The sequence below is a fragment of the Hyperoodon ampullatus genome (assembly GCF_949752795.1).
Source record: "Hyperoodon ampullatus genome assembly, chromosome: 16".
Classification (NCBI taxonomy): domain Eukaryota; kingdom Metazoa; phylum Chordata; class Mammalia; order Artiodactyla; family Ziphiidae; genus Hyperoodon; species Hyperoodon ampullatus.
The window spans coordinates 30,602,579-31,179,294 of record NC_136929.1 but is presented as its reverse complement, the minus strand read 5'-3'; the positions used below and the strand labels follow the sequence as shown (position 1 = coordinate 31,179,294).

The 576,716-nt window shown below is 38.9% G+C and overlaps 1 protein-coding gene across 3 annotated transcripts; it reads right to left on the bottom strand.

The window, feature by feature from the left end:
• Positions 1–156,475: 156,475 nt before the first annotated feature.
• On the bottom strand, positions 156,476–463,551 carry KLF12 (KLF transcription factor 12; the record flags this gene model as incomplete). Of its 3 annotated transcripts, XM_079721703.1 has the most annotated exons (7): positions 156,476–156,657; positions 173,186–173,343; positions 224,921–224,983; positions 269,384–269,519; positions 307,533–308,079; positions 403,129–403,218; positions 463,519–463,551. In XM_079721703.1, 7 exons carry the CDS (start codon positions 463,549–463,551, stop codon positions 156,476–156,478), a joined length of 1,209 nt encoding a protein of 402 aa, XP_079577829.1. The 3 variants fall into 3 exon arrangements, with proteins under 3 accessions (XP_079577829.1, XP_079577830.1, XP_079577831.1); XM_079721704.1 differs by lacking the exon at positions 224,921–224,983; XM_079721705.1 differs by lacking the exon at positions 403,129–403,218.
• Positions 463,552–576,716: the final 113,165 nt, after the last annotated feature.

The window sequence follows — 576,716 nt, the reverse complement described above, 5'->3', positions numbered from 1 at the left end:
TTTAATTTTTCCTTTCCAATTTGGATTCTACCACTTGGTCTTCCAGTTCACTGGTCTGTTTTTCTGTATCATCTAATTTACTGTTGATTCATTCTAGTGTATTTTTTATTTCATTTTTGTATTCTTCAGTTCTGCTTAGTTCTTCTTTATATTTTCTAACTGTTTGTTAAACTTCTTATTGTGTTCATCCATTCTTTTTCTGAGTTCATTGAGCATTTTTATAATCATTACCTTGAACATTTTTTAATATAAATTTATTTATTTATTTGTTTGTTTGTTTGTTTATTTATTTATTTATGTCTGCTTTGGGTCTTCATTACTGTGCGTGGGCTTTCTCTAGTTGCGGTGAGCAAGGGCTACTCTTCGTTGTTGTGTGCGGGCTTCTCATTGTGGTGGCTTCTCTTGTTGCAGAGCATGGGCTCTAGGCACGTGGGCTTCAATAGTTGTGGCACGCAGACTCGGTAGTTGTAGCTCATGGGCTCTAGCATGCAGGTTCTGTAGTTGTGGCACATGGGTTTAGTTGCTCTGTGGCATGTGGGATCTTCCCGGACCAGGGCTCGAACCCGTGTCCCCTGCATTGGCAGGCGGATTCTTAACCACTGCACCACCAGGGAAGTCCACCTTGAACTCTTTATCAAATAGACTGCCTATCTCCATTTCACTTAGTTCTTCTGCATTTTTAAGTGTTCCTTTGTTTGGAACATATTCCTCTGTCTCCTCATTTTCCCTAGTTCTCTGTGTTTATTTCTATGTATTAAGTAGGTCAGTTATGTTTCCCAATCTTGGAGAAGTGGCCTTATGTAAGAGACATCTTATAGGGCTGAGCAGCATACTGCACTCTGGTCACCAGAGCTATATGCTCTAGGGGTGCCTCCTATGTGGGCTGCATTGGCCTTTCTGTTATGGTAGGGCTGATTACTGTGGGTACCCTGCTAGGCAGGGCTGGCCCCTGGGCCAGTTGGCTTCCAGGCCCTGCCTTGTGTTGAGGCTGCTAGCCCACCGGTGGGTGGGGCCATGTCCCAAGGTGGCTGGCCGTGAGGCCTGGCAGGGACCTGGGGCTGGTCTCGGCCTGCTGTTAGGTGGGGCTGGGTCAGGGTGGCCAGCTATAGAGGGTGTGGGGGGGCCTGGGGTTTGTGCTGGCCTACAGCTGGGTGGGTAAATCCCTGGTGCTAATTGTCTAGAGGGAGGACTCCAAAATGGCACTTGTTAGTGTCCTTGTGGCAGAATGAACTCCTCAAAATGGCTGCTGCCAGGAGCTCCATCTTCAGGTAGAGTCCCAGTTGCCCATGGCATCTCTGGGAGGCTCTCCAAGATCAGCAAGTGGGTCTGATCCAGGGTCCTTTCAAATTACTGCCTCTGCACGGGTACTAGGAGTGTATGAGTATTTGCATGCACCCTTTAAGAGTGGAGTCTCTGTTTCCTACAACCCTCTGCCTCTCCCACATGCAAGCCTCAGTAGGCTTCAAAGGCAAATGTCTAGACCTCGTCTTCCCAGTGCAGGACCCCTGAGCTAAGGACCCCAATGTGGGGCTCGAAGCACTCGTCCCTTGCAGAGAAGTTCTGATTAGCCTCCCATTTGGGGGTCTCCTACTCAGGGTTGTGGGTCTTGACTAACCTGTCAACTCTGCTCCACCTACATGTCTTGTTGTGGTTCCTTCTTTACATCTTTAGTTGTGGAAAAATCTTTTCTGCTAGACTTCAGGTAGTTCTCATATAGTTGCTCCATAAATAGTTGTAATTAGTGTGTTTATGGGAAGAGGTGGGTTCAGGGTCTTCTTACTCCACCATCTTGGCCACCCCTCCTCGTGCACGTAAAAATACATTAAGTTGAGAGATCTCATGTTAAGTGTTCTTAACAAAACAAAGCAAAACAAAAAACCCAACCACAATAACAACACAAAAGAACACAAAGAAATTTTGTGATGAGGTGATGAATATATTCAGGACCTAGGTTGTGGTGATCACAGGTGTATACACATGTCCAAACTCATCAAGATATATACATTAAATATGTGCAATTCTTTGTATGTCAATTCTATCTCAATAAAGCTAAAAAAATGCAACTTCATTTAAGTCTACCTGACTTGATCAAATGGTAAATTTGTTATTCAGTAAAGACAGTAGAGATGACTGAGGATTCCTCATTATGGAAAGCTCTTAGAACCCTCAAACTCTTATTCTCCAATTTCAGATCTCAAGCTACCTCAATTCTGTCTTGCTGGCATGAGTGGGACACAGGAAGCCTGAAAATATAGTCAGCATTTGCAGGATGGCATGTCTTCCATTAGTGCAGCCTAACTCATAAAATATTTCATAAGTATGAATCCAGTGGAATTAAGAAGGGGAAGTTAGATATATAAATATAGTGGACCCATATTGTGTTGTCTGACCTCCCTTCTCTGGGATTCATCCTTTACCTTCATCCATTCAGTCACAGGAGAAGCAGGTTTCTGACAGCTATTATGAAATGTCCAACAGACTTTAGTTTTACTGGTCCAGGGGTTGGTACCTGAAATCAGCTGAGCCTATCAAACTCCTTTTCTTGGCAATTTTGAATGGAGTCCAAGAGAATCCTACCTCAATCTAGGCTGCTGAAAGAAGATGTAAACACTGGGTCATGTTTTCTGCCACATAGATCAGGGAGCAAAAAAATAGTTTGGAAAGACAGAGCGAGAGAAAGAGAAGCAGAAAGATGGTAAGAAAACTTTGGCAGGGAGTTGAGGGCTTTATGACTATCCCCTTTCTGGCATGAATGCCCATAATATTTTTTCCCCAGTAACCATATAATAAATCCCTTTTTAAACTTAACTATGTCAAGTTGATTTATATGATTTGAACCTAAAAGCCCTAACTAATACAAGGAGAAAAGTTAATCCTAAAACAAAATTTCAAATACATTTAAAGAATTCATTAGCTATGTCCATTTTTCCTCTTCATGTCCCAGACTTGCTAAGTCCTTCTTGACTTAATATGTCCTTCCTTCTGCTTGTAATGCCTCCCCTTTTCTACCTAACCATTAAAATCTGGGTCAAACTTGAGGTATTCCAGGAAGTCATCATGACTTAACCCAATCGATCTGGTTTCTTTTTAATTCTGTTTCTGACATCTCTCTACAGTCTGGAGACCACAATATATTATTTTGTATGTGTTTAAGTACTGCCTTAAAATTATTCTTAAGTTGTTTTTTGTGCTAATATTTTTTCTCCAAAGTGATAAATTATTTGACCAAAGAGATAAAATATTTTACTCCATATTTTATATTTAACTTTAAATAACTACAGTACTGTGAATTGTATACCACAGGTGTCCCTAAGGATATGTGAACTGTCTCTAGCACATCCTAAATGAGTCATCAAAATCTTAATTTTATAATACTAGAAGCAAACATTTGAAAACTATTGACTTAAAGCAAATAAGACAGTGATGACATCTGGAAAGGCCAAAATATTAACCTTCTAAAGTTTACCTGTGATGCATTACTTCACTCATAGATTTCCATTTCTAAATCAGAAGCAATGCAGAGTTCTAATGCAAATTCTTTTATGCATAATATATTTGAATGACTAACCACAGAAGTCCCTCCTTCTAAATTAAACAAACCAAAGTGCAGCTCTCTTAAAAGTCTAGTGTATTGGATTCGTTTTTCCATGCCTAACTCATCAATAGATGCAGTCAATGAAAAACTCTGTAGAATGAGCACACATCAAAACTATGAAGATGATGGATGAGTCATCACAACCTCTGTAAAAGTGTTTGAGAAAAAGTATAGGGGAAATTTTTTTAGATTCTACTTTATCATCTACTGTGGGTCATTAAAAAAGATATCATCCCCTACTGATGAGACTATTCTTTAATTTTTGTCCTAAGACATTAAAAAATGTATCAGTAATTAGGGAATAATGTAAACTCTCTCTCAGGATATTTAATCTTTTCAGAGGGTCAGGAAGAAGCTATCATTTAAAGCTGAAATACAGAAATTTTCTCTGAGTCTCAATTTTTATATTGTTCCGTGCCCTGAAGCTACTGGGATGAGAACATTTTTGCAAATCTAAAATAAATAACTGGAGTAGGTCTGTTACTCACAGAAAAACACAGCGTGTTTACATGAATACCTCTTCTACTTGATTCCTTTGACCTGAGAACTTGAGTGAAACTCAGAAAAAGCTGCCAAGTTCCAAAGCTGGGAACAGACCCAGCCCAGTATGATTTTTATTCTCTTCCTCTAACTACCTAGAAACATTATCTCAAGTAGATAGGTGTTAAAAATTTACAATTCCATTTCTACCCATCAATATTTGTGATACTTTGGAGCTTGCATACACACTAAGAATGACAAGTTACTCTGTTTTAATCATCTGTTAGGTGTGAACAGATTAAATACAACTGATCTTCTTGCTGTTTTGGCCTAGTTCTCTATCTCCACCTTCTCAAATCTAATTCTTGGATTTTTATCCCATGTTTGCCTTTGCCCCAACATATTTTGCTTTGTCAAATATGCTTCTGCTTAAACTTGCAGTCTACTAGTTTTCCCCCAGCTGTGGCCCTGATTGGATGGCATCTCTTGTCCTCTCTCAGGTCAAAGGGCCTTTGGAAGACTTGTCTGGTTAGGAAATGCCAGTAGGGAGCAGGCAAGGGTATCACCTGAGGAAGGGCTATAGAAGATCAGTGGAGGAGCCATGCTGGCACTGGGTTCTTCTCTCCATACCTCCTCCTTTATTGCAGCTACCCTGATCCCTCCAAGGCCTCTCTTCTTTCATGGAGTCTGCTCAATGACCACCGTACCCACTGGTGTGTCAACTGTTCCTTCTTCTAGTCTTACCTCAATACATTTGATTTCACAATCAACAAAGTAGACACCCTTGCTGTCTGACTCAGAGAGTACTTGACTATTTTTTTACAATAGCAATTCATTACTCTTCCCAAATTACAGACCTATTCACTAACTGGACATCCACCAAAAGGCTCACCTGGGTCTTACTTGACCAACCATAAATTAAGAGTCTCCAGGCAAGGTTTCACATGAGGAGCCATGGAGTTTTTAAGCAAAGCCAATCCACTGCAGTCTAGCAACTCTTAGTCAACATTCAGAAAAATCTCTCAAAGATATTTGTCCTCCTTTCAAGAATAAAGCCCCCAAACACTCAGTATTCAATTCCCCTCTCCCTTCCTCTCTGACTCTCCTTATCTTAACCTATGTCATGAAAAGGTCATGAAAATTTAGACATTTCTTGTGGTATACTTTTGGCTTAGGGTCACAGTAAGCTATAATGATGAACATGTAAATATCAGATCTTAAAATAATCCAAATAAGCAAAATGTAACTTTGGCTCCATAAACAACATCTCTTTTCTTTTTTCTTCTTTGATATCTTGTTAGGTTGACCCATACTGCAGCCTCGTTTCAGCTGAATTTTTTTTCCTCATTGGTTTTATTGTTCCCATATTTTTTGAAAGATCTGCCATATTTTAGTATATGTTGGATTTCAAATTTTTAAAAAACAAAATTATCTAATTTGTTCTTTTGATAAAGTTTTGAGCTATCATGCCTGTAATAAATTTTTTCCCATGTGGGTCATTACACTCTTTGTAATAGGAAGAAATAACTTTCAGATGTAGGGAGCCTTTGGAATGAAAGTTTGAGTCTTTTAGAAATTCAGATAGCCCCAACTTTTGGATGCAAACAAAATACAGAGACTTGAAAATGTCTGTGACTCGTAACAGGAATGTGCCCTTTCATCCAAAGAATTGTTCGGCATTTAAAAAATGCTAGTGAGAATGCAAAATGGTACAGCCATTTTGGAAGACAGTTTGGTGGTTTCTTACAAAACTAAACATACTCTTATCATACCATCTAGCAACTGTCCTCCTTGGTATTTACCCAAATGAATTGAAACCTTATGTCCCTACAAAAACCCACACACAAATGTTGATAGCCGGTCAGTTCATTTGGAACTGAACTGCCAAAATTTGGAAGCAACTAAGATGTCCTTCAATAGGGGACTCTATAAACAGTCTGGGGTGTCGCCACACAATGGAAAATTATTCAGCAATAAAAAGAAATGAGCTATCAAGCCACAAAAAGACGTGGAGGAAACTTAAATGCATATTACTTACTGTAAGAAGCCAATCTGAAAAGGCTACATACTGTATGATTCCAACTATATGAAATTCTGGAAAAGACTATAAGACAGTAAAAGTTTGCTAGGAATTCAGAGGAAGGGAAGGAGGAATGAAAAGATAGAGCACAGAGGAGTTTTAGGAAAGTGGAATTATTGCTATATATCCTGCAATGGTGAATACATGTCATCATATATTTGTCCCAACGCATAGAATGTACAAAAAGAAGAATGAACCCTAATGTAAACCATGCAATTTAGTGAAGAATAATATATCAATATTGGCTCATTAATTGCAACAAATATACCAGAGTAATGCAAGTTGTTAATAGCAGGAGAAACTTTGGGGAGTGTGGGTGGAGTGGAGAATAAATGAGATCTCTCTGTACTTTCTGCTCAGCTTTTCTGTATGCCTAAAACTGCTTTAAAAAAATAAATTCTATTAATTTATATTTTTAAAAAATTTATTAAGTTAAAATAGAACAAAAATGAGCTTGCTTCTTCTGGACTATGACAGGGTAAGAAAGGCTGAAGGGCTTTCAATGGCAGTTTTGGTAACTTCATGGACCTTTGATAAAATGGTGGACAAAACAAACATGAATCAGTAAGTGATCTCAGGTGCTCGGTGCTTTCCATACATCACCTCGTGAAGCCCTGTAAAGTGGGTGTTATATGAGGCCTTGAGGCTTCCAGAGAGTAAATAATTTGCTCAAGGCCACCATGACAGGAAATGACAAAGACACATTTCAAATCCAGGTCTTCCTGGTTGAAGGAAAAAAGGAGGCAGGTCCCCTTTCCACTCCTGAGTGTTGGGACAGGGATGCAATGAAGGGTCAGGGAAAAGGTTTTCACTATCCTGCAAAAAGCCCACCCTAGTTGTAACTTCATGGGCCTCAGAAATCAGCACCGCAGCAAGGCCTATGACTGCCCTGTCCCCACCCCAATGGTCCCCTGCTGGGCGGGGTGCCACTGGGATTTGAGGTGCCTCCTTAAGAAAGCTGTGAGCTCCTGAGTCAGAAGGAAAACGCAGTAGGGAGAGAATACTTATGCAGAAGGCCTGTGTAGAAGACCCGGCATTAATATTATATAATACAGAAAATACTTGCAATATCCTTTATGATCCTCTGAGGATATTTTTATTACAATTATGGGGAACAGCCCTTGAAAGGTAACGCCTGCACTTCCCAATTTACCCAAAGAGCTACCGTACTCTTTTCTTTACTTCTGCTCTTGCATGGAAAAAAAAAAAAAAATTTCCAGGGCTTACATATTACCTTTGCTAATTTTGAAAGAGAAGGAAAACCTTGCAGAATCAAAAGCTCAAATAGCTCACTTTAAAAGCACTTGAGAACAAGAGAAAGTTTTATGTGATTACATTAATAGCAGCGACAAATGCATGTAAAACACTTAACCATGGTCTGTGATGCAAAGAAAACCCATTTAGGTGTCATTCATCTTTTTCCCATTAGTACAATGAGTACTCCCTGCTTTATCTTTTTCTCAGACAACACTTGAATTAGAATGCTACATTGTTCCAGAAGCTGGCATCGTAACTTCTCTCTCTGGTGCCCTTTTATAAAAAAGGTTAAGACTCTGAAACCCAAAATATAAAACAAAATCTTTTTTTCCCTCCAATTCCATCTCTCTAAAAACATTGTTGGAAATACTTTCTCTTTGAAGAGACATAATTTTTATTTACCAATTTGTTATTTCTGGTACTTTTCCTCCAAAAGAAATAAAACTATGCAAAATACACTCTAACTCCTGATTCCAAACTCAGAATCCTGAACAGAAGGGACGTAGGGAGAGAAAAGAAATTAGTGATGTGGTGTGGAGAGATGAGGTTGGGGAAAGGCGGAGACAAAGGAAGAAAAGACAGAGGAATGAGAAATTGTTGCTCTGAACCTGTTTCCTACATGCCCTGAACCCAGCTTCCTGCAGTCATGGACTTTTGGAGCATGAAAACTTCCAGAAACATTAGCAATTGTCACCCACCCCCTACCCCACACACTCAAGTTGTACAGGTGAGAGAACCTGTATGCTGCAATGAAAATACAATTTTTTTTATTGATAGTCAGGAGACCTGTGTCTGACTGACCATGAACTTGGCAGGTCGCTTGACTACTCCAGCCTTCCTTTTACACCCTAGAGAGAGTAAAAGTTGGGCTTGAAGATTCCTTGTTCTTTTCATCTCTGGCTTATCTGAAAACCAGTCCTGGAGAAGCCACTTGTGCAGAGTCGTATAGCTAGTTAGAGGCAGAACCAGGCTAGATCTAAGGTCTCCTGAGGAACCATTAAGATTTTTATAGCTTCCTTTGGGTGGAGTGGTTTGTCAGGATGTTTATTCCGTGGGCTGATGCAGGCACCCATCATTCTGAGCTGTCCTGTGTTTCTCCAAACCTCTTGAAGGTTTTGTCCTGTTTTCAAATTTTCTTTGGCGGATCAAGTCAGCCTGTACAAGATATCCCAGTACGAGCAGCCTGGCTCATTTTTTACTTTGAAAGTGAGAAGCATAGAAAGAACAGTCTGTTTACTAAAGAGAGCAACGGGGCAGCACCTCACTTGAGCAAAAAGAGGAAATCAGGCAGGTAAGTGCAGCAGAGGGAGAGAACCAGACCCTCTGTCTCCCCAGGCCAACCTCATCCTGTCCCCTACAGCTGTACACAGGGGTTCTGGGACTCAGTGGACAGGAGGTCCAATGCTGGCTGTCTCTCTTCTCTGCCCTCCAGATACACATTTAAAGACTCCCAAAGGGATTTCTTGCAAACTTAAGTTTCTGATGTGGAAGGGAATGTTTCCAGATATTACAAAAAAAAAAAAAAAAAAAAAAAGCACAACAAGCTCCAGCATCACACAAAAGAAAAGACTTCAGCTTGAAACTTTGAAGAAATATTAAACAAGAGATAGAATTTTGGTTATGCCAGCTATGAATGCCTGTACTATAGGAGAGAACCTCATAAAACATATCAAGCCCAGGCAAAAATAAAACAAACAAAAATAGAATATCTTTTGAACTATGGCAGGCCCATAAATTCAGCTCCAAAATTACAAGCCAACACACACACCATATTGTACAACTGAGCCTGAAAAAGGGGAAATTAGTAGTAAACCAAAAAGCTTTTAAAAAGAACATAGTGAAGTAGAAAAAAAAGTCAGCATAAGTCCTATCTGGGAAGAAACAGCAACAAAATACGTGATTTTCCTTTTTAAAGATTCTGGACTGCATAGTACATCTGAGACTGCGAATGAGTCAGTTTGGGTGGGTAGGTTCAGTGTCTTTGACAAATAAGTTTTGCTTCTCACCAGGACATTTGGATACTACATAAATAGAAACCTTCTTTTCATCTCGAGAAGCATAAGGAAGTGCTTTCTCAGAGTGAATATTTTCCTCAAATCACTTGGAAAAGAGAAAGAACATTTATTTCCATGTTTCTCATATCTAGCAAACTCTATTGACCTTAGGTTGAACTTGAAAACATTGTTCTAGTGCAGCCACTCCATAAATTCCAAACTTGCCTTTCTTTACCATCTGTCCCTGGTCTTAGAAACATCATCTCCGGCAGTACCTCCCACATTTAAGAATGCTTTCTTCTTGTTTTGTGGAAGGTGGGGTAGGATCCCCTCTGGTGTAAATGCCAGTGTGTGAATTTGGGCTAATGCAACAGGGATGTTCGGCCAGCTTCACAACAGACCTCTGGTGGAAACAGGGGGTTTCGTGCTGGCTGATCAGGCTGTGGTTCTCAATGTTGAATATGACAGTCTGCCTCAGCAGCTACTTGTTAAATCAAGATGTTCTTTGTACATGGTGGAGCCTATAGCTCATACTTTCTGGAGAGAACAGAGAACCCTTCTTGACGCTTACGTGAGGCCCCAGGGCAGCGCCCACCGTGCCAGGATGCTGGGTTTCAGAAACGCTGAGCTACCCTCACATCCACCTTGTGTAGAAAGCAGTCGCAGGCGCAGCTCCCAGGCTTCCATGTCGCTAACCTCCTGTTGCAAAGCCCAAAGTTTGTGTGCAGGAGGTGGGTTATGTTTTCGGAAAATGATACTCTGTTCTCCAGTTGCTACCTGCTTCTTAGCGGCAGCATTCAGAGCCCTTCGAAATTTAAAATTCAAATTTGCCATTGACATCTGGTGTTGTTATTAGACTTGCTAATTTTGAAAGGGATGGGAGGGAAGATGAATATATATATGCCTTAAAGACTTCAAGGAATTGTCCGAAGGAAACAGATCAGGTGCTTGTGTGTTTCAACTATTTGTTCCTCCGCCACTCTTCTCTTTGAGTTTCTCTTACTTCGTCTCTGATCCACAGTTGGATCTAGAATACAGATCAGTATCCTTAGAAGGAAACTGAATAATTAAAGGTCATTCAATATACCGTCAGTCTTTTATATAACCTCCAAAGGAAAGGCACTTAGAGCTAACAATGCCATATGGTTCAATTCTGTAAAAGTAGAATTATCCTTGTAATCCTAGAATGTCATGCTCTCTACTCACCATAGGCCCTGATGCTTATACTTAAATAGTTGCCTTTATGTTTATTTGCCAGGGTATGTAATAGGGTGAACATTCGACGGCATTTTATTTCTTCAAATATTTGAAAATCTCAAATATTTGTACTTATCTTAATTGTCAAATGTATATATATGTAATTGGCAAATATATATATTTATTGCCAAATATATGTGATATATATTTGAGTTTTTTATATATATATATATTTCCTTTGAGTTTTATATATATATATATATATTTCCCCCTACAACGTACTCTGCTTTCAAAAGTATTTAGATTTTCTCTGTTTTCTTTCAGATCAAATCTTAAAAATAAGATACAATAACATTTGTTATTCACCTATTAAATATAGAGACTTCATGAATATTGAATATTCCATGGGCATGGTGTTGAACATAGAAATTCCACGGATTTTGTATGACCGCCCTTTCTTGCCTGCCTGTAGAAATGCTGGGAAAAGGTTGGGACTTACATATGCATATTTCTCCTCCTGGCGAATGTCTGGTTGAATAGAGCAGAAGGATTTCTTCACTATGGGGCTGGGAGCAGAAACTGAATGGTGGGGAAACTGGGATCTAAGCTGCCCTAACAAATCTGGATACTTTAACTCTGGGTTGGGCCATGTGCAGTAGAAATCTTCAATTTTACATTAGCTCTTGGTTCCTATATAGAGGGCTTCCAAATATTTTTCACATGATGCTACTCCTAGAAAATAAGAATATTTGCATCACAAACTTAAGAGTATTTGAGACATAGTTGAGGATCCTCTATGCTACAAGTGACTTACTCAAGGACTTGGGCCAACTCTGACCTTACCTGGCTGCCCAAGGGCTAAGCCTCCTAATTTTGCTGCCCACCAGTTGGAATCCAAGCCCTAACTGAGCAGGCCAGGCAGGTTACAGAGCAGGCTAGATTTGTTTTTTCTCCCATCTTGATCAATTCTATTCTATTATAGTACTATAAGTACTGAATCGATTTTATTCAGTACTATAAATATTGAATGAAATTCTAACAGACATTGTCACTGAACTTTTAGACGTCCCCCCTGTAATGATCAAAGCTATTTGAGGTATGAAACACAAATCTGGCAGCTGCATATCTGGAATTATGCTTATTTGTCTTAAAAATGTATCAAAGAGAAAAATGTATTATTTTTCATCTTTCCCTACAATTACTTCATGTCCTGGCTGTCCTGCACATCTTACCCAGGCTCGCCACCATTCAGAAATCATCCCTTTATTGGCCCCAGTTAAAACTTCCTTTCTCCGATAATTAAAGTAACTCAGATTAAGATGAGAATAAAGTCGCACTCCATCCGTTTAAGATTTTGTGACCATAAATCAATCTTTAATTATTGGAACCCACAGTGAAACAGCAGGTATTCTTAATTTCCTCACAAACTCTCCGGGACTCTCTTTCCTTATTTATTTCATTTTTCAGGGCGTAGAGTATAGGGAAGCAGTTTTTCTGTGCCAGAGAATCTCATGAGCTTCCCTCCCCTCTCTCCCTGGAATCCCTCCCTTTCTTCCCAGGTTCAGGAAGAAAAGGGTCACCAGTTTGAGAGCATATATATTGGCCCAGGGAGCTGAATTTGCAAAACCTAAGTCTGAGTTGGGTGAGAGGTGTTTCTGTTCTCAAATTGTCTTGAGAGGTTTACTTTGGGGCTAAAATCATCAGAGTATCTGAAAGCCCAGCTCTGTGCTCAAAAATGGAGACAGTGGTCATAATGTCATAATGTCAACCTGTCACAAAGCAGGTTGCCTCCTGCTCACAGCTGCTGCTGACTACTCCCCCACAAAGTGGCAGGATGGTGAGGGCCGCTGTGTGAGCTCATAGGAAAAATGGGCCTCAGAATCTGAAAGACTGGAGCTTAAATCTTGATTTGGCTACTTCCTAGAAGGGTGATTTTACATTGATTACTGAAGCACTCTGAATTGCCTCTGTCTCCTCATCTGTAAAATGGGCTACTAACCCCAGCTCAAAGAGGTTGATGTGCCAATGAAATGAGATGTGAAAGTTGCCGAGCACAGAGAATCCTATCTATAAGAACTAGTCTGAAATTAAATGGCTGATGCTAAACTGTGGTTTCTCTAAGACATTTCTTAGGCCTCCACCCGGCCACTTGGTTTTGAATTTTGATGTAGGGGAGTCTGGAGGGAACTATTTCTTTCCATCCCAGTCTTGGGAAGAGGGAAGAGATAAAGTAGGACTTGTCTCTACGTTCAGTCCGGCCTCAAATTCATAACATCAAGCCAGGCTTCCCCTAGAAGCCAGAAATCCCTGCAGGGCTGGTTCCACACTCCTGGACACTTGCTGTCTCAGAAGCAAAGCCCGGGGTCGAGAGCTTGGGGATGTCTGTTGATCCCTCTTGGCAGGACCCAATCTCTGTTCCTGCTGCACATTAGAATTCCATATGGAAATTTAAAAAATACTAGTAACAATCCTCTAATCCCAGAGATTCTGATTTAACAGGTCTGGATTAGGATCTGAGCAACAGTAATTTTTTAACTGCCTCAAGGGATCTTAATATATAGCCAGAGCTGAGGACCACTTCTCTAGTTATTGCAGATCTAAGTGACCTGAAGACGTTAGAGGTCAAGGTTGTAGTTGGAGACGTGTGATGATCTGATACTGGAGAACCCTCCCTTTCTCAGGTACTTCAAACATGGTGGCAAGGGCAAGAGAGAAGGAAATGGGGTAAAATGAGCTGCCCCTGGAGCAAGTCTTGGGCAATGATAAGCAGCATTTTCTTATGTGCTGTGGGTCCGAATTTTCCAAGTAGCTGTTGAATAAGAGAACACTGCAGATTTTTTACAACATAACTCCGGAAGCCACATTTAAGCTGATATCATTATGGACTTTTCAATCTCCTGCCCGCATTTAGTTCCTTTATTTCTGAATTGAGAAGTACTTAAAGTGTAATGACTTACTTGAATTGCTTGTTCTCTAATGGTGGTTACAGAGCTGTGCTCTTAAGCCCCTGCACATGGAGGATATTTTGATCAAGTCAGAAAGAGCAACATGAAAGCATTCAAATTATGGGAACAGAACCAAGATGTCTTGATTTCCAGTTCTCTCTATCAATTAAACCACATAATAAAACTCAGAGAGGGCTACTTCTCTCCTTGAAATAGTGAGATGAAGATGTTTTTCCTCTTTTGTTTTTACTGACGTGGAGCTCTGACCAGAGTAATGATCCCATTTTTTCCTGCCTTATCTGATGAAACTGTTTCTCAGCCAGTGAAATCCAGTTTCTACCTTCATTCTTGTGTATTCACACCCCCAATAAACTGAGGGTCCTTTTGCTAGGTACTATGGGCTTCCCCTCTCCTTCCCAGTGAAAAAAGCCTCACACTGAGTTAATCGTCATCTTAAGTATCTTAAGACAATAGAAACAATATCTACTGTCATATGAAATAACTTAGGAGCTACCTTAAGGACTATATCAAAACTAAAATAAATACTTCTGACTTAGATATCTGCACGCGGAAGGGATCCATTTAATTACCTGATCCCAAATCAAAGTCAAAGGGCTTCACTGTCCTTATACAATGCCACCCGACTTCCAAAGGGATGTTAATATCAATCATCAAGGAGAAAATTTACAACCCATAGAGTTCTGATGTAACCAGGATAGATTTAATTCCCTGCAGTCAATTTGGGCAGGAGAGCGTAAGAATAGTCAACTAAATCCTGCTAAATCCTTAGTTAGCTTAATCCGAACTAAGCTCCCACTAAATCAGAACCTGTCTCTAATCTGAATGACAGGAGGGCTAAATTAAAGTTTTAACATCTAACTTGCAGATGGTGGCTGTCACAGGAGGTGTGGGAGACATCCCCATAGAGGAGAGTGTTTCAGGGAGTAAGCTCTTGAGGCTGCTTACTGGTTCACTCTGCATAGTGGATTCCTTCATTCCACAAGAATATCTTGAGTGCTAGGCGCTTATTAGACACAGCACGATGAGTTTATTGGAGGTGTAATATCACATTAGGTAAGCGTGGGTGACTCTGTTAAGTAGGTCAGCTGGACCTCCTTGGGCTTAGTGTACCCTGTACTTAAAATGATGTCTGAGTCCATGGTCCCGTGGCAGCCTTACAAATTATCTACAAGTTTCTTGGGAAATCATCCATTTATTTCCTCTTTCAACTTGATCTAGTTTTATGGAGCTGAGTGCCACAAAATTTAAATTCTTTACATTTTCTTTCTATTTAGAGTTCCTACGCTGATATAGTCCCTTGCTTTTGTGCTCTCTTCTTATATTTGCTAGAGGCTTACCAATATGTTGTCGTATTTAGCGATATAAAAATTAGCTATATATGCACCTTATTATTATATGTCATAAATATATAAAGCATATATTATTAAGTAAAAAAACAAGGAGCAGAACAATATGTAGATTGTAATGGAGAGTGTTGGAGAACTAGAGTAGGAAATTAGTTTTCTTTTCTACCTTCTGTACCATTTAAATTCTTTACTGTGATTAATAATAATAATAAATACCTATTTTAACTGAGTGAGAGAATACAGACGGATATTAGACAGGGTTCGTTTAGCACACTGGGGTCCATTTTCAAAGTCCAGTGGTGTCGGCCCTGTGTGCTTCAGCTTCAGTTCTCCTGAACTTGATTGTGCTTTTGATAACTGGCAGTGTGTCATCAGGGTGGATTGCCAAAACACTTAGGGGAAGTCACTTGATCAACTTGTCCTTGGCACAATGGCCTTTCTGAAAATAGACATACTCAAGTGAAATGAGTTATACTAAAAACTGATTCCAAACATTCAGTTAACTGAGTGCATGTTGTGTTTGAAAAAATATGTTTTAAAATGTGGAATTGTTTCACGTTCAAGTGAAAATCCCTGCCTAAGTTACAGTATTTCGCCTTGAAACATGTCTTCCTCTGATCCGGAGTGCCCTTCTGGGCAGGCTCTCTCTTGCCCCCGGTCCATTTAGGGACTTCCAAGGACTCAGAGCATATACCAAAGCAGCAAGGAGTCCTGTGTCTGGAAGTGAAAGAAAAAGAACGTGTAGACAAGTTTGCTGACACAAATACACACATACACAAATCTAGGAAAAAAATTTTTGCAGCAAATGTGACAAAAATAGGGTTACCCTTTTTATTATGAGATACACTTTTACAAATTCATTCAACACAAAGATAAATGGACCAAAACTAGAAAGCAACTGTTCTCAAATGAGCAAATATGGCTTGTTCATTCATTCATTAACTTAATACAGTTTTGCTTGAGTCCTTGAGACAGGAGCCTCACATATTTGTCATAAGGTCCCCTCCTGGAGTTCAAAACCAGGAGGAGAGTACCTCACCTCCTACCTGTTAGGAGCCTCCAGCAATATCCTTGGTCTTGTGACCACAGAGCATCATTTTAACCTCAGACAAATGAACTTGCTAAGAGCACTGCTGATAAACCCCACAGCAGAGAAGTACCGTGTGCTGTTCTTACTTTGGAGTTTTCAGAGAGCTTGACCCACTGTAACTGCCGACAACAAAAAAAACATCAAGTCCAACCTGGTACCGTTCCTTAGCCATGAGCCCCTGTTCCTGCTTGTACCATTTCCACTGTACCCCAAATGCAGGCTACCCCCTCCACCTCCCCTTCTGCTGGCTAGTTCCTACTCAGTCATTTAGGACATAGAGATTAAGGACATAATTCGGGACATAAGAGTAAGGTAGAAGCAATAGGGAAAGAGCGAGGAAATACATTCATGGACTACTTCAGAGACTGTCTTGACGGAACTTGGCAACGTATTGGATGGATCCTGTGGGTGAGAAAAAGGGAGGAGTCATGGATGGCACCCAGGTTTTTGGTGCGAGCGCCTAAGGGATCGTCATGCCAGTAACTGAAACGGGAAAATTGCAGCAGGACGGGTATGAGGAGACGAATTCTGTCCCGAACGTGTTGAGTCTGAGAGATCTGTGAGCTGCCAAAGGAGAGATGTTACGAAGGCTTTGCTTATATTCCTCTGGAGTTAAGCAGACAGATCCGGGCTGGAGATACATATTTAGTTGTCATCAACGTAAAGATGGGAATCAAGCCATCCCTGGGCGTGGATGAAATTGCTTAAGATTTGTGTGGAGTGTGAGATGATAAGCGGTCCAGGCTAGAGTTCTGAGTAACCCCCATTATTTAGGAATGGGTCAGGGAGGAAGAACTAATAAAACAGAGAGGGGGTGAAGGAAAACGGGGAGTGTGTCTTTGTGTATCCTGATCCCTTTCCCTGGAGTGACCTCCCGCTCTTCTCTGCGGGGTAAAATTCAGCTCATCCTCCTAGACATCTCAAATGTCTCTTTGATGAAGCAAAACTTTCTTGGTTCACTCTCTACTTCCTCAAGTGCCGTAAGAACCGCTCTCTTTTCTCTGCTTCTACAGCACTTCAGACAAAAGCCAGATTGCGACGTAGCCACCAAAGACGCCTCCTGTCCACCTCCACAATGTTCTGAGTGAACATAGAGTAAGAATATGACACGTGATTCTAATTTGTCTTTGTTTCCTAGGACCAAGCAGCACGTATGAAATGGTCAACAAGTGTTGAGCTAACTTTATGTGCCTGGCATGGAAGAGTTCCTCATTCTGACAAAGAGTTCAGCCCAGTGGGACACATTATTCAGAAGAAAACGAAGCTTTTAAGAACTCTGGCTTTATAATGCAATCTATTTCTAGTACAATGTTACAAGTTAGTTTGTTATTATTCATGCCTCACCTACTTCCAAAAAGATTTGCGATAGCTTGCCATGAGTCACATGAATAATTCCATCTTTAAAAACAGCATGAAAGCACCATGCAGTGAAAAAGTGATAACATTACCTGATAAATTAGACTAAGGAAAGTTGCTGCCATTGAGATTAAGATAGAGTTTTGCACTTCTTAGCAGATAAAGTAATATGTTCTCTTTTTCTGAACAGCCCTAAGGCTTCTGTGGGACTCTGTAGGTGGAGGATGGCACATAGGCACATTACTCAGACCAGCTAAAATTCTGCTGGGCTTAATTATATCCTTCAACTATTTATTTGCAATGTTGTATATAATATGCTGTGAATTAGAATGAATACCTGTGAATTAGAACGACAAAAAAATAACTCACTTGCAGAAAAAACTCAAAAGGCCTTCTGTTCTGCAGACTGAGGATTCTTTCTTAAGGTAAAAACATTTTAAGTTATCTCATAGTTGTACTTTTAGAATATTTTGCTTGAGAACATATGACAAAAGACTGTCATAAATTTAGTAACCTTTAAATGCTTTCTGTTTATTAAAACATAATATATTGTTAGAGATGGCATGAATTTTTGCATAAGATTAGGTGTATAATGTAGAGACATTGCTTGGGCAACACATGGATTTGAAATGTTTTTGCAGTAGCTCCAGGAGTCTTCTGCTCAGAGATTGGGAACCATTGTCTAGATTAGTGGTTTTCCAAGTTATTAATGTAATTAGCTTATTTGTTTAGTTATAATTGGCTGTGTAGCTCTCATATTCTGGAGATCAACGAATCCCAACTCTGATTAAGGCTGGAATTGGAGTCTACCTGACTGGGGTCCAGAAAGGAACTTGTCAAAAAGCCTATGATCATCCTACCAAAATTACACTAAGAAGAAAATATTATTAAATATCACCAATGTTTCTTCATGATGATGAGTAGCCTGGCATTTAATGTTAGTTTCAGCATATTCGTTTAAGTATCCATGACTTTAAAATAGGCACTGCCTTTATTTCTACATCGCCAAAATTGCAAATGTCTTCTGAGAACTTTCCAAAAGTCCTAGAAGAATCTTTAGATTATGTATTAGTCAAACCTATTGACTTTGAGGAGAAAATGATTCTCTGTAATTATCTTATAAAATCAGGTGGAATTCAGATTTTTCAAACTTCTACTGAAAGATAGGAAACTTTGAGTTCAATTCTTTCTCTAAGTTTCTAAGTTCTACCTGCTGCTATTGCAGCAGGAAGCACACACTGTAATTTTCATCTGTGACAATTTCCTTCATCTCAATATTTCTAGAATTCAAAAGAGATGATTTTGATTCCCAATTTCTTTAGATTGTCTTCATTTATTCCCCGACCCCGTAGCATCATAGATTCTTTTTCTTTTTTTTTTTATTGATGTATAGTTGATGTACAATATTATATTAGTCTCTGGTGTATAGCATAGTGATTTGACATTTATATATATTACAAATTTAGTTCACCTTCATTTCTTCATTTTATTCTATTTTTAATTGAAGTATAGTTAAGTTACAATGCTGTGTTAGTTTCAAGTGTACAGCAAAGTGATTCAGTTATATATTGATATATATATATGTATGTATATACATATATATATATTTTTTTCAGATTCTTTTCCATTATAGGTGATTACAAGATATTAAGTATAGTTCCCTGTGCTAACCTTCATTTCTTAATGTTGGTAGATTGCAGGGAATTTGAGAATTTCTCTTGGTATGTTTTAAACATCTACATACACCCCTCAAATCACATCTAAAATCCACACGTGAAAGAATGAGATTATTTTTCCTTCACAAACCAGCACTCAGTATGCTTTCTTGCTGTCCTCTCTACCCTTCCAATCCAATTCTCCCCTCTCTCATCCTCCGCCCCAGCTCAACCACCAATTGTCATGAACTTCCTTTAGTTCCCAGCATGCCTCTCCCCGGACTTGCCTTTGACCTTTTGTAAATGCTGTTCCCTTCTACTGAAAGACCCTTCCCCACTTTTGCCTGGCTAAGTCATACTCATTTTTCAGGTCTATGCTTTCGTGTCTCTTCTCTAGAAATAGTTTACAACTCTCCAAGTCTGATTAAGTATTCTTCAAAATTTGCTCCCATAACATGCTGTGGCATCATAACCCTCATCAAACTATTGTAATTGAAATATTCCTACTAGATTGTCAACTTGAGGGCAAGCAGGAGGATATGTTACTTTATTTACCTGCATATCCTCAGGAACTTATCACAATAGCTGAGACATAGTAGTTACTTTGATGAATAAGCAAACAAATGAATGAATAAGTGCAATGACTAGGAATCTTTTCTCAAGAATTCTTTCTCCCAGAATCTCTTCAGCAATTTCGACTTCATTGTTGGCACAGTGGCATCGTTTTAGGTAAATCTCTGTTACTGTGTTTATTTAAAAAACGCTGAAATTTCTCATGAAGCTGGAAGTGCCATAGGGTCAAAATCCTGCAGCCGTGTTTACATCATTCTGTTCTGTGTAGGAAAGGATGTAACTCAGGCTCCTTGCCTTCAGTTGAAGATGCCAACCTGGCCTTCCTCCTGCAGTTACTACTTGGTCAACTGGTATGCCATCGGATATGGGGATGCAGTCTCTTTATTTTCATTCATTCAACAAGTATTGGTTAAGGGTCCTGGGGAAAAAAACATCATGGACTTGGCAGCCACTTAAGAATCAGAATTCAACTGAAGCATGTCATCATCCGAGCAGTGATGAGCCAACAAATGCCAGGCAGAGATAGGGAAAGGGAAAACCCTTACAAGCCATTCTGGGAGTGCTAAGTTATAAATATGTATTGGAAAAATCCTTTGATCGAGTCTCAATATGTGCCTTTCCTTATAGTAGGGAATCATACCCACCCTCTCTTAAAAAACAGATGAAGGCACACTTAGAGCCATCTGGAAGAAGATGCCGGTTGATTAGGGTTCAGTCTCTCTCTTTAGAGAACAGTTTACACAAAATTACACTGAATAGAGTTTCAGAATCAAGCTGCTTTTCCCTTTTCATTTTACAACATGTACTTTATAGAATGCATAGTGATCTCTCTTAAGACATTTTTCTCTTTTATTTCCTAGTCTCTTTCTGACAGAAATTCCTTTCTTTGCAGAGAAATAAGGCTTTTCTTTCATTGCCTCTATTCCCTTGATGACATGAAGTATTCAATCACAACCAATTTACAGATAATGTTGTGCTAGTTTCTTGTGTGTGTTTGTCAGTTTCGTCACCTGTGCCAGATTGTCAAATGCATGCCCTAGATAACGTGGCTACCTTAGTCAACAAGTTTCATCGTGCTTCTAAATGGAAATGTTCTGGAAATTTTCCTCTCGGCTCTTTTTCTCTTGCCTGTACCTCTTTGGACGACTCTGAATTGGATGTTCTTTGTCTGGTCAGTGCCTCTAATTCCTTAGGTCACCATAGGTATCAGCTGGGAAAGGCAGAAGAAATGAGGCCAAAACAAACCTTCCATCAACAGGTCAGAAACGTGTCTGGAGGGTCTTCACCCAGCGAACTTTCCTGATCTTATCAGGGGCAGTCAGATGAGCTGAAACTCTTTGGGTGATTCCTGTTTTTCCCTACCAAGGAAAGGAAAAATCCGAATGCTATGAAACGCTGCAAAGAGTCTAGCAATCCAATTTTCAGTGTCATTTGGGTAAAACGGTTTGATAAGTTTTACCCACAAGTACAGGCTGGGACAAATTTTGGTTCGGATGTAGGGAGAAACAGGCAGAGGGGAAGAATTTAGTGCTAGCTCTGTTGATCTCATCAATATTAGTGACCCAAATTACCTTGCTAAAAATAAAGCAAAAGATAAGAGGCAAGGTAACTCCAGACTACAGATTTCTAATCTCTAGATCTCTATCCATATTTCTGCAGCCAGACTCTTGTTTTCCCTTTTAGTCAATAACCGGAGCTGCATGGGCACACTTGATGCCTCTCCCTTCATAAGCTGACAGTCACAACAGAACACTTTGCTTGTCCCTAGATTGTGGCACAGAGGTGGCACCTCTTAGTTCTATGACCAGCTGATTATCAGTCAGTGGAAAGCAGCTATAATCAAGACAAGAACTAGAGGCAAAAGTAATGGGTTCATGCAGGGCTGACTTCATGGGCATGGGTTTAAAGGAAACCTATGCTTGATTTAATACTCTGCTGTTGCCTTCTTGAAATTCTTGATAATTTTTGAAGAAGGAGCCTCACACTTCCATTTTGTGCTGGGCCCAGAAAATTATGTAGCCAGTCTTGTCTTCAAGACATATTGTTGAGACATAAAAGAGCAATATAGAAAAGTGTGTACAGCATGTGTAAAACCCAGCTCTTTGTACCTATGCTTTAGACCATTCCCACTGCCCTCTCACCAGCAACCCCCCCCCAAAAAAAACAATTATGTATTGAGAGATGATTTTGAATGGTAATTAGGAGTAAAAACTGCAGCTAGATGGCCCGTGTTTAAAACTCACCATGGGAAAGTTACTATACTTTCTGTTGCTTCAGTGTCCTCATCTGTAAAATGGGGTGAGAATAGGACCTGCCCCATAAAATCGCTGAAAGGATTAAGCAGTTTAATAAATGGAAAGTCCTTAGAGCACAGCCTGGTCCTTAGTCATGCGAAATTGTCTATTATGTTATTATTATTAAATTAGATTATGTTGTTACTTAGTCATTAGATTATCTCCAGAAGGCTACACCATCATACCTCATTTTATTGCACATTGCTTTATTGTGCTTCACAGATATTATGTTTTTTCCACATTGAGTTTGTGGCAACCATGCATTGAGCAAGCCTATCTGTACCATTTTTCCAACAGCATTCGTTCACTTTGTGTCTCTGCATCACATTTCGGTAATTTTCACAATATTCAACCTTTCTCATTGTTACTATATTTATTATGGTGATCTGTGATCAGTGATTTTTGATGTTACTATTGTAATTGTTTTGAGACACCATGAAGCACGCCCATATAAGACAGTAAACTTAACTGGCGAATGTTGCGTGTGTTCTGCGTGCTCTACCCACCAGCCATTCCCCATCTCTTACCCTCTGCTCGGACCTCCCTATTCCCTGAGACACAGCAATATTGAAATTAGGCCAGTTAACAGCCCTACAGTGGTCTCTTAAGTGTTCAAGTGAAAGGAAGAGTCACATGTCTCCCACTTTAAATCAAAATCTAGAAATGATTCAGCTTAGTGAGGAAGGCACGTCAAAAACTGAGACAGGCCAAAAGCTCCCCCTCTTCTGCTGAACAATTAGCCAAGTTTTAGATGCAAAGGAAAAATTCTTGAAGGAAATTAAAAGTGCTACTCCAGTGCACACACAAGTGATAAGAAAGCAAAACAGCCTTACTGCTGATATGAAGAAAACTTTAGTGGTCGGAATAGATCAAACCAGCCACAGCATTCCCTTAAACCAAAGCCTTATCTGGAGCAAAACCCAACTCTCTTCAATTCTATGGAGGCTGAGAGAGGTGAGGAAGCTGCAGAAAAAAAGTTTGAAGCTAGCAGAGGTTGGCTTATGAGGTTTAAGGAAAGAAGTCCTCTCCATAACATAAAACTGCAAGGTGAAGCAGCAAGTGCTGATATAGAAGCTGCAGCAAGTTATCCACAAGATCTAGCTCAGATAATTAATGATGGTGGCTACACTAAATGACAGATTTTCAGTGCAGATGAAACAGCTTTATATTGGAAGAACTTTCATAGCTAGAGAGGAGAAGTCAATGCCTCCTTCAGACGACAGGCTGAGTCTCTTGTTAGGGGCTAATGTAGCTGGTAACTTGAAGTTGAAGCCAATGTTCATTTATCATTCTGAAAATCCTAGGGCCCTTCAGAATTATGCTAAATCTACTCTACCTTTGCTCTGTTAATGGAACATCAAAACCTGGATGACAGCACATCTGTTTACAGCATGGTTTACTGAATATTTTAAGCCCACTGTTGAGACCTACGGCTCAGAAAAAAAAAAAAAGATTTCTTTCAATATATTACTGCTCATTGACAAGTCACCTGGTCACCCGAGAGCTCTGATGGAGATGTATGAGATTAATGTTGTTTTCATGTCTGCTAACACAACATCCATTCTGCAGCCCATGGATTAAGAATTAAGTTTGACTTTCAAGTCCTATTATTTAAGAAATACATTTCATGAGGCTATAGCTCCCATATATACTGATTCTTCTGATGGATCTGGGTGAAATAAACTGAAAACCTTTTGGAAAGGATTCACCATTCTAGATGCCATTAAGAACATTCATGATTCATGGGAAGAGGTCAAAATACCAACATTAACAGGAGTTTGGAAGAAGTTGATTCCAAACCTCATGTGTGATTTTAAGGGGATCAAGGTTTCAGTGTAGGAAGTAACTGCAGATGAGATGGAAATAGCAAGAGAACCAGAAGTGGGGCCTGAAGATGGGACTGCATTGCTGCAATCACATGATAAAGTTTAATGGATGGGGAGTTGCTTCTTATGGATGAGCAAAGAAAGTGGCTTCTTGAAATGGAAACTAGTGAAGATGCTGTGAAGATTACTGAAATGACAGCAATTCAGAATATTACATAAACTTAGTTGACAAAGCAGCAGCAGGGTTTGAGAGGATTGTCTCCAATCTTGAAAGAAGTTCTACTGTAGTAAAATGCTATCAAACAACATTGCATGCTACAGAGAAATCGCTTAAGAAAGGAAGAGTCGGTCTTCCCTGGTGGCGCAGTGGTTGGTAGTCTGCCTGCCGATGCGGGGGACGCGCGTTTGTGGCCCAGTCTGGGAGGATCTCACATGCTGCGGAGTGGCTGGGCCTGTGAGCCATAGCTGCTGAGCCTGCGCGTCCGGAGCCTGTGCTCCCAAATAGGAGAGGCCACAACAGTGAGAGGCCCGCATACCGCAAAAAAAAAAAAAAAAAAAAAAAAAAAAAAAGAAAGGAAGAGTCAATCAATGAGGCAAGCTTCACTGCTGTTTTATTTCAGAAATTTCCACAGCCTCTCCAACCCTCAGCAACCAGCCCCCTGATCAGTCAGCAGCCATCAACATCAAGGCAAGAGCCTCCACCAGCAAAAAGATTATAACTTGCTGAGGGCTCAGATGATGTTTAGTACTTTTCAGCAATAAAGTATTTTTCAATTAAGGTATATACATTTTTTAGATGCAATGCTACTGCACACAATAGATTATAGTACAGTGTAAGCATAACTTTTATATGCACCAGGAAACAAAATTTTTTATGTGACTTGCTTTATTGTGATATTCATTTTATTGTGGTGGTCTGGAACTGAACCCACACTATCTCTGAGCTATGCCTATATAATAAACCAGTAAAAGTGGTTCCCTGTAGCGAAAGGGACTAGGGAACAGGAATAGGAACAGAAGTGGATTTTTTAAAACTCAAACTTACACAATTTTAGGGCCCCCTTTAAGAAAAGCAATACAGAGACTTCCCTGGTGGCACTGTGGTTGAGAGTCCGCCTGCCGATGCAGGGGACATGGGTTCGATCCCTGGTCCGGGAAGATCCCACTTGCCACGGAGCTACTGAGCCTGTGGGCCACAACTACTGAAGCCTGCAAACCTAGAGCCCGTGCTCTGCAATAAGAGAAACCACCACAATGAGAAGCCCGCGCACTGCAACGAAGAGTAACCCCGCTCGCCACAACTGGAGAAAGCCCGCGTGCAGCAACAAAGACCCAACGCAGCCAAAAATAAATAAATAAATTTATTTTTTAAAAAAGAATAGCAATACAAATTATAAATTAAAAAAATAAGACACTTATTTAGAGAAAAACATTTTTAATGCTGAAAAATACTACGAAGTTCAGACAAAAAATCTATTTATTTATTCATTGACTAACAAACCTCTAAAACACTTTCCCCTGCATTTTTGCTGCATAATCTTTGCCTCATCATGTGACAATTTTATAATTTTTATGAGAAAAGAAAGATATTTCTACTTCTTATGAGAGTAGAGAGATGCTTTTTTCTGTCTATACATTTTTAATCAGTGTTATTGAGGCATAGTTAACATACCATAAAATTTATCATTGCGAGGTCACAGTTTGGTGATTTTTAGTAAATTTATATAGTTGTACAACATGTTTCTAAAAATTTCCATCAACCCAGAAAGTTCTCTCAGGCCCGTTTGTCCTTGTTTTGTTAAATTTATTCTTTATTGTCTTATTGTTTTTGATATTATTGTGATTGGAACTGTTTTCTTTATTTTCTGATTGTGCATTGCTTGTACTTTATACCGTTGATTTTTTAAATTTATTGATCTTGTTTCTTGCAACCTTGCTAAACTTGCTTATTAGTTATAGTAGGTTTTTTAAAAAATATATTTATGATTTTCTACATACAGGATCATATTGTCTGTCAATAAAGACAATTTTACTTTCTTTTTTTTTCCAGTTTGTATGCCCTTAATTTTTTACTCCTGCATTATTGCACTGACTAGAAGCTCCAGTAAAATGTTTGATAGAAGTTTTGAGAGTGAACATTCTTACTTGTTCCTTTTCTTAGGGAGAAAGCACTCAATCTTTTACCACTATGATGTTAGTGACAAGTTTTCTTGCTTTGTTTTTTTTTTATACTTGATTTACAATGTTACAGGTATACAGCAAAGTGATTCTTTAATATATATATACATATATATAATTATATATATATAATTTTTCAGATTCTTTTCCAATATAGGTTATTAAAAGATATTGAATATAGTTGAATATAGTTACCTGTGCTATATTCTAGGTCCTTGTTGTTTATCTATTTTATACATAATAGTCTGTATCTGTTAATCCTGAATTCCAAATTTATCCTTCCTCCTTCTTTCCCCTTTGTTAACCATAAGTTTGTTTTCTATGTCTGTGAGTCTATTTCTGTTTTGTAAATAAGTTCACTTGTGTCATTTTTTTTAGATTCCACATATAAGTGATAGCATATGGTAATTGTCTTTCTCTACCTGACTTACTTCACTTAATATGATAATCGCCAGGTCCACCCATTTTACTGCAAATGGCATTATTTCATTCTTTTTATGGCTGAGTAATATTCCATTATATGTATACACCACATCTTCTTTATCCATTCATCTGTCAATGGACACTTAGGTTGATTCCATGACTTGGCTATTATAAATAGCGCTGCTATGAACATTGGAGTGTATGTATCTTTTTGAGTTTTCTCTGGATATATGCCCAGAAGTGGAATAGCTGGTTCATATGATAACTCTAGTTTTAGTTTTTTATAAGGAACCTCCATACTGTTCTCCATAATGGCTGCACCAATTTACGTTCCCACCTTTCCTCCACACCTTCTCCAACATTTATTATTTGTAGACTTTTTGATGATGGCCATTCTGTTTTGTTTTTAATTCCATTAACAGGTTGCAAAATTTCCCTTCTAGTCCTCATTTGTTGAGAGCTTTTATCATAAATAGGTGTTGGATCTTTTCAAATGTTTTGCTGCATCTATTGAGATGATCACATAGGTTTGTCTTTTATCCTGGTAATATTATATATTATATTGATCAATTTCCAGATGTTAAGCCAACTTTGCATACCTTGGTAAAAATGCATAATCCTTTTTCATATATTGTTGGATTTTATTTACTAATATTTTGTTGAAGATTTTTGCATCCTTTTTCACGAGGGACATTGACCTGTAGTTTTCATTTCATGGAGTGTTTTTGTCTGGCTTTGACATCAGGGTAATACTGACCTCATAGAATGAGTTAGTAAGTGTTCCTTCCTTCTCTATTTTCCAAAGGAATTTGAGTAGGATTGGTATTGTTTCTTACTTAAACATTTGAGAAAATTCACCAGTGAAGTCTTCTGGACTTGAACTTTATTTTGAAGAAAGATGTTTAGTTACTAATTCAGTTTCTCAATTTGTTATAAGTCTAGTCAGATATTTTATAATATTTGGGGGAGGGATATATAAATGTGTGATTTACAAACAGTTTGTACTCACTGGTTTTTAGAACTGCTACATTTTTGTGATTTACAAATTGAGGAATTCTGATAAATTCTGTTTTGTGCAATCCCATCAAAAAAGGGAGAAAAGCAGGAAAAAACTATGGAACATTTATAATTGCATACACTATATGTTTGAGTATATTCCTGACAAGAGACAACTTCTGTTTTGCTTAAACGTTGGTGAGAACAGAAGCCTCTGTTTATAATTTTACTTTTCTGCTGTCTGTAAGGTTTTGCCACAGACTAGCTTGTGGTGCTGTATAATTCATAACTAATTTCACTTCCACTATGCATATGCGTTCAGTGCTTGGTGCTGGGTACTCAGGTGCACCTTCATAAAATATAAGCTCTCGTCTAGATACCATCGTATCATGATACCATGAAGACTGGAAAAATAGTCAGTAAGATTATTTATTGAAGTCAATTATACATTGAGCCTGGTAGTAATAATGTAACTATATACAGAAGTGATTACAAACCACGTAAAAACATCCCACAAAATCCAAGCTGAAATTATCCCCAACTCAATTTTCTTTTAGTTGTAAATGCCTGTAGCCACTTCAATGCCAACAAAAAGAGAAAAAGCATGACAGAATAGAACTGGAAAGAAATAGTTTTCTATACCAATTGCGATTAAATTATCTAACTTTTGCAAATGTTATAAAAATGTTGGCTCTGTGAGCATATTGCCTTTCTGGGTCGATCTTAGAGTCTTGGAAGGGGTCCATGCAAATGAGGGACTCTGAAACTCAGTATGAGTTTCATGATAAATGGGAAATCAACCTCTGGGTAAAAGAAAGACTGACTCCAAAAAGTATTGGGTTCCAAATCTTCTTCTTGGCATCTTACAAGTTGTGTAACAGACCTATTGAATAAAACTACTGAGCTTTAATTTTCTCATGTTATATAAAATTAGCAACAGTAATTTTTGACATTATTAACCACTTCCTGCATGCTATGCACTTTTAAATGCATTATCTCAATTCTCACTACATTTTGAAATAGGCTTTGTTAAAAAATCCCCATTTTACAATGAAGGAAACTGGGTCACTTTCCTGAAACATACTAATGATTACCTCATATCATTGTTCTGTGCAGTTAATGTGAAAATAAATAATCAATGTACATTTTACACTCTGCAACATTACACCAGCCCCCAATAGAGAGAGCCCTTGTAGTGTGAGAAATTCATCAGCTCACCTGTAAGTCAGAGGACCATTAAGTGGCCAATCAGACTGAGCAAGTCAGGTCCTGGAGCATCTCCAGCCTACCATTACTACCCATCAAGATATGAGTCCAGTGGGCAGAATAATTGCACACACTATAGTGCAATAGTTTTCAAACTTTACTCAACGTTAAAATCATGAAGAGGAACTTGTGCTTGTTGAAATAAAGATTCCAGTGACTTATCTTCAGATATTTTGATTTAGTCGGTCCAGAATTTGGCTTCAAGATCTGCATTTTTATTAAGTATCCTGGGTGATTTTTTTTTTTTTTTTTTTTTTTTTTTTTTTTTTTTGCAGTACGCGGGCTTCTCACTGTTGTGGCCTCTCCCATTGCGGAGCACAGGCTCCGGACGCGCAGGCTCAGCGGCCATGGCTCACGGGCCCAGCCGCTCCGCGGCATGTGGGATCTTCCCGGACCGGGGCACGAACCCATGTCCCCTACATCGGCAGGCGGACTCTCAACCACTGCACCACCAGGGAAGCCCCCTGGGTGATTTTGATGTAGAGGTTCTTGGATTATAGATTAAGCACAGAGGAACTAGCTCTTAGTGGAAGAAGCTACTAGCTTACTTGGTGCTATGTTTTTCTTTATATCCTGACCTCAAAAAGAGAGAATGAAAGAAAAATTTGTTTACCACTTAACTTGCTGGTGCATCTAGGAACTTTGATACCTCTGGAAAGGTGATCTTGTATTGTTATACGTTATTTGTATTTTACTGTGAGTGAATTTATTATGTTTTCTTGTGAGGGCAGGTTTTGATAGGAAGAGAATCTGAGGACACTAGGCTGCTGCAACTGATGAGATCTTTCAAACGAAAGAAAAGGCATGCAGCTGGGAGAACAAACGTGCCAATTTCTTCATTTTACCTACACAGAGTAATGTCAGGCAAGGCCAGAAAGTAACTTGTTACCTTATGGGACAATTATGGGCATATCATGGCAATAATTCTGCCAGCTTGCAATCCAACTAAAGGAATAGGAAGATCTGAAATTTAGGACCAATTATTAAAGTTGGAGCCTAAAAAACAGACTGAAAGTCACCATCAGATGGGACTATATGTCATATGTCACCAGATTAAGGATATTGATATTTTCTATCAAATTTGTTCACATATATTACTGTGACCAAATATCACTGAGGTACGTTGTCCTTTGAGATATAAATAAAATTAGTTGGAACATATTCCAGGTGAATTTAGTGAATTGGGAGACTCTGAGTTCTCTTCTTCATAGAGCAGGAGTCAGCAAGTTTTTTCTGTAAATGGCAGAGAGTAAATATTTTCAGCCTGGTAAGCCATACAGTCTCTGTCACGTAACTCAACTCTCCCATTGAAGCAGCCATAGACACAATGTAAACAAATGAGCGTGGCTGTGTTCCAATAAAACTTTATTCAAAGAAACAGGTGGCATCCAGATTTGGCCCAAGGGCATAGTTTGCAGACACATGTTCTAGAAGGTGGAGATGGCTTACTGCTTACCCATATCTCTAGATCTGAGTTTCTGCTTCTGCTGAATTAGTTTGATTTATTGGTCATTTTATCATCCCACGCATGTCTCCTTATTCCACCATTTGTAAGGCTAGAAATGGAACTCAAGTAGCCTGTGCAGAAGCTTATTTACACTGAGACCCAATCAGGCACCCATGCCTAACCATGAGACATGTTTCTTGCTAGTAACTTGCTTGGCATGCTTCAAACTGTTATATAATTCTCAGCTGACTCACTGGATTTGATGTGAAAAAACAGGTTGTGACACGTCATTCATGCTGAAGGAAGCAAAAGTGGAGCTGATTGCTTCTCAGCAAATTCTTATGATAGGGAGAGACATATGGGCTCCATATATTACTCTGTGAACCAACAGTGGTCAAGCAAGTGCCCCAGATTGGGCTGGTCTGCTACCAAATTTTCTACTCTGACTGAAAAATGTATGAGTTGCCCCATGACAGTTGGAATCCAAGAAATTTCACATTTCTGCATTTTGCTAAATCACATTAAAGACAAATTGAGCTTTTTATTTTCCACCATTTCTTGGAAGTCCAAACTCAGTGATTTTCAGTTCTCCTTTCTCTTGCCTTGGGCTATAGAAGGACCTCAAAATTTGTGGGGTAGAGAAAAATAAAGGACAGCATCATTCCTCAAGTTCTGTGTGCTTATGGCTGCTATAGCCCATGTTTTAGTGGTTTGTTCAAATATGGGCAGCTGTCAGGCAGCCCCAATTGTTCCATCCATGAGGGACTTAAGGGCCTTCACCAAAGCTCCCAGGATCACTGGGCTTAGTTTTCAGTCTTTCCAGCTGCAAGGGGCTGCTTTTTTTTTTAAAGGAGCTGCATTTTAACAGGCTCTGATCTATGTCTCTTGTCCAAACCGTTGCTCTTACCCACCTCAGTAGCAAGAATCAAATCAATTTTGCAGGAACTTGGTTGCTCCCCTTATCAAATTTTAAATCACCAAGACTCTGAGCACCTTTCTTTCTCAGAAGATCAGTTAAATATTCTTGTTGAGTCCAGATGTCAGAGGTACAAATTGTTTGTCTTCCATAGGGATTTACTTTGTTTTAATTGAACTTCAATACCTGTAGACTGGACATGTCATCTCCAGTTTACAAGCCCTACCGTTCTCTATTATCTTGCTCCAACTAGCCTTATTTGTTGCTACTTGTCTGGTCTAGGAGGAATGGGAGAATAATTCTCTTGATTCTTCCTGAAGAGTTTATAGTTAGTAGGAAATAATAGAATTAGTTTTCTCCATAGGGGATTTTACTACATAAATTTTTAAGCAAACCACTCTTGTAAAGTTCTGTTTATTCTAGCCCACCACTTAACCACTTCTCAAGTTATGGGCCTTGGACTAGAAGTATCAACACCTCCTGGGAACCTGCTAGATATGTAAATTCTCAGCCCGTACCCCAAATCTACTGAAGTAGAGTCTTGGAAGCCCAGTAGTCTGCATTTCAACAAGCCCTCCAGGTGATTCAGATGCATGTGTTAAAGTTTCAGAAGCACTGTTTTAGAATATGTGTTATACTGTGAAAGTGATAATCCACTAGAGAAAAATTTGTCACTTAGAACTAACTGTAATTCTCAGATGAGTCCTTTGTCCTCTGTCCTTTTCTTTCCATACTCTCTTGGAGTGCATATTCTCTCAAAATTTTAATTGATGCCCTCTTGTGGCTATGAGAATTCCCAAGTGTGTAATTGACCTATTATCTTTCTTCTGGCTTTTTTACTATTGTTTCATTCTAGCAAAGCTTAATTATAATGTTCTGACATAATTGGAAATGATATTCTTCATGTAGACCTCCCACACAAATTTTCCTTCCTTCTTTACCCCTTAATCATCAATGACCCTGTAGCAGGACTGAACTTAGCTAGGGTAAGTTGAATGAATCACTGACCTCAGGTGCAAAATTTAAGGGGACACCCAAGAAATAAACGTACGCACTTATGGTCAACTAATCTACGACAAAGGAGGTAAGAATATACAATGGAGAAAAGACGGTCTCTTCCATAGTGATGCTGGGAAAACTGGACAGCTACATGCAGAAGAAAGAAATTAGAACATCTCTAACACCATATACAAAAATAAACTCAAAATGGGGCTTCCCTGGTGGCGCAGTGGTTGAGAGTCCAGCTGCCGATGCAGGGGACACGGGTTCGAGACCTGGTCCGGGAAGATCCCACGTGTCGCGGAGCAGCTGGGCCGGTGAGCCATGGTTGCTGAGCTTGCGCGTCCGGAGCCTGTGCTCCGCAATGGGAGAGGCCACAACAGTGAGAGGCCCGCGTACAGAAAAAAAAAAAAAAAAAATTAATGCAAGAAAAGCCATAATAAACAAAATTTTAAAAATTTGAAAGACAGGATTAGGACCTTATCGTACCAAGCCACATTAGCTTGAGGCAAAAGAAAAAATCAGTCATACTGTACTGATCCTGGCCTTATATAAAATTTTGATATTTTGTTCATTATAGATGTCTTTCCATAAATTTTTATTTTATTATGTCATAGTTGATACTTTGGTTTCAGAGGAAACAAAACACATTTTGGTTCCAGGTTCCAAAGGGGATACAGAGAAAAGGCTTGGATCCCATAAGTCTCCCTCGTATCGGTTCAATGAGTGATGGGGCTCCTGGACAGCAAGTTCCCAGTAAGAGGAGAGCTGAAATGGAAGGGAGGACCCTAGAGGAGATGAAACAAATCACGACTTGCCCAGGGCTGATGGCTATCTGCTCACCAGTTCTCTAACAACTGCAAGCTCAGTGTACACTAAACAATCTCACACTTGTCACAGACTGCTTTGCAATTAGTCTCTAGATAAATCAGATCTGTATATTTATCTTCTCCAACTAGATTGCACTTCTTGATGTCAGGCATCATGTTTTCTCTCTTTTTTTGGTATTTTTTTCTTTAATGAGGAGGAACTAAGTAGCCATTCCAGAAGCATCATCTTTGCTATGTTTGACTTCATTCATTCAGTCTTTTCTTTATTCAGTTCGCAGTACACTTGAGATCAAACAGAATTGAGGAGATTTCACTGAATGAAGCAACTCAGCATTAGAAAAAGTTAAAAGCCTGGCTGCCTTTGGTGTGTACTAATTGTGACAGTTACATGAAGATAATCTCAACTCTCCAGGAGCTTCTAAAGCTTGGAGATAGATGCGTCCAATGCAGACGTATATACGTAGTACATTATAAAATAACTTAAAACAGTAAATCAGTGTATCCAAGTAAATTGACAGTTAAATCACATTCTTAAGGTATAGCAGTGTTTCTTTCATATGTTTCCAAACCAAATGTTACACGTACCCACAGTCAAACTCATGGGTCTTTGAAGATGCAAACGTTCTGAGCACAAATTCACCTTTCATGCAAAAATTCCCAAACCCAGATCATAAACATGCCCTTCATAAATCACCAAATAGTCTCTTCAGTTGTAATACTATACCAATTAAATTGTCAAGAGTTTTTTCTTTTGTAGCAATTGATTCAGTATCTTTTAAAGTCCTCAAAGCTGTCAGATCTCTAAAGTTTGAACTCCAGTAAATAAACTTATGCCTTCCTTTGTATTTAGAAGTTTACAACGTACAGTTTCAAGCTCTGACCTGTTGAGAAAGTTACCTTCGTAGAATGAGATTTTATTACTATGGTAACTTAACAAGATAGAGGTATTAAGAGTAATTTTCCCTAGCACTTTCAGGAGAATTTGCCATTTCTGACTCGAAATCACTGTCTTACATTTAACAAAATGAGAGATTAGATGAATCATTTATTTTTATATTCTTTTACATTCTAGAATAAATGTACAAGTGTATTGAACAGAGCAAGTATCTTCTGGAACATTTTTTGCACTGATGAAAAGTTGTTCCACTATTTTGAGGCTTTGTGCCACCAAGACAGTGAAGATGCCAATCCACTCTGCTTGGCTCAGCAATTGCAACAGGCAAGGAGGAAACTGTGTCAACTGCATGAGAACTTAATTTGATTTGAGCTGATGAATGGCCAAGGGAGATGCCAACAATTGACGGAAGAAAGTGATTCCCACGTCACTGTGAGTCCTAGGGATTCACCTAGAAAGTCACATGTATAAATATCTTGTAGAGGATAATGCCCCATTGCTCAGTTCCCTGGGACATGGGGCACACAGACCTCACTGCAGTGGCCCTCCAAATCTGTGAAGCACAGGAGCACAAGCATACAGACAAAGGACAAGACGTCTATTTCTATGTATTATATTTATAGAAGACTCAGTGGAAGTGCTCATGGTGGTATTACGCACCTACTTTTCAAGTCTGTGAAGCCCATAACCTGATGCAGGGAAGGTCCCTTCCAATTGCACTACTATCCTCCTGAGGAGATTTTGGGTCATACTAGGAAGAAGCCAAGGCCTTCAGAACCACCTTGCACAGGACTATGTATAAGCAAGTCACGAGGCAACTTTGAATGGTATGAGGTTGAAAGGAACTTTTTATTTTGAAAGTTTTAAAATGATCTCCAGGCGTCATCACAACAGAAACAGGAGAGAAAAATTAATAAAAATACTTGTGTGTGTATGTGTGCTTGCCTGTGTGTGTTTTGCTTGGTTCTGAGTTTATTCCTTTGAAAGTCATCCTTCCAGGGTTTGTTCACTCTGACAATATCTGCTGAGGGTGAGTCAATTCCCTTTCATTTGGAGGTAATTTGCAGCCACATTATCCTGTCTAATAGGAACAAAAAGCAGCCAGAAAGATTTCCTGAGGAGCAGCTGGCACATGCAAATGTGAGGCTGCTCATTTTAATTTTGGTTGTCATGACATTTCTTCAATTACCTCATTGACCTGAATCACACTTCCTTACACTGCTTTCAGCCTTACTGTCTGGAAGTTACAGACTTGTTTTCTTATTTGGATAGCCCAAAGAAAAACCATGAGCAAGCCTGGATGTTACGGTTCTCGCAATGTTGGACATATGCAGAAAATGTCATTTGAATTTGTAACGTACTGAGAAGTATATTTAAACAAGCCTGCCAGTCACACATTCATTGGGTTTATTTCTTTGCCAAAGAGCCCTTCCTGGATGATATCTTCATTTTACAAATCAAGAAAGATATGCTCATAAATGATAAATGTGGATGGTAGAAAGTACATATGTCTAAGAGAAATAATAAAATATAAAGATACTCATGTGAAACCTACTGGACAGCAAGGACACAAATTTATGTATGTTCTATAAAGCAATCTGCTCTCATTTCTCTGGGTGCATGTTTAAGAAATACTATTCCTCATCTTCACTATAGCTGGCGTAAAAGGTTTGGTAATAGCTCTAGGTTGTGTTTCAAAACACAGGGCAGAAAAAGATTGGTCAAACCTTTGCAATCACTATAATTTGTCATTAGGAAGACAGTACATATTCTTGCTCCTCTTTGATGGTAAATATCAAAGATTTTAGTATACATTAGACACATGAACCAGTCACACATAAATATGAGAAACTAATTGAAAATATAAGATTTGTTTCATTTCAAGAGATATAGCATGGTTTTCAGTAATAAAGAGAGAAATAATTAGCCCTGATTGATAAGCACACGGCCAAAGAGTCATATATAATTAGCCTTTTGGGGAAGCATTGCAAAACAGATGAAATCACTGATTACAGTAATAATTATCTGCTTATATTATGAATGCATATGAAAAATTTTAATTTCTTTCCTTATTGGTAGTTTTCCACTGTGCATTGTTAATGAATGGAGTTTACTAAACTAGTTACTGGTGGAAATGTCGACATACAAATGCAACCTCTGTTCATTTTCATTATGTCCAACCCATAAGAAAATTCAGGCTGGTCTTTCCCAGAAGTGTTGAGGGTACATTGTGTCTGAGATCAGATGGTCAGGTGTGCAGCCTTTGTGAATAGGCCTGTTCTGCTAATATTTACCAAAGACCACAAGTTCCTGTAGCTGGAAGATCCAGGAGTTAGCCTATTGTTTGAGCAAACTGAAGCTTTCTTTGGAAAATCTTGGCAATAGGAAGTGCATTTGCGTACTTATTTATAAAAACTGTCATACAGTTTTCTCTCTAAAGAAAAAGAAGTCTTTAATTTCCTATTGAACTTTTTCAGTTGACAGAAAAAAATTTTTTATGCAGCAGCCTTATGTATAAAACATGAAACAGGAACAAACTACTAGTACTATATGGAAATCTTCTGAAAGAAAGATCTTTTCTGGTTTGAGTCATTTACATTGAAAACACAAAGATGATCTTATTGAAAGCAGTGCTGTTATGAGGTAGATGGCTGAAATAATTTTCATGTTTCATGTCTTTAAAGGCCAGATAATAGGGTAGTAAAGTGAAACAGGAACATGGTGATAATTTTAGGAATGGGTTTGCAACCCAATTATGACAACACTTCTTTCATAGCATCTCCTAGTGTGATATTTTTCAAATATCAGAAAATACTAGAAAACTCATCATAAAGATATACAATCTATATTATCTGCATGACTTTTAGTAGTTCATATGCAGCTACCAGCCTAATTCATTTCCTAGACTGTCTTGGTACTTCAGCAGTGTCTTAACATGAGGCCTTGCTAACATGGAGAAGCCATTTGAGGAAGGAAATCTAGCTTATCAGAGCACTCTAGCCTCAGTCTAGATTCTAGAAGGCTACCAAACCCCTTTATTTTTTCAGATGCTCCTGAATTTGCCTAATGGGCTACAGCCTGGTCTCTGGTTTCCACAATTACTCCTTTAAAGCTTTGGGATTGGCTCAAGCCAGAAAGCCTACAGGAATACCAGCAGGTCCTCCTGGCCTAATACATTTTTAAGAAATTCTGAACACTGCTTATTTCTCTGCCCCCTGTGCCCATCATTAATTGGGACCAGAAGAAGAACTCAGTATTTAGACCCAGGCTAAAAACACATTTCAACAGTGACCTGGAGCCCTACAAATAAACCTAAAGCCTCCAAAATGGACCTAAGATTTCTGAGCAGGTCTTGGCTAGCTTAAGCAGCAGTACAAGAACTCTCTGGAAACAAAACAAAACAAAACAAATACAGTACTTTGCCAGCTAATTAACTTTCTGATTGCTGATAGGGAATTTTAAGTTTCCATCTGTTCCTCCTCTCCCTCATGCTAAATTGATCTGGTATTAGTATAGCCATATCATGGCAAAAGACATGTGTCTTAGCCTATCTGTGTAAATATCACCTTCTGCCTGAGTCGATCAAATATTTTTATTGCATTCCTTCCATTGCTAGCACTGTGTGAGGTGCTGTGAGTTATACAAAGAGGCGGAAGATTCAATCCTGAGTTTCAGGTTTATAATTGAGTTGATAAGAGCAAATTAATGGAAGTCAAAAAAAACAATATACTGCTAAATGACCTGGTACTGAATTTAGCATGATAGAAGTTCACAGAATAATGAACCGATGTGTGAGAGTTGAGTTGGTGGAGTTTCAATGAATAAAGTAACACTGGAGCTGTTTATGGAAGGATGGACTCAGGCAGAGTGGTGGAAAGACAGCCTTCCGGAAGAGGACAGCAGCATTTTAGCAAATTCCCCCAAAAGGAATGAGCATCATAAAACCGGAGAATAGGGAGGACATCTACTTCACTTTTATTCCATATTTGTAAAAATGGAAGACAAGTCATACTTTTGTCCCAGACATAATTGTCTGTCTTAACGATGTAACTTTTCTTCCAATGCAATAATTTATTCCAGATATAAAATGGTCACCTGAAAGAGGAAGAATCTTTTCCTCAGCTTTTCTGAAATGTTAAGTGCAGTTTTCTTTTCTTTAAGGCAGGGAAATGGTATGTTAAATATGCTAAATTTCTTCTTAATGTAGAGTATGATTTTGGAGATGTAATCTTATCAGAGCCTAATACTTGGTAAATTATTGCATCAAGTTTTAAATTCCATGATGAAAATTTTAAATTCCATGGTGTCATTAATTATATCAAAGTAAACTACCTTTAAAATATGTTAAGTTTTTCAGAGATCTAAAGGTGCATAAGAAGATTGTGATGTAGTTCAAATTCCAGTTGTTCCCTAGAGTCCGACATACTTGCACTGTGCCAATGTGTTATCACGTCCTAGGCTTGGTAAAGCCATAGCAAACTTCCCACGGCCAGTTTTTTGTATAAGAGCAGTGCCCCAAAAAAGTCAAAAAGCCTGGCTTCCTCATGTTTTCTTCACAATTGTAAAAGTCATGTGAAACATCACTAAGGATATTATAGTGTCATAGAACTTCAGAGTTTGGAGATATCATAGAGGACTTCCCTGGGGGTCCAGTGGTTAAGACTCCATGCTTCCACTGCAGGGGGCACAGGTTCGATCCATGGTCAGGAAACTAAGATCCTGCATGCCACGGGGTGCAGCCAAAAAAAAAGATATCATAGAGATCATTAGCCAACCTTTCAGGTCACAGTGAAGAAAGTTAAGGTGTATTAGAATTCCCATCTCCTCTGCTTTGCTGTAGGCTCTGACCATGCTGGACTCCCTTCTGAACCTCCTTATCTGTAGGTTCGGGGTGGGGACAGAGATGGGGAGGTTTCTCTGTGCCTACTGACCCTGGGTAGAGAGTGGAGACCACAGCACTCCCTGGTAGTCAACAAGAGAGGGAGCAGCTTAAACCAATGCATGAGTGACGGTGACTATGCTGAGTCAGAGACCAGAGGAAGGTCCTGCTTTACTCTCGTTCCATGTGAAAGTCAGTCCTGTGACTAAAATTTAAAAACACAAATCTTAATAAATATAGACGTGGAGGAAGACTATCATTTAAAAGTTGCAATCTATGTTCTACCTTTAGAGATAGAGGCTCAAATTGATATATCAACCTGGGAGAAACTGCATAATAGGCATTTTTTGGTTATGTGTTATGTAAAAGATAAAGCAGAACTATATCCTACTTCTTAAAGGGAAATTTGAATATAGTGAAATAAATTAAATTTAGATGTTTCTATCTGAGAAGTTAAGTTCTCTGTTTAATGTAAATTTGGTTAAAGTACGTTTTAGCAGTTGCTACCTAGAGGCCAATGTTTCGTTTCTTCTGTGCTGAATTAGACTCTTCTGACATATTTATTATTGAGTGTCCTTGAAGAATGATTTCTTGTCTGAAGATCCCTTTCCCCCCACATGCTCCTCAAGGAAAGTTGGAGCCATTTTCAGTGAAGAATGGCTTCAAATAAGGAAATACCTTACCTTGGAGGAGTCAAGAATCTCATGGGGTTTGGTGGTATGCAACCTGGAAGAAAAGATTGGTGTCTACTGAAGACTGAATAAGCCAGATTTGGGAAAACAAATTAAAGTTGCAGTGCCATATATGGGTCAGGTTGAGTCCATAGGACCAGACCATACTCCTAATGATGGGAGTTGTGGTTTCCCCTAAAAGTAGCGGATGACCTGCTGTCCATCACCCTGGGAAGGGGCCAAACTTGAGGCAGCAAGTAAGAACTCAGGCTTGTGGGCTTTAGACTGTAAGGTTTGGGAGAGGTACTAGGGTCTTTTCTCCTCTCTCTGAAACCTCATGGAATCCAAGTAAAGCAGTCATGCTAGAGGGCACCCCTGTTGAAGGGTGGCTGGCTGTCCTTTTCTAGATGGCAGCTGACTGGGAGGAAGGTAGAAGGTTATCATTTAGGAACTCCCTGAAGAATGTCATCCTGGCTTTGAGGTTGAGGGCTCTGAGCACATCCGTGTGTAACTTGTAATTTATTCTGTATGTGGACCGTCCCTTCTATTTTCCATAAACTTTCAGTGAAGACTGATTAGAAGTTACCACCTGGTGTCTCCTTTGCTGGAAGGAAAAAGCAGTGTCCCCTCTCAGAAAGAGCTCAAAGACACTTTGAAGTTGACTAATTTATGGTAAACAAACAGGTAGGACCCAAACTATCACTTTCAAAACTTTAAATGGAAATATGATCTTATTTTATATTTATATGTATCTGAGGCTTAAGCATTTAATTATACATATTTGTGTAGTAAATACAAGAGACTGCTTCCTTCTTCTCTCCTGGTGATCATAGTAAATCATCATGTAACAGACCATTTTCTGAAATTTCTTGAATGATTTCCTTAGATAAATAAGTATAGGATGACTACTGAGAAGTCTTCACGTGGGTGAAGGGTATAATGGGAATTCTTTGTGTCCTGACCAAGGCTAGTTCCTCACCACACCTCTTAATTGCCATCTTGGGTCACTAGAGAGAAGTCTGATAAATTGTAGAAGGAAACAAGGGATTTTTTGAGAAAAAGGGCCCCCAGCCCTCTTCACCTCTTGGACCAGGACAAGTAGACCAAATTTTGCAAAAAGCACATGAGGATTCTTCAAAGAGAAGCATACAAAAAAAAAAAAATGGATATGCATGGTTACCCTTGGCATATACCAGAAAAAGGCTATTTTAGAAAAAGCATGTAGCCGAGATTGGCATGCATGTAAGATCTAGCTATGCTGGCACATTGTTGTGGTTTTGGAGCAAAGTCTGAGCATTTGAACATGGGATGCTTTTTGGTTTAGGTATAAGGTATCATTGCAGGATGGACACACTTCCATGGCATGGAAGAGGGCTGGTTTTGAACAACGACATTCAGTGGTAGCAAAAAGCAGAACAGTAATGCTGGATCAAACTCTTTCCCCCATGGTACTGAGTAAGCCTTGAGCTCTTAAACTTAAAAAGGGTCTGAATGCATGTGGGAGGGGAAGACTTTCCAGGGGAAGTCTCAAGAGTGAGATGCTAGACTTCCCACTAAGAAGTCACGTGGATACTAACTGGAAAAATAAAAGAATATGACTGCTTTGTACCCCTGTGTTAATGAATCAGGATATGCTTGCTACATTTGTAAAATTAAAGAGAAATCACAATGGGACATTGTGGCGGGTAATCCCAAATCACAATACATACTGTGATTTCTCCTTGATGTTTATTAATTAATTTTTTATTTTTTAAAGTCTTTATTGAATTTGTTACAATATTGCTTCTGTTTTATGTTTTGGTTTTTTGGCCACAAGACATGTGGGATCTTAGCTCCCCGACCAGGGATCAAACCTGCACCCCCTGCATTGGAAGGCAAAGTCTTAACCACTGGACCACCAGGGAAGTCCCTCTGTTCATTAATTTAAATGTGAGGTCCAGGGAATTTTACTTAGATCAGCAGAAACCCTAGAAATCTCAAAGAAGATTTGACCTCTTCTGGGAGGTCTATGAGAATAAGTCACAGCTAAGAAATTCCCTTGCATGGATCACTGCAGACTAATTCCTAAATCTCCCTTTTAACTGATTTCATTGGAAGTCTGAAAGAATATAATGTGAATGCTGAGCAATCTGTCAGCCTGTGGCTTCTCATTCTATAATTGATTCAATATTTTAGTTTGTTGTATTCATATACCTCTTCATAACTGACAATGCCCTTTTGCATATATTATGTTGTTTGTGCCTCATGGCCACACTGATGGATATGCAGAGCAGTGACTACTAATTCCACTTAATACATGAGGACAGTGGGGCTCAAAAAGATTAAATAATATAACCATAAATGAGTGCAAGAGAGTTTAAATTTAGAGAATAGATACTTGCTAATTGCAAAGGGAAAAATAGCAACTGTAGTGTGAGGACATATGGCAGACACCACTTAAACCAAGTGATCAGGGTTAACATGACAGATAATGAGACCTATCAATATCATGTGCCTCCTGATATTATGCACTGAGAAGGGCACAACATCACTTCTGTAGGATTGCTGCCAAAAATACTAACCTGAATCATGAGAAAATATCAGACACACTCAAACTGAGGATCATTCTACCATACTGGCCAGTACTATTCAAAAGTATCAAGATCATAAAAGACAAAGAAAGACTGAGGACTGTTTCAGATTGTAGGAGACTGAGAAACCATGACAGACAGCTAAATGCAATTTGAGAACCTGGATCTTGGGTCTGGAAAAGGACATCAGTGGGACAATTGGTGAAAATGGATAAGATCTGTAGATTAGTTAGTAGTATCTTTGTCAATGTTAATTTCTTGATTTTGCTAACTGTACCCTTGTTAGGTAAGATGTTAATATTTGGGAAAGCTGTGAGAAAGGTATACAGGAATTTTGTGTACTGTCTTTGCCACATTTTTAAGTCTGAACTTATTTCAAAAATTAAAGTTATTGCTTCCCTGGTGGCGCAGTGGTTGAGAGTCCGCCTGCTGATGCAGGGGACACGGGTTCGTGCCCCGGTCCGGGAAGACCCCACATGCTGCGGAGCGGCTGGGCCCATGAGCCATGGCCGCTGAGCTTGCGCATCCGGAGCCTGTGCTCCCCAATGGGAGAGGCCACAACAGTGAGAGTCCCGCATACCGCAAAAAAAAAAAAAAAAAAAAATCAAAGTTAAAGTAGAAAAATAAATAGATTTTCTCCTGCAGCCAAACCAATTTTTTGTTTAAATTTTATTGGAGTATAGTTGATTTACAGTGTTGTGTTGGTTTCAGGTGTACAGCAGTCATTCAGTTAATATTCATATACTCATTCTTTTTCAGATTCTTTTCTCATATAGGTTTTCACAGAATATTGAGTAGAGTTCCACCAATTTTTATCTTCTATGAATATGTACATAAATTTCAAAACTCAACTGGTAATCTAAATAAATGGTTTATTCATTATTCAAATGAATAATTTGAATTTTTTAATTATTCAAATCCATGGGTGATGCTCCTAGGGAGCTCTTCTATGTTCTACTGTAGAATTCTGGGAAGATATAGAGCATGGTGGTACAAGACTATAGGACTTCGATTTGGAGAGACATCCCAGCCCTGCCAATTTCTATGTATTTGAACCTCAGTTTCCCTATCTGAAAAATGGGGATAAGCAAAGGTATCATAGGATTGTTGTGGGATTGAATGAGTCTATGTATGCTAGGTCCTTACCACAGTGCTAGGTACCAGTTCTAGCTTTTGAACTATGATTGATTTAAATAAAAGAGTAAGAAATGATAGCTTCCTGGACCAGTCATCACTTTGTGTTAGAATGGTTCCTTTGGTTGATATTTCACTAACATAAATGGACACACTTCCTCAAAAGCTGTTTAAAGCATGCTCATTACTGATAAAAAAAAAAGGGAAAGGATGTCATTTACAAAAATTCCCCAGGGATATGTTGAAAATGATAAGTGAATTGCTAAAAGCTTGCCATGGAAAAGATCTCAGCCATCACCACCGCATCAGTAGTCTGTCGGGTACTGTCCATTGAAGAGAGAGAGGAAAATGGGAACTCTGCCCAAAATTTCAGCACCTGTGATGGAGAGCAGGGAAGAAACCACAGCTGCTCCAGGAGCCCAGCAAAACCTGCCTGAGTGGGCGGACAAGGCTTTAAACAACTTGGAAAGACTCTTCAAAGAACAAATAAAAACAACCTCCCGCGGTGGGAGGTGAAATCTTGCTGGGAAACTCCTGCTTTCTTTCTCCAGGGTAGAATTCCCAGGCTTCTGGATCCTGGTGGAGTGCCCTTGGCAGTGGACACTGATGTTCCTTTTTCAGTTTCCCGGGACTCAAAGTGATGGTTTTGAGTACACAGGGTGAAGAACATCTGGCTCTCCTGAAGCTGAGAGAGATTTGCAGTCAGCAGGCGGGGGTTGGAGGTTTATGAAAATAGTGGGGTGAAGTTCATTTTGTGGACAACTCTTGGCCCTGGGTGTTATTCATTTCAAATTTTATACTGCTGGGCTCCTGTGGGCTTATTACAGATCAATTCATAAACAAACACACGTTAAGTTGTGTCCTGGGGATACATGATGAGTTTATGTGACTTTGGGGTTGCATTTTAAAGGTAAGAGGGGAGCCACAGCTAAGAACTCAGTTTAATAAACTGAAATTCCAAGCTACACCCCTATCTGGGTAAAAGACTGAAGAGAAGTCCATGAACTATGCACAGGTTTAAGACACTGAATTAATATCTTCAACATTTCTAAAAAGAATTACTGTGGACTGAGGCAACAAATAATCCCACAGAGCACCCAGCTTTCCCTAAGAGTATACGAAAAGATAAAATAAATACTTTGGAGACCTGACATGTTCTTTAAGATAACTTTAATATGCATTTGATATGAACTTAATTTAATATGTATTTCTAATAGTAATGACCTAAATCATCATTTAGTCAATCATCTCACAAATATCTATCATGTGTCTACTATATGCCAGAACTATATATGAGCCAAGATTCTAACTAATTTATGGTTAATATTTTTTGATGACAATAGTTATCCCTTTAAAAAAAGCTTCTATTTTCTGATGTAATGAGCATCTAGAGGAACCCTTCCCCACTCGAAATACATCCCTGTATAGCAATTCTGTGTGCACACACTGTTATCTTTGTGTGTTTAAAGTGGTGGAAACTCATCGGATGAAAGGATGAGTCATCATGAGAGGGTTATGTATGGCAGTCCTGTCTGAGGAGAGCCATAAAAGGGAGGCTATACATTCCGAAATTATACATGAAACTGAGAGATGTTTATTTCTCACTGTGAGGTCCATCTCAATGAGATCTCAGGAAGAGAAGCCATCATCAAAGAGGAAGAATCATGATTCCAGGAGATCATTTAGTTTGCAAGTCTAGTCTCTTTTTGCAACACAAAATGTAACAGGTAGGCAAAGATATAATTGAAAGAGAAGAATGAGGGGGAAATTATATTGGAGGGGAAGAGAATCAAAAGACAGAGATTAAAAATAAGAGAAAACAGAAAAGTGGACATGCTTGGAAGGATGGAAAGTGCCCCCCGATACCTCCCGGGATGTGATGCAGTAGTGCTGGTAGCATAAGCTGCTCTTCCTGCTTCCTTCCCTCACTCTCCAGAGCAATTCCTGCCCAGACAGAATGGTCAGAAGCTTTAGAAATGATACAATGCCAAGATATGACATTAAGATCAAGGAAATATCCCTCTATGAAACTGACTCTAGATGAACAGCAACATTCATTGAATCGCTTTGCTGTCTGTGGAGTAACCCGGAGTGGTAAATGGTGTGTAAGCGAGTTGCTGGGATCAGCATGGTTCTCAGTTCACTCAGTAGAACACTTCATTATATTATGATGTTTTCAGAATGAGATAATAATGATTTTGGTTACTAATAAAATAATAACTGTAGAGTTAAGAAGTGGTGGGCTTCCCTGGTGGCGCAGTGGTTGAGAGTCCGCCTGCCGATTCAGGGGACACGGGTTCAAGCCCTGGTCTGGGAAGATCCCACATGCCACGGAGCAACTAGGCCCGCAAGCCACAACTACTGAGCCTGCGCGTCTGGAGCCTGTGCTCCGCAACAAGAGAGGCCGCGATAGTGAGAGGCCCGCGCACCGCGATGAAGAGTGGCCCCCACTTGCCACAACTAGAGAAAGCCCTCGCACAGAAAAAAAGACCCAACACAGCAAAAATAAATAATTAATAAATTAATAAACTCCTACCCCCAGCATCTTCTTTAAAAAAAAAAAAAAAGAAGTGGTTAGTGTTGATTTAGCCTAGTGCATGTGAAAGAGGGACTTTATCTGACAAAAACAGTTATTCCAACCACCATAAGGGTGAATTTGGTACTCTGAACAAGGATTCATTCATTCATTCATTCATCCATTCTTTCTCTCTCTCACACACACATCTTTTATATCAACTGTATTCCATTTCTTCTTGGCATTACAGATTTCTGGTCTTCAACATCAGCTGAGTGTTCCCTGATGCCTTATTGTTCTCACCACCTTCATTGAGTTTATTACTCTCACTACCTCTGCTCTTGAACTACCCATCCTCCCTGTTTGGGGATACTCCCTCTAATTCCTTAGCCCAGCATGTAAGGCCCCAGTCCTTATAGTCCTGTAGTGGATTTCATTGCCTGTCCTCCCCTTCAGTGTTACTCTTTGCTACAGCTCTGTCCTGGGCTCTCTTCCCTCTGTGTGTTCTCACTTGGAAACTCATCTTTCTCCATGGCACCCACGTATGCGCTCAGCACTCTCAAATGCAGACCACTGGACCAGTTTCTTCTCCATCATTGCAGACCAAAGTAAGTAAAACTCAACAGGTCTGAAAATCAACACTTATTTGTCCTCCCAAACATGCTTCTGCCATCTTGCTTAACTTGGTGAATAGTATGTCCATGCACTAAGTAACCCAGGGCCAAACTTGGGTTTCTGAGACTCACCTCCTTCTGCTCATCTCTCATGTTCAAATCTTTACCTCCTTAACCTTTCCTAAAGCTGTCTTTTCCATTCCATCCTCACTCCTAGGCTTCAGTTCAGACCCTTCTCATTTTATTTTGGAGAATTTTAATATTTTCCTAACTGATTTTCCTGCCTCTTTTCTTTCTGCTTTTTTAAAGTTTTTTTTTTTTTGATGTGGACCATTTTTAAAGTCTTTATTGAATCTGTTACAATATTGCTTCTGTTTTATGTTTTGATTTTTTGGCCGCGAGGCATGTGGGATCTTAGCTCCCCAACCAGGAATCAAACCCACACCCCCTGCATAGGAAGGCAAAGTCTTAACCACTGGACCACCAGGGAAGTCCCTTCCTGCCTCTATTCTTGCATACCGCTAATTGATTACCCACACTTCTGCCAGAGTGACTGCTTTAAAATTCAAATCTAACTAAATTACTTCTCTAACTTGCAACCATTAGGGGCTTCTCATTGTTTCATGGTTCTCGAATGCTCTCAGCATGATGTATAAGACCTGATACAGCCCGCCCTCTGCCTGACCCTCAGCCTCTTTTCTTCCCTCTGTCACAGGCTATGGTCCAGCCATAGCCCAGAATAAAGGTCGTGAACTGAACAGCTGGAGCAGAATATCCTACAGGCTTTTATCATGTCTAAAAAGATGGTCTTAAAGGCTAAGAATAAGTAGGCTTGATATTTCCTATGCTTCCATCAGCATACACTCTGATTTATACATTTTGTTGAATTTTGTCATTATTGGATGTTCTTTCCATAGGCTTCGATCTTATCTATACTGCCTGTTGAGGGCTCATGTGTTGATCTTACACCATATCTGATATTTGCTCCCACTGAGTAAAGAAGCCTTCTTCGTGTTCTAACAAAAAATGGAAACATTTCACATCACATTGCCAGGATCTGAGGATCTCTAGCAATAGCACATGTCATTAATTTCAGCCTTTGATAATCCAAGAAGTATGGAAAATTCCCACCTCCTACTCTTCTGCAGGATTCTCAGCTCTGCCAAGTTTTATAGCTCATCAGGATATTTACAAGCTATATGCTGAGCTGTGGAAAAAAGACATCTTCACATCTTTAGTTAGAAGCTTTACAAAGAGCATTCAAACCAAGCCTTGCGGTGAGGGAGGCGGAATACTGGATTCCATTTCCAGCTTTTCCAGGAACAAGGGGTGTGATCGTGGACAAACTTCTAAACCTCCTAGGACTCAGTTTCCTCATTTGTTAAATAGCCTTGGCTGATCTCTAAAATTCCTTCCAGCACTAAAACAAAACAAAACAAAAACTTTGCCAATTTTCTTGCAAATTCCTGCCTAGGTAGGTGACTATAGAATGTTTCCTTTGTGGGGAAGGAAAATATAAATAGGTTTTTGTTTTTTTCCAAACTAAATGGTCCTTCATTAGAGCCTTCAGCCCTCATGGCCTACAAATCAAGTTATGTCCACTTTTAAGTAGTTGCTGAAATATTGAGGGCACTTTTTTTCTCACCAACTGACCCTGTGAATAACACCCTTTCACAAACACTGACAGTGTAATGTACAGCCTGAAGGGAATTTCTTTTGCTTGCTGAAAAAGGAAAATCAGCTTTTCATCTAGCTTTTACTAGCCTGAATTTAGCGTGGAAAGATGAATGTTTAAAAAATTGTAACCAGGTTAGTGACTGATCCTGATGAGCATGAGAAGTGAAAAGAGGGAGGTAACCTAAAGGAGTGATTTTTCTAGAGGTTTTACCATGTCACCTTAACATCCTCAATTCTTCGACAATTCCCTGAGAAGAATACAGGGTTCACCCCTTTCCTTTCAGAAATGTATAGTGATTGAACTAAAACCAAACAGAAACCACAGCCAGCATTTCAGCCTCATCTAAAGTGGAAATCATGACATGTTCTGGGTGACTATGTTTTCTCTCACCCAGAAATACAATTACAACACAATTTAATTATAAATCATTAATAAATATAATCTGAAATGCAAATCAAAACTACAATGAGATATCATCTCACACCAGTCAGAATGGCCATCATCAAAAAATCTACAAACAATAAATGTTGGAGAGGGTGTGGAGAAAAGGGAACACTCTTGCGCTGCTGGAGGGAATGTGAATTGGTACAGCCACTATGGAGAACAGTATGGAGGTTCCTTTAAAAACTACAAATAGAACTACTATATGACCCAGCAATCCCACTACTGGGCATATACCCTGAGAAAACCATAATTCAAAAAGAGTCATGTACCAAAATGTTCCTTGCAGCTCTATTTACAATAGCCAGGAGATGGAAGCAACCTAAGTGTCCATCATCGGATGAATGGATAAAGAAGATGTGGCACATATATACAATGGAATACTACTCAGCCATAAAAAGAAACGAAATTGAGTTATTTCTAGTGAGATGGATGGACCTAGAGTCTGTCATACAGAGTGAAGTAAGTCAGAAAGAGAAAGACAAATACCGTATGCTAACACATATATATGGAATCTAAGAAAAAAAAGAAATGTCATGAAGAACCTGGGGGTAAGATAGGAATAAAGACACAGAACTACTAGAGAATGGACTTGAGGATATGGGGAGGGGGAAGGGTAAGCTGTGACAAAGTGACAGAGTGGCATGGACATATATACACTACCAAACATAAAATAGATAGCTAATGGGAAGCAGCCGCATGGCACAGGGAGATCAGCTCGGTGCTTTGTGACCACCTAGAGGGGTGGGATAGGGAGGGTGGGAGGGAGGCAGACGTAAGAGGGAAGAGATATGGGAACATATGTATATGTATAACTGATTCACTTTGTTATAAAGCAGAAACTAACACACCATTGTAAAGCAATTATACTCCAATAAAGATGTTAAAAAAAAAAAAAAGTAAACCAAAGGGAAAAAAGAAAAAAAAAGAAATACAATTACAGTACAATTTAATTATAAATAATTAATAAATAAAATCTGAGGGCTTCCCTGGTGGCGCAGTGGTTGAGACTCCACCTGCCAATGCAGGGGACATGGGGTCGTGCCCCGGTCCAGGAAGGTCCCACATGCCGCAGAGCAGCTGGGCCCGTGAGCCATGGCCGCTGAGCCTGTGCGTCCAGAGCCTGTGCTCCACAATGGGAGAGGCCACAGCAGTGAAAGGCCTGCATACAGCAAATAAATAAATAAATAAATAAATAAATAAATAAAATCTGAAAAAATCTCATACATTTGGAAATTAATACATATAACATAAATAAATATAAGTAATCATAATGTAAACGATAAAATACTTAGAACAGAAATATTAAAAATTACATATTAAAATTTGTGGGAAGAAACTAAAGAAATAATGAAAGAAAATTTTAATTTTAAATATATATAGAATGAAAATTAATGAGTTAAATGGTCAACTCAAGAAGTTAGAAAAAAATACAACTGGGTAAAACCGAAAGGAAAAAAAGGAAGAGAAGAAACAAAAAGAGCAGAAATTACTTTAATGCCTTAGAGAAAAACAACCAAATCGATAGCTTATTCTGTGAAATGTTAATAAAATAGACAAATATTTGGTGAGATGTCTCAAGAATAAAAAGGAGAAAAGAAATAACAAACAATATTGGAAGTAAAAAAAAAGGTGAAGTATGTCTGCAAATGCAAACTTGGTAGAAAATAATAAGAAAATACTATCAATAATTTTGTGTTGATAAATCTGCATATTTGAATGAATGGACAATTTCCTGGAAAAAAAACATAACTTATCAAAACTGACTTAAGAATAAGTAATACACTTGAATAGTATGCACCTCAACACACACATACACACACACACACACACACACATACACACCAAGAACTCTCCTGACCATTTTATGAGTTACACCAAACATTCATGAATCAGATCATCCATATCACATCCAGGGAACACTATAAGAGCAAAAGCTCCCGATACTTTGTATGGTCTCATGTAAAACTTGGTCCTTTAATCAGAAAAAGGTAATATTAGAAAAAAATTATGCATTCGTCTCCTCTGTCCTCATAAGTCTAAACTTTCTTTTAAATAGAGTAAGCCAAAATCTAGCAATACATTTATTTAAATACATTTCACTACATTCACAGATTAAAAGAATAAAAATATATGATTTTCTTAATACATGTAGAAAAAAATGGATAACATTTAGCAACTTCTGATCTGATGAATACTCTTAGCAAACCAAGGATAAGATAACATGCAACACTCTTCAGGCAAAATTTTCAGTGGGAGATTTTTATTAGTCAGGGAAGTGTCTTGGTGGCCAATTAAATTTTAAAGTTCCCTTTGCTTCTGCTCACTCTCCTGCTTGGATCTGCCAAGCACTCTCTCTACTCCTGCTCTGAAAGAAAGAATAGTCACAGGGCTTCTCTGGTGGCTCAGTGGTTGAGAGTCCGCCTGCCAATGCAGGGGACACAGGTTCGTGCCCCCGTCCGGGAAGATCTCACATGCCGCGGAGCGGCTAGGCCTGTGATCCATGGCCACTGAGCCTGCGCGTCCAGAGCCTGTGCTCCGCAATGGGAGAGGCCACAACAGTGAGAGGCCCGTGTAGTCACAGAAGCTGAAGATTATCCACTCCTTTGCATGGGGCTGGCTTTATACCTGATGAGGAGCACAGGAGCTTCTAGCTAGGCATGGTCCACCTTCAACCCCACTAGCCTAGAGAACCCTGTCCCATTCCTTATGCTTCTCAAATGAAGCCATATGTTAAGGCTAAGATGGCAGCAGGGCTTCCCGGACAGCTGGTGGAACCTAGCCTTTCTGCTTGGCTCACAGACATGGCTGAGAGTCAGTCCTCTTGTTCAGGATTTAGACTGTCCCTTTATCCACAGGCCCATAACTAGTGCTATCCGTGGGCTGTGGCAGCAACAGACATCTAATCCCAGAATCGAACAGTGGGGGAGAATGTAGTGAGCATTTCACTCTCTCTCTCGAAGCTTCTGTCTTCTACTGTTAAACGTCTTTCCTTTCTCTTTTTTCCCTCTCTCTACAGTCCTTTTTCTCCTCTCATTCTCATCTGTATAAATCTTTCCTGACATTTTCACTCTGTGTCATTATTCTCTATCTTTTTTTCCCTTACTTCTCAACCCCATTTTCTAACCTCTACTACCTCTCTCTACCATATTCTCCAGTTTCTGGGTATGTACCTGTGTCTCCACCAATTTCCCTAGGCTCTTTTCTTCCTCAATCTTATTCTTGAGCTCTTCTAGCATACACTCTTCTAAAACCTTTCTACTTATTTCATGACAATATGTAGGCCACCATTCTAACAGGAAGCCCAGCAGATGAGTGTAATAGAACAACAACATCATCCAGATGAGGGTTTGTGCTCCACGAACATCCAAGCTTCCTCCTCTCTTGGCAAACAGATTTCTTTATTTTCTTTTTTGTGTAGGAGATAATGTTTCAGATAACACCCCAGAGAATAATTACCATGAATTAGCCCAATGTAGTTTTTGTAGTTATGTTTTTTATTATTTTATAGTTAATATTGGCTTAGTTAGGAATACAGAAACTCTCACCAGAACTCTATACCTAAAGGGTTCAAACAGAGTGAAGTAAGTCAGAAAGAGAAAAACAAACATCGTATATTAAAGCATATATGTGGAATCTAGAAAAATGATACAGATGAACTGGTTTGCAAGGCAGAAATAGCGACACAGATGTAGAGAACAAATGTATGGACACCAAAGGGGGAAAGCGTGGTGGGGGGGTCTGATGAATTGGGAGATTGGGATTGACATGTATACACTGATGTGTATAAAATAGATAACTAATAAGAACCTGTTGCATAAAAATAAATAAATAAAATTCAAAAATAAAACAAGGCAATTACACAAATCACTGGATTCTCACGTGTGCTTATGAAAGTTGTAATTATTTATACGCATCTCAAGAAATTAAAGGTCAATAATCAGCCTGTATTTTGGAGGGAAATGATATCCTGGCTGATTGATTTGGAGAATCATTTCATTTTGTATCCTCAATACCTCACAGTTCTTTGTGTCTAAGAGAATCTCAGAAACTGCTGTTGAAACAAATATTGGTTTCTATCCAAGGCATCCTCCTGGGATCCCTAAATACATAACTGAAATGGTCTCATATGATTATGGATTTCCACTCCTGCAACAAATAACAAAATTTGCACGTAAAAGATGAGCATGACTGAATTATTTCTTGGCGTTTGAATAGTCATTTACAATCGTAAGTCACTTGGTAGTTTTTTACAACAGTCTATTCATCATAAAGACTCTATGGAAAAGGGATTTTTACAAATCTACTGATGGAAACTCCGAGGAAGAAAAATTCACATAGATCCTCACTAGGGACAGTTTTCCCCTTAGCTTAAAAAAAAAATTAAAGACATAAAGGAAAATGATCTACTGTGACATATTATACAAACTTAGCTTTTCTGAGCAAAGAAAGAACACGAATACATGGTATGAACAAGAAAAAGATATTGAAGCAACCCCAAGTAATCTCAAGAAATCTCTGGATTTGCCTAGAGCACTTGACCCCCAGCTTTCTCTCAGTTTCCCTCTGGATAACAAAAGACAAACAAAAACAAATAACAAAAAACAGTAAAGCCCAGGTGGGATTGCCTGGTAGTCACTATTATTGTGTGCTGGGAGCACCAGCAAAGCAGAACTATTTTTTAAATTAATTAATTAATTATTTTTTCCTGAGACATGAGAATTTCATTTTATTGCTGCTCTGAGAATACATCTAATTACTCAGAAGAACTATTTTTTAAAATAATATTTCAAAAAGAATTTCAAAATAGACACCCCAAGAATCAGAATTTTTTTCTTTTTTGGTCTTTTTTCTTATAGTTTATGGATTTTTAGAAACATTCTAAATTTTATATAGCAGAGGGTGGGAGAGCTGTAGTGAGTGATAGTGTAGGGCATCTAAAAGGCCAGTCCAGGCAGGACCCAGTTATAAAGCTTGGCCACTGTTTCCCCTCTAAAGGTTTTACTAAAATTTTTGTGCTTTGAGGAGACAATCTTACACATGAGCAGAAATGAAAAGGCCAGGTATCCATAAAGAGAATAAACAAAACTGCCAAAAATATTGATCTGTCCCATAATGAATACTACACACAATTGTTGTAGTACTATTAAAAATATTAAGCAAAGATAGTGTGAGAGGGACTCCAAAACCAGTCTTGCTCACAACTATGCCCAGGACCACTTCTGGCACTTAGCTCTCTCCTCCCCACCCCACTATTATGAAGCTGAGACTGGAGATTTGCTAGCTAGGCTGATCCTGGGTGGATCACAGGACCAGGATGGTGGGGAAGAGGACAGCAGTGTAAAGTCCTAAAGAACAATGGGTTTATGGGGTCAGACAGACCTTACTTTGAGTCCTGGCTCCTTTACTTATAAGCTAGCTGTGTAAGCCTGGACAAAATTTTTAAAGTTCCTGACTTTTTTAGAGACAATAAGACCACCTCATAGAATTGTTGGGAAGATGAAAGGCATAAAATATGTGGAGGCCTAGAAAATATGTGAAAGCTGACCTGGTAGAGTGAGTAGGTGTTCAATAGATGGTACCTGTTGCCACACAGTAATCACAGCTCGGTGACCTAGACAAGAAATCATTCATTTATTCAACCAATATTAATTGTGCATGTACTACAGACCAAAAACTGAGTTAGGTGTTGAGATGAGTTGTAGATGATTCCTGATGTGGGGGAAAAAGTAGTATGGAAACTTAAATTGAGGAAAAGTTGTGTGATATACTAGAAATTTGCCCTCAGCCTCTTGACAGGGATAGTGAGCTATCCCTGCTTCTACAGAACAAATTATCAAGAATCAGAGGGTCTGTAAAGTTGATGAACACAACACTGGGTATTGGTAAAACAGGTATTTCCATTTCATGCATGATTTCCTTATTTTAAACTCTTCCTCTCATGAATGAGTTAGCTCCAGTCATTTGGATGCTAAAACCAGGCTCCTACCAACTTTGGTTGGATCTCAGCTCCAAACAAAATTGATTGAGAAGAGAAAGGAAGAGAAAGCCAAGTAATTCCTGCCCATTCCCTACAACAGAGAAAGGGCTATGAAGATGTTCCCTCCCTCCTGTGTCTTTGGAGTAGATAGGTCTACTTCAAAGAGAACAATCTAGTTGAAATCAAAAAGTATCTATTTATCTATATATCTTCTTCTACAGCCAGGTATTTGATCTGTTAGAATTTTTTTTAAGGTTTATAATCCAGTGCCACAAGAAACTATAGACTGTCAGCTATTACAACATTAGTGTGAATTTATTTCACTACTTTCTCCATAATTCCCTTAGCCAACAGCTGAGGGAATGAGAGTTTTGCTGGAATGACAGACTTTATCTCCTATAAGGAACCTGAGAGCTCTAGATTCCTTGGCGCAGGAGACAGAATAATAACTCCCAAAGATTGTCCTAATCCTCAGAACCTGTGAATATGTAAACTTACAAGGCAAAAGTGATTTTGCAGATGTGCTTAAGTTAAAGATCTTGAGATGGGGAGATCGTCCTGGATTACGCAGGTGGGCCCCATCTAATCACATGAGTCCATAAAAAAAATGGAGAGCCTTTCACAGCTGTGATAAGAGAAAGACTTGTGACAATGGAAGCAGGGTTGGAGAGATGCTACATTGTTGGCTTTGAAGGAGGATGAAGGGGGCCACGAGCCAAGGAATATCTGGGCCCTTTAGAACCTGGAAAAGCCAAAGAAATGGATTCTCTCCTAGAACACCTGGAAGGGATGTAGCTATTCTGAAACCTTGCTTTTACTTCAGTGAGACCCATGTTGGAATTCTGTCCTACAAAACTGTAAAGTAATCAACTTGTGTTAAGTCAATAAACTTGTTGTAATTTGTTACATCAGCAATAGAAAATTAAGGCATAGGGGACAAGGAAGTGAGGACTCTAGGCAAAGAGGGAGGAAGAAGAGGTTCAAAACACTTCTCTAAAGATCTCTGTCCTTATTGTATATCACCATTGCTATTTATTACCTCCCTAGAGCTTTTCATGTGGTCACCATTTTGTTTCCTTTCTGGATTACTAGTTTAATACTTATTTCATATTAGAATACAAGCTCCCTTATCCCACATCCAAATGCAAGGTCCAAGAACAAAAGGACTGCATGTATCTATTCACCATTGTGTTGGCATTGCCCAGTCACTGAAGAATGAATGGGAATATTCCATCTGTCTTCTCAGCCAGTCATCACCTCCAGACCTCTACTGTCCTCTAGGCCCACATGGTCTACCATGGAATTCTGAGGAAGATAGGCATGAACAAAGAAGGAAGTTTGTCCTTCAGTATTTTATGGTCAAGGAATTAATTTTACAGCAACTAAATCATTTATTAAAATGATTAAAGTTCATTTTGTATTGTTCTTTGGGGTTAACCTCGATTTTCAGATATGTGAACCATGGAGTGTTAACTTTTAATATGATCACAGAACAGTTTTGAGAATTAAAACACTAAAATAGTCACCAGACAAGGGCAAGAAAATATCTGGTTTCATTCAGTGACTTAACATGACATTCAGAGTCCTTGAAAATTACAAGGAAATTGATCCTAAGGGGAGCCAAAGGCTAGTAGATTGGACCAGCCAAAGGTCATATATAAAAAGACTAGGTGGAGCTAGAAAAATATCTAGGACTCATGATTTTTAGTTTAGATGTTCTGGGTTGTTTTTCTTTTTTCCTTAAGCACCATCGTTCCCCAGCAGGCCTATTTGAAAGTGGGTGGGACCCAGACAAATCCTGGTTGGCTTTTTTTTTTTCGACACTTCTCTCCCACTTCTCCAAAAAATATATTTATACCAGTGAAATTGGGTAAAATATTTATGAGCCTCAGTTCTTAAAAACAGTAATTAGTCAGGGTAGAGAGGTGGGAAGTGACCCCTCCTTCATCAAGCTGGGGCTGGTGTTATGAAGCCCCGCTCAACATTGTCCAAGAGGCTCATGTTTGGTCCTTTGAAAGATGACCAACACAGTCAGACTCACCCATAGGAATTAAGTATTTTGCTTTTCCCTTCTCTCATTTCCTCTCTGTCTTCTTGTTGGTGTCTCATGTTTGCCCTCAGAATGTAGTTCTGGTACCTAAAGAGCCCTAAATCAACTCTTGGCCTTTCTCTGTTCTAAGTTTCAGAAAAGTGATTCTGGCCTTGCTGGACTACTCCACCTCTTGTTTCCCAGACAGGGCTTGCTATTCCTCCCTGGCTTCCCAGCCAAGAACCAACCTGCTCCAAGTTTCAGTCTCATTAACTTAGCATGTGACAGGTTTGCTGTGCTAAGGACATCTTTCTGTTTTATTATTTTCCTTATTTTTCCACCTCCTCTGATAATCAATGGACGAGGTACCCATGGGAGAATTCTTCTCTTTTCTTTCCTTAAAAAAATGTTTTTTCCTTAGAAACATAAAGTAGAATGATGATTATCAGCGATTAGGGAGAAGGGGAAAAGGAGAGTTGTTTACCAGGTGTAGAGTTTCAGATTTGCCAGAAGAAAAAGTTCTGGAGATATGCTTCACAACAATAATGAATATACTTAGCACTACTGCACTGTAGACTTTTTAAATGGTTAAGATTGTAAATTTTATGTTATGTGTGCTTTTCTGAAATCACAATTTATTTTTATTTTTTATTGAAGTATAGTTGATTTTCAGTGCTGTGTTAGTTTCAGGTAAGTGGCAAAGTGATTCAGTTATACATACATGTATAACTATTTTTTTCATATTCTTTTCCCTTGTAGGTTATTACAAAATGTTGAGTATAGTTCCCTGTGCTATACAGTAGGTCCTTGTTGGTTATCACAAATTTTTTAAAAAGGAAATTAAAAATTTATTTTTTCTCCTGAGTTCTGCTCTTTATGCTTTTGGGTGTTGAAGTGGGTACCAAATTGAATTAAATGCCGATTCACCAGTTCTCTTAAAAATAGAACCTATCAAGGGGACCTATCTTGGGGTTTGCTCAAATCATGATTTCTTACTTCACAGACTTGATCCTAACAATACAGAAGTATACATTCCAGGAATAATAGTTGAGCATCAACTATTTCCTAAGCACTGACAGAAATTCAAGGATGAATTGCACACAAGCCCCTACTTACTGAAGTTTATACACCTAAACAATAATAATGATAGTAGAGCTGCCATTTATTATGGTTACTCTGTGCCGGGAAATATACTATGCATTTTAATACATTATCTCTTTTATTCTTTAACAACCTAATGAAATAAATAATTTTTCACTGATTCTCTAGTCTTTAAATGGAGCTGATATGTATGCACTCAGAAAGTAAAAATAGAATGAAGAACTATTTAAATGGAATGAATGTGTATTAACATCTGTGTGCCAGGCAGAGTTCTGAAGAAACTTATACCTAACATTTTATCTCCATTTTTACAGATAAGGAAATTGAGGATCAGCCAGGTTCAGAGACTTGCCAAAGGCCATTTAGCTAATAAGACAAACATGTGTTGAAAGCAGCGTCTGGGGATCCCCAAGGTCACATGGATCATCTCACTTGGACTTCCTATTAGCGATAATATAAGTTGGAAAGTGTTTGTGTGCTAGAAGTCTACATGAAATAACGTAGGAAACAAGAGAAGAAGAGATTTACCTTTAGTTGGAGTTGGTGAGATGAAGAAGTAATCTAAGAAGGGAAAACAACATATTTAAAGGAGCAAAAGGAGGAGTGCAGTGTTTGTATGTAGTAAACAAGCAGTACAATTGGCTGGAATCTTCCAGGTAAGAAGTAGAGCAGTAAAAGATCAGACCAGGAAGCCACACAAAGGCCTGGGCCTCCAGAACCTGGATGTCTGTCTAAGGGATTTGGACTTCACTCTCTGTGTGATGGAAAAACCATTGAGATTTTTCAAGCAGAGAAACTGCAGGACCAAGACCTATGTTCATTTAGCAAAACAGTGTATGAGATGAACTGGGGAGGGGTCAGAGGAGTGAAAAAATCTAGCTAAACTTCTTTCTCCTTAATTCTATCTCTTTTTAGGTTAACATTGGCCTTGACACTGAAAACACATTCTCAACATGTTGAAATCAAAGATTCAATAGTGTATTTGCCTGAAACTACATGTTTTTAAATGAATTAAAGATGATTTTTTTAACCTTTTCCCTTAAAAGTCTGTAGGTTTAAAACATAATTTGAAGTTCATTTTCCAGGGAGGAATCCAATTTGGCTTTTGTTGTTTCTGGTCAGATATTATATGATTTTTTTTTTTATTGCAAGCCTTTAGAATGGTTCACAGATGTTGCTTCTAAAATAGATCCTCCTGGAACTTTTTGGTTTGAGGGAATCTTTGTTGCCATGGATTAAATTAATAGGAGACCTTATGTTTAAGATTCAAGACTGTAGTCAAATTTAAGAAATAATAGTCCTTCCTTAAATTTATATAAGACAGTCATGGGGACAAGTGACATATGGAATGCTAAGCATAGGTCCACATCGTTGTACTTACAGTTGAGTTATACTTTGTTCAAATTAAAGACCATCTCTCCCAAGGAGAAGCCGTGGGAGGGAGGGAGATGCAAGAGGGAAGAGATATGGGGACATATGTTTATGTATAACTGATTCACTTTGTTATAAAGAAGAAACTAACACACCATTGTAAAGCAATAATACTCCAATAAAGATGTAAAAAAAAAAAAGAAATTCAATGTTCCTGCTTGGTCAGTTGTACTGAAGAAACATGATTATTAAAAGAATACCTATGGCTTAAATTATACATATGAGTATGCTGAAATTTAACAAACCACTAAAAGTAATTTAACAAAATATGTTCAAATTTAAATAGCAACTAAACATCAGTTTGTGAGTCCTGCACAAACTGTCATCACACATAGGCAGCACCCAAAATGTATTCCTGGGTCTTCTCTTTCACTTTTCCCCTTAGTGAGCTCAGCCATTGCCACTAAGTTCAAGTCCTCATTGTCACCCACATGTGAGGGATTTGCATATCTACATCTCCAATCCTGACCTATCTCTCAAGATCCAAATCTATAACCTTCTATTATGCATCTTTCCATCAGGCACCTAACACTCAAGATGTCCAAGTCAAATTTACCATTTTATCTACAATACCGTTGCTCCTACATCTGGTGCCCAAAGTAGGACCGTTACATCAGCATTTTCCAAATTGTGTTCCAGGAACACTAATCCCCCAAAAGCTTAAATTAAAAAAGACTTATGGTCAACTAAGTCTGGGAAATTGTACAGACTATATCACAATTTCTTGGACATTCACAATGAAAATTAAGCTTCTAAAAGCTGTTACATTTCCTGCAGTAGAAAACATATTTACCTTGTTTATCTTAGTATTCTATTTGATATGGGACCCCTTTTGTATACAACATTAACATTCTGAAAAAACTCGTGTTTACAAAAGATACGTTGAAAACTGTCACTATTGATCATTTTTGACCCATCCTGTCCCTTAACCTCTGCATAAAATTCATCACCTCCTCTATAGTTACACATAGGAGTACATCTAAAGTGAGACTGCCTCAGTTTACTACCTGGCTTCACCACTTAACCAGTTGTGAGATCTGGGCAAGTTACTTAATCTTTCTTTGCCCATTACCAGACTTCAAAATGGTTGACACCTCTTAAAGGATTGTAAGGATTAAATAAAGTAATGCATGAAATGCACTTTAAAAAGTACCTGGAGGGCCTCCCTGGTGGCGCAGTGGTTGAGAGTCCGCCTGCCGATGCAGGGGATACGGGTTCGTGCCCCGGTCTGGGAGGATCCCATATGCCGCGGAGCGGCTGGGCCCGTGAGCCATGGCCGCTGAGCCTGCGCGTCCGGAGCCTGTGCTCCGCAACGGGAGAGGCCACAACAGTGAGAGGCCCGCGTACTGCAAAAAAAAAAAAAAAAAAAAAAAAAAAAGTACCTGGAACATAGTACCTGCTCAATAAATTTTCACTTTTATTATTATTATTGTCATCTCTAAAATGTCTCTCAAATATTTGCTGTTTCCCATTGCCTTTGACACTTCCATGATTTAGGTACTCATCATTGATTTCCTGGACCATAATAATAATAAAAGCAATTTGAGAAAGACAAATATCATATGATATCACTTATATGTGGAATCTAAAAATAAAGATACAAACGAACTTATTCACAAAACAGAAATAAACTCACAGACTTCGAAAACAAACTTATGGTTACTAAAGGGGAAATGCGGGGGGGAGGGATAAATTGGGAGTTTGGACTGACATACACACACTACTATATATACAGTAAATAACTAATAAGGACCTACTGCATAGCACAGGGAACTCTACTCAATATTCTGTAATAAGCTTTATGGGAAAAGGATAGGTATATGTATATGTATAACTGAATCACTTTGCTCTATGCCTGAAACTAATACAACATTGTAAATCAACTATACTCCAATATAAAATAAAAATTAAATTTAAAAATATAATAATAAGAGCAATTAACATTTGGTTTTTTCTTTATAAATTTACTTGATGTTTTCATATACATTATCCAATTAACCTAATAAATACTTTATTTACTATGTTCACAAAATTTCTACTTTGCAATTCATTCACCACACTGCCATTTAATTCTTTTAAAAACACAAATCTAATGATTTCATTCCTATGGGCAAGAGCATTTAAAGATCCTCCATTATCTAAGTAATAAAGGGAAGTAACAACCTCATCATGGTGGACACACCCCTGACTTCGTACTCCCCATCACAGAGTTTTTTAATCTAGCCACACTGCATCACTCCTTGAGTTTAGAAGACACAATAGGCTCTCAGACCACTTGGCTTGGCTGGTGCTGTTTTTTGTTTTGTCTTGAATACCCTTTCTTCCTTCTTCTACCTATTAAAGATCTTACTCTTTTTCTAAAGTCCACCTCAAATTTTACCTACTCCATGAAATATTTCTCACATCTACCCAGTTAGTATTCTCTTCGAATTCTACATTTTTTTCAAAAAAATATAATTTATAAAGTATTATGTTCCATCTCATACAATTAATTGCACAGAGACTATCTTCTCCATTAAATTGTGAACTCAATGAGAAGTGATGTCTGATTCATTCTTCTGTGCTTTCTGCATCAAAAACAAAGCCTTACAATGTAGTAGGTGTTCATATAGATACTTATTGACTAAATTTGCCTACATAGAGAGCGTCTTACTACTCATTAACGTATATCACATCTTAGACAAATATAACACTTAAAAGAGTCAATTGGCTGGTAATTCTTTCCTTACCAAAAGTTTCTACTCTTTACAAAAGAATTCACAGTAGGCATCCTTTAATAGGGAAATGAGCCAATATCTTTACATAAAAACACAATCACATGGAATATTCATAAAACACACCTACAGTACACACCTGTATCCACCAACCATACCAGGATCCTGGCTTCTTGGGATAATACCATGTTTTTGTTGGGATTCTCTTGGAGTAAATATAAAGGCCAATTAATATACTGGCCTTATAATAATATCATGTCTTCATTTTTCCAATCAAGACTTCCTAGTTGTCTCTTAAGTGAGCTAATCTATAGTCTTACTCCCTAATCTAAATTCACTTTCAGGTCAGATGTCCCCAGCTTGTTTCTGAATTCAATGATCTCATCTCCTTCAAGGTAGCTACTCTTCCTTCAATGAGTGCTATTGGAAAATCACACTGGAGACTTACCGACTACAGAGACGAATTTTCCAGATCTGAAGGGCAGTATCCCCACTGTGCATTGTTCTCAACATCTCCTTTCCCACCTATTGGTTGGTCTTGGAAATACTGGCTGGAAGTAGGAGGAGTAACTCTTTAACAAACCTTCCATTTTCCTATAAGTGCATTTAATTAATCTGTTTCCCAAAGAAGTTTAAATGCTTATGCTTGAAAAGCCTATTTTCAAATCTCTTCTTACCCTATGACTGCCGCAGGGCTCGTGTGGTAGGTTTAAATAGGAGATGTCTTTGTGGCATGAAGAAGTTTGGGCCAGTGTTACACATCACATTCTCTTTATTCATCCTAATATTTACAGATACACACCTATTATGCTCAATCTAATTACTGCTTCCCATGACTTGGGTATTCTGACTCCATTTTGCTAGTTAATGTTAAACTATCATCTATCCCTGCTACACCTCTGCCAAGAGCTTTTTTCCAGATATTACTTTATAGTTATTATCTAATCTTTATAAAACCATGGAGGAAGTTTTCCCATCTAACTGAGGGTAAATGATTAGAAGACAGTTAAATAACCTGCTCAAGGTGACATGGTAATTCAGCAATGGAATAATATTGAGTGTTCCCAATGCTCATTTTCTAACTGTTCATTTTCCATAGTTCAATCTGTAAATCTCTTAATATTTTCTGAGTTCAAATTTGTTTATAGTTGCCTTACATTTCTTTAAAAAATCAATAAATGGGGCTTCCCTGGTGGCGCAGTGGTTGAGAGTCCGCCTGCCGATGCAGGGGACACGGGTTCATGCCCCGGTCCGGGAAGATCCCACATGCCGCAGAGCGGCTGGGCCCGTGAGCCATGGCCGCTGAGCCTGTGCGTCCAGAGCCTGTGCTCCGCAACGGGAGAGGCCACAACAGTGAGAGGCCTGCATACCGCACAAAAAAAAAAAAAAAAAAAATCAATAAATGGCTAAATAAAATGAGAAGACGCATATGAATGTATGGAATACAGTTGAAAGTGCTCTATAAAGAGTTATATGCTGATTCTATTATTGTTGTTCATCAACTTGAGTGGTATTCCCATGTAATTTAAAATAATTTCTTGATTACAAAAGCAGTTACAACCATAGGTGCAGTTAAGTACATAAAGCTTTTAACACTTTCCCTGGAAATTTTTTAAATTACCAAAATAATTTTCAAGGCTACATTTTACCATTTTTAGATTTAAAAATTGTAAATATTTATTTCTAGAATATATTTGTATTCACTTCAGTGGTACCTCTACTTTTTGTTAACAATTATAATTTGTTTTTATTTTATTTTATTTATTTATTTTTATACAGCAGGTTCTTATTAGTTATCTGTTTTATACATATTAGTGTATATAGGTCAGTCTCAATCTCCCAGTTTATAATTTGTTATTGAGTACTAAGTAAGAAAATGTTAAATTAAGGGTTATTTTCACAATTCTGATAGCTATTCATTATAGCAATACTTTGTGCATAAGTAGTAAATACATAATTAGTAAGTTTTAAGTGTTGTTGCTTTCCTTTTAAACAAATTTAATTTTATCAGATTTGACACAAATTTCATTTTATCAGATTTGACATGCTCCTCTTTTTTTTAAAGAAGTTTGAAGAGCCTAAAATCATCTTGCCTTTTATAATTTATAATAGTACACTTCCTTCTTATTCTACAAGTATTTAGGAATTTGAACACTGGGTTAGATACTGGAATGTAAGCCCACCAGAATATAAGTCCCACAATAGAATGTAGCCTCCATGAACAAAGGGAGTTGGTCATTCCTAATGGACCCCCGGTAAAAAAGTGCCTAGAATATGGTAGGTGCTCAATAAATATTTGTTGTATAAATAAGCAATGTTGTGGGGAGGAAGAGAGGGGTGAAAAGGTGAATATCATGGCTGCGCTATCTCCTAGGGTGTCTCAGGAGCATTTGGAGATGGTTTTACTATGGTTACTCAAGAGCAAACCAATTTTTAAAATAAATATTTCATTCTACATTTTTTCAAACCAACAACATTTTGGTGTGTGCAGTTATAAACAGTGAATTTTTGTTTTAGTTTTAAGACACCCTTATATAAAACATACATGATGAAGAAAGGAAAAATTTAAGTTATTTCAGATGCATTTCCATACCCCGTAAATCTTGTTGCTATAGATTTCCCCATCCATTGAGGCAGGCCACCTCAGTATAAGCACTCAACTTTAAAATAGTTAAAATAGTTTTTAAAACATTCACAGTGAGAAAATGGGCTTGAAAGTCAGTCACTGCCAAGAAAGATAGACTTTTCTAAGTTATCTCAGCTCCTACTACATACTACACTAACAGCTATGCCTGGCTGACCTGATTACAGTGTGTATGGTGACCCTTGCCCAACAATAATTCTGTTCCCTTCTTTTTCCTGGGTCCACAGAGAGGCTACATTCTGAAGTTTCCTTGCACTCAGGTATGATCATTTAGCCAATGGAATATAAGTTGAAGTGCTGTGTGCCACTTCCAGGCCAGGTTAAAAAGTGTCCCATGTGGGCTCCTTCTTTCTTTTAGATTTCTTATACATAGGAAACTCCCAAGATAACTTTAGGAGCTACATGGCAAAGCAAATGCCATGACTGAATCCCTGAATCACTGCATGGAGCATATGGTAGCTTATGTCCGAGATGACCACCATCAGTTCCTTTCCTGCCCATATGTACATGCCTTTTCCCAACAACAAATAGAGTTTATTCCTCCACTCCTTTGAAATCTAGGCTAACCTTATTGACTTGCTTGTTCAGCAGAATGAAATGTCATTCTGTGATTGCCTTCAACTCCCATCAAGGGTTCTTGGAGCCTAGGCACCACATTTTTAGGAAGCCTAAGGAGCCCTGTAGAGAGACCCCTAAAAACAAGTTTCAACTTGCCAGCCATATGTGTAAATTTTCCCGGAAGGCTATCCTCCAGCTCCAGTTGAGCTGCCCCAGCTGATATCATGCAGAGCAGAGAGGAACTGCCCAGCAGAGAGCCTTTCCTAAATTTTGAATCTACCATCATGAAGTATAATAAATACAAATATTGCTCTAAGCTGCTAAATTTAGAGGTAAATTATTATGCATCAATAAAAAACTGAAACTCTGTCTTACCTCCACCCCAACACCACTCTGGAACCTACATGCCTAAGAAATAAGCTTTTTTTTTTCCAGCTTTATTGAGGTGTAATTAACAAATAAAAATTACAAGTATTTAACATGGACATGATGGTTTAATACACGTACACATTGTAAAATGATTACCACAATCAAGTTAATGAACACATCCATCACCTCACATTGTTACCTTGTGTGTTTGCAGGTGTGTGTGTGTGTGTTGGTGAGAACATTTAAATTTTCCTCTTTTGGCAAATATCAAGTATACAATTTATTATTATAAACTGTAATCATCATCTTATACATTAGATCCCCAGAACTAATTCATCTTATCAGGGAAAATGTGTGCTCTTTGGCCAACATTTCCCCATCTTCCCCTACTACCCCTTCCGTCAAGCCCTTGGCAACTGCCATTCGAGGATCTATCTGGTTCTATAAGCTTGACTTTTTTAGGTTCCACACAAAAGTGACACCAAAAAGAGTTTGCCTTTATGTGTCTTTCTATGCTTATTTCACTTAGTATAACATCCTCCAGGTTCACCCATGCTGCCACAAATGTCAGGATATCCTTCTTTTTTATGGCAGAATAATATTCCACTGCATGTACCTACCACAGTTTCTTTACCCATTTGTCAGTGGACACGTAGGTTGTTTCCATGTCTTAGATATTGTGAAGAATGCTGCAATGAATACAGGAGTGCAGATATCTCTTTGAGATGCTAACATCTTTGGATATATACCCAGATGTGGGATTGCAGGATTATATGGTAGTACTATTTTTAATTTTTTGAGGAACCTCCATACTTAGGTTTTTCCATAGTGGCTGTACCAATTTACATTCCTACCAACAGTGTACCAGGGTTTCCTTTTCTCCATATTCTCATCAACTTGTTATCTCTTGTCTTTTTGGTAATAGCCATCCTAACAGTTGTGAGGTGATATCTCATTGTGGCTTTGATTTGCATTTCCCTGATGATTAGTAATGTTGAGCACCTTTTCATTTGCCTGTTGGCCATTTGTTTATCTTCTTCAAAAAATTGTTTTCCAAGTCCTTCGCCCATTTAAAAAATTGGATTATCTGGTTTTTTTGGCTCTTGAATTGTAAGAGTTACTTGAAGATCAGTTGACTGTCTATGCATGTGTTTACTTGTATATTTTGGATATCACCCCTTATTGGATATGTAGTTTACAAATATTTTCTCCCATTCCATAGGTTGCCTTTTCACTTTGTTGATTGTTCCCTTTGCTGTACAGAAGCTTTTTAATTTGATATAGTTCCACTTGTTTATTTTTGCTTTTGTTGCCTGTGCTTTTGGTGTCATATCCAAAAAATCATTGCCAAGACCAATGTCAAGGAGTTTTTTCCCTATGTTTTTTTGTTTGTTTGTTTGTTTTGTTTTGTTTTTGTAGGAGTTTTACAGTTCAGATTTTATGTTTAAGTCTTTAATCCATTTCAAGTTAATTTTTGTGTGTGGTGTATGATAAGTGTCCAATTTCATTCTTTTGCATGTGGATATCCAGTTTTCCTAACCATTTATTGAAAAGACTATCTTTTCTCCATTGTGTTTTCTTGTCACCTCAGTTGAAGATCAGTTGACTGTATATGCATGTGTTTATTTCTGATCTCTCTCTTCTGTTTCATTGGTCTATATGTCTGTTTTTTATTCCAGTACCATACTGTTTTGATTACTGTAACTTTGTAATATAACGTGAAATCAGAAAGCCTCTAGCTTTGTAATTCTTTCTCAAGATTACTTAAACTAATCAGGGCCTTTCTAGCTTGTATTATTTTGAGCTTACCTGTTTAGGTTTAATTGTCATTACAGGAGGAGGGAGAGGTATACTTTCCTCTTCTAGTGCAAATACTGTAAGAAAAGTGGAGAGAGTAAGAAGAAACAGAGTGAGAGTCAAACTGTCCTGATCTGCTTCACTTGACCAAAGTTCAAAAGGTAAGAAAAAGCACTTGAAATCACTCAGGGCAGAAGGGCTTTCTGCCAAGCTTCCCATTTAGGATTCTTAGAGGAAATCTTCTTGTAGGCTATATTTGCCATCTTGGGGTACAGCACTGTAGGGTGTGCAGGGAGAGACCTTGCATACACACAAGTCAGGCTCAAGTCACTAGTGGTATATTCAGAACCCCAAAGTTCCCATGTGATCTCAGAGTGGGGATGGGGGTGAGCTTTGAGATGGAGAACTTTGGTTGGAGTTACTCTGGGTAGGGGAGGAGTGGGTAGCAAAGTGGTACCAAAGCCAAGAGTTAGAACGTTGACAGGTTTGGAGGATAAGTTTGAAGTCCCAAACATACCAGAAAGGAGGTGAGGGGAGCCAGTTTTTAAAGATTTGTGTCAAACCTGTCAAACCAAGAAATCAGCTTACAAGTTACACCAGCATCAAACCTCAATAGCAGACACCTCCAAATGTAAGTTGGTACAACCACTACAGAAAACAGTATGGAGGTTCCTTAGAAAACTAAAGATGGAATTACCATATGATTCAGCAATCCCACTCCTGGGCATACATCCAGACTAATCTATAATTCAAAAAGATACATGCACCCTTATGTTCATAGAAGCATTAGTCACAATAGCCAAGGCATGGAAACAACCTAATTGTCCATCGATAGAGGAATGGATAAAGAAGATGTGGTACATATATACAATGGAATACTACTTGGCCATAAAAAAGAATGAAATAATACCATTATCAGCAACATGGATGCAACTAGAGATTATCATACTAAATGAAGTAAGTCAAAAAGAGAAAGACAAATACCATATGGTATCATATGTGGAATCTAAAATATGACACAAATGAACCTATCTATGAAACAGAAACAGAATCACAGACATAGAGAACAGACTTGTGGTTGCCAAGGGGGAGACGGTTGGGGGGAGGGGTGATTGGGATTTGGGGGTTAGCAGATTCAAGCTATTATATATAGGATGGAAAAACAACAAGGTCCTACAGTATAGCACAGGGAACTATATTCAGTATCCTATGATAAGCCATAATGGAAAAGAATATTAAAAAAGAATGTATATATTTGTGTAACTGAATCATTTTGCTGTACAGCAGAAATTAACACACTGTAAATCAGCTATACTTCAATTTAAAAAAGAAAGTAAAGGGGCTTCCCTGGTGGCACAGTGGTTGCGAGTCCGCCTGCCGATGCAGGGGACGCGGGTTCGTGCCCCGGTCTGGGAAGATCCCACATGCCGCGGAGCGGCTGGGCCCGTGAGCCATGGCTGCTGAGCCTGCGCATCCGGAGCCTGTGCTCCGCAACGGGAGAGGCCACAGCAGTGAGAAGCCTGCGTACCGCAAAAAAAAAAAAAAAAAAGAAAGTAAAAAAAGAAAGAGTAAACAGTAGACACCCCCAGACTATGCAGGGACACACAGAAAAGACCAGTCAGGCAACATCTGTCTCTAGTCCAGGCCTAGGCCAGAGCAACTGAGATCCTGATCTCCCCTTTACCACCAGGAGGTCACTCAAACCTACTTTCCTATGTGTCCCAACCACTGAGGAGAGGTCAGAAAAAGAGTCTATGCATTTTGTCTGAATGAGACAGAATTTTTCTAGTGAGACTGTTTAAATTATTGAATTAGAAAAACTTACTGAATTGGTCTATAATATCATATCACTACATAGCATTGTGGGGACTTTTGAAGGAAATCAGGTCAGTTACAGGAAAAAATCAAGCGAACATTTGTGGTTGCCAAGGGGGAGGCGGTTGAGGGAGGGATGATTGGGATTTTCTCTACACATTGGAGTATAGTTCGAGTACATTTATCGTCCCACTGGATATTTGTCATCATTTCTCTTTTCTAGATAAGCAAACCAAATCATCAAAGTCAGAATTATATCCATGACACAGCAGACGTTAAACCTCTTTTCAAAGCTCAGCCAGTGCTTTTTCTGTAGACTCTGAGGCTTCTTGTCCCCATATTTCATATTTACTACCCTGCTTGTGCCTTAGACCTCAGATGTAAACCTTGGACTCAATTTTGGGATCTAGTTAGAACTGTAATGAGGGAGAGAGAGAACGAGTAAACGGTGTTTCTGAGGAATTTATCACAACATACACACACACACACACACTCATAGATTTGAACAGTAAATATTTTCTATTTACACATACACACAGAGACAAACATCGCAGGGTACACAGGTGCATGGGTACAAAGTGGTGTCATAGCATGTAAAGAATGTATTTTGCATACCGATTCCAGGGAACTATGGATACCTGTTGATTTTCTTAGGCTTCGAGTACTTGTTGTTCTTGTGCCCTATGGCAGAATGTCTGAAGAAGAATGTGCTTTGTTTGCAAAATACTCTAGTCACCTGAGGTCCACCACTTCTAAGAGGAAGTGAAGGGTTCTCCCTTGCCTTGCCCTTAGAGGGAGATCCTTAGGGAGTACAAAACTCACCCAAGACAAAAGAGAGTTAGGGAATCCTGGACCTGCCGCTGAGAATCATAAATGAGTAAAGATAGCTGTTAATGGTGTGATATCTTGCAACACCATGTAGATTTGCTTCTCTGAGCAGCTTTATAAGACTGTGGACATTCTTTCTAAGAATTATGTGGTCCTTGTGGGCTCAGCAAAGCAAGGATGGCTCTCTTCATGTGGTGGGGTAATCCTCACAGAGGATTTCAGCAGCTCTTGGCCAAACAAGGAAGTGAGAAACAGTGGCAACTCCACAGAAGACTGGCTAAAAGAAAGTGCTTTTATCAACCATTACTCAAAGGAGGCCGCACAGAGGGGAACAGCGGCCACAGGAATTGTAAGTGGAGCCAATGGAGTGACTAAGGGGAATCACAGAGAGAGGTGGCTAGAGAGGACTTCTTCCCTATGGCTCTCTTTCAGGGTGGGTTTTACTTAAGAGAGAAGGAAGTCAGTCCACATTTTCTACTTATCATCATATTGGGGTAAAAAGTGAATTTTCTCATTAAAAAAATTGGTGGAGTTAGAACCTCAGAATCTCCAAGTTAGAGCTTATGTCAGCATAGAGACTCTGCCTGCAGCATCTCAGCCTTGAGAGTAGCCTCGGGGAAAGAGTGCAGGATAAATATAAGGTGGTGAGTGGGCAATGGCTGCTCTTGTAACCTTATATTAAAATCAAGAGAACAGTCCTTTTCTTCTCCATTCGAGGGCAAACTGGAAATCTGTTGAGTCTGAGGGCTTACTTTGAACATCACTGCCACCTAAGAAAGAATATTTTTTAATAGTATCACTCCTGAAACAAAGCCAAAGAGCAGCAATCTCCCCAATTTCTAAAAAGCCCCAAAGGTTTTGAAAAAAAAAAAAACAGCATATAAGAGAGGAGTGTTCGGTTACTATATTGAGTCTTACTTGATTTCTAAGGTTTAGGTATGAAATTCATCTGTGCCTCTGGTCTTTGTTCTTAGGTATAACCACAGCTCTTCAATTACAATGAATCTCTATTCTCTAATTGACACACATGTTTTAAACGTTAAGTTAGTGTAACTTACCCTCAGACTTATTTTTCAGATACATTATTTTCAAATTTTAACTATCTAAGAAGCCAGCACGTTCATGCTAAGCACAGTTGTACTTTTGCTACTTTGTAGGCAGTCTAACCACTTGGCAAGTCTCCCACAATCTTTCTGGGGTTTTTTGTATTTAATATCTTTTGACCCAATAGATTCGTTTTATAATGACAACCTGACTTAAGAAGAAATCTAGGAACAACAGCAATGCCCCTTTTGGAGTGCCTTAATCGCAGACTAAGCAAAGAATCCGAATCAAATTTGAAAGATTTCTTTATTTCTATTTCAGAAGCTGTTTAGTAAAGTAAATCTCTGACCATATTTTTTATGAAAAATAAAGAAACTGGAAACAGCAGCTCTTTGGACTACGGTGCCTGGATTTGCTGAATGATTGGAGTCTGTGATTATATTGGCTCTTCAAACTCCAGGGATAGTAACCTTCATAGCCTGTTGCCTAAGGCAAATATTCTCCTGCAAGATCCTTTTGAAAAAGAGAAAGAAAATTCAGCCATTTTTCATGCAAGTTTCCTTTTACCTTTCCCTCTGCAGCAATGAATTTCATGTAGAATAGATGTGTGCTTGATCCAATCAATTGACTCCTATTGATTTTTTCTTCTCAATATTCAAGAGAGAAATTGAAAGTATTGCTCATCTATTCTGAATACATATGGTAACAAGAATGTGAAATCTGGTTGTAAGAGAGAGAAGGGCAAGTTTTAGAGCTGAATAGATAGAAAGGCACTTTTAGGATCCACTGGAAACAGGAAGGGACACTCTGGCCCAGACAGTTAAAGTACATGGCAAAACCGAGGGAAAGAATATGGAGAAAAAGGGGGAAAGGATTTAAGTTTTCCTTCACGCTGGCAACTGTAGACACTTGAGTCTTTGACGAAAAGTAGACTACATAGGCAAGAGCCACTGTGCAGTCTACGCTTTCCTAAAAGACAGGAAATGAAGCCACCACAGAACTCGACAGGCAGGGAAGGAAAAAGGGCTACACCAGTGATGAGAAGAAAGTTGACAAAAGGGAGCTTAAGGAAGATCTCTGGCCACTTTTAAGACTTAGTGGATGCAGTTTGGTCTTGAGAAACTGGCAGACTGAACAAAGAAGGAAATACATCCTAAGGTCATGTGCTTGCTTGAGAAAAATCAAACGTCTTCAAGAACAGTGAATACGTTTTGCAGAATGAGAATTCTGAGGAATCTTCAATATCTGTATGTAACCTACTCTTTTCATGACTGTATGTGCATCAGAAAGAGATGAATAATTGAAATATTCAACAAGGCAAAGTTAAAAATAAATTCACTTATTTGTTCAAAAATTTCTGATTCCCTACTACTTATGTTCCAAGAATTTGGGACTCAGAACAAAATGTGACTTTGTATCCTATAATCTTATTTCTGCTTGCTATCTTTGTCAGGTTATGCTAGCTGCACATAATGAATGAACTACCATGTCCGTACTTTTATGTGCTCTGTAATAGCTTCGTAAACATAAACATAATTCATGTTAGAAAGATTTTCCAGAAATTTATCATATCACCTATGGGGAAGTACAGGAAAAAGAGCAATTCTCTGACAACTTTGTTGATTTCTTTTTGTGGTTATTTGTTCCTTTGCTGCTGTTTTGATTTTTCCATGCTTCCATTTTTAAAATTTATATATTTCCTGGAATAATTGAATATTCCATCAAGTTTTACAAATAGATTAGCAAAGGATTGTGAAGAGTGTTCTGTTATAATTTTTAATTTCATGGGTCTATGGTTATGTCATCTTTCTTACAATGTTGTGTATTTATGAGTTTTTCTGTTTTTGTTGATTAAAACAGCCAGTCTTTGTCTATACTTTTCATTGAAACTGATCTTATTATTTACAAATCCTATTTATTTCTAACTTATTATTATTTTCTGCTTTAACATTTATGAATTCTTTTTCCCTGCTTTCTTTGGATTTATTTTGCAGCTACATTCCTAGCTTCTTGGGTTGAAATTTTAATTTATTTAATTTTATTCTTGCTTATCAAACAAATTATTTAAATTTCTTAATACATATATCTTGGCTATGCCTTATAGGCATACATCTTTTATATAAAAGTTTATACACAAACAAGCACAACTTCAAATGTCAGTTTTTGAGAAATGTACTTAAAAGCCTTATAAAAAGGATGTGAATGTGTAAGAAAGTATGAATCATTTGAGAAGTACAGTGAAATTTCAATTAGCTATAACCAACTAACTGGAACAATCCAATTGGCTTTGTATCTTGTTTTCTGCTTTTAAAGACAAGTTGAATGGGAAAAAAAAAACCTCACAAAAGATAATATTAAAATTTCAAAAAATCCTCGAGGGGATTATTTGCATCAATGCATGATTGATTCCAAATTCCCATAGCTTTTTTCAGTTCTTTATAATAATCAATCGTGTTCAGAATGCTATCCTGAGGCATTGTAAAATTATTATCAGAGATTACATTATTTTTAGTGTAGTAGTCTTAGGAGATGTTATGAGTACATTTTTATAAGGATCTGGGTAATATTTATAAGAATTTTGATAAAAAGAACTTTCTGTATGATTCTTGATCATTCACAAAATACCCCACTTTCTGAACATGAAACATGATGTATAGTCATTGTTATATAACAATAACAATAAAAATGCCTATATTTACTGAGCACTTACTATGTGCCAGTTTGCAGTCTACCACTTTTGGCAGAATTATCTTATTTAGTCTTCATAACAAGATAAAGAGAAAGGCAGTGTTGAGGAAACTGAGGAACAGAATCAAAAAGCATCAAAGTCAGGACTCAAACCCAAACGGTCTGCCTCTCAAGCCCATGTTCATAATTCTTTATTACACTACCTACTAATGGATTGAAAAAAGTGAGGCTACAAAATCACAAGAGAAATTCCCTGTGTAAATTTACCATTGGTGGGGATGAGACGGGACAACACGACCCAGCAACATGGCAGCATAACTCTTTTCAAAACAACTTCACCACTGTAGGTGACAGAGTGCCCCCGCCCACCCGCGGTGCAGAGACACAATTCCTTAAAGAAGGTCTGTGACACTTTTCCTGCCATCCCACGGAGGAATTATGTCCAGGATCACATTGGTATGAACACCTAGGCTGTTTCTGGATTGTCCTTCAAGTCATGTACAAATTTTACCATTCAGAGGAATCTAATTTAAAGGAGCCCTTGCCCCAGTCTGGTGCCACACCCAAGAATGCGGTTTTATTTGTCTGTGGCATCAGTGTTGGGAACCAGGTGCAACGTCCCTAGCAGATCTCAATGTGCCCTCAACACAGGCCACCCTCAAAGGATGTTTTCTTTCACATCCATATGTCCTTTCCAACTTGTCATGGGATGAGAACTCAGGTTTGCTTCTGGAGCATCCTTTGTTTTTTAAAAGCTAAAAAGCATCCTTTGTTTTTAAAAACCATTTCTTCATTTTCCTTGGCAAAAAATAAAACAACAATAATAGTAATAACACTTGGCACCAACAATGAGAAGCCAGAGAAAGATTAAAAGTGGCAACTGGGCTTCCCTGGTGGCACAGTGGTTGAGAATCTGCCTGCCAATGCAGGGGACACAGGTTCGAGCCCTGGTGCGGGAAGATCCCACATGCCACGGAGCAACTAAGCCCGTGAGCCACAACTACTGAGCCTGCGCGTCTGGAGCCTGTGCTCCACAACAAGAGAGGCCACGACAGTGAGAGGCCCGCACACCGCGATGAAGAGTGGCCCCCACTCGCCACAACTGGAGAGAGCCCTCGCACAGAAACGAAGACCCAACACAGCCAAAAATAAATAAATAAATTAATTAATTTAAAAAATAAAATTTAAAAAGGCAAAAAGAAAGTGGCAACTAATTAAGCTACTCTACTGGATAACTGCATTCAAAGGGACACGCTGAAAATTCAGTTAAAAATGCCAATCTGTACATAATCTCAAATTTTTCCATTTTCATATATTCATCATGATTTTCGCACACTTCAATAAAAATTAGACTAAAGATGATGACTTTATCATGACTCTTATTCTGGGTGACCTGTTAAGTTTTTGCCACAGCAGAAGTCTTTGCAGAGACCAAATGTGTGTCACTTTTATCATGCTTTCTACCTTTCCTGCCAAATGCTTCTGAGTTTCTCTTAGTTCTTGTACTTGCATAGTCACATAATGTCTTTTTAAAGAGAAAAAATAAAGGAGCTTGAATAAAACAAACCATTGATACTGATCTAAGCTCACTACAAAGGAAAGTAATTAAAGGGTGGATCATTATTTCTCTGATGCAATTTTGAATCACCCCACAATAAATTCTCTACTCTGATTATACCACTCCATTCAGAGATTTGGGCTCTTGTGTTCCAGGTTTCATGCAGTATCATTCAATTGAATGACCTCATGAATGTGGTCAAGGCAGGTTTATTTAGTTCCTGTTTAGTAAGTACTGTCTTTTAGTCGTCAGCTGTTTTTTGTTTTTTTTAAGACCCTGGACAAATCATTTCAATAATGAGAAAGAGTTTACAGAAATGTAGCTGTGTCAACAAGAAATGAATTTCCATTAACTGTTCATCTAATTATGTTTCATATTTACTACATTGAATTCAAGTGAGAGGGAACAAAGTCTCCAAATTTAAGCTGTATCTATAGTAACTTTCCTATATTCCATGTAGCAGAATAAAAATGCAGTAGTTTAAGTTCTTTTTGAAAGGAAATTAATTTTATCCCAGTATAACAATCTTTAGAGTATACTCCTCATTTAAGAAAAATAAAATAAAAATAAGTAGGAATTTTTGTTTAATTACATTGATTTTTTGTTTATTGCCTTCTCTTCTAAATATTAAGCTACTCAAAATTTTGGAATAACAGCACTAGATATTGTAATACAGCATTTTGTATTTAGTGTGGTTTCACCTCATTCCTTCATGTAAAAGTCTATTCTTTCTATTTTTATCATTAAATTATTTCATTCCTAGTCTAAGTAAAGAACATGACTGCCAGGTTCTGCCACTTACTGTTCTTTGGGTATGTTTTCCTCCTCAATTAGGTTATAATCCCCTTGTAGCAAGAGAGGCATATCTTTCCCTCCTTGTATCTTTACCATCTAGATCAGACCCCTAAACAATAGATAAACAAAAAATGTTTATTGATAATGATTTGGAATTTGTTCAATGAATATTGTAAAAAAGAAGAGTAAGAAAATATAAATGTAATACATGTAAAATAGCATTAAAACAAAGAGGATCAATACTTGTAAAGCAAGTATGATATACTAGGCACTCTAAATACATTATAAGGTAGTTATTTATTAGTTTCACTTTTCAATGTGGAAATAGAGACTCAGTGAGGTGAGGTCAGGAACTTGGTCAGAGTCAGTTTAAGAGCTGCTGAGCCAGGTCTTAAGTCTGGCTGACTCCAGAGCATGAGCTCTTCCACTGTGCCATGTTGCCTTTTATGAAAACATTAAAACACAACCTCTGTACAAAACCAGATCTTACACTTGGTCTGCAAGAACCAAAATGTGTTTCTTCCTACCAAGGATGGCAATGTTTTTTCTTCTTCTATTGATGGTTAGAGGGAAAAGCAATATGTCACCATACTATGCCAAGTTAGGTGTACTCTATAGACTATTAAAGGATAGTTTTTAAAACTGAGAGAAAAGAAACTTCTGATCCCCAAATCAGAGAATTCAGTTGGGGAGATGACTCAATGAGGAAAGGAAATTCCCAGCAAAGAAATTGTGGCATTCTTATAAAGAAAGGATAATAGTATAGGAAAGAATTCATATGATGTTACTATTTGGGTAAAAAAGGAGGGGAGAGGAGAAAGGATATATATGAATGTATATAGAATATTTCTGGAAGCATCCATAAAAAATGTTGGTTGCTCCCAACATTGGATACCCTTTAAAATGCCCTAGTCCCAGAATGAAATCAATGTTTCTATTAGATTATGGATTAGTTTGCTAGGGCTGCCATAACAAAGTACCATAGACTGGATGATAAGTCAAGAACAAGAATTTTTTTCCTCACAATTCTAGAGCCTAGAAATCTGAAATCAAGGTTTAGCAGGGTTGGTTTCTTCTGAGAACTCTCTCTTTGGCTAACAAATGGCTGTCTTCTCCCTGTGTCTTCATATGGTCCACCCTCCATACAGGTCAGTGTTCAAATTTGCTCTTCTTCTAAGGATACCCATTGTATTGAATTAGGGTCTACCTTAATTACCTCATTTTAACTGAATTACCTCTTTAAGATCCCATGTCCAAATACAGTCACGTTTTAAGGCACTGGGGGGTTAGAACTTCAATAGATGAATTTTGGGGGATACAATTCAGCCCATACAGATTAAGTCAGATTTCTTTTCATTTTAATGACAATACAGCTGAAAAGAAGAAAACTAAATACCACTTATTCTTCACCATGATGAAGGAGTGGTATGTTAGAATCAACTATAGCATTTTTCCAAAGTATAGTCTCTGTCTCCATCACCCACACGGAGATTTTGATTACTCAGTATTCTCCCCATGCCCCACTGGAGAGCTACCATTTTGCATTTTAAAAAGCTAACAGTTATTGAATACTTACTATCTATCAGACACAGTTAAATGCTTTATGTAGATTATTTTTATCTAATCCTTATGAAAACTCTGTAAGAAAATCCCATGAGATATTAATATTACCCCCATTTTATAGATAAGAAGTCTGAGACAAAGAGAGGTTAAGTAACTAGCACAAGGTCTTAAAGCTAGTAAGTCAAAGCACCAGGTTCAAAACCAGCATATCTGGCTTCAGATCCCATACTTGTAACCATCACACCATCTTCTCATCATAATGTATCTGAGATTCAGCAAAGTATTTCTCACAATACCTCATGAACACAATGATAAAATGGAAACTGAATTATCAAATATTGAGGTAGGTCCATAACTTGTGAATGACTTTTCCTAAAACACATTAGTGAATTGAATATGATAGGGAAACATGGTCTCCCCTTTCACACCACAGGCCTTTTTCCTTGGTTCTGCTCTGGTCTATAGACTTACAGAAGAATATGAGATTGTCAAATTAACAAATGAGATTAAACTGGGAAGGATGGAAAGTATTTATTTTAGAATGAAGATCTGTATTTCAACTCTATATGGGAAACATCTGTGAGGTAATACACAAAGGTGATCATTTCTTTGAGGGGTGAGGTCAATGGAACGGGGGTCACTTAGCCTGTGTGTTCTCAGAGACATTACAAAGGGAGGCCTCTAGACCTAGCTTGACGTTACCTTTGAGTCCTCCTGGTAGAAAGGTCATGAAAAACACGAGGACATGGAATTAGGAGGAAGAGATATGAAAGAAGTGACTTAGTGAGCCCCGATATAGGCACAGAGGGATGAGGTCCACTTAATACCTCACTCATCAACCAGAGATCTTAATTCGAAGGCTTCTGAAGCTTTGAAAATTTCCCATGTTTGTTGTTGTTGTTTTCAATCATGTTTCTTTCTTTGTCACTAGCAGAAGGATTCCCAAACCCTTGAAATCACAAAGGGCCTATGTGATAACCTTTGAAAAGGGCAAGTAAAGGAGAGCCAAGGATATGGTTTCTTGGTCCTCAAACTCCAGGGCAAGAATAATGGGAAGATCTCAGGGAACAGAGTGACTGGTGACAGGGGTCGTGTGTGAGGTCTGCTCACAGGCAAAAAGGAAGGTCTGTGTACTGTCCAGGGCTGCAAATTGCCCCCAGGACATAAAAAACAGAAAATCCTGATAGGGCCTCTAATAATTATAATTATTCAGTAAAAGGACAGGAGTGTTTTTAAGGTAATGAGTTTCCTGCAGAGGATGGATAGCGTTGTAGAGAGGATTTCTGTTGAGGATAAGGGGTTGTTGTAGCTTCTATTATGGATCTGTTGCTTCTATTGTCTATTATCTCTGAGGCATGGAAATTAAATATAGAGGAATTAATTATTTCAAAGAATAGTTCCAAGTCCATTTATTAATGTATTAATTATACATTAATAAAGTCTCCTCTATATTCGCATACCTCTTTACAATAAGGTGTTTTTATAGACTTTACATCCAATATTATCTCCTTTAATAGTCAAGTCACTAGTCAAATCACTCAATCTCGCTCCTACTACCAACCACTTTACTGCATTGTTTTCAGTAAATGACTTCTTGCTTTCTACATAAAGTCAATTTTTTTTTATTCTTATCTCACTAGATTCAAACTCTCTCCAATCCTGCTTTCCGTAATGGCACACAGTTCCAATTACATTCCTCTCTCTCTGACCATTCCTTCCTGATCCCCTAATGCTATTGCAGGCTCTTCTTGCATCTTAAAAAGCTGAGGTTCCTCGGTGTTTTATCCTTGCTCCTGTTTATTTCTCAAACTCCAAATTGTCCTTGGACAATCACATCTAAACCCCTGGCCTCAGCCAACAACTAGTTATTGATGTTTCCTAAATATATCCAGCCAAGTCACTATCCCTGACCTTCACACCAGTTTTTCCTACTGTATGCTGAGCATCCTCACTTGCACATCCCAGAGGATTTTTGGACCTGGCATGTCTAAAATGGAATGAATCATCTGGCCTCCTAATTGCCTCCTTGCTCCGCTCACTGTTTCCAGTGTTGTTGGATTACAGCATCGTTTCCCAGTTTCCAAGCCATTAACCTGGGGATTGTTCTGGATCTTTCCTTATTTCACACTCACCATCAGTCACCAAGTGCTGTTGTTTCTTTGCTTAAGTTTCATATTCTCAATGAGGCCTACTTTGACTTTTCCAGTGAATACTACAGCCTGCACCTACACACACACACACACACACACACACACACACACACACACACAATACAAATCCCTTGTATCCTACCACAACCATGTATGTGAGCCTCGAAGTGGATCCTCCCTCAGCTGAACCTTCAGATGACTGACCCTCGACCAGCATCTTGACCTGGAGCCAGAGGACCCAGCAAAGGAAGGCCCAGATTCCTAACTCATGGAAATAAAAGCTTGTTGTTTTAAGTCACCAAGTTTGGGGCTAATTTGTTACATAGCTATAGATTAATACACTCTGCAAGATTTTGGCCCCAAGGACAAAGCATTGGCTGTTGACTACTTATTTCCTCTATCTCTTCCCCACCTTTTCTCACTCCCTCTTGGAAGAGAGGGTATGGGATTCCCACCTCCTCCTCCTGAGTGCTCAGAACTTCTTTTATTGTCAATACTTCTTTTTTCTTAGGGCAGTGAGCCTCACGGTCAAGCTACCACAGGTAGGAAGAAAAGTTTCCCTACATTATGGCAGAAACTGAATAGTCTCTTTTTATTTTTTAATTGAGATATAATTGACTTATAACATTATATTAGTCTCAGGTGTACAACATAATGATTCAATATTTGTATATTTTACTAAATGATCACCACAATAAGTTTCATTCACATCCATCACCACAGATAGTTACCAATTTTTTTTCTTGTGATGAGAACTTTTAAGATCTACTCTCTTAGCAATTATTCAATACAGTATTATTAACTGTAGTCACCATGCTATACATTACATCCCTAGGATTACTTATTTTATAACTGGAAGATTGTACCTTTTGTATGGTTCTTGGTAGATGGTCAAGACACTAGGAATGAAGGAATGCTGAGGGGAGAAAAGGAGAATTATTTAAGAGCCTTAAGGTTATCTATCTATATCTATATCTATATCTATCTATCTGTATATATATATATATATATATATATATATATTTTTTTTTTTTTTTTTTTTTTTTGGTCGTGCCAGGTGCCTTACGAGATCTTAATTCCCCAACCAGAGGTCGAACCCAGGCCCACATCCATGAAAGCACCGAGTCATAACCATTAAATCACCAGGGAATTCCCAGTAATATGTTTATTATACCAGGAAAGATGACTTAGAGCAAACTTTTATCTGCTCATGAATATACTCTAAAGTAAGAAGGCAGTTCTGTCCATAGAGGAAACATGAGTCAAATTTTCTGAGTCAGGAAACTATTCACTCTTTAACTCTATAATTATTTATTATTTCCCTCTATCTGCCAAGCAATAGGTTAGGCACTGTGGACAGAAGTCCATGTAAGTCTGCACATATTTAAGACCCCATCTATTCTCCCAAATCACTTATAATCTACTGATGGAAACAGACAGGTATCCAGATAGTTACATTTTAGTGTGATATGATGTTACCAGAGATGGATAGCACATAGGGGCCTGTCTAATACTGTCCTGGAATCTAGGAAGACTTCCTGAAAGAGGGGACGTCTGAGCACAGCCCTGAGGGACTAGTGGGAATCAGTTCAGTAAATTTGTGGCGAGAGTATGCCAGGCCAAGAGAAAAACACATGCAAAATCCAGAGGGTTAGAGAACGTGTAGCAAGCTTAGAGGCATGTGAGCAATTCAGCGAATTAAGATGTGAAGAGATGGAAGCATTGAGAGATGAGTTAGAAAATTCTGGGGAATTTTCAAGAGGAAACACACTATGAGAAGAATTTTAAACTCTATTCTGAATAATATGAAACTCATAGAAGGGTTTTAAATAGCTTAAATCAAATTTAACTATAAATATATAAATGTGAATGGAAAACTCAAACCTGAAAAAACTAAATGTCTGAGAATATTTTCATGATAGTGCGTGGGGGAGATGAAGAGGATGTTTTGAAACAAGATCTCAAAGACCAAATCAGAAGGAGAACTAGTGGATTTGGTTGCAGCAAAATTAAAAATTTCTGCTCAAGGAGGGAGTGTATAGGCAAAGTTAATGGGGAGAAAGAGATATCTGAAAAGGAGGGGGGGGATTATATGTAGAGTATATAAAGGGCTCCTGAAAATTAGCAAGAGAAATGCAAAGTATCCCATAGAAAAATGGGGAGAGGATAAAAATGAGCAATTCAGAGAAAGGAATGCTGACTGGCTTAATCTCACTAGTAATTGGAGAACTGTATGTTAAAAAAAACTGTGAAATACCCCTTTTCACAATCAGATGGACACAATTTAGAAAGTTGAATTTGGTTATAGGTAAGGAAGAGAATGGAAATTCTCAGCCGTTGCTGCTGAGACTGTGAGATTGTACTGCTATTTTGCATAGCACTCTGTTAGAATCCAATGAGGTTAAATATGCTGACACCAATGCAGCAGGGGAATCCTACTTCTGACATTCCCAGAGACTTCTCCTTAAGTCCACAGGAGATGCAGATGAGAGTGATGATTGCAATCTATGGTAGTTTGTGGCAGCAAAGAGTTGGAAGTAACCTAGGTGTCTATCACTAAGGGTCTGTATGCTTATCCATGGTATTTGCTGATGATGGAATATGGAGCAATGAGAAGAAATTAACTAAATGGATACCAACATGGAAGGTCACAAACATAAAATAATGAGCAAAATAAATATGAAACAGAATGAGGTTTATAGCACAGCTCCATTTATTTCCATTTAAAGTCTCTGTTGGTATAAATTTAACACTGCAATTTCAAGGAGGCATACTTATCTAAAGAAGGAAAGTGGAATGGGAGAGGGATATGTATAAAATATAATTAAATATCACCATCAATAGGGATGGAAGAGAATGGGAGGGAGGATAAAGGAGAAAAACAATAATAAATAATGAAACTTAAAAACAACACCAAACTGAACTGGTTGAAGAGTACCCCTCCAAATTCATGTCCTTCCTGGACCTCAGGATGTGAGTTTATTTGGAAATAGGATCGTGGCTGATGTAATTAGTTAAGATGAGGTCATACTGAAGTATGTTGGGCCCTTAATCCAATATGACTGATGTTCTCATAAGAAGGGACACAGAGAGGCACAAAGGGAAGACAATGTGAAGATACACAGAGTGATTGTAACAATTCCTCTACAGACAAGAAATGCCAAGGATTGCCAGTCACCATGAGAACCTAGGAAGAAACAGAAGGGTCTTCACCTAGAGCCTTCAGAAAGAACATGACCCCGCTAACATCTTGTTTTCAGATTTCTGGTCTCCAGAATTGCGAGACAATACATTTCTGTCGTCACCAAATTTGTAGTACTTAGTTGTGGCAGCCCTAGCAACTAATACAAAAACAAAACAAGGTCCTGCCTAGACCCATGATAATGACCATGAGCTGATATATATGCACCTGAATTACTAGAATAAATAAAGGCTACAGTAGAATTCTTTTTAGTCTGGGAGACAGTATATAATATTGGGAGACAATATTAACACCCATGTGAAAAGCCAATACTACGCTATCTAAGACTTGCACTGCATAGAATTGTTCTTTGCCAGAGCTGTTGTGTGATTCATGCTACCTCCGTGGTTGTGTAAGAGTAGCTGTCATAGAAGGGTGCTCCTTGCTCTGTATTTAGAAACACAGCCAGAACTTACTTAATTGGGGTATGAGTAGGAAAAAAATGTTTAGACAAGTTTGTGTCAATCATTTCTACAAGAGGTTCTTGGGTCTCTAACCACAAACTTTATTTCTGAGAATGGCTACTTTAAATTCTGATGAGGAACAAAAGCACTGGAACAGATCCCAAACCTCAGCTAAATGTTGGTGCTTAAAGGAAGGTAAGTGAGCATCTTAGATTATCCCCTGAAATCTGACTTGTTCCTAGAAAGAGTAGACACAAATTCCCCAAGAACTGATGCTCTGAGCATCTTCTTCTTTTTTTTTTTTTTTTTTTGCGGTACGCGGGCCTCTCACTGTTGTGGCCTCTCCCATTGCGGAGCACAGGCTCTGGACGCGCAGGCTCAGCGGCCATGGCTCACGGGCCCAGCCACTCCACGGCATGTGGGATCTTCCCAGACCGGGGCACGAACCCGTGTCCCCTGCATCGGCAGGCGGACTCTCAAGCACTGCGCCACCAGGGAAGCCCGCATCTTCTTCTTTATAGCATTATTTGCTACTTTGGAAGCAGAGGGGGCTGCTTCACGACTGAGGACCTGTATTTGTTAATACAGTGGGTACTCTCTGTCCTGCTTCCAACCCCTTCCACCGCCTTTCAGATCCAGACGTCAGCATTATCAGAAAGTCTCAAGATATATTCTCTAAAATGCTGACTCTCAGTTTACTTATTACTTTTTTCAGCTTTCTTAAGGTATAATTGACAAAGTTGTTAAGAGATATAAAGTGCACAATGTGATGATTTGATATAAATATACATCATAAAAGGACTTTCCCCAACAAGTTAATTAACTCCTCCATCACCCCACACAGTTATCCTTTTTATTTGGTGAGAACATTTAAATTCTACTCTCTTCACAAATTTCAATCATACGATACAATGTTATCAACTACAGTCACCACGTTTTACAATAAATCCTCAGACCTTCTTCATCTGACAGCTGAAAACGTGTACCCTTTACAAACCTCTCCCTATTTCCCCCACCAGATGGCTCTCAGTTTAGACACGCATAAAAGTCCTTACTGGATGATTGTTAAGCTTTGTTTCCTCAGGCTCACATCCCACCCCACCTGTCCCTCCCCCAACCAAAACCCTCCCTCTCCCGCAGAGATCTTCATTCAGGAGCTAAACTGGGGCCAAAAAATCTGCATTTTATTAAACAAAAGAAATAAATACCTCAGGTCCTTCTAATGGAGGTTCTCTGACAATACTTTGAGATACAGTTTTCTAGATTTTCCCACTTTCATATGCCACCAATTCATGGGGAGTCTTGTGAAAGTGCCGGTTCAGATTCCTTGTGGGTCTAGGATGGGATCTGATTTCCAGTATTTCTTAAAAGTTCCCAGGTGAACACAGCTGGTCCACAGACAACACTTGAGGTGGGAAGCTCTTAAAATCCGATGCCTCAGCAGCATCTCAGACCACTCGATTCAGAATCTCTGGGAGTGGCCCCTGGTGTCAGTACTCGTCTAAAGCCCCCAGATGATCCCACTACACAGCTAGGTATTCAATACTAAGTGACAATGCCAGTAGCCACTTGCAGATGGCAATAGTAGCTTCTAACTCACAGATTTTCTCCAGACACAGATTAACAGGAACTGATATTTCAAAAGAAGAGATGACTGATTTCAAAGGAGTGCAATTTAGAAAAATAAAGCCTTGACATGACCATAATATTTTTTATTTAACAAAATCATTATTTTTATACTTGTTTTACTGCCTCAAAGAACACTGGAATTTCTCTCAACTATATTATTTCCAGCTAATTAAAAATTGATAGTTATGGATAGACCTTCTTATGTTTTTGTCAGTTGAGAGAGTTCGTTGTGATATTCTTCTTCTTTGTGTCTGGATTTAATCCTGATTTCTGAGCCTCCTATTGTACTGGTTAAGCTGCAGGATGGTGGTTCTGAGATGTGGCTGGACAGCCCTCCATCTACCCTCATGCATTAATAATAATTAGAATGTGAGGGACACAGGGGCAGTCACTTAGTACAATTACCCCCCATTTTCCCCAATTTCCCCCAACTGAGTACTCATCCCTGTCAGGAAATGCCTCTGACAGCACATATTCTGATTGTTCTACCCAAATCTGGAATCCTGGTTCCAAATCTTTTTTTTTTCTCTCTCTCTCTTTTTGTGACCTTTTCCAGTCACCAAATGATTAACAAGGAAATGATTTCTATCATTAAATTCTGATTTCTAAATCCTCCACCTGCTTCTTCCAGGACATTTGCTTACAGGAGCCAAACTTCTTTTCTTCAGTTCCTGGTCATTAAAGGGAATGACGTGTGTAGAAAGTACCTTGTGTTAGACTAGTTTCTCTTATTGTAGATAGCAGTAGTAATTCGAAAGAAGTCCCCTCTTGAGTCAACCAGGAGTAGCATTTGGCTGGCTAATCAAAATATTTGTCTAAAACAAGGAATTGTTTTAAAATGATGTAAACTATGAAAATGTTATATGTTAACCTAAAACATTTGTAGGCACAGCTGACATTCAGCCAGCACGTGTAATTGTTTAAGTTTGAGATTCCTTTCCGATTATGACAGACCTTTATTCTGATTGATCAGTGTCAAAACCATACCAATTATTAAAATATTTGGATATAATCCCTCTATATTCATCCATCTTTTGACATAGGATCAAAGTCACTTCTTTGAGTATAGGTCTTCTGATTGGAATTCTGATTCTTTCTTCCCATAAACCATGCCCAAAACATATCATACTAAATTTCCACTTTCAGTTTCTTTGATGTACAGTGAGAATGAAAAATCACTTAAAATGCAATGCACTCTACAACTTTAAGATTCCCCTCCCCAAACTTTTAGAATATCTCACCTAAGCCTCAGTTAAAAGCAATTTTTAAATCTCACCATGAGTATTGACCAAGCATTCAATCTAGTTTTCACAGAATCCACCAACTTTCTTTTTATACTCATATTCATATTCTATGGGTTTACATAATATCTAATTAAATTATGCAATTACAGGAATAAGCACAACTGTCATAAAATGTTTAGGAACAAATACAGTTGATTCTGGTCAACATAATTCAACTGATGGGAGCAGAAGTTTGCAGTCATACTAGAATGTAGCCCAGTAGCCCCATGGTTCAATCTACCAGGGTCATTGATATTTGGTAGAAATACTTGAAAATGCTGGTGTTCCATCATTTTTTGACCTACAAAACCAGCAATTCAATATGATTCAACCAGTATGTTTTACAGTCGTGAAAAGCTGATCTGTGAGTTAAGTGCATGTCAACTAAGGCAGCTTCTATTATGATATTCAAAGAACAGAGATGCTTTTCAACACTGTGCTTCCTCTTTAACATTTTTTGAATTGCACTTATTCATGGTGCTCATTCTTCTGCCAAGCATTTCACAAAAGCTTCTCTCTGACCCCCAAAGAAAAGAAAAGTTCTCTCCACCAAAATACTATTGTTAAATAAGTTTGGGGAACACCACATACCATACCCATCTAGGAGATTCATATTTCTCATTAGCATATTAAAGGCTCTGAGAAGTCCTGTAGCAAGGCCTTTGTTTAACTTTGTTTACCTTAGGGTTTCATAAATGTATTTGACAAAAGTAGGCCGTTTCATGTAACATCTAATCCTGAAAGACTAATGTTTAATGAAACAAACGCACTTTAGTAAACACAACCCAACCAGCGTTAAGGACAGTATTATTCTGTTTTTGCAGTGGATTAAACAAAGACCATCTTAATATCCATTTGAAATGGCACAATTTGTGCAGGTGTCCCAAGGCACTATACAAATTTCACTTAGTGGTAATGTTCTCCCCTGGACAAATAGAGAAACAAAGGTATAAAGAAGCATTAGGTTGTTTGCCAGAACACACACAAGACTGAGACAAACTGGAACCAAAACCCTCATGTCTGAACAATGATTTCTAAGCTGTGTTTACAAACAGAACCAAATTGCAAATTGTAACCACTCACAGTTTCGAACCAGAGTAACTAAGTCAAGTTCTACCTTGGTAATTGGATTTTCACGTAGTGAATTTTAACTGGACACACTTGTAAAATTCAAACACATATTGATTTTTGGTTCTTTTTGTTCACATATTTCTCTCTTTAGGGGTAGTCAACAGCTAGTCCCTTTTGTTAACAGAGTGGTAAGTTAGGTAGAAGGGAGCCTACCTCTTACTTACACATAAGTCTTGGTGATGAGTAGATGACATTTCTTCATGTTATTTTAACATGAAATCAATGAAAAAGATGAACTAAGCAAACTAACGTGTGCTCCTTGAACCAGAAAGATCAATAGAAGGCAAGACTTTGGAGTTCAAGGGGCAGAGTCACATTGACCTGTAGATTTGATCGCTGGTGACTTCTATCAATAATCGAGAACAGAGACTCCATAAAATCTCTGACAGTTACAGAGATTCAAGGATCCACTGTCTTAGCTCAGAAGCTCACTGAAAAAAACAAGACACGAATATATGGCTCTTTGTTGGCAAGATTCCGACCTTGAGAGAATGAATCTCAGTCATTTATAAGGTTAAATAGATTTATGTGTTCTGAAGCTTGTCAGAATAATGGGTGTTTCCCAGCATTTGGGAATTGCACGATACGTGACAGGGGAATAGCTTTTAGAGTGTACCTGCCCACCCCTCTGCCAGGGTGGGAGGTGGGGAGCGGTGATGGGTGACTTAAGAATCAGATTTATAGACAGCTTTGCTCTGTATACATTATCTTTGAGTACTCTCCAACACCACAGGGCCCTACGGCCTCTGTCACAAACAATATCTGTTCTTTCAGAACCCTGCAATGCTTTACTTCAAGGCCGAGCGAGAGTTGTCAAACAGAGATGAAGAGCCTTTTGGCAAAAAAAGTGCTCTTAAAATGTTTACCTTCTCATACCTAATGGTTTTAGATCATATCTTATTAGCCTAGGAGACCATTATATAAAGTACAATTAAGATCTCCTTGACATTTTCTAGGAGTTCCAATTCAGCTGTGCTAATGGCTATAACTTCATTGCTTTTTTTCGGTTGTTTTAATTTAATGCCATACAGTGTTGGAAATGCAGTTTACAATAACGTGGGCTACCCAGGGTGCACTTGCGGTAATTACACAGAATGTCAACAGCCTCTCAAGCTGGGTCCTGTGTTGATTGCTGCTTATGACTTTCACATTTGGTCAGATTGTTGGAATTACACCTCTGCCTGCAGGCCCCTGCCCCTCCAAGACTTCCAAAAGTGTTCTCCAAACTTTGAATTTGATCTCGACTATTGAGTTTCACATTCCCCAGATTATAGAAAGGAATTAGAGCCAGGCCTAAAGGTAGGAGAATTGTTCCCATGGTCCATATCCCACCCATATTATCAGTACTTTTTGTTCCAGAAACATCTACTGAGTGTCCATTTTATATTCAGCCTTGTTTTAGGCACCGAGAACACACTTTTGTGCGGAGGTAAGAGAGTTCAGAAACATCTTTACACCCACAAAAGAATTTCTTCACAGAAAAGAAATCCCACAGGAGTTAAAACTTGAGCCATAGAATTCTATTCCATACCCCTTTTCCTTTTTCCTTTTACATGTTTTCCTCAGTGGGCCCATGCTATCCAGACCTCTGGTTATCAATAGGCTTTAGGGAGTTCACAATTTGGTGAATAAACAGCTAAAATGTATATAGTGCCCATGCTAAACCAGACTGTTATAACCTCTTACACATACCAACCCATTTAACCCCTACAATAATCTGTCCCATAAGACAGATATTACTACCTCCATGTTACAGACAAGTAAACTGAGGCACAGAGAGGTTTATTTTTTACATTTCACACAGCTGGTGAGCAGAAAATCTGAACTTTGAACTTTGGTTATTTGCAGTCAAGGACCTGATACATTCTGCCATTAAAAGGGAAGTGCTGATAAAGGATCAGTATGGTAAATTAAACAATATAGTCCCCAGAAGATGATTAATTCATGTCATAAAAACAGGATGGCTGAAAATGAAGAGGGTCGGGACAGGAACAGAACAAAGACTTTTATCTTAGTCATCCTTGCTTCAGCTCCTATGCAGCAATTCCTAAAAGAGGGATAAGGGTTAAAACCAGAACAGCCCCGTATGTGATTTGTAATTTGTTTTAAAGTTGCTAATACTTAGGTTAACTGCTTAGTGTGCCGTATAGCTGATCCTGTATGAGAGGTTCATTCAGTCAAACTACCCACTTTTGTTCTATTTATAAAGTCTTGAAATAAAGGAACTTCTCCCAGTATTATTAAAGTAGAAGTCTGACAGATAAGGTGCACCTCATCTAACTGGTTCCAGGGTTCTGGGGAGGGAAGGGAGCAGACTAGGAAAGCCACCCCTCTCACAGAATCTGATTGAACCAGGCTCATTCAGGTATAGAAAGACTCCATTTTGTATGTACAACTGGTTATTTTGGTATTAAATGAAAAACAGGAAGCCAGAAGCAGGTCTGAATTATATTATTCTCCTAGTAGGCTAAGGAGAGGCTGCACCTTTGGAAAAGCCTGCCAGGGGCTTTTCCTGAGACACTCATTATTTTTCAGCCCATTCTGAATCTGGAAAGAAAAAGTGAATAGGCAGGTCAACTGCTCAGGTTAAGGCGAGATCTCAGAAAGTGCTGGATTAGACGCTGGGAAGTGTTAGACCATTGATCAAAGAGATTCCCTGCTTGTTACCCAAGAATCGCCTTCACTCTCAAAGCCAAAATTGCTGGGGTTAGGTTTTCTCTTTACAGTATCGATCATATTTTTTACTTGCTTGACTGGTTAAAGAACAGGTTTGGTCTTGTCACTAGATTTCTTCACAGTTAAAACGTGAAAGAAATTTAAAAGAGTTGTGCCTATTTGAATGGGCTCCTATTTAGTTCTCATTGTCTTTAAATAAAATTTATTATAGCTATTTATGTTTTTTTAAAGCTATTTGATTACCCTTTTCTCCGACTACGAATTCATTTGAGTCTGGCTAAAATAAGCTCCAGTGTTTACTTATGACTCTCTTGGCCATTGAGTTAGACATTTTTTTGCTTTTTGGTCATACTTTAGGTATTATTATGCTGCAAGTTATTGACTAGAAAACTTACGTGCATTCTCATAATTGTGTTGGTTAAAAAACTTAATAATGTTTTATCAGTATATTTGAAAGAGTCATAGATATATAAAAAGATAAACTATGTTTTAAATTTTTCTCTTTTGCCATGTATTTATATTAAAAAAAGCCTCTTTACTATGCTTTATTATACTTCATTACAGCAGGAGGAACAATCTCTATGCTGAACACTGAGTTTTTAAAGTTTTAGTGCAACCTCTGAAACTTTCTATAAACTAATATGATGTGGATATATTTATAGTGTTAAAAGTAATTAAAATGTAGAGTCTTATTATGGATGACACAGAAAATGTAAAATACTACCTTAAAGTATTCATTCAGATGAGATGAATTAACTGAAACTGTTAAGTTATTGCCTTTTGCTCTTGAGTAAATGACAGAGTATACAGGACAAACAGATAAAATAAGAAGAAAATATAATGTCATAGCATCACTGAGATGTGCTATAATAGCATTTATGGTGAGAAAATGACAATAAAAATGCATGTTTCTCTGAACTGTTATATATATAGAATGGATAAACAACAAAGTCCTACTGTATAGCACAGGGAACTATATGCAATATCCTGCGATAAACCATAATGGAAAAGAATATGAAAAAGAGTGTATATATATGTATAACTGAGTCACTTTTCTGTACAGTTGTAATTAACACAACACTGTAATTCAACTATACTTCAATAAAATAAAATTTTTTAAAAAGGTATGTTTCTCAAAAGAAACATTTAGAATTGTATGCCGAAAAGTTATACACTTGTTTTGTTTGTCAAAACTTGCTGGCCTATACAATTAAGATCTCTGCATTTTACTACACCTTAATTGTTTCTCAAAAAATTATACACTGTTTCAAAACTTATGAGATGGTGGGTAGGATTACATTGGTGAGAATTTTAGTGAAATTTTTAAATTTTATTTTTTAAAATAATATACAATAAAAGTGTTTTATGCCATTGTATGAATCTTAACACATGGATAGATTCATGGAATCACTACCACGATCGGGATATAGGATAGTTCCATCACCCCCAAAAAAACCCTTCAAATTACCCATTTATAGTCATAATTTCCCCACATCCTTAACCCTTGTCAATCACCAATCTATTCTCTCTTCCTATAATTTTGTCTTTGGGAGAATGTCATAAGAATGGAATCATACAGTATGTAATCTTTTGAGACTTGCTTCTTTCACTCAGCTTAATGCCTTTGAGATTCATCCAACTTGTTCTGTGTTTCTATAGTTCATCCCTTTTGAATTGCCATATGGTATTCCATTGTATGGATGTACCATACATGTTTATCTACTAAAGCCACTGAAGAACATTTGGACTTTAAAATTTGGGGCAATTATGACTAGAACAGCTATAAACATTTGTGTGTAGGTTTTTGTGTGACCATAAGATTTGATGTCTTTAGGATACATGCCTATGGGTGGGATTCCTAGGTCATATGTATGTTTAACTTTATAAGAAATTGCAAACAGTTTTCCAAGGCAGTTGTTCCATTTTTGTATTTCCACCAGTTCCAGTTGCTCTGCATCCTTGCCAGAGCTTGCTTTTTTTTTTTTTTTTTTTTTTCACTTTAGCCATTCTAATAGATATGTAGTGATAACTTGTTGTGTTTTAATTTGTGTCTCCCTAAGGGTAAGGATCTTGAACATTGTCAAGGACTATAAAAGGTTTGAGATGTTATCATGTTTACACATTAGCCTACCAGAGCTTCATGAATGCTGACAAAAGGCATGCGACTCCTGGGTCAGAGACAAAGGAGCTCATTTATGTAGGGGCTGCAAACTTTTAGCTCTAACTGAAATTTTTAATTAGAGCGTTATGAGAGTATTTAAAATTAGAAGTATTTGCTTGTTGTAAATATTTCCAATTAGGACTCCTTCCTGGACTCCTTAAATTGTTTAGGGTAGGTGGTCTTGGTGGGAGCAGACATCCAAAGTTTCTACTGGATGAGCATCCGAAGTTGGACCAGAGACATCTGCCTGCGTGGAAGAGTACCTTTTCTAGGGTTCGTTGTAGCAATTGGCACAGACAATTCTGAACTGCCAGGGTGGTTTCACCTGTGCTCAGCCAGTTCCTTTCTTTTTTTTTTTGGCCAGATGATAGCCTGCTCTGGGTCCCTGTAGAATATCCTTTGACGCTACTGCCACTGACCACATCAGTTATGTTGCCGATGTCCGTAGAATAACCCCTCATCAGTGCTCACTGATCATGTCCACACTACAGCTGTCTGCAGTGTCTGTCCTGAAGCTCTTCATGTCCAGGACATGGATTTCTCTGTAAGGCTGTCTTTATCTTCCAGAGTCCCTGGCAACGTCTTTCGTCATGCTAATGCTGCTGGACCAGGGTTGCCACTTTGCACACTTAACATTCCAAGCAAATTTTAATAAATTCCTTTCCACTTATTCTGTTTTGTTTTATTTGATTTTGTGTCCTTTTTATTGCAACACCATGCCTTTTGGTCAAGTATTCTTTAGGAGCTAGGTCAAATATCTTAGTGGCAGACATGTGTGGTTCTCACAGTCTCTTTTCCCGCTCCAACATCAGCCCTGTGTCCTTGAGTCATTCTCTATTACTTAGGATATGTTTTTTCATAGGATTCCTTTTAGTCCTTCACTCAGCTTTAAAGGGCTCTCCTCTGTTATCCTGCAGACCTGTCTAGATCTGCTGAGTCCTAAGTGCACAGATCACCACTGGATAGATATATACATATATACACCCAAGGTTAGTTACATTTTGCATTTCTATTAGAAGTCAATAACATTCGTAGTAGACTTGTTTCCTATATTTTTGAATAATAAAATAAATATAAGCTAATATTTATTTAATACCTCCTATTTAACAAGCACTGTCCTAAGTCCTTTACAGGCATCATCTCATTTAACACTCTCAACCCCAGGTGGGAGGTGCTTTTGTTGTCAGATTTACAGATGAAGAAAATGATGCCCCAAGAGGTTAAATACCTCATGATCATAGACCAAGAGTGACAGAGTTGAGTTTCCAACTCCTGCTGTCTGCCTCCAAAGCCTGCAGTGTGAAGCTCCACCCTGTTTCAAGCCACTAGAAGGATCCATATTACAGCTACACATGAAGTCTGTAAGGAGAGCCTCAAGATTGATTTAATTTTATTTTAAATATTGTTGCTAAATTGACATCATTGTGTCTAATTACATTTTTTCTAGGCTCAGCTTCGTCGTTCTCACGTTGTTTCTCAACTTATGTTCTAGAGCAGAAGAAAATTTTGGTAAAGAAAATATTGCACAAAGAAGTTCATATGGTAAAATTATATGAGTTCTTTCCAGAGTTTTACATCCAATTTGCCCCTAATTTGTGTAAATATGCTGGAAAACGCTCCCTTGGCTGGAATGAAATCGGTCTTTTAAAAAATCAGAGACAAATCCAGACAAATAATTAAGCATTGTTTCTCTTTAGACTACTAGTAGAAACCTCAGGTCAACCAGAAATGCCTCACTCTGGAGCTCCGTGGGGGAAATATGCATTGTGGGACTTGGAGGCCGCTCCTGACCACTTTAAGCTGAGCCAGGAGATGGGAAGTTCCTCTGGCCAGGTCTGCAAATCTTCCGTCTTGTTGTTTGGCAATACGTGTGTGTTAATCATTCGCTTCAAGGATTTCTTAAAGAGTATTTATTCCCAAAATAGAGATGTGGAAGTGCACATTTACCACTGGGCAATAATTCCATCTCCTGTAACCTTCCCATAGGAGTAAATCTGATCAATGTCACTGTTGTTGAAATTATACAAGTGAACCAACTAGAGAGTGGAATTCTCCGCCCCCGCCTGCAGCACCCTCCCTCTTGTTTTCGTGTACTTTGTAACCTGAGGAGAAGTTTCCATGAGGAAGCAAAGTCTATACTGAGGTTACTGGGTGATGTATGGAAGATCTCAAACACAGAAGCTGCCTTTAGACTTTAAAAAGGAATAAAACTCTGTTGTGTCCACGATTGACCGGAGTAAGCAGAATGCTAAATGCTAAATGTTTTCCTTTGCAGAGGCATTGGCAAAGGCATTGGTTCGTTCCCTCACGTGAGGATCTTACAAGATGCCCACTGTTCTCCATTCTAACGTCCCCATGGTGATAGGACTACGCTAAATAACGCTGCCCATGAGGGACTTTCAAGCCTTGGCAATGATACTCATTCATGATTGTGTGGGCAGCATTCTTTGATTTACTTAGGAGAAGATTTCCTACTTAGTATATTGATGCCTGCCTAAATATAAGATAGATATAAACATAAAATGGAGAAATGAGTTAATTATCTAGATATTCTGATTAGTATTTAGATTATTTGAAGCAAAAGTGAGTTTTTCTTTACTTTTTCTGGAGTATTTCTTCAAGGCCATGCAACTTGGCATATGTAGTTATACCTGAGATTAAATCTGTTGAGGCTTTTCTCCCCTATTTCTCCTTTATTCGAGACCATTTTTTATCTCTCCCATTTCAATTTTATTATGGAAATTAGTATAATCACATGAACACTTCTGAACCACACCATTTAATAGAATTGAATTAAGAAGAAAAATATTTTACTTGGAAGCATTGACATTTGACATATGATGTTTACATTTTATTTACTTTCTAAGAGAAATACCTGAAACCTAACTTGAGACAATTTCAAGGGTCTTGCTTTGGGTACCGGTGCTTTACCTCTGGAGCCAACTTGGTTCCAAACTGAGGAGAAATTTATGATCATAAGCACAATCTACCTCCACAGAAATCAGGAACAACTCCTGGATCCCCAATGCATCACATAGGGGACTTTTTCCTTCTCCTTCTGTATGAGGTGAAATTGCATAGAGGGGACTCAGGAGGGCGCTAAGGTGGGATATTGGATCCCTCATTTATCTTGAATAGGCACCATGTACTGGGTTCAGTCCCTCACACAGAAAAATAAAGGTTACCTGAATGAATAGGTAAAGGTTAAAACCCTCTAAAGAAATAATCATTCATTTATTTAATTGTTAATTTATTTCATGTGTTAGATTTTGCCTGTTGCCATTTTTATTCTCAGATGAATGGTTATGTCATTGAATGGAAGGTGTTGTTCCCACTGGGAGCTGCTTACAGCCATAAGAGGGATAGTACCAGCCAACAGCAACCGGGTGCTCCAGGGCTGCACGCTTAACACGTAATCACTCATCTCATCCATGCAAACACCCTACAGAGTCGAAGTATGTTCTATTATAATCCTCATTCATAGAAGAGGAGTTTGAGTCACAAAGAGGCGTTTATGTTTTGAGTGCTCATTAAATTTGGTCGATGGGGAAAGTAGAACAGAAGGGAAATGAAAGTAACATGCATTGAGTTCCTGGTATATGGAAGGCGTATTACACTCACCTTTTGATTGAAACCAAATGAATACCTAGAGGAAGGAACTTTAACCCTCTTTTAGGCAGGAAAACTAAGATTGAGGAATCAAATCATTTTCTGAATATATTGATACTTAGCTAGAAAATGAAAGTAATGAGAGAAATCCAGGACTCCCCAGAATATGCCTATTCAAGACAAACAAAGGATCCAATGAGTAGTCCCCCAGTGCCTGGTGTGCAATTTTACCTTACACATAAGAAGGAAAAAGTCCCTGGGGTGTTGGATGTGGGGATCCAGGAGTTGTTCCTGATTTCTACAGAAATAGACTGCACTTATGATCATACATTTTTCCTCGGCTTAGAACCAAGTCAGCTATAGAGACAAAGTGTAAATGGAATTTGTATTCGCTTCCTAAGGCTGCTGTAACAGCAGACCATAAACTGGGGGACTTAAACAACACAAACTTATTGTCTCACAACATATGGGATTAGGGCCCACTCTAATGACCTCATTTTAACTTGAGTACCTCTGGGAAGACCCTCTCTCTAAATAAGGTCACGTTCCGAGGTACTCGGAATTACAACACCAGCATATCCTTTTTTTTTTCTTTTTGGAGAAGAAACACAATTCTTAACAGAATTTAATCTCAGATTTACAGAAAATGAGATATAGCAGGCCTGTAGTCTAGGGGCCTAGGACTGTGGAGGCTTATGAAACATCTCACTTGGCATTTAATCCTGATATTCAGGCTGGGTTGAGAACTAACCCACTAAAAAATGAGAACAAGAGAAATAAACGCAGAGTGCCTGGCTCCAGACACTAGAACATGTGTTATTGAATGGCTCTCCTAGCTGAGAGGTATGCAGGAGACCCCAGGATGGAAAGGGACATCTTGCATGGGTTCCCTCCCCACAAGTCCTGAGTCCCGTTGCTACAGTGGTCGACATGCTTCCACACCCTGAAGCAGTGCTGAGGTGGGCGTCTACTGTACTCAGAGGGTCTCTGCTGTTCTGCTGCTTAAGCAGGACAATCTGAACGGGTTTCTCTCCCTTCCGTTCTTCAGATCCGGCCCTGTAACCACTGGTTTCCACACCGCCGTGCTTATCTTTGCCTCTTCCCTTCGAACCTTGGCCTTCACCTTTGGCCTAGTCAGCACGTAAGATAAATGCAATGTTGATCTTCATCTGATCTACTGATGTGGGACACGAGGAAGAATCCAGGAGACCCCTTTAGTACAAAGATATTCAGGAGCAGATTTATCTGGAAATAGTTTCACTGATCAAAGACTGTGTTCTCTGTAATAAGATTCTGAAAGCTCACAAGAAAAAAGATAAGAAGGATTTCTGAGGCCACATTGGTGGTAAATACCCTACTGTTATCTCTGCTGATAACGCACGCTGCTTATTATGGGATGTGCACTACAATGGTGACTGGGTAAGTGAGGAACTGAGAGAATATTGGAAAATGCTAAAAGAAGTGAAGAGTTCTTTTTCTTTTTTTTGCACACACGTGTATGCCCATGTGAGCATGAGAAGCAGGCGAGTGAGAGAGATAAGAGGAACACTTTACAAGTATTTTTGACACACCTATGGCCTACTCCTAGAATGCACAATGGTATAATTAAGTCAACAAAATCCCCTGAGAGTCTTCAACCCAGAAAAATCTCAGTCTATTTTTATTCCAGGATCCGAGGAGCCATAGTTACTAAAGGGCAGAGATTTCCTAGTAGTGGGAACCCAGTCACAGATTCCTAAATCCCCCACAATGTGACTTCTCTCACTTACCTGATATTCACGTTCTCGGTCGTGTGTCCTATCTAGAGATCCATCTCCCCCTGGTGATGGACAGAAAGAATAACCTTATCTTTCATATGAGATCCACTCCTGATTCTCATGGGTGAGGACTGGCCCTTGTATATCCCACATGAAAAATCATGTCAGAGCACAACCCAATAACCTCAACATTCACATGAGCGATATACACTAACAGTCACGATCATACTGATACCCCATAATCGCAATGTCCTGTTTTACTCATTCTTTTTTTTTTTTTTTTTTTGCAGTACGCGGGCCTCTCACTGTTGTGGCCCCTCCCGTTGCGGAGCACAGGCTCCAGACGCGCAGGCTCAGCGGCCATGGCTTACGGGCCCAGCTGCTCCGTGGCATGTGGGATCTTCCCGGACCGGGGCACGAACCCGTGTCCCCTGCATCGGCAGGCGGACTCTCAACCACTGCGCCACCAGGGAAGCCCCTTACTCATTCTTAATGTTGTTACTGTTATGGATTGTGCCCATTAGGTTGCTGGCTTTATGAACTCTGGCATATAAGGCCTGCTAAGTGCCTTAGGTGGGATAGAAATATGTTCAGATTTAGATGGGAAGGGCTCACAGACCAGGTGCTAAAGCTCACAGGACTCAATTGACCAGGTCTTAGAATCTATTGTGGATGAAAAATGTCACCTATCATAGCAGTAAACAAAGGAAGTTTCTCAGACATCAAGCTGGCAGTCACTGCAGCCGCCCTGACTGTGCACCCTGAGGGGATTCAGGATGGAGAAAAGCAGGCTACTGGCCTAGATAGTTAAGGTGCATGTCAAAGGAATGATTTCAATGAGCCCAGACTCTTGCACCTTTCCATGCATAGAAAAGCACTAAATTCATAATGATATGTCTGGTTTTCTTTAATGAACTGTCATCTTTTGATATTCCGACTACCTGGTTTTTTTTTGCAAAACTCCTATACATCCTGGCTTCTCCCTTACCTCCTCTGAGCGGTCCCTCAGAGCCATCTGCGAGGCTGTCTTCCAGGCTAAAGTCCTCAGAGAATCCTCTGCACAAAACATAATTCTCAACTTTTAAGTTGTGCATCTTTTCCAGTTGATGCCATATCACATTCTCCCATCTCCTGACCATCCATAGCTATCGGCGATGACCAGAAGAGAGAATCTAATTAATTCCTATTTCCCAAGATCCAGCCCCAACTCTTCTCTCTTCAGGCCTTTCCATTTTTAAAGCTGCTCATTTGCAAGGACTCCCCTGGTGGTCCAGCGGTTGGGACTTTGCTTTCCAATACAGGGGGTGCGGGTTTGATCCCTGGTCAGAGAGCTAGGATCCCACATGCTTTGCGGCCTAAAAACCAAAACGTAAAGCAGAGGCAATATTGTAACAAATTCAATAAAGACTTTAAAAAAATGGTCCACTTCGAAAAAATCTTAAAAATAATATAAAATAAAGCTGCTTATTTTCATGTGTAAGTTTTCAGAATCACATGAGAGAGCGCTAGATGCAGGGTTTACTCTTTTAGTCATTTGTTTTAATGCAATTATTTGAAATAAGTATTTCTCTTTTTTATACAAAGCATATCAACACATCTTTCCCCTTCTTGGAAGATGATTCCTATAACTGTACAGGTTTTTTTTTTTTGGACTTTCTAATAATTTAATTACCTTATGTTTTAAAAGTTTTGAAAGCAATACTGGAGTATGAATTGATTCAGAAAGAGGAACATTGTCTCAACTTTTTTATTAACAGGATAAAAATATTTTTCTCTGTTTACCCAATTCTCCAGATTTCAACAGCTATTTAAATCGAATCTAACTCCAGACTCTCTGTTAAGGCATGAGGGTATAAAAGAGCCGTGAGGTATAGAAAAAGGTATAGCAATAAGAAATAGTGACATATAACTGGTAATATGTTAAACTGTAGTTCAAGGGGGTTTTATGATGTGTTTCTGTGTCTATAAGTTTATCCAGCTTGTCTCCTTAGACACATTCTGGGGAGGTTAGGGATTGTGATTTATTATGCATTAAAGAAACTAGCCCATTGTTGGTACAAAAAGGATGCATAGGCATTTTCTTGTGTATATTTTGTCTAGCCAATAGAAAAGAACCCGGGTTTGAAGGGGATAATATTATTTACAAAGCAACCATATATGAGACTTTCCTAAGGGGTATTTTTGATAAAAAGCACCATTCCAGATCTGGGCACATAGCCCTGAAGATGCATAAAAAGAAAGTCAGTCTTGGCATAAGTTACGATGATCTGTAAATATTGAACAAAAGCAAAACTTCCAAGTAAAAACAGTTCGACAATATACAAAATGTAGGAAAAGCTTCACTAACTTCCCCCCCAAAAATGTAAAGGATTTAGGAAAAGAATTAATATACTCTTTTGTATGTCTTTTGAATCAGACTCTTCCATGGAAATGGAGTATGGAGAATTCAGAATATTTACACAATAAGGCACAGATTTCTTTATATTTTGGGTCAAACAATGATCTATGTTTTATAACCAGGGCATCTTGTCACTCAAAGGATCAACACAAGGATTAAAGAAATTGCAACAAGCTCATGTTTTCAAAAATTGTGAAACCTAATAAAGTTTAAATTAATGCCATGTGAAAAGTGAGAATGAATCAACATTTACATCTGTTTCTATTGTTGTGGCAATCCACACTAAGGGGACATCTGAAAGGATAGCAGCAACAGCAAAGGGATAGGACCATAGGGTGGTAGATGTTGCTGTGATACCCATATCCCTTTCCTCTGTACCTTATTCTTAAACAGAGTCACCATTATATGGATCTGTGAACTATCTCCATAGTTTACTAATGGCAAGCCAGACATTGCTTACTTTTTTAGCATTATCTTTAATAGTACATAACAGCAAGGCACCTCTACAGAATGTGAAACTATAAGAAAGAAATTTGGAGCTAGATGAAGAAGAAAAGATCTGTATCCAGGAATGAGAGACCCAGAAAAGCCTCAAATTTCTTTGCAGCACTACCTACAATAACCAAGACATGGAAGCAACCTAAATGTCCATTGACAGACAAATGGATAAAGAAGATATTATATATATATATATATATATATATATATATATATATATATATAATGGAATATTACTCAGCCATAAAAAAGGATGAAATAATGTCATTTGCCCCAACATGAATGGACCTAGAGATTATCATACTCAGTGAAGTAATCCAGACAAACATCGTATGATATCGCTTATATATAGAACCTTAAAAAAATAATGACACAAATGAACTTATATACAAAACAGAAATATACCCACAGATATAGAAAACAAACTTATGGTTACCAAAGGGGAAAGAGGTGGGGAGGGATAAATTAAGAGTTTGAGATTAACATATACACACTACTATACATAAAATAGATAACCAACAAGGATCTACTGCATAGCACAGGGAACTCTAGGCAATAGTTTGTAGTAACCTATAAGGGAAAAGAATCTGAAAAAGGAATACATATATATTCATATATATATGTAACTGAATCACTTTGCTGTTCACCTGAAACTAACATGACATTGTAAATCAACTACTCTTCAATTTATAAAAACACAGTTAATTAAAAAACAAAAGAAACCAACTTGAATCTAAACTCTGCTTGTGAAACACTCCTTGGAGAGGTCCATTAAGGTCACAGAGCTTCCAGGGACACCACCAGCAAACTCCAGTGTCACTGCCCCATGCTTGCTGTCCCCCAGCAGCTCCTCAGTAATGGGATCCCACCCTACATGAAGCTGTGTACATTTCTGTGATAAAATGAGTTTCCATGTCAGAGTGCACACCCACTAAAAGAAAATCAGAAATGTGTCGGATGTCAAAGGTAGACAACTTGCATTTAAAAATTGGAGATTTAAAAACTGGCCTGTACACAAGGAAAACATGGACCACCACGATCAGATATTGAAGGAGATACTGACCAACCGATTGTTTTAATGCTTCTGGAGTTTATTTTAAATTAATTCCTACCTAAATGCACTTAGAACTCACTTCAGGTGGCACTCTTAGTTTATAAGCCACAGGAGACCCCCCAAAAGAGTAAGAGATCGGAAAGAAAATGCTGTGTTTCTTGTGGAATGTCATATACAGGAAGGAGAAGGCACATACTCAGTACACACACTGTTAATTAGGACTTCATTAAAACACTGTGTTCACTTTGAGGTCTCATCAATGGGATGTAACTTGGAAGGCTGTGTAGTCAATCCTTTAAAAAAAAATCCTAGTGAATAAAAATTAACTTTATAGCTCTCATCTCCCATGGAAGCCTGAAAAAGAGGATATAAATTATTTTGATGTTACTCTGTTCACTGAAGGACAATTAAGTGAATGCAGTTTAAGAAATAATGCAAAAAAAGAAAGGTTAAGCCTTAGAGAGAATGTACTTGATTAATAGTTGTGAAATTTGGGGCTTTTAGTAAGGAACCTTATTTTTTGGAGGCTATTTAAGAAGCAGCTATTCAGTTGACGTTATGGATGGTTTTCATATACTTGTAATTTAAGGGAGATGGTGGATTAGATGACCTCTTGAGTTATTTCCAACCCATATGACAAGTAAGATTTAAATTTATAACAAAACACTGTAGGAAATATAAACATATGCAAATGTCCAGCTGGCCCTAGTAAAGTCATTAATTAAAGTAAAATTATGCCTTAATATTGCTGATTTATTTTAATAGGACCACTCATGGAAGAGGTATTACCGTGGAAGGTTAAAATGGCCTGCTTTGCAAGCACAACTTAATAGTCTAGGGAAAATCCAACCACAGTCAATCTTACCTGATTTGGATGTTGATATTATCATTTGAGTTGGTATGCTGCAAATGCATATTTGAAATCAAGAGGGTTTGCCAAAAGAATTAGAGGATGACTAAACATGCTTTGGATTTTAATAACAGCGTGAAGGTTGAAAAAATTCTGGCCTGCAATGGTGTGTCTTTTTCTCAAAACTCATCTACTCAGGCCAAATATTATCATCATCATCCATTCATTTATTCATTCAATAAGCATTTATTGACACTTACTATGAACCAAACACTATTTGCAGCACTGGAGCTTCAATGGTGAACAAACCAGGTAAAATCCCTATTTTAGACATGTAGCTCAATTGGGAGCTGAAATACTTGTGAGAGAAGACAGCCAATAAATAATAAACTAGTAACATTACTTGAGGGTCTCATGAAGTCAATGAAGGAAAAAACAAGGTGATTTGATAGAGAACAATTCGGTGAGGTTGGGGAGGTAGGGTCAGGGGCTACTAGATAGCATGGTCCTGGATTGCCTGGGCTAGAAATCAGGAAGGCTGGATTTTTCACCCAGCTTCTGCCACCAACCAGCTGATTGGCCTTAGACAAGGGGCATCTGTGGAATGAACAGGTTGGTTAGACTGAATAATTCCAGAAGCATTTTAACAGCCTGTGGCAGAGAGAACAGCCTCCTTAAATATCACCCCCTCCCCATCTTCAGGCCCCCCTGGAACCTGTGAATAGATCGAGTTCCATGACAGGACTTTACAGAGGTGATTAAGGTTAAGGACCTTAAGGTGGGGAGATTATCCTAGATTACCAGGGTGGGCTCAATCCAATCCCATGAGTCCTTAAAAGTAGAGAATTATTTCTTCTGTTTACAGAAGAGGAAAGTAGAAGAGAAATGCAGCAGAGAGTTGGCAAGAAAAAGGGATGCTGGAGAGATTCGAAGTGTGAGGAACTCTGCTGTTGCTGGAGAGGTCTGTATGGAAAGCATGTGAAGGAATTCGGGCAGCCTCTAGGAGCAAAGACCAGCCCCCAGCTGACAGCCAGCAAGGAAATGGGGTCCTTAGTGCTACAACCTCAAGGAACGGAATTTAACCCACGGCCTGAATGAGTTTGAAAGCAGATTCATCCTTGAATCTTTCAGAAGAGAATGGAATCCAGTCTTACTGGACTCTAAGCAGGGGACCCAGCTGAGATGCACTTGGAGATAATAAATGGGTGTTGTTTTTAACTACTAAATTTGTGGTGATTTGTTGTGACAGCAATAAAAAAATCAACACACAGTCACTGAGCCAAAACATGGGAGTCATCCTTTAGTTCAGTGGTCCCCAACATTTTTGGCACCAGGGACCAGTTCCGTGGAAGACAATTTTTCCACGGATGGGGGTCGGGGGGAAGGATGATTCAGGCGGTAATTCGAGTGATGGGGAGTGGCAGATGAAGCTTCACTTGCTTGCCCAGCTCTCACCTCCTGCTGTGCGGCCCTGTTCCTAACAGGCCACAGACCGGTACCAGTCCGAGGCCCAGGGGTTGGGGACCCCTGTTCTAGTTCTCTCTGACGTCCACCCTTCATACTCTCCCACCCCAAGTACAAAGGACATTTGCTACCAATTTTACCTCCAAAACACGTATTGACCCATCTTCTCATCTCCATAAAATTCAGGTTTATCTTTCAACTGAACTGTTCCCAAACTGGCCCTTCTACCTTTATCTTATTTTCTCTTAAAACTCAATGTGTCCTCCAAATTGTAGCAAGTAATTTTTTTAATGTAACTATGACATTTCTTTTCACAAAAACTTTCAATATTTCTACTAAGCCTAAGATTCAAGTTCAGCCTCCATGGAATACAAAGACATCCATGGCATGACTCTTATCTACTCCTTCCAGCCTCTTACCCCACTCTTTGCCTTAGTCTTTATGGTCTCATAATGGAGAATTTGATTTCTCTTTGGTATCACTCTTAGATCTGGACACAAAGGGTATCCGTTCTAAGACCTCTGTTCTTTAGGGCACATGGTTCTGGTGCTCCCTGGTCCTCTTCACAGTTGAGATGTCCATGTATTTAGGGGAGGCACTCACTCGGAGGCCATGCTTCCTCCTTGTGGACCATGCTACTGGTCTCCCAAATTCCCTGGACAAATAACCCAAAGCCCTTCCAGCACCTGTATTGTTCTCTTCCCTGAGTTTATGCTCTGAAGGATAGACGATAACTTTGGGCAGGTCTGAGGTGGACTAGCCAAAGGGCAAATGTTAGCATTATTGCCAAAGAAAGGGAGGTGGGTGATGGAGCCAGGAATGAGAAAAGAGGAAGATGGGCCATGGGCTAGGGGCTGACTCTCTCCTCAACATCACATTTCTAGCCTGGAATTCCAATAAGTTCCAATATTCCAACTTACAACCCAGCCTTCCAGAATGTTATGAAGGTATATTTTTCAAGATAGGAGGATAAAACTTATTTTATATAGAAGTTTGTTAGTTTGGTTTATAACTTCTAAATAGACATAAGGTATGCGGCCGCCATTTGTACTCTTGCCCTGATCCCTGCAAATGCCAAGGCTGTTTTGTTTTTTTTCCCCACACACAATGTCTTCATGCTGTTTCTCCCTGTTCCAGGCTCTTCCCACTGACTGGAAAGACCTGTGCACTATTCTTCCCCTAGCTGACTCTCACACACGGTTCAGGATTCAGCTCAGTGGTAGCCCCCTCCAGGAAGCCTTCAATGGCTCTCCAGTGCCCCTTCCCAGTCAACATCCCAGTCAGCATGTGCGAATGTGAAGTTCTGAATTGTCTCTCTTAAGCTCTAAGATGAAGAACACAGAGCTTCATTCATTGTCTTGTCTCATTACCATGGTGTCTGGCCATTGGTTTCATTAAATTTTATAGAACTGAAAGTGAAAGCAAATGGTTCCTTTAGAATACATTCACCAAGCATTTATTAGGGAATAAAATAGCACAAAGGGAAGAAGAAAATGGGGACAGGGGGAGGGGGCAGATGTGGCAAATTCCTTGTTTCAGGTCACATAATAGTAATAGTTGACATTTTTTGAACACTATTTGCCAGAAATTGCACTAAGTATTTTACATTGAATTCTTGCAACTCTATGAGGTAGAAACTATCATTATCTTCATTTTATAAATGAAAAAATTAAGGCATAGGGAGGTTTGCTTAAAGACCCAAAGCCAGTAGGTGATAGAGACTGGAGGGGCTCCAAAGCCTGAACTTTGACCTTCAGAGCTTTCCCCTTCCTGACATTCCCATACAAGAAAAGGGAGCTGGACCCACAGCCTTTTTGAAAAAGACAGGAAAGCAGTGGTAACCCTCAAAGGCATGTGTAAATGTTAGCTGAAGAGCATGTTAACTGCATGCACTTCAGGAACAAACATGGGAACAGCTGAAATGTGTAAATAACAATAACATTGTAAAATAAGAAAGACAATTTGGATCAAATAATAAAATGATCATGTACTCTGCTGAGAGTGGGCTGGGGGTGTTTCCCAAAGGAAGCTGGGAGGTCTTGTTGAGAGGCCCTCAGTGCAGCAGAGTTTCTGGAAGTTTCCTGAGACAGGATGTAAGAGGGGAATATATGGGGGCTGAGTTGGTGTTCAAGTCCAAAATGAGATACCAACACAAGTTTTACATTAAAATGTTTTAAGACATAAATTGTTCTTCACAACAGTTTTTCATTTAAAAGAGGAGTTGCCATGTCTCCTAAAATATTATTTAAGGGCATTTTACCTGTCAAATAATTGGATTAAATTACTTTTTAAGTTGAATTCAGAAAAGAAACTCTTTTGCCATTTGGGGAAATTACACTCATGCCAAGTAAGCAGTAATATTTATAGTGGGCAAAAAAGTCACCCACAAACTCTTTGGTGACAAGAAATTTCCCTATTTTGTTGTAACTGAACCTAATGTTCATTTCTATTTCCCATTTGGCCAAATGGTTGGAAATTTGATCTCAGTCTATATAAAGTGGTCTCCTCCCTGTCTCCCACCTTCACCTACTCTTTGCTTCCCCAGGATTAGGCCTAAATTTAGGGTGACTTACAGGGTGTTGAGGCATGGGAAGGGCTGGAGGGGGGACAACATCCACCCTGGCATCCATGAGGCACCCTGGTCTCAGCCTTGCCTCCGGTCATCAACTATCCCTGCAGGTTACTGCTGCATCCTTCCTCATTCACAACCTCAGACCCCTCCAACTCTCCCACTCTTGTGTCACGTCCATCCCTCTTGGGTGCAGAGGTTCAGTTCATTGGTGTTGTGATGAAGAGTAGGATGCAGAGCTCACTGAGGCTGTTTGGGGCCTGTCTGCCCAACACTGCTTCTGAGTCCCAGCCATGAAAACCAGAGCTGCTGGAAACTTGCTCCCTGACTCAGACTTGCTTTGAGATACTTGAACCTTCCAACTGCATTCTGGGTTTCCATGGCACCCTCACCCTCTAGGTGTTTGGTTAAGGAAAAGCAGGTCACATGGTCCCTTCTCAGAAACCAACCATGTCTAAGCTCTCTGCATCTACTTTTTGAACTTTTCTTTCCTCATCCCAGATAATCTTTATCCAGCCTGGGGCAAGAAGCCTTGTTCTTCACATCACTATGCATTGCTCCAAAGCGTTATGCATTGTGCCAGGATCTAGGCTTATGAAACCCCAAAACCAGGAATAGACTTTTTTGACTGTGATTTCTTCTCTCTGTGGACACTGTGTAAGAAATTTCCAACTTGCCTAGGCTAAAGGAACAGCCAAGGAATGGGGGAGGGGGAAGGGATGTCATAATACTTTCAAAGCACCATGTCACTGCCATAGTTCAGAGAAAAGCACCAGACAGGGATTCAGAAGATTGGAAGTTTGCCCGCAAGATGACAGAAAGGCCACTTCCTCTCTGAGACTTGGTTTCTTCATCCATATACTGAGAGTAAGAAAAGACAATTTTCCATGTTCTCTTCTGACTCTAGAAATACTACTTTAACTGATATTTTTTAAAGTTTTTACCTAGTTCTGTGCCTTTAAAACTCTGTGATCATGTGTTCACAGTAAGTAACGTAGGGCACCATGATTTACACCCCACTTCCGCCTCTTTGCAATACTTAGAAGTAGGATCCCTTGTAACCGGGTTCGGAAAGATTTAATGGAAGCTAATATCTGATTTCCATAGCTAAAATAAGTTTATGTAATGGATTTGTCTGATGTAACTTAAAAGTTTATTCCCTAAAATGTGTGAGCTTCAATCTGTATAAGCTTCTCATCACTCTTTTTTAATGTGTTCTAATTAGTAGCAATATTTCTTGTTTACTTTCTATGAACTTTTTAGTTTCAAACAGGAGAACAATTTAACGACCTCAATGACTACCTGGCTGAGAGGCATTTTACAAAAGAATTATATTTTTATGAATATCTGAAAAGTGATTCATTTTTAGAAATTGTGGACTGATTTAAACAAAATTTCCAATTTAAAAAATAAATGACATAGTAATCCATCAGACATGGTCAAGTGTCCTTTTGAGAATGTGTTCCAAAAATTCAAAGAGAAAAACATCCACCAAGTAAATAATGAAAGAATAATGGCTGGCTTCTAGGCCACCAAGAGAAGTAGGAGTGAAATTATAAATACCACATAGAGCTCTAAATCAGTGCTGCAGAAAGTCGCTTTATGTTGCCTGATAGCTCCCTTGTTATTATTTCACTCTTACTACCAGAGTTGTTATGTTGTATATAGTATATGTGCTATAAAACACCAAGGCCATCTTTTCCATTTTCAGACAGTACGAAAAGAAAATTCAAATAAAAGTCTAATTCTAGTGTTGATGCTAATTACTCCTGTCACTTTGAGGAAGTTCTTTAACTCCATTTGCAATAAGAGTTTTAAAAAGTGATTTCTAAGGGCAATGCCAGCCCTTAAATTACTTGATTCTGTACTTTTTTTCTTAGCTCTAAAATAGAACCATAATATTTGTATTATTTCACAGAGCTGAAATGAGAATGAAAGCATTTTTTCACTCAATAGTAAATGTAATTTTTCATCCATGTAATTATTTGCTGAATGCCTATCACCCCCCAAGAGGGCAGGGAGAGTGTCTGTCTTACCCACTGATGTATTTCTAGGACAGTACCTGGCACATCACGGATGCTCAATTCCTAAGACTGTTGAGTGAAGCCTCAACCTAACATGGGTGTTTATACAGGGTATTGAAAGCGGGTAAGCCACACCTCAACTCTGCTTTCTCAGAAGAAAAATTATAGAAACATGTGGCCATGTTTTGTATCAACCATTGATAAAAAACCATATTACTTTTCTAAAAGAGAAATACCCTAAAATTTGCTGCTCTAAGTATGGCCTGCAGACCATCACATCAGCATCAACTGGTTAGAAATGCAAATTTTCTTTCCCCACCCCAGACCTACTGACAGAAATTTTGGGATTGGAGGCCAGAAATCTGTATATTCACAAGGCTTCCAGTGATTCTAATGTACATGAAAGTTTGAGGACCACTGTCTCAAACAATCGTCTTTATGTATCTTCTTTACTTATTATGTACATATTTTTACTTCCCTCAGTTTAGCTTAAAACAGCTCAAAGTTAAGTTCTCTAGCCTCATCTTAGAAAATTATCAACAACAACAGTAATACTAGCTTACGCTCTTGAACACTTACTATATTTCAGGTCTTGTTTGTAACACATGTCTCATACAAATTTATGAGCTAATAACTGCTAGTCTACCTACCTTATATATCAGAAAACAAAGACTTTATTAGATTTACCTATCACCAATAGCTTGAAATCTCAGAAGCCTGGTGCCACAGCTGGGCTTTTAACTACTACATGACACGGACTAGCTCCTAGCTCCTGGCTGAAGGGAGACCCCTTATGTGTTGGACTTGAGCCATACAATGAGGGGCATGTGTGAGCAAGTTCATACAACTGATTCGACTCCACATTCAGATAAGGAGTGAAGCACCTTCCCAGGAGATGGTCATGGGATGTCTGATGTTGAAGTCAGATTTTTCCTTAGGAATGATCTTGGGATCTCTTCTCATGCAAGGGTAAAATTGTTTAGTGTTGTCTACGCAAATTTCGGTGAGTGTCAAAAACTATGATGATTTTCAGTTTGGCAGAGTTGATACTAATCGGTCATTTCTGGAAATACTGAGACAATGGGATCCATTGTTTCTAGAGCTTTATTTTCTCCCTCATCAACCTCAAAAGAGAACCTAGAAAATGGAAGAAAGGAATAAATTGAGGAGGGATGTGGGAAAGGAGGGGGGAGGGCAGAATATGTAAGAGGAGAAGGAACGTCTGATGGTGATGCTTTATCTTGGTGGTCCTTAGCTACTGGTGTAGGAATTGGAACCCAGGGATGAGTCAGGAGTGGGGAGGGGACTGGCCTTGCCGGGTCAGAGGATTATGGCAGAGAGAGTGACGCAGAGGTGCCAGAGGCTGCCCAGTTCTGCATGAGTCTGGGGAGACCTTGCCTATTCTGCTGGCTGGAAGAAGTCCAAGGCTAAATGGCATCTGAAGAACAGGCAAGGAAGGCAGCAAATGGATGACACTCAGAGGCAGGAGCTGATGGCATTCCCAGAGAGAAGTGTGCTTGTGGCACTGGCTGCCATGGGCTTCCTTGGAGAGCTCTGTTCCAGGACTTGCCTTTTCAACACCATCCAGGGTGGTCTCCTCAAGGGGCCCAGACCACGGCAGCAAGAAAACGTAGAGAACTACCATTGACTGAGAGCCCACCATGCAAGGCATTTTCCTACTCACTTTATGGATCCGAACCCAGTTGAGCCTCTCCACATATCAACAGGTAAGTGGTATTTTATCCCTCTTTTTATATACAAAGACTCTGAGGTTCAGAGATATTAATTAACTTGTTTAAGATCACCAGCCAGTAAGTAATAGAACCCCTTAGCTTTCTGTTTTTCCCTATCGGACATTGTCTCTTAAAATGATGGGAGGGAGAGAAGAGAATGGGAAATAGAAAAGAGTTTTTAGGAAACACTACTACTTCCTCAAGCTAAATAGGAAACTCTTGAGTAAGATTAGACTTCTCCATTTATTTGAGTTGTTGCCCTTTTGAGTGATTTTTTGGAACTTGATTAGGCCCCTGGTTGGAAATAATAAAAAAGTAGCCTGTGAATTTAAACAATCACTATATATAATATAATTTTATTATTTACATATGTATGAATATCATATATATTATATATATATATATATTTTTTTCTCTCTCTCTTGTTTATAAAACTGATCAGTGTTTTTTAAGTGCATCCATCCTGGGGTAAAAATGAGATCAGACTGATAATTTTTCTTTGCCTTTCCTAGTCACATGCCATCATGGGCCCCCTCAAGATCACCTTCAATTATTATGAAGAGTCTCCAAGGGTGTCTCCTGTGGGCTCACTGATAAGTCTTTTTATCTACCATGTGGTATACACTGATTTCTTCTTTCCTGCTCCTAGTGATGTCAGCTACTGGTCCTCTCAGCACTACAAGCAGAGAAGAGTTGCTTGAGTTGGGTTCACAATTCTCACGGCTACCCATGCCCACCTGGGGAGCACAGCTGGCCATCTGGTGCTCTCAGAACTGCCAGTGCTGCTGGCAACACTTCCTGTGCCACGGATCGGGTTGATCACTGCCAGAAAGTATGGATATGCCTGTTTTTGGCCACCAGGAGCATTCTTACAAGATCAAGTGCATGGCTAACATCTGTCTCAGGATGTACCTCATGCTTCCATCTAAGGAGACATTTTTCTTGCATGGATTTTTCCACCACCTTGCCACATGTGACCACATGTGTCTGAGATCAATAATGTATACTGCATAAATTCAGAATGGAACACACCTGCACACACACACACACACTCACACACAGCACATTTCATATATAAGTGGTCCAGTATTGTTGGAAAGCTTTAAGTATAAGGAGAAATCAAGGTTATATAAAATGTGAGGTAGTAATGACTGTACTTTCTAATCATATAATTACACTAATTTATCATTAACACTGAAAGACTTGGTCAAGATTTAGGATGATGAGGAAATCCTATTAGAATAGGGAAAATAAAATACACAACAAGAAAATATTCAAAGGATATGCACTTTCGCTCCTCTTGTAAGTTATGTTTTCCACAGGAGGCATGAAGCAAGTTGTTTCTATGAAAATGGGATACTCATATCCTTTGGATACTGTTATTAGGTATTATGGCCAAGGTGTCCTAGAATACCCAAATAGCCAGTGGGCCCAGCCAGCCTTGGCTACAGGTCCCCTGATATTGATGGAACAATGGCAAAAAAGGCAATGAAAGGTACAGTATTCTACAATGATATGCTGAGTCTGGGGTTGTGAATGCCAAGGCCAACTTCTAATGAGCTATATGGAACCATGTAGAAGTTTCCTTTTCCCTAAATGAATAAAACCTAAACATTATCTAAGTAAAAGAAACCAGACACAAAAGGCCATATATATATGATTCCATTTATATGAAATGCCCAGAACAGACAAATCCATAGGGACATAAAGTAGATGAGTGATTACCAGGGGCTGAGGGAGGGGAAATTGGGAAGTGACTGCTAGCGGGTAAGAGGTTTCTTTCGGGGTGATGGAAATGTTCTGGGATTAGATGGTGATAATGGTTCTTTAACATAGTAAATATACTAAAAACCACTGCATTGTACACTTTCAAATGTTATGTTATGTGAATTATGTCTGAATAAAACTTAAAAAATAAAAAGTTTTGGTTTAAAGACCACAAGAACTATTTTGTTCTCTTCACTCTCTCTCCTATTCCAAAGCCAAAACTCAGCTCTACCCCTATAATGGAAGGAAAGGCTAGAATCATGTCCTTCTGCCAGTAACAGGGAAAATTGAAATCAGAAAGAAAATAAACAGCAACAACAAAAATAAAATGGAATAAAAAAAGCCTGTTTACTTGTGGTGTTCACAAACAAGTTGGCCTGAGAGTCTTTGGCTACCAAGCTAGAGGAAGAGAAAACATGAAAGGACAGCCAGAACCAAAACAAGATCCCAAGATCCTACATCCTCCCCTGAGGGAGCAGCCTGGCCCTTAACAGGAAGAAACAGACAGAAGATGGCCATGTGGATATGTGTGGTGATGCTTGTCCCTTAGAAGATATCTTTCACTCAGCACCTTGGGAGCAGACAGACCCAAATCAAAATTGCTCCTCCTTCGGGGAGGATTAAAGGCAGAAGATTGCAGAGATCACTTCCCTTTCTCCAGAGTCAAAACACATGTTGCTAACTGCAAGTAAAATAAATAAAGAAACCTACAGTAAAAAATAGAAAGGTAAAGAAATTGGGACAAAAATAAGACTCACCTTGGTGTTTTCTGTTATCCTTTAATCCTTCTCTGAATTCAAGGGGCTGCCATGCTACGCTCCTCACATCAGGGAATGGTTATTAGCAGCAAGTTTTGGGTAAAAGTGTAGGTCCTGAGGGAACGTGAAAGAATTCAGAGTTTAGACAATGTAGAAAAGAGAATACGTAACAAGTCTCCACCCATCATTCTTCCACTAAATAAAGACTTCCTGCACTGTAGGAAATACGTAGAATTTGAAGTCAAAGGAGAAGAATTTAGGTGCTGGTTGGTCTCTGAAAAGGACCCTGAGCTTCACTCCTTCTCATTTTGAGGAACATGAAGGTGGGGACAGCAGGGTCTTCTGAATGGGTTTTAGAAAACCTAGAGAAGAAGAAACCTGTGTTCCATTTTATACACTTACTACGGAAGATGTCTTAGGATCCTCCTGAAGAAATAGCTTCCTCCTGTGTCTAAGTAGTATAAGAGAGCAAAATTTGCCACCCCAAAACGTGTTTGTTTGGCATGTGAAGGCCCAAGACTCAGGAAGAACCTTTGACCTTCCTCCCTAACTGCCTAAAAGAATTTAGATAGAGGGCTTGTTCCCAGAGTCCTCCTCCCCTGTGAAATCCCTGGTTTGGGACTGGCAGACCCTTGAATTCAGACAAGGATTAAAGGATAACAGAACATCTACCCCCAATATCTTTTGTCTTTAGCTGAAGATGGTATTTAAGTTGAGGGCTTCGGCCATTTCGGTGAGATACTCAGTTTTCCTGGTCTCTCCCAAGTACAGTTGCTCTAAAACTTTTGTTTGATTTCCTCCTGTCAATCTGTCCTATGTCAGTTTAATTCTTAGACCAGCTAGGAGGACCTAGAAGAGTAGAGGAAATTTTCTTCCTCCCTGACAGTAGTTAGCGTCTTAGCCTCATTGGACCCCATACCTGAGTATGGCTTCAGTGAAGTAGGTTGGTTCCTGGAACACAAATGTGGCTCACAGAGCAGGTGGAAAACATTGAACCCAATGGAAAGGGACCTGTATAAACCGGTGGTAGAGGGCCAGAGGGGGCAAGTGCCATCTCAGAGAGGACAGCCTTCCACAGGTGGTCAGTGCTCAGTCCTCATCTCACTCATACTACCAGAAGCACTGATTACAGCTTGTTGGCCCCTTCCTCTTGAGGCACTTTCTTCACTGGGTTTCTTGCTTTCTACACCTCCTGGTTCTCCTCCTACCTCCGGAACTTATTCTTAGTCTTCTTTACTGATACTCCTTTTCTATTCCATCTGGAAAGCCCCAGGGATCAGTCTTATCTTCCCTTCCCTTTCTATTTACGTATCTACACTTATTCCTTCTGAGTACTTGCCCTTTCCTAGGGCTCAAATATCACCATATCAGAAAGCCCTGTCTTGACCAACCTATCTTAAATAGTAGCTCCCACCTAGGATTTCCTGTCCCCATACACCCCATGCTATTTTTCTTCATAATATGTATCTCCACTTAACAGTACATACACATATGTTGACTTACATACGTATGTATGTGTATATTTGTTTCTATGAAAGCAGAAACTTTCTTTGCTCTCTGCTATATCCCAGAGCCTGAAACACTGCCTATCACACAGTAAGAGCTAAATAAATATTTCTCGAATGAATAATCAAGGAATGATGTCAGAGGACCCAAAGCCCAATTCTGGAAAAAAAGAGGTTGGAACCCCAGAGAAATTGCAACTGATTTCCCACTTTCCTGGTAAAAAGGAACTTGTAATAGACTTAAGATAAATAAATCCTTTTTTCTCTTGCAAATCTGAGTTGTGATTCATTTCATAATCACTCATAAATAAAATCAAAGTTCAGTTGAAACATATTTATATAGTACTGAGTAGTTTTCAACTTTTTACTTTTTTAGTCCCAACACACTTGATAGATATAAAAAGCATCCATCTGAAATGGTGGCTAGTTCTAAAATAAAGTTGTGTAGGGTGGGAAAATAGGAATCCCATAGACTCTCTTGATGAGGATATGTAGTTTGAAAAAAGCTTAATGATTTTGAGACAACTTGCTATACTGCTTGAGAATACTAGTCTCAGGATGGTAAGATGATTGATACAGGTGAAAATAAAGGCAAACCTCAAAACACTTCAAAGTATGCAAGAAAAAAGAAAAAGCGTGATGTTATAAAAATAGATTCTGGTGACATTGAAGGAGAAATTTCATATAATAGATAATCTTTTAAGAAATGATTTTAGGAGGGAAAAAAGACATCAAGAGAAGGTAAAAGTGAGACTAAAAAAAGATTTTATGTGGGTAAAGTAATATACAGCATCTTATTTAATGTTAGCATGATGATGAAAGAATGAAGAAATGCATATATTCATTTAATAAGCATCTTTTCAGAATCCGCTCAGGCTCAATACTGGTGTCAGTGAGACTGAAGTGACCTCAGCAGGGGTCACAATCTAAATGGGAAAGCAGAAAAGCCCCAGGACAATGACCATACAATATTGGGCGACTATGGAGGATATGTATACACACACACACACACACACACTGATCTGCACACACAGACAGAAGCACCTATTGTAGCCTTGGGGCGAAATGGGTGTTATACTTACCAACAAAAGCAGAGGTTACAAAACCTAAGAACAAGGAGGAGTTAGCCCAACAAAAATGGGGGAAGGTTAAGGCATGCTTGGGGTGGAGGAAAGTGGTTCACAGTATTCAACTAGGTACAAAGTCACCCAGATCAGAGAAAGCAAATGACTTGGGAGCAGAAATTCCAGCAGAAGAGCAGCCTCCTGGGTTGGCTGACACCATGGCTGAATTCCTTCTGAAGGGTTGCCTGGCTGCCCACACCTTCAGCAGTTCTTTTCAACTGCAATGGGAAAAAGATGGAAATTACCAGTCTCCTAATGTAAGGGGGTGAGGGTTAGAAAAAAGACAGAAGGAAGATAGTAGAAACAGATAGATATTGGTTACAAAATCATGTGACATGTGACTTTAAGGAATGGAGGCTTAGGGAAAATCATGGGATCTGCTTAAATAAGAAAGGTGTGGGGAATAATATGGTTCAAGCAAGAAGGCAAACTAAGGTTTTCCATGTAGAGGGTTTAAACCTGTAGGAGTACGGAGGATGTTAGACATGGCAGTGGGTGTGGCATCTCCCTTCTCAGAGTAAGAAATGCGGGCATGCACAAGGTGGCCCTCTCAGCTCTCAACTCTGGGCTCCATGGATCCCCCCAGAGCCATTCTGTTACCAAACTTGATGTTCGAAAGTCAATACTTGAGAGAAAAGTGTTGGTCGGAAAGGAAAGTTTGCTTTATTCAAGAGGCTGGCAACCTGGGGAGAAGGTGGACTCATGTCCAATAACCAACTCCAAAGATTCTGCCCCACCATGAAAGTTTGTAAAGGGAGAAAGGGGAAGTTAATCACAGTTAATCATTTGGGGAGAGGAGGAGAGTCTTCGTTATCTTCCACTGTGTACAGGCTTTCTTCTGATAGTTTGGTGGTGAGGTAGCAGGGTGGTGTTCCAGGAATCTTGTGCTCAGCCTGACTTTACCATCCTCCACCTGAGGGGGGGGGAACCTTAGTTCCTGCAGAAGAACTCAAAGATATTGAGATAGATATATATATATACATATATATATATATATATATATACATATATATATATATATATATATATGTATATATATATATCCTTTGAGGGGGAACCAGGACCCTGCTTTATCACTGTACTATTTATTTTTTCTTGATTGCTCCTCTGGGTTTCTGCCTTTTCTCCCTTTTCTGATTAGCAACTGTTTGAATTTGCCCTTTGGAACTCAGGGAAGGTCAAGGGGACTGAATGAAGCCTATTTCCTACAAACAGAAAACGGGGGACATGGAAAGGATCTGCACCCGGCAGTGCCCCACAGGGTCCTGCTTTGTTTCAATCCTAAGGACACTGCTTGGGAAAGGAAAGGAAAGGAAGAAAGGAGAGGAGAAGGGAGGAGAGGAGAGGAGAGGAGAAGGGAGGAAAGGAAAGGAAAGAAAGGAAAGGAAAGGAAAGGGAAGGAAAGGGAAGGAAAGGGAAGGAAAGGAAAGGAAAGGAAAGGAAAGGAGAGGAAAGGAAAGGAAAGAAAGGAAAGGAAAGGAAAGGGAAGGGAAGGAAAAGAAAAGAAAGGCCTTCTCTCATGGACACCACCCCCTTGCATCTTTGGCAGGTGATGTCATTATGCGTAATGTTTAAATACATAGGGGTGTGTATTTGAATGACACTGACTAGTGAGATCAGGAATCAGTTAAACCTAGGTAAATCCATCAAAGTGAGTGATAATAATATTGCAAATGGAAAAATGGAGGATGTGAGGATGTGTATATAGCCTGGATATATACTTTAAAAGGGAAGAAGACACAAAAAGAATCGGGAAAGCAGAAACAAACAAATGGGAAAAGTACCTAATGGTGGAAGGTGTGTGTGTGCAGGTGTGTTCCATTCTGAACTTGGAAGTTGCTGTAGAAAAGAGGGCAAGGCCGTCAAGCCTTTTCTGGTGCCAGGTCTTCACTGGACACCTGTTTTATGACATCTAGAGTTAAAGGCAAACATTAGTAGGAGGTTTGTGTGCCTGTGCCAGGAGAAGGAGGATTAAGAATGATGATTACAGAATTGTTTTGCAGTTTAGTTTAATGAGACTCTCCTTCAACATTAGGAGACAGTGACAATGTGCGGCAGTAGTGGACGAAAGATTTTTGAAGGCTTAACAGCAACTTATGTAAAAATGTAGTGACTACCCTACTTCTCCGCCTTCCTTCTCTGAAATCCATGTCTCCAGGCGACACCTCTTTCCGGAGTCCACACCTATAGAACCAGCCACACCAGGACAACCACCTGGATGTCACACAGCACCTTGTTCACCAGTCTGGCTCTCTTCCTATGTTTCCAGAAAATACCACCATGATCTAGTTGTGTTGACCCGAAAGGTCACTCTCCCACCCATTCAATCCACGTACCTGGTCAACACTCAAGTGCCTTTCAACAGTCATTTAATGCTCACACCAACCCCATATGGCTTACAGTTCTTCTACCCATTTTAAAGATGAGGAAATTGAGATGCAGAAAGGTTTCAGTTACATGCCTAAGTATGGCTAAGTTAATTAGTAATAAATGAATCACAAAACATGCAAAAGAGCTTCCATAGTACTCAGAGTAAAAGCCAAAAGATCTTTTAAGTGACCTCCAAGAACTAGCCCTCTAGACGCCCCTGCTTGCTTATCTCCTACTGCTTTCACCTTCCTGCTCCCTGTTCCAGAGTCTAACCATTTTGCTGGTCTGAGAATTCACACTGAAGCTCCTGACTTGGTGCCTGCTGGCTACTCATCCTGGAAATATCTCCCTGCTGGGTCCCCAAGCTTGCTCCATCATGGACTCTTTGTGTCACTGTATTAAAGACCCCCACTGAGTTCTCTCTCTGAGACAGCGGCTCTCACCCAGGGCTCCCTTTTTCCTTCCCAGCTATATTATTCTACAGCACATTCCTCACCACCTAAAATTTCCCCCAAGGCATGACTTTTGGTAACTGTGTTCACTTTGTGTCTTTGGTACCTAGAAGAGTTATTGCCATGGAGTGGACACTTTATATTGAACAAATGCAGATTCAGCTAGGCAAATGCCTCTTGGACCTTATCCTACCTTCTCATTCCCACTGTTCTAGTTGGGTCAGGTCATCCTCATAGCTTTTCAGGGTTCTTGTCATGACTCTAAATGATCTTAAATGATCTCCCCACTTCCAGTCTCTGTTCACTTGAATCCATTATTCACTTTTATCTAATTTTATACTGGTGTCACAGTTATCTTCCTATTATACAGATCTGAAATGTCATTTGCCTCTTCAGAGACCTTCAAAAGCCTCCACTGCCTACAGTAAAATCTGCATTTCTTACTTTGGGATTCATAGTGCTCTATCACTTTCCCTCTAATTCCCTTTACAAAAAATTCCCCCAGTAATATGCTGTGTTCCAGACACACCAAGCTGCTCACTAGTCTTTGCAAATATCATAGATGGTCAGATTTGTTGCATTCTCTACCCGTTAAAATTCTTCAAGAACCAGTGCAAAGTCAACGCCCCCACCCCCCACCCCGCCACCCCGACAAAGAAGGACGTTATGGGATAATATTTGAAGAAGAAGAAAAAGAAAAGAAAAGGGAGGGCTTCCCTGGTGGTGCAGTGGTTGGGAGTCCGCCTGCCGATGCAGGAGACACGGGTTCGTGCCCTGGTCCGGGAAGATCCCACATACCGCGGAGCGGCTGGGCCCGTGAGCCATGGCTGCTGAGCCTGCGCGTCCGGAGCCTGTGCTCCGCAACGGGAGAGGCCACAACAGTGAGAGGCCTGCGTACGGCAAAAAAAAGAAAAGGGAAAGTAACAAGAATAAGTCTACTGATCTTAGGGCAAATGAGAACTAACCCATCCATGGAGCCAGGATTGAAAAAAAACATGGAAAAGGATATAAGAAACAGACTAAGAACATGTTGACTATAAGAGAACTGATACTGAACAAAAGCTGTGTTTGTTGGCTGGCAACTTTTCCGTTTTCCTTTTCTTATAATAATTACTGATTTTTCTACCTTGTTTCAAAAGGTTTAAAGTTTATAATAGTAGATGCAGTTTCTTAAGTGGACATATTTCTGGGCCAGCTACTTGCCTAAGATGCTTTGCATACATTAGCTTATTTAACACTCACAACGTTATATGGGAGGTGATGTAACCCTTTTTTTCAGTAGAGAAAAATGAGGTTTAAATTATTTGCTCAACATCACAGCTGGTAAAGGGGAAATCGGTTTGGGGACCCATGACAATCTGAATGCATGTTTCCTGCTCTTTTTATTACACCACGACACCCTTGAAATTTGGAGGCATGTCCTGAGTAGTTCCTTCTTCTGTTTCTACCACAGTTCCTTTTTCTTCTCTTTCTTCTCTGGCAAAGCCATCACGTCCATGGCTTCACAGAGTAGCATACTTAAAAGTACAATACTATATTATATTGCAAAGTACAGAGCCACAAACCAGACAGCTAGTATCTTATTACCACGACTACACTGCAATTTCTCCTAAAAGGAGAAACTTTCCTGTCTTTACTCAGGTTGGCTTCAATTGTCCTCTTTTAGCACAAAGAAAACAGCTCTTGTGCATTGTATTCACAACACCTAAATTTTAAGCAGAAATGCTGAAATGGGGGACACAGAAAAGCTTCTGTGCCTGGGAGGGCCCTATAGGGTCCTATATACCTAGTGGAATAATTTACATTTAGGGGATAGACTATAGTGAGGCTACTAAGTGAATGAGCTTTGGAATCAGAGTGCCTGAGTTCAAATCCCAGCTGTGCTATGTACTTGCTATGAGACCAAGGACAATTTTCTGAATTTCCTTCTAAGCCTCAGTTTCCCCATCTACAAATTGGGGACAGTAATAGCACTTATCTGAGATTCAGACATATCTGACTATGTTCGTTGAACTGGTGATATTGTCCCAAGGAGTCTTGGGGGGGAAAAAACCTCACAACGAAGGAAGGAGTCAGGTGAACAAGATTTAGTCACTGGTTGGAGCATCCTGAAGATGAATTGATTATAAACTTGGATTCGTCTTCTGATTCAGTGTTGCTCACAACACCTCTACAACCAGTGGAACTGTGATTGGTGGGAATGGGAGGCAATCCATATGGAAAATGTACAAGTGTATTCTCAAAACACTATGAGAGGGCTTCCCTGGTGGCGCAGTGGTTGAGAGTCCGCCTACCGATGCAGGGGACACAGGTTCGTGCCCTGGTCTGGGAAGATCCCGCATGCCGCGGAGCGGCTGGGCCCGTGAGCCATGGCCGCTGAGCCTGCATGTCTGGAGCCTGTGTTCTGCAACAGGAGCGGCCACAAGAGTGAGAGGCCCACGTACCGCAAAAAACAAACAAAACAAACAAACATACAAAAACACTCTGAGACACTTGGTATTCCACTAACCAAGAGTGGACTTGTGAAAAGGGAAGGATGGCCTTCTCCCAGCAGTGCCACAAGACACTGGGTAGGTTTATGCCTGAAAGACTCTGCTGCACCAGTGATAAAGGAGTTAGATTAGCAAGCAGATTAAATGCCCATGAGGAGAGCAGCATCTGGTAGGTCTGGGATATCCAATGAGGGCGAAGGAGGCTGGTGCAAAAGGGAAAATATCTTCAGGTAGGAAGCAACTGAGAATAATGAGACACTCTTTGGGGGACCCCCAGGATGCACCCTCAGGACTTTACAGGGAGCTGAAGATCCTCAAATAGCAAGGATGTGAATGGTAAAGGATTATTGCATTATAGCCGTGGAAACTTAGTCAAAGAACTCTGAAACAATTACCATATGAAAGATACTAAGCTAGCTCGGGTGGTGGAAGATTACAAAAAAATGGCCACAAATTCTTTCCATCCATTTGTGATATGACTTTGAGCTCCTCCCATCAAAAGTGGAGTTCAGTTTCTCTGGTCTTTGAGTCTGGAATTGTCCATGGTACTTGCTTTGGTCAGTGTCACATTAGCAAACCTGATGAAGGGAACTAAAAAGTGCTTTCAGTGCAAGTAGCCCTGTTACACTGCTCTCGAGAACCCTACAACCTAGGCTAGCTCAGTTACCTTCTTCGTCCCTGCCAATAGCCAACAGGCAACCGAAAATGTGAGTGAGGTCATTGGCTTCCAACTGACAACAAAGCATGATTGACTCTAGCTAATACCAAATGGAACAAAACTGAGCTGTCCCAGCTGAAGTCATTCCAGCTGACCCACTGAATTGTGAGCTAAAAAAGGGTTGTTGTTTTAAACCACTAAATTTGGGGTTGGTTTATAATCAAGGTCAAGGTTATACTGATCAACATCCATAGATCCATCCATGCATCCATTTGTCTATCCATCCATCTACATATTTCTTATTCACCTTTTTTTCCAAAAGGAACATAAGATTGTTTATAGTAAAAGACCAACTATTCAATAAAGTTAATATAATAGAAATATTAGAAGATAGTGAAAGCATATATGTTGGTCATGAGGTGTAATAGGATTTCTGTTGATTCATATTATATTTAACTCTGAACTTCCTGCAATCTAAAGAAAAAAATTAAAATATGTGAGTAACATAAAGGTCAACCACAAAGTTCGAGTTATATGCTAGCACTTTATGTATGTTTACTAATGTTTACAGCTTTGTGAGCTAGATATTGCTATTCCCATTTGATGGATAAGGAACTTGAAGACTTGAGATATTTCTCTACTCAGCTAATATGTGGAGAGCTGAGATTTAAACTGAGGATTATCTGATTCTAAAATCCATGCCCTTTCCAACTCAGGGCAGACAAGACATTTTCTAACATTTTATATAGGGGACAATGAAGGATACTCTAAATCTCTTAAATATCTCTCTTCTTCAAATATTAATTACTGTCTTAGTTCAAGATCCCATCATTTCCTACAATATACTGTTGGGCTCACCTTATAACCAGTTTCTCTGAATCCAGTCTTACCCCCTCCTACCTATCCTCTACACTTTTGTAAGAATGACCTTTCTAAAACTCAGTTATGATTGTGTTGAGCTCCTGAATAGTTTTTCAATGGCTTCCCGTTATCTTGAAGACCACAGTCCTCTATCCATGTCTGGAGTCTCATTTCCCACCAACACCACTAGGCTTCCCCTATTTTCCAGCCATACTGACTCCTTGCCAGTCCCCGGTTAGTCACCAGCTCTATTTCTTCATGCTCTGCGGTCCCAATTCCTTTTATTATTTCTCACTCCTCACCTGCCACTCAATTCTTCCTCATTAATACTGCTACTTCAAGACAGCTCAAACATCTCTGAGATTTCCAGGCTGAATCTGTGCCTTTGTTAAAACTTGTGCTATATACCACGTCATACTTTCTTGAGAAAGAGGGTGTGTCTTATTCATCAGTTTGTCCCTAGCTCTTAGCTCAGTGTCTGGCACAGAGATTCCTTCAATAAGTATTTGTGGAGAGAAAGAATAATTGCTTTCAACAACAGTATTCCCAACAAATACAGAAGCAGTTCTGTATAGCTGATTTGAAGAATAACCTCAATTCCTCTGTAAACTCTGGGCCGAATTACATTAAATATGGAAGTGATCATATTGCTTCAACTGTGTAGCCTTTCAAGAGCAAATACAAAAAGGGTACACTTTAGAAGGAAGGGAGGGAGGGAGGAAGGAAGCATTCCTGAATGAGATCCTTTTAGCTTTGGGCACTTTGACCTGCTTCTCCTGCACTGGCCACACCACCTTCATTGACCATCATGTCCCCAAATGGTGCAAACCTACCTCTCCCGCTAAGTCCACCCTAGGCTTTCCATGGTCACACTTCCCATTCAGGGTCACTAGTGAAGCATCATAAGCTACTCCCCCTACTGAGGCACTGCAGAGAATTGTGGGAGAAAACAGAGAATCCTGGGACAGACAGAATTTGGGGAGAGAGTGGAGAATTCTGGGGGAGAAAAGAGAAATGTGGGAGAACATGGAGGATTGTGGGAGAGCACAGAGGAATATGAGTGCCCACAAGGCACTGTGGGAGAAAGAAATGTGAATGAGAACAGAAAATTATGGTAGAGGGAATTACTGGAAAGAAGATAATGTGGGGAGAGAGAAGTAATTCACAACTGCTCTTCTACCAGCGTTTCCCACAGGGTCCACCCCCGTCACTTCTGACCACTGCCCTCACAGTCTGTCTGAGTCAAGCCCCTCCCTCCGAAGCCAAGCCACCTTTACTCCTTCATGATACTCCCCCTCCTGCCCCACAACTCCTGCTGGGGCCACACACAGTGGTAATCCATGGCCATATCCAGTGCTCCATCATAGCCGCTGAGAATTGTAGTTGAGACCTGGAATTATGGGAGAAAACAGAGGCTTTGAGGAAAGAGATAACTGTGGAAGAGAACAGAGACTTGTGGGAGAGAATTGTCAATAAGAACAAAGAATTATGGAAGAAGGAAGGGCTTTGAGGAGAGACAAGGAATTGTGCTAGGTATAAATTAATGGACTTCTGTGCTTCTCGTGGTCTGGTAGGAGCCATATCCCCTCAGTTATGGCTATGCCCACCTCCGCACTCCCGCTGGACCATGCTCCCTCATGTCCTTAATTCTACTCCCCTCTGGCCGTGGCCACTGCCAGTCATGTACCCGTGCTTCTTTATGGCTACACCCAACTTTCTGAGGCCATGTCTCTTGGCTCCACAGGGCCATGTGTTTTCTCGCGGGACACATTCCTTCTCTCCTGTATATCATGCTTTTCCTTTCCAGACTAATCCTCTGTGCTTTGCCTTGATTCTGCCACAAGCTCCCAGTGAAGTTCTTTTTGTTCCTTACAGTATGCTGCCTACCTCGTATTACTCTCCTGTGGCCAGACTGGGTCCTCTGAATATCCATGCCCCTTGGGCCTCACTCCTTGTGCTCCACTGTAACTATGTCCCCTCCAACCCACCACACCCCTTCCACAAGGCCATGCCTCTATCCATTGGGTCTTGGCAAATACACTCTGTTCTAACCTCGTCTCCTCCCTCACCCACCATTCCTTTCCCTCCAAGGCCACTTTGCTGGTTGGGCTCTGTGTTAGTCCATAGTCACTCCCCTCCCACCAGAACCACATCCCGTTCACTTGGCCTGGTAGTGCTTCTCTCAATCAGCATGCCCCTTCCCTAGTCTCTGCCACACTTCTCCAGCCAGGACCATTCCCTTCTCTCCCCACCCACCACCTCCCACTTCATCAATGCCCTATCCCTGCAATCTGTCCTGGCCACACATATACAGTAGGTGAGCTCTGTCCCAGCTCAAGCCCTACTGTAAAGGGCCATGCCTTGTTTTTCTCAAAAACCCTGTAGGGGGAAGAGTCTCCTGAGAAACCCACTCAAACCAGAGCTTAGGTCCAGTGACATTCATGGAGTGAGTTGAGGCTTGTGGACCCATGATCCTTGCTTAAAAAATGACTTTCTTCAGGTTTCTCCCAGCTCCAAAGACCACCACTTGATTGGTAACTTCATCAGTCAGTGCGGACAATGGTGGATGGGTTGTGGACTGTGTTTTATCCAGCGATTTTTCATATCCATGAACACCATGTTCCTTCCAGCCAGGTTTCATCTTTCCTAACCCAACGTGTGTTCCTTCCCGCTCTGTAGTGGACCCTAAATGCTAAGCAGATGCATAGGGTAAGCACACACCTCTACTCCCTGAGTCTCCTAGATGACCTTTCCTAGGCACCTAGTGTCCTGTTGCTGTCTAAGACCTGTCAAGACAACACTGCACTTAAACTGATCCTCTGGTTGCAGCCTGAGCTCTGAGATTATTCTGATATCCTTACTCCTTCCATTTTCAACTCTGGTTTTACAAGAAAACTATGAAGAGGTTATGACCAGCTTTCTTCCCTGTTCAGAAATCTCTGAAAATACTTAGGAATAAACTTAACCAGGAAGGTGAGAGACTTCGTGGTCTTTCAGAAGGAGAAAACTATATAGGTGACCCTTATAGATGAAAACTATAAGTCATTGATGAAAGAAATTTAAAAAGACACAAAAATGGAAAGATATCTCATATTCATGGATTGGAAAAATTAATATAGTTAACATGTCCATACTATCCAAAGTGTTCTACAGATTGCATGCAATTCTTATCAAATGTTTAATGGTATTTTTTACAGAAATAGAAAAAAAGTCCAAAATTCATCTGAACCACACACACAAAAAAAAAAAACCTGAATAGCAAAGCAATTTTGAACAAGAAGAACAAAGCTGGAGACATCACACTTCCTGATTTCAAAATATATTACAAAGCTACAGTAATCAAAACAGTATGGTACTTACTAGAAAGTTAAGGAAGGTATAGTCAGGGGCTGATAGGTGGAAGAAGACTTGGTTATCACAGATCTTCTTGATCCAATTAATAGAATTACTTTGGAGTAGCAGACATAGGAAGCCAATTTTATAATACTTACACTGTCTTTTACACAATAAATTCTCTATCAGTCTTCACTGAATCTGAAGAAAAAGAAGGAGGAGGCAGAGAGGGAGGGGAAGGGGAGGGGAAGAAAAGGAAGATGATTTCCTCTTTGATGAAGAAACACTAGTAGTGAGGTTTGTCACAAGTGTATTAGTAACTAAATTTCCAAATATTGAAAGCAAATTGCTTTTTAAAATAAATCAGAGTGGATTCACGATTATCACTATTATAGTGTCACTTTCAATCATTTGCTTTGTTAACTGTGGAGAAAAAAGGATATAGTTACAGTCTGTGAATGGGAATTAAACAGGATACAGTCATGGGAGAGTATCATTAAGATGAGCTTCATCCAGCAAGTGCATGAAGGTCAAAAAATGTGGATAATTCTGTTTTAGATTATCTTCTCTACCATTTCTCTCACTCGGACATTTGAAAGGATTATGCCAATAACACCTGGAAGTTACACTCTCTAAAACTGTATTTCATACAGAAGCTGGATCCCCATGCTCTAGAAACTAGAAGACAAGTAAAAAGTTAATATTCTACCTTCAAGTCAAGAAGCTAGATCAGCACTCCCTTAGCGTATTAGTTTTCTGTGGAAACCCTAAAAACTTAGTGGCTTAAAACAACACAAATTTTTTACCTCAAAGTGTTGGAGGGTTAACAGTGTGGGAATGGCTTAGCTGGATCCTTGCTCAGGGTCTCCCCAGGCTGAAATCAAGGTGTCAGCCAGAGCTCTGATCCTATCTGAGGCTCTGGGTCCTCTTCCAAGCTCACTGGTTATTGACAGAGTTAGGTTCCTTGTGGGTCTAGGACTGAGGTATTCATCAACTAGAGCCCCCACAGTTCCGTGCCACAAAGCCCTCTCCATATGATGCCAGTTTGCTTCTTCAAGACTGACAGGAGAATCTCTCTGACTTCTTTAAGGGCTCACCTGGTAAAGTTAGGCGCAGGATAATCTCCCTAATTTAAAGTCAACTGATTGGGGACTTTTTTATATCTACAAAATCCCTTTACAGCAGTACCCTAGATTATCGTTTGGCTGAATAACTGGGATAATGTACATACTTAGAGTGAAGAATCTTGGGGCTCTCTTAGAATTTTGCTTTCCACACTTGAAATGGAAAACATATCCCTATTTAAATATCTGTTATCACTAGTGTTGCTGCTAAGATTCTTGAGGATACAAGAATTGCCTTTCACAATTTTCATTTTTGGGGAAAAAAATTACCTCCACAAAACTAGTGCAAAGAACAGTTGCCTCTTCTTAGCTACTTGGATATACTTCAAATTGAAGGAATTAAAAAAAATTTTCTATGACAATTAAACTGTGGGAAGTCATGTGGGAAAATAAGACTAGTTAGTTGCAAGAAATGTAGATCATGAAAGGGACTCCACAAGAAGAGGTCAAGGTACCACTAATTAAGAAAAGATTGTGTTGACTAGCCAGTCACCTGGATTAAATTAAGTCTATTTCCTTGGATACAAGGCGCCTGGACTCTGACAACCAGTCTGTTCTAGAATCCCTCTGTGCCTTTTTAGTAACCCACAGAAAATGTGGTATTCAATACTTTGAGTCCATAAATCCATTAAAAAACATAAGAATGCACATTACTTTCTGGGAGGTCTGCTTGTTCTAATGAGCAAAGAATAAAATAACTATCTCACTCAATGCTGCAGGTGTAGAATGTAAGAGCAACTTCAATAACTGTATGTGCAATTGATAATAGGTCTCCAGTGAAAGAACATTTTTAGATCTCCATTTTCTCATAGTTTCTTTTCTTGTGAAATAGCTAATGCCAAAATTAGTTCAATTGCTCTTTTTGGAAGCCTTCAAACACTGCAGTCACATTATTGGTTCTTTTGTTTAATACATTCTATCCATATGCTGCTGGCTGGCCTATTCAGAGAGCTCAAACCTTTGTGTATGCCCTTGGGAAAAGATGTGTGGCCTCAATTTCTAATCAGGAAGTGCAGTTTCTCAACTTGACTCTGACTTATGTTCAATTGATTTGGTTCAATTTTTAAATGCCAATAAAGCTGAAAATATCAATAGTGTTCCAAAAATAAATTTATTTTTGTCCACAAATAGTTGTGAAGTCCTTGTATTAGGATTATAAAGTCTAGTTGAATAGCGTTATTCAAAGATCTGTCTCTGATGTGATAAGCCACATGCAGAAATGGATTCCTTTGTAAATGATTGTCCTTTCAATAGTTTATAAAATGCCAATTGCTTAAGTAAAAAAAAAAAAAACAAAACCCAGGGAAAATTTTTTTAAAAACTTGGCTCTGGACTTGGAAAAATTAGAAACAGAAGGTTAGTTCTAAAAATGAAAACACTTTTACTGGATTAACCAACAAGTAAATTGAAAAACAATAAAGATTACTTAAAACACTTTCGCATTCTAGAAATACAGTTACTAACTGCCTTACTGTCTAACTCTCCACCCCTCAGCAGATGATTTATCTCCTTCACTGAGAAAATAGACCATCCCTTCAATTTCCAGGCAGAATCCCTTCAAGTTCACTTCCCAAAACTTCACTGCACACTTACCTGCAGGCACTTCATGAATGGCTGTTGGGAGAGGAATGGATGGATGAGTGCAGATCTTCATTCTTGACTCCTTTACTTTTGTCAAGTAGAAGAGATCCTCTCCTGTTACTTAACTAAGACTTCTGAAGACCAAGTCCTCCTCCTGTTTTTTTTGGCTCCATCCTCCAAAGAAGTTCTTGGATCCTCCCTCATCAAGGACCTACCTGGCTGCATCAGTCAATCCTTCTCTTGTATACCTTCCATCTCTCCTGGATCTTTCTATTACCAAGTCCAAGCTCATACTGCTTGCCGTATGACAGGCCAATAAATCAAGATACGAGTTGTTGGGGCAAACAATAGTGACTTTATTCAGAAAGCCAGCAGACTGAGAAGAAGGTGGACTAGTGTCCCAAAGAACCACATTACCTGAGGTAGAATTTAGGCTTCTTTTATACTAAAAGGGGAGAGGGTGTGGCTGGTTGCTGCAAATTTCTTGGTGCAGGAATCCTTTGTTCTTGCAGCTGTCCATGTAGGCCTGTTCATCATGTTCCTGTAAACCTCCAACAAGACAAATGTCATTCTCTGTTCTGCAACTATTTATCTCTATGTGAATGGAAAAGTGTTATACTTTTAAAGGTCAGAGCCTTGAGTATGGGCTATCATGTATATTTCAGGCTAGAGGCAACATTCTTCTACAAAAGGTGCAGAGCCAGCACGACTAAGCATAGGCAACAGAGCACAAGGCTTAGAGCTAAAGGAATAGATCCAATGTGGAGTCAAGTTTGTTCTTTTCTGTTACATTTGCATTTTTCCATTAACAAGGAAACATGCTTCAGCTTTCTTTTCTCTGATGTGTGTGTCTGTGTGTCTCTGTACATGTATATACACCTTTATTACATTTACAAACACATATGTCACATTGTATTTAGACATTCCCTTGTTGATAGCCATTTAGTTTGTTACCAAATTTTTGTCTTTATAAACATTTCCCTGTCTCCTTGCACACAGGTGTGACCGTTTCTCTGGGACAATGGTCCTCAAGGGTCATATCCCAGACTTATTAAGATAAGATCTCCAAGCCTGTCTCTTAAAAGCCTTGCAGATAATTCTAATGAGCAGCTTTCAGTTGAGAACTACAGCTCTAGAATGAGAAGTAGAAAATCTGGGTAGGAAGGTATGCACACTTTACACTTTATTACATATTGCACAGTTACTTCCCAATGTAATTGTATCTATTTTCTATCCTATTAGTTTGGTAAGATTTTTTTTTCTTCTTGCTTGCTACCATGTGGTATTGCCAGACTTTTTCATTTTTGCCAATCCAAGTATGAAATTGGATTTCAAATTATTTTTATTTTGATCTATCCCAATTACTAGCAAGTTGAATCATCTTTTTGTGTATTTTTCCATCCTGGTTCTTTCTTCTGTAAATTACCTGCTCATATCTCTTTTCTATTTTTCTGGTGGTGATTTGTCTTTTTCTTATTGATTTATAGGTGAGGTTCAAAATATATTCTGTGTAATAATCTTTTTTCTATATGTGCAAAGTATCTTCTCCAAGTGTGTTGCTAGTTTTTAAAACTTGTGGGGTTTGAGTGATGCTGCCTAAGTTCAGTTTCCAGCTCCATAGCTTCTGTTAAATTGTTCATTTTTATAATTGGAATTGACTATTCTTAGACTTTTCCTCTTTCATATGGATTTCACTGCCTTTTTTTTTTTTTAATTCATATCACTTTCTTCAGAATTAAAGTCCAGAAAGGAGTGTCATGTGTTCTAATCCTGGCTGCCAGGGGCATGGATCTTTTCAGCTTTGGAAGTGGAAAATGGGCTCTGCTCTTCACCAGAACTTTTGAAATCAGAAACTCCCCAAACAGCAAGGGGAATTTAGATGCTGAGCAGCCAAAAACATGAAAAAATCCATTGTAGCTTCTAAAATTTAACTAAAGACAGTAGCATGCTAGTAAATATTTAACTGGCACTCCAGGGGGAAGAAGCATTGATTTGGAGCATTTGTCAATTTCTGGGGTGTATGTATCCCACTATAACAAATTTAAAGCTACCACTGTGATGTTTCTTAACATAGAGTTGGGAAGTGATGAACTCAATCCTCTCTCAAGAGCTGCTATGAGCCTGCTCCTGGACAAAATTACAACAAGTATAACGATTGTTGTAAGTTTGATTTCTCCTTAACAATAACAAAGAAAAAAATCCCAAGTTCTCCTTTAGTTACAGGCCTCCACAGATGATTGTCATGGAAGGATTGTCTACACCTGCTAACCCCACCACCTTAAATCATTCATTCTTCATCTCTGCTCTAAGTCCATACACTCCGATATATATTATCTAATTAGCCTGTGGCAGCTTAATTCCCTGAACACTTTCCTGTACTTTTGGAGCAATCTCTACCATGAACTTTTGTGTCTACCATGAACTTTTGTGTCTACCATGAACATTAGAGTCTGCAATACCGCATTCTTCTGTGGTCTGTCTGATAATCAACCTGATCTTTCTCAGTCTCGTTTATAAACATTTTTTTGTCTGTCCTCCCCTTGAATGTCAGGATTCCCTAATTCCCCTATGGCTCTGTCTTGACCTCTCTTCATACTCTACACCACCATCTATTGGGTTGGCTGAAAAGTTCATTCAGGTTTTTCCACAAGATATTATGGGAAAACCCAAACGAACTTTTTGGCCATATAGAGATTCCTGATTCTATATCTTCAGCCCTGTCCTTTCCTTTGAGGTCCAGACCTATACAGGTAGTTCAAACTGCCTTTGGGCAATTTTATCTGGACGTCTTCTTGGCACTTCAGATGATATGCTTAAAACTAAACCTGTCATCTTCCGCCCACCTTACTCCTTGATCCAACCCCCTCCCTCTTCCACTATCCCAAGCCAAAACCTTCTCCCCCTCATATGTTCCTTATCAAGACCAGAAACATGTGAGTGGCTTTCAAGTCCTCTGTTTCCCTAACCCACAGCAAATCATCACCTAGTCTCTCAGACTCTTCCATTTGCCCTACTATGGCCTAAGATGAAGCCACCATTAACTTTTGATGAATGCAATATCTTTCTCATTGGTTTTCTTGCACTACACTACAAGTTACTTACCTCCAAAATCTAGTGTTCTTGTTCAAAGGCACATCTGATGTTGCAACCTTTCTACTTAAAATTTTTCAATGATTCCTGAAAGTCTTCAGAAAAAAATACTTTAGCAAGACATCATGGTTTGTAGTGCTAATTGTGATTGACCCCATCCATTCCCAGTCCTATCCTCCTACTATGCAGAAAAATAATTTTAGGAATTGACATTTGCTTCAGAGGCAGATCTTGCTTAGACTAGCCAGTCATGATGATCCCACCCCCCTCGCCAATAATGGATTTTGGAACCCAGGGCTGAGAAAATTGATGCTGGACATTCCACTGGTGACATTTATTGATGGAGCTGTGGATATGGTGACTAAGTTGGTCCACTCTAAGACTGAAGTGAGGAAGTTTTATTCCACAAATAGGAGAGTTCTCTCTTCCCATATTGAGGTAAACAGTAAAAGGGTATAACCTTGATTACTCTTGGCTGCTATCTTAAGAGGCTAAAGTTGATGCTGTGGAAGACAAAGCAAAATGATGGAAGAAACCAACCAACCATGAACATACTATAACTTACTTTTTTAAAGCTGATATGAAATCATCCTAAACATTATAAGGCTATTCATGACCTAGTCCCTAACTACCTTTCCAGTTTCACCTCTTCTTATCTGTCTTCTTACACTCAGTGTGTCATCTGAGGACCAACAGCATTGGTATAACCAGAGAATTGGTTAGATATAGGGAACTTTAGGTCCTACCCTAGACCTACGGAATCAAAATTTGCAATTTAATAATTTTCCTAGGTGACCATATGCACATGAGAGTTTGAGAAGCACCGCCTTTGCCAGTGGTTCTCAAAGTGCAGCTCCCAGACCAACAGCATCAGGATCAATATCCCCTGGGAACTTATTAGGAATACCAATGCGCAGGCCCCCAGACCTACTGAATAAGAAACTCTGGTGGTGGTATTTCCAGCAATATGTGTTTTAATGACTTTGTCACTTCTCCAATACCATGCATAGGATTTGTATTTTTAGGTGATGCTGATACTGTCTGTCTCTAGACCACTCTTTGAGAACTACTGGTCTACACTACTGTTTCCTAAACTTGGCTGCACGTTGAAATCACTTAAAGAGCTTTACAACTTACTGATGTCTGCATGACACACCCAGAGAATCCTGATGTAATAGATATGGAGTACAACCTGGTCATTGGGGAGCTTTCAAAGCTCCCCAGGTGACTCTAATTTTCAGCAAATTTGAGACCACTGATCTACACTCTAACCATACTGAACTACTTCTGCTGTTTCTCCAAAACCACAAAACTTTCTTTTTGCTGAACCAAATCCCTTGTTTCTCCCATCTCACCTTTCCATTCTTTACCTGACTGACTTGTATATGCCTTTTACAACTCTGTGCAGGTATCTCCTCTTGCAGGAAGATTTCCCTGATGGCCAAGTTTAGATTAAGTGCTCTGGCCATATACTTACGTGGCAGCCAGAGCAATTCTCACATGGTAGTCCACTTTGTTTCTTCTGGCCTATCTTCCTCATGGAATTAACAGTCATTCTGAGTGCAGTAACTCAGCCATAGACACTGTTCCATTCCTGTGTTTAACAAGACCTTGACAAAAATGGGTACTCAGTAAGCGTTTGTTGAATAATACACATTAGGGCAGGAATTTTGTCTTCAACTTCCTTGGTGATGGTCATAGCTCTTCAAGAAAATATTTATAGAATTTTTATAATTGCTTCTTAAAGGAACTCTTTCCATTTAAAAACCTCCAAATAGAAAATGCTATAGATGTAGGAAAACTAGGGGAAAATAAAACTAGGGAAACTTGGTTAACACCATTGATTTACTGCTGAATGAGGTCTGGACATTGTGTAAAATTAGTTATTTTTCACTGGGCCTGGGATGTGGATTTTGACTAAGACTGGATTGCCATGATGACTATATACAGCATCGACGTGATTAAGAGCTGGTTTGGGGGCAGAAAATTCCAGCTTGGCCACTTACTCATGGTGTGTCTCTGGGCAGCTGCTTGCCTTCTTTAAGCCTTACAGTCTTTACCTCTAAGATGAGTAATGTTTGCCTCACAGGGATATGGAAAGCTTAAATGAGACAACATTTTTCAGGCACGTAGCACAATACCTGGTACATAATAAGTGCTCCATGAGTGGGAGCTAAGAGTTAAGAGGGTATTTCTAAATTCCATTTAGACTTGTGGGTAGAGTTTGGTGCCATCTTTGCTGACCAAACTATTTTTCAAATATAAGCTTGGTCTCTTAAGAATCTTTGCATTTTATATTGAACTCTTGATTACCCAGGGGCAAAAACAGAAACTGTTTCCACGCCTGCTCCTTCCCTGCCATCCTCACAAATATCCTCTTAAGGATATTACTTCTTTCTCCCGAACAATAGCTGCATTACAAAGTAATGAAAACTCCCAAGAAGAGGGGTGAGGTGGGATGAATTGGGAGATGGGGGTTGACATGTATACACTATTGACACTATGTATAAAATAGATAACTAATGAGAACCTACTGTATACCACAGGGAACTCTACTCAATACTCTGTGGTGACCTAAATGAGAAGGAAATCCAAAAAAAAGAGGGGATCTATGTATACGTGTAGCTGATTCCTTTGCTGTACAGTAGAAACTAACACAATATTGTAAAGCAACTATACTCCAATAAAAATTCAAAAAAAAGTAATGAAAATCCCCAAAAGATGGCCCAGAGGAACAGAAGGATGGGAGGGCTTATTTGTGGATGATTGGCCCACAAGCAACAGATTATGATTCTAACTGGAAGTCCCAGAAATGAAGACCTTCACAGCAGACACTAGCTTATGTAGGAGGAAAGGAATCACAATTTACCTGGAGGTTGAGCTGTGTAACCCACAGCTATAAAATATAGCCGTACATGTGTTAAATGCTGAACCAGGGCACATTTAGACAAGAAATGTTTATTTATAGGCATCAATAAAGTGAAAGCATAAGCTGTATGGACAGAACTGGGCTGGTCAAGGGCAGCTAATTCCTGCAAATACCTTGTTACTCATTGAATGTAAATGATCTACTTCTGCATTTTATCATGTTTACACAGTGATATTTTGTGGTAGCTGCTTCCAGGTTTATGTGTATCTTTAATCTGGGAAAGTCCAGGGCTTATTCACTCTTATGTTGAATAAAAGGTCACTGGTAAAAATCAGGAACCAATCTAAAACAAGAGAGGGATGGGAAGTTTTGCTCAGTGTGTACATACCAACTTATTTCAATATTTTCTTAAAAATCCATTGTCTCTAAACAAGACATGGCTTCTCATAGTGCAAATAAAAAAATCAGACATTTCAATGAAGCAAGCAACAATACCAACAAAAACAATACCCTAAATAGTGCCCTCAGCTTTCATTAGAGCCACAGAGAGGTACCTTTGTGTGGATATAGTGGGTAAAAGGGGATAAGTAGAGTGAGGTGAAAACAAACAGAACCCCAAACTTCAGACATCGTATTTTATTTAAATGATCTAGCATCCTATGAAGTTGTTACTATGTGTTATCCCCATTTTACAGATAAAGAACCTGAAGATCAGCAAGCCTGATATACCTGCCTAAGACTCACATGGCTAGCAAGCCACAGGGCTGGTCACCAAGTCTGGGTTATTCAGCCTTGTCAAATCCTGAATTTTCCTCTATAATGTGATTTTTTTTTGTTTCTTCAGAAAAAAAATGTTGTGAGTATGTGTGTGTGTTTTCTTTATTCATCGTACAACTCAACATCTTTTTTTTAAAATACAGAGAAGAGGCGTTTGGGGGTATTGGATTTTGTAAGCTGAATAAATGTGTTTGACATACCTGAAAAAGTTTTCTACAGCTCTACAGCATGAAAATTCATCCCACTGAATTTCAGCACATTAATATTATCACACTGAACATTCTGTTCAAGGATGGAAAAAAAAAATTGTGTTTCCCAAATGACAGACACTGAGTGGTTAGGGAAGTTAAAAAGGACACTGAATGAATTTATTCATAAACTCATAAATATGACTTAATTCTTCATATATATAAAATCTGAAATCTGTTTTGTGATGCAACATTCCTAATGTAAATATTCCTGGCAAGATATTAGCAATTTTTAAAAAAAGTTTTTAATAATCCTTTTGTGCTTTGACCAGTTCTCAACCCCCTGAGGGGCATTCAATTCTCCTAGAAAAAAGAACGGGAGTTTACAGAAAAAAAAAAGTACAGTTCTCCTAACCTATGCTTTTGCATTTCTAGTCTTCCTCCCATTGGCTCTTTTGTTAAAAAAAAAAAAAAAAAAGGCATTTGAGAGCAGTTTGCAATCAAATAGCAGACTGAGTAGTGAAAACTATCAAATCAGATTTGATTTGCCCAGAACTCTCAAATAAGAGACATACCTTCAGTGAAGTAATTTGTAGAAAACTGTTTTTCTAAACATTTTCCATCTGTGTGTTGGATGGAATAACCCACCTGGGTATTAGATTGCATGGACTCCAGTAAATGAAAGTGTATTTTGACAAATCCCCCTACTCAACAGGGACTAAGCAGATGAGTGACCCGTCCTTTACTTCTTAGGCAGACTCACCCTGAGCAAAATTATAAGCCAGAAAAAGATTATTTTCCAGTGCTCTTGTCTCTCCTTCGTGAACCTCTGCACAATTCTCTCCTTACCCCTTGCCACTTCTGTAACTCCCAGCCACCGCAAGCAACCACAATGACCACCACAAAAAGCACACAATCACACGAGGGAGGTGTTTGTACTAACTTCATTCTCCTTCTTAATCTAAACCTGCTCTTGTAAATACATCTCCAGACTCATTAATATTAAGGTGTGACTGTTGATAAGGCTACCACTTTTGCTCTTCAGGCTCATTGGGTAAGTGATTAGAAGCCTTAGGGAAATAAATGAAGTCTAATGGGTAATTTCAAACATCGAGTGCATAAGTAGAGAATATACTTACTGAGGAGGTGGGCTAGAAGGGGTATTTTTAGCTGACCCTCAAATAAAGTAGCTAATCATCTGTGTATGCTTAAGGCAGATACCCTTTCATACTTAAGTAGTTGTGATCTCCTTTGTTCCAACATTTAAAGCCCACACTCACAAAATAAAATATCGCCTTTACCTTCCTGGAGATCACAGGGAGATGGCCCCAAACTCTGCAGAAGACAATGAAAATGATAAAGGGATCTTTGCTGTAGGTCTGATTGAGAACATGGGCGTTCTAAGGGCAGGGTATCCTGAGAGAGGGAGAGGGACTGAGCCGCCGTGTGTTCTCTCTTTTAAAGTTCACAAAACGGATACGTTACTCCCACTCCTCTGGGGAGGAAACACAGAGGGGTGGAGAATGGCTGGAGTCAATCTTGCTGAACTTTCCTTCCTGTGGAGTAAAGTGGAAATCTCTTCCCTTTATGAACTTGAGGAACGAGGAATGACAACAAAGGCTGACTTTGGGCAGGCTCTGCGCTGTCATTTTGTATATGTGATCCTGTTTATACCTCACAACACCCGAGAAGGCGGTGTTTTCTTTACCCCCAGTGTTAAGATGTGTCTCCTTAGGCAAGGAGCTTGCAGGCATCACTCTGCCGGTAAACTGAATAACCAATATCTAAAAACACTCCCGTCTGACCTTAACACGAACACTCTTTCCACCGTGCCAATATTTTAAATATCTTCAACCTCTGTGACACAAATGAACTCATCTACAAAACAGAAACAGACTCACAGACATAGAGAACAGGGGGAGGGGGAGGGGGAGGGGGAAGGGATGGATTGGGAGTTTGAGATTAGCAGATGCAAGCTATTATATAGGGAATGGATAGACAACAAGGTCCTACTGTGTAGCACAGGGAGCTAGATTCAATATCCCGTGACACACCATAATGGAAAAGAATATGAAAAGGAGTGTGTATATATGTATAACTGAATCACTTGGCTGTACAGCAGAAGTAAATGCAACATTGTAAATCAACTCCACTTCAATAAAATAAATTTTAAAAAGCCTTCAACCTTCTGTAACAAAGACTAAGGTCATAGCTCCACCAGTATATTTTATCAAAAGTTTCTTTCTTAACCTCTGTCCTCAAAACACTCACAGTTCCAAACTTCTACCTAGATCCTCTGGCACAAATGGAGAAGAATTCATCCAATTTTGGTAGGAAGTCTTTTTTTTTTTTTTTTTTTCTCATCATGGAATCGAAAATGCCATCATTAACACCATTTATCAACAACCGACTGAGGCCAATCTCAGTCTTCTTTACATTTATATCAAACATGTCCTATTTGTGAATTGATTCCAACAGCCAATGGCATTATTTTCAATCTAAGGTAGAGGAATCTTTCATTGATAATACATTCAAAAGAAGCAGGACTCTAAGAAATATGATCGAAGGGTCCTTTAGTTGATAAGGAAGTGAAGAGATGCCAAACACCAGTGCCTATGTGAAGCTTTATGGAGCAGTTAACCTTGAGACTTCACTGTATGTAAAGATTAAACTGCAATTTCTGGTTAGCAGATTTATAGAGCTTTATAAATACCTTGGTTTCACTGTTTGTGCTTTTATCTACTTCTGGATTTTATTACTTCTTTCTGTCCAGTGATAGTCTTTATATACACAGAATGCCAAGAGATTAAGCAGTGAAAAGGAGTCAAAAGGTTTCCTTTGTCATCTTTGATGTCTTAAAGGTCTTGATAGAGAGATGCACCTTCCACCAGTTAGAGATCCATAGAAAATGCCACCCATCTCCCCTGCATGGGTGACAAAATTTTCATAAATCAGTCTCCACAAATAAAGGTAAAGAAAATGTTAAAATAGTAGCTCTCCAGGGTTATGGTGGAAAATATCTAGTCCCTGATTAGCAATTCACTGCATAGGCACAAAATCAAATTAAATACTTTATATGATACAGTCAGCACATTGGTAAATAATATATCATAGTTACATATCATTAAAAAAGTGACTATGGTTATGGCTTTATATGAATAAAGACAGCCACATCAGTGTAGAAAATGAATTTTTAAAAAAGGAAATGCAAAATTTTTAGACCCCATCTGGGCTGAATGATTCTAATATTACAGAATCTTTCACAAAAGACAGGAAATGACAATGTTAGCATAAAATACGTTAATATTGGAAGAAGAAAGAAAACATCCATTAACAATGTGAAGAGGTGGCCTGTTCCTACTTGCCCTGGCTATGAGGAAGTACTGTGTATGCTCGGGCCTTCATGCTCCTGAGTTGTCTACTGTCACAGGGGCAAGCTACCAAGCCACCTGAATGCTATGACTTGAAGGTAAACAACATTTCTGACTAGAAAATTGTTTCTCAGCTACAGTTCTACCTGCTCAGCAACAGCATTATAGTCAACGCATTTTTTTTCACTTGAAGAAAACAATTTATTCTGTGATTGCAGTGAATTCTGTATACCAGCTGTCATTCCGAGTTTCAAAATCCTTTATTATATAATATGTTTTTAAAACCCAACCCTAATCAAATGATCAAGTGAAAGCTATTTCTAAACAGAGACTCATACATGAGGTATAATATCAATCTAGGGCTTACCGAATGTGCATTTTCTTAAAGGATTTCTTTGGAAAGATGCAAAAGTATTAAAGTCACAGAATTAAAAGACTTTTTTTTTATTGTCATAAGACTCTGTGGATTGAAATAATGAAAAGGTAATCAGATGCTAATAAGCATGGGCACTGGCAGAGAGTCTGAGCAGAAACTTTTAGGTAAATTGGCACCTTGTAATTTTCACAATATTTGAAAATTTCAAAATATTCTCTCCTTATAAAGTGCTTGGTGAGTTGATAAAATTCTATTTTCTAATTATTGAAAAAAGTAATTTTATGCTTTATAATTTTATACTTATACTTTACCATAAGCCCATATATATATATATATATATATAAATTCCAGTGAAAGATTACAGAATACAATTTGATAAGCCTCCACTGATGTTAATTTTGACATGTGAATAAGTTTTAAATGATCAGTTATTTTATTATGCTCCTTCTTTAATGGAAAACCTTAAAGTGTGTGTGGAAGTGTGTATAAGGGAGTGCATTTAAAATATGACCTAATTTTCAAAAGATTTATCAAAACATTCATTTTTAGGAATAATAATATTACTCCCTACTACCTAAATAATAAAAGCCAAAGTCCACAATTTAGCCTTTATGGCCCTCTGTGATCTAGTTCAAAAATACACTTTCAATTTTACTGTTTCTATTCCCTCATTAAAATCCTATTTGTAAACTGGATCATTTATGTAGCCATCAAATATTTATCGAGTGCTTACCATGTTCCAAGCTTTTGAGACCCAAAGATCAATAAGGCACAATTTCTACTTTCAAACAGCTCGCAGTCTAGCAAAGAAGAAGATATGTAATCAGCTACTTACAGTATTAAAAGTGCAATATTTGTCGTGTGTTAAAGGCACAAAACGAAATGCCAGTCACTTTCTGGCTGGATAGATAACAGACTTGGGGAATATTATATAGGGGGTGTAATGAGTAAATTAGAATTCACCAAATTGACACACAGAAAAAGATACTCTGTACACAGGCACACAAGTCTGAGATGGGAATGTAGATCTGTTCAAGTACAGATGTTTGACTATTTCTGGAACAAAGAGTGCAGGGGTTCACCATCTTCCAAATGCCATTTATCCATGAAATCCTTTGTTTATGGCTCATCCTGCCATTTCTGCAGACTAGAGTAGACAATGTTGGTTGCTTATGGGAGCCTAATAACTATGACATGACCTTGGACCAGAGTTGTTCAAACTTGGTACTATTGAGAGTTTGGACAGAATACTTTGTTATGGGGGACTGTCCTGAACATTGTAGGATGTTTAGTAGCATTCTGGGATTCTAACCACTACCTGCCAGTAGCATCCTCACTCCCAGTTGTGATAATCAGAAGTGTCTCCAGTCATTGCTAAATGTCATGTGGGGGAAAAAAATTGTCCTCAGTTGAGAATCACTGTCTTAGATTTGTGTGTCTACATAATCACTTTAAAATTGGTAAGGACTATAACCCTACTAGATAGGAATGATTATAAGAAAAAAAATAATCACATTCAAAAGTCTTTAGGACTGTAAACAACCTAACTTTATACCTAAAGGAACGAGAAAAAGAAGAACAAATAAAACCCAAGGTTAGTAAAAGGAAAGAAATTATAAAGATCAGAACAGAAATAAATGAAATAGAAACTAAAAAAAGAATAGAAAAGATCAATGAAACTCAGAGCAGTTTCTTTGAAAAGATAAACAAAATAGATAACCTTTAGCTAGACTCATCAAGAAAAAAAGAGAGGGCCCAAATCAATAAAATCAGAAATGAAAAAGGAAAAGGTACAACCAACATCACAGAAATACAAAGGATCAAAAGTGATTGCTGTGAACAAATATATGCCAATAAAATGGACAACCTGGAAGATATGAACAAATTCCTAGAAATGTACAATCTTCCAAGACTGAGCCAGGAAGAAATATAAAATATGAACAGACTAATTACCAGTAATGAAATTGAATCACTAATTAAAAAAAAAAAAAACTCCTCCAAAGCAAAAGTCCAGGACCAGATGGCTTCACAGGTGAATTCAATCAAACTTTTACAGAAGAGTTATCACCTATCTTTCTCAAACTATTCTAAAAAATTCAGAGGAAGTATTGCTTTTGAACTCATCCTACAAGGTATCATCACCCTGATACCAAAACCAGACAAAGATATCACAAAAAAGGAAATTACAGACCAATAACACTGATGAACATAGATGCAAAAATCCTCAACAAAATATTAGCAAACCTAATCCAACAACACATTAAAAGGATCACACACCATGATCAAGTGGGATTTATCCCAGGGATACAAGGATGTTTCAATAACTGCAAATCAATAAATGTGCTACACCACACCACGTTAACAAACTGAAGAATAAAAATCATATGATCATCTCAATAGATGTAGAAAAAGCTTTTGATAAAATTCAACATCCATTTATGATAAAAACTCTCAACAAAGTGGGTATAGAGGGAACATACCTCAACATAATAAAGGCCAATTATGACAGACTTACAGACAACATCATACTTGATGGTGAAAAGCTGAAAGCATTTCCTCTAATATTAGTAATAAGACAAAGATGCCCACTCTCTCTCATTCTACTCAATATAGTATTGGAAGTCCTAGCCACAGTAATCAGATGAGAAAAAGAAATAAAAGGAATTCAAATTAGAAAAGAAGAAATAAAACTGTCACGATTTGCAGATGACATGATACTATATATAGAAAGACACCATCAAAAAACTATTAGAGGGACATCCCTGGTGGCGCAGTGGTTAAGAATCTGCCTGCCAATGCAGGGGACATGGGTTCGAGCCCTGGTCCAGGAAGATCCCACATTCTGCGGAGCAACTAAGCCCATATGCCACAACTACTGAGCCTGTACTCTAAAGCCGGTGAGCCACAACTACTGAAGCCCATGCGCTTAGAGCCCATGCTCTGCAACAAGAGAAGCCACCGCAATGAGAAGCGCGCACACCGCAACGAAGAGTAGCCCCTGCTCGCCACAACTAGAAAAAGTCCACCCACAGCAATGAAGACTCAACACAGCCAAAAATAAATAAATTTATATTAAAAAAACCCATTAGAACTAATAAATGAATTCAGTAAAGTTGCAGGATACAAAATTAATATACAGGAATCTGTTGTGCTTTTATACACCAACAGTGGGGCTTCCCTGGTGGTGCAGTGGTTGAGAATCTGCCTGCTAATGCAAGGGACACGGGTTCGAGCCCTGGTCTGGGAGGATGCCACATGCCGCGGAACAACTAGGCCTGTGAGCCACAACTACTGAGCCTGCGCACCTGGAGCCTCTGCTCCGCAACAAGAGAGGCCGCGATAGTGAGAGGCCCGCGCACTGCGATGAAGAGTGGCCCCCACTTGTCATAACTAGAGAAAGCCCTCGCACAGAAACGAAGACCCAACACAGCAAAAATAAATAAATAAATAATACACCAAGAGTGAACTACCAGAAAGAGAAATTAAGAAAACAACCCCATTTACAGTTGCATCAGAAAGAGTAAAATGCCTAGGATTAAATCTAACCAAGGAGGTAAAAGACTTGTAGTCAGAAAAGACTGATGAAAGGATTGTAGAAGTCTGGTGAATCCAAAATCTGACGGGGTGGGCTGGCAAGTTAGAGAGTCAGGGAAAAGTTGCAGTTCAAGTGTAAACGTGTTTGCTGGCAGAATTCCTTCTTTCTTAGGGACAGTCTTTGTTTTATTAAGGCCTTTAGCTGATTGAAAGAGGCTCATCCACATTATGGAGGTTAATCTGCTTTACTCAAAGTCCACTTATTTAACTGTTAATCTCATCCAAAAAACACCTCACAGAAACATCCTCAATAATGTCTGACCAAATATCTAGGCACAATGGCCCAGCCAAGTTGACACATAAAATTAACCACCACAATGGATAAATTGCTCAGTGTGAGAAATTAGCGCTCCTGGATTTGCCATGGGAGATGCTGGACAGGAGAAAAAGAGAGAGAGAGACCAGTCAACTAGAGGCTTTCAAACTGTATTTTTTACATTGTGCCTTGTCACATGCATGCTCTTGTGTACATAACTGAAACAAAAGCTACTCTTCATCTCCTCTGCTCTTTCTTCTCTTCCCTTTTCTTGCATTCCATTCTACTCCATTCCATCCTGTCCTATACCATCCCATACTATTCTTTATTTAATTTTTGAAAATTTTCATCTTGACCCAGTAAATGGATTTCATTGCCACTAATGGGTCACAAAACTTCAGTGTGCAAACAAATGAATGTATAATTTACACGTGTGTGTGTGCATGCACACACGCATGTGTGTAGTAAATCAAAGAAGAAGCTGACAGGTCAGAAAACAGAGACAGCACACTTTAGACCTTGAAATGATCCATAAACCAAGAGAATGAGGTGATTGTGATGATGCGAGCAGCCTTGCCTCCTTTACCCCCGGGGCTGCACATGCCCCCAAAGTTCACGGAAATCCTGGGGAGGGCTTTGGTCTTTCACTGGGCATGGAATTAGGGATCTGAGCAACTGCATGCAAGAGAGATCTCAGGGGACATGAAAGCCCCGCTGATTACCTGTGTTACAGAAGCTATTCTCTCTACATTTAACCTTTCACAGCACCTTAGCCAGTTCTGGTGGTGCTTATCCATTTATATTTTATACTATAGAAACTGTATTTATCTACTCCAATAGGTTGTAACCTAGTTTCAGTCAGGGATCATGTATGAGGTACAATTTTTATATCCCATATTAATTAGTATAATACCTACACAGAGTAATAACTCAAATGTGTGCTTTATTTTACACATGTAAAACTTTTTACTAGTAACCATAACAATGACTTGTTATGGGTGGCTGAATAAATAAACTATATGAAATCTCCTAACCATTCTCCTATGTTTTAGATATAGCAAATATAATTTCTCACTTAAGTTACAAAATATTGAGATATATATATATATATATATATATATATATATATATATATTACAAAAGAATCAACATCCATGCCCAAGTGACTGTGTGGATTCATACTGAACATATTACAAAGCAGTGGCTCCAAATTAGCCATGAAAGGTGAGGTAGGTTCAGAAATGGAATGTACAGTCCGTGCTAATGTAAGCTTGAAGGGCCCTGAGGATGATCAATTATGCTAAACCTTCATGACCACATCTACCTCATGAATTGGTCTCTGGTCAAGCTGAAGAGCTCAGAGGAGTCTGGGGCACAGCAAGGCTGCCCTTGAGATGTTTGAACTGACCTGAGTCTTTGGTAGAGTCTGAAAGCTCTAAGGGATCTGGACGTCACAGTAGCTCAAGGCACAGACTTACAGTGCCTTGCAACCCTCTCCAAGGTAATAGGTTACAATATATGCATGTAAACCGTAGCTCTAATAAAAGGGGGCATCATGATGGCTATACATATTTTTAAGCAATTCTGGAGTAGTCCCTGAGTGAACCTGTTTTTAGCATACCTGCTTAAGTCTGATGTTATTGATATTATCATGGCCTCATAAAACTGAGTTACACACACACACACACACACACACACACACACATATGAATTTACCACAGTGAAACTGTCAAAGGGAAAGATCATGTAAAAGTTGTTCCTGTATAAGGAAAATGCATTTTATTTTAGAAATAGACAATCATTCAAGTGTATGGGCTGTGTAGGTGTTCATTGGTGAATTTAGACTAAACAGGAAGTGACGTAAATTATACTTATTGCACTACTGGGAGAGAAATATATTAAATCCAGGCAGCGGTCGGACAAAGCACAGGGAACTCACTGTGCAACTTTGGTGGGAAGACAATGTAGTATATGGTATGAAAACCATCAGTGGCCTTTTGGGACTGAAAATTTTTTAGGGAGTATAATTTTGTTCTAGCACTGAAATATTTTTCCTTTTTGATAAAGCTCCAAGGTATTCTAATCTTAATCACATTGCTATTTCTATACTTTTAACTCTTTCATGCTGTTGCTTTGTAGTCATTGACGTGGAGAGAAACAGAAACAGCGAAACCATCAATGTTCAGATTAGAAATGTCAGCTATGGCAAAACATCCAGAGTAGATGTAAGAACTGAGGAAGTTTCAGAATTATCTAGCACCCATATAATTCCACCTATTGTTGAAGTATCCAGGAATCACTTGGTAGAAGAAACACTGACAAATAAATTACCTTGAACGTAGAATAGTAGTATCGGGTGATCTATTCCATGAGAGTTGCTTCATTGGTCTATGCTTATGACAAAGTTTCCTAAGGCAGACTGCAAAACAAACAAGAACAAAGCTGTAGAGCTGGCTTAGCTGCTTGTGTGGCCTAAAGAGAACGCTCAGGAAATCAGGCCAAAGACATGTAAATCTAATGTCCAAGTTTCCACTTTGTTACAAAGTCACATCCAAAAATGAAGTAAGTGAATGAATTAGGCTCAGCCTTACAAGTTACTACCATGCTTCACCAGAGTGTTAAACAACATAGACTATCCTAACTTATTGGCTTTTGCCTGAATGGGTTATTTCTAAAATGGCACGACTAAAATATTCATAAATAGATTAGGAAAAAATGTACTTACAGCTTGTTGCCTCAATTGTCAAAGCATCTTATCATCATTTAGTGAGTGATTTCTTCTGTAGAGTTGGTGTTGTGGTCACCATGAAAGTGCCAAGGAAGCTCGCCCTGGGAGAGGAGTCACTCCCTTAGGAGCCCTTCAGATGCTCAAAGCAACCAGGCTTGGGAAAGTCAAATATACAGTGCACTGAGCCTTCCAACCTACATGGAAGGAGCGGCCTGGATGGAGTGGAGCGTGATGTGCAGCCCTCATGGCTCTCCTTGCACAGCGTCTCTGAGTGGAACCCAGTGAGTTCACAGAACTCAAAGTTCATTTACAAATGGATTTGAGTCAGGAATAAAGTGAGTCAAAATCAATTTCAATCTCTGATTTTTATGAGTTATTAAACTACACTACGGTTTGCCAAGTATGAAGAATAGCATTTATTGGATTTATTTTTATTTATTTGTACATATATAATAAAAGGTATTTGTCGAACACTTCTATGATATTCATCACTACTTATTCTATCACCTGGACCCCCTGCTCCCCACCTTCCATCCTTTCTCATCCCCTTAACCCTTCAGTAGCCTAAGACACCAATCCTGGAACCAGACTGGGAAAGTTGCTTGAACTCATTACCTTACTTTTACCTCTATAAAATTAGGATAATAACAGAATCTAACTCAGGATTTTTGTAATGAATAAAGGGAACAAATATAATACTTAGAACACTGCCTGGCATCTAGGAAGTACTCAAATATTGTTTTAATTGTCATCTTCTTATATAATTGTTAGAAGCATTTACTACCATTCTCATTGTTGAATGGATTTTTCTAGTAGGTCTCCAACTGAAGGACACTAATAGGAGGATACAGTAAGTCCCCTACATATGAACCTTTAAGTTGTGAACTTTCAAAGATGGGAACATGCATTCGCATGTCGAATCACCATGTCTGGCGTATGCTGTCACGTGTGTGCATTCTCTACAAGTGGTTGTGCTTTTGTGTACTTTATTGTACAGTACTGAATAGAGTACAGTAGTACAGTATCTTTATTCCAAACCCAGGATCTCTGGAAGCAAGCGTAAAAGCAGCGGTGATATAGCTGGTACTACTGTACTTTTCAGGGTACTGTACTGTAAGATTAAAAATGTTTTATTTTTTGTGTTTGGTATTATATGTGTGAAAAATATTATAAATCTATTACAATACAGTACTATATAGTTGATTGTGTTAGTTGGGTACCTAGGCTAACTTTGTTGGACTCAAGAACAAATTAGATTTACGAATGTGCTCTTGGAACGGAACTTGTTCATATGTAGGAGACTTACTGTACTTAGATTTTTCAAGTGCTTTTTTAGCAATTACTTAAAAGATAGTCTACTCATTGATGGTCTTATTTTCAAAAGCCTTATAATTGTTTTCTTAAAAAATTTACGGAAATAAACTAGCGTTGGCATGTGTTAAATGGATCATTCTACACTTAAATGATCCACAAAGTCTGAAAAATATTATAATTCATTCAATTATAGAGATTTAACTTTAGGCTCTGAAAAATATCTTTTTTTCATATCACTTCACATTCCTGGACCACTTTTTAGCTTTACATTCATTAAAATATTGTTAGGAATCCCTCTTTAGGTCCTGGTTGTCATGAAATAAAACCCTGTTCATTTTTTAGTATAGAGGCTATCTTGTTCTGTGTTTTAAATTACTATACACAAATGGTAAAACTTTTCATAACAAAGGTTTAATTAGAATGGTTAATAACTATGATTTCCAAAGTGTCTGGATCAGCCTTAGTAATAATTAGGGAGTTTCGTTCCATACAAAATGCTTTATTTAACCTTCATGCCTTCATTCAGATAATTATACAAATGCATACAGTTAAAGGTTTAAACTCTATTTCGGTTCACAGCTCAATTCATAGGAAAGTTGAATACAGAAAAGCAATGCACCAACAGAATATGTCTGAGACACCATTAAAAACGATAACACTTGTTCATTTACATCTCTGAGAATAGACTGGAATAATCATCCTCTGAGAGAATCTCATTAGGAGGGTCTCCCTTTACGTTATCATAGGGCAAAAAAAAAAAAAAAAAAAAAAAATCACCATTTTACAGTAAAAGGAAAAAAGCTCTGAGTATATTTACAATACATACACTATACATAAATACAAGAACAACACTTACATAATATTAATAAACTTATAACAGGGGTTGCCTAAACACTACAGAGTATATAAATGCAGAGGAAACTATTGGGAAATTAGATCTTTAGATAAGCTGGAGAAATAAATTCATTTGCAATTAAAACTCTGAACAGAAAACCAAATGAAGATTTAAGAAATTAACACATTTGCTTGCCAGCATTATTGGGGGGGGGGTTATCCTTTAATTCGGAGGACCTCCTCTGGGCATTCTAACTCTCTGGGGTCAGAGACCCAGGAGCCTTTGTAAAATTACACCTGTAAAGTGAATCAGACGCAGCACATCTATTCAACTTGCTGTTCAGAGGCTTCAAGCCTAGAATAACTGTTTTGTAAACGAAAGGATGTTTTTGTATTTTTACACGGCTCTTGTAATCCAATCACCATGTATAATGAGCTAAGTGTCAAGGAAAAGGAAGAAGATGCCTGCTTGATTTGGTCAAAGATGATATTTTTCTTTATTCTCATGTGTTTTTTCAAATACCACCAAGAGATTTGTTCAAAAGAAGATGATGTTTGAATTGAATCCCACACACCAAGAGCAACGTCTAGACTACTACTAATTATAACTAAGTCATTTTAAGTGGCAGGTGGGTATCTTAAACGTGGTCTGTTCTCATCGTTTCACAACACAAAGTTCTGAGTACATTCTTCTATGGACAAACATGAATTTGCTGGTTTCTCTCTTTTTTTTTTTTAAATGAGCATGTTATGATACACATAATTGCATTATGATACAGGATGACATAATACAGAAGACGATGTTTTTAAGCTGGTTTTGTAAGTAGTTATCTCACATCCACGGGGAGTTGGTTTGCCACGTGATGCAATGTGTCCCACACAGACATGAACAAAACAATACAGCCACCATTCCATGGGTCGGGGGCGGTGATGGTAATATTTTAAAATGAAGTTTTAAACACAACAAAGTGTGGACAGACAAGTTGATAGGAAAGAGCCTTGAATATAGGCACCAGTGCCCCAGTTCAACAATACCCATCCAATGTAATCAAGTCTGGGGGACGAAATATATCCTGTAGTCTGGATGTAATTACAAAATTCTGTTATGGGAAAACTAGCAGGGCAAACACAAGTAGGACAAAAGCATTTCCTATAATGTTTTATGCTATATCTTAGGAGTATGAAAGTAGCAGAAAGGGAAGATGTTGGTATATCCCTAAAATATCCTACTTTTTGATTACTTGAGCATTTTGACTAGAATTTGACCCAAATTCTACCCTCTTCTTCACCCTCACTTGGAAAAAGCAAGATATAATTCACACAAGGAGTCCATTCATTGGTTCTTGCTTTGCACAAAGGGCAGACTGTTGCCTCAAACATTTAAAATTTCTAGAGAAGTAATCCAGAAAGAAAAAGTACCGATGTGACTATTTTCACCATTCACCTCTTTTCAACTCACTTAAAGTTGTGGTTTTTTGTTGAGAAATTATTGCTTGTGAAACCCAATTAACTGAGGAGAAAGCCCCTTTCCGCAGTGGGTTGTGTGCACACGGAACACTTGCTTTCAGCATGGAAGGGAATTTGTTTATACAGGTTTTATCTCTTCCCTCAGCCAAGTAACATGGAAAAAGATCATAATTCAGGAGATTCATTTTCAGAAAAAGAAATACCATGAGAAATGACATTCTCTTAATGTTTTCTAAGTCCATTAGTACTTCCATAAATCAATACTGTCAGAGACCTTGATCTACATAGAAAAGGGGGGTCGGGGTCATTTCTCTGAGGTTGGACAGCTTCCTACGTAAAATTCAATTAAACTAACAACAATACTACAAACAAATTATTTATAAGGCTACTGAAAACATTCCAATGTGGTACTGTTAGGTGAGAAATCTGAAAAGGAATTGTCCGTTCTCTCTTCTTGCTCATCATCTGAATGTTCAAGATGGTCTCCCCATTCACCACCGCCAAGAGGGGCTCTGTTATTAACGACTAGTTCCATGGAGGTGAACATTTCAAATGTAACTTAAACATACTCTAGAAGGTCTATACAGGTGGAAAGCCTTCTAGTAAACCTACAAAGAAATATGCAGAATTGAGAAAACCTGCTCTGTCGAAAATGCTACACAGTAGGGAAGAGTTTTGAGGATTTTGGATCTCCAGGCTAAACATTTTAAGAGGCAAGTGACAAGTTCAGGGAGACAGCGGGCTGGTGCTGTTTGTTTATAATAATCCTCCACGTGTGACTTTCCAGGAGAAGACTGATTTCAAATATTATGTACCACTGTTAAGTCACGTGTTGTATCATGTCCCTATATCTTATTTGGAAAATAGATGACACACATCTATAATAAAACTACTTAAGGGGCTTCCCTGGTGGCGCAGTGGTTGAGAGTCTGCCTGCTGATGCAGAGGACACGGGTTCATGCCCCGGTCAGGGAAGACCCCACATGCTGCGGAGCATCTGGGCCCGTGAGCCACGGCCGCTGAGCCTGCGCGTCCGGAGCCTGTGCTCTGCAACGGGAGAGGCCACAACAGAGGGAGGCCCATGTACCGCAAAAAAAAACAAAAAACAAACAAACAAACAAAAAAAACTACTGAAGAGTTAGCTGTGGAAAGGTGGCTTCTGGGAACACACGTGCTGTGGTGCACTGGGAAGAATACAGGCTTCAGAGCCAGAGAGAGGTAATGTCACATTCCCACTCTGTCACTCACTATTTCTGTTTGTGGACAACTCAGCCACCCATAAAATCTGGTACTGTTGTACAGATCAGAGGTAATATGTCTAAAAATTGCCTAGTATAGCACTTGGCACGTAGTAAGGGTTTACTAAAGAACAGCTATGATTTTCATGGTTTGCTGAACTTTTGACCTTTCAAGTTCTTTTAGTTCTTTCAGACAACTTGCAGAAAACAGCCCAGTCAGAAGACTTGCCTTCAGTGAGATTATGGAACCCAGCAGCTTTCCTTTGACACTTAAATGGTTATTTTATACCCTAACCTGGCATATTTCCTTCTTTCCCTTTTTTTCTGAAATGCAGAGGAGGAAATGGGAGATGGTTTTCTCCAGGCCTATGATCTGGTTCTGGAGAACACTGTCCATCATTGTAGTCTTCACTGTCTAAAGCCTGAGTGTTTAATCACAATTATACTTTTAAAATTGCTCTTCCCAAACGTTTGGCTCTGAAAGAATATGATTTTACTGATACCTCTCAGTAGCTTGTTTGGGTGGCTTTGTGCTCTGAGATGGTGAGGCCGGTGAATTTCCAGGGCTCTTGTCTATTCATATCATCTTCTCATATATTTCTATTCACGACTCCACTTTTAGCAGTGAAATAATGATAGGAAAATAGTGTGAAGTTCTGAATGTAAATCTGGTCATTTCCAGGACTAACTGTAAAGCTTAGTCAAAGGCTAGGCTTACTCAGTGTCAGTCATACCTTTGTAGGCTTTTTGGGGAGAAATGATTGTGTCAATATTCACTCCAAAATGGTTCTTAGATGGTAACAGGAAATATTAGGGGAAAAGGATATGAAGAAATGTAAAGATGGATTTGTGCAGTGGATATTAGTGAATAAAATAAAGGAAAACAAGCAAACATCTCTACTGTTTTGCTCTAAATAAATTGGCTTTTCTTAACCAAGCAAAACTTTTTGAGCCACACACAAGTGCTTCATAAGATTGGGGCAAATCACAGTGAAGTTTTCACCTCAAAATTATAAATGCCGTGTGCCAGAGTACATATTGGAGATAAAGTTCAGATTTGCATTCTTACGTTCTGTAGTTAAGAAAGATTAAATTAAGAAATGCTAACATAAACAAGATTAGGTATATTTAAAACACACCAAATAATTTTTGAGGGGGTATGTGAACAGATTCAATTTACTGTGTGCATATATATTTACTCTGTGTGCATGTGTTTCGCAAAGGTGGAGGAAAAACCCAGTCTGATGAAGAATTATTGCTGTGTAAAAGTATAGGAATATCTCATTGGTCATAATGTTTATTGACAGGCACTTTCAGCTTTTAATTCATTTCTGAAAACTGGCATTAGCTTATTCCCATTGCCAGTACAGATTCATTTCACATGTGGCCATATCCATAGCACTCATCTTGTCAACAGGTAGCTACTGCTAAAAGTATCCCCCCTGGGATTCAACAAGAATAAACACCTGTAGAGGGTGTTTGTTTCTTCTGATAGAGAACTACTTCATGGAGGAGGAAAGTAACTGAGAAAAGAGAATAATTGCTAGATGCTTCTATTTTAGCACAAGTAAAATCCTTTGCAGCTGTTTTTCTCTTTTCAGGCAAAGACATTTTGAGTTTGGAATCAGTTGGCTGCAACTTAAAATGACTTCATTGCATTCTAAACCATCCTGGCTAAATTGAGACAAGTGGCCACTCCATTTTGTCAGGAAGCACAGAGGCTGTGCTCTGACAAAGCAGAACAGAGTACCCATGGCAGTATCACTAATCGTGTGTAAGATACACAAGGCATATCTGAACAAGTTTTTTTTTTTATTGTGATGAAAACTAGAAGCTCTTTTTCCCAACATACTTCATCAAACTATTTACAACCTCTGTAAAATTTGTGAGTTTGAAAATACTTTTTCCACTATCACACATGTTACGAATACAGTAAAATATCTTCACTCTATTTCTTTAAGATGCAGTATCCTCCTGTTTCATTTTCTTACGAAAATCTGAATTTCTATTGCAGTTGCACAGTATTTAGCATATTTAAAGTACCAATGGACATGGGTTGCTAAACAGACATTATTCTATAATGAAACTGTGAAAATATAGCATTTTAAACTTTTATGTACACTTCTTAACTATAAAATGCAGGCAAAGTCATATATAGCATTATAAGCTGATTCCCTAGTAAGGTAAATAACTTACATTTCTAGACAGCATGGATTATTACAAATTCATTCTTTTAAAAAAGTTCTCTGTTGATATTTATTAGCCCCCTGGCTGCTGCATATACGGGTGTGTATACAGGTGTGCATCTGTCGGGGGGCCTGTACAGGTTAAGTGGAAGGCAGTGTGGAGATAAGGAGAAATGTGATATGGAAGACACATGGCTTACCAAATCCCTTTTCTAAACAAAACCAAATCAAGTTGAAAGATTTTTTCATGAGATGCACTACCTCAGCAAAGTGGAAGGCAGAGATCTGATCAGTGAAGTTGCAGAATACATCTACCTCCTAAATTTACAGGCATTAATTAGTAAGGAGCAAAATCTGAGATTGGATTATGGACTATGAGTATTAAGGCTTCCTGGGCCTATTATGATTCATAAGAGTTATCTCACGTTCAATCCCTTACACAAAGATTGTAACTCAACGTATAATGAATGCTGGTATTCTCAACACTGCTTAAATTCTGTCAATCCTTACTGTAAATGTTAAGACACCTTTACAACAACATCATGGCTACATTTCTAAGCAGTTGTAACAATGTAACAAAGGCGTATTAATACATTTGAAGGCCTCACCTCACCAGATTTATTCAATTGCAGCTTTGATAAGTATAATAAAGTACAGAATAAGGAATACTGCATCTTTATCCATATACATGTTATCATTCTAATGAACTGATTTCAAAGTGCAGAATTATATTTATGTTTAAAACACAAATAGCAATTTGAAGTTAAAACAACTGAATAAAAATGAACACAATCTTTGTATAAGCTATTCCAAATTTCAACCATAATGAGAATGGCCTTTTCAATCATCTAGAACTGGCATTTGTAAACACTGTAGCATTTTGCAAGTTTTCCCCCCTGACATTCCTCTTCCTATTTTCCACTTAAACTTTAAAGTGAATAAAAAGTGCTCTTTTAAAAAAAAATGTGGTTTATGTTATTGTTATTGAACTGCCTTTGAAAATAAATGTCCTATAGTGTTTTGTAAAAGTAATGCCAGGCAACAGTATAAATTTTATGGTAAAGCCATTAGGAATTTCAGTCTAAATGCCTTAATAGAACTTAAGACAAGTTATCAAGCAGGCTTCTCAAAGTCCACACACAATTGATGGGATGGGGCTGGAAGTGGATGGGGAAGTGTGAATCTTTTCCCAAACAACCTAAGATCAGGATGCAAGGAGGGAATCTATTGAAACCTCAAAGTCTGTACCTCTTAACTTTTCAAATAACCTTAACTTCCTTGAAATCAATCTCTAAAATGCAAAGAGACAGGTCAACTGTAGCTTCTCAAGCCATTGCAGCTACCTGTGTCTACGTTCCCAAACGTGCACATACGCCCAGCTGCAAACTGAATAGCTTCAAATTTGAAACCAAAGAATGCTTCTAGTTAGAGAACAACTGAGAAGTCCTTTGGATTCTACTCCTTTTCTGTTGTTAATCATCTACTGTGCTTTTAAAAAGAGTCTAGAATGGACATAAGATAAAATAGAGTAGGCTTTTCTATGCCTGAAGATATTCTTACTTAAAAATGTAATTCCTTCTCTCCCAAACCACCTTCCTTTCCACAGGGAAACACTTGTAGAAAATCCACCAAGGAGAATTTGTCATGTCCCAAGACAAGTCCCAGGTAAATTTCAGTCCTGCGACTAGATCAGTGACTCATTCACTATTTGTGCTTGGATTCCTCCTTAGAAGTATCAATACATCAAAAGGGGGAAATGGCATAATGCCGACAGGTTCTATCAGTAAACTTACTGTCTCAGTTGGGTTGCCACTTTCAGGGGGTGAGCAGACAAGCTCACGTCCCTGAATTTTTCCTATGTTATTACAGAGGAGCAGCTCATTTCGTTCTGTGCTAAATTTAAATCTAGCTGTCACTCAGGAGGCTCCCACTGCCTGTCAGTTCTATGAATTCTGAAAACCACTTCTACCTGTAATGCTCTCAAGATCTCTCAGCAGAGAACGGGATTGGCCCTTCTTACGAGAGCAGGCAGAATTAAATCACGTCGGCCCTTCACCTCAGTGATTCACCTACTATCTGCCAACTTGGTTCCAGGACTAGCATAGAGGGCTTCACAGCTGTGTTCACCATGCTCTGTGTTCGTCATGCTCTGTGTTCTTTGCCACTGACCAGTAACCAACACTGGCCTTTCTATTCAAAATAGTCACAGGCAATGAGAAGGAGGAGTTGCATACAGTACAGATAAAAAACCTTTCCAGTTGGTAAAAAAACCCACAAAAACCCAGTGCTTGGTGGGTAGTACACTGTTGTAGCTAAAGAAGCTATTTATCCATAGAATTGCAGCCCTTGTTGGAGGGACACTGCCAATGAATTTTTCAGACCTGGCAGGAAATGTAGAGCACATATTTTTGAAGATAGAATTTGATCTGAAAATCATTATGCTGTTGCTGGAATATTAAAAAAAAAATTCTTTTTAATGCCATCCAACACAAATCATCCTTTTTTCAACGTTTATAGTTTTTGCTTCACCAAAATAAGATTATCTGAATTAGAAGATAATCCTAAAAAGGATAATCCTAGAACCAGAAATTATTTCAGAATGTTCACACCTTTAAAAATGAGCTAGTAATATTGTGAGGTTGATTCGTGCAATTCTCCAAATCAAGTGTTTGTAATTAAAATATATTGCAAAGGTCTATGCTGGCAACTTCTTATACCTAAGCTATAAAAAAAATCTTAATAATAACAACAACAACAACAATGACAAAAAAACCTCACCAAGCCCCTTAGCCACAGAAAGCTGAAAAAACCCAGCTTTTAGTGGGGAAAAAATATGATAATTTTTCTGAAAGAATGCTCGTTGGTGATGTATTGCTTTGTTTACTATACACTTTGCTAGTTGCAAAAAAGGCTCATAATTTTTGGGGGCTGACGGGACTATAATTTCCTCTCACCCTCAGCACAGGATGAGTGGGTTCAAATATCCCTGCAGATGCCATTGCAGAACCACTGGGTGAGTTTAGAAAATGAAATCTGTAGAGAAGAACCTATTGGAGAGTTACTTATCCTTGGCTCTCCAAGGGAGGAAACTAGCACCATGTCAGGCTTTCCTTGGGGAGCATTCCTTTCCCACTGACTTGGTTCCAAGAACTGACCCATTCACCTAAGAGTTAATTCCCTGCTATGCCTCCGTGGCCTTTCTAGTCACCAAATAACTGTTTTCAAACAAGAAAAGGGGGAGCATAATCTTTAATTGTGGTACTCAACCAAGCAGGACAACAAACAGCAGAAAGATTACCTCAGTGCTGCAAATGTAACCAAGACCTCTAAAATGCTGGGGTGTTTTTTACAATCCCTTTAGTAAGTATGAAAATTGGTAACATGAGTCCTCAGTGAAGTTATTGTAGGCAAGTCCTTTTATTCGTTATTGCTTTTCTCCTCAAGAGGCGCATTATTTCCCTCTCTGCTTTGTCTGATTTTTTCATGTTCACTGACTGCCTGGTCAGCCCCACCTCTTACCTTGGTGCCAGTGTGTCTAAGAAAGTTTCCCCCTCCCCCCGGTTCCTTGTAATCAAATACTAGGGGCAGGAAGAGATGATGCCTAGGTGACAGAACACTGCAATTTGAAGTGGGGCAGTAGTTTTTTTAGACAGGCTCTTCCTATTCAACTACAAAACGGCTCTGTGCCCGTCCATGCCAGGGCAGACACCAGGACTAGACTCCAACTGAAATGTCGCTGTCCCTCTGCTCGAACAGATGAACAAAACAGAAGCAGAACAAAACAAAAACGATCAACAACAAACAAATGAAAGAATCAATGTTGGTTTTCTCCAGGGCATGGATGGCATAATGACAAGTTGCGGGTGATATCTAGTGGCTGCCATCACTATTGCAAAGGGCTGCCTGAGCGCTCCTTTCTTTTCAGGTAATGGAACCTCTCCAACAGCTTCTTCTTTTCTACTTTCAGGCTGCTTGCTGGTAACAGATTGGAAGTGGGTTCTATCTTACTTAGACAGTAACTCAAACTTTTATAAAAACGGGTTCAGGGGTGGGATGATGGGAGAATAATTCAAATTTACAAGGTCTTGCTCTAGCCATCAATTTGTGGTAGATGACCTTTAAAGTATCAATAACAAAACGTCTGACAGCTCAGAAAATGTACAAACTACAAACATCTTGAAATGGCAGAGGACACAGCACGGAAAACAATGCCTGTCTCTTCAGCATTTGTGTCACCGATCTCCCAGGCCAGCATGAAGTTGTTTCTCGTGTAGTCATGATGGGGGTTACCTTCAGACCGAAAGAAGTGTTACTACTTCGTTTTCCTGCTCTGCTTTCAGACATCGTGGGATGGTGATGCCCTTTTGTGTTAACACTGTGAAGGGGATTCAGCCCTGCTGAATTGGGTGCCGCTAAGAGATCCAGCTCTTACACTCAGCTGGACAGGTAGCCTTCCTCACACCAGCATATGCCTCCGGCGGTGCAGTGCCAAGTGATCTGACCGGGAAAAGCTGCGGTCACAGTCTGCGCACTTGAATGGCTTCACTCCCGTGTGTTTGCGGTAATGCCTCGTCAGTTCATCCGAACGAGCGAATTTCCAGGTGCAGCCTTCCCAGGTACACTTGTAGGGTTTCTCTCCTGGAAGAAACAAAGGGACACACGCTTTGGTGCTCCATGATTTCTCCAGAAAAACCATCCCAACATGATATTTGGGGAAATGACTGTTCTCAGTGGATTTTCCATTTGGTAATCCTTTGTTGGGAAACCTAATCACCCCACCAGCTGGGGTTGAGTCAGACAGGTGGCGTTTCAATTTCGTCTCTCTTGCTGTGACACTGGGCAGGTTAGTTAACACTTGCATCCTGAGTTATGGGTAAGTTACTTTGCAGTCAAAATATCAAAAGGCATAGACTGATTGCTACTGGATATAATCACCATGGTAGACTGGAAAGGCGTGTTAGGGGGCTCTACCTAGGTTGACTGGCTCAAGGGCTAAAACTCACAAAGAATTATAAAGCGTAGTGATTTATATGTTTTGTTGCAATACTCCTCCCAACAGGGTATCACTTAGATGTTTAAAGGCTATTTTAGGGTACAGTGTCCTTTTATCAGTCACACAAAATTTCATTAAAAGGTAAGCATTCTACCACCCCCCAGAAATTAGGTATTAAGTACTTATTATTTATAAACATCTACTGTTTGTTTGTCTACTGGGAAAGAATCCTAGATACCTTAATAGTGCAAGTTTCAGTATCTTCTTCAGTGACTTAAGAATGAGGGCAAGCCCTAAGGAATCATCAAGTTGGTCCTTGTGTTGAGATCCACAGTAAAAAACAGTCTGAAGAAGTATGTAATTTGACCAGATCCCTCAGTCAACTCGTAAAGACAGTAAAATATGCAAAGGCTTTGCTGGGAAAAGATATGTTATCCATTGTCCAAAAGAGCTCCCTGGGGGAACGGGACAATAGTTGACCTAGGTGTGCTTTTTCCTGGCTCTCATTCAGAATGGAAGCGCTGTCCTCAGGCAACCCCACAAGAACTGATCTCTCCTCTGCCGCTTCCATCCAATAGTCAACAAAGTGCTGCTTAGCCACACTTGGTGTCTGGCAAAAGGGCCTAAGACTGGGAAAGGAGCTATTTGCTGATCCCAATGGACAGAGTTGCAAAGTGACTTTTGTTAAATCCACTTTACAGATGAGAAAACTGAGGTTCAATGGAGTAAAGTAACTTGCCTGAGGCCAGTAAATAGATGTGTTTGGTCCCAAATGCAGCGCTTTTCACTGTGTTCTAGGGGAGTGGATAATTCTTTCCCCATCTAAACTCTGTCACATCCTTAGCCAACACTGATTCCACCTTCTTAGATACTTTCAAATTGTTCAACTCCTATTTCTATTAAGTTGCCTACCACAATAGATCATACAGATTTTGTCTAGATGTCTTTCCCCTTTACCAGTTTCTGAATACACAGAGATCAAGAATCACGCCCCTACTATTTCACTATCCTCAGAGCTTAAAAGTATGTGCCAAACAGTGTTTGAATAAATTAATAAAACTGCAGCACACACAGACATGCTCACACAAAGGCGTGTACACAGGAGTGTACTAAGCCCCGTAAATGAGATGTACAAGTGATGGGAAAACTAGACTGAACCAGATCCAGCAGTTTTTGTTCAACTGTTAAATAAATGTTAACTATAGGGGTCCTTTTAGGATCAAGTGGCCCTTTCACAGAAGTGACTGAATAGTACAGCCCAGTTAAATCTAGAAATACGGACACACTAACTGTGGCCCACAGAAAGCTCCAGGTTACTCTGACATCCAGCCTACATCCAGCCTACTGACTGGATTAATCCAAAACCTCAACTTCCGACTCATTCTGGATGCTCTATGGAGACAAAAATCTGCATTTACAGGTGTCTACTGATCAGAATTTAACAGAAATTTAACAGAAATTTTTAAAAATCAGCAAAACCCCTAACTTAAAAAGAATGGCAATCTACTATACAGTATATCCATGACAACTGTTAAAATGCTTTTATTTACATTTCATCACCATATGTTTTATTTACATGTCATCATCATATTTTTTTCCTTGAAATTTACAACATGAGCATGGGTTTTAATAAGCTGAGCTTGATATAAATCATATCTTCAAAAACACATCCATCTTTGGGGCACTGAGCTCAGCCAGTTGACTCCTTGTCACCAACAGGCATCTCCTAGTTATCTCCTGTGTTACTAAGGAACCAGCCACAGAGAGTATAGGCCTAAGAAGGAAAAAATAAAAGATTTTCTTAATTGGGGAAAAGCATTGCTCAGTTGTGTGTTAGGAGGACGTCTATTTCTATCTTGGTGGGGAAGTGTCATCTGAGTATGACTGGGGTTAGAAAAGCTGCTGCACCCTCACCTTGGCGTTGCAGATGGAGAGACAGGAAGGGGCTCCATAACTGGGATGGGCCCGGAAGTAAAGAGAGGCCATAGAAGGAGACGGGGCTTCAGTCTCACCTCAAGAAGGATGCTGGAGGCTGGCATGGCCACCGTAGGGACGGCCTGTTGTCTCAGGGGTTCTCTGAATTTCCTTGTACACCCAATTTTGGCACTTAATATTCTGCAGTTTCTTCCTCCAAATTATAATAGACATACTTTTACTTTCACTTTGGCTGTTTAATAATGGTAGCTGTGCCCTTTTCACTTGAAAATCTATAGCAGGGGTGGTAAACTGTGGCCCCCAGGACAAATCTAGTCTGTGGTTTGTTTTCTGTGCAAGCTGCAAGCTAAGAGTAGTTTTCACACTTTTAAATGGTTGGAAAAAAAAAAAAAACCCCAAAGAAGGCTCTCTCGTGGCATGTGAAAAGTATATACTTTTCATGAAATTCAAATTTTAGTGGCCATAAATAAGTCTTTATTGGAACACAGCCACACTCATTTGTTTGCATATTGTTTACGGCTGTTTTCCAGGGGTGGAGGCATTGAGCACTGCAATAGAGAATGTATGGCCTGCAATACCTAAAACATTTACTATAGAAGGTTGGCCGACTCTTGATGTAAGGGACGGGCGCCTCAGCTTTTGGCAGGCTTCCTGATTATGTTAACTTAATCAGCATATATAACACACCTTGTTAGTTTGGGATGGGTGGGTGAGGGAATATTTTGGCTATAAGGTAATCACTTATTCTTAACTCACGCTCCTCGATTAAAATTCGAACTGTCCTCTTGGTAATGAATACACGTGATATTTCATGTCCGATGCTTTAAACAGAGAGTTCTGGACAAGGAGAAATAAGGGACTCTCTGAAAAGGCTCACCCAATTCAGTCAGGGTTTTAAAAGTCTTCGGGATCTCCTCTGCTCATTAGAAAAGCACAATAATGAGTAAGGCCTTCACTATGAGGGTGAGAGGTGTCAGGAACGTCTCTGTACACTTTACCTGGTAACCAAAAGAGCACTGATTCTACAGTGATGGAGCCCGACCTTGCCCTACCCCACTCCAACCCACCCTTTCAATACGGTTGTGTTACCATGGCCACCGTGCTCAGTGATGAGCGACAATTAATTCTACTTAGTCTGAGGAGGAGGACATAAGGAAGGAAGGATCAGAAAAGAGGAGCTCAGATGTCTGGCATCATTTCTAAGGTGGATGTCTTAAAGGCGGAGAGGCAGAGAAAGCAACAGGAAACTCAGTGCAGAACCTGAAAAGTATTCTGTGAGGTGAAATCAGGTTCAGTAAGTGCCTCCAAAATGCAAGATGCAGATACGTCCCTACCTCATGAGTAAAACCAGTGAAAATGATATATAAGCTTATAAACCATTAGGGGCTAAGTGATTAAGGAAGGCAGGTAAAAAAGAATGAACACATTCTCATCTAGGGGGTGGGGGAGGGAGGACCTCTATCAGAAAATAATAAACTTCATTATCTGAGTGATCGATGAGTTTTCCTTGAAGCTTTTCTTACAAAAATATATGCTTTCTTTTTAATATCCCCCAATATTTCTTGTATAATATTTCTTGCCCCCATTTCCTCACAAATAAAACCAGAGTTTGGGTATTCTCTCTCCATATTCAGAAGAAAGAAGAGGGGAAGAAAGAAAATAAGATCTTCAAATCTCTCTTCACAGCTAGAGGCTGGGCTCTGGGGGTGGCTCCTGTCTATGAAGATGAGATGGCTGCTTGGACCAGGCAGAGAGCAGGCTTCTCCCCCTCTCTCAAGAGGGACCTCGGTTTCCCTTATATCCACCTCGTGCCTAGCATTTCATTACAAAAAGTCAATAAATTCTCTCATTGGACTAGTTAAGTTTTAGAAGTGGATACAATGCTAGTGGCTGCTACATTATGTTAAAACTGCACGTTATATTTTATGCTTGTGCTTTGAAGCTATTTAAAGGGTACAATCTTATAAACAAATTAAGATGAGACACTAACTTCATGATGTGAGTAAAAACTAATTAAGATGATAAATAGGGCTCCCCTGGTGGCGCCGTGGTTGAGAGTCCGCCTGCCGATGCAGGGGACACGGGTTCGTGCCCCGGTCCGGGAAGATCCCACGTGCCGCAGAGCGGCTGGGCCCGTGAGCCATGGCCACTGAGCCTGCGCGTCCGGAGCCTGTGCTCCACAACGGAAGAGGCCACAACAGTGAGAGGCCCGCGTACCGCAAAAAAAAAAAAAATTTAAAAAAGATGATAAATAAGTTTGTAAGATACACTGTAATATGTATAAATGAGCCCTGAAAGGATATAATAAAGAACGGACAGAATCCTTCCTCCATGCCCCCTTCTTTCCTTCAAATCTTGCTAGAAAACAGAAAGCTCACTTTAAAGTTAAAAAAGCCAGTGGAGGGGACAGAACGGTGGGTGGATTTTCCACGAACGTTTTCCTGTGGAAAGAGTTGGCTTGACACTAATAGCGGTCAAGCATCTCCCAGGGTCTGTGCGGCTTTTGTGCACAGCTGCTCTGTGCCAGGCTGAATGGGGGTGACAGTAAACCCTATTTCCAGTGATTTCTTCAGGAACAGTGAATGGTCCTTAAACTCATTTGAATTAGAATTCTGCACATGTGTTATTCAACACTGTTTTCACTAGAAATAAGCTAAAAATAAAAAGAGCATGCCCACCTTTTTTTTTTGTTTGTTCCGTCTAACCCACAAATACACTTAGAATCCTCGGTAGAAAAGTCTTTGAAAATGTATTTCAATATTTTTCAAAAGAATCAGAAGTTTTGACTCCACCATCAGACCACCTTTGATTTTTGTTTCTTACATTAATCCTGTGAAATAATAAAATGATAGGGAATGGTGTGGTATATGTCCTTACCAATAAGTCTTAGTAAGTGATTAAGTCGAGACATCAAGTTGCTAATGTATAGGAAAAAAATCAAAGGAGCTGAGCTGGGTAATTGGTAGCTTAACACTACACTCACCTTGGGGTGTAGTTATTAACTTTTAGACTCTCAGTTCTGAAGTGAAGGTCTCTGTGTCCCATGAAAAACCCGTAAGCCATTTCCACCTTTTGACCATTTTTCAGCACAATCTGTCCTCTTTCAGTTCTTTATAAAACCTGAACTAAACTACGAAACCTCTGAAAAAGAAAAATGTTAACTGAAACTAATAGCAAGGCCTCCTATTCTTTTAAAGTGAAAGAGTCCTGTAAAGATTAAAAAGAGAACGTACCAAAAAAAGAGGGTTTGTTCATTTTTGTTCGAAAACACTCTTTTTAACTCCTCATTTGGGGTTCACGTTAGAAACAGTTTTATATGCACACTAGCCAGTGTGTGTGTATGTGTGTGTGTGTGTGTGTGTGTGTGTATTCACAGGCATTATTTAAATAGTATTCTAGTATTCTAATTAAGTATCCTGGGAAAATGAAAACTCTCATCAGAGTTTTTTTCTTGAAACAGTCAAGAAACTGATTTATTATGAGAACTGCTGTCTCTTTCAATTTTGGTTAAAGAAAAGGATTAAGAGTCACTCAGTGCATTTCCATGACATTTACCCAGCAGAAGGCATAATAAAGTCTAAAGAAAACATCAGGTATTGAATGGATTCCCAAAACCCACGAAACAAAAATAACTTTTTCGGGTACCTCCCATTTCACCATCTGAAACGCTGAAAGGTAAATGTGTCCTGAGACAAAAGACAGGTGCCCTTTCATATTAAAATGACGTGTGAGCAACACCAGAAAAGGAATGTGCAGTTTGCAAAAGCTCCCGGTCAAACAAAACGCCCATGTCCTCACATCAGCTTCTCTCTATTATTCTCTCAAGCAACCGAAAGAAAAAAAAAACACCTTTGGCAACAGGAAACATAGGCATTTTCTTCAGTTCAGAAGTGCATTTCTGAAATGTGTCCCTGTTTAACTTTTATAAAGTCAGGGGGCCCCAGACACTGACAAATGAGCTTCATTACACTCAAGGCTCAACATATTTGCTGTGACAATCTGTTTCACTTGAGGAATGGTATTTGCATATGAGGGGAAAAAAAACCCCAGAATCAAGATTCCTATCTTGTTTTCTGGTTTCTGTTACATTAGTTCATAAAAGTTCACAGAATTTTAGATCTGGAAGGAAATTAGGTCCTTTGAAAATGAGGAAACAGAAACCTAGAGCTGAGATTACAAGGCCCTTGACTTGTCCAGGGGTAGACAAGGCTGCCTTCCTTCTTGCTGGTGTTAAGGGGGCAGAAAACAGCACAGGCTTTGAAATCAAGCGGAATGCGCGGTCAAATGAGGCTCAGTCTCCAATCTGCCACTGGATCTCAGGCTAGAGAGTTAAGCTTTCTGAAACTCTGTTCCCTGTCTGTAAAATGGGAACACTGTTCCCACGGTGAAACTTAGAAATACACATGCCATGTGCCTGGCACATGATAGGTGCTTAATAAAGGATATTGAATTCTAAATTATGAAATTCAAGGTTTTTCTGTTTCTGCTAAGAAATATAAATAACATAAAGTTAAAAATAAATCCCATTTGTTATTTTTAGGGAAGGAATTAAGATTTGCAGGTAAAATGGATGCCGACCCTGATCCTGATTTTTTCTAACGTTTTAAGTATAAAACTCCTTTATAGGCCAAGTAGACCAATCTATTCTATAATTTGTTTGATCCGTTTGGTCTTGTCAATTCAATCAAACAAGTGATCAGTATGTTAGTATCTGCCCTATGTAACTGTCTGGACTGAATTAATTCTCCTTTTCATTATGTGTAAACAAGACCAAGTGGGTCTTTTTTTTCATGCAATTATATAGAGGATTTCTTTGATAAAAATAATATTTGCTACAGCATATAGCGTCTTCCATCTACCACACTTAGCTCTAAGAGTTTTATGGATCTGAACTCATTTAACTTTGACCCTAACTGTAGTTGCTGTAACCAACCCCACTTCACCCAGAGTTAGTATGGGGTGGATGGAGGAGGGATTTCAACCCAGGGAGCCTGACACCCAAGGTCACAATCCTAACCACTACCCTACAATGCCTCTCAACATCTTAAATCACTGCTTTCGTAAACCAGGATATCCAGTCAGAACTGGCCAAGCAGACTGAGAGAATATGAACTAGTACTTACAGGACAAACACTGTGTTAACCCAGAGGCTAGCCCCTCTCCTCTAGAAATCAAATGTAAATGAAGTTAAAAATACCCTATAGGGCTTCCCTGGTGGCGCAGTGGTTGAGAGTCCGCCTGCCGATGTAGGGGACGCAGGTTCGTGCCCCGGTCCGGGAAGATCCCACATGCCGCGGGGCAGCTGGGCCTGTGAGCCATGGCCGCTAAGCCTGTGCGTCCGGAGCCTGTACTCCGCAACGGGAGAGGCCACAACAGTGAGAGGCCCGCGTACCGCAAAAAACACACACAAAAAAACAAAAAAACAAACAAAGAAAATACCCTATAATAAAAATGTACTTTACTGGAAGTAAAAAGTTCAAGGTCTAAGGATAATACTCTATGTGGCTGAGTTTATATTTCTATGTAGGGACAACGTTTATCTTCCTGTTTCTGGTTACTTTTTCCTCAGTTTCTTTTGCAGACGCCTTCCTTTACCTGTCACATAAATCAGGGGTCCCCAACCCCCAACCAGTACCAGTCCGTGGCCTGTTAGGAACCGGGTCGCACAGTGGGAAGTGCGTGGTGGGAGAGCGAGCAAAGCTTCCTCTGTATTTAGAGCCGCTCCCCATCCCTCGCATTACTGCCTCCTGTCGGCATTATGGTGAGTTGCGTAATTATTTCATTATATATTACAATATAATAATAATAGAAATAAAGTGCACAATAAGTGTAATGTGCTTGAATCATCCCCAAACCGTCCCCCGCCCTGGTCCGTGGAAAAATTACCTTCCATGAAACCAGTTCCTGGTGCCAAAAAGGCTGGGGACGCTGACATAAATGTTTACTGAGATTTGGGCTTTGACATCTTCTCACTTGCATAGGTTCTCCTTGGTTTCCACAGCTTCTACCACAACTTATAAAGGAAAGATTCCCAAGTGTCTACACCTCCGTCTCTCTCCCAAGCACCACGGAAGGGGAGACAACATTGCCAGTTGGCAGCCCGAAAGTAACCCCATGTGACCAAAACGTTATTCAGCATCTACCACTTAGATGAGACATGTTCCTCCTTCTATTTTGATATCTGGAAAAAAGACAAGCCCATCTACTCAGGTATCAAGTCATACATCTGTCCAGTTGGCGAGATTTCTTGGACTCTTTCCTATCGGTTATTCTCTACCTGCCCCAACCCGATTATTACATTTGCCAGTTCTGCCTTCCCAGTGTCCTCTCCAGTTCATCTCCATGAAGACGGTCTGCCTCTTTTTAGAGTTTCACCACCTTTCACCAATACCAACTTCTACTGCTCTGTTTCCCTGTCTTATGTCCTGCTACCTCCAGTTAAATTATTAATGCTCCTGGTTCTCGTCTTCTCACTGGCTTTCTAACAAAGCAAAACTTTAGTTGACTTTCAAGAAAGACTGGGAATTCCCTGGGGGTCCAGTGGTTAGGATTCCATGCTTCCACTGCAGGGGGCCCAGGTTTGATCCCCGGTCAGGGAACTAAGATCCCACAAGTCACAAAGCGTGGCTGAAAAAACCCAAAAAAACCAAAAAACAAACAAACAAAAAAGATCAGTTCACATTATGATGAAAAACCTTAAAAATAGGTCATTTACCAATCACTTGCTATCTTGATACTTCCAAGTACCTTAATGACCAACTCTAAACAGGTAGGAACCGCTAGCTAGACCTGCATGGAGTGTGGCCCTAGTGGGAGAGACTGGCAGGTTATGAGCAAACTTGTCTGAGACCAGGTGTAATGACAGCAGCACAGGTTTTAGAGAAACCAGAGTCTGCATCCCAGCTCCACTCCTTCCTTGTTCATTCCATGACAGTGGACAAGTGCTCTAACCTTTCAGGGGATTTACAGATGTGATTAAAATATGTAAAGCACTAGCAGAGCGGGGCACTGTGCCTGGGACCTGGCAGGTCCTCAGGAAATATCAGTTCTCTCTCACTGCTGGTCTCCATGTCTGTTCACAGCATTCCTTCCTCCTAACCATGCACCCCAGATGTCTTCAAAGTCTCCCCTTCCCCTGCCCTCACGTCCAAGCAGATACCATGCCCTCCTGTCTCTACTGCCCCACTGTTTCCCACACGCTTTCCTCTCTGCCCACTGTGCTGCTGCAACAAGGAAACGTCCAAGTGTTCCAGGGTCACGGAGGAAAAAATGCTACCTGCCTAGGGAAGGAGGGTGGTCAGAGAGCTTCACAGACAAGGTGACACTGAGGCAGTTTCCAAAAATAAATAGAAGTTTACCAACTCAAGAAGGAAAAATGGAGGTGCCCAGGCAGGCCATTTCAGGTAGGGGCAAGAATGTACAAATGAATTCCATACAGCTGGGCATGTTTGGAGGTTGCTTCATTTGTGTGGGTGGGGAATGGGAGAAATTGGGATGGGGTCAGCAAATGAGGTTTGACAGATGAAAAGGAGTCCGATGAGAAGGGCCTTGCACGCCCAGCTTAGAAAGGTGTCCCCAAATTCCCTGGCCATAACAGACAACTCCCATGGTGTTCTTTTGTTATTCTGCTTGTATCTTTATTATATGACTTGGTAGACTTGGCCTTCGTTGTGACTGTTCAATGGATCTTACCTAGTATACTTATGGACAAGTTCATTGAAGATGGGGGTTCTGCCTCTTTCTGCCTTTTTCAAGAAAAATCTATAGTGCCTTAGACACGGAAAATGCTCAATAAATATCTGTCTTGTTGAATTTGTCTGTGAATAGGTCCTTTCAAATAAAAGACTACGTTTTACTATGTATTTAAAATACATTCCTGAAAAGATTATTTATACTATCATGCTAAAAATGATGACAAAGGGCTGATAAAATAATACTTTTACTCCAACTTCTTCTGCATTATATAAATATTAAATTAGTTGAGTCTGAAGTAAACAGATTATATAATTAGAGCTGATTGTGACAATACATTAAATTATCCAAACTTTTTTGCCTTGAACCTACTGCTCATATTAATAATATATATCCACATCAATATCCAGACATACACAATTTCAATTTAACAAATAATGAACTGGGTCCTTAAAATGTGTTAGTCACTGTATTCACTGGGGATATAAAAATGAGGCCCCCTGTGGTAATTATGCAACAACTTGCTATATTTATGTTCAAAGTTAAAAAAATAGAAAACCTGAGATACATAGAGTTAAGTAGCTTGTCTAAGCTCACAAGCCAGTTAGGGGCCAAAGACAAATTTCTGTCGCCTGACTTCAAATTTAGTGCTATTTCTATGATAGTTTCCTATTTCTTCGCAGTTACCAATATGGAGCGTATCTGTGAGCTCTCTAGCCAAGATCTGCAAACAGCTTATTTGCTGAGGAGTTTTACCTGAAAAACGTCAGTTTGTTCTTAAGTGATTCATTATCCTGGCATCACTAAGCCCTATGCTTTATCTAACAATGAATCTAGACAGAGGGTCTGACGTGGAGCTTTATATGGAACGAGTTATTTAATTAATGAAGATAGATGTGAAAGTATAAGCAGCACCCCATCGCCTGAAGGTAAGATCTAGCAACCCCAAGACTTGTGAACAAAAGGCCACCAAGATGCACAGCTGTCACATAGCTCATGATTTTCTTTGTAGGATATCATCAAATCATTTCAGAATCTCATCCAATAAAATAAGATGTCAAATTAGAAGCAAGAAATATAGGAATAGCAATGAGAAGTAATGAGACAAGAAAGAAAGTGAAAAAACATGGAATCCACAAGCATTTTGGGGTGTGTGTGTGTGTGCGCGTGTGCACACATAGTCATTATCTGATATTAATTATAGCACATGATATTACTTACAAAGTCTTCATTCCTCAAGGGAAGGGCTAAATAATACATCATTTCTTTCATTTGTAAAGGTAGGGAAGGACATATTTTAGAGACGTTTAAATCAAAAATCGGTTAAAATTTTTAAAGCATCCATATGAGTTAACTTCCTTGATGTGTAAAATTCAGATATGAATTATTTTTGCTAAAGCCAGACATAAGAAATGTGGCTGCTCTATATTTACTAATTTTTAAAACTTTGGTGTACCGCTTTCATATGAATACAAATGACTATTAGACAAGATTGGCTAAATGAGCCTCAGATTTATTAGAGAGCAGGATACCAAGTTGAAATTTTCAAATTCCGATTCATCTGAAACAACATTTTTATAGGTCAAAACTACTTATTTAAAAATCTGGTTTTAAATCTTTATCTTGCCGTTTCCTTGTTCATCATTAAATTATACTATTCTGCAGAGCAGTGATCATCATGCCGTGTCAAACGTACCACTAGAGGGTTCTAGCTGACTCTTCCTTGGACCCTCTTAGACTAGACCCAACATCTGGTTGTAGTGCGCCATCTAGTGGTTGTAAGAATCACTGGTGCCTGAGTGTTATTTGCTTGAACTGCATTTTAGAAAACATAATGGCATACATTTTTAGAAAGTAATAAGAATTCTAAACGGCAATACCAAACTCATAAAACCATTTTTTTCTAAAATTCATATTTAGATCACTTAATAAGTAATGAAATTCTTAAAGTGAGGGAAACTCATTGTATTAATACATAGTAGTTATGTTTAGCACAGATTTAAATGACCTTTAATTTCAGTACACTGCATATTCATTTAAATACACTGCACACTGCTTCATGCAGAGGAAACACACAATTTAGACCAGTGAGTAGGAATAACGTACCTGCTGACAAAGGGGTGGATGAGATGACCGAGATATATTTTTTTCCTTCTATTGAACGTGCCTTAAACAACTTACCACAGACAGGTGTTAGTAGGCATTTAAAAATATTTGGTCAAACCTTTATGTTATTATCTAAACTGCACATTTATGAAACTATATTTAATTATTTTTAAAAGGTACTCTTCAGCACGTCTTTTTTTTTTACTCTAACTTCCTTGTTAATATATAGAAAATGATCCTCTTTCATGCTCCTACAAATGTTTAATTTACTGTACGTATAAGTCCTAAACAGATGACTGATCATGTACTAATAAAGCACAAAAGATCAAGTGTTAAAGGTAGAATTAACGTGACTTTCTTAAAGAAAGTGTCTTCTTGTCCCTTGCTCACCTCCCATCGCGTGTGTAGTTCTCATAAGTCATCTGTTACAATCCCAAACTTCACATTCATTATTACTGGTCACACACAAATAACTTACGCAATATGCCTGAAGCAAAGGTAAGGCTAAGAAGATATTTATTAAAATCAAAGCAAGTCAACCTGAATCCCTATAGAACTAGTGTTGATTTTACTTTGAACCCGAAGTTATGAAATCTTGCATGTAATTATAAATCAGAAACCAGTATGGGCTCACTTTGAACCAGTGGCAGCAAATCAAGCAAATTTCATTCTTTCTTTTTAAAAGTGCTGTTATTTGACTGGTAGTTTAGGAGACTCTGCCTTGAGCAGAGTAAGTATTTCTCTGCTAAGTGGATGGATGAATTTGGCATATCTGGCTTTGGAGCAGGAATTTCAAAAGGACTTTTGGATGCAGCTGTGAGATCAAGAAACATGGATTGGAGCAGGACAACTAAGTGGATTCTTAGCTTTAAGTTCATAAATTAAGACCCACTTGGATGGAAGTCTCCAACATCACATCTCAGGGCTTTTTCCTTGAACCTGTTCTACTTAGTACTTGGAAAAATGGAGAAGCTGAAGGAGAAAGCTAAAAAAGTAAAAGCAAGGGGGGCAGGGAGAGCTCCAAAATCTTTTCAATTTATTAGAATAATGAGCCCAAGTCAATAAAATGGATGCAGTATAATTATTTCCCAGACTTGAAAGGGTATGTGCAGCCCTCATAGTATCTCCCACAAGAGGTCATCCAGCCTGGAGCAAAACACCTCAGTGACGGGAAACCCACTATTCCCAAGGGAGCCACCATCTGAGGGACAGGTTCAATGACAAATACAACACTGCACGTTTAAGTTGAAAAGAAATCCGTTCTAGGTACAGGGGGTGGGAAGATCCAGGTTTCAGCAGTTTTTGATTGAGATGACCTCACAGAGTCAACTGCTAAAAGAATTAACATTACCTTTACATCTATTAAGAGACGTCCATTAACAAGAGCTCTTCCCTCAATTTGTGGTGTGAAAACTGTAAAAGATACTGTGATATGTTGGCATATACCTAGGAAAACGTGGCTGAGAGAATGGCGGGTGTCTGGCTTGGGGAGATGAAGATACCAGTGGTTCATGACAGTGCTGAGAGGGGCACCAGGGTCCCGGAAGTGAAATTTACACTGTGATGGCTGGAGCGATTCCCTTGGACAACAAGACAATGGGAGCCAAACAATGCCATACGAGCCAATTCAATGCTGTAAGAGATGAGGACTCCGCCCTCAGAAATGTCACCCAACTTGTCTTGCACAAGAAAAAGCTCTCTGTCACGCGAGGCATTTAAGGAGAGATGGGAAATAATACTTGACCGGGAGTCACACTCATACCAAGGAGATAATGACACTGGTTATTGTGTGGATCAAATGAAAGAAAAAGTGTTAAGTGTGCAGAATACTGCATAGTATAGGGACTGGTTCTCTGTGAAAGATGACACCCAAGGATCCCTCTAATTAGGAAACGAACTAGACTTGGTGACATATAAGGTCCATTCGGACCCTAGGAGTCGATGATTTCATCTTATTAATAAGCCAAACTAATTACTTCTGCTTCAGCATTAAAGGTTTATACTGCTTCGAATTATAATGCATACATCACATCTCTCCCACTTTCACAATCTATATTAAAACCTATAAGATCCAATCCTATCGTGCCATAACATTAAATTCTTTAATAGTACCTCATGAAACCTTTTCCTCTCTTTCACTGTTCATCACTTGCATAAATGAAATAGAGGGTGCCTGTGTGAAAGCGGGGATAATAAGTATTTTGGAAAGTTCAAGGAAAATAGGAGTAACTCAAAATATATAAGGATTCACTGCAGAAGGTCATTCTTTTTTTTCTTTAACTGAAATGCTCCCATAAGAAGTCAGTAATATGAGATGATCGTACTTACTCCTCTGATTTGTGTTCACTGTCTACTGATAAGATGAAACATGCTTATTCAACTTTCATGTCTTTATAGGCATTCTTGGCCTTAATGAGAAAATCGAAGACACACTCTTCTATATAAAATAGATAACCAACAAGGACCTACTATATAGCAAGGGAACTATACTCAATATTTTGTAATAACCTTTAAGGGAAAAGAATCTGAAAAAAAAAGATATATGTGTATGTAAAAACGGAATCACTTTGCTGTACACCTGAAACTAACACAACATTGTAAATCAACTAACTTCAATAAAAACTTAACTTAAATATTAAATGGCTTAATTTTTCAGATCCCCCCCAAAAAAGAAAGAAAATTGATTCGAAAATAGTGCCAAAGAAATAGATGAAAACCTCTCCTGGGAAAGCTCTGGATCAATGGAGAGGAAAGAATTTGGAATTCTTTGGAAAGAATTTGGAATTCTTTGGAAAGAATTTGGAATTTGGAATTAAGTAGAAAAGGGATAAGGACTGGGAATAGGGAGGAAAGATGGAAGCGACAGTTTTCACACTGCGTTGAATTCCCTTAGAAATAGTAATAGTATTAATGTATTATATAAGCAGAAGTAAACTCCAGATTCTATAAAGCTTTTCTGACTCAGGCAAGCATCCCGTGCTATAACTTCATCCACACACAAAAAGATGTCCCATCTTAACGATCAGAGTCATGAAAGTCTCTGTAAAGCAGCTTTCAAATAATCTGATATAAGAACATGACTCAATAAATGGCAAAGAATGACGATTTAAATGATTTTGCCACCTCAGCTGAGAGAGAGTTTATACAGTGTGGCTATCTCAATGTATCTGAGATGGGAGCACGATTTATGCAGCCCCACAGGAGTCTGTTACACGTGAAGCTCCCAGATAGGGGCAGGTGCTGGAGGCCGATTCCTGTCGAGGATAGTCACCTGCTCTATAGCACGTTGCTATCAGGAATGCGTGTGAATGAATTTCTCTCTTCTCTCTGCTTCTTTGAGGTTCACACATTCCAGTCACCAGTCACTTTTCTGACCAAAAGGTTCTGTAATTGGGGGTCCCTCCTTCCACCTTTTGGTCTCTTCCCAGAGCCTCCCGTTGATGGTACCCAATGGGATCCAGAGGCCAAGGAAGCCAGGGGATGCCAGGTGAGGGACACACAGGGTAGAGGATTGATGGGGTGGGTAGGGAGCTAAGTGAAGAGTCACTGCCTTCTTTCCTGGGTAGGGGCATGGGTGAATGGATGGTGACAAAGTCAGTGGGTCACTTGTGATCTCAATTTCCTTCTTTGCAAACTGTGAATACGCAAAATCCTCTCCTTATACAAAAAAATACCAGTGAGAATCAAATGGAATCATGTGGAAGTATTGTTTTAAACTCCCCACAGTGCTATGTATATGTCAATCTTATTTCATTTTTTTTGGGGGGGGGGTTTATCTGTTTGGTTATTTGGGGGACGAGATCAAGGGGAGAAAAACATGATCTAAGTGCTGGTGAAAACGATAACTTTAAGAGAATGATTTTGTTCAGCTTGTTTGGTATGTTATGTGGACATTTTAAAACCTAATAACTAGGGCTTCCCTGGTGGTGCGGTGGTTGAGAGTCCGCCTGCCAATGCAGGGGACATGGGTTCGTGTCCCCGTCCGGGAGGATCCCACATGCCGCGGAGCGGCTGGCCCGTGAGCCATGGCCGCTGAGCCTGAGCGTCCGGAGCTTGTGCTCCGCAATGGGAGAGGCCACAACAGTGAGAGGCCCATGTACCGCAAAAAACCCACAAAAAACCAAAAAATAAAACCTAATAACTAGACAATGATTAAGTGGCAACGCTGATTATGAAAAAGACTAGACCACTGTGTTCATACTCTTATTTTAAAAGTCCTTAAGACACAGAAGAAATACTTCTTCGCTTGCTAAACTTCACGAAGGCTTAGGCCTTTTTTCAACTGAGAGAGGGAATGTACTCCACTCAGAAAGGAACATATGATGCACGTATGATGGGTGAGCACAGAACATTCCAGCGCACTCATGGCTCCAAAGCCAAGCAGCTGGCCCTTTCTGGACTCTCAGCGACCCTCAGGTGAGACGCCCTGCAGAGCTGTACCTGTATGTGTCCTTCGATGAGCCTTCAGGTGAGAACTTTTTGTGTACACTTTGTTGCATCCCTCAAAATCACATCTGTGGATACGCCGTTTTCTGGAGTCTGGGGATTCAGACCTTCTCTGGCGTCTTGTGCTCTCAATACTAAATGGTGAGATTGAACTGGAAAAAGAAAAAGTAGATTTAAATGGTGAGCAATACAGCACTCTGTTTGGTTCCAGTGCCATGAGACCTGAGGCTCATAGTCTGCAGCTTCATACAGACTCAGGGTCCCATGTCCACATTTCCCGCTGTCACCTTCCGGGACACATTTCATTTCTTAATCTTGAAGGCAGGCCGCTAGACCTATTTTTGATGAAACACTCTTAGGGAGAGAAAGACATGCTTAAAATAACAACAAAATGACAAAAACAAAAACTAAATGAAAGCAGTGGTGAGTGAGTAGATCTCTATCATCAAAAGAAATAATCTGGCAGTGTTAAAACTATCCCTCAAAGTTTTGAACTTGTGAAGACACTTACAGAGAATATTTTAGGAAGACCTGCCATAGACAAATGACAAAATGAATGCATTTAATAAGTAACATGAGGGTCTGAATTGCATGTGACAACATATACAATCGTGTAAAATCACAACGTAATTTCAAAACAAGTAAGGTCGGGTTGAAAGAAATGACATCAGTACATCAATAACATGACTCATGACAAGCTATTTCAGTTCTGTAAAATGCACCTGACATTTGACTTTTCTCGTTGGTGGTTTTTCACGGTGAGGAGTAAAGTTCACTGTATTGAAAGATTAGCTGTACCACATTATGAAAAAAGTTTTAACTATGAGATTTAGCCCTGACTTTTACATTGTTTAACCTTAATGCCACAGTAGAAAAACAGGATTAGTTTGTAATGTCAGGTAACTGATTAACATGTACTTCTTCCAACCTTAATGTCTTTTGATTGAGATAGAAATGAAGAACAAGACTCATCTTCTTTAGTTATTCATGAAGCTCTTGAAAATTACAGTGAAATACACTAAAAAAAAGAAATCACCCATATTCCTACTATAAAAAATCTACCACCATTAATACTATGACATTACTTTCTTCCAGGTTTTCCATGCTTTGATGTTGTTTAAAATTCCTTTCTATTAATAAATCAATCCTTGAAAAACCTGAACACAACAGATAAAGATACCCCTCCACCCTTCTATCATATCATTATCCTGGTCCCTTCTCCTCCGAGGGAAAACCTCTATCATCAGCTTTCTTTAAATTCTTCCAATTCTTTAAAATCATACTCACTGATATATATCTGCATTCATGGAAAGTCATTATATTGTTTGGTGTTTTTTAAGAGACATATAAATAATATGCTGTTCACATCATTCTGCAAATTGTTCTCCACTCGACTTTTGTTCATTTGACACCGAGGATCTGAGATCTGTTCATACTGATACACTGTATTGTTTATTTGAAATGCTATATACCACAATTCATTGATTCTAAGATGAATATTTTAATGTCTCTAAAAGCAGGATGCTTCTGACATTTGACAGCTTGTCATAGTTTGACATATTTTTTTTTCTTTCTTAGTGGTATATAAAGTAATGGTGTATTTTACAATAGATGGTGTTTTAACCTAGATCAGGAGTTGGTAAATTGTTTCTGTAAAGGGCTAGATAATGAATATTTTATTTTGACTGAGAGTCATACAGTCTGTGTTGTAACAAATCAACCCTGCAATTGTAGCATGAAAGTAGCTCCAGATAAATATATAAACAAATGAGTATGGCTATGTTCCGATAAAACTTTATTTACAGAACAAATAGTGGGCTGTAATTGATCCATGGGCCATGGCTGGTTGATACTTGACTCAGATGAAATACGAGAGTAGTACAAAGAATATTATCCCAGCATTTTAAAATCCATTTCCTAGGTGATGGACATATAAATTATTTCTAATATTTCACTATAACATTGCTCCAGTGAACTTGTTTTGAATGTCTCCTTTCATGTACTTGCCTTTTAGGTTTTCAGTGCATCTTTTCCCTTGTACAAATAACAGATTCAGTAGCCAAAGCTTCATATTATTAGATAAGATCAAATATAAATGATGTTTATCTACTAGTATCTTAAACAGTTTTGTGCAAGGTTTCTAGTAGCTGAAGGAAAGAACATACGGGACAGCTAAGCCACTTTTTCAGCCTTCTTATCACTCAATACGGATTTGTGGTTTTCCACACCATTGACTCAGTTGTAGGGATTGGAGCTTATTGTGAAAAGAGTCAAAATAGTGTGACAGGTCTGCCCATGAGAGAACAGCTTTAGTCACTCCTAACAAGGTATGTTCTGGCATAGGCAGTGATTTTTGCAAATAATTAAGACTGTGTGTGTGTGATAATAGGGCAACAGTAATTCACTTCTTGAATATCTAGTCATAAAAACAAATATGGATCTTGTCACTGGGGGCCCTCAAAAATAGAAACTTTCACGTTGTGGTATGTTTGACATCTTTCAAATTGAGAATATGATATGATATTTGTTTCCTTCAAATTATAACTTAAAGTCTATAGTAAGAACGCTTTGTTTTGTACAATAATTTCTACACACTAGTATGCAGAAGTCTAAATGTAACTAAGCATAATCACACACACATATTGTTTGCCCATAGTTGACTTTAGCTATTTATCTTGCTATGTATACATGTATACAGAGAAAAGTGAAACATAAGTCTGAAATAAAAAACTGAGTAACTACTAAGTAGGTCTTTAAGGGACTGAAGTATGCTGTTATATAGTCAATCAACTACTGAACTATATGGCAGGCAGATAAGGGGAAGCAAGGGCTATAGAATGGTATAAAATTACTGCACTCAGATTTCTGAATTTACATTAAATGAAGACAGGTTAGGTGGATGGCCTTAATGTTCTACAAAACTTCATACCCTGGTTTTCCTCATTTTAAAGTGAAATGTTTTAGGACATTATGAAGAACCACCACCTAAAGGTATCTGTGTAAAGATGATGATGATGAAAAAAATAATTTTTAAAAAGGTATGTGCAATGAATAGCTGGACCCAGCAAAAACTAGCTTTAAAATGATATTCAGTGGGTAAAATTTTCCCTGGTTCCCCTTTTTAAATGGTAGAGACATCCTCAGAAGACATCGAAGAAACTTAGGCTAGCCTGTACCTTTCAGAACTTATTTGATCTCTTGTGGAAAGGCAGGAAGGTAAGTGGGGCTGAAGTGAAAAAGAATAAAAAGTGCAGAAGAGCTTAAAGAACACAGGAAGAGGAGAGGACAACCCAACTCCACAGAGGACTGCTGCTGTACTGGGGCCCACGGCATGATCCTACAGTTAGGGGGCACTGTAAGTGGAAGACAATTGTGTGTTGCGTGTTTGGCCATGCCAAGTCCATGGCAGGAAATCTGATAGTCACGGTGCTGGTACCAAGTATTTTTGTGTCTCTGGAGCCCAGAACATTGTGGGCATATAAGAAATGTTTGCTAAATAGAATGAATGAATAGATGGATGAATGGAAGAGTGTATTAAGTCAGGTATTCCTGATTTTTAATTTAATATAATCAACTAATTAATGAATCTTTAATTGGTTAATTAATCCTTACCAGGATCCTTTGACTGCAAATCTTCCAATAATGGTCACTCAATTCCTCATTCTTACTCTCATTTCCCTAAATTTCATGTTTTAAATGCTATAGTATACAAAGTGGCTACTGAATATCTGGGATTCTGGGTAACCATTAAAACCACATGTACATATAAGTGCCTTGGTTCTTTGCTCTAAGTTCAAGAGAATGGCATTCTAAAGCATGGCTTACAATTAAAATTCTCAGTGGGAGACTGCTGAGATCCCTCTGAACACGTATAAGACAATGGTGAATGAAAGAAAAAGCTTCCCTTTGATCCTAGGTAAGCAACTAGGTGAGTGCGAAAGGGTGAAGGAATGATTCTAACTCATCCTGCCCCGTCTCACTCTGGGGCTCAAAAGCCCGGTATTTGGTAACAGAACAGCTATAATTACATGTTGGGTGTCTCTGTTCTGCCCTTCCTATGCTTTCTGAAAGCCATGTGCCTTTCGTTTCCAAAGCACTTCAGGTATCCTCAAAGGCACAAACACTGACTTGTGTGCTTCAAAAGTTGGCCTTGTTCTGAAGAATGGAAATGCGCAAGAAATTACTGCCTACGCCAGCAGAGGATTCTTCCAATAATCCCTGGTAATAAGCCCAGTATGATGAAAATGGTCAGGGTAAAAGAGTTGCTAGTGTGTTCCCAGACACTGCACTAATAAACATATCCGTGCAGTTCAAAAGAACAATCACGAAAGTCCCACTTCCTTCCCCAGAAGGTTCCACCATTTAGAAAAGTGAACGAATGCCCGAGGGGGCCTCACAGGCACTGCGTTGTAATAATTAGATGTAGAGAAAACAAGTGAGGGCATCATGCCTTCAGTTACACAACAGTCCCACTTGGAATGGCAAGTTAAATTAGAATTAAACCCAGAGAGGCTTGAAAAGTCATATCCAGGAACAGCTCTATTTAAATAGAAGGCACCACACGGCTGCCATGAAAGAAATGAAGGTTAACTGTAATCAGCATGTAATAAAAGGCCATTTGTCACGTGTGACCTGAGTGTGATGAGACACCCTTCACTGAAATTGGAGTTTCTATAGGAGTTAGAAAAAAAAAGCCAGGACATTCGTTTAAGGCTGGGAAGGGAGGACACACGCATCCTAAATTTTAAAACAAGAGCAGAAAACAGAGGGATAGAAGGTGCTTCAGCAAATTCACATATATCATCTCAACAGAACGTCAAGGAGGATGGCTGAGGATAACCAGGACGGCTGACATTTACAGAATGCTTAGCATGTGCCAGGCACTGCTCTAGATGCTTTAAGCTTCAAAGCAACTCACGAAGGTCAACATTATTAGTACCTCTAGTTTACAGATGAGGAAACTGAGGCAAAGAGAGGTTAAGACCGAGGCCAAACAAAGTTGGTGACCACACCAGGATTTGAACCCAAGTGGTTGATTGACTCCAGAACCCAATCCTAGTTAATATGTTCTATTGACTCGGGTAAACAGGTATATAAACCAGCATATAACACAATATGAAAAAGCAACAAAATAATCTGTATCATTTAAATTTCCCCTCTAATCCTATTATAGAAAACAACAGCACATAAAAGCATTCTTAAACGTAGCCTGCTATAATATACTTTTCTCTTGAGAATTTTAAGGTAAACTGTTTTATTAATACTGCCAGCAGAGGTACTCAGTATAATTACTTACTATTAATCTACCTTAAAAAATACTGTCTTAAGGTTGTTGTAAAATATGTGTTTCTTTCCAGGGACATGTTTTTAGAAGACTGAGTTTGGCAGCGGTATGCGATTAAGTCTTCCTTGACCATCAAGACCACAGAACTAGCTCCTTCCCTGCCATTTTAGTTTATTTACAATTGTACCAAAAAGCTTTTAGAGTTGGTTGCATGACAGAGTTACCTTAAGGGAAGGGGGAACATTCAGTTTTAAGAGTATATTTTGTACTGTTTTCCAAAGTTTGCTTTAAAATCGTTTTCAACAGGACATAAATATCACCTATGGGAATTCTGAATCAGCTTCTGCCACAGAAGAGATGGAAGCAAGAACTACTTCCTTGTTAGTAAATCAAACACCATGTTGAGAATGAAATATCGAGGCCACACCATCAAAAAATCTAGAAACAATAAATGCTGGAGAGGGTATGGAGAAAAGGGAACCTTCCTGCACTGGTGGTGGGAAGGTAAATTGATACAACCACTATGGAGAACAGTATGGAGGTTCCTTAAAAAACTAAAAATAGATTACCGTATGACCAAGCAATCCCACTACTGGGCATATACCCTGAAAAAAACATAATTCAAAAAGCTACGTGTACCACAATGTTCATTGCAGCACTATTTACAATAGCCAGGACATGGAAGCAACCTAAGTGTCCATCGACAGATGAATGGATAAAGAAGATGTGGCACATATATACAATGGAATACTACTCAGCCATAAAAAGGAATGAAATTGAGTTATTTGTAATGAGGTGGATGGACCTAGAGTCTGTCATACAGAGTGAAGTAAGTCAGAAAGAGAAAAACAAATACCGTATGCTAATGCATATATATGGAATCTAAAAAAACGGTACTGATGAACCTAGTGGCTTGGCAGAAATAAAGACGCAGATGTAGAGAACGGACTTGAGGACACAGCGGGGGACGGGGAAGCTGGGGCGAAGTGAGAGAGTAGCATTGACATATATACACTTCCAAATTAAAATGGATTGCTAGTGGGAACCTGCTGCATAGCACAGGGAGATCAACTCGATGCTTTGTGACCACCTAGAGGGGTGGGATAGGGAGGGTGGGAGGGAGGCTCAAGAGGGAGGGGATATGGGGATATATGTATACATATAGCTGATTCACTTTGTTGTACAGCAGAAACTAACACAACATTGTAAAGCAGTTATACTCCAATAAATATACAAAAAAAAAAAAATCGAGGCCACATGCCAAAAAAAGAATTGATGAGAATTTCAGTTAAACCGGAGTTACATAAATCTTAGTAATTGAGATTCTATTCACGTGGACAAGCCAGACATTTATGGGTTTTTTGCAGGCTTTCTCTTAGCCAGCAGATGGCTCTCAGAAGCAGGAATCTTTATATTTCTCTTCCATACTATCACAGACTCTATCTAGCTTCTATCAAACCATGTCGGTGCCTTTTCTATGACATGAATTGGGGAAAAGGCATTACATGCATTCACCCTCCAGTCCCCAGAAGCTACATTCCAAGGCAGCACAGATTCACTGATTCACAGAATCACCTCTTTCATTCCTGCCCATAGTTTCCTACAGAAAATGATTTTTGAGCAGATTTGAAATTGTAAGATTAGTAGTTGCCAATCTCTCCAGAAGCTGTGACTAAAACATTATACACCACTTTACATTGAAATCTGGATTCAATAAAAATAAATCCATTTCACAAGATGTATAAATCAAGAGTAATACATTTGCTGAAACATGTCCCAAAGCTCAATCCTGGCATACATTCCACTAGAATTTGACACTTTTTCATATGAACAGAATGTGTCAAAGTGTATTTCTAATTATTATTCTAATATATGAAATCTCCTACTAATTAAAATATAATGGGTTTACCAACCAAGTTTTTTTAGGTGGGTCTGCAGATAGATTCATAGTATATCATGATCTTCCTTAAAAATAACTGCTGCTACTAAGTATTTTTCATTACTATCTAGGACCATTAAAATACTCTGAACTGTTACAGGCTCTCCTGTTTTCCTGATTCATCATATTTTAGCAAGTAAGTAAAATCATAAGCTGTGTAAGCAAAAAGTAAAATAGATAAACAGACAAAAATGAATCATTAATGACATTTGCTGTGATTGCTTATACTATCAAACTTTTATGATGAATTGATATTACAAGTTGAGAGAGGATTATTTGTTAACAAAAAAGATCCATTTCAGATATGCAATATCTATTCAAAAGTTTCTTTTGAGGGAACACTGTAGGCATTGTAAAGACTTTTCCCCATAAAATCAATTCATAATGCCGAATGGAACAAGGGTCCTGAAACAAGTGTGGATTTCTTTTTTTTTCTTTTTCTTTTTTTGGCTGCACCTCGCAGCCTGTGGGGTCTTAGTTCCCCAACCAGGGATCAAACCTGGGTCCACAGCAGTGAAAGCACGGAGTCCTAACCATTGGATGCCAGGGAATTCCCACAAGTGTGGATTTCTGAATTACACTGGACATGGAACAGAAGGCATATAACTTACTGAAATATTCAGAAGAACGTTTCCACAGAATTTCTTCAGGAAACGTTGGGGTTTAAATTATGTTTCATGCCAGGAGATATAGCTTGATGGATCATTTAAACCTAAAAAAAATACTTTCTAGGTCTGAACAGGATTAATTAATCAGAATGCCTTTAAGGCAGGCACTGTCCTCCTCAGGTTGGCATGAGCCCTACAACTCCCTGTTGCCTTATAAGGACAGCACTATGCATTTATCTTATTGGTGTGGCCCTTGAACCCATCTGATTTTGAGGCCCTCTAGAATTGTGCTAAGTTAGAAAAATAAGTTCTCCTTATTTCATTAAAGATAAACTTTAAACTCCTCAAGAATGAAGATGTGGTCACATGCATGTCTCTCTAGAAGCTGGCATATCAGTAGGTGCTGGAAGGGGTGATGGGAAAGGAAGAGAGAAAGGAACTTGGGAAACACAGTCTACCTCATGAGGACGTTCCCAGGGTCACACACTGGAGTCTCACCATAACACTGCTCTAGGGCAGAATTTGATATAAACAGGTTAATTTTTCCATATCAGAAGGATCTTCTTATAAGGCAGATTCAGTCTTAAGGTAGTTGTTTGGATATACCCTAGGCAAGGACAGTATATAATAAGACTCTGTGTCTTAAATATTAAAACATATATAAATTGTTCCAAAAATACAGTTCTAATGAGATATTGTAAGGGAACCATAAATAAACTTTTTAAATGACCATCCACACAGCCTCCATCTATTTTATGTTTGTCATTAACCAGGTCTATGTTCCACTAGAGATTTGTTTTATTAAAAAGCACTGAAGTTATATCAGTTAACTATCTGGAACTTACATAAATTATTGAAACAGTTTTTAATTGCTCAATACAGGTATATATAAATAACAAGGCCAGATTGGTTCAAGATGGCGGACGAGAAGGATGTGTGCTCATTCCCTCTTGTGAGAGCATCGGAATCACAACTAACTGCTGAACAATCATCGACAGGAAGACACTGGAACTTACCAAAAAAGATACCCCACATCCAAAGACAAAGGAGAAGCCACAGTGAGACGGGAGGAGGGGCACAATCACAATAAAATCAAATCCCATAACTGCCGGGTGGGTGACTCACAAACTGTAGAACACTTATACCACAGAAGGCCACTTACTGGACTGGTTCTAAGCCCCACATCAGGCTTTCCATCCTGGGGGTCCGGCAACAGGAGGAGGAATTCCTAAAGAATCAGACTTTGAAGGCTAGCAGGACTTTATTGCAGGACTTCGACAGGACTGGGGGAAACAGAGACTCCACTCTTGGAGGGCACACACAAAGTAGTGTGTGCATCAGGACCCAGGGGAAGGAGCAGTGACCCCAATGGAGACTGAACCAGACCTACCTGCTAGTGTTGGAGGGTCTCCTGCAGAGGCAGGGGGTGGCTGTGGCTCACCATGAGGACAAGGACACTGGCAGCAGAAGTTCTGGGAAGTATTCCTTGGTGTGAGCCCTCCCAGAGTCCGTTATCAGCCCCACGAAAGAGCCCAGGTAGGCTCCAGTGTTGGGTTGCCTCAGGCCAAACAACCAGCAGGGAGGGAACCCAGCCCCACCCATCAGCAGACAAGTGGATTCAAGTTTTACTGAGCTCTTCCCACCAGAGCAACAGCCAGCTCTACCCACCACCAGTCCCTCTCATCAGGAAGCTTGCACAAGCCTCTTAGATAGCGTCATCCACCAGAGGGCAGACAGCAGAAGCAAGAGGAACTACAGTTCTGCTGCCTGTGGAACGAAAACCACATTCACAGAAAGATAGACAAGATGAAAAGGCAGAGGGCTATGTAACAGATGAAGGAACAAGATAAAACCCCAGAAAAAGAACTAAATGAAGTGGAGATAGGAAACCTTCCAGAAAAGGAATTCAGAATAATGATAGTGAAGATGATCCAGGATCACAGAAAAAGAATGGAGGCAAAGATCAAGAAGAAGCAAGAAATGTTTAACAAAGACCTAGATGAATTAAAGAACAAAAAAACAGAGATGAACAATACAATAACTGAAATGAAAAATACACTAGAAGGAATCAACAGCAGAATAACTGAGGCAGAAGACCGGATAAGTGACCTGGAAGACAGAAAGGTGGAATTCACTGCCATGGAACAGAATAAAGAAGAAAGAATGAAAAGAAATGAAGACAGGCTAAGAGTCCCCTGGGACAACATTAAACACAACATTCACATTATGGGGTTCCAGAAGGAGAAGAGAGAGAGAAAGGACCAGAGAAAATATTTGAAGAGATTATAGTTGAAAACTTCCCTAACATGGGAAAGGAAATAGCCACCCAAGTCCAGGAAGCGCAGAGAGTCCCAGGCAGGATAAACCCAAGTAGAAACATGCCGAGACACACAGTAATCAAACTGACAAAAAAAAATTATTGAAAGCAACAAGGGAAAAACAACAAATAACATACAAGGGAACTCCCATAAGGTTAACAGCTGATTTCTCAGCACAAACTCTACAAGCCAGAAGGGAGTGGCATGATATATTTAAAGTGATGAAAGGGAAGAACCTACAACCAAGATTACTCTATCCGGCAAGGATCTCATTCAGATTTGACAGAGAAATCAAAAGCTTTACAGACAAGCAAAATCTAAGAGAATTCAGCACCACCAAACCAGCTTTACAACAAATGCTAAAGGAACTTCTCTAGGCAGGAAACACAAGAGAAGGAAAAGACCTACAATAATAGACCCCAAACTATTAAGAAAATGGTAATAGGAACATACATATTTACAATTACCTTAAATGTAAACGGATTAAATGCTCCAGCCAAAAGACACAGACTGCCTGAATGGTCACAAAAACAAGACCCATATATATGCTGTCTACAAGAGACCCACTTCAGACCTAGGGACACATACAGACTGAAAGTGAGGGGATGGAAAAAGATATTCCATGCAAATGTAAATCAAAAGAAAGCTAGAGTAGCAATACTCATATCAGATAAAATAGACTTTAAAATAAAGAATGTTACAAGAGCAAAGGAAGGACACTACATAATGATCAAGGGATCAATCCAAGAAGAAGACATAACAATTGTATCTTATATGCACCCAACATAGGAGCACCTCAATACATAAGGCAAATGCTAATAGCTATAAAAGAGGAAATCGACAGTAACACAATAATAGTGGGGGACTTTAACACCTCACTTACATCAATGGACAGATCATCCAGACAGAAAATTAATACGGAAACACAAGCTTTAAATGACACAATAGACCAGATAGATTTAATTGATATTTATAGGACATGCCATCCAAAACCAGCAGATTACACTTTCTTCTCAAGTGCACACTGCACATTCTCCAGGATAGATCACATCTTGGTTCACAAATCAAGCCTGAGTAATTTTAAGAAAACTGAAATCATAATCAGGCATCTTTTCCCACCACAACGTTATGAGATTAGAAATAAATTACAGGGGAAAAATAGCATAAAAACACAAACACATGGAGTCTAAACAATATGTTATTAAACAACCAAGAGATCACTGAAGAAATGAAAGGAAATCAAAAAAATACCTAGAGACAAATGACAACAAAAACAGGATGATCGAAACCTATGGGATGCAGCAAAGGCAGTTCTAAGAGGGAAGTTTATAGCAATACAAGTCTACCTCAAGAAACAAGAAAAATCACAAATAAACAATCTAAACTTACACATAAAGGAACTAGACAAAGAAGAACAAACAAAACCCAAAGTTAATAGAAGGGAAAAAATCATAAAGATCAGAGCAGAAATAAATGAAACACAAACAAAGAAAACAATACCAAAGATCAATAAAACCAAAAGCTGGTTCTTTGAGAAGATAAACAAAATTGATAAATCATTATCCAGACTTATCAAGAAAAAGAGGGAGAGGACTCAATAAAATTAGAAATGAGAAAGGAGATGTTACAACAGACACTGCAGAAATACAAAGCATCCTAAGAGACTACTACAAGCAACTCTATGTCAATAAAATGGACAACCTGGAAGAAATGGACAAATTCTTAGAAAGGTATAACCTTCTAAGACTGAACCAGGAAGAAATAGAAAATATGAACAGACCAATCACAATTAATGAAATTGAAACTGTCATTAAAAATCTTCCAATAAACAAAAGTCCAGGACCAGATGGCTTCACAGGTGAATTCTATCAAACATTTAGAGAAGAGCTAACACCCAACCTTCTCAAACTCTTCCAAAAAATTGCAGAGGAAGGAACACTCTCAAACTCATTCTATGAGGCCACCATCACCCTGATACCAAAACCAGACAAAGGTACCACAAAAAAAGAAAATTACAGACCAATATCACTGATGAATATAGATGTAAAAATCCTCAGCAAAATAGTAGCAAACAGAATCCAACAACACATTAAAAGGATCATACACCATGATCAAGTGGGATTTATCCCAGGAATGCAAGGATTCTTCAGTATATGAAAATCAATCAATGTGATACACCATATTAACAAATTGAAGAATAAAAACCACATGATCATCTCAATAGATGCAGAAAAAGCTTTTGACAAAATTCAACACCCATTTATGATTAAAAAAAAAAAAAACCCTCCAGAAAGCGGGCATAGAGGTTCCCTATGTCAACATAATAAAGGCCATATACAACAAACCCACAGCAAACATCATTCTCAATGGTGAAAAACTGAAAGCATTTCCTCTAAGATCAGGAACAAGACAAGGATGTCCACTCTCACCACTATTATTCAACATAGTTTTGGAAGTCCTAGCCACGGCAATCAGAGAAGAAAAAGAAATAAAAGAAATACAAATTGGAAAAGAAGAAGTAAAACTGTCACTCTTTGCAGATGACATGATACTACACATAGAGAATCCTAAAGATGCTACCAGAAAACTACTAGAGCTAATCAATGAATTTGGTAAAGTTGCAGGATACAAAATTAATGCACAGAAATCTCTTGCATTCCTATACACTAATGATGAAAAATCTGAAAGAGAAATTAAGGAAACACTCCCATTTACCACTGCAACAAAAAGAATAAAAACCTAGAAATAAACCTACCTAGGAAGACAAAAGACCTGTATGCAGAAAACTATAAGACACTAATGAAAGAAATTAAAGATGATATAAACAGATGGAGAGATATACCATGTTATTGGACTGGAAGAATCAATATTGTGAAAATGGCTATACTACCCAAAGCAATCTACAGATTCAATGCAATCCCTATCAAATTACCAATGGCATTTTTTACAGAACTAGAACACAAAACCTTAAAATTGGTATGGAGACACAAGACCCTGAATAGCCAAAGCAGTCTTGAGGGAAAAAAACTGAGCTGGAGGAATCAGGCTCCCTGACTTCAGAATATACTACAAAGCTACAGTAATCAAGACAATATGGTACTGGCACAAAAACAGAAATATAGATCAATGGAACAGTATAGAAAGCCCAGAGATAAACCCACACACCTATGGTCAACTAATCTATGACAAAGGAGGCAAGGATATACAATGGAGAAAAGACAGTCTCTTCAATAAGTGGTGCTGGGAAAACTGGACAGCTACGTGTAAAAGAATGAAATTAGAACACTCCCTAACACATACACAAAAATAAACCCAAAATGGATTAGCGACCTACATGGAAGACCGGACACTATAAAACTCTTAGAGGAAAAAATAGGAAGAACACTCTTTGACATAAATCACAGCAAGATCTTTTTTGATCCACCTCCTAGGGTAATGGAAATAAAAACAAAAATAAACAAATGGGACCTCATGAAACTTAAAAGCTTTTGCAAAGCAAACTACAAATAAGACGAAAAGACAACTCTCAGAATGGGAGAAAATATTTGCAAAGGAATCAACGGACAAAGGATTAATCTCCAAAATATACAAATAGCGCATGCAGCTCAATATTATAAAAACAAACAACCCAATCCAAAAATGGGCAGAAGACCTAAATGGACATTTCTCCAAAGAAGACATACAGATGGCTAATAAGCACATGAAAAGCTGCTCAGCAGCACTAATTATTAGAGAAATGCAAATCAAAACTACAGTGAGGTATCACCTCACACCAGTTAGAATGGGCATCATCAGAAAATCTACAAACAATAAGTGCTGGAGAGGGTGTGGAGGAAAGGGAACACTCTTGCACTGTTGGTGGGAATGTAAATTGATACCGCCACTATGGAAAACAGTATGGAGGTTCCTTAAAAAGTAAAAATAGAATTACCATATGACCCAGCAATCCTACTACTGGGCATATACCCAGAGAAAACCATAATTCAAAAAGACACATGCACCCCAATGTTCATTGCAGCACTATTTACAATAGCCAGGTCACTGAGGCAACGTAAATGCCCATCGACAGACAACTGGATAAAGATATGGTACATATATACAATGGAATATTATTCAGCCATGAAAAGGAACGAAATTGGGTCATTTGTAGAGATGTGGATGGATCTAGAGAGTGTCATGCTGAGTGAAGTAAGTCAGAAAGAGAAAAACAAATATCGTATATTAATGCATATATGTGGAACCTAGAAAAATGGTACAGATGAACCAGTTTGCAGGGCAGAAATAGAGACACAGATGTAAAGAACAAACATATGGACACCAAGGGGGGGTAAGTGGTGGAGGGGGTGTGTGGGGGGATGAACTGGGAGACTGGGATTGACATATATATACTAATATGTATAAGATGGATAATAAGAATCTGCTGTATAAAAAAAAATAAAATTCAAAGATTCAAAGAAAAAAATGTATCATTAGCCATTCTTACCTAAAAGTGACTATTATCTGAAATAATTTGGTTACCATTCACTTGAATTTTTGGAAAAACATCTAAAATTTAAAAAAGAAAAAAATAACAAGGCCAAGTAGAACTCATTAGTAATGTCCCACTTGAGTTTTTGTTGACCAGAAGGGCTATCTGGCACCACAAATAGGCATTTCTCCTACCATAAAATGTGGCTGTATTTGAATTTTGGAGAAAACCAAAAATCTTCCCATCTAACAGAGGAAATATTTTACCTGTTTTTTATTTCCGTCTTGAAAACTCAACTTAAACTTTGAATACTTTGCCAAATTAATGTTGGAAAAGTTAGAAGGTATATTAATGTGACCCAAATTCATATTTGAAAGACATTTAGAAGATGAGGAAACCAAGGCTCAGAAAACTAATTAAACTAACCTATGCCAAGCCCATACAGCTAACAGTAGCAGAGGTGGAACCAGACACTGTTTCCTGACCCCTCAAGCTAGGACTCTTTCACTCTCTAATGACATTGGAAAAAGAGAGAAAGAGCTATGTTATAATTTTTATTTGGTATGGAAGAAAATGTGCTTGGTAACACTGATGTATATATATATTTTTCATCAGATAGTTAGAAGTAAAATCCCCACCCTATTTACTTTTTTGCTTTGGCTACCAGGAAACTCAGCCACAATAGCCTAAGATCTGGTATGTTTATTCTCCACTTTACTTACACAACTCCCAACCCAAAAGAATATAGTTTTAACTTTATATAGTCATTCTTTTTTGTTTTTGCGGTACGCGGGCCTCTCACTGTTGTGGCCTCTCCCGTTGTGGAACACAGGCTCCAGACGCGCTGGCTCAGTGGCCATGGCTCACGGGCCCAGCCGCTCCGTGGCATGTGGGATCTTCCCGGACCGGGGCACGAACCCGTGTCCCCTGCAACGGCAGATGGACTCTCAACCACTGCGCCAGCAGGGAAGCCCTATAAAGTCATTCTTAAATTTATGTCTCACAAAGTTCTTTCTGAACTAGGTCAAGTACTCGTGGTACACAAGGAAAACAAAACAAAACAAAAAAACCCAGAACATGCTGATCTTAAAAATGGAGAAAAACGTGAAATTTGAATCTGCATTTTAATATGCAGACTTCTAAATTAAAGTTTTGTGATAAGTTCATATTATTATCTTTAAGAAAAAAAAGAAAACAAGAATCCTATTTTTTGTTGTGGTCCCTAGAGAAAAGCATAGACTGTAATCTGAAATCTATGCATGAATTATAGCTTATTATAATTTATTAGTTATGGTATCTTAGACATTTAATCTTTTGGATTTTCAGATTCCCATATTTCAAATGTGGAGCTGTCAGGAAGATTAACCTAGAGTAATGCAGACCTGACTCAATGTCCAATATACCACCAACACTTCTTAGCCTTGGGCTCCTTCTTCCTTTTTTTGGTTAATAATAACTTTATTAAGATATAATTCACATACCATAAAAATCACCCTATAAAGTGTATGATTCAGTAGCATTCATTATATTCACAATGTTGTGGAACCATCTTCTCTATCTAGTTTCAAAATATTTTCATCACCCCAAAAGGAAATTCCATACTCTTTAACAGTCATTCCACACACCCCCTCCTCCCAGCTCCTGGCAACTACTAATCCAACTCTCTGTCTTTATGGATTTGGCTAGTCTGGATATTTAACAGAAGTAGAATCATACAATATGTGGCTTTTTGTGTCTGGCTTCATTCACTTAAGCATAAAGTCCTTAAGGTTTATCCATGTTGTAGCATGCATCAATACTTCATTCCTGTTTTCTTCCAGTTTTATTTAAATATAATTGACATACATCACTGTGTAAGTTTAAGGTGTACAGAATAATGATTTATGTACATCATGAAATGATTAATACTTCATTCTTTTTAATGGATGAATAATATTCCATTAAACAGATACATCACATTTTATTCATTAGTTGACGGACATTTGGGTTGATTGTGCTTTTTGATTATTAAGAATAATGCTGCTATGAATATCTGTATAAGGTTTTGTGTGGACATATATCTTAAATTCTCTCAGGCATACACCTAGGAGCAGAACTATTAGATGACATGGTAATTCTATATTTAATATTTGAGGAATTTTCAAACTGTTCTTCAAAGTGGCTACACCATTTTATAATTTCACCAGCACTGAGAAACTTGTAATTTCTTTTTAACCTCACCAACACATTATGTCTGTCTTTTTGATTTTAGCCATCTTAGTGCATGTAAAGTGGTATCTCATTGTGGTTTTGATTTGTAATTTCCCTAATGACTAATGAAGTTGGGAATCTTTTCATATGCTTATAGGCCATTTGTATACCTTCTTTGGAGAAAAAATGTCTATTCAAATAATTTGCCTATTTATAAATTGTGTTGTCTTTTTATTGTTGAGTTATAAAATTTCTATATATCCTGGATACAAGTCCCTTATCAGATATAAAATTTGCCAATATTTTCTCCCAATCCATGGGTTGTCTTTTTACTTTCTTGTATCCTTAAAGCACAAAAGTTTTAAATTTTGGTTAGGTCCAATTTAATATTTATTTAGTTGTATGTGTGTTTACTGTTATATCTAAGAAGGCTTTAGCTAACCTCAGGCTCAAAGATTTACTCCTATAGCTTTCTCCTAAGATCTTTACAGATTTAACTCTTACATTTAGATCTATGATCTATTTTGAGTTTGGGTATGGTATTAAAAAAAAAGGAAGGAGTCTAATACCATTCTTTTACATGTGGATACACATTTATTCCAACATTGTTTGTTAAAAAGATTTTCTTCATTGAATTGTCTTGGCAGCTTTGTGAAGAAAGCAATTGACCATAAATGTAAGGGTTTATTTCTAGACTCTCATTTCTATTCCATTGATCGATATGTGCATACCTGGCCTAGTACCACACTGTCTTGACTTTATAGTTTTGAGGTAAACTTTGAAATTGCCAAGTGTTAGTCCTTCAAATTTATTGTTTTTCAAGACTGTTTTTTCAAGATTACTTCCATATAAATTTTAGGATCAGTTTGTCAATTACCTCAAAAGAAAATGCAGTTGGAATTCAGATAGAAATTACATTGATTTATTTACCATTTTGTGGAATGCTACCATTTTACACAGCAGTAAGTCTTTCAATCTATGAACATGGAATGTCTTTTCTTTTAAGAGTTAATTGTTTTAAAAATAATGCTTTATATTTTTTAGTGTTCTAATCTTGTACTGCTTTGGCTACATTTATTCCAAGGCATTTTTCTTTTTTTTTTCATGTTATTGTAAATGGAATTATTTTCTTTTTCATTGAAGTATAGTTGATTTATAATGCTGTGTTGGAGTTATTTTATGAATTTTATTTTCAGATAGTTCATTGTTAGTGGATAGAAATACAGTTGATTTGTGTATATTGCTCTTATGCCCAGCAACCATGCTGAACTCGTTTATTAGTTCTAATAGTTTTTGAAGGGATTCATTTGTGTTTTCTATATACAAGATCATGTCAACTGCAAATAGAGATAATTTTACTTCTCTGTTCCAATCTGGATTTCTTTTATTTCTTTTTCTTAATTGCCCTGGCTAGAACGTTGAATGAGATTGGTGAGTATAAACATCTTTGTCTTGCTCCTGATCTTAGAAAAACTATTCAGTCACCCATTAAGGATGTTAGATATGGGTTTTTCATAGATGTTCTTTATAAGATTAAAGAAATTCCCTTCTATTCCTAGTTTGCTGAGTGCTTTTATCATGAAAAGATGTTGTATTTTATCAAATGCCTTTTCTGCATCAATTGAGATAATCATGTGGTCTTGTGTTTAAGTCTATTAATATAATGTATTATATTGACTGATTTTCATGTGTCAAACCAGCTTCATTCCTGGGTTAAATCCTTCTTGGTCATGGTATATAATCTTCTGTATGTGTGGCTAGATTCAGTTTGCTTGTATTTTGTTAAGTGCTCTTGAGCCTATATTCATAAGGGATATTGTGTAGTTTTCTTTCGTCTTTATCTGGTTTTGGTATCAGGGGAATGATGGTCTCATAGAAGAGGTTGAGAAGCATTTTGAGCTCCTTCTTTACCTTGGGTTCCATGAAACCATGTTTATACCAAGAGCCATTCCTTACTAAGTTCCTATTTGTTGATACTTACACTTTCTTTCCAACCTCAGTTTTGCTCTTAGCCTGCTTCTATGGAACTGATGTTTCTGTCATTTCTATGCTATTCGCCTAGAACTTCATATATCACTAAAATCTCGGAGCCAGACTATCCACCAAGAGTACAGCCCTGGCCCATCTTTCTTCACTTAAGAAGAAGGGTTAGATAAAAACTTTGCAAGCTTTCAAGCATCACGTAAATATCATTTACTTTCCTAACGTCACTCTTCTCCATTATTGGTAAAACGCTGTCCACAGCTCTCAGGACCAGAGTATTCTTAGATACGATTGGTAGCCTCTCAATGTGTACTGTGCTGTTTATAGTAAACTTACCGTGTACTATCAAATACTGCAGATGGCATAAGAATGACTTTTATATCACCATACATAAACTTAGAAGATCATCACAAAAATTACAGAAAGCTTGGCAGGGTAGATATTGTTATTGGCAGTCTAAGAGCTGAGAAACAGCTGAGAAAATAGATGCTCAGAATGGTTAAATGCCTGGGAAATGATAGACTTAAGACCTCCAGTCTACACTTCCTCCTACATCACATCTGTCCTAGAGTAAGATGGAAAACCTATAATATATCAAGATGACAACACTGAGTCTCGTGCACCATATTCATTGATGATTAAATATCATTTGCACTGTTGGTATTTTTTTACTTGGCTTTTTCCTGCTGAGAAAATCCATAAGATGAGAGTTTAAATAAACAGCAGTCAGGTGTATAGGTATTTTTCATCTTAACACTACTTATTCAATCAAATAAAACAACAAATATTTTCTGTGGGTTCACCATAGGAAAGCAAGTGGGCATACAAAAGTATCCTCAGAGAGTTTATAATCTGGTGAGGTGTAGGATTTGGATATTTATCTGCCTCAGACAGGTGACAATGGACTCAAATATTTACCAATTATATGACATGTGGAAGTCCAACCCTCACTCCCAAAAGATGTATGTAAATTTCTGGGAGGTTTATATTCTCAGGGCTATCTTGGCCTCTATCATTAATCCGGATGTAAAAATCAGCACATTCTTCAATCTTCACATCAAGAACAACCACAAATGCTCATCTGAGTTCAGTAGCCCTTTTTACTACAGACGTTGAGGCACTCCTGGAGCTTTGTCTTTCCCTTCCTAGTGTTCCTGTATTTATAAAATGCTTTTGGCTACTTTTGTGCTGCTCACTGGCCCCCTCCAGCCTCAGGCAAGTGTACATCTTGTTGGCACTCTCTCTCTCCTTCATCTCTTCTCTGGTTTCTTCTACCCCCATCTCATCTTTATTCAAGAGAAAAACAACAAACTCCTTCCCTTGGCACATGCAGGGCAGATTTCCCCTACTAAAAACCCTGGGGCTAAGGTTACATCCAAATCCTTGGCCGGGAAGTAGGAGTGGGGTTCAGCTGTCAGTCTACCTCCAAGCATTCCTAAAAGCACATTTTCTACACCACAGGAGTTTTTCCTGCAGGAACCTGGTGCCAGCTGTTAAGATAATAAAAAATTGCTCCAACTTATGTATGTGAATCATAATTATAAAAGCTGTAGAAATGATATGTGATAAAGAGAGGAATAATAAAGCACTATGGGAGTAAAGGGAGAAAGTGTCTAATTCTGAGAAGATCTGGGCAAGCTTAATGTAGGACACCGGCTTGTGGGTCTTAAAAGAATGTGTGAGTGGTAAAGAAAAAGTAGAAGAGACAAGAACAGGATGACCAGAGCCAGATACCACGGGCTTTGAGTGTTCCCTTATAAGGAACCGTATTTTGTAGGTCCTGGAAGCGTCAGGATTTTTTTTTTTTTTTTTTTTTTTTAGTTTCAGGAGGAAAATTCTGGCTTATAAAAATAGGATTCATTAGTGAATCAGCCCTTATCAGTTAGAGAGCTATTTACTGCCATCATCTAAGCAGTGGATTCTAAGCCGAACCAAAGTACTGTCTTTAAATCTGAATCAGAGGGGACCAATTCCAAGACATTTCAGAAGTAGATCTGTCAGTTCTTGGTAACTGACTGGATGATGGCAGATAAGGGAGAGAGAAGAATGACCCCAGCAGCTTAGCCTGGGTGACCAGGATAATAATAATGTCCTTAACCATCCTAGAGTCCCCAGGAAGAGTGGCAAGACAGGAGGCGCTAATGATTAAAATTAATCTACGTATAAACAATAAATTTATGTTTAAAAAACAGCAGAGAGGGCTTCCCTGGTGGCGCAGTGGTTGAGAGTCCGCCTGCTGATGCAGGGGACACGGGTTCGTGCCCCGGTCCGGGAAGATCCCACATGCCGCGGAGCGGCTGGGCCCGTGAGCCATGGCCGCTGAGCCTGCGCGTCCGGAGCCTGTGCTCTGCAACGGGAGAGGCCACAGCAGTGAGAGGCCCGCGTACCGCAAAACAAAACAAACAAAACAAAACAAAAAACGCCAGCGGTTTCCCATTTCACTGAAAACAAAGCCCGAAGTCTTTATTATCACCCACAAGGCCCTCTAGGACCGCTCAGACCTTATCATTCCTTCTCCAGCTCAACTCTGCTCCAGCCACAGTGGCCTTCTAACTGTTCTTGGAATATGTCAAACTCAATTCAACTCAGGGCCTTCACTCTTGCTATTCCTCTGCCTAGAACTATTTCTCACCATATGGCTCTGGCCTCACTGAATTCATGGCTCTAATCAAATGTCACTTCTTCAGAGAGGACATACATGTCCCCTCCCAACCCCTTTCCCCCCACCCTCTCACTGTCTGTTGCTTTATTTTCCTCCGTTTCGCTTATCACTCCTAACATTATATAGTATATTTATCTATCATCCATCTCTCTCAGCAGAGATGTGGGTGGGGACTTTTTCTTTTTTTTTTAATTAAAGACTTAAAAAATTGATGTATAGCTGCTGTACAATATTATGTAAGTCACAGGTGTACAATACAGTGATTCCCAATTTTTAAAGGTTATACTCCATTTATAGTTATAAAATATTGGCTATATTCCCTGTGTTGTACAATATATCCTTGTAGCTTATTTTATACCTAATAGTTGTACCTCTTACTCCCCTGCCCCTATATTGCTCCTCCTCCCTTCCCTCTCCCCACTGGCAACCACTAGTGTGTTCTCTATATGTGTGAGTCTGCTTCTCTTTTGTTATATTCCCTAGTTTGCTGTATCTTTTAGATTTTTCTTAATCACTTTGTCATCTGAAGTACCTAGAACAGTGCCATACAAATCATGGCATTGATTATTGAAGGAATGCATGGTTATATGTTCACAGAGGTGTAATACTTTGGGGTGGTTAAGATAAAGAAGCTTAATCTACTTGTTTTGTTATTTTCATTAGAAATGGCAAAATATTCTTTGAAATTGCAAACATATATGTCTTTTCCTCTTTTGGGGGCAGGGAGAAGGGTGGGCATTTGTTGTTCTCTATTGATCAGTTAAGAAGTATCTACTGATATATATTCTGTATAATAACAGCAATATCATGAAGCATTTACTTGTGCCCAGAACTGTGCTAGGTGTGTGATACATATTACTACTAATTTTCAAAAAATTCTATAGGGTATCTGCACTTTACAGAAGAGAAAATTAAGGCTCAGGAAAGGTAAACTGCCCAAGATCACATGGCAAGGAAGTGGCAGGCCAAGAATCCCAACCAGGCGCTGTCTGGCTCCAAAGCTGATTACTTATTCCACCAGGCCACTCCGCAAGACCTCCTACTCAGCGATTTGGGGGCCCAAGAGCATCAGACCCAACAATCTCTACTTTAAGGCACATGCTGCTTAGTAAGTGGTATGACAAGGCATATGTCTATACATATAATTTAAAAGACACCCGACAATATAAGGGACAACGAACTGGTGTTCCAAAGACTGTTCGTGGTCATTAGAGGAATTCAGAGATGGGAGCCACCCCTGGGGGCTGTGGTGGTTAGGACGTCATCCTGGGAAAAGTGAGATTTGAGCAGGACCCTGACTTTGAGTGGGAATTCGAGAAGGGAGGCGTAGGGTGAAGTGGAGAGGGTCACACTCTAGACAGGATGAATCACCTGAGCATTGGCCCAGGGATAAAAAGGAATGAGGGGGTATTTGGTCAAATGTGGATAAAGCAGTCTACTAGAAATTCAGAGTTTACTTCTGGAGGAGTGGAAGAAGAAGAATGCTGGCTGATATTTATTGAGCACTTAATAAATGATGCTAAGCACTGTACTATGTATGGATTATCTGTTTAATTTTCAGAACAACCCTATGAGATTAACACTACTATCCCCATTTAACAGATGGGAAAACTGAGACTAAGGGTGAGGTAAGGACACATAGTAAGAGGTAAGGATGGGTAGGCAGTCTTGGTAAAGATTTTGAACGCTAAGACAAATTACTTGTCTTTGGTCTGTATGCACCGAGTTTTTTGGGTCCCTCCCCCGTGAAGTTCTACTCCCATCTTAATAACCACCAGTGGTGCTACTTAAAAATCACCTCCTCGGGCTTCCCTGGTGGCGCAGTGGTTGAGAGTCCACCTGCCGATGCAGGGGACACGGGTTCGTGCCCCGGTCCGGGAAGATCCCACATGCCGCGGAGTGGCTAGGCCCGTGAGCCATGGCCACTGAGCCTGCGCGTCCGGAGCCTGTGCTCCGCAACGGGAGAGGCCACAACAGTGAGAGGTCCGCATACCGAAAAAAACAAAAAAATCACCTCCTCTCTTCCCAAAGCCATCCTGAGCATGATGCATGCTTCCAAGCATGCATGCATCAAGACAAGTCTACTAGCCTGCTAGTCTACTTAAGCCCTACTAACTGAAATTCCTTAGTTGCCCCTAACACGTCCCCTGGATCCTCCATTCAAGGACCTACTTTCAGCCATCAAAACCTACATAATGCAACTCATTTATAGGGAAAACGGATGTGTAGTGTGAGAACTGTTTCATAATCTAGAGATATTAATTAAGGATAATGTCTCCAGAAAGCCTGGAGCCTCTGTGAATTACAATCTATTCCTCCTAACTCAGAGAGTTAATTATCAATATAATAAATATTTGATTCTTCCAGCTGCCAATATAAACTATAATACTTTAAGACTGTCTGATTCCAAGAGTCAGTAAAACGATTCAAACACTAGAAAATTTACCATTTTAAGATTTCTCTCATTATCTCATATTTTCCACAGGTTTACATAGTACCAGGTAATAGAAGTGCCTGTATGTTAAAGATCACATTGTCAAGCAGAAACTTTATATATTACTAAGTGTTAGTGGTGCTTATGTTACAGGGAAGGTGCAAATCTCCACGTGATGTGTATTACGGCTTCCGAAGAACAACAGAGGGGCTGGTTATCAGATGGCTTGTTGCCATGCAGGATTAACTGGTATGTTGTGATTCACTGTTCAAACTTGTTTGACATCACTGGTGCAAATTTGGGTTCATTCAAAGAGAAAGTAAAGCAGAAAAATAAAGTGTTGATGCCTATGATAGTGACCAAAACAGAAGGGCTTCCCAGGGGAAAATTACATATTAATAGCTATACTCCAGCGTATGACATTTAGAGTTTCTAGCTTTCATTTCTTAAAAAAATTTTTAGAGCAACAGATGAAACATTATCTGTTTGATTTTTTAGTTCTCTTCATTACATACTAACTTCTAAGATTAAATTCATGTTCTAACAAAAAGGATTATGTATCACTGGTTTCTAAGATTTCTTATCCTATTTTCCAAACAACGCAACGTATTTATTCTTTTGACTCCTATCTAGATTACCTGAGGGCAACTTCTGAGACCCTTCAAAAAGATGATGTGCCTATAAACCTAATAAGTATTCAATGTATTACTGGCAATGACATTGCAGGATTAAATATGAGTTATCAGAAGACATCTGTGAATCAGATACAAAGTTCATACTAATTACCAGCTTAATTTTCCTTGTTTATTGGGTAATAAAAATATACTTTAATGTAGAATAGCAAGGCTTTGACTTTTCCTAATTCTGTGCATGAATATTAGGCGTTTGTGGAAATATCTGCAACTGTCTCATTTAGCTTTATCTGGAACCTGGGTTTTTTGTTTTTGTTTTTTTTCAGCAAGAAGTTAGTTAAAGAATATGTATATTATCAGTGAGAATGTATTAAGCATCTTCTTTGGAGAAATTTCTGTGAGTCTCTCAGAAGATGACCAAATTGGACAAATGCATGTTGGCATTAATATGTGACTGAAAACCAATGATACCAAATTATCTGAAGATTACACATTTTGGCAGATGTAAAAAATAGCTTAATAAAAACCAAATTATTTAACTTTCTTAAATCCACCTCATTCAGGATACATTTTTCAGTGCTTACTCTATCCTTGTTTTTCCATGTCTTTTCTTGTGGAAAATAGACAAATAGTAAAAGAGATTGTCTCTGATCTTTAGAACTTAAAATATGGGTAAGTCAATGTGCATTATGTTTATGAAAAAACAACAACAGAAGACCAAATGTAAGCAGCTATGGAGTGACTAAAACAGAATCTACGAGTGCTGAGGGAGTTAACCAGGGTGTAAGATTACCCTTAAAGGGCTGCATAGCTGAAAAGACCATGATAAACATAGCCAAGTTGATTTCATGAAGCTTTCACTTATGATTATATTATTTGTAAACTCTGGTCTGTTGGCCATCCCTTATGGGAGAAGGTCTGTTGTTAAGTGCTTGGGGTTGTATGGGAGTCAGATCACCCAGCCTCATTCATCTAACTGTACAGCTGTGGACAAGGCCTCAATGCCTGTTTCTTTTCTATAAAATGGGACAAATAAGCAGACTTCAGGGTTGTTATAAGGAGTAAATAAATTCATACATGTAAGGCATTTAAGACAGTGCCTACTACTTGGTTAGCCTTTGCTACTGGGTTAGCCTCAATAAATCTTACCTCATGCCGTCCCCTAATTTTGGGCTGGGAATGGATTAAGTATTGATGTTAACCTCAAAGACAATTACAAAAATGCACAAACAAACTTCAGTTAGAAAAACACATGTCAATATAGTCAACGATACTGTATTAGAAACTTCGAAGTTGTTAGGAGACTAGATCTGAATTGTTCTCACGCAAAAAGAAGAGAGAATTATGGAATGTGATGACGGTGTCAGTGTTAAGGTGGTAGTCATACTGCAATATGTAAATGTATCAAACCAACACCTAATATACGTCAATTATATCTCAATTAAAAGTAACAAAATATATGTCACATAGCCCATATGGGATGTAGAAGTGAAGGCATAATGTCAATAAAAAAAGTAAGAAGTGGGCTTCCCTGGTGGCACAGTGGTTGAGAGTCCGCCTGCCGATGCAGGGGACATGGGTTCGTGCCCTGGTCTGGGAAGATCCCACATGCCGCGGAGCAGCTGGGCCCGTGAGCCATGGCCGCTGAGCCTGCGCATCCAGAGCCTGTGCTCCGCAACGGGAGAGGCCACAGCAGTGAGAGGCCCGCGTACCACAAAAAAAAGAAGAAAAAAAAAAAGTAAGAAGTTTTAAGTCTCTAAGAAAGTTCAAAGTGCTCAGGGGCAGAGGTTGGGGAAATGAACACACCACTTATGCCTCTTTTCATTATTGTTATCTGATATTCTCAAGAGACTTTTGCACCACTGCAGACTATTAAAAATTTCTGAATCATTCTCATATTTACATAGAGATAATGATAAATAATCAGAAAACATATTACACTCTCTTTGACAATGGTCAAAACATTTGTAAATTTACCTGGGGTTAGCACATTCTTGGATAATTGTATTTTTTAAGTGAGCTGTCTAGTTTTCAAATCCAAATAATAATTTTTCCTTTTAGCAGAAACATATCACCTTGTGAGGTGTGATAATTAAAAATCGGTAAGGTGGTGCACAGGAATATGCACTCAGCTATTTTTTTCAGAGCTGATCTGGTGGGCTGCAAGGGCACAGACCTTGTAAAATTATTCAATTTTGTGGACTGTGTGAGCTAGAGCCTGTGACCTGTTTGCATGCTCTCCAAGTACCAAGAAGCGTTCCCAGAAATAGTTACAGGAGAGAGTGAATCACAGTTGAGCGCTGCAGGGTAAACCTGCTTAAGCCTCGTCATGGAAGATGATTTAGAACTAGCCACATCATGCATCCTTTAGTTTGCTTAAATGAGTTCAATTCTTGATTTATCGTTTCAGAGCAACTAGTTAAGATTTTCTTTGCCATATGTTCTTTTATCTCAAGAAGCAGGAATCAGGGAAAGCATTCTTGATACACCCTCTACGTGTCCCAAGGTGAAAGCATTTTGTGCTCTGGCATATATTAAGTGTGAGTCTACCAGGGTGGGGCAGACTTTGAGGAAAATCAGGAGAAACAACAGAGCAATCTGCTCTGACAGACAGTGCAACTCATGTATGAAAAGCCCTCCCCCTACAATGTGATCTACGCATCCAGAAGACAGGGCTAAAAATTCCAGGAGCAAAGGCAAAAACATAAGGAGTAAAACGGGACGCATTCTCCTCAAAGTGCTAAGAGCATTTTTACATACCCATTTTTTAAAAAGTTTATAATAACTCCTTCCATTCCTATAGCATCTTTCCTTGGAGCAGTTAAACTTCCTCTAAAATGTTTTATTCATTTTTGAAGTTCCAGTTCATCCTGACAATGTTTCCATGGAACAGAAACTTTCCTGCATCTTAGAGAGAAAAAGCAAAGCACAGTTAAGTTGAGCACAGAAGGAGAGCGACAAAAGCTCAGGTGTGCTCTGCCATGGAGCCACGATGCCTCCCAAGCACAAGAGAGCCTATCAGGGTTGGTCCCTGCCCACAGGAGTGGGTGGCACCAACAGTGCTCCCAAGACCCACAAAAGCTTTGGGTTGGTCAGACATAGCTGGCGTTTCAAAGCCCTAAATTCCGGTTTCCTTGTGGGATAAGAATCTTGCCTTCAGATTTACAAGGAGTAACAGCAAAGACTTCTATTGTGATCCCCTGGATCACAGTTCTTCTTATAATCCTTAGGCCAATGCCACATTCTCTCTTAGCTCCATGACAGTTGTCTTAAACCATGTACCATGAAACCTGCAGAGCTTCAGTGTCACTGTTTTGAATTATTTTAATTTCAAGTATGTAAGGCTAATATAATAAGACTAAAACTCTCACCTTTGTCTCTCCAGTGATGAATTTCAACAAGTTCATTGTTCTCAGTGGCTGACTTTAAAACAAGAAATCAGACATTTCTCCAAAGACACACAGATGGCCAATAGGCCCAAAGGGAAAAAGAAAGTAGGGGAGGAATAAATTTGGAGTCTGGGATTAGCAGATCCAAACTACTATATATAAAATAGATAAACAATAAGGTCCTACTGTATAGCACAGGGAACTATATTCAGTATCTTGTAATAAACTATAATGGAAAAGAATATGAACAAGAATATATATGTATATACATATAAAGCTGAATCGCTTTGCTGTACACCAGAAACTAATGCAACTTTGTAAATCAACGATACTTCAATTTAAAAAAAAGAATCTAAATTTACAGAAAATAAGTTTATACTAACCAATTACCACTCTTCTCTAAATATTCCATATGAAGTTTAGTTTTAAAGTTTTAAAAAATACAGTTTAGTTGCTTTGAAAAAAATCTCAAGATGTCATTGTGAGATCAGTCACTTCAGTATTTCACAAACATTTCCTGAGCACCTACTATGTGTGAGCACAGCTCTGAGTTCTGGGGGTTCAGCAGCAAGTGGGGTTGTGACAGTCTCCTTCTGTCATCTGCTGCACACCTACCCCAGGCCACCAAGGGACGAGAGCCTTCACGTTCCTGCAGCCATGCACAATGACCTCTGAAAAGTGGCTGGAAAGCCTACTGACATGGTGAGTTTCAAGCCCAACCTGCTGACGGTTCTCTCATTTTGTGGCTTTTGAGCAGAGCCAACAATTTAATAAAATGCTGGATATTTAGAGGTATAAGAGAAGCAAAAAAAAAGTGACAGAAGCAAAGGGCAGTGCTTATTATTTCAGATTCTTGCTACAGTCATTAGACTCAGGGAAGATTTCTGAATATTTAAGGTATTCTGTGAAACATGCACAATTTTTCACTTGGAAAAGCAGAAAATTTAAAGAACGGAACCAAATCTCTGAAATTACTTGATAGCTTTACTCCAGTCAAACCTGAGCTCAAAAGACAGAGAGTATATGGATTTTAGTCTCTACTTAGAGCATCACAAATAGGAATTTTCCTTTCGCTGAACTTTTGTGTATTCAAATCGTAATAGCTCACAATAGCTAACATTTATAGAACAAATTAAGGTTTGCCGGATGCTCTGTTAGTTCTTTTACGTGTATAATTTTATTTAGTTCTTCCAATACTCTAAGATGACGGCATTACCACTCCCATTTTACAGATGAGTAAAATAAAGCTTAGGCAGATTAAACAACCTTAAAGAGGTCAAACAGTAGAATGTGAGTAACATCAACCCTCTTAGCACTGAAGATATGAAATGGCAGCACGTATACTTTCAACTGAGAGCTCAGCATTCCAGTCTGCTTTTCCCTTAAGAAAACAGTTCATCCAGAAGAAACAATAGGCACCTCTCCCTGTGAGGGAATGAAATGGCTCAGCTTCCCCCTGATCAAAGGAGTGACTGTTTCTCAGTTCTGTCCATCACCGCCTTAAGTCTCCTGAGCATAAAGAAAAAAGTTAGCCTTGAGACCCAACCCTCCTCTGGTCTTTCATTCTCTTACATAAGAAAATCCCACATCTTTCCACTGGTTTCTCCACTTACAAGAAAAGTTGCTAAACGAGGCAGGAAGTAGCCTGTTACATTTCAGATGGGTTGAGGACATCTGTCTTGATTTCTTCAGCTCTGGCTACACTCCGTTTCCAAAATCTGAGCTTAGAATATGAGCAAATTTGGGGACTTCCCTGGTGGTTAAGACTCTGCCCTCCCAATGCAGGGGGCATGGGTTGGATCCCTGGTCAGGGAACTAGATCCCACATGCCACAACTGAAAGATCCCGCATGCCACAATGAAGATCTCGCACGTGGCAAAGAAGACCCTGCGTGCCGCAATTAAGACCCGGCGTAGCCAAGATAGATAGATAGATAGATAGATAGATAGATAGATAGATAGATAGATAGATAGGCAGACATAAAAAAAAGAATATGAGCAAATTTGGAGGATGCATATTCATCTATGAATTACCTAAGTACTGCATGTGCTGTTACAACTACTCCCTCTTGCCAAATGTTGGCGGAAGGGGTTTATCCTGACTTCCTGCAGGATCAACTCTTCTTATGCAGTCTTAAATTCTGTTGTCTGATCAGTGCTATGTTCCTTAAAATAGCCCTATGTTTTAAGATCCAGAAAGCACCCGAGAATTTAGCTTTGCCAAAAGACTTACTATACGATTATTTAACAAGTTGAATATTTTTAGAAATCAAGAGGGGTGGTGGGGGAGAAGTACTAGAAGAAATGTTTTCTCATTCCATTAAAGTTACATGGAAACTTCTTTTGAAATGGCTTCTGAGAAACTACCAAGAGATATGTATGTTGTTATATGCATAGGTTTATGTGCATTTATTTCTATTTAGAAAAGTCGATCCAAGAAGTACATCTTAAAAATCATTTTGGTAACAGTGTGCTTCGGAACCATGAATAATTTCAGAATAATCACCTTAGTTTTAAAGTCCCATTGTGTTGATGAGAAAAACCATGATGGTGGTTTCTAGGAAGCTGTGGTGTCCAAAAAAAAGGAGAAAAATCAGACGACTATAGAGTACATTGAGAGTTCTTGTAATTCCCTAGTTCCTTGAGGCAGGATTGTATGTCAAGCATTTCAGAAAGAAAACTAACCTATACCTTTAAAAAGGTTTTGAAAATCCATTTCAAGAACCTCTGTGACCTCTCATGTTTATCTGGAAGCTCATCTTTCCCACTCCTACAAAATTTTTCCATACTTCAAACAAAGCCAAATGCCAAGATCTGTGGCATCTTTGTACTGAAATAAAATAGAGCTGATGTGTCTGCTTTGAAATTCTCCTTCCACAAATAAGAGTTCCAGCTGACTCTAGGCAGCATGGGTTAGGAGATCCAGTGCTAAATTTGGACTGAGATCTCAATGTGCTGGCTCTGTTCCACAGTGGCTTGTTACACAGAACAAATCACTGAATCTCTATTTTGGACCCTTAATTTCATCACTGACGAAATGTGGTCAGTGATACCAAATGTTAATGTCCCAAAGGTTGACTGTGAGTTTCCCATGAGAGAATGGGTGAAAAAGGATTTAAAAGGATAAGCATAGGCCCCCTGCAGTAGGGATCTTCTCAAGACAAGTTTTTATAAAACCCTTTTTGGCAAATCAGTGGTAGGAGAGGAGACCCGGTGACGGGGGTCTTTGTGCTGGACCACCTGGAGCCTGAGTCAGCTACACGGGAGCTGGTCCAGTGGTGGCAGCAATGGTAGTTACACCAGAGCAGGGAGCACAGGAAGAACTGCTATAACGTCCCAGGGCTGCAGGAGCAGGTGTGTAGGCATCGAAGAGCAATGCAAGAATGGAAAGTCCAGCAGCATGTGCTGCTTAAGGCTAGCGTGACGACAGGATGCTCATCACATGCAAAATCTGTACCAGGATATTAAGAAATAAAACTGCAGGGTGAGATTGATATACATACAGGTATGGATATACACATATATGTGAATGTGTGCATGTGTCTCTCTACATTATTAGAGTTTGTTATTTCCTGAATGTAGCTGGTTGAGGTTTACCTTCAACAAAGGCTAGTGTTTCAGAAATAAAGAATGCTGACATCCCACTCCTGGGCATATATCCAGAGAAAACTACAATTCAAAAAGATACATGCACCCCTATGTTCACTGCAGCACTATTTACAATAGGCAAGACACGGAAACAACCTAAATGTCCATCAACAGATGAGTGGATAAAGAAGATGTGGTGTGTGTGTGTGTGTGTGTGTGTGTATAATGGAATATTACTCAGTCATAAAAAAGAATGAAATGATGCCATTTGCAGCAACATGGACAGACCCAGAGATGATCATACTAAGTGAAGCAAGTCAGACAGAGAAAAGCAAACACCATATGATGTCACTTATATGTGGAATCTAAAATATGACACTAATGAACGTTATCTATGTAACAGAAACAGACTCACAGATATAGCGAACAGACTTGTGGTTTCCAAGGGGGAGGGGGGTGGGAGAGGGAAGGATCGGGAGTTTGGGATTAGCAGATGCAAACTATTATATACAGAATGGAAAAATAACAAGGTCCTACTGTATAGCACAGGGAACTATATTCAATATCCTGTGATAAACCATAATAGAAAAGAATATGGAAAAGAACATATATATGTATAACTGAATCACTTTGTTGTACAGCAGAAATTAATACAACATTGAAAATCAACTAGACTTCAATAAAATAAATTAATTACTTAAAAAAAAAAGAAGAATGCTGATGTTTCTGCATCCTGGTGTTAAATCCAGAGATGACAGCTGCACCGAGAGGCACAGAGCCTTCTAGCTTTAGCCGGCTACATCCTTTGGACCAAGGCCTGATAATAGAATCAGTCACTTTTAGGAATGCTTAAAATGATAGTTATTATTTATCAGTGAGAATAAACATTTTACTCCTTCTGTAGTTAGGAGAAGTTGCGGTTACTACATTTGTATTCATTTAAAAAATATGGCTCATTACCATAAATCATCTGCAGTATGGAGTTATTTTTGGACATGTGTTCTTGAGCCCCTGGGGACATAAAAGAATGCACATTGCAAATGCACGTTCGTTTAAAGGATATGTTTCATGTAGGAAAGTCACTACTCCTGTCTCATTGTGACTAAAATCGTGAAGGTGTGAAGGAGCTCACCATGAAGGGGTCTGGGTCAGGAGCCAGGGAGCAGGCTTTGGTTTTCCTCTTCCAGTGACTAAATCATGTGACATTCAGGTCAACTGGAATGAGGGCTGAAGGACATACTCTGACCAATCTAATCCTAATCATGCAGATTGATACATATTAACTGTAATTATTATTATCCCCAACATGTATCTAACAAAGGACATATTACGTCCAGATTGTGACAATGAGTGGTTCCATATTTTATGAAAGTATCGCATGCAAGAATTACTATATTTCACACACTAAGGCAAAGTACCAAGTGCAAGAAGAGAAGGAAATGCTCCTTTGTCAACACCTGTGCTTCACATCTACAATCTCCACAATCAGAGGCCTCCCGATCTACTGATAAGTACCGACTTGGAAAAGCAAATGCTGTTTCAGACAACGCTGGGCAATAACAGCCATGATTCTGCTTTCACTTAATGCTATTTTCAAGATACCCAACAGTTTGAAAGCATGCAAGTCAAGGGAATGCCACTACACAACTGAATCGATAACAGCGGAACAACATTAGTGGTCATGAGATAAATGATGTATCATTTTTACGTTTCAAGGATAGTAATGTCCGATTACATAGGTAACGCAGGCAGTCTACACCAGGTAAAAGTCTATTACTGAATGCCTGACACCTTTAAAATGGGTCTTTAAACCCAGAGAGAAATCAGCCTTCTAATGACATTCCAATGTCAATACAGTGGAGTAGTATCAGGCTGGCAAAGATCCACAGATAAAACCCACAGACAGGGGCTTCCCTGGTGGCGCAGTGGCTGAGAGTCCGTCTGCCGATGCAGGGGACACAGGTTCGTGCCCCAGTCCAGGAAGATCCCACGTGCTGCGGAGCGGCTGGGCCCGTGAGCCATGGCCACTGAGCCTGCGTGTCCGGAGCCTGTGCTCCGCAACGGGAGAGGCCACAATAGTGAGAGGCCTGCGTACCGCAAAAAAAAACAAACAAACAAAAACAAAACAGAAAAACCCCCACAAACAAAAATACAGCATTACCACAATCAGGAGTGTGTATATATGCATGTGGGCAAACAGTGATGGAACTGTACTAGTTCAATTATTTTTCAGTTTACAAACATGGTAAACCACACTAGGAAAAGGAGACAATGGAGACACTTTTAAAAAAACCTTTAAATGAAATGAAAAAGTGCAAATAATTTCTATGCATGAATTCCACTAGCTCAAACAGTGCTGACGCCCAGGGCCAACACATGATGCAATATCTAAATATGTTAAAATTGCTGAGGCGTAAACATGGTTTTTACAAAAGACCATCAACACACAGCAACAATGTAATTTTGCTAACTCATTCTGGAAAGTTTGAAATCTCCCCCAAAGACAGACATTCCTTGAGGATACCTTTATAGTCCCGGGATTCGCACAGTGACTAGCACAGAGTACGTACTCAAGATAAGTCAGACTTCTGATAAGCAGATTATTTTAATTGAGCAAATCTTGGAAAAACTCTTAAAACATTCCAGAATATTCTGGAAAGTATTCTAGGAGGATTAGAACACTTCAGTTTAAAACCATGCCCCATCCTTTTTTTTTCTTCCTTCTTCTAAGATTTCCAGAGTGCCTGCTATGTATGGGCCAGACCTTTTGAAAGGTAATGGAGACTTAGGAGTCTAAAAGAGAGAGGCGTGCACGCGTGTGCACGTGCACACACACACACACTCGTGCTCGAGCACACACACACTCCAGGGTTTTGACAGAAAGACTTGGTGGGCACACACAGGAGGAAGTGGTCAATCCAAGTTGTCACTGGCAAAAGGGTGGGGACTGTGGAGAAGGCTGTTATCATTAAGAAAGATTATGCAGGGCTTCCCTGGTGGCGCAGTGGTTGAGAGTCCGCCTGCTGATGCAGGGAACACGGGTTCGTGCCCCGGTCCAGGAAGATCCCACATGCCGTGGAGCGGCTGGGCCCGTGAGCCATGGCCGCTGAGCCTGCGCGTCCAGAGCCTGTGCTCCGCAACGGGAGAGGCTACAACAGTGAGAGGCCCGCGTCGAAAAAAAAAAAAAAAAGATTATGCAAAATGAGATGGAACTTTGGAAAACATGAACATTTAAAAAGGAGGTAAAGGAAGAGGAGTGAACAGGAGGGATGTCGTGGAAACACTGAGGTCAGCTGAGTGTATCATATTGGGATCAGTTAACCTAGGTCTCCATTTTGTTATCTGTAAGAGGGTCAAAATACTTTCTAGACATTAATGAGATAACTAATGCCAGCTATATATTCGCTGTGTGTGCATAAATGAGGTTTGCTTTCCCTTAAGATACCAATAGTCAATATTTATTGAGTCTGACAAACACTGTTCTTACAGTTTTCTAGGTATTAGCACATTTACTCCTCACAATAACCACGGCACGAGGATTGATAGCAAGTCCCATTTTATAGATTAGGAAACTGAGGCACAGAGATATTAAAACATTTGCCTTAAGGTTACACAGTATGTGGTAACTGCAACATGAAAATAAGTAGACGGATGCTTTAATCCCCACTCTGTTCTGCCCTTCTTCATTTTAAAGATGAAGATAGTAATATCTTTTAAGATATCTCCCAGAATTGTTATGAAGACTAAATGGAATGATACGTATGAAAATGCGTAAAACTATAAAAAGCTTAAGAACGTAAAATATCACTAAAAGGTGGTTTAACCAAGTACACAGTCCATTTCCTGAGGAAATCAGACTTCATTGCTCCCGTTTGGAGAGAAGTGTTAAAAATGAGGAGTTTGTGGAGAATCACTTTGGAGACCTACCTTCTACCACCAAAGGATGAATTCTTTACCAGCAATATAACCAGGCATGCCTGAGAGCAAATTATTGATTTCAGGGCTCATTTCTAATTCTGTATCAGGTCCCCTTTGTCAGGAGGTAGTACATAACCCACACGGAAGGCAGAGTCAGACACAAATGATGTTTAGACGATTGTTTTTTTTGTTTTTTTTTTAACAGTACGCGGGCCTCTCACTGTTGTGGCCTCTCCTGTTGTGGAGCACAGGCTCCGGACGTGCAGGCTCAGCGGCCATGGCTTATGGGCCCAGCCGCTCCGCGGCACGTGGGATCTTCCCGGACTGGGGCATGAACCCGTGTCCCCTGCATCGGCAGGTGGACTCTCAACCACTGTGCCACCAGGGAAGCCCCTAGATGGTTGTTTTTGAGGGAGTACATAATTAGGAGTAGGCATTTTGATAAAAATAATAACTAACACACACGATCCTGCTCCAGCTGGATCTTTAACCTGAATCCACACATTTAAATTTTAACCTGCTGAGCTCTAGGAAAGAGATATTCTTGTTATATTTTTACCCCTGAGGAAAACGGTGGTGAGGAATTTGATGACTCGCTTAAGGCCAAACAACCAATAAATGCAGAGGACACGATCTGAACTAGCATCCCCTGATCTTAAAGTCTGTGCTTTTTTCCATTGAGTTGCTTGGATTTTTATTTTTATATTTATTCACCCCAGGTCAATTTTAAAGGCCTTAAAAAATTACTGGAGAATAGAAATCTACATTCAGTACTTCCGAGGCCACATCTCCCTCTGTGGCCAATTACACCCCTAGTTTTGCTTTGATCGACATTTCCTATAGAGTAAATGATCCTCTCTTATTATCATCAGGAGGCCCTTTTTGGTGTGTGCTCTGGGACCACGGATCCACAACTGCTATGATCCTGGGGAGGTCCAGCTTCTTAGCCCTTGGGAAGATAAGTGATTGAACTCTTCACACCAACATGGATTTGATATTCTTGCACAGTGCCACTTAAAATGCAGGACCTGTTGAGTTAGCTAATCGATTAAAAAGAGAAAAGATATTTATTCTTTGTTCATCTGACAATGTCCCATGCCTTAATCCTGTTAAACCACAGAGCCACCATTTAAATCTCGTTCCAAATCCTATTTCCAGAGTTGTGATGTTTGTGGGTGCCTGTGTCTTTGAAGGTGTGGTAATAAAAACCAGAAGCTTGATTTTCAAATCCATCAATATACACAAGAAACAAAAAGCCATGGAATTAGCACACCCAAAGGACAAAGAATTTTTAAAAATTACCCACACAAAGCGCATCCAGGAGGTGACCCCTTTTTATTGAACTAATTACGAGGAAATATAAAAGGGCAAGCTTTTATTAATCAAGCTCTTTTCACTCTACTAGGCAGGAAGAAAGCAAAGAGACAGGGTGTTAATGTAAGTCTAATAATTAAAGTCAGAATCAAGTAGAACAGAGGGAAGGGTGTAAATGGAAAAGTCAGGTGGAGGTAACAACTGGAATCTTAATCCTTTATAAAACCACACGATGGTGGAAACAAAAAGAGAAATGGAAAGCTGTCAAATATATGTGTTTTTTTTTTCTTTCTTTTTTTTTTTTTTGAGGTACACGGGCCTCTCACTGTTGTGGCCTCTCCCGCCGCGGAGCACAGGCTCCGGACGCACAGGCTCAGCGGCCATGGCTCACGGGCCCAGCTGCTCCGCGCCATGTGGGATCTTCCCGGACCGGGGCACGAACCCGTGTCCCCTGCATCGGCAGGCGGACTCTCAACCACTGCGCCACCAGGGAAGCCCAAATATATGTATTTTTAAAGTACCAATAAAGGAGGTTACATTTAAGAGAAAAGTGAACAGTGACCAAAAAATACCACCGAGGCATTTTGGAGCATCTTGCCTTCCAGAGCATTAAGTCCTTTCCTACAAAATCTCTTCTATTTATTTTCATATCATCTCTGTGAAATATATAGGCAAGAGCAGGCATGAGGGACTCAGTCTTGCCCCAGATCAGATAATTAAGACAGATGAGGCCCCCAATCTCTGAAATTCAGGTCAGTATTCTACAATTATCCTTCAAATATTTTGTTGAGTATAATTATAAGCAGAGAACGGTAGAGATGATGTAAGTAATGTCTAAAGATGTTTCTAACATGAAAATAATTCTTGTTGCTCTCTGAATCTGAGTATTTCTACTTTTTAAAAAATACTGAATAAGGAATAGGAAACAGCCATGAAAAAGTGGAAGGGAAACCATCAATGTCAGGAGACAGAGGATCTAATCCCAGCTCAAATTCGCTGTGCAAACTTGGACAACATTCTTTAAACTCTCTGGGCCTCAGTTTTCCCACAAATAATACAAGGATGTTGAGATTACTCATTTCATGGATCCATATGCCCTGGGCTGACTGTCCCATGTACTGTGAGGGAAGCCAGGAAATGATGGTCCTCACAACGGAGGGTTTGCCATCTGCAGATGAAAAGGTGGGAAGATCATTACACACAGGCAAACAGATGAGGACAGTAAACCAAATGATGAGGATGGTAATTCAGTTCATATAGTGGCACTGGATCAGGGAGGAAGAAGAGGCTGCTGGGATGGGAGACTGTAGGGAAGACTTTGCACAGAAGAGGTTTCTTAATCTGAGTCTTTCAGAATGAGTTTCTTTTGTGATCAAGGTGTTTTGAAAAACATAAGTTCAGTGTGGCTGGAATGTAGGGTCCAAGGCTGATGGGCAACATTTAGGGAAAGCCGAGTGGAAAAGGAGGAAAAGAGTCATCTTGCAAAGGGTCTCATAAGTTGCTCTAAGGGCTTGGGACATGTTAACGATGGCAAGGCACTGGCAGAGTTGTACAGAAGAGCAATCCCCTTTGCATTTTACAAACATCATTGTAGGCACGGTGAAGACTGAATACAGCAGGGAGTAGAAAGAATCAGGATCCAAGGAGGCCATTAGGAGCTCAGGTTAATACTTCAGGCAAGAGATGGGATGAAGAAGACCCAACACAGCCAAGAAATATTTCGAAAGAGGAATGCTAGAGTGGGTGATCAAATAGATGTTGGTTTTGACAGAGTTGAAGTTACTGTGAGGCTTCTGGCTTGGGTGATTGTGTGGGTGGAGAACAGGAAGAAAACTGGGCCTGGAGGAGCTGAACAGATAGATCCTTTTCCAGTGCTAAGTCTTTTCATGGAAGAAAGGGGTCAGGGTACTCGGTGTTTTGGGAAAAGATGCCTTTGGGTATTAAGATCTATTTATTTAGTTGAGGTTGAGTGTCTCACCAAGCAGCCCTGGGCTGGACATATACCGGGGCAAGTGGCATCATTTTATGATGGGCTGTTGATAGCATACAGAGGTGGGGCAAAGAAAGTGACAGAAACTCACAGTAGTAAGTTTGCGCGCTGAGGACACGGCAGGCTCCCTTTAGGTGTACCGTGATAGTTTCTGTCTGATTTACCTGTGGGTGTGTGTGGCTACTCATTCTTAATAATCCTTTCTCCACAGAGTAGCCAGAGAGAGCCTTGCAAATAGACACATATCTGGTCATTTCATTCTCCTCCCGTGGTCCCGTTACACTCAGACCACAGGCTGCAGGCGTCTGTCCCGGCCAACCTCTCCGCCCTTACCTTGTTTCACCTGCTCCCCACTCACTTTTTTATGTGCCTTGGATTTTCCAAATGTGTTCCCATCCTAGGGCCTTTGTGTGAGTTGTTTCGAGCACCTGGACCATTTCCCCCAGAGGCTCACATAGCTGGCTCCTTTTCAGGCATCTTCCAGCTTGTGTGTCTTCTTCTTTCAAGAGGTTTTTTTCTGACCAAGCCCCTGGGGTGGCTTTCCAGTTGTCTCCAATCATCCCCCAGTTACACTTTCATCAGAGCACTTATCACCTCCAGACATTTGTTAGCTATCTGTCTTACTGGACTCCACAGTAAGCTCTGTGAGATCACAGGCCCGTTTGTCTTATTAAATACAGTGTCCCCAGAGTGCAGAAAAGTGGCCAGATCATTGCAGGTGCCATAATTTCACTGAATAAGGGAACAAATGAATGAACACAAATATTCTAGAAAAGTGATGATGCTATTGAGTACAAAACAAAAAACCCACAAAACTTCTGGCAGTTTCCAAAGTGATCAGGTTTGCAAGTGACATAGAATGTAACTGCTTAAATTGTAACTTAAAATTAAATTCAAGCTAAGAAAGAGAACAAAAATGGCAAGCAGGTACGTCAAGCCCCACCAGGCAGGTAGGCAGAAAAGAGATTCAGCTAGTGCCTTCTAGGGCAGCAGTTGGGTTTAAAATAAACAAGGAACACAGGAACACTCTGCTTGCTATCCTCATTCTCTAAAAGGTCTTGCTGATGTCTTCTGGTATTTTCTGAAGCCTTTTTTTCCCCCTGAAAACCATCGTCACAATGATCCACAACAATCAATCAAGTCTCCCGTTCAGGAGAGGAGAGAGGGGTTGATGTATAAACTCACACAGATATTCTCTTCGTCTTTTCTCACCTTTCCATGCCAATATGCTTTGCTTTAGTGCCCCAGGAGGTATCCTCCACATAGGCTACCGTGTGAAGAGTGCCCCCTGGGTTTGTGCAATATGGCCGTCCTGGAAAGAGAGAATCGCCAGCCAAGTGTGGCAGCACAACATTCCTGGCTGCCTAGGCTTCTTTATGAGGGAGGATTTTCCGTTAAAAATGTCCTGGCAAGACAAAAAAAATTGTCACTGCTACGTACAACGAGTTTCTAATAACCAAAATGAAAATGGGCTACCTTGTACATTATTCTTGAGGCTGGTGCTGCATTGGTTTTAGGTTTTGGCGTAACTCAGGGGAATCTCCGTGTCCCTTCCTCTCAATGGTATTCCCGGGGCTCTCTGCTCCCATCTCAACGGTCTCCCTGCTACCTGAGCTTTCTTGAGACACAGGAGAGCGTCAGCCACAAAATTCAATGAAAATGTAGTCTTTGAAGAGCTCCCAAGGTAATATTTGAAATACATGGCATAGATTATGGAAAAGACATTCTCTATTAGCCAAGATAATAAGGACTCCTCCAAATAACTGAGATTGCATGGTACAGAGGACTTCCAATGACTTCCAAAGACTTAACAGATGGTTTCATGACCAATAACAAGGCTACTGTCCACACAAATAGAAAAACCCACGGGGGTCAGCAAAATCTCATAGGAAATATTGGCGCACTACCAACGGGAAGGGGAGGGAATGAGTCTAGTCCCACTTAGAGGCAGAGACTGAGTCAACTGGCAGCATTTCAGCTTCATGATGATTCTACCTCAAAGTCTCCTCTCAAGATCACTCCATGAGCTTTCACAGTTACACCCTCCATTTACCAACTTCTACCTCTAGGTGGCAGCAACTTCCTTCTGTTCTCAACACCCTCGCCTTTGGCCTTTGCTTCCTTCCTTCAATACAATTCCACCCTTCCTTCTCTTTCTCAAAAAAAACACTTCACAGCCTGTAAAGTTTGGGGAAGATTACTGTAAGCCACTTGCACTGTAAGAAATCAGTCCACTCTTTCGGTTAAGCTACAGGTTTCTTCAAAGAGTACGAAATAAGGAAAACAAATACCATATGCTAACACATATATATATGGAATCTAAAAAAAAAAAAAAAAAGGTTCTGAAGAACCCAGGGGCAGGACAGGGATAAAGACACAGACATAGAGAATGGACTTGAGGACACGGGGAGGGGGAAGGGGAAGCTGGGACGAAGTGCGAGAGTGGCATGGACATATATACACTACCAAGTGTAAAACAGATAGCTAATGGGAAGCAGCTGCATAGCACAGGGAGATCAGCTCAATGCTTTGTGACCACCTAGGGGGGGGGGATAGGGAGGGTGGGAGGGAGGGAGATGCAAGAGGGAGGGGATATGGGGATATATGTATACATATAGCTGATTCACTCTGTTATAAAGCACAGACTAACACACCATTGTAAAGCAATTATACTCCAATAAAGATGTTAAGAAAATAAAAAAGAGTATGAAATAATTCAGGTCTAAAGTGAAAAATAATAGAAAGCTATTTCCTTTCTTTCTCCAGACCTATCAACTACAAAATCTAAGGAAAGCAATGTTTCTTCTTCTTTACAGTCCTCTAAGGAAAGAAGGCAATGAGTAGAGGAATGGGAAAATAGATGGAATTGGAGAGATTTCTGTTTTATAAGAACATTAATTTAATCCCATGGGTAATTTAAGTCATTGTTTTCTAAAGGATATAACCCAATATGTCTTATGTATGAAGGCATTCCAAATATAGGGCGAAAGAGAATATTTACTAGTCACACAGAATTAGTAACATACAGAGTGTTCGTTACCCTTCTGTTTATTTGGCCTTCACAGAAACTGAAGTAAAGCGGCTCCATCTGTAACCTAAAAAGCTATCATTTCTGCTTGGATGTACCACCTGCCCTTCCTGGAACACGTATTCACCTCATGTATCAAACCGCAGTCCTACCTACCTATACTCACCTGCTCAGGATTCTAAACTGTTACAGTTAAGAAGGACCCAGGAGAGTCGAAGTAACTTATAGCCTCATTTGAGATTATAATAACTGCTGGGTATGTCAAAAAAATCACCCAGGTGGTAGAAAAAGATTCCTTTCATGTGAAGTTGACATTCAATTGTGGGCTAATACCTAGCGTTTATGAAGCACTTTCTTTCAAGGTGATACTATGACGAGTATTATCTCTGTTGCACTCTTCCCAAGACGAAATTTGAATAGTTTGGGTCAAACACCATTGATTCGTTCACTTAACAGAAATACTGGGGTGAAAGGAGCAGAAAGATCGATTTAGTGTAAGTGACAAATTTATACTAGAACCCAAGCCTGCAGATTTCAAGCCCTACTGATTTCATAGGAGCTTCCTCTATTTTATATCTTTTCATGATAACTGTGTTTGTTTTTTTTCATAAATTTATTTTTATTTATTTATTTATGGCTGAGCTGGGTCTTTCTTGCCATGCGCGGGCTTTCTTTAGTTGCGGCGAGCTGGGGCTACTCTTTGTTGTGGTGTGCGGGCTTCTCATTGCGGTGACTTCTCTTGTTGCCGAGCACAGGCTCTAGAGCATGCAGGCTTCACCAGTTGTGGCTCGCAGGCTCTAGAGCGCAGGCTCAGTAGTTGTGGCACATGGGTTTAGTTGCTCCGCGGCATGTGGGATCTTCCAGGACTAGGGATCAAACCCGTTTTCTCCAGCATTGGCAGGCAGATTCTTAACCACTGAGCCACCAGGAAAGCCCTTAAGTGTGTTTGGTTTTATTTGTTTATTTTTTACTTTTTTGGCTGCGCCTCATGGCATGCGGGATCTTAGTTCCCTGACCAGGGATTAAACCCACGCCCCCTGCAGTGGAAGTGCAGAATCTTAACCACAGGACAGCCAGGGAAGTCCCAGTGTGTTTGGTTTTAAAAGCTGCTTTTGAAAATACATGATTTAAAGCAGGATTTCTGGGAAAATGGAGAGTCTGAGGGGATTAGGATCAAAAACTTAAGTTTCAAGAATGAAGTCTATTTTGACTAAACACTCTTCTTGGGCTTTGAACATTCAAGAGTGAGGCCAGAGAGAAGCCACTTATTCTAGTTACTAATTGCAGGGGCGCCATCATCATCCAAAATATAAGAAAAGACTGCCTCCAAGGCCTAACAGTGAAGTTCAGGAACCGCCTTTACTGGTCGCTTCTAGTTCTCTGGATAACAGGGCAAGTGGACGGTGCTGGTTTATGCAGCACCCTCTTTCCCATCACCGTTTGGTAACCAGCAGCTCCTCTTCCGTTGGGACATTCCTCCTTACGTGTGGTCGTAACAGGACTGTCAACCACCTCGGCCAAGGGCTGGGCACATGCGCCAGGCTGGGGCTCATCAGACTCTGGCCTCCTTGACTGAGATCGGGGAGCTGGAAAACGAGTCCAGCCCCCCTCGTTCTGGGCCTGCACCTGCTTATTCAATCTCGCTCCCGGGTGCTGTGCTGCTCCCTGTGTGTCCTGAGGCCCGGCTCCTCTTTTATTTATTTATTCATTCATTCGTTCATTTATTCATTCATTCATTCGTTTGTTTGTTTGCGGTACGTGGGCCTCTCACTGCTGTGGCCTCTCCCATTGCAGGGCACAGGCTCCGGACACGCAGGCTCAGCGGCCATGGCTCACGGGCCCAGCCGCTCCGCGGCACGTGGGATCCTCCTGGACCGGGGCACGAACCCGTGTCTCCTGCATCGGCAGGCAGGCTCTCAACCACTGCGCCACCAGGGAAGCCCCCGGCTCCTCTTTTTTCCTTTGACTCCCGTAACCCACCTCATGTCCTTCGACAAAATTACCGTTTGCTTAAGGTAAACAGACTCAGTTTCCATTACTTCTGACACAAGAAACTCACCTGATAAAGGAGACTAAACTGAATGAAAATTGAGACAGAGGTAATGGCTACAGACAGTGGATTCCTGCAGGGTCCTCAGCTCTCCTGCTAGTTATTAGCTGAGGGTTTATGTGCAGCAACTGTGACTAAAACCCGTGTGATATGGGTTGGTTTTAACTGGGGGGGTAAATAGGTCACACGCTATCTACTGCTCTCTTAGAACCGATTAAAAGAAATATATTCATTATGAGGCTATTGGTCCTTCCTTAGGTAACCTAGTACTGTACCAAGAAATGTAATAAATAGCCAATTTGAAGGAAATTGTTAAGAAACTTTATGAAAATCTAGGGGTCAGCTGAGAAAAATTATAGTAAGATGAGGATATATTATTTAATTTTAAAATTGCTAGTTCACTGTCCATGTGTATACAGATAAATCTCCATGTCTAGAAGGATTATATTGGAAATATGACTGAAAAACCCAAATCAAAACAAAACCGCTGGTACCCCAAGCATTCTCTTAAGGTTTATGATCCTGAGTGGTATTCCCAGCACATTCAAGAACACATTAGGATTTTTGATTTGGTCCCAATATTAAGTCATTATTCTTTCAAATATATATATTTAGAAGTCAGCTTTGGTTAGCTAATTCTTTAGCCCAAAAATATCCACCGAAAAATACTGTAAAAGGCTAAGAAAGACTGAGGCTCCTCTAGAGATATATAAAATAAGATCTTTCATTGTGTTAATTTCATACATTAATTATAACAGAACTTGTACTGGTGCTAACAGTAGGTACATCATTTTTTTTCATATTGGGACAGTTTTTTTCCTTGCATTATTCATTAATGACTCCCTAAATCCCCTTATTCTGCCTGTTTCATTACAACACAACCATTATTTTAAAGGTCTACATCTGAACAAGTTTAACAGGGAGGGGATTGTGACGGAGGATAATGCACACTGCACACTTTAAAACTATAAAAAGCTGTAGTTTAAGTAGCTTTCCCAGTAAAATCATGATTCCTGATTGTGTGGATTTTAAATACCCTTAAGCTATATAAAACCAAGCTAAGAAACAACAATTATATGAAAAAAAATGCTACAAATCCCAGAATTACAAACAAGTCATTTTTTTTTTTTCTTTTCTGCTGCTTACTTTGGATTTAATTTGCTCTTCTTTTTCTGGTGTCCTAAGGTAAAAACTTAAAGATGATTGATTCTATAGAGACACAGAAGTAGAGAACAAACATATGGACACCAAGGGGGGAAAGTGGCGGGGGGGTGGTGCTGTGATGAATTGGGAGATTGGGATTGACATGTATACACTAATATGTATAAAATGGATGACTAATAAGAACCTGCTGTATAAAAAAATAAATAAAATAAAATAAAATAAAAAAGATTACTGACTTTAGATTCTTCTTCTTTTCTAACATATGCTTTCAGTGCAATAAATTTCCTCCTAAGCACTGCTTTTTGATGCAACCTACAAAGTTTGATAAGTTGTGTTTTCATTTTCATTTACAGCTAACCCTTAAACAACACGGGTTTGAACTGTGTGGGTCCACGTATATGCAGATTTTTTTCATTAAGTATGTACTACAGTACTACACGATCAGAGGTTGGTTGAACCTGTGTATGGGGAAGCATGGATATGGAGGGCTGACTGTAAAGTTATACACAGACTTTCAACTACACAGGGTCAGTGCCCCTAACCCCTGCTTGTTCAGGGGTCTACTGTAGTTAAAAGTATTTTTAAATTTCTCTTGAAATTTCTTCTTTGACCCCTGTATTACATAGAAGTATGTTGCTAAGTCTCCGTGTATTTTTAGATTTTTCCAAACAAGTCCTTTTGAATACTGAACTAATATTTCTTGGTCATGCTAAAATTAGTTAATACAACAGAGATGTTTTAATACACAATAGTACCACACCTAGCTACAGTGCTGAGATGATGCCACAAAGAACAAGGAATATATTGACACGCCCAATAAGACACTAACATGGTCCTGAGCAGCGGGTTGGTAAAAACAAATTACTAATGAACTTTTAATAGAAAACTGTCTCAGAAGTGGTGACCTTTTAGCTCAGCATGATCTTATAGCCTTAATTCTCCCATAATTAGAAAATAATTATAGAAAATAACTTACTTTAACTTTTTTCCCAAATCATCTTTATTGTGATTGAAGTAATACTAGACACAAAAATCAGCTGATATTACAGGAATGTGAAACACTTTTATCGACTGTTCTTGCTGAAATTCTGGGTAATAGAGAATTGAAGAAAATTAGACCAAAGGTCATTAAGAAGGGCGATCTGAAAGACAGCATACAAGTTTAAAGGATACATAACTGTCACCAAGCTAAATTTGAGGAAGTGGTGGAAGTAACAAATTTACTAGCTGGCACTGGATTATAACATAAGAAAAGATATGGATTTGGAGGGATTTTAAATGTGGCAACACTGTGGAAGTACTTTTCATTGTAATTCAGGATACACAGAACTCGCAAACCGGTCTATGATTATATAAACCACGGCCCATTTTCTGAAGCTGTTATCAAACACTGGAGAGACCATGCTTCCAAACTAAATCTAAAGGCAACCTGCTGTTACTTATTTGCCAACACGTATGGATTTAAAAAGAAAAAAAAAAATGAAGGCCAGGCAGGCACTCTGGGAACTAGAATTTTCACATATTAAAGTTCAGACACAGTATCATAATTTTTGCCCCGTAAGTCAAGAAGCAGGGGCTTCCCTGGTGGCGCAGTGGTTGAGAGTCCGTCTGCCGATGTAGGGGACACGGGTTCGTGCCCCGGTCCGGGAAGATCCCACATGCCGTGGAGCGGCTGGGCCTGTGAGCCATGGCCGCTGAGGCTGCGCGTCCGGAGCCTGTGCTCCGCAATGGGAGAGGCCGCAACAGTGAGAGGCCCGCGTACCGCAAAAAAAAAATTAAAAAAAAAAAACAAAAAAACAAGAAGCAGTGAAATGCTCTGGTAATTAAAATAACATAGTCAATATTATCTATAAATAAAGAGCATGCAAGGATCTGCAGGATGATGAGTAAACATTTTGGCAGGGAGCAACTGCTACATATTGGAATGGAAAGCAATGTCTTTATCAGGCCTCTCTCTCCTCCTTCTTTCTCTCCCCCGTCACATCAATCTCATGGGAATTTCCCAGACAAAAGCCTTCTGCTTAGCTTGTAATGAATTAAACATCCATCTGATTTAATCTTTAGCATTTCTCTTGCTCTGCCCACAGGTAACTAACTGCCACGTAGCAGAAAGTTGACTGGACAGGAGTGCAGTGAACTGGTTTTATGCCCACATCCGACATGGAACACATTTCTGTCTTTGGGCCTCCATTTCTATGTTTGTAAAAGTGAGAGGTTGAACTGAACCTGATAATGCTTACGGTTTCTTTTCAGCCGCACAGCTGAAAACTACCGCATTTGGACATGTAGAACATGGGTTAGTTCTACCTCAGCTTTCTGAAAGGTTTCCAATATCAACAACTTGAGCACCTTCCTCTTTTAAGGCAAAAAGTTTAAGCAAGAAGGAAAGTCCTTATTTTTATGACAAAAATCCATACCGGTTATACCCTTCAAAAAGTCTCGATGAAGTCATGTCTAACATTTGCAACTATATGCGTCTAAATATTTAAGTTCATTGTAGCACAGCATATCAAACAATAAAACATCAAAGTGTGCAAAGGCTCTTCCTGCCCTCCCCAAAATTGGTGACACAGAATTTTTTCACTTCCAAATGTGAAATGTGATTCACACCCAGAATGTGTCATAATTTGCATGGATACGCTATTAAAACTGGAGCTTCTTTTGTAGACAGCTACGTAACATCTCAGGCATGTTGGTAAGAAAGGAATCATGACTGAGACTGGCGGTGGCAGCATCCGGTTGGTTAGAGAAAATTAATCCTATTTTACTAATGGCAATTCCTATTCACAATGCCTGATTTTCTCCATTATCGTATAAATAGTCCACAGTGTCTATTATGTGACACATACCTCTGTCACATAATAGCCCTACATGGATGCTTTGGGTGCATAGTACAACCATGACTACACCATCATCAAACAACCACATACACCCGAGTCTTTGAAAACTTTGGGACTGGAGCAGGCTGGAAGGAGAAATAAAGAGAAGAACGAACGAAAAGCTATAAATGAGCATATACTACGTGTATGTTTTTGGAATCCTCCCACTGATCCTGGCAAGCTTGGAGCCTTAAATCAACTTCGACGTTCAGTTCAGAGATATTCCCCACCAAGCCCATCCCTGTCCTGGTTCAACCTACACACCAAACACAGGTTCCAGATTTCTAGAATAGCTTTAGGAATAAAAGAGCTGAAAGATGACTTGGAAACAGCCACGCTCTGTGGGTTTGGTATCAGAATACAAGAGCTTCAAGCAAAAAGATCTGTGAAGAAGAAAAGCCTATCTGTACATTCAACTCTCTAATAAGGCTTGCCCCATTTGCCCCCCTCATGGAGCAAAATATTTTTTTCCTGTCATTATCATATGTAAGAAAAAATACCAAATGCTCTTGAAAAGGTTCACATTGGACAAAGGAAGGTGTGAAAGAGGAGAGCTGTGACACGTGACATTGAGAATGAAGTTCATGTGCTGAACCTCAAAGGCTTCATCAATCCCCAAATCAATAAATATTACTAGAGCGGGAGGGGAGCCAGGGGAGAGCCATTCTGATAGAGTTTATGTCTGGTCTGGATCGCTACCTCTGATTAACTGAATATTAAAGGAGTTGTCCAGTGATCTCGTTTTCTCTACGGGGGTGCTAATAGATCTTGCAAGAGGTTCTTACTGCCCTTTCTTAATCCTAAAAGTTAGCAGATAGTTATAACAGACCTGGCTCTATCCTAACATCTGTCATTGGACCCTTTTACAGTCTGGTGCTTTCAGCTCCTTTCTGGTTATGTATATTTTTTGAACCACATTTTCTTTCCATTCCAGCAGGTTTGTTTGTCTTGAACAGATATTCTTTTCCACACCTTTCTTCAGCTCCAAAGGAAATGCTGCCACAGGAATGAGGCCAGTGGATGGATGCTGCCTCTTGTACTGACATTGTGCAAAGAAAAACACTACTTACAACTTTAAGCCATCTTTACTCAATAATAAACAGTGGTTTGATAGTCCAACCACAGCTGTTGACATTTACAACCAACTGTCATGCATTTCCTAGGCATAACTTACAAGTTCAAGCTTTTTCATCTTTTACTGAGGTTTAAGGCTGTATGTGATGAACAATATTTTTTAACTGATTGCACCACTTGCTGGCTTCACAGAATCACTCAGCATCACTCACATATAATGTCTGCAGATCTAACTCAAGCCGGAACCAAGTTAGTGCTGAATTTGCCATCTAATTCTATAAACTATCCCAAACTTCTATTTTGCGGAGAGCAACTATCACTTTCATATCCATGGCTAGCATGAGTATTTAAAAGTTCTAGATTTTCAGAGTCAATATTTCACAAAGAAATAGCAAGAGTTTATCACTTAAGTAGATGTAGATGCTGGGTGATTCACTGGGCTTCTTCCTAGCTGGGTGATTTACTTCCATACACCAGCCTCATAGTATTTATGTAAGAAAAAATTAAAGGTAGCATATGCAATAGGATTTTTAACTAAACACATGACCAAATAATTTAGAAATGTCTCCAGGTCTTTGTATATGTGTTTCAATCAATAAAGGAAGCGCTGTGTCAACCCTCTGCTTTTCCTATTAATTCTGGGTCTTTACTCAAAAGCCTTCTTCTTGGGGATGGGTTTTCTGACAATCCTCTTCCTTCCCCTATACTTTTCCCCTCCCCAACTGCTCACTCCCAAACTAGTCTTAAACAGAGCTGATAACATTCTCCTCTGAACACTATACTATGAATGTATCTCTTAGAGCATTATCCACATTTTATTATATATTATTTGTATGATGTAATATTGTATATTATATATGTGAGGCATCACACACACCCCTCTCCTACAAGACAGTGAGCCCCGTAAAGACAGAAAGAATATTTTATTTATCTTTGTAATCTAGTGCCTGAGAGTGTAAATAAATGTTGCTGAATAAATAAATGTTGAATTTTCTCAAGCCTAGTAGTAAAGATCCCTTTTGTTTTTCATGGATTATTTCTCTGGAGATAAAAGTGGTTTAAACTTACTAACCAAATACTGTGCTATGAATTATGTAGGAACAAGTTACTGCTATTCTAACACTCCAGAAAGGAAAAGCGAAGAAAAGAAAATGTGTTATGTACTCGGTGTTCCACATATAGCCACTGAGAAATAAGGTGTAGAAACTGGATTTCATACCTGACAACGTGGTACTCTACCCATTAGCTTATGTCACTCACTTGCACAGCTCATATTCTCTATTTGTAATAAAGTTTCTTTAGCACAATATGCTTTGGACTAAGAAGGAATATCAGTTCCATGCAGTCAAAAAAGGGCCTGATTTCTCCCTTTCCTTTTATGTAATGGCAATCAGCATTATTATCCTCTCAGCTTCCCAGGTTTGACACGGAACGGTATGCTTTAGTGACTGTGAGAAACCATGAGGGATGCCCCAGCTTTTAGGGAGTGTGTAAGCAAATGGCTGTTTCCTCTGTACTCCATTTCCCACTCTGTGAAAAAGAAAAGCATAATATTTAACATCACCAAGCTACTGTGAGGGTTAATTAGATTTAATGGGGGAAGGGAGGCAAGCTGATTAGGCACTATTCAAATTCAAAGAATCATTATTTTGTGTCTAAAAATAATCCTAATTTAGGAGTGAAATTAATTTGGAAGCTCAATCTTTGGTAATCATCTTCCCATACCTAAAAAAAAAAAAATGCCATAGTTTTTAATCAAAATCCCATTCTAAGTGCAATTCAATGAAGTAAAAGAATGGAGACCTGTGAATGTCCATTCACCTTTGAAGTAAGACAGTACACAGATCAGTTCTTTCTTTTTCTTTTTTCTTTTCCCTACTTCTCTCCCTCCCTTCCTTTGCTCCTTCCTTCCTTTTTTTTAAGATACACTATGTGTGGAAAGGTTAATTTTGGAGAACGGAGTAACGCAAACAAATATAGATTTTAAATCTACATTGATTTTTGTTCGTTTGTTTCATATGAAACATTTGTGAAACACTTTAAATTCCCTCTTTAAGGAATCAGTAATCAATGTTCTGTGGTTGAAATAACTCTTCAGGTCATATCTGACAAGTTCCATCTCTATTTTTATTCAAGAACTAGTCAGTCCACCTACAGGGGTGGGATACGGAGGGTGGGAGGGAGATGCAAGAGGGAGGAGATATGGGGATACATGTATATGTATAGCTGATTCACTTTGTTATAAAGCAGAAACTAACACACCATTGTAAAGCAATTATACTCCAATAATGATGGTAAAAAAGAAAAAAAAAGTAGTCAGTGAAAGAAGATCTTTGTATTCCCCAAATTAAAAAACAAATCCCTTGATATTTAAGGCTAAGGTCATAAAAAGGGCATCTAAACAGTAATCACCAGAATTAATTTAATAGATTAATTTACTATGAAAATCTTCGTGAGAAGTAGAAGCTGGTACCTGAGAAAAATCCGAGTTGTTATCTAAATCTTACTAAAAAAGTGAGTGTCTTCTAAAAACGGGAAACATTCTTTAAAAATGTAACAGTTGATAATCCTTGGAAATATGCCATATCTGTTAGGAAAAAAATGTTGCACTCAGTTTTTGGTGATTGAAGACGATTTGGCTGGAAAGGAACTCTATTCGTGTTCGTTTAGAATTTTCCAAAGGAAAGGGAAATAATGTAGTTCAGTCAGTAGAAATGTATTCTCTACAGAGAAAGCAGGAATAATTCTCTTTTAACACAGTCCTATTAAAAATTCCCATGAGACTTATAAATTCTCATCACATAGACTGTATACTCACCAAGCAAACTTCTGATTATTCATTCGATTTCCCCGGACCCTTGATACTGGGGACGGATGTACCCTGTAGGAGATGAGAGTAATCCAGTCATTGAAAGAGCATTTTCCTGATTATAAATGAACAAATAAAAAGTGATCTGGCTTATAAATGATCTCTTTTAGATTTGCTTAATATAAAATGCCCCAGAACTTGAGCACCTCTTAGTAAATGGATGCAGTTAAATTCCTATGCCTACAGACCAGCAGTCAGTCTCTCTCTTTCCTTCTGCACCACTTTTAACATACAAAGTGCTTGTCACAATATTCACTGTGAAGACCCCCCCAAAGGCAGGACCAGTTTTAGTAAGTTGATTCATTCATTCAGTCCAACAAGAAGTTACTGCTGCCTACCTAAACCTTGCCAGGTTTAGGAGTACATAAAGGTAATGTAAGGTCTGGTGCTGGCCCTCAGTGAGCCCTTTCTGCTACCTGTTTCCATAAGGAGGACACGAAGAGACAGTCTAAGTATACACTCCCTCAGTCAACTTCCAGATTTAAAGCCCTGAAAAGCAAGATAACGAAGGGGATCAGTATACGCCACCCCAAAATACGCTACTGAGGCATAAGGATTATTTTCATTTGAAGGCAACCACAAACACAAACAGGAGGAGGAACTCTCTACCTTCCCTTTATATACCTAAAAACAGGGCATACATTTCCCTTTTGTAAAGGAAATTTTCATGTTTAGAGGCGTTCCCTCCTCCCCTCCCCCCATACCAGGAAGTAGAGTACAATGTACAACTCTTATCACCAAAAATGGTATTGAGATGAGCTGGCATAAACAACCCTTATTTACCATTAGTTTCCCCCATACACTGCCTAGTCACCTTCCTAAAATATAGCCCCCGCAAACGCCCAGACCCCCTTTCCTTTTGACAAGGCACTTCTCTACAATTTATTACCCTTTGTTAGAATGGTATATAAGCTTCAAATTTTAACCACCCTTTTGAGTTACTCACCACTGAGTATTCCTGCATGCATGTATGCATGCATGTTTTATGTGTAAATAAACTTTTGATTTTTTTTCCTCTTGCTAATCTATCTTTTGTCAGTTTAATTTGCAGGCCCCCAGACCCTAAACAGCAGAGGGTAGAGGAAAAAAAATTGTTTTCCTCCCCTGCAATAACTTCATCCAAATGTCCAGGCACAGAATCTGTGGGACCAGAGGAGAAAGGAAAGGTGAATAGTTATTTCTAGGAGGAAGGTCTGCTAGATGTGATACTCTCCAGCCGGGCTTTAAAGAAAACAAAGTCATTTCAAACCTTTAGCTAAATTATGGGGAAAAGATAGTAAAGAGTATATTGTTTTCCAAGCTTCCGGGTTTGAAGTCATCCACTGGAAATAGCTGAAATTTCTAGGAACTGCTATAATATCTTCCAATCAGGAGCTAGCTGCTGAAACTCCATGAACCTCCACCTCTTTGTGGGTCACTTACTGGCAGCACAATTTGCTCTACTTCCTGTCCTTGTGGACACCTTCCGGCTTCCTACTAAAGTACCTCTTTCTTTACTAGGTACTTGTGAGATCTAGGCAGTCGTTAAGCTTGTGTTATCTTTACCCTTTATGTCTCCGACATTATTCCATTTACAAGACAAGAAACAAAATGGGGATTTTAAATTGGTCTTAAAGTCCACTTAGGGCTTCCCTGGTGGCACAGTGGTTGACAGTCCGCCTGCCGATGCAGGGGACACGGGTTCGTGCCCCGGTCCGGGAAGATCCCACATGCCGCGGAGCGGCTGGGCCCGTGAGCCATGGCCGCTGAGGCTGCGCGTCCGGAGCCTGTGCTCCGCAATGGGAGAGGCCACAACAGTGAGAGGCCCGCGTACCGCAAAAAAAATAAAATAAAATAAAAAATCCACTTAGAACCAAGAGCCCCAAGGTTGATTAGAATCCCACTTCTCCACAGTTGTTCAGCGAGTGAGAATCATTTCAAAACGGGCAGTGCAGCTCTAGCCCCTCAGAAGGGCCAAATGCAGTCTTTCCATAAATCCAGAGCCAGGCTGCACTTTGCACTCAGAAGGCTTATTTCTTCCAACATCCCTTATTAACATTCTTTTCCTCACAGCACTTCTCAATGGATTCTGCAGCTGAGCTGCTCAGCACAGATTTTTCTGCTCCGTATGGGGGAGGGGTTGTTGATGATGCAGAAAGATGGAGAGAGGCCAGACAGCCCCTCTGGTGAACTGTCTCATTCAAGCTCGGCCCACTTCCTGCTGTTTTGCAGCTACAAGGATCACCTGTTGGTCTTGGCATCCGGCCACAGGGGGGCCTATCGGAAATGACAGACTCAGCTAGAAATGAAAGCCAGCTCATATTCCAGTACCCCAATTTGGGGAGAGAGAGAGAGAACAAACACCCAATAAAAATGCGTAAGAATTATACACAAGGTAGCAAGTCTCATTCTTTTTGCTTTCTTTTTGCTTTCAGTCTGTTTGTTTGAAACACAGTCATCAAAATGGAATTGTGAGCCAAAAACTGTCGCTCCAGTTAAAGTTCCCTGACCTAAGGGAAAATGCAGGAAATCCTCTTGAACCTTGCCTGCATACCCCCTGGGATGTCAGAATCCTACTGCCTAAATAAGATGTGAAGGAGTAATAGCCCACATATTAGCAGTTCTTTAATTCACTCTGCATCCTTTAAATGTTTACCTAATGTTGCTTCCTCCTTAACCCTATTTCTAGTCATCATGATAATTCCACCAGGTGAAGTTCTCACTGCATATATCAGTGGGAAAAAATGGGTCTGTTTAACCTGTAATTACAATATTCTCTAAGTAACTATCTTTTAGCAAAACTTCATTGATCCATAGATCAAATATTGTAAGTTGATAATTTCTGTAATTGTTCAACAGTCTTCAAAGAATTCCTGATTGTGTATGTATGACCACATAATTATAAGGTTTCTTGAAATGGTAAAACAAGAAAGGTTTTTTCCCTTCCCAAAGTGAGTCAATTGATAACCTGGAGCTTACTTTATCTGATAAAGTAGGCCGTGAAGGTTTGCATTTCAGCTACTCCCCAATTTCATTTCTGCAAAAGAATATGCAGTGTTCCTGTGAGCTCTGTCTTTAAATTGTGACACTTTTTGCCTTCGTCTACCTTCTTTCCACATATAGCAGCTAGGCAGGTAGCAAAGTCAAAACCCCAGTAGGAGAAACTACCATCTAATCTGCATGTCATGCATTATTCATGACCTCCTGATTCCTGCACCTGCATCTAGGCAGGAAGCTTGCAGGGAATGTTCATTATTCTTCTCTTAGCCTCACACAGGCTTGATTACTGCTAAGCCACTTTGTTCTGTAAGTAAGGGTTTCAGGCCTTAGTACTAACCGCTGGATACGGAAAGAAAAAAAAAAATCACCAGGCTGAAGAAAAGGGCAATCTTGGTTGTTGTATAACATGTATTCAATCCTACAATGTGCTCTTCTGAGACTGACAGTTTAGGTCAGATGGAAATGCTCGCATTTGGTAATTTACATTACACAGAAAAAAGGAAGCTATAACATTAAGGCCATGTACACCAACTGTTCTATTTATATACACTTACTCATCTGAGGCAGACAGCATGTTTATAATTTTCCCCAACACGAGGCTTAATTTAGCTTTTTTGCTTAGCATGTGAGAACTTTTTAGATGCCTTCATACAAAAATGATTCTTCCTTCTCTGGGTATAAGCACTAAAGGACCCGACCCTCAGATCTTGTATTTTAATGACTAACATTTATAGTTAATCAAGAGAACATGACCGATCTGTTTTTTTTCAATGTTTTCCTGAACCTACCCGAATGGCTGGTGGCCGGCGGTGGGATGTGATATCTCGATCCCCAATGCAAATTATTTTTTTTTTTTTTTTTTTTTTTTTTTTTTTTTTTTGCGGTATGCGGGTCTCTCCCTGTTGTGGCCTCTCCCGTTGCGGAGCACAGGCTCTGGACGTGCAGGCTCAGCGGCCATGGCTCACGGGCCCAGCCGCTCCGCGGCATGTGGGATCTTCCCGGACCGGGGCACGAACCCGTGTCCCCTGTTTTGGCAGGCGGACTCTCAACCACTGCGCCACCAGGGAAGCCCCCCCAATGCAAATTATTGATCACGGATGAACTGCTGGGGAGGGCACCCATCCTACCTTTTTACTATCCCCACCGCAGAAAAGCTGTGACAATTTAAATCCAATCTTAGAGCCCCCAGTGGAATCAGGATGAAGTGGTAAAGAGTACAAACTGTGTAGCTGCCTCACATTGAATTCCGGCTCCACCATTTACCAATAGTGTCATCTTAGGGCAAGTTACTTAACCTGTCTGCCCTACTGTTTTCTCATTTCTGCACAAATGGAAGCAATGATAGTGGCCACCTCCCAGGTCCGTGAGATTTAAATGAGTTCATAGTTTTAAAGTGTTTAGAACAGTGCTTGGTACCCAGAAAGCAGTTAATACATGTTAGCTATTATCATGAGCAGTGCCGATCGGATCGGAAAGGATGGGAAGATGGAACTGGAATATCCAGTGAATTCCAGGGGGTTGAGATCAATGTGCTCTACAGAGCCTGCAGTCTTGACTACTATGCTTATATGACTTCACTAAAGGCGAGGAAATAGCAAAGAGAAATAAACACCCATAGCGTAACATGAACCAAATACTGTGGTTTCTAAGGTATGACTTCCTCTCTGGCACCTCATTTTGTCTTCTTTATTAGAAGACCTATCTCCTGTTTACTAAATTGGATAGTATTTCAGCTATATCCCATTCAAGAACAAGTCAGGGATCATAGTTATGAATAAAGTCATCCCCATTACTAAGCCTTTACTAGGTGCCAGACACCATGCGTAGTTCTTCAGCCACATTACCTTATTTTCTCCTCGTATCATTAGTATCCACATTTTACCTTTGAGAAAAATAGGTTTAGAAGAGTTAGATAAGTTGCCAGAGTTGCACGGAAAAAAGCAAACTCAGAACTTGGACACAGGTATGTCTGACCTGTCTTCCTGCAGATTATCATCCAAATACTTATAAACTCATGTATATTCCCTCCCCCACTACCCCAGAGGATGCAATAAAGTGAATTAGCACCAGGAGCCTTAACGAGACTTAGCATTTATTTAAGCCCAACCGAACATTCTATAGTATAAATAGATGCAAAGTGAATGTACTGGTTTTCCTGGCCTAAAATTGGCACCGGGCTAAATATTAAGCCTTTGGGGACTCACCAGAAATAGAGTCACAGTCATATACTTTGTTCTCCCTTGAACTCTTTATGAAAATTCCGCATTATTTGTGTTACCATTTAAACACATACTGTATAACACATGTAAGTTTTTGATGGTAAAATCAATCTACCTCCTCACTTCCCATTTTTTCTAGAACCCAAACCAATCCAGTTTGGGACCACACATGTCTGATGAAACCATCGATGTCACGGTCATCAATGGCCTCCATGTTTTCAAATCTACTGGTTAAGTCTCAGTCCTTATCTTCTCAAATTCTCCACAGTGACTCACAGAACTGATCACTCCATCCTTGAAAAACTTTCTCTACTCGGCATCAGTGACATTTTTCCAGCCTTCTTACTCCTCTTTTTTTTTTTTTTTCCCTTTGCCTAAGCCTCTTCCTCTCATTCTTTTGAGCTCTAGATATTGGTCTGGCCTGGGGATCATTTTCCCATGACCTTTCTCTGCCCTGGTTCAGCTCACTCCCTAGATGAAGGAGCCTCCAAAATAGCTCCCCTCATCCCCTGGAGGACTTCATCCCATCCACAGGCCTTAGATACCATCCATATAACAATGACTCCCAGATTTCTATCTCCAGCCCTAGCCCCATATCAACACCAGACTTAGGGTTTTCAGCCCCGATCAACCTTTCCCTTAAAAAATAAAAGGTGTTCCTTTTCTTATCTTCCCAGGCTCAAAAGTGGCAGCATCATTCACCCAGTTGCAACCCTGAAATAATATTTGAGCCGTTTCCTGCTCTCATGCCCCATATGTTAGAGAGGCTGTTTAAGTGAGAAAAATCAGAATAAATTATTATTTCAAAGACCAATAAAATATTTATTGTAACAAATTATTCATCTAGTAAGATTAGAGATTTTCATTACAAGGTCATAAGAAATTATTATATATACATATTTCCTATTCTTAAATCCACTTTTTTCTGTTATGTCATAAAATGAGTAGCCCATACTTTCATCCATAAATTGATCCAATTATTTGACAAAATACACACTTTAACAACTCAGTTTACTACATTTGGGGAAGAAAAGATTAATCTCTAAATAACTCCAGGATTATTCTTAAGAGTCAGAATTTTCCTATGTAGAATCACATGAAAGATGATTTTAAAGTAATTCTTGGTATTGCTGCCTTCTTACACACAGTTGTATTGAATACAAGTTCTCATGATTATTCAGGTTGGTTTGGATGTTTTTATCATAATACACACACACACACACACACACACACACACACACACACACACTACACTTGACCAAATAAAAATATAAGCATGACTCCAGTATTTAAACTAAGTGGGCCCTTTTTATTCTCAGTTTTCATCAAGTCAGTGACTAGATGACCATTAGGAATGCCATATATTTTCTAAGAGTTCTTTTTCCCTCCCATTATATTTAATTCTCTCTATGCAGAGCCACTGATGTTATTTTCAGAAGAGTAGGCTGAATTTAAACATCATACAGAATTAATGTGATCATTTCTTCACAGTTAACTTTAACAGTATAAATTTTGTTAAAAATATAGTGCTTTTAAAGGAAAAACATGTATTTCTGCTACACATCAACAGAATGAGAAATTCTAAAAAGGGAACATTTGGTTGGTATAATTACATCACATTAATTAATGCCAGGTTCATCTCCCAGCATCCCCACTTGCTCTCTCTGTGGCAGTGACACTGAAGATCCTCTTCTTCCCTTGTCCCCTGGTTAGGGAATGCTCAACTCTAAGAAGCCATCCCCAACCTCTAGGTCTAGGCCAACTTGCTCCAAGTTCTCACAGCCCAGGATACTTAGCACACATTAACTAAAGATTACAGTTGTTTGTACGTTTAGTTTATTTTGTCTGCCTCTCCAAGTAGATGATATGCTCTAAGGGTACAAGGGAGCTTTTCTCTTTTCACTCACTGTCATTAACTCCTTTACCTGCCACAAAGTGGGCACCCAATAAATAACTGTTGGAGCATTAGCCCTATTTCTCTACTAGACCAGAACTTCTAGGATGGGTGGGAATGGCTATGTCTAAGTCACCACTGCATCCTCAGAGCTTAGCAAAATGCATAATACAGAGTAGACGTATAATAAATACTTGTTAAGCAATGAGGTATAGAAAAAGGATAAAACATGTTAGATTTACAAATCTGAGCTATTTTACTGAGCACCTCCAGAGCACCTAGAGCTTCAACAATTGATCAATGTTAACTAAATCCAACACATTTTCCTTAACAGCTACTACCCATGAAGTCTTGCATTGTGGGCTAAGACAGGATCTCTGCCCTCAGGTAGCTTGCAGTCTAGTTGAAATAAAGAGGGAGCAACTACCATAAAATAGGGTAGGAAAATTAAAATGGATTTCAAGTTTTATTGGAGGGAAGAAGAGGTTAGAATTAATTCAAACTGTAAAATAACAGAGAAGGTTTTGAGGAGAAGACCTTTAAGCTGGGCATGAAGGAAAAGTAAAAATTTCATCATCAGAAGTGAATGACGGTAGGAAGATACTCCAAGAAGAGAAGCGTGAATTGAAGGTGTGAGGTGAATAAAAAGATGTGCCTGGAAGGGAGAGTTTCTTAGAAAAATTGGGGAAAGATGAGTTAGAATGTTAAGGCAGGTGTAGAACACAGATCAATAAATGAATGTCTGAAAAGGAATCAGTAATCAGGACAGTCAGTTGTGGAACAATATCAATCTTTCCTCTACTGGACAAAGCAATGTATATACTTCATGTATATTTTTAATTTAAGCAACATTTATTGCATACCTAGTATTTACTCATGAATTCAAATATTACTTGAGCATCTATTATGCCAGACACTGTTCTAGGCTCTTAAGCATGGGGAACTGTGTTAGGGGAGAGGATATTACATCTATTAAAACGTGATTCCTGACATCAGGAAGCGTATAGCATGGCATGAGTCTAGACAAATGATTGGCCATCAGGGTGCAGTGTGATAGCTGGTCATGGGGCAGATAAAAGGGCATCAGAATTAAGCTTTGGAGCAGACAAAGACTTTTCCTTGGATTATAAATACGGGTAAGTTTTAAAGGAAAAGTTTTCAGCTATGGAAGAGGAAAGGGGCATCCAAAGATACAAAGAGGCATGGAAGGGTAGAAATAGCCACAGCAAAACTACAAATTGTTCAGGGTGCCAAGGGCTGGCAGGTCTGGAGGGGCAGGAGATTATGTAATAACAGGGAACCCTGGAGATTCCCCACATATGGATGGGAAGTTGGAGTTTCGCAACTCAATTTAGGCTCATGTGATCTCACGACCAAGATTAAGAGACTTGATCTTCTCTACCCTTCCCTCAATGCCAGAAAAGCCACAAATAATCTGTTTCTCCTTCAGTATTACCTTGGGCAGTAAATGGCACCAACCACGATAGCGTCAAAGAACCCAGCAGCCCAGGAATCATCCTCGACGGAACCTCTCTCCCCACATCCAACCCATTTCCAGGCCCGTCTGCTACATCCTACCCACTTTTCATTTCCACAGCCATCAACCTATTTTAACCCACTCTTCTCTCCTACCAGCACTACTCCCTAAACCTCCCCGCCCAATCCATTCTTTACACTAGCACCATAGTGATCTTTTTAAGAGGCAAGCCTGTTTTTTTCCTTGCTCTGTTATCCCTTTAGTGGCTTTTCATTGCTCTTCAAGTAGACCCAGATCTCAACACAGCCTAAATGCCTACGATCGGGCCCCTGCCTACCTCTCTAGCTTCACTTTCCAACAATATCTGTGCTTTCTGTGATCCCATCACCCTGGTCTCCTTTCAGTTTTGGTGCCTTTGCCTATGTTCTTCCTTTTCTGTAGAACCCCCAACAGGCCCTCCGCCCCGTCATCTGGTTAACTCTTACTCATCCTCAGCTCTCAGCTCAAAGACTGCCTCGCAGGGCACCTTCCCTGACTCACCAACCTACATCATGTCCATACTACAGACTCATTCTTCTCTGCATTTATCCTTCTCATCAGGCTTGTGGTTATACACAGATGCAATCATTCAATGAGAAGCAGAAACAATTTCCTCCTTAGCTCTCCACTATATGCCCTGAATTGGACCTTACAACTGATACAATTAAATATTGCTATTTAAAGAGAAGGAGATGATGAGAACTAGCAATAGTAGCCTTTTTATTTTCCCTGAGATTTGTTCTTGCAATAATCTGGAAAGATAAATAAGTAAATGTACATAATAATTTTATACACAGATTTAATATGCATTTATTTTTATATTTAATATGTATTTATATGATAAAATATAAAGTGGAAGAGAGGTGAATGAAAATGGAATGGGCCTGAGTGTTGTCTCCTGGGTCCCACAGGAGATGGGTTCTTTGGACCCTGCATTAGCCCATGCCCAGCACAGTCTGAGCACAGGACCCATCCAGGGCCAGGATGCCAAAGCAGATGTGTCTATCACTTCCTCATCTCTGGAGAAATTTGTGGAAAATTAGTGGACATTGTGGAGACACTGGTGAAATTTAAATGAGGTCTACAGTTCAATTAATAGTGTTGAACCAATAATAATTTTTTGGTTTGGACAACTGTACTATTATTATTTAAGATATAAAGCATACAGAAGCTGAGTGAAAGGGATCTGTGAACTCTATAGTATTTTTGCAACTTTTAAATATTAAAGTTATTTAAGACTAAAATTATTTAAAAATAAAACATTTTTAAAGTGCTATTTATTTGCTGGGATAAGAATATAAGCAATACAGATCTTCTAGGAACTCCTTTTTCCCTATTTTATTTCATGCTTTTCAACAGTTAGTTATAGTTGATAGAATTCATTTTATAAGTTTATAAATATGAGTATATCTGTGTGTGTACATTCTCTCTCACACTTTTTTTTAAACTCATCAATCAACAATTGTAATGCTTTCACCATCATCTTTTCCATGCATTGGGTAGAGAATTACTAATAACAGGTGTGCTAAGAAGTGGTAGAAAGGAGTAGAAGAAAAAAAGATGAAGTCATTTGAAAAGGTTAACAAAGGGTTTCTCTGGTGGCGCAGTGGTTAAGAATCTCCCTGACAATGCCAGGAACACGGGTTCGAGCCCTGGTCCAGGAAGATCCCACATGCCGCGGAGCAACTAAGCCCGTGCGCCACAACTCCTGAGCCTGCGCTCTAGAGCCCACGAGCCACAACTACTGACCCCACGTGCCACAACTACTGAAGCCCGTGGGCCTAGAGCCCGTGCTCCGCAACAAGAGAAGCCACTGCAAGGAGAAGCTTGCGCACCACAACCAAGAGTAGTCCCCGCTCACGCAACAAGAGAAAGCCCGTGTGAAGGAATGAAGACCCAATACAGCCAAAAATAAATAAATTAAAAAATAATAATAAAAATTAAAAAAATAAAAGGTTAATAAAAATAATGCTATGGAGGGGGAATTTAGATCATGTCTACAGAGCAACAACCTATATCGTGGAACTGACATTCATCCAGGTAATATAGATTCCACATGCCTGCTCTGACCTGAGCTACCCTGATAGTTGCTTAAATTTTTCACTTCATTTTGCATCTACATAAGTCTGACATATTATTCTTCAGCATTCAGTACATGGTGCGTTAAGGTTCCCAACTTTTAATATGTGAACTGAAATACTTTGATTTAGTTGTTAGTATGGATGGCGCTGAAAATTTCATGAATTGACAGACATTGTGATTGGTAGTTATTCTATTAGTCACACTGCTAATGCCTTTTATTTGGTGCGCTCTGTGGAGAAATTGGAGTATTGGAAGAATTACTTCAAACACTTTTACTGCCTCTGGCTGCATTAATTTTGAGAGGCCTCATTTAGGCTGAAAAAAGAGGCAAAGTTGAAGTATGTAATATGGGCATTGTCACCCCAAATTGGACCTATTACAATTCAGCGTTCTCTCAAGAAGGGGTTATAGCTCACTGGGCTGCACCATTTTTCCTTTGAGTAGGACAAAATTTTACATCGTTTGGTTCACAGGCATAATGAAAATGGCATAAAGTAGACCCTAAAGGTGATAAGCAATTGCTAAGGAGAAAATGTAGCTTACATTTCCCTTAGAGTAAAACTTCAAATGCTAGAAAAACTTCAACCTGGTAATTAAATGTTAACTGTTATCTCTATTTTAATAACGTGCTTAAAAGAAATGGATTTATGGATTTGTATGTGTGTATAAAGCCTGATTTGTCTTTCTTTAAGTAGACACCAAATAAATCAAAAGGAATGGTATCCAAGAGGTGGACCCAGTACTGAATCAGAGAGCAGTCTGATCTGTAGACAGCTGTAGAGGCTGTCCTTTCACTGCCGAAACTGACGGCCAAGAAGCTTGCAGGGCTTTAAGACAAAAGAGCCAGGAAATGACTTACTGGCTTATGCAGAGACACATTATTTTAGAACTTAGCATCGCAGGCCAAGAGCTGCCAAACACATCAATCAGTACCCACAGGGCTAAAGGTGCTTGTGGAGACTGGCAAGGAATATATGAAATATCACACACCAACTTACCAACAGAATTGGACAAAGAGCAATGTACCCACCATATAAGCACTTCCAAAATGCACCAGGCCTTCTACCATTGAACACCATCATTTACATTAATTGCATTCACATTCACCATTCCCTCCTCTCCCACCGCCAGCCACTGGTATTTTCTTTCCACTGCTTCAGGTAGCACTGACCCAAGAGGTTACAGAGTTTTCCTGCAGAAACACCTATGGGATATTATTATATTAACAAAATAGGCGAAGCTAAGCACAGCTAGTTTCGTTATTTTGGCTATTTCTGAGTTTAATACAGATCACAACATCATTGTTCTGGTTGCTTATGAAGCACCCAACCATTACTGTGATTGAAAAAAGGATAAAGAAGAAAGAACTGATTAAAGTGTATTAAGTGCTGTGCACCTGCCAACCAATTCAGGTGATATTAAAGTAATCCAAGATATGGCCTCTGACCTTAAAAACAGACCGTAGTTCAACTGGGTGAGTATACAATCGCCTCAGAAAGGTTAAATAATAACATAAGATTAAGAACATCCGTTCTCCAAACAGAAGAGTTGGTGCAAGACAGTAGATGATGAAAAAATGGAAGCACTGATTACTTCAAGAGGGCAGTGGAGAGAAAAATCACTTCAAGCTCAGGGTATGAGATGGGGTCGGGTCTCCCCGTCTCCATCTCCTGAGCAGGCGTGGAGAAGCCCCCAGGCGTGCAGGTGTGCAGATGAGGAGATAAAAGAGGAACAAACAGAAAGAGGTGGGAGAAGAGAAGAGCATGCGGTTACCTTAGGCAGAAGCAGGAGTTCATGCAAGGGAGTGCAGCCCAGAAGGTGGAATGTCTTTGATGACTGGTGATAGATGTTTTGGGATTGTTCTCCCTAGAAAGTGCAAAACTGATGGAAGATTTCATTTCACAGGAGAAACGGTATCACAAAAGAATTCATCTGCCCGTGGTGCACAGATGACTAATATGAAGATAATCTGGATGATGCTGCAACGTTCAGATAGAAAGGGACAGAAGTCAAACCCAAAGAGGTCCTGAGGGAACAGGGAGAAAAGAACTGATGCGATAACAAGAAGTAGCCACATGATCTGTTGACACTGCATAAAGGCAAGACTCGAGTTCTGAGAGACTAGAGGAATGGTGGGAAACACGGTTTTAATTTTAGGCAGCTGGAGGGCAGACTTGCAGGAATGGATCTGATTTTCATAAACATAGTGCAGAAAACTGTAGCTGAAAAAGTGGGTGAGATTTCTGAAGGAAAACTACAAAGGCAGAGGAGTTCGGAGGCACTGACTCTGAGATATCTTACGGCTGAGGGCAAGAGGAAAAGAGAGAATCAAGGAGTTAGAAGGACTAAGACAGATAAGAGGAAAACTAATATAAAAAGATCCTGTGGGGCCTCCCTGGTGGCGCAGTGGTTGAGAGTCCGCCTGTTGATGCAGGGGACGCGGGTTCGTGCCCTGGTCCGGGAAGATCCCACATGCCACGGAGCTGGGCCCGTGAGCCATGGCCGCTGAGCCTGCGCATCCGGAGCCTGTGCTCCGCAACGGGAGAGGCCGCAACAGTGAGAGGCCCGCGTACCGCAAAAAAAAAAAAAAAAAGATCCTGTGAGAAGTAAACACAGCCACTTTGTCAAATTGTCTAAAAGGAATGAGAGTGGGAACTGGGAAAGGCCCATTACATGGTCAACAGGTAACCATCCTAAGAATAGTTTTCTTGGTAAAGCTACAGAAGGAATGAGCGCCAGGCTCTAGAGCGTTAAAGCCTCAAAATGGGGATAACAATCTCTAGGTCCATCCATGTGGCTGCAAATGGCATTATTTCATTCTTTTTTATGACTAATATTCCATTGTATATATGTACCACATCTTCTTTATCCATTCCTCTGTCCATGGGCATTTAGGCTGCTTCCATGTCTTGGCAATTGTAAATAGTACTTCAACGAACACTGGGGTGCATGTATCTTTTTGAATTATGGTTTTCTCTGATATATGCCCAGGAGTGGGATTGCTGGATCATATGGTAGCTCTATTTTTAGTTTTTTAAGGAACCTCCAGACTGTTCTCCATGGTGGCCGTACCAATTTACATTCCCACCAACAGTGTAGGAGAGTTGCCTTTTCTCCACACCCTCTCCAGCATTTTTTGATTGTAGATTTTTTTGATGATGGCCATTCTGAATGGTGTGAGGTGATACCTCATTGTAGTTTTGATTTGCATTTCTCTAGTAATTAGTGATGTTGAGCATCTTTTCCTGTGCTTTTTGGCCACCTGTGTGTCTTCTTTGGAGAAATGTCTATTTAGATCTTCCGCCCATTTTTTGATTGGATTGTTTGTTTTTATGATATTAAGTTGCATGAACTGTTTGTATATTTTGGAGATTAACTCCTTGCCAATTGCTTCATTTGCAAATATTTTCTCCCAGTCTGTGGGTTGTCTTTTTGTTTCGTTTATGGCTTCCTTTGCTGTACAAAAGCTTTCAGTTTAATTAGGTCCTATTTGCAGCAACATGGATGGACCCAGAGATTGTCATAATGAGTGAAATAAGTCAGACCAAGAAAGACAAATATCATAGGATATTGCCTATATGTGGAATGTAAAATAATGGTAAAAATGAATTTATTTACAAAACAGAAACAGAGTCACAGATATAGGAAACAAACTTATGGTTACCAGGGTGGTAAGGGGGGAGGGCTAAATTGGGAGACTGGGATTGACATATACACACGACTAGATATAAAATAGATGAGCAGTAAGGACCTACGGTATAGCACAGGGAACTCCACTCAATACTCTGTAATGACCTATATGGGAAATGAATGTAAAAAAGAGTGGACATATGTGTATGTATAACTGATTCACTTTGCTGTACAGCAGAAACTAACACAACCTTGTAAATCAACTGTACTCCAATAAAAATTTTTAAAAAGAGAGAGAACATATGTCCACACAAAAACCTGCACACTGTTGTTTATAGCAGCTTTATTGATAATTACCAAAACTTGGAAACAATCAAGATGCCCTTTAGTAGGTGAGTGGATAAATAAACTGTGGTACATCCAGACTGTGGAATATTATTCAGTGTTAATAAGAAGTGAACTATCAAGCCATGAAAACACATGGATGAACTTTAAGTGCATCTTACTAAGAGAAAGAAACCAATCCAAAAAGGCTACAAATGGTATGATTCCAACAATATGACATTCTGGAAAAGGCAGAACTATGGAGACACTGAAAAGATTAGTGGTTGCAGGGGGCAGGGAGGCATGGATGAATAGGCCGAGCACAGAGGAGTTTAGGGCAGTAAAATTATTCTGCAGGATACTACAATGGGGGACACATATCAGTACACAGTTGTCAAAATCCATAGACTGTACAACAGCAAGCGTGAATGTAAACTATGGACTTTGGGTGATGATGATGTATCAGTATAGGTTCATCAGTTGTAACAAATGTACCACTCTGGTGTGGGACGTTAATAGCGGAGGAGGTTGGGGGTACAGGTAGTACACGGGAACTCTCATTCTTTTCACTCAATTTTGCCATGAACATAAAACTTCTGTAAAAAAAAAATAAAGCTTCTTTTAAAAAGTTTAAAAAATGGGGATAAAAGAATATTGGAAAACAACTTCTGTTTGAGGAGCTTTCCCATGAAAGAAGAGAAATAGCTGGAGCAGCCAGTTGGGACCAAAAGAAGTCATTTGTGTTTTCTTTTTCTCTTAAGAAAAGGGAAGCTATCATTCTGTATGTTAGGAAGAAAGCACAATGGAAAAAAAAGTGTCCCTGACACACAGAAGTGACACATACACAAAGATTTTCTTAAAAGTGAGCTTACCATGAACTGGGTACATGGTCAGAGTTTTACTGGACAGTTTCACTTCTCCACACAGCAGCCCATGACATAGACATCATCATTCCACTTTGTAGTAAGGAAAAGGCAAGCTTAGAGAGCTGTGATATACCTAGCCCAGGGTCATACAACAGTGCTGAAACTCAAGTCCAAGCCGCACAGACTCCATGCCACGCTCTTAAACAATGTCCCACTCTGTTTATTTTATGAGCAAAGAAGTAACTCTATTTAAAAAAAAATGTCAAGTGGAGAACAGCTAGAATAGTAGAACATATTGCAAAATTTTCTTGCTTATAGTTTCGTGTTTACCAAACAGTGTTGCTTGAAATTGAGAATTATGTTTATAAGTAGTCATGAAGTAGTCTGAACTCTTTAAATGACCATCTAACCTCAAAATATTGCTTATAATACATACAGTGGTCCACATATACCTGGTATAAGAAAAGATATATATTTGGTCTTTGCCCCAGGTGCTTGCATAGAGCTCCTAAAACCCTTGCAATTTCCTAAGTGATAGCGTGTCTCTTGTTATTCCTCACAAGCCCCTTTTGACTACAACTGAGTTTATGGTAATGAGGTGACTCAGGGTCAGGATCCCAGGTAGCTTCTGCAGGAGGGCTGGTCACCAGAAAGACGAAGCAATGATTAGAGGGTTAGAACTTTCAGACCTACCCCCATGGAGGGGAGAGGGGTTGGGGATTGAGTTCAATCACTAATGGCCAACAATTTCAGCAATCATGCTTATGTAATGAAACTGCCATAAAAGCCCCTAAATGATGGGATTCAGAGAGCTACCAAGCTGGTGAACACAACAATGGGTAAGGAGGGTGGTGTGCCTGGAGGGGGCATGGTAGCTCCACACCCCTCTCCCTGATACCCTGCCCTTTGCATCTCTTTCATTTCACTGTTCCTGAGTTGCATCTGTTATAATACACTGGTAATCATGAGTAAAGCACTTTTCTAAGTTCTGTGAATCATCCTAATGAATTTTTGAGCTTGAGAGGGGATCTTAGGAACCCTCAAATTTGTAGTTGACCAGACAGCCTGGGGACCCCATATGTGGCTGGCATCTAAAGGGGGGGCAGTCCTATAGGACTGAGCCCTTGACCTGTGGGTCTTTGCTAGCTGTGGGTAATTAGTGTCAGAATTGAACTGAATTGTTGGACACACTGCCGGTGTCAGAGGATTGGATAATTGCTTGCTGTTTGGAAAACAACATATAATTTATATATGTATGTATGTGTGTGTATGTATATATATATATTTCAAACAATTTTATATTGAGCTTTCATAGTACTTAAATTTCCCATGTGGTCTGGCCAAACATGAGAATAATGCACATAACACCATTGTCAAAAAGTGAAATTATGATTTTAAGTGTGTAAGTTAAAAGATCTTTTAAAAATTCTGCAAAATTTTGGGGGACTATTTTCCCTCAATCTCCTTATTAGAAAATGTGGAAGCATGAATAGCCATTAAACAGAATTAACCCATATTTAAATCTACCAATCCTGATAGTCTCTTTTAAATAATCAGACAAACTGAATTTACAAAATATGATTAAAGCAGTTTGCTTAAATTTTTAGTCCCTGATTAAATACAGGTGTTATGCAAAATAGGCTGGGTCTGGAAACTGCTCACAAATGCATCCTTACTATTTAGCATTATTTTTGCTTTGAATAAAAGAAAGAAAGAGTTTTTATAGAGTCCCTGCAAAATCTGCAGAAATGAGAAGAACCAACCTAGAAAAAAAAATTCCATACATGTACTAAACAATACCACACAAAGTACATAGGCCTAAAAACTGCATATTAACAAACAATAAAACAGAACTATCATGATTTTTTTTTTTAAAAATTGATAAAATTGAAATAGAATCAGCTGATGGTTTCACTCTTGCATTCCTGCCCTGGAGATCTGAGAAAGAAAGCAATATGATTCAGCTAGTTGTACAAGGGATAAAATGACAATTCAACATTCAAAAATAATAATTAACGAATTGAAATAATTTCTTAGTTTCTACTGTTTGCCAGGCCTTGTGCTAGACATTGGTGATGTACAAATCCATAAAATATTGCTCCTGCCCTGAAAAACTTTCCAGGCTCAAGAGTTCAAACATCACAGAAATTTCATAGCAGGGCTACATAGTGCATGGTTAAGAGTACGGACTCTGGACCAGGCTGCCTGGGTTCAACCACTGTGAGGTTCTAGCACTTACTGGCTGTTTGGTCTATGGATAAATATCTAGTCTTTTAGGTATCTATCTATCTCAGTTCTCCCATCTTTATAGTGAGGGTAATTGCGTCCTCTCACTCGGAACAATGCTTGGAGCACAGCATGTGCTGGACAAGTCTTAGCTACCGTGACGATCCTGACCTTCCCTCGGAGAGTCCCACGTTGCAGTGTTGAGGTCTGCTCAGTGTCTCACTTTCCTCTGAAGGAAGGGCAATAATAAGAGGATGCTATGTCTCTGGGTATTAGGTACAGTCTAAATGCTAGGAGACAACAATAAAGACTATCTCAAAACAGCCAGCTCTCAATTTGTCCATAACTAGGGAAATTCATCATGAAGAAATGTAAAAGCTTCATTTCTGAATAAAAAGTCACCAGACTGTTGCAACAACCTGTTAAATATAGCAAGACAAATTCAGATCAGTATAGCTGTAGTAGACAGCATTCTGTTAGAATCCCAGAGTAACGGGTATTTTGGAAATTAAATGTGAAACTAACTAGACAAATTCTCTGCTGATTAGGAAGTATGACCCAGTGGCTGTGAGGTGACTTTAGTTTCTTCTGAGTTTATCCATATTCAAATTTGGTGTTGACTGAATATCAGAGGAATGGCTGTCATGAGAGTCAAGAAAGTTTACTGTAGTGGTGTCAGGGGCTCTAATTTGCTAAGTCATCTACTAATTGTGGCTGTGTTTATAAAAGCAGCACCATTCTGGGCAGGGCAAAGCAGGACAGTCAGTCAGACTGATTTACTGCTTTCTGTATGCTGAGTAGTACTGAATAGCAGGGATCCTGAGATTCGTTTCTGCTCAGACATGTATCATTATGCTAAACACACGCTTGCTCCCCCATTTGATTCATTCACACCACGGGAAGCAAATCATGGATGGATTAAGTTACGCTTTTTTTTTTTTAGGTAACAGCATTACCAACATAAGGGTTCAAGGGCTTCAAAGAGAGAATATTTCTATTTCGCCAATGTGAATTACTGCGGAATGCCAGTTGTAAGTCACGTAAGAGCCTGTATACACCCTACTTTTTTTTTTTTTTTTTCACCTTGGCCATGAATTAATCCACAAGTACACAGTTTGGAAATATATTTGCACAGTCTTAAATTCAATTATGCCATCCTGTTCTTCATATTGCAATAAAGCGAGTGACACAAATTTTGGGGTTTCCCAGTGCACATAAAAGTTATGTTTACACTATACTGTAGTCTATTAAGTGTGCAATTTTATTATGTCTGAAACACAATGTACATACCTTAATTAAAAAATACTTTATTGCTAAAAAACGCAGACCGTCCTCTGAGTCTTGAGTCGTAATCTTTTTGCAATAGCAACATTAAAGATCACTGACCACAGATCACCATAACAATAATAATGAAAAAGTTTGAAATATTGCGAGAATTATCAAAATGTGATACAGGCAAAAGTGAGCAAATGCTGTTAGAAAAATGGCACCAACAGACATGCTTGAGTCAGGTTGGCATAAACCTTCAGTCTGTAAAAACGCAGGATCTGTGGAGCACGATACAGCGAAGCACAACGGAATGAAGTATGTCTATGTTACCTTTTTCCCCCTGAACCTCAAGAATACACACAATAGGCTTTCTATTAAATAAAAAGAGGGTGAATAAAACACAACGTTTGCTGCTTCTTTACAACTTACCCTCTGCGACAAGTGGTTAATTAACATCTGACCCTAGTTCTTAGGCATTACATTTTTTTTTAAACTCTTGTGATCTGGCTTCTACCTCCACTACTTTGGAATTAGTTTTAAGTCAGTATAAATTCACTTTAGTAATTAGCCTGGCTGAGCCCTCACTTCCCTCACGCCAGGCCTGAAACCTGCACTTCTCCTTTCTTTTTGTTAAAGGTTATACTCCATTTATATTATTATAAAATACTGGCTATATTCCCCGTGTTGTACAATATATTCTTGTAGCTTATTTTATACACAATAGTCTGTACCTCTTACCCTATGTTGCCCCCCCCGTGGTAACCACTAGTTTGTTCTCTGTATCTGCAAGTCTGCTTCTTTTTTGTTATATTCACTAGTTTTTAGATTCTGTATAAAGTGATATCATATGGTATTTATCCTTCTCTGACATTCCACTCAGCATAATGCCCTCTAAGTCCATCCATGTTGCTGCAAGTGGAAAACTTTATTCTTTTTTCATGGCTGGGTAGTATTCCATTGTATATATACCACATCTTTTCTTTCTTTTTTTTTTTTTTTTTACCACATCTTCTTTATCCATTCATCTGTCGATGGACACTTCAGTTGCTTCCACATCTTGGCTATTGTAAATAATGCTGCTCTGAACATAGAGATGCATGTATCTTTTTGAATTAGTGTTTTCATTTTTTTCATTATATACTCAGGAGTGGAACTGCTGTATCATATGCTAGTTCTATTTTTAGTTTCTTGAGAAACCTCCATACTGTTTTCCACAGTGGCTGCACCAATGTCCATTCCTATCAACAGAAACTTGTACTTCTCTTGACGACCACATCTCAGGACACCTCTGACACACCCCCATCACCTTCTTTTGCTCCTCCTCTCCTGCCTCTCCCCTTAGTTTCCATAGACTTCATTAAGGTACGTCATGCTGGTATCTCTCACAGTTACGTTCTTAGTTCTAACCTTGCCCAAATTCTAATCCTGCATTTCCAACTCTTTACTAGATCTGTCCCCTTGTATATCTCACTATTAATACAAACTCAGCATTTATCTTCTCTCCATTACCAATTCTCCACCCATATTTTTATTAGTAAAATGAGTGTTTTTCAAGATACCAGAGTGCAGAGCTGTGTAAAAGTATTGTGGATCTCTTCTTTCTTACCCCTTAGAGCCAATAACTGTTGTTGATTGACTCTGAACTGTCTCCACTGGCCTTTATTTTCTATGTTTTTGCAACCCCTCTAAATGAGGCAGATGGTTATCATCTTACACTTTGCACATTTGTTTCCACTGGATGGCATGCATCAATCTCTGTCCCTGCCAATCCATGTGACATCCTGCTACGAGATGAACTATCTGGGCAGATACGGACGTTGGCTCACTCAGCACTGTGCCGGCCTCTTGGTTTTTGACTTCCTAAAGAAGAGAGTCTAGAAAGCGAAAAGCAACATTTCCCAGAGGCCCTTGTCACTACATTTCTGTGTGTGAGCTGTTTCCACCAAGCCCCCGAACAAGGCAGATGTGAGCAATTTAAGGAAGCAACCCTGGGCAGAGACCCTTGTCTCTCTCCCGACAAGGCTGACAGTAGAGGCTTAAGTTCTTCTGGGCCAGCTGGGAGGAGATCCTGGCATCCAGGTCCAGTTTAAAGGTGCAAATGGTGGGTGGGGAGTATCGGAGGTATTTTGCTAGAAGTACCCTCTGGTTGCTCTGTTGGTGTATCATTTAATAACTCCCTTTCACCATAAATTGTTAGAGTGGATTCTATTATCAGCAACTAAAAAGCCTGAAACACTTGCCTAAACTACTCTCCTCATTATATCAACCCTCAGTTCAATAACCATCAAAGGGGTCCCTAATGTCTATAGTATGAAGCCCTAACTCCTTATCATCACATTAAAGACCTTGATATTCTGGCCCTCACTCACTAGGTACTATTTCACATGACTTTCTATAAGAACCTTTCCGTCTAGGCTTCTGTTTTTTTGTTATAGGGCTTACCCCATTTCATTTACTGGAAATGCCTTCTTATAGGGTTTACCCCATTTCATTTACTGGTAATGCCTTTCTCCCTGCCTCTGACATAAACTCTAGTTAACTTTCAAAGCACAGAATAAGCCCCACCTCTTCCCGGAAGCCCTCCTTGACCACCTCATGCGGGAGTGATTTTTCTCTTCTGTCTCCTCTAGACAGACAGGACATATTATATTGTCAGACTATATATTTTTCACTTATGGTTTTGTATATTCTTGATAATTTTCTTATACAAGTTCAAAAGGTTTCTCTCTCTAATATTCATTCATGAGGAACCTACATTATATCATCCATAATAACAACTAAGTAGCTAATTTACTGAGCACCTACTACAGCCAGGTGCTGCTGTAGGCACTTTTTATGTCCCATCCCTGGACACCCACCACGTGACAACCTTGTTCATTTAATGGATGCTGAAACAGAAACAAGTTCTGGGAAGTTATATAGCTTGTCCAGGGTCATGGAGTTAGAGAAAAGATGGTGCTCAATAGATACTTTATCCAACTACCAACTGAATAATCAGGAAATTATTTTTTCAAAGGAACGTTTCTTGAGCACTTACTATTTGCCATGCTCTATGCTGAGCATGACGTTACAAGTGATGTTTTATTTAATCCACTCAACCACCTCAAGATTTAGATACTTTACATGTTTTAAAGATGAAGAAAACACATTGCCACTAAGAGAAATTAAGTAACTTGCCAAGATCTCAGTGCCAATCAATACACGGCACTTGGAACCCAAGCATTTGACTCCAGAATGCATGCATTGCATCTTAGAACAAACACTTCTGTTCTGAAGGATACAATGATTTGACTGGGAGACCATTCAATGAAATCTTTTGTTTTTAAGCAAAAAATAATAAAAATAAGGTACATCATAGCACAGTTTCTTTATTACAAGAGTCATGATTACTGTGACAATTTAAATCTTCTAGTTTGCAGGACACGGAAGTACCCTAACATTTGAAAATTGAAAAGTCAGGGAAAAGAGAAGAACAGGCAGGGCAAGAAGAACCTGGGGGGGGCTTCCCTGGTGGCGCAGTGGTTGAGAGTCCGCCTACCGATGCAGGGGACACGTGTTCGTGCCCCGGTCCGGGAAGATCCCACATGCCGCGGAGCGGCTGGGCCCATGAGCCATGGCCGCTGAGCCTGCACGTCCGGAGCCTGTGCTCCGCAACGGGAGAGGCCACAACAGTGAGAGGCCTGAGTACCGCAAAAAAAAAAAAAAAGAAGAACCTGGGGAAAAAATAATCTCAAAGTTTGAGAGGATGTCACCTGACATGTTAGTCCTCCCCATAGTAGCCCACATATATTTTATTAAAAAAAAATAATTACTGACTAAATCTCTCAGGGTTCTCTTGTTAAGTTTCCTTGCTGAATACGATGCTCTTCTTTGACTGATCCCTTCCTTATGTTAACTTACTCTTAATATGCAAATTTGTAGTTTATTAGTTTTTTATAATACTTTTCCCTTGTAAAATTATCACCATATTAAATTTGGCAAATGTGCATAATTTTATCTCCTTAAAGAACTCATACATTACTTATTTCAAATCTTGGGTTTCAAAGCAACTGAATCTGAGCGGGTAATTCTAGTTCAACCCAAATTTGTCATCCTTCCATGAGGGTCTTTTTGTTCCTTTCTCCACATTCATTTGTCATTCAGGAAGTCAGTGAAGAGGTAAAATGATGGCCTATAGAAAATGACAAGTATACCCACGCGTCAAATGCATTTGAACGCAGATTTGTTTCAGGAGCAAACCTTCCGTTCAGTAATACAGGGTGATTCCCAGTGACTGCTAAGACAAGTCTGTAAAGGACAGCTCTGCACTGGGCATGCGGAAACCACTTCTCTGCTCTTATATCAAACACATGTCACGTTCCCTTTGTTTACATGTCTGCTCTCTAGTTATGTTTAAAATGAAATTGCTTTCATCTCTTTTTGCATTTTTGTTTCAGAACATTTCAACCTTACATATTAACTTTCAAATTAAGTAAACAGCTGGGCAAATGGAGTTCTCTGCAATTCATTTTCTTATAAAGTGTGAAACTTGCACCTACACATTCTGCTAATTATGATATGAATAAAAGTCATAGTCTAGTGAAAACTGACTAGTTTTCCTGCCTGGAATCCTATATATCTGTCATCTCAGCAGACTGCTGAGTTCTGTATACATTTCAAAATAGTTTATTGTTACTTCTGAAAGCTATTAAGAGACTCCACTTTTTTTCCAAATTGTAACAGTTTGAGTCATTAATAAAACTCAAAACTACTGAGAATAAAGTTTCGTTTTACTCTGGTGAGCTAAGCGTATAAACGCTCTTGGGGACACATAATGGTCTCATAAATCGCATCCTATAAGGGAGGGTTTGCGCACCCTTGTTTTCCTACGGATATTTTCATCCATTGGTCTTTAAGCGGGGCCATGAGTGCTGGATCAGTGATATTCTCCATTTGGGAAGTGCCTTAGAGTGCACAAAACACTGCTGTCTCATTCGATCCTCACAAAAGCCTGCAGCAGGACACAGGCATTACTATATCTGCATTCTGTAAATGAGCACCCTATGGCATTCGGGGACTTGCTGGGTGTCACCATGGTACCAGTCAGTAAGAAATGAGCACCAGTTCTAAATGTTTCTTTTTTCTCCTACCCAGACAGAACTCAGAGCCAGAAAGCAATGTGGAGATCTCCCTCATCCCCCAATGGTGAGGATAAGACCATACGATTTGCCCAGAGTGGGGCTCTGGCCACACAGGGACTAAGGACACCCTCGTTCGTCCCCAATGCAATGAAAAGGAAGGCTTCAGGGTCAGACATAGCTAGGTTGGACCCTATTTCCAAAATACACTCTCCGTGATCTTGTGCAAGTTACCTACATTCATTTGACTTTTGGTTCTTCATCGCTTAAGTGGGAACATTAACACCGATTTTCTGTAGCTGTGGGGATGAAAAGAGATAAGAGCTGTGGTGTGCCTGTCTCATGACCACTGCTCAGAACACATTCTTTTCTTGCCCTCTTTTCAACTCACTGTTTACATAATGGTACCCAGCTTTCACATTTTATTTCATAAACTAAGCATCTCAGCAATCCATACCTGCTTACAAAACCTGGTTTTAAATGTATCCGTTTCTGACTTTTGCAGGTAATCCTTATGTTTCTTTTAATTCATTGTTCAATCTTTATTATATATAGCCCTTTCCCTTAAAATACTAGACCAAACAGTAAGCATACTATTCTGATTATAATTTATTTTAAAATGTAAGTCAAAAACCCACATCAGTCTGCTCTGGACAACACATTTGTTTTATATTTATTTTTGTAATTTCTTTTTAAAATTACACCGTTTTGTGCTTAGAATGGAAGTTAATCCTTCCAATGATCAAGTATTTTGTGAAGTGACCCATGCTGACACTACTTTGCAGCAATAAAAGTCAAGACTCTCTGGGGTGGTACTCAAAACCAATTAATAGAGATACATAGAATTTTATATTGCATCCTGTCTACTGCATGCAGTGCTAAGCATGGTCCTGGAGTCAAAATACTGCTTAGAAAGCATCCTTAGAGAATTTTCTGGGGATGCCACAGCGCATTTAGGAACAAGTTTACAAAGAAGCTGCAAGAACTCTCCAGCTAATCCTGGTGTTTCCCTCCTCGTGGTCTAATAACAGAGGAAGGAGCTGGTCTCCTCATCTCCATCCTGCAGATGTGAGTGAGTGCTGAGGCTGGGCAACCTGCAAACAGGGCCAGCAGAACACAGAGGGGAAGTGAAATTCAGGACCAAGGACTCACAGCTCTGGGCTTCCACAAATCATAATTCTTCTTCCATGAAAGTCCCTCCTGTCCTTCCAGGAAATAGAAGTAACACATTGAGCTTCCCTGGTGGCGCAGTGGTTGACAGTCCGCCTGCCGATGCAGGGGACACGGGTTCGTGCCCCGGTCCGGAAAGATCCCACATGCTGCGGAGCGGCTGGGCCCGTGAGCCATGACCGCTGAGCCTGCGTGTCTGGAGCCTGTGCTCCGCAACGGGAGAGGCCACAGCAGTGAGAGGCCCGTGTACCGCAAAAAAAAAAAAAAGTAACACATTGAGTGAACAGAACATTATCTATTCTGATCTTGAAATTTTTGATAATAGGGGGAACTAACCCTTGGAAAACATGTTCTGCATTTCAAACTCACCAGAAATAAATTACCAAAAAAATTCTTTTGCATTCCTCTCAAGATCCCTAAAAAAGCTTCCTAGGACTTCTTTCATTTTCTTAAAGTTATCTGAAAGTTAAATGGACTCAAAATATGATAATCAGAGTGAATAGATATGTGCAGTCTATACATTTTATAAAGACAAAGAGTAGAAATATTTACCAGATTTAGTAGTAGAAGTATATATTCATGTGACTACTTAGACATAGTAAAAGCTAAAAATCATTATTACACTATTATCTAATGATGCAGTTGAAAGTATTTTTCTATAAATAATACTGTAGCAGAATTTCAATGCAATTTGTCATTCTTCCTCATTGAATTGCCACTTTTTTTCTGTCACATTACCTGTTTGTCATTCCAGATAAGTTGTCAGGTCAAAAAAAATCACTGTCTTCTTTAAGAGCAATACTTCTGTGGCTCTTCTCCTAGAATAAAGCCTTATTATAGAAGTGACCTTTAAGTATATATGGATGACACCAGCATCCTACCTGTATTTATTATGCAGAATCTCATGCTCTGCGTGTCTAGGTATTAACAGTTCCCTAGCTTTATCTAACTGTTGTTGCATTATTTTTCCTGTATGTTGATTTGTTAGCCCAGTTGTTAATTTTTCAATTACACCATATAGGTACATTTGTATAAATTATGGCAAAAGTTCTTTTGAAATGGGAAAGGGAATAAGTAAAGAAATACAGTATTCGGACTTGTTGTCATGGCTTCTGTTCTGGGATTATGATCTCTGTGGGCCAAAGAACACAATCATCAAAACAGGAATCCAGTTCACTGGCATCATGCTGGAGTAGTCTCAAAAATTGTTCCCCACAATGTGCTATCCTGGTCTGCAGAATGCACTAAATACGGCAAGCCACCGACCTAAATCAGCTGTTTTTAACTGCTTTCCCCCCAATATTCATAGACATGTAATTCTCATGTTTATACACACAGTCAAACAGACACCAGAAAATAGACACAAATAAACCCAGATTTTGAAGGTCGCTCATTATGGCTATGGTACAGACAGCAGGTTACATGATATTTCCAGTTAGCTGCAACTCCACTCTCTGAACCGATTACAATACACCAGTGAGTCCTAACCCACCAATTTGTATCCACATCTTAGATGAAAACTGCTACAAGGCGGCATTTTACAATGAAATTGAACACAGAATCTCAAAGCATAGAAGAGACAAAAGCAATATGTAGCTATAATAAACTTATTTTATGAATAGAAGTTCTTAATAATTATTACAAAATGGATATGAAAAGAACAATTAGGTGTTTTAATATAAATACCAAAATGTGAGGGTTTTTCTAAGATCAATGGCAGCATCCAAATGACCTTGTATTTCGTTTCAGTGAGTGAGTCTAAAAGAATCTGGAACCACTGAAATTCATAGTTAAAAATGGTCAGACTGTTTAACAGGCCATTCTGCAGTCTCCGTATCCTCTGCCATTAGGATAATGTCAATTTTCACTGGGTGGAGAAGTACTTGAATAATTTAAATTTGTACTGAGTGGAAGGATATAAAGGAACCCTCTGAGGTATTTGAAATATTCTATATTTTGATCTATACGAAGGTCACATGAGTGTGTTCATCACTGAGCTGTACACTTAAGATCTGTATACTTAACAATGTACATGTCACATCTTAATAATAAAACAATGACCCAGAAGCCTGAAAAACAGTAAAGGAAACTTTTGTTTTTAAGTTAGTTAAGAAAAATGTCTAATGAAAGTGTATATTGTTTATCATTATTATTAGAGTTAGAAAATAAGAACCAAAATGATTTCTAATATATTATCTTGGCCACACATGCTATAAAGATTCACTTGATACAAATGACTGCTAAGCCATGGTGAAGTCACATGTTGAACACATGCGCCTGACTTTGCCTGACATTTAATTGAGCCTGGCACATGTGTGCTTTAGTAATGTACTCAGCTGTGTAATTTTATGTGAGTGGACATCTGTAGACATGAATTTGAAAAGAATTCGTGCAAAGTGACAACCTTTATAACTAGCAATGTATGATAAAAAGGGTCATAAAGAGAAGCAGCAACGACTAACATTTATTGAGGTTTTACTACATTACAAGCACTGTGCCAAGTTCCTGCCTTCAGCACCTCAAGAATTGCGTTGACAGGATTTTTAAACATATGAACAGAGACGGCAGGAGATCTGTTTTGCAATCTGCCCCTAAAATAAGATAATATGGCAGTACAAATTAATGCAATTATAGGCTCCAAGTTTGTAAAAAAAAAAAAAAAAAGTTGTTTGGCAAGTCTTATATGTGATTGTATTATAAATGCAATTTTAAAATTTATTGAATTTCATTAAAATGAACCTTAAGCATTTAAAATCTAGCATTCTATAGGTGTCATCTTGAAAAGCATCATCAAAGGAACTTTTCTGACACCAGATGCATATCTTGTCATTCGAAGAGTTTATAGCTCACAAACTCCTTTCCTTAGCCCGCAAGAGCAGTGAATAAGCTTGGAGACATGATGGGAATGAATTTCCTGGCTTAGAACTCCTTTCCTAAACAACTATTGTCTTCGTGATTAATATTTTTCATATGTAAAGCAGGTTCGTGACTTTTTTTATTGGATCTCGTATAAATCATCTATTATCATTACATTAAATCTTATTGAAGTTTCAATTCTAAAACTCTAAATTCCAAACTCTTACTTGATTACTTAAATTCAAGTAATTTTTTTAACATCTTTATTGGAGTGTAATTGCTTTACAATGGTGTGTTAGTTTCTGCTGTATAAAAAAGTGAATCAGCTATACATATACATATATCTACATTATCTCCTCCCTCTTAAACTGGTTTTAAAATCAATAACGACTGGGTTTTACAAGCATCGGATTTGCTAAAAAGGATGTATGGACACTTTTTTCCCCCTTAAATTGGGAAGACATGTGAAACAATCTTGAATCTCTTTTTTCCCCCTGTGATAAAGATGGGTTTGCCTGACCCATGCAGACCTTCCCCAATGACTGGTGATTTCTGGCACATATTCGATGCTCAAGAAATGTGAGCTTCCATGAAAGATAACAGAAATTACTGCAATGCGTGGAAGAACTTAAGTTCACTGGAAATTTTCTTTGACTACAAATATCCTAGATACTGTGGTGGACAGAAAATGAAACCACTCTTGGTGTGTTAGAGGTGACATTCTCTACTTGTCTCCTTCACGAAGCTGAGGGTGAGGTCTTTACACATGGCAAGCGTTCAATAAGCACTGAATGAATGAAGTGTAAGAAGGAAGTAATCTCCTGATGTCTGTCATGTCATTAAATAGAACAATAAACAAGAATAAACAGTCATTCAAATGATCTGGTAGGAGTATCTGGATGAATCAGTAATATTTACCTGCAATTTTGACTTTATAATTTTAGTTACAATTTATAATATAAAGAGGTAACTATAGTTCCCGGGCACTTTACCAGCACAGAAATCTGGAAAATACTTGAGACTCTCCCTATCTTTAATGGATAAGAAATGGAAAGGTTGGAGGGTTATAAACTATTATGGAGTTAGCAAATGGAGGAGCTATTACTAAAAGAAAAGCTCCTTATTTTCTCATTGGAATAAGTCAAGACCCAACCTCATTTGGGGTTTAAAGCTTACAAATACTTATTCACGTTTGAAGTTAAGAGATCAGAGGAAGAATTTCAAAGTTCATGTGGATAAGAAGACAAAGATGTACCCAGAATGAAAACAGAGAGGGGGAGATACAAATGACTATGGCATTTACTGGGCCTTTAATCAGTATATTTTGAATGGATAAAAATTCATAATTGCTACCTACATTGATTTCTCCGATAGTTATCAGATAATCAAATTTATATATTCAGACAAAAACATGTTGTAATTAAGTTTTTTTTTTTTCCCCCAAACACAGTTATGTGGATAACTGTCCCAAGCTTTCTTTTCACTCTGGGTTGATCTCTAGTCTACAGAAATGAACATCACTCCTCTGGCTGTCATCTTATTTTTCTCATCTCCCTCACAGTTACGTGTATACGTTTGCTTCCTCGAATCTTAGGCTCCTACCCCTTCAGCACTCGTGATTCCTTCCTATTAACTTGCTGCATCCAGGCTTATAAGTCCTTTCCACAACTCAATGAGATCTGTACTGTCTCTAGTTCATTTTTTGCTGAATTGGTTAGAGTTCTCATTTTTCACTCTCCTGAAACCTCAAAGGGACAGGATCTGGCTGAAAATCACTCCTCCCTATTTTCTTGATGCTTCTCTTAGCCCTTCTGTCTGTGTAACTTTCTTTATCTGTCTCCTCACCAAGGGTCTTCCTCCAAAACTGGTCCTTGGCATCTTGTTCTTCACTGAGAAGGAATGAATAGATCTTCTTTTAAAGACTAAGTAACAAAGAGAATGCCTTAAAAAAAGACTATGAATACCAAAGGTAGCTGGAGATGTGGACTGACTGGAACTCTTGCACACTGCTGGCAGGAATGTAAAAGGATACAACTACTTTGGAAAACGGTTGTGTAGTTTCTTACAAAGATAAACATGCATGTTCCCTTGACCCAGCAATTCCTCTTCTAGGTAGCTACCTAAGAGAAATGAAAACATGTCCACAGAAGAGTTGCACAGAATGTTCATACAGCCCTAATATAATAAACCCAAACTGGAAACAACCCAAATGTTCATCAATGAGTGAAAGAATAAACAAATTATATTACATCCAAGTAATGGAGTACTACTTAGCAATGTAACAACATGCAAGAATCTCAAAAACATCATGCTGAGTGAAAGAAGACTGAAACCAAAGAATACATAGTATACGATTCCATAAAGGAAGGTCTAGAACTACTCCACAGACAGACATCAGAAAGTGATTGGCTGGGGGTTAGGGGGAGATATTGAATTTACTGGTGGGTGCAGGGGGTGAAGGTAACTTTTTAGGTGATGGAAACGTTCTGTATCTTGATTCAGCACAACTACTGAAGCCTGCACGCCTAGAGCCCGTGCTCCACAAGAGAAACCATCTCAATGAGAAGCCCGCGCACCGCAATGAAGAGTAGCCCCAGCTCGCCGCAACTAGAGAAAGCCTGTGTGCAGTAACGAAGACCCAATGTGGCCAAAAATAAATAAATTAAAAAAATAAACTAAAGCTAGTTAAGCAGGGCATATTCAACACCACCCCCACCACCATTTCTCTCTACCCATCTCATACACATTCTTCTACTCTAACATTAATTTAAAAAAAAAAAAAAGTTGCAGGTGTATGAGTACAGTCGCCCCCTCCCCTCCAGACCCAACCCCGGCCCCATGCCCACCCCATCCAAGGGTTCTGCATTTGTGGATACAACCAATCGTGGATTGAAAAAAAAAATTTTTTTTTTTCCATAAAGTTCCAAAAAGCAAAACTTGAATGTGCCAGGAGCTGGTAACTATTTACATAACATTTACATTGTATTTACAACTATTTACATAACATTTACATTGTGTTAGTATTATAAGCAATCTAGAGATGATTTAAAGTAAGTATAAGGGAGGATGTTGTGTAGGTTATATGCCAATACTAAGCCATTTTCATAAGGGACTTTAGCATCCTCGGATTTTTGTATCCACGTGGGTCCTGGAACACAACCCCCATGGATACCAAGAGGCAACTGTATATACAATTGTTAAACCCTTTGAACTGTATTTTTTTTTGAATTTTATTTTATTTATTTTTTTATACAGCAGGTTCTTATTAGTTATCCATTTTATACATATTAGCATATATTTGTCAATCCCAGTCTCCCAATTCATCCCACCCCACACCCCCTCCGCCACTTTCCCCCCTTGGTGTCCAAACGTTTGTTCTCTACATCTGTGTCTCTATTTCTGCCCTGCAAACCGGTTCATCTGTACCATTTTTCTAGGTTCCACATATATGCGTTAATATATGATATTTGTTGAACTGTATTTTAAAAATGTGTGTTTTATTGTATGTAAATAATACCTCAAAAAGAAAAAATAAACCTCAAAAATCATTCTTATGCCAATGACTGCCTTTCTACATTTCCAGCCTTCTCTAATCGGTTCCAGTTCCAGATCTCAAAATTCGAACAGAATGGTTCCGTTTGTATGTTTCACCATTTTATCAAACTCCACCCACTCTACTCAATTACATTATTCAGTTCAAAGGCATGGCCATTCTTTTGCCTTTATCTTATCCTTTAGAGTCTAGTTATCACTAAAACTGTCAATTATTCCTTTAAAACATAAATCATAAATCCTTTCCCTTCAAGACAGAATGCAGGAAGGAGCACTTTTAACATGTACTGTAAAATATATCTGATCGGGCATCATTAGCATCACTACTTATTAGTTTTATGATGTCTACTAAGTACTTAACTTTCCTGAGTTATATTGTCCTCATCTGTAAAATGATATAATTCATTCACTGCTACATTAGGAACATGGTGAGATACATAATAAAAATAAACTGAGACTTATAAAGTACTATATTTTTAATACAATACTTAGGGTTATTGTTACTGGTTCAAAAGCCACCACTGGAGCCCTGGCCCAGGCCCAGAGGTGCTCGTGTCTGAACTACTTCAATAACTTCCGATATTGTCTTCCTGAGTTTTTTGGGCATGTGACCAACTTGTTACTCATTTTCATGACTAATAATTTATCATGCAATCTCTTTTAAAACACTAGGATAATCTTGGTCTTTTAAAGATACACATGGCAGGATTTATGAAACTCCTCATTTGTTTTCAAAGTAGCTGTCAATCTGGAAGCTTTGGTAAAAATGTAGGAGTAAAAAGCCAAGGCTATAAATATATTTTTAAAAAACCAGGTTGATTTTAGTCTATGAAGAGATTACATGCTTTTAATTCAACAATTACTTTGTTTGTTTTCTTGACAATACTTTTGCTGGATATTCTCATATTGTAAAACCTTTACTGGTCTACTGACTTTACTTGAATAATAAGCCTCATAAAAAGCTACAGTGAAAAATTAATATCTTAACCCCACAATGTAATCCACCCAAGTAGACAAGAAGCTATTCTGATTTCTTGATTTTAAGAAAGACATTTATTTTTTCTAATCAATTTCCTTGTTTGCACTTTACTATTATATACTAGGAAAAGTTTCTCTAAATGTAAAATTTTAAATGAGTTTTATATTAGCATTAGAAAATGGAAACCACAAGAATCAATTCCATGTTTTCTATCACTTGTAACAGTGATTACATATACAGAACAAAATGGAGAAGGGATGTAGAAATGAAGTCCCAAATATTTTTTGCTGAAAGGTCACGAAATTTTAGCTCAAAGATTTTATCTTCTCTTTTCTGTGTAATAGTTTCAATTTGATGTTTTGTATTTTGTCACTCTGATGGTCCACAGCTATCTAATTCCAGAAATCAGGGGAATAGGCACGTTAGTTAATGTTAATTTTTTTGTCATTTTGTGCACCATAAGAGGTTAATCAATGTTAATTTGAGCTTAGAGACTGAAAATAACTACATTTCACAGATTTTGCTTATTCAGCTAGAATCAGCCTCTTGCTAAGTGCTACATCTTTTGTAATACCACTCTATTACACCTGGCAAAATAAAACACTTCTGAGAGTGTAAGCCCTGGAGATAAGAGTTTACACTATGAAATCCAGATATCAAGACTCAATAAATGTACTTGTTATTAATTTTAAAACATACATCATTAAGTAGATATAGAAAGAAGAATTTATGAGATCCACCAGGGCCATCTAGAAATTTCATGAGAACATGACTAAAATTTGCTAAAACTTAGAAAATAAGATTTCAAAAATAGGTAAATTAATTTCAATTGCTTCTAGAAACAACAGCCATTTTTTCCCGAAATATTAGTACACTAGTCATCACTCTCCTAAAGCTTTGCATCTCCATGGGAGGAATATATTTCCCCACCCCATTGATGCTGGGCTTGGTCATGTGCCTTGCTTTGGCCAATGGGATGCTAGTAGATGAATGATGTGAGCAAAGGCTTAAAATCTGTTTGTACTATAGGGCTTGTCCTCTTGTGTTCTAGCCACTGCTGTGAGATATACATGCCCTGGGCTGTCCTTTGGGTTAAGAAAAATGAGTGAACAGTACTGCTCCAAGAACCTGCAGACCTGCTCCAAATGACCAGCTGATACATGGAAGAGAAGTAAATGTTTTATGACGGTATTCCACTGAGTTCCGGAATGACTGGCTACACAGCATTACAGTGGCAATACATGATTAGGAAAAAAAAAACACCTTGGTATTGAATTTGGGGTGGTGCCATATTTTTCTTAGGTATTAAATTAATATTTGGTGGCAGATATTACTGATTAATTGAATCAGTCCTGTCCATGTTTTTCTTTTCCTTAGCCATACTCCAAAAATTGGGAACATGTAAATTAGTTTTGGCCAATGAGATATAAGCAGAAATCACATGGTGGATGTCCTGGGAAAGCTTTTTAAAAGTGACACAGTTGGTTGCTATGTTCTTCTGGTTAGTTTGTTTTGCTTTTACTCCTTCTCTTCTGACTATTATAAGGGCGGGATACGTGGAGATGCAGTTGACTTCATATAACCATTGGAAAGCCACAACTGAAGGAAAACAAAACAGGAAGAGAGAAGAAACCCTAGGACAAATCTTAGGACACTCCCTCAGCCTGTCCTGCTTACTCCAGACTTCTTGTTATACCAGAAAAATAATTCCATGTTTAAGTTCTCTTGTAACATTTACTGTTATTTGCAACCAAAAGTAACATTAATTGATATTTGAAAGGATATGTAGATAGGTAGGTAAACAGACAGAACTTTATTCAAATTAACAAAAAAGATCCAAAATTGTACCCAGAAATTTGCTGGCATTTTTACTACACTAACTGAACATGGTTTGGGATTTAACTTTTAGGATAAGCCATAATGTGTGATGTACTAGATTTCAACTGAGGGCAACCCTCAACTTTGTGACTGTGAAAGTAGATGGCACAAAATCATGGTAAAATGTCAACCTGATAAGATTCACTCTGATCCAAAAGAAAAAGATATCTTTTTCTATCTATGTCAGATTTTTCTTTATAGCAGCAGGTTCTCCATGAAAACGTATCCTTCAATTTTCTACTTCCATTTGACACATGTAAGTAAACATATTCAATGAGATTCAAGTATGGGAGAGTGCTATAAAGTGAAGGAAAATTATGGTACAATGGCAATAACTCATGAAGAGTAGTAAGAAGAGAGTGCCTAGAGCATTTGACTGCAAATGGAAGAGATTATATCCTGGTGAGTTGAGTTAATTTCAAATATATTACAGTATGGTTTTCTATCATATGTACTCTCTCTGACTATATTAATAAATGAAAGAGTGATGAATAGTTCCGGGAACTTGTAGCGAAACATTAATATTTCAACATCATCGTTGAGTATCTATGTCAACACACATCAAAAATGCATGAGAAATGACTACCTGTACTCACTAGTTACACTCATTAAGAATATATGGATGAGAAGTATAAATGGTATACATAAATTTGCAGTGCAATTACAGGTAGAACATATAGAAAGAAAAAAGCTACACAAAGATCTCACACAGCGAAGTATGTCAAGCAACTGACAGCAAGTTAATACTGGCAATCAGTTTGGAGTATACTGTATGACCACATGAAATACCACTTTATTTTAAATTATGAGTCATCTCGGTAATTACTAGCACTAAAATTTTTTTAAATATAGAAGTAGCAAAAAGAGGTAGCCACTCTCAAACAAAAGCAGCTCTTCACTCTATCTATGATGTAACTTTGGAATCCCCTTGTTTAAAAATAAATATAAAAACAAAAGTTTGGCTTTAAAAAGTTTGATTTCTATCTATTTTTAAATTGATCACCTAGAAGTAATAAATTCACATTAGAATGAGGCATGGCCGTTTGAAAAACAAATCAACACTCAGTTAACAATAACTTCCAAGTGGTTAGGAAGGCTAAACAAATAATCTGTTTATATCTGTAGTATATAGAAAGATGATGTTCAATTCAGTTGGGGAGGGGGAAGGTCAAACTCACTGTTTAGCATTATGTATGGAGTATCAAATGCCTACCAAAGAGACGAGATATAAATCACTCTCAAATCAGCAACACCTGGGCTTCCCTGGTGGCGCAGTGGTTGAGAGTCCTCCTGCCGATGCAGGGGACGCAGGTTCGTGCCCCGGTCCGCGAGGATCCCACATGCCGCAAAGCGGCTGGGCCCGTGAGCCATGGCCGCTGAGTCTGCGCGTCCGGAGCCTGTGCTCCGCAACGGGAGAGGCCACAGCAGTGAGAGGCCCGCGTACCGCAAAAAAAAAAAAAAAAAAACCCAGCAACACCTGTGTAGTAGCTTTCATATACGGTGCCTTTTATTTTCTTTGCTCTTTTTTGTTCATTTTCTTTGTTTGTTTTCTTATTTTCTGGCATTTCTAGAACAAACTGTATTACTTGTATTCTTTTTTTCTTTTTTTCTCTCTCTCTCTCTTTGGCTGTGCCACATGGCTTGTGGGATCTTAGTTCCCTGACCAGGGATTGAACCCGGGCTCTCAACAGTGAAAGCACAGAGTCCTAACCACTGGACCGCCAGGGAATTCTGGTGCCTTTTATTTTATTTTACTTTTTAATGATCAAAAAGATTCAGGCATAAAAAATTCTGAGGGTAAGCTCTCACTTGGAACGACAGTTGCATCATTTTTAGGGAAAAAGTACGAATGTTTCTGTATCCTAGAAGATACAGTAACAATATACGAAAAAAATACTTTCTAGGATAATAAATATTTTTGACTCATCAGGGGATACAAAATTAGATTTCAAGAACCCAGGCCCAAAAGAAGTAAATACTTCTTTGAAAGAAATTTTTTTTTTTTTTTTTTTTTTTTTTTTTTTTACTGTACGCAGGCCTCTCACTGTTGTGGCCTCTCCCGTTGCGGAGCACAGGCTCCGGACGCGCAGGCTCAGCGGCCATGGCTCACGGGCCCAGCCACTCCACGGCATGTGGGATCTTCCCGGACCGGGGGACGAACACGCACCCCCTGCATCGGCAGGCGGACTCTCAACCACTGCGCCACCAGGGAAGCCCCTTGAAAGAAAAATTTTGTTTTGCATTTATTTTTTGTTTTTGTTTATTGATTCTTGTGTGGGTTAAATAACTGCAGATTCCCTTAGAAAAAAGAAAAGAACTTGTATCACAGCATAGAGGGAAAAGTATGAGTGGATAAAGAGATTCAGTCCTGAATCCCTCTCCCTAGGGATGTAATGGGAGAATCATTACTTGGCATCAACAGAGCTCAGTCTCTTCTGTAAAATTAATGTTCTCTATTGGTCAGTGAGTTTGTTTATTCATTCCAGAATATTCCTGCCTTAAGGTCTCTGCACTTGTTATTCCCTCTGCCTGGAGCGCGGTTCCTGCAGACTTGACCTCATGCCTCTTTAGGTCTCTCCTAACATGCAATCTTATCAGAGTTCTTTAAATGCCTTACATGAAAGAGTAAATGCTGTCTACCATCGCAGCTCACTCAGCACCCACACCCTGTCTCCCTCACCTCCAGAGCACTTACCTTCTTCAGAGGTACCATATGCTTACTGTCTGTTTCCCTCCCACCTCCTCCACTGGAATATAAGCACCATGAAATCAGTGATTTTGTCTATTTTATTCAATGCTGTTCTAGTGTTTAAAAAAGTACCTGGCCAGGCACTGTGCTAGCAGCCCTGGAGATACATGGAAGACTAGAACATGTTATCTACCCTCTGAACAGCTCAGTATATTGGAGTCTGACATGTATGGACACAGGGGTATCTATACATATACATATATGCGTATGTATGTGTACATATACATATACACATATATATATATATATATATATATACCACAAGCTCCTGTGTCTAACTGTGGAAGCTGTGGACAGCTAGGCAGCACTAGTCATATAAATGGCACCCTTTGGGATGTACAGTGTTCAATCCGCACCACCATACCCAGCTTCCTTGAGACTGAAATCTGTAAAACACAAAGCTGATGATGCCACTGCCATTTAAAACCTATTGATGTCTCCCCATTGTCTACAGAATAAAGTCATCCTTCCTGATCAGGTCCCTATCCACCTCCCCAAGCAGCTGCATCTCCCAGCTCTCCGCCACACTCACTTCCGCGCCAGTTACTATGAACTCACACCTTCCTACCGCATGCCAACGCTTTCCTCTACTCCAGGCTGAGCTACGTGACCTTCCTCCCTTTCCTCACTGCGGCTCTTCATGCTTTTGTCCCATTGGGCTCTGATTTGCCTCATATAATGTTGATTCCGAGCTCCCTGGGGTAAGGTTCTATGAATCATTCATCCTGTATCCCCAGCATGTAACACAGGGCTGAATAAACGAATTAATTATTTACCAAATACAGACATGACTTAATTTGTTAATTCACAAAACAGTTCAAATATCAAATTATTACCAAAAACTGATCAGACTTTCTTTAAACGAAAGTGGGACCAACATGGTCCCATCAAAGCAATAAAAATGACTGTGTATGGGTGTACAGTCTTCATCTTGCTATTAAATACCCAGGGACTGAGTTACTCAGTGATCATTATATATATATATTTTTTTAGTATTGCTAGAACATTGGGTTGATGCAGGCTAAGTATACACTTTAGATTTTACCTATGTTCATTCACATCAAATCAGGAGCTTTTTCTGACCTGCTTTAGAAGAAGAGCAACGTAAAAGTGTTTATCTCCTTGGCAAGACAGCGAACGCCTCTCGGATTTACCCATCAGCCATGGTGTCTATTATTAGTCTATTAGAGAGCTAGACTTCCACCTACAGAACTGAATCAAAGCTATTTCTTCGGTAAGGCATGAAGTGGGGATTTGAAGGCGTCCCAAACACATCAGGCTTATTTAAAAAAAAGTATAGCTTCTTTTATAATGAGACAAGAAACTGGGAAAGATTTAAAAGAAAATAAACCCTGAAATTGTCTGACATACTGAGCTCTCTGGCTTCTTCTCTGGGCACAATCAGCTCAGCTGGGTTCGTTCTAATCAGCAGACAAGGGAAGAGGCATGATCCAAATACCCTCAAATCTTTCAGTCAAGGGCTGCAAAATTAGATGACACAGTACCATTTCAACCCTTGGACAAACATTTCCTTTTATAGATTGACAGAAAGCAATTCTAAAAAGGAGGCTCATTTTGGGAATGTCAGCACATATGTATATACTGAAACAATAATTTCTTAAAATAATAGCAACAGTGAAGTTTATAGAAAGAACGCTCTCATGTATCTGTACTTTATTTCTTCACATATCAATATAACGCTGTGTGTGATTTACAGAAGTGGAACACCTTTTTAAGAACCATTTCTGAGAAGGCATCTGATAGAATTATCTCTCCCTAAGTCAGATTATATTTAAAGTGACAGCAAGTTTAAAGACGAAAAAAATCTGAAATTATTTCATAAAACTTATATTCTTATTGGGATTCAGGTCTCAAAAAGCTTTGCTAATTTTAGAAAGTTATGGTTTAGAGGTATTAAAGCCACAACATAAAAACAAGAGCTGACTTCATAAATGAATATGGGTTTATACTCAGAGAAACTTTGATTTCAATATGAGCTCTGCAAATTATCAGCTATAGGACCTCTGGGGATAGAGTAAACCTCTCTGGGCTTCCGTTTATTTGTGCATAAAAACAGGAGCATAAGGCAAATTAAATAAAAACTATGTAAGTTCTCACAGAACCTGCCTGAAAGAAGTCAGTCAGTAACAGTTTTGTTTTCCCTTTCTTCCTTATCTCTAGGACTGTTCTCTACTGTAATTTAAAAGACATTAACAAAGTTATACATGAGGAGATTCAGAAATAAGGATCAAGAATTTTAAAATAAGGAAAATGAAAAACACACACAAAAAACCCAAACCGAGAACCTCCAAGATTTCTGACCCTTCTCTGATCATCAGATGCAACCTTCTAAATTAAAAACCATGATGTTTGGGCTTCCCTGGTGGCGCAGTGGTTGGGAGTCTGCCTGCTGATGCGGGGGGCGTGGGTTCGTGCCCCAGTCCGGGAGGATCCCACGTGCCGCGGAGCGGCTGGGCCCGTGAGCCGTGGCCGCTGGGCCTGCGCGTCCGGAGCCTGTGCTCCGCAACGGGAAAGGCCACAGCAGTGAGAGGCCCGCGTAAAAACAAACAAACAAAACCATGATGTTTGAGCCAGCAGCAGAATCTGAAGGAATAGGATATCCAACTTGCTACCATATCTGCTCTTTCAAAGAGCATCTAAGTGCAAACAAAGATGGGACTCTTCATTTCCAGAATTCACAAACTGTTTTCCTTTAAGAAGAAGGGCCCTTGACACAGGCAATATAATAAAAACAGGGGGAGGAAGGCAGTGTTTTAATTCGCTTAAATGTGATTGACAAGGAACTATTTAAAAAGAATATCCTTTAACAGGTTCAAATTTTAGGGATGCTAACCAAAGCAAAAAGCTACTCATGCTACTAATGGATGTTGCTTCTCTTCCACTCTGACAGTTACAATCAAGATCAGAGAGGGCAGAGAACTCAGATATGATGTGAGTTAAACCATCACGTGCATTTACCAATTCTGCGAAAACGGACACCGAGGAAAGCTGGTCCACCTCCTTAAAATCTTCCTCGGCTTCCCCTACCCTCTACTCTACCCTTTCCCACTTCACTCTTACTGAAAGTAGCATGTCTAGACCTCTATTCTTTGAGTTTAAGGCTTGTTCCTGGCTAAACACGAATTCCTCTGAGGAGGGCCCTCTTTCAGATATTCTTATTCATTTACACTTTACTTTGAAGGAAGTTGATTCTTCTACCAGCGTCAACAAATGAGGAGTAGGAAGGTTTGGAGTTAGAGAAAAAAGAAAAAGGGGGACAGAAGTTAGAGGCTCTGGGTAAGAGAGCCAGATTTTACCTATTTAAAAAATATCATTGTTTTGCCTAGGAATAGAGTTAATTATAATAATTTGCTCTAATCGTGTGCCTGTACCTCTCTTTTTCCAAACACTTATTTCATAATTATGTTTGTCAAGTAGTTAAGGGTAATGATCCTATTATAGCATCAGAGGGGAAAAAAAAAAACAACACAGACCTAAACAAAACAGATGTTCTATGAATTGCTGGAAGTTGGCTTTGTCAGAATTACTTGAATACATTGTCTCTGGCTCGGACAGTATCTCTACGGTCGAAATACAAGAAGGATAGAGCCTGTCTGTAGGCCTCGCTATGGCCGGTTCTTCCCAGTTATCTGAATTCACTGAGGCTGAGCTGATAAACGAGAAGCAAGTGAATCAATGAAACTAGTTGCAACGATTGGTTCAAGCATAGTTCAGGAGCCTTGCTCTAAAAATCTGTTTAAATGGAAGTGAACTTAGGTTGCAGCTCTAGCCACCAAGAATTGTTCCTTTTTATTCAAAGACAAGAATATCTAAATATTATATATTGGATTGGGGAGAGGTGCAATTTTGGCTATCAACTTCTGCATTTCAAATCAAAGGAAAATTCCTTGAACTGAAGATTTAATAAACGTTCATTTTAAAAACCAGTAAAATGCATAATACCAAATATTTAAAAACAGCATTTATTAGCATATTAAGGTTTATGCTATATAAATATAATAATGTCAGCAAAGTAAGCCACCAAATTAAAAATTCAAACTATGGTGATGACTGCATGAGGCAAGGCTATGAACCCAAATGGGAAAGGAGACAAAGAAGAGATTCAGTTGGAGAGAGTCACCTTGTGGGTTATGATCTTGTCTGAAGGGCTGGCCTAGGACAAGGCAGTTTCGTCCCTCTCTAGTGTCAGTCTTTCCTCATATCTTCCTTTCTCATCTTCCCGCCTTCTTCCTTGACACTGCATTGGTGGCCAATGAGATAAGAGGCATGCCTTCAAACCCCTCCTAAACCATGGCTTTAATTGGAGAGACGTGTTTTGGTTGCCCAGGGCTTCTAAAATGTACTACCTCTATTGCACATAAACCCTTGATGTTATCACCTCTCTACCTGCAGACATCCTTCTCACCTAACTCAAAGTTCTGCAAGTGCCAGAAACAGATGCATGGAGGTCTTTTGAAATCCTCTCGTCTCGTACACGCCAAGATGATATTCAATCCTCCTATGATTTGAAGCATTATTTTATTGATCATAGTATACTGGAATATTTTTGTTTGTTGGACAGCTTTTGAGTTAATAGAAGCCATCAAGATCCAATGGCAAACAGAAAAATGAGGAAAGGGAAATTAATAGTGAAACAGAGACATGCATTAAAAATCAGAGAAATTAAGAGCAGGAAGACATATCCACCGAAAGTTAACTTTGGGTAAACCTAAGTACAGATTTAAAAAAAAATTCTCTAACAAGGACTATATACTTATTTGTTCCAGAATAAAATTTTCCTCAACATATTGTTTTACGTTTTGAAATACACCTATATTTAAGAGGTCTCTGAAGAACATTCTTTTCCCTTCATCTAACAGTATCTTAGCACTTCTCAGTGTTTACACACACATACTCCTTCTTGAATGATGGTTAATTAACTATTGATGGGTCCTGGCATTCTAGGGCTTCCCAAGTGACAGCTCAGTATTCTTTACTAATCGTTTAATGAAAACACTTACATGAATAATGAATCTGGCACTTGCCTAGATACACATGCAACTTTTGTAATAGTAATAAAAGCAGGCGTATGCACAGTCAGAACAAAATATTGTGGGGCTTACAAATGTTTTCACAAAGCAAATCGGAGAGATTATGTTGAAAATGAAGCTCCAGTTCCTAAGGCTGCTATTAAAAGTTTCATATTAAAACATACTATCATATTCTCAGCACATAATATTAAAAGCACAAAAAATGGTTATGTTTAAGACGTTAATACCATGATTTGCTCTATAAGCCCGAAATGGAGTAAGCATAACTTAGATTTTAGTAATCACAGGGCCAAACTTACAGAAACACACATATCTATAACACACACACACAAATTATGTATATATTATATGGTGCAGGAAAACAGTGTGATTAAAATGTCTATGAAACTTATGATTTATCTCAGAATTGAACTTTGTCATCATTTAGTTTAATTTTGCAGGTGAGAACATGGAATCCTTGACCTTAAGATTTAGCTCCCACAAAACCACAATCACTGTGCTGATCACTGAACTGGTGACGAAGTGACTGGGCATGCTAGCACTTAAATATGATTTCAGCCACCCTTCTGATCCAACGCTTTGGAGAAACTAAGTTACTACAACCAGTTACTGGAACAAATGAGAGAAAACAGTGTTTTTATACATGTTCAAGTGGAAGAATATGAATGGTAACAGACATTACAGGCACTCTTGAGAAAAAGATATGTTTTGAGAGTTAGAAGTCCTAAACTTTGTCTCGTCACCACTTATTATATGACTCTGGAGAAGACACTGAACTTCTCTCCTCCTCAGTATCTTCATTTGTAAAATCAGCATGACACTTGCAATATTTATATTTCCTAGTTGTCATGTACTTAATACTACACACTATTACCATTATTGTTACTACTACCACTAATAATAATGTTAATTTCACCCTTGAGGCTCTCATCTGTCAAAACTTTGCAATTCAATTTTCATGCCTTGTAACTATATCACACCCTCACAATGGTCCTGTAAGGTACGTATTCTTTCTTACTACAGAGGAAGAAACATCTCAGAGTGGTTAGTTAACTTGCCAGATGTCACATGGCTATTAAGTGACTGAATGTGAACTTGAATCCAAATCTTTCTGACTGCAGTTTCATTAGATTTGCCATATCCTGTTTCCTCTAATATATAATATACCTAGTACCTATTTATCATAGAGATATATTATTCATTTTATACACCCTCACATATACACACACATAGGCTTTAAATTCTAAAATGCCCTACTATTTTTTTTTTTAATTTCAAGGCCTAATTCATGAAACAGAGTAGATAATTAGTCAATACCTGGGAAAAAAGAATTAATATATGGGAGGTAACTAAGATCATTTTAAGTAAAGTGTTAATTAACTTTTGTGTTGGCAGTAACAGTGGCTTAATTTAAATCTTCCTCTTCTTTAAAATTATGTTATTAAAAATTATGCTAGAGAAAAAATACACATGGACTAGTCACAGGTGCAATTCTAGACACAGAATTCACAATGATGAAAAAGCAGCTATTTTCAATGAAAAAGGGCTAAACTCTAACCCTGTGTTACAGTTAAGGGAGTGAGAAACGATCCCTTTAAAAATTACATATGATTTGAATTTTTCAAAGGGGTAACACAGTATCTTCCAAATTTTAAATTTCAAAAAAGCTGTTCTGTACTTCCCTATCAATGCAAGATAATACTGCCTGTCATATTTTACTTCTCTTGACTGTTCCTGAATAATGAATACATTGATGATAATTAGATAGTGGCACTCGAAAAGAACAATTTTTTTTTTCAGAGTTAAGGAGAAGGGGTGGGAAGTATTAAAAAAGAAGTCTCATTTCTATGCAAAATACAAATTTTCAACTACGTCAAACACTCCATGTTTCCCCTAATCTCCTCCCAAAGAACACAAGGCTGAATGGAAAGATGCTGACACGTGTGCCCGTTCAGAGCTAGAATGACAGGTCTGGGGAACAGGAGATGCTGCTGTTTCCATTATCCATTGAACACCTTGGCAATTCTTATTTCATCCTGAGAATGTGATACTTACTCTTGTACTGCTCTGGCTATGGAAAGGGCCGTAGATCCAGTTTCATTAACGCTATCTAAGGTCACATTTGGCAGGTCATCATCATCACTGTCACTTTTACTTTGTCTGGGAGATAGGCCTCGGGGGTCCATTTGTGCTGGGAAAAAAAGGCATATATAATGAATTAAAATTAGTGTGCAGAAAGTTAACCTTGTCCTGGACCAACATCAAGCATGGAATGTCTCTTCTGTGTATGTCACACACATGGAATTCTCCAGAAATCCCAGGAACTAGTGAAAGCGATGTATTTTATGGACTGAGCACGCACTGACTCTTTTCCCTTGTTCATCTGATTTATAAACCCTCCATCAGCTCTCGGTAGTTTCAGGGGATGATTATGGAATAGAAACTGTAAAATCCACAATATTACCAACTTCTGAGTGGTCAGAAGCTGATTAGGTAGCTCATGAGTTACTGTTCTACCCTCTGGCTTCTTCTTGCTTCTGCTACCAGAGTTCTGGCCATTTCATTGCACATTAGCACTTTCCCTGGAAGGTGGAGAGCAGGAGGGAGAGGAGGTTTTGTTTGCTTATAGCTCCCATCAGGAGCTTAAAGAACAACAAGGTTTACAAGACTAACAGAAAGGTTTAGGTATTCTTCATACTACAGTGAATCCTTGTCCACAGTTCACTGTTGCTCTAAGTGGAGATCTGAGGGCAGGAAAATGACTGAAGTAGTAGCATTTTAACTGTGTTTACATGTGTTAGAAAGTGCCCTTCATCTCTATGCTTATCTCATTTTCCAAAAATGCATTTCTAGATAAGATCCCTCCTCCCACTGCAAACTTGACAAAGCAGGAAATAGCCTGATGTTCTGACTCCTGTTGATTGGGACCATCACATCCTTTTAAATGAGAGGATCACCATCAACATTTAATATATTAATGTATATTTTAAAAAATAGATTTCATTCCCACCTCCTTCTCTTTATGAACAGCTTTAGCCACCACCGCCTAGGATTTCCATCAGCCCTCTCACCTCAGGCATGGAAGAACCACACCTTCTAAATTAAAAGTACTGTGCTAGCTACATAATTGCATTGCTAAAATATATGCCTTCAACCCTCAGCCAGCTCCCTCAGCCTGCTCTTCCAAGCTGCCTACAAAAGATTTCTGAAACCACCACTAGCTGTAAAGAAAAGCAAAATACACTTAAAATCGTGGTTACAATGACATTTGGGTACATTTACAGTTTCATTTTTTTTCTCAAATCATTTTCTTTTCTTGTTGTTACTGTGCATCATACATTAGGTAGAGCCACAGGAAAATGCTGATATTTTCCCATTTTTTTAACCACAAAAGACAATTTCTCATGATTCTACCTAATACTTACCATATGAATAGAAAAACTATACCTAGAGAGTTTTGATATATTTCTAACTAAACCTAGTTAGGAAGGAGCGAATATCTGTTGAACCTAGGGTGTGAGTGTACTTGACATACATTCTGCCTGTAAGTATAAACATGAACATGTACTTTGAATCGTGGAAGTGTTTGGTAAATGTTGGCTAAATTAAAGAGAAAATAATGAAACTAATCTAAAGCAGGGGTCCTTTGCTGATGACAAATGTGCCCCCCACAAAAGACATCTGGCAATGTCTAGAGACACACTGATTTGTCCTAACTTGAAGGAAGGGGGTTGCTCCTGGCACCCAGAAGGCAGAAAGAAGCCAAGGATGCTGCTAGACATCCTACAAAACACAGGACAGTCGGTGCCCCATGACAAAGAATGAGCCAGTCTAAAACGTCAATAGCACCAGGCTGAGAAACTTTGACCTAGAGATTTAAGAGTTTGGACATAACGGTGTTACATCTGATGACTTTCAATTGCACAACTATGTTCCAGTTTCAAAGTCACTAGCAACGAAGTTAAATCACACATTCGATTATCCATCTTTTCTGGTTCTATCCTCAAATAAAACAATTCACTGTCATGTGACTCAGCATTCGTAACTTCCACCAGTACAGCGCTCACTCACTCCAACGCCAGGAATATGCAGTGACGCACATTAAGAGTCATTGAATGTTGTCTTTTTACCACATGGTGGGACAAAGAGTTTCTTTTCCATCTGATCTCTAGCGATTTCTTAGGAGAGGGATGTTGGAGAAACTCTTTGTAGAGGAAAGTAACCAGCTCCACAATTATGCAATAACAGAGAGCTACTTAAGTATTCAGTCATTCCAAAGGCACTGAAGGCATCGGATCATTTAAGATTTATTTTGGCTACAGGCAACAGAAACTGGTTCTGGGTAACTTATACTAAACGAATGTACTGGAAAGATACTGAGCAGCTCACAGAACGGAAGGTAAAGATGAACAACCAGCACTCAAGGAGCCCAAGACACAGAGATGATACAGGCATTTCAACCAGGAATTCATAGATAAGTTTCCTCTGGGCCCATCTCACTGTAAAATGATTCATTTAACAATCGTTCACAACTGCTCAAATTCAACCAAGAAAATGAGTAATAGACCTATCTAGGCTTCCAAATCTCATACTGTGTGGTGTTACATACACCTGTAAACATCAACAATTTAACATTTAAAGTTCCTAAAACACCATGCACAAAGACTCCTTTGCCAAGATATCAAATTAACAAATAGCCAGAGAAAAGAGAATATTTTGGTCCCATTTTGAGCAAGACAACTAGAGCTCTCACAGGTAAGTAAGACAACTTAAGGAAGACACAGGCAGTTAACCAATAAGCAATTTGGCTGTGAAAGTTAGTCTCGCTGTATGAGAGATTCCAAATAACTGGTGTGAGAGTTGATCATCTAAATTATGTTATGTTTCTATCTTAATGAGAGTTTAAAATATGTTAAATATGATGTCTTTTTTGATGTACTTTTCAGGAACATTATAATTGAGGATTTCTTTCCAATAGTTTCAATAAATATTATGAAATGCATCTGCTGCCATCATGCTGGGAAACTCTTTTTACCGGTACCTTCAGCCAAGTCGAGGAAGTAATTAGAAAAGCTTCTTAAAATGTGCATTGCTGGGCTTCCCTGGTGGCGCAGTGGTTGAGAGTCCTCCTGCCGATGCAGGGGACACGGGTTCATGCCCCGGTCCGGGAAGATCCCACATGCCGCGGAGCGGCTGGGCCGGTGAGCCATGGCCGCTGAGCCTGCACGTCCGGAGCCTGTGCTCCGTAACGGGAGAGGCCACAGCAGTGAAAGGCCCGCGTACCGCAAAAAAAAAAAAAAAAAAAAAAAAAGTGCATTGCTGATTAGGTCAGATGATTAGCTTATCTACATACTCGCATAATTACACTCTATTTTTATTAAATGTGGGGTAGGGACATTTCTCCTAGTTAACCTCCATTAGTCTTTGAGTTTCTCAGCTCATTTAGGGAACACCAATTCTTTGGGGTGCCCATGCAGAGAAAATGGAAAAGTTACCTGGGCACCAGAACCAAAAACGTACCTATTCCCCGAACTAAGAGAGCAGCCGGAGAACTATAAGCATCTGAAAAGCACTGACATTTGAGATTTTATTCCTCTTAAATGAAAAAGGGATCAGACACTGGTGGGTACTCCAGCTCATTGCTGGTGGAAGTGTCATCCCCGAGGTGGAGGTACTGGGGAACACGGTGTGACCTTCACTCCATGTCACACAACCTTGGGAAGATAACTGCAGAACCCCCAACACCTGAAGCTGAACCTATCTACCCTTTCAAACACCCACCTATTGTCAATGTACTGTAAAGATCATCCCAATGAGTCTTGTCTCCCTGTAGCCACGCTCTCGTGGGGCTCCTTCCCACAGTGACTCTGGCCTTGGCTCGATGACTTGACGTCACTTTAGACTGAGTGGACACATTCCAGACACCAGATGACCACGGTCATAGGAGTGACTAGCGTGAGAACAGCCCGGCTAAACCCATTCCAAATTTTTGACTCACAGAACTGTGAGCAAATAAAATACTTTTTTTTTTTTTTTTTTTTTTGCGGTACGCGGGCCTCTCACTGCTGTGGCCTCTCCCGCTGTGGAGCACAGGCTCCGGACGCGCAGGGTCAGTGGCCATGGCTCACGGGCCCAGCCGCTCCGCCGCATGTAGGATCTTCAAGGACCAGGGCATGAACCCGTGTCCCCTGCATCGGCAGGAGGACTCTCAACCACTGCGCCACCAGGGAAGCCCAATAGTGGCTATTTTAATCTACTAAATTGGGAGTGATTTGTTACACAGCAATACAAAATCAATGTACTGAAATAGGAGGGAAGGGGGCAGGGCACAGCCTTTGAAAGAATGACACACCCCGAGGACATGACATAAACTGATTAGAACAAAATGGGTCCAAGATGGTGGACAAGCCGACGTCCACTAGACCTTGCGCCTCAGTATACACTCACTGTAACGCATCAGCAAGCTAAATGACACACCCACAGGCACCATGACAGTTCCAAGACGGATCACAAGGATCAAAAAGTGGGCGGTGTCCCAATTCCTGGAAATCCCCGCCCCTTCACAAAATAGCTGGAATACTCCTCCCGCTCATTAGCCTATGAAATTACCCTCCTCTATAAAAACTAACAACCCCATACTCTGGTGCCTTTCTCACCTTCTGAGATGGCCCACACTCTGTCTGTGGAGTGTGTTTCTCTCTAAATAAATCCACTTCTTACCCATCACTTTGTCTCTCACTGAATTCTTTCTGTGATGAGACATCAAGAACCTGAGTTTCATTAAGTCCTGAAACCAGGTGTGTGATCTCAGTTGGAAGACTGTGGGTTTTGGCCGGGTTCGGGTCCCGGTCACATGGGTTCGAGTCCCGGCATTTGGGTTCAAGTCCCAACCTGAGGTGCACGGTTTCAATACCAGCTACTCTCCCAGTTCCTTCCAGTGATTTCCTGGCAACGATGTGGAGAAACTTCTGCTACAATTATAGTCAGCCTATGACACTCCTCTCTATTTCCCTCCCAAGAGGTAATCTGGCCTTCAGTGGCATATATTTAAGTGGGCTATTATTAATACAATAAAGGAAAATAAATGCCACATGTTATTTTACATTATTTACTTCTTAATCCAAAATGTGCAAACTGGATTTACAGGTATTTTGTCTTTAGAAGCGTCTTCTTTGATCCTTGACCGTGCCTCATACAGGCTTCTATGGGAAAGGGGCCATGAGTTGGCATTATTGCTCTGGTGAACAAAGCTTTTCTACCCAAGTTCATAGTTCACAGGAGGCTCAGATGGGCAGAACTCCCAGGTACATGGTCACCCAAAGCTACACTTCCTATGTTTGCCTTTCTAGAACTCACATGAAACATGTAAACTTTACTTTCCCCCACATAACAGTGGATTGACACAGACGCAGTGGCATCAGCATCCATTCTCACCTCCGTCACCTCAGGTGAGGTGCTCTTCTAACTTCCTTAGAAAGGAACTGGTCCATTCAGCTATTCTTAAAGGAAAGGAAGCTTTCCCGTTAAGTCACCATATTTACTATGTATAATACAATCATCTCTGAACACACATGGAAATTTACAGACTAACACTTCCTAACCAGAAGGAATGCATTCAATCGCCTTCACCTCCGCCCATCAGGGCTGGCGGGGAGAGGGGTGCACGTGGATGGAAGCGGGGTGAGGCAGTCGTGTGGGCAGCTGCAGCGCTGCCAGCCTTTCTTTTCCCCTGTCGGCCACTGTCAGGCTGCCTGCTACCTGCAGATGTCCTCATTGCTCGCCCTGCCAAGGCTGAAGCGTGCCCCAGTTACAGAAACCTTGGTTTCCAGGAGGGCCGCTGCTTCCCTAGAAACAAGGGCAGTGGGAGGATGAGGGGGGAAAAATGGAAAATGAATGTATGGGGGGCGGAGAATTCCTAGCATCCCAGAGTAGAAGCGTCTCCTTCAGCACTTTCAATGTAGGAGTGCTCCAAAAATGACAGTCATAGAGTTTTTTTAGAATAAAAACATGGCTCTGGCTTCAGAGAGCATGGGTGAGACTTCTGGCCCCGCCACTCGTCATTTACAGCCATCTGGCCTTGGGCAATTGATTTCCCACCACTAACCCCCAGTTTTCTTCCCGTGCCATTGCTGCTGTGAGGAGTACATGAGATAATATATGCGAAGTGTTTAGTACCCCGCCTGGCACTTAGCAGTCAGTCATCATTCTGTAGTTTAGCACGACTACTTCAGCCTTCCCTTATATCGATATAATACTATTTACAAAGCCCTCATCTTCCCCTGGACTTATCCAAATCAAGCATTTTTCTTTTTAAATGTACCTAAGCTGAAAATACTACTAGAGCATATATATTGAATAATACCTAAAACCACTACTTCTTTTAATCCAAACATTCCATACTTAAGACGGTTTGAGTTACGATTTTTCAACTTTACAATGGAGCGAAAGCGATATGCGTTCATTAGAAACTGCACTTTGAATTTTGCTCTTTTCCTGGGCGAGCAATATGCCCTACCAGACTCTCTCAGGATGCTGTGGAGGGCAGTGAGCCCCAGTCAGCCACCCAATCACAACTGTTCACAGCCGATACACTTACAATCATCCTGGTTTTCACTTTCAGTACAGTATTCAACAAACTACATGAGGTATTCCACACTTTATTATAAAGTAGGCTTTGTGTTAGATGATTCTTCCCAACTGAAGGCTAACGTACGTGCTCTCAGCACGTTTAAGGTAGGCGAGGTTAAGCTATGATGGCCAGTACGTAAGGTGCATTAAATGCATTTTTGACTTAAGATATCTTCAGCTTATGGTGGGTTTATCGGGATGTAACCCCATCTTAAGTCAAGGAAGATTTGTATTCAGTCAACAGATATTTATTGGGTACCTATGAGGTACCAAGCACTCTTCTGAGTGTTGGGGAGAAAGGAGAGAATAAGGTAGATAAAAATTCCTGGTTTTGTACTGGGGCCGGGGCGGGGGAGACAGATAAGAAAAATAAATAGGTAAGAAAACCACATCCTCTGTTAGACAGTAAGTGCCATGGAGCAAATAAAACAGGGAAGGGAGGGTAGGGGTCGCTGAGAGGCAGGTGGACAATTTCAGACAGGGTGGCCAGGAAGGTCTCACAGAGAAGGTGACACCTGAGCCAGGACCTGGGGGAGCTGAAGGAGGCTTGCAGATGTGGCTTATTTATTTCGGTGGATGGGGGTAGGATATTCCAGGTAGAACAAACAACAGGTGCAAAGGCTCTGAGGTGGGAGCAGGTTTTACGTGCCTGAGGACCTGCAAGGAGGTTATAGCTGGAGCTGAGACATGGAGGGCAAAGTGCATGAGGCCAGACAGAGGAGGGTGGGCACGGAGGCCTTGATGGCCAGTGGAAGGATTTTGAGTTTTGTTCTGGGAGGGAAAGGAAGCCACTGGGAAAGATTAAGTAAAAGGATTACAGGATCTACGTTATGTCATTTGATCAGGATCCCCCTGGCTATACAAGCACAGGGGGAGATCCAGATGGAGATACGTGCAGGAGAACCATCAGTGATATTAATATTCCCTAAAAACTGCACTAGCTTTTCTCTCTTTGGTCACCTCATGCTGGCCACACATAGTCAATTAAAACTTAGGTAGAGGGCTCCCCTGGTGGCGCAGTGGTTGAGAGTCCGCCTGCCGATGCAGGGGATGTGGGTTCGTGCCCCGGTCCGGGAAGATCCTACATGCCGCGGAGAGGCTGGGCCCGTGAGCCATGGCCGCTGAGTCTGAGCGTCCGGAGCCTGTGCTCCGCAATGGGAGAGGCCACAACAGTGAGAGGCCCGCGTACCGCTAAAAATACAAAACAAAACAAAAAAAACCCAAAAAACTTAGGTAGAACTTTATTACCTGCAGGGCTATGAAGCACACTTTTCATAATACATTTGTACAACTGATGTTCTGACCTCATTTGGTTTCAGAGTATCAGTTGCTCAAATACATACTTGATTTTTCTAGCAATATGAAGATAGATGATGAGAGAAAAACGCATAAGTAAATAAAGCTTGGCTCAAAGGATGGTGGACTCCAAGATTAGAACCAGCTCTCCTGGGTCCCACTCTACTTACTGATGTTTCCACTATGCTCTGTTTCTTACTTTCTTTACTTTTGTTACTGCTAATGTGACTATGCCTCTACATAGTAGTAACTGTGATTGTTTAGATAACCCCCAATGGAGATTTAAAGATCCAATCCATTATGCAAATCCTGGGATGTTGGTACTCTGCAGATACAATACGCAACTTACTCATTTTTTCCCCAATTCCTCTCTGCACATTTGTCAGTGTTGTGGCTTCTGCCCCCATTATATTAAAAAATAACCTCATAATGTTCTTATAATTCCCTAGTGCAAGGTCCCCTTCTCAGTGATAATGCCATCGGACCTCTCTGCACCTTTCAAGACTGTTGGTTCTCTCTCTTCATTGTCACTTGCAGCCTCTTCTTGAATCTCTCACCTCCCTTGATTTCAGGGGTGGGCACACTGAAGCTTGCCACCTGCTTTTATAAATAAAGTTTTATTCCATCATGCTCATGATTTTGTCTCTGGCCGTTTTAGGGCTCAAACGGCAGAGTTGAGTAGCTGTCACAGAAACCATATGGCTCGCCATAAACTACCACCTGGTCTTTGGGAGAAAGCATTTGCTGACTCTGCTGTAGCCTGTTTAATTCTCTTGGGTCTCTCTCCCTCTTACCTTCTTCATCTCCTCGCTCTGCATATACCTAAATGTTAGTTTCCCCTTCAGACTCCACTACCTACCTTCTTATTTCTGCCTCTCTTTATTGGTGACCTTCTCAGTAATTCCAGACAATTCCACAATTTCAATTACTATCTCAGTGGAGATGAACACCAAATTCATGTTCCTGTCTCTAACCTCTGCCCTAAACCCCAGTTTCTTTACATTTATATTTCCAGCATCCTACTTCACCTGACTGTCGGAAAGTCATTTCAAACTCCGGTCCTATACCTCTTTCAAGTGTCAATGGAAAGACCCATCATTCTCCTGGTCACCCAGGTTCAGAGCTCTCATCATTTCATGTGTGTCCCCTTCATTCAACCAGCTGCTAATTGCTATTGCTTTTACCCCACAATTTTTATGGAGCCCCCTCCTTTCTTTTCATAATAAACTCAATAAACTCCCTCAAAGTACTGCTACATACATTTGTCTTCTATAGTATTTCTCTAGTAATTAAATGAATGCAAGACTTTCCTCAAATCACTCTTCATTTGAAAGCCTTGAATTTTCCCCACCACGTCAACAAAGAAGGTTCAGCAGCGCCCACTAACCATTCTACAATTTCAGTTTTCATTTGGAACGCTTACATGTCTTATCTGCAAAGCCCCTGAATCCAGCTCCATATGGGTATTCCCTTCTACCCACAATTCAGTCAACAAAAAACCTTCCTTCATCAACCTTCTTTTCATTTTCTAAAAAAATGTAAACTTTCCTTTTTAAAAAATACCCATATTTTGTACTTAAATATTTTCATGGCACTCTTGCACTTCCCATTTTGAATTATACTTAAGCATGTACTTATTTTACATCCCTTTTTCTTATTATTTTTTTTTTTTGCGGTACGCAGGCCTCTCACTGTTGTGGCCTCTCCCGTTGCGGAGCACAGGCTCTGGACGCGCAGGCTCAGCGGCCATGGCTCACGGGCCCAGCCGCTCCGCGGCATGTGGGATCTTCCTGGACCGGGGCACGAACCCGTGTCCCCTGCATCGGCAGGCGGACTCTCAACCACTGCGCCACCAGGGAAGCCCACATCCCTTTTTATTCCATCTACTCCTTGAAAGGAGTGACCATATTGATTACATTCCCTTGTACACAGTCAAAAGTAACATTTACTGATGAAGATGATGGTAATAAATGCAGATCTCTACTTGAAATGATCACAGTGGTTCCCAGCTGGCAAAAGATTAGGCAGTATAATGATAAAAGTGTATATTTCACATTTTATTTTAAAAATTACATTCTGGCTTATATTCTAATATTAACATTTGTGGGTGGGAAAGTCACAATCATTAAATTTCTATTCCTCTATGAAGTCTTAGATAATTCTATATATTTTTTGGTTTGTACAGGTCACAGGGCAACATGGGAATGTAAATGTTCTTAGTTTTTCTTCACTTTTTAAGCTAAATTACATTTAACAGGCTCTTCCTTCCTTTCAGGAAAATATTTTAAATACATCAACATACCTATCATTTCTATAATATGAGTTACTGCTTGGAAACTGCAATAAAGGAATTCAATGCTTTAAAATACAGCTTAAAGTTAATGCTTGTTGAGATTATCACAACAGCAACTAGGGTTTCATTTTCTAAAGAATCATGACTAAAACTACTTTTCTTATTTATAAAAAGAAAACGAATAGAGATTTCCAATTGTCTTGTGTTCACTGGAAGTATGCCTTAGCACACAAAAGGCTTTTGTGATTAAAAAGAATTCATAAAATTTTCCATTAATAAGTGGGGTTTTACTTACACTAACCTTATGTAACTCTCCAGAGACAGCCAAGAGCCCTGAACTCGAGGAGTCCTCTGAGATATCACTATACCACTATTTCCCACTACCTTTCCATTTTCTCAATTCATTACAACTGCTCAAAACCCAACCTAACCAGCTCCAATTGATTTATTCAAAACTGAATCTACTTTAGTCAGAGATGATTTAGAATACTTAATAATAAAGTGAATTTGTGGTGAGTACATATGGTGCATAATGAGATCATCAAAATCATTTTCATCTGTAAGGCACAAAGAAGATGATTTTAGGCATTAATCCATGGCATTTTAATTCACTTTTCTTATTTCACTTAGTTGGTCTTTCTGCTCTGTGTTTTCTGGTTCGTCACCTGGGTACAACTGAATCCTGCAAGAAACAGATCAAGATCTGCTATAACAATTTTAATACCACTAAATCATGATCCTCGATTTAAATATAAGGTGCTTAGATATAAGAAAAGAAATACTTCAGAAATGGCAGAAAATCTACCTTGAACTTAATAGTTCTGTTTCTATATCAACTAAGCTCTGTATAGTTAGTTGGCATGGAAATGACTTACACTTACAAAGGAAGATTCTTTGCTAGTTTCAAAGTAAAAAGGTTAAAAAAGTTGGCACATAAAAGTACCATGGCATGTTTCGAATCAATGTTGCTATTGCTTTTACCCCTCTTCAAATGGTTTGCTTTCCGTGCCTCATTTTACAATATACTTAAACCTGCCAGATTAAAAGTAAGTCATGATATGTAATAGTGATTTAATTCATCCTATTAGACATACAGTAGACCTTTGGAATTCTTGAAGATTTGTTCCAAGACTATTAAAAATCCTCAAATTTGTAAATTACTGACACACACTGTTGGGTCTCTCTACAGCTTTCAAGGCGATTGGTTACGCCTCTTCACTTTCACTTCCATCCTCTTCTTAAAACTCTCTCCACCCTTGGCTTTGGGAATGGGCACACTTGTCCACATACCCTGTAATACATTTCCATCCAGAGTTATATATCTCTTGTGCACACCTCCCCATCATATTTTTTTAAATTTTATTAAAGTTTTCCTTTTCATTTAGCAATTTACCCACATACCCACACACACGCCTCTCCCCACAGCAACTCACCAGCATTACTGTGTGGGCCACAGGTAGAGAGCACAAAGCATCGCTGAAATGAGTCCTGTAGTTTGGAGGCTCAGGCATTAACTGACTCCCATGTTCACGTGAGTTGTTAGAAAAAGTTTTAACTTGTGACTTAGCAAAATATAGGTAGCACATAACAGACTTGTAGGGACACTTGTGAAAAGCCAACATCTTAGATGGCCTACCTGTCAATGCCAGGGTCTACTGTGTTAAAATCCCGAAAAATAATTTTTTTTATGAGGGCAAAAGTCAGTGCTAACTCTTCTCTTTGCAGTGCATTGTTTGACTTCATCCTAACCTGGGATGAATAACTACTCGAAAATGACCTGTAAATATCTTTGGGCCAAAAAGCAAGTATTGTTACATTTTCTTCCTCTGTTTCAACCTAGGCTGAAGGATGTGTTTGCTCACATTCTCATTTTATGCAGACTCCGAAGAGAAATATTTGCTCTGCAAAACTGGATTAAAGGTGTTTTCCATATCAATTCTATGTCTGATATGCTTTTAGAAGAAAGGACAATTCTATTAGTTCCCCATAACCCCTAAGAAGCATGCATTCTCTGTTTGGGAGCTTTGTTTGTTTTTAAAGAGATGTTATTTTGATGCTTTGCCTAAAAGCCCCCCTTGGGGATGATAAATTACCTAGCCTCTGAGAATGCCACTGAGATCCCTCCCATCTGGAAATGGAATCATAACTTCCTTTAGCTTCGGGTACAACCACTACTTTGGGGCTCATTTGCACGGACCCCTTCCTGAGCGCAGGGACTCTACCCTCAAACATGGTCAGGGAAGGAGCCCATACAGGCAGGTGGCGCTCTCTCCAGAAACGACTCCAAGAACAAGGTCAAACTCATAATTCTACCTAGAGACAGGCCAGGTGAAACAATATATGCTAATTAATACATGCTCTATTGGGAGAGGGCATAAAAGGCATACACTTGTCTTTTTAGCTTTCTTAACTTTCAACTGGGTTCACACTAACTTCTTTAGGAAAACCCATCTCGGTTCTGTGAGGAGAAGAAGATAAGGGCTATCGTGGAGGGTGAGGTCTCGGACTTTCCCAAGCCAATGTCTGGTAGATTGTGTCGTGCTTGAGGTCAGTATGCTTAGATGTTAAACAAACACAAATATTTGACATTGTTTTCTTTGAATATAGTAATAAAGAAAAATAGATTTTTCTTTTTGGTAAAAACTATTGACATTTATGTTTGGATGACTTCTAAAATGTATAATGCTCTAACAGTATGCATTCTGAACATCATCTACCCTGATTTCCTTCACCAAAGCTGCCAAAGTCACCTCCTCAGCACTAAGCATTAGCTGGCCCTGAGGCCAAGCAGAAATCTGGGAAGCCTGGATGGCTCATTATAATCCATGCACATTAGTATGCTAAAAATAGAGCTCTTCCTCTGTGTCTACCCCATTCACACTATCAATTAAATAAGATGTCAAGGACCAAAGCAGCTATACAGTATTGTTATTCCTTTTTTCTCCTTCAACCACTCCAAATCCTGAAAACTGTTTCCTCCCACTGTCTCTCCCATCCAACCATCTTTGACATAAAAATCACAGCAAGATCCTTTTTGACCCACCTCCTAGAGAAATAGAAATAAAAACAAAAATAAACAAATGGGCCGTAATGAAACTTAAAAGCTTTTGCACAGCAAAGGAAACCATAAACAAGACGAAAAGACAACCCTCAGAATGGGAGAAAATATTTGCAAATGAAGCAACTGACAAAGGATTAATCTCCAAAATTTACAAGCCGCTCATGCAGCTCAATATCAAAAAAAGAAACAACCCAATCCAAAAATGGGCTGAAGACCTAAACAGACATTTCTCCAAAGAAGATATACAGATTGTCAACAAACACATAAAAGGATGATCAATATTAGAGAAATGCAAATCAAAACCACAATGAGGTATCACCTCACACTGGTCAGAATGGCCACTATCAAAAAATCTACAAACAATAAATGCTGGAGAGGGTGTGGAGAAAAGGGAACCCTCTTGCACTGTTGGTGGGAATGTAAATTGATACAGCCACTATGGAGAACAGTATGGATGTTCCTTAAAAAACTAAAAATAGAACTACCATACGACCCAGCAATCCCACTACTGGGTATATACCGAAAGAAAACCATAATTCAAAAAGACACATGCACCCCAATGTTCATTGCAGCTCTATTTACAATAGCCAGGACATGGAAGCAACCTAAGTGTCCATCGACAGATGAATGGATAAAGAAGATGTGGCACATACAGACAATGGAATATTGGCCATAAAAAGAAACAAAACTGAGTTATTTGTAGTGAGGTGGACGGACCTCATGACAAATAGTCTGTCATACAGACTGAAGTAATTCAGAAAGAGAAAAACAAACACCGTATGCTAACACATATATATGGAATCTAAAAAAAAAATGGTTCGGATGAATAAAGGAATAAAGGATAAAGATGCAGAGGTAGAGAATGGACTTGAGGACACGGGGAGGGGGAAGGGTAAACTGGGACAAAGTAAGAGAGTGGCATGGACATATATACACTACCAAATGTAAAATAGATAGCTAGTGGGAAGCAGCCGCATAGCACAGGGAGATCAGCTCAGTGCTTTGTGACCACCTAGAGGGGTGGGATAGGGAGGGTGGGAGGGAGACACAAGAGGGAGGGTATATGGGGATATATGTATACGTATAGCTGATTCGCTTTGTTATACAGCAGAAACTAACACACCATTGTAAAGCAATTACACTCCAATAAAGATGTTAAAAAAAAAACAAAATTTTTTTTAAAAAGGAAGATAAAATAGGAAGAGCCATCTCACATATGACCCAACAGTTGCTCTCTCATACACTTACTTATAAAATTGAGTTAAATTATTATTTTTTTTTTTTTTAAGATATTTTTTTTTTTATTTTTTTTATTTTTTGCTTTATCACAAATTTAATCAGTTATATGTATACATATGTTCCCATATCCCCTCCCTTTTGCGTCTCCCTCCCACCCTCCCTATCCCACCCCTCCAGGCGGTCACAAAGCACCGAGCTGATCTCCCTGTGCTATGCGGCTGCTTCCCACTAGCTATCTACCTTACGTTTGGTAGTGTATATATGTCCATGCCGCTCTTTCACTTTGTCACAGCTTACCCTTCCCCCTCCCCATATCCTCAAGTCCATTCTCTAGTAGGTCTGTGTCTTTATTCCTGTCTTACCCCTATGTTCTTCATGACCTTTTTTTTTCTTAAATTCCATATATATGTGTCAGCATACAGTATTTGTCTTTCTCTTTCTGACTTACTTCACTCTGTATGACAGACTCTAGGTCCATCCACCTCATTACAAATAGTTCAATTTCATTTCTTTTTATGGCTGAGTAATATTCCATTGTATGTATGTGCCACATCTTCTTTACCCATTCATCCGATGATGGACACTTAGGTTGTTTCCATCTCCGGGCTATTGTAAATAGGGCTGCTATGAACATTTTGGTACATGTCTCTTTTTGAATTATGGTTTTCTCAGGGTATATGCCCAGTAGTGGGATTGCAGGGTCATATGGTAGTTCTATTTGTAGTTTTTTAAGGAACCTCCATACCGTTCTCCATAGTGGCTGTACCAATTCACATTCCCACCAGCAGTGCAAGAGTGTTCCCTTTTTTCCACACCCTCTCCAGCATTTATTGTTTCTAGATTTTTTGATGATGGCCATTCTGACTGGTGTGAGATGATATCTCATTGTAGTTTTGATTTGCATTTCTCTAATTAGTAAAGATGTTGAGCATCCTTTCATGTGTTTGTTGGCAGTCTGTATATCTTCTGTGGAGAAATGTCTATTTAGGTCTTCTGCCCATTTTTGGATTGGGTTGTTTGTTTTTTTGTTATTGAGCTGCATGAGCTGCTTATAAATTTTGGAGATTAATCCTTTGTCAGTTGCTTCATTTGCAAATATTTTCTCCCATTCTGAGGGTTGTCTTTTGGTCTTGTTTATGGTTTCCTTTGCTGTGCAAAAGCTTTTAAGTTTCATTAGGTCCCATGTGTTTATTTTTGTCTTTATTTCCATTTCTCTAGGAGGTGGGTCAAAAAGGATCTTGCTGTGATTTATGTCATAGAGTGTTCTGCCTATGTTGTCCTCTAAGAGTTTGATAGTGTCTGGCCTTACATTTAGGTCTTTAATCCATTTTGAGCTTATTTTTGTGTATGGTGTTAGGGAGTGATCGAATCTCATACTTTTACATGTCCCTCTCCAGTTTTCCCAACACCACTTATTGAAGAGACTGTCCTTTCTCCACTGTACATTCCTGCCTCCTTTATCAAAGATAAGGTGACCATATGTCCGTGGGTTTATCTCTGGGCTTTCTATCCTGTTCCATTGATCTATCTTTCTGTTTCTGTGCCAGTACCATACTGTCTTGATTACTGCAGCTTTGTAGTATAGTCTGAAGTCAGGGAGCCTGATTCCTCCAGCTCCATTTTTCGTTCTCAAGATTGCTTTGGCTATTCGGGGTCTTTTGTGTTTCCATACAAATTGTGAAATTTTTTGTTCTAGTTCTGTGAAAAATGCCAGTGGTATTTTGATAGGGATTGCATTGAATCTGTAGATTGCTTTGGGTAGTAGAGTCATTTTCACAATATTGATTCTTCCAATCCAGGAGCATGGTATATCTCTCCATCTGTTTGTATCATCTTTAATTTCTTTCATCAGTGTCTTATAATTTTCTGCATACAGGTCTTTTGTCTCCTTAGGTAGGTTTATTCCTAGATATTTTATTCTTTTTGTTGCAATGGTAAATGGGAGTGTTTCCTTGATTTCACTTTCAGATTTTTCATCATTAGTATATAGGAATGCCAGAGATTTCTGTGCATTAATTTTGTATCCTGCAACTTTACCAAATTCATTGATTAGCTCTAGTAGTTTTCTGGTAGCATCTTTAGGATTCTCTATGTATAGTATCATGTCATCTGCAAACAGTGACAGCTTTACTTCTTCTTTTCCAATTTGGATTCCTTTTATTTGCTTTTCTTCTCTGATTGCTGTGGCTAAAACTTCCAAAACTATGTTGAATAAGAGTGGTGAGAGTGGGCAACCTTGTCTTGTTCCTGATCTTAGTGGAAATGGTTTCAGTTTTTCACCATTGAGGACGATGCTGGCTGTGGGTTTGTCATATATGGCCTTTATTATGTTGAGGAAAGTTCCCTCTATGCCTACTTTCTGCAGGGTTTTTATCATGAATGGGTGTTGAATTTTGTCGAAAGCTTTCTCTGCATCTATTGAGATGATCATATGGTTTTTCTCCTTCAATTTGTTAATATGGTGTATCACGTTGATTGATTTGCGTATATTGAAGAATCCTTGCATTCCTGGGATAAACCCCACTTGATCATGGTGTATGATCCTTTTAATGTGCTGTTGGATTCTGTTTGCTAGTATTTTGTTGAGGATTTTTGCATCTATGTTCATCAGTGATATTGGCCTGTAGTTTTCTTTCTTTGTGACATCCTTGTCTGGTTTTGGTATCAAGGTGATGGTGGCCTCGTAGAATGAGTTTGGGAGTGTTCCTCCCTCTGCTATATTTTGGAAGAGTTTGAGAAGGATAGGCGTTAGCTCTTCTCTAAATGCTTGATAGAATTCGCCTGTGAAGCCATCTGGTCCTGGGCTTTTGTTTGTTGGAAGATTTTTTATCACAGTTTCAATTTCAGTGCTTGTGATTGGTCTGTTCATATGTTCTATTTCTTCCTGATTCAGTCTTGGCAGGTTGTGCATTTCTAAGAATTTGTCCATTTCTTCCAGGTTGTCCATTTTATTGGCATAGAGTTGCTTATAGTAATCTCTCACGATCTTTTGTATTTCTGCAGTGTCAGTTGTTACTTCTCCTTTTTCATTTCTAATTCTATTGATTTGAGTCTTCTCCCTTTTTTTCTTGATGAGTCTGGCTAATGGTTTATCAATTTTGTTTATCTTCTCAAAGAACCAGCTTTTAGTTTTATTGATCTTTGCTATTGTTTCTTTCATTTCTTTTTCATTTATTTCTGATCTGATTTTTATGATTTCTTTCCTTCTGCTAACTTTGGGATGTTTTTGTTCTTCTTTCTCTAATTGCTTTAGGTGCAAGGTTAGGTTGTTTAGTCGAGATATTTCCTGTTTCTTAAGGTGGGATTGTATTGCTATAAACTTCCCTCTTAGAACTGCTTTTGCTGCATCCCATAGGTTTTGGGTCGTCGTGTCTCCATTGTCATTTGTTTCTAGGTATTTTTTTATTTCCTCTTTGATTTCTTCAGTGATCACTTCGTTATTAAGTAATGTATTGTTTAGCCTCCATGTGTTTGTATTTTTTATAGCTCTTTTCCTGTAATTGATATCTAGTCTCATAGCATTGTGGTCGGAAAAGATACTTGATACAATTTCAATTTTCTTAAATTTACCAAGGCTTGATTTGTGACCCAAGATATGATCTATCCTGGAGAATGTTCCATGAGCACTTGAGAAAAATGTGTATTCTGTTGTTTTTGGATGGAATGTCCTATAAATATCAATTAAGTCCATCTTGTTTAATGTATCATTTAAAGCTTGTGTTTCCTTATTTATTTTCATTTTGGATGATCTGTCCATTGGTGAAAGTGGGGTGTTAAAGTCCCCTACTATGATTGTGTTACTGTCGATTTCTCCTTTTATGGCTGTTAGTGTTTGCCTTATGTATTGAGGTGCTCCTATGTTGGGTGCATAAATATTTACAATTGTTATATCTTCTTCTTGGATCGATCCCTTGATCATTATGTAGTGTCCTTCTTTGTCTCTTCTAGTAGTCTTTATTTTAAAGTCTATTTTGTCTGATATGAGAATTGCTACTCCAGCTTTCTTTTGGTTTCCATTTGCATGGAATATCTTTTTCCATCCCCTTACTTTCAGTCTGTATGTGTCTCTAGGTCTGAAGTGGGTCTCTTGTAGACAGCATATATATGGGTCTTGTTTTTGTATCCATTCAGCCAATCTGTGTCTTTTGGTGGGAGCGTTTAGTCCATTTACATTTAAGGTAATTATCGATATGTATGTTCCTATTCCCATTTTCTTAATTGTTTTGGGTTCGTTATTGTAGGTCTTTTCCTTCTGTTGTGTTTCTTGCCTAGAGAAGTTCCTTTAGCATTTGTTGTAAAGCTGGTTTGGTGGTGCTGAACTCTCTCAGCTTTTGCTTGTCTGTAAACGTTTTAATTTCTCCATCAAATCTGAATGAGATCCTTGCTGGGTAGAGTAATCTTGGTTGCAGGTTTCTCTCCTTCATCACTTTAATTATGTCCTGCCACTCCCTTCTGGCTTGTAGAGTTTCTGCTGAGAGATCAGCTGTTATCCTGATGGGGATTCCCTTGTGTGTTATTTGTTGTTTTTGCCTTGCTGCTTTTAATATGATTTCTTTGTGTTTAATTTTTGACAGTTTGATTAATATGTGTCTTGGCGTATTTCTCCTTGGATTTATTCTGTATGGGACTCTCTGTGCTTCTTGGTCTTGATTAACTATTTCCTTTCCCATATTAGGGAAGTTTTCAACTATAATCTCTTCAAATATTTTCTCAGTCCCTTTCTTTTTCTCTTCTTCTTCTGGAACCCCTATAATTCGAATGTTGGTGCGTTTAATGTTGTCCCAGAGGTCTCTGATATTGTCCTCTGTTCTTTTCATTCTTTTCTCTTTATTTTGCTCTGCATTAGTTATTTCCACTATTTTATCTTCCACCTCACTTATCCGTTCTTCTGCCTCAGTTATTCTGCTATTGATCCCATCTAGAGTATTTTTCATTTCATTTATTGTGTTTTTAATCGATGCTTGATTCATCTTTAGTTCTACTAGGTCCTTGTTAACTGTTTCTTGCATTTTGTCTATTCTATTTCCAAGATTTTGGATCATCTTTACTATCATTATTCTGAATTCTTTTTCAGATAGACTGCCTATTACCTCTTCATTTGTTAGGTCTGGTGGGTTTTTATCTTGCTCCTTCTCCTGCTGTGTGTTTTTCTGTCTTCTCATTTTGCTTATGTTACTGTGTTTGGGGTCTCCTTTTTGCCGGCTGCAGGTTCGTAGTTCCTGTTGTTTTTGGTGTCTGTCCCCAGTGGCTAAGGTTGGTTTAGTGAGTTGTGTAGGTTTCCTGGTCGAGGGGACTAGTGCCTGTGTTCTGGTGGATGAGGCTGGATCTTGTCTTTCTGGTGGGCAGGTCCACGTCTGGTGGTGTGTTTTGGGGTGTCTGCAGACTTTTTATGATTTTAGGCCACCTCTCTGCTAATGGGTGGCGTTGTGTTCCTGTCTTGCTAGTTGTTTGGCATAGGGTGTCCAGCACTGTAGCTTGCTGGTCGTTGAGTGAAGCTGGGTGCTGGTGTTGAGATGGAGATCTCTGGAAGATTTTCGCCGTTTGATATTATGTGGAGCTGGGAGGTCTCTTGTGGACCAGTGTCCTGAAGTTGGCTCTCCCACCTCAGAGGCACAGTACTGACTCCTGGCTCCTCAATTTGGGATGATTTGTTGTCTATTCATGTATTCCACAGATGCAGGGTACATCAAGTTGATTGTGGAGCTTTAATCCGCTGCTTCTGAGGCTGCTGGGAGAGGTTTCCCTTTCTCTTCTTTGTTCTCACAGCTCCCGGGTCTCAGCTTTGGATTTGGCCCCGCCTCTGCGTGTAGGTCGCCGGAGGGCGTCTGTTCTTCGCTCAGACAGGAAAGGGTTAAAGGAGCAGCCTCTTCGGGAACTCTGGCTCACTCAGGCCGGGCGGGAGGGAGGGGCACGGAGTGCGGGGCGAGCCTGCAGCGGCAGAGGTCGGCGTGACGTTGCACCAGCCCGAGGCGCGCCGTGCGTTCTCCCAGGGAAGCCGCCCCTGGATCCCGGGACCCCGGCAGTGGCGGGCTGCTCAGGCTCCCGGAAGGGCGGTGTGGACAGTGACCTGCGCTCGCACACGGGCTTCTTGGCGGCGGCAGCAGCAGCCCCGGCGTCCCACGCCCGTCACTGGGCTCCGCGCTTTCAGTCGCGACTCGCGCCCGTCTGTGGAGCCCCTTTAAGCAGCGCTCTTAATCCCCTCTCCTCGCGCACCAGGAAACCAAGCGGGCAGAAAAAGTCTCTTGCCTCTTCGGCAGCTCCAGAGTTTTCCCGGACTCCCTCCCGGCTAGCTGTGGCACATTAGCCCCCTTCAGGCTGAGTTCTCGCCGCCAGCCCCAGTCCTCTCCCTGCGCTCTGACCGAAGCCCGAGCCTCAGCTTCCAGCGCCGCCCGCCCCGGCGGGCGAGCAGACAAGCCTCTCGGGCTGGTGAGTGCCGCTCGGCACCGATCCTCTGTGCGGGAATCTCTCCGCTTTGCCCTACCCAGGTATGTGGGGAGTTTCTTGCCTTTTGGGAGGTCTGGGGTCTTCTGCCAGCGTTCAGTATGTGTTCTGTAGGAGTTGTTCCACGTGTAGCTGTATTTCTGGTGTATCCGTGAGGAGGAAGGTGATCTCCGCGTCTTACTCTTCCGCCATCTTCTGAGTTAAATTATTTACGGCTTTTCTTTGATGCCATTTTTATTTAAGAAATTCCACACACATATATGATAATCACCTATTTATTCTCCCAAAAGATTAAAAAATCTCAACATTCACAGTATTTCTTTCAGATCATTAAAAAAAGTAAAATATCACAGAAAGAGTTGACTCTTTGCATTTTTCCCCTATTTCATTTCCCTCTTCCATAGTGTCCTAGTGTATATAAGTTTTAATGCTTTAACTCTGTATATATCAATGAACAACCACCAATGCAGTTTTGCTCTATAAAAACCATATACAATATCATATTCTACAATTTCACATTACATTTGAGATTTATTTATAGTCTCTTCATTTAAAATTCTGCTAGTCTAAAGTCATTCCATGTATATCTTCTCCCAAACACAAGAAGGACTCTGCCCAGTGAACATTCCCACCTTCCCCAAGTTCTTTTTCATCATAGTCCAAATTCTGGTTCATGTTTCACTGTTAGGAGTTAATTAAAATTTATCTCTTCATGCAGATATTTATCTGTATTTTTAAAACCAGTTCTAAGTTCACCTTCCCTTTCAGGTTTTTTTCTTCTTTCAAAACCATATCCTTTAGTTCTTTCAGCATATTTGTGTGGGTGGTAAACTTAGTCAATATATGTTTGAAAATTTTTTTCATTTTACTGTCAGTTGAATTGACTTTTGTTGAGAAGAGAATTCTAGGATCCCTCACTCCGTGCTTTGAAGAGACTACGGGCATTGCTTTCCAGCATTTGTTGTTGTTGACACCCTCTGTCATTCTTTAATTCCTTTGTAGAAAAGCTTTTGAGATTTTCTTTATGACTCATGCTTGACAGTTTCCCTATGTGTCTAGATGTGGATTTATTTTTACTGACTTGTCTATAGTCTAGGATTCACGTCATCCCTTAATTCTCCAAAGTTCTCAGATCTTCCTCTGAATAGTGCTTTTCTGAATATCGTATTCTATCTATTCCTATTTTATGGAAGTCGTTTTAGATAAATGTTGGAATACTTCAATTCATGCCCTTAACTTTTCTTTTATATTTTTGTCAATTTTTTTTTTTTACTTTGCCTTGTTTTCTTGGTAAAATTCTCACTACAATCTTTTAATTCATATATTCTTCCACTGAAGAACTTTGTCAACATTGCCAAAACAGGAACCTGGGAACTAGCCTAGATTTAGTTTTTCCTTCCTCCTTGACATCCATCTGGGCAATGAGTTCTGTCCATCAGATGTCCAATTCATACTGCCTCTGCAATGGCCTTTGGGAATTCTTACCTGGCTTCCCAAAATAGCCTCCTAACTTTTATCCTTTCCTTTACTGTCACTATATTCAGTCCTTCATCCACAAATTTGAATATTACCATGTTACTCCCATCTACTTACAAGTCTCTCTCCCTATAGTGTTTGGTAAATACAAACTCTTTAGTTGGATATACCAGGGCTGTGATGACCAGATCCATGGATACCCCTGGAACCCCATTTCCATTTCTGATAAACACCCTTCACTTGAACCATACCAACCTATCTCCTTGTATAATCTCCCTATCTACCAGGACGCAGTATGCTCTTTCATATTTCTAGGACGTTGCATCTTTTTTTTTTAATTGCCTTTCCTTCCTCATTTATGTGGATAATATAAGTAACACTTTCCTCTGAGAAACACCCTTCTCCTGAAGTCACAACCACCCCCTTCCAATCCCCCAGCTTCGTGCTCCTTTATGATATATCACTGTAAGTCTACACTTATCTGTATTACAGCACTCGTCTCACTATAGTTGTCTCCTTCATCCACTTGACTATGCACTTCTTGTGGGCATTGTCTGTGCATTGAACTTGTGGCTGAATCATAAATGTGCATTAATCAAATGAGTAAGTGAACGGAAAGGAATACATTGGGTAATTCCTGGGTAAGGCAAAAGTTTAAATAAATAAGAATTAAATATTTTTTTTAAAATTTTAATCTGGTAGTTCAAATTTATTTAGTTTTGGTAAAAGAATAAGAAAGCAAGAAAGAAAATAAATGGTTTTTATACTTATCGTATTCAGTCAATCATTCATAAATATGAAGACATTTTCCCCTATTTAAATGGTACAACATAGGGAAAAAAATTCAAGAGGTTTATATAATGAGTCAACTAATTTCATTTAGTTTACAAAGTATTAAATACAGCAGTTTCTAGGTGGTATCATTTTATAATATGAATATATATACATGCATACGTCTCATGTATTTATATCTATATATACATGCTTAAATAAGGTACAGTTCCAAGCTCTTCTTTGAGTGCATTCTAACATGCCCAGATAAGAGATGACCACTGCACCCTGTACCTTACAAATATGCAAAGCCCCTCTAAATAAGCCACCCACTGGCTGAAAAGTAATAACATGGCCAGTATTCCTTATATGGTCTCTGGAATGAGGTATGGAATAAGTAGTGTTAACAAGTAGAGTCTGAGTGTGACAGCTTACTCCTGCTGATTAAGCATAACTCTAGTCTCAGTCTTTACCATCATTAAAAATACAGAGCACGACACTGAAAGATCACTATAAACCATTCAGTGGCTTATTTAGACTTATGAACTGAAAAAGTTGTAACTTTCCACTTATATCAGATCATGCAAAATTCTACATGTAAAAGTAGTTTAAGTTACAGCTGAAAAAGGGCCTACTTTTTAAGTGTGAGGGGCTTATTGTGGCGATTCACATAAAAAATGATCACAACTGGCCAAGGAAGGAAATAAAGAGGCCTGTTAATAAGTTGTCCTACTTGCAAGGTAAATAATGAGGTAATAAATTGGAGGTATATAGTACCTTGATTACTGTAGATCATACCAATGGGCACAACGATGCCAGGAAGCAAGAGCTCACCAGTTAGTGCCCATTTGCTAGATGAGAAATGGGTCATGTTCCATGACAACCAAGACTTCGAGAATATACTGGAAAATATTTAATATTTACTTGCTATCACGTATCATGATACCGATCAATCTTGGAAAGCATACAAGATATTTTACTCTCTACTGAACTTCATAAAATAGTAAGAGAACTACTGAAACAAAAACAGAGAAAAATAGTATAGGAGACTCTGAAGAGAAACTGACACAAAAACTGGAAAATGTCAGATCTTACTTTGAAGCTATTCTCTGTAACCAAACACACATTTTATGGAATTTATTTTCCAATTCTAAAGAAGGCATTTTGGAACATCTGCTACATAAGCTAGGATAATTCTAAAGCTGTAATGTTGTAATGATTATTAGCTATTGGCTAGTGCTCAGAATTTTATTGACCTCATTAATCTAAGAAAAATAAATATAATTATAACGATACTAATAAACGCTGGCTGTATCTTTATTTTGTAGTTTCCCCTTGTGTTTTTCAGAAAATAACCACTACCAGAGCGAGGCAAGACAGAACAGGCACATCTGTGTTGTATATGTCTGTCTAACCAATTCCCTGCTCACGAGAGCTCCAGGCAGGAACCAGATATGTCGAAAAATGACACAGATGTCGATCTCTGAAACTCAGTGAACCACACTTTGACAAAATTTCCCTGCACCTAGGAAATGTTAACCTATAGCTCGAGGCTGTTGTTTTCAATGCGGCGAGATGCTGGAGAAAATGGAAGTACATAATATGGTACCATAATGTCAATATTTAGCAACATGAAATTACCTCATGCAATTCATATACATACTTTATTTTATTTTATGTTTTTTTAAAGTTTAAGAGTGTATAGCATTGTCTGTTTCTTTTTAAAATTTATTTATTTATTTATTTATGGCTGTGTTGGGTCTTCGTTTTTGTGCGAGGGCTTTCTCTTCATTGCGGTGTGCTGGCCTCTCACTATTGCAGCCTCTCTTGTTGCCGAGCACAGGCTCCAGACGCGCAGGCTCGGTAGTTGTGCCTCACGGGCCCAGTTGCTCCGCGGCATGTGGGATCTTCCCAGACCAGGGCTCAAACCCGTGTCCCCTGCATTGGCAGGCAGATTCTCAACCACTGCGCCACCAGGGAAGCCCATACTTGGTTTTATATATAGATAATTTCATATGTAATACTTTACACCTTGACAGAAATAAAATGATTTAAAAATACAATGTATCTAATTTGAAAAAATATGAAATTGGGCTATTTAATATTGACAAATTCTCTAGATAACTAAGGCATACCTTTTTAATTATGGCAAAGTATGGCAAAAGTATTAAAAAGTTGTGATTTTATTCAAGGCTCTATCACTAATAAGCTGTAACCTTATAAGGAGTAGAGGAAGGTACATGAGTCTCAGTTTTCTTATCTGTAAAAGACAGGCAATAATACCTATACACTGGTTATACTGTAAGACTTAAAGATGATTGATGTATGTAAAGCACAGAGAACATATAAGCATTCAATAAAGGTTAATTATTTAAATGATTTTTAGTAAATACAAGATTTATTACATACTTTGTCTCCTACTCCAAATAGACTGACCATAATTCAGCCTTTCCTTCATTACTAATGGTCATTATTTCAAAAGTAATTATTATGCTGTAATAAAGTATTACCTCCAAGGGCTAAAGAGCTGTGTAAGCCTATTTACTGCAATCCCGAAAGACCTTGCTGTGATTTTTCAAGTTCTTTTCTTAATAATAATTTTGACATCTCCTTTGTTAGCTGCCACTCTTTTGCCCTTAGTCCACATACAGATGAAGGGAATTTCCTATTTGGACAGGGGGGTTGGCAGATGAGAATCTCAGAGGGTTTCGAGCATCTGTAGATTGGTAATGCAAAATCAGTAACTTCTTTTCCTAAGGAAAACTACAGAAAGTGAAATGCTACAGTTTTTGTGGCTATTGGGAATACATAAAAAAATCTGTTGAGATAACATTTCAGGGGACATGAGTTACAAAAATAAACATTGAGAAATATACCTCTCCTCTCTTTTTCTTTTGCCATTTTTATTCACTATTTCGTCTCTACGCACAGCAGGAAGCGTCATCTTCACAAAGGATGTAAAGAAGTACATCTAAACTAAGAGTTAAAAGGCTTTCTGTTTCAGAGAAGGAGAACCTCAGGTCCTCCCCTATAAGTACTTCATAGTGTATATCACATATGCAATGTATATGTTATACCCTATGCCATGTGTATGTGTGTGTGTGTGCCTTATAGCCTAAGATTCAATAAAGCTCCACTACTCTTCATTTTTTACGTACCCTTCGATCTCTGCCCACATTGTTCACTCTTTTCCTTGGCTGGAATACTTCTGCCTACTTACTCCAAGTAGCAAAGCCTTATGCTTCTTTAACTCTCACGTCAAATGCTACCTACTTTACCTTCATTATAACACATGACTTCCTCCAGAGTCTAGTTCATGTTTTTTGCAGATTTACAACCTAAGTCTCTGGAGGGTTTCCTCTGTTTTAAAGGGCTCTGTGTTTATACAGGACTGACAAAACGTCTACTCCCAACAAAGGCCACACCAGAGATGATTAGGGAGCTCTTGGATTTAGCACAGATGAGACAAAAATGCAATCACGAAACTGACAATTCCTTCTAAACGCAGAAAACTTGAAGCCATTGGCAAAGCTCTTTTAGATTTGTGCTTGGGTGTGCTTAAGATACCTTTAAAATTAGAGATTGGTGGAAGGAAACGAAATCTTTGTTTTATGGCTGCAGCAAACGGGCCCCACCATGGTAAAAATGTCATTATTCTTTCTCACAAAGAGACATTTGGTGCATAGTGCAAATAAAAGTAGCATTTTCCTTCCACTTAAGGTTTGTTAGATGAAACTTATGTTTTTAAAATGCACTGCAAACACCAAAAACTGATTATACCGTTATCAGCTTTTAAATCAAAACAGCTTGCTATCTGGTAAGGACAGGAGAACTGGTCAATTTATTTCATAAAACTTTATGTACAAAGAGACAGTGTCTATGAACTTCATGGAGAGAATACAGAGTCTGGAGGGGTAATTTTTATTACAATTTATAGTGGGATTATCCATACTCCACAGTTTTCAGATTTTATTGAGATTTTATGGTACCGTGATGCTGACACAGTTAACTGCAATGGGATAGGAGGTGTAATTTGTTTCACCTTGACTGGGAAATGAAATTGGCATTACTATTACATAAGAAACCTCACAGACTCTATTAATTGCCTGGATCCAATCAAAGCCATTATTTATCCTAGTTTCACAGGTAAACTATTTTACCTGAGAGTAAAACAATAAATCAGAACTGGCTGTAATTTTCATACAGCAATATCTTTTCATTAAGACTGTTCAGAAGCCATAAGAATATGTCTCACCCACAGGGGTTCAACTCCAGAAACCATTAAAACCTAAATCATATCAAGCATCTATAATGTACCACCAAATATTATTCTTCAGTATTAAATGCAATGAAATAAAACAAACCTGGGAAACAGTAGAAACAATATACTCAAAAACACCAGGGAATTACAGATGGCCCACTGACGTAAGAGAGTAACAGCTCTGGGAATGATATTCATTCATTCTGCAAACATTTATTGTTCATTGTGTGCCAGACACTGGACAAAGCAGTAAGGCCATGATATAGATATCATTATAATAAAATTTTATATTATATATAATATATTTGAGCCAAATATATTGAGCCAAGAGAATATATTTTACATATATGTATATCTATGTGTATGTGTATGTATATGTGTATATGTATGGCATAAATTGTAATACAATTTGGTATGTGTCTTTCTAGAAAAGAAGGCATCTGAACTGGGTCTTTTTCCAGAGAAAGAAAAGGCCGTCCAAGAAAAGGAAACTACATGGATAAAGGGAGAGTTGTCATCATGAAAAGCCATAGAAATGGTGGCTGAGACATGAGACATATTCGGTGGAATGGCAACAGCCTGGCGGGGAGGGGTGGTAGGATCCATGCTGTGAGTATATGAGGAACCCTGCTGGTTTCCACTTTATGTTGTTGCTTCTTCTACTTCACCATACAGGGGAAGGTTCCTTTTATGTTTAGGGTTTAGGACTAGAGACCAGCACTGGCCATGGCATTCTAACTGAGCACCTCATATAAAACACTACACTTACATTAATTAATTCATTTGTTCATTCACTAAGTATTTATTGAACATTTACTAGCGTCAGGCACAACGCAATGTGTTGAAAAAATTGTAGCTAATGAGGCCCAGATGGATTTTGAGAGATGTCAGCCTATTTTAACCTGTGAGTGAGGATTTTTAATAATATATACTGCATTATATAAGCAACTACAGTTTTTGTCAACAGAAAAGTTTATTCTTATTGTAGGTCACCCCAGTCCCACTAGATCTCTCTCGCACTGAGAAACTGAGAAACCCATATACCATGGGAATATCTTTCGAATTCTACTCCGTTTCTACTGAGCTTTTCCTAAGTCCCTAGCTATTGAGAAGGCGGTTCTCTGATGAATTCTCCAAGGCCTACTCCCAGTTATCAGTTTCACCCAATTCTCCTATTTTCTGTCTTCCTGCAGTCCTGCTGTCCCAGACATAACTCTCTTTTTATTTTTTCTCTATGACATTCAATAAAACTTAATAGTTCACAAGTCAGCATATACGTGTGTCCACTAACCCAACAAACACAATCCATAGTTACAAAAAAAACTACGCAAAGGTACATTGAAAGTAGCATTTTATTTCTACTAAACAGAAGTCACATACAAATGTGCAGGATGGGAAGTAGGACAAGTGAGTAGAAGGGATGCTTCTTAAAACAAAGTAAATAAGTTAGGTTTCGAATCCATGTTCAAGTTTCACTTTAAAAGAGCATATTCACTGCACTCCCTGACAACCCTACACCAGCTGGGAAAACCCTAGAGCAATCATAGAAGAAATAACTTGATTCGGTAGAGTTCCTCCAACTCTTTCCGTTCACAATATTTTAAAATCCTACCACTAGATGGCAGTACAAAGGCTATCATTTTCAATATAGGTTGCTTAGTTCCATAATACATCACTTCTGGGATAGGTGATTTGGTGACATATAGAAGAGAAAGAAGAATCAAGCTTCAAGAAAAGGTAGAATGGTGAAGGGTAGAGGGAGATGCAGAAGGACACCTGGGAGAAGAAAGAAGACAGAAAGGGAGGGGAGATGGGAGAGTGAGAGGGTAGAGAAAAGAAGGTGGAATCAAGGAGGGTATTCGAGGGAGATGGAAAGAAAGAGAAAGGAAGAGGGAAAAATCTGAATTAAAGGTGACGGAACTCCATGTAGTGTTGTTCAAACTTTTGAGAGAGGAACTACCGTAAGAAATACGTATTTCAATATGACTCAGTACACAGACAGTATACAGACACACACAGTACTGCATTTGCATATATGGAAGTAAAAGTTTCATGATATAATACTTATTTGGGTGATACTCTCATATTTCTTAATCAATTCCATCCTATTTAATTTCTTTAAAATGATTATAAGCTAATAAACTGATTTCAAGATTCATCAACAGGAAAATGACTCAGTGTGGACAGTATAATTTTAGTGTATTGTACACTAAAAAGCAGGCTTTTAAGAGAAGTTATTTTAAAAGTTGCCATAGTGGGGCTTCCCTGGTGGCGCAGTGGTTGAGAGTCCGCCTGCCGATGCAGAGGACGCGGGTTCGTGCCCCGGTCCGGGAGGATCCCACATGCCGCGGAGCGGCTGGGCCCGTGAGCCATGGCCACTGAGCCTGTGAGTCTGGAGCCTGTGCGTCCGGAGCCTGTGCTCCGCAACGGGAGAGGCCACAACAGTGAGAGGCCCGTGTACGGCAAAAAAAAAAAAAAAAAAAAAAAAAAAAAATCGCCATAGTGACATTTCTGGCCATATAATTGGTCGATAAAACATTTGTTGATAAAATGAAGAAAAACGATGGTGAAGACACCTGGTCATGAAAAACACATACAACTGGCCAATGATCAAAGTAGCATTTCCCCCACATGAAGGTGGCTGGAAGAAAGATGGAGTACATAATGATAACTCTGTAAATTGGTAGCTCTTCTTTTATTTATTAGACAGAAAGACAAATATCAATTTGTTCTTTTCTAAAGAACACAAAGTGGAAGAACAGTTAATCAAATTCTCCATTAACAATGGAGAACGGGCAGAGAGAAGGGACTGAGAAAATAGTAACAGAGCTTGGAATAGAAAAAGAATTATTGTTGAGGGAGTGAGAAAAAGTCGGGAGACAGAAACCACAGCCAGAGGGTTATGAATAATTAAAAAGCCAATTTAAAACAGTGCTGGCAAGGATTCTAAGACCAAGTTTCCCTTTTGGATCTTATATTCTTCCTTCTTTCATTTGTTCTTTCCAGGTCTTAAGAGTCACTAGGTAAAATGCCCATTTGCAAAAAATAACTATATCTATATAGATATATCCAGATAAGGATAGATCTCTATATCTCTCTATATATAGATACATCCATCCAATACCCAAAGGTTTCTTGCAATGAGTATATAAGTCCAAACGTCATCGAAAGAATCCTATAAATATCTGCAATCTGATATGTAAAATAAGAATTTCCTTGCAGCATAACAGCACCTGTACTATTTGAAATTAGAAGCTTTATATTTAAATAGAACATGACTTCAGGAGAGAAAAAACTTGTTCTTAAAAAAGGAAGCTATAGAGGAAAGGAAAGATATTATATTTCAAGATCCAGTATGTTAATGTTCAGTGTGTTAAATATTATCAGAGAAAACTTTTCACGTGTGGTGAAAAATGAATATAGAGACTAACCTTAGACTAAATACTAGTAATATATCACATTTAAGCATCTATCTATTTAAATATAAATTAGACCACTTTATCATAGGAGGCACTTGACCTAACAAATTAAAATGGTGTGCTAGGTATCACTTTATAACAGAATGGACACAAATTCCACTTTGGTAACCCCTTGCTTTAGCTACTTTATCTATTGAATGGGTTTGTCTCCGTCTATTATCTTTGCTTCCTTACATAATATCTATCTCTGAATGAAGTATCACCTCTCTCTTAAAGTGGATCCCCTCTGTAGGCCATACTTTTTTCTCTTCTTTTTTTTATTGACTATTTAACTGTGCGGGGGAAAAGCCAAACTCATTCCTTGACATTTTACAGTTTACATTTACAGTTTTCTCTTTTCTGCTAATTCTCTTAGAACAGTACACACAATTTCTGTCTCCTCTCTCAAGACAGTGATTATCATCAAATTTTAGACCCAACCCAGTCTATGCCAGATAAAACAGAGGAGTCGACAGATTGTGGGTATTTCAGATAAACAAGAGCATAAGAAGCCATTTTTTTGATGGAATCCATTCAACTTCCTATGGGTGCCCAGAAGTGAAAAAATACAGATAAGTTTCTACTCCTTGTTGAAAGTCAGGTAAAAACAAACAACAAATGACCAACGTATCTATATAAAATATTCTGACCTCCTATTTAAAATTCAGTTTTTCATAAATATTGGCTGCCTTTCTATTTGACATGTTCCTGTCTTATCATGACAGTAATAAAACACTCAAGTCCCATCAAAGTCTAAATTCAAGAATAATAAGCCAAAAGTCAGCAACCATCCAGTCCTGCTTCCCAATAAGCAACATTAAAAAATTAACAATAAGATTGAGTAACTAGATGGTTTGTCAATAAACATTAAATTCAGATTTAAAATAGGAATCTCTATCTAGTAGTTATCATACTTAATTAAGCATAAGTAGAAGAATACATTTACCAAAGGAAGCTGTGGTAGTTCAATCACTCAAGAAGCCAAGACAACCATATATATGAGCATAAGTCAGCTGCCCTGGATATTCTGGTTCTATGGACAGATGACACCAGGAATCCATTGAATGGTGAACTAAAAGAGGACAGTCATGTGTAAGGTAGACAGGAGAAGCAAGTCTGTGACAAAATGAACCTGGACCTGAAATAAGATACCACAAACGTCAACGTTGGGAAAGCTGACAGCAGAAGAAAACTGGCAAAATAAAGAGATCTGAAATGCAGAGTTTCATGGGAGCAAAACTCCGGTTGCATTAGATGGTCAGTCACAACCTCCAACCAGCTCTGCAGCAATCACTGCAATGACCAGATTTCCCTTCACAAGTATAAATGGCCTAGGACTAAAAATACACTTGTGGCTTCTTTCTGTGGGCTGCTGAGAAAAGCAAAAGCCTATAGGAAGAAATGGGGTTTGAGTGTTTCAAATTTGCTCACAGCCATGGCCCTTTGAAATTCCTGAACCAGTGCTATGGGAATAACGTATCATTTTGGAGGATTCCTCACTTCATCTAAAAATAAGACAAAAACAACACGCTTTTATTAAAGGAGATGACGAAAGAAATGACATGCTCAAATGGCTGCTGGTTGCTTAACAGCAGTAACAACATGCTCTAGTCAGACATCTGGGGGAAAAAGTACTTTAAACTCAAGGATTTTATCCTATAAATATATGGTCAGGAATAATGCACTTATGACCCATAATGAGTTATTTTTCAAGTATGACACCATTATAATAAAAAGTCTTGATGCAAGAAATATGTTTTGTAAAACTTCTGGTAGGCTGGGCTGCCAGCGTTGCATTTTCAGGAAAAAGAATGTGGCTGCATAGGAAACGAACTGAGCTTTTTCTGCTGGGCAATCTCCTTTTTTACAGTCATGGGGACATCCAGTGGGTTTGGGTGGCTAAGGAGAAGACAGTATGGGTAAAGGGGGAGAAGACAGACCAACAGATCATCTATATAACGTAGTAAAGAAGGATGCAATAGTGGTCAGGGAAGAAAACTGGGCAACAGTGAATTACCCAGCTGGCTTTTCAGTTCTGGCTGTTTCAAAGCCACCGGTCAATCACACCTTGGCTCGAGCCTCATTCCTGGGCATCAAGGTGATATTACCTGTTCCTTTAGCTACATGGAGAAAGGACTAGCTCACATATGGGAGGGAGAAAGTAAATCCTTTTTTTTTTTAGCTCTTTAGTTGGATGCTCACAGACTGCTTACGGCCTTGCTCTTTAAGTGTTCTGCGTTTCTGAAATGTAATATCTATTAATATTCAATTATAAAAATGTCTTTAAACAACAAATTATTTGGGGGTTACCTTTTTCTTTTAATTATTCTGTACATTCCAGTATGTGGTGAATGAGAAATGTTTGATCTTATATTCATATTAATGCTGGTTTCATTTTTATAATTCTCAGTGGAACCCACATTTTGCTGAACTTCTGTTTGCTTTTCATCGTCAATCCTAGATCATTATCTGCTGTTTTTTGCATTTTCTTTCCTCTTCCATTATGTATCTTTTTTCCTAAAACTTGTGTCAATCTAATAAATTGACTTTAGAATTTGGGTTAATTACTGCAAGATGCAGGTTACTTCCACAAAATTATATAAGCAACTAATGTGCAATTAACAATTTTGCTTCTGTAATTCTTCCCTCTCTAGAATTACCCATTTTTCAACTGTCTACTGGATTATTCTTGACAGAATACAAATATGCTATACTTTCTGCCTCTTTTAAAATTCCTCCCTTGAGAGCGTAAATGCCTCTCCAGCTATCATGCCATTTCTCCAAAACTCTTCCAGCAAAACTACTCCAAAGAGTTGTCTAGACTTTGTCACCCCTGCCTTACCTCCCATCTGAACACGAACTCACTTCAGTCCACCCTTTGTCCCCACCACTCCACTGACACAGTGTCACCAGTAAACTCCATCCTCCCGAAAGGCTCCATTCTTAGTCCTTATTTTATTTGGCCCCTTAGAAGCTTTTGATACATTTGATGAGTCCCTCGGTGAAACGCTCTCTTCACTTGCATTCTCTTAAACATCTTTCCCTCATCTTAATAGTGGCTCAAAAGAAGAAAGGAAAAGAGAACCATAAAAGTGCCTACTTTTGGGCTTCCCTGGTGGCGCAGTGGTTGGGGGTCCGCCTGCCGATGCAGGGGACATGGGTTCGTGCCCCGGTCCGGGAAGATCCCACGTGCCGTGGAGCGGCTGGGGCTGTGAGCCATGGAAGCTGGGCCTGCGAGCCATGGACGCCGGGCCTGCGCGTCCGGAGCCTGTGCTCCACAACGGGAGAGGCCACAGCAGTGAGAGGCCCACGTAACACACACACACACACACACACACGCACACACACACAAAGTGCCTACTTTTCCATCAAGGCAATAACAAACCAATCACTTCGCTTGTGATTTGTTTTGACCTTCTATGCTTCCTGCTGCTAAATATCTGTAAAAACGAATGAAAATCTCCTGGGAAATCTACCAAAAACTTCCCCAGGCTGAACTGAAATTCCTTTACAAGGTCAAATAACCCCTTTAGGGTCTTGTTTATAAATAACAGGTCTCAGGTTCTGTGGAGAGCCTTCCACCCCTCAGCACTATCACTTCGAGGGGCTAACTGCTACTTTGTCCTGTATCAAGCAGAAAAATGTCTTCCTCTGGAGAACTTCTCTGACAGCATCCCTCTGATGGCCCTAGTCTACACTGTGTTTACTGTGCCTTCCAGAACATCATGCCATTTTCCTTCCTATCACAGATTACATTCAAGACCCAACTGAGATCTGTTGGTGCCCTGGGCTAGCTGACGACTTGCCATTCCTTTAGACTATATTCCATAAATACTGGATAGGCTGGAGTTCTCTCCTCATTAGAATGCTTTTTCACATCCAAGCATACCGTGCGGAAGTTCCAGCCCACCACACTCCCAAGCCCCAAACACCCCCTTCTGAGCATCACAGCAAAAACATTTTTTCCAACCACATATAACACCCTGTATGAAAACACTTTTGTCATATACAACTTTCTCTCTCTGCAGTTATAATTAAACTCTTTGCCCTAGGCACATCCATGGCTGGTCTACATTTTAACCCAACTCTGTCCACAGTTATCAGTTAATTGTACGATTTTTCTGTTTGACGTCAAAATCTCCCAGTAGACTACAAGCACTCAGATAGAAACAGCATCTGTTTCGCTCAACACTACGTCTCTGGTGCCAATAAAATGCCTGATCCATAAGAGATGCTCAATAAATACTTGAATGGACAAATGACTCAATTCATGTTATTTTAGATACAGATGTATTCATTCACAGTCCCTTGTGTAGTGTGATGTAAGGTAATCTATTTCTCTACCACAGACCAGATATGTTATACCAACTTTAAAGGTAATTATCTAGTACAATCACCTACATTTTTATAAGAGTTTTGTATTTTTATTAGTAGCATTTTGAAAAACCAACTCCCCTATTGTATTTTCTTTTGCTCATCCTTACCAGATATACAAGTCCTGTTTGAGAATGGAAATAGGGCTCCCTTTATCACCCAGCCATTTCATTGCTGGCCCAGTGCCCAGTGCATATGTCCAAAATAAAGACGTGAGGAATCACTGAAATGCCCTCTCCTTTATTCATTCTGTGACGTAGGCAGGCCTCCATTAGACAATTTTACCATAATCTAATTAATCAATTAAACAATAAAAAACCATAAAATGCTGTAGCAATATTTGTAGAACGTGGGGATTATAAAAACTTAATATAAACTAATAAACATAGAAAGTATGGGATTTTCCAGACAATTTCTCATCCTAAACTCTCATCCCTTATAATTTGTTGTAACAACTTTGAGAAGCATTTCTATACCAACTTCTTGGAAGCAGTTTTTCACTTTTAAATTCAGTAAGTCTTTTTTCCTCCAACTTTCTGTTTTTATAAGACAGAGTAAAAATTTCTGAACATTATTGCTTCAGGTATTTTTTTGGGGGGGATATAATAATGATAAATAACTGCAAACATTTATTGATAGTTAATCAGTGCTAGACATTTACACATAAGCTCTTATTTTATCTTCCCAATAATCTTCAAAGATATATACCTTCAAAGATATATATATTCAAAGATGATAAAATTCCCATTTTATCACTGAAGAAAATGAAGATTAGTGAAATTAAATAACTTTGCCCAGTTATTGCCCAGCCCAAAGCTGGAAGTGAGGGAACCAGGATTCTAACCCATACAACCTTGATTCCAAATCTCATGCTGTTAACATCCACATTATAGTTTAGTGTGTTTATGGTTATATAAATGTTTACTCTTGATATGAGGAAACTACTTAGAAAACACTGCGTGAAACTAACAAATATACTCATGTAGAGAACAAATTACAGCATGAGTCTTACTTAACACAGTTCTTCTGCAAAGATAAATTTTCCAGAAAATTAAATTTTGGTAGTAAACTTTAAATAAAAGTAATCTCTCCCATAAAATAATGGCAAATAAAAGAGATATCTCTTTTGTTTCCTTCTTTAGAGCATGAAAATTGTAAAAACAGGTCATGAACGGTGTTAAAATCCTTATCAATCACCTTCACAATGAAAGCAATATTTTTCATAAGTGTTATTGCAAAAAGATTGGGTTCTATGGTATACACATATATAATGTAATACACAAGGTTATAATTTTTCTAGTTGTTAATTCCTAATTCTTAAAAAACTTAAAGCACATCTGTAAATTATACGGGAAAATAAATACCTAATATGGCCTTTAGTTATGTTATTATTATTCGAATCAATTAGCTCATTTGGATCAGAAGTATTAGTAATATCAAAGAAGGTTCGACTCAAGAAAAATCTATGTAAAGACTCACTTCTTCCTCTTTTTCTTCTACCTGCTCACAAAGATGGTGGTGGGACTACTTCCTGGCCTTTGCCCATAAAAGCACCAAAAAAAAAAAAAAAAGAAAAAAAAAGGTTGTCAGGTAAGCAGAGCGTCTGGATCTCAAGTTTGAAGTTTAAACCTCTGACTGCTGTAAAGCACAAGATTTTTCAGGTGGTAAAACTGGGAAGATGAAACTTGTCATGTGCTATGAAGAAACTCACTGCAGATAAAATAGTAACTAGCAAAAGATGAATGCACAATTTTGTAATGTATGTTTGCAAAAATCTCCAAGTTCATGACCAAATGTTATTCCTATGCACTGAATCCTACCTGATACAAGAACCAGAACAACTATGTTTACTAGTATTTTACACGAAGGCAGTGTTTTATGTATTCACCCATCATATTTTAATTAAGGGCCTCGGAAGTAATATGCTATCAAAGCAAAAAGTAATGCAATCTAAGTCTTAATCCATCGTCATTTCTAGACTCTGAAGACAAAATACACACATATGAGTTGATGATTATAGGCATTTTACATCTCTATAGAAGGGTGGCTTATTTTTTTAGATTCATAGAAAGGGAAGAAAAATCAACACCATGATATTATTATAATTCCTTCTATTTAAAAATGAAACAAAAAGAACTTAGAAGAAGAAACAACTTCATGATCAGCTATCACATATAGTTAACTTGGTATTATTACATAGTCATGTAACAGAGTATCTTTCTGCCTTCTAACCCCCAGAAGGAAATATTAATACTGCATTTTGAATTATTTCTATCATATGGAGGCTTCCTGCTATTTAAAATAAAAACTTAGACTTGGATGAAGATAAGAACTCAAGCTACGTAACACATTTGTAGCCAAACACCTAACTTTAGAATTACTTTAATGGCAACTTAATTTACAAGTTACTCAAAAGTGAATGATCAGGTTCCAACCACTGAACTTCATGGAATTTTATATTATTGCCAGACATGTAAGTTACAGACTGAACAACTGAAAGAAGAAACATCCTGACACACTTTTTTAAAATTTCACAGTGGTTAACCTCTACAAGGGATTTACACATTTACATCTCACAAGCTGTTACACTGACTATAGACTGAACTTTCTATTTGAGCACTTGAAGGTAAAAATATTTTGCAAATTTAGGTATTTGAATTCTGACATTAAATGACTTGATATATAGAAATATGGACTAAGTAATACTGAAGCATATACCTATATAAATATGAGGTTAGTTTCTACTAAACTGTGCTCTACTCAGCAGTGGATCAGCTGGCTCCTGTGTCGTTCTGCACAGAACTTCCTTGGATGTAGTGTGTTTGCCTACGACTTAGGGTCCGCTAATAAATGAATAAATGAAGAGTTATTGCTGAAATAAATCAAGGCTTGCTTGTGTCTCTTACCTTTGCCATGGCTTCTCCCATCCTCCAAAAGTGGTACGACGATAGTGTTGTTCACATTTCCAGGTGACCGCACAGCTGTGTAGACAACAGGCACCGACTGGACCACCACGGGGATGCGGTGAACGTGACTCAGTTTGTTAGACTGTAAATTCATGGGACTTGAAGGCGGAACGGGATGGATAATGTGCAAAAACTGCTGGCCTCCCACACCAGAGGCAGAGGCAACAAGGGGCCCTGGAGTTAATACCGTTGACGACGATGATGCTGAAGATACTGATGTTATAACAGTTGGGGATGAGGCTGGACGACTAGAAGACGACGAAGAGGTTGAAGTTGAAGAAGGGGAGGAGGCGGACGCTGTCATGGAAACAGGGGAGGAGGAAACGGCTGTGGGGGATGTCCTGGCTTTGTTGATGGACAAGTCCACTGGCTCAGTTTGTGTCTGGAAGTGATCTACGCATAACGGGTCCTCCGGGGGTTCCCCTTTCACATTATTTAGCAACAGGGGAACAGCTTCCATATCGGGGTAGTTGTGGACGTTTGGAGACTGTGGGGAGAAAAATAGAGGGATGATTGATGACTTGAATGTTTCTTAATATTTCTCTTATTGCTACAGAACATTAATTTGCTCTCCAAATATCTGAAGAACCGCTCGGACAGTCGTCATAATTAAAGTGGAGAGTACAAAAGCACAACAGAGTAAGACGATTGGGAGGGCGACAGACATCATTGTCAAAATCCAGGGAAATACACTACGGAGGAGAAAAGAAGCCACAGGAACCTCAAAATGAACAGTGATTTTACATAAAATCTTCTGAAAGACCAGTTCAGAATGCAAAATATTATCTTCTTAAGACAGCATAAATACAACCTCTTCAATTAAAAACATTTGCTCTGTTTGTCTGACCCATCACTGCACTTAAGAGTCTCAGTTTCCTTGGTTATAAACTAACGGGAATTTTGATTAGATAAGCTTAGATAGCCTTTCCACTCTAAAATTCTACAATTTCATGATTCTAACCCCTTACTCAACACTCTAATAATCTGCAGGCATAATATTACCTGGCAACAACACAGGGGAAACTCACCACGACATTTCAACTTTCATATTTGGTGCAAGAGCCATCGTATCATTCTCATTTGGAGCATTAAAACAGGGCATACAATTCTCCAACCTCCCACACCCGTTTGCTAAATTATTGAATACAAACTATTTCTAATAACTGGATTATAACTGAGCTCATAGCAATGAAAAAGTTTTTCTCAAAATAATATACAGAAATACAACAGACATTTTTTAGGAAATAATTTTAGGAAAAGCTTATTCTGTAAATCTTAAGTTGCCTATGCTTGTGCTGTGTAATTTAAGGCAATGATAATAATTTTGTCCAAGTTTGTTTTCATGCTTTCAAGTTTTAATGAGCAAAATTTAATAATAAAGAATAATAAAGAATCCAAGATTCCACCCAGACTAATGGGCTCAGTGTGTTATTACTGAGCATGAATATAATTTATTTTTATACCTATTCACTCATAAATTCAAGAAATAGTCACTAAATGTCTATTTCCAAGGCCTAAAATGGCCCCCAAATTAGCAGGTGTCCGTCTAGCCTTAACAGAGAGTTAGACTACAAAAGATTATTTTTGGTTATATCTAATTTGACCAGGCTAACGTAGACATTATTGTTCTAATATATGAAGACCAAAACCTTTTTTTTCCAGCTTCACTATGGTATGAGAACAACAATGCCTAAAATTATATTAAATTGGTTCATTTCATTCTTTGTTTAATAAAAGATTTTGGTTTGCTAGTCCCCTCAAAGCTTGAGCATACACTTAAAGGAACAAAACATGCTTCTTCAAATCTTTCTTTATAGAATATAAATTATAGCTCCATTCAGGAAATACAATAGTGCAAGGGCATTTTATTTAGCAACAATGAGAAAAGAAAGAAAATAAGCTAAACAATGGTACCAGATCAACTAAACAGGAAAATGGGTTGATGTTTTATTGTTTTGTTTTTTTTTTTTTGCTTCTAAGCTAACATGGTTACTTACCCACCAAAAGAAAAGAATTAGAAAATATCAAAATGAAGCATCCAAAATATCTACTGCATAAAATTCTAAATGACAAGATTTCATTTCATGTGCTGAAATTGAGAAATAAGAATTTAAATATTCTCAGATATTAAGAAACAAAAGAAAAGAAACACCATAAACAGAGCAACTTTTATAAAAAGCTATTAGCATTATCTACTCTTCTAACTAGAACACTATTTCAATTTGTACCCAGTATTATCATTTAATTTCTCTGTAGAACAATGTAGGATGTTTCTTATTAGTATGTCATACCCATATAGAAATTCTTTGTTGAGGCTGCTTTCATAAAATATCCCAGTTGGTTGGTCATTAAAATTATAAAATATGTCATTAAGCACAAATTATCAAACATAGTTTGTTTTCAAATATAGCCTTGATTAATTTCTCTCCAAAATTCTAATTTTGGAAATAGTGACTATTTCCATCACGAATTTTTTTCTTCCCAATTACACTTAGACACAAGGTTCTAACATAGGTTTATAAACCAAAGGCTGAGGTGCAATTCATCATTGTAGAAACTTTTCATAAAGTAAATGAAAGAGTGCTTTCGTAGACTACGACAATACAGGAGGTAAACATGGAGCTTATCTGTAAATAGAGGGCTTCTGAGGCATCAAGCTTCACTGAGATTTGCAAACTGCTTAAGACTTCTGTAGATTATGAACACGAGTCCATACTTTGTAGGTATCTGCTTAATCCCTCACTAAAAAAAAATTTTACTCCTTAAGCTGTTTTACAACAATAGAGGAAGAGCATTCCTCTTGTAATACTGCTGTACATACCAGAAAGCTAGGAAGACCCAATACTAAGAGCCCCTAGGTGCTTTCAAATACTTGAGAACTACATAGCTTTTGCATGAGCTCAAACCAAAATACAGAAAATGCTCATAAAAATTAGGAAGGATCACTCAAACCTTTGGACAACAGACGTATCTTATTTGGGAACGTTAGACATGTTATGCATAAATTTATAAGTGTAAACATCACAGAGGCACACGCTGGTTCCTATTTCACACGTAGCAGTTGAAATGCAGCCAGCATATCCAAAAACAATGCCTCATCAGTATAAAGAGGACAAAACCCTGATCATACCATTCATCCGTTTACAGTGTTGACATAACATATTCTCATAGCCCATACCAATCACTTCTACTGTGATAATGTGGCCAGTAAACCATCCATAATTCCAGCTTCAAGCTGCACATACGTACACGTAAGACCAGCAACACTGCATAAATATGTTTCCCAAACAGTTGAGGTATACGCTTCCTCCTCCTTTTAGGAAAAAGAAAAGACCTGAAAGGCTTGATCCTGAAATCATTATTAGAATTCATTTCTTGGCTTTTGGACACTGGAAAATGGAAACATATTGATTCCGAGATATGAATGCATAAACGTGTAGCAATGGGAGAGCAGCCAAGAGAGAGAAGGAAAGCTGGGGAAACCATGGGAAAACACCAAACAAGCAGCATTTATAGCAGTTAGAAATTAAATAAAAGGACTACACAGATTTGAGAAAGTGAGAAAAGATATGGCTGTGTTACCAGGAAACAGCCTCTAAGAGGCAGGGACACTGAAAAGACCAGATATCACAAAGAAAAGTTGTATGCACAATTAGGACAAGAAAATTTTGTAAGAAAGGATTTCATACTAAAATTCTGCCCTTGGTCACTAACTACTCAATTCTTGATACAACATTGATGGACAACTCACAGCAGCATCCGCTAAGCATTGCTGTTGTTTTGTTGTTTGTTTGTTTTAAATAAAACCCCATCAAGATTTTTGCCTGGGAGCAATGACTTTAGCTGAATTTTTCCTGTTGATGACCCTGGGGTGGAAAAGATGATCAAACATTTAAACTATATTTAATATTATCAACAGAAACAGAATTCCTTCTAAGGATGTGAAGATTGAAGGGCACGCTGCATTTTTGTCAAAGAGAATGAGAGTAATTAATTTCATTTTCCAAGAAATGATATAATGTTTCTTGGAGGGGGTCCACAATAAAGTAATTTTTTAGCCTTTCACATATACCTTGAGAAATAAATGCATAAACACACACAAAAGTCTGACAAGGTAAATGTAACAATATACTTCATTTAAAAAAGGTGTGTGAAAAACCTAAAGATAAATATAAATAGGATTATACTGCTACCTAATAATATTTCTTCAAAAGTCTGAAGGCCAGTTTGATTCAAAATAATCCACTCAATAAAATATAATGCACAATATTCCAGTGAACATATTCCCTTCAGTGATCTGGGGATTACATGTGAGCTGTTCTAATGAGATCATCTTTTTCCTGAATAAACGTTTTGAAATGTAACTTCAGCTTTAGGCATTTTGTTAAATAAATGCAAAAATGTACCTAAAACTTTCTCTGTGTGAGAACTCAGAGCACCTGATGGGTTTCCTACAGTCAGCCACTGCCATCAGCTGAATCTTTTTACAGTCCTCACGTGAATATGGGTTTTTAAGGCTTGTCATGTATTTTGATCACCTGGTAATCTTAAAAGGAGAAAAAATATATATGAACACCACCTCATCTCTAGAAAGCCCTCCAGAGACTCTTACGTTTGGTTGAGGACCACTTGGGTAATATCCTGCTAAATGTTATCCAAGATTTATAAGCTGTTTCATCTTTAAAGGCATCAGGGATTGTCAGAGAACTAGCATAATATTTATGCATATACACACGAGCACACACAGACACACACACAAACAGGATGTGCCCAACTATCTATATCCATCCTTCCATCTCTCCATTCATCTATTCATCCAGCCAGCCAGGGAGCCAGCAGGCCAGCAAGCAGCATTTAAAGCCTAAAAAGATTATGTTTAATTTTATCTTTCCAACTTTATAAAAGTTTTTTGAGAAATCATTTCATGGCAGCATTTAGAAGACTGTAGAGTGACTTGCCTTCTGTTACAAAGCTCATGGCTTCACGGTTATAAGAATCTGCGCTTTATAGCCTGTTATGTGGTTATTAGAGACAGAAAATTTGATTTGGACACAAAAGACTTGAATTCATGACCTGCCCTGTTACTTATTAGCTGTACAGTCATGGTGTCATCATTAAAATTCTCTAGGTCTGCGTTTATCCACCTATAAAAGAGTAATATTACTTCCAAACTCACACAACTGTTGTAAAGATTGAATTTAGGTCATTAAGTGCTTTTAAGTAATTCTGAGAATTGTGGAACAGAAGTAAATGAGCTTCCCCTTTTAGAACTAAAATTCCCAACAGAACCTGATCTATTACTATAGCTCCATGAACTCAGCATAAGATATATTCTGAGGCAGGATGGCATAATACAGCCACTGTAGAGGGACAGTGTTTGCTAAACAACCAAACAAGATATATGTTACAAAAGTAAGCTGAACATGTAGAAATATCGTAAGCATTTTCAGGTTCCACATAAAATTTTAAACAAACACATCCTCTCTTAAAATGCACAAGACAGTCATTTGACATTATTTAAATTTTTTTTCTCTATTTTTTTTAGCTTAATTAGATTGGCCCACAGGATGAGCATGTAATAGTTGACGGAATACATTTTAATTGACTGGTCTGATTTGTTAATTCCACTATATAAATATCGCCTATCAATCCATAGTTCAGTTTGTATCCATTATGACAATAATACATAACTATATTAAAATAATTGTTTTGGGATGTTGGCTATTCTTCAACAGTCTTATCATGAGATGAAACAGTAGAGCTTTATTTGTTTCTTGTGTCTCGGTAGAAATTTAGTTTATGTAAGTTTCACTGACTTGGTGAGTAGTTGAATGTGCACTTTCTATGGGAGGTGCTTAAAGAAACTTACTGTGCACTTCATGTAAAAAAGGGAATAAACTATGACTCCATACCCTGTTATCATTGAGCTTTTGTTATACTGCATTATTTTAAATGCAAATACACTTTATTTAAAGAGTAGAATTCCTCTTTGTACATGAAATGCACAATAGGTACATGTCTTAGTTTTCCACATTAGTAAATGAAAATTTAAAAATATGAGCACCATGGTTCAAGCAAGCAACCTGCTCAACTCTGACAGGTCATTTTTGCTCAAAGTGTGAAAGGCACCAAACATCAATTTGTGAAGAAACAAGTATACTTCGCTTTCCTCTCTATTGTGTTATTTTACTAAAAAGGAAGGCCTATTTTTCAAAATTTGTCTCGCATGGGCCCTGATGGTCATCATTCACCTTTCTTTCAAGCCTAGTGATTTTTCTTCTTTATTCTTCATGTTAAGAGCAAACTCTTAACTACAGTTGCTGTAAAAGTGTGAATTTGTAAACCTGACCAAGAAAAAATTAAAGCAAAGTATACTCAAAAAAGGAAAAACAAATTGTAATTTTTCTAAAAGTACGGATGAGAGAATAAAAGGCAACAAGTAGAAATAGCCTATGTTTACAATCTGGAACTTGTTTTCAAAAGTACTGAATGAGTTAAAGAGGAAGATATTTCAATGAATATTTAATTCAACTGCTTTATCTCAATCTCTCAAGCACTGGTTTAAGAAATGATTGATTCCTTAAGAAAATTCAGAACATATGCATAACATAATGGACTCTTTGTGCTTTACATTTGTGTTTTTATGCTTTCACATTCAAATTGAAAATGCCAGCCTTCTAAAAGGATTCAATACAGGCATTTAAATTTATCCTAAATTTTCCTTACTTCCTAGTTATTATATTTTTCCATGACCTATTTATTTCCCAGAGCTCTCATGAATCATATTATTTACCCAAAGCAATCAGAATTTATGTTAACAGTTGACTGCACAGCTGAAATTCTGGTTTGGCACTTATGTGTTGTAAAGTTAGGGTCATACCTGAGGTGGGGAGGATTCTCCTACAGGGTGGCAGAGGACAGAGGCATTTCTATTTGTGCATTTAAAAAATTAATAGCAGACATTCCTAACCAACGAAAAGACTAACAAACTTGTTTGAATGCAAATATAATGTGTTACATGTAAATTAATATTGTGTTCTACCACATAACATAATCATTGAAGACTCAAACGCATTTGTTAGATGAGAATATTTGTGCTCAAGATGTTAAGCCACTTAAATCCCATTTACCTGGTCAAATGAGATAACGAAATAGTGTCACAACAATAAATGTCCAAAAAGGAAGTATAAGAAGGTAGTTTTGTTCCTATTTTCTTATAATTACTGTCAAACTGAACTACACAAGAGCATGCAAATATGTCTTAAAAATAAATTTTATGAATCCAACTATATGACATTTTGGAAAAGGCAAAACTATAGAGAGAGTAAAAAGATCAGTGGTTGCCAGGGGCTTGGGGGAAGGGAGGGGAGGGATGAAAAAGAGAAGCACAGGGGATTTTTAGGGCAGTGAAACTCTTCTGTATGTTACTGCAATGGTGGTTACATGTCACTATGCATTTATCAAAACCCACAGAAGTGTACAACACAAAGAATGAAACTTAATGTAAACTATGGACGATACTAAACAATAATGTATCAATATAGGTTCATTAAATCATTAAATCTAACAAAGTATTACACTAATGCAAGACTTTAATAATAGGGGAGACTGCGAAGGGGGGGTAGGGTGGGTATATGGAATTCTTAAGTACAATCTGCCAAGTTATTCTGAAAGTATAAATCTCTAATAAAAAAGTAAAGTCCCCTAATGATTCTAAATTAACTTGAATGTAATATTAATGCTACTGATAAGATTCAATTTTATCTATTATTTTGTTTATAATTCTTTGCAAAGTTCATAAACCAAAACTATTATCATAACACTTGCACATTTTTTTAAAAAGAGGTAACTGTTATAGACTTATCTTGACTACATCATGGTTAATTTTTTTCTTCTTTTGGTTTTAAATTGGTATTATTATTCAGTGACTGATGTAAGATATTAAAGTTTCACTATACGTGAGAGGAACGTGTCTTACAGACTTTTAGGGATAAAAAGTTCATTTGAATCTTCACCCTAAGCCACAGTCTTAGTCAAGCGCCTGAGGCAAATGTTCTGTGCTAGTTACATATTTTAAAATATGCAATAATGTTTACCATTCTCAAACAGATTAATCTTGTCTGCTACCAGATGGACTGTGCTTTTGATTTCACAAAATATTCACCATAAAGAGTTATTTTTATAATGATATTTTTCATAGTACTGGAATACATCAAATTTCAGAGACTAGAAGATGATCCCAGAGAGGCTGAGATACCCAAATGATACAACTGGAAACCCTAACATATTACAAACATATAAAGCAATAACACAATCTTTTTATGTAAAGGGAGGTATATTTGCAAAAGGTAGGTTTTACTTTTTGGATATTTAAAGCAAGCAAGTAGTCCAGAGAAGGCTGTATATGCTTCTCTACTCATAGAAAATGCCTTTAAAGAGAGATCAACAACCAAGCTAAAACAAGACAAGTAGCAAAGTTGAGAGAAATCCACCTTTTCTCACCTACCCCTGGAATCAGAGGGAGCTACCATGGGAATGTGGCAGAAGTAGAAACGCAATGCTCCAGAACTTGTTCACAAGCAGTGGATTTAATTCCATCCCAGCCCGCTACAAATCAGCAAAATGCCCTCATGCAAACTAACTCTTTTAGCTTCATCTTTTGGCTTCCTGGTAAATGGGGTAGAGATGCACGCAGGTCTTTCTAAGGATCTGAGAGGGTGAAACTGTCTAAAGGTTTTTTTTTAAAGTGGTCCCCTGTTAAGGTGCAACTGCCACAAGGCACACATAGGCGTACGTAATTAATACGTTTAGGTGTAGAATTAACTGTACAAATCGAGCCCCTGTTGATTTTCCCCATGGAGATGAGCGTCTGAGCAAAAGGGGAGAAGGGGCAGGCTGGAGCCTCAGGGAAGACAAAGGCAGGAATAGGAAGGCAGAACGGGGGACAACTGATCTGATTGCAAAAGAGGACTTGCCAGCCGGACAAGACTCCTGCTAACCAGCTATGATTTACAGTGACAGGGGAAATAGCTCAGTATTCCTCCTGGCTGGGACACAGAATTCTAAGAAATAAAGATTTAAAAAATGATACTAGTAATGCTGACAAGCTTGTAGTAAAACAGACACTTCATTATGCTGCAGGACAGCAGTGTAGATGGATACACACTTTCAGGAATGCTGGTGAGCTGTGTCTCAACAGTCTTAAAATACCTTAAAACAAGTAATAACATTTTAAAGAATGATATAAATGAACTTATTTACAAAACAGAAATAGACTCACAGATTTCAAAAGCAAAACTTATGGTTACCAAAGGGGAAAGGTGGGGAGGGATAAATTAGGAGTTTGGGATTAACATACACACACTATCTCTAAAACAGATTAACCAACCAGGACCTATTGTATAGCACAGGGGACTCTACTAAATATTGTGTAATAACCTATATTGGAAAAGAATCAGAAAAAGTATGAATATATGTGTATGTATAACTGAATTGCTATGCTGTACAGCTGAAACTTTCACAACATTATAAATCAGCTATACTCCAATAAAATTTTTTTAAAAAAAGAATCTAGGGCACTGCCATCTCCCTCTCTCTCTTCTTCCCTCTCTCCCCTCTCCATATATATGTAAATACGTCTATTCAAAGTCTATCCCTAATCATTCTATTTTGAAAAACAAAATGCTATTTTGAAAAGCAAATTCTCAATCAACACCAGTGTTGACTTTTAGAAATCACCAAAGAGGGCTTCCCTGGTGGCCAAGTGGTTGGGAGTCCGCCGGCCGATGCAGGGGACACGGGTTCGTGCCCCGGTCCGGGAAGATCCCACATGCCGCGGAGCGGCTGGGCCCGTGAGCCATGGCCGCTGAGCCTGCGGGTCCGGAGCCTGTGCTCCGCAACGGGAGAGGCCACAATAGTGAGAGGTCCACATACCGCAAAAAAAAAAAAAGAAAGAAAGAAAAGAAATCACCAAAGAGAATATGCTTTAAAAAAAAAAGTCAAGGAATGTTAACACAGATTTAGGCATGATTCCTGCGAAATGACCTCATAATTTCAAGTGTTGCCACTGTGAAGAAACTTTCAAAAGGTGGTCATTCTGTTAGGAAGATGACATGTATCAACCATTTCAATTTTATGCAAGTAAGTACATTTTACATAAAATGTGATTTTGAATTTGTTTTGCAACTAATTAGTATATTAAAATATTATAACTATTAAAGTTAAATTATCTACAAGTTTATATATTCAAGTTGGTTATAAAACTTTCCTTCTGGGATACTGGGCATAACTTAACGCAGGGACTTGCCTTTAAACATAGAGGGCAATTTGGGATTTTGACAAAGATGTATACACAAATATTTAACTTTGCCTTATTCACAGGAATAAAAGTTAGAAACAACAAAGTGGTCATAAAAACAAAATAAAATTTGGAACAATGATTTTAACCCTAACTATGAACCAGAATCATACATGGAACATTTTAAAGGTACACAGGCCAGAGATGAAATAGGTCTGGGATATGGTGTAGGTACCAATAGTTTAAAATGCATCACATGCGACTACAATGATCAGCCAAGTTTGAGAAACAATACTCAGTGGCATGGGGAACTATTATCTATGTAATGTTAAGTTTAAAAACGTTAGGATATAAAACTGCCTATAATAAATGAGTTTAACTTTGTTCCACCAAAATATTTTTATAAATGAAAATAATAAAAAAAGGCTAGAAAAAATACTCCAGAATGGTAATAATAACTTCTCCATTTGGTGAATTTGTGGGTGATCCACGTTTCCTTTTTAACTTTTTTCCTGTTTTCCATATTTTCTACAGTGAACCTACTACTTTTGCTTTTTTTTTAAGTTTTTTTTTTTTTTTTTTTTTTTTGCGGTACACGGGGCTCTCACTGTTGTGGCCTCTCCCGTTGCACAGCACACGCTCCAGACGCGTAGGCTCAGCGGCCATGGCTCACGGGCCCAGTCGCTCCGCGGCATGTGGGATCTTCCCGGACCGGGGCGCGAACCCACGTCCCCTGCATCGGCAGGCGGACTCCCAACCACTGTGCCACCAGGGAAGCCCTTAAGTTTTTTTGATGTGGAATATTTTTAAAGTCTTTACTGAATTTGTCACAATATCGCTTTTGTTTTATGTTTTGTTTTTTTGGCCGCGAGGCATGTGGGATCTTAGCTCCCTGACCAGGGATCGAACCTGCAACCCCTGCATTGGAAGGCAAAGTCTTAACCACTGGATCGCCAGGGAAGTCCCACTACTTTTAAAATAAAAAGTAATAAGTTACATTTTCAGAAAGATAAAAATGAGTAGTGTACAAAATATATTTTAAAGAAAAAAAACCTAGAAAGTGAATGGAGGTGCTTTATAATTTTCAATCTGGCTTTTCCAAGATGCTAGTGAACCGTAATGTTATTAGAAGCAAATCACTATAATATACTGTTATTAGAAGAAAACAGCAAATTCTCTTAAAATCTCAATTTGCCAAGGGTGTTACTACTATCAGTCCTAGACTGTTGGCATGGTTATTCTACATAAATTAACGTATCTACCTATATACCTTGCAATTAAACTAAGAAAAAAGTTAAATGTAACTGGTAACTAATAGTATGCAACTGTAGTAACCCTAGTGGGTTAAAACTATGAATTCTTCTGGAAACCTCAAGCTTCCGCAACACAGTTTACTAGGAAAACATTCTCATACTTGAGAAGCTAATGTCAACAATTATATAACAATGTATGGGTACTACAAAGCTTTGTATGTTTCTGATGAAAAGCTTTCATGCAAAATCTGAGGATACTGCAAAAGGATTTTAATCTTGACCATGATAGAAGCAACTCTTCCCCCACCCCCGTCCCCCAGAGCTTTAATGAGAGTTTCACCACTTTTCTAGTGAACTGCATTTATTAATCATGAAATGGTATGAACAATGGGGAATGTTTCACTCAACCTTGTGCTATAAAGAATGGAGGACATTTTAAATGAACTTGAGAAAACAAAATTGTGCTCTTTAAATCAACAAGTAAACATTCAAATAAGTATTACAGGGAACTTGCAATCATAAATTAGTTAATTTAATACTAATTAATTGAATAATAATGATTGATTTTTAAAATACAGGAAAAGTAAATATACTTAATATTTACTACAACATTATCTGGTAGAATTTTCTCCTCCAGTTTTATAAATAAAGAAATATCATCTCCCAGGATTTGAAAGAACTGTCCAGGGCCACAATGTAATATGGATCTGTGATCTAAACCTAAGAGTGATTCCTAAGACTGAACTTACCCCCCATGCTGCCCTTATCAGCCCTGAAAGATGGAAAAAGAGTGAGAACCTGTGCCTTTGAGAAATATTTTCTTGCAGTTCATGTGAAATTAGTATCTGGCAATATTAAACTGAAGAGAGTATAAAAATGAGCGCTGCTTGGATAGCTGTCTGGTGGGCACCAACTCACTTTCCCAACATACCTAGCACACAGCAAATTTAAGGGCATGAGGCAGGTATCAGTAACCCACATTTAATGTCTATTTCATGTTTATTTCCAATTTGTTTTCACATTAAGTTTTAGGATAACCACAACTAGAAACATCATTCTTAGGAACAGCATCCTGCATTTGGTGCTCTGGCCAAACTGTATGTGATGTAAGTTTGAAAGAAATGAGAAAAGATGTAAGTTTGAAAGGAATGAGAAAAGATGGGGAAAAAAAATGGAAAAACCAAAGCCTAATTAGATTTGTAAGCAACACATTAGAAATGTAAGTGAAAAACAACCAGCTCACCATCTATTTAACTTCTTTTGTTCCTTTTCTTGTAAACCAGACACTCAGAAATGAAAAAAAATGCTTCATTTTTGGCCAATAATGAATGTTCCTTGATAAAAGTAGCGTAATAAAGTGTAAATCTGGTAAATGGAACACAGCGAGAAGCAACACGGTTTTGTAAAACGAGTGCTTGCCTGAGTTTTAGTAGAGGTTCTATTTTACGCAGGTAGCTTACTCATCGTCTCTCTTCCTTTAATTTCTAACTGAAAATGACTTTGATTATGCTTTTGCACAGTCACATGTCTGTTACCACCTCGACCTTTACCAGATTCTACCTATCCTGATGAGATACCACTCTTCTATGCTTCCAAAGCACTCCAGGCTTGTGTGTCTTTTCTCTAACCAGGCTGTGAGCCCACACCAATTTTATTACACTCTTTTGTTACCCAGCACCTATCAGAGTCCCTGGAATAAGCCCCAGTTGCTCTCTGAAGCCCTTACTAATTCTAAAATTCAATAAATCTATGAAACTTAACAAACAGTAAATATACTTATTAACTTAACTGTAACATATAAAAATTAGCATTGTAAGTTTCCATCTGCCCATCCCTTCATTTACAAAGAATTTAATTGATTGATTGCCATTTTATTAATTCCTCTCACAAAAGAACAGTTTCATCTGCATATCTGACGTTCTTTCTTACAGCTAAGGGTGCAGTTCTCAGCCTCGGTAATTTTTCCCCCAGGGGACACAGCACTGAATGTCTGAAGACATTTTTCATTATCACAACTGAGGGCAAGGGTGACAGGCCCTTCTCTACAAGAAAGATGAAAGATCAATAGGACTGAGGTTGAGAAGCCATGCACTGAGCTACCATCCCTTTCCTTCTATCTTTTTCCCTCTACCGTCCTATTTTTTCCTTTTTAAAAAAAATTTATATTATTTTCCTCTCATTTTTCCCTCCTCAACTTCCTCCATATGTATTAATCAGGTAAATCCATCTATACAGTTAAAACATCAGTAGATGCATGTCTGTGGGCAACTGGGTATGGTTTATATATTAATATGAATGTTAGTTAACATGCATACATTCTTGTGACTTTTACCATACGGTACACTTAAAAATTACAGGAAGGTTACGTACGTACGTACGTGTGTGTGTGTGTGTGTGTGTATGTGTTGTGTGTGTAGTGAGAATGTGCACAAAAAATAACTTGAGGAGTTTATGATCTATATATGCAGATGTGTGTGTATGTGTATGTGTTCACGTGCCTTGATTTTATAAGTGTTTACTGTTTACCTCTCATATTTGTGCTTAGGTGCATAAATAGAAGAAGGCAGAAATATTTGTTCTGTGTAAAAGTCAAGGGGGACTGGGGTTGAGTCAGAGAGCTGCAGTAACAAGTACGGTTGATGATCTGAGCTCCATTAAGCATCTGCCCTTCTACTGAGGCTTTTGGTATCAGCCAAAGGATGGCTACCCTGTCTAGGCCTCAAACCTGAATCATCTTCACCATACTTAAAGGTGAAATGGCATGTATCTAACACTTACCGACATGTGTACACATTGTTTTATATCCATTTAATCCTCACATCCCAATATAGGAAACTATTACTAATCACACTTTACAGATACAAAAGAGAGACTTGGAGAGGTTAAGAAATGTGCCAGTGGCTCTACAGTGGGAAGTGGCAATGTCAAGACACAATTTTGAGTGACCCCTGACAACAAAACCCATTGCCTCGACTGTAATGCAACACTGATCTCCACGTCTGATTCTATACTGTATGCCTCCAGCGGATCAGGAAAGACTGAAATCACTGTATTAGTGCCACAGAGCATTTTCCTTTAATTTCATGCAATTTAAAGATGACTATGTTTCATAAAGAAGGGGCTAAAAAGGTTAAGTAAAAGCTTTCACGGACTTCACAAACACGTATTAACAGAATTGTTTTTCCTTCATTGGTTTCCTTATATCTCTAAGAAAACAACTGTACATTATTCAATTATGCATTACTGAGTATATAAGAAAAAGAAAAGAATCAGGCATATTAATCACTTCTTTGATTTAAATAATAGAACTTTAATTCCCATGAGATAAAGTTACCCTGTGTTTCTGGCTTTAAATGATTCCTGTGATGAAATCTCAAGCACATTATTAAATAAATAAGCAAACTCACATTTACATAGTTCATTTTCTCCTTAGCATCAGTACCTTCAGCTGCAGTAAAATAGCCAATGTTCAATTATCTACCGTCTTATAAGGGATCGCAGTATAAGTAATCCCAAATGACAGATAATCCAAAAAGCATTTATGTTGGGTTTTAAATTCATTATATGATTCCAGCAGATTTACCGCCGTAATGATATTCTTTTTCTCAGGCTCATATTTAAAATTCATTTGTATTTCTTGAGCACAAGCCAACTGTCAGCAGAAGGGAGGATCCCAGATACATGCTGGATGACGAAAGGAAGTTGATTTGCTATTAGCATGTTTTCCCCATAGATAATTGACATGAAGATAATCAAGAGTTGGTTGTGAAATTGCATTTCATATTTATTAAATGTCTTATATGATTAATTAAAAAGGATATATTATAACACTACAGCAGAGGTGTGAAGGGCACGAGCTATAAACACTAAGAGGCTTAGGTTTGTGCCCTGGCTCTGATCCAGTTCTGTGACCACAGAGCAAGTTGCTTATCTGCTAAACTGCAGTTCCTCACTTACGAATGGTGCTAATATTTCTACCTACATCTGAAAGGAGTTCTGAAGAGTAAATTATTGAATGTACACTGCCTGACACAAAGTACTCAATTAAAATTGTGGTTGTATTTTTGGCTGTAGCTATTATTTTTATCTACTTTACTCTAGTCCTAAAGCTAGAGATGACTATATCTGATAGTCTGTAACAGTTTAGCTTCCATAAAATGACACTGCCTTGATTATCCAATAAATTATATTAACAAACGATAGGGTCAAATGTTGAAATTTGTTCATTATCTTCTGCAGAAGACAGTTGGACATATTTATGATATAACTACCAAAACCAAGTGGAAAATACTAGAAACACACAATTTCTTGTTTTCAACGCTTGGGGCCATATACGTTAAAACTTTTAGGATTTTAGGAAGGTAATAGCACATCGCCAAGAGGGTTCGGAGTGGAACTGCATTCTCAGACATATTAATATTTTGGCAGTAAAGCAAAAGAGCATTTACATCGAGTTAGAAATAAGGACTATAAATATCTGCACATTGGTTAGGTCCAGATTTTAATTCTAAATGAGTTTTTTTAATTTTTTTAAAAATTTATTTATCTTATTTACTTATGCATTGGGTCTTCATTGTTGCGCATGGGCTTTCTCTAGCTGTGGTGAGCAGGGGCTACTCTTCATTGTGGTGCGCAGGCTTCTCATTGAGGTGGCTTCTCTTGTTGCGGAGCATGGGCTCTAGGCACACAGGCTCAGTAGCTGTGGCACACGGGCTTAGTTGCTCTGCAGCACGTGAGACCTTCGCAGACCAGGGCTTGAACCCATGTCTCCTGCAATGGCAGGCAGATACTTAACCACTGCACCATCAGGGAAGCCCTAAAGGAGTTTTTTTTTAATGTTAAATTTTCCTAACTTTTAACAGATAAGAGATTGTGAAACTGGATTAAATGATACTGATAATATCAATTCTACATTTTTTTTATTAAAGCTGTGTTGCACATCACAGAATTATAGGTTCAGATAATTGAAGAATAAAAACATCCTTCTCTTGGTTTGCATAAAATGGTGCTGGATAATTTCTTGCTAGAGCAACTCTAAACAGTAATTCCAGCTTATATGATGACTCCTTAATTGTATAAAGGATATGGCAGATATCCTGATTTGCAGAAAGGTGACATGTAGATGACATTATCCCTTTCCCCTTTATTTCAATTAGGAATTGATTTCTTTCATTATACTTTACTGGTTAGCTAGATTAAATTATTAGATTTGAGTTTTAATATGCTGGAACATTTTTTGATACTTTCCCTGGTCAGTAGATGAGATAGAACCTAAGCAATACCATATGAAAAGGGGGTGGGGTCTCAAGAGAAAACACTGATTTATACTTTTCCTACAAATACACACAAATTATATCAGACTGTAAATAATTCCCCAAGATGAAGTGGAAAGGTAACAGAACAAAGGTAACAAAAACCATACAATAAGACTATATTTAAATGTAAAAGATTCTACATTCTGCAATTAAGTAGTCTAGTTTTTTATGGCTTTAAAATCTTTTCATATTTTAGATTTTGTTAATACCTTAAAACTGACAAATCTTGAATATAAGAATATAGAAGTTGAAACTGAAAGAATGAAAACAGACTCACATAGCTATATGAATACCAGAAAAAGTATACTGTAAACTCAAATAATTACTATAAGAGGGACATTTCATTTTGACAAAATGACCTCACAAACAGGAATACATGTAATTGTTCTCAATTTATAACCACCTGAAAACAGCCTTAAAAACATAAAGGGCTAAAAATGAGAAATAGACAAATCCATAATTATAGTGTGAGATCTTAGCACACCTCTCTTAATAGCTGATAAACAGGGAGCCAAAAGTATAGATGATGAAAAAAAAAAAAAACCCAACACAATTAACAAACCTACCTTAGTTGATCTGTTTACAACAATATACCTGGTATCTCCCCAATAAACAGTGCTTTTCAAGTACTCTGAAACTTTTACCAGAATTTGACCACAGGGTAAGCTGTAAACTAAGTCTTAATAAATCTAAAGAGTTAAAATTATTCAGCATATGTTCTCTGACCACAGCAGAATTAGGCTAGGTATCAATTACAAAAAGATACCTAGAAAATTCCAAAACACTAAGAAATTAAGCAGTACACCTTAAAGTCAGCCTGTGGGTTGAAAAACTATCACAATAAAAAGAAAACAATTTGATTCAAATAAGAATAAAAGTGAGATATGTGAAATCTGTGGCATATAGCTAAAAGTGTGATTAGATGAAAACTTATGCTAAAACATAATTACAAAAGAAGAAAGGTTGATAATCAATGATCTAAATATCTATCTAAAGGAGTTAGAAAAAGAAAGCAAATTTATTTTAAATAAAGGATAGTAAGAAAACATTTAGTATAATAGAATTAATTAAATAGAAAACAAATGCACAACAGAGAACCTAAACAAAACCCGAAACCTGTTATTTCAATAGACCAATAAACTAATAAACTCACAGTAAAACTGTTAAAGAAAAAAAGAGAGAAAAGGCAGTCATTACCAATATCAGGATTAAGAAATGGGGATGTCTCAATTAAAAACATAAGAGAATGTTAAGAATGGATTTATGCTAACAGATTTAAAAATTCTGATAAAATAGAGAAATTGTTTAATAAGTACATTTACCAAAACTGACACCAAAAAAATGGAAAATCAGGGCTTCCCTGGTGGCGCAGTGGGTGAGAGTCCACCTGTCGATGCAGGGGACATGGGTTCGTGCCCCGGTCCGGGAAGATCCCACATGCCGTGGAGCGGCTGGGCCCGTGAGCCATGGCCGCTGAGCCTGCGTGTCTGGAGCCTGTGCTCCGCAATGGGAGAGGCCACAACAGTGAGAGGCCCGCGTACCACAAAAAAAAAAAAAAAAAAGGAAAATCAAAGTATCTTATATCTATTTCAGAAATTGATTTAACCTTCTGACTTAAAAACTCTAGGCGCAGATTTTGCTTCGTGAATTATTTCAAACATATTATGATGAAATAATTTAAAAATAACCCAAATCATATGCAAAATCTCCCAGAATTAAAAAAAAGCAACACATTTTAAATGTTATTATGAGGTTGGTATACTTGTGATCAAAACCTAACAAAATTCAAGAACAGGCAAAACTAAGCTATAGCTTTAGAAGCCAAGATAGTCATTATTTTGAAATTGGGTAGTGACTGTGATACAACATGAATGGGACACATAAATTCCTCTTTTTTGACCTGGGTGGTAGTTACGTGTCTGTGTCACTTTGTGAAAATTTCACAAACAGCACACTTGTAATTTGTGAACTTTTCTGTATGTATGTTATATATCAAATTTAAAAGAAGAAACATACCTAGAAAAATAAATGAAAGAGCCAAGTCCTTAGATTAGACCTCACTGCAGGTCAACAATAATCCATAAAACATTATGTGTGAATTGTCTGAAGGATAAAGTTGTTACCTTGATACACTATTATTCAGAGTATTTTTTCTGCACATGTCCATGAAAACAATTATAAGAAAAAGAGAATGCCTTGCTGAAATCAAACCCAACTACACTGATGGCATTTTTCCAATGTCAAAAATGTGAAAATTTGATGTGATTTCTCAGGAAATCCATTTAAGTTTTTATGGATATCAATATTCTTTCTAAACACCAACCTAAACTATGCGTTTAATAATACAACATCAATTTCAACAAATATAGCAGTACATCTTTCCAGAGTTTAATTTTACATTTTGAAAATTATAAAAGAAATATCTGTCCAATCTTCTGTCCAATTTCTCCTAAACTTTTCTTAGATTTTCCATAATCATCCTGCAATTACATAGGTAAGATTTATCAGTATACATATATGTAATGTATTCAGCACTTAACATAGTTCCTGGCACCTTGTCCTTATAGGTACTCATTAACAGTCATTAAATTAAGGAATGGACTTCATGACAAAGCAGACAGTCTCTTAACAATTTATCTTCCATTGAAGACTTCAATTTCCTCTGAAGAAAACTGGTCCCTCCCTTTCTAAAAGTTAGAGAATTCTTCTTTGATGGAACAAGTATTGAACAGTTCTATCTCTTTCCTGTCCCTGACTAACCTATCTTTTAAAACTGAAATAAAAAAGCTCCTAGTAGAGCCACACTGATTACTCTATGAGTCATAGAACTTCTCATTTATTTTGAACCAGAGTAACTTTTTTTGCTGTTTGCAGCATTCTAAAACTCCAGCTTTCCTACATTCTCCCCCCACTACCATGTCCAGTATTTCTTTTCCAACGTTTACAAAATTCAATATAAATTTCCATTCTCCCCAGGTTGCCATCTTTTTGACATCCCTTTTTATTCAGAACCTAATCAGAGCATCATCAGTTTCACCTCATTGCTTCCTTTTCCTATAACTGTAGCAAGTCAGAGATTTACCAGATGTCCTAACACTACACTCCAACAATATTTCACTTATACGAGTTAAACAATTTACACATTATATCATTGATTTTATAATAACATTGTAAAACACATGTCAACACAAATGTGGTTCCATTCTACAGTCATCACTTTTCAAATATTTCCCATTTTGAAGTCCACAGCTTCCTTTTTATTCTGGTATAGAGGAAAGATATTCTCAGAAGTACTTAAAGGTAGCTAGAAGTGTGTGTGTGTGTGTGTGTGTGTGTGTGTGTGTGTGCGCGCATGCATGTGTGTGTGGGTGTGTGTGTAGATCAGTGGTCTTAAACACAATCTTAAAGTGATCCTTTGTCCTCATGCCTATATGATCATTCAGCTTTATGAAATGCATAATGTCAGAACATTTGCCTTCAGAGCTCTGAGGAGGTCTCAGTAGAGAAAAACATAAGGTTAAAGTAGAAATTAGTGTGAAGGGATGTTCACTGAAAACCACCTAAAATTACCTACAAAGAAGGTTTCCCTCTAAACCTTGCCACCCTTTTGGTCCGTCAGATGTACTTTTTCCCCCACTATCCTAGCCAGAGTCTTTTCTTCTCCAGACTTCTTTTCACTCCCTTGTTGATAACCTTTTTATTTCCTTTCTGGTCACCTTCATACTAAAGGTAGATTCTTTAGGGGGTCGGGGAAAAACCATATTCAGCACTTTACACACTATATAAACAAGTACAAGACAGAATATTGTATTTGATGTGATTAGATTTTGCTTATCGTCTATTACTACTGCTCACTTATATCTCCCTGAAACACAGGGGTGGAACATCAAACTCTCTTATATGGTAAGGTTCTAGATTCTGCCAGTGAGGTGCCCTCATGCAAGTATCAGAAGTCAGAAGTGAGCTGGAGGTCATCTTCTGTCTGGGGTGGCTGCTGACAACAATGTTCCACGTTGTAGGGTTGAATAATTTGTGTGAGAAGCATTTGTGTCCATAGCAGTAATGGCAATACCAGGAGCTTCCCAGTCTCTGCTTTACAGCTATGATGGTATGTCCTGAAATCAATGGCAGAGAGGCAAACCCACCTTCAACCCCTCCCTCTCTTCAATGGATTACATAAACATCTAATTCTCTACATTAAATTCCTGGCTGCTTGAAATTCCACTCAATTCCTAGAGTGGCTACCATTTCCTGTGTTATAGTCTGCAAACCTGTTAGGAGATTAGAAAAAAGTATATGAATATAGATAAGAAATGTAAAGGAAGGTGTAAAATGCACAGTTACCCATCACCAAGCATATGCATTCTAGGTTCTTTAACACAGCATAAATGATAACCTTTGATAGTCCCACACCCACCTCTCATATCCCTCCACTCTCTCTGTCTCAAAGTGCATGGAGTTTCCTCACATTATTGAAAATTCTGGGCCCCTTCACACATTCTGTTACCTCTGAAAAGAAGTACACAGTTCTCTCCCAACCACTTTTTCTCCACCCTCAACTTTTCCCTAACTTCTAGACATCTTTAAGATGAAATTCAGATGTCCCCTCTTCCAGGAAGCTTTCTCTGAAACTCACTCTAGTCCTATTAGGAGCTTTCTTCTTGTGTCCAACCAATTTTTCCACCTACCATGCTGTATAAAAATTATCTGCCCATGTATATGTCCCTCTTAGAAGACTGCTGAGTCCTTGCAGTGTGGGACTACATTCAATAAATATTTGTCAAATGAATAAAAGAGAGAATGAGTCTATATTTTTCATTGCTCTATCTGCCTGAAGAGGCTAATTATATCAGTTAAAAAATATATCCCCCATTTGGTACAGTGGAAGTTTACATTTTTGTAGGGTTCAGTTTTTAAAGGGAATAAGGAAAAATCCATGGAATGGATTTCATCAGGGCTTGAGTCAAAGCAAGATTTCTCCCCGTAAGCTATTTCCCTAAGTGTGGAAGACTACGTACTTAGATCCTGCACCCTATAGAAAGGGAAACGATTCTAACAAGTCCTATGTGCAGTAAATGATGGCATTTTTTGGTCCAGATTTTATGTCTGGTCATTCACACTACAAATACATTTCAAAATTTAATCTATACACCTTATGTCAGCATCACCCACCTTCACCCTGTATAAACTCATTTAGTGGCCAAAATTTCTCACTTAGGTCTTCAAATCCCTTGCAGTATAATGACATATATAAACACAAAAATAGAAATGAAAAATGAAAACTATAAGTTTCATTCAGTATTTTGAACTCAAGTGTCTGCAGACAGTTTATGGATTACGAGACTCCTTAGTCCTTACCTGAGGACAGGTGTAAGGCGGGCAGGCAATCATGCTAGAACTGGGACTGGAGAGAAGGACTCTGCCAGGAACCTGGACCACTGTCCAAAACAGAACAGGGAATGGGAGTCAGACTCCACTGATTAGAAGAAAGGGGATTAAATCTGGGAGCACCTAGGAAGCCACCAGCCATTGCTGGATCTTGCCAAGCACTGGATTAGTACAGTATTTGGTTCTTTATGGCCAGAACCCTTTTTGACTGATCAATCATTGTTCTACCTGTTCTTAAATAGTTTTGATATCTCACTTGGCTAAGATATCCTCATAAGTGGGTATGGGAGAGGTGAATGGAATGAGGAAAAGAGGGAAGTATTGTCTGATAAATTTTTGAAACAATCAGGAAAACAGAGTCAAGCTTTTAGGAGTAGAGGTCTCAAGGCTCAGCTGTGGGAACCAAAATAATCAGAAGAAATGACTGAACCTTCATGAGAGTAGAGATCTTTACTTCCTTCACTCCTATGTGCCCAATATCTGGAATGTCTGCCGAAAAAATGAGTGGAATGAGGCTGGTGCTGTTATATGCTTTCCTTTATCCCATTTGCTTATTTCTCTCTTGGCATCTCCTTTGGTCACTGAGAATTGACCATCGCACCTACCATATTTTCACGGTTTTAAGCCTAAAGCAAGACTTTCATTATGTCAAGTTTGTGTGTTTATACTTTATTAATGTCAAGTTTGCACATGGGTAATAACAAATATAAGCTGAATCACATTAAAATCAAAGGTGAAAAACTAATCACCTAATTTTACCATAGAACATTACAACGAATTCAGCAACTGATCTAAATGAGTGATTTTATTAGCCTTGGCCATTTGATAATAGCCTGTTAAAACAACCTAATCAATGATCAATTTGACCTGGTTTGCTCTCATCTCTGCTTCCCTATTAAGTAAGAACTTCCATAAATAGTCAGAGATATCACTTTAGTAGATTTAACCTCTAAAAATAAATAAAAGGGAGGATAAGCCTAAACAGGAAATGAGCCAAGAGAATCATCTGTCAGACACTGAGAAGAGAGAGGCTTCCTAAGTAAGCTTTATTAAATGTGGTCTGAGATTTCTATCATTTTACCATTAGCCTAATTTTAAATAGATGATGATGCTCAAAATATTGTTTGTCAAATTTTCTTTTACTTTACTTTTGGTATGACTGTTGTGTTTTTACTTCTAGAAACAACATGCAACTTATATATAACACAGCTTAAAATCAACTTACATCGTAAGTTCCCAAACAAAAGTATATTATGTAATCAAAGCACTGGGAAATGAGCTATTAAAACCCAACTTTATTATTCTTTCCCTATGTGCATATTTGTTTCTGTGGATTTTTCTGAAAACTTGTGCTCAGCCTAAACTCTTTAGTGAACTATTTTAAAAATTATAATAATACATTTACTTGAATGTGTTTTATTTCTGCTCCAAGTAAAAATATGTGAAATGAAAAGATTTAATACTCTTTAATAATTCTCAGAGGAAAAAAACGTAGGGTTATGAAATATCAGTAATATGTATTAATATGTTTCAAAATATCTAAAAATAATTCACATTGATGATGTTTTCAAAAGCTTTCCTATAGCATTTAAATTAAGAAGGCATTCAGAATTTATAATGAGGGTAGTAAACATATGGCACCACTCAAAAGAAGGCATTGAAGCAAATAATTCATTAAAAATGCAAATGAATACAAGTGAACTTGGTTAGAAAGGTTACTATGGAAGTGGAAAAGGCAAGATTGAGGACTGTTCACTGGGGAGAATTCTGATGAGGTCAAGTGCAGCCTCCGGAGCTGTGGACGACTTATTAAGGAAGTAGCAGCTCTGAATTTTTATTACTGAGCTTTGCTCACACTGTGATGATTTCAGATAAGGTTATTTATGAATTCTCTGAATATTTGACCTTGGGACTTTTATGGACACTAGATATACTGCTTTTTATGGGGGAAAATAGGCAGTTCTATGAAGGTAAATCATTCAGATTATTGAAAGAGAAAAGAGGGGAAACATCCCCTGTGAAACATTTGATGCCTGTTCAATAAGTTTAAGCAATTATGCACTACAGTAAATTAGAATAAATTATAAATCAGTCAAGCTTACTAGAAGCCATAATGTCATGTAAAATAAATGACATGATGCCCTTTTTACAATAAAATTCAATACTGACAAATTCAGTTATTTAGGAAAATGTGACTGCAGCAATGTCAGTCTATTCTGAATTATAATATGCCCAATAATGAACTTGTATTTTCTTTAGCACAGGGCACTGACTTTATACCAAAGTGAAGTAAGTACTTGTACAGGCTTGGGAAGCAGACAAGGACATCCTTTTACACCACCCACCAACTTGGCAATAGCCTCCCTCAAGTGAAACCAGTACCAGTTCAAGTCATCAGAACTAAGAGACGTGGGACAATTGACTGTCACAACTTAGTAACTATATTATTTTATTTTATTTATTATCAAGTGATAATGAAGTTTCCAGTGAAAGCTTTCTTTTAAGTAAGAACTTACAAACACTATCCTTTGGATTAGATATTATCCAAAGAGAAATTTTAAGAACGATAGCTCCTTGTCCTTATTATGTTGCAAATATCTAGTCATTGCTAAATATCAGATTTTAATGAGGAATTTCAATGATGAGATATAAAATAAAGACATGATTAAGAGCAGCTTAAATATTGTTTACTACACTGTTTCAACAGCACTGGTCATCTCTGTTTCAACACTGGTCATCTTAATTTTTCATATATCATCTGCAAAAGAACACTTATTAGAAGAGAACACAGTAATTATTGCCAAATTAGAAAGACCACTCAATATTAAAAAAAGAATTGTATCAGTAGATTTATTTTTATAATATTTGAAATATGCAAAATAATGCAATTAATATAGGTAGGCATAATAAATAAATATTAAATTTATATGAACCATAAGAAAATGAACATCCATAATTAGTTTCTTGTCTAATATATGCCTTTATTCTCTTTTAAGGTTATAAGTACCAGTTTTACAGCATCCTACAAATTTTGATATATAGTATTTTCATTATCATACAATTTTAATTATTTTTAAAATTTCCATTATAATTTGCCTGATTCATGAGTTACTTATAAAGATGTTAAATTTCAATTTTTTTTACGTTATTGACTTCTAATTAAATGCAGTGGTCGGAAAATGTGGGCTGTGTGATAGGAATTTCAGAACTTTGATGAGGCTTGCTTTTATGGCATTTTTTTGTGTACATTTTTACAATTTTGAAAGAATGCTTATTTTCTAAATTATTGATGCAAGGATCTATATAGTCTATTCCATTTACCTTATGAATTATGTTTTAGAATTCATCATTATCTTTACTAGTTTTTTCTGACATGAAAATAATTGACAAAGGTATACTAAAATCTCCCTCTGTATGAGAACTTCCCATTTTTTATGTTTAAATCAATTTTGCTTTATATATTTTCATGCTTTTATTAGCTGCCTACAAGTTTATAATTTTATATAATCCTGATAACATGTAATATATGTAGTGAAACTCTATCACTACCTAATTATATTTTCTGTACTTAAGTCTGAATGATCTAAAATAAAATGGATATATTTCCATGGTAACCTTGTCATCATTCCTTTACTTTTAATCTTTATATATTTTTATGTTTAGCTGTTTCTCTTGTAAACCTTATATAATTACACTTTTAAAATCAAACTAACAATCTCCATCTTTTGGCTTTCATGCTTAGTCCAATGTATTAGTGTTCTATTGCTGAATAACACATTACTGCAAACTTAGTGGCTCAAAACAACACAAATTTATTACCTCACAGTTTTTGTGGGTCAGGAATCTAGCACATTTTAGCTGGGTGCTCTGCACAGGGTCTCACAGGCTAAAATCAAGATTTCAACTAGTCAAGCCCTTTTCTGGAGGTTGGATTACCATGTACCCTTGGGTGGGGCAGACAGGAAAACTTGGAGGTTGGCCAGAATGCAGCTTATCACATTCATTTACATTTATTATAACTAGTGATATGCGGCATTATTTTTATCATCTTACTTTTGGCTTTCCATTTTTTCTGCCTTTCTTACCTATTTGTTATCATTTCTGATGTTAAAAAAACACACAGAAAAAAAAAGATATCTATACTTTTTTGTTTGCTTCTTGTCTTATACATTTTTTTCCATTCTACTGGGTTTGGAAATTATGCACTGTACTTCTATTCTTTCAGTAGTTACTCTTGAATTTTTACCAAGCGTAATTAACAGTGTCATAGAGATATAACATAAGGACCTTAGGAAACTACTTCCCAATATCCTCTCTAAGCTTAAATGTTATGATAGTCCAACATTTCAGTTGTCATTATATAAAAATCCTACAAATTAAATATTAGTAGTAGTATCTCAAGAAGAAAATGTGTGTGTAAATTTATGTAATGTTCACCAACTTCTTTGGTCATCATTCCTTTTTAGATTTCAGATCATCCTTTTGGGATCATTCTATTTCTTCCTCAAGTACTTATATGTCAGAATCTTTTAGTTGAATACTTTAGGAAGTCCTTTACTTTAGGCTCTTGGTTTTTGTTCACTCAAAAATGTCCTGAGTTTTGCTCATATTTTCGGAAGCTATTTCACAGAATTATAGTGAGTCATAACACAACTTTATGTTGACATGTTCTCTCAGCATTTTGAAAATACTATCCCACTGTCTTCTAGCTGCCATTGTTGATACTGAGAAGTTGGATGTCTCTATTGGTATTTCCTTTGTAAGTGATATTTTTTCTTGCTATTTTTATGAATTGCTTTGTCTTCTTTTCAGTTTTGACATTGTAGTTTATCCATTGAGTCAATTATACTTCTTATTTTTAACAATTCTATTTGTTTCTTGATCTCAGTCAGCCCTAGTCTAATACTCACATTGTTCCCAGGGTAATTCCAATTATGACCTCTTGATATTTTAGTGTGCATGTGTATGTGTGTGTCATTGTGTTGACTGGGAAGGGAACAACTAGGAATGGTGGAAGGACCTGAAAAATCTCCCCTATTTTTTCTCTTCTCTAATTGTTTTGCAGTAGGATGACTTTTCAGAGTATTTACTCCTCCATACTACTGGAAGTATCATTGTCTAGAAAGAACAAAACATCAAATCATTTAGATTAATCATGTCTTTTTTTAAGTTGTTTCCTTCATTGCTCTTGGAGATTTGTTCTATTACTACAACCTGTACCATCATAAGTAATACAATTTCTTATAATGCTAAGTTATGTCCCATATTTTGAATAAAGTGCATGCCAAATATAAAATCCAGGTGACCCAGCACACTAAATCTCACCTGAGAGAGTTAAATAGGCCAAAAGAGCAACACTTGCACACAACTAAAATGACCAGAGTACTTTTCTTTAGGCATAATTATGTAATTTAGGCAATAAAATTGGAAAAAAAATACTACTTCATGCTCAGTGATACACTGCTGACATATTTTCCCTCAAACATTTCCCTATCGTGGTTCACTGTTTGACATGTGAATAGAGATAAAGATTAAAAAAGGAAAGAGTTTGGGAATTCCCTGGTGGCCCAGTGGTTAGTACTCTGTGCTCTCACTGCTGAGGGCCTGGGTTCAATCCCTGGTCATGGAACTAAGATCCCAGAAGCCACAGGGCAAGGAGGTGGGGAGGGGAGGGGAGGGGAGGGGAGGGGAGGGGAGGGGAGGGGAGGGCAGGGGAGGGGAGGGGAGGGCAGGGGAGGGGAGGGGAGGGCAGGGGAGGGGAGGGGAGGGCAGGGGAGGGCAGGGGAGGGCAGGGCAGGGGAGGGCAGGGCAGGGGAGGGCAGGGCTGGGGAGGGCAGGGGAGGGAAAATGTTGGCTAAGCTGTTAACCAGGAATGTTAACCAGGAATGACTACGAATACTCCTGTGTTTATTCACTTCTCCCTAAAGAGTTCTCACACCTTATCCTGTGGAGGGCAGGGGAGGGCAGGGGAGGGGAGGGGAGGGGAGGGCAGGGCAGGGGAGGGCAGGGGAGGGGAGGGGAGGGGAGGGGAGGGGAGGGGAGGGGAGGGCAGGGGAGGGGAGGGCAGGGGAGGGGAGGGGAGGGGAGGGCAGGGGAGGGGAGGGCAGGGGAGGGGAGGGCAGGGGAGGGGAGGGGAGGGCAGGGGAGGGGAGGGGAGGGGAGGGCAGGGGAGGGGAGGGGAGGGCAGGGGAGGGCAGGGCAGGGGAGGGCAGGGCAGGGGAGGGCAGGGCAGGGGAGGGCAGGGGAGGGGAGGGCAGGGGAGGGCAGGGCAGGGGAGGGCTGGGGAGGGCAGGGCTGGGGAGGGCAGGGGAGGGAAAATGTTGGCTACGCTGTTAACCAGGAATGTTAACCAGGAATGACTACGAATACTCCTGTGTTTATTCACTTCTCCCTAAAGAGTTCTCACACCTTATCCTGTGCCCCAGAAAAAGTCAGGGAGCCTCGTATGGAACATATAACAGCTCAGTTGATATAAAATAGTTTTTTGATGTATCCTTTCCTGGATCTGGAGTATTTTTATCTCAGAGAGATGTGTATCTAGTTAATAAATCCTTATTACATATAATTTAGTTGTACTTTTCTTAGTGTTTTAGCTGTCATAAAGAACTTCACGATAATATAGTAATAACTCTACTGGCATTTTCTCTTGACCTTCAAATTTGAAAAGGTGCTAATGGATCTCTCTCATGAATCTTAGACTCTTCATGGATTATAAGAGTAACACTGACTTTATAGCTGGTTTTGGAAAAGCATAAACTCAAAGTAAATTTAATTAAATTATGTACTATTTCTATTCACAATAGAAAATTACATTCTATATGAATAATGACATAAAATCATACAGAGGCTAATAAAAAGGGAAAGTTCTTTTTACATTTTCCTATAGAGGCCACACAGACATAAAATTTAACCTTAGAGATTTGATGTTTCTCACCTAAAAATACTTTCTCATTTTGACATGCTTTGGGAGCTGTTCTAAGAAGGCAAAATTAAAAGAGGAACGAAGAACTGGTAAAGAAGGTGCAAAACTTCTATTAATTATTTAAAAGTATTTCTGGCCTGGAATATCCAGAATTTGCTCTGTGTTACATTTTTCTCCTAATTCCTCAGCCAAGGTCTTCAACTATTTTGCAGTCCCACTTCCACAGTGACATCGGAGTTAAGTTTTTAAGAGCTTTTCTAACAAGAAAGAGACAGGAGGGGCTTCCCTGGTGGCGCAGTGGTTGAGAGTCTGCCTGCCGATGCAGGGGACACGGGTTCGTGCCCCGGTCTGGGAAGATCCCACATGCCATGGAGCGGCTGGGCCCATGAGCCATGCCTGCTGAGCCTGCGCATCCAGAGCCTGTGCTCCGCAATGGGAGATGCCACAACAGTGAAAGGCCTGCGTACCGCAAAAAAATAAATAAATAAATAAAAATAAAATAAATTAAAAAAAGAAAGAAAGAGGCCAGAGAGTTTCATGGAAGAAGCTTCTACTTAGATTGGGTGTTCACAGAAGCCTCATCTGATGAAGTGAGATTGGATCTGAAACCCACAAAAAATAAGGGAGACATCCTTGAGAAGAGTGCTCCAGAGGATCTATGAGCCGGCAGTGTGCCGGGTACACTTGAGAGATCTCAAGGAGGCCCGTGGAGGTAGAGCAGGAAACATGTGAGAAAATGAGTTCATACAGGGGAGTAAGGAGTCAGGTCATGTAGGCTCTTTTAGGAGATGGCAAGGAGTTCTTATTTTATTTTTTAAGTAGGAAAGTCTTTGACCAGAGGTGTGATACCATCTGATTTACATTTAAAAGCAATCATTTTGGCTGTGAGAGGGAAAACAGACTCAGCAGAAGGGCAAGAACATTCCACAGGCTGCAAGAAAAACCCAAACAACTAAGATGGTCAATTAAGATACTTTAAAACAGAGGATAGATCTATATCCTCCAGGTTTTCTGATGTTCTGGACTACGTGATGCTCACTGAGTACTGCACTGCCTTTCACGACTTTTCATTTCTGCTGATGCTATTTCACATGCCCAAAATATCATTTCTTTTTTTCACTGCTTGGCAAAATTATACTTATCCCTCAAGGGCAAGCTCCAATGTTATTGCTTTGTAAAGCCTATGTCTATGACCCTTGGATATTCAATGTGTTTTCTGCTACTCTTCTCTACTGTGACACTTTCAGTGTGACACAAACTTAAGAAACAAAAAGAAAACAGAACAAAAGATATGAAGGTAATGAGACACTGTGAGCAATTACTATATGTAAGTATGCTAATAAATGTTAGAATCTCCAGAATGGAAAGCAAATATCAGATACTAAAACACACAGTAAAACTACAATACTTAAAACACAAGGAAAAAAAAGTTTTAAAGGGGAAGTATATAAAAGTTTTCCTTAATTCTATCTACACTATGCCATTCAGACCAATCTTATGAAGATATTAACAAAAGCAACAAGAAAATTACTCAAAGCAGTAGAGGGTTGTGGCGCTTATACAACCTCTACACCAGCAGTCTGGCCAGCTGGAGCCTTAGGGCCAATCCAACATGACAATTTTTTGAAACTGTCATCATAGAACACAGACAGCCATGCCCACTCATTTACATACTATTTATGGAGCCACTGCATCAGATCATATGGTCCATAAGATTTGCACAGTCTAAAATATTTACTATTTGGCCCTTCACAGAAAGAGTTTGCTGACCCCTGCTCTGACACACTTCACCAGAAGCTCCTCAAGACTTAGGGTACTACTCAAATCCTGTTCCTTTGTTCTCAGTGACTGTCAGTGCTAATTTTGCTGCCTGGAGCAGGGTTCTCCACCTCCTCTGCCTGGCTAAGTCCATGTCTCCTTTAAGACTCAACTCAGGCCATCTCTCTAACAGAAGGCTCTTCACTGTCCAACATGCTAAGAGTCCTCCTCTCAGGTCCCTATCGACTAATGCATACCTGGAACTTCACACATAGCTTTTTTTTTTTTTTTTTTTTTTTGCGGTACACGGGCCTCTCACTGTTGTGGCCTCTCCCTTTGCGGAGCACAGGCTCCAGACGTGCAGGCTCAGCGGCCATGGCTCACGGGCCCAGCCGCTCCGCGGCACGTGGGATCCTCCCAGACCAGGGCATGAACCCGTGTCCCCTGCATTGGCAGGCAGACTCCCAACCACTGCGCCACCAGGGAAGCCCACACATAGCTTTTTTGCTTTTCATTATTCATATTCTTGCCACACTAATTAAATATCAGATGGCTGAGAACAGGAAATGTCTTGTGGACTTTGCATTTATTCTCCAAATGAACAAATATTCAACTTTTCAACTTATGTGGTTGGCATTAGACCCAGACTGAGAGAGAGTTAAATGGGCCAGAAAGAAATTCACATTCACTTTACTGCCACATCCTACAAGTCAGCATGGTAAATTTGTCACATGCTGTAAGTTTAGGAAAAATGTTTATAAAGGATTATTCCTATAAAATGTATAGGGTCTTTGGTCCTTCTGAGGAATTGCTTCCAACCTGCGATGAAGGTTCCTCTGTCATATTCAGCGGCTTCCAGATGCCTCTAGCCATGACTCAACCATTCCCTTCCTAATTTGCTGCTTTAAAACTACTTTTAGAGCTGGAAAACAAAACAAACATGGGGTAAAACTGGTATCTAAAATTAGAATAAATAGGCTTTTAAGGATCTATAGGATTTTTTTTTTCTACAGGTGCATGAACAGGGCTGCTCTTCCAAGATAATTTTTCTAAATTCCAGATTCTTGGCTGTGTTCTAAATGGGTGTTTTTCTTGAATCAGAAACCTAGTACAATTACTTGAACTATTATGGAATGGAAAACTACACCTTGTTTTATAAAGACCTACTTCTTTTACAAAGAGTAAACTTGATGTTATATTATTATTCTGTTAAAAAATAAAGCATGTACCCAACTTTAAGCAAGACTGACACCTAAAAATGTTAATGCTCAAGACAGATTAGAACTCTTTTATGTACCTATTTACAGTCATTAATTCCTAAACATGCTCTCTAGAGACAATGAAACAAAAATCACATTTCAGGAGTCATTGCCAATCAAAACTAAACAGAAATTAAGGGGACAGAGTTTTGGAAATGAAGGCCAAATTAGCGGAAACAATTCCATTTTTATAACTCAGATTTATAAATCATTATTTACAAAGCCATAGATTTCATTTTGATGTCTGTATTTTGGCACCAACATAGAGTCAGTAAGTGTTATTTTTTTATAGGAGATAAAAAACACATAAAGTAACATTTTTTCTTTAAACTTTCCTAAAGTCTTAAAGCAGTAAAATAACTGCTTTCATCTATTTAGCAAGGAACATTACTTTCTTATATTTAGTATGAGAGGTAAAAAAATTTCAACCAACTTATTCACACACACAAAACAACTAAGATCTAGTCAAAGTTCTCCTGATTTATAAATCTAAGGAAACAAAATATTTAATACAAAAATAGGATAATACAGGTTTAATTATAGTTTGGCAAGGTCGAGGGAATTTCATTTTTAAGCTTGGGCACAGAACTACTGTCCCATATGAAAAGTTTTTCAAACAGAGTTTTGCTCTCATATAAACTCTTCCTCCTCTGTAGACACTGGATAGGTGGGTTTTTGTTTGTTTGCTTTTGGCACATCATGGTGCTTTTCTTTAAGATTTTTTAAAAAAGCAAACTATGTTGTTTATAGATGGAGCTAAAAAGAATCCATTGCATACAAGACCTAGTTTAGACTGACAAACTTAAAACAAGCGTCCACACCAGCTCTGCCATTCCAGTTCATTAGTAACTTTAGAAATCTGGTCCTGGCACAAGATCATGAATTTTCTACTCCCATTTTTTACTGTTAGTGCTAATGAAGGGGTGGAATGAAATCTTAACTCGAGTAATATGGCATTATGTTGTTTATATGACACTAATAAAATTCATTATAAAAATAAGTCAGGTAACCAGGTCTTTTACATCAGTATAACTTGAAATAATCAGCATGATTTATGGCTTTGTCCAAAAAGTGAATAAAAATTAAAATCTAAGGGCTTATGGAATGTTTTGTTGGCTCATTTAATCTTGCCTTCACTACATTTTTAAAGGTAAAGTGAGGACGTGTTCTGCTTGACTAGAACAGCAGCTGCTTCACTCTCCTTGTCGTTTACTTGCTCAGCCTTTCCGATGTTTTTTTTTGAGGATGTTCCAAAAATTAACAGGGTTTTAAAATATGTTTATATATTTATATTTCATATGGATGTCATTAATTTTTTTTAACATCTTTATTGGAGTATAATTGCTTTACAATGGTGTGTTAGTTTCTGCTTTATAACAAAGTGAATCAGTTATACATATACATATGTCCCCATATCTCTTCCCTCTTGCATCTCCCTCCCTCCCACCCTCCCTACCCCACCCTCTAGGTGGTCACAAAGCACCGAGCTGATCTCCCTGTGCTAAGCGGCTGCTTCCCACTAGCTATCTACCTTACGTTTGGTAGTGTATATATGTCCATGCCACTCTCTCACTTTGTCACAGCTTACCCTTCCCCTCCCCTTGTCCTCAAGTCCATTCTCTAGTTCAAATAGAGTCATGAACTAAAATGTTCATTGCAGCTCTATTTACAATAGCCAGGACATGGAAGCAACCTAAGTGTCCATCAACAGATGAATGGATAAAGAAGATGTGGCACATATATACAATGGAATATTACTCGGCCATAAAAAGAAACGAAATTGAGTTATTTGTAGTGAGGTGGATGGACCTAGAGTCTGTCATACAGAGTGAAGTAAGTCAGAAAGAGAAAAGCAAATACTGTACGCTAACACATATATATGGAATCTAAGGGAAAAAAAAAAAAGGTCATGAAGAACCTAGGGGCAAGACGGGAATAAAGCCTTTCCGATTTTTGCCGCCTACACATCAATTGCAGGCATTAGAAATACTGACCACTGCAGATAAAGCCAGAAGTTTAAAAAGCTCCTGTTCTTTAACGTCTGAAGGACCCACCTTTTTGGAGTTTTCAGAACTTTATTTTTTTCCCAGTTTTATTGAGATATAATTGACATACAATACTGTATTAGTTTTAGGTGTACAAGGTAATGATTTTATATATGTATTACATATACTGCAAAAAGATCACCACAATGAGCTTAGTTAACAAACATCACCTCACACAGCTACAAATTTTTTTCCTTCTGATAAGAGCATTTAAGATCTACTCTTTTAGCAGCATTCCAATATACAGCACAGTATTGTTAACCACAGTCACCATGCTGTATATTACAACCCCAGAACTTATTTATGTTCTAACAGGAAGTTTGTACCTTTTTAACCACCTTCACATACTACGCACGTGTACACACACACACACACACACCACCTATGGCAACCACCAATCTGTTCTCTTTATCTATGAGTTTGGTTTTTTAAATTCCACATATAAGTAAGATCAAACAGTATTTGTCTTTCTCTGTCTGACTTATTTCATTTAACATAATGCCCCCAAGCTTCATCCACATCCACATTGTCACAAATAGCAGGATTTCCTCCTTTTTTTATGACTGAACAATATTCTTACATATACACAAACACACTACACTGTCTCAGAACCATACCTTCCAATGTCATTTTCATTAGGGTCATGTTTTAATTTTATCCAAATTAGAGTCACACAGAATATATTCACACACCGAATATACTAAAATAGGGGAAGGAATTTGTGCTTAGATTTTAATTAATTATACCAGAGAGATATGGATTTAAATAATTCTGAATTTTAAAACAAGTACATGAATTTCATGAGTAAGCATGAAGATATATGTAAATCACTAACAAATAAAACTTTAATTTTCAAAGTACAGTCTGTATGAGGAATATCAAGTGCAAAACAATCTTATAAACTTTGAATTTTTGTTTTACTGACAGAAGGATACTTATGAACAGACCAATCACAAGCACTGAAATTGAAACTGTGATTAAAAATCTTCCAACAAACAAAAGCCCAGGACCAGATGGCTTCACAGGCAAATTCTATCAAACATTAAGAGAAGAGCTAACACCTATCCTTCTCAAACTCTTCCAAAATATAGCAGAGGGAGGAACACTCCCAAACTCATTCTATGAGGCCACCAGCACCCTGATACCAAAACCAGACAAAGATGTCACAAAGAAAGAAAACTACAGGCCAATATCACTGATGAACACAGATGCAAAAATCCTCAACAAAATACTAGCAAACAGAATCCAACAGCACATTAAAAGGATCATACACTATGATCAAGTGGGGTTTATCCCAGGAATGCAAGGATTTTCAATATACGCAAATCAATCAATGTGGAACACCATATTAAGAAACTGAAGGAGAAAAACCATATGATCATCTCAATAGATGCAGAGAAAGCTTTATACAAAATTCAACACACATTTATGATAAAAACCCTGCAGAAAGCAGGCATAGAGGGACCTTTCCTCAACATAATAAAGGCCATATATGACAAACCCACAGCCAACATCGTCCTCAACGGTGAAAAACTGAAACCATTTCCACTAAGATCAGGAACAAGACAAAGTTGCCCACTCTCACCACTATTATTCAACATAGTTTTGGAACTTTTAGCCTCAGCAATCAGAGAAGAAAAAGAAATAAAAGGAATCCAAATCGGGAAAGAAGAAGTAAAGCTGTCACTGTTTGCAGATGACATGATACTATACATAGAGAATCCTAAAGATGCTACCAGAAAACTCCTAGAGCTAATCAATGAATCAGGTAAAGTAGCAGGATACAAAATTAATACACAGAAATCTCTTGCATTCCTCTACACTAATGATGAAAAATCTGAAAGTGAAATCAAGAAAATATTCCCATTTACCATTGCAACAAAAAGAATAAAATATCTAGGAATAAACCTACCTAAGGAGACAAAAGACCTGTATGCAGAAAATTATAAGACACTGATGAAAGAAATTAAAGATGATACAAATACATGGAAAGACATACCATGTTCTTGGATTGGAATGATCAACATTGTGAAAATGACTCTACTACCCAAAGCAATCTACAGATTCAATGCAATCCCTATCAAACTACCAATGGTATTTTTCACAGAACTAGAACAAAAAATTTCACAACTCATGGAAACACAAAAGACCCCAAATAGCCAAAGCAATCGTGAGAAAGATAACCAGAGCTGGAGGAATCAGGCTCCCTGACTTCAGACTATACTACAAAGCTACAGTAATCAAGACAGTATGGTACTGGCACAAAAACAGAAAGATAGATCAATGGAACAGGATAGAAAGCCCAGAGATAAACCCATTCACATATGGTCACCTTATCTTTGATAAAGTCAGCAAGAATATACAGTGGAAAAAAGACAGCTTCTTCAATAAGTGGTGCTGGGAAAACTGGACAGCTACATGTAAAGGAATGAAATTAGAAGACTCTCTAACACCATACAGAAAAATAAACTCAAAATGGATTAAAGACGTAAATGTAAGGCCAGACACCATCAAACTCTTAGAGGAAAACATAGGCAGAACACTCTATGACATAAATCACAGCAAGATCCTTTTTGAACCACCTCCTAGAGAAAAGGAAATAAAAACAAAAATAAACAAATGGGACCTAATGAAACTTAAAAGCTTTTGCACAGCAAAGGAAACCATAAACAAGACCAGAAGACAACCCTCAGAATGGGAGAAAATATTTGCAAATGAATTAACTGACAAAGGATTAATCTCCAAAATTTACAAGCAGCTCATGCGCTCAATACCAAAAAAACAAACAATCCAATCCAAAAATGGGCAGAAGACCTAAACAGACATTTCTCCAAAGAAGATATACAGATTGTCAACAGACACATGAAAGAATGCTCAACATCATTAATCACTAGAGAAATGCAAATCAAAACTACAATGAGATATCATCTCACACTGGTCAGAATGACCATCATCAAAAAATCTAGAAACAATAAATGCTGGAGAGGGTGTGGAGAAAAGGGAACCCTCTTGCACTGTTGGTGGGAATGTACAATGATACAGCCACTATGGAGGACAGTATGGAGGTTCCTTAAAAAACTAAAAATAGAACTACCCTACGACCCAGCAATCCCACTACTGGGCAAAACAATGGAAACACAAAAGACCCCAAATAGCCAAAGCAATCTTGAGAAAGATAACCGGAGCTGGAGGAATCAGGCTCCCTGACTTCAGACTATACTAGTCTGAAGTCTAGTATAGTCTGAGAAAACCATAATTCAAAAAGAGTCATATGCCAAAATGTTCACTGCAGCTCTATTTACAATAGCCAGGACATGGAAGCAACCTAAGTGTCCATCAACAGATGAATGGATAAAGAAGATGTGGCACATATATACAATGGAATATTACTCAGCCATAAAAAGGAACGAAACTGAGTTATTTGTAATGAGGTGGATGGACCTAGAGACTGTCATACAGAGTGAAGTAAGTCAGAAAGAGAAAAACAAATACCGTATGCTAACACATATATATGGAATCTAAAAAGAAAAAAAAATGGTCATCAGGAACCTAGGGGCAAGACGGGAATAAAGATGCAGACCTACTAGAGAATGGACTTGAGGATACGGGGAGGGGGAAGGGGAAGCTGGGACAAAATAAGAGAGTGGCACAGACATATATACACTATCAAACATAAAATAGATAGCTAGAGGGAAGCAGTCACATAGCACAGGGAGATCACCTCCACGCTTTGAGACCACCTAGAGAGGTGGGATAGGGAGGGTGGGAGGGAGGGAGATGCAAGAGGGAAGAGATATGGGGATATATGTATATGTATAGCTGATTCACTTTTTTATAAAGCAGAAACTAACACACCATTGTAAAGCAATTATACTTCAATAAAGATGTTGAAAAAAAAAGGATACTTACGTAATCATATTCCATCAGCCCATATTTTATTGCTAAGAAGGGACTCAAATAAGAATTATAGTGCTTAAACCATAACAGCCAATACTAAAACCCAAAATAAATGCTGCTAATGTCTGATATTTTATCTTATAAGCATTTTAAAACAACTGCAATTATTTTGAACCAGAAGCAGTACAAATTAATATACATTAACAGAGTCCATCATTACATACAATAAAGCAATCTATCAAAGGAGACAAATATCTGGATCACGTATAGACTGTCTTAGGGAACTATCTCATGCTCGGCAAACAGCATTTATGGATGGAGTCATACTCATTCTTCAGTTTTCTGTTTACTGAATTGTCACATTGGTGCCTTTGTAAACTGTCTTCTGTGAAATGAAAACAATCATCCCTGAATATGAAATTTATTAGCCCAGTAATTTTGAGGATGACTGCTAAATTAAGAATACGTTCTCTAAAAAAAAAAGAAAAAAGAAAAAAAAGAAAAGACCCTTTTCCAAATAATTACTATGGCTAATATCTAGATTATACTGCCTCCTTATTTGTACACATTCTGAAGTTTGTTGTTAGCTATTAAATAAAATTAAATTATGCCTTATTACACATCTTTTTTTATAAATAAGCAACTTTAATGAGAAAAGCAGTAAGTTCATTAAAAACTAAGTTACTTGCATGAGAAAAAAATGAGTGATTCTATCAAAGTTTGAAAAGTTTCTCTTTGTTGAAAACGACAGAGCACCAATTCTTATCGTATAACCCTTACGAATATGTGGCAGAGTCCTCTAGAACAGCGGTCCCCAACCTTTTGGGCACCAGGGGCCGGTTTCGTGGAAGACAATTTTTCCACAGACCGGGGTTTGAAGGGGGATGGTTTCGGGATAGTTCAAGCACATTACATCTATTGTGCACTTTATTTCTATTATTATGACATTGTAATGTATAATGAAATAATTATACAACTCACCATAATGCATAACCAGTGGGAGCCCTGAGCTTGTTTTCACTTGCCACTCACTGAGAGTGTTTCGATATGCGTCTGCAAGCAATCGATTAATTACGGTCTCTGTGCACTCAAACCTCTCTGCTAATGTTAATCTGTATTTGCAGCCACTCCCCAGCGCTAGCATCACCGACTCAGCTCCACCTCCCATCATCAGGCAGTAGATTCTCCTAAGGAGCGCGCAACCTACATCCTTCGCGCATGCGCAGTTCACAGTAGAGTTCACGCTCCTATCAGAATCTAATGGTGCCGCTGATCTGACAGGAGGCGGGGCTCAGGCGGTAATGCGAGCGATGGGGCGTGGCTGTAGATACAGATGAAGTTTCGCTCGCTCACCTCCTGCTGTGCAGCCCGGTTCTAGAGCAGGGGTTGGGGACCCCTGCTCTAGAAGACATATAAATTTAAATGTCCTTGCCACATTGATAACTTGCTAATTACATAAACAGGATGACATTCAGTGGGGAAGACTACAAGGTAGTATAGTTAGGGATGTTTCTTTTATTGTACATTGGAGAGATGTGACAGGGAAGGGCACCATAAGATCAAGCACAAAAGGAAAGAGAATAGGAAATAATTCTGCTCGGAAACTGATTCAACAGAAGTAACATGGTACTTAATTCAACCCAACCTGCATCTATTCAACATCTAACTATCTGCAAAGCTTTGAGCAGGGCCCTCCAGGGTAAAACAAATACACACCCATTTTTACCTCAAGGAACTTATAACCCAGTCTGAAAAACAGGCATGCACATAACAAATCCCACTGTAAGGCACAATGTGACAAAAGGTAGGACATTTGCCTCTGACAGTTGATAAGTTAACTCATATTTTTAAAAAGTGTTAATTTTTGTTAGAAAAGTTAGAATTTGGGCATGTGCTATATGACAATGTGTGAGATAAACCACATTCTTGTACCACGGTGACTAGCTATTCTACTATAAAGGACAAACGGATAAAATGGAATGACAGCCAACTTAATTACAGATATAAGTTATGACAGAAAACAATAGCCTTTCTGGGGCAACTTCCCCAAATTTAATACAGTTGAAAAAACAAAGTCTTTTTTGTACACTGTGTTAAAAGTTAAGTCCCCTACTTGGTTTTCAGAGATCTACAGATCTCAGTTGGCTTCCTATCGATCTCATTTGTCAGAATAAAATGGAACTCTTTTCTCATCTGGATAACAAGGATATTAACAATACCTACCTCCTAAGGTTGTTCTGAGGATTCAATATGTCAATATGTCTAAAACACAACCGTACTTGTATTTTTCTCTTCCCTCAGTTGAAGGGCATATCAATACTCCTTTGTGGATCTGAGTTTTATTCATCTTCAGCCTAGCATAAAGTACTGTCTATGGAATCAAATTTTCCCAGACAACACGCTTCGTAATCACCTCCTCAGGTGTCCTTGACCACCCAGGAGTGCAACTGCACAAAACAGTGTAACACTTATAGTCAATACAAGAAAAGATCTGCGGAATCACTTCCACTGTCTCCTAAACCAGAGAGATCTACAGCCTGTCTGCACTTCTTCAACTCTTCTGGACCACTCCAATCATGCTTTCGTCTTCACTACTCTACTGGGCACTATCCCCTTAGGTAAGACCAGGTATACCGGATCCAGTGCCTCAAGGACTCTGCTCTAGTCTTTCTCTGGCCACACCCTTTCTCACAGGGAAAGGAGTTTGTCAGGCCAAAAGAGGACATGGTCACTCAGAGCTGCACTTGCCTTCTAGTCTGGCAGTATCCAACAACTTTCTGCAACGATGGAAATGCTAGATAGCTACAATGTCCAATGTCTAGCTACTAGCCCCCTGTGGCTATTATATACATGACATATGATTAGTGTGATTGAGGAATATTTAATTTTATTTAATTTGAATTAATGTACATTTAAACTTAAAAAGCCACATTGGACTAGTAGCCACAACACTGGCCACTAAGAATTCTCTTATCAAGACCACCCATGACCTTGCTGCCAATCTATTATTTACTTGTTTATTTTCATCTTCTTTGATGTTTCAGTAACATTCAACACTGCTGAGCAATCACCTCTTCATTAAGTACCTGCTTCTTTTGACCTCTGAGGCACACTTTCCTGGTTTTCTGCCTATTTCATTGGCAGTCTTCTTAGGCTTCTTTGCTGGCTCCACTTAGAGTGCTCAAATTTTCAGTACTAAAATTCCTCGGGGCCTAGTCCTGTACCTTCTATTCTATTTACAATCTTTTAGGTAATCTCTTACATCAATATGTCAATCACTATGAAACCTTCACCTCAAAATACAGATTCTCATAGCCAATGATGTTCCTGAAATCTTCACTTAGCATCTAAATGTAACTCAATTTCTCTCTTCTGCAAAAAGACATCTCCTAATCTAGTCTTTCCCCCTGTCACTGTATAGCATCAACATCTACCTAGTAGCTCAAGACAAAACTAAGGGGTTATCCTTGATTCTTCTGTCTTTCATCAGCTCCAAAATCCAATCCATAAGTGGGATCTTTTTTTATTTATTTTATTTTTTATTTTTTGCGGTACGCGGGCCTCTCACTGCTGTGGCTTCTCCCGTTGCAGAGCACAGGCTCCGGACGCGCAGGTTCAGCAGCCATGGCTCACGGGCCCAGCTGCTCCGCGGCATGTGGGATCTTCCCAGACCGGGGCACGAACCCGTGTCCCCTGCATCGGCAGGCGGACTCTCAACCACTGCGCCACCAGGGAAGCCCAGTGGGATCTTTTAACTAAACCTCCAAATACATCGCAAATTGGTTTACGCTACTTTATCTCTAATACCACAAACCTACTCCAAGTCACCACCAACTAGTCTTGACTATTAAAGAAGTCTGCAAACTTGTCTTCTTGCATCCACGTTTGCTTTCATTACCACCCATCCCTACAACTCTTCACCCAATGAAGCAGCTGCACTTTTAAACAGGTGGTAATGGAAGGGTTTAGTGACAGTGGCCATCTGAATCAAGACTTGAAATAAGAGAAGGAGTGAGCTAGGCAGATACCTAGAGAAAGAGAAGTCTAGAAAGGAAGACAAGCAAGAGCCTTAGGCTATGAATGAAAAATAGGTCTTATTGTTAGGGAAATGAAACGATGCTGAAAGGTTGTAAGTTGGGAAGAGAAACCTGTCATGTGGAGAATGGGCTGATGGGGTGGTGGTAATAGAAGTTAGAGAAACCTGTTGGGAGGCTATTAGTGTAGCTGGGGTGAGCATTTGGGGAGGTGGAGATGAATTCAGATAAAAGGCATATTTAGAAGTTATTAATTGAATGTGAAGGATGAAGGAATGAAGGATAGCAAGGATGGCTTTGGCTCCTTTGGCTTTGGCTTCAGAAACCTGATGAAGATTGGTGCTCCCTACTGAGATAAGGAAGGTGCGCTATGGAACCCACCACTGAGGTGAATGCTGGTGGAGGTTCTGCAGGGACATCACATAGGTAGGTTCCAAAAATGGACAACAAAGGTCAGTTGGCACAAATCTAGGAGAAGAGTGCTACAAAGGTGGAACCCTGAAAATTCTAACCTCCAGATGCCATTTACCCACAATATGCCCACTGATATTTTGTATACCGGAGGTTTGCCATTCCTACTAGTTAAGTAGAGAAGCCAGTTTTATTCATGAGCATGGAACACACAGAATCTCTCTGATTCTCTCCAGCTGCCATCCAGGACATCCTTTAATTCTGCATGAAATCTGTGCTCAGTGATAGAAGATCTGTGCTACTTCAATAATAACCAAATAACAAAGTTAACTAGGAAGTAGCAATGTGGCACACAGCAAGGGCTTTTTTTGCAAAAGGGCATAGCCATCTCACAAGACAGAGAATCAAATCTATTGGATATGTCAAAAATACCAAAATGTTAAAAAAAATTAAAGTATAATTGTTGTTAATGTATACAGTCAGATCAAAACTGCTCACTCACTAGCTCTGATCACACACACTCTCACAGTTAATCATCACTGGAAACATCAAATATCTTCAAAAATAGAAACTGTGCTATGTGCATATGTGCTACTGAGTAAGCATAATTGCCCAATTTTTTTTTTTTTTTTGCGGTATGCGGGACTCCCACTGCTGTGGCCTCTCCTGTTGCGGAGCACAGGCTCCGGACGCGCAGGCTCAGCGGCCATGGCTCACGGGCCCAGCCTCTCCGCGGCACATGGGATCTTCCCGGACCGGGGCACGAACCCGCGTCCCCTGCATTGGCAGGCGGACTCCCAACCACTGAGCCACCAGGGAAGCCCACAACTGCCCAATTTTAATCTACATAGTCTAATCTAGATATACTGCTCAAGCCATCCATAAATACAATAAATAATATAAAAAAATTAAAGACAGCAAAGCTAATAAAAGTACCATTTTCTTTAAAAAGTTCATTTTGTTTAAACTGTTTTCTTTAAAAAGACTTCTTATCCATCTATTCATCTAAACCACCTTTAAAATTTTTGTAAGCTCCAAAAAATAAACATTTATCTGAAGTTGGTGAAATATTATCCCCATGAATTAAAAAAAAAAAAAAAAAAAGAATCCTGAATGAGCTTTCTTAGGGAAACCAAGATAAAGGATTGCATGATAAGAAGTGACTGAATACATGACTATGATGGCCATTTCTAAGTTTGCTTTATTCATAAGAGAAACACTGATTATTGATCATGACATTTAAATATCTGATAAAAAACCTTACAATTTTAGATGAAAATAATTTAGACTAAAATGAATTTAGGTTACCTCTTTTAATATTTTCATTATAAAAGTTTTGTTAAATCATTGACTGTCTTTTAATTATGAAGGTTTTTGGTGGGCACATTAGTGCTCTGAATAGCATCAAGATCTAACAACAAATCTCAGCATGCATAATTCTATCCTTCATTATTTCATGAAAACTCTTTGCCTTTCATCTGCGTTAGTTAAAAAGAGAAGGTTATTGTGCTTCAATTTCTTAAAAACAATATGGTAAGTAACTGTCCCCCAAAAAAAGGAGAATGGAAAAGAGATACACACATATCTTACTGAAATTGTCAAGAAAGAAACAATCATTCTACAGAAAATCAATGTTTTTATGCTTATGAACCTTTCTTACAAGAATGAAATGTCATTTGAAAAGTAAGAAATCTCCTCACATTTTAGGGGACTTGTGAGACTCAAAACTTGATTCTTTGCTACTGTCTGTTATGCTTTGTACTCTTCCTTTATCTTCAAAGAGCTTAACTGTGCGGCTGCACTGCATTTGGAAGAGTCACTGAGAAAATATGCTCAACGTCTAAGAAACCACTAAAAATTCTAGAATTGTGTTCCTATAAATCTCCTGCAGGATAGGAACCACACTGATCATGTAAGCTAATGGGTCTTTACAGATTATTTTAGATCCAGAGTGATTTACTTAGAACTGCCAGAATCTTTTCATATCATGAGTCTTCTTTCATTCTAGTGTCTAATGAAATCCAAATGCATGCACCTCTCCCCTACTTTTAGAAGGGAGTTGGAGGGTTGGGTAAAGGCACAGAATGCTGTAGGATAGGCAGAAGCTACATTTATGTATAAAATATATATGCATATAAATGCACATACCTATGCACATATGATATGTATTCGAGTCAAATCTCCTTTCCTTCCTTCCTCCCTTCCTTCCTTCTTTCCTTCCTCCCTCCCTCCCCTCCTTTTACAGTGACTTATGGCATTGTGAGTCTAAAGTTCAAATTACACTAAGAAGCAGTGATAATAGTGTCTTTGAACACCTGGGTAGGCACACAAGCCATATAATAGCTCCTAACATCTATAATGTGAGAATTATTACGTTCGCTACACACATTGAGAAACCGGAAATCTTTAATTTCCCACCATATAAATTTAGAATCCAGGCAACCATGCTTTGTTTTTCTCAGTGACCATGTAGTAGGATTTTTTTCTTCAAGTTTTATTGAGATATGATTGAGGTACTATTATGTAAGTTTAAGGTGTACAGCGTAATGATTCGACTTACACACATCATGAAATGACTATCCCAGTAACTTTAGTGAACATCCATCATCTCGTATAGATACAAAATAAATGAAAAAGAAAAAATATATTTTTTCCTGTGATGAGAACTACAGGATTTACTCTCTTAACTTCTACACATAACATACAGCAGTGTTAAATATATTAATCATGTTATGCACTGCCTACCTAGTAGTTATTTATCTTATAACTGGCAGTTTGTATCTTTTGATTGCCTTCATCCAATTTCCTCTCCCCACCACTCCTGTCTCTGGTAACCACAAATCTGATCTCTTTTTCTACGAGCTTGTTTGTTTGAAGTACAACTGACCTACAACACTACGTTAGTTCCTCGTGTGCAACACAGTGATTCGGTTATTTCTATACATTAAAAATGACCCCCACGATAAATTTAGTTACCATCTGTCGCCATGCATAGATATTACATAATTATTGACTATATGCCCCACACTGTACACTTCATACCCGTCACTCATTTATTTTGTAACTGGAAGTTAAAACCTTTTAATTTCCCTCACCTAATTCACTCACTCCCGCCCAAACCCCTTCCTCTCTGGCAACCACCTGTGTGTTCTTTGTCTCTAAGACTGTTTCTGTTTTGTTATGTTTGATCCTTTGTTTTTGTTTTTGCTTAGATTCCAACTATAAGTAAAATCATATGGTATTTGTCTTTCTCTGGCTGACTTATTTCAGTCGGCAAAATACCCTTTAGGTCCGTCCATGTTGTCACAAATGGCAAGATTTCGTTCTTTTTTATGGCTAATATTCCATTGTATATATGTACCACATCTTCTTTATCCATTCATCTATCAGTGGGCACTTAGGTTGCTTCCACTTCTTGGCTATTGTGAATAACACTGTAATGAACATAGGAGTGCAAATATCTTTTAAAATTAGTGTTTTTGTTTTCTTTGGAAAAATACCCACAAGTAGAATTGCTGGATTGTACGGTAGTTCTATTTTCAATTTTTTGAGGAAACCTCCATACTGTTTTCCATAGTGGCTATACAAATTTATATTCCCTTTGGGCTGTAATTCAAAAATTTATCACCCCAAAAATGCTTCTTTCTACCAAGAAGAAATGAACTAATTCCTAGAAACATACAATCTTCCAAGACTGAATCAGGAAGAAATAGAAAATCTGAACAGATTGATCACTAGTAATTAAATAGAATCAGCAATCAAAAAACTCCCAGCAAACAAAAATCAGGACCAGACAGCTTCACAGGTAAATTCCACCAAACACTTACAGAAGAGTCTATTCCCAAAAAACTATTCCCAAAAATTGAAGAGGAAAAAATGCTACCAAACTCTTTCTATGAGGCCTTTAACATTACCCTGATACCAAAACCAGACAAGGACACTGCAAGAAAAGAAAATTACAGGTCAGTATCCCTGATGAACATAGATGCAAAAATCCTCAATAAAATACTAGCAAACCAAATTTTAAAATACACAAAAAGGATCATATACCATGATCAAGTGGGATTTATTCCAGGTATGTAAGGATATCCACAAATCAATCAATGTGATACACCACATTAACAAATGCAAGAAAATCATATAATCACCTCAATAGATACAGCAAAAGCTTTTGACAAAATTCAGCATCCATTTATGTTAAAAAGTCTCAACAAAGTGGGTATAGAAGAAACACACCTCAACATAATAAAGGTCATCTATGACAAACCCATAGCCAACATCATACTCAGTGGTGAAAAGCTGAAAAGTATTTCCTCTAAGATTAGGAATAAGGCAAGGATGTCCACTCTCACCACTTTTATTCAATGTAGTTTTGGAAGTCCTAGCTACAGCAATCAGATAAAAAGAAATGTAAACAATACAAATTAGAAAGGAAGAAGCAGAACTGTCACTATCTGCAGATGATATGATATAGAAAAAAATACAGAAAGTCCCAAGTACTATGATTTTAATGCTTGATTACTAAAGCATATCTATAGAAAACCCAATGACAGATATGTGGTTTAAATCTAAAAAAAAAAAAAAGGAATTTACTCATTTTCCCTAGGCATCTCCCATATATACACAAAGTATACATGTTAATAAACTTATTCATTTTTCTCTTGTTAAAAAAATAAATATATACATGCATTTAGAAATCCAGTTTTGAAAGACTAGTTTTCATCTAAGAGAACCCAAGAGTATCACTAAGTTTCTGAAGCACTTCATACATTTAAATGTATGAGCAAGGATAATGTAAAATAAGGGGTTTATACAGTAAAAAAAAAATCTAGAAAAGTTGGGCAAATAATTTTTTTTAATATTTAAGCAAAATATCACTGTGCTTCTACTTTTGTGTAGAATATTGCAAGATAAAAGGAACTAAATATAATCACATTTTCAAATAGTAAGTTGTGAGAATATCTTTCAAGTACAAGATAGGTTTTGAATTTTTTTCAAATAAAAAGAGTAAAGAATTAATTAAAACAGTGAATTTCTGGGCCTACTTTTTACAAGATTTCCTCTAAGTAATGGTTTATGAGATAAAATTAAGAATATTCTTAAGATATAATTTGATTTATCACACGTATATTGACCTTAAATATATTTGAAGCAGAGAACACACAAGGATATTGTCTTTAAACTGAACATATCCATAGTAGGAGAGTACCTAGTGTTATTTGTAGTTTATTATCAGATAAGTAATGATAAATTCCTTTGACTCGTTCCCACCCACTAAACGGTATTCTTTATCTTCTGCCTCATGTAAGTGTTAAGGGTCATGAATTTTACAAGCCTTACTTTGGGCTATAATTCAAAAAATTATCACCCAAAATGCCTCTTTCTACCAAGGAATGAGAAATTAACCTTATAAAGGTTCTTTGTGTTTGCTTAAACTTTCTGATCAGAAATCCCAAATACTCTTACCATAAAAAAAAAAAAGCAAAAATAAATTCATTTGATGTGAGGATTTTCCCATAAGGGAAAATAATCCTTTTTATCCCATTAAGTGTTATTTTTAAAAATCACTTTACGGGGCTTCGCTGGTGGCGCAGTGGTTGAGAGTCCGCCTGCCGATACAGGGGGCTCGAGTTCGTACCCCGGTCTGGGAAGATCCCACATGCCGCAGACCGGCTGGGCCCGTGAGCCATGGCCGCTGAGCCTGCGCGTCCGGAGCCTGTGCTCTGCAACGGGGGAGGCCACAGCAGTGAGAGGCCCGCGTACCGCAAAAAAAAAAAAAAAAATCACTTTACATACTTGTAAGTGGAATTGTTTTTGTATAATTTGAAACAATGATGACTAAAGGGGAACAAATTTTAATTTTCTAGTGAGAGCTTTAAAAAATTAACAGACACACTTCAATAGATTTTAACCATGTACAATCCAATGGTCTGTTCTATATAAAGAATTTAAAAGAAACTAATTATTTTATACTTTTAAAGACAATGTAAATGTTGAAGATGGAAACAAACAAAAATACACATTTATTGGAAAGTGCTTAAAACCTCTGTAAATGTCTCAAAGAATCTGAACTCCAACTTTTTAGCTGAAACCTCAAAATATGGAATGAATTTCCCTAGGCTATTCCAACACTTCTTTTCATCTGAATAAGGAAAAAAATTGAAAGGTCAAAAACAAGAACAAAAAAACAGAAGTATTTACAATAGAAAGCTGAAAGCAGAAAATATTGTGCTACGGCATTCTACTTTTTTAGGAGATACGCACATATGCACAAATAAATTTTCATGAGTATGGCTAAGTTAGAAAAGACCACAAGAAAAAACTTTGGTCAAAAAACTTACATTTTCATATTAAAAATCAAATGTTATTTAAAATATATTTTCATGTATTTCAGAAATGTAGATTGCCTCTCACACTGTTGCTATATAAGGACAAAAATCCCATGTGTCTAGAATGACCCAGAGTAAGAACCATCTCCTCTCCTCTGAACAGCTGAATGCATTACAGTTGGGACAAAGAAAGGTCACTTTTTCAATAAAATTTTTAATATTAATACATTCAGTAACTGAATTACTTCTGCCCTAAAAACGAAACAAAAATTAAATGAAGGTCCAGAAATATAGTTTTCAAGAACCATGGGGAATAATGAGTTCTGGACAAGTATACTTTCAAAATAGTTATAATCAAAGCTGGTTTTGGAAAAAAACATTTCTAAGATAATTATGCATTTCCTTGCCTTCTTAACCAAAATGGAGATATTACGGTCTTTTCTGGGCAGAGCCTACATCAATTTATGTCTTCTTCTAAAGATGTAGTTGTTGCACAGAAATTGACACACTCTACAGTTTTCTTATAATTTTTATTTCTAAAGAAGTTTCTGCTGATAAGCTTGCATTTGTAGATCATTTATCTCTTTCTTATTAGTAAGGCAGAGTAGTCGTGTACAAACTCCTAATCAATATAATATGATTATCTTCCAACAGAAAGTCAAAATATTGAATTATTGAATTAAAATACTGATTCAAAAGCCAAAGTAATATAATTTCCTAAGTAGTCACCAACCTTCCTAGCTACTGCTGTGTATGGCTGATTTGTCAATAGCATTCATTCACAATGCTATTTCTATGTTACTACAGGAAGCAACTTTGTTACAAGAATTTATCTTATTGCCCCTGTTTGTTATTTTAATGGTATTAACTTATAAATTCAAAGACTTCGGATCTGAATATTTTACAAAGGCCTTATTTTAAATCTAAAAATTCTTCTTCATCATCAGAAATCTCTTCTGAAATATTTTGTAATATAAACATTACTCTGTAATAACCCATGAAAATAACAGGACAACAATGGAAGTAAAGAGAGTAAACTATTAAGAAATAGTGATCTCACTTCTTCAGGATGAACTCTAACTCCTTACAGCAATAGAACAGTATTCCTCTTCTCAAGTAATAAAAAACTTATAGTGAAGATTTTAAAAGACGCCAGAATCAAAGGTCCACATATATATTCAGGTGTATTTGAAAGCTGTAGAGATTTCACAGCTACTATCGTTTTTATCAATTCTCGCAGATGTTTATATAAAACAGGAACATTATGAGAATATGGACCAAAAAAAAAAGTCAAACTCTTCTTATTTTGTTAAAAGTTGCCTATCTGCTAGGGTAGAAGCCACTGCCCAAAATCCAATGCCAACAAATAAGGAATCTGACAATTAAACTGGGCTACATCCATATAACAGAGCACTATGCAGCTATTAACATGAAAGGCAAAGAGTTCTGGATTGCTAGAGAGAGATGTCTAAGTTATTCTCTTTAGTAAAGAAAAGGAGCTGTAAAACAGTATACCTTGCAAATGCAATTTGCATATTCTTAATATATGCAGAGACCACTGTATGGTGGTTACAATGCACCACTCACCTTGGCTACATTTGTAGGGATGGAGATGTGTGGGATGAAGCTACTACTTTTTAGCCACAACCTTCTGTAAATTTTTTTTGTCACAAGAATATATCACTTTTGTTAAAATAAAAATAAAGGGATAATTAAAATCAACCACTTTGCCGGCAATGTAAATGTGTTCAGATGATAATATACTGTGTTCAGAAAGAAAGCTTTGGAAGTAAAGACAAAAACAGAAAAACCCTAGCCATTTCCTGTTTTGCTGACTGCTTATCAGCCCCAAACCTGATGCCCTAACGTCATATTTTGAAAAGGCACTCTTCAAAAAATCCATGACCCACACCTCTGCATTACTCTTCCAATTAGCACTGGGTCAGAGAGAGGGGCACCCTCCAATCTCTTCTCTAATGACTAAGTAAGCACAATCCATGTGATCTAATTTAATTATGTGAGTGATGCAGATCTTTTCATTAGCTTTAGTTGACTGAATATCTGAAAACAATTTGATCATTTTTCCTCAGCCTCATTGTTTTAGAGTATGTTCAATCAACAATACTGAGAGTTTACTATGTGCCAGATATTGTTCTGTATAGATTTTCTGAAAGGAAGGAAGGAATGAAGGGAGGGACGGAGGGAGGGAGGGAGGGAGGAAGAAAAACCGTGTGCTTCTCTAAATCAGGACCCAGTCAAGAAACAGGTGCCATGCTGGATATTTAAACAGAGGAAATTTAACACAGGTGATTGAGAAGCCAAAAGAGGAATAGTGAAGTAACAGCAACAGCAAAACCCCAAAAAGCCCCTCTCATCTCTAGAACTGGAAAGACAAAGGTCAGAGAGGATGTTATAAGAATTGAGGCTGGCTCCATCCAAAGGGAGCTAGATCCACAGCGAGGGCTGCCTGAGGAGCTGGGTACAAGAGACACAGATACTGGAAAATGGCTAGGAAGAGAGCTAAAACCCTAGTTTTCCCCATTTCTTTAACCTTCATAGTTGTCTGCTAATGCTTCCCACTAGCTGAACTTCTTGACAAGCCAGTGGGTAAGGGAATTCAGAAAACACAGCTTGCAAGAGAATGGATAATGCAAAGAGACACTGAGACTTCAGTAATGATTACTTAACGATTAATTAGTCTATAAAACGTTTCACTTTCCAGATGTCCACAAACCACAGACATACGTACACATGCACACCAGTGCACATATGCACTATATAATATGTGCTCAGTCACAGTGACAATGAAATGATGCCCATGAGTATACAGAGAGCACAGCCCGGGGATCAAAGAGACTCTCTTGACTCCCCCAGTCTCACTGACTTTTTCATTTTTTCATCAACACAATTTCTCTCTAGGTAGTTCATAGTAAGTTGCCACCATGAATGCCATTATATTTTTAATTTAGTTATTAATGAAGCATAGATATGATATTTACTTTAGCACCCTTACTTTACTAAACTCAAGTTATGTAATCCTAACTTAACCACATTTTTCTCTAATTTGAGGTATTCAATCACACTCTCTCGAAATAATGTTTTTATCTAAGTTTATCTAGTGCTTACTCTTTTTACTTGTGTTCCAGGTACACACTGAGTAGATTTTCTAAAACAAAATAATGATGATTGTGTTAGCAGGTTGCTTCTTTTCTGATTTTAATGGAAACTCTTGGTTTTTTCCGTTAAATATACTGTTGACTATTGGTTAGAAGAAATACCTATTAAGTTTTATTTTTTAGCATTTTTCTAAGGAATGGCAGTTGAATTCTATTAAATGTCAGAATTTATGAGACGATTACAGAGTAATAGTTCTTCATATTTAACAACAGATTTCCTTTTTATTCATTCTATCTTCTTTTTCCTCTTAAACCTCCTATATTTCTTGGCTTATACAGAAAATGCCTTGGCATTATAAAAAAGCCAGCCAACAAAAGTATTTCTTTCTCTGTGGTTATTCCTCTGTTCAGGAACCACACAATCACAGTCTGAGCTATATCTGTGGTTCAACATTTCTTCATTAGTTTTATCATGGGTGGAAAACAAGAAACTTCTTTTCCGCCAAATCCTTGTTTTTATCCAGTTGACAGATTCTAGATGGCTGAGCTTACGTAAGGCCTAACTTCTGTGTCATAAAGGAATTTATTTTATTTTTTTTTTTTTTTGCGGTACGCGGGCCTCTCACTGTTGTGGCCTCTCCCGTTGCGGAGCACAGGCTCTGGACGCGCAGGCTCAGCGGCCATGGCTCACGGGCCCAGCCGCTCCGCGGCATATGGGATCCTCCCAGACCGGGGCACGAACCCGTATCCCCTGCATCAGCAGGCGGACTCTCAACCACTGCGCCACCAGGGAGGCCCAGGAATTTATTTTTATAGATCTTAGAATTGCTAAAGAACTTAGAAACAGTGAAAACAAAGAAACCAATCACCTAAAGCCCAGAGAGTTAAGTAATTTTTTCCAAGAACATACAGAAGTATCTAGTAGTCTTAGGCTAAGATCTCAGCCTGCCAACCAGGTAACACAATATTTTTCACTTACCATAATTTTCCTCTTGTCCATTTGGTTTGGGTAGAACTCTTCCCATATGAAATTATATTTAAGACTTGAAACATTAGAAAAGGAAATGAGGGGCTTTGATCTATGCCAGGCATTCTAATATCTTCATAGTGGGTGGTTAGCAATGCTGACATCAAAGAGAAGGTTACAGAGTGAATTACGAGCCACATGTCGAAGAGTGGATGGCAGTACCTAGGGCACAGAGGAGTGTAGGGGATACACCAGGAGGAACGAATGATGGGGAACAACAAAGGACTGACCTCACTGGAATGGAAGGGATGGACAGTTAGGTAGTTTGATATTAGGTTTAAGTTTTGCTGCCCTAGATTGGAAGTTTGATCACAATGAACAGGTCAAAGAGAAACCACCACAGGTCCTACAGATGGGAAGAAAACAAAGTGGCTACGACAGAAGATGAGTTTTTGAGGAATCCTGTCCCAAGCATGCTTCACATTCAGAACAAGGTGATATCAAAATTATCTGTTATAAAGCAAGACACGCTGCCTCTTTTATGTCCATTATAACTCAGATAGTAAGTTATGTCGAACAAAGAGTTCCCAATTAACTGATTTTATTTTATTCATTTATTTATTATTTATTTTTGGCTGCGTTGGATCTTCGTTGCTGCGCACGGGCTTTCTCTTGTTGCAGTGAGCAGGGGCTATTCTTCGTTGCGGTGCGCAGGTTTCTCATTGTGGTGGCTTCTTTTATTGCAGAGCATGGGCTCTAGGCACGCGGGATTCAGTAGTTGTGACACGTGGGCTCAGTAGTTGTGGCACGTGGGCTCAGTAGTCGTGGCTCGCAGGCTCTAGAACGCAGGGTCAGTGGTTGTGGTGCATGGGCTTAGTTGCCCCGTGGCATGTGGGATCTTCCCTGGACCAGGGCTTGAACCCGTGTCCCCCGCATTGGCAGGAGGATTCTTAACCACTGTGCCACCAGGGAAGCCCCAATTAACTGATTTTAAATCTTTGGATAAGAAAGTTTCTGATGAAATCAAACTCACACTGAAAACTATGTTTTTTTCCCAAAAGCAATGCAAATGTGAGGGAAGGGAAGGAATACTTTCTGAATGTCCACTATGTGCCAGCAGTACGCTGAGGGTGACCACTGAAGTCAGCTACAGGGTCGGGGAGCCTCTAAGTCTTTCCCCAGGACATAATAACAAGCTGACAGTAACAGTGTGGCATATTCAGCTTCATCTATGAAGGAGTAGCTCATATAAAAATAAAAATCATCAGAGGAGCATAAACTAGTCTGAGTTTTCATCCCCACCTAATTCACTTCTTCCTTAAAGTGTTTTAATGTCTATTCTCTAAATCTAGGCTTTCTTCTCCAGAATTAGCAATTCTCTTCATGTTTTGTTCTTCACCCTAAAACTTTAAAAAATTTTTGTTGATAGAGATTCATTAAATCCATATGTATGAGCACTAAATGATGGACTCAAGTTTTCTGCTGTAATATAACGGCTAACAGTTGGTCCCCTCCAAGAGAATGAGAGACTGGAATATTGAAGACTTGTACTTTATTATTTCTGTGTTTTATCATGCTAAAAATTCTAAACTCATAATACTAACAGTTCTTTTCCTGGGCAAAGGTTTTTGTCATATTTCATATCCAGTCTCAACCAGGCAACAGGCCTGCAAAACTAATGGTTACTTTTAGGTCCAGCGCTTCTTCTTCTTTTTTTTTTTTTTTAATTTATTTATTGATTGATTTTTGGCTATGTTGGGTCTTCATTGCTGTGCACGGGCTTTCTCTAGTTGCAGCCAGCGGGGGCTCCTCATCGTTGTGGTTCACGGGCTTCTCATTGCAGTGGCTTCTCTTGTTGCAGAGCACAGGCTCTAGGCACGCAGGCTTCAGTAGTTGTGGCACTTGGGCTCAGTAGTTGTGGCGCATGGGCTTAGTTGCTCTGCGGCATGTGGGATCTTCCCAGAGCAGGGCTCGAATCCATGTCCCCTGCATTGGCAGGTGGATTCTTAACCACTGCACCACCAGGGAAGGCCCAGGTCCAGCACTTCTATCTTGGACATGGTAGCCACATTATGTACACTCACACTTGTGCTCTAAATTTGGTTCCCATGGCAAAAATCACCTTAAACTTTTCAAGTTATGGTAGAAAGAGGGAATATAAAATTTATAGCATATTGAAAACATTTAAGAAATCATTATCATAGGGCGAAAAACAGTCTCAAATGAAAAAGTTGAGTTTGCTAACCCAAGCACTGCAACTCAAGGATAGAGCAGTCTGCTTATTCTTATTTTGAATGAGCTAACAGCTTAGGTAATGAATTCAGCATTCCAAACACAATCTGCCTTTGCAGGCCAAATACCTCCTGATACCTCAAATGCCTACCTGACATCTCCATATTTTTGGCCTTTGGGCACTTCAGACCCTGTTGATGTATAAAACTCAATCCATCATCTTCTTCATCCTGATCAGGTCTTCCTTCCACCAGTGTCCTCTATCCCAGGACAGACCAACATCAAACTACCTGGCATTTCAGGACAGACACTGGTACCTTCTTCTTGACTCCTTCCTCTTCTTCAACCCCTACTTGCCATTGGTCTTCAAATGCTGACTACTTCACATGCCAAACTGCTCTCTAATTTGTCTATTTCTCTTCACACCAGCTACCCCACTCTATTCCAGGCCACCATCAATCATATCCTACATGGATCACTGCAATGGCTTTTTAACTGATCTACCTGCATTCCTCATGCCCTCTTCAATCCGTTGAACCCAACATAACAGTGGTCCTTCTAAAATACAAATCTCATGATGCCACGCCCACACTTAAAATGTTTCACTAGTTCTCCAATTCTCTTAGGATACTTTTTTTTTTTTAATTATTTTTGGCTGTGTTGGGTCCTCATTGCTGTGTGTGGGCTTTCTCTAGTTGCAGTGAGCTACTCTTCATTGCGGCGCACAGGCTTCTCATTATCGTGGCTTCTCTTGTTGCGGAGCACGGGCTCTAGGTGTGCGGGCTTCAGTAGTTGTGGCACTTGGGCTCAGTAGTTGTGGTGCACGGGCTTAGTGGCTCTGCGGCAGGTGGGATCTTCCCAGACCAGGGCTCAAACCCGTGTCCCCTGCATTGGCAGGTGGATTCTTAACCACTGTGCCACCGGGGAAGCCCACTTAGGATACCTTTTAAAAAAATTCTTATGATCTGGTTTCTGTTTATTTCTCTACAGTCATGTAAGACCACTCCAATCAGTCCCTACTTGGCCTATAAGTACTGCATATTCTAGACCTTCAGGACCTCAAGGTTGCAAGTCCTCTCTTCATTCTGGGACCTTGTAAAGATAGTTATTATGCCTGTCAGGGAACACTTTTTTCCCTTGCTCCTGTCACCTGCCTAATCCCTACATCTCCTTTAATCATTTACTTAGATTTCACTTCCTGCAGGAGCGAGAACAACCTCCAAAATTCTGGGCTAAGCAACCCTCCTTAATGTCAGCTTCCTATTAAAGCTTTTATCTTTCTCTTAACTAAAATCTTTCTCTGCCTGACACACAATAAACTCCTAAAACAATGTTCAAGAAGTAAATTAACCTATCTTAGAAAGTGATCTTCAGGTTGATAATTTCAGATACAAAGGGCAGCAATACATATTTTATCCGCCCCCTCCCTCCCTTTCCTTCTTAAAGAAAACCTTATTGCAGGAGACTTGTAGGCTCTTCTCAATTGTCCTCAATTTGTCCACTAATACGAAGCTGAAGACAGAGAGATAAACCACTTAATATTTAAAGAGGTTCATAAATATCTAGCACCAGACAATTCCCTCGGGACTTTTAAAATTGCAGCTGAAAAAAGCTCTGCTACTCATGACCATCATCCAAGTCTGGCCCACTTCTGAAGTCCTTAAGAAAGAGACTAGGGAGGAGAAGGAGAGAACTGTGGAATCATGTGTCCTCTGCCTGGTTGTCGGGACAGGGGACGAGGGGGATTAGGAGCTTACTCCAACCAAAGGTGAATGCGATGGACAGCGACCAAGTCTATTATGAATATAATACTTATAAGAAGGGGAAATTTTATATCTCAACCCTTGGCTGGACATGCACTTCGGCAATACACTTATTATCCTTCTACCTATCCAAAAGTGTGAAAAGAGAAATTAGAGACCAACAGGTAGTGAAGGGTGGAGGAATGAGCACACAGCCTACACTCCCACCTTTTGGCATTGTAATAGGTGAGAGTCCCATGAATTAAGGAACACTGCAGAAGGAATTTGGGCTCATACCTCAGAAGAATGTTTAGCAATGAAAGGCAACTGCAGGAGAAAACAGCCATAAGGTATGCTTCTGCTGGCAACAACTGAGGGAGGTGGGTGAGAAAAGATCATGCTAGTAGCATCAGATGTCCCCCATTAGGGAACCGTACAATGGGGCTGCCCAGGAGGCTACCAGCGAGGGGCACCCTGCCCAGAGAGGGGGATGGAGGCATGGACCACTGGAAGACTGAAAGGAAACATGGCTGCCCTGCTTTGACAGGTCCTCTGAGAAAGTGAAATAAAAGTGAATGCCATCTATATGGAGAACACTGCATCACTGAGGCCACCAGTGGTAAAGAACTAGATCAAGCCAGATCAAATTGTAGAGTGTCTCTCATTACTGTCTTCTCTCCCCTCTCACCTCCTATTCTCACCTATTAGAAGGAGGGGAGGAAAATGACCCAGAAACCAACACTGCCCTCCTCCCCACTCCCTGAGACACATTCCAAGTTGAGGAATAAGAAGACGAAGTTAAAAAACAAAACCAAAAACAGAATTTCCTTCCCTCCTCTGAGCCATCTGCACAAGAGCTTACAGTTGGACATGAGGTTGAAGTATGAAGCTGGACTGAAAGTTTTTCTTTAAATGACCGAAAGTCACTAATAAGGTATAGAAAACATTTGAGATGAGATGTCAATTAAGGGATACAAATGGGAACTTCTAAAGACTCAGGAAAAATATAAAATTTCAAGTTTATACTTTACCAAATTCAGATTTTTCAATAAACTGATGAGCGATCTCAGTCATCATACAAGAAAAACCATCCAAATGAGACAACAATTTGCTAGAGTAGAACTGGCACCTAATTAGACTACATATTAAGGACAAATTTTTTTAAGCTATACCATAATACCCAATAGATAAATCATTCTGCTCCTAACCACCTCTATCTTCAATAAGTTTTATTAACTGCTAGTTACAATAACTATCAAAATAGGTGTTTACAAAATACAAGAACCTATCTTAAGCCTTTTAATACATTTTTTCAATTTAATACATTATCGAATGATGCAAACGTCAGTGAAATTCATTCAGAGTTCTACATCTTAATGGGATGATTACATGATTTCCAAAAAAAGTCTTATGCACCTACATTATTACTCATGAAAAATCTCACTAAGTACATAGACTAAGGACTCAAACTGTAATTGAAAACTATAGTTTTTAACTTCTAAAAAACTAATCATACATAGTAAGAAACTGGTTTTTGCAACACTACAACTGAAATCTCATGCTTGAAAAAAAATGAAAACATTCAATTGTGTTGCCAAAATTAGCCAAATTTCTACATGTTTTTCCTTTTGTAAAAACATTGTATTGGCTTACTCGGTATACTGCTCATGGCTATAAATGCAGGCATACTAAACACTTCACACACATCCCAATCAGAGTGGGATTCTTGTTGGCCCATCTGCCTTAAATTGTATGCCAAGAACCAAGAAAAGTCTTGGAAGTTCTGAGTCCCAGTTGTAAAAACAGAAGATAAATTTGGAATCATAGACTGGAAAAACACTTCAATGACAACTTGATTAATTCAATGGCCATTTTGACTGAAGTGAAGATATAATAGACTCTTTAAACAGTGTAACTGCATACACACTAAAATCATTTAACATAGACCCATCACTCTTAATTGTGCTTTTGTGTTGCTATTTATGTTGTCGGTTCAAAAACTTCATCCACATTCAGCAAACATCCTATAATTAGCTATGGCTTCACCTCCAGAGACAAGGAGCACAACGATCTCAGGTTCTTAATATTCCTTTGAAATTTTTCAAAGCTATGCTAAGAAAATCAGTCAGAAAGCCTCAGCCAAGCAGTCCACCCACGTTCTACAACCTTTCTCTACCTAATGATAATTACAGTCTGTGAAACAGGCAGCCTCTGATAAACAGCATCAAGTTTAGAAGACAGATATCTGTAGGGGCCTTTCTGTTGCCATAGAAATATCTTCAAGCCACCTTGTCCTCAGCATGAAACATCACCTTCACATTAGCCTGCTATTAATGCCGTGTGTGCATGTGTATATGTGTGTGTGTGTGTGCATGTGTGCACGCACACGTGTTAGGGTGGGTTGGGGGCATATATTAGCCCAAATTAGAGGATAATTTACCCTGTCCTGATGGTTATAAATAATATGTGGTCCTTAGTTCTAAAACATCCCCCAAAATGGAGAACACAAATCTTCTCAGTGACAGCAGTCCCTGATTAATGGGTTCTTGCTCCCTTGGTTCAGTTGAAAACCTCCATAATGCAGCAAAGCAATAATTCAGCAAATAATTCTCCGTATCCCTTTTCTTCATTCTAAGCTCTGGGGTCAGTGGCTTCCGAAGGAAAAGGTATCAGCAGCTGCCTTGAAATGGGGAAATAAATCTCACCATGTCAACCCAAACATGAAAAACATTTTAGGAATCATTAATTCAGGGTGGGGAGCCTGGAATACTGTTTAATAAATTATTTTAAAGGTTGTTTTTAAAAGAATCAAATGAACTTCCCTGAGGCATATTAATGGCTTAAAAGTACACAATCATTTCATGTATCTGTAAATAACTTTCAGTGGAAATCCACAGTATACCATTTGGGACCAGAGGAACGAGACAGAATTTAGTCATCTCTATTGCTTATATTTTAATGTGCTTATTTATAGGGCCACTTAAACACAAAATCTTAACTAAATATGGAGGATAGTTTAAAAAGTAAAATTACAAAAATGTAATTACTTGGACTTCTACTGTCCCCAAATGCTTATGGTGTCTATCAGGGAGCAGGTAAGAAGGGAAGGCATGGAGATGTGTGTTAGAAGGGTAAGAGATTCAGAAACAGCAGACAGGGGTACAAAAAGTTTTAACGCTCAACTACTTGGAGGTAGGTATTCTATTTCTTGGTCACTTTACATATGCAATTTGTTTAATTCAAGAATTCCTGGCATTAGATGAGGCCCTTTGACATCTGTTCTCTCAATTATTTCTAAAATACTACTAAGGGAGGAAGTGGAAGCAGAGTGTCTTGCCATCTTTACCGAAGCAGATACCAAAGCTCAGGAAGATTAAATGATTTGCCCAAGTTCACAGACGTGCTTCACAGGGCTCCCAGGAAGTAAACATAACTCGAAAACCAGGGAGCTTTCCAACACTTCATTATGGTATTACTTTCGGTGTCACTTTATTTAGCACAGTAGCCACACAATACATTCTAAAATGTTCTTTACACAAACAATGAAGAAACTTTCTCAGCACACAGTAATGATTCATTGTTAAATCAAGAATATTAAAGCTTCTTTCTTTCTATCCTTTTATTCTCAAAGTACTCAAGATTCAATCCATCAATAGCCCTCTGTTAGCTTCAATGAGATGATGATATAACTAAGATTAGTGAAAGTCTTACTAAAAAGACTAAAAATAAGTGCTGTCCAGCACTATGACCCTGAGTTGGGTTTAGTTCATTTTTTTTATGCCGTTTCTTTTGGAGAATCGTGAAGGCATCCATCTGTACAGTCTTCATTAGTTTATCCTAAAAGGATACAGTTCCTTTATTCAGATCACTTCCTCTGAATGTGCCACTGAAAATTTTTCTTTATAATTTTTTAACTAAAATGTTAGCCCACAAATCAAGACGTTATACTTTTTTATATGTGCTACCGAGAGTTTTTATGTAATGTGATCTAATAGAAGATATCATCTCACTTGGTCTATGTCTCATTGATAGCTTAATTTTTAAAGCAGTACAATTTTTTTTTATTAATAAAGATGCTGTCTGTGTGTGACACTTGTGTGTGCCAGAACATGCTGAGACAGTGGCAAAGTGATCTTCACCTCAGGAGATGGGCAATAAACACTAAAATTAACCACAGTGTCTAAAGTCTTATTAATTATGGCAACCCACAAATACATGATAAGCCTGTAACTTCAACAGTACAAGGAAAATAAAAGGGATTGATAAATTTGCCATGATATTTGAAAATATACTAAAAGAATAAAAATCTGGCCATCTTTTAAGAAATTCATATTACTATGAAGAATAACAGGGTTTGAATCTAAAACCAAATTCAAGAATAGGACTGTGTCATTGTTTTCTGAAAGCTTCCCTATCCACATATCAAGTCCATTTTCAAATAGGTAGGGTAGATCAACTGAATTTTAATAAATGGGCATGTGGGAAAGTTAATGCCCCAGAAGTTTCAAATTTTTCCTCTGCTCTTGTGCTTAGTCTGCAACAAAGCCAAGCTAAAGATACACAAGAGAATATAAGAAAGTGGTCTGCATCAAGGAGGACCATAACCAAATACTTTTTAATGGCAATCAACAACCTTAAAGTAAACTTCTGGGTAGCAGTTCTAGGAAAGACAAGGCTACAAATGCATACTCAATAGATCAGAAATAAGCAATCAAAGTCATCTCAACCACAGACTTCAGGGAAAAAAAAGCCAATCAGGTTCAAAGGTTCTACATGCTAATTATAGCTACTGAGGGTCATTAATAAAACCTACCACCCTACAGTTCTTCCTAACACTGATGCAACAAATTTGTTTTCTGTGATGTATAGGCTGACTTACGTAACAATCATTTCCCCCAAATCTCTGAATTCTGTTTCCTTGGATCATTCGATATATAGCAAATGCAATTTTCATTAGAGAACAGAATAATGCACTATTTAACTTTATCAACTTTACTAAGAGATGGAAAGGTATTTTCTCATGTGTATTTTTTAATTACAAACTGAATTTTGATTCCATTAGCTCACTGTGAAATTTAGGTCCAAACAGGCCAAAGGACACAACAATGTCAGAAATCCTAGCTATTCCTAAGAAATACTGTCACTTCATTTCAGTGACCATCTTAAAAATTAATATAACTATATTCTGGATCATTTTATTATAGGACCATCACGTGATTTCAGTGTCTGCATTTGTACCTGTGTTTATTAACATTGTAATAGCAACACTCTAAGATACAACTCTAACATCCTGGGCTAATGCAGTGGAAAAGGAATGGAGGTGGACTTGGTAATGATGCCTGTGACTCAAGCTTAGACGAAATGGCAGCGCTGGGAGTCATGATGATGGTTACCCGGTAGTTCCAACTGAGAAACATAGCAAGAAGACACAGAACTCAGCAGATCAGGATTGCCAGACTCAAAAAACCTGTGCTTTAACAGTCAGAATCCATTCACATTGATGGCAATTTACACACTCAGCAAAAAATCATCATCCATCACAGATGGATATTAATTTGAATTTTATAGATTCCTGAATTGTCAATTCAATTTAACCTGCATATCTGTTTAGTTTGTATGGCTACTGTTGGATTGGCCAAAAAGTTTGTTCGGGTTTTTTCCATATCAGTGCACAGAAAAACCCAAATGCACTTTTTGGCCAAGCTGATATATCTATTTAATGCAATATCATAACAACAAAAAAAATCATATACAATTTTAGAGGTATTGAAGTTTTTTTACCTTTTTTAGAAAGAATCCTTTCATTACCCATATTTAACCTGCAGTTTACCATTACTCTTGTTCTTCAGTTACCTCTTAACTTTCAAATTATTGTTTTACTTGCGCAAGTGAAAGGTTTTTGGTTTTTTCTGCCTCGCTGAAATCTGAGGCAGCAATGACCTTTTTAAATTTTCGTTGAGACTCTGTTGAAATGTTACCATCATGGTTAATCATTCCATTGCTAAATTAGTACCCTGGGTAAGTAACAGTACGATAGCTTTAAAAATACATATTTCAGAGTAAAATCAGCATATCTGTGCCCAAGTCCAAGAATCTCTACAAGCATTAGTTCCTGTACTTTTGCCATTATTAATTTGTGTTAACAAGAAAATGTCAATTCCAGAGATTTAATTCCCAATTAATTTAGTAGCTGATCTTACATTGTATTGTCTCCTTTTCATTATATTCTCGGAATACATACATAAAAGCAGGGAACATCCTGAAATACTGTACTAAAAGTGATTCTGATCATTTTAACTCTCAATATATAAGAAAATAAATCTTTGTGGTTGTGTAATACATTTTTCTTCAGATTAAACATCAGAAAAATTTTTAATGTTCATAAGGATGGGTTCCCTTCATGAAATTTTCCTTGCATTATGCCATCATCCCCCCAAACTTAATTAATTTACCTAAAATCAGGCACCTCTTTCCCCCACAATTATTTCATCTCAACTTCCTACAATTGATCAGTAGACCCATGACTTATATGTGAGATCTTTCATGGATTTACAAAATCTTTGGAAGATAAAGATCAACCTTCCCAGACCAAGAAATCCCAAGTAAAATCTGTGCGAAGTATTCAACTAAATTCTGTTCCCACACTACCAGTGACAGGGCACAAAGCACTCATCAGAAAGAGGATCTCATTTTTTTTTTTTTTTTTTTTTTTTTGTGGTATGCGGGCCTCTCACTGTTGTGGCCTCTCCCGTTGCGGAGCACAGGCTCCGGATGCGCAGGCTCAGCAGCCATGGCTCACGGGCCCAGCCGCTCCGCGGCATATGGGATCCTCCCAGACCGGGGCACGAACCCGTATCCCCTGCATCGGCAGGCGGACTCTCAACCACTGCGCCACCAGGGAGGCCCGAGGATCTCATTTTTCAAACAATTCTACTTGTTACTAAGCTCTTGCTTCCTCCAACATATCAATCCTGACTTCCTATAACTTCTGGTTTGTACTAACACCACCTTCTGAACTAAAGTTAATTACATATACATCATCTATAATAAACTTTCAAAAACCTGAAAGTCTATTGAGTCTCCTCCTATGTCTGTTGCTCTGTGGGTTAAATCTCTCTTTGCTACCTCAGTTATGTTTATGTGGGATGACTTCAAATCTCTCACCATCCTGACCACTTGCATCTAAAGAGATTCCATTTTCTCAAAGTTTGTCGCCCTAATAGGACAAGTGTAGAATTTCCAGCACAAAGTCAAAGAAATTTTAAGAGTTGTGATATCCAGCCATCCATTCACCATCAATCTACAATGGATGTTAAGTGAACATCCATTATGTCCTAGACATGACTTAAGTGTGTTTAAAAAAAAACTCTGAACATTGACGTTTCACTGCCTATGAATCTTCTCTGCGTTACTCTCATTCAGTCCACATTTTCCCATCTCATCTAAATAACTTAATGGAAAATTCCTTTACCATTTTCTTAAACTGCTGAAATCAAAAAAGTCTTTGGTTTTTCCTTGATCCACTATTCCAATAAGCTTTACCATTAGTTTATTTTGTACACCATCACCCTAGAGTGGTACAGTTCCTTATAATTTATAAATTTTTAAATTTACAATAATTTCCAACCTTAATTTTTTTGGATGCATCCAATGGCTCAGCAATATGAAGAGAATAGCAATTATTAGCCCCTGTTATAAAAGGATAATCAGGAGCTCAGAGCTTGCAGCATGTTAGGTGTAGGGCTGGTATTAAGTACCAAGGCTTTTGAGTCCTCATTTGTACTAGATCTCCTGCACCCTGCCCAGCTTCTGAGCTCTGCTTTTAGGAAATATCCATGTTCACTCCACGTTAACACAAACAATCTATTTAATATTCTCCAAAAAAATTGGGGGGGGGGCGTTTTACAATTACTGTAATATTCTATAGCTTTTGGCACTTATGTATTTGCTCTATATTTAAAGGTTGAACATTTATAGAAATAAAAGCAGATTTAATCCTGCTTTTTCAGTCTTCATGTGTTCTAACAGACAAAACACCTAAATATATTGGACAAAATTTTCTAATCTAAACATGAATGTAACATTATATAATAAACTAAAGCTACAGGTTATTCTGCTACCTGTATTAAGGCAACTTGAATCTTAGCCACAAAATTTTTAGCTAATGGGAATACTGAGCGATATAGTAATGAATTCAAACTCATGACTCTTAAAAAAATAACCTTACAGTAATTATGAAACAAGAGGATAAGGTATGGTAGCATATGAGTGAATGAAAACAATTTTTAAAAATCTCTTGGCTTATTAAAATGAAAAAGTCACATCAGGAAGCTATTTCAGCTTTTTTTCATAAGGTCAAGAGGGAGAGGCTATGGGAATATATGTATGCATATGGCTGATTCACTTTGTTGTATAAGAGAACTAACACAGTATTGTGAAGCAATTATACTCCAGTAAAGATCTATTTAAAAAACAGATGATATGAAGTAATGGCCCCATCTAATAATATAAATTTAGTGGAATTTCAGGATAATCTTTAAAGGTACAATTCAGTGCAATTCAAAACCTCAATACTGCCCATGCACCCGGGAGGTTAACAGCCAAACACGTTCCTACAGTCAGCAACAGAGAAACACAGAACAGTGGTTTTTAAGTTCACAGAAAAGACGTGTTCCTGAAAAATGCACAAATTTCTATAAAGCAGAGGCTATATATTCACTTGTTCTAATCAAAGAATTAATGATTTTAATGTACCTAGAATAAATATATCAGGAGTTACAGAAATAAGAAAAATATTCAGATGAGAAACAGTACAAACATTACAACAAAACTTACATTCCCTGTATTCTGAACCACAGAAATGTACACGGTGTCTTTGTGCTTTCATTCTGTGACTCTGTTTATTTCAAAGCAAACATAACCTTTTAAATAAAACTGTTTCGTAGGCCAGAGGCCCCATGGTTTTCACCAATGTTTCTGCTCCTTTTATGCTTCTATAAGGTACAATGATTTATGTTAGGATGCGTCCAGGGTTCTGTGGTTTGGGGTTTGTTTTGTTTTGCCCCAGGTAAGGCTCTGCTGAAGGCCTAACTACTCACTGCTCCTTCACAATAGCTCCCAGAAGGGAGGTTCTAAAATACCTTCGCAGAAAAATGCTACCGATTGTTGACTTAACAAGGGCTACTAGAGCTAATTTAATGGTTACTGTTCTTTTTCTAAGTTCATTACGTCAAAGTTTGCTTATTTGTCCTCCATATGTTGTCTAAAAAAAACACCACAGTTTATCAGGCCACAGGTGTGGGTTCCCACTGAGTGGCCTTCCTTTAAGCAACCCCCAGGAGAAAACAGAAACTTGAACATTCCTTTGTGGATACTGTGCTGGGTGAACTGTGTCCTCCAAAATGATATGTGTAAGTCCTAACCTCCAGAACCTCAGACTGTGACCTTATTTGCAGCTAGGGTTGTTCCAGATGTAAGTAGTTAAGATGAAGTAGTGCTGGAGTAGCGTGAGACCTCAGTCGCGTATGACAGGGGTCCTTCAGAGAAGAAGAGACACAGAGACAGAAATACAAAAGGGGACCGGGATTGGGGTGACGCATCTAAATGGCCAAGGACCACCAAGGATTGTTGGCAAACACCAAAAGCTAAAAGAAGTAAGAAAGGATTCTCCCGTACAGGTTTCAGAGGAAAAGCCATGGCTCTCCCAACACTTAATTTTGGATTTCTCCAAAAGTGTGAGAGACTCCATTTCTGTTATTTGAAGACACAAAGTTTGTGGTAATCTGACACATACCACATGTCTTTCTTAAGTCCATCTTTCTTCTCTTTCTTCAGTGTGTTATATTCCTCCTACACTGCAAGCTACGTACACTGCCCTCACTCACGGCATGCAGCCTTGTCATTAACGTACCTTTCAAACTCATCTCCAAGTTACCTTCTCCATGTAACCTCACCTAATCTCTTCCCAGGCTGGGTTTCGTGCTGAGCTTCTCTTTCCCCCAACCATAACACACAAATCTGTGACACAACTCTGCCTTCCTCAACGACTGTCGGCTCTGAACTCACACTGACCGTTTCTCACCATTGCACCCCCAGGACCGAACTTAGTACTAGGCTCAGAATATTTGCTGCATGGTTGAACTACTCCTATCTTGAATTATCCTATGCTTTCCTCTCTTTATATCCCCTTTGGTTCATGCATCACGTAATCCTCCATTTAGAATTTAGCAGGTAATTTTAGGGCTTCCTTCGAGAAAATCCTTAGATGCAATTCTAGGACAAAAGCAGCTGATGCGGCACTTGGGAGCCACAGCCCAGCTACAGGGACCTGGGCTATTCCTCAGATTTGCCATCATTTTAATCATCACCTGTAAGTCATGGTCTGCATTCTGTCCAGCCTGGCTGTCTGTTCTGCTGATCAGCAGGCGGACCAGCAGAAGCAGCACTGTGCGAGTCTAAGCACGAATACAAGAACCCTTTCCTTCCATTGATATAAGTGACCAGGAGTGGATTTTCACCCTTTGTGATGGAATGGAACTGGATGGCTCAGCAAATAAAAGCAAGCATTGATGCTGGCGGTGACCAAAAGAGCAGATTTGAACTTAGCACACACAAAAACAAAAGAAGCTTTTCATACCTTTCAAATAAAACAAAATTGTTAAAATTGTTGTTAAAATTTATTTATATTTTAAAAGCACTTTTATGTATAAATGAATATTACCATCAGCATATTTTCATCTGTTCTTGTTTTAACTATAGCACTTTAAAAATGATACAATATGGGCTTCCCCAGTGGCGCAGTGGTTGAGAGTCCGCCTGCCAATGCAGGGGACACGGGTTCATGCCCCGGTCCGGGAAGATCCCACATGCCGCGGAGTGGCTGGGCCCAAGAGCCATGGCCGCTGAGCCTGCGCGCCCGGAGCCTGTGCTCCGCAACGGGGGAGGCCACAGCAGTGAGAGGCCCGCGTACTGCAAAATAAATAAAGAAATAAATAATAAAAAAAATTTAAAAATGATATAAGCAGTATATGCCAAACTTCTAAACACGGCAATACATACTATAATGGCATCTGAAACAGCTTTATAAGTATTTTTCTTGTTGAAAGAAAAATGTCAGTGAAAAAGGATGAGCACAGTCAGTTTTGTAAGAAACCATTTGCACTGCATCTCTATGAATTAAATGAATTGATTTTTCATCTTCGCTGGACCCTGGCCAGCCCAGCCCTGGGTCCGTAAGCCGACTAGCTTGTTCTTGCCAACATCAACAAATGGCCCGTGGACCTTGATTTTCCCAGTGAATATCCCAAACCACTTTACTTCAACCAACTTTAAATCCCATTTTTGACTTACGTCTGATAGCTGTTCCTCATCCCTTGGGTTTCCCATTGAAGAAGGTCTTTCTCTTGCACCCCGGCTGTGATGACTCTCTTAGATCCACCAGCACAAAGCCCTGGCTGTGTCCTCCTTGTCCACCTCTCACAAGCCCACTTTTCCCGTGCACCTCATCCTCCCGAGAGTCCTGGCAGCCACAAGAAGACCCATCCACTCATCCTCTGGGACCTTAAGCCCGGTGGTACAGAGCCTCACTGTTGGGGGGTTGTAGGGTATGTTTCAGGCTTAGGAGTTTCACTAAAATGAGACATTTTCACTAACTCCTACCTCCAATGCACTTAGAATAGTGCACCCAATAAACATACGTTGAATGAGCAAATGAATGTTTTCCTCCAAAAAGAAATGAGCACCTACAAAGTTATAAATATCAAAATAGCTAAATTCTCTGGCTGGCTTTTGACTATAAGTGTGAGACTGGAAAACCAGAATAAGGTTGGCGGACGCCACAGAGAAGGGCCTCCACTTTCATGTTCTTTCTTCCAGGGGAAAAAAATACAGGAGACATTACACAAGGCTATGAGAGCACACTCTCTCATGACCCCCTCTGTGTCATTTTTTTGGGTACATTTTACTTTGAAATCATTTTAAACTTACATGAAAATTACAACAAGATACAAAAAAAGTCCCACATACCCTTCAACCTGGGTTTTAAAATGTCACTCTTTTTACATGCATTTGTGCATGACTATACCCATTTGCTTAACCATCCATCTCTTTATATATTTATATCTATCTAAAAGCATTTGCAGACATACACGCACATAAATGTGTATACAGGTACGTACACACACAATTACATACGTGTGTACAAACATATCCATTTTTTCCTGAACATTTCAGAGTAAGTTTCAGATATACTGCCCCTTTATCCTTAATATGTCAGCATGTATACACTAAGAATGAGTACACTCGTACATAACCATAATCTAATTACCAAAGTCAATAACTGCATCTAATCCACAGTCCATGTTCAAATTTAATGAACGCTTTCCTTCAACACTGTCAGAACATCTATGTATTATTCTCCCACGCATGGACCCACCTTTTCTTTCAGGCTTAGCACTACAAGTAAATATAAACGTTCACTCTCATATCATTTTGCCAAAATTTTCCCAGTCATCTCTTGGTTGCCAAAACTCATTCTCTTAACATTTCAAGAAGAGCTCACTGGATGCTGAAGTCCTTGAGCTTTTGCATGTTTAGAACAGTTTTTCTATAGCTTTATACTTGATGAAGAGCTTGGCTGGATATAAAACTCATGGTTCACAGTTTGAATTCACACTTGAATTTCTTGAATTGCTGTTACTTTTTGCATGTTCTTTACAGATGTCTGATGCCCTCCTAAGTACTTATGAATTATTTGGTTGGTTTTTTATTTGTTTGTTTTTGCCTGTAGGCCAGAAGTCAGCAAGCATTTTCTGTGAGGAACCAAGTAATAAATTCTTTTAGGCATTGTGGGCCACATATATTATCTGTCACATATTTTTGTTTTGTAACCCTTTGAAAATACACACAGAGACAGTTCTTAGCTTGAATTCTACATAAACACTGGCCATTAAATGTAGTTTGCCAACCCCTGCTATAGATTATAAGATTATTTGCTTTAAAGTTCACTACTTTTACTAGGAAATATATAAGAGTTGATCATTCTTTGTCAATTTTCCTAGTTACTTGGAAATCCCTTCCAGTATGTGTACCTTCAGGTCGTCTTTCAATTCAAGAAAGTTTTCTTGGGTTATAGTTTAAATGTTAGTTCTGCGTCACTGTTTTGCTTCTCTTCTCTATCCATAGGCTAGATCTTCTCTGCCTGTATATTTCAACAACTTTCTGTGAGACTAATTTTACCTTTATCTTATTTTCATTCTCTTAGTTATCTGCCTATGTCTTCAATGCTCCTTATTAAGTTTTCCTATATTAATCCATTCCCCACCTTGCGCATCTTATAATTTAGTCTTTACAATATTGCTTATGATTTTACCTATTTCTGTTTCTTTCCTAGGTTCAATTAAGTTGTGTTTCACTTCTTCCTGTTTTTAGTCCATTTCTGTTCTTAAAGTTTTGACACAAAGGTTTTCCCCCTTAGAGTCCCAAATAATTGTTTAGGAATGTTTAATTCAGTTTGCAGTGCTGCGTTACAGTCTTCTCCTACTTTATGGCTGGCACTATGAGGGGAATTTTCATCAACTAACAGGTTCTGATTCTCATTTTGTTTTCATCTTAGAATAGTTCTGAAGACTGTTTATAACTCCATTTCATGAACGATGGTGGTAGTTTGGAGTGATTAATACAATTTTAGATTAAGAGTGCCCTCTTCTGTTAGTGTAGGAAAAATGTACTTTAATTTGTACAAACTGTACAAAACGTGTACACTGTAAAACATACAAACATTTCTCCAAGAAATGGTTTGTGCAGATGATGGGCTGTGGGTGCTGTGTGCTTTCCATCTACTTTCTGGTGTGTTGTGTCTTTCAGGAGCCTAAATTCCCCTCTGCTCTTCATGCTTTCACCGGGGAGTTCCCAAAGGCAAATTTCCCATTTAATCTCTGTATTCATTTCCTTTTGATGCTATAACAAATGACCAGAAATTTAATGGCATAAAAATAACAGAAATGTATATTCTCTTATAGTTCCGGAATCCAGAAGTTTAAAGTAAGTCATATGTAGCTAAAATCAAGGTGTCAGCAGAGCTGGTTGCTTTTGGGGAGGCTCTAGGTGAGAATTTATTCTTCGTCCTCCAGCTTCTGGTGGCTGCCAGTGTTCCTGGGCCTGCGTGGGCATCACTCCAGGTCCATGTCCTCACATTGCCTTCTCTTCTGTGGTCCCATCCCATCCTGCCTCCCTCTAATAAGAGCACTCATGCTGTCACTTAGGGTCCCCCCAGATAATCCACGATAATCTCCCCATCGCATCATCATATCTACAAAGTCCCTTTTTCAGAAAACATGGTAAAATTCAAAGGTTCCAAGGATTCTGACATGGATAGCTTTAGGGGCCATTATTCAGCCTCCCGCTTCTTCTCCCCAGATGTGTTGCCTTTCCAAGACTGCTGGCATGGGTCACACGCATTTTAAATCCTTTCCCTGCAGTCAGTGCTCTGAGCTACCCAGGCCGCTTGTGCAGTGTTTTTGAATTTAGGACTGATTTTCTCTCTTGAGGGTTGACTGTAGCTCAGTTACATCTTCGCTTTTCTGTACAATTTTACGAAAAACCCAGTCCTCCACAAAGGCTTGAGAAGGGAAATAAGAAATATCTTTTCTAGACATTGGTGTTTACCTTCCTACTGCAGATAATTTGACGTTTGTAGTGTTCTGTCTTCCTATTACGTCTAAAGCATGAGGTTTTATGGTTTCATCTGTTCTTGCTGATCTGCATAGATTTTTTTTTAGATGATGTTTGGAGTGATGTGACTGTGATAATTAAGAAGTATAAATCCCGTGTGAAACAGACAAATAAACAGTATTCCAATTTGGTGACGATCTGTTACTTACACAAAAAAAGGCTTTAAAAAGTTAATAATCTAACATAATGGCTACTATTTTTTATAGTAACTCGGAGAAATAACAACTAATTAAACTATGGACTTATTTAATTCCAGAACTGACATAGACCACAAGGACCAGAGCTGTCAAATCTAGTAAATATCTCTAGCTGCCTATGGCAGAAGAGCCACAACAGACTGTCTCCTCTGCAATAAACTACCCTCCAACCATGGCAGAACCCCAAAATTTTAAAAATCCAGAATGCAATTCATGTCATTATGTTGAACGAAACATTCTAGGTATAATGCTTTATACTCAACGTAAATAAAGACTGTCCATGTCTTTGCCGCCTCTTCTCTGCCTATAAAATAGCAAACCTAATATTTAAATGAGAACCATTAGGAAGTGTTTTGACGAATTAGCCAGAATGTGCAAGTTACTTTGTAAATGAAGGCTTAAGTACTGTCATGTAACTCTGATGTATGGGGAGATGAAGCAGAAGTTCCAGTGGCTGACTGTGGTCGTATAAATTAATGTATTAATATTTAACAAAGAAATGGGAGATAAGGAAGCAGAATGTCTGCATCTTGCTCTTAGTACTCTACGACTGGCTTTGAGATCTTACAGTGATATAACTGTTTTTATTTAATTGTTAACTTCATCTGCCCGCAATTAACAGGTATAAAACACTTTCAAGGAAATAAAATGTTGTAAACAATTATTTTGAAGGTAGGAACGTGAACATTGGTATTTCCTGGGCCACTACTGTACCCAGCTAAGTCAAACAATAATCCTGTCTTTAAGTGAAACTCTGTAACTAATTACTGTCCAAATTTGAGTAAGCATCACCAAACATATACCATCCGAGGTCCAGCATGTGTTGCATACTAAGTGTCTGACTGGCCCTGACTTGGGAGAACACTCCATTTTCTTAGTGTCCATTTTATATGTTAGAAAAATGATTATTTTTATAAGAGATACTAAAACAGTTGGTACATATCATTCGTACTTGGAGGCAGACACTTATACTAATAAATTTCAACACCCTTCTTGATGCTGTTCTCTCTACTGAGACTGATTCCTCTCATGCCTGTACTAACCTTTTCCTGGTATATATCAGTTGTCAGCATTTTGGAGCTTTTACAGATCTTCTAAACTATCACTCCATGCTCAGAAATCTCTTAATAGTTTTTAAAACCCATATATATATATATATATATATATATATATATTTTTTTTTTTTTTTTTTTTTTTTTTCAGTACGCAGGCCTCTCACTGTTGTGGCCTCTCCCGTTGTGGAGCACAGGCTTCGGACGCGCAGGCTCAGCGGCCATGGCTCACGGGCCCAGCCGCTCTGCGGCATGTGGGATCCTCCCGGACCGGGGCATGAACCCGTGTCCCCTGCATCAGCAGGCGGACTCTCAACCACTGCGCCACCAGGGAAGCCCTAAAACCCACATATTTGTACTTGCCCATACTGCTTATCACCTACATATATGATGGCACCACAGACGTATATTTATGAGCCTGGCTTTGGTTTACACCAGGCACCAAGGTGAACCCTGCCATCCACTTGTAGATATCACAATGATTGGCATATCTTTCTTGAGACTCGATTTCTTTAAGGAAGAAGAGGATAATCATATCTAACCCTCAGGTTTACCAGAAGAACTGAATGAAATAATATATGTAAAGTGCTAAATGTAGCACATCAGTAATAAATACACATTAGCTAATATTCTTCTTCCTGCTACAACCTCATTCTGTTTTCTGAGTATAAACTCTCTTCATATCAGACATTAGGTATTATGTACTTGGTGTGCCTACAGCACCTAGGACAATGCCTTATACACAAGTGGTGATCAGAAGGCACTTTTACACTGAAATTAAATGAAAAATAGTGATCAAACATTTGTTGAGCTTTTCCATTGTGAAGGCACAGCAAGAAATGAAAAAGACATCATTCCTGACCTTTATTTATGTCTTTAAGGGCTTAGTATAGTTAAAAAACGGAGTCTAGTAAAAAAGCTGAGTCTAGTTAAAGAGCAGTTAATCTTTAAGTGTTTAGTCTAGTTAAACATATACACGTATATATATATTTTACATACAAGACTGTGAGTGAAAAGGACCAGGCGGGCAGTACAAAGGCGAGTGCTGACTCGGCAAACAATTATAAGTGAGTTAAACTGAAAACTTATTTTTCCTTCCTTCATTTTTTCCAAATATACTTCCCTCTTCAATCCTTACCTCTTCTCACTCCTACTCAAATCTTTGTTTCCATGGCAATATGTTTCTACCCTGAAATTCCATCACTAGAATGTCTACATTCAGTCTACAGTATTTCTACTGCTCTCTTAAACTGCTCCTAGAAAAGCCCAATTCTCTCCTCTAAGATATAGATGAACTACATAAATGTCTACCAACTTAAGGCACATTTCTCATCTCATCCCCTTGTACTACACAAGAGTTCTTACACAGGACTATATTAATACTTTTAATACTTGATACATTTTTAAAAAGATTTTTTTGACGCGGACCATTTTTAAAGTCTTTATTGAATTTGTTGAAATATTGCTTCTGTTTTCTTTTTATGTTTCGGTTTTTTGGCCACTTGGGATCTGAGCTCTTCCACCAGTAAATCAAACCCGTACCCTCTACACTGGAAAGCGAAATCTTAACCACTGGACCGCCAGGGAAGTCCCAATACTTGACACATTTTAATACTTGATAACAAAAGAAACAAACACAGACCCTGTGATATGAACTACATAGAATCCAAGCATGTTCAGATTTAAGCCCTTTACCCAATGCAAAGAGAACCTTTAGAGAGCTACTTAACAATCAAAAGCAGAAAAAAAGAAAGACTGCCAGTAAAAGAATTATTCATCAAGGACTTGTTTCCTACCACCTGATGCTGAGTTTGGCTAGACACTGGATTACTCCTGCCAGAACCTCAGAATTGTTAAGGGAACCCTATTTGCTATGAGCTTTTCCACTGATGTGCTCTAAACCCTACTCCTATTAGACTCTTCAACGTTGCCTAATTTACTCCTAATTCCTCTGTTTTGAGTTGTGCTGCCAAAGTCCTGAAGGTCTGAAACACGGCATTACCTCTGAATGGATGGTCGACTTGACTCTTCTGAAAACCAGTCAGATTCTGGAGAACACCCGCCAAATGCCACAAGCAAAATGGGTGCCCTGCGATCAAACTGTGGGTCGTAACTCATAGAGCAGGTCTTACCCTGGGCTTCGAGAGCCAACGGAAGTCCTTGTTTACTACCCCAGGAGTGCAGCCCAGGCTGAAGGAGGCCCCCAGATGCCAAACAGTTGCTTTAAAAACCCTCAAAATTGATACAGAACTCAAAGAACAAGTCCTGGTGCTTCTTCAAGAATTCTAATGCGGGGAGCTCCTAATTAAAATTTGAGCCACTCAAGAATTGTCATGAACATTTCTAGAATGGTTATCCACAAATGGGATCAATACCCCAGAAAAGTTGCTGACCCCCATGATAGAATTTTGACTGCGACAGCAAGACCTAGCACTGACTCTACCATGACGACTCAAGGGTATGATCTCTCTAGACTGCACAGAGGCAACATGGATTTTCTCTGTTGACTTTGCTTATCTTGACATATGGAAGAAAGCTGTCTTTCTCTAAATCCTAAATCCATCAATAGAACAGCGTAGATAGAAAACTAAATGAAACTTTTTTTTTTTTGCCTACATTGCATAAACATTTAAAATTCCCTCAACAAAAAAAAAACTGGCTACATTACTCTGCAGTTTGTCCTAATGGGTCAAATGATCCTGCTTATTTTATTGTTGCATTTTACTAATCTTCAATTTCTAACTACATTATCGATATTAACATAATACACCATGCTGTCATGAATTAATCCTTAGCATCCCATTTGAATGCATCCAGAATTCTGGGTATTAGAATCAATACACCATGAAAAGCAAAAATAACTCCCCAAGGATTTGCAGTGTTGAAAAGCAAATGTTTTCATTCCTCATACGAGGTGTATTCTAGTACATCAGGGTTGCTCTCCAACTGACTTTGCTGTATCCTTAGATTCTCAAACTTCATCTGAGAGACATCCAAGCTGATTGCTACTCTCAATGCTTTATCTCCTACAAATCTTTCTCCCCTAAATTTTCTCACTATATGGCAAGAAAGGAAGTCCAGCCAGCAGCAGCAGTTACCCCAGATTCCACTGAGGGTTTTCACTGTCAGCATCTTCTCCATCTCCTATCAGGGGCTCCAATGTTGGCACCTTTTCCCCTTCAAATTTGGAAAAATGTAAAGTAGGTTGAAAAGCCTGTTCTAAACAATACAACACTGCCAATACTGTGAGAAGAATTTGGTGTTTGTGCATACGAATTTATTTATGTGATGTGTAAAATAACTAAAGTTATATAAATATTCAATAAATCAATACATATACAAATATGTGCACATATATATTTGTATTTTCTGTGTGTATGCATAAATATATAACATATATTTACATATGTATAACTATACACATACATGTATATATGTAGTGTGTATGAGTGTGTGTGTAGACATGTGTGTGTTTACTTTTAAATATACATTGTAACCCATGTGGAGGTGAGCTACTGCATGGGCCAGGGATGGCCATCTGCTCTTTAAGGAAATTCCAATCCGATATTCAATAAACAATTTAGATGCGTAGTCAAGTCTCTGGAAAAAAAATTAAAAGTTAAAATGTGATCATAATACACAAACTAGCAAAATGCCCTTTCCTCCATTTTCAAAAAATGAAACACTTGGCAGATCTATCCCTCCCTGCCCACTACTTTTTAACTCTCTATCCAAACTCACCAAAGCTTTCTTCTTGGCTCTCATGCCCCACCTCCCTACCCTGATCTCTGCACACGCCTTCAAAATCAATTATTCTCTCCCTCAGCAACAATGCTCTGACCTTTCCAGAATAAATGAAAGCATGCCGGTTTCCCTGTTCTATCTCTTCTACCCACACCCCCAAAAGTCCTCTTTCTCTGCTTATCCAGATTTTGTATAACAAAGGCCCACAACAAAAAAGAAGCTGGCAAAAAGGGGAGGCAATGAATACTTACACATTATGTTTCTCTACCTTACATGTCTATCAGAGAACACACTTAAGATAGCATTTTTTCATTTTCTGTGTATAGTTGAAAGAACACTCCTAAGATTTGATGCTAGATGGGACACTTATACATTCGGAGACTTGATTTCCTCAACTGAAGATGTCACTGGAAGAATCAAATGTAATCATACACGTTAAAAGACTAAAACAAATATCTTAATAAACACTGGTCTCACCTGCCCTGTTAATTCAATAATATCTCCTAAGATAAACTCAATTTTTTTTAGCTTGATTAGTGTTAGAGTAACTCAAGTATTTAAAAAGTACTTCCCTTATGGAGTAAATAAATAGCACACATATTGAAAAGCCATGTGGTAAGCTTTCTGGATACCACGTCTTTTGAAATTATTTCAGTTATCTTCCGTACCCTACTTTCAGGTAAAAGGAAGAATCCTCTTCATCTGATATGGATCAAAAGAAGTATTAAAACTCTATTATCACACCCAAAAGTTATAAAGAAAACAGGAGCTTCGGAAACTGTGGACGTGCTACTGTGCGCTTGCAGGACCAATAAATAACACTGCACAAAATCTCTTTTTTTTCATAGGGAAGTCCTATGCTTCGAGCAGTACAAATAATCTAATTTCTACTATTGGATGATGGTTTTTAGCACCTACTTTCCATTTAACTGAATGAATTTATTGTCTAGTTTCAACTGAATTGTTTTCCATTTATATCAACATTACCTCCAAGGAGTAAAGTCTTCATATTTTATATATACTGAAAATTACTTGATTCTTGTCTTTGCCTTAAAGATTGTACATATGAATTGAGGGTCAAAGCTGTGTTTGCCTTTTTCTTTCCTCCCTCTTCAATGGGCTATGCTGGAAACCCTACAGATACTCTCCTGGTGTCATAAATAGATCATTTGTGTATTTCAAGTTCACTACAGGTCTGAAGATGAGCTTAACATCTCTGTATCCATGGAAAAGACCCAGAAAAATCACGAAGGTAGCCTATTGTGTAAAAAGTTTTGAGACATTTGATTAACAAAGGCTTTGCCAGTTTTTTCTTCAATGATTCTAATTTTCCTAAAAACTCCAGACAACAGCAGTACTGTTCTCACCTCAAGATTATTTCAGCCAGACTTAATACCAGTGATAGAAATTATAAGTGACTGCTGCTGTTTTGCCAACAAGAGAAATAGTTCACCAGTTATCACACGTCTCCAAAGAGTGTTCACAAGTCAGGGTTGTTCTACTGCGGCTAAACAAAAAGTCACCTGCCAGGTATTAAAAGAAAAAGGAAAATAGAGAATTAAGCTATTACTATCAATATTATTTCTATTATTCAGAAAAGTTAAAACAACCATGTTCTCAGTAGTTCTGGCAGATTTTTCTGAAACCATGATTATTTAAATAAATGTCATTATTCTCCTTTCCTTCAGCTAAGGTGTCCTAGACTTCTCCGTCTCTTCTTGCTTGCGCTCCCTCTCTTTCTCTCTCTCTCTCTTTCTCTCTCTCTCTCTTTCTCTCTCACACACACACACATACACACACAGTATTTATGAGACAATTATTTTCCATCTTAAAAAAATAAAACGTCAGCTTAAAAAAACAGACACTGGGATACTTGTGTTGATTCTCATGCTAACATTCAACTGTCACCTACACTCATCTCTGATTCCTAAGGAGTGACAAAGGCAGATAAACTGCACTGCCAAAGGGACATCAGAAACTGGATTTTAGAAAATGAGAGGGAAAGGGAGAAAGGGGAATAGTGTGACATGGGTCTTTTAAGACTTGATAAAATTTGTTCATTTATTTGTTCAGGTCAGGGGCATGTGATCCATCTCTTCTTACAGCCAAGAGAAAGACGGACTCTTGGACCATCCATGTCAGAGGTGACAGAAACAGGATTCTACACAGCAAAACCTCGAAAACCGTGTCACAGGAACATAAACACAGAATCTCAGACTTCTAGTCAGGCTCAATAAAATAAAACGAAATAAACATTTGTCAAGAACCTATTTCATGCATTATCATAAGTATTGTGCAAGACTTCGGCCAACTCCAAAGCCCTTTGTTGTTTGAAAAAAAAAAAATCAGAAAAAGACACCTATTCAGATGAGTAACTAGAAAAATTTACCCTAGAAAAATCATGTGCTGGGGCTCCTGACTGGCCCGGAGAGCACAGAGTGAATATTCACCCATGGCCCCTCTGCAGGGTGGCTTTATGTGAAGCCCCTCAGCCTCTGCAGCCCCCACCACCAGGCTCTCAGGGGTGAATTCAGAATCTGACACCGCCGCTTCACTCCAATAGCGAGTCTCATTCTGTACAAAAGAGGTGGAATCTTTGGAGACGTCATTTAAATGGCAATGTTCATGCCTCCTCTTCTAAGTTATGGCAACTATAAAATCAATATTTTAAAAAGTTCAAATATTTTTTAACTTCCAAATGAGTCATTCCCTCTCTTAGTAGAGAAGATGTAAAATAAAATGTCAATGCCTGAAATGTGAACCACTTCTTCAAAGACAGAGTTAAATACATTTCTCACAATTCAATGGTAATTGGCTTAGAACTTGAAAATACAGTGCTGGAAACTGACAATGGGAATTCACTGGGCTCCACAGGAACTCAAAGGCTGCTGGAGAAAGTGGGCCTAGAACTATCCGTATCCTGCTCACTATACTTCTCATGCAACGTCTTCACAACCCTCATTGAGTTTTAAAGGAATCATTTGTGCCATTCAGAGTTTACATGCATCCACTACTCAATTTCAGGTATTAAAAATTCCTAAGCTGCCTCCAGACTGCAACACCCACTGGCTTCTCTAACAAACCCAGTGCGTCAGCCAGGCAGACTTTCCCAGAGGGTCACAGCAGCCATCTGAGGCCTTCCTTTGCTCCAAGACAAAGGGTGGTTCTGTGATTTAGATGATAGCACCTCAGAAGTCATAGTCACAAGTAGTCTAATGAACCAGAGACCCTATTACCTCACTCTCTATCAGCGGTTCTCTAAAGGCTATAAAAAAAGCATAACAATCACCTGGGGAATCGGCTGAACACCCAGGTTGGTTTTTTCCTATTTCCAGAGATTCTGATTTGGTATGTCTGGGGTAGGAACGCAGGAGGCTTTGAAGCCATGGGCAGCAGACCAGACTTTGAAAAATGCTGCTTTCCATGCCCTAGCTTTCTGAATCCAGAGATGGGCGTAACCTCCCACCAATTCAACACGGCTCACAATCTCACCATCAGTGTCATACAAGAACCCTGCAATCTCTGGCCGTCCCTTGGGATTTTCAAACCACACTGCTCCTGAGTGTACCAACTTAGTTTCTCAGTTTTCCATTGTGGAAAATGGTGATTGCAAAGCTCTTCCTATTTGACCTCCTCACTGAATTGATATAGACATCAAGGTATAATGCATAGGAAGCTGCTCTGAAGCATGAAAAGGACATTCACAGATGTGAAGTGGTACTCAGGGACAGCATGACCAGCTCGTTAAACCAGCAAAGTACATCAGTACATAACAAAGTGTAATCTCCTAAAACTTGATATATACACATTAACTTCATATTTTCAGGCTTCTCCCAGGTATATCTACTCAGTGCCCTCCCCCCAGTATTTTTTTTAATGAATGAATAAATAAATAACAGAACCAAAGGTGTTGCAGACGGGTAACTTCTTTTGCAAAACTAATCAGACTAAGTCACTCTAACTCGTGAAAGACACAACAAATGGTTCGGTTTCAAGCGCATGTGGTTTCTCTGCTTGAATTACCCAAGTAATTGTAGCTATGCAGAATCAGGCTAAATTCACTGCACATCTACAGTACTGTATGATTTCAGTCAAAAGGAGCATCTCCAGAATCACACTCACACCATTTTAAGACTCCAAGTGAGAACATGACAGAGCAGCACTCTGGGTCCATAAATATAATGGACACAAGGCAATCCCATAGATGATTCCCAAAGTGTTACACAGAATTATAATGAAATCATACTGGATAAATGAAATGGCATAAAGAATTTGAAAGGGTGCGAAGCATGAAACTCAAACGTCTAGCCACTTAACTATAACACAGCTTTTATGTGAACGAGTATCGATAATTCCAAATGTATCTCAATGAATTCTGGCACAGCCAAACAGGCTTGAAAATTCAGTACCACAGCAAAAGTGGGGAGTAACATAAATGAGAAGGTGGGGAAGAGAAGGGGAGAAGCCAGTAGGTCAGCTAAGAGTGAGAGAGTCCCAAAGAGCATGGATCACCCCCAAAATCAGTACTACACCAGCATCCTTCCTTCATAGTACAAGTAACAAAGTTCTGTGGTCCAAACAAAGGGATGAATTATACCTCTTACTCTGCTCTCGCTGGTGAAGTGGAGATGATCACTGTGGACAACCAGGAATGTGAGACGAGATGATATAAAGGACCCAGGTCCTCAGAAGTACCTGTAAATGGCACCCTCCACAACTAGACTTTTGGGGAAATTTAATACTAGGATCATCTTCCTAATAAACCATGGGGCTCTTTCAAGTCAGGCTATATACCTTGATCCCTAACAACCAGCCCCAGAAATGATTGTTCTGAGACTGAATTAACAAATAAATGTGCTTGAAATCAAGCTGATGCATAATATGCATCATGCAATTTGAGCTCAATTAAGTGCTAAATTGGGTGGGTAGTGACTACAGATAGATTCAATAAAAGTGCAGAGAAGAGAGAGATCAATGGGAATGCTTTATGGAAGAGAGATTTTTGTCCTGGGACTTGGAGGATAACCATGACCTAAACAAACTACAGGAACAGAGAGGGTATTAGGTTGAAGCAACAGCTGGCAGCAAATGGATATAATATACATTAAGTCCTTTATCTTCCCCCAAACTCCAGTAGGTAGGTACTCTTATAATCCCCATTTTACATATGAAGAAAATAAGACAGAGATTAAGTAGCTTGCTCAGGTCACAGAAAAAATGTTAGAGACAGGACATAAGTACAGCCAGTCTCGCTCTAGAGCCCACACACTTAACCATGGAGAGTCACTGAGGTAAGTCCCAAAATATTTAAGCAGGAAAGTGAGTAGACTTCATTGTATCAGCTGTAAACAGAACCCACTTGGAGTAGTTTCAGCGGAGAGAAATATATTTTTTAAAATATCAGTTCAGAAAAGCTCTTGGTACGTCAGAGAACCAGGCTTAAATACTACATAGCCAGGAACAATGTGGGTGGAAGAAAGCCCAACCACACCTCAGGTCTCCTCCAGTGAAAATTCCACGACTGTCCTCCAGCATCTGATGCCAAAAAGTCTGTTACAACCTCCCCCAAAAGCCAGAAGTTCTTGCCACTGCACTCTCCCAAAGAGCAGCAGCCTTGCACTGCCTCCTTCTTGTGTCCCTCTAGTGGGTGGTGCAACTCACTGGCAGCAAGTCCTAGCTGCAAGAGAGTCTAGGAACTGCAGGGTGTTTTGGTTGTGTTTTTGCTATTTTTAAAGATTCTATCAGGGGAACTGGAATCACAATATGGGAAGCTAACAGGAAGTCAAGATGATAAACAAAAGATGTCAGGCAATCACAAAGGGCCACTACACATTCTGATAATGGGCAGGCTGAGAAGTTTTTGTGAATAATGTCAGCTACATAAAGGAGAGTCAGATCATGTAGGTATAACTTCATTTCATTTGGGAACAATTTACTATTTTCTAACAAAGGCCACAGGTCTCTTATAATAGCAAGACATTTCACAAGGCATAAAGACAATAACTCATGTAATTAAAAAACTAATAATGTCAACTACTTGGTGACTTTTTTCCCCAGTGATTTCAGAATGTTATAGCATAACAATATGTATCGTTTTTCCTATAAGAAAAAGCAAAAGATACTAATTTAGGAAACTGGTCACATTACATAGCATGTACTATTTTTGCCTCTTATAGTTCTCCTATACTTCTGTAGAAGAAACATTTTCCAAGACAATGGAGATTTTGAATGGTGGCAATATAACTTTGTCTTTGTGGAAATAGGAGTTTGAAATAAAATACTTTATAAATATTCACTAGAAAAGAGTTAGTTTTGTTTTACAAAATAGAAAGTTATTTTTAAACCACTACTCCTTTAACTATCATGGCCACATATGTTTCTGAATAAAATTTCAAGTGCTTTCTACAGTAACAATTGTTTCTTGTTCTTTATGCTTAAGGAAAGTTAGCTGCATACAATAAGATATAGTATTTCAGAGTAAAATTCAAGAATACAGAACTAAAGATTTATTTTTAAATGTGAATTATGCATAAAGGCAGGATTAATAACACAATATATATTATTTCTATTGTGTAAACATAAATTGACAGTGCCATTTTTTAATTGATAATGGTGTCATATGAAACAGTGTGACTCTGGAGCATCACCAAAATCCATGTGAATAAATGAGCACATATTTTAATTTACACATGCAACGTACTTTACATAATGAAATTAAGGAGAAATTCAGACTTAACTATAACAATTCCAAGAGCAGTTGCTTTTTATTGATTACTTAATACATAGTGTACTATGCTAAGCATTATGTATATAATTTCATTAACCTAGCTGAACTCTATACCCTTTGTTACACCTGAATTTAAATATAGGAAAATGTTTCACATCCTTCTCAGAAACATTTCAGTCATTCAAAAACACTGCACAAGTGGTTGAGAGTCCGCCTGCTGATGCAGGGGACACGGGTTCGTGCCCCGGTCCAGGAAGATCCCACATGCCGCGGAGCAGCTGGGCCTGTGAGCCATGGCCGCTGAGCCTGCGTATCCGGAACCTGTGCTCCGCAACGGGAGAGGCCACAACAGTGAGAGGCCCGCGTACCACAAAAAAACAAACAACAACAACAAAAAAACACTGCACAGAAATGTGAATATACCCCAAGAACAATAATCCAAAGAGGACAAAGGCAAAATCTCCACTTTTACATATTTATGGAATGTCAATGTGGAAATCAGAAGTCACTGTAGCAAATAAAATTTGGTGGGAGGGAGATGAAAGCAAATCGAGGGTATACAGTCATGCAAGGTGAATGGAGAGATAACTGTCTCTACATCTATTTTATGACTTGATAAAACAATAGACATTAAGGGTTTTGTCATATCATTGGTATTTATTTACCATATCAATAATGATGATGGGTATGAAAATCACATTCCTTTGCAAAATAGTTGATGGTAAAGACTGAAGAAATTTTCAGCAAGATATATAAATTTTTAGTAAGTACAATATTCACTTGGGGAAAAAAATATATGATCTTATACCTGAGAAGGTCATACGTATGGGTGGGAAAATAATGTCCAGACTGTCAGGTCCCTAAAAGGTGCCAGTAGCCACTGCACTGTTCATAGAAAATACTTCACCTCAAACACTTTTCCTCTTTATTTTTTTCAGTAAATAGAGTAATATATTGATGATTCATTTGTAAATGGTTTGAATACTCATCTTTATATGAAATTTATCACTTGAAGTGACCCAAGAGACTTACTCTACTACCTTGTTATAACTGACTTAGCCAAGGGAGGTTGCAGATTTTAAACCCACAGTTGTATTAATTTCTTTCAATCTGAAGGTAAAAAAAGTATATAACTGAGGTCTTTAAAAAACAAACCTAAGAACAGTACATTCTTTATCTTAATTGTAAAGAACAATAAGATTGTCTTGTTTAGCAGATATAGGCTTTAAGACTAAATAATCTCAATCATTATCTGCATGGCGTTATTGAAAAAGATATAATTAGTTATGACAAGAGCATAACAGTGAAATTAAAATTGGAAATAGAATTGGTCATGGGGACTATGAGTCATCTGAACTTCACAGCTCATTTATGACTGACGAGAAGTACATATCTCTTCATTAAGAAAATCTTCTGACAATATGCCCTTAAGTGAAGAAAAAGGACTGACCAGCAGATTAGAGACAAATTCATTTTTCCACAGGCCACAGACACGACCATTCAGCAAGACGTTAAATTGATCAAAATTATCACCAGGTCGAATGTGCCTTGGTAGCAAAGTATATATATTCCTCAGTGATGACTCTGACATAATTTGTAAAGCAATGAAAAAAAAAACAACTGTTGACATTCTGATGTTATATATTTATGAAATTCTGGGTTCTCAAAATACTATGACAGAGAGAGTTTTCTAGAAGGTGCATCTAATATGTGCTGTCAGCTCTGCTCAATTTGTTGATTTCTAAAATTGATAGACACACAGTGAAATAAAATTTTGCCAATGTGATGAGCAGGGAGTATTTTTGCACATTTTTACTTACTATTAAACTTTTGAAACCATTATTTTATATTAAAACAAACATATACTAAGTAGTAAAATATTTTTTAATCCTATGTAATTAAGGTAAAAGAGAGATTCCAAGAGTTCATATTTATTTCATGCTACTGTGTGCACTGGGCATTGAACCTCTGTTGGTAAATCTGCATTTATTGGAGTACTGAATTAAAACTTTTCATAAGATCTAAAATTTTTCTTAAACATTAATATTGTAGTGGAAATTATTTGAAATCAGATCATTTCCAATGTGATGACTAGTTTAATACTGTCAAGGACAGCTTGCAATATGAAAAGATTCTGATTCAGAATACATGAACTCCAGTTACATGCCTGTTACTTACTGGTGATGTGACCTTGGACATACAATTATCTCTGCAATTTTAATGACTAATAGGGATAATATTATATTGACTCAAGGGTTTACTAAGGTAAAAAAGCAACTTGGACTGTTATGTCCTCTTAATGAATTGACTCTCTTATCTTATGAGATGTTTTATCTCTGGTTCCCCTTGTCCCTAAGTCTATTTTCTTTAATAATAATACAGGCACTGCAGTTTTGTTTTTTTGTAATTATTTGGTGTATACATGATACATCTTTTCCTATCCTTTTATTTTTTGTTTGTTTAAAAGAATGTCTATCACAGAATTATTAATTTCCTGGAAGAAAAAATTCTAAACTATTAACAGCTTTTATTTCAAGGTAGTGTGATCATGCCTTTTATTTTCTTCTTGATGGGTTTTTTATATATTTGAATTTTTCAATGATAAAAATGTTACCAGATGTAAGAATTATGTTTCTGATCTGGATGATCGACAGGACCCGCAATCAACAGGACTGGGATGACTAAACACAGACACAGCTGACTCTGGAACAACATGAGTCCTCTTCCGCGTCAACTGTTTTCAACAGTAAATACTACATGATCCACCTTGCTTGAATCTGCGGATGTGGAACACAGATATGGAGGAACGCCAGATACGGAGGGCTGAATACAAGCTATACTTAAATGTTCAGCTGCTCAGAGGCTTGGCACTCATAACCCCTGCCTGGTTCCTCAACTGTAACCTCACTTTTCATATAAAACTTCTTCCTCCAGAGTCAGAAGAAGAGTGTTGTCAAAGCCAACATTCATTTAAGAAGTGGCCGTTTTAAGTAAAACTAGGGCCATTTACTCACACATAGTTGCTGCTATAACAAACAGATTTTTTAAAACGTCACTTCCCATTTGAACTACCTGAAGCAATTTCTGCTGAAGTTCTCCTTCAGCCATTCAGTTTAGTAATCCATACTAAACTGTCTCTTGGACAATTGTAAATATCAGCTACCTGGGGTTTTAAATGTTTTTTTTTTATTTTTCATTGTGGTAATGAATACATACTATAAAATTTACCCTCTTAACCATTTTTATCTGTGCAGTTCAGTAGTGTCAACTGCATTCACACTGTTGTTGTAACAGAGCTCTACAGTTTTTTCATCTCACAAAACGGAAACTCTCTCCTCATCAAACTACTCCCCATGTCCACCTCCACCCAACACCTAACAACCACCATTCCATTTTCTGTTTCATAATTTTGACGACTCTTGATTCTTTTTACTTTTAACCTATCTGTATCTTTAAAGGGAGTTTCCTGTAGATAGCATGTAGTTGGGTCTTACTTTTATTTCCAATCTGACAATCTGTCTTTTAGATGAAGTGCTTAAACCATTTGCATTTCACACAATAATCAAGGTGTTGTGTTTAAATGCACTACCTTGCTATTTGTTTTCTATTTCTCCTATCTGTTCTTTGTTCATTTTCCCTCTTTTCTTGCTCTCTTTTAAATACAGCTGAGTACCTTTTCAAATGTTTCCAATTCATCTCTACCACTGATTTATTAGCTACTATCTGGTTGTTTTCGTGTGTGTGTGTGTGTGTGTGTGTGTGTGTGTGTGTAGGGGGGGTTGCTCTAGGATTTACAGCGTTACACCTTTCACTTAACACAGACTACCTTCAAATGATACCACAACTCTTCACACACACAACAGTATCCTTCCTTCCATCCTCCCATTTCTGTGCTACTGTTGGTACTCATTTTCCTTCGATATATGTTATAACGTATTGTTATTATGTTTGCTTCCAGCAATTTTCTTCTAAAATTTTTTTCATCTTTTCTATTTGCCTAGGTATTTGCCATTTTGAGTGTTCTTCATTTCCTTGTGTTGACCCAAATTCCTACCTAGTGTCCTTTTACTGCTACCTAAGCAAGTTCTTTCTTCTGCCCTGAATGGTGCCTGATAAGAAGTCTGATTTTTGTTCCACTGTATGTCAGGTATATTTCCTCCTTCTCCCCTGGCTGCTGTTAAGACTACTCTTCGTTACCTGTTTTCAGCAATTTGATTATTATACGCCTTGGCGTGATTTCTTTTGCTTGGGGCTGAACTTGGATTTGTGGGTTTATAGTTTTCATCACGTTTGGGTCATGTCCAGACATTTCTTTGTTCAAATATTTTTTCTGGCCTCCCCTCCTCCTGAGAGTCCAATTGTACATATATTAGACAACTTGGGATTGTTCCATAGGTCACTGAGACTCTGTTCCGCTTTTTAAATTTTTTTTCTATATGATCAATTTTGATCAAATGCCAAGACATTGCTACTTTTACATTAGTGAAGGCTAGATCTGTCTTCCTTTGAGACTGTTGGATTTTGTCCTGGCACAACTAAGTAACTTGCAGGTCAGTCTGATCCTTTCTGTCGTGGAAAGGTCCAGACCAGACTATTATGGAACTAATTCAGCCCTATTACTAAGCTGTGGCCCTTCTGAGACCTCTACCAAATGCCCATGTATGAAGAGGTCTCTCCCATATGGTTTTTGTGAATTTTATGTGAAATCCAAGAATCGTTCCACCCGTTGTCATCCTTGTTCTTTCCTTGCCTTCCTCCTCACACAGGCAGATCATTACTTAGCAAAACCCTTAAAGGGACCAGTTTGAAGATCCCCAGAGCCCTCCCTTTGTACAACCCCATCCTCTCTGTTATTGTTCTCTTTAAAAATTAATTGCCTTGACCTCTCCAAATTCCAAACCCTGCCTGCCTAGCTCGGTGTGACTGTTAGACCCTCTCTGGGTCCGCCCTCCCTGTTTGCCTCCAGGCGGGAGGTTGAGGCAATAGTAGCATCACCCCCTTTCTCGTCCCACATCCCAAGGATCACAGTCCTTAACTGCCTATTGTCCAATATGTGAAAAACATTTAATGTATTTTGTCTGGTTTTCTAGTGTTTATGGTGGGAGACTGATACCCACAGCAGTTAATCCCTAACAGTCAGGAGCAAAAAGTCCTCCAAGGGCTACATAAGATTTTTTTTTTTTTTTTTTTTTGCAGTACGCGGGCCTCCCACCGCTGTGGCCTCTCCCATTGCGGAGCACAGGCTCCGGACGCGCAGGCTCAGCGGCCATGGCTCAGGAGCCCAGCCGCTCCACGGCATGTGGGATCTTCCCGGACCGGGGCACGAACCCGTGTCCCCTGCATCGGCAGGAGGACTCTCAACCACTGCGCCACCAGGGAAGCCCCATAAGATATTTTTGTGAGGCACTTTATAGACTATGAATCAGTATATAAATATCAGTATAAGAAAACACACCTAGATATAGAGAAATATACACCTCATGCTCCAGATTTCTTTTCCTGATTCTACTACAATGACTAGGACATGAAGGAGAACACAATCATTCATACGCTGAAATATTTTGGAAAGGTTAATTTCCCCCAAATCCAAATTACTCAGAGCATGAAATTTCTTTAAAAAATGTTCCTTTTTACAAAGCCCTGACCCTGTGCAAATGCAAATAATGCTTGGAAAGAATAGCATTTCACATTCTCCTCAATTAATACGACTGCAGTTAGAACTGGGCATCTGTGGATACCAAGAACTAACGCTGCACAGAGGGTCAAGGGTGTCTGGATGGCAGGCGGAAGGGAATAAAGTTGAAGGAGAAAGTACATCATTAATGGGAAAGCAGGAGGGCAGAATTATCAGCTTCATAGCTTTGCCCAGGGTAGGCCCCGAGGGAAAGGATCTGGCTGCCTGCTATATTTCCCTTGGGTACTATCTGTAATTACTATCACAGCTCATTGATTTTCAATTCTTTCTATTAATACATTTACTGGCCATTCTGACATTATTAAAATCAGTCCAACTCTGCTTCTACAGAGGAGGACAGCTCTGCCCTAAAATATGAGTTTTGCAAGTGCAGATATTTTTTCCTGCTTTCAAAAAAAAGAATGGTCTTCTTGTATTAGCAATAACATAGCTTCTGCCGTATGCTTTTCTTTGAAGCCAGGTAGTGACATGCAAAGATTGGACTACAGATCAAAAGATCTCAAGTAGTGGGTCATCAGAGAATATTAAGTGATAAGCAACATCGAATGTCTAAGATAATTCTACCGATTTACTAGCTATGCTGGCCCCTGTTCCCACAGTAGAGGGGGTAATAATGAGGCGCTGTGGAAGGGAAACGCAAGTGGCATTTTTATAATGCCTTCTCGTGCTCTTCTGATAGTCATTAAAGTAACACTGTCTTACTAAGCCTTGACACGCTAATGTATATTAAATCTTCTATGTTAAGTTAAACACAGTGATTTACTGAGGAAAAAGAAGTTAGACGTGTTGTGGAGTTTTTTTCTCTAAAGCCACTGAATTTTAATGTACCTGCCTGTCTCCAATCAACACTGCATAGCACACGTGTAGGTTCAGCTACAATGCTTGCACCTGTTTCTCTTTGTTTATCAAACCTAAGGATTGGCGGCTTTTCCAAAATGGCACCTGTCTCGAAACCTCAATTCTGCCATTGACACTGGCTCCCACATACAATAAAGAGCATCTGAATTGATCGCTCTTTGCTGAGCTCTGCCTAAGCATCAGCTCCCTGCGCTGGGAGGATGAGGAATAACGAGAAACAAAAAGCATTAGCTCTGCTCTTAAGGACGTGACAATATAGTCGCCTGAACGGTGCTAGTTCTCCTTGATACAGAAACGTCTTCAACACCTTGCTATGAATGTCCTACTGAACGGTGTGCAAAAGCACTACAAGCCTCCAGGGGAAAGAACCACTATTCTCTTTTGTCCTACCTCTAAAATTAGAGCGCTCAGAGATCTCTGGTCCGACCAGGGCTGATATTTTCTGCTAGGAAGCCATGGAACCATACCTATCCGCTGCCATACCTGTCCCCTCCCCAGCTTCCGGGCTGTGGTAAGCGACCTTAGGCCGTCTCCCACAGTGTAACACAGAGGGGTCTTTTATCACCCAAATTACCAACTGCTCGGGACACTTAAAATGGGCAGAACATCCCATCTCCTTCTCTCTCTCAGCCACGCTATTGCCACTTCCCTGTGCCTACAAGCCTGCGGATCAGGACTGCACCTGCCTCTACAAGAGGAGAGAGAGGAGGAGAAGCCAAGGGCTCCAACACCCTTGTGGTTGGAGGAGGTCCGCTCCATCCCTGTGGCAGACCCCTCAGGCCTTAGAACACGAAGAGCAAGGGTGACTGAGTGAGGAACGCTTCTTTCCCGTCTCCCTCTGACACCTACCTATTTTTCATATTTTTATTGAGAGCGCTTTTTTAAACATTTTACTTTAAAGAATTTCAAACATATATAAGATTAGGCAGAAGAGTTAAACAAGCCCCCTTGCACCCATCATCCAGCTTCAGTAATGATGGAACCATGACCAATCTTACTGCATCTCTATCCCCATCCATTCCACCCTCCCCTTTTATTTTGCAGCAAATCCCAGACATCGAATTATTTCATCTGGAAATATACCAACAAGTCTTTAAAGTATGCGAACTCAGACTCCTTTTTTTAAAATTATGGCCAAATAGCATTATCACACCAAGCGGTACCACTCCTGTGTTAAAATAATAACTGATTTCTGGCTTCATCATTCTATTTTTTTACGTGATAAAATCTAAGCAGAATTTGCAACATCTCTCCAGATACGCTTAAATAAAAATTAAAATAAAAAAACAAAGCTTAAGATTTAAGATTTACCTGAAGTCCTCTCTTAGCATTATAAATGAATGCAGATGTTGAAACCTCTACTAAGTACCTATGAGAACTGCAGCAATGGAAAGTGAAGCAACGGGGCCCTTTATCATCCTATTTTTCCTCAAAAGGAGAACATTTCTTGAGCACCCACCACATGCAGTCAGGCCCTTGTGAGGCTGGACGGTTCACTTCACTTCCCAGGTAAGGAGGAATAGGTGGACAGAGACAGCTGAGGAAGCATCTTAACTCAGGTCTGTCTCACTTTAAAGTCTGGGCATTTCTACTTCCACACACAGGCAGTTTCATTGCAGTATCACTTTTAGACTCATCACTGGAAATGCTTTCTCTCACTCCATGCCTGTTACCAGAATCAAAGACCGTCAGACTGAATTTGGAAGGTCTTGTCTCTAACATCCCCATTGCACAGATGAAGACATAGAGGCCTGGAGATGGGCAGTTCCTTCCCAATGCCGTTTCAGCTAGGGAGCTGCAGGGCCAGGAATAAAATCATGTTTTATGTCTTTGAAGTGGTGCCTGTTCTCTGCACACCTCCTTATCTCTGGGTTTACAAATTCTAGCATTCCTCTTCCTGCTTTAGTCCTGGGCTTAATAACACCTTGGAACATCCAAAGGCTGAGAGCACATATGAGAAGCTCTTATAACAGCAGGACACAAGCACCAAAGGTCACAGACAAAGTCACTCCACCACTCCATGCTGTGCCCCTGAAGTATATCACAAGAGCACACGACCTTGCCATGGACCACATAGCAGCATGCGCTGTATTACCAAGAAGGCTGAAGAAAACTTAAGTCACATTTCAGGAGACTGCAATAATGATTGACTTCAATACCACAAAACTAAGGGTTCCAAAGAGAAGTAAGGCACACAGAGACGGTCTGAATTAGCCACTTATCTATCCAGTTCACATGGCTTACAAGATGAAGACTGCCACCAAAGGGAATCTATTATTTCCAATATTTCCAATTCTTATTTTTAGGTTCACAACAGCCCTATGAGTTAGAGCAGGTTTATAAGTAGCTATTGACTGGTTTCATATTTTGCACCATGTCAGTTACAATGCCTGGACAAGTTTAATAAAGCACGTATTTTCTGAGCACTTACCATGTGCCGGGAACTACGAGAAAAACACAAGGAATAGTTCTTGCCCTCTGAGAGCTTATAATCTGATTAAAGAGATGGGACCACATACACACACCACAGAACTATTTAGAGGATGAGGCAAGGCAGCCAGAACTTTTCAGAGAAGAGAAAGCAGAGTGGCCAACCTCTGCCTGTTCCACAGTCTTTCTTTAAGCTCTGAAATGTGCTCATCCAGTCCTGAATTCCTCGGAGAGGAGGGGGCACATGCAGAGACCAGCTGACAGCCAAAGACCTAAGGGACTATTTAGGACAAGAAAGAGAGAAGGAGCAGATACCTTCATGGTGCCCTGAGACAGGAGGTCCATGTAAAGTAGCAGATCTTTACAATACTGCCTGTAGCCTGAAAGGCAGACTAACTTTTTTTCCCCTTAACGCTGATGGAAGAGTCTCAAAACTAGGTTTCCAGAGTGATTACAGAATCCCACTGATGCACAAGCTTCAGGCTTTCCCATTCACTGTTGTGATGCACAGATACATTTCTATAATGTTTTGTCCACTGTAACTAACATCTCGTCTTTTTCAAAAGCCTGTAATCACACATGTGATGATTTTAATGTCACCAATATGTTCACATTTTCTTATGAAGAATCAAACTTCAAACAGCCTTTAATGCTCAATGAGGAAAGAGTTCTGTAAGACGGAAATCAAGAAATCTTCAGAATTCTAGCACTCCTTATCTAAAAATAGTTCTGAGATTCTGAAATTACACAGTATTATCATCCATCCCATCATCCCCAATAAAAAACTCCAGTAAAGGGACCAAAAATAAAGTTCACTAAAATTCAAGATTTCAGCTGTTTAAAGAAGAGTTGATTTTAAAGTATTACAAATGACTAAGTACAAATGAATTGTATTCTATAAATAGTTAAATCATAATACATTTCATTAAACACTGTGGTCTGCTTCTCTTAACGCTTTGCTGTAAAAGAGAACAAAAGTTTGCATGTCATATACTTAAGAAAAGTATATACGAGACTAAGGAAAAGAATAAATGAAGTTTCTATTCCCCTCCAACATACACATTCTAAATTAGGGTTACAGTACCAACGTCAGCTCCATTCACAAAGAAGAAAACTGATTTTAATGAACAGGCATTAAGTAAAACCTAGAACCTACAATTTTTCCTGTCCCTATTTGAGGACAGAAAAATACTTTCTATAAATAATGTGACACGAGTTTCTTATTCACACTGTAAAACCCCTGGGAATATTGGCTTTTGTTTTTTGTATACTTAAATCTTTCATGCAAACCTTACCTTAAAACTGAAAAATGATAGTAAAGGAGAGAGAAGTACCTAGATATTCTTAAAGATTACCAGGACTGGTGACAACAATGCACTATCCTGGCTTTGCCTAATAGCCCCGGTAACACATTCTGACTGGTTTTCTGTACTTTTCTGCCTCCCTCCAACATGTATGACTTGAACAGATTTACTGTTATTTAAGTTGAAGAACATACTGTGAAATAAAAGCGACATTGTGAAATATACCGTTTTCACTTTTCCATCAGGCTGCCTTCTCCAAATAAGATGTTACAGTCTGTATGTTTTGTTAAACTTAAACATGGGGTATGTAGGAATTTATTTTATTAAACTGAGGCTAATGCATTTAGATTAAGAAAACAGAACTCCTAAGACATAAAACACATCCTTCTGTGGTTTGGTTAAAAAACAAAGGTAAAGAACCACTTAGTTTGGAGGATATAGAGTTTAACTTGATGAGTGTCAGGCTAGAAAATCCAGGTGAACACATGACTTTTTCTGAAGGTTTGTCTACAATGAACAAGCAATTATTAATAACGAACACATAGTCTTTTCTTTCATGATGCTCTACTGCCTAAGTCTGGGGTTGAATCTCTGTGAATCAGTCATTATGTCACGCAGACTGTGGGGTTATGTTTTCGGTTGACATACTCCACAATGTGCATTTCAGAGCTACCACAGTCTACGCTGAACATAAAGATGAAATGATATGCTCTACGTGATGGGGATCTGTTTCAGACACTGACTTACACGGAAGAGAAATATATTATGAGATGCCATACACCCTGCCACACAGTGCTCAGGAATGGGGACATTACTGGAGAACCCTCTAAATGCAACCATCAAGATCCCTGCCCTCGAGTGTCCTCATTACAAAATAATTTTGGTACATCAGTATCCTAACCTCTTGAATGGGGTCCCAGAAGAACTCATGCGTACTGATTGTTGTAAGAGTGAGAGTTTATTAACACTTAAATTTGATTACTCAATTAGAAAACCCTGCTAATGTTTTGTTTTGGTTTTTTGGAATAAGGGATACACAAAGAAGATTAAGATTAAATATGTATTTAATTGATGTCCTTTTTGCGGTCACGTGTACTTGCCTCTGTGATGCTGGTTTAGTAAGACAGGTAGGCAGTGCTTTCTCCCTTAAATACAAAAGGTGGTCAGCCAATGCTGCAAGGAATCACATCGCGCTGATTATGATTTTTACTAGTGAAGCTATAGATGTTAACCATTATAAAATCACCCACATCCTTTTTAAAAAATCTAGCTGTGTTCTTAAGTCCTTACACTTTCAGTAGCCATAGATGGTCAATTTGGCTATGTTATTGCTCAATAAGCTTTCTTCTGCTTTTATGTGCTTTTCAAACTCACTGACCTAAATTTCATCAACTATAAAAAAGGTAAAAACAAATGTCAAAAGAGAAATCCATCCCAAAACAGTAACATTCTCATACCTGTACTCTGTAATTTCCTAACTCAGGAAGAACCAAACTATCTTGACACTGAGGTTAGAGACCCATCTTATATTTTTAATACTTCCTCTGTGAGTTGGATTTGAATTAGCTTTCCAAAACATTCACCAAATCAAATAAAGCCGTAGGGTCCCTATGCCTTCCTAAATTCAAGAACTTCTCTTTTCTAAGTTAGTAAGATTTGAGGTTGCCAGTGGGTGAGAATCAACCATGGTCTCAGATGATTTTTACTCAAGAGAGAAAAGCTGAAGCAAGTGAAAAATCAGAAGTGTTCTGCAAACCTTAGAACACTCTGGATGTAAACACTGCCACTCTCCTAAAGAGAAGGGGGTGGGGCACGGTCGGAAGCTTCTGCTTACCCCTTGTTCAGATTCCAGAAGCTCTGTTTTGACTCTGACTGCCGGCATCCCATCAAGCATTAGCATTCTGTTCTCAAAGGTGCTGATATTCTGAGAATAAAAAAGACAGAGAGGGAAATTCAGCTATAAAGCGTTCAGAAGAGGACAGCTGGTAGCGTCTGCCTTCACTGTAGTACATTTAGTACTGCTAACCTAATTTTTTTAACAATATAGTATAATTAAAGGAGAACATCAGCATAACCAATTATCCCCCCCTTCTGAACTTTCATTTGAAATAATGACCAAGAACTTGAATTAATCAGTCTGTTTCTATGACCCCCGGGTTGAAGGTCAGACGGTAATAAACTGGAGTGAGGCCACCTTACATTAATTTATACGAGGCCGGAATAACTCATCACACTTGCAGTCGTGGAAGGAAATACAAGGCAAGTTTCTTTCTTCCTTAGCTCTGGAGGTTGTACTGTATACAGAAATCCACAGAGGAAAAGACAGATCAAAATAATTTATATACTCTCATATTACTGTCAAAGTCGAAATAATTTTAAATACAAGATAATGCTGGACAGTGAATCCCGGTAGCATGATATATCTGATCAAATGAAAATTTCTACCTTTCAACGGCAAACATCTCCTTTAAAAAGAACTAACATCAATTTTGGATTAAGAGTGAATTCTTAAGCTGAAGCCATAATCAAAGAATAAACTCCATTTAACACCTCTTGAAGGGAAAACCTTACTTCTATTGTGGCTCAATGGAATTTCAAACATCTATAAAAAGATGAAATCAGGGTTATTTTTTGACTAATTTCCACAGCTTCGGGGATTTTCTGAAGTCAACAACCTAGGAAGGGAGTCAGAAAGACACACATCAGTGCTTGCTTCGGGCCAAAATCAGGCTCATGTTTTAAAATGTGTTGAGAATGCCAACTTTACCCTCAAATACTGACTAAACCAAGAAATCAAAATGACTAAGTTTGACTGAGTTTTTAGAAGAGTGTCTTTGCTGTTATAGAATGTAACCACGTGACACTAAGGTGGTCTTATTAAAAGAAAAAGAGAGACATTTCTAAATGTTTTGCCTACATGGTGACAAAGCTTAATGTCACCTCTAAACCTTCAAGTTTTCGCCATTCATAGAGTTGCTTTTCTCCCCAACAGACGGTTAAATAAAAACAACTCTCACTTCAACACATCATAAATTAAACGTCTTTATTACCAAATAATACCAACAGAGTGCAGTATAGTGAAGCTCTAATTATTTCTCCCATTTCTTGACTCTCCTTTTTGTTTAAGAAAAATTCTCTGAGAAATACAATGTATGGGGCTTCTTATCACAAATATTTGCTCAGAGAAATCAACGGCAAGAAGGAAAAGCAAATTTACGCCAGAGCTAACTAATGGGCATTTAGAAATCCCATGCTACCTAGTCCGTTAGGTAATAAAAAGAAGAAAAAGTACTGTCATGTTCCTCTCTTAGAAATGTACAATATTATTAAAACTGGCAGGATACATCATTGTTTTTACATGTTTGCTTTTGACTTGTCCATATTTTGGGGGGATTTTTGCATCCTAATAGCTTAGAACACAAGGAACTATGGTATTACTGGTGAGCTCAGTGCATTTGTTCCAAGCTTAAAATCCTTTCAGGAGGCTGGTGGGTTGTTTACCTATCAGGCATGGACCTCAAATCCCAATGTGTCACTTGCTTGCATGCTTGGAAGCAGCCAGCTTGGTTTGCCACCTCCCAACCTCAGGAAAGCCTTCCAGCTGCCAGCAGCCCTCAACTGCCTGGCCTTTCACAGCAGCATGGAATCCACCCTAACAAAGCCTCCCGTAGGCTGTTTGGTTGGTAGACAATGAAGGATGAGTTGATACTGCTTCCTACCCCGGAGGAGGTCTTGCCCAGATGGAAAGGGAAGAAGATGCCTTGCAAAGGAGGGGAAAGGACAAAGAGCGATTCTGGAAAGGCAGGTTTAATGAACTGTTAGAATCTGATTAGAGGCTAATGTCCCTTTTAGTGCTTTGTACCAATTTACAGCTGATAGACTTCAGCCGTTTTCCTCGCTGGCTGTGATCAACCCATTCATTAAAAAAAAAAATGCAAGCTAACCAGAGTCTTTGAAGTTAAAAACGGATAAATCATAAAAAGCTGACTGGGTTCCCATGCTATTTAGTACATTTAAATATCACTGTTTTCATTATAATTTTTGTTGTTGTTGTACTGGAATAATTCTAGATGTGTAAAAGACAGGGTTACACTTCAGTTTCATGTAAAAGTGAAATAATTAAACACATTTTCAAGCATTTTTTTTAAGAAATGGAATTTGCCCGGGAAATATTTCTCTTTCCCTGATTTTTCCAGGATCAGCACAGCACAGCCATAATAAACACCATAAATAACAATGTTCACAGCTAAGGAACCCAATCCTTAATTATTAACTCTTGCAACTAGTGCAGATTCGATCGGTACATATACCTGAAAGTTATACTGTATATACATGAAGCATAGTAATCTCTGCATTCCTGATTCTGACCTTGTTTAGCATAAAGAGAAGGGCTGAGCATCACACCATATTTCAGACCATCCAAGAAGGTGTGTTGTTTTTACAGAGCACATGGTAATTGTACAGCATTGAGGACATAGTCCTTGGAACAAAATATAGATAGATTTGTCTCTCTAAGCTAAAAATCAGATACATACAATCTCAACTGACTTCAGACTTTAAATATGTAATAAACTCTAATAATTTAAAATTGCTGTCAAACATATCTTGTTGTGATCTTGATCAAAACGCACTTGCTGGGGAATCCAATAGCTCAATTGATTCCCAAGAGGCAAATAAGATTAGTCATCAATTTTAGTAACATGGTACTCTTTATGTTGTAACAAATATTTTGATATTATACAACCCTATATAATTTATGTATATGTGTTTATATTCATGTACACGTATCTATACACCTATGTTACTTATTTCATATGAGTAAACTGTATCAATTACAGCCAAATTTATCATCAGATTTATTAGCTGGCTGTTGATCAATTACATGTGCACTGGATAAAAACGGTACTCTGGATATTCCTATTTCCCAAATAAGATTTGGCAACACAGCAGTCCAGCTGATAGTAGCTCTCCCAGTCAAAAGCAGTATAAACACAACTGTCAAGAGACCTTCAAGATGGCGGAAGAGTAAGACGTGGAGATCACCTTCCTCCCCACAAACACATCAGAAATACATCTACATGTAAATACAATGGTCATCAATCCTAGCATCTCACAATATTCTGAATGGAACCTGCAGGAAGGAAAAGGACTGATGCTCAATAATCCTCTCTCATAAAAACGTAGAACAGGGTGTGGGTGACTTTCCAGGGCAACTACTACAATCCGCCTTCCTACTCCCAGAATGCAAGTCTCTTTCCTCTCCCTCCTCCAGACTGTGCGTCATCCACTTTGCACAGCCGGGGTACTAAAGAGCCAGCTAGTGAACATTCAACAGACCAAAGTTTTCAACAAGGCTTCCCTTCATAAGCCAAAAATATCTACTGGGATTTGTTCTGATTTCTCAAGGTACAGGACATATTCACTTAAACATATTTCCATCTTGAATCTCCATGTTTGGCTACAGGTAATGAAAAATATGAACTGCTCTCACCCCTACCCGTGTTACGTTCAACAGTGATCAAAGGGACATATGAGAAGCAATTCAGGATTCACTGCATCGAACTGATTAAGGCATGTTCAGAAAAGATTCTTAATGGGTTATAATGCAGGCATACCAATTGGTTAAATGCATCATCCTCTGAGTACTTTTTCCTACAGAAAAAGCAGAAGAATCAGATTATAAGGAAACTCGCCTTTTGCTTGAAAACCACTTCATAGAGAAGTCAATCTCTCCCCTTTCTTGACTCACTTCTACCATAACAACAATAAAAACCAACAAAAATAACAATTGTTTTCCAAGCCTGTATGCCAGTTCAACCAATAGGTCCTTTCTTCAGAGAAAACATAAGTGTTGTATACTACCCCCAAATTTGTGCTGAAATGCAAAAGAACGAGTGAATCCCTGCTCTTCATAAGGATCGACACACCTAAGAGATTAGAATTATGCCCAGCCAACAGCTTCCATTATCTATTGTTATGCAACAATAGGTAGCATAACACAACTACCATTTTATTATTATTTTGCTAACAAACATAATAACAATACCTACTATTTGCATATTTACTATGGACTAGACCCTGTGCTAACAGACGTGTACTCATTCAGTCCTTACAGCAACCCAAGAGGTCAAGGCTTTATCATCCGAAAATGCACAAGGAGGTTAAACTGTCCAAGGTCACACGATTAGTAAGTGATGCGGCTCGATTCCAAACCAAAGGAGCCTGAGCCCAAGCTAAGCTCCCAACCACTACACCCCTCCCTCCATTCCTCTCCCTCTCCTTTTCTCTCCATCTTCCTCTGTGCGCTCCCTAAATCAGCGTGGAAAAAAACATGAGCACCTTATTATTATTTTTTTTTTTGCGGTACACGGGCCTCTCACTGCTGTGGCCTCTCCCGTTGCGGAGCACAGGCTCTGGACGCGCAGGCTCAGCGGCCATGGCTCACGGGCCCAGCCGCTCCGCGGCATGTGGGATCTTCCCAGACCGGGGCACGAACCCGTGTCCCCTGCATCGGCAGGCGGACTCTCAACCACTGCGCCACCAGGGAAGCCCCATGAGCACCTTATTGAAGGCCCCAACAGAGGAGCTCTGGAATCTCAGTCGATGGTTTCTCTCAGGGCTGAACTGATTTAGTCACTGAAAGGAATGAGCAACTTCTGGTCACCGGTGAGTATCAACAGTTTGGGGAATAACAATAAAAGATCAAATAAGCCCCTGGTTTCAAAGCTATTTCACTTTTTTTTCTTTAAATCAATCTTTCAACATACTTCCTTAGCTTGATAAGATTATACATTCCTATCATAGAAACATCTCGTAATTAATTTAGCAAGTCAGTCCCATCCTGAGTTCAACATACAGAAAAATCTATGGTAATCTCATCTGCTACCCAGCGTTTTGAAAATATTCATATCCTAGATGGCTCATTCAATATTTTCACAATAGTTTCAAGTACTTGGATTATACAGGAACTTCATCTTCGACCTTTTATACTCAAAAGAGATACATTCGGGCCTCACATTCAATTTATAAGTGCTTATATTAAGTGTGAAATTATATTTTTCTAAACTCACATACCCTCACACTGGTAAGTCAGTTCTGTAGAGGGCATATGCATAATTAAAGTACCTCTGATGGTACAAAATAAATATTAGTTCAAATGTTGACTTTGCAATTCTGGCCCAGGCTTTCATCTTCCCTTGCTTTGCAGCACAGGAGAGTGGATACCATACTGATGATCATATTTTACTGGGAGAACTAGGATCCAAACTATAGACCTCCTGGGACTTGCAACTTACATCCCCTTCAGTGGTTTCAATGATCCATATATACATTATTCTGAAATATCTGTCATCAGTCTCAAAAACAAAACCCTTCCATAATCACCTCACAATGAAACATGAAATTGTGTCTTTCATAAGAATTGGTAAAAACTGCACATGCAATGCAGCAACTTATATTTTCCTGATAGCAAGAATCATTGTTTTCTATGTTGGTAAAGCGCTAAATTACCACAACAATGGATCGTTTACACTATTAGTTTTAGAAATGTCAACTGAGCTTTTCTAAATAAGTCTTCCACCCCAGCATTAATACAGATTGAAATAAAAATTATTTTGTCATTCGTATTCTGAAGAGCTGCACACACTTGGAGGTCATGAGTTGGCCCAATTTCTCCTTCAACACGCAGTGACGGGTCTCTGCTATGGCAGTCATGTCATTCTATCCGCGCCACATTCATGAACCATGAGGCACTACGGGAGGTTAACGGGCAGAGCCAGGACTGGAGAACAGAAACCAGGTCAAAAACCAGGAAAATATCATGGCAAGAGACGTGCCAGCTGACCACCAGCCAAACCCTAGAGAGGGAGCGCAAAACTTCAGCTCAGCTGGGCAGATATTAACATCCCAGGGAGAGATCAAATGTGTGGGAACAGGTATCAGGATGGGCTAACAAGTGGTCTGGATGTCAGGTAAAGATAAGGGAATTATTCAGTCATAAAAATGAAGGAAGTCTTGCCATCTGCAACAACATGGATGGACCCTGAGGGCATTATGCTAAGTGAAATAAGTCAGACAAAGAAAGACAAATGCCACATCTCGCTTAGAGGTAAGATCTTAAACGCATACACACACACACACACACACACACACAAAATACCAAAAAAAAAAAAGAGAGAGAGAGAGAGAGAGAGAGCTCACAGATACAGAGAATAGACTGGTGATTGCCAGAGGGGTGTGTGTGTAGTGAGTGAAGGTGATCAAAAGGTACAGATTTCCATCTATGAAATAAACGAGTCATGGGGATGTAATGTACAGCATGGTGACTCTATTAACAGTATATGTCAATTATAGCTCCCACCTCCCCCCCAAAAAAGAGGATGAGAAAGAAAAGAGAGAAGTGAGTTCAGTCCTGGAAAAGGAAGCCAGAAACAAGATTCTCTGAAGGAAGCAGGGCTAGCAGAAACTAATTCTGAGTGCCTAGCCCCAGGAGAAGCCAGAACTGGGTTAACAGGTACAGACAAGAATCAGAGAGCTAGCCATGTGCCCAAGCCCAGACACACACATGGGCACAAAAACCAGGCACCATGAGGCTGGGCAGAAAGGCCGATGCAGTACACAGGACCCACACATGGACAATTAACACTTGCAATACAACCACAGTATGACCACGGGGTCTCAAAATTTTAAATTAATTATACAACAATTATAATAACAATATATATATATAACCATATACGAACAATGATAATAACAATAACTACCATTTACTAAACACTTACGTACCAAGTGTTGTTTCATGGGCTTTACATTTGTTATATCATTCATTCATTCAAAAAATACTTCCTGAGTACCAGGCACTGTCTCGCTATTTAGGAAATGTCGGTGAACAAAACGGGGAAACGTACAGTGTTTCATTCTTTTCCTTTTTACTATGTCCATTTTAGACAAGAAAGTTCAGGTCCAGAGAGATTAAGTAATCTGCCCAAGGTTACGAAAATGGTCGGCAGTCTAACTCTGGGGCTAATACCTATTTTCCATTGTTACCTGGGATAAGAGATTCTCAACTGCTGGGTACTCTGACATTGGCTGCAAAGTTTGGATGAGCCCAGAAGTGTCCAAGCCACTCTGGCTAGTGCGCTTCAAGCTGCTGTTATATCAAAAGGCTGGGAACCAGGGCTGAAGTGGGAGCAGCAAGGCAAGGGCAGGCTCATCACAGACACACCGAAGGGAGATGGTGTTAAGGTCATTCTGAAGTCTTTACCCTGTCCTATAGTGGGTACCTCGAACTATTTATCCAATGTGCCTCTAACCAGTTACCCAACCCTGTTTTCCACCATTCTGCTCAGGGTGCATCTCAACCCTGTGAAAAACGCTCTCTCCTCCAGGCCTCTGTATATTCGATTCCACCCTTGTATTCATCACTACCTGACAAATTCTTTATCTGTTATTACACTAGAACGTAAGTTCCAGGAGGGCCATGACATTGTCTTTTTGTTCGTAAGTCCCTATCGCCAAACTTATAACTGTGTCTAACACATAGTATGTGCTCGGTAGATGTTTGCTGGGCTGATGAAAAGAATAAATGTAAATAAATCTAAAATCAATTCATTCCCTGGGTTCACTTGACCCAGGTGATAACTGATTGTTGAGAAACAGATGGGAAGAAGAGCATAAGCAAAATCGTAGGGCAATGAAATTCTCCATGTTTGTGAACAATAATAAAGGATTTCATGTGGCTGGAACACATGATTTACTGGAGGAGAAACTGGAGATGAGACCATATAAGTAACTTGGTGTTAGGTGGCAAAAGGTCTTATATGTTATGGTAATTCATTTATTCATTCAAAAATGTTTCTTTCATGCCTGCAATGGGCTAGTTGCTAGGGGCCCAAGTGGATAAGAGAGAAAGACTCCCTGCCCCAAGAAAACTTGAGGTAAATGGGAAAGAAATGTGTTTGGGTATCACACAGCAGGTGATGGGGCATCATGAAGCAAAAGCATAATGTGTTTAAGCTTTGTGTTTAGAAAGCTAGCACTGGACTTGCTTTGGAAGATGGCTTATAAACAGAATTTGATGCAGAGGAAAGAGCCACCAGTTCACAGGCTACTGCAACAACTCAGGGGAGAGCTGGGGAGAGCTTGACCCAAAACAGTGGCAGTGGGAATAAACAGAAGGAAAATTATTTGAGAGAGAGTACACAGGAAGAATGCACAGCCTTTTTTTTTTTTTTTTTTTGCGGTACGCAGGCCTCTCACTGTTGTGGCCTCTCCCGTTGCAGAGCACAGGCTCCGGACGCGCAGGCTCAGCGGCCATGGCTCACGGGTCCAGCCGCTCCGCGGCATGCGGGATCTTTTCAGACCAGGGCATGAGACCATGTCCCCTGCATCGGCAGGCGGACTGTCAACCACTGCGCCACCAGGGAAGCCCATGAACAGCTTTTGATGACTGACAAGAAGGAGGAAGTGTGGGGTAAGAGCTGAGAGGATTGTCAAGGATGGCACTGATTTTCTACACTGTACATGAATCTTGAGGCAGGAAACCCAGCAGGAAAAGCGAAACATGTCATATATTCCTCCAATATCCCGCAAAGGACCTATTGCACTCTGGGATACATGAATATTTCGGTATGTTGTTTAAGTTCAATACATTTTTGCTTACTCAGGATCTGTTATGCGTCGAAGAAAATTTCTCTCAAGCTGAGTATATTCAAATATTATAACAGATACTAATAGAGTCAAATTTATTCAAACTTGGAAACACAGGTTTGGTTGAAATAAGGAAAAAAACTATACATAAAGCAGTCATCTTCTTAGCTGCATTTTCAAGACAAGAATTAACTCTGTCTTCACTATCATTTTTCTGGGATTTATCATTTTACAGACTTTCATGGTTATCAAAACTTAAAACAAAATAAATATTTGCCAAAGTACGAGTTTGAGTACTGTACATTAACATATTCATCGCTGTTTCCCTTTATGAAAAGTCATTTGGATAGTAATGAAAAAAAATATGCAGAACACTGAATGGAATATGTAATGAAATAACTAACATCACCGGTCCTCTGTGCCTGGAGACAATGAAGATTACTATCAAAAATTAAGTCATTTATTTTCTGTAGGAAACAAAGGAAATGACTATTGACCTATATTTCCACCTTTCCTGACCTACAATGATGTCAAGTGGCTCCTTATCAAACCCAAAATGGATTATCTTATTAGAACACGAGCTGTTGAATGAATATCTGTCTCCTGTACAGCCTGAAGAAACAGCACTGAAGAGTTGGGAATATGCAAAAAAATTCTGAGGAGAAATAAAAATCCAAGTTAACTTTTTTTTTTTAGTTAGAACTATTCTAATGAAAACAAAAAGAAAAGATCGACCTCATGGGTCTCCTCAGTGGCCAGAAAAATATGTAAACTGGTAAACTAGGTCTTATATTCAATGCCTTCTTATTTTATACATATTATTTAGTTAAGATTTTGTAACAAATACAAAATATCACATTCCTTGAAAACCCTAGGCATGATACTGGTTTTTAATGTATGTTTTGAAAAAGTAAAGCTAGAACAAATGACCTTTACAGTTTATTTCATCTAAAAAGGATTGTCAAAGCATGTAAAAGCGCTAGGTAGTGTTTGTCCTGTTATTAAAAGGTGTAACAAAAGTGCTTTAAAAAGACTATATCAAAAATACAAAGGTGCAATTGTTTGCACTGCCTGGACAATCATGTAAGACACATCACTGGAATGGCCTTTCCCCTCTCTTTTTTCCTCAACACTCTGGGTCCTGGGACTGCAGTGGAGAAAGACATTAGTAGTTGGCTGCCAAATGGCCAAATGCATTGGCTCAACCCAAAATGTAATCTGTCAGCTTCCAAGTATACCCAACTCTAGCTGTGATCTCTCCAGATTCCCCAAATGATGTCTTTAGTTGTAATAATTAAATTTTATGTATAATCCAAATCCTGTACTAATTTGACATTTTTATTGGCAATGCTATTACACATCTACTTTCATTTTATCCAATACCATCTCCAAGAATTCTGACTACTTTATCTTTTACCTTTTTAAAAGCATTCTATCTTCCAAGTCTATGCTTTTTTTCTGTACACTTTCATGACTATATAGAAGTGTAAGTTAGAATAGAATATTTCCCAGAACATGGGCCCAATGAACAGATTTCCTGGGTTATGACCTTCTCATGGTTTCAGTTTTCTTATCTGTAAAATGCAGATAACATTCTATTTCACAGAATTATTTTACGGATTTGATGAGATCATGCACATAATATACTTCAGCACAAAGTATTTTATACTAATTGTTAATATTAAGTAATTTTAATTAATAGTAGTAATGGTATACTATTTCACCCAGTTTACTAAACTTACTTTTAAGAATGGATGTCCTACTCTGATTTTTGACTCTTTGCAGAACCCTCTTGGTTTTATGTGTGAGATTTCTCTATGTGAACTATTATATAACTAGAATGGAAATGGTAGATTTGATAAAAATATTAATGAAAGGAATTGATAGAAGATTGATCTACACAATTAACATATATTTCTCATGATGCATGGCAACAGTGAACTATTTTATCTGTTTAAAACTGTGAGGATGGGGCTTCCCTGGTGGCGCAGTGGTTGAGAGTCCACCTGCCGATGCAGGGGACACGGGTTCGTGCCCCGGTCCAGGAAGATCCCACATGCCACGAAGCGGCTGGGCCCGTGAGCCATGGCTGCTGGGCCTGCGCGTCCAGAGCCTGTGCTCCGCAACGGGAGAGGCCACAACAGTGAGAAGCCTGCGTACCCCCCCCAAAAAAAAAAACTGTGAGGATGAACACCAATAAAAGAGACCCAGCTCACCTCTCCATGGACATCTCTAGGACAGTTAATATTCTCCGACTGCCGGGCACAGCTGTGAAGTGTCTGATAGCCCTTCCTAGCAATCAAATGTTATTTGATGCAGTGCTCAAAGCCTTTTCTATGGTTCCCCTTCACATGATTACCCAGAAATACACTGTTTTAAAGAAAGATATTCACTACCACAACATATTCTCTGTAGGAGAAGATACCTACAGAGTGCCCTGTTATTTGAGCTGTGGAAAACTTGCAAAATTATTTGAGGAAACCAGAAGAACTACACAGGAGGTAAAATAAATCCAAGGGGCTAAAAGTTTAAAATCTGTCTGTATTCAGGGCAATACAATGCCAGTGATATTAACACCGCCATGCCATTACCCATGCTGTTGTCACCCTGAATGACTTTCCCCCATCTCTGCACCTCCCTCATTTTATCAACCATCCTTATGCCTTCTTAGAATTTCTGTAAGGGGTGTGTGTGTGTGTGTGTGTGTGTGTGTGTGTGTGTGTGTGTTTAGAAAAATTAAATCTAGGGCTATTTTTTCCCAAAAGCGGTACATCTAAAATTCTAAAATGCGATGCAATGCAATTCAGGAAGGAAAATTTATTCAACAGAAATCTGAAGCACACTTTTTATTAAGGAATTAAATAACTACACGGCATTTACTCAGGCTTTGTTACTTCCTCCAGCCTCTTAATAAACCTGCCCCATAAAACCAGAAACAGGATAATTTTCAACCTGTATGACTTACTGTATCCACAAAGTTTCTAATACCTTTTTCTGCTACTTCATAGTCAATATGTCTAAATTAAATTCTGCTCATAGAGAGAGGAAATAGGTTCTGTTAAGGAAGTCCATTGTCATAACTCCAGTATTCTTTTAGACCAGGGCTTTTCAACATCTGTACTACGACATTTAGACCAGATAGTTGCTTGTTCTGGGGGCTTGTCCTGTACATTGTAGGACGTTCAGTAGCATCCCTGCCTTCTACCACTAGATCCCAGGAACATTCCTTCACCCCCATAGTTGTGGCAATCCAAAATGCCATCAGGGGCTTCCCCGGTGATCCAGCGGTAAGACTCCGTGCTTCCAATGCAGGGGACGTGGATTTGATCCCTGGTTAGGGAAGTAAGATTCTACATGCTGCACGGTGCGGCAAACAAAAAAACCCCGTGAGAAATGGCCAAATGTCAAGGGAGAGGGGCAGAGGAAGGAGAGGCAAAGGAGGGTGCCCCATCTAAGAAGCACTATTTTATAATTATTGATATTATGAACGCATTAGAAAAGAATCTTAACTTTCTGTTGAATTATATTGCCCAAGAGTATAGATACAACCTGAATATTAAAAGAAAATAATATCTGATTATAAAGAATATTTACAGTTTACCTTAAAATACACCTAACCGGGAAATGAGAAACATTTTACAAGATGGCTTTACTATTTTGTTCGAATTTCTTCTCCTCTTTCTGCATATCCAAATTTTCCCACAGACAAGGGCAAAAATTCCAGAAAGGAGCTGCAAGAATTTGCTCATTAGTTCAATCTACAGCAACTGAAAGAAACCTATAGGGATTTCAATATTAATATTAATATATTAATTAATTAATATATATAATATATTAATATATATTAATTGATAGAGTCAATATTAATATAACAACTCAAGGGAGATCTCTCACCTCATTCCTAGACATGGCCATTGAGTATCTACCAAATTAGCCTAGAAAACCCCCAAAGTAAGAAACTGTAATCACCTAAATGAATATGCTGACTTAACTTTCAATAAGAAACTAGAAGATAAAGTTTTCATTTTTGTCACTGTATCTAATTTGCTGGATGACGGATACGTGGCTTTTCTCATAGAAACCAGGACTGACCCCTCTATCAAGAACAAAGTATTTCACAGTTATGAACTAAAATATAAACCTGTCTATATTTTCTCAATTGTATTAGTAATGTTACTTTTTAAGTAACATAGAATTCAATATACCCTTGTAGAAATACAGGAGTTAGTTCCATCTAGTTGTACTGGACCAAACAAATTTCAATCATGACCCAGGTTATGTAAATTAAACTGTCACAATGTCCCTGCTAAAGAAGAAGAGGAACGGTGCCCTCTCATGAAAAATGAAAATTTTTGAGGGCTAGTAGGTTCTTAGAGCATCTCACTGCTGATTCAGAGTCATAGGAATAAAAGAAGGACTTCTTTTTAGAAGGTCGGAGAACATGCTGGAAAGGAAAACCACAAATTCATTTCCATTAGGATACACACAGTCTACACCTATGGTGCCTGGGTAGTCACTAGCTGTATGCAGCTATGGAGCAGCTGTAATGTGACTAGTCCAAATGTAGAGGTGCTTTATATATAAGATACACACTGGATGTGGAAAACTTCGTATGAAAAAGAGAATGCAGAACATCTCATTAACTTAATTGATTACATGTTGAAATGATATTTTGGTTACATTGGGATAAATAAAATATATTATTAAAGTTAGTTTTTAAATTTTTAATGTGTCTAGTAGAAAATTCAGAACTACACATATGGATTTCATTCCATGCCTACTGGACAAAGTCGTTCTATGCCATCACTTCAATCGACCTCAACCTCTACTGGGATCATGATCTTCCCTCCAGCTTCTACCCAGTCCTTTTGGGAAGTGGGGTAGGGGCAGGGTGGGTAGAGAAGTGAGAAGTTTTGAATGTCACAGAATTGGAGGAGTGTCACTGGCCTTTAATGCCCAGGGATGCTAAAATTCCTCAGTGCAGGAGTCATCCCCGTAAAATGAAGCATTCACCTACCTACAGTTGTGTTTCCATTGAAAAAGGGGCAGGTGATATAATCGGCCAGCTAAATGGCAGCAGCTAATTGCTGGGACCCAAATTTGTATTTTCAGCTCTGACTTCTTTTACTTAAGACTATATTCCAACTGACTGGTCAACATCTCCAACTGGACATTCCTTGAGTAGGCCATGATTTACAAATCCAAACCAAATACAGTATCTCTGATCTCCATACAGCCCTTCCCAAAAAAAGGAAGGAAGGAAAGGAAGGAAAGGAGGGAGGGAGGGAACAGGAAAATCTTACTCTGCTTAATGAACTGTCCCTCAAGGGATGACTTCATAATCAACCCTGCTTCTCAGGCTAGAAACCTTTCATGAACCGTGCTACCAGAACCCTTAGCCATCACAGCCAGCCTTTACTCTCAGTCCCCATTAGTCTTTGTCCAATAAGTGACAGTCTTGCTACACCCTTCTTCTATTCTGTTGCCAGAGACATCTTGGGACAGAGGGGAAATATTCCCCTAACTAGGTCTAAGGCTTAACTAACTTAAACTTAGCCAGATCAGAGGGAAAACTTCCCTGATCTTTGATGGTAGAAAAAATTTAAGGTCACAAGGAAGTCTTAGAAAATTTGACTTCATTTTAAGCAAAAAGGGTCAAATAAGGGAAAAATAATAAATTAAGTATATTAGTACATAAGAATTAAAAGTGACTTATAAAGCAGTTTAAGTATTATATATGGTTACATATTACATATGGTTACATATTCTATATGTGTCTATATATAACACATGTATATGATTATGTACTAAATGTATAATATATATAATAAATTTACATAATATATAATTAGCATGTATGGTTATTTGGACTAAAAATAAAGAGATTTATTTTAGGCACAGTATTTTTCAACACAATATCAGATAAATGCTATCTTTAAAAGCAAAAATATCTCTGCTAGATTTTTAAGGGACAAAAAAATGGTAAAGTTTATCTTGCTCATAACTACATTGTTTATTCCTAAAGATCGGACCATGATGACCCATAACCACCTTTTGAATGCATAAAATTACTGGAACAACAGCCTCAGATACTGCAAAATTTAGGTTTTTCTTTTAACATTAACTTGAAAGCCTACTAAACTAAAAAAACCTGGAGATACACAAATGGAAGAGAAACATCAAGGCCTACTAGTATCCTGGTAAAAATAATGAAATTAACAGAAAATGCTATTCTAAGAAAATGACTGAACAAGCACATACTTAAGCACGTACAACAGTGCCCTGCATATAGTATTAAAAGAACCAAAAGGAATCGATCTAAATGCCAAACCACAGATAATTGGTTGAATGGACTATGGGACATACAAACCAGTGAATAATATTTATTCACTGAATTTATGGTATGCAGCTTTCTGTCTTAAAGTAGATGAATGATCATAATTAAGCGAAAAAGAAATGACAGAAGAATATGTTCCTGTACCTTTAAAAACAATGCTTATAACAGACAGCGAGATAGACAGAGAGAAAAGTAGAGTGGGGGGAAGGAAGGAAGAATGGGAGGGAGGGAAGGAGGGAAGGAGAGAGGGAAGAGAGAGAGCTAAAAGGATATACATTTCAAAACTTGACCTGACAAGACATGGACTGATTTTCTTCACGTTTTGACAAATTTTCTCACTTTTTATGAATTTCATATATTATCTGTGTAATTAAAAGAAATAATTGGGCATTCAAATTTTGAGGTTAAAAAGAGCCAAACAGGTTAAAAGAAAAACAGATGGGAGAAATCAGGTTTTAATCCAGATTAACTTTCATAAAGTATAAAAAAGTCTTATCTATTTTCTAACAGGGAAAGTGCACACACACACAGAGCTGCATGTATATTTATGCTGCAGTTAAAATTTAACTACTACAAATCTAAAAAAAAATGTAGGTGAAATTGAAAGGAACTTATTGTCTACGTTATATTTGTAATTGACTCACTGAATTCTGTTATATTGCTTCAAGTGGGCAAGCAACTGATATTTGCAAATATTTTTATTATGCAAAGAGCTATGATACATTGCTATCTAATTTGCAAAATCTATAATCTTTTTTAAGTTCTATTCAATTCCACACACACACACACAAAAAATGGGCACATTATACTACTATCTTGAGCTAAGAATTTAGCATCCTGAAAAAGGAAACTATGTGCCAAATACTTTTGTTTTTTCCACGACATCGAGCAGTCGGTGAGTGTATTTTACAAGATTTTAGTCTTATGGAAAAATCAATTCTTTCTGTTCTTGTCTGAAAAAGTATTGGAGCGAAAAGATTTATACTTGTCAGCTTTTTAAACAAAATATTCTATTTTATAATAACCACAAACTACTATACTCTCTGCCCTTTGTGTAGATCTCCCACTTCCCTGGACCTTTAAATGTTAAGGCCACATTCTCTGATTACATAACAATGTTGGAACTGTTAATTGAGAAAATTCCTAGAGAGTTATGAGGAAAAGAAATAAAAGAACTAGGTTCTAAACAATGCAGTTTTGGAAGAACTAAAAATAACCTCGGGGACTTTCAGTTTCCGGTCCACCATGTAAGAAGCTTAAAGTCATCAACCCATCATGACAACAAGTAAAAAGCTCAATAAACAGACACCACAACTTTTGTTAGATCCATCAGAGAAGTAAAGTCATAAGGCAAACTGCTGTTCCAAAAAACTGGAAAGACAAGAGGATACACAGAACCCCAACTTGCCAGATCAAAAGCCCCTGAACCAAAACCTCTTTGGGAAGCAGTGCTCGGGTAGAGAAACCTGAACTGTAATTGAAGAATTAGTGGAAGCTCAGGATAGACAAACTGGGTAATTAAAAACTCCATTTATAGGGTGTCCGCACACTTTTTGAGTTTTATTCTCTGGGAGTTGTACCATGTCCTTACAGTGAATATTGGAGAAAAATCCTCTAATACTTCCATCAGGGGGAGGATTTCCATTTGAAAAACATGTTGGAGCACTAAATTCTTCTTGACAAGAACTTCCCTTAGGAGAAGCTCTTACCAAAGCCTAACCTGCTGGGCCTTATAAGCACCTAACCTACCTGCAGGGAGGGGAATACACAACTCCAGCCCCCTCTAGCCATCCTGTCCCATGTAAGGGGATGGGGAGGACTCAGAAGCACTGGTGATTTACACAGCTGAGAGGCATAGGCTCTCCAAAAGACTAAGACCTGACCATAGGACTATACCTTACCACTAAATTACTAACAGCCTATTAACTGTAGTTCATTTTATCCAGTATCTCATGTCTACCCTTCAACAAAAAATTACAAGGCATACTAACAGGCAAAAAACACAGTTTGAAGAGACTGAACAAACATCAGAACCAGAGTCAGATGTGGCAGGAATGTTGAAATAACCAGACCAGGAATTTTAAAAACTACAATTAATATGCTAAGAACTTCACCTTTAAAAGTAGACACATGGAAAAACAGATGAGTAATGTAAGTAAAGAAATGGAAATGCTGAGAAAGATTCAAAAACAAATACAAGTGGGCTTCCCTGGTGGAGCAGTGGTTGGGAGTCCACCTGCCGGTGCGGGGGACGCGGGTTCGTGCCCCGGTCCGGGAGGATCCCACATGCTGCGGAGTGGCTGGGCCCGTGGGCCATGGCTGCTGAGCCTGCGCATCCGGAGCCTGTGCTCCGCGGTGGGAGAGGCCACAGCAGTGAGGGGCCCACGTACCACAAAAAGAAAAAAAGGAAGAAAAAAAAAAGAAATATAAGTGATCAAAAACATTGTAACAGAAATGAGGAATGCCTTTTATGGGCAGACAAAGGAGAGAGCAATCAGAAATATTTTTTTTTTATTATAAGGTACTTTGCATTATCCATGACACAGGACAGTGTTATTTAAAAGTGGACATGGATTAGTCATCAACATATACATTGCAAACTCTAGGGCAACTACTAAAAAAAGTAAATAAAGAGATATAACCAATATACTAAGAAAGGAGAGAAAACAGAATTACATAAAATGTTCAGTTAAAACCACAAAAGGTAGAAAAAGTGTGAAAGACAAAAACAAGAACAAAAAACAATGGCAATAAATAGAAAATAATAAATATGGTGGATATTAATCCAACTGAAATAATTACTTTACACATCAATGATATAAATACACCAATTAAGACAGAGTTTGTCATAGTGGATCAAAAAAATAAGACCCAACTATATGTTGTCTATAGGAAACCCAGTTTAAATATAAAGACATATAGGTTAGAAGTCATGGGATAGAGGAAGATATACCATACTAACATTAATCAGAAGAAAGCATAAGTAGCTATATTATTTCAAGCAGATCAGACTTCAAAGCAAGAAAAGTTATCAGTGATAAAGAAGGACATTATACAATGATAAAGGGGTCAATACTCCAATAAGACATAACAACCCTTAACATGTATTTGTCTAACAAAACGTCAAAATATGCAAGACAAAAACATAGATAGAACTTCAAGGAGAAATAAATGAATCCACCATTACAGTTGGGGACTTTACATCTCTGTATCAGAAATGAACAGATCCAGCAAACAGAAAATCAGTAAGGACATAGCTGAACTCAAAAGCACCATAAATAAATTGGATATAATTCATACTGTAGCCTACTTTATCCAACAACAGTAGATTACACATCCTTTTCAAGCTCCCATGGATCATTCACCAAAATAGACCATATCGTGGACCATAAAATACACCTTAATTAGTTTCTAAAAAAGAAATCTTACAAGGTCTACTCTCAGACCACACTGGAACTAAACTAGAAATCAGTAACAGAAAGATAGCTGGGAATTCAAAATAACACACTTCTAAACAGCAAATGAGTCAGAAAAGAAATCTCAAGAGAAATTTTAAAACATTTTGAACTAAATGACAATGAAAATACAACTTATTAAAACTTGTCAGATGCTGCAGAAGAAGTACTTAGAGGGACATTTATAGCACTGAATGTATTATAAAAAAGAAATATAAAAAATCAATAATCGAACATTCCACCTTAGGAAACTAAAAGAAGAGCTAATTAAATCCAAAGTAAGCAGAAGAAAAGAAATAATAAAAATTGGAGCAGAAATTAATGAAATTGAAAACAGGAAATCAAAAGAGAAAATCAACAAAACCAAAAGCTGGCTTTTTGAAAAGATGAATAAAACTGGTAAACCTCTAGCCAGGCTAACTAAGGGAAAAAGAGAGAAGACTCAAATTAATAATATCAGAAGCAAAAGAGGAGACATCAATACAGATTCCATGGACGATAAAAGAATAAAGAATATTATGAACAATTCTATGCCCACAGATTTGATAACCTAGATGAAATAGATCACTACCTTGAAAGATACAATCTGCCAAAACCCACACAAGAAGATACAGACAATATGAATAGGCCTGTATCCATTAAAGAAAAAAATGTATTGCTGGGTTTTTTTTGTTTGTTTGTTTTGGTTTTTGTTTTTATTTAAGTATACTTGCCATATATATTATATGTTACAGGTGACTGCACAATTTTTAAAGGTATAGTTATAGTTATTATAGTTATTTATAGTTATAAAACTTTATAATTAAAATTTTTAATTTAATAATTTAATTAATTTTTAATAATAATTTATATTATTATAAAACATTTATAGTTATTATAAAATATTGGCTATATTCCCTGTGTTGTACAATGTTTCCTTGTAGCTTATTTTATAACTAATAGTTATCCTTCCAAAACTTAAAGTACCAGGTCCAGATAAGTACACTGGTGAATTCTACCAAGTATTTAAAGAAGAAATTATACCTATTTTCTATCCTCTTCCAGAAGACAGAATCAGAGGGAAGGCTTCCTAACTCATTGAGGCCAGTATTACCATATTACCAAAACCAGACAAAAACATTTCAAGAAAACTACAGACCAATCTCTCTAATAAACGCAGCTGTCAAAATTCTCAACAGAACATTAGCAAAATGAATGCAACAATGTATAAAAAGAATTATACACCACAGACAAGTAGGATTTATCCAAGGTATGTAAGGCTGATTCAAAACTAGAAAATCAATGAAAACAATCCCTCACATCAACAAGCTAAAGTAGAAAAAAAATCACATGATCATACCAATACATGCAAAAATAGCATTTCACAAAATCTAATACTCATTCATGATAAAAACTCCCTGTAAACTAGGATTAGGGGGGACTTCCTCAACATGGCAAAGCACATCGTGATAATTAATTTTATATGTCATCTTCACTTGACTAAAGAGCATACCTAGATAGCTGGTAAAACATTATTTCTAGGTATGCCTATGAGGATGTTTCCAGACGAGATCAGCATTTGAATCAGTAGACTGAGTAAAGAAGATCCACCCTCACCTATGTTGGCAGGCATCAACCAATCCACTGAGGGTCCAAACAGAACAAAAACGCAGAGGAAGGGCAAATTCTCTCTCTCTCTCCTTCATTTGGGACATCCATCTTCTCCTGCTCTGAGACATCAAAGATCCTCATTATTCGACCTTTGGTCTCCAGGATTTAACACCATCAGCTCCCCTGGTTCTCAGGCCTTCAGACGTGGACTGAATTATATCAACAGTTTTCCTGGTTCTCCAGCTTGCAGATGGCATATTGTGGCATATTTCAGCCTCCATTACTGTCTGAGACAATTCTCATAATAAATCTTCTTAGCTATATATGTATCCTACTGGTTCTATTTCTCTGGAGAACGCTGATTTATACAAATATCTACAAGTAACCTACACCTAACATCATACTTAATGATGAGAAACCAGAAGCTCTGCACTAAGATTAGGAACTAGGCAAGAATGTCAACTCTCACCACTGCTTTTCAACATCATACTGGAAATCCTAGCCCATGATCTAGTAAAGATAAGAAAGGGAAATTAAAAGTATACAGACTGGAAAGAAATAAAGCTATCATTGCTCGTAAATTACATGTAGAAATTCCAAAGAATCAACCAAATATTCCTGAAACTAATGAACAATTATTATAAGGTTGCAAGATACAAGGTTAATACACAAAAGTCAAGCATTTTCCTATATACCAGCAATAAACAAGTCAATTTGAATTTTAAAACATATTATCATTTACATTAGTGCTCCCCAAAATTAAACACAGATATAAATCTAACAAAAGATGTACAAGGTCTACATGAAGAAAACCACAAAACTCTGACAAAAGAAATCAAAGCACTAAATAAATGGAGAAATGCCCCACGTTCATGGATAGGGACACTTAATATTGTTAAGATATCAGTTTTTCCCACTTGATCTTCAGATTCAACCCAATCCCAATCAAGCTTCTAGCAAATTATTCTGTGGGTGTTGACAAACTGACTCTAGATTCATATGGAGAGGCAAAAGATCTAGAAGAGCTAACTCAATATTGAAGGAGAAGAACAAAGTCAGAGGACTGACAACACCCAACTTCAAGACTTACTATAAAGCTTCAGTAATCAAGAAAGTGTGGTATTGGCAAAAGAAGAGACAAACAGATCAATGGAAAGAATAGAGAGCATAAAAATAGACCCACATAAATACAGTCAACAGAAGAGCAAGGCAAGACAATTGAGCAGAGAAAACACAGTATTTTCAACAAACACTACTGGAAAGCTGGACATCCACATGTAAAAAATATATATATATATATCAGTCTAGATACAGACCTTATACCCTTCACAAAAAATTAACTCAAAATGGATCACAGGCCTAAATATAAAATACCCAACTATAAAACTCCTAGAAGACAGGAGAAAACCTAGATGACACTGGGTATGGAGATAACTTTATAGATATAACACCAAAGGCATGACCCATTAAAGAAATAATTCATAACTTGGACTTCATTAAGTTTCATTCAAGGGAATGAGAAGAGAAACCACAGAATAGGAGAAAGTACTTGCAAAAAACACATGTGATATAAGACTGTTACCCAAAATATACAAAGAATTCTTAAAACTCAACAATAAGAAAATACACAACCTGGTTAAAAAATGGGTCAAAAACCTTAACAGACACCTCACCAAAGAAGATATACAGATGGCAATTAAGCATACGAAAAGATGTTCAATATCATATATTATTAGAGAAATGCAAATTGAAACAATGAGATACCACTACACACCTATTAGAATGGCCAAAATCCAAAACACTGACAACATCAAATGCTGGCAAGAATGTGGGGCAACAGAACACTGATACATTGCTGTTTGGAATGCAAAGTGGTACAGCCACTTTAGAAGATAGTTTAGGGATTTCTACCAAAACAAAACATACTTTTACTATAGTGTCCACAACCACAATCCTTGGAATTCACCTAAATGAATTAAAAATTTAGGTCCATACAAAAACCTACACACAGATGTCTACAGTAGTGTTATATTCATAACTGACAAAACTTAAAAGCAACCAAGATGTCCTTCAGTATGTGAATAAATAAATTGTGCTACATCCAGACAATGGAATATTAAACAGCACTAAAAAGAGCTAACAGGCCATGAAAAGACATAGAAGAAACTTAAATGCGTATTTCTGAGTGAAAGAAAGCTATCTGAAAAGGCTATATACTCCATGATTCCAACTATATGGTATTCCAGAAAAGGTAAAACTACAGAGACAGCAAAAATATAACTGGTTGCTAGGAGTTAAGGGGGAGGGACGAATGAACAGGGAGAACATAAAGGATTTTTAGGGCAGTGAAACTATTCTATTGCTACAATGGTGAGCACATGGAACTTATATATCTGTCCAAACCCACAGGATTTACAGCACCAAAAGCAAACTCTAATGTAAACTGTGGACTTTGGGTTATGATGACATGTCAATGTCGGTTCATCTATTGTAACAAATATACATTGTGGTGTGGGTTGTGCATGAGTGGGGACAGGGGGTACACAAACACTCTATACTTTCTGCTCAGTTTTGCTGTGAATCTAAACGGTTCTTAAAAAAAGTTTATTAAATAAAAAAATTCTCTGCTGTATGTATAATCACAAATTCCATTTTTTTAATTAAAAAAGAATATATTCTTTAAAGTGGTCTCAAAAAGCAGTTAAAAAATAAATGGGCAACTCAAACACGCATTTCTTACTTCATTCAGAGGACATCAGAAATAATATTTATACACAGAAAAGAATAATGATTCCTAAAGGCAACCATTACTACCAAGTCTATAAAACTATCAAAAGTTGCAAGGTACTATCATAAGAATTGTGAAGAAACAGACCAGTCTCCAACAATATTTTATATTAGTTAAGCATACTTATAACAGTGATTCAAATGTTAGTCTATTACTTTACATTAATTATAAACACATTTTGTCAAGACCAATAGAAAGGATTGGTTAATCATCTGAAATATGAGGCAATGTGGGCAAATATATCATTCTGCATTTAATCATTTTTCTCCTGGCAGTAAAGAAATTTGTTACCCAGTGTATTTGTTATATATAAGACTAAAGTGCGACTGAATAAAGCAATAAAATTGTCATTATTATGCCAGAAGATAGAAGGATATAAGTGTATGTACATCTGAGTGTGTTTGTATATAAGTTATATCTGTTTTATATATATATATATGACTTTGATTTGCGTGTCCCTGAAAAATGTCCAGGGGGAAAAACAACTGGAGATTTTGAGTCACAACACTCTGCCTTGACTAACCTTAACTTTTCAATCTGTTTCCAATTCTTGAACGCATTATATAAACATGAAAAAAATAGTTTTAGGTAGTAAGTCTTACTACTTGTAACAAATAGGACAGGTCACTCAACTATGTTTTTAGAATATTTATTTCTGGGCTTCCCTGGTGGCACAGTGGTTAAGAATCTGCCTGCCAATGCAGGGAACACAGGTTCAAGCCCTGGCCTGGGAAGATCCCACATGTCACGGAGCAACTAAGCCCATGTGCCACAATTACTGAGCCAGCGCTCTAGAGCCCGCGAGCCACAACTACTGAGCCCACATGCTACAACTACTGAAACCTGCATGCCTAGAGCCTGTGCTCTGCCACAAGAGAAGCCACCGCAAGGAAAAGCCCGCACACCTCAATAAAGAGTAGCCCCCGCTCGCCGCAACTAGAAAAAGCCCACACGCAGCAACAAAGACCCAATGCAGGCAAAAATAAATAAATTTTTTTAAAAGAGCTTATGGTTAGAATGTTTCTTTCTACCAATTATCCTTTAATTTTAAAAAGAGTTAAACAAAATAATTCTATTTCTCTATATGGAAAAGTTTTGTGATGATTTAGTCCTTGGTATAATACAATAAGCACCAAGAGATACATTTTTCATTTTAAAATACTCGATTGGGGGCTTCCCTGGTGGCGCAGTGGTTGAGAGTCTGCCTGCCAATGCATGGGTTCGTGCCCTGGTCCGGGAAGATCCCACATGCCGCAGAGCGGCTGGGCCCGTGAGCCATGGCCGCTGAGCCTGCACGTCCGGAGCCTGTGCTCCGCAACGGGAGAGGCCACAACAGTGAGAGGCCCGCGTACCGCAAAAAAAAAAAAAAAATCTTCCAACAAACAAAAGTCCAGGACCAGATGGCTTCACAGGTGAATTCTATCAAATGTTTAGAGAAGACCTAACACCCACCCTTCTCAAAGTCTTCCAAAAAATTGTAAAGTAAGGAACACTGCCAAACTCATTCTACAAGGCCACCATCACCCTAATACCAAAACCAGAAAAAGATACTACAAAAAAAGAAAATTGCAAACCAATATCACTGATGAATATAGATGCAAAAATCCTCAACAAAATACCAGCGAACAGAATCGAACAACACATTAAAAGGATCATACAATACGATCAAGTGGGATTTATCCCAAGAATGCAAGGATTCTTCAATATGCACAAATCAATCAATGTGATCCATCATAATAACAAACTGAAGAATAAAAACCATATGATCATCTAAATAGATGCAGAAAAAACTTCTGACAAAATTCAACACCGATTTATGATAAAAACTCTCCAGAAAGTGGGCATAGAGGGAACCTAACTCAACATAATAAAGGCCATATACGACAAACCCACAGCAAACATCATTCTCAATGGTGAAAAACTGAAAGCATTTCCTCTAAGATCAGGAAAGAGACAAGGATGTCCACTCTCGCCACTATTATTTAACATAGTTTTGGAAGTCCTAGACAAGGCAATTACAAAAGCAAATGAAATAAAAGGAATACAAATTGAAAAAGAAGTAAAACTGTCACTGCTTGCGGATGACACAATACTATACATAGAGAATCTGAAAGATGCCACCAGAAAACTACTAGAGCTAATCAATGAATCTGGTAAAGTTGCAGGATACAAAATTAATGCACGGAAATCTCTTGCATTCCTATACAGTAAAGACGATAGACCAGAAAGAGAAGAAAACAATCCCATTCACCACTGCAACAGAAAGAATAAAATACTTAGGAATAAACCTACCTAAGGAGATAAAAGACCTGTCTGTACCCAGAAAAGTATAAGACACTGACAAAAGAAATCAAAGATGACACAAACAGATGGAGAGATAAACCATGTTTTTGGATTGGAAGAATCTGTATTGTGAAATTGACTATACTACCCAAAGCAATCTACAGATTCAATTCAATCCCTATCAAATTACCAATGGCATTTTTTACAGAACTAGAGCAGTCTTGAAGGAAAAAAACAGAGCTGGAGGAATCCGACTCCCTGACTTCAGACTATACTACAAAGCTACAGTAATCAAGACAGTATGGTACTGGCACAAAAACAGAAATATAGATCAATGGAACAGGATAGAAAGCCCAGAGATAAACCCATGCACCTATGGTCAACTAATCTATGACAAAGGACGCAAGGATATACAATGGAGAAAAGACAGTCTCTTCAATATGCGTTGCTGGGAAAACTGCACAGCTACATGTAAAATAATGAAATTAGAGCCCTCCCTAATACCACACACAAAAATAAACTCAAAATGGATTAAAGACCTAAAGGTACGACTGCACACTATAAAACTCTTAGAGGAAAACACAGGAAGAACACTCTTTGACATAAATCACAGCAAGATTTTTTTGACCCACCTGCTAGAGAAATGGAAATAAAAACAAAAATAAACAAATGGGACCTAATGAAAGTTAAAAGCTTTTTCACAGCAAAGGAAAACATAAACAAGACGAAAAGACAACCCTCAGAATGGGAGAAAATATTTGCAAACGAATCAACGGACAAAGGATTAATCTCCAAAATATATAAACAACTCATGTAGCTGAATACTAAAAAAAAAACCAATCCAAAAATGGGCAGAAGACCTAAACAGACATCTCTCCAAAGAAGACATACAGATGGCCAAAAGGCACATGAAAAGCTGTTCAACATCACTAATCATCAGAGAAATCAAAATCAAAACTACAATGAGGTATCAACTCACACCAGTCAGAATGGCCATCATCAGAAAATCTACAAACAACAAATGCTGGAGAGGGTGTAGAGAAAAAGGAACCCTCCTGCACTGTTGGTGGAAATGTAAGTTGATACAGCCACTATGGAGAACAGTATGGAGGTTCCTTACGAAACTAAAAATAGAATTACCATATGACCCAGCAATCCCACTACTGGGCATACACCCAGAGAAAACCATAATTCAAAAAGACACATGCACCATAATATTCATTGCAGCACTATTTACAATAGCCAGGTCATGGAAGCAACCTAAATGCCCATCAACAGACGAATGGATAAAGAAGATGTGGTACGTATATTCAATGGAATGTTACTCAGCGATAAAAAGGAACAAAATTGGGTCATTTGTAGAGACATGGATAGACTTAGAGACTCTCATACAGAGTGAAGTAAGTCAGAAAGAGAAAAACAAATATCGTATATTAACGCATATATATGGAATCTAGAAAAATGGTTCAGATGAACCGGCTTGCAAGGCAGAAATAGAGACACAGATGTAGAGAACAAACGTATGGATACCAAGGGGTGAAAGCGGGGTCGGGGGTGGTGGTGTGATGCATTGGGAGATTGGGATTGACATATATACACTAATATGTATAAAATGGATAACTAATAAGATACTTCTGTATAAAAAAAATAAAATAAAATTCAGAAAAACAAAAGAGTCTGAGGTTCAACTTATGGGCCTATTTTTATAATTTATTACCAGTGAAGCCAACAAATATGGCTGAAAGAGCTGATAGGTCCTTCGTAAAGTATTATTACAAATGCCTAATGTCTAATTTTATACCATTCAGAATCTTCCATTCAAAACTTAGACAATGAGAACGTGATCTGTGCTATGGTACAACTTTTAAGAGCAAACCTAGGTATTCAGTACTTTTTCACACCTACAAAAATTACAGCCAAGGATGCAGGGATACACAGTCTGCAAGGAAGTACAAATATTGACATTAAGAAGGAGGTCTGTGCAATGGCTGATTATCTCTGCAACTCCCACTGTTTGTAGTACAGTTCATAGAACACAGGACTGCAAAATTAAGCCTATCTAGGTCATTTTTCCAGGGCAAAGGGCACTGAAGATACCAAAACTACCTCTTGAATTTCAGCATCACTCTATGAGAATCTTAGGTAACTCTCGTTCTACTCTAGTTCTAGTGAATACCTCAAAAGTTTTTGGATCCCTCAATTCTCCCCCAAATGGTATCAGAGTAATCTATAGGAGACTGAATAAGGATGCTCAGACACATCTGTGCTGATCTGAACCTAGAATATAGTGTTCCAAGGAAGCCAAAAGTCAAAACAGATCTATAAAGCAGTGTTTCCCAACTGTTTTTACATTATGGAATACAAAGAACAATTCATGGCTCTACCGCACAGTGGGTTAATCAGACAAGGCTGGCCTTGGCAGATAGTCTCAGACACTCAAGGGATGGATACCTGTAACCCATCTGTGGCATACCCGTGTGGCTTGATACCATACTAGTTGAAAGGCTTTGCCTTAGGATCAAATACCCTCAGCATGGCTAGGTTATAGACAAAACAATAATAAGGAACAGTGCTACGAGACTCACAGATACAAGAGCAAACCAGTGGTTACCAGTGGGGAGAGGGAAGGGGGGAGGGGCGAGATGGGGGCAGGGGAGTAACAGATACAAGCTATTAGGATACATTGTATAATACGGGGAATACAGCCGCTAGTTTATAATAACTATACATGGAATATAACCTTTAGAAACTGTGAATCACTATACTGTATACCTGTAACTTATATAATATTGTACAGCAACTATACCTCAGTAAAAGAATAAAGTTTTTAATTTAAGAAAATAGTGCTATGAATCAAAGCACCATCAACATCTTTACAGTTTAATATTGTAGATATTATAGATATCTACATAGATAAATGTTGCCACCATTAAAAGTCCATTTCCTAAGAAAATTAATTTCTAACATATTTGCTTCAGATGAAAGACTCCTTAGGGGACAGTATTTTAATAAAGTCTCCATAAGAAATACTGTATTTTAAAAGCACAATTTATTTTTGATAGGCCATTTCTTTGTTCTTCCACAAAATGTGGAAACTGTATATTAGCCTGATTTTTCTAACATATACAGAGCTTCCAGTCTCTAATTACCTCTGTTTCAGTCCTATACAGAGAGAGACTGATCGGGTTTGCAGATCGGGATGGGATAGATGGGAATCCTAGTTGTCACCATTCGGAGACCTTGCACTCATATCTACGCAGCTGTTTATGATCCCACTGCCCACAGTCCGCAAAGGTACATTCTGGAAGCTGATTCAATGTCCCTAGGGTAGGAAATGCAGAGACCATTCATGCACACGACTGCACATTGCTCCGAAACTCCTGTTCCCTTTTTACTACTCATCTTTCCTTTTTAAAATAGAATGAATACATTAAAATTTCCCACTCTAACCAAAAGGCATGAGGTGACAGGAATTTCAGTAGAAAAAAAGGAGGATGGTTATTGAGCACCTATTATAGCCTGCTCTTCAACCTAGAAAATGACCATTCAGGCCAGCAAACTAGCTTTTCCGAGTTCTTGAGATACAGCTGCAATGTAAATTAATTAAGAGCAGGCTACTCTCATAATCTAGTGGGTGGGGCTGTTAACTACAGGGCAATTTGGCAGAAAATATTAAAAGCCATAAAATGCATATGCCTTTCGTTCTAGCAATTCTAACTCTTGGAATTCATCCTAAGGTAATAATTAAGAGCATGCAAAAAGAATATTTATTTCTCTGCTATTTGTAATTACTAAATCTTGGAAGCAAACTAAATGTCCAAAAATAGGATGGTGGTTAAATAAATTATCATAGAGCTGTAAAATAAAATACCATAAAGGGTCATTTCAAAAGATGTAGAAATAGGCCCACTGACACACAAAGGTTTGTACTACATACTCTTAAGTATAAAAATCAAAATACAAACAGCATATAAGAAGTTATCTCATTACAAGTGTAATGAAAACTATGTAGGTTTACTTTTCTTGTCTCTGGGTTCTTTTTACATTTTCTGCTATTTCTCTAATGAGTACATAAAGAGTATGTATTGTTTTGATAAAGAGAAACTTAAAGGGGGGACAAAAAACAGTAAAAGATTTTTTTTGTAATACGCCAGAGAAAAGAAACTAACTGAAAGAGGAAGGACTAGGAATGTGCTTTAGGAAGAATTCCTTACAAGTGTGTTTGAGAAGCTCTGAAATGTGCAGTCAACCAAGGTCATGGAATCTCTTTTCCTTGGGGATTTGTAAGAAAAGGGTAGCCAACTTTCATTTGAGGACAGCTTGAATGCAGGCGTAACCTCTGTGGCCTCTCGCGCCTCCATGTGCAAAAGGATTGAGCCAAAATACAATTTGCACTCGGTGACACACAAAGTAGTCCATTCCATACAATGCCCCTGATCCCCCACAATCCTTTACCCTATTCAAGGGAACTTAACCCCTAAGGTCTTACACCCAGCACTGACACCCAATGACCTTGAATTTACACGCCCAGCCACTTGCCAGCGCTTTACTCAGGAAGTACAGTAAAATGTTAGCTAACATTCGGCAATGCACAAATAACATCTGACTTTTCCACATTAATTTAATTCTAATTTCAGCCACTCATATATGCCAAACTGAGACAAAGAAAATGATAGCCCTATTTAAAATCTTAATGTGTGTTTCTCTCTAAGTTTTACAGACAAAAGTATTATAAATAATGACCAAAATAAATGCCAGGATATGATTAAAGACACATAAAAATGATCAATTCTGACAAGCTCCTTTACTGAGAAAGGCCACTAATTTTGTTTTCTGATAACTTTCTATGAAGACAAATGTAACATTTCCCAAGTCCATAATTAAATGCATTTTTGTCTCGGGAATCAGTTTCCTAGACTAGTGAAAGGAGTAGAAGGTGGAATGGTTGACAGCCAAAGGTGAAAGGGTGGAACCAAGAATGACCCGTTAAAATAGGGTTATGCTGGTCGCCGAAACTGAGAAAATGAGTTTGAATCAATGAGAGCGCCACAGAAATGTCAAGATGAAGGACTCAGCCAAGACTGGAATACACAACCACATAACACAACTCAAGCACGGTGGTGTTCAAGGACAGAAGACTGAGGTAATTAATGCATGATGGGAGTTTGAAAGACAAACTCAGGTGGGGGGCAGGGGGGCGGGAACTTCTCCTGAGGTTCTCATGCCTCCTGCCCAGGATGAGCCTTAAACCATGAGCTTGGTAAACAAGGAATCGAACAGAGATCCCTCCTCCCTCTAAATATTTGAAGGCTTCAGTTCTAAATAAGGCCACGCACTCTTTAAGGTGTTTTACTCTCTGCACCGAACGTGTAAGTCTTGTCATTTTAATGAGGGAGCAAGCACAATGCAAGAGAGATCTAACCCTTCAGCAATAAGCCTCCCTTACACAGCATTCTTAGAATACTGTGGTCTGGAGAGTTTCGTTTTCTGGATGCGCGAGAGTGTATCTCTTTTAACTTCAAATTTAAAAGGAAAAAATACGAACTACTTGGGATGGAGATATTCCTAATATATTTTACGTAGAAGGTAATAAGGGATATATCACTCTCTTGAGGACTCAGACCAATAACTATGAACCTCAATGACTATGCAATGCTTCATAAAGAGGTAACTTCAGGGCCCACTGAAGTGTGTCTACACTAAATGACCTGAAACTCCTGTGCTCCTTGAGTTCTTGTATCTGCATTTTATAGTCTGTCAGGCTTTTACTTCTCAGTATTATTTTTTTTTAGTAAAAATGAATGCTCCTTCTGCCCTATGGTAGAACAGAAAGAATATCAGACTAAGAGTTAAGTTGATTTAGGTTATTATTTAGCTAAATGACCTTGGATATGTCACTTAACATCTTTGGGCCTAAGTAAGACGAGGAAATTTAACTAGGTAACCCTTTCAGTCCTTTTCTTTGCTAAAATGATTAATGCAAACTTGCTGCTTCTCATTTGTTTTATATGTTTTAAAAATAAGCCAGCTGAAGTTAGATGGAAAGTAATACAGATACTTAAGCGTGCAATATACTCTCACACAAGCAAAGTGAATACACCTTGCAATGTCTACTTGTCTTCTCAGATGTCTTACTATATAATTCCCAGTAGTTGGTGGGGTCTAGTACAGCTATGGTTTCTGGATAACTAAGACCCTACCAATGATACGCCACTATACTTCTGTATGTCTCTACTTGGCCTAGTATTCTCAATGCAAATAACTGATTATTTGAGAGGGCTCTTTTTCAGGTCACCCAAGAGCAGAATCTGTATATGTCATCATCCATGCCTGTCAGTAAACTAACTGCTAAATGAGTACTCAGTTTTGAGACTTTCTTTGCCTTATGTGTTTGGATGACAGAATTACTTAGGAAGCTTTCTAAAAGACGGTTTTGTGAAAACACTTAATCTAAAATAAAGTGCAAATGTAAAGGATATCTCTGCAAACGCAAAGGAAAGTAATTTATTCATCTTTTATTTTTCAGGAGTCCCTCGCACATGATTTCTATTACACACTTCAGTGTCACCATCAGGAGCCTGAAAAACCCATACCTCAGTCTGTATCTCTTTCTCCTTCTACACATTTTTCCCTGAGTGATCCAAGTCATGCTCACCACCATCATTCCATCTCTATATGGGTGACCCATCTCCAGCTCCCACCTCCAGCTCCCACCTCCTCCTGAGTTCTAGATCCCTATTCCCTATCATAACCTCTACTTGGATTGTCATAAGTTTAAAAGTGTCCAAGGAAGTTTATAAAGGCTCATCTCACTTATTTCTCTCCCTACCTCATACTTTCAAAAACCTACTTTCTTCTCCATTATTCTCTATTCATGTTAATAACATCAACATGCACCAAATGAGAAATCTAGGAGCCCACTTTTTCTGACTTCAGGATCAATTACAAAGTTGTATTGATGCCACCTCTGAAAGACCTCTCCACACCACCCATGCTTCCTAACTCTACTGTTTCAGGCTTAATTCAGGTCATCATCTCTTTATGATTATTAAATAGCCCCTAACTGCCTTCTCAGTTGCCAACAGTTTCCCTTCCAGTCTATGTATAGATCAGCAATGAATTATATTTCTATAAAACATACAGGTTGATTTTTTACATATGTATACATACACATATATGTAAAAAAATCAACTTACATGCATATATATATTATATATATATATATCTTCTTATTGTTCATGACACCTATTCTCAATTTTTTCTGCCATATTGGAGCTAAATGATACTAATCCAAGGGAAATAGTAGGCTGCTGCTGAGTTTGGCCTCACATTGTGTGTGAATGTGTGTGTGTGTGCACACGCACACACATACACGCGCATGTGTAGGAAAAAAAGAGGGAGGAGACGTATAGCCAAAAAATATGGATCCAAAATGATGAAGGAATGATGAAGGATCAGAATACAAAACCTATCTTCTCAGAGGTTCTAAAACGTATCATAGACAACTACTGTGAATAATGACATTTTATACTGCCTGCAGTAAATTGAACATATGAAGATACAGAAGTATAAAAAAGGGGTAAAAGCCACTAGACTGGATGTTATGTGCAATGGCCTCCAGTACATCCTACATTCGAGAGGACGACTGGCAAACAGGCCCAAGCTTAGCTTCTAACCTCTCCTTCAATCCTCCCAACAACATACAACCACTAGAATTTTTTACATCCCCTTCCACACATTAGGACATGACCACACTTAGTTCTTATCTTGGGAGGAATACCTTTCCTCCTCATTTGGTAACAGAACTTTTACTCATCCTTCAAGCCCTTGTTCAAATGTGGGTCTATGAAGAGTGCTCTAACTCTGCTGAATTTGTCAGCACAGGCTGCTACAACAAAATATCACAGACTGGTTGACTTAAAACAGCAGAAACTCATTTCTCATAGTTTTGGGGGCTGAGAAGTCTAAGATCAAGGTGCTGGTCTATTTGGTTCCTGGTGAGGCCTCCCTTCTCAGCCTGCAAAAGGCCACCTTCTGGCTGTGTCTGCACACGGGAAGAGAGATTGCTCATCTGTCACATCTCTTCTTCCAAGGGCACTAATTCATCAGGAGGGTTCAACCCTCATGATCTACTTAACTTCTAAAGACCCCACCTGAAAATACTGTCACACTGGGATTAGGTCTTCAACACGTGGATTTGGGGGAGACATTTCAGTCCACAGCATCTACCAAAGTGAAGAAGTCGTTTCCTCAACCCTATGTGTTCATAATCTTTGTACCCCAGTACCCGGCATATTGCTTGACACCAAGCACATCCATAGAAAGCGCTCAGTACATACACGGGACAGAAGCTCTTCCACTGATCCCAGTTAACTAACAATATGCCATTCTCAAAACTTCCCTCAAGGGATTATATCAAATCTTCTTCCTTTTAATGCAGTAAAGACACACACACCCAGAAAACATATTATTTATGTCTATCTATTAGATAGATACAAATCTGCATCCTCACTCATCCAGTTTGTGTTCTTATCATATAGAGACCTACTTATAGTTTTAGATCTCATCTAATCAAAACTTTACAAATCCCATAGTGCTTAGTTATGATCAACAACAAACACCTTGTTGCCAATTGACCACCGGAGGTTGGTGGTACAAGCAGCATTCTTGGGTCCTTAATTTGATATCTATTTGACGCAATCTTGTATTATACTAGCTCAGTCCATCTTCCATTGGCCAACCCTTATTTCCTGTGTAGCACAGTGAGAGAATACAGAAGATGGGATCCAGTGACAAGGATTTAAACCCACAATGTCAGCATTTCCAGCTTGTGTGACTGACTGATTTTGTATCTGTAAAATGGGTATAACACCATCTACTTCACAAGTTTTTTTTTTTTTTTTGGCTGATCAAATGAGAAAACACATGACAGTGCACTTTATAAACCACAGAGCACTACAGAAGTATTTTTTACCATAATATATCTTTGTACAAAAATGACATATTAGACCTCAGTTGTACTAAATGTTTTAACTACTTTAGATCCAACATGACTGAACAAGTTGCTCTAAGAGTTCTGATTTCCTTGGATCAACATCACCGGGGATCTAAGCAGGCTTCCTCAAGCCACTTTGGACAGGTAGAGGAAGCTCATTAGTATTTATATGCTTCCAGGTTATAGACAGATGCTTCCAGGTTCCTTCTGGTCAACTTCTGCTGGTTCTAACATATGCCAACTGGCTACACAAAAGAGCATTCTAGTGCCACCAACTCCCCATAGACACACCCACTTCCACTCCCTGAGAGGTACCAGACTGTTGGACAACTTGGCTGCCAGCCTATAAAAATGTGGAAACACTGCAGAAACATTAGCCAATAAAGCACATACTGGCAGCTGAAGTGAATATTTAGGCTCTGAGATGTACCTAAATAAATCGTTTGTGTGTTCTAACAAATGTTTTATTTGGAAATCATTTCCCAGTACAGATGCTATCAAAAATACCCATTTTTAGTGGGTTAAATCAAGGGCTAGAAGTAGCAGAAGGGCAGGGAATGTTTTTTAAACAAAATTTCATAAGCTGCAGAAAAAATGTTAATGTCAACTGTGGGAGGGCGTCCATGAAAAACAAAAGAGTTGTTAGTGGTTTTCAAAGTTAAGTTTATACCAACTGCAAATGGTAAAAATTTATAAACATTAATATCACAAAATGAGAAAGTTACCAGAACTTGGCAAGGGATAAAAAACTGGGCTATTTTTTAAAATATGTAATATATCAATAAAAATAGATGCCAAAAAAAGATAAAATCAAGCAGGGAGTCAAGAAGTTAATAAGCATTATAAGTTAAACCATTCACTTGCCAGATCTTTTTAGTAAGCAATCAATTACAAACACATTTAAGGGTTCTTATACCGAAGTTAATAATTTGAGGGAGAGACATAATGCAATCCAAATACATACACTTCCTTAACAAAATAAAACTCTGGGACCAAAAGCTAGACAGAGGCTCTGATAAGCTGCCAGACTCCATAAAGACACAATAATATACCATAAGAGACCGGAGAACTATTGACCCCTGTTCTTAGGCAACACTGTGATGCATATATAATTTATCTGGGCTACAGCACCCTTTTCCAGGTTAGTTCACCTATATGATGATATGCTCCAAGACAGAACAAGTTATGAAACTGTAAACTATGAAGTTGATTCCTTTAAGGCCTCAGATTAAGAAACGCATGATGAATATTTCTCCTGAGACTCAAAACAAAGAAACTTCTTCTCATTAACAGTGGCTAAATAGGTTTCATCACCACCAATTTTCTAGATTTTGTGTATAACTACTGATGACATACGTTCGTGGTGGCAATATGAACTACAAATAAATACAGCTAATAGATTTTTTTTCCTAGCTGAACTGATAGGAGTTTTAAAAGTTTTTTTGTCTGTTTGCTAGTTTCCCACTCACAAATCAACTGGTTGCACAACTCCACTGGCCAAATCAATCATATTTTTTGGTACTATGCAATCAATCAATGTTTATTAAATCAAAGTTAATGGTACAAAAATACTTTCGGGAAAAGAATGATGCAAAGTTATGAGGCCAAAGAAAACTTTAAAATTCCGAAATCTTTACTCTGAGAAAAAGAAGAGAAAAAATTTTTAAATGCATGAGTACGTAAAATCACAGCAACCTGTTAAAGATAACATAATTATAGCTTGAGAGTTTATGACTGTTCTAACACTGAGTTTTGAGTAATCGGGATGAAGAAACACTGACAATAAATGAAACCTTCCCCATTAACCTGATACAGTTTCACTGTGAATGTACCTTTAAAGAAGTATGGACAGTCTTTAAAATAGTCTTCAAAGTTTGATTCCCTATAATTAATCCAATCAATAACATTATCAATACGATTGATTAGTAATCATCATTTAGAACACCATGGTGGTTCCTCAGTCACAGATAGTCAATCTTTATGACATATGACAAATAATTTCCTTACAGGCCATCTCAATAGAAGGGAGTATAACATCAATTGCATTTAAACGTAACTATAATAAACTGCACATGAAGCTTGACTTCCTTTTTTTTTTTTTTTTGGTAAACTGTATACATTTCAGTTTATTTTCTCATCTTGTATGACTCATATGGAATTCACAGTAACCACAGCTGCCGTGGAGCATCTTCAAACATAAATGAAACAAATAACTAGTAGATCGATAGGAGGTGACAGACTCCCAGCTGAAATCTCACCCTAGTGTGACCCACCACTGCCCTCCTGCACTCCAAAGACTTAATGAATCACCAGGAGCACACTGGAGATTGTGTTTTGCCCATGTGAGAATGGAGTTATGTCAGCACCAAAAAAGGATCATTCCCTTTCCTTGAGAGAAAGTTTCTACGAGGTGCCGGACATAATGATTTAATACAGCTTATGTACCTATTTTATAAATACTTCATTTTAAGTTGAAACACCAAGAATGACAGAAAACCAGGATGCCTAACGAGCTAATAATTTAAAATGATATGCACTTTAGAGTAAGTTGTTTCTATGTTGGCAACAGGAAATGGTGCAACAGCAATACATACAGGAGAAATGCAAAGCCCTTTCAGTATTTCTGAAGATGTTTTGCTCTAGAAAATGTATAAGATGACATTGTTATTTAAAGCTGATGATGTTCCTACAGGGCCCAAAGTAATCTTCAATACTTAAAATAATTACCCTGTGGAGAGATTTTTCAGCTCTTGAATAAATAATGATGTATGCAACAGGGCTCATACATGTAAACAGGAAAGCCACAGGATGAAACAAAACACCGCCACGCTCCCTAAAGACCAGCTCCGTGCCCCTTAGCTGAAAGGTGCAGAAATAGTTTGCATGCTTTCGTAAGGAAGTATTGTATCTGAGATCTCCTTTGAAGGGCATCATTGTACACGCATGGCCATCTGGGGAGAGAAGTCACAGAACATTCTGACACAGCTCACACTGCCAAGCCCTTCCCTTCTTTCATTCCCCACAATAAGGCCATCCCACTCCTCACCTGGAATTAGAGCAAAATGAAAGGGACAACTAATTCTCAATATGTAGCAACCAAGGGAAAACAGATAGGTCTCAACCACAGAAGGCAGGAAGGAAAGAAAGATTCACCAACAGTACATCTCAGCAAACAGACTATCTGCTTACATGACACGATGAAGCAAAACAGGAAATATGTAAACATATCATAGAATAAAGGAAGTAAAAAAGGAAAGAATGGGAGAGAAAGAGAGGAAAGGAAGGAGGGAAAAAGCCCTCGTTCCAAAAGAAAACACAACCTAAAACCAAAAGCTTCCCATTATAGCAAGATTTTTTTAAAGGATTATCAGTGAAGAGGGGATCAAAGATGAAATGATGAAATAATAGAAATTAAAAAGATGCTGCAGATGGGCTTCCTTGGTGGCGCAGTGGTTGAGAGTCCACCTGCCGATGCAGGGGACACAGGTTCGTGCCCTGGTCCGGGAAGATCCCACATGCCGCAGAACAGCTGGGCCCGTGAGCCATGGCCGCTGAGCCTGCGCGTCCGGAGCCTGTGCCCCGCAACGGGAGAGGCCACCACAGTGAGAGGCCCGCGTACCGCAAAAAGAAAAAAAGAAAAAAAGATGTTGTAGAGCCATCAAAACAAACAGAAGATCAAAAATGTATCAATTCAGTACTAATAAAATAAAAACAGCAAGGGAATGAGGCGACATGGCTAGAAATCAGAAGATATGGCTAAAAACTGAATTATTGATTTTTTTAAAAAGGACTTAATTCCAGAGAATACAGAGGAGAAAGACAAATACATTTCTTTTTAATGGAGAAAAGATAAGAAGCATGAAAAACAAACTGAAAACTGCTGACTCTGTAGAAAAGAACCCAAAAACTAGCTAGAGAAATATTTCAAGTAATGATAGTATGAATTTTCCATAATATGAAGGAAGAACAGATTGCAATAACAGTTAAAAATTGATACAGAATGATCCAAAAGAGTTATATCCTTGAGTCACTGAACTTCAAGATAAAGAAAAAACGTTCTGGGCTTCCCTGGTGGCGCAGTGGTTGGGAGTCTGCCTGCCAATGCAGGGGACACAGGTTCGTGCCCCGGTCCGGGAGGATCCCACATGCCGCAGAGCAGCTGGGCCCGTGAGCCATGGCCGCTGAGCCTGTGCTCCACGGCGGGAGAGGCCACAACAGTGAGAGGCCCACGTACCGCAAAACAAAACAAAACAAAACAAAACAAAACAAAAAAAACGTTATGTAGGTGTTCAGGCAGAAAAGAGCAATTCACCCCCATGGCGTGGTGAGGAGGTCAGACTAGCCTCACTGTTCTATAGGAGGAACGCTCAATGCCGGAAGACAAAGAAGCCATGTCTACAGATTTCTTAGTAGGACCCCAAAATTTTACAACAAAGCAAAATATCCTTTGAATATAAAAGAAACAGATATTGAAACATGCAAGAAGTCAGGGAACACAGCATCCATGAGTCCTTCATAAAATAAACTATTCAATAGTAGAATCTAGCCAAACAAGTTATTAACAGACACTATGGCAAAAGGATTACTTCGGCGCTCAAGTTTTATAAAGTTCTGAGGGAAAGTATGATCCAATTCTTTCATTAAATCAATCTGACCTTAGGGTATAAAAGCAGCTGTTTAATGTGCTCAAACATAAACTATCTTAGGGAATGCAGGGTGTTATGATATTTTCTTAAAATTACTTGACAATGAAATCGAGTCGACCAAGAGATAAATTAAAAGAAACAACTCAGGATGAAAAAGCCATGGAAAAGGACCAGGATGAACATCAAACTAATTTAACTGATTTAAATCTTTTGCTGCTTAACTAGTTGATGAACTTTTAAGAACACAGTACAGGTGTCCTACTTTTCCAGAGGCTCAGGTAGAGAGCTCTACACAGTCAATAAAGTTTGCTAATTGTTCAACTGATTCAGGAAAAGGCAATCTTGACACTTAAGAACTGAATTTTCAACTGCAACATTATCACTCTATACTCATTAAAAATATTAATTATTCCATTAATAAAACAAGTGTTTTCATCCAAAAATCTAAAATTCCAATCACCTACATATCTATTATGTAATTCAAAAGTATACTTGTAACTCTAGAAGTCCTAATAAAAATGTATACAGAAAGTTTGGAAAGACAAAAGTTTATCCCACTTATTCACCCTCAGTTTTTTGTTACTATTTGAGACCTGCCAACACAGTATGTCTAAAATTACCTTTCATCATTTCAACCACTTTTTTTTTCCTCTAAAACTAGAGTTTAATAATTAATGCATGCTTACTTATATAACATAATGAGTGAAATCAGATGAGTGAATTCAGTGTTCATAAATTTCCTTAAATACAACCTGAGTATTTCTTTTAAAAAAGAAACAGATTTTCAAAAAGCATCTCAAAAGAACTTCAATTAATCACGTCAAGGGGAAATACATTAAGAATAAAAAACACCTACAAACTGTTAACTGTGACCTCATGGTTAATCAAATAAATAAGAGACAGACATTTTTACAAGGCACACTAATGGAATTCATTCAAACACCTTGAACTATACTCTAACATTATAATGCATTAGATATTTTATAAAATGGCCCCAACTGACCTGTCTGTTCTGTCCTAAACTAAATTATTCTTTGGTTTCTAAAGTTATGCTCTTTTTTTCTCCCTCTGTGTGATTGCTTGTATAACCCCTTCTGGTTGAATCATTCTCTTTCACAATTATTCAATATTAGCCATCATACTTCAATGATCATCTCACTTGAAGACTTTTCTGTTCTCCTAACAGCAACTACCCCATTTAAAATCCCATCAACGGTTTATATCTTCTTACTGCATTTCATCATATTATTACATTATACCCTTCTGTACTTGTTTTATATCAATTCTCTCCATGCTGACCCGCCCACTTTTCTCTTCTCTTTCCATAAACATTACTTGGCTGATCTCGTTCACTCCAACCGCTTCAAGTGCCATCAATATATCACTGACTTCCTAAGTTCCTAGCCCAGAACTCTCTCCTGAGCAACACCCCAAATATATACCCACTGGAAAATCCCTTTGGATTTCTCCCAGGACATTCCAATCTCAAAAGTTTAAAAGATCTCATCATGTTTTGCAAACCTGATCCTCCCAGTAGCACCATCCACCCAGTGACCCAAGCCCCATCTTGCGACCATTTCTGACTTCCTTCATTTCTTCAACAACACATACACTGAATAACTAAATCTATCACTTTATCTCCTAAATATCCTCCAAATCTATCCAGTTTTCTCCACCTCCACAGCCAAGCCTAAAGCCAGGTCAAGAAGACAGTATCATCATCAGTCCTTTATCTGGTGGTCCACCCTTACTTCCCAACCCAATCCTTTTTATATATACTCGAGTTCACTAAAATGCAAAGCTGGTCATGTCGATTTCTTTCCTAAACCTCTTCACAAGCTCCTCACTGTTTTCACAATAAATACCAAACTTTTAAGTTATAAGGCACTAACATAATTTGAGTCCTCCTTCCCTCAAACAGGTACTATATCCCTTGGAACTCTACTCTCAAATCCTAATGATTTTTTTTTTTTTTTTGCGGTACACGGGCCTCTCACTGTTGTGGCCTCTCCCGTTGCGGAGCACGGGCTCTGGATGAGCAGGCTCAGTGGCCATGGCTCATGGGCCCAGCCGCTCCGCAGCATGTGGGATCTTCCCGGACCGGGGCATGAACCCGTGTCCCCTGCATCGGCAGGTGGACTCTCAACCACTGTGCCACCAGGGAAGCCCCCTTTTTTTTTTTTTTTTAACAGTTCCTCAACTTTGTCATAATCTCCTTCTCGCCTACGTTCTTTCTCCAAAGTTCTTAAATTTTCTCTGGTGTGTCCCTACCCATCTTTAGGTCTCTTTTAGTCTAAGCTTCATTTTCATCTGAAAATCTTCACCATACTCACTGGACCATATGGAGGTGGGTGTCCCTGCCACGTGCTGTCACAGAACCAAACACTTCTCTCACCAAAGCTCCTCCCACATGGTGTTGATACATGACTCTGTGCTGATCTGCATTTACTACTAAACTCAGCATGGACACACACTATACTCACCGTATTTACCGCTGCAAGCCCAGAAAAACTGGCACTGTGCCTGGCACACACTGAGTCATCAAAAAAAAGTTAAGGAATTAATAAATAGGACTAGACAGAAAGCTCTTTCATAGCATCCCCATACACGAATAGGCTTATTTTTATTCTTTCTAAAGCATCAAGTATGAAAATTATTCTTCAGAGACCCTCAACATTTTTTTGTAAAATAAATGGAACATGTATAAAAATGAATTGAAGGAGCACACTACTACTTTGAAATCGATAAATAATTTCAAGGAATGAGTTGCTCAAGGTAGAAACTGAAGCTTCATCATTCATACATTCTCTTTCACATCACCCTTGACATCCATCACCAACATCTCTCAATTAATTCTCCCTCTGAATCATATACATTCTCTTTATCTCCATCTCAGGGGCTAAGACTCCAAGCCAAGCCACCACCATCTCATGCTGCCCTATAATAGCCCAACTCCAGGTTTTTGCAACCTTCCAATGACTTTTCCATACAGAAGTCCATGCCATTTTCTCAGAACTCTTTTTTTTTTTTTTGCTGTACGCGGGCCTCTCACTGCTGTGGCCTCTCCCGTTGCGGAGCACAGGCTCTGGACGCGCAGGCTCAGCGGCCATGGCTCACGGGCCCAGCCGCTCCGCGGCATGTGGCATCTTCCCCGACTGGGGCACGAACCCGTGTCCCCTGCATCGGCAGGCAGACTCTCAACCACTGTGCCACCAGGGAAGCCCTTCTCAGAACTCTTGACCATATGAACCTCCTGCTTGCAATCTTTCAAAGACTCTGACTGCATTTAAAGTGAAATGGAATAATGTCCTCACAATGCTGAAAGACAGTAATAACTAAGTAGCTGGAATATGTAAATTCAGACAAAAGAAGCATACAGACAAAATGCATTATGAAAGGAAAGGGCTAAGTAATGAGACACAGGATGTATTTCCTAAGAGTATTATAAAATTCTAAATGACTATGCCTCTATTAGCATAATTCAAAATATACACAGCCAAAATTTATAGAAATAACAAGAAACTAAAAGAGTCATGATTTTTAACCCATTCTTTCAGTCATGGATAGATTAGCCAAGAAATGGAGATTATAACCCATTCTTTCAGTCATGGATAGATTAGCCAAGCAAAAATCAGTAAGGCTACAAAGATTTTGAGCAAAATAATTAAAAAGCTTTATCTACTGGACAAATATAAAATGATATACATAACAATAAGAGAACATACATTCTCTCAAATCCAAAGCATTTACAAAAATTGTCCTTGAAGTAGGCCATATAGTAATACTATAAATAATTAATATCAAGCAGACAACATGCTATAAATACAACGTAGTGAAGCTAATGTTTGGTAATTTAAAATGAACTAAAAGTACATTTGGAAATTAAAACTTCTACAGAGGGTCCCCAACTTACAATGGTTCAACTTGCGAGTTTTCAACTTTATGAATGGTGTGAAAGCAATATGCATTCTCTAGAAACCGTACTCTGAATTCTGAATTGTGACCTTTTCCCAGGTTAGTGATATGCAGTATGATCCTCTGGTGATGCTGGGTCGTGGCAGCCATCACAGCTGCCAGTCAACCACATACACAGGAGGGTAAACAATTAACACACAAGCTTTCTGTACCCAGACAACCATTCTGTTTTTCACTTTCAGTAACAGTATTCAATAAATTACATGAGACATTCGACACTTTATTATAAAACAGAATTTGTGTTAGATGATTTTACCCAACTCGGGCACGTTTGTGCCCAGGTGGGTAAAACGTTAAGTGTTCTGGGCACGTTTAAGGTAGGCTAGGCTAAGTTATGATGTTTGGTTAGTTAGGTATTGATATATTAAGTGCATTTTTGACTTAGGGTATTTTTTTTTTCTTTTTTGGCCATGCCACTTGGCTTGTGGGACCTTAGTTCCCTGACGAGGGATCAAACCCGGGCCCCCTCAGTGGAAGCACAGAGTCCTAATCACTGGACCACCAGGGAATTCCCGAGGATATTTTCAACTTATTATGGGTTTATCAGGACATAATCTCATCATAAGTCAAAGAAGATCTGTAAATAACTCAAGACTCTCAGAAAAGAATTATAGTGGAATACAGAAAATAAATGTCTAAATGATATAGAAAATACTTCATATCAAAACTCATGAAATACAGTTAATGCCGTGTTTAGAGAGAAATTCTATACTGAAATCCTTAGAGTATAAAGTTAAAAATTAATTAGTTCAGTAACTAAATTTATCAGACAACGACTATGAGAAGAAACTCAAGAGAAAATTAAAGACAAATAAAAACTAAGAATACATATAAAACAAAAATACAATAGAAGGAAACAGCAACAAAAGGAGCTCTTTGAAAAGACTATAAAATTGACAAATCCCTGGTAAGACTTACCAAAGGAAATAAAAAGAGAAGTAAAAAACAAAAATAATCATTTTGAAACAAATAAAATGAAAAGAGAGACATAAGTACAGATACAGCAAGATTAAAGATATAATTAATGGACAACTGTAAACATCCTTGCTATGGGCTGAATTGTGTCCCCCATAAATTTCTTATGTTGAAGTCCCAGTATCTCAGAAAGTGACTGTATTTGGAGATAGAGCCTTTATAGAGGTAGTTAAGGTAAAATGAGGTCAGATGGGTAGGTTTTAATCCAATATGATCGGTACACAGAGGAAAGACCATGTGAAGGCACAGGGAGAAGAAAGCCATCTATGAGCAAAGGAAAAAGGCCTCAGAAAAAATCTACTCCATCAACACCTTATCTAGAACTTCTAGCCTCCAGAATGTAAGAAAATAAATTTCTGTTGTTTAAGCCATCCAGTCTATGGTCCTTTGGAATGGCAGTTCTGGCAAACTAATAAAATCTTTATGCCAATAAATTTGAAAACTTAAAATAAATGAACAACTTTATAGAATACACAACTTACCAAAACTGACTGAAGAAGAAACTGAAAACCTATATAGTCTTATTACTACTAATGGAAATGAATTTCAAGTTCAAATTTTACCCTCAAAGAAAACTCTAGTCCCAAATAGCTTTACAAGTGAGTTCTACCAAATACGTAAAGATAAGATTATTCTAGTTATTCACATGATCTCAAAGAATAGAGAAAAAAGATTCTAACATTGAAACCAAACCCAGTCAGAATATTATAAGAAAAGAAAACTACAGGCCAATCTCACTTAGTAAAGTAGATACAAACATCCTATATAAAATTATCATGAAAAAGTGCATAGAAAAACACTAATTACATAATAAATATATATTCAGCCAAATCAAAAATTAAAGCAATATTATAAAAGTGAAAAGACGGTCCACAATCTTGGAGAAAATATTTTCAACATATTTAATTAGCCCTGAATATCTACTTCAAGGTGAGAAAAAAATTGACTACCATTCAATAGAAAAATAGGCAAAAACACATGAAAAGGAAATCCACAGATGAAACTAAATAACCAGTAAACATATAAACCATTAGTAATAGAAAAGTGCAATTAAGGCCGCAAGGAAACACTGTTTAACACACACCTGACTGACAAAACTCTAAATGTCAGCAGAAACGAAGAGTCAGTAAGGATGTGGAGAAATGGAACCAACAAACAGTGCTATTTAAGTGTTGCAACAATATGGGAAAACAACTGGGCATTATCTAGTAGAGTTGAAAATGTGCATACTCTACAATCCAGCAATTCTACCCCTAGAGATATACTCCAGAGAAACCCTTCTACTTGTGCACCAGGACACATTTAAGTGACTGTACACAGCAGTATTGTTTAAAATAGCAAAAAAGCTAGAAAGGATAAAAATGTCTATTGCTGAAGAATGGATAAATTACAGTATGGTCATATAATATAGTTCTATTCAGTTGTGGAAATGAATAATTTTACCTACATGTATCAATGTGGAAGAATATCAAAGCACAAAATTTGAGTAAGAAAAGCAAGTTACAAAGGAAAAGAGTACAGCACTACTCATCTGATGTCCCAAGACAAGTAAAAGTAAACAATACATAGTTCCTGAATACATACTTATATATGATGACAAGCATTATAAAAAGCAAGGAAAATACAATAAAAAAATGCAGGATAATGCTCATGCCTGGGACTAAAAGGGGTCTTTAAAAATATTGGAAACATTCTATTTCTTAAGTTGGGTTTCTCTTTATCATTATGTCTTATAACTTATATATACATCCATCACATATATCTTTTACATCTACCAAAAACTTAATAACTTCAAGAAAGCATCTACCCCTACTCTTTCAACTAGAAACACATTGTTTAAATTGATTAAATAAGAATTTTCAAAGTTATTGATTCTGAAATAAAATGACTGTTAGCTAGAATTTGCTTTGTTAAGACTACATAGTCATCACACAACACAAGCAATTATTTTAAGAATCAAAATTTAATTTGCAACACCAAAGCATAAGAAGAAGAGTATCCTCAGAACACTCAACTTACCAAACTAAAAAAAAAAAAAAAAAAAAAAAAAAAAAAGCATATTATCCATTAAAAAAAAATCATGCTGCTAGATGCATTAATATAAAATTTGGGGGCTATCACAGATGCATAGACTAACAATCATAAATATTTAGTATAGGAAAGTACCCTCTTCATATTTGTTATTTTATTTAACCATAGTCTGAGCAGTAAATTCAGAATATTTTTGCCATGTCATCAGCATAGTTGTGTAGGGTAACGGTTTAGGAAAATCCTGCCTTGCCATTTTCCACATAGTTAGCTCCTGTAAACGAGACCTTTTCCCTCAACCACTTTTCCACTTACTGGAAAAGTCAACCTTAATAAATTTTCAGTGTTTCAGGTTTTGTGTGACCCATTTGCCAACTTTTCAGGGCCTCATCTTTGTCTCTCTTCCATTACACATGATCACATGATGACATTCTTTAACACTTTTTTCAAAGAAGGAAAAAGTGAGAGATCAGACTCATTTTCTTTCTCATTCTCTTTCTTTTTTCCTCATTCATCCTCCATCCATCTGTTTATTCAAACGTCCATTAAAAAGATATCCATCCATTTTGCTTTAAAATCAAAAATAGACAAAAGTTAAACCTGCTTGCTTAAACTGGGTTTTAAAAATCTGTGAACTACAAGTAACCACGTTCCCTTTATGCCTTCCTTTCTCCCAAACCTACCCCTCTATACTGGGCTATGTAACCTTGAGCAAGTTGCTTCATTTTTATTGATTTTTTCCTCCTATTTACATTAATCCACTTGAATGAGATATTTCTTATAGAAACATCCAACTCCAAATTTCTACATTTCTAAGATCTATGTTTGAAATTTTCAACATTGCTTGAGAAGAAAAATCTAGAAAACAGCTATTCTTTTTTTAATTTATTTTTTAATTTTTAAAATTTTTATATAATTTTAAAGGTTACTTTCCATTTACAGTTATAAAATATTGACTATATTCCTCATGTTGTAAGTACATCCTTGGGCCTATCTTACATCCAATCGTTTGTACCTCCCACTCCCCCATCCCTGTACTGCCCCCCCTGACCACTGGTAAGCACTAATTTATTCTCTGCATCTGTGAGTCTGGAAAGAAGCTGCTCTTGAGGGCAGCAATAACATCATCCCTTTGAAGCACAGACCCTGCAGCCTGAACTACTGAACAAGACTGAGCCAACATAAAAAGAATAACAATTCGCTAACCCACTGGTCCCATTTAGTCTCCCCTCTCACCCGGTCAACATATTTCAACATGGAAAGAGCAACTAACGTTACCAGCAGTTTCTGCTGCGGCTTTAGTAGTATCTGTTTCACAGTTAGAGGCAAAGTAAGATGGAGACTTAATTTCTCATTCAAAAAGCACTAGAGACTTCTCCACTGTAATTAAATTCTTACATTACAACAATGTATATTGTTTCTGGCAGAACAAAAAATAAATGCTGTTGCATAATTGATTAGAACCGGGGAAGAGACCTCAATTCATACTGGGTTGCAACACAGAAATCTCTTGGCCTTTTCTCTCTTTGCCGCCCCTTGATTATTTACACCAAGCTGGCCAGAAGTGGGCTGGGAAATTGCCAAACTGCATGCCCGCGCCACCTCTGAATATCTGATAACTCAGTTTTCTTCAAACTCTATGAGGAGAATTAAGAAGTGAGGTGGGGGGCTTCCCTGGTGGTGCAGTGGTTGAGAGTCCACCTGCCGATGCAGGGGACATAGGTTCGTGCCCCGGTCCGGGAGGATCCCACATGCCACAGAATGGCTGGGCCCATGAGCCATGGCCGCTGAGCCTGTGCATCCGGAGCCTGTGCTCCGCAACAGGAGAGGCCACAACAGTGAGAGGCCCGCGTACCGCAAAAAAAAAAAAAAAAAAAAAAAAGAAGTGAGGTGGGGATACAATGATTACCTAGTTAGACGAGCAAGCATTTCAGATGCATAAATGTCCTAGAGTAGAACCAGAAGACATTATAAATGGAAATCATTTAGTTGCTTAAAACAATAAATTCTGCTTACTCTCCTCTACCTGTAATCACTCAGCCTCTCCTCCTCCCACATAAATATCATCACAAGTAGCGCCCCCACAATTATTTCTCTACTGGGGCCTTTCTAAATGGCACTTTTAGAAATGATGTACAAATAAATGTTACGAAACAAAGATTAAATGTATGCCGCTCTACTAACTGCAGTGCAACCTTACACAAGTCCCTCAGGATCTCAGAGAATGATAAAGGTTGTCACGGATGGAAATAACATATCTAGCCAGAAGCCAGACACCCACCTATTTCCATCATTTTCTCCTTTTTAGAATGAGCATATTCTGGAGGAGAGAAGAGTTTACAAGCATAAATAAGATACTCTGTCCTTCATATCTATAGGTTGGCAACATTCATCTCCATGAGAAGTAGTCACCACTGGAAAGAACTGAGTCCACAAAGGGAATAACCAGGTAAAGTGTTTCAATTCATGTGATCCTGGTGTTTAAGGACTGTGAATTCGATCTGCAATTCAATTTAAAAGTAATGGAGTAATTAAATTTAAAAAGTAATTAAAACTCAGAAAAATCTAGCAAGCATTACCCATAAACTAGAATCAATCAACCTCTCTTTTTCCACACACACACACACACACACAAACGTAAATGTAAAAATATAAACTGGTATATTCTACCAGTATCTGAACTTTTTTTTTTTTTAGCAACCTAATTGTTCTTACTCTCTATCTGATTAGAATGCTATTTCTGAATTTACTCTAAATCACAAATCAGAGTCAAGTCCTTTCTGGGGTTACGCATGGAATTCTGGGAACTGAAGGCAGGTTACCTTCAAAAGCTTTTCTTCTTCTTCCCCTCGAACCCAGTAAAGGGCTAATACCCTCTCCCTGTCTACCTTCACCCACCTCTCCAAATGCTCTCCTTTACCTCTGTTCCAGGAAGGCCCATCATACAGGATTACCTGTATCACCGGGGCTCAACACTGACCTCCGGGAAACCAACCTCCCAGCACAGGAGAGTCGACTTGTGAGATAACGAGCCACTTGCCCTTCCAGCCTGTTGCACAGGCCTCACCTTTCTTGGTGCCAGCATGCTCCTACTTCGGCAGGCCCGCTGGTGTTGCCCTTTGCCCTCTAACACCCGCCCCCCCAATCCTCCCCTCCAGTATTAGCGCCTCCTGTCCGGAACCCAGTGTGAATTAACACACGCCTCCTCGTTAGCTGCTCTACAGCGATCCTGTTCAGTTACAGCCTGTCACCCTCACCTCTAACGTTTGCTGGCCCTGGCATCATTCATTCTTACTCTGGATATAATCTCTCAATCTCATTCTTGCTCATAATTTTACTCTGAACTTTACTAGCTGGATAAGCCCCTAACATCCAGATGACCCACCTATTTCCACCATGCATAAAATCAGAATCTCCCCTCTTCTCATGCTATGTTTGATCTTCCTATGCTCTCAAAGCTCCCCATGGCCACATGGCCCTGGCCTGAGCCTGACCGTTCTACTACATTATAGACGGACAGTCAAAATCCAGGGTGCAGAGTGATCTCAGCTACTACTGGCACCAAAAACTAGTCAAGTACCACATGAGGCCACAAACGATCCTGCTGTTCCTCAAGAGATGAGCAGAGCTCAAAAACAGTGAAGCCAGGCAGGTGGTTGTCCAGAGCAGGTGAGACTTCTCTGTGTGGGACATCATCTCCACTGCAAGCCTGGGTCGCAAAGGCAGTGCTTCTGGTCCTCAGACAGGAATGGAAGGATCAAGGAAAGAGGGCATGGATCAGAAAAGGTATGACGGGGCTTCCCTGGTGGCGCAGTGGTTGAGAGTCTGCCTGCCGATGCAGGGGACAGGGTTCGTGTCCCGGTCCGGGAAGATCCCACATGCCGCGGAGCGGCTGGGCCCATGAACCATGGCCGCTGAGCCTGCGCGTCCGGAGCCTGCGCTCCGCAACGGGAGAGGCCACAGCAGTGAGAGGCCTGCGTACCGCCAAAAAAAAAAAAAAAAAAAAAAAGAAAGAAAAGGTATGACATACAATACTCAGGTGGAGGGAAGACTCTAGCAGGAAAATGGGGAGAATAGGCAACGTGGGACTCAGTGCTCAGTATGAACTGTCACAGCTCAGCTGAGCTCCATCTGCATTGCCCAGCACTGTCTTCCCTGCAGGGTTCCACAGCTCCTGGGTTATAAGGGACACCGTGGTGAGACTCAGAAGGCAGAAGTGCAGCAGCCCTCATGTTCTCACCACACTCAGATCAACGCAGGGCTCAGGGACAGGTGCAGCCCATGCCCGCTGTCACTCTGTGCTTGCACACCATGCTGGCTCAGGCGTGGAACGAGCCCACAAAATCTCCATCAGCTTCTCTGACTCTCACACGAGATACTTCTGACTCAGAGAAGGCGCCAGCTTCCCCTGCCGTTCGCAGCATCCTCGAGGTTGGAGGCTGGTGAGCAGTGAGGCGTCTGTGTGGACTCAGCTCACCCTCACGGCTTCCGTTCATCCCTGCTCTCCAGCACCTCCTGTCACCCTCTCTTCCTGACTGCATGCCCTGCTGACTTCAGGCCTAGCACCCAAAATACAGAAGCAACAACCACACCAAACTTGCCTAACTAGCTCCTAAAATCGGATGAGGTCAAATCCTGATACTAAATTCCATATTCTCTACCACTCCCATGGTTCTGTTCCTCTGAGCCAACCCTAGCTCCAGGAAGAAAAGCATGTTGAATATGAATAACCAACTGATTCTTAAATTGGAATATTTGTGAGTCTTACTTCCATTAGGCCTTAAGGTATACTAAGGACTAAACTATAAGATAAAGAATCATACTCATTGTTGAGTCAATAATTATTCATGATTTTATTAAACAAAAGTCTCTTTGGAGAACAGTAAGAGATTAATTCTCAGCTAACATCAACTGGAGAGAGGGGAAAGAGGTTACATTATTTTTTTTTAATGCACAGATGTTGATAATAACAAAATTAACCAGATAGATATTATATTTCAACAAATGCTTTTAATCATCAATCACTACGTTGCTTTAATACTCTGATGTTCTCATTAAATCAAAACTGGTTAACTAAAATGGTTATGTTTAAAAGATGCTCATATCATTTTTATGATCACTCCTGAAAACTTCTAGTAAAACACATTATATAAACTACTTTGGTAATGTACTCTAAATAGGATGACATAAAGCTTAGCTGAAGATCCACTATAATCAAAGGGCCAGAGAATGAAAATGAGAGAGAGAGAGAGAGAGAGAGAATACAAAAGTACACCAGAGCATGTGAGACAGAGAGAGAGAGAGACATAAAAGGGGAGAGAGACAGAGGAGGAAGCAAAGAGAAAATCATTTGGACACATAAACGAGCCTCAACAGATTTTAGCTGAAATATTTAATGGTATCACTGAATATTACATTTATCCTTAACTCCAAAAGGAAAATCTGCAGGGCACTTTTGTGCCCAAGAGAAAGAAAATATACTTTTGTGTTTACTTAGAATTTTTTTTTGAACAAAAAAATTGTGACTTTAACTCCTATTTCTTCCAGAAAATGTGACACCATCATTCAAGGCCCAGGTCAAAGGTCACTTCACAAGTGAAGCCATCACCAGCTCCCTAGGTTTCATTACATATATTGTAGCACTAATCATATCAAATAGTAGTAACTCATTTGCCTGTCCGTGAGATGATGAAGCCTTGAAAACAGGGTCTAAATATAATTTGGCTTTGGAGGCCTGTGTCTAACAAATAACATACTCTAAGTATATGATTACTAGATTCAATCAGACTACAGCATAGGTGTGATGATTAATTGAATGTATCAACTTGACTGGGCCACAGGGTGCCCACGTTAAACATTATTTCTGAGTGTGCCTGGGAGGGTGTTTCTAGATGAGATTGGCATTTGAATCAGTGGACTCAGGAAAGCAGATGGCCGTCCCCAGTGTGGGTGGCCATCGTCAAATCTGTTGAGGGTCTGAATAGAACAAAAAGTGGAGAAAGGGAGGATGAGTCCTTTCTTAGCTGCTAAAGCTGGGACACTGGACTTCTCCTGGCCTTGGATTCACACCACCGGCTCCCCTGGTTCTCAGGCCTTTGGACTTGGACTGGAACTACACCACTGGATTTCCCAGGTCTCCAGCTTACAGATGGCAGATCATGGGACTTCTCAGTCTCCATAATCACATGAGCCAACTTTTACAATAAATTACATATATTATATATATATGTATATATACACACACATATATATGTGTGTATGCATATATATATATCCTATTAGTTCTGTTTCTCTGGAGAACCCTGCCTAATACAAAATAAGCTGTCAACATTCTGTGAGGGAAATGAATAGCATGTGTACCAACCACTAGAGTATCTCCAGTGAGTGCAAGGATTTTATTTCCTCCAAGAGAAAGCCAGAGGTATCTATTTCTTATCAATACAGAGCAACAACTTAGAAGTCCCTAGTCAGATCCTGCAACTGGAAGCTGACATATTAAGTCAGAGACCCGGTACCCCCTGGTATGCAGGTATGTTCCAGCAGTACCCTCAGTCCAAGGAAACAATATAGATACAATTACTGGCCTGAACAGCAAATTTTCCTAAAGCCAAATGGACATAATTAACATGACTTAAAATAATGAAATGGCCATCTCAACGAGCACTCAGTAACTACCAGACAATATGTGAATGCTTCAGCATTTTACTCACTTAACTTTCATGACAACTGTATGGACGAGACATTACCATCATCATCATCATCATCATCCACATAGCACTGGTGTGACAATGAGCTACAGAAGCAGGTGAAGCCCTGGCAGAGCTGGGATTGAAAGCCAGGAGGCCTGCACATAGAGCCAAGCTCTTAAACACGTCAGCAAGTTCAACAGTCTCCATGGGTCCCTTATATGTACCTAAAATACTACCTATTAAAAATGGTGATGTTAAGGCATTTTTATACCCTTCCTTTAAAACTCACTGACAACTTTTAAAGCCAATTTAGAAAAAAAAAAAAAAAAAAAAAAAACAGAGAAAAACTCCATCTTAAGTGAAAGTAAAAACAGTCAGAAACTCAGACTGCCAATCAAAACATACTCATCAAAGACTGTGAAATCTCAGAGTCCTCGGGGAGCGGATACATACCTCCTCAGACCTGGAGCAATTTCCTAAAAGTGAAAATCACAGCGATGAAAGGCCTATCCAGTGAAAGCAGAGAAAGTGGTGCTAAGAGAGCAAACACACAGATGCAGCATTTTCTAGAGTCTAGCTCCATCATCCAGGGGGTCACTGAAGTGCCAGAAGTACAGAGCCTTTGTCTCCAGAGGCTCTGCTGTACAAGGGCAATTGAGGAAGGACTCTGGAAGTAACACCCTTATTTAGAGTATCTGAAATAAGAAACGCAAGACAAAGATTTGGACTCATCTAGCACATGCCCAAAACTGTTGGTGCCCCTGTCCACAATACTACCTGCCATACTGGAAACTACCGGCCCCATTCAAAGATGGGTAAAAACCAGAGAGAGGCCACAAGGGAACTGTGCATGAAAGCAGCAAATATTAAAAGCCAGAGAGAAAGGTAAGCAAGAGGCCAGTGAAGAACAAACACCACAGGAAGAATTACCCAAGGAAACAGAAGAAGAATTTGGATAAATAGCACCACTTCACAGACTCAAAAATAATAATAGTTCAAACAAAAGGGTCTTGCTTTAAAAGAAAATAATATTCAGGAAAGTACAGGGCTCAAATGATAAAATACAGGATATGTGAAACAGATGAAAGTAAGTAGACAGAGTTATGAAATACTACAGAGATGATAATTAACTCCAGGAACTAAAAAGTAACAAAGAATTTGACTGAAAAGATAGTAAGAAAAAATGTTGAATGGGAAAGCACAGTTAAGTGAAATAAAAACGTTAAAGGTGAAGACCACAGATACAAAAAACCAAGGAGAAACATTATACCTATCTTCAGGGTTACTAAACAAGAGAACAAATAGAAAAGACACCTTAAATATAATATTTAAATCTGAAGACATAAAAACAGAGTCTACTTCTCAGAGTTGAATGGCAGGATCCAAGAAAAACTGATACAGAATGATAAAAACCAAGAAGCAAAATTGATGAAGTTACTGAACTTCTAGCTTACTAAAAATAGTCCATGGACATCTGAACAAAAAGCAAGACAAGAACAAGTGCAAAGACCAGTTTGCTTCAGCCTTCACAGTGACACCAAATACCAGATGACAGTAAAGTAGTGTTTCCATATTTCTGAGAAAAATAAGAATACTAATTGGCTTTGATAATTACAGTGAACAATCAGAAAATAAATGTTAGTAACCTAAGTTTTAAGAAGATAGTAAAACAAGAAGAGGGAAAAGAGTTAGAAATGTCATTAATTTACCCATCTTTCAATAGCAACAAGTCAAAAGATGTTGTTTGAAGTTAAATTCAGTCATTAAAAAAACCCACAGAATTATCAGAACTCAAAGTTTTTTATTTTCTTTTTCTCTTAACTCTCAAATGATAACATCACTTTGGTGAAAGGACGTTAACTTGAAAATAATAAATTCCTTTGGTTTAAACTAGCTTCTATTTCTTCCATTACATCAGAAGCAAACAAAAATAACTATATTAGAAATACAAAGTATAAATATGATCCTATTTTTGTAAAACCATCCCTCTTTACTTGTATATACGTACACAGAGATGCTGCAAATAATGCTCACCAAATGCTAATAGGCGTGATACAGGGAGGTGATGGGACTTTGCATGCATTAATGTTTTAAAATGAGCAATACATCATCTTTTCAAAGAATAAAGCCATTATTCTACTTCAATAACTGCATAATCTTTCTCAAATCCCTGTATATCATTTTGTTCTTGTATCCCAGGTCTAAGAAATCAGACACCCAAGGGTGATGGGACTTGACCGAAGAATGACCTCATGCAGGACTATATTTTAATAAATATGCTATACACCTACTAGTTTGGATCATTATCAAATCTACTGATTAGGCTCAATAAAAGGAATAACTTTTAATATAACTAGATATGCCTGGAAACAGGATGAACTGCCACATGCAGTAGGAAATTCCAAGGAGTACTCAAGACATAGCGCTAAAGTAACCAACCAACTCTTATGGAAAGACAGCCATGTACCAAGCACAGATTAGAATCAGTGACCTTTGTGGGCACTTCCAATTCTGAAAATACTTGACTTTGTGATGTGACGTCATACAACAAAGTCATGAATCTCTGTCTTATGCTGTATAAATAATAGTAGCAAGCATGACCCATACTTTTAGAACTCTACAGCTCTGAATTACTTTCATAAATATGTCATGTTTTCTTTCACCCCATAACAACTCTTGAAATAGGTAGGACAGGTGTTATTAGTTCCACTTGGCACTTGAGAAAATTAAAATTCAGAAAGAAGTCACTTGTTCAAGATCATACAGGCAGAGAATTGCAGAGCGAAGACTTGACTTTTTGTGATTCCATGTTTACTGCCCAGGCAGCTACTCTACATAAATGTACAGTGGCCTAGCGCTGACAATATATTTCACTTACATCAACTGGGGCTTTCTCAACAACTATGCCTACTTACCTCAAAATGGAGGAAAGGCTGGATTGTTGCTATTACAGTCTTTCTACCTTGTGTGAAGAAAGAGCCTTGAAACTTCATGGAAAAGAAATTTAAAGTAACCACCCTATATATGCCCATTGCTATGAAGCAAGCTTTTTCTCTGTAGGGAATTAAAGCTTTCCCAGAAAGGCCTGCTATTGTCCTCTTGCTTTCCAAATCCAAAAAAGGAAAACTTACCCACTGTTAACGCTGAATGGTTTAAGCAGCTGTTCATCAGAGGTAGTCACAGAGCAAAAGTTTGAACATGAACTCTGATAAGCTGGACTAATGTATATGCATGCATATGTTTTGGACACCTGCTCTAAACCAGCTGTTGAGAGCACTTGGGAAACATACTGAAATGGCTGGAAAACAATGGAGCAAAGCCAGGTTTGTGGAGTCAGGTCCACAAACATTCACGATGAGAGCAACTGCTAAAATATGGTAAAGAGCACACAGACAAGGTTTTAGGCCGATATATGTGAATAGAAAATAATGGATAACTGGAATCTTTTTAGAATTTATTTAATGTTATTTAATGGCAAATGGTAAAGTGACAAATTCAAGTGCAATGAAATGGAGTAAAAGAAAGAACTTAAAAACTGAGTAAAGAACTTAATGTGAATACATACACACACATATATTTGGATATAAATATATTTATATATTGTATTTATATATTATTGATTAATTGATTGACTGACTGGTTGAAAGAGGAGATGAAGATAGCACCTGAAAATAAGACTATTGATATGGTCACAAAAGAAATTTTACAAATGCTATTTAGGCTGTTTAAATATTAGAACAGAAGCAGGAAGGCATAGCATGATATTCTGTGGCTCTTGGCAAGATTTTATCACCGCTGGCAAACTGGAAATGTACAAAATAGTTTTAAGAGCCATATTCAAACCCCTTTTCAATTATGTAGACAGTGGCAATGTTGCATCCACTGCTGACATTTTAAAAATGTCATCTTAAAACTGACCTTGGGAATATACATGAAATATAGAAAAGATAAATTTCCAAACTACAATTTTCTCTCTGAATCAGACCTTATTAAAACTAACAACACCTGATTCAAGCAGGTTTAAAAACAAGGATCAATGTACTCTTTGTTCTAAGGCATCTATAACTGAAAACACAGATTGAGAAATATAAGGAACAGCAAGAAGAAAAACATAATTCATTGGGACAAACGCATTAAGTGAAATACTCACTGCTCCTTCCTCTATAAAGACTTCTGAACTCATGAATTATGAGCTATGAGGCATGATCATTTAGAATGAATCACACATAATATATTACACTTAATCAAGATAATATTTTCAGTATACCCTCAGGGTAAGTATTAACACAAAGATTCTCTTTGCGATAATCTTCAGTTGTCATAAAATTAGTTACAGAGCAATGACACTGTCAAAATGTATAAACTTACAAAGCTGACACTGATCCATTCAAACATAAAAATTTAATTACAAATGAAGAAAAACATAAATATAAGATCAACATCATACATAAGACAAGGGATAAGTACTTTCTGCATGATAATGAATGAAGGTTTCCATGTTTACGCAGCGATGAGTCGGGAAAATTTGAATTTACTACATTTGCCCTCTTTGTCTTAAGGAGTATAGAAAATTGTTTAGCGTTACATTATACATGAAATTATCAATGGTTTGCTGGAGCTAGCTCATCTCCAGCTCATGAGAGCCAATTGTGAAATTTTAAGGAATCTTGCAAGCTCTTTGTTAAACCATTGAAACCAGCCATAGTGGGAATATTTACACCATGGGAAGTGACAAACATTACAGATCAGGCCTCCCCACCCCATGCCCTAGAGCCAGTTTACTAGCACACCATTAATCCATATACAAATAAGTACACAGTACAATTAATTCTCACAAAGTAAATGCACCCATATAGGTAATACTGAGATCATAAAAAAGAACATTACCCAGAAATCTACCTTATATCATCTCTGAACCAAAACTCCCTCTAGAGGGCTAAAAACTTTCCAGAAACAAATACTACAAAGGATAAATTTTATCAAGGAAAAAAGGAAGGCTTTTTTTTTTTAAGATGCCACATACATGTAAAATCATACAGTATTTGCCTTTGTCTTTATTTCACTTAGTATAATGCCTTCAAGGTCCATCCACGTTGTCACAAATGGTAGGAGTTCCTCATTTTTTATGACTGAATAATACTCCACTGTGTATATATACCACATCTTATTTATCTTTTCATCTGTTGACAGACAGGTTGTTTCCATGTCTTGGCTACTATAAATAATGCTGCAATGATCATGGGGGTACAGGTATCTCTTCAAGTTAGTGTTTTCATTACCTTTGGATATACTCCCAGAAGTGGAACTGCTGGATCATATGGTAGTTCTGTTTTTAATTTTTTGAGGATCTTCCATAATGTTTTCCATAGTGGCTGCACCTATTTACAATCCCACCAACCAGTGCACAAGGATTCCCTTTTCTCCACATCCATGTCAGCATTATCTCTTATCTTTTTAATTGTGGCCATTCTAACAAGCATGAGGTGATATGTCATTTCTCTGATGACTAGTGATACTGAGCATCTTTTTATGTTCCTGGCCTTGTCTATTCAGACTTAGGACCATTATTTTATTCAGTTATTTGGGGGGTTCTGCTATTGAGTAGTACGGGCACCTTCTATTTGGGGATATTAACCCCTTATCAGATACACAGTTTGCAAATATTTTTTTCCCATTCTGTAGGTTGTCTTTTCATTTTGTTGATGGTGTTCTTTGCTGTGAAGAAACTTTTTAGCTTGATGTAGTCCCACTTGTTTATTTTTTATTTTGTTGCTTATACTTTAGGTGTCATATCCAAAACATCATTACCAAGACCTATGTCAAGAGCTTTGTTCCTGTACTTTCTTGTAGTAGTTTCATGGTATCAGGTCTTACATTTAAGTCTTTAATCTATGTTGACTTAAGTTTTGTAAGTGGTGTAAGATATGGGTCCAATTTCATTCTTTCATACATGTATATCCAGTTATCCCAGTACGATTTATTGAAGAGACTGCCTTTTCTCCATTGAGTATTCTTGGCTCCCTTGTCAAATATTAGTTGACCATATATGTTTGGGTTTATTTCTGGGCTCTCGATTCTGTTCCATTGGTCTATTTGTTGGTTTTTTTTTCTACCAGTACCATACTGTTTTGATGACTGTAACTTTATAGTATAGCTTGAAATCAGAAAGTGTGATGCGACATCTCCCATTTTTTGTTTCTCAGGATTTCTTTGGCTATTCAAGGTCGTTTGTGGTTCCATATAAATTTTAGAAATGTTTTTTCCTACTTCTGTAAAATACATAATTGGAATCTTGATATGGATTGCACTGAATCTATAGATGGCTTTCAGTCATATTAACATTTTAACAATATTAATTCTTCCAATCCATGAACATGAGGTACCTCTCTATTTATTTGTGTTTTCTTCAATTTCTTTCATTAATGACCTATAGTTTTCAGCATAGAGATCTCCTAAAATTTATTCCTTTTCATCTCCTTAAATTTATTCCTAAGTATTTTACTGTGTTTAATGCTATTGTAAATTGAATCAATTTATTCCTTTTTCAGAAACTTTGTTGTTAGCATATAGAAACGCTACTGATTTTTGTTATGTTGATTTTGTATCTTGCAACTTTACTGAATTCATTAATCATATCTATCAGTTTTTTTGGTTGAGTCTTTAAAATTTTCTATATATAAAATCATGCCATCTGCAAATAAAGACAATTTTACATCTTCCTCTGCAATTCTGATAACTTTTCTTTTTCTTACATGATTGCTCTAGCTAGGACTTCCAGTACTATGTTGAATAGAAGTGGTGAGAGTGGACACTCGTCTTGTTCTCGAGCTTAGAGGAAAAGCTTTCGTACTTCCACCATTGAGTATATTAGCTATGGGCTTGTCACATATGGCCTTTATTATGTTGAGATATGTTCCTTCTAGGCCTAACTTGTTAAGACTTTTTATCATGAATGGATGCTGATTGGAAGAAGGCAATTTCAAGTGAAAGATATAATCTGGAAAATCATTTGTAAGTATCTGTGAAGGTGGGCTGGCAGAAAAAGACATGATGTACATTTATTTGAAGGTAGCAGGAGCAATGAGGGAAGGAAAATATGAAACTGTATGTGCTGTGCAGCTACATAAAGAGTTATGAGGCACATGCCTCTGTACTAGACTTTATGAAACAGAAATGGTTTAACTTAGTATTAATTTATGATGTTTATATTATGACCAGTATGAAGTACACAAAAAGTTTAAATAAATACTACAAAGTGATAGCCAGCACTTCATTACTGCTGAAATTCCCAGGATTTTTTTACCCTCTAATTTACACCAGTATTTGTCTGTGAAAAACCAAAGTTAAAAGCCTTTCATAATCATCCTATGCCGTTGATGAAAGCCAAGACTGCAGGTGCAAAGAGAACAGCATTGACAGCAATCATATGCCATAGAGCACTAGGATTAGGATTATGCTTGTGGTAGGAACTGATATATTTTAAACAAAATCTGGCTCTTTTTTTTTGGTCCCAGTGATCAGTTGTATCAAGTGGTTTTCCATTTTTTAATTATCATCTGAAAGTTAATTCTTAAATCAGCTTCAGTTCCGGAAACTGATGACAGCTAGACCTGCACAAAGAAGTGTTGCCTCTTTATAATTTTTTTTATATTTAAGGGTTTAAAAACAAAAATTACACTTTATAAATAGATGAATGTCTCTAACCATTGACCTCTGTCTCACAGTTAGACAAAGAAGTGCTCTAATGAGAATAACTGCCCAAAATTAATGTTCAAAATAGGACTGCCACTGCAATTATACAGTTTGACTAACCAACCTTTATTGTTTTCCTCTTCATATGGATATTCATTCATCCATTTGTTTCCAGAGTCACATTGATCCTGCAAGAAAAGCACACACACAAAAAACAAATAATTAGAACCAATAAGGGGTTAATATCCAAAATATATAAACAGCTCATACAACTCAACATCAAAAAATAACCCAATTAAAAAATGGGCAGAAGATCTGAACAGACATTTTTCCTAAGAGGACATGAAGATGGCCAACAGGCACATGAAAAGATGCTCAACATCGCTAATCACCAGGGAAATGCAAATCAAAACCACAATGAGGGGCTTCCCTGGTGGCGCAGTGGTTGAGAGTCCGCCTGCCGATGCAGGGGACACGGGTTCGTGCCCCGGTCCGGGAGGATCCCACATGCCACGGAGCGGCTGGGCCCGTGAGCCATGGCCGCTGAGCCTGCGCGTCCGGAGCCTGTGCTCCACAGCGGGAGAGGCCACAACTGTGAGAGGGCTGCGTACCGCAAAAAAAAAAAAAAAAAAAACCACAATGAAATATCACCTCACACCTGTCAGAATGACTATCATCAAAAAGAACACAAATAACAAATGTTGGCAAGGAGGTGGAGAAAAGGGAACCCTCGTACACTGTTGGTGGGAATGTAAATTGGTGCAGCCACTGTGGAAAACAGCATGGAGGTTCCCCAAAAAACTAAAAATAGAACTACCATATGACCCAGTAATTCCACTCTTGGATATATAGCTAAAAAAAAAGAAAAACACTAATTCAAAAAGATACATGAACCCCAATGTTCATAGCAGCATTATTTACAATTGCTAAGATGTGGAAGCAACCTAAGTGTCCAACAACAGATGAATGGATAAAGAAGATGTGGTATACATATACAATAGAATACTACTCAGCCATAAAGAATGGAATTTTGTCATTTGTAACAACATGGATGGACTTGGAGGCTATTATGCTAAGTGAAATAAATCACACAGAGAAAGACTGTATGATATCACTTACATGTGGAATCTAAATGATACAACAACCTAGTGAAGATAAGAAAAAAGAAGCAGACTTGCAGATAAAGAGAACAAACTAGTGGTTACCAGTGGGGAGAGGGAAGCAGGGAGAGGCAACGTAGGAGCAGGGGAGTAAGAGGTACAAACTATTATGTATACAATAAGCTACAAGGATATGTTGTAGAACGCAGGGAAAATAGCCAATATGTTATAACTATAAATGGATTGTAACCTTTAAAAATTGTGCGTCACTATATTCTACACCTGTAACTTATATAATATTGTACATCAACTATACTTCAATTTTAAAAAATGAGAAAAAAGCTCCACATGTTGGTAACATTCCTCCACTGGAGGAAAGAAAAAGAAAACCTTAATTCTGCAATTTTGGAAGCTCTTGATTAGTGGAGTGACACAATAAAAATAATAGCTGATGAACAGTTTTGGTTTTTGCTTCCTCTTTAGCAGCCATGTGAAGGGCAAAATGGAGAAATGAAGAAACAGAGGCAGAAACTCCAGCTATGACACTATGACAGATCCTGGGCACAAGATATGAAAATCTGTATAAAGATAAGGGAAGGAGGGGAGAAAAAGAAAGGCATGCAACAGGGAGAGAAGGCTGGGGAGAAAATGGCAGAAACTGCTTTAGAAGGAAATTTAATATAAGAAAGAGAAGTCACAGGGCTGCCCTGTTGGCGCAGTGGTTGAGAGTCCACCTGCCAATGGAGGGGACGTGGGTTCGTGCCCTGGTCCGGGAAGATCCCACATGCCGCGGAGCGGCTGGGCCCGTGAGCCATGGCCGCTGAGCCTGCGCGTCCGGAGCCTGTGCTCCGCAACGGGAGAGGCCACAACAGTGACAGGCCCACGTACGGCAAAAAAAAAATAAAAAATAAAGAGAAGTCACAAATGTTCCGGCTGGAGCAGTTGGCTCTATTATTCTTAGCAACTAAGAGATTGTTAAAGAAATGCTGTTTTCCCTCTTTATAGGTGATACAAATGTGCAGAGCAACTAACATGAATACTTTTGGGTGGCTCCATGTTACCCAATACCCAAGTAACTTTTTAAAAACTGATCTAAGATATGTCACTCCTTAAAAATTAAACAAATACCAAGTAAATATTTATGTGATTTCTAAAAGCTTCCAAATCCCCAACACCATTTGGATCTCACCAAATAGAGTTAAATATTGCTGGATTGGAGAGTTCTGATTACAATACACCATTTGCCCCATTTGGAGAGATCTTAAAAGTCCTCCTATTTATTCTCTCTCAGTATTATGTAACTTGCTTCAGAATTTCCATTTCATGAGGCAAATTTTCTTTGGCATTCAGTTAAGCCAGCTTATTAGGCACAGTTGACTTTTCTTTTTTTTTTTTTTTCATTTGGAATTACACTCAAGAGGGGACACGCCTTGGAGTTCTTAGCAGCACCCATTCTGTGCCAATGTCTACACAGGCAGTATCCAGCCAGGTCTCCTTTGTATGTGTTTCCATACATCTGAACAGAAAAAAGAGTTCACTCACTCATAAAGCCTTAAATGAAATGTACCAGAATGTACATGTTCCATGGGCTTGGCCTGTAAGATGAAGTGGTCTTTCATTTTATTCCAGTTTTAACCCAATCAATTGATCAGTCAAGTCAATGACTCTTCCTCCCTCCCTCCGTCCCTCCTTCCATCTCTCCCTCTATGTCTATATTGATATAGATATGTCTCTTATGACTCAAAACACATCCCCTAATACATAGTACAGCTTTCACCACTACTAGAAATGCCACTAAGAAGCAATGGAACATAAATACAATATTTTAATATGACAGTGGTGAAATATTCTCTTGAAGTTCAGAGGATAATTCTTCTACTTTACATTATGAAACCATAATAGGGTACCCCTTGAAAGAACTAAAAAGTCATCTAAAACATGTTCTTATCAAAATATGTCTTGTCCTTTCTATTCTTCAAAATATATCTCAATCCATCAGTTCCCACTTCTCAGCAGAATGTACCAGGTACTTCAAAACTGGTTTCAATCCTACATTCTGGTTCTATAATTTTTTTTTACACTTTAATAAACCATGAGAATTTTTACATGACATTCCACTTATTAATGCTTCTCCCTAAATTCATAATACTCCATTGTAGGGATGCAGTATTATTTACTCCCTCATTTTTGTCTACTAGTTTATGATTTTTTTACTATTACTGATAACACACATCCTTCTACGTAAATCTTGGACACAAAGACCTCTGCTAGCCCGGAGGATGCCTTTGGACAACTAGAAAGGATGCCCTCTCTGGGAAGACACAGACAGACTCTAATCAGGAGGTGGGGCCTGGCCAGGGAAGCCTAGTGTAGATTTCCACGACTCACCCCTCAGCCAAGCATCCATATCCTACACCACTGTACTTAGCTGCCCTGTCTGCACCTTTAATTGCCTTAATTGCCCTAGAATATAGTTATATAAGTATAATTACTGAATCATAATAATATGAACTTTTTTCACTCTTTCAAAATATATTACTCAAATTGCTTTTTTTTTTTTTTTTTTGCGGTACGCGGGCCTCTCACTGTTGTGGCCTCTCCCATTGTGGAGCACAGGCTCCGGACGCGCAGGCTTAGCGGCCATGGCTCACAGGCCTAGCCACTCCGCGGCATGTGGGATCTTCCTGGATCGGGACACAAACCCGTGTCCCCTGCATCGGCAGGCAGACTCCCAACCACTGCACCACCAGGGAAGCCCCCAAATTGCTTTTTATACAGACTACATCAATTTATATTCCCACCAGAAGAAGCTGTACCTGCTAACCTAGTTCTATTACCATCTATTATCCAATATACAGCCCATTGCCCAGCAAACTTTAGAAGATAAAATAAAGGTTTGTCAAATGAATAAGAGAAGCTGATGATAAAAACAAAAGAAAAATAAACTCCCCTTTATATCAAGTGTGTGGATATTTCTTAACCAAGTAACTAGGGCCTTAATTATATAATTTGTATTTTTTTGATGCAATTAAGCTACAGACCACAATAAACATTAAATTTTGTGAACTATACATAATACAACATCACACATTTTTACAGCATTTGGGGATTTACCAAGTATCCTAATGATAATATTTGTTCTGAAAGTAGTTCTGTGAGTTGAGCACATGAGCATTTTAAGATCCATTTGACAATGACAATCAGAAGTTAATTTCCTATGCAATAAGTCAGATAATGGTGGGGTCCTTTTAAAACCCCCGAGTTAGTCCCAAATGTTAGTGGACGGCTCTTTGTATATATCTCTGTAACTACCTATAATTTAAATGTACACCTCAGTATGTTTTAAACCTGGGGGCAGCTTGGTACAATGCTAACTTGTTTTCCATTCAATTGAAGCTGTTCAAAGAGCACTCAAGGTCATCTTTTGCTCTGAAGCACCCACCCCACAGAAAACGAAGACACAGTTTAGGATTGAGAAGACCTGTCCCTAGTTTCACCTCTGTCATCTACTGGCTGTGTGACCTTAAAAACCTCAATCAGCCTCTCTGAGGCCCAACTTCCCTCTCCACAGAAGCAAGGATAATACCTGTTTTACCTACCCCATATACCCTAACTGAAGTAACGTCTATACAACAATCTGCACTAACATATATGTAAGCACACGTAAGAATCATCACTCTTTAATCAATGGACAGATATTAAACAGGAAAACAACAGAATTTCTCCAAATTTAGACCATAAGATAGAATAGATGAAGCTCCAATTTTATTCATGCTAAGGGACCTTTGGGTTGTTCCCCAAATCCCCATCAAAACCAAACCATGATATAAAATAGGAAATTGGCACATTTCCAATAACAGTTATTATCTCATCAATTTTCTAATTAAAAGATTATTTAACTCTGCCAAATAGGTTTGTGACATTATCCAGTAAATCTTCCCTAAGTACCAAAGTTTTAAAGGGCACTGTCCTCATCAAAAAACTCATCACACATGTTTTGGTCCTCACTTTCCTGGCTCCAAAAATGATTCTCAATTGTCAGGTGAAGAAAAGCAAAGGGTTAGTTAGTCACTTATTGCAATATGAAAAACATGAGAAATAACAAAAGGCATAAAGTATTGTATTTTAGAAAGAATTTTAGATTTACTTTTAAACAAAAATATTGCTGCCTGGAACCACTGGTAAATACTGGTTTGTTTTTCTTTTAGTGGATAGTCTGGAGAAATTCTACTTACACCTGTTTCTCTCTTCAGTAGCTATAAGCAATAGAGAATGATTGTCCAAATTCTTCACTTTCTAACTCTTGTTTTCTTCCCTAAGGTTTCCACTTGGTCAGCCAGCTTCCGTAAGAATTCAAAGAGAGTATCCTGGATAACAGAAATGACCTTGGCCAGAATGAAAGTGGATGCTATCCTCCTTAATGAATAAGGAGTTACTTCGGAATAACTACCTCAGAGTACAGGCATTACATTACCCTCTAGTAACAGGCTGCTGGCTCTTCATCACATCTTAAATGATCTATTATGTTCTCAATCTTTAAAGGCTAGTGTTTAACACATTCAAAATACTTCAGGACCCATAAGGACACTTGTTGCTGGTTCCTCTGATAATCCCTTTATGTATCTTTAAGCAGAGACACAGAAACACATTTTTAAAGTGTTTACACACATCTGACTAGTCAGGGTATATACCACTCTGCCCACAGGTAATTTAATTTGCTCTGTTTCAAATAATTGAATCCTGATGCGGGTATAGCAATCCCATTTGGAATTCCGTCTTCTGGATTCAACTTTACAAATCACTACTTCATTAGTTGTGATCTTGTGTTTTCAAGTGCTGATTTTTAAAAAAAAGCCAAGTAATAAAGGTGTAATATACCTATTCAATTCTGTTACCATAACTTTTAAAGCTGATTAGGGAACTCACAGGCAGGCCTGTGCATTTCAGTCAGAGATATTATATAACAGGATCCATGTTGGCCTTACTCTGTACCAAGGTTTCTGATATATAAGTTGCCTTTTTTTGTTGAAAGTTATTTCTGTTTCATCTGTCGTGGTGAGTTATCTCAGGAACTAAAAATGTTTGAAGGTTAATCTAAATATTTCAGGAGATAAATGCAAATCTAAGCGCTACATTTTCGTAACTATTTTGACTTAAAATGAAAAGAGACACTAAAGACACAAAGCAGTAAGCTTGTTGCTAGGTGACAGGTGACACCTACAGTATCTCTTCTGAACCTGTACAGCATGAGACATCTTACTGCTGAGAAAAGGCACACGGATTTCCATGGCACACACATCATTCTCTGTAGAGAAGCAAACTAATGTTCAGGTATTTTTAAATATAGGCCACAGGTAGTCAGGAAATTACATCTATATGAATATGTGATTTTAGATATGCCTCTCACAATAAATAGAAAAGGATAGCTCTTTATTTTCCATTTTGAGTCGATGTGGCTCTATAATCTAAATAACTTCTACATATGAAATACATATAATTTTCATGACTCGTGAATAAAGATTAAAGAGTGATAATTCTTCTTTGTATCCCACTTCGGAATTTTCACACTTTTAATAGAAATCACTTCAACTAGGGTAGGCATAATCCATAGAGAAAGCATATCCTGATAAAAAGGAACCCAATTTGTATTAAATTTATTAATACAAGAACATCATAGCAAAGATATGATGAATGCAAAAAGAAAAGCACAAAAAAGCCTCAATGTAGATTATTTCCTGGACATATTTTATAATTACACACCTACTTTGTAGCATTACCTCCCTTCCTTGAGACAAAAACCCAGGCACCAAGTTCCACAGCGCTCCTTTACTCATCAGGCAATCCAAATGATGATATGGAAATGCCAAGGACGCTTGTATGCCCAGAATTGGGACCTCACATGAATGAATGGTATGTTCCACTCCCAAAAGAAAGGTGGTACTGATGGTCACGAAAAAGATCCAGGCATGAACACCAGACAGAATGAACACCAGCTTTAACATTTGGGGTCATATAACTTGGGGCAGGTTGCTTCACCTTATGTACTCCCTTTCCCGAATTTATTAAACTGGTAACATAAAACCTTGTGGGGTGCACTGAAAAGGAGAATGTAGACAATGTATCTACCACACTACCTGGCACATACTAGTTACTCAGCAAATGTCAGTCCCGCCCCTGCTCGCTACATTTATAATCAAGTATCCAATCTCCTATTTCCACTTAAACTTTCCCGAGAACTAGGAACCAGCAATGACCTACTCTGGCCCAAGTTACACTTCCTCGATACCACCTGCAACCATGAGAGTGTGTCTCTTACAGGAAGATCCTGGGAATACAAAGACGACAGGATCTCCACTCTAGGGTGTCACAGTACAGTGTCTATAATGCACCCATTAAGAGAGTTCAATTATGTAACAGCTAACAGAAATAGGAGAAAGGGAATTGAAGGTTATTAATAACCCATAACTCATAATAATCCCCTTGGAATACAAATCATTTGAAAATTCTCCATTTACAAAACAGTTCTTCCCTATTTCCAGCTCTGTTTCTCTGAAATTATGTTTCCACCCAGGAATTCTTCACTATTAAGAAAAAGAGACAATACAGAAAGAGCAAACTTTAAGAACTAAGGTCCCGGGATTCCCTGGTGGTGCAGTGGTTGAGAGTCCGCCTGCCGATGCAGGGGACACTGGTTCGTGCCCCGGTCCGGGAAGATCCCACATGCCGCGGAGTGGCTGGGCCCGTGAGCCATGGCCGCTGAGCCTGCGCGTCTGGAGCCTGTGCTCCGCAGCGGGAGAGGCCACAGCAGTGAGAGGCCCGTGTACCGCAAAAAAATAAAAAATAAAAAATAAGGAACTAAGGTCCCATGTAGAGTAAGGTACGCTTTGCACAATCATTTACGAACAGAGTTCTCTGAATAAACAGCCCATTCTCTGCGGGAGGAGGCGGAGCCAAAGCACACTGACGTGGAAATTACTCTCTCAATCTGTTTGCGGCTTCCGTTACACCCCATCATTCTGCGCAGAGAACAAATAAACCCTTAAAAGAAAGCAACCATAGCAAATGAATTAAGCCTTTCTTTTACACATATTGTGCTCAATATAATGGTTTGAAAAGTAATGTATGCTATGCTCGTCTTCCAGTGTAATTGCCATTTTACTGGGACTGCGTAGTCAAAAATCTGATTTGTATTGCAAAGGACTGACAAGATGATTAAATCTTGTCTTCGTATGTCTAATTTATGTGATTTAGATTGCAACACAAATATGAGCATGTGCAATTTGTACTTGCATGGAAAGCTACTGCATGTAACACTACGTTCTGCCAAAAGTAACTTGGCCACACACTGGTCTGCATTGCCACGTGGGGGACCCTAACATCCTTCCCCTAACTCTGTCAGGATGTGTCTTAAACCATCACGCCAAAGATGTTAAGAATCTTTGGGGTTTTTAAGAGGCTGGTAGGAGAAAAGGAGTCACAGGGTACCCAGCTACTTATTAATCTCCAGTTCACTTCCCAGCACTTTCTATAAATATAATGTGGTTGTGTTAAATATAATGTGGTTGTGTGATTTATATATAGAAAAGCAAACTTCAAGTTTTAAAAACAAATGAAAATAAAATCATGGTAAACACACATTTGGTACCACTTATAAATGCATAATTAACACAGTCTAAGAACTTCTTCACTACTTTACTTCAATGGGTGTTATCTGAACATAACTGGGTGTATATATTATTGGGTAATTAAAATTTTATACACTAAAGAGCTATGACATAGTCAAGAAAAATAAATGCCTTGGGCTTCCCTGGTGGTGCAGTGGTTGAGAACCCGCCCGCCAATGCAGGGGACATAGGTTCGAGCCCTGGTCCAGGAAGATCCCACATGCCACGGAGCAACTAAGCCCCTGCGCCACAACTACCGATCCTGTGCTCTAGAGCCTGCGAGCCACAACTACTGAGCCCACAAGCCACAACTACTGAAGCCCGCGAACCTAGAGCCTGTGCCCCGCAACAAGAGAAGCCACCGCAATGAGAAGCCCGCGCACCGCAAGAAAGAGCAGCCCCCGCTCGCCGCAACTAGAGAAAGCCCACGCACAGCAACAAAGACCCGACACAGCCAAACATAAATAAATAAATAAATTTATTTAAAATATAAATAAATAAATGCCTCATTCAGTATACATATTTGGCTTTCCTATTAATTATTGCTTTCTATGTTTAGCTTGCCAATGCTAAGCAAGATAAATCCCACTGAAATGCATAGTAAACTGTTTGCGTAGGGAGTAAATTTATTTTCTAGTCCATCACAACAATAGTTGATTAAAATATGTTGCTCTTATCCAGTTTTGAATTAATTCATGTGAAATAAAACAAATATTTATTAAACCGTGGGGAAAACACTCTATCAAACTGTAAAACCTGAGTAGAAAAACAAATGGCACACAATTACAGTTGACATTTAAATGAAATCTGCAATCTCGAAATATTTAACAAGAATTAGAAAACATCAGACTTGAGGTATTTTTAGGATACTTTTATGTTCAATCTCTTCACGTATCTGGATGCAAAGAAGTTTTAACACAGGCAGATTTTAAAATATAATTTGAAGATGGATCAATGAAGTAAGTAGATTTGTTTCGGTGACATTTTGACATAATGATACAGAAACAAGAGGGTTTATTTGATATTTTTAATGAAAACCTTGCCTTACTGAACGATAGTTTTGACCAGCTGAACTCATTAATCTAGTGTGCATATTCAGACATCATAATCATTGCCCCATGTAGTTCATAATTTGGTCCATAACAGATAGCTGGCTGTCATAGCAAGTACATAATCAATAAGTATTTCTCAATGATGAGCAAATTAGTAGACTGTCAAATGTATTACATAACCGTATGCTTCTCTCATAATTAATTAATATCAAAATATCAAAATACTATTTTGCTGAGAATGACAAATGATATATTAGGTTGATTCTTCTTCAGAAGGATCAGAAAGACCACTTGAGGGCTTCCCTGGTGGCGCAGTGGTTGAGAGTCCGCCTGCCGATGCAGGGGACGCGGATTTGTGCCCCGGTCCGGAAGGATCCCACATGCCGCGGAGCGGCTGGGCCCGTGAGCCATGGCCGCTGAGCCTGTGCGTCTGGAGCCTGTGCTCCGCAACGGGAGAGGCCACGACAGTGAGAGGCCCGCATACCGCAAAAAAAAAAAAAAGACAACTTGAAAAACTGAAAAATACTGAAACTGGACCTCAACTGAAGTACAATCCAAGCAGTTTATTGATGAAGGTCCACTGACATTTATTACATGGTACATATATTCTGTTATTAATTCATCTGTGAATCACCTATATGCCAGAAATTGAGGGCATTACAAATTATATGCCACAATGCCTAATTTAAAGAAGCTCATAGACAACAAAGGTGAGACAGATATAAATAAGTAAAATAATTATAACAATAATAGATACCATCTACTGAATGTTTACCATACGTTTAACATGAACTAGATATTATTATATATATTAGTTAATAAATGCATGTACAAGGCATAGCTATTCTAATGACCTAGAATGAATACTCACGTTTTACAATGCAAGTAACTGTAATTAAAGTCCGTATTCTCTAACTTATATCAAGTTGAAGAACTAATAACATCATAGGAGGTCTGGTGAAAACAATAAAGTAGAGCAGGAAGTTGAGGGAACCCACAGCAAGGTGAAACAAAGCTGAGTCTTGGAAAGTGAGGAAGACAAGACATTTCAGGGAAAGGGGACGCACTAGGAATGAGTACATTTAAATCTGAGTCTGAGAACGCTCACACATACATGTACAGACACATAAAATTTACACACACATATATGACCGAGCGTCCTAAGAATCGGCATACCTACACCAGCCAGCCCATGTCACCCACCGAGGGGCTCTAATATAGAAATCTGTAATGTGGAGAGAAGGTCCATTTCAAATAAATAATCAAAACAATCCTGAAAGCATAACTCCTAGTGTCTTAGGTGCACATCTGTCTTACAGTATAAAGGGATTTATATTATATATGCTAAACCAAGAACATTAAAATATGGTTTAAAGAAGCTAATTCTATAGAAAAAATGACTTTAAAAGTGCTTTCTCATGAACTGCGCTATGGTCCATGATTGAAGGTATTTCTGACATTTCTGACCCTCATGGATCAAATATTTCAAAATATTTATTAGTCAAATACAAAGCAATGAAAATATACCCATAGATAGTATGTATACTATGTTCAACATGCTTCCACCTTCAGGTTCATAAAATGCTTTATGACATACAGGCCTACCCTAGCTCTCCTTTTTAAAGGTGTTTTATTTGGTTGAGGGGCTTTAAAGTTCCCTCACCACATCTGGGTTCTCAGTCTGTACTCTTCTCCAGCATATGCATCTTCTCTCCTACCTTCCAAATATTCAGATAATCTCTGTCCCAATGCTAACGGTCAGCCAGTTCTACTACTACATGTACCTTCAGGTAACTACAGAACAATTTCTATCCTTCCTCAGACATGTGATCACAACTCATTAACTCTACGGTGATCCACCTCCCCGGACCGTGAAACGGTCTCTTTGATGACAGATGTATATTGAGCATTACAGATAACCTGCACCTGGAAAGAAAATTCCCCTCCCCTGTTTCAATGATGTCTCTGATTCTTTTCTCCAGTCTCTCTACTACCATTGGATGTCTTTTAAATAGTCTACCTCCCTACAGAGGGGTATCTTCCAAAACTCTCCTTAATTTTCAATGGGCTTTGATCTCTTAGGAAGTTCACCCACCAGAGATTTGATTATTACCTCTCAAATGAACATCTCTAAGCCTAAAATCTTGCTCTACTTTTTTTTCCACATAGATATTATAGAATCGTGTCCAGTGTATGCATGAGTCACTCCAAAGCTAGCTATCACCCATGGACCAATCAGTTATCAAGAGGAGGCTACACGAGCTACTCTTGATTACAGAAGGGCAAACACATCTAGTGCTCCAACTCTCTTCAACTACCCAGCATCCGTTTTTTTTGTTTTTGTTTTTTGTTTTTCGGGTTTTTTTGCGGTACGTGGGCCTCTCACTGTTGTGGCCTCTCCCGTTGCGGAGCACAAGCTCCGGACGGGCAGGCTCAGCGGCCATGGCTAACGGGCCCAGCCGTTCCGCGGCATGAACCCATGTCCCCCACATCGGCAGGCGGACTCTCAACCACTGCGCCATCAGGGAAGCCCTCAGCATCAGTTTTTAATGCAAGCAAATTGTATGATACATTTTGTTTGGAGTTTCTATGTTTCTTAGCAATATGCTGAATTCCTGTAGCTGACCACTAAACATTATTTGGTGAGATTCGCATCACATTAGATAGACTAAACAATATTACGGCATATGGCAATACTACCATTATCTACTGTGTGCTAGTGATTAGCTAACCGTTCTGGGCCTCGGCTCCCTTATCCATGAAATTAAGGAGCTGAAACGTCTTCAAGTTTCCTTTCACTTATAAAGTTGTGGAATCTACAAATCCTCTATTTCAAAAATGCACAAAAAATGAGAAAGAAAAGAATCATATGAAGTCACCAAAAATAATTTATGGAATGCAATTTATTGAGTTCCTACTGTAAAAGAAGGTATTTATATTAGAACACAGGAATTACTTGGAGAGTCCAATTCTCTGAAATCCTTTTAAAGTGGAATAAACAGCTGTTGTTGAAAAAAAAAATGCACAAGCCTGCAAGGCATATGCTATGAGCTGGAATACATTCATATTGGTTAACAGAGTTTGAGTTCTATCTCTGAATTGATGAACTCAGTGAAATTTATCAAAACTTCTCCTTCGCAGTGGCTCGTAACCTGGCAGAATATAATGGATGACTAATAGGTCAATGGTAACTTAGCACACCACATCTCTTTACTATGTGCCACTCTGAAGAGAAATGCTCAGGAGGTAAAGAGGGGACCATGAAGTGAAATATTGTCACTATTTCCAAAGCTGAGCCTGTGGACACACCAGTAGCTGAACAATCCTCTGGAGGTGGCCTTGAACAATTCCAAAGGTGAGGAGGGAGAATTCCTTTTCTAAGCACAGTTCCATGAAGCACTGCATTACAGTAGTGTTCATCTGTGACTATAAGTAATTTCTTTCCCTAGGGTTTTACGATGGCCACTTGGAAGGCTCAGAAACATATCTGCGACATTGTTTTGTGTTAATGAAAGGAGTATGTTATTTCCAACAGCATATCAGCAGCAAAAATGTACTCTATATACCAGGTATGCACCAGGCAGTGTCGCAGGTACTTCATACACATTATCTTAGGTAGTCCTCACCACGAAGGAGGGATATTAACCTCCACTTTACCAGTGAAGAAAGCTTCATGGCTCCTGAACTGCACAGTGGGGATTTGAACACTCTTCTGTCTGATTCCAAAGTCCATACTCTTTTCCTCACACCACAGTGCCCCTCAATAGAAGCTCCTGAGGTGTGAGCTTGATGAAAGCGCTATGCCAGGACAAATTTATCCAGGTACAGATATGGCCAGCTTTCAGGCACTGCAACACTCACTTTGTGGATCCGGGCAGCCACTGAAGAGACTGCTGTTCTCATCCTCAATTATGATCAGGAGCCACTGATGGCCCCAGTGTTGCTATTGCTACACTTGGGCAGCATTTCTCCATGTATGTTCTATGGACGGAATGGGGTCTATAATAAACAGAAGACATCAGAGCTCCTATTGCCAATGCATTTTGTTTTTAATGTAGCTTTTCTCAGAGATATTATGCAAGAACACTCCCCCATATAGCCAGAAGCCCCAGGAGCCTCAGAAGTTAGTGGAAAGTTAACCCTCCCATTTTTACAAGACCATGAACAGTAACTGCAGAGTTCTTCAGAGCTGGATGACATTTAACATCCTAGAGGCCTGAATTCGAAACTCAGCTTTTCTATTTCCAACTTAAATGGCCATGGCCCGATCACAATCTCTCTAGAATTCAGGTTTTCAACATCCACAAGAATGGCTAAAATAATGCCTACCTTGCAGCATGTTTGTTATGTCTAGAGAATCTAAGAAGTGCAATTTGCAGAAGGCACTCAATAAAAAGAGTAGTTATTATTAAATTATTATTTTTCATAATTATAAGTACGACTTTGGTTTTAAAACACAGAACTAAGCAACACTACTAAGCCACAGAATCTGCTGGAGCCAGAAAGAGATCAGAAAAAAAGCCACATGAACCTCTCTGGGTATCCTGTCTTATTAAATGATACTAATTTAAGAAAAGAGAAAGAGTTACTAAAGACAGCCAGATTTCCAGAAAACATGCATGAGTATGCGATACTCTTCTTCTACAGGGAACAAGGCAACAGGAGATGGGTTTACAATTTTTCATAGTAATATGACCCAAATAAACTAAAACCCACAGAAGTAAAGATCATTCTGGAAATCCATCATCCAGAATTCCTGTTTATGGAGATTATTTGGCTCCATCTTCTAAAACTTAATATTATATCTATTCCAGACTTAGATGTTGATTTTCAGTAACTTCTACACCCTCTGTTTTACTGCCTCTCTAATGTCATCCATCTTATCCCTGTAATTATTCGGAAATCCACCCCTTGATCTCTGTCCTATGAACTTTAATCACTCATTCACGGGATCAACAAGTACTGCTTCTCCTTCCTCCTCTTTCCAACTAAATCCCTCGTCGAGTTAAAAATAAAGGAGGGCTCTAGGTTTCAGAAAGCACTGATTTCAGAATTTTGTTTTTTGGTTTTGGTTTTTGTTTTTTGCGGTATGCGGGCCTCTCACTGTCGCGGCCTCTCTTGTTGCAGAGCACAGGCTCCAGACGCGCAGGCTCAGTAGTTGTGGCTCACGGGCCCAGCCGCTCCGCGGCATGTGGGATCTTCCCGGACTGGGGCACGAACCCGCGTCCCCTGCATCGGCAGGCGGACTGTCAACCACTGCGCCACCAGGGAAGCCCCTCAGAATTTTGTTTTTAATTACCATGAAGACATACACCAGAACAGTATAAAATCTCTACCCACAGTACTAAGGAAACTAAAAGCCACGCATTCCTAGTAGTTGCTCCAATAGCCACCAGTTGTAGCTGCTGAGCATCTGAAACGTGACTGGTCCAAATCAAGCTGCTCTGCAAGTGTGAAATACACACCAGATCTTGAAGACCTTTTACCAAAAAGCATAATTTAAAATACTTCATTTATCATTTTATATTGATTATGTGCTGAAATGGCAATACTTTGGACATACTGGGTTAAATAAAATATATTATTAAAATTAATTTCACCTATTTCTTTTTACGTTCTAACATGGCAATCAGGAACTCTACAATTACTGAAGCAGCTCGCATTATATTTCTATTAAACAGCACAGGTCAAGGTCCTACATTTCAAAGCCTTGTACAACACACTGGGAATTTTCTTGGCCTCTAATTGTATTTTATAGAGACCTTAAAGACTTGTCTTCCACTGAATTCCCCAAAGATATGTTTTCTTGTTTAATCTAGCATTTAATGTATCTGGATGTGAATATATCCCAACACGTACTGTTAATTGAGCACAGTCTTCAGCTCCTTGGAAAGCTATAATTGTGAAGAATGTATTTGATGCTTGTTGGTACCTGATTTTTATCTCACCAGATTATCAATCTTCAGATCTTTGAAAACTCTGCAAAGTGATCTCAAAAGTGTTGTGCGTATCTTCCAAAAACACAGTCATTCACGCACAGCCATGCCTGAATTCAAGTGTCGAGGGCTTTCCTTAATCCTCATAGCCTATTAAAACTAAAAGATTCCCAGAGGACCAGAAATACAACCCAACATCCACTTTGTGTCCTGAAGCACAGCTGCATTTAAATTGATAAAATAAAATGTAACATATTCCGCATCACATATCCACTCTGCTGCTAGTGGGAAATACACTGGACAGTATATACATCGTTAAACTGAACACAGCCAAGTATATTATGTTACAGCATCATTTGGAAACTCAGGCCAAACAATCCTCCAAAATTCCTAAATGTCAAAACTACTGACAGTAACATTTTCATCCATTCTGTGTCTCAAGGTTGCTCTTTATGTTTCTCCTTAGGCATTCTTCTGAGTAAACAAATTTGATTAACAGAGTTTCTCATTTTCATAATGTGTAAAAGTGGTGAAAGAATTCATTGTACATTTAAGGAATTTTTCCAGCACTTTTATTGACAAGTAGCAGTACCTAAAAAATAATCACATATTATAACTCATACCAACCCTCATTATTTTCACGGAGTTACGTGTGAAGTCATGTTTTCAATCGTATGATTTCTACCAAATATCTCTGGTGGGTCAGTTCCCGCCCGATGCTAACTTTATGAGTAAGTGTGATGCCAGGCAACGTGGGAAGGGCTAGACTCAGAAGACACTGGTTCGCTGGCAATAAAACCTTTGACTTGAGAGAGAGGATCTACTTGGCAACGAGCACATGCATTTATTTCTTCTAATTCTGCAGAAGGTCCTTAAGAGTTGACCATTCTCCACACGGTGGTATAAACACAGAGAGGCCCTCCCGTGAAAAAACTCCCAGAACCCACAACCCTTGGGGCATCTTAGGGGTGGAGGTGCCAGGCCACACACGTGAAGTTCCCAAAGGCTAACTCAGTGCTTCCCAACCCTTTTCAGGGCATCCTCAACTGTTTAAGGAAATCAGTATCTCAACACACCTGGAACCAACCCCCAGCACATCAGTTGGGCAGCTCTGGGCTGATTTACTGAGGGAGCTACAAATCTCCATGCTCCCAGGAGCCAAGAGGCTGAAACAGTGGAGCCACCCAAAAGAAGGCTGGGAGCAGGACACAGAAGGGATGTCCTCTCTGCAGAGGGTCGCTGGTCCTTAACTTCTGACAGTGGTTCCCGCGTAGTTATATTCAAATGAAATGAAGCCTCTATACCCGTTTACAAGATCTCCTAATTTATAAACACAGTACTGCTGTACTGACAAAAAACAAACAAAACACCATGCACACATCAATCAATTCATGATATGTACTGCACTGGCCTGACCTTCAGATTCAAAGCATCTAGGAGGCCAAGGAAACTACAAACTATGGACACCCTAGATTTGTCTGGGCCTTTGCACTGGTGTGCCAGGAAGAACATAAATTCACATAATAAACATGGTATTTCTAACGGAAGCATCAATTTCACTTTTTAGATTTTTTTTGGAGAAACCGTATTAAAACAAACTGAGTATATTATGAGCACAGTTCAAAAATCACATGATTTCATGTAAAATAAGAGAGTCAGAATAAATTCACTGCTTGCAGCAGACTACTTTCAACCACACACCTGGAATGATTTTCCCTTTCTGAGGAAAAGTTTGAAAAGTAAACTACTGGGCAACCCTCAGAGGGGACAAGAACCCCTTAAATGAGCTCTGAACAAAATAAGATTTTTCAAGGATTCTTCCATAGTTTGGAGTTTGTATCAGCTCTGGGCCACTTAGATCGCTAATTCAAATATACTTCATATTGTCAAATTGTTCTAGAAGGCTCCTGGAACACTGCATTTCAGCAGCTCAGGTTTTCCAGCCCAGTGGAGAGAGGGTACCCCACAAACACAACAGATTTACCCATTCTACATTCATCAACAGTTTTCTTCGTGTGTTCTGCATTTGTTTACTGTAATGAATAAAACATTAAAATGGCTATTTGGAATATAAAACATTTTATAAAACAAATGAAAAATACAAAACAAATAAAAAATATTTGTAGTTCTTGCAAACGGTAAAGTTACGCTGGGCTGTAGTTTAGAGTACCTAAGGCTGTTATTTACAGAATAAAACTCATTATCGTTACTCAAATATTGAACAAGAATAGTTTGTATTCAAAGATAAAGTTGCCACGAGGGACTACTGATGTAGGAAACAGGCTGCAGTGACAGGAGATGCATATTAAAATTTAAATACTGAAAAGGAAAAATGTATTTAACAGGTATATTTAATATTCCAAGGGCATCAACTAGAATTGTTAAAGTCATATTTGCTGACATTTCAATTATAACCTTCTATTTTCAATGCCTTCAGCTCAATCCAAAAACTGTCTGCAGTCCCCAAACTAATGTACTTTACAAGGTCTCTGTTGGCAAATGATTTTTTTGTTAGCGTGCAACACATTGAAACTTTAAAGAAAAAGACCAAAGGCAAATTTGAATATTTTTCCTCACAGGACCACCAAATTTTGAAATGAATAGTAGGGATTTAAAACAATATTTTTCAAAAAAAATATTTTTCCAAGTGAAGCACACAGGTTAAGAGTTTTCCATGCTTAGTTTAATAATAAATGGCAGAGTCAGGAATCAAGCCAAGGATTTCCACTCCAGAGTCTGTGCTCTCAGGTAGTATAGTTTATTACCTGTTTCTTATCATAAGTGGAAAGAAATATTTTATACACAATAATTTATATACAGTATTAGTATAGTACATATAATATACATATAGTATATTATATACCTCTAATTTTTTAAAAACACTAAAAAATATTCTTATAATCTACTCTGGTTATCATATACAGACCCATATCTAACTTATTGTTACTGTAACCCTCCAATGCAATTACAATTGGTATGTGTAGTTCTTTGTGTAATTTCTGAAGTCCCCAACAGATTTATTTTCAGTGGGCATAGAGGCTTTCTAGGTTTACTGAAGTTATTTAAGCTCTGGAGGACCCTGTTTTCTCAAATATAAAACAGGAATAACAGCTGTGCCTATGTCACAGAACGGCTATGGGAGTTCACTGAAATAATGCAGGTACAGAGCTTAGCACAGTGCACAGCACAGGAAGCACTCAGGAAATATTAGATATTATCGTTGTGGTTAATAATTTTATCCACCCTTGTGTCCTTGCAACTTACACAGGGTTTGGCACATGAGAGGTGCTCAGCAAACAATAATTAAATAAATCAGTGAATACTTCTTTCAACATCCCCCCTATCTACATGCAAACACATCCTTCCTCTCCACAGGCACTGCCATTTCTCAAATATGATTTTGCTTCTTCCACCTAAAACACTATTCCCCATCTTCATTTTCATCTGGCTAACTCCTATTTTTCATCTAAATTTTGGTTCCCTTTCTTCTCTCCTGGGAAGTCTTTTCTTAAAAACTCTGAGTCTATTATGTGCCCTGCTTATGCTTTCTCATTGGGCTTTCTCCTTGTCTCTAATTAGCAAAGCACTTAACCCTCAGTCTTCCTGATGTCTTTGACATGCCTTAAAATACCCCACTAGACTGCAAAAGCAGACACTACCTTTATACCATTGTAAAGGTATAGAACATAAGAGATGTTCAATAAACCTTTTGTTAAATGAATGAACACATACATATTTCTACCTGAATAACCTCTCCATGATCCTCACCCTCCCCACCCAAAGTCACACTGGATTTAGGATATGGTTCAATTTTAGAAATGAACAAAAACGGAAAAGACAGATAAGCCAGTTTTTTTAATGGACCGAAGAAACGTGGACAAGTTTTTCCCCAGAGATGGCCAAATGGCCATTAACATATGAAAGGTATGCACGGTCATTAATCATTAGGAAAACGTATATGAAAGTCACCTCTAAGACATCAACACACATCCATCAGAATGGCAAAAAGAGTGAGAAAATACAGAGTAGTGAGGTATGGGGCATCTGGAACTTTCATAAAGTCTAAATTGATATAGTCACTAAGGAAAACTGTTTGGCAGTATCTACTAAAATGAAAATACATTCCTGAAGATTCAGCAATTCCATTCCTACTACTATGCTATGTAGAAGTATGTACATACACGTGCCAAAAGGCATTCACAAGAATATTCATAGCAATATATTCCTAACAGCTGAAAACTGGAAACAACCGAGATGTCCATCAACAGTAAAATGGATAAATAAGTCTGTGGAAGGCTTCTGATAAATTCCTGTAACAGAATATTATATAGCAATGAAAAAAAGAACAATAGGAATGAATCTAAAAACATAATGTTGAGACAAATACTGTATGATGTCACTTATATGTGGAATCTAAAAAATACAACAAACTAGTGAAGACAGCCAAAAGGAAGGAGACTCACAGATACCGAGAACAAACTAGTGGTTACCACTGGGGAGAAAGGAGGGTGGAGAGACAGGGGAGGGCTAGGGAGGGCTCGGGATTAAGAGGTATAAACTAGTGTGTATAAAAAATAAGCTACAAAGACATACAGTACAGCAAAGAGAATATAGCCAATATTTTATAATAACTATAAATGGAGTATAACCTTTAAAAATTGTGAATCACTATAATGCACACCTGTAACATATAATACTGTACAGCACTGTACTTCAATTAAAAATTTTTTTCTTCAAAACATAATGTTGCACAAAAGAATCCAGACTCAAAAGGGCACGTGTATTGGGCAGCATCAGGGACAGACAGTCGTCTACGGTGATGGAGGTGAGACAGCAGCCGACTGGTGCGTGAGCAGCTGCTGGTCATGTTTCATGACTTGATCCAAGTGGCTGTGGAGTGTGTTATGTTCACTTTGCGGGAGTCCACCCATTTGTACACCAGCGGTATGTGCACTTTTCTGCATGTGAACTGCACTCTGGTGAAAAGGTGAGCCAAAAATAAATGAATAAGTAAATGCATTCAACCTTAAAAAAAAAAGTCAACAGAGATGATTCACACAACTCCAGGAAGTCTGAAATCCTCTAAGCCTGACCAGTCACTTGATTCTATTTGAGATCTCATCTTGGTCTTATTTCTAACTCTTCTCTTTACTGGGAAATGCTATTTTAACCTATTTGCTAAATACAGACTATGTATACACAGGTTTAACATTGCCATAAAAAGGGATGGAACAGCTGAAATGGGGTCATGATCTTTTTATTACAAATGGAAGAAAAAGAAGGAAAGCGGTTTTCCTGAGATAAGTTGGCAACTGTCAAGAGACAGAAATGATACATACACACTCCATGTACTTATATTTATAGCAAGACATAGCTGTCAAATGGTCTGAATTGAAAGTAATTGGCAAAGGGCAGTGAAAAGACACAGAAAAGCAGAGGTCTGGGCATATGAACCATTGGCCACCCTCGGGGATGAAGCAAAAGGGGGTAAGAAAGCATCAGAGCAGACAGGTCCAGAGCCGTGGGCACTGCCAACTCTGTACAGACTGGGAGAGTGCAGGGGGCACCGGATTATTCAGAGGTGCCTGACCGCTCTGTGCTACCTACCAGCACACTATAAGAGAAGGTGAGAGGGAGCTTCAAGATGGCGGAAGAGCAAAACGCAGAGATCACCTTCCTCCCCGCAAATACATCAGAAATACATCTACATGTGGAACAACTCCTACAGAACACCTACCGAACGCTGGCAGAAGACCTCAGACCTCCCAAAAGACAAGAAAGTCCCCACGTATCTGGGTAGGGCAAAAGAAAAAAGAATAAACAGAGACAAAAGAATAGGGACGGGACCCGCACAAGTGGGAGGGAGCCGTGAAGGAGGAAAGGTTTCCACACACTAGGAAGCCCCTTCGCGGGCGGAGACTGCGGGTGGCGGAGGGGGGAAGCTTTGGAGCCGCGGAGGAGAGCGCAGCAACAGGGGTGCAGAGGGCAAAGCGGTGAGATTCCCGCACAGAGGATCGGTGCCGACCAGCACTCACCAGCCCGAGAGGCTTGTCTGCTCACGCGCCGGGGCGGGCGGGGCTGGGAGCTGAGGCTCGGGCTTCAGGTTTCAGTCGGATCCCAGGGAGAGGACTGGGGTTGGCTGCGTGAACACAGCCTGAAGGGGTTAGTGCACCACGGCTAGCCAGGAGGGAGTCCGGGGAAAAGTCTGGAGCTGCCGAAGAGGCAAGAGACTTTTTCTTCCCTCTTTGTTTCCTGGTGCGCGAGGAGAGGGGATTAAGAGCGCTGCTTAAAGGAGCTCCAGAGACGGGCGCGAGCCGCGGCTAAAAACGCGGACCCCAGAGACGGGCATGAGACACTAAGGCTGCTGCTGCCACCACCCAGAAGCCTGTGTGCGAGCACAGGTCACTATCCACACCTCCCCTCCCGGCACCCTGTGCAGCCTGCCACTGCCAGGGTCCCGTGATCCAGGGACAACGTCCGCGGTAGAACGTACGGTGCACCTCAGGCTGGTGCAATGTCACGCTGGCCTCTGCCGCCGCAGGCTCGCCCGGCATCCGTACCCCTCCCTCCCCCCGGCGTGAGTGAGCCAGAGCCCCCAATTCAGCGGCTCCTTTAACCCCATCCTGTCTGAGCGAAGAACAGACGCCCTCCGGCGACATACACGCAGAGGCGGGTCCAAATGCAAAGCTGAGCCCCGGGAGCTGTGCGAACAAAGAAGAGAAAGGGAAATCTCTCCCAGCAGCCTCAGAAGCAGCGGATTAAATCTCCACAATCAACTTGATGTACCCTGCATCTGTGGAATACATGAATAGACAACGAATCATCCCAAATTGAAGAGGTGGACTTTGGGAGAAACGATATATATATTTCTTTCCCTTTTCTTCTTTTTGTGAGTGTGTATGTGTATGCTTCTGTGTGTGATTTTGTCTGTATAGCTTTGCTTTTACCATTTGTGCCAGGGTTCTGTCTGTCCATTTCTTTTTTTTTTTTTAATTAAAAATTTTTTTTCCTTAATAATTCTTTATTTTAAGAACTTTATTTAATTTTATTTTATCTTCTTCTTTCTTTCTTTCTACTTTTTCTACCTTTTATTCTGAGCCATGTGTATGACAGGCTCTTGGTGCTCCAGCCAGGCATCAGGGCTGTGCCTCTGAGGTGGGAGAGCCAAGTTAAGGACACTGGTCCACGAGAGACCTCCCAGCTCCACGTACTATCAAACGGTGAAAATCTCCCAGAGATCTCCATCTCAACGCCAAGACACAGCTCCACTCAATGACCAGCAAGCAACAGTGCTGGACACCCTATGCCAAACAACTAGCAAGACAGAAACATAGCCCCATCCATTAGCAGAGAGGCTGCACAAAATCATAATAAGGCCACAGACACCCCAAAACACACCACCAGACGTGGACCTGCCCACAAGAAAGAGAAGATGCAGCCTCATCCAACAAAACACAGGCACTACTCCCCTCCACCAGGAAACCTACACAACCCACTGAACCAACCTTAGCCACTGGGAACAGACACCAAAACAACGGAAACTACGAACCTGCAGCCTACAAAAAGGAGACCCCAAACACAGTAAGTTAAGCAAAATGAGAAGACAGAGAAACACACAGGAGATGAAGGAGCAAGGCAAAAACCCACCACCTAACAAATGAAGAGGAAATAGGCAGTCTACCTAAAAAAGAATTCAGAATAATGATAGTAAAGATGATACAAAATCTTGGAAATAGAAAGGAGAAAATACAAGAAACATTTAACAAGGACCTAGAAGAACTAAAGAGCAAACAAACAGAGATGAACAACACAATAAATGAAATTAAAAATTCTCTAGAAGGGATCAATAGTAGAATAACTGAGGCAGACGAACGGATAGGTGACCTGGAAGATAAAATAGTGGAAATAACTACTGCAGAGCAGAATAAAGAAAAAAGAATGAAAAGAATTGAGGACAGTCTCAGAGACCTCTGGGACAACACTAAACTCACCAACATTAGAATTATACGGGTCCCAGAAGAAGAGAAAAAGAAAGGGACTGAGAAAATATTTGAAGAGATTACGGCTGAAAATTTCCCTAATATGGGAAAGGAAATAGTTAATCGACTCCAGGAAGCACAGAGAGTCCCATACAGGATAAATACAAGGAGAAACACACCAAGACACAAATTAATCAAACTATCAAATATTATATACAAAGAACAAATATTAAAAGCAGCAAGGGAAAAACAAGTAACACATGAGGGAATCTCCATAAGGTTAACAGCTGATCTTTCAGCAGAAACTCTGCAAGCCAAAAGGGAGTGGCAGGACATATTTAAAGTGATGAAAGGGAAAAACCTAAAACCAAGATTACTCTACCCAGCAAATATCTCATTTCACAGAGAAATTAAAAGCTTTACAGACAAGCAAAAGGTAAGAGAATTCACCACCACCAAACCAGCTTTACAACAAATGCTAAAGGAACTTCTCTAGGCAGGAAACACAAGAGGAGGAAAAGACCTACAATAATAAACCCAAAACAATTAAGAAAACGGTAATAGGAACATACATATCGATAATTACCTTAAATGTAAACGGATTAAATGCTCCAACCAAAAGACATAGACCGGCTGAATGGTCACAAAAACAAGACCAGTATATATGCAGTCTAAAAGAGACCCACTTCAGACCTAGGGACACATACAGACTGAAAGTGAGGGGATGGAAAAAGATATTCCATGCAAATGGAAATCACAAGAAAGTTAGAGTAGCAGTACTCATATCAGATACAATAGACTTTACAATAAAGAATGTTACAAAAGACAAGGAAGGACACTACATAATGATAAAGGGATCAATGCAAGAAGAAGATATAACAATTGTAAATATTTATGCACCGAAAATAGGAGCACGTCAATACATAAGGAAAATACTAACAGCCATAAAAGGGGAAATCGACAGTAACACAATCATAGTTGGGGACTTTAACACCCCACTTTCACCAAAGGGCAGATCATCCAAAATGAAAATAAAGAAGGAAACACAAGCTTTAAATGATACATTAAACAAGATGGACTTAATTAATATTTATAGGACATTCCATCCAAAAACAACAGAATACACATTCTTCTCAAGTGCTCATGGAACATTCTCCAGGATGGATATCTTCGGTCACAAATCTAGCCTTGGTAAATTTAATAAAATTGAAATTGTATCAAGTATCTTTTCCAACCACAACGCTATGAGACTAGATATCAATTATAGGAAAAAATCTGTAAGAAATACAAACACATGGAGGCTAAACAACACACTACTTAATAAGCAAGAGATCACTGAAGCAATCAAAGAGGAAATCAAAAAATACCTAGAAACAAATGACAATGAAAACACAACTACCGAAAACCTATGGGATGCAGCAAAAGCAGTTCTAAGAGGGAAGTTTATAGCTATACAAGCCTACCTTAAGAAACAAGAAACATCTCAAATAAACAACCTAACCTTACACCTAAAGCAATTAGAGAAAAAGAACAAAAAACCCCCAAAGTTAGCAGAAGGAAAGAAATCATAAAGATCAGATCAGAAATAAATGAAAAAGAAATTAAGGAAACAATAGCAAAGATCAATAAAACTAAAAGCTGGTTCTTTGAAAAGATAAACAAAATTGATAAACCATTAGCAAGCCTCATCAAGCAAAAGAGGGAGAGGACTCAAATAAATAAAATAAGAAATAAAAAAGGAGAAGTTAAAACAGACACCTCAGAAATACAAAGGATCATGAGAGATTACTACAAGCAACTATATGACAATAAAATGGACAACCTGGAAGAACTGAACAAATTCTTAGAAATGCACAACCTTCCGAGACTGAACCAGGAAGAAACAGAAAATATGAACAGACCAATCACAAGCACTGAAATTGAAACTGTGGTAAAAAAAATCTTCCAACAAACAAAAGCCCAGAACCAGATGGCTTCACAGGCTAATTCTATTAAACATTTAGAGAAGAGCTAACACCTATCCTTCTCAAACTCTTCCAAAATATAGCAGAGGGAGGAACACTCCCAAACTCATTCTACGAGGCCACCATCACTCTGATACCAAAACCAGACAAAGATGTCACAAAGAAAGAAAACTACAGACCAATATCACTAATGAACACAGATGCAAAAATCCTCAGCAAAATACTAGCAAACAGAATCCAACAGCACATTAAAAGGATCATACACTATGATCAAATGGGGTTTATCCCAGGAATGGAAGGATTCTTCAATATACGCAAATCAATCAACGTGATACACCATATTAACAAATGGAAGGAGAAAAACCATATGATCATCTCAATAGATGCAGAGAAAGCTTTCAACAAAATTCAACACACATTTATGATAAAAACCCACCAGAAAGTAGGCATAGAGGGAACTTTCCTCAACATAATAAAGGCCATGTATGACAAACCCACAGCCAACATCGTCCTCAATGGTGAAAAACTGACACCATTTCCACTAAGATCAGGAACAAAACAAGATTGCCCACTCTCATCACTATTATTCAACATAGTTTTGGAACTTTTAGCCACAGCAATCAGAGAAGAAAAAGAAATAAAAGGAATCCAAATCGGAAAAGAAGAAGTAAAGCTGTCACTACAGGTGACATGATATTATACATAGAGAATCCTAAAGGTGCTAGCAGAAAACTACTAGAGCTAATCAATGAATTTGGTAAAGTAGCAGGATACAAAATTAATGCACAGAAATCTCTTGCATTCCTCTACACTAATGATGAAAAATCTGAAAGTGAAATCAAGAAAGTACTCCCATTTACCACTGCAACAAAAAGAATAAAATATCTAGGAATAAACCTACCTAAGGAGACAAAAGACCTGTATGCAGAAAACTATAAGACACTGTGAAACAAATTAAAGATGATACCAACAGATGGAGAGATATACCATGTTCTTGGATTGGAAGAATCAACATTGTGAAAATGACTCTACTACCCAAAGCAATCTACAGATTCAATGCAATCTCTATCAAATTACCACTGGCATTTTTCACAGAACTAGAACAAAAAATTTCACAATTTGTATGGAAACACAAAAGACCCGAATAGCCAAAGCAATCTTGAGAAAGAAAAACGGAGCTGGAGGAATCAGGCTCCCTGACTTCAGACTATACTACAAAGCTACAGTAAACAAGACAGTATGGTACTGGCACAAAAAATATATATATATAGATCAATGGAAAAGGTTAGAAAGCTCAGAGATAAACCCATGCATATATGGTCACCTTATCTTTGATCAAGAAGGCAAGAATATACAGTGGAGAAAGGACAGGCTCTTCAATAAGTGGTGCTGGGAAAACTGGACAGCTACATGTAAAAGAATGAAATTAGAACACTCCCTAACACCATACAGGAAAATAGGCTCAAAATGGATTAAAGACCTAAATGTAAGGCCAGACACCATCAAACTCTTAGAGGAAAACATAGGCAGAACACTCTATGACATAAATAACAGCAACATCCTTTTTGACCCACCTCCTACAGAAATGGAAATAAAAACAAAAATAAACAAATGGGACCTAATGAAACTTAAAAGCTTTTGCACAGCAAAGGAAACCATAAACAAGAACAAAAGACAACCCTCAGAAAGGGAGAAAATATTTGCAAATGAAGCAACTAACAAAGGATTAATCTCCAAAATTTATAAGCAGCTCATGCAGCTCAATACCAAAAAAACAAACAACCCAATCCAAAAATGGGCAGAAGACCTAAACAGACATTTCTCCAAAGAAGATATACAGATTGCCAACAAACACATGAAAGAATGCTCAACATCACTAATCATTAGAGAAATGGAAATCAAAACTACAATGAGGGCTTCCCTAGTGGCGCAGTGGTTGAGAGTCCACCTGCCAAGGCAGGGGATGCGGGTTCGTGCCCCAGTCCGGGAGGATCCCACATGCCACGGAGCGGCTGGGCCCATGAGCAATGGCCACTGAGCCTGCACATCCGGAGCCTGTGCTCTGCAATGGGAGAGGCCACAACAGTGATAGGCCTGCGTACCTCGAAAAAAAAAAAAAAAAAAACTACATTGAGATATCATCTCACACCAGTCAGAATGGCCATCATCAAAAAATCTACAAACAATAAATGCTGGAGAGGGTGTGGAGAAAAGGGAACACTCTTGCACTGTTGGTGGGAATGTAAATTGATACAGCCACTATGGAGAACAGTATGGAGGTTCCTTAAAAAACTATAAATAGAACTACCATATGACCCAGCAATCCCACTACTGGGCATATACCCTGAGAAAACCATAATTCCAAAAGAGTCATGTACCAAAATGTTCATTGCAGCTCTATTTATAATAGCCAGGACATGGAAGCAACCTAAGTGTCCATCAACAGATGAATGGATAAAGAAGATGTGGCACATATATACAATGGAATATTACTCAGCCATAAAAAGGAACGAAACTGAGTTATTTGTAGTGAGGTGGATGGACCTAGAGACTGTCATACAGGGTGAAGTAAGTCAGAAAGAGAATAACAAATACCGTATGCTAACACATATATATGGAATCTAAGAAAAAAAAAGAAAGAAAGAAAATGGTCAGAAGAACCTAGGGGCAAGATGGGAATAAAGATGCAGACCTACTAGAGAATGGACTTGAGGATACAGGGAGGGGGAAGGGTAAGCTGGGACAAAGTGAGAGAGTGGCATGGACATATATACACTACCAAGCGTAAAATAGATAGCTAGTGGCAAGCAGCCGCATAGCACAGGGAGATCAGCTCGGTGCTTTGTGACCACCTAGAGGCGTGGGATAGGGAGGGTGGGAGGGAGGGAGACGCAAGAGGGAAGAGATATGGGGACATATGTATATGTATAACTGATTCACTTTGTTATAAAGCAGAAAATGACACACCATTGTAAAGCAATTATACTCTAATAAAGATGTTAAAAAAGAAAAAAAAAAAGAGAAGGTGAGAAATTAGGGTTGGAACAACCAGAGTCGTGAGAAAACATTTGAAAGTCCTTATAATTATAGTTTTTACTACATTTTTTTTTTTTTAGTTAAAGAAAAAGCATAAAGGCAACATCCCCAAGAAGGAAAAAAACTGCAATGCAATTTTAATTCAGTAATTATGTTGCTAAACAATGAATTCTTCATTTCAAACCCTTGCTCACTAAAAATTTTCCAGGATCTCTCCACTTCTCTTCCCCACTCTCTCCAGGTATCCTGCTTTCTTATGCATAACACACACAGCTAATTATCTCCTGCAGACATGACCTAAGATGCAGAAATGCCCTAAGAGCGAGCTCACCACTGTTGAACAGTTATACAAAATAGATCCACACATACAATTTCAACACGGCAAATTCACCTTCGGGAAGGAGTCACTGTTCAAAACATTCACACATGTAGTTTTTACCAGACATTTCATTTCTGTTTCATTAAAAATTATGTCTAACTCCATAATATTCAAAATTTTAGGCAACATCCTAGTCTTGTCATAGGTGACCTGTTACTTTGAAAAGCTACAATATGTTTTTATTTTTTACTGATGAAAGCAAACAACAAATGTCAGGCATGCTTTATTCAACTAATAGAAATTACATAGAGTGTATGTATTTCCATTCGCATACTATTAACTCTCCATATGAAGACTTCAAACCTAGAGTTTCTTTGGCTCTAAAGTATTTGATTTTAATTCCGTTTCGAAATAACTCTCTTTGGATAACAAATATATTCCTCATAAATCAGTACAATTATTATAGAACTATCACAGAGAGAAAGCAGTTTCCATTCACCGTGTTCGCATAGAAAACCAGATTTCACTGTCAAGAAGCTTACTTGTAATAGATCTTTTAAACTCAGAAGTCCCTTACAATCAAAGATCTGTATGTTTGAATAAAAGTAGGAAACAGAATAATTTCACTTTGCATCTCTTCTTGTAATCAGACTGAGAAATAAAATGTTTTCTTTTCTGGGAAATTTCTTTTTCTTGTGGAAAACGCTTCCAATTTTAATATTTAAGAAGATAAAATCTACCCCTTTAACTATTTATTTCCTCAACAAAAGCAAAATAAATTACCCGCACTGCAAACCACACTGGAACCCTCTGGGGTTTTCTTTCACAGTCCTCTGTAATACTACAGAAACATAAACTCCGCCTACGGTCCCCATGCCCATCTGCTCTTATCACTCAGTGGCGTGGCCTGCACATTAAATACAAGTGTCAGACAGTCATAAAATCTCAACAATTCCAAATTCTTTGGGGATCAAACATAAAATGACATTCTGTTGAATGGGAAATCCCATGGCCTGTGGCCATGTCTTCAAGAGGTCTGACATGATGGAAAAGAAAAATGCAGGCTGCCTTTAAAGCGAGGTCATTCTTACCCGGAATTTGGTTATAAAGGAGACTTTACAAGCCTCGTATTGATATTCGCTAAAGTATTTTTTCACTCATAGATAAAACTTCAAGAAGCAATTTTAGAAATTTTGTTTAACAATTTTTTTTTCAAATTACACAGGACTCATGGACTAAAGCAACTTCTGTATAGTCAAGTAATGAAGAAAAAGCAAGCAGTCTATACCAGTGATGGATTCAAGCACTCGCTACTCCCAGCTACCTATCACAGCTCTGCTGAACAAAGAAGATGGGTACCCTAATCACTACAGGGCAAATCCTAAAGAGATGGCAGCAGCACTTCACGAACGCCTAATACATCCAACTCGAGGTCTCAGCAAGGGTAGGGCATTTGACAAAATGCAATGATTTAGAATGCACTCCAGTTTTTAAGGAAGTCAGTGTTACAGCCAGAGACAGGATAACTGAAAAGTCTAAGACACGTGTTTTCTGAGATTTATAATCAGGTAGAAATCGACAAGGGGAAGGAGATTAGACAAGTGTTTAGACTTTCCATCAATATATGCAATGGGAAGGAGACTTTAGCACCGGCCATTTCCTTTGCAATTATGAAGAAAGATGACTGATTTTTCTCATGGGTTTTCATGACCACTGAGATCCAGAACCCTTCCAAGTCTGCTCCTACCTTACCTGTGTCAGGCAAATCCTATCCTGGAAAAAAAGTGGTTTCAGGTAATGGCTATGCAGAGGAAAACGAGGCATGGAAAGAAAAAATCGTTTTGAATCAAACTCAAAAAGAACAGTTGTTGGTAATGAAAGAATGTTCAACATCATTAATCATTAGAGAAATGCAAATCAAAACTACAATGAGATATCATCTCACACCGGTCAGAATGGCCATCATCAAAAAATCTACAAACAATAAATGCTGGAGAGGGTGTGGAGAAAAAGGTACCCTCTTGCACTGTTGCTGGGAATGTAAATTGATACAGCCACTATGGAGAAGAGTATGGAGGTTCCTTAAAAAACTAAAAATAGAACTACCATACGACCCAGCAATCCCACTACTGGGCATATACCCTGAGAAAACCATAATTCAAAAAGAGTCATGTACCAATATGTTCATTGCAGCTCTATTTACAATAGCCAGGACATGGAAGTAACCTAAGTGCCCATCAACAGATGAATGGATAAAGAAGATGTGGCACATATATACAATGGAATATTACTCAGCCATAAAAAGAAACGAAATTGAGTTATTTGTAGTGAGGTGGATGGACCTAGAGTCTGTCATACAGAGTGAAGTAAGTCAGAAAGAGAAAAGCAAATACTGTATGCTAACACATATATATGGAATCTAAGGGGGAAAAAAAGGTCATAGAACCTAGGGGTAAGACGGGAATAAAGACACAGACCTACTAGAGAATGGACTTGAGGATATGGGGAGGGGGAAGGGTAAGCTGGGACGAAGTGAGAGAGTGGCATGGGCATATATACACTACCAAACGTAAAATAGATAGCTAGTGGGAAGCAGCCGCATAGCACAGGGAGATCAGCTCAGTGCTCTGTGACCACCTAGAGGGGTGGGATAGGGAGGGTGGGAGGGAGGGAGATGCAAGAGGGAACATATGTATATGTATAACTGATTCACTTTGTTATAAAGCAGAAACTGACACACCATTGTAAAGCAATTATACTCCAATAAAGATGTTAAAAAAAAAAAAAGAACGGTTGGTGTCATGAATAAAATCAGTTTGATTTGTTACTGATAAGTTCATAAAATTGCTGCTCACATCTGGAATGATCAGGCATTTCACTTGACAGCATACTCAAACACTTTTCTTATCAAGAATAAAAAAGAGACAACTTAATATAATAAACCCTATTAATTCGACTTCAATTTAAGGCAATAAGGGTCCTGGACGTTGACATTTGATGATAATTCCATGTCCCTAAGAAACTCTTAATAGAAGAAGCTACAAACAGGACATGATATTCTTGAGATAGTGATACAGGAGATTCTGTAAAATAACTGCCTTGGGGGAGCAAGGAGGGAGAAAGAACGGGAAGGAGGGAAGGAGAGAAGGAAGAAAGGAAGGCAGGGAGGGAGGGCGAACAGAAAACACAATAGAAACATTAGCTTTGGTGTAAGAGCCAGAGAAGAGTTGGAGCTGCCTCATAGAAGCACATGAGAGCTGACTGTGTACATCTCTGCACAACCCTGTGACTACACTTTTGTAGCTTGGAATTCATCACAGTCAGTACATTTATATCAAGGAAATCAGCAAAGGTAACAAATCAGAGCTTTTATTCAGAAAGCTATTTATCAGTATATCTGGTTAGATCCAAATTACCATGTTCAGTGACAGTCTCCTACCAATAAAACAGAAGTACTCTCATCTTCCTCCAAAACTTCATATGAAAATTAAATACAATAATACAAGAGTGCTTAGTAGACATACAAGAACTTCAGATAGCTATGACTATTATTACTTTCAAGAATTAGCCATCAAGTATACATCACAGAAAGCAACCTCAAAGAATTTCACCAGTAATGAGGTCTCCTTCATGGTAGCGCTGGCTCAGACCACAGGCTTCCAGTGGCTGAACAGCAGCTGTGAGAGCAGCCATGGAGTTTAGAAACAAATACACAAAAAGGAACATAGTTAAGGTCACTGGGAAATAGCAAAGCATGCACGCTTGACAAGGAAACCAGCACAAAATGAGAAGTCAACACGGAGGCATTCATTCTGAGCCTTCTACATGAAACAGACCCAGGTTAAATTTGTCATTTTTATGTCTTCCTAGATATTTTAAATATACCATTCCTGTGTAAGAAATAGCAACAATGAAATACTAGAAATAAGCCACTAGGAAGCATGAGAGGTATTAACCAGCTCTCAGTCCGTAACACTAAAGGCACAACCCACTTGTCAAGTCTACACAGTAAAAGGGGGATCACAAGATCAGGAGGAATGCCGTCTCATGAAACCATCACTTGATACAATGGTAACATTCACTACGAACAGAATTTCAGAAAAAAGAATGTGATTCATTATATGCACACATTTCTAAGTCACAAAAGAAAATCATTCCCTAGCTAGATTAAATATCAGTACTAGATACTAGATAAAAGTATCTTCCATACTTTTTCAACTCTACACTTTCATCCTCATCTCTTTTAATGTGGGCCCAAAGCAGGTTTTCAAACAGCAGAAAAAGCAATGGTAGAGAGAAGAGTCAATCTAAAAAACACCAAGCCCCACCCTAACCAAGATGCAGCCAGCAGGGACCATTCCAATCCTTCCAGCACATAATTCACTGGCCTCCTTTATCAGAGATGTCTGGGAAATCTTGCCTTGTGAGGAAGAATCAGATACTAAATTTGTTTCTGTCTTCTTGAAAGTTAACATTAATCTAAACCTATCCATTGCATAACAAAAATCATCATCACCATAATCTCAAAAATTTTTAAATAAGCATCCCTGCTATTCACTGGGATAAAAAGACCTTTAGACCAGTATTTCTCAACTTTGGCTGCACATCAGAATACATTAGGAGCTTTTTTTTTTTTTTTTTTTTTTTTTTTTTTGCGATACGCAGGCCTCTCACTGTTGTGGCCTTTCCCGTTGCGGAGCACAGGCTCCGGACGCGCAGGCCCAGCGGTCATGGCTCACGGGTCCAGCCGCTCCGCGGCATGTGGGATCTTCCCAGACCGGGGCACGAACCCGCATCCCCTGCATCGGCAGGCGGACTCTCAACCACTGCACCACCAGGGAAGCCCACATTAGGAGCGTTTAAAGTCCCTCTGAGCCACAGGAATCCCTGACCAATGACCAGAGAATCTCTGGGGTCCGTGCTTGGACATCAGTGGGTCTTCAAAGTCACCCAGGTGATTCCAGGGTGAAACCAAGGCTGAGAACCGCTGCTCTAGACAGAATGATTCTTACTCCACGCTCTATGCTCGTGACTCTCACCGCAAGCCGCATGTTCCCAGATTCCCTTGGGAAGCTTAAACATACAGATGCCGGAGCCCCACCCTAAGCCAACTAAATTAGAATCTCTGAGGCATGGAAACACTTTCCCACAGGATACTGAGCTAAAGCTGCGGTTGAAAGTAATGCTCTTCCAACTAGAGATCCTCAGGTTTGTTTTTGGAATTCCTTGTACTATTATAAGTTTCCCTATTTTATATTCTACTTTTGTACCATTTCCAGTAGGAGTAACCCTTACGGAACTTTAAAATTACTTAAGCACTTGTCTCAAAACCAGACTTGCAATTGATAAACTCGGAGACTATTCTTTGCAGCTTATTGGCAGGTTTATGGGTTTCCTAGGGCTAGGTGGCTTCTAATAATAGATACTTATTGTCTCTCAGTTCTGGAGGCTAGAGGTATCGGGAGGGCCATGCTCTCTCTGAAGGCTGTAGGGGAGAATCTGTCCCGTGCCTTCCTCTTAGTTTCTGGTGTTGCCAGCAACCCTTGGTGCTCCTTGGCTTGAAGACTCATCACCTCAATCTTTGCTTCCATCACCTCAATCTTTGCTTCCCTCGGTACATGGTATTCCCCCTGTGCGCCTGTGTCTCTATATCTCTTCTAAGGATACCAGTCATGTTGGATTAAGGGCCCACCCTACTCCTGTATGACCGCTTCTTAGTTAATTACATCTGCAATAGTTCTATTTCCAAATAAGTCACGTTCTGAGGTCCCATGAAGGACATAAATTTTAGGAGGACACCAATCAACCCAGCACAGCAGGAAAAAAGGCGGAAAAAACAGCAACTCTGGTCAGAAGCATCAGGTGTTGCCTGCAAACAGGTAGTAGATCAGCCAAGTTTCTGGGGATCTCGAAGAAAATAAAGAGGTATGTGAAACAGAGCTAGAGTTAAGAGTGTCCCTAAAAGATAACCTGGAAAGGGGTTCCAAGCCCTAAGAGTTTATCACCACCCACGCAATGGAACCCCTTCCAACTTCCAGCCTTTGAAATACCAAGTTGCCTGTGACATATAACTTTCCTTATTTCTGTTGTCAGAGTTACAGCAATGTTCCTAAAAACTGATATGAGTATTCAAACAATTCCCAAGAGATACACTGTCATATATAGTTATAATGGAAGTAGCACATTCTTATCAGGCAGGCATTATAGATGAAATGTGCTTTGTAGAATTAACCACCTCTAACAAGCACATACCCAATCATGTTTCAGGGACAATACTTTCAGAATTCCAACTTCATACTCTAACAAATACCCAGCAAAATAATAAACTTTCCATGATTCTGCACTTTGGTTATCCATCAAATGGTTTATATATTAATCGTCCTCACCAGCAATAGTTAGCACAGACATTTTGTTTCCAATAACCAAAGAAATCAAAGAATATATGGGTCATTTTGTCATGCTCAAAAACTTCTCTGTGATACACTAAGAGCCCCTATGATGTTAACAGCCATCAGTTGGACTTCTGCCAAGAGAGAGAAAAGGAGAGTGAGAAGGTATAATCAATACATGTAGTGCAAAAACTTTTTGACGAAAATCATTAGCCCATGGACACCAATTAGTTTGGTCCCTGGTCATCTTTTTTGGCCTTAAGCATCCTATAAATTAACTGGCAACATAAACAAGTTAGTACTGTTCACTTAAATACTATTTTAAGGGAGATGGGCAGAATCATTTATTTCAGCCAAATTTTGTTTTTCAACATGAAGGAAGAAAAAAGCAAAAACTCTCTAAAATGTAGGAAACTAGGAGAAACTCCAAGTAATCAAATAAATTTTTATTGATTGTTTTTTGCTTTTAATAGATTTCAAATATTTGAGATTCCTGACGTTTTTCAAACTTTAATAACCCACTGTTTTCCTAACTACATTAAGTTCTAAACAAAAATAAGGCAAAAGAAATCTCCCTTTATAATGTAGCTCAGAGAGAAAAAAAAATTCTCTTCTATTTACTAGGCTGACATTTACTTTGATCTCTTACAGACCCTTTCAGGTAACAATTTATATATAACAGAGCAAGCAAACTCCTTTGGGAATGTAGAATACCTTAGAAGTCATGAACAAATGCAAATAAACTGAAAACACAAGGGGGCTGTATCTCTACTGCTTGCCTTTTTTTACTCTGTTTGACAGCAGTGTTTTAAAAAACAGGCAAGGAAATAAATCCTTCAGTTTGGCTGTGATACTTGAAAAGAAGCTTAAAGTGGTTTAATAACGGAGTAAGATTAAACCATACTTCTAAAAAAAAAATTCCAAAGGTGGCAAAAGGAAGTGCCTTTATACAAATGTCATTCCTTCCCAACTACTTCTACTTTCTGAGAAGAGTTGCTAATCCACTCAGGTGAAGTGTCCAAATACATCTGATGCCCCAACTACCGCTGTAGCTTCAAAGTCGATTTAAAGGTTCTTAATTGTGCTACTAATTTAGCTATGAACATTAGCAAATTACACATGGTGGACATTCCATTTTTTTTTTTTTACAGTTTTATAAAATCAATCTAAGTAGATGCAAAGGCTCTGGTGCTTCATTGCCATAGGTCTATCTAGCCCATAATAATAATTTACTAACATACACTGAGCATGAAAGATACAAAAGGGAATTCACAATCATAAAAGTTTATGCTCTACCTTTATATAAACAGTCACTGTCATAAATACAAAATAATAGAGATTATATCAATCAATAAAGCAAAATGAAATGCATTAGACTGATCTGATGAGATAACCAAATGACTGCAGATACAGCTAAATGAAGAAACCAAGTAGATATGTGAGGCATCTAACTTGATTACTGCCATAAATAATCACACCTCTAGCATCCTTATGATACAAAGAAAATATTATTTGGAGAATGCAAAGGTTACCTTCCTTAAACAATTTAGACTTGCTAAGGTTTACCCAGCAAAACAGCTGTATTTTAGGTAACCTTACTCAAAGCTTAACTTTATTAATAAATATAATTCATGCCAAGAGAAACACATCCAAAATTATCGATTTCATATTTTTATTATTATAAAATTATTGTAAATAACATGGATTGCAAACCCATCCCATGAAAAAATTATCTTTTCTTTTAGACCTTGATGGGGAATTTTTAAAAATCTCCACATTAGAGGAAAAACAGGTCTAAAATAACTTGGCAATAGTTCAGCTACCAAAATATATGTGTAAAAAATGAAGAAAGGCGGAAGAGGAAAGAAAATCAGTTATTTTAATTCAAAAAAAAAGTAAAAGATTTGCAAATCAACTTCTTTTTTAGCATCATGCTTCTGTCATAAAACTTTATATAATTCCCCCTGATGCTTAAATTATACAGTGAATAAAAATCACCTTGAAATATCCACTTAAAATGGCTAAAAGGTCAATTTTATTGTCACGTATATTTTACCACAATCAAAAAATTAAAATGAAGTGCTATTTAGAGGTTCTTCTATTAATAAAATAGGGAAGGAATGGTTTTCATCTTTGTAGCTTACATATGCATACACATATTTCCAAGTTAGATACAGTTATCTGAAACTACATGGATTTAACTCTACTTCTGCTGTTTGAAGACAAGAATCAGGTTCTGTTCATCTTTGAATTTCCTGTATTTAGAAAAGTTCTTTGCACAGTGTGAAAAGCTATAACTTTGTCAAATAAGTGACACGTTTTTTAAATGATTAAAAATGTAAATTTTATGTTATGCAAATTTTACTACCACAAAAAAAATAATCACTTTATTTTGGAATCAAATATCAGTATCATTCACCTTGATTTCAATCCAGGTGAATCTAAACATCAAATCTAACCTTCCATAATTTATATTCTGGAATATGGTTACATCAGTTTTTAACTTTTCTAGCCACTCTAATCTCAGATCCCTGGGAGGCCAAAAGTTGTGGGAAAGAAGGGACCCATTTGTGCACCAAGTTGATCAGTTCGTCCCCCCGTGAAGTCATGTGCCCTGTGAAACTTCTCAGGTCCTTTCCTGTGTGAATTGCCACCTAGAAATGTCAGGGGCCTGCCTTGGGCTTCTGACAGGAAACGGTTCCCCTGAAGTGCAAATTCACAGGGAGGCAGGGCTGTAGGTGCATTGACAACAGGGCAGAAGGAACCAGAAACTCAGACTGTGCATTTCTTAAAAATAAAGCAAAGAATCTGAAGAGTAAAGAAAAAAGAGCAAGGGAAAGAGATGCAGAATTAGTTTGACCAAAAATACAAATCAACTGAGCCTATCGTAAGGCTTACAGAGGAAAAATGGTGAAGAAATTTGAAGACAATGAAAATTCAAGTCTATTCCCTTCCGTATGTCCAGGTCTTTCTCCCTTCTAAGTTTCTTCCCCTTGTCCTCCTCTTTTGTTCTCACCCTTTCCTCCTTTCTTTTTTTTTTTAATTTCCTTCCAATTATACATCTCATGGACATTCCCTTGCCCCTTTAGGTCTATTCGTCCAAGCTGCTGTGGGGAGGGGAGGGGGTGGGAGGGTACTGTGAGTAAATACTAAGATCCATCCTCCTACAAATCACGTGAAAGAGAGCAAGCTAAGAAGAGTAAGTAGTTGGCCTGAAGAGTAAAACTCAAGATAAGGATCCCCTGAGGCTATTTTTAACCACCCATGAAACCAAAACAGTGGTTTCCAATCCTACATTTAGTGACTGGGACTGCAGACAGAAAGAGGTTATAGCAAATGTTTCATTAAGTCAAATAATCAGTAATTCGATCTATAAACCGGAAAAACATTTTTTAAGTACTTTTTTTAGCTTCAAAGACTTTTCCTATAAGTAGTTTCAACTGTGAGCATACAAATTCATCACATAAAAGTCAACAAGTTGCATTAAAGAGTTTTTCTTTAAATTAGTTCCAGCAAGATGTGCTTTATTACAACTATACAACTAATTCCAGAAAACTGCAAGACATGACCAGATGTCTTGTCTTAAATCAGAAAGTAAGTACATGTCAACAAGGTCACTTTTGCCCCTTGTAAAGACATAAGAAACTGTGAGATATCACTAAGCATCAATTAAATTAGCCAATTTAAAACAAATACCTATTATATTCATTGTAAGAAAATGGCAGAACCATCTTACTCGTACATTGCCTATGGCAATACCAAGTACCAGAACCCTCTGAAAGGCACTCATGTCTTAAGAGTCAAAATATCACTAGTTAATAATCTGTGACCCAGTAATAATATTCCTGAATTAATCCTACCCCCTAAAAAAAAGGGAAGGGAGGGAGGAAAAAACAAAAGAAGGAAAACTACACATATAAAAGGCTCATTGAGGGGGACTTCCCTGGTGGTCCAGTGGTAAAGAATCCGCCTTCCAACACAGGTGATGCAAGTTCCATCCCTGGTCAGGGAACTAAGATCCCACATGCCGCAGGGAAACTAAGCCCACACACCACAACTACTGAGCTTGTGCGCCTCAACTAGAGAGCCTGTGTGCCCCCACCTACAGAGCCCACGTGCTCTGGAACCCACGCACCACAGCTACAGAGCCCGTGTGCCCTGAAGCCTGTGCACCACAACTAGAGAGAAGCCCGCATGCCTCAGTGAAGATCCCATGTGCTGCAACTAAGAGCTGATGCAGCCAAAAATAAATAAATAACATAGTTATAAATAACAAATAAATAAGAGGCTCATTGAAACACCATTTGTAACCTAAAAACAGTTCCAGTTCTTTTCCAGTTCATCACAAGGAAATGGCCGATTTAATTACGGTAAAACAATGTAATGAACTATTACGCTACCAATATAAACTACGCTTAAGAAAGATGGGGAAAAGAGCAATACTAAGTAAAAATGACCTGCACATGAAGAATTAGTAAAATACACAAAAGTATTTGTTGAATAAATATGGTGTGGTGGTCTAAGGTTTCTTCCCTACCTTACCTTTGCATTACTGACATACCTTTGTAATGTTTTTTAAAAAAACTACACACACTATATATTTTTATAAGTATATTTCCTAATACTATTTTTAAATATTAATAAACAGATTTCAAATAGCAGTGTTTATTGAAAAGACTATAAAGATTAACAAGGTCACTCCCAGCATTTGTCTTAACATGATGAATAATACAATAAACATGGCTCTTAAGTGGAAAACACTTCAAGATTCAAAATGTTCAATTAGTCTTCGTGTTAACAGGATTACCAAAAAGCATTTTGCTAGGTGCTGCAGAAAATGACAGTGTGTAAGAGAAAGAAGGTAAGAGAATCACATCATTATGGAAAGATTACACTATAAGAGAGAAATAAAGAAAAAGAGCCTTTTCAGTTTGTTTAAAAAGGACATACATGATATGACCAATTACAATACTCTAGAGAAACAACCAGCAATAATGTATAACGTAAAAAAAGGAATTTGCAATTATCGCTTATTATTATTATTATTAATAGTTATCACTTGGGGGGGTGGGAGGAATTGGGAGATTGGGATTGACACACATACACTAATATGTATAAAATAGATAACTAATAAGAACATGCTGTATAGCACAGGGAACTCCACTTCACTGTACAGTAGAAACTGACACAACACTGTAAAACAACTAGACCCCAATAAAAAAAAATTAAAAGAAAACTATAATGGATTTTCTTTTATTTCTTTTTAAGTACAGTAAGTCCCCTACATACGAAACTTCAAGGTGCAAAAAAACAAAAAAAAGTTATCACTCATTGAGTACTAATTTCCAGACACCGTGCCAGATGTTCTACATAGCTATCATTTCACACTCAGTACAACACTACCGACTAGACAAGTTTAGTAAATGCATTTCACAGATGAGGAAACTGAAGCTTAAGTAGGAAATATAACTTGGCCAAGTTTATATGGAGGACATCCAATCAACAATAACGAGTAGAACTAGGACTTGAACCATGTTCTGATCCTTTATTGCACGCTTTCTCCAACGACTTTAAAAGAAAAAAAATGTATAAACCATATAAAAACAGCACTTTTACTTATATTTCTTTATATAATCCCACTGAATTTGCTTTTCCTCAGGTGCTTTTATCTATTCTTCTTAAAACAGAAGAACTCCTCAACTATACAATAAGAAAACTTCATCCATCATGGTTAGTCATCTCCTTTATTTTCAACCAGTTTCCTATTAAATGTTTCCAACTAAATAGAAATTTTATCTTTAAGATCACAAAATTAATACAGGCATGTTTCCTGATCATATTACTGTTTAGGTCAGACTTAGCTACACCGGGAACAATTTGCCAGAATACACTGGATCAGATATGTTTTTAACTTTTTCCTTTGGCGTCTAAGTCACTCATGATTTCTAAGGTAAGTATTTAGGAAGATCTGTGAACAGGTTTGGGCATCTAGGGCACCCAGTATCACTCTTCCAATTTGTTGTCCTGTATTTTTCTAAGCATGGCTTATTCTAAACACCAGGTAGTTCCCAGCCTCTAGAAGGAGCCTTGCATTCCAATACTAACAGCTCCCTCAATCATCTCCTGAACAGTTACCTCCTTCCTAAACAACATGTCTGGTTCCCTCTGAGTAAAGTTCTGTAACGTAATCTCCTTAAGGCACTGCCTCATCAACTCTTACCTCTAGACCGTGGCTAAGTGCAGACCAGGGCCAAGTGAAAGGCCATGGGGAAAGAAGGAGAGTGAGGTGCTACTGCCGGTAGAACATGATTCACCCTCACATGGGTCTTAAGGGACCTGAAATTCTGTATTTTCTTTCGACATGAATTTTCTTCAAAAAATTACACAGTAGATCTTTTATATTTTATTTAAATCGTTTTAAGTCATCACCTGTCTTGAATTACCTGCGTAAGTTGACAGGCAAACATGAAAGTCAGGATGCCCTCGGAGATGTGGACATCCCAGAGGAGAATGACGCAGAGCCGGGGCTGAGAGCTGGGGGAGGGGAGCGCATGCTCTGCTTTACCCCGTAGGGTAGAGGGTTTACTGGAAAACAGGAGGCGAAAGAGAAGGCGTCTGACGACAGAGTCTACTGGAGATAAAAGGGCTGCCTCTTGGGAAAAAGCATTAAGAGATCAGAAAAGCAGTCACTGGGGAAGAGGTGGGGAGAAGTGGGCAGGGCCCTGCCCAGCACTGTGTGACTTCCCTCCTATGTCACTGGCTCTCTTTTCCTCTCCCAGCTTCAGACTCTGTATTGACTCATGTCGACCTCTGGCCCAGGGAAATACCCATTCCTTGCATTAGCACAGTGATCTCGCACCATACCTTACATGAGCCTTAACACAATTTTTAAATACCTACATGGGGAAGGGACAAAAAGTTTGAACAGCTCCACTGTTCCACAGCAAAACCTGGCCATCACTTGCTCACCGCCCACACCCTCCCTATTTCTGGCCCACATCCAACCAACATAATTTAAAAAGAAAATAATCATATTCTACAGATAATAGTCAAGCCAGTAAGCATCATGTCTTAGAAGCTTACGGCAGGCCATAAAGAATACATTTATATGTTAATGCAAACCACGAAAGTAGCATTCTGCCTCATCCCACATCTCTTTTATTTAAGGTTAACATTTAAGCTAACACAGTGCTAAAGGCTTGCAAGATTTATCTCACTAAAATCACAACTTAGGAACTTGTGGTTAGGTACTCTTTGCCACTTTACAGTTGAGGAAACTGTAACTTGAAGGTAACTTGTAACTTGCTCCACATCACAAAATGGGAGCAAGTAATTAAGGCAGGAGTCAACTTCCAGCTCTCCAATTGCAAACTGAATTCGGAACTGCCAAATTATACTGTAACTTGTTAAAATCTACTTTCTATCCTTTTTGATAGCTGAAAGGCACTGTATTTAATAAGAAGGAGGAGGAGGAAGTAGAGGAGGAGGAGATGATGGAGAAGAAGAAGAAGAAGAAGAAAAGAACTGAGCACCGATATGTACAAGGCACTATGCTGTATCCTGGAAATGTAAAGATTAGGTAAACAGTCCAAGTCTTGATGGGTTCACAGACTCCAACAATTCACCATTCCTTCTGTATGTAAACCTGCCTTGGTCCACTAATGCCCATATTTATGCTCTTTCAAATTCTTGTTCCCTTTCTCCATAATGTCTTTCTTAACTAATTCTCCTTTTTTTTTTTTTTTTTTTTTTGTGCGGTACGCGGGCCTCTCACTGTTGTGGCCTCTCCCGTTGCGGAGCACAGGCTCCAGACGTGCAGGCTCAGCGGCTATGGCTCACGGGCCCAGCTGCTCCGCGGCATGTGGGATCCTCCCGGACCGGGCCACGAACCCGTGTCCCCTGCATCGGCAGGCGGACTCTCAACCACTGCGCCACCAGGGAAGCCCTAATTCTCCTTATTTATTCAATCAGTCTAGCAATGCTATTGTATATGATATTATCTTTGATTTAAAATCAATTCCTGTAGTTTCTTTTGCTTGAATGGCTTGGTACATAAAATTTACATTCAACAAATAAAGAGAAGGTGTCTTCTACTTTGTTCTTAATGACCAGCTATACCTACAATACACTGTATACTGAATATCAAGGAGAGTATACAACTTAGTTTGATGGGGTGTATCTCAGGTACAAAGAACTGGAATAATGGGGTGTATCTCAGGTACAAAGAACTGGATTAATCTTAATTCTAGGTTTATGAAAAACCATCATCATAGGTCTCTTCTTTACTTAGAGGATGTACGTGTTACTGGTAATAAGCTAGTATTTGTGTGAGGCACACAAGCATTTGTTAATTTATTTATAAATACAATCAATTTGATTTAAATTATTACTAACAAAGAAATTGATCTTTTATCGAACCGGAAGTGAATACTTTTTGTATACACCCTTAATACGCTACCTGTCCAGTATTATAAAGAGTACACTGTAAGACAATAAAATAAAATAGTTAATATCTATAGAATATAAACATGATATACTTAATACATTATAGTCACACCAAAAGATCAAGTGACATTTTATTCGTTACTTGAGAAAGCTAACTAAAATATTTATGAAGTCACTGACAAAAAACAATATTCAACTTGCCAGATTAATTTAAGAGATGTAAAGATGCTCTTTCACGTTGCAATGAAAGATTAAATGGTTTTTAAAAAAGCATTTCAGGGACTTCCCTGGTGGTGCAGTGGTTAAGAATCGGCCTGTCCAGGAAGATCCCACATGCTGCAGAGCAACTAAGCCCATGCGCCACAGCTACTGAGCCCGCGAGCCACAACTACTGAGCCTGCATGCCACAACTACTGAAGCCCACACGCCTAGAGCCCCTGCTCCGCAACAAGAAAAGCCACCACAATGAGAATCGAGGGCACCGCAACGAAGAGTTGCCCCCGCTCGCCACAACCAGAGAAAGCCCACGTGCAGCAACAAAGAGCCAAAGCAGCCAAAAACTAAATAAAATTAATTAATTAAGTTTTTTAAAAAAGCATTTCAAAGATTAAATTACTTAACTGGTAATTTAGTATTCTACATGATCCTTCCCAAGTATAAATCTTCTAAAAAGAAACATGTGGTGTGTGCTTTTAAATTTTTCTTCAGTTATAAATATGTTTCAACAGATAAAACAAGCTACTTCAAATTTTGGCCTAAGCATCAAACACGTCTTCATCTTCCTCTTTCTATTCATTTTAAACAAATAGCTAGAAATAATCCCCTTTGGGGACTATCATAGAAGAAATCTCTTTACTGAGGTGAGAAGTCAAACTAAGTGATGTGTAAAGCCCCATCCAACCAGAGTTTCTTAATTAAGAACGCTACTTACAAGAGCTCCAATCAGACTGATCAGCTACACTACTTCTCATGTAATATCCATGGGATGTTAATATAGCATAAAAGCACAGTTTGAAAACTGAAAATAAAACCCTGTGGTGTATAACAGGAACTTCCAAATCTGTTAGGCATGGACTCTTCTCTCTCTCTCTCTCTCTCTCTCTCTCTCTCTCTCTCTCTCTCTCTCTATCTATCTATCTATTTATGGCTGCATTGGGTCTTCATTGTTGTGCGCGGGCTTTCTCTAGTTGCGGCGAGCAGGGACTACTCTTCGTTGCGGTGCATGGGCTTCTCATTGCGGTGGCTTCTCCTGTTGTGGAGCACGGGCTCTAGGTGCACGGGCTTCAGTAGTTGCGGCATGCGAGCTCAGTAGTCGTGGCTTGCGGGCTCCAGAGCACAGACTCAGTCCTTGTGGCGCACGGGCTTAGTTGCTCCACGGCATGTGGGATCTTGCTGGACCAGGGCTCGAACCCGTGTCCCCTGCACTGGCCAGGCGGATTCTCAACCACTGAGCCACAAGGGAAGTCCCAGGCATGGACTCTTCTTGATTAAAGGACCTTCCTTTAATAAATCTATCGAACTGAAGAGAAACTTTGGGAAAACTATTATAATTAAGCCTGTAGACAGCCTCGAATTTTTTTTTTTTTTTTCGGTACGCGGGCCTCTCACTGTTGTGGCCTCTCCCGTTGCGGAGCACAGGCTCTGGACGCGCAGGCTCAGCAGCCATGGCTCATGGGCCCAGCCGCTCCGCAGCATGTAGGATCTTCCCGGACCGGGACACGAACCCGCGTCCCCTGCATCGGCAGGCCGACTCTCAACCACTGCGCCACCAGGGAAGCCCCCTCGAATTTTTTTTTTTAATCTGTCAAACTTTCTACATAAATGCTTCACACTGGAATCTCTATAATCTGCCCTCGCCTTACTTTACTTCCCACCTCCTGCCAACCTTTACTGAACTAAACGCCTGCTCCCATCCTGCTCACTCTGGCTTCGACCACTTGCTCAGGCTACCTGCCACCGATCCAGTGTTCAGTGTCAACCCAATCCTTACTTTCTCCATGTACCTTCCCTATTACACGTGAGTATTATCCAACCCTATCCATCTTACACTTTATAAGCATACTTGTATAGTACTTTATATACAAGTATATACCTATATACAACCCTACCCTTATGACTCAGTTTTATTTCTGTATTTTCATCTCAAGTTTACCACTTACCACCTAATAACATACTGTTTTAAATACATACAGATTATCTGTTTCTGACGTTTTGTGTCTATAACTAGATTGTTAATTCTGCATCTTACACTTCTTCTTTATTCCTGGAAATTCTCCATATTCAGTAAATACTTAAAGGCTTGTTGATAAAAATAAAATTACCTTTATATGAACTCTTTCCTTTTTTGATTTTTCAAAATAGTACTTAAGGGCTTCCCTGGTGGCGCAGTGGTTGAGAGTCCGCCTGCCGATGCAGGGGACACGGGTTCGTGCCCCATTCCGGGAAGATCCCACATGCCGCAGAGCAGCTGGGCCCGTGAACCATGGCCGCTGAGCCTGCGCGTCCAGAGCCTGTGCTCCGCAACGGGAGAGGCCACAGCAGTGAGAGGCCCGCATACCACAAAAAAAAAAAAAAATAGTACTTAAAATTTTAAACTGATAAATGTGTCCAATGTTCAATTGTTTTTATTCTATAAAACTCAATTTTTGTTGTATCTACCCTAAAAAGTACCACAGAAAACATCATTTACTAATTTCCTAATATGCAATGTCCCATGGGTGTTATGAAAAATGCCAACTATATATGCTCATCATTCATAGATTTCTTCAACTCTTCCTCTTAAAGTAAAAGTTGACACACACTGTATACAAATTAGAGCTAGTGTACCTACTTCTAAAAATCTAAAAACTGCTACTTATAATACAAACATCAAAAAATAAAAATAGCTTTGCTTTTTCTGATGAGAAAAGTACAATGTGCATATTCTAAAATCCTCAGAGAATGCCTAAAGGTACAAATAAGAAAATTTAAATCACTTGACATACTAGTAACAAACAGGAAGCATTGTTACCATATTTGCTGTGCCCTTTCATATATGCACACACACACACACACAAAAGTTTAATTCCAGAAACTACTCATTAAATCTTGGCTCTATACCTCCTACTGCTGCAACCTTGAGCTATTTATCTTCCTGATGCTTCTGTTTGTTAATCTGTAAAATGGGGCCAATAATATTTAGTAGGAGAAATGTTGTGGTTATTAAGGGAGATAATCAATGTAAAGCACTTAGCAAAGGATCTAACATATAGCACATTTTCAACATTACTATATATCCTTGATATAAATGCCATTTTGTAATCTGCTTCCTTCAGTTGACAACACTTCACTGACAAATTTCCCTATCAATAAATTCAAAAATATGTTGTTTTTAACAGCAGCTTAGTGTTTTTCTATCAATGTACTATATTTGTTTAACTATCTCTATTTGACGTTTTGATTGCTTCATAATTTTTAATGATAACGATACTCTGGTGAGCATGATTGTAGCCAGATCTTTGCACATATTCATAATCACATTTTTGGAATAAATTCCTAGAAGTAAAATTTCTGGCCCAAAGGGTACTCACATTTTAAATGTTTATACATATTTCCACAGAAAAGTACACATTTACACATGCTTCATCAATGCACATGCATGAGTATTTACCACATCCTCCCCAGCGTTTGGTAAGGCCATCTTTTTCTTTTCTTTCTTTCTTTTTTTAATATTTATTTATTTATTTGTTTGGCTGCGCCAGGTCTTAGTTGCAGCATGCGAACTCTTAGTTGCAGCAGGTGGGATCTAGTGCCCTGACCAGGGATCAAACCCAGGACCCCTGCACTGGGGGCACGGAGTCTAAGCCACTGGACCAACCACCAGGGAAATCCCGGTGTGGTCATCTATTTTCATCTTACCCAATATGACAGCAGAAAAAAATGGTTCTAATTTGAACTTCTTGGACTATCGATGAGACTAAACATGAATTCATCAGTTCACTGGTCACGTGTATGTCTTCTTCTGTAAAATCCCTGTTCAAATCTTTTCCCATCTTTATACTAGGGCAGTTGCCTTATTCTGGTTAAGAGATTTCTTCCCTTAAAAATATGAATTTTCGGGCTTCCCTGGTGGCGCAGTGGTTGAGAGTCCGCCTGCCGATGCAGGGGACACGGGTTCATGCCCCGGTCTGGGAAGATCCCACATGCCGCGGAGCGGCTGGGCCCGTGAGCCATGGCCACTGAGCCTGCACGTCCGGAGCCTGTGCTCTGCAACGGGAGAGGCCACAGCAGTGAGAGGTCCGCGTACCACAAAAAAAAAAAAAAAAAATATATATATATATATATATATATATATATATATATATATATATATGAATTTTCACTGCTATATATATTTCAGATAGTTTTTTTCCACATTATAATCTGTCATTTCAATTCACCAAATTTTTATTATAAAGATGTGTTTAGTTTTTTTAGTCAAGTATACCCATCTATTTCCAATTTATGATTTCTGGATTCAGTGTCATCCTTTAGCAATTCTTCACCCATACAGATTTATAAAAGTATTCATCTAAATCTTACTTTAGTACCTTTTATACATTACTCTGATTCAGTTTTATGAAGCAAAGTATTAGGAAGATGTATTTGAAATCTTAGAGAATTATTTCTGAAAATATCTCAGGTTGGACCAAGCATAATGCTTAGCCAAACCACTGTATTAAAGATGATATAGAAGCGGCTTTATCTAAGCTTCCGGAGCAGAATATTATAAAAAGGCAAGTCATACACGGTGGCTTCATATTTTTAGCAATTAATTTTTATCTCCATCCATATACCTCTGTTCTGCTTTCCAGGCTTGTTGATCCCCCAGCTTACTTCACATCTGTACTCAAATTACTTCCTCAGGGAGAACGGCCTCACAGGTGCCTGTTACAAAGCACTCAGGATTTTTCCCTGTATCCTACAGTAGATCTCGGTTGGAAATGATATATTTATTTTTATTAATTTGATTACTTGAATCATGGCAGAAATGATGAGGATTTTTGATCCCCACTGCAGTAGCTGGCATATAAACAGGTCCTCGAGGGAGGAAGGCAAGTTCCTTTAGCTTTGGTTCCATACAGCTTTTTGTCTTGTTTGTTGGCATTTGTTTTTCTAGGAAAAATGTAAAGTCAGATTGAAGCCAAACAAAAAGCTGCCCTTCCACAGTCCTTCTTCGGAAGTAATCCGTCTTTCCCTCACACATATTTAGAAAAGCTGGAGAGGAGTATAATCATTCTAAAAATTCATTCCTGACAGGTTGAAAGGGGAAAACATATTTCATCCTAAAGTGATCTGCTGAACTGGGTTATTTCAGTACCATTTCATGCTCTTAAATATAGGTAAATACCAGTGTACTTTCCAATGCTCTGCAGTTTTAAAGCGTAGACAAAAGAAATAAAGGGCTTTCCTGGTGGCGCAGTGGTTGAGAGTCTGCCTGCCGATGCAGGGGACACGGGTTCGTGCCCCAGTCCAGGAAGATCCCACATGCCGCGGAGCGGCTGGGCCCATGAGCCATGGCCGCTGGGCCTGCACGTCTGGAGCCTGTGCTCCGCAACCGGAGAGGCCACAACAGTGAGAGGCCCGCGTACCGCAAAAAATAATAATAATAAATAAATAAATAACCTTTGATTTCTAAGACTGATAATCAAAGAGCAAGAATTCAAATCTGTGTAGGGTTGTGCAGTTTACAGAGCTTTTTTGGTAAACATTATTTAGTATTCACAACTTTAGGACAGTATGAATGAAAAATACTGCCTGCCGTATCAATAAACAAAGGATGTTGCAGCCATGAAGCCATCACATACAGTGTCCCCAACAGTGAGCCTTGAGAGAACTCAGGATAGAAACAGGATGCCCGCCCACCTAGCAGTCAAATGCCGCAGCCACCCCTGAGGATGCACCCTCAGGGGACTCAGGATGAGAAAGTACAGGATACTGGCGACACACAGCTGAGGTGCATAGCAAAGGAATGACTTCAGTGAGTCCAGGCTCCTGCATCTTCCCATATATAGAAAAATGCTAAATTATTTAACCTGAGATGTCTGGTTTTCTTTAATTAACAGTTATCTTTTGATGTTCCGACTATCTGGTCTCTGCTGCAAAAACTCCTATACACCCGGCTCCCTCCTTGCCTCTTGGGAGCGGTCCCTCAGAGTTCTCTGAGATGCTGTCTCCTAGGCTCAAGTCCTCAGTTTTGTCCACCAAATAAAATACAAGTCTTTTAGGTTGTGCTTTTTTTTTTTTTTTTTTTCAGTCGACAGCAGGGATTTTATAGTCAGCGAAGGAACTCAACTTGAATTAACAAGTCCAGCAAGTGGCAGGACCTGAACCCAGGACACCTGCTCACCTCCACACCATGGCACATATTAGCCAAGGGCCCCCTTCTTCAATGCCCAGCAGTCATCCACTCCTTGTGAACTGTCTGGAAAAGCCCCTTCTCTAAGTCTTCACAGATTGCACCCAGACCACTTCCATCAGCTTAACAATGTATTCTCTCAGAACTTAAAATAGTCCGTGGCCTATTATTTTGCATTCCTGGTAAATCTCTTTTTCTCCCACTAGTAGATAAATCCTCTGAAGAGATTGTTAGCTCCTCAAAGATAAAGCCTTTTTTTTAAAACTTCCCACAGCACCTAGTGTAAGAATTTAAAATTGTTGGTTAATAAACTGGAACAGGGAGGTTATATTCCAAAAAAACGAAAAACAAGCTATTTTTAAAGGCTTAGCCAAACACTAACCCAGACGTGGTATCCCCACGCCCACCTGCAGACTCCCAGATCTGCTCAGAGCGCACGCACAAACCCACATTCCACGCCCAGCAGGGGCTCAGTGGGCCCAAGACAGGTTGCAGGTTTTTCACCCTGAGTAGGTGGCAGTACTTTTCTGATCCCAGATCTGGGGAGTGTCACCTGGAGGCTTTTCTTTACAAAACAGGTCTTTCCCAATAGCTCCTGGCCCAGCAGGTGCTCCAGGGAGAGGCTGGAGAAGGAAGAAAGGCAAGAAGCAGAGTCAGCAGGGGAGGGTCCTTTCACTCCCAGGGATGAAACTCCCAAGCCACTTCCACCACTTTGCCTTCCAGCATAATGAAATGTGAGAGAATAAGTAGGCGAGGGAAGGAGGAGAGACACTGCCTTCTCTCTCATCCCCAGACACGAGATACAATAGTATCTTTAGGACATGAGAGTAAAAGAGATTCATTTTCAAAATTTCAAACGACTTCCTAAAGGAAAACGTCCACAAGCATCTGTTTTTTCCCTTCTACACCAAAAGTTTCCTCCGTACTTATATAAACATAGGTGGTCATATCTGCGACCCAGCCTGCTATATTCACCCCAAGGGACAGATTCCCTTTCAACACATAAAGTCACACGTTTAGACACACTAAGCCTACTGCATGCATCCAGCCTTACAGCCTCCATCATGCACAAGGAATCCGTGGTCACATCAACTAAAACCCACTGGACACACCCATTCAGGGCACATGAGATTGCATCAGGTTTTCAGGCTCAAGATCATTTCCTAAGATTCACTTGTCAATATCTGACTCATTAACACTGTGGATCCCCATTTTTAGCATTCGATTTATGTTTTGCAACCTCACGCATTTTCTGGATAATGAATATACCATGCGGTCTCTAAATTCCAACAAATGGAAGTAGACTCCCATGATGATAATGTTGATGATTCCTAACTTTGGGGAAGCCAACTTTAAGGTAATGTTTCTTTAAAATAGGAAAGATGTAAACTGTTCGTGTGTGAGAGATGACCTACAGACTGGGGAACAATCACGAATGCTATCACTGCTGCTCCCTTTTCTTGAACAGAAACGTAATTCTTTTACGTGCCACGGTTAATGCATAAGTGAATGCAAAGCAGAGTCAGCACTATTAAAAACCTGTTGCATGGGGGTAGGGAGGTGAACAATAAAAGGGTAGCACAAGGAAGCCTTCTGCCTGTGATAGCAGTTAAATAAATCTGCACATGTGACAAAACTGCACAGAACTATACACGCAAGCACACACAAATGACTGCATGTAAAACTAGTGAAATCTGAACAAGCGTTGCAGATTGGACCGATGTCTTGGTTTTGATTTTGCACTACAGTCAGGCAAAACGTTACCACCGAGGGAAACTGGGTAAAGGGATACAAGATCTGCTTTGTACAAGACCCAGGAGAATTCCTAGGAACCTGTAATTATTTAAAAACAAATTTTTCAGAAAGAAAACCTGTCAGTAGCAAACACTGTTCGCTATACAGACATACTTTTAGTCATATTCATTCAATCCACATTTATTAAGCACACACTATTGCCTGGCACTGTTGCACATGCTGGGGCTACAGACACAGAAATGATATCACCTTTGATCTTGAGAAACTCACAGCCTGGTCATCCACCAGGAAAGCAACGTATGGAGGGAAGAGAAGGTACAACGGTACTCTACGCACAGAGGTCACATAAGGGTCTGCAGTTGGTACATGTCATAGTCAAGCTTTACATGAAAGCAAACGTATTTGCCAATCACCACTCCATTCACAAAATAAATGACTATGTATGACCAGAATTAAATGGTCATATTAATGTAAGGTTCACATCATTAAAAAATCTCAATCCTGGAGAAAAGTTTCTGCTAAAGGTATTTCTATCTTAAGAGCAAATAAATGTTCAGTTAAAATAAGCTGACTGCTTTCATAAGAAAGGGGGTTGTGTTTGACTTCAAAATGTCAATGTTTCCTTTAAATTGCTTTTTGAGATATGTCTTTGGAAATGTTAAAATTATTCAAGTTAAATTTACAGCTTAGTTTAAAACATGTAAAACTGAGGGGTGATAAAGAAAGAATATTAACTTGGAATAGAAGTTGCTATTCTTTAAAACACAGCTATGGATTCACTTTGCGTGTTATGTGCTTTCCTGGAAAAGTTTTGTAAAAGCAAACAATTTCACTTTAAATCAATATGATGTTTTATTTAAGAGGTACTTCCTCCCTGATTCTGATTTTCCATTAACAATATGTCAGTATCTTAACTTTATCAGTCCCTCTCACAAGCTGGCCTAATCAAATCCTTGGGTTCCCTCATACTTCTAATATTATATCTGGAAACTGCTACACAGGAAAACATAATTCTGTAAAAAATTTTTAAACAAAGAAATAATGCCACTATTGTGCTTTGGCCTTATTAAAGATTTACTACAAAAAAATCTTACTTTTGGAAATAGGAGAAAATAATAAAGGACCAATATTAGCTTTCAAAAACTGAACGCAATTAAGAGAAAGATGGAAATTCTACCAATCTCTCTAGCCTCAGCTTGAATGATCACTGGACTCAAGAGGGCAGAAGCAAAGGTGGCAATGCTGACTACACAAAACTCCGGACTTACACACAGTACCACCTGCATTGCCCCGAAACTTTCACACATGACCTATCGTCCAAAAAATCAATATAAAACAGTGTATTACAGTCACTGTGTAAAGTACACAGTACGGCTGGTTCAAAAACCAAACTCAGGGGGCTTCCCTGGCGGCGCAGTGGTTAAGAATCCACCTGCCAATGCAGGGGACACGGGTTTGAGCCCTGGTCTGGGAAGATCCCACATGCCGCGGAGCAGCTAAGCCCGTGCACTACAACTACTGAGCCTGAGCTCTAGAGCCCACGAGCCACAACTACTGAACCCGCGTGCCTAGAGCCCGTGCTCCACAACAAGAGAAGCCACTGCAATAGAAGCCCACGCACCGCAACGAAGAGTAGCCCCCACTCACCGCAACTAGAGAAAGCCCACACACAGCAACGAAGACCCGACGCACAAATAAAAAATAAATAAAATAAATAAATTTATTAAAAAAAACAAAACTCAGGAGACCAAACCCTAAGAGTTCTCATCACAAGGAAAAAAACTTTCTTCTTCTCTCTCTCTCTTTTTTTTTTTGCTATTTCTTTCTATTGTATCCATGAGTTGATGGATGCTAACTAAACTTACAGCAATAATCATTTCACAATATATGTAAAGTTAAACCATTATGCTGTACACAAACTTACACAGTGATGTATGTCAATTATATCTCAATAAAACTAGAAAAATGATATGCAGGCAAAATTAATAAGGCCATGTTACAGAATTTTTACTGTTTCCATTAAATAAAATACTTCTTATCTAAAAAAAATTATCACAAGACATTAAATAGACCTAAATAAATGATTAAAGATACCAAGTTATGAGACTGAAAATATTTTTTTTATTTTGAAGATGTCATTTCTCTCCAAAAACATGTCATATCAATTCAATGCAACCCCAATAATAATCCAGAAAGGTTTATTTATCTTTGTTTTGTGGACCCTTATAAGCTGATCAAAAATATATTCATAAGTATAGTGCACTAGGGGCTTCCCTGGTGGCTCAGTGGTTGAGAGTCCACCTGCCGATGCAGGGGACACAGGTTCGTGCCCCGGTCTGGGAAGATCCCACATGCCACGGAGCGGCTGGGCCCGTAAGCCATGGCCGCTGAGCCTGCGCGTCCGGAGCCTGTGCTCCGCAACAGGAGAGGCCACAATAGCGAGAGGCCCGTGAACAGCAAAAAAAAAAAAAAAAAAAAAAAAAAAGTATAGTGGGCCAATAAAAAGCAAGACACTCTTGCAGGCAGGAAAAAAACTCATGAATGTCAAAAATTGAGTATAGTGTTAAACAGGTATTCTGGTTGAAATAACTCAACTACAGGTATCACATACTGAAATACATAAATGGTAAATCAGACATATAGGTTCCTTAGTTCACACTTTCCCTAATAAAGAGCCATCAGAATACCACGTTTGAAAACTTAATCTGCCACAGACTATGGGAACAACTCATCATCTCCTCACTTGTATTTTTCTATCATGTATCCGGCATGGAGCCAAGTGCCAAAATGCAACAGCCATCCAAAGCAGACAGGATTCGTGCCGTCATGGAGAGCATCTACAAGGAAGAGAGAAAGGTATGCTTTCCGCAGCCTGTGCATGAGACACAGGGTTGTGCGTGCAGACCACCCACCACTCCTGAGAAAAAACTGATGCTCCAAGTGGCTGCACTGAACACCCACAGTCCTAGACTGGGACACAGGATTCCAGAGACCTCTAGACCTCTGGAGCCTCCATCAGGCCAAGAACAGTCTCAGGAATGAAGTGGACTCCAGTACTATAAACTCAGTGCCAACGTCAGGATGCCTACAGCTTCTCTCCCTTATTTTCAAGCCACTTAAGATTGAACAAGAGACTCTTAGAATACCTCATTCAGAAACAGTGAATGTGCTACATAACAAAGCTGTTGTTATTAAGAGGTATTTTCTCCACAACGCCTTTAGGGACCTGTCCCCTCTCCCTTTAAACAATATTAGGTCGTATGACCCAGGTTTTCAACAGCTGAGGTGGTCAAAAAATGTTCATACCGAATATCGAAATAATCCTTGCCTTGGCAAGCAGGCTAAAATGAAAACCAGCTCTTCTGATCTCCATCCACCCTCTCAAGTCTGCTTGACTTAAGAGCTTGACACCATCCTGAACCCCACTTCCTCCTCCCAGATCTTTTCCATTCTAATAGTTGTCAAGTCCTATGGGTCCTGAGAATGACTCTCAAATTGATCCCTTCTCTTCCATTCTCACTGCCACAACAATCATCCAGAGTGCCGTTAAATGAAATTCACATTATGACCCCAAACCACAGAATTATTCCCCACCTCGTACACATTAAATAAAATTCACATTATGACCCCAAACCACAGAATTATCCCCCACCTCGTACACATTAAATAAAATTCACATTATGACCCCAAACCACAGAATTATCCCCCACCTCGTACACATGTGACCCAACAACCACACGCGACTACTCGTGCACACCCTTCCTCCTGAGCACCACTGATCACCTGGTTCCCTCCACCTCAAATATCTCTGACAAAAATCCCATCTCACAACTTAGCTCGAAAGCCACTTCCTCAAAGAAATTATGTCCTAATTCTTTACCATCTCTGAACCCCCAGAATACCTTGTACCATTCATATGCCTTGCAATGCAGTTACTCGCCTGAGTATTTATTATGGACGTATTTTATGTAAGGGTAAGGCTTGCCTTGTCCCACCCAGTGCAAGGACGTATCCTGTGAACACAGTGCACAGGAGATGACTGATAAATATTTATCAAATGGAACTGACCTTGACCATTCATGTTAAAATGCTGGCTCCTTCTCAAATGCAAGCATTGTGTAAATGGGGCTAAAATGTTGATGAGTGGGGAGGCAGGAACTCCGGCAGTTCCAGTGATCTCAGGAACTGTGATTTCCTAAAACTCATTATCAAAATCACCAACACCCACGGCTCAACTTCATGAAAAAGGAATCCAACATCAAAGATATGGCAATAAAATTCCCCAGGCCTCTGAATTACACACACACACACACACACACACACACACACACACACTCTCTCTCTCTCTCCCCCCACTCCTTCTCTCTCTCCCCACCTGCCCCCATCCCCAAGGAAGGGGTGGACCTCAGGGCAGGACAGTCAAGCTTTTATAGCAGTCTCTGGAGTCAGAATGCCTTGGTCCAATCTTGCCTTGTTACTGTGTGAATGCATTCAAAGTATATAAATTACCTGCGCCATAATTTCATCATCTGCAAAATAAAGATTAAGACATAGTACCTCCTTCATATAAAACATGTATATGCTAAGTAAGTGCTACAGTATATAACTGTTTGCTACTACTATTTTGTGGAATGTATATGATTTATTAATAATTTACTTAAATATTTAGAATGAGATTATCTACTGGCTGATTCTTAATAGATAAGATCTCATGTGCAATTAACAGCATAAGGACCCAATCCTGAAAATGGATCTGACCTGGTAGCATCTCCCAGGGCCAGGCAATATTCCATGCTTTTTACTGTAACAATGAAATCAAAAGGTCAGAGGGTCCTAAAGACTGCTAAAAAAGAAGCAAACCCAGAACAGGATCTCTGTTTTGATTCAGCTACGTTGAACACTGCAGGAGTTAGGGCTACAGGAATCCTAGTTACAGCCTGAGTTTGAATTGACTGAAGAAGCCTTAATGCATTGCCAAGTCTTTACATCAATTAAGTAAGACCTGATAAGTATGTCCAAAAGGGTAATAAAATAATTCAGAAGGACCTCATAAATATGAAACATTAAATATTTGCAACATGTCATTCAATCAAACAGTTAAGATCTATGCTTCAGAGAACAGAAACTCATAAAGCACTTAAATGAACATGAGAAAAGCATTAACTGAGGCACAAATTAAAACCGAGACAGCACAATGCTCTCTATGGGCAGGGACTTTCTAGTACCCAGATATCCCAGGAGACACAACAAAGTAGGGAGAAACTGAGTAAAATAGGAATCAGAATGTCAAGAAAGCAGCAAAGACTCATCAGGATCTTTCTCAAGATCATCCAAATACAAAAAAAAAAGAAGAAAGGTGTAAATAAGATTCCATGCATGATAAGCAACGTCCGACTAACTGACTGAAGAGCCTCTCCACAAGGTTAAACTGAGATTCCCTTCGTGAAATATTATTTTTTCATTAACTATGTAAACATGAAAGATTGCATGAAATGGGGGTCTAGCATTGCTCAAGCTTTTCTAATTAGTCCCCTAATGGCCGGAAGGACAATAAAATTAAGAACCTCATCCTTTGACAAATTAAACCATTTCAAACATCAAAACTTAATGCATTCGGGCTTCCCTGGTGGCGCAGTGGTTGAGAGTCCGCCTGCCGATGCAGGCGACATGGGTTCGTGCCCTGGTCCGGGAAGATCCCACATGCCGCAGAGCAGCTGGGCCCCTGAGCCATGGCCGCTGAGCCTGCGCGTCTGGAGCCTGTGCTCCGCAACGGGAGAAGCCACAACACTGAGAGGCCCGCGTACGGCAAAAAAAAAAAAAAAAAATTAATGCATTCACGTGCTTCAAAAGAACAGAATGAATAGAATATGTTTAGTGATGACTAAATATGGGTCTGCGGAAGGAGGACATGGACAAGATAATTCACTGTGGCCTGATGGAGGGCCATTCTGTCCGGGCTAACACAGCAGTAAGGAAACTGAGACAAAAGAACTCACTCCAGCTTCCTAAGACACAGAGAAGGTCTCATGGAAAAATGGAAATTAACCTCTGTGTGTGCATGACTGTGTGTACGCTCTCTACTTCCATAATGGCTTCAGTGTTTCTTGATATTTTACTAAAATACAGTAAATCCGGATTACAGAAGTATCTTGGTCCTTGGCCAGGACAACCAGTTAAAGCTACCACTCTCCCATTTCTAAAGAGCACTGATTAATTAATTAACGAAAAGGGACAAAAGTAGTATGTGCTGTGCAAAGACAGACCAAGTGGGCTTAAATTTTTCTCTAAGGAAGCGTTCCTTGAGGAAGGTTTGCATTTCTCTACTCCAGATAATATTTATGTTTTCAATAAAGACTGAAATGTAAAAATTGGGCTATGGATCTAGTTATAATACATTAGGCAAGTCCTCAGAGCAACTGCTGCTTAGGCTGAAAGAAGCAGTGAGAGAGCATTACATCCATTAAACACTCCTAAAGGGTTCCATGTTTCCCAATAATCCTGTAAGGATTCTAGTCTTATTGTCAGAAACAATAAACAATACTCTTGAGCAGATCATATTTCATTTTATGCCTTTTTGGCAAACTGCAAAAAAAAAAAAAAATGATGTGGTCAATAAATGAATAACTCCTCCAGTCAGAACATTAATAAAAACCCTCTTACACTTTGCCCTTAGATAAATGACTCATGAGAGGGCCCAGGAAAATAAACCACCTCACAACAACATCAGTGAGAGAGAAAAACCTATTAGTTCCCAACTGCAGAGGAATGGAAGAAAAATACCCAGAAACAAGGCCTCTTATTCCACAATGCGACCACAACTACTTCTACCCTCTTCCACTGCCACCATTTTTATTTGGGCTCTCCAACTCTCCATCTGTAAAATGGGATAATAAAAACGCCCGGCAGCAACAAGCACACCGTGTACCCAGATCTCGGTTTCTAGTATCATTCTCTAATAACAGGAACCAGGTCTCCTTGGAGAAATGGCTGATTCTAGGACTGAGGCAGGAGACATATAAAATGAGTATGTAGCATCTGTAGTGACAGAAAGTAAGGAAGAAGAGGAGGGAGAGGGAAAGGCAAGGGTAAAGGGAAGAAAAGACAAGAGAAAAAAAAAAAAAGAACAGGGAATTCCCTGGCCGTCCAGTGGTTAGGACTCCACGCTTTCACTGTAGAGGGCCCGGGTTCAATCCCTGGTTAGGGAACTGAAGGTCCCACAAGCTGTGCGGCATGGCTAAAACAAACAAACAAACAAACCACACAAAAACACAATAAGGGGGTTTGTCAAAGGGATACAAGGACCAACTAAAAGAGTCCCCAATGCCAACGCTAGAACAATCTGAGTCACAAAATTAAGTAATATTACATTATAACCCAAAAGTGTACAATAACCATAGGTCTATATTAATATGTGTTTAGATAGATAGATAAAAATAGACAAACAGATAGATAGATAAATAAGGGACAACAGACAAATCTCATGAGTTGAGGTAGTCCAAATAATCTTTGTGTACACTTCACCCTCAAGGAGGAAGCACACAACTCCCCACTCTTCAAGTGTAGGGAACACAGGGCGACTTCCTTCCAAGAAGTAATGGTAAGGAAAGAAAGAAAGAGGATAGCTTTGCAGTGGAGAAAGCTGACCAACCCTATCTCAGCCAGGTAACCAAGGTCAGCATCAACAGTGATAAATCATTCTGACAGCATATACTGTTGATCTGATGTCATGACAATGACACTTTAGCTCTGTGATCCTCCTGTTAAAGAGGTATAAACCCAGACTAACCATGAGAAGGACATCAGACAAATACCAATTGAGACTCACTCTACAAAATATTTGACCAGTACTCCGCAAACTGTCAAAGTCATCAAGTATAAGGAACGTCTGACAAACTGCCACAGCTGCGAGAGGTCCAAGAGGCATGACCCCAAAATGTAGTGTGGGGTGCTGGATGGATCCTAGAACAGGAAAAGGACAGTGGATAAAAACTGCAAAGATGGGAATCAGGTATGAACTTACAATAATGTATCCATATTGATTCACTAATTGTAATAAACACACCATAGAAACGTAAAGTGCTTGTAATAGGGGAAACTGGGCGTGGGTATATGAGAACTCTCTGTACTATCATCACATTTTTTTCTGTAAATCTGAAGTGTTTCAAAAATAAAGTTTATTTTTAAAAATGCCTAGGGCTTCCCTGGTGGCGCAGTGGTTGACAGTCCGCCTGCCGATGCAGGGGATGCGGGTTCGTGCCCCGGTCCGGGAAGATCCCACATGCCGTGGAGCGGCTGGGCCCGTGAGCCATGGCCGCTGAGCCTGCGCGTTCAGAGCCTGTGCTCCGCAACGGGAGAGGCCACAACAGTGAGAGGCCCGCGTACCGCAAAAAAATAAATAAATAAATAAATAAATAAATAAAAATAAAAATGCCTGACTAACCTTCTACGCAAGGCTAAGTTTTTTTAAAGTTTATGGAAGGGGAGTTATTGTTCAATGGATATAAAGTTACAGTAATACAAGATGAGCAAGTTCTAGAGATCTGATGTGCAACACAGTACCTGTAGTTAACAACATCATGCTGTGCACTTAAAAATATGTTAAGTGACTTCCCTGGTGGTGCAGTGGTTAAAAATCCACCTGCCAATGCAGGGGACCCAGGTTCAATCCCTGGTCCGGGAAGATCCCACATGCCACGGAGCAACTAAGCCCGTGCGCCACAACTACTGAGCCTGCGAGCCACAACTACTGAGCCCACATGCCACAACTACTGAGCCCATGCGCCTAGAGCCTGTGCTCCGCAACAAGAGAAGCCACCGCAATGAGAAGCCCGCACACCGCAACAAAGAGTAGCCCCTGCGTGCTGCAACTAGAGAAAGCCCATGCACAGCAACGAAGACCCAACAGAGACAAAGAGAAAAAGAAAAAAAAAGAAAATATGTTAAGAGGGTACATCTCATTTTTTTTTTTTTTTTTTTTTTTGCGGTACGCGGGCCTCTCACTGCTGTGGCCTCTCCCAGCAGGCGGACTCTCAACCACTGCGCCACCAGGGAAGCCCACATCTCATTTTAAGTGTTCTTAACCATTAAAAAAAAAAAATGAAGAGACACAAACTCTTGGGAGGCGATGGATATGTTTACCACCTTGATTATGATGACGGTATTATGAGTATACACAGATGTTCAAACTCATCAAATTATATACATTAAATACATGCAGTTTTTTGTGTGTATCATACCTCAATAAAGCCATAAAAAAAGTTTATAGAAGTATTTAGTTTGTTCACAAGCTACAACACCTGTAGTCTTAAAACATGTTTTTAAAATTATACTTTCCGTTTGTTTTCCAAAAGAAACAACATATTCCGACACACAGAAAGGAAGAAGGGAGGAAGATGTGAGGTAAAGGGAACGCACTAGGTGACTTTACAGGTGGGTTCGTAGCAGCCACTTACAGTAAGTTCTTACTGGCTGGAACTTACTCGGCCACATTTAGAGGCTAGAAAATGTCAGTCATCTTTCTTCTGGGGAGCCATGCACACAACTAAAAATTCTATTGTCACAGAAGAAGGAAAGAACAGAGATTTGGGGACAATCAGCCCCTGCCAATCTGGGCGTCTACAATTTCCAACCAAGGCAGCTTATACAAATCATATACTACGTAATAGGTGTTCTTTCAATGACTGCAATTTAAAAGGAAGAAATTTTAAGGCATTAAATCACTGCAGTACTTACGTTTTGGGAATCCCACACAACGACACACACTTAAGAATCCAGCAATATGAATATCTAATTTCACATTTTAGAAAATCAAAATTTTGAGAGTAGAGCCTTATCATGTGGCCCAAGTTGCTAACATAAGGATACAAGTTCAATAAGGAATTAAAACTACAATATATAAAGAAGTTCTACAAAGAAAAAGACAAGAAACTCAACAGAAAAATCTGCTAAAACATATATGGATACAGGATTGACAGAAAGGGAAACAAAAATGGCCAAGAATATGACCTTTGGATTAAGAAAAAGCAGACTGATCATACACGTTGACTTTCACTCTCCCCTCTACTCAAATAAAATGAGAGGTAATAGATTTTTCTTTTGGCACAGAATGTGAGATGAGTCAATCACAGCAAAAAAAAATTTCTGGAAAGGCAAAAAGCAGATGGAAGAAAGGTAAATGATTTAGCAGACCCTAGAAAGCTGAATGAAGCTAAGCCAATTGTGAGGAAAACTGAGAAGCAATCTCACTTACCCGACAAAACCTTCCAGGATCTGGGAGGCTGTCAGCTCCACTTGACTCTAGAAAAGGGGGTAAATTTTAGCTATATCAAGGGAATCTGGCCGAGAATCCCTCTAAGAATTATTTAGATCTCCAGATGCCCTACCTTACTGAACACAGATGACCGCCCTCCCCAATCCTAGAAGACCAGTGGTTCACTCTCGGGATAGAGGAAAACATGGGGCTTCTACTGGGAGTCCAGGGACACCGTGTGAGTGAGGGAATCATACGGAGAACAGAGTACAGGGGGAGCAGACTGCTGAGGTGTCATGTCCAGTTTTCTTCCCAGTCAGGTTGCAAATGGCTGCCTGGCCTATACCTGTAGGCAGGAGTCTGGAAGCTCTTTCTCTGAGAACCTAATTGGTCCTAGAATCAAGCCTACAGATATTTCCTGCCATCAGGGGCTCCACAAGTAGTAGCCCAGGGAGGTGAGTCTGCTGAGAAGCCCACATTCCAGTACAGAGCTTATAGGAAGTTGTTGAGTACTCCAACCAGAGATTACAGAGATTATAAATGCATTCAGAAAACAAGAAGAGGGCTTCCCTGGTGGCGCGGTGGTTGGGAGTCCGCCTGCCGATGCGGGGGACGCGGGTTCGTGCCCCGGTCCGGGAAGATCCCGCATGCCGCGGAGCGGCTGGGCCCGTGAGCCATGGCCGCTGAGCCTGCGCGACCGGAGTCTGTGCTCCGCAGCGGGAGAGGCCACGACAGTGAGAGGCCCGCGTACCACAAAAAAAAAAAAAAAAAAAAAAAGTGACAGTAAAAAAATGAAATAAAAGGATGGGAAGATGATGATGACATGCTCTTTCAGAAAGCAGAACAAAACACAAAAGAGGAGCAAAACAATAACTGGAATTGAAGAAAATTGGAATTGAAGTCCAGGATGTTCAACGTGGGAATATGCGAGTTAAAGAGAAAACAGAAAATGGGGATGACGACAGCATCAAACAAACACAACCGTCCCGCTCCCCAAACTCTTGCTGCCTGAACTGAATAGATGATGAAAATAAATTCTGAGGTAGGGCTCTCTGGAGGAAACACTATTCCTGGATCCTCTGACACGTCCCGCTCTGGTTGCTTGCTATCCGAACTCAGCAAATGAATCAATTTGGATAACAAGGGATTTCTGCATTTGAAAAAAGAAATTTCCCTAAAACAAGGGTTTAAACGTTGACAGAACTATAAAACCAGCTGCAAACGACAGAACCTGCAAAATCTGATGAAAACCGATCACACAAAGGCACATCATTGAGAAATTCAGAACGCTTGCAACAGGAAGACACTTCTACAAGACTCCAGAGAGAGAGAGAGAAGAAGCAAGGGGGGCGGGGCGGGGGGGAGAGGAAAGGTCATCAACCGAAGTACTGGGAATCATGACGGCATCCAAACAGAAGCTGGAGTGGAGGAATGCCTTCAAAATCCCAAAGGCAAATCATGTCCAACCTTGAATTCCAGACCGACCCACACTGTCAATGAAATATAAGAGTAAAGGTATGTGGGATGTCAAAAATTGACATCTCCTACAAGGACCCTTCTCAGGAAGGAGGAGATGCACGGCAAAGAAGGAGGTAAACAAAGGAGGAGGAACCATGAGATAAGGGAATAGGGGGCTCAAGAGAGACGAAAGAACTGACAGCTATGGGGCCCCAGGACCAGAGCTGTGCACGAGGCAGGGCAGCACTATGGGCCCCAAGAAGATGGATCTGACACAACACCCCAGGCATCTAAACGCACAGAGAGGAGAATCAGACAACTCGGGGACTGGAGCAACGATAAGAATATTCAAAACTCGCTAAACAAACAAAAAATCAGACAAAATTTATAAGAAAGGAAGAGTAAACGCTGAGCACGGCACAGCTTTGAGTAGTGTCTCCAAAGGTTTAATTACGTAAACACTTAATATGGATTGAACCAAAGCTGACACAACTACACTGGAGAGACAGCAAAGCTGTGGGTTTGCTGGGGGCAGGCAGGGGGGTGTGGAGAGGAAAAGGGCTCAATCCTGTATTACACACGGGGAAGTCGGCAGGTAAGGGCTAACACTAAGGGAAACAAAGAGAGTGGCTCCTCAGAGGACAGAAAAACAGGGTGAAGAAAACAAGCAAAGACTTGCTGCTGCTTCTTACCCAGCTGCGTTGGTCAATCTGACTGTTTAAGCTATGTGCAAACAAAATCTTAATAAGGGCTTCCCTGGTGGCGCAGTGGTTGAGAGTCCACCAGCTGATGCAGGGGACACGGGTTCGTGCCCCGGTCCGGGAGGATCCCACCTGCCGCGGAGCGGCTGGGCCCGTGAGCCATGGCTGCTGAGCCTGCGTGTCCGGAGCCTGTGCTCCGCAACGAGAGAGGCCACGACAGTGAGAGGCCCGCGTACCGCAAAAAAAAATTTAATGAAAACTAAGAAACAAAATGAGGATCCCGGACAGATGTGGGAGGGCGTTCCACGTGGAGTAATGCACACTGAAGAGACCCTACCATGTGTCAGGGGTCACGGGGGGCTGTAGGAGTCACGACTAAGAAAACACCATGGACCAACCACACTGTGGTGGTGAGGCCAGATGGGGGCGGGCGATTCACAGAAGAAGAGCTGACCTCATACACAGAGGATGTAAAGCCATTAAGAGATTTGGGGTAGAAGATCCACGTGACACATTTAGGGGGATGAATCTGGTAGTGCTGAGCAAGGGGCACTGGGGAACGAGAGACAGAGGCGCCAGTTAGAACGAAATGTCAACAGTCCAAGAAGAGTTAACGAGCATGAGTTTCCATAAAAAGGCAAAGGATAGTATAATGAGGGCGAGAGAGTCAGAGAGAGGTTAAAACTCCCTAGAAATCACGGAAATACACATCAGAACAACAACCTATTACTTCATATCTATCAGAATGGTGCAGAATGAGAAAGGAGAATAATATCAAGTTTTTGCAGTGATTTGGAACAAGGGAAAATCTGACACACAGCTGGTGCATGTTTAAGCTCGTAGAGCCATTATGGAAAAAATAAAAATATGGCAGTAATTAGTGAACTTAAGTATGTTTAAGCCCTATCCGATCACTCATCTTAAAGACACATGTTTGGAAACGTTGACGGCAACACTGTAGTGATGGGCATTGAAGGCATGGAGGTATACACTAGGGAATGGAAAAGTAAAATATAGTAGGTGAATGTTACAGAATATTATGCAGAAGTAAGAACTGATACCAAATTAGATATAACTTAAAAATACAGTGTTAGGTGAGAACCGTCAAAAAGAGAAATGAGCTTTATAACACAGAACCATGTATGAAAATCAACCACACACACTTACAAACACCACTGACAGCTCTGCAAGGGCTCCTGCACATCGAGGGACATACGCCACACCGGAATGTGTGCTTGGCTGGTTGTGAGAAGCAGGGCGTGACCAGGGGAAGAGGAGTGCAAGAGGGCGTCAAAGACAAAGGAAGTGAAATGACTGAAACAGGAGAGGAGCCTTCCAGGTAGCAATAAGGGAGGTAAAGTACGATGGATTCAACTGTCTACAGCAGAGGATCAAAAACACCGCCACTGCTCAACACTAAACCCCACCCCCAAAGAAAGACAGGACAGAATTGGGATGAAGTAGAGAGAAATATAAGTGGTGTCAAGTACAAAAAAAAAAAAAAGAGGATTTAGAATCAGAAGTCATGGATTTCAAGTCTGACTCCCAAATCTTCTAGGTGTATGGTCTAAAATAAATATTCGACCTTCTATGCCTCATTTTCCTTAGGCATAAAAAAGGAAGATACTGTAACTTCTCCTTAGAGTAACTGTGAGAATTAAACTAGAAAATTTTCTACAAATGTCAGGTTGCTTTTAAGCCCAGAAACTGGAAGACAGTCCAAATTTAAAGTGGCCCTTATGTGGCATCACAAATGTGGTATACAGTGTGTCAATCTCTGGGATACGGTGCCATAGACACACAGTCTCGTGGTACCCACCTGCTGCCCAGTAGATAATTCTGAGAACCACAGTTTTGAATCAATTGTTGTGTCTTTTTGTAAGTTTTCTACTGGTCCCCACCTTGGGAAGACTACTTCTACTGAAAATAAGTTTTCTGACACTCCCTGGAAAGGAAATCACAAAGGGTCCATTTATCAAACCTGAGAATCACATTAATAGCCAAGGAAGCAGGCTACCTACCCCGCCCAACATCACACCCCATCATCTGGGCCTGGATCACAGCTCACACAATTCAAATGGGAGAGTTCTCTCCCCGAAGCAAGTTTCCATTATATTTCAGTTCCCTAAATTTTAAAGGCAGTGGCCCTTGGACATGAGCAGGCCACTCACAGCCATGAGTAAAGAATCAAGAAGAACCAAACATAATCCCTTCTAGAAAATGTCACCCTTCCTGGTGTCTGTCCTTTTCTTCCTCAAATTTCCAAAAGACTCCACTCCTCAGCTGCTAGGCCTCTCCTCATCAGCTCTGACAATTAACACCTTGCTTTCCCTTTAAAATCTGTGCAGTCTTCCCAGCTCCCCTGTGCTCTCCACCCACCACAGTCATACCAGCAACAATTTTAAAGGCACATGCATGTTAACTTACACCTCATCAGTAGAAAAACATTGTTTCAGGAAACTCTATTATCTAGATTATTTTTTTGTCCATATGTTTACAATGAGCATCTTCAGATACTTGCTATTATAAACTGAAATATCCAAAATAATTAAGGATGAACTATGTATCAAAGTAGGTTATTATCTAACCTAATTCTATCTTTTTTTCTTTTTTTTTTTTTTTTTGCGGTACGTGGGCCTCTCACTGTTGTGGCCTCTCCCGTTGCGGAGCACAGGCTCCGGACGTGCAGGCTCAGCGGCCATGGCTCACAGGCCAAGCTGCTCCACGGCATGTGGGATCTTCCCGGACCGGGGCACGAACCCATGTCCCCTGCATCAGCAGGCGGACTCTCAACCACTGTGCCACCAGGGAAGCCCCCTAATTCTATTAAATATAATATTTATAGAGAAAAATTTCATTTGCCATTTGTGGTGAAAAACTGTATTCCAAAGAGAATTTATACTTAATACATATTCCTTATAATAGAACTCTCAACTTCCCATGAAACTGCAAGAATCATGATAGCAAGAAATACCACCTACCACTTTCAACAGTACCACTACTACCATTAATGAATGATAGTAATATAATAATAAACAATAAGGATTATCATGTGACAGGCACCATATTAAGTCCTTTCCATGTATTAATTCATTTAACACTCAGCAACCCTGTGAGACAGAGTTAACATCCCTGTTTCATAGAGGAGGAAACCAGCATAGAGAGAAGGTAAAGACTGGCCAAAGTCCCACAAGCAGTGGAGCAGGATGAAAAGCCAAGCAGTCAGAGGCTAGAGCTGTTCACCATTCAACACACTGCCCCCACTGGCTTCAAAACAGCCAGAACAGGGCTTCCCTGGTGGCGCAGTGGTGGAGAGTCCGCCTGCCGATGCAGGGGACACGGGTTCGTGCCCCGGTCCAGGAGGATCCCCCCACATGCCGTGGAGCAGCTGGGCCCGTGAGCCATGGCCACTGAGCCTGTGCATCCGGAGACTGTGCTCCGCAACGGGAGAGGCCACAACAGTGAGAGGCCCGCGTACCGCAAGGAAAAAAAAACAAAAAAAACAAAAAAAACAGCCAGAACAATGCTTTATAAACAGTGGAGCTTCCCTACGTGGGTACTGGACTTCACACACTGCAGATGCCCAATAAGTATAGAATGAATGTGTGAAAACTTAAATTATTGCATGAACCTCTCTGGATGAGAAAATGTGCTAAAAAGATTGCTTTAAAATTATATTATTACATTGTCGAGAAGGAAGATGAGGTGGAGGAAAAGCAGAAAATCCTTTGGCATATCATTGTGACTCTTCAGAAGGGTAAAGGGGACTAGAGACTCATATTCACTGAAAAACAGGAAAACAAACTCATTTTGTGGGACTAGTGACTACAGAGTATTTTTAGGAACATTTCAAGGCTAATTAGTTCTGGGGTGGGGTGGGGTGTGATGAATTGGGAGATTGGGATTGGCATATATACACTAATATGTATAAAATAGATAACTAATAAGAACCTGATGTATAAAAAAATTAAAATTCAAAACTTCCAAAAAAAAAAAGTAATTTAACTTATAATTTCTTATATGATATCCCAATCCCAGTAAACTTTTCCATGTATTCCATCATATAAAATAGGATTAAGATATGTTACATTTAAAACTGCTCCTACAGGTTTCGTGGAAGATAATTTTTCCACAGATGTGGGTGGGGGAGGGATGTTTCAAGTGGTAATGTGAGCGATGTGGAGCAATGGCGAGTGGCAGATGAAGCTTCACTCACTGGCCCACTGCTCACCTCCTGCTGTGCGGCCCAGTTCCTAACAGGCCGCTGACCCCCTGCACTAGGATGGCTGTAATAACAGACAATAATATACTGGCAAGGATGTGAAAAAACTGAAACCATCCTATATGGCTGGTGGGAATGTAAAACTGTGCAGCCACTTTGGAAAACAGTTTGGCAGTTCCTCAAAATTTCCCTCCTGGCAATTTCACTACTAGGTATATATCCAATATATCCATAGAAACATGTGTCTACACAAAAGCTTGTACTTGAATGTTTTTAGCAGTGTTGTTCATAATATCTAAAAAGAAGACACAACTCAAAGTCCATTAGCTGATGAATAGATCAATAAAATGTAGTATATTCATACTATGGACTAATATTTATCAATAAAAAGTATCGAAGTACCATTACATGTTACAACATGGATGAACCTTGAAAATATTATGCTAAATGAAAGAAGCCAGTCAAAAAAGACTGCGTGTTGTGTGATTCCACTTATACAAGATATCTAGAATGGGTAAATTTATAGAAACAGGAAGTAGATTAGTGGTTACCTAGGACTCTGAGTGAATTGAGGAGGGGGAATGAGGGGTAACTGCCAATGCATATAGAGATTCTTTTTTGGAGGAGACAACAATATTCTCAAATTAGATAGTGGTAATGATTCTGCAACAGTGTGAATTTACCAAAAAACATTGAATTATATACTTTAAATGGGTAAATTGTTGGCTTTGTGAATGCTCTCTCAATAAAACTGTTTAAAAATTTTAAAAAAAAAAAAAACTGCTCCTATCTTCAACATGTATTTCAGACAACTCACAGCATCAAAATTCTTAGACCCAAGGGGGTTAAAAACCAAACACAGAAAGTCCATCCCTAACTCCAAAGACTTACAACCACCAGGCTAGGCAAAACAGCTAGGACAATTCATAAAAAGAAGTCAAAGCAACTAACTCAGAGTGATCATTTAAACTTCTAGACGCTTTAGGCAGAAATAATTTATACATGATACAGAATACAAAAAAAAAACCAAAACAAGTTGAGGGCCTTATTGTCAGGAGCTGGAGTTTTTTCATCAGCAACTTTAGTGCCACAGAGACTCAGCTCACTGAGGTCCGCATCAGCTCCCTTGCAGCGGCCAAGTCCAAGACCTGACACGGGCGGGAGAAGCAAGCAGGGAAGGGCACGGAAAGGCAGGGAAGTGGATACTTGGTTTTTTTTTTTTTTTTTTTTTTTTTGCGGTACGCGGGCCTCTCACTGTTGTGGCCTCTCCCGTTGCGGAGCACAGGCTCCAGACGTGCAGGCTCAGCGGCCATGGCTCACTGGCCCAGCCGCTCCATGGCATGTGGGATCTTCCCAGACTGGGGCACGAACCCGTGTCCCCTGCATCGGCAGGCGGGCTCTCAACCACTGCGCCACCAGGGAAGCCCCAGATACTTGGTTTTAAGATGACAGGACACAAGGGAACTTTGGGCTTGGCAAATTGAAATGACTCATTTTACAAATGGGAAAATACCTCATGACTTACCCGGCAGCACAGAGCTAATGAGAGACAACTTCAAGATCAGAGCCCAGGGCCATTCTCGCGGCTGTGCTGCCTCACTGTTCATGGAATTTTTTGGTGTTCTGAACACAGCAGTGTGCCTACAGATTTTACTGACTACATTAACTCAGGGGTTTTCATTTTCTGGACACTGTACAGTACTTTCCATTCTTGACAGAACTGCTTGTTCCTCATTTCCCAAAGTAAAAACAAAAGGAATACACGAGGAGCTACTGCACAGCACAGGAAACTCTACTCAACACTTTAATAACCTATATGGGAAAAGAATCTAAAAAGGAATAGATACATGCATACGTATAAGTGAATCACTTTGCTGTTCACCTGAAACTAACACAACACTGTAAATCAACTATACTCCAATAGAAAGTAAAAAAATTTTTAATAAAAAAACAAAAGCAAAAGGAATATGCCTATTATCTTTTTTTTTTTTTTTTTTTTTTTTTTTTTTTTTTTTGCGGTACGCGGGCCTCTCACTGTTGTGGCCTCTCCCGCTGCGGAGCACAGGCTCCAGACGCGCAGGCTCAGCGGCCATGGCTCACGGGCCCAGTCGCTCCGCGGCACGTGGGATCCTCCCGGACTGGGGCACGAACCCGTGTCCCCTGCATCGGCAGGCGGACTCTCAACCACTGTGCCACCAGGGAAGCCCTGCCTATTATCTTATTAGGAAAAATGACTCACGAGCTTAAACATCTTCAATTCACCACTGTCCTAATTAAAATTTAGTGAGCAAAGGTTGACTTTAAAGAAAATAATAAAAATCCATTATACTGTACTTTGTATTTACGCATGACCTCTACTCCAAAGCATCATGACATCCCTATAAAAAAAAAAAGTGGGGAAAAATTATAATAATTAAAATCTTATGGGCAGGGAAAGAGAAGTTAAATTTCTTGCTCAAGAGCATCTAGCAGGATGGATAACACTGAACAAAACTTCTCATGCCCCAGGAAAGCAACCATTGATGACATTACTAAATATTTAAAAAGCACCAGATGCTGGAAAAACTGGACAGCTACAGGTAAAAGAATGAAATTAGAACACTTCCTAACACCATACACAAAAATAAACTCAAAATGGATTAAAGACCTAAATGTAAGGCCAGACACTATCAAACTCTTAGAGGAAAACATAGGCAGAACACTCTATGACATAAATCACAGCAAGATCCTTTTTGACCCACCTCTTAGAGAAATGGAAATAAAAACAAAAGTAAACAAATGGGACCTAATGAAACCTAAAAGCTTTTGCACAGCAAAGGAAACCATAAACAAGATAAAAAGACAGCCCTCAGAATGGGAAAAAAATTTGCAAATGAAGCAACTCACAAAGGATTCATCTCCAAAATTTACAAGCAGCTCATGCAGCTCAATATCAAAAAAAAAAAAACCCAATCCAAAAATGGGCAGAAGACCTAAATAGACATTTCTCCAAAGAAGATCTACAGATTGCCAACAAACACATGAAAGGATGCTCAACATCACTAATCATTAATGTAAATCAAAACTACAATGAGGTATCACCTCACACCAGTCAGAATGGCCATCATCAAAATATCTACAAACAATAAATGCTGGAGAGGGTGTGGAGAAAAGGGAACCCTCTTGCACTGTTGGTAGGAATGTAAATTGATATAGCCACTATGGAGAACAGTATGGATGTTCCTTAAAAAACTAAAAATAGAACTACCATATGACCCAGCAATCCCACTACTGGGCACATACCTTGAGAAAATCATAATTCAAAAAGAGTCATGTACCACAATGTTCACTGAAGCTCTATTTACAATAGCCAGGACATGTTAACAACCTAAGTGTCCATCAACAGATGAATGGATAAAGAAGATGTGGCACATATATACAACGGAATATTACTCAGCCATAAAAAGGAACGAAACTGAGTTATTTGTAGTGAGGTGGATGGACCTAGAGTCTGTCATACAGAGTGAAGTAAGTCAGAAAGAGAAAAACAAATACCGTATGCTAACACAAATATATGGAATCAAAAAAAATGGTTCTGATGAACGTAGGGGCAGGACAGGAATAAAGATGCAGACATAGAGAATGGACTTGAGGACACGGGGAGGGGGGAAGGGTAAGCTGGGACGAAGGGAGAGAGTGGCATAGACTTATCTATACTACCAAATGTAAAACCGATAGCTAGTGGGAAGCAGCCACAGAGCACAGGGAGATCAGCTCGGTGCTTTGTGACCACCTAGAGGGGTGGGATAGGGAGGGCGGGAGGGAGACACAAGAGGGAGGGTATATGGGAATATACGTATAGCTGATTCGCTTTGTTATACAGCAGAAACTAACACACCATTGTAAAGCAATTATACTCCAATAAAGATGTTAAAAATAATAATAATAAATTAAAAATGAGAAAAAAAAATAGAAATCACCAGGAAAGTCATGTCAAGAGAAACTACCAAAGAAAAGTTAACTGGAAGTTTTAGTAAGTCAAATTCTGCCCCTTACTCTCTCACCAAAATGCTTTGCAGTCTTAGCATCAAGCAAGTTGGAAATTTAGACTTCTACTTCTCAAATCCATTCCATTCACTTAAATGGCTTTAAAAAGCAAAACCCTGGCTGCAAAGCAATTTATTGGAAGAAAAGAATACATGATGCTTGTGCTAATGGGCCACAATAACAAATCAATGCAAGGCATTTACTTTGCCATTAAAGTATCTGAGGATACTTGTAAATTTTACTTTCTTGGTTCTTAACAAGATGTAACAGAAAGCAACAAGGCTTGCTGCCCGTTAAGTGTGGTTCTATACCACTGTGCACATATGATGCTCCTCTCCAGAGTTCGAAAACAGACTGTAGGCACAGTCAAGATTCTTTAACCTACTTCCCATGGTAATATTACAAGGCCCTTCAGCCTTTGGGCAGGTCTTAACTTCTTTGCAGGCAGAGCCCACTGTGGCCCAGCACATGAAACAGTCAAGATGCATCCAAAGAGGGGTTTTCATTTAACGTAGGAGGGTATGGATAAGCCATGGTGATAGAAGAAAAACAACAGCATCAATCCACCCCAAACACAGTTGTTCCAGGCAGCAGGCGGCTGGGAAGCAAGGGCTATAAAGCACCAAGCCCAGGACCAGGATAAACGGCGGCACGGTAAGGCCCAGGAATGAGTCCAACGTGCAGCTGGCAAAGCAGGCATGAATAACAATAGCCAAAACCACCACCCCAAGAGCAACAGTGGATTGTACAGATGGGCAAGGAAGGCAGAGGACCCAGGGACAGGAAGCATCAAGCGTGAGTGGGGCCCAAGCCCCCCCCTTTTTTTTTTTTTTTTTTTTGCGGTACACGGGCCTCTCACTGCTGTGGCCTCTCCCGTTGCGGAGCACAGGCTCCGGACGCGCAGGCTCAGCGGCCATGGCTCACGGACCCAGCCGCTCCGCGGCATGTGGGATCCTCCCGGACCGGGGCACGAACCCGTGTCCCCTGCATCGGCAGGCGGACTCTCAACCACTGCACCACCAGGGAAGCCCCGGGCCCAACCACTGTAAAAGCTATTCTCAACCCACCGCAGGGAAGATGGGCATGCTTGGGACCATGGATACAGACAAACGGAACACCTGCCTGAAGAGTGGGAAGGAAGAGGACAGGGGCGAGCGGCTCCCACCCAGAGAAGATGTTTTTAACAGGAGTTAAGAGGTGTGGGAAGTATGGGAGAGGAAAGAGAAGAGAGAGAGACGGAGGGAAAAACAGAGAGAAGAATGGAGCCCAAGCTAGGAGTTGAAGTGAAAACCATGGACCATATTGAGGGTACACACCAGGGCATCGGTTATGCAACATACATGTAACCCAAATTTCACTGACTGTCACTTCTTTCTGAAGCATCTGTTAGGGGATTTTTTGTTTTTTCCTGTATGTTTGCTGGTAGTTTTTTAAGGCCTGCTTTTATTGCTCACTTGTCATTCTACTTACAGTAAAGATTAATAACACTGCATATGGTGTGTGATGAATACGAAATCCAACTTATATGGCACTAGGTATAAAATTCTGCAGTATATCCCTTTGAGTGTATAAGAATCCCACTTAACGTGAAGAGTTTCCTATGCAGAGAAAAGAAGTGAAACTTATTTGTGTATTTGTCATGCTTTGGTCTGCAAGTAGGCTCAGAAAAGCAATCTGTGAAAATGAAAACTGTGTTACCCGACGATACTGTCAAACTGAAAAACGTTTTGCGAAGTTACAGTAAACTTCAACGCATCCAAAATCTACTCAACCAAAAAGCCAAGATTAACATAATTTGTTTTGGCTTTAATTCTACATGTAAAAGAGGACTGGAAAAATAAAAGCCATGTCTGCCTTCTTTGGGAGGGAAGTGGGGGGATGAAATTCAACTCAGTGGGAAAAAATCTGCTACTTCCCCTTCCATTGTGAGGCCTCTAAGAGAAAGGGGAAAGCAAAGATTTGGAGTTAGAAATTATTAATGATTCTTTCGATTAGCAAAAGGAGATTCAGAACTGGGCATCAGGGTCAGGGAAAACTGTAGTACTCTGCATAACATAAGAGCTCAGAATTATTTTTTTAACTTACTGGGAGCCATTAAGGGACGAGAGAAGGAGGGTCAGGTGAATGATGGGTGGCCAGGCACAAGTTGTTGGACCCTGACCAGGGAACTTGTAAAATACGGTCTAGTATTCAATTCCAAGCTTCTTTTTGTTTCTGGAGGTCTAACTTTTCCGTTTCCCTTATCTTCATAAAGCTAATTCTACATGGTCTTCTGATAAAAAGGAAAAAGCAAGGGCGAGGGGTTGAGTGCTCGTGTGAAGAGGTACAAAGTGCAACAGGATAGCAGGTTCGAGACAGTGAGACAGAGACAGGGCTGGGGCCAGCTGTCCCCAGCCTCTGCCCAGCCCCAGAGCCCGGGAGGGAGCTCTGACCTCCTCCCGTCGCTTTTGAAAAGGGTCCAACTAAATTCACTGGACTCTCAAAGAATAGGTTACAGTAGGTTTTGTACTCCGAGAAGACAGATTTACAGCAGTCAAAATGGTAGCTACTATTGGATGCCTTTTTAAACCAGAGCACCCTGTTAGTATAAGTAGAATTGGCTGTCAATGAAAAAGAAAATGTTCAAGATATGTATCTATGAGTTGCCTCCATCTCTTGAACAAGAATAACAAACTACTTTTCCTGTCAGCTAGTCATGGACATGCAGGCGAGGCGAGTTAAACTGCTGGCCACAAAGTGCAACTTAATTTAACAGCTTTAAAAGAAAATGTATTCTCTCCTTTAAAAATGGGTATAAAATTCAAAAATCGTTAGAGACAGCAACTCTTAAAAGTTGTTTTTGTCATACATAAGAGAAATGAGGAAAGACAAAACAAGAGAAAAATAAAATGGGGAAAAATAAAATACAAAGGGAGAAGAATAAGATGAAGGGTGAAAAGGAAGGAAGCCAAGAATGTACAGTGAGGAGAAGAATCGGATGAAGAGAGAGATGGAGACACAGGGGGAGAGAAAAACAAAAAGTGAAACAGAGTTAATGCAACCACTTCTTCACAAGTTTCTCAGAGCCTCAGTTTTCTCATCCATAGAACGGGTACAAAGAAATCTCTCTCATAACTTTACCATCATCATTTAAATAATATATGCAAAAATCACATATAAAAATGCATACCCATATGCAGTCAAGAGTAAGAAGTGGAAGCAAAAAAAGAGGAGATCTTAATATATAAAATGACCGTGAAGGAAACCTGCCATTGTGAACTTGGGGGTGTTCCTACAACCTACTCCGAAATGTTCACTGACCTCTATTCACAGGTTTTAATCTCTTGAACTTTATTACTGATAGAGCATTCATTTCAGCCCACCAGAAAGAAAATTATTTTCCAATATACAAGGGTGAGGGCAAACGTAGACCTTGGTCCCTCGTGGGGTCCAATACTCAGACGGAAATGAAAATGAATCCCTCAAACGAGGGCCTTGAGGTATTGTAGAACAAAATAACACTATTAGTCATCTTCCGCACAGGCCAGATTTATTTTGCTCTTTCTACATACCAGACACCACACTAAGGCATTTCAGATCTGTTCTTTCAAAATGTCACAACAATCCTTTTCGGTAGGTTCTTTTATTAAGTTCATCTTACAAATGAGGAAACTGAGGCCCCAAATATAAGTCACTTGCCCAAGGTCCCAGCAATAAGGGGGAAGTTAGATTTCAAGCCTGGCTTTTAAAAATTATACCAAATTTCGTGATTCTCAAGTTCCTTCTAAGTACCAGAGAAAGAATAAATTATAGCCAGGAAAGCTTTAATATAAGCATATTACAGTTTTTCTTAATTTTCCACCCAAATAGCAAGTCTAATATTGAACATAAAGTAACCCTCAATTTAGACTCATTCACCTAATTTCCATTAATACTTCCTAGATTACGAGATTTCAGGTAAGGAAGACACTTTGGGGTCCGAGTTTCTTCACCTGTAATTGAAAACGTTCCAAAGGATGGCCCTAATTCTATCAAATAATAGAAAATTACTCTGCAAACCCTCCTCGACCTTCCCAGAAATTCTAAGGCAATAATGATCTTTTTCCTGCTGAAACATGATGGAAATCTCTGAATACATGTCTTCTGGAATAGTTTGAAGAAAGCACCCACCTAAACAAAGGTTTCATTAACTTCGAATTCATAAAATATTGTAGAAGTCCAGGCCATGCACTGTCATCCTTGACTCACATGAGAGCTTTGCTAAGCTGTTAACCGTTACTGAATAAGAAATGTAAGGATTGTGCTTTTTAATTTAAAAAATAAAGAAGTAAACAAGAGCTCTGTAAGCTTTAGTAGTATATAAACACCTATACCGAACACTTTGGCTTTTTTTTTATTTCCTTGCACTAGGGCTTGCTATTCAGAATGAAAGTGCCAGCAAAACCTTCCTCACTTGCCTGAGACTGTGGTTACCCTACTTCTAATAAACAAGGCAGCTTTCTGTCTCTGACGTCCCATTGCTCAACAGGGTTGAATCATGGCAGCTTGCACAGCCATGACCCCTGAGTGCACTCATGCTAAAGAGTGTCTACTTTGATTCACTCCTATTGTAGGAAACTACTTATCAGAGGACACCTCTTGCTTTCTGAATTGAAAATACTTGCATCACTGAAGCTGAAAAGGAGCGAATTTCTCACGCTCAGGCTTAGTATCTCATTATCTCTAAATTTATCTCCATTTGGTTGATGTCCCTGGACTTTTTCTAAGTCTCTGAAGGGTTAGAGCTCTGTGTACACTTTTAGATCATTTCGGAAGCGGTTACAACAGCATCCGGTAGATGATCCTCTAATCAAATATTCATTTATGCTTTTCTGAAGGATCTTTAGCGACAGAGCCCACAAGGCAGAGTTCAGAATCCCAAAATTTTAATGCAGTTCAGGTTACACAAAAAAACTGTTTCCGAGTGATAGATCTTTTTCTTAAGCTTTAAGAAATACAACTGGACAGTATTTTCTCCCACAATGGGGCTGTTCTGAGGTCATTTACTGTCCAGCATAGTATCCAACTTGTTTTCAATATGCTGATAAATTATACATGATGCATGTCCCACTTGCTTTACTTTGCTCATAATCTCCTACAGGACTGTGCCAGCAAAAAGGGCAGCCTTTGCATTTCTGACCTTTTTGAGAAAGAAGGTTGGGGGTGGGGGGAGAGGGAGAGAGGCAGAGAGAGAGAGAGGGAAGGAGAGAGAGAAAGACAGAGAGAGAGAGAGAGAGAGAAGGAAGGAAAGGAGGAAGGGAGGGAGGGAGGCTGCTCCATAAACAAAAGATTTCATCTCCAGCACCATCTTCCTTACCCAGGGCCACCTATTCTTTTGGACAATCCTGGCACCTTGATATTGAGACATCGCTTCAGATAACCTGGAAAGGCTAGAAACACTCCCCGTCCTCCTGCCTGGGCTGTTACACAAGCCCTCATGCTTCCTGGAGATGTCGGATGCTGTCAGTCAGCAGGGAAATTTTCTGCTTCTGAAAACCTCTCTCTCAGAGCTTCCTCTATGCAGCACCTCCAGCTGCCTTGGAGCACCATGTCAGTGCATGAAAATAGCTCTGGTCTGATGACTTCACTAATTCTCACCAACAGGCCAGTTGGCAGAACTCGCATGCAGTCTGCTCCTGAGGGGAAGGCAGTGTTTCTTTCCCCACCACCCCCTAATATGAATATTTCGTTTCATTTTGACTCTGGAAGAAGTCTTCTTGCTGAGGTTAGAGTCAGCACACACCTAACGCCAGAATTTCCAAATGCTGGAAGGAGGCCTGAAGGAAGAGAGCTCACCGATAGCCAATATGAAACATCCAGAGGCTATGAGTATTTTTCACGCTAAACTTTAAGAACATCAAAACTGCTCGGGAAACCAACCTTACATAACATGTTCTCATTTCATTCATTTCAGGGCCAAAGCTTCCTGAAGAACATTTGCAATAACTAATAATCACCCACATTTTTAAAGTCCGATTTCTCATGTTTACTCCTTTTCTACAAATAAGAAGACTGACAAGGTATCAAAGTAAGAATTAATTACCACTACGCCTAATCAGCCGAAGCTGACTAAGGGCCTCTAAAGGCATTTTTTGCCATCACAGCAAGCTTTAGTGATGAACGCTCAAATGGATTTTGAAATTAAAAAGTACAAGGCATTTCATGCAATGAAAAAGGTGTTCTTTTGTATTAGATTACCAAGTTTTCTTTTATTGTTTATAATTTTCCCTTATAGAGTTTTTCACTTCCCTTTTCAGTAAGAGAATATTCTAAGAGAAAAGTATGACTGTCTGACATTCCGGTACCATAACTCAGTGCTACGTCCACACTGAACTTTGATTCCAAAAGAGAGCATTTACATTAACTGCTTCAGTGCCCTATAGACACAAGATTTATGCCCAGAGGAAAAGCTCCCATATGATTCTATGGACACAGAGCTACTTATATCAGTGGTTCACTGATTTAAGATGGTTCCTCTAAAAGGGGTGCAATAACTGTTCCCAAAAGAGAGAAAAGCAGTAACATTCTACTCCCAGCATCCCTCACTTCCACACCCTGTCTGTCACAGTTACCAAGAGCATCTAAACAGTACTGCCATCTTGCAACCATGATGGTAGGAAACCACCCTTCTCCACCATCTCCAAACGAAACACTGCAAAGGAATCTTGAGAAAACACATGGGCACATAGATAACAATGAATTATTTAAATGTATTCTATCATATAATTTGTTCATTCCATAAATATATGCTGAGTATGTAGCATGTGGCACAGGCTATCTATGTACTGCCTACAAAGATGAATACTGCCTTCAAGGCTTTCACTCACTCAATCCTTTTAGTTAGGTATTAAATAGCCCGGTAGCCTTAACAAGATGAGACAGATTGCTGCAACATTTTCTTTATGTTAATGCAAGGATTTAGAAAATGTGGTTTTGACAGTACATTCAAGGAAGTGCTGGGTTCCCTTAATTATAAAACCAGGGGCCATTTTGGGCATAGTTCAGAAAAATAACCGTGAAATTAGAGTTACCATGTCTCTCTCCCACAGAAGCTAATAAACAAAGATACAACAGAGATTCTGAATGCAGAAAGGTCAGTTATAAATGTCATTATAGACAGAATAACTCACACAATGATGGAAGAGGCTAAGCAGTTTCAGATAGTGACTGCACTAACCATCACATTTTAGAACCATAAAAGATTGCAGTTAGATCTAGTAAAAATCTCGCCTAAATCGTGCCTAGAAAGGTTGTGTGAGTTACAAAGTCATGCAGGTGTTATCATTTTGGAATCATCATAAATTTTATTTATCCTGTGTTTTTCCAATTATACTACTCTGATTCTCACACACACACTTACTTTATACTACGTGTCTGAATTCTATACAAAGATACATATGCACACATACGTATCATGCCTGCCTGCCCCTGATTCTTACACACACACATTACTCTGTGTCTGATTCACAAACACACACACACACACAAACACATTATACCACTGCGTTGGACTCATATATACACATACACACATATACATTACACTACTCTATTTGACTCTTACACAGTTGATTCATATGCATACACACACACATACACATATGTGCATCAATCACACTACTGTTTGATCTGTACATACAACTTACTCATATGTATCATACTACTTTGTGCCATACACACATACACACCTTATAATACTGTGTATGTTATTTATATTCACACACTTACATATTGGCATACAGACACACTAAAATTTAAAGCAGTAAACCATGGTCGTATTCAAAATACATATTTTTCAATGTGAGAAGTTCAAATGTGAAACAGACACTCATGTAATGATTTCAAAGTTACTGTAACTGATACTGTGTCATAATTTACCTGGACCCTATTTACCTCTATAGGAGTTCCTAAATTGAAAGGAAGAGACATATCTAGGTAAATATGATGACGTGGAAACTCCCTGAGCCCATACCTATCCATTTGCATGAAGACTTTTGTTTCTTGGCTGGAGGATGAGGATATTCGTATTGTTTGTGTTGTAGTTGTCCATCATATGGGGTAAGGAATGGATATGCATGGCAACCAGCAACAGAGAACAGTATTATATGTACCTGCTTCAAGACAAATCCCCAGTTTCTAAGCCATAAAGCAGTGTTAGGAGTGACAAGAAGGAAGTACATAATCAACATGGCTTAGGACCCCAGCTACCTGAAGGGACATTCTCCCCTCTGTTCAAGGGCTGACAATCTAGAGAGCTCTGAATGATGTCTCCAGACATACAGAATTAGGGTTCTTTCTTACAAGACTTATAACCAGCAATGATGAGGCCCTCTCAGGGATTTTAAGAAAAGAGGATGTGAGCAAGCAAGAGATCAAAATGGAGAAGACTCTTCATGGTAACCAGCGGATGGAATAACTCATCAGTACATATAAGATGTCCCTGGGCACCCAGACACAGAAGGATCAGGGGACACTTTAAAGGAGACTGGAAGTGCTACAGGAGGAGGTAGGTGCCTCAACAGGAAATGTGAGCTGCTGTGGATGATACGGTCCATCCACATCCACACTCTAGGAAGGCCAGTGGACACAGAGGTGATACTGAGAAGGTGAAACTTACGTAAAGAGGAAATGGAAACGCCTGTGTGGGGGGGTTTTAGACTGTACTCTGTTATTCTCAAAAAGTCTGCTGAAGCAGATGGTGAATATTTGGAACACGTGCTTTCTCAAGCTACTTGCTCTAACAGTCTAGCATGCTTTTCTTTATCCATAAATAATTTTCCTTTATTATGAAATATGGCCATTTCCAACTCATATATACATTATACTGAAAGAGCCCGTACAGTCAACTATCAGGTCCTACTTTTATGATCCTTTTAGAGAACAGTCTCAGAGTTTTAAATAAGACAGTGAAAAGAAAACACCAAGAATAACAGTAATGTAGTACGAGTGTACACCTCTGGGTGTCAGGCAGGAGAGTTCCACCTAACACTGAAAATCAAAGACTGGGCAGGAGTCCTGCCAAAACAGAGATTACCATACAAAGTAAGTCAGAAAGAGAAAGACAAATACCGTATGATATCACTTATATGTGAAATCTAAAATATGACACAAATGAAATTATCTACGAAACAGAAACAGACTCAAAGACATAGAAAACAGACTTGTGGTTGCCAAGGAGCAGGAGTAAGTTTAGGATTAGCAGATGCAAACCAGTACACATAGGATGGATAAACAACAAAGTCCTACTGTGTAGCACAGGGAACTATATCCAATATCCTGTGATAAACCGTAATGGAAGAGAATATATATATATACGTATATATATACATATATATATATATAACCGTATCACTTTGCTGTAGAGCAGAAATTAACACAACATTGTAAGTCATCTATACTTCAATAAAATTAAAAAAAAAAAAAAAGCATCATCACTCCAGACTTGGAAGACAGCTATAACAGGTCACTAGCCAACTCTTAAAAATGGGGCATTATTCCTAAAAAGGAAACACATAGCTTAAAGAAAATAAACCTAGGTACTTTGAAGACCATTTTAAAGACCTTATCCATAACTCAAGATAAACATCTGCCAAGGATCAAAACGATTAGGCCCTGGGTAGAGGCGTAGGGTACAGGGACAGGGTTGGAGGTGACATATATAGCTAACTGCTTTTCAAAAAACGAAATGAGAGCCCTATCAAGGAATATAGGGAAACCCTCAAAGATTAGAGGGTCAAGGACAAACTACTAATCAGGCCTGCCAAGAAAGAATTTGACAGTAACCTTACTTACAAAGTCCTCCAAAGCCAATAAAAAATATGTTGCTTAAAAAGATAAAACCTCAGGAAGTAAAGTAAGATTTTCTGCAAAGCATGTACTTTAGATGAGAGACAGAAAGAGAGAAACTGAATAACTGTTTCTTTGGTCTTTATTGGGAAAAGTATTACGAATATTGCAAATACCAACTTATCTTTTGAAACAGATAGGCTTGCAGGACTTAATCAAAGAGTCATTAGTTCGAAGGTGGGTCTAAACCTAATTATCAAACAAGATGTAACAGAAATTCGATTGGCATTATCACAGAGTTAAAGATTCAAAGTGGAATGTGTAAACTGTTGGCTCAAATGTAAAATTCTAGTTAGGCCACTGGACAGAAGGATGCAGTTGCTAACAAGGATGACGAGGCAGAATTTTCAAAATGAAGGCCTTTTAAATAGTGAAGAAAACAACACGTTGAGGGACAAAACCAAACAGGAATTAATGGTAGAATATTGCTGAGCACTCATTCTACTTGAGAGCAACCAACAGACTGGAACAAACCAAAGAGCAGTTTTAAAAACTACATTTTGCCATGGTTAAAGCAGGAGACAAATGACAGAGAAACAGACGTACAAACGTGAGGACGCCCAGGAGACAGGTGCTCACCGTGGTCTTATTTAACATTTTTATAAATGACGTGTAGAGAGTGCACACGAAAGCAGGCACGTTTCTATCCAGCTCTCTTAGTTACCAAAATGCCAAGTAACAAAGATAACATCTTTTAGCGTCAATCTGACAAACATGGTAGAATGCTTTTAACCAGCTTCCACTTAACCAACTGTCCAGATGAACCAAGGATCTCCACTCCCTTTGTAAATCATATTGACTGATGCACCTGGAATGCTCCCAACCAGCAGCCTCCTTCCTGAGCAGAGCAAGGGCCTCTGCTGCCATCACCTGAGCCCTATCTGTAGCAAGAGTAGTTCTGATCCTAAACCTGTTCAAGCAGTTATACTTTATCATCGTAATGTGATTTTTATTCAGTGATATATTACTTAAAGCAGTGAAATTGGAGTACGAAAAGAAGCACAGTATCTGTTTCTATGAAAACTACGTTGAACCCTTTCAAGATGTGCAAAGACTAGACCGTAATAAAATACTAATTTTTAAAGCTGTCACTGAATAAGGCATGTGCAATCATAATTGTACAATGAGAAAAATAAATCAGAAATATCTTCAAAAGTGTTTCTAAGGTTTTTAGTTTCACTCTAAAAATAAACAAATTGGAAATGACAGATAATCCACTATTGGTTTTGGTACGAAAGATAACACTGAATCCCATCTGTGAACTGAAACTGGAAGAAACAGTCTTGGCCTTATATCAAAGGGTTGCCAAAAAATGCGTTTGTAAGTTTTATGTTTAAAATATTTAAGATACGTATTCATCATTTTGATATTTCTCTATTTTAATAACTTTTCTGACTGACCAACTATTGATTCTTACTTCTTTTGTTGAGAAAGCTCTACTGTACTTATCGGTATGCCTACTATGTGCCAGGCAGTATAACAGGGACTGTGAATACAATGAAGAAGAAGGTTTCAGAAGCTCTTCAGTGAGTCACAATTTAATGGGGTAGATGGATGTGCTACCAAAGAATAGCTATCCATTATACCAAGCACTGAAAATAAACATGAAGTGTCGAAAAGAAAATAACTTAGTCTGAAGAGCAGTAGGGTGAGTTGATAGTGTCAGTGGTGCTATCGTTCTGTGAGTTCAGGCACATGCAGACAGAGCCCGTGTGCCAAAGCAGAGCCGCATTAGAGGACACCGAAAGTTCCCAAACTGTGGAAAGGTGGGAAAGGGAGGGTGGGAGCCGCGTCACGAGGGACCAGGTTATTTAAGTTTTAGACTATAAATTATGGGGAATCATTATATGTTAAACAAAAGAATGACACCATCATACTTGTATGTTAGCAAAGTATCTTTCCAGTTTAGCAAATGGATGGAGGTAATACAGAAAGAGACCAGCTATGACACTAGGTTATGAAAACAGCCTACTAAAAAAAATAAAACAACAGAAGAACAATACTGAGGAGGTAAGATCAGCCTGATTTGGTGACTGATGAGAGATATAAGTGGTGAGTCAAGTATGGGCCCCAGGTTTAGGGATGGATGTAGCACCTGGTGGTCAAAGATTCATTAATAAAAACAGGAATTTGCAAAGCAGAAATAGAGACACAGATGTAGAAAACGGACGTATGGATACGGGGGGAGGGGAGTGGGGATGAACTGGGAGAATGGGATTGACATATATACACTCGTAAGTATGAAACAGATAACTACTCAGAACCCACTGTATAGCACAGGGAACTCTATTCAGTGCTCCGTAGTGACCCAAATGGGAAGATAATCCAAAAGACGAGGGGATATATGCATACACATAGCAGATTCACTTTGCTGTAACATTGTAAAGCAACTGTACTGCAATAAAAATTAATTAAAAAAAATAAAAACAGGAAATGCAGGATTCTAAAGGAACAAATAAAGAATGTAGCTGTGGACATGATGAGTGTGAAATGCTACTGTATAACCAAAAGGAGATATTTAATTAAAAGCTGGCTAGAAATAACTGGACAGTTATTCCAAATTCCAACTCCAGAGGCAAGAAGGAAACGATAAACCCATACAGGAGTCTTAGAAGTAACAGTCAGAAAGGAAAGAGCAAGAGCTTGGGAATGATATGGGAGCCAAGAGAAGGGAATTAAAGAAGCAAGTGATCAGCCACATCAACTGCAAAAGCAAGGTCAAATGAGATCACTATGACACCACTGTATTTAGCAGTTACGAGACCATTAGCAAAGGAAGTTTGAGCTTGGTAGCAGGTACATAAGCTCAAGGGTCTTGAGTTGGCGTGTGAAGATCAAGAAGTGGAAAAGAGCTCTTTTAAGAAATACTCCTTCAACTGAAGTGAAAGAGAAAGTGAAGGTACTTCTTAGAGAATGGAACAATATAAAGGAAGAAGTTGGTTTTTTTAAGATGATATAACCTGAGAGATTTTCATAAACGGGGGAGGCGATGAAAACAGTCATGGGAGACAAGGTGAGGGGCCCAACTTCCCAAAAGCCAGGAAGGACCCAGATTCTAAGAGGACCGACGTCAGGACACACCCAATTCAAAGAACTCGCCTGTCTCAGAAAGGGAAGGAAGGAACGGGTAGAGAACTGGGCTGTGGTAAGCCCCCACATTGATCAGGTGAAAAGCTGAGAAAGTTATTCACACAGAGACCTACAGTCTCGGTGACACAGACATTACCTATGAGGGTGAGAGTAGCATTGTTTGGGGAAAAGGAATGAGAAAGGAAGGCAACGAAGTCTTAAACGCCCCCTGTGTGCAATGCAGGGGCCCTCCTGAGACTCTGGAAGTGGGTCTGTAACATTTCCCCGATAATTCATTTCATGAGGAGAAAAAAAAAATCAGTTTTAGATGTTTATAGCATCATGGGTGGCAAGTAATAAATAAACTTAGGAAATGTGCCCAAAGGCACTAGGAACAACTCGAAGGTATCTCTCTAGGACACTCTTCACTCACAAAAATATTTTTAAAATTTAAACATGACCCAAATAGAACTAAAACTAAAGCACACAACATTACCTTTACAGAGCTGTGAGGCCCTTCATAGTGTTAACCACCAGACCTTACTAAATAATGCACGTTAAAGGCGATACCTACTCACAATTTAATGATCATGAGAATGTGGGAGGGCCATACAAAAATAACGTGATGTCTTGGTCTAGAAACAGAAGCCAAATAATCTATGGAATCATACCTGCCCCATGGTATGATTTTATAACACAACCTGTCCATCTAATCCTGGCCGCAGTACACTCAGGTCTACCTCATTAAAACCTGAGAGGAATATACATAAGGTTTAGGAAAGAAAAAGTCATTATTTTGTCAGGTAAGGCAGGCAGTAGACCTACATAAGATAATTCCTTAATCTGTGAGACTAAATTTTATTAAGTTAAAAAAAATAATAATGAATAGAAAACTAAAGTGGATTCAACAGAACCAAGTAGTAGTTTAAAGAAATTAAGATGTCAGTGGACTATTTTAAGGGGCAAAACCCAGAAACATGACCCTCCTTGATTGGCCATGAGTCTGACCCTATACAATGATTTTTATTTTAAATCGATGCCAATGGAAAAGAATGAGAAATTCTACATGTGTTACCAGAAAAATGTAAAACACAATGTAATCTAATAACGTTTCCTAATCTTCCTTCCCCCTGGAACAAGTAGGCAATATCTCATAGACACTTAAATCACAAAAGTACAGAAAGCAGGGATAGTATTCAAACCTCTTTATGAACCCTTAAGTTATTGCTACAAAAAAAAAAAAAAAAACTTTTACCTGAAAATACAAATTTATCTGGAAATAAAACAAATGAAAGCAGATCTATGCCACTTACCTTCTCCCCAAATTATATTCCACCTTTATTATTACTTAACTGTTTGCATATTATCATGCATTTCTTTTGTCCCTGTGAGTACTTAGAGTGTCTGCTATATGGTAGATACTCACTAAAAAGAAAAATTAATGAAAGCATGATTATGATAAAAAATAATGAAAGCATGATTATTTTTTAAAATGTATGAATGGGTCTTCCCTGGTGGCGCAGTGGTTAGGAATCCACCTGCCAGTGCAGAGGACATGGGTATGATCCCTGGTCCGGAAGATCCCACATGCCGCAGAGCAACAAAGCCTGTGCACCACAACTACTGAGCCTGCGCCCTAGAGCCCGCGAGCCACAACTACTGAGCCCACGTGCCACAACTACTGAAGCCCGCGCGTCTAGAGCCCGTGCTCCGCAACAAGAGAAGCCACCACAATGAGAAGCCCACGCACCACAACGAAGAGTAGCCCCTGCTCGCCGCAACAAAGACCCAATGCAGCCAAAAATAAATAAATAAATTTATTTTAAAAATTTAAAAATAAAATGTATGAATGAATTCTTGCCAACTCCTGATCTATACCATTTCAAAGATCTCTACAGAAGAAACATAAATTATATAAAAGATTACTCCCCTTAACTATCTACGAGAAAAAAAAATAACATGTAAAAATAGCACACAATCACTACAACTAAGCTACAGTTTTTGAAACTTTCTTCTTAAATTAACCAGCATCTGTGTTTTACACTCCTCTGGCATTACTAACGATTATCTAGCTGATAGGACCATGTACTTAACTGATTATTTCTTGTTTTTCTGTTTGTTTGTTTTTTGCTTACAGATGCTGATCCTATGATTTTAAAATATGAGATTTTTTTTAAAGGAGTCAATTACCATGAATCGGGGGTGGAGGAGAGGAATTACATGCAGTAATGTTGACCTCTGCACTTCCTCAAACCTTTCTAAGACTTTTTTGAGGCATAGGAAGTTCCAGATCCTGCTCAGCGTTGCTTAAGGAAATGCTTTGTTCAGGCTGTTTTTAGAGAAAACAGTCGATAACTATGCTTGTTCCTCTGAATTCAGCTGCACCAGCTGCTGACTCAATGACACTGAAATTAGGAAGCTTTGTTTGCACGGTGGCCACACAGAAGCTCCTTTGGTATACGTCTAGCTCCTCAACAAACAAAAGTCTTTAAAAGGCACATGCCAATCCACACAGGTCCAGAGAATAAATTCTTTGCAAAACAAAATAAACAAGTCAAACGGCCCCAATAAAAAGTGTAGGAGTTGAGGGGGGAATGCAGTGTGAGGGAAAAAAACCTCAACAACTAAATATTTCATTTACAAAGTAAAAGCAGAATGTATTTGTTAAAATATTTTCCCAAAAACATGGGACATGCTATGACTCTAGATATTATTACTCACTATTGCATATATAAATTTAATAATGCCAATAGTGGCAGCAAAGACTCAACCAGGAGGAAAGCCTTGTTAAACCTTGCAATCTTTCTTTCTTCCCGTGTGTTATATTTCCATCAGGAGCACCACAGCAAGATACAAAAGCCAGCAACACACACCCACTTACTCTTATTCAGAAGGTATTCGCTATATGCTGAAAGGCTGGAAAAGCTAAAAATAACTGAGTTTTTTAAAAAAAATCACTGCTTAAAAAAAAAACAAAAAAAAAACTATTGCCCCATCTGCTTCTGTTTTCTCACTCTTAAATATATGTGTGTGTGTGTGTGTGTGTATGTGTGTGTGTGTGCTGGGCTCACATGTACACACATGGACATTTTACTATTTTGTTCTAAGCTCTCTTTTTTTCCATAAGTAAAGTCATCGCTAAAATAGTCAAGCAACTGTAGGGAAGCACAGGAGAGATGATCAACCCAGTCAGAACGTATAAACTCCTACAGAAACACACCATTCCTCCTCCTCCCCTGCTCTCAGAAAAGAAAATGTGCCATGGGGCCGAATGGAAGCCTGGCTTCTAAGACCAAGTCCTCCAGGGACAGACTTCTCTCATTTACAACCCCCAGTCCGTGTTCCCTGTCTCCGTCACCTAACTTGACATTGAGCTTCCCCAAAACTCAGTTGCTGGTACGACCCAAGTGTTTGTGATACATGGAGAAGTGAGACCTAAATTACTCATCCTAACCAACTCTATCCTGATGACTCAAGCCTGGCTAGATGTGGGGTATCCCTGAGCAGACAAATGAGGAAATGACAAACAATGCTTGGAATGTTCCTGGATATCAAAAAGGCATCATTTCTACAAAGGATCTGAGGCACTGCACAGCAGTACGCCAAGAGGGCTCAGCTGTGATTCTATTCAACTCAACAAATATTTATCATGCATCTTTTGCCAACTCAAATGTAAGAAGGACTCCAAATTGTACTTATATCCTCAGGGTATAAAAGAGCGCTGGAACAGACAGTAGGCACTTAATAAATGTCGAAGGAAGGAAGAAAAGAAGGAAGGAACTTCTACAGAGCAGGCATTTGCTAAGTACGGAGGATGCAAAGACCAACAGTATGGCAAATGAGCTTCAGAGGTGCTGCTAGTGATTTACTCAGGGTTTCCTCTCCCACTTTCTAATCTAGCCTTGATTTAATCAGTTCTTTTTCTTAGGCTTCAGACAGACAAAAGGTAAAACATCTTCAAATAATGTTTTTGACAGCAAGAATCTAAAACAGGTTTTTAATCCTGGCCATACAGGAGAATCATATAGGAAACTTAAAACTGGCCAGCTCCTGGCACTTGGGTCCCATGATGAATTAAATTATCAATTAAATTACAATCTCTGAGGAGTAAATAAAGGTGCTAGTATTTTTAAATACTCATGTGATCCTAATCTGCATTAGATTGAGAACTACTGCCTGATAAATAACGCTACATAAAATGTTCTGCCTGCGATACACTGTGAACTTGATAAGCTAAAACAGAAATCTAACCATGTGTATGTTTATAGCTCCTACAGTAATATATGAAAGTCATTTGTTTAAGCAAACATCGTTCACTTCACCTTCTTGACCAAAAACTTACAAAAACAGGAATAGAGAAACACTAAGTCACTGATATAACCAAAAATAAAAAATTTTTTTTTAAGTTTTTCAGCTCAGCACACTGGCACAAAATGTCTCTAAATAGCTGAGAAATAATTACAATATAATTAAAGATTTTCAAACATACGATTCTGACATTAATTTAAAGATTATTTTGTTAAAATTGCCTATACTTTTTCTTTTAAAGCAGCTCTATTCTTAACAGCCAAAAACTGAAAACCACCTGGATGTCCCTGAACACTTCTACTTTTAAAAGTAGGTATTCTATGTTCTAAAATTGATTGTGGTTATGGTTGTACAACTCTGTGAATATGCTAAAAACCACTGAGTTGTATCCTTTAAATAGGTGAATTATATGGTATGTGAATTATATCTCAAGAAAGCTGTTAAAAAAGAGAAATTTTTTAAGCAGGTTTATTTTCTTAGTTACAGTAAAAATGAGTTTTTTCATAGTTGTATACAGACTATAGGTATTCCACAAAATATTAGCATAAATCTTAGTTTCTTTTTCATATTCTCCTAAAATCATAGGTACATTCCATACTGGAAGAATTTTGGCTTCAACAGCTTTTCAAACTCACAGCCTACAGCAAAAATTTTTAACTATAAAAATTAACATTAAAATACTGAAACAAATGATATAATTAGGGAGGGAGCAGGCAACAAAGTGTGATGAAGTTATTAGTGAATCACTAAGTGTGATGTGGTGGAAATGAAATGGTCCTAAGAGTCAGAAGTCCCAAATCCTAGCTCCGACTAGAATGAGTATTCTTGGACAAATTACTCAAAATTTCCTTAAAAATTATACATCAGGGCTTCCCTGGTGGCGCAGTGGTTGAGAGTCCGCCTGCCGATGCGGGGGACACGGGTTCGTGCCCCGGTCCGGGAGGATCCCGCATGCCGCGGAGCGCCTGGGCCCGTGAGCCATGGCCACTGAGCCTGCGCGTCCGGAGCCGGTGCTCCGCAACGGGAGAGGCCACAGCAGTGAGAGGCCCGCGTACCGCAAAAAAAGAGTGTTGAAATTATTTTGGCTTTCTTACAAAAAGAAAGAGGACAGAGTTCAGAGAGAGGCTGTAACTTTCTCCAAGAACCTTTCAAACTTTGTTCTCCACCCCCTTTTTCCTGTAGCATCACTTAAACTACTTAAGTTTTTCTTGTCTATGTATCTTCTCATCTCTAAAAGAGAGACATATGTCTTTTAAGAGGTTTTTGAACTATAAATTAAGTCCTCTGGAAAGTAAGTGCAGCTGATGAAACAAACTAGGGGCTGACTTCCTTCATCTGCCTTTTGGACCTAGGACAATACTGTGTGTTTTTATAATAGTGCAATTATATACTGCAAGTGGGTTTTGTGTGTTTGTTTTGTGGTTTTCTGACAAGAGTCCAGACAGCTATGGGAAAGGGAAAGAGCTGGAAGGAACATTATTATTAAAAATGCTTGTCCTTTAGAAATAGAAGACACAAGTATATGGAAATGTTTCTACAAACTTTTTTAAGCATTACTGAAAACTTTTCTAAGGCATAATTATAAATGGTCCTAAATGTAATATTATTTAATTGAATCTTCAACTCTGGTAAGGACTGATCATTTCTTACATTAAATTTCCCTCACTGTGTGACGATATGGAAATACACATACCCACACATGTGTGAGTTGCTCTACTGTAATTAATGATGCACTTTTATTCTCTATTATCGTGTGGAAAACATTCTGACACAAAATAAATGAAGCATAATCATTCAGAGTAATGATTCGAATGTACTGATTAATGATACCAGATAGCTTTTCTGTTCTTCAGTTAAATTAAAACATTTACTGGGAATCATAAGGGCATCCCCTAAATGAATGTTTTCTAGGTAATCATTTTACCTTACGGAAATCACCTGCCCTACCATCATCGAAAACAAGTTCCCATCAATTGTAAAATGTACCATTATTTTATGTGCAAGAAACTAAACCCCTGTCAATTAAACTAGTATACAATGCTAAGCTGCCTTCAGAGATGTCACAAGGTGTGTGAGGAAGATCCTGGGGGAGGGAATGTGCAGATACATGGCATGCTATTCCCAAAGGACTCAATAAAGGTTAATTAAATAATCATTTTTAAAGTGTTGCAACAAAATATTTTCAAATTTTTTTAATTTGAAATAGGCCAGTCACAAAAACCTGTTATGATTTCACTTATGTGAGACATCTAGAGTAGTCAAACTCATCAACAGAAAGTAGAATGGTAGTTGCCAGGGGCTGGAAGGAGGAAGGAACCGAGAATTATTGTTTAAGGGTACAAAGTTTTAGTTTTGAAAGATGAAAAAAGTTCTGAAGATGGCGGTGATAACTACACAAAATCTGAATATACTTAATGCCACTGATCTAAACAATTAAAAGATGGTAAGATGGTAAATTTTATGTGTACTTTATCACAATTAAAAATAATAATAAAAAATATCTCCACAAGAAAAAAACAGTATGCAAAACAAAATCACAAGACAATGAAAATCTTAAGCTAGGAAGTACCTAAATTCAACCCAGCCAATTAGCTAACTTGATAAGGTAACTTCTCCTGAAAAACTTCTATTTTTGAAAAAACATTGAGTCATCTCTCACTGGACTAAAGAGAAAGTTCTATACACTGATTCCTGAAGCTGGCACTGTTGTAGTCTCTGCAACACAAAGATGTGCTCAGATAGTGGTTTACACATTTAATCTACCATCAGAATCACCAGTGGGCTTTTAAAAGATTTTCTGACACTTCATACCCAGTGGGAAGGCCACAATGCAAAAAAAAAAACCAAAAAGAAAAAATTAAATAAAATTAAGTTTTGGTGAAGATATAGAGAAACTGAAACCCTGCACTGTTAGCAGAAATATAAAACGTGTAAAATGGTGCAACTGATACGGAAAACAGTATGACATTTCCTCACAAAATTAAAAAAGAACTACCATATTATCCAGCAATCCTACTGCTGGGTATATATCTAAAAGAATTGAAAACAGGGTCTCAAAGAGATGGTTACACACCTATGATCATGGCAGAACTATTTACAACAGCCAAGAAGTCAAAGCTCCCCAAATGTACAGTGACAGATGAACAGATATACAAAATGTGGTATATACATACAATGGAATATTATTCAGCCTTAAAAAGGAAATCCTATCACATGCTACGACATGGATGAAACTTGAAGACATTATGCTAAGTGAAGTAAGCCAATGACAAAAAGACAAATGCTGTATATTTCACTTATATGAAGAATCTAAAATAGGTAAATTCATAGAAACAGAAAACAGACTGCTGGTTACCAGGGCCTAAGAAGAGGAAGAAATTGGGAGTTGTTTTAATGCATATAGTTTCAGTTTTGTACAATAAAGTTCTGGGTATCTGTTGCACATACAATGTGAATACACACTATGAACTGTATGTTCAAAAATGGTTAGATGGTTTTTAAAAAGTAATCAATCCATAGACTTCCTGATCCCCATCACAAACCTACTGATAGGTTTTCCAGAGATTGGGTTAAAATACTAGTATGTGTAAAAAGCTCCCCAAGTTAGAGACCAAAACCAGCAGACAGAGATCTATCAATTTTATCAGTTTTCTAACCAAAAGTGACTCAAAGACAATGGCAGCCATGTTGAACCTTCAGTTTGTTTTTAACAAATGTTTATAGGTGCATGTAAAATATTTCTTATAATGGAAATTGATTATCTTACAAACGTCACTAAAAATGGATGAATTTTAATACTGACACTTATGACAGAAGAGACAAAGGCAGTCCCTTCAAGTCCCTCTACAATAGTCCCTCTCCCCACCACTGCCCTGATATCAATGGGTGGAGCCCTAGTCCACTGACAGCAGTATCTGCTTTACACTTTTGGTTTAGGAAGAGCCCCAAGTCTTCTTTTGCATCTGTGGAGTCCAGAGAACTCCTGGTACCCAGCTACCATCGTGGGCCAATCCTGGTCCAGACAGTTCTAGAAAACTAGAAAAGCAATTATACAGCAAAGCAGTAAAATAGGCAAAATAGGTCTCACAACCTAGCTCTGCCCTTAACTGCTAGGTGATTTGAGAAAGATACTAAACTTTGATTATTTCACGGAGGAATAACAGGAATAATAATCACAGATTTATTATGAAGATTCACTGGGATGATATATGTAAACCACTTAGCACAATAAATAGTGCAAAATAGGTATTCGGTCATTAGTAAATGACGCTATCTCTACGGTTGCCTCATCTCCTTTTTTATTAAAACAAATACTTTAAGTACTATAGATTTCAGTTCAAATCACTCTCCACGAATGCACCGATTTTTGTCTCTACTTCTAAATTACAACCTCAAGGACCATGTTTAATATGTTTTTTCTATGTTCCTTAGAGTTCATCACATGGTATTAAGCAACTAAGTATTTTATCAACTCAACCATTCTCTCAACAGGTAATCATTATGGATTTGCCATGTGCAAGGCACGGTCCTAGGCATAGGACATACACTGATCTCTACCCCTGAGTTTACAATCCATGCTCAACAAGATCTAGTGCGCTTTACTGAATTATTCATTGGAACAACAGAAACACATACATATACACAGGCATGGAAAGCCTCCTTCTATGCATTTACAATAATCTGTTCCCTTACTCCACTCCTATCAGAGAATAAGTCACCTTATTTAATTGTTATACTAATTTCAACTATATAGATTATAGAATCTCATGTTCCAGCAACCTCAACTACTGGGATCTGTCTAAAAATGAAAAATGTCTATACATGCCTCAAGAGCTTGTAAAAGAGCCCATCAGAATTTTTACCCTAACTAAAAGTATTATATGGCAAAATTGTTGATACAAGAACAAAAGAAATTCACAAAACCATATTTATGCATGATGCTGTAAAATATTTCAATATATTTACAGATGGAGCTTTCTTTCCAATTCCAGAATCACCTTTTCTCATGTAAAATTTCTTCTTGTTAGGAAAAAAGCGTGAGCTAAAACAGAAATGTCTTGAGGAAACCACACTGTATTGCAAGTAGCTAAGAAAGAGATTACATGTTATTAAACTAACAAATCTGTCAATAAAGAAAAAAAGCATTATTTTCTCCATTTGTTCAGCACCATCCTTTCTTCCCCTCCAACCCCACCTCATGGGCCCCAGCCCAAGATTCCACACTACGAGCTGCCTTAGACTTCTACCCCTCTACCAAATACAAGATGTTTTTAGAGAGGATGAACATGCACATATTTTTGTACAAGATGAGTATCTAGTTTGCTATTTCTGGCAAACGACAGAGAATGTCCAAGGTTGTCAGTACAACTTTTATCTCCTGTGATTTAACTGGACCTTTAGCAAGCACAAAAATATTGCAAAGGAAGGAAAGGATTTTTTTTCCCCATGGCTAAATAAAGCAAGCCAGGGAGGATTTTCAGAGGAGGGGGACACTGACAGACCTTCACCCAAGAGTTCGGTGGGTAAAGAACTTTCCGAGAGGAACATCAGAAAATAAAAGAATTCTTATTTTTGCATTAAGTAAAGCAAAGTAAGACAAGTGTCGGCAAAGGAAAGAGAAATATTTCAACCAAGGTAACAATATAAAACTAAAACATAAGTAACAGTGACTGAGACAAGAAGTTTAACTTTACGTGTGTGACAATACTGTAATGGTACACCAAAGTATACAGTGGACTCCTGTATATGCTGGCATTAAAAGGGTGTGGCTCACAGAACAGGTCTCATTTCTAAATCAATTATTAGCTGTTTATAAAAAGTAATGACAATTTAGACAGTCCAACTGATTTCATTTCAACAAACATTTCTTTTTTTTTTTTTTTTTTGCGGTATGCGGTCCTCTCACTGCTGTGGCCTCTCCCACTGCGGAGCACAGGCTCCGGACGCGCAGGCTCAGCGGCCATGGCTCACGAGCCCAGCCGCTCTGCGGCACGTGGGATCCTCCCGGACCGGGGCTCGAACCCGTGTCCCCTGCATCAGCAGGCGGATTCTCAACAACTGCGCCACCAGGGAAGCCCAACAAACATTTCTTGAATACATCTGTCATGTCCATAACTCAGCAAGTGCTCTAGAACAGAGATATGTAAATCCAAGTCCAAGATGTGTTTTAAGTAACTCAGATCATCATTTATTTTCAAAAGTTTGTGCAGTTCATGATGAAATACGTATGAGGTTTGACCTTATTAACTTGATGTTCTGTAGCTCAAATAGTTGAATAATGGTAATTTCATATGGTTCAGGCTGATATGATACCTATCAGTGAAAACTAACAAAATAGCTGTGAAATAGAAGTCTAGGCAAAATGCCTCTTTCTGACATATAGAAAGTACAAAGATTAAAAATGCAAACAAAAGAAATCATTCACTTTTGACTTTGGAAAGCAGGACAGCTTCTCGAAGCAGATGGCATATGAACTAGGCAATCAGGTTTTGAAAGTTGGAATAGCTAGAAGAGGGAATAGAGTGGGGACGGAAGTAGCAGATGGGAATTTTAAGCTGAGGAAAAGCAAGAACATAAGCACAGGATCATAAAGTGTAACAGAATAATTCAAATGACAGAATCATGTATTTTAATGTCACAGAACATGTACAGAAGGTTCACTATTAAAAAATAATTTATGTTCAATTCACTTGATGAATCTGACGTTATGTCTCAAAATCCAATTAAAATCTGGGATTCTGAAACAAATATAAAGGTTTTCTGATAAACAATACAAGGAAGTTGAAGTAAGAGCGTCAAGTCCGTCACTCCCTATGAAAGGGCTGCAAACATTCTCAAGTTCATAGAAGTCTCAATACAATACAACACACTAAAAGCTCCTTGCCCTGCCTCAGATGCAGCAAAACCATGCACTAGATGATACTGTTTTCTGTTCTGTGATGGGCAACAGATTTCCCCTTGACTATTGTCCTTATGGATGCCTCTGCTTCTGCTTCAAACATCAGGGTTTTTAGAGGTCCCATTGGATTTAAAGGCCAAGTTCTTCCCTCTACTCCACTCACAAATCACTGCAAGTAACCATTATAAACTCACCATGGTACTGGCAAAATTTAATAATCATGAGAACTTACTGAGTGCTTTGTGGGAGCGCCGGCTTTTGCATGGTTATGAGGATGGTAATGAAATCTAATCTACTGCTCCATTACACATATTATTCTTAGCCACAATGACAGTGTTCCGTTTAAGCTTTAGGACTGTATTTAAATAGATGGGCTAGGAAACAATAAGGCCTAAAAGAATACTGTAGGTGGATTCCAAATTTAGAGTAAGTAGGAAACATCAGGGGCATTTTATCGGCTCCATCAAGCAATCAAACACTCGGAGCCAGCAACATAGAGAGGCCAAGAAAACAGGGGATGGGAACTCTCCTTATTAGAGAGTCTGTGAGCGAATAAAAATATTAATCAAGAGACACATAAAAAGACTTTTAATTATAGTTTGGCAGGAAGCTTTTTTTTTTTAAGAGAAACATTTAATGCTATGCTAGTTACACTTCATAAACACTGGACCCAAGGGGTATACTATATATCATGACTAGTTAGAGAAGCAAGACCCAAGGGATACATACCTATCATGACTAGTTAAAGGACAAAAGGAAGAATGGAGTTTGGGGACCAAGTAAAGGAGGAATGAGACACACACAGAGAAAGACACAAAACACCAAGGAAGTAGAAATATAAGAGAAAAGCACCTATAATCAAACCCACATGAACACAGAATAGCATTCTAATTTCTCAATCTCTCCAAACATTTTTACTGACGACTAAGAGATGTCTGTCTTACTATCATGAACATATGCAAAAATGGAGATACCGCATCATCTGCCCCAAGGGGCATGAGGAACTATGCTAAGGAATAAATGTAAAAACCACAGTGCAGAGGTTCTTTCCCAACGAAAGCCCATGACAACGTTAGAGGCTCCAGCAAGAAGGATGGAACTGGGACTTTTGGAAAAAGCAGATACTCCTGTTATTAAACCTGCTGGAAAATATCAAAATGTTGTAAATTAATTGTCACGCGTACGCTTGACCCTGATACCATATGAAGAGAAGTTCTAGGCGGTGACCTTAATTTGTGAAATATAACCACAAATTTCGACAATTGTATCTTCACTTGGACTTTTAGGTTTAGAGAATGAGACTGCAATTGTTTCCATAAAAATATTCTTCTACAGCTTTACGTCAATTTTGGATTGTTTTTTCTCATCGGATAGTTGGGTTTGGTCGTGGTTTCTAACGTAGGAGGGGCAGGAGATGAATGATAACGCGTTTCCAGAATTCAATGTAAACTCAAACTTGGCAGTGAGAAGGCCCACCGGGGCACATGACTCGACTGTCTGCATGTTCTCTGGAAACTGGTTCCCCTTCCCATGTGGCTATTTGTGGGGACTCTAATGCCTGAGTCCTGGGCGGTCTTGAAAGCATTCAGGCAGCCAGCTTCCCGGATGCTGAAATGGTCCCGGACCCCGTCACTGCTTTGGAGGCCGAGTGAGAAGGCGGTGGTAGAAAGGCCCGAAGAGGGGCTGGCGCTGCGTAAAGACGTGAAGCAGCAGGGGTGGTGGGAGCACTAGAGCCCGGACAGGAGCACTGGCCGCTGCCACCAGGCCTGACTTATCACAAGGCCTGACTGCCTCTGCACCACGGATGAACGTCAGTGAAGCTTCCACGGAAAAACCACATTCACAGAGAGGAGAGCAGAAGTCAGCGAACTTCTCCTGTCAAGAGCCAGAGAGTAAATATCATTGGCTGTGTAAGCCAAAGGGTCCACAGCAGCCACGGACGATACTTAAACAAACGGGGTGGCCGTGCAGCAATAACGCTCTTCGTAAAAACGGGCCGTGGGTCTGGCATTGACTTCATGACGCTCCAAAAGTATTTTTCTGGTAACGCTCTCACAGCCTTGCTTGGGGGACGATGAGACCTAGAAGCTATTATGTCATTTGGGTGCAATGATAACACTAACGAGCATGGCTGTGCCTGCACTGCCCAGACTTTCTTAAGCACTTGCTGTGGACCAGACACTGAGTTCACTGGATCCGCGCACCTCCTTGAGGTAACTACATCATCCCTATTTCCACATACAGACATGGCAGCAGCCTTAAATGTTGTGGCGACTAAATCCAAGATCTCCGTGACTCTGATCCGTTGCTGCCATCTACTAGCCAACCAGCTTCTAACTTCAGAGCTCGCCACAATCAACGGGGAGCTCGTAAAAATGCCCATTCCTGGGCTTCCCTGGTGGCGCAGTGGTTGAGAGTCCGCCTGCCGATGCAGGAGACACGGGTTCGTGCCCCGGTCCGGGAAGATCCCACATGCCACGGAGCGGCTGGGCCCGTGAGCCATGGCCGCTGAGCCTGCGCGTCCAGAGCCTGTGCTCCGCAACGGGAGAGGCCACAACAGTGAGAGGCCCACGTACTGAAAAAAGAAAAAAAAAAAAAATGCCCATTCCTGGGTCTCACATCCAAAAGGTTCTGATTTAGTCATGTGGGGTTAGGCCCAGGACTCTGCATTTGAACACATACCTCTCGTTAAGTCTGGTGTGAATTGTCAGTGGAACCAACCCTGAGAAACACTGCAATCCCATGCATTTTCCAAGCAAAAAGCCAAGTATCTGTACTGGAATAGGGATTGTCAGTGCCTGCTAAAACCATACTTGAAGTGGATGATTAGCCTCAATGATGAAAAGCTGCAGTAGATTTCAGGCTAAATTTTACTTTCGGCCTGCTTTCTATCTTTTTATGAATTAAAATTATGAAAACTATAGTGAGCTTTTAATATTTTATATAAATGTAAAAGTGCTTTAAATTTTAAAAACAAGTTTTTGTTTAACAAAAAATCAGCTAAACAAATCACTGGTATTTTAAGCACAGAGAGAGGCTGATGATCACCTGCCAGCAGGTAATCTTTTGTTTTAAAGACAGACGTAAACCCATTATACCTCTCTCCTGTATCTTCCAAAACATATACTGTCTAGAACATTCTACTTATGTGCCCCTGAGGATGCTGGAGAAGAACTGTGACGTTTTTGGCAACAACTGCACTTGGAGTTAATTCTGACAACACAACTTGTGAGTAAGGAACGGAAAGCCTGGCCCAACGTGCAAGTTCAGATCCAAAGCAGCAGCTCTATGAATTCTGCCATCAGTAGCACAAGGCACAGACGCCTGGCCACCAGCAAGAGCACGTGATGTGAATGTTGACACAGGTCCTCTGTCAGAAGTTATGTAGGTCACAGACAAGACAGCAGAATGGCTTCAAAAAAAAAAATCTTGGCAGGATTTTCTCACCTCTGAAAGCAGCTGGTGTCCCTGGGCCCTAAGAAGAGAGCCTCAGGTTCCCTGCAAAGAGTCTAGAATCTTCTACATAAGCAATCTCACAATAGCAGAGTTGGGGGCAGCCACACAATATGGAGTGGGGGCTCAACATTTATACAACACATATCTGGGGGATCCAAGTATGAGCCAAGATACATGCTGAGTGCTAGGGCTAAAACACTGATTAAAATGTACTCCCTGTTCTCAGGAAGCTTAAAATCTGAGAGAAGTCAGGTTCCTAGCCCCAGTTTGTACCAGCTTCTGGTCCTGTCATTAAAGTTTCTGAGCCTCGGGGGTTTTTTATTTGTAAATTAGAGACAGAAAGTTCTTCCATTGTTAGCATTAAATGAGAATCTCTCTGGGGCTTCCCTGGTGGCGCAGTGGTTGAGAGTCCGCCTGCCGATGCAGGGGACATGGGTTCGTGCCCCGGTCCGGGAAGATCCCACATGCCGCAGAGCGGCTGGGCCCGTGAGCCATGGCCGCTGAGCCTGCGCGTCCAGAGCCTGTGCTCCGCAACGGGAGAGGCCACAACAGTGAGAGGCCCGCGTACCGCAAAAAAAAAAAAAAAAGAATCTCTGTAAAGTGTAAGGTACTAACACGTAATGAATTGGTGTTCCTCAGTGCATTGCACAGAGGAAGCCAGACCTGGGCTATCAAGGAAGCCCCACCAAATACACAAAGATTTAATGAGCAGAAAAGGATGCACCCAGGTGCATCCTCAAGCAGGAGAGCACTCATGAGGGCATGTTCCAGGGTGCTTTTACCAATATGCTCTTATTCTTAGCAACTTCACAGGGATGAGTGATTGGAGGGGGGATTGTTACAGACTGGGGACAAAGTATGGTCCTGCTCTCTCTCTCTCTCAACATCAGGGGACCCTAAGAAATAGGAATCTGCTAAAAACTCCATGAAAGATGGTGAGATCAGGCCCAAAGGCCAAGCAACTCTTACTACTTAGTAAATCATCTGCTCAGAAATTCCACTAAGGGTAAATACCATCCTTCAGAGGAATTTAATCTACCACAGAAACTACTGCGCTGGTGACATTGTTGGCTGCGGCTTTCTTTCTGCTCTAGCACACCAAGGACAAAAAGAAAAAGACGAAGGCCATTCAGAAATCAGAGATGGTCGTTAGATGGTACTTATATGCAGATAATTTGGTTTATAAAAAAGAGCATATGTCTGGGATTCTGAACATCTAGGTTACTATGTTTCTAATGTCATTTCATAGATCTGCAACCTTAAGATCTCTAAATGGGGTTTCCCTGGTGGTGCAGTTGTTGAGAGTCTGCCTGCCGATGCAGGGGACACAGGTTCGTGCCCCGGTCCGGGAAGATCCCACATGCCGCGGAGCAGCTGGGCCCGTGAGCCATGGCCACTGAGCCTGCGCATCCAGAGCCTGTGCTCCGCAATGGGAGAGGCCACAACAGTGAGAGGCCCGCGTACCGCAAAAAAAAAAAAAAAAAAAAAAGATCTCTCTAAATGACTGAATTTGTTTGTCTGACAAGTTCAGATTACAATATTAACTCTACCATTTTTACAAGGTTTTGATGATGGCCAGATAGGATGACAAATGTGAAAGCATTTTAAAGTGTTAAAATCACTCACAAGGAATTATGATTAAAGAAACAAACTTGCACGTATATGGGGGTGTTTGAAGACAATAAGCTTTAATTTTTTGGATTGTATTATAAACAACTGTATTGTGTTCCAAGCTCCTAAGAAATAAGAAACCTGTGCAATAAATTATTCTGCTACCTGCAGTGGAACTGTGCAATTATCATTTGTAAAATTCTCATGTTCTAATCATCAAAAAAAGCAATAAAACCCTAAATACAAATCCAAGCTTAATCTCCATAAAATGTACTTTATCTGATTCATAATATAATATATTCATTGCTTTTCAGGTAAATGATGGGGTAAATGAGTGCTATAAACACACACACACACACACACACACACACACACTCAGGTAAATGATGGGGTAAATGAGTCCTATAAACACACACACAAAGAATCAAAAAACACTTCCACCAAACAAAAAAACAAATAAACTGTGGAGAGAAAACACACTAGGTTCATGAATACAATAAATTCTGTCATTCCACTGCAAAAATAGGTGCTACTGTGCTCCCTTTCCAATCCTAAAAAAAAAAAACCTTCAAATTATGATAATAGAGACAAATTCATATGCCATTTTATTTAATGTGTGCACTTAAATAAGCCCATAAAGAAGTATTAGTCATCAATGACATGTTAAAAATTCCAGCTAATCTAAACTAGGCATTTAAAAATGAATTATTTCCAACAAAGACATTACAAGAAAGCTATAGGCTGGTATGTTTTATGCATATGAATACAAAATCATCAACAAAATACAAGCAAACAAAATCCAGCAACATATAAAAAGAATTACATATCATGACAAGTCGGATTTATCTCAGGTATGCAAGGTTGGTTTGATATACGAAAATCAATTAATGTAATAACACCATATCAAAATACTAAAAAACCCCACAAAACACATGATCATATCACTAAACACAGTAAAAGCATCTGACAAAACCCAATCCCCTTTCATGATAAAAACTCAACAAACTAGGGATAGAAGAGAACTTCTTCACATGCTAAAAGGCAGCTACAAAACACACACACACACACACACACACACACACACACACACACATTACATCACATCATACTTAATGGCAAAAGTAGACGCTTTCCCCCGAATCAGGAAGAAGACAAGAAAGTCTGCTCTTGCTACTTCTCTTGAACACTGTACTGCAAGTTCTAGCCAGAGTAATTCGGCAAGAAAAAGAAATGAAAGCCATTCAGATTGGAAAGAAAGCAGTAAAACTAACTCTATTCACAGATGACATGATCCTGTATATAAAAATTCCTGAAGAATTCATTTTAAAAATTAGAATAAATGAGCTCAACAAGGTTGCAGGATACAAAAATCATTATACAAAAATCTACTGTGTTTCTATATTGTTCTTGCATGAACAATCCTAAAGTGAATTTAAAAAAACATGTCTACTGGTAGTTAATAACACTGTACTGCACGTTTGAAAGTCGCTAAGAGAGTAAATCTTCAAAGTTCTCATCACAAGGGAAAAAAAATTTTGTAACTATGTGTGGTGATGGATGTTTAGACTTATTGTGGTGATCATTTTACAATACATACGAATATCAAATCACTGTGCTGTAAATCTAAAACTAATATAGTGTTATGTCAATTACACCTCAATTAAAAAGAAAACAATTCTATTTACGATTGCATCAAAAATAATAAAATACTTAAGAATAAATTTAACAAAAGAAGTACAAAACCTACACTCTGAAAACTAGAAAATACTATTGAAAGAAATTAAAGACTATCTGAATGAATGAAAAAAAAATCCCATGGTCACGGTGAATTACAGCATCTTTGTCACAAGTGGCATCTGAGAAAGAAGCTTCCTCACCTGAGAGAGCTGCCAGGAGCCAACTTCTTCTCATCCTACAAGTGAAAAACCAGATACCTTCCTTCTCACTCCTGCACACTTGAGGAAGAGCCAGAATGACGTTAAAGCTGACACAGAAAGACAGAAAGAAACTGGATACATCCTTGATGATACCATTGAGACATTAAACCAAACTAATCCTGAAGACCTACCTCCCTCTGGACTTTCTATGATCAGACCAAAGTCTCCTTTATTATCAAAGCCAGTTTGAGTTCATTTTCTTTACTCTTAATCAAACACATCTTAATTGACTAAATCACAGAGTTAAGAAATGCTAGTGGGTAAGTGGAGCAGAAATATAATCTTGGAGGCCAGTGCTGAAACAGCTATTTTTGAAGAAAGGCAAACTATGTTTCCCCTTAGTGTATTGAATCATGTCTCAAAGCTTCACTCAGAACTCTACCCTCCAAACGTTTTCCAGCTCAAAGATCTTACCTGAGCTCCAGTTCCAGAATTCTAACCATGTGAGCATAGGTCCACTCAAATGCCTACCATCAGCTCATACATAATCTGACCATTACCGAGCTCAGAATCTAACTCCAGATCAGCTCTCCCACAATCTCCCCATGTGAATGGCATCTCCCAATCACCCAACGCTGAAAGTTCAGAATCCTCTTTCCTCTCTCCTTCTCTTTCTCTTTGTTTGTATTCTCAGGAGTCAAAACACCCTTCATGAAATGCTCTTAATTCTACCTATTTCTTGCATTCCAAAACTCCCTTATTTCACTCTAGACCACAATTTTCACTTTCTACCTAGTCTCCTTGATTCTAGTTTCTCATTAAACCCAATCCGCATGTGGCTCAGATTAAGCTTTTCGCATTATTTTCACCACGTTGCTGCCTTCCTCGAAAAGTTCCCTCACTGACTGCAAAGTAGTGCTTCATAATCCACCACCACCCCGAGTTAAGCATCTGCCAAAGATTAAACTAGATAGTGGTAGGAATGGCAATGGCTGTTTCACTTGCTCTGCTGAGGTACAAAAAAGTCACCATGGGGCTTCCCTGGTGGCGCAGTGGTTGAGAGTCCGCCTGCCGATGCATGGGACATGGGTTCATGCCCGGGTCCAGGAAGATCCCACATGCCACGCAGCGGCTGGGCTGGTGAGCCATGGCCGCTGAGCCTGCGCGTCCGGAGCCTGTGCTCCGCAACCGGAGAGGCCCCAACAGTGAGAGGCCCCAACAGTGAGAGGCCCACATACCGCAAAAAAAAAAAAAAAAAAAAAAAAAAGTCACCATGGACATCTTCATAGGTGGCTAAATCATCTTTGGGGACAGACTGGGGGCAGTTAACCCAAAACTTGGGAAAGAAAGGGCACTTGTCTCCTACTTTTTCTTTAAGAAAACATTCAGTTATTTTCTTCACTTTTCCCACGCTCCTGCCCTTCCGTTATCAAAAACAGGTCTTTCCTTTTCTTTCCACCACCTGTTTGAAGAAATCAGACCCAGTGTCCCTTAGTTCTTAAAACTACTTCCCATGTTATTAATCAATATATTTTACATGGACACTTACACAAATCAAAAAAGTCTCCCACTTCCCATGGAAATTCCACTGTCCTTTTTTTAGTCATCTTTGCTGACACTAATGTCCAAAATAACATGACACAAAGAATAAAGAAATTAAAATACAGAGGTCGTAGATTTAGGCAAAGCTGGAGCTCCATTTAATGAAAAAGAACTCTGTAAACTATAAACCACCATAATATAATCATTATCATTTGCTTACAAATAACTTTAAAGAATTAGACTACATTAATTTTCAAAGAATTCTTTTCAAAGAATCCCAGCTCTAAAGTTATAATTCTAAGGTTTTCGAAAATATATCATTGTATGCCATATATATGTATATATAAATAAATACACACACACACACACACACACAGAGAGTGTCAAGAAATGACTGTAAAATTATATACAGTGAGAGGGACTATTCGCCTCAGACCCATTTCTCTAGATAAGTAAAATAAAGAAAAATACAAACTAACATAAAGGAGCATTACTTTGGTTTAAATATCAATTCACTATTTAAACCACTCTGTTTCAACGCTTAGGGAAGAACCAGTTTTCCCAAATATTTCAAAGTATACTAGGTGTACTAGTGAAAAACAATTTCTTTAAAAAGCTAGGGGATAGTCCATATTTAAGTTACACAAACATGTATTCAAAAATTTAAATCGGTATGTTTTATAGATTCTGATGTATATAATTTTATATATTTTAGACATCTCTTACACGTGTATACTAATAAATATTTGTCATACACACACAAATACATACATACACAGCAGAAAAAGTTTAAAATCTTGTTTATTCAAATTATTTATACTTTAATCCCTTGAGGGCTGGGAAAGTAAAGGACACTGGTTTTATTATTAATAACTCTAAAATATATGGATTTAGAAAACTCCAGCTCCTGGCTTTAAAAAGCAAACGCGCGTGCCTTTGTGGCGGGGAAGAAATGATCCGAGCGCAACTGGCTTCCCCAGCACTCTGCACTTTCCCTTACAGATCACGTGGGTCATCTCCTTCATCAGATGTGCACTTCTGAGGGGAAAGGACTGGGCCAGGAATCCCCAGAAGGAAGCACAGGGCTGGCACATAGGAGGGACTCAGTAAAAATGTTTTTTCCCACAACCAGAAAGGCTTTTAGATCTATTGTTCTACTGATTGGGCTACATTTTTTTAAGCATTTCTGAAGCTACCTGCTTTCAGCGTTAAATACCCCGCGTAAATAATATATTCTACGATTATTCTACTCACTGTGTACAGTATTATTTTCCTTTCATTTGTTTTATACTTAAATATCTTCCAGATTTCAGAGGAAAACTCAGTTCTATTACAGATTTCTGAGACTTGATCAGTTAAGTCGGCATTTTATAGGCTCTGATCATATACCCTCCAGCCTGAAAAGTTCACATTTTTCAAATCCCCAGGTAGAACAAAAATCAGTTCATTTCCCTGTTTTCAAATCCATATTTTTCTTGAGATGTGATTGAAAACCCCACGTGGGATTTCAGATTAGAAGTGTCAGGGGGTTATGACTGCAGTCAGTGAAACTTCAATTATCTAGACTCCTCAAGGAATCAGTCCTCCGAGATGACTGAGTTTTTGTTACAGTGAACATTTTCAGTGCCATTATTTTTTATTGTAGTTTTTAAAAGACATGTTTATAAGCTGCGTTACATATTTCCAATTCCTTACAAAGAATGTACTGAAAACTTAAAACTATTCATAGTGACTTGGGGTTACCATTTTGAACATGAGTTACAGTGATGACCTCTGCCAATCCTCATATCTGATTCCAGAATCGCACTGGGTGTGTTGGGTTGTCTTCAGCATGGTATCGTGATACCATCAAGGACACACAGTTCCCCCACACATACACACACACACACACACGGTATCTCTCACACCTTCATGAAATCCTCTAATGAAGGTAGTAGTTTCCCCACCCAGATTCCTACCATCTTCCATCATGTCACGAGCTCGCTCTTTTGGTCTGAAGAGGCTCAACTTTTACACACACATCCTGAGCAGTTCCTTTCACTTATGTCAATTTGCTGACAAGTGCTCACAGGCTGTTTCTGGAGGTTTTCTTCTTCCCCTTTTAATTATAAAACTCGAAAGATTTTCATCTGAATTGGTGGTACAGAAAGGTACCAAGTTCAAACAACTCCAAAAGTGTGGCTGCCATAAGACAGACTACAAGAGTTCATCATTCTAATTAAACGCTAAGCTGCATCTTAAATGCAGCTTACGTTTACCTTCCTTTGTACCCACTGCCCCTTTCACACTGGCACTCAGCACAGTGCTCAGAAAATCAAAGGGTGACTGACTAGACTGTACTCAGCTACAGGAAAAAAAAAAAAAAGGTCCCCCATTTCTCCAACAAAGAAACCACACAGGCAGCAAAGATTACAATCACAAGCCTCAACGCAAATTTCACAGAAACACCTATTATGCAAGATGCATTCTCCATAAAATGTGATTATTAAAGATTCAATTATTTAACTTGCTCTCTTCAGAAAAACTATTTTAAAGGCAGAAACAATGGCCTAGGATTTCCTCCAAGCTTTTTCAAATCAATATTTGTAAATCATGTCTGTTTCCTAGGAAACTCAGCAGGTTAACCTAAGGCAAGGAAACTCTACCAGTGTCATTTCCCTTTTATCCTCAGCTCACATATGTGGTTACTGCCTATTAGAAGAAAAAAAATGACCTCCCAGTATCAAAGAAATCACAATGAAATGAGAAGGGAGCTAGAATATCATTTTCCCAGCCTGCTTCTTCTCCTGGGGTGGATGGAAGAACAAACAGAAGAAAAGTCTGCCCAGAGAGCTCCAAAAAGCTGGAAAGCGGTTTATGATCTAGTTCAGTAAGTGCCCAACACAGTTTGTGGCATTTAGCTTAACTCGCTATGTGAAAGGCGAGACAAAAAATGTTTAAAATCCGGATTTATTAGAAACACTGGGTCAGACATTTCTGAGTTCAAATTCCAAATCTCTTTCCCCGGGTAAGTTACTTCACTACTCTGAACCATGGTTTCTAACCCTTAAAAAAGGAAAAATACCTAGCTCATATTGTGGTAATATAAATTAGGTTTAAAAGGAATACAAAATACCAAGTTCAGAAACAATTTTGTCTCTGAAGAGTCTCCAAGTGCTATATTCAAAGATGGCAAAACTGGTAGTTTCTCAAAGTCTTTATGCTATTGTTAAATAAGGGTGTGATTTTTTTTTCGGGGGGGGGCTTTTTTTTTCTCCTCTTAAAGGGTTTACAGGGAGACATGGCATTTACGGAAAGTACAATGGAGTATCACTTCTACAAACATCGGCAAATGAACTTTTTAGCCCTGAGAATATGGTTAGTATTTATTGTACATCTTTGCTGGGTCCACAGTACCTGGACTTTTTTCTTTAATTAACAACCAAATACAGGAGGAAAACTAAGGCACAAATCACAACATAAATGAGTTTTAAACACGACTGTAGAGCTTATTTAAACAGTTTCAAATTTCTAAAAGCCATTATTAAATCACAGTAATGTGTAAGGCATCACAACCCTGGCCCAAAGATCCAAACACTACATATGCTGCTGAGATTTGCTGCTTAACAAGATTCAGACACTATATCCCAACATTTTTAACACATTTTTAAGTATTTTTCCAAACATTTAACCACACAGCATACTTTAAAATGTTATACATATATTCATGTGCTTGGATGATTTAAATGTCTGCAATTGCAAAGCAACTTTTCTCTAAAGCAGCAACTTAGTATTTTTCCATACTACAAGCCGCAACTCTACAAAATGCTCCTCCAAATACTTTTTTGACATACTCCTTTTTGACTTATAGGTGCATCTACTGGCCCACCACGCAGATATTCAAAATTCAATGTTCTCTTCTCTCCCTTTTAAAATACATAAAAATCCAAAAAAGAAACTAAGAAATGGAAACAACCAGCTAAACTAAGTTTCATAGACCACATTCAGCATCTACTACCAAATGATAGACACCACAGCTCTATATTTCCCTCTGTACCATTCACCTCCTAATAGCCCAGAAATCCTGATCCCGGGAATGTAACCATTTCAGCCATAATACCAAAGACAATTCAGATTTTCAGCTTATCAGTCACAGATAAAGCTGAACTCACTGATCAGATTCTTGAAATTAAACATTGACAAGCAAACATTGCTCCCATTTTAATTAAGTGCTAAAAATGGTCCGGGTAATTACTAACCATCGGTATTGCTTACCTTCTGGCAAAAGCGTGGTGTTACAAACCGTTAGGCTAATCAAATAATAATTATTATAATTATTCTTAAATAATAATTATATAATATACAATTATTTATGTAACTTATTTTTATAATATATTATTTATATAGTTATTTATAAAAATATAAATTGTTATGATTATGAAATTCATTGTTATTATCACCACTACCATCACCACCAAATCCAGAAGCACTAAAATCTCAGGTATAGATTTTGACTTAGAGCCATGAGAGCTAAATTTCTGTCTGGGCCCCTGGCTTTACTGCATTCAAGCTCTATAACCTAGTACAAGTCACTTTACCTTTATCTACAGAAGACAGATGATTTAAAGCTCCTTTAAGCTCCCATTACTCTTTAGGCCTCATGCCCTGGAGAGCTGTATACTGAATAATGAATGGCCGTATCAAACCTCGTACATGGATTTTGCCACAAGGCAGGAATGCATACTTCCCAAATATTTAGTCAATACCACAAGAAACAGCCATTATATAAATCAGACCTTGGTAACCTTTGTTTTCAAATTTTTACGCAAGGAGTCTTCATCATAGGCTTAACAATTTTTAGAAAATATTTTGCTAGCTTGTTTATGTAGCACTGAACTATTATTAAGCAATTATGTTCAAGATGTAAAAAGGCTTACATTTAAGCGAACAAGTAAACAAGTTCACATGGGACACTGGATATTTTCAAACCCTTAAAGAGACAACATGTTATATGCTACAGGCTTTGTTTTACAACACAAGTGAGTGAAGTTTCATTAACAGGTGTTTACTTTCTAAGGTTAGGAAAGGGTATCTTTATGACTTTTTCTACTGTTGGACTTATATTCCTAATTATTATTCTATAAATGGCTTTAGAGAAATCTCTTTGCACTGGGTCATAAGCATACAAACCTTTTACGATACAAATCTTACCTGGCTCAGAAACATCAGCTGGTACCCTCCCACCAAGCAGAAAATGAGTCATAAAAATAGCCTTTCCTCTGACCAAGAAAAAGAGGAAGACTATGAAAGACCATCAAACCAAGGTGCTGGTCTCATAACCAGAGTCTGCAACTCTCCAAGCCCTTCCTCTAGCCTGGCCACATATCATATTCACACCACAAATACCAAATAATCTTGGAGGAGAAAGAAGACACTAATACAGGGTACTAGGGAAGCATGTTCAATGTACATCCACAACATTCGTTCTTCCCTTTTTGTAAAATTCGTCATATTTAATTCAGTTGTTTCACCCGCTAGTCATGGTCCCATAATGGGTGGAGACTGTGTCTATCTTCATTCTTGTAATACACCCAGCGTGGTGCCTCACAAAGGGTAAGCCTTCATTGGAAAAAAAAAAGGGGGGTTGATTTAAACTGGAAATTTCTTTGAAAACACAGTCTAACAACAGTGCTAAAATGGTACAAAGCTGACCATAACGTATTACTGTGTTGTTTGCCCAGAAGCCCCCAAGGACATGGAGAGCTGCAGGGGTGGGGAGACAAGATGGTACATGCAGGTGAGCATGCCCACTGGCCCTGAGCACCCGGAAAGCCCAGGGCAGAGGGGAGCAGCTGATGCATGTTGGCAGCTATCCACCGGTGACTAAGGACACAGGGCAGTGGAGGTGGACAGTAAGGAGACAGCACACAATGTGACAGAGAGTCGATAGAGAAAATAGGTAAAATGACTGAGCAAATAAGGGCGTATGCTGAGGCTAAGCAGGGCCAGGCTTCTCACTGCTGGAGCAAGTATTTACATAGAAAGGGCAACGGCTAGAAAGACATGTTGGTTTAGAATTGGAAGTATATTACGAACTTAGTTTTAAAATATATATATATATATATATATATATATATATATATATATACACACACACACAGATGTACGCATAGCTATAGATGAAGTGTTTATGGGTGTGTATATGTGTGTAAAAATGCTTGCATACGTGCATACATGAACGTGTTTCCTAGCGTCTGTTGGGAGGGCCCAGATCTTAGTTTCTGAACACCATACAGAAAAGGAACCACAGTTACCTTAAGAGATACAGCGTATTGCAAGGATGGGGCAGGGAAAGGGCAAGATGAGCCCGGAACAACTTATTCTGTCACAAAATGAGGAAGTGTTCCAAGATTGATGAGGGCGTGTCAAAAGACACATAAGCTACTTTAAAGGGGGTCCCCATTTGCCAAATCTGGGACAATATGAGCATCAAAATAAATAAGGATAATAGTGAATCGTAATGCCCTGAATAAACTAGAAATCTGTGACACATTAAAAAAAATAAATAAATGAGGAAGAGGGGAGAGCTCTTCCATAAAGGAGATGACCAGTAGAAGGAATGACAGAAAACAAAAATCACCATTTGGCAACTATCACTGTGTTGGCTGACTCAGGCAGAGCCGTCAATGGAGAATAGGCCTGGTGGATGGTGCTTTGATGAGGGAAAGGACCCTGGTGTAATCTCAGATTACCTCCCTTGACAGCGCTAATCAATTACACAGGGGGGAATGGTGACTTTGGAAGGGAAATCCGACACACACTCACATGATCAGCTGATCAAAACTAACAGTCACTAACAAGAAACAATCTCCAAAGTGGCCCAAGTACACCCCTCAGAGAATTCTGAAGAACAAAGTCCAACCTTGAATTAGAGGTATTATTTGGCTAAGTTATATGCTATTTGTATTTGACTTTATAGATCTTTTTGAGGGAAAAAAATAATCACAATTAAGGAAATGTTTCATTGTCATTGAAATGATCCAAAAGGAAAAACACAACTTCAAAATCACTATGAATATGTACTGATGAGCCATAATTCAATTCTGCCTAATTTCAAAAGGCTTAATCTAGTATGATACTATAAAGTACAATGATTACACAAATAACTCATCAACACAAGACATACTTTATCATAGCATCACAGTTTACACTGTGATTTAGAGATGACGACAGAAGTTCTGTTAAAGGTTGGTGAAGTTATTAGTTAAAATATGATGCTATAATAGATCCTAAAAAGTTAATTTAATACAAGAAAGGTGAGAACAGTTTTCCAGTGGAATAATTACCTTTCTAAAACGGGGTCATAAAATTGATGTTATCCTGTTATTAAAATACACACACACACACACACATCATACAAAAATAAAGAGGCATATACAGATAAGGAAATTTCCCAGATAAGGTGTTTTTTGGGCTTGTGAGTCATCACAGTTGAACATATTTTTAATACTTCAATGATTTGTACACTTTGTTTCTAGACAGTTTTGAGTACTGCATCATTATTCCTCTGTGGACAGGCAGAGATATTCAGTGAATGATTAAACTCATGCTCTGTGTTATACCACATTCATTCAACTGTAACTTTACAAACTGACATTTCTGCACATTCACATAAAGTGAAATTCATAAAGATGAGTAAGATACCAAAATTTCCTGACTTGCGTGACCTCCGAATCATTAAAGATTAAATGCTTGGTCAATATCATATGGTTTCAGTGAATCCATGTACCCGATGTTTTGAATGACCAGAACCCCACTTTGCTGGTTAAGTCAGATGTGGTTTGTACTGTGTTTATCTCCAGCCCCCTACCTTTCTCTCAGCTTCTCCTTATTTCTGTTCATGACACCACCATTTTCCCAGTCTCACAGAGTGAAAATATAATATAGTAAAGCTAGTATACAATTTCAGGAGTCAACATGTTCTATCAAGAAAACATTTTCCTAGTTTAGTATATAAGTCCATTAGTGCTACTAATTAAATCTATTA